This window comes from Felis catus, chromosome F1, assembly GCF_018350175.1.
Source record: "Felis catus isolate Fca126 chromosome F1, F.catus_Fca126_mat1.0, whole genome shotgun sequence".
Lineage (NCBI taxonomy): Eukaryota > Metazoa > Chordata > Mammalia > Carnivora > Felidae > Felis > Felis catus.
In genome coordinates this window covers 4348318-4863148 of record NC_058384.1, presented here as the reverse complement: position 1 = coordinate 4863148, position 514831 = coordinate 4348318, and the positions used below count along the sequence as shown (strand labels likewise).

The window sequence follows — 514831 nt, the reverse complement described above, 5'->3', positions numbered from 1 at the left end:
GTTCACCTGGTGATGGGCACTGGGCTCCTTCCTGCTTTGAAGGTGGGTGTGCAAATGTTTCTTCCAGATCCTGCTTTCAGTTCTGTTGGCTATATGCGCAGAACTCTATTGGATCTTACCGTAGTTCTGTGTATAATTTTCTGAGGAACCACGGTACCGTTCTCCATAATGGTTACACCATTTTACGATCCCGCCGACACTGGTCGAGGTTTCCAGTTTTTCTGTGTTTTTGCCAACGCTTGTTATTTTCTGGTTTTTTTTTTTTTTCTAATTTTTTTTCAACGTTTTTTATTTATTTTTGGGACAGAGAGAGACAGAGCATGAACGGGGGAGGGGCAGAGAGAGAGGGAGACACAGAATCGGAAACAGGCTCCAGGCTCCGAGCCATCAGCCCAGAGCCCGACGCGGGGCTCGAACTCACGGACCGCGAGATCGTGACCTGGCTGAAGTCGGACGCTTAACCGACTGCACCACCCAGGCGCCCCAGTTTCTGGGGGGGTTTTGATAGCTGTCATCCTACCAGGGTTTTGATTCGCATTTCTCTGATGACTGGTCACATTGACCATTTTTTCATATGCCTGTTTTGCCATTTGTATGTCATCTTTTGCAGGAATGTCTGTTCCAGTCCTTTGCCCATCTTTAAATTGGGTTATTTGATTTTGTTGTTGTTGCTGTTGTTGACTTGGAGGTCTTTATAGTGTCTGGATATTAACGCCTCATCAGGTATAAGGTGTGCAGATATTTCCTCCTATTTTGTAGGTTGCCTTTTTCACTCTGTTGATTCTGTTGCCCACAAGTTTTCAAGCTGGGTGTAGTCCCGCTTGTCTGTTTTTGCTTTCGTTGCTTGTGCTTGGCGTGTTTCTAGAACACGTTTGAGTCCTACAACTCAGTGGCCACAGAAGGGCGATAAGAGGAAGTGCCACCATCTTTGTTCCTTCGAAGGCTCCTGAACTGAGGTTTGCTGGGTTTCAGTGGGGAACTTACCCACGCTATAATTTGAGGGAGCAAAAGCGTCTTACTGGGCAGAAGCTTCTGTCAGGTCCTCTGTTATAGACCAGCTTACAGATGGTTGAGAAAAAATGCTTTTCCTTTTTAATAAAAACAACGGCAAATAACTACACGTTCAAACTTGTAAAAACCTGTCAACACAGAGTACTAAGCCTGCTAATGAATATACCCTCGGAGGGCAAAGACCAAAAAAAAAAAAAAAACAAAAACGAAAAAACAAAAAAAACCGCATGCTTTGCTGCTAAAAATTAGCTTTATAATATACTTTTTGGCAAAAGGGGAGAATGAAAAAGAGCCGCAAAGACCTAAAAAAGGCAGCAGGGAGACAGCCCCTCCCCTTCGTCTTCACCCTGGTCCTGGGTGTTTGTCTGGAGCTCACAGGCACTGAGTTGAGACCACCGAGTGCGTAAGGTGCTGAGAACGAAGGGTGACCTCGACAGGACAGAGGCGCCCAAGTGTCTCCCCCCCCTCCCCCGCTGACCACGGGGAGAAACGTTTGTAAAAGAAAAGTATGGCTTGCCACCCCCTCAATTCTCCGCAGCATCTGCAGGAGAGAGGGAGCTCAGATCCGTTTCTTTACTGTGCACGTGGAATTTCCAGGGATGCAAACTTTAATCGACTAATGAAGGCCACATGAGTGTCTTTTAGTTTCATGGTACCTGTGGATTTGGGCTCTTTCTTACCTCTCGAAATATTTCCCGTGCCTACTTTGTCTCTCTTCTCTTGCACGAAAGACAGCTTTTTCCTTCTGACTTTGAAATTCCTTGCGTCAACAACAATAACACCTTTTGTACTTGAGTCTGCCCAAGGGGACACAGCACAGGGGTTTTCTTGAAAACCCTCTGGTGGCCATCAGCTAATCTGAAAGACATTATTACTGTTGTTTTCTAGGAAGAATTCTATTACTTTAATTATTTCCTTTACGCTCACCTTTAACATTATTGGAGTTTCAAAGAGGTATCTATAGCTGAGTAAGAGAAAGTTACTGAGAACTTGACTCTATTTGGGTGTTCCTGTGTTTAGAGATATGTGTGAAAGTATGTGGTTTTATTTTATTTTTATTTATTTATTTTTTTAAGTTTATTTATTTTGAGGGAGAGAGAGAGAGCAGGGGTGGGGGCAGAGAGAGAGGGAGAGAATCCTAAGCAGGCTCAGCACTGTCAGCACAGAGCCCGACACGGGGCTCGAACTCACAAACTGTGAGATCATGACCTGGGCCGAAATCAAGAGTCGGACACTTAAGCGACGGAACCACCCAGGCGCCCCATAAATACGTGATTTTAAACTTAAAAAAATTTTTTTTAAACATTTATTTATTTTCAAGAGACAGAGTGTGAGTGGGAGAGGGGCAGAGAGAGAGGGAGACACAGAATCCGAAGCAGGCTCCAGGCTCCGAGCCGTCCGCACAGAGCCCGACGCGGGGCTCAAACTCACGGACTGTGAGATCACCACCTAGGCTGAAGTCGGATGCTCAACTGACTGAGTCACCCAGGCGACCCTGATTTTAAACTTAATAGTTTTTTTTCCTCCTGTGGTAAAATATACGTAACATAAGATTTACCAGTTAGTTCTGCGACATTAAGTACATTCACACTGTTTCGTGACCATCCCCACCACCATCTCCAGAAGTTTCTCATTCCACACTGTAGCTGTGTGCCCACTAAACAACTCTCTGTTCCCTCTTTATACTGTTTTGAGAATGGGTTTTATAATAAAAAGCTTATACTTTGAAAAGCAGGATGGGGCTCCTGGGTGGCTCCGTCAGTTAAGTGTCTGATTCTTGATTTCAGCTCAGGTCATAATCCCATGGTTCGTGGGTTCGAGCCCCACGTCAGGCTCTGTGCTGACCGCGCGGAACCTGCTTGGGGTTCTCTCTCTTCCTCTCTCTCTGCCCCTTCCCCACTTGTACTCTCTCTCTCTCTAAATAAGTGAATAAACTTAAAAAAAAAAAAAAACAGAAAAACAGGATATATTTTACCTCGATCCTTAAATAATGTTTGCTCATTCTGCTCTGCTTTCAAGATTATTTTTTCTGTGAAGGTTTCTCCCCCCCAAAAGCTCATTACAGTGTCTTACAACTGAGTCAGCCAAATGAGACACAGTCGAAATGCCAATTTAATGAGGTTTCCAGGTATTCTTCTATGAGGATTCAGAGAAGGCTAGTAAGGATTTATCTAGAGTTACTCTCGGTGATCTTAACCCAGTCAGTGTTGAGGTTGGTCACAGATTTTGTCCACTGTGTGGACTGTATCCTTGTGTTACTTTGTTGCCTTTTCATTTACATTTTTCCCCTTTCTTTTAGGGATAAGATCTATTGCTTGTACTTTCTAAAAGAATTTTAATTCCAGTGTAGTGAACATGCAGTGTTACATTATTATTATATTATTTCAGGTGTACAATATGGTGACTCCACAAGTGCTCTGATAAGTGCTCAAGATAAGCGTATTCTTTTTTTTTTTATAATTCTTTTTTAATGTTTATTTATTTTTGAGAGAGACAGAGTATGAGCGTGGGAGGGGCACAGAGAGGGAGACACAGAATCCGAAGGAGGCTCCAGGCTCCGAGCCATCAGCACAGAGCCCAGTGCGGGGCTCGACTCACGAACCATGAGATCATGACCTGAGCTGAAGTCACACGCTTAACTGACTGAGCCCCTCAGGCGCCCCAAGATAAGTGTATTCTTAGTGTTTTCATGTTTTTATGTTTGTTTCAGTACCATTTATAAGGCCCATTATTTGGACTGTGCTGGACACCATGGAGAATATAAAAGTTGAAAATGTGATTCATCTATTGGAACAATATTGTGGTTCCTGGGGGAAAACGCAGTAGGACGAGGACATTCCAGTCTTCATTATCTCATGTAATCCTCCCCAAACTCTACTGACTGTGATTATCCCCATTATAGAGAAGAAAGAGCTGACACACACAGAGATGAAGGGCCCGGTCCTGGGAGGTGAGGAAATGCAGATCCCAGCCCAGATCTGCCTGAGTCCAGGCACCAAGTTTGACACTCACCGCTACTGTTAGGACACCCGTTGGTATACCATTACGTCACTCAGAATGTCTGGTCTGGAAAATAAAAGAGAGTTGATCTTGCGCTGGTACCTTTCGGTTTTCATTGAAGTGACAGTGAAAAGGGAGGGGCGCCCGGGGGGCTCAGTTGGTTAAGCGTCCGACTCTCGATTTCACCTTGGGTGTTGATCTCACCGTTCGTGAGTTCGAGCCCCGCATCAGGCTCTGCGCTGAGAGTGTGGAACCTGCTTGGGATTCCCTCTCTCCTTCTCTCTCTGCTCCTACCCTGCTTGCTCTTCTCTCAAAACAAATAAACTTAAAAAAAATTTTTTTTAAAGAGAAAATGAAAAGGGAGCATTTATGAGAAGACCGTCTGAGTTTCATAATGGTCTCTCGTGCCACGTCCAGCATTGGTTTGCAGGGTTCCTTCCGAAAAAGCCTTGCTGGGCCGTTTCCAGACCCTTCCATGTATGCCTTTCCTGTGGAGACCGCCAGGCAAAGCTCAGTGGTTGGCCAGAGGCCTGTTTCTGCCATTCTTCAATGTCAGGCTGGGGACTTGCTCAAGAGGAGATCCAGCCATGCTTGAAGAGCCTGCCTGATTGATTGGATGGTCAGGGTTTTCATTTCTTAAAAATGTATTGAAGGGAGATGCTATCAATCAGCTGATTTAAATTATTATTTTCTTTCTTTTTTTTTTTTAACATTTATTTATTTTTGGGACAGAGAGAGACAGAGCATGAACGGGGGAGGGGCAGAGAGAGAGGGAGACACAATCGGAAACAGGCTCCAGGCTCTGAGCCATCAGCCCAGAGCCCGACGCGGGGCTCGAACTCCCGGACCGCGAGATCGTGACCTGGCTGAAGTCGGACGCTTAACCGACTGCGCCACCCAGGCGCCCCAATTATTATTTTCTTAAAAAAAAATCATTGCCCCCCCTTGAGCTATGAGGAAGGAGAGTTACTTCCCGGATCCTCCGTGTGGCTTATGCCTGGGAAGACAGGTCCCCGCAGAAATACGGGGAGGCGGGGCAGGGGGGAACGTGCTCTCAAGACCGGAAGTGTGCAGTTACACAACCTGGTAACAACTGATTCACGTCTCCCTGTCTGCTGTCCGCCCCCGCTGATGGGTGCGTCTCATTTACTCTTTTGCTCACGCGTTCATTTGTTCATCAGTATTTAACGTTCTTTCAACGTTTATTTATTTTTGGGACAGAGAGAGACAGAGCATGAACGGGCAAGGGGCAGAGAGAGAGGGATCGGAGGGATCATCCGAGCCATCAGCCCAGAGCCTGACGCGGGGCTCGAACTCACGGACCGCGAGATCGTGACCTGGCTGAAGTCGGACGCTTAACCGACTGCACCACCCAGGCGCCCCAGTATTTAACGTTCTTGAGCGAGGCGCACCTCCCCCTGTAGCAGGGCCGGGGGAATAGTCCTCAGAGCCCGCCCTCGGGGGGCCTGCTGTCCCCAAGGGGCATAGACGGGTGAATGGGCGAGTCACCCCACCAGTGGCCAGTGTGCTCCTGGAGCTCAGAAGGCGAGCCACCTTGGTGACATCTGAGCTATGTCTTCAAGGGTGAATAGGAAGTTTCCAGACACGTGGTGGGGAGGGAGGTCATTTCAGACAGTGACAGCCACTTCAAGGGCACAGCGCCTCCGGATCGGCTAGCCTAGGCCTCCATCCAGCAGATGCAGTCGCTGAAAACCAGAAATCCTCCGGGAACCGGAAGAAAGGGCCTGCGTTTCTTGTTTATATTTATTTAATATTATTATCATTTTCTTCTCTTATATACTCCTTACTTATATTCGTCTAAAGCTTTCAGCCACTTTGACTATCTGGCTAAAACCTCTCTTTGTCTTAAACTATGGATGTAAAGATTCATACTGCCAAAGCGGCCCAGAAGCTGGTCTTGTGAAAACTGTTTTATCAACCAAATACACACAAGAGCCAGACAATAAAATCCTGGCTCCCTAGCTCCTTATCGTGTACTGTGTGGTACAAAGTATTTTGTTTTTATCTCCCTCCTTGTGGCTGATACTCAAAACGCCAGCTATGATTTTATCTGACATTCAGAAATATCAGTGTGAGAGCCTCTAAGCCCTGTAAAGAAAATTACTGGTTTTCTTCATTTTTTCCCCCCCACCAATATCGAGAAGCTCCCAGCTTATTGTCATTGCATCTGGCTTCCTTCTATCAGCAGAGGACAATGGCAAAAGGAAAGCGTATCCCCTTAGTTTTAACTATGCCTCAAATGGGAAATCGTGGCTGCTGGGGCGAGGGCAGCTATCGTGTCTGAGACTCACGGTGCATGAAAGCTCTGAATCTTTTTGAAACTATGGGAAGGGGCTCTCCGAAATACCCTGGAGTCCAGGACATTCCTGTGCTGCCGTGAGAAATAGATGAGAAGGGAATTCGAGTGAACGATGGCACCTACGATGCATCTTTTGAGGTTGAAACCGCAGACCTGTCTCTTCCGGGAAGCCGTGAATAAATCTCGAAGAAAAGGACCCGGAGACGATGCGGGCTGGGCTGGTGAGGAAGCCAGGGGAGGTTGGTCGTGAGGTTTCCAGAGTGTTCTTGAGGTTCCTGTGCAGGGTGGGGGGATGCCTGGTTATCACCTTCTAGGGCTCTTTAGGAACTAAGGAGAAACCCTTCATTGGCAGACGCCGTGTGCTGTGTGATAGCAGTAATCATGCTGGGGTGCTTTGATTTCTAGCAGATATGATAGAAAGAGAAGATTGTGTCTGCATGAGGATGGCTCGCAAGGTCGTCGGCTTAGACGCAGGGCGTGACCCCCCCACTGGATGAGGAGCTGGGCAGAGGTGGCGGCGAACCGGCTGTGCTCAGGATACAGGTGGCTGTGAGATTTTGTTAGAGCACAGTGCATGCCTCTGGCTATTTTGTGGAGGTGGGAGAATTCCAGTTTGCTAGAAGCCTTGCTATTCCAATGTTGTATTGGTAGCGAACAGAAATTATGGGTAGGTTTACAGTTAGGAAAAATGAACAAATGAATGAATGACCGAGTAATTGACAGATAGGAGAATTAACACGTAGGAAATTGACAGAGAGGAAAAATGAAGGAGCAGCTAAACAATGTGAATTCTTGACTGAGGCGTCATCATGATTCTTTGGTAAGATAATTTCTCAGCTCTGATGTGTTTAATGCTTATAACCAACCACAAATTTAAATGTAACAGGACGGGCTTATTAGCCCAAACGTCCTCCATCAGAAGACAACATACAAGAAATTGAAGAGCCGATTTCTTTTCCATAATAAAAGTGATCATAAATGAGTAAGGAACTGATCCTAGGGTGCATGTCAGAGACTCTGAGAGAGGCTGGTGGCCATTTAGTTAAAGAAATAAGGATGATCATGAATGTCAAACTAAGAAATTACCTGACCCACCTTTTGAGTGAATAAGAATGTGCTTGGTACAAAACTTCAAAGGTGTAAAGGCTCATAGCACAAAGATGAGTTATTCTTTATAAGCCTGTCCCTCAGCCACTCAGTTCCCTCCCCGCTGAGTTCACCGGGAAGTTCTGTGGAGTTCTCTGGAAGCGTCTGGGTGGGGAGCATACTTTTTGCAACTGTATGCATCACACTTTTCCACTAAACAGCAGATCCTATACACCCACTTCATAAATATCCTAAGTATCTACCTCGTTCCATACCTGCCTAGCATTCTATGGCGTGAATACACCACATTTTATTTAACTAGTCCCCTTAAGGAACATTGAGGCTTTTTTCAATCTTTCAGTAAATCTGACTTCTGTCGCAGTGGATGTTCTGGCCCACGTAGAAATAGACCCATTCTTTTTCCTGGATTGCATTTGCCGGCTGGGTTTTTGCTCATCCTTTAATTTTCAACGTTTTTCAAGCATGTGGCGAGGGGGTGTTTCTCTTGTATACTCAGGTGGTGATGGGGACATTCCCAGCAATTGCTCTAAATTCCGTGTTAGGTACGGCGTCACCTGTCACTTGGCACGTTGGGTGAGATGTTCTGAGCTAGTTTCTTAGGTGGGAAGTTGCCTAGCGGTTTGATACATATGCCGTGTGGAACAACGCAGTTGGGTGCATTCCAAGTTAAGGGTGATGTTAGACTTGGCCCACCAAACCCAAAACCAATGTGGTGCCCAGCCTTCTACAAAACCCGAGTCGTGTATGTGTTGATACGTGTGGTGTTAATCCAGCTCTAATCTGGGGTTGTCAAGCCCGGACTTCTGTTTTCTAAATACTTAGGGAAAATAAAAATCAGAATGAATTTTGTCAACTACACTTTTCTTTAGTTTTGAAAACTTTTCTAAAAATTTTTTTAACGTTGATTTATTTTTGAGAAACAGAGCGTGAGCGGGGGAGGGGCAGAGAGAGAGGAGGCACAGAATTCGAAGCAGGCTCTAGGCTCTGAGCGGTCAGCAAAGAGCCAGATGCGGGGCTCGAAGTCACGAACTGCGAGATCATGACCTGAGCCGAAGTTGGACGCTTAGCGGACTGAGCCACCCAGGTGCCCCTGGCTTTGAAAACTTTATAGATTTTTTTTATTATTATCATGAAATCCACACAAATATTTCATAAGTAGAATTTTTAGGAAGTTTTATGCCCCTACATAGAAACCTCTAACAAAAAACAAGTAACCCAATAAGGAAATAGCCAGGTGTATTTTTGCATGATGCATATACTCTGAAATATTAACACCTAACGCAAGATGTGATCTTTGTTGTTCCAAGAAACAGAAAACTCAGCTCCAAAGGAGGAATTAATCGGCTCATATACAGAGCAGTCTAATAGTAGACCCAGCTTAGACGCGGCTTCATCCAGGGCTCACACATCGCCCTTAGCACCTAAGTCTCGGTTCTGTGTCTTTGGGTTGGTCCCACCTTCGGACAAGCTCTTCCCTCAAATTCCCAAGATGGCTGAACGTAGTTCCTGGACATTCCCTGGCAGAGATGTATCACCAGGAACCAGGGTTTCTATCCCTAGTCATGGGACGAGAGTCTTGGACTTCATTCTGACTGACAAAGCCCATCTTGGAACCATCGCTGATTAGCTCAGGCCTGAGGCCATCCCTACCCCTACAGCCAAAGGCAGAGCCTGACTTCCATGAAGTATCTGGGCTGGGAGGGGCGGGGAGGTGCTCATCTGCACAAAATGAGAGACTGCAGGCCAGGGAGGGAGAAAGGAGCAAACGTCTCTCCGTCCCCGTGCCTTTGCCAGGAGGACACCGGCACCCCCTGCCACAAATACCTCAGGAGCCTGGCAGGTCTTAGGCTTCTAAGTGTTTCCTGATCTAATTTTCTGCATCCTCAGTTCTCGATGGCCTCCCTGCATCTCACCTCGTGTGACCATCTGCTTTTCTCCCTGTCCACCCAGACACAGTTTCCCCTCAGTTTGCTTCAAAAGTACTCTAGGGGAGCCTGGGTGGCTCAGTCGGTTAAGCTCTTGCTTTGGGCTCAGGTCATGATCTCAGGGTTCATGAGTTCGAGCCCGCGATGGGCTCTGTGCTGACAGTGCAGAGCCTGCTTGAGATCCTCTCTCTGTCCCTCCCCTGCAGTTCTCTCAGTCTTTCTCAAAATAAACTTAATTTTTTTTTGTTTTAAGTACTCTCACAGGAGGCAAGCTGCTCAAGCCGCAGGCTGTCCTTGACCAAAGGTTGGCGGCATGGGGAGAGGGAGTTTCTGAGGGGCACGTTAGCAGCACACGTTGTTTTTTTTTTTAATTTTTTTTTTCAACGTTTTTATTTATTTTTGGGACAGAGAGAGACAGAGCATGAACGGGGGAGGGGCAGAGAGAGAGGGAGACACAGAATCGGAAACAGGCTCCAGGCTCTGAGCCATCAGCCCAGAGCCTGACGCGGGGCTCGAACTCCCGGACCGCGAGATCGTGACCTGGCTGAAGTCGGACGCTTAACCGACTGCGCCATCCAGGCGCCCCAGCAGCACACGTTTTAAAACTTAAAACCAGCCCATGAAAAGCCCAGCTTTAAAGATGCAGTTCACATCCTGTAAAATTCGCCCTTACAAAGTGTACATTTCAACGGCTTTCAGGAGTTTCACGGAGCTGTTCTGATCACGTAACATTTTCAGGCTCCCAGAAAGAAACCCCCGTCGGCTCTCCGTCCCCCCCTCCGCCCCCCCCTCCCCCGGCCCCGCCCCTGGCAGCCAATCCTCTATTTCCTGCCTTTGTGGATTTACTGCTTCTGGATATTTCATATCAAGGAATCGCGTAATGTGCGGCCTTTTGTCTCTGGCTTCTTTTACTTAGCGTGATGTTTTCAAGGTTTGTCCACGTCGTAACAGGTGTCGGCTTCATTCCTAACGTGGCGAATAACAGTCCCTCGTGTGGATGTGGCCCATTTGGTTTATGCAGCGGCCAGCTGATGCCCATCTGTGTCGCTCCCACGTTTGGGGCCCCTGAATAAGGCTGCGGGAACATCGGCGACGTCAGCCTGTTTTAAAGAGTGCCTTCACCGCGGCTGCCGTGGGGGATTTCTCACTGGCCCTGTCTCCCCTCTGCACCCCAGCGGCCCCCCGGGTGGTATGCACGTGACTGTATCACAGAAGTGCCATCGGCAGAGACGACCGGGGCTGCAGAGGGGGAACATCTCTCCCTCCGATCAGGGGGACTTGGTGCGGGGGTGTGCTGAGCTCGAGATGTCCATTAGACATCCCGGTGGAAGCTTCCAGAAGAGAGATGAGCCTCTGCGGCTGGGGGCAGGGACGAGGTCAGGGCTGGAGATGGGAGTCTGGGAGTCCTCAGGAGATGGACCCCACCAGAGCCGGAACCTGGTGCGAGCACTGAGATGGTGGGGGAGGCTGCAGGGGGGGGGGGGACGGAAAAGAGGACTGAGGCCCAGCCCTGGGTGCTCGGCCTCGGGGGGCGAGCCACCCGTGAGGGGGTGCCTGGAGCGCAGGGCAGTTTGGAGCGCAGGGCGCTGGGCCCCCAGCCAGAGCCCCCACGTCTGCAGGGACCTTGTTGCTGTCCGCAACAGGTGCTGGGAGGAGGGGGCGGGCAGGGGGTGATAGAGCTGACGCCTCCCCACGATGCGGCGAGGAGCCCACGGAAAGGAGAAATCCGGAAATGGCAGAGATCGCCGCGGAAAGCACATCGAGCAAAACGGAGGTGGAGACGTCAAGGGGTTCCAGATGGTTGCAGGGGAGGAGAGGGCGCGGAGGCGGGGAGGGGCGCGGCCGCGCGGGCTCGAGAAAGGAGCCTTTGGGTGTCATGTGCGCTTCACCCTGTCGAGCTGGATTTGATGGATAATGAACTTTCGGAGGACAAAAACAGCGGGCATTTGTGCACGCGCCAGCCCGCACACACGCGCACACACCCCACACCACACACACACACACACACACACACACACACACACACACACCACAGAGGCCTGTGGTGATTCCTGAAAGGTGTGTGGGGGTGAAGGCCTGCTGTGGTAGTGGGGCCGGCAGGGGAGTAATCTGCCGCCACCCGGGGACCCCTCACTTGGTGACATCCCACATGCACGGCTGGGACATTTGACCCTTTATTCACGATGCTCTTTCCCGGCTCCGTGAAAGAAAACTAGAGCCCAGGGAGGGTAGTAGCATCCACCGGGAGAGGACAGGGAAGGAAGTCAGCGCAAGTCTCTTCCTTCTCCCGGGTTCCACGCCTCCACGTGCTCCCTTCCGCGTAGGGAGCACCGGGGTCACCCTCCCGCCTTGTCCCTGTCACGCGGTGATCTCCCCACCACGTCACCCCCCGCACCACCCAGGCTCGTGAAAGACCATGTGGTCTTTCTAGTTTGGAGAACGGGAATTCTAGAAGAACGGCAGAAACGCATGTAGAAAATTCCGGAAATCCCTGGGTATCAGGAGACGATGACCCGAAAGAAACAGAAGATGTGGGGAGGGGGCAGGAGGCGGCCACGGGGGAAGATTCTGTCATGACGCGATGTTTGGCTATTTGCTTATTTCTTGTGGCTTTTGCTCCCGACGAGAGGGTCGGGCTGTCACAGTGAAGCGTGTGGTGTCACCCTGCTTTCATCGTGGGGGCTCTGGGGGTTGTGGGGGCTCCGGGGGTGTGGGGGGAGTAGGGGCCCCGGGGGGTGGGCCAGGGCTTTCACTGGCTTGAGGAAGGGAACTTGGGGATAGTGGCACCTGAACCAGAAAGAAGCAGCCAGAAACCAGGAAGGGGACTGCCTCGGGCTGAACGTTTGCACGCCCGCCAGCTTGGAGGTTCAAAGCTAACGCACCACATGATGGTGTAAGGAGTGGGGGCCCTGGGGAGGTGAGTCGTCCCGAGGGTGGAGCCCTCACCAACACAACTATGCCCTTGCTAGAAGATCCCCCACATGAGGGACCTCCAGCTTCCAGGCCGTGAGAAATAGATGTGTGCTGTTTAAAAGTCGCTTTTTTTCTCAAATATTTATTTTGAGAGAGAGAGAGGGAGAGAGAGAATCCCAAGCAGGTTCCATGCTGTCAGCACAGAGCCTGACCTAGGCTTCGAACCCAGAACCCACGAGCCGTGAGATCATGACCTGAGCCGAGATCAAGAGTCCCGCGCTTAACCGACTGAGCCACTCAGACGCCCCTAAACGTTTGCTGTTTAAGCCCCCTGGTTTGTATCGTTTGTTATGACAGACCGTGCTGAGATGGGGACGGAAAAATAGGAGGTGCTGAGGGGACAGTCAAGGAAGAGGAGACAAAGATTTAAAAAGCAGGTGGGGAGGGGACGGGCCTCAGAGGAAGAGGGGAGGCTGGTCCCAGAACTGGGTTTGGGTGTTGTTTTCTGGTCTGACACAGTGAATTAATATGTTCCTTTCCTGGGCTGACATGACACGTTGTCACAAACTTGGTGGCTTGCGATAGCAGAAATGAATTCTCTTGTAGTTCCAGAGGCCTGAAGTTCAGAGTCAAGGTGTTGACAAGGCCATGCTCCCTCCAGAGTTCTAGGAGGCTCCTGCCTGCCTCTTCCAGTACCCGGTGGCCCCAGGAACTTCTTGGTTTGTGCAGCATCGCCCCAGTCTCTGTCCCTGCCTTCCTGTGGCCTGTCCCCCGTGTCCCCCTGTGTGTGGGGGCGTCTCAGCTCTCCCCTTCTCATCTAAGGACACCAAACACTGGATTTAGGGCTCACCCCTCGGCGAACATGATCTCATCTCCAGATCCTTAATTACATCCGCAAAAACCCTATTTCCAAATCAGGTCACATTCGCAGATGGGGGGACATTAGCACTTGGACATATCTCTTTGGACACCACAGTTCAGCCCAGGGCAATTATTTCCATTGTTTTCACTTATATGCATGGTATTCTCTAGTAGGAGATACTCTTAGGTGTATTGGACAAAATTTAAAGTTCTTTTTTGTTTTTCATTTCGTTTTGCAAAAAAAATAAAAATAAAAAAAATAAAATGAATGGGTCCATAGAAGATATTAAAAATCTGGAGCATGACTGAGAAAAAAGAGAGCGATTGAAACCCCTGAAAGTGAGTACAAATCTCTGATAGAAGTTTCCCTGTGATCTCACCGGATTCCGTGTGGGATGATGTTCAGCAACACATCGCAAGGAAACACATACGATGGTGACATTTTCAGGAATCCCTGCGCTCGGCGAGTTTTCTAGTTGTATATTTGACTCAAATAAATGGCTGTCCCAGCCGTTCATCGATTGAACGAACTCTGAACCCTGCAAGACACGGGTCAGATCCTGTGAAGGGAACCAACCGGAATGTGGCTGAATGTGTCCCAGGAGAGTTGACGATCTGATAGGAGAGGAGGACCTTGTCACTGGAGCCCACGCGGGACAGCCACGGGCATTTGGGGAAGAAGACCGCGCATCCCGTTGGGGAGATCCGCGAAGGGCTTCCTGGAGGGGGTGGCGTGGGGGCTGGGCTTTGCAGGAAGGAAGACTGAGCAGGCGGTCACGGGAGGCAGGCCATTCCAGGCGAAGGCAGAAACAGAGCCTTGAGCGAGAGGTGTCGCGGTGCGCGTGGGGGAACAGGGGTGGTTCGTTTTGGCTGGCGTTGGAGTCTGTGGGAGAACATAGCGGGGATGGAGTGTAGCGAGGTCAAGGGGGGGCCAGCTCATGGAGGGTGTCCAGGGCCACGCAAAGGAGTCTGTTGTGCAGACACATCCTTCTCAGGAGGGCAGTTTGAGGGTTTCCAGTTGGAGAGAGCGGGAGATAGTTGGAAAAAGCACCTCCAAAGGGAGCGTGCCTGCCCCCCAGGGTCCGAGGGCCTGCACGGCGGGAACCGTGCCAGCTCTGGGCAGGGCACGATTCGTGTAAGACTTAGAGGGTGGGGTGAGGCCAGAGGGCCAGGTCCCCCTGGGGACGCTCCCGCCATCACCCAGCTACGAGCGAACGGGCACGGATGGAGGGGAATGGCCACGGGGAGGGAAAACAGCAGAGCAGCTCCCTCTGAGATCTGATTTGTGAAGCGTGGGCTGAACTCCCGGCTCCAGGGGGGCCGGGTTGGGCGGATTTCGAGCTGGACGCTCACTCCTTGTTTAGGTTAAGACAACGCGGGCAACGGTTCTCTCGGCCTCTCCTCCGACAGTGTCTCCCTTGATGAGTTGCTGATTCTGAGGGTGATGCTGATCGTGGTCGACACACGGGCTGAGGTAAGGCACGGACCCCTCCGCCCACCCGGGGCTGGGGTAGGGGTGAGGGTGGGGAGGGGATGGGAGGCCACACTGGAAGTCAGACGGCCCCGTGGACTGATGTGTGAGCTCAGCTTCCCTAAGACCTTGGACTTAGCCTTGCTCCCTCTCCTTCTCTCTCGATTCTCATTCAGCCCACCAGATGCCACCTTCTAGACGTCTTCCATCCTGAGAACATTGTGCTAAGTGAACTAACAGTCACAAAAGGACAAATGTCACTTACAGGAGGTACTTGGAGCACCTCAAGAGACAGAGAGAAAGCCACAGAGACAGAGACAGAGAGACAGAAAGCCACAGAGACAGAACGGTGGGTGCCAGGGGCTGGGGGAGGGAAGCTGGGGACATCGTGTTCAACGAGTTCAGAGTTTCAGTTCAGGAAGATGGAATGTTCTGGAGACGGATGGTGGTGACGGTCGCACAACAGTGTGAATGTGCTTACGGCCATGGAGCTGTACGCTTAAAAATGGCTAAGTTGGTAAATTTTAGGTTATGTGTGGTTTACCGCAATTAAAAAAATACGGACCGACATGTGGATGCTAAAAGAGCCCACAAACATGGCCAGCCCTGACCACGTCCATGGTTACCAGCCTGGGCCAGGCTGCCTTTATCTCCCATGTGGACTGTTATAATGGCATCTGCCTGGTTTTTGCTTCTGCCCTGGCCGCCGTCTTTCTATTCCAAACATCATCTGCTCAAAAACCTCTAAGCACCTCCTTCTGTCACTTGGGAGTAAAAGCTGAAGCCTCTACATGGCCCACACGGCCCCTGGTGGCCCTCTGAGGCCACCTCTGACGCTCCTCCCTCCCCTACAGTGACTTCTTGACTTTGCAGTTCCCCAGATGGGCCAAGCACACTCCTGCCCCAGGGCCTTTGTACCTGCCGTTTCCTCTGCCGGAAGTACTCTTCCCCACAGCTGCGTGCCTTAGCCCTTCACTTCCTTCACCTTTCTTCAGGTTTCAGCTCAAACGGCACCCTAGCAAGGAGCCCTCCCCGACTACCCTGCCCTTTGTCTCCCCCACACCATCCATCTTCCTTGCCTTCACACCAATCAACCCCTGCCATATTTGTTTATTCATTTATTCCCAGTTTGCTGCTCCCACTAAAATGTAAGTTCCAGGAGGGCAGGTCTTCTTCTGTTTGGTTTGCTGCTGTATTCCTAACACCCAGGACAGCGCCTTGCTTGTCTTCAGTGCTGAATAAATAATTATTTAAGGGATGAGTGGGTTGAGACTTCTCACTTCTTAGACAGGGGATTAGCCAGGGGAGCACAAACCACTCCAGGTATCTCCAGCAAGAAGAGATTTAAGTTGAGGAATAAGGGTCTTGCAAAATCACCGGAAGGGTGGGGGTGCAAAGGTAAGGGGAAACCATCATAGCCCTGGGAGGTTTCAGAACCCTCAGGGACCATTGCCAGGGTCACATCTGCTGCAGCACCAAGGCACAAATTCCCTGGGAAATGAGGCCCTTGCAAAAGTCCTGTCCGCCATGTTTGCCTCCTCCTGAAGCGGGAGCCGCATCTTCTATGTGGCTTCTAGACAGCCACATCTCTCTCTCCCATCTTCCTGATGTCACTTGAGTGCTCTCATTGGTACAGCCTAACCCGGAATCCTCCTGGTTGGTATTCTGGGAAGTGTAGTTCTCAGGCTTCCTCCTGGTTGGCATGCTGGGAAATGTAGTTCTTAGCTTCCTCCTGGTTGGCATGCTGGGAAATGTAGTTCTCAGGCCTGCAGTGCCTGCCATGAAGGGGGAGTATTCAAGAGTAGGGAACAGGGCTGACATCCCATGGAAGGCAGAGAATGTCTACCCTCTTTGTTCTTCCTGCTTTATTCCCTTTGATGAAAGAGTGATCTCACAGATCGGAGTCTGTCAGATTTTGTTGTCCCACGTCACATGTGGTAGGAATGTTCTGCCTCACATTTTCAGAAGGTAATGATTATGAGCTAGAATTTACGGAGCTCTGTGTCAAGCACTGTACTAAGCCTCTCACAGAAATTACCCAATTTAGTCCTCGGGAGGTGAGAATTATTACCCACTCTCATTCTGTAGGTGAGGAAAGAGGCAATGGAGGCTGAGTAACTTGTCCAAGTTTGCCTAGCTAGAATTTGACGGCGGAGTTTGAGTTTTTAACCCTCAGATCCCACTGCCCTACACGAAAGGTACATACCAGTTCTGGAGAGTTCGGCCACGAGAAGGTGCAGAAGGAGGGAAGGGTTTTGCGAGTCTGGGTGAATTTGTCAATAACAGAAAAACCAAGACTACCTGCACGTCGTCCTCGGAAGCTTGAAAACACACTTCAGGAGTGGTTCTCAAGAAGCATGTCCGTGGGCTCCGGGAATCCCCCAATAGCCACGCCCCTTGCTCACTGTCGCAAAGAAAGCGGAAGTAGAAAAAAACCAACTTGTGATTTGGCATTCGAATGCTTTCCTCGCCGTTTTAGCTCCCTTCGTGATGGTGAGCATATCGTTCAGCCTTCTTGTGTTTTGGACTTCTCATTGGTGTAAATGGAGTATGTTAGGCTTCCCCAATGAAGAATGAGGGGAGGGGGGTCGGACTCACGTACCATAAATTACTCTGAAAATCCAACTGTTGAAGAGTCCTGCTCTGTGCAGGCAGAGATCGCGCATTGGACTAGAGGATCACCGAGGTGTCGTTTACAATTCATCAGTGACGGGCTTGCAGAGGAAGACAGTCACACAGTCCGCTTGATTTTGCAGTCGTTATTTTTACGGTGAAAGCTTGCCTACACTTCCTTAACTTTAAATCCATCACTCTCCCTCTTAATCTCCTAGAACTTGATGTGTTCCTGTCTTTGTTCTCACCCCTGGAAATGGACTCCCTGACACCGGCCTTGTCTTACCGTGGTTATTTTTAGACTTTATACATATTCTAGCTGCTGCTGCAGCCTTCACTGCTACCTGATTCCTCCTAGATTCCTTAATTACTTGTGATCGGACACTACATTGGTCTTTGGGGCTAGAAGACACTCAGAACAGAGTGCAGTGCTTGACGTGAAGTTTGAAGCGAGTTATTTCACAGGAAAAGGAAAGCACTGGAATACCGATATGCATTCATTTCCATCATCAACGTGCGTTATTAAGAGCCACACCCAGTGCTGTCCTGAATGTTAGGGATGTAAAGATTAAGGACATGGCCACTGGCCTCGAGGAGCTCACAGTGGGTATCATGCACATGATTTTGAACACTTTCATGCACATTTCAAATCTTAAGTTGGACCGTCTTAGCAACCACCGCATGCCTTAGCTTTGCACCGTGGCTATAGAACCCTAGGCTTACTAGGGACAAAGACAAATGGAAGCAGACGTGGGGACAGCTTCCACCCAGCGTTGCTGTTATGCAGCTGGATGCTGGATGCTCGGTGATGAGGGATGGCAGGGGAGATAAGACGCAAGAGCGAAAGTTTATTATTAATTTTGAGCCAAATCTCTCTCATTCGTCTTGTAGGGAAAATTGCTTTCTGGTTGTCAAGCACTCCGAGTCTGGCATTCCAAGTCCACCCCCTTGGTGTCAGAAGTGTGATGCTTTGGCTTGCTCCGTGCTTTTTGTTTTCTCGCACTTCTGAGACCCCGCATCTTGACACATTCTTTCAGTTCCTTCAGGAGCTTTGGCAACACCTCTCCGTGCAGCGCAGCTCAGCATTTCATTTGTTGCTGCAGATTCCTCCTTAAAGATTGTGCATAAGGATGACGGCTAAGGCGAGAGCCAACGCTTGGTCCCGGGCCTCCCTCCCTGCCTGGGGCCCCGGGGAGGGGAGTCACGCATCACAGTTTGTGGCCTCAGGCCTCGGGTTGTGCTTTCCATCCACGCCCCCGGCCGTGTTCATCCGAGAGATGAGATTGTAAGATTTGCTACAGGAAAAGCTTGGCTATAATAAATATCTGGCATCGCTAGTGGGATCTCTTCACCCACCAAGTAAGGGCAACTCTCCAAAGGCCATCTTGTACTCCAGGCACGGCTTCTGTTCTGTGAGACCTGGGTGTTCGCTGTTCCTCCTCCTTCTGAACCTCCTTCTCACTAGAGGGAGTTTTTCTTTCTCTTTCTATGCATTTTTGGTCCTGGGCCAGTATGGAGGCCAGTTGACCCAAAGCTACACAGGGTTTCTTCCACTCGGAATAACAGCCTCTGTTTTTTGTTATTGCTTCTTTAGCTGCCTGTGACTCAGTCTTCAGGGGAAGGGGTCTCACCCACAGGACCTAGCGCACAATGGGCATTTAATGGTCGTCAGTTTTATTCGTGTGCTCTGGGAAGCCCTGCCCCCGACATTGCACCCGGCTGCCTGCTACCGAGCGGAGAGTCAGATCAGCCAACAGGCCGTGGGCCGGGATTTCTCTGGGCGCATCCTCATTCTCCTGGGACTTGGTTTCCTCATTCTTGATGTGGGAGTGAGAAGGCTGCCTCCCTCACAGGTGGCTGCAAGGAATTATAAACCAATAAAGTGATTGCTTGGCATATGGCTGAATGTCAAGGGCAATATAAATGCTTAATCTCATTTATTCAGTAGTAGTTGGGCGGCCACGTGAATGTTGCTGTGGAAACCATAACTCCTCAATTCCCTGATACTTGTCGATGTTGTTGTTTTTAAATGAGGCTTTAAATTTAAATCCTGTGACATATATATATATATATATATATATATATATATATATATATATTAGAAAAGTAACAAGAAGGATCATGCTTGATCTCAATCACAGCCTTTTAATAAGAAACAGTGTGAGCGGCCGTGGTCTCCCCCACCCAGGAGCATCTGTGCTCCAGTTATTCTCACCGGATCTCTCTTTTTGTTCAAGGTCATGGCTCTATTCATTCATGCATCCACGCACCCACGCACCAACCCATCCATCCACCCACACACCCACCCATCTACCCACTCACATCCCCACCCTCAGCCCCACCCCCCCACACCCAGCCATTCATCCACCCATCCACCCACCCACCTATGCCCCCTCCCACATACCAACCCCTCTATCCATCTACCCACCCATCCATCTACCCGCCCACCCACCCATCTATCCATCCATCTACCCACCCACCCACTCATACACTCCCCCCTACCAACATCCCCCCCCACCCATACACCTACCCATCCCTTCACCCACCCACCCACCTTCCCGTCTATCCATCCACCCACCCACCCACCCACCCACTCTCTGAGCATCAGTCAGCATACCAACCCACCCATCCACCCACTGATCCATTCACCCAGAAACACTGCATTGCCAGCTCATGAGTTAGAAATGGGACCAAGCGTGAATGACTCAGAACCAGTGGTTTCACAGCGAAGTCGCAGCCCGGAGAGAATGTTTGGGGCGGCGGGAACACGCGATGCCAGAATGTGTGCAGCCGGTGCAAACAAAGGCAGAGGCCACAACAAAAGGAGCGGTTGCTGATGTGAGAGCGGAGGCTTCAGCAGTTCAGAGCAGGACAGGGGCTCCTCCCGATGGTACCCCGGGCTCAGGCAGCACCCGGCTGGGAGATGCCCACGGAAGGTGCGCTGGTTGGAAACATCGGTCCTGAGTTGAAGCCCTCATTGGAGGAACTCCGGGAATCCCACCCCTCCCGTTTGCTCTCCTCTGAAAACAGGGTCTTCACCTGGCTACCCCCCTCCACCGAGGTCTTTGAAGCTCTTCCCTGAGCTGTGTGTGCCTTTCGGCCCCTTGCCTCCTCGTGGCTGGCTGATGGCTCCCAGTGACTCCTGGTTGCTCCCATGGCTGAGCAGACAGCCCGCTCCTACTTGCTCTGGTGGTTCCACACCGAGATCCTACTAGCACCACTTGTTTTTAAAGCACCCGTTCCCAGTTTGGTTTCCGGTCCTCAGTTCCCACCAGCAGTCGGCCAGTATCGCCTGGTGCCCTCCCTGTTGGGGACCCCTGTGGGGGTCCGCTCTGGTTGATGTGACGATGGCCGCCGTGCCGGGGTTCCTGGAGTGGCACACAGGTGAACCTTCTTCCTGGGGATTCTGGTTCAGAGGGTCGTTCTGGCCGTATCCCTTCAAAATCAAACACACCCCCCTCCTCCCACGTGCCTTGGGTTGAAAACACTATTTCCACGTGGTTCTTGTCCCACTCACAGGTCTGCAAGCCAGCCTCGACACCTCCTCCTTCCCCCACAGGCCTCCACGTCTCCACGTCGAGCTGGCTGAGTGCTGATGGTCCAGAACAGATTCCTCGTTCCCACTCCATTTGGCCTTTCCTGTCACTTTTTGTTTATTTATTTTTAGTTTTCCTTAATGTGTATTTATTATTGAGAGACAGAGCATGAGCATGGGAGGGGCAGAGAGAGAGGGAGACACAGAATCCGAAGCGGGCTCCAGGCTCCGAGCCGTCAGCACAGAGCCCGACGCGGGGCTCAAACTCACAAACCGCGAGATCGTGACCTGAGCCGAAGTCGGACACTCGACCGACTGAGCCACCCAGGCGTCCCTCCTGCCGCTTTTTAAAAACAGCTTTCTTGGGATACATTTTACACATAAGAAAAGTCACCCTGCTCGCATGCACCCTTGTGTTTTTGTTTTCGTAGACGTGCTGGTGGCTGACATCATAAGGCCGTTTCCAAAAGACTGTGAGCTCCCTTGGGCCAGCTAATCCCTGCCCCTCCCTGAGCCCCAGCAACCGCTGACCTGCTTTCTGTCTCCACTGTTTGCCTTTTCTGAGCATTTCCTATGAATACAACCCTACAGTGGTGTGGTCTCTCGGGTGCTTTCTTTCACTCAACCCAAGGCTCGTGAGGTGCATCTAGGGGCCAGACTGCGTCAGAACTGCTGGTATTGTTACCGCTCCGTGTTATTCCGTCGTATGGAGATAGCACGTTCCGTGCAACTGACCGTAGACGTTTGGTTGTTTCCGCTTTGGGGCTATGACGAATGATGCTGCTGTGAACGTTCGTGTGCAAGTTTTTGTGCGGACTTGTTTTTTCTTTTTTGTTTTTTTTTTTTTCTTCTCTTGGGTCGATACTTAGGAGTAAGAAATAATGGGTAGGACAGGAATTTGATATTGAACTTTTTGAGAAATTGCCAGACTGTTTTCCAAAGTGGGCACACTGTTTTACGTTTCCAGCAGCAATGCACGGGAGTTCCCATTTGTCCATATCCTCAACGATAGTAGTTACTGTGTCCTTTTTCATTTCATTATAGCTGTTCCAGTGGCACCTCGTTATGGCTTCTCATTTCCATTTCCATGATGACTAATGGTGCTGACCATTATTTCGTGTGCTTATTAGCTATTTGTGCACTTTACAAAAAAAATTTTTTAATGTTTATTTATTTTTGAGAGACAGAGAGAGAGGGAGACGGAGTGTGAGAAGGGGAGGGGCAGAGAGGGAGGGAGACACAGAATCCGAAGCAGGCTCCGGGCTCCGAGCTGTCGGCACAGAGCCCGACGCGGGGCTCGAACTCACAAACCGCGAGATCATGACCTGAGCCGAAGTCAGACGCTTAATTGAGCCACCCAGGTGCCCCTTTGAAGGCATTTTTAGCGGCTGCATGGTACGCCATGGTCTGATGACGGCGTAAGGTATTAAACCCATCCCCTACAGATGCACGTGTAGGTTATTTCTCTTCCTTCATAATTATAAACAGTGATTCATGGGATGCCGTGATCCCTTGTGATAAATGGCGGCATGGTCCGTGGTCGTCACATCTGGTGCCCAGTGTCAGCGGGCTGAGCACTCATTGTCTGATCCTCCTCTCTGACTTTAGTAACTGGCCTCCCCCCCCCCAATCCTGAATGCAAAATGAAAATAACGATAAAACATCTATCACTCCAGCCCCACAAATTCACACCCTTTCTCTGTCTCTGCCCTTATCCACTTCGGACTGAAATCACACTTGGAATTTAGCCCCAAGGATGAAATGATCAGCGATTGAAGTGATCGTCTGAGAGCGGAGAACCTTCTTCCTTAGCCTGCAGGGTAACCACGCTCCTCTCCTCTGACACTGTCATAGTGGCCAAGCAGGCCCGTGAAAGTTACCAGCTTGCTGATGACTCCTTGGCAGCGCACACGTGATCATATGGCCCCCGGGACACCAGTCGATCAAATGCAAATATTGTTTGCATATTCATCAAGAGACCACACGGACAGTGCAAGCTGCTTCAGTTTATCTTTCAAGGAGAAACTCAGCTGCCTCTGGCACGTGCACGGCCCTGGCTCCATTGGCACGTCTGTGCCTGAACCGATATGGAGGTTATGTCGAAAGAAAAATATCAAAGAGGAGGGGACTCTGTTACCTGTCGCCCTCTGCTTAGCATTTAGAAGTTGCCAGCCTGATCGTGTTTTTCTTTTTCTCTTTTTTAATTTTTTAAAACATTTTTGCAAGACAGAGAGAGACAGAGCATGAGCAGGGGAAGGGCAGAGAGAGAGGGAGACACAGAATCCGAAGCAGGCTCCAGGCTCCGAGCCGTCAGCACAGAGCCTGACGCGGGGCTCGAACTCACGGACCGCGAGTTCATGACCTGAGCCGAAGTCGGATGCTTAACCGACTGAGCCACCCAGGAGCCCCTATGTTTTTCTATTTTTGATTTATTCTTTCTGACTTTCAAAAATACAGTGACGTCATATATTTTAGCTATAAAACCTACGAGCTACTTGTCCCCGAGGTGTAAATAACGAGAAAACTAAATTTTCTGGCAATATACAAGTCCATGAAACATTCCCAAAGAAGTTACATCCATTTAATAATTAAGTAACAAAGAATATGACATAAGAATTTCATTCTTTTTTAATGTTTATTTATTTATTAGAGAGGGAGAGCACGCACAAGTAGGGTAGGGGTATAAAGAGAAGGAGAGAGAGAATTTCAAGCCGGTTCCACACTATGAGCACACGGCCTGATGTGGGGCTCGATCTCATGAACTGTGAGATCGTAACCTGAGCTGAAATCAAGAGTTGGAGGCTTGGGGTAACTGGGTGGCTCAGCCAGTTAAGTGTCCAACTTTGGCTCAGGTCATGATCTCATGGTTTGTGGGTTTGAGCCCCACTATGGGCTCTGTGCTGACAGCTTGGAGCCTGGAGCCTGCTTCGGATTCTGTGTCTCCCTCTCTCTCTGCCCCTCCCCTGCTCACCTCTGTCTCTCTCTGTCTTGCAAAAATAAATAAAATGTTGAAAAAACACCCAAAGATTTGGAGGCTTAACTAGCTGAGTTACCCAGGCACCCCAAATTTCATTCATAGCCAAGTAATAGGCCTTGCAAATTTTTTTTTTTTTTTTTTTTTTTTGCACTTTGTACTTACGGATATAACAGGGAGATACTGTTTCACTCGGGGAATCAATGGAATAAATACATTGGTGTTTATAGAAGCTCTTGGCTTTCAAAAGTCAGTATGTGATATTTTCATTCATAAGATAAGGTGTGTGTATGTGTGTTGAAGTAATGCTATTAAAGTCCTTGAATGTATATATATTTACATAGATTTTTCTATCAGTGAAGGGTTTGGTTGCATCATTAGAATCCTCAGTCCAACAGAAAATAAAGTTATAGTTAGACTGTTTACACTTGATCTTAGCCAAAAGATTGAGAAATGATATATAGTTAGACTCTTTAGAGACTAACTTTTTAAAATTTATTTAAAAAAATTTTTAATGTTTATTACTTTTGAGAGAGAGGGAGAGGGAGAGGGAGCAAGCAGGGGAGGGGCAGAGAGAGAGGGAGACACAGAATCAGAAGCAGGCTCCAGGCTTCGAGCTGTCAGCCCAGAGCCCGACACGGGGCTCGAATCCACAGACTGCGAGATCATGACCTGAGTGCAAGTCAGATGTTCAACTGCCTGAGTCACCCAGGCGCCCCTTTAGAGACTAACTTTTTAGACTTCTTACAGAATAAAACCCCTCAAAACCACAAGAATTCTAAAAACCTAAGGTAGACTTGAGAAAGCCACCATTAAAACAAACATCGGGGAGTACTTTATATATGATTGAATTTCCCAAAGAAAACAATTACAATCTGGATAACAGCAACCAAGAGCCTATTTTTAAATTTATTTTTAATGTTTATTTATTTTTGAGACAGAGAGAGACAGAGCATGAGCAGGGGAGGGGCAGAGAGAGAGGGAGGCACAGAAGCTGAAGCAGGCTCCGGGCTCTGAGCTGTCAGCACACAGCGCGACACGGGGCTCGAACTCACGAACTGTGAGATCGTGACCTGAGCTGAACTCGGACGCTCAACTGACTGAGCCACCCAGGCGCCCCAACAAAGAGCCTATTTAAAGGCACAGGAGAGTGGCCAGAAGTAGGCAGCCGCCAGTGGGGAGTCAAGGGTTCAGCACCTGAAAGAAAGGTTCTATGGGTCTGGCCCAGTCTGCTGGCCACAGTGGCCATATCACTCCAGGAGAAAGCCAGTCTTGCTGGTGTGAGGCCTGGCCTGGTGGAGTTAAGGGCTGTTGCTAGAAAGGGAGAAGGAAAATCTTGGAAAGGAGAGAGGCAGCCCTAAAACCTGCAATTTCCCCAAGTCCTTAGCTTGTGAATTCTGTATACACGGGTGAGCTACAAGAAGTCCAGGGAAAACAGCATCTGGAAGCTGAAAGGATTGATTTCACCGTAGGGGAGCAGATCTTGGAACGTAAGTCCCAAGTTAGAGGGTCTGGCAAACACTTTGGGCTTTTTACAGAAACCCCAGAAGCGCCACACTTAAAATTTTTTTTAATGTTTATTTATATTAGAGAGAGAGAGAGAGAGAGAGAGAGAGAGAGAGACAGGGGAGGGACAGAGAGAGGGAGACACAGAAGCCGAAGCAGGCCCCAGGCTCTGAGCGGTCAGCACAGAGCCCGGTGAGGGGCTCGAACTCACGAACTGTGAGACCATGACCTGAGCTGAAGTTGGATGCTTAACGGACTGAGCCCCCCAGGTGCCCCAGAAGCGCCACACTTTAGAGGTAAGGAACAAGTCTCAGGACCAGGGAATTTTTCTTAGCTATCAGGGCATAACCGACATAGAACCAGCCTAACAAAACATAAAGCCAGGTTGCTACAAGTTTAAGGTGATCCATCACTAGAGGAACTGCCTGCTGCTTGAACAAAATCAATACTCTCCAAAGGAAAAGAACAGATCTAGCATTTTTGCGATGTGATGTTCACCATATTTGGCATGCAGTTAAAATATACTGGATATTGGATACGAAAAGAAACAGGAAGATGTGGTTCGGAGTCAAGAGAAAAACCAGTCAATAGAAACTGACCCCCCAAATGAGCCAGATGTTGGAATCAGCAGACGAGAAACTTGAAGCTGCTATTCGAACTGTGTTCAAGGATTTGAAAGAAAAAGAAGCAGATAAATGGAAATTATATTACGTATGTATGTAGGTATTACAAAGTACAATATGTGAAAGGAAGAATCTACTGGACAGCCTTAACAGAGAGTGCTTAAGCAGAAGCAATCGGTGCAATTAATACAGGATGGACAAAAATTCCAGATTGGAGAATTGACGGGTAAGGGCAGCATTAATAAACAGAACCTTAGGAACTTATGAGACAGTTCGACTAGTACAATGATACCCATGTAATTGGAGTCCAGAAGGAGAGGAAAGAGAGAATGGGGCAGAGAGTAAGTTATAAAGAATGGCTGAAATTACCCCAGATTTGGTGAAAAACTTCTACATCAACTTATAGGTCCCAGCAATTCAGCAAAGCTTAACCAGGATAAGTACAGAGAGAGCCACATGTAGGAGCATCATCGCCAAATTGCTGAAAATCAGTGGTAAAGAGAAAATGTCCAGAGCATCCATAGAAAAAGGACATATTACATACAGGGGAAATTCCTATAGAATTACCGCTGATCTCCAGTCAGAAGCAAACAAGGCTTGAAAGCAATGAACAACATCTTTAAAGGACTGCAAACAAACAAACAACAACAAAAACACAAAAAAGTTACCAACCAAGAATTCTATGTCCAGTTAAACTATTCTTCAAACACAAAACATGAAAAAATGACATTTTTGGATAAGCAGAAGCCGAGAGAACTTGTCACCAGGAGACTCTCAATACAAGAAATGCTAAAGGAAGTTCTTTAGTCTTAAGGGAAACGATCCAGTTGAAAAGTTGGCTGTGCAGGAAAAAATGAAGAGTCCCAGAAATGGTAAAACTGGGTAAGTAGAAAAAAAATTGAGTTTCACCAAAAAATTAGAGGTTGTTTAAAATAAAATCGATAAGATTATATTGCGGGTTTTATAATGTATGTAGATATAGAATACTGTAAACCCTTGGTGTGCGAGCATAATTCATTCCAGAAACATGCTTGTAATCCAAAGCACTTGTATATCAAAGTGAATTTCAAGAACCATTGGCTCATCTGTGATCATGTGACGTTGAGCATCACATATTACTCATATTGCAAGACATCGTTCATTTATTAAGTTAAAATTTATTAGAAATGTTTGCTGATCTTGAAGAACACTCACGGAACAAGTTACTCGCAATCCAAGGTTTTAGTGTATCTCCAAACAGCACAAAAGAGGGAGGTAAAATGGAATTTACTCTTGCAAATATCTTCCATATTAAGTAGAGTGGCACGATGTTAACTCTCAGTGCCCCGTGATAAATTAAAGATTCACACTATAATCATTAGAGCTAAAAAAAAAAAAAGGCCAAGAGAGAGATGAAAGTGGAATGCTAAAAAATATTCAATTAACAAAGAGAAGGCAGGAGAGGCAGAGGAATGAAAAACAGAGTACAGACCCGTACCCAACAACATGACGCTCAAAAACGTTTACTCGGCGACAAAAACCAAATACAAAAGAGTAAATATCGCCTGGATTCTATGAACACAAAGTTCAAGATCAGGCAAAGCTAATCTATGGTGATGGCAATCAGAGCAGTGGCTGTGTATGAGGGGTGGGAACGGCCTGGGGAGAGGCAGGGGAGAACTTTGTGGAGTAACAGGAGTTCATACCTTGATCGAGGTGGTGGCTTCTCTGGGAGTATATATTTACCAAAGTTCCCAGAATCCTACACTTAAGATTTGTGTGTGATTTCAAGAAGATTTCACTGTACGTAAAGGTTACTTACATCCCTTTTTTAAAGCCTGGAACCAAACTCTCCTGCCGGGGCCTCCCGTTGTCAACTGTGATCAACAGAGGGCGCTCTGAGCTCACCAAACACGCTTTGGGGACCCGGCTACTTGGGGATGCAAATCAGACCAGCTCTGGTCTCCTCCGTCTTCAAGGTGGATCTCGCAGCTCCCCAACAGTTCTGCTTCCACACCCCACCTCCCCAGCACCCCCACCCCCCGCCACCGCGGCCTCACGGGCTGCTCCATTTCACCTGGCCGCACGCTGCTGTTCCACTGGTGGCGCAGCGCGTAGCTAGCTAATGGCGATGCCGTTTCCCGCGGCACCTCCGCGGAATACAGATGTGCCTGGGAGCTGGCGTGTGCCGCCTGGAGGCGTACCTGCCCCCCTAAGGTCCTCTCTCGATGTGATCGCTTTTAAATTGGAAGCAGGAACGTAATGGAAACTTCCACACGGTTCTCGACATCTTCATTTTGACCTTCTTACCTCGCTTTGGTGGCTGTGAAATCTTCCCACGCCAGGGCTGGGGCGGGAGGGGGCGGGTGGGTGGATGGCAGCGGGAGCGAGGCACAGAAGGAATTTTCCCCCAGGAAGGCGGGAGGGGCGTTGCACCCCAGAAGGTTGTCTTCCTTGCCCCCTTCCCTATCTCAGAAGGAAGCCAGCGACTGGAAAGCCCCAAACGTCCTTTGCGCCCTCGCCCACCCCCAGGCCGGTGTCTCTGGGCGCGGAGATGCCATTACACCTCACGTGATCCCCGCACTGGGCCGGTCCCTCTCGAGGCGTCTCGCGGGGTGTTAATTAAAGGTCACAACAAAACAGACCTGCCGGCTCACCGGGAGAAATGTCCTCCCGGGAAATGAAAAATGACACCCTGGAGCAGCCACGTGTGGAGCCTGGCATACGCCGGTTTCCTGCGCTCCCGCGCGCTGCGCCGGGGGCCGCGGGGGATCGGACAGGGGGCGGTGGCTGGGTGCTCCAGGGGCTCCGCGGGCCCCAGGCGCGGGCGGCAAAGGAAGGAGGGGTGCCGAGGGGACCGAGCGGGCCGCGGCGCGGTGAGGCCAGCCCGCACACACACCCCCCCTTCCAGGCCCGCGAGGCTCGCGCTGCGCGTGTGCGCCGCGGCGAATCCCTCAGTTTCCCCTGCCCTGCGGCGGCCGGCCAGATCCGGGCTCACCTGGGCGGGCCCCGGGCGGCTCGGCACGTCGTAGATTGGGGCGCGCGCGGGCGGAGGTGGGGGGACAAGCCCCCCCCCCCCCCGGTCGTCCGGCTGCTGTTGGGAGGGTGCCCCCGGGCCGGCCGGGGGTCGGTAGGGCAATCCCAGAAAAGGTTTGCAGGGCAGGTCTAGGAGAACAAAGGGCGGGGGGGGGGGGGAGGAGGACCTGGCATGTTTGCGGACTTGTTTGTGACTCAGTCCCTTTTACACGGCGTTTCAAAGGCAGAACTGCAAGCCTCGCCAGGAAGAGAAAGAACTTGGGGGCGGGGAGGCTCGGCGCATTTCGGTCCAGCCCTCTCGCTCGGCGCTGCCCCTCCGCGCCGGGCTCGCGCGGCGGCGCTTCCTTAAGGGCCCCCGGCCGCGGGCCGCTCTCCAGTAACTTCCCCGCGAGGGGCGAGATTTACGACCCCCGCCCCCCGGCGCGCACCGTCAGGCGGGCGCGCCGCCACATAAAATGGATCCCGGCCGGCGCGGCGGCGGCAGCCAGGCGGCGGGCTCGCGGGCGGCGGGGCGGCCGTTCCCGAGGCTCCGCGCTGCGCCCGGGCGCACACGCGCGCGCTGACCGCGGCGGCGCCCGGGCCACGCCGCGCCGCCTCTCCCAGCCCTCGCGCAACTGTCAGGCCGAGCGGGGCCGGCGGATATTGGCTCCGCGACGCGCCGAGGCTCCTCCCCGAGTCTGGATCTTTATATTTTGGGAGAATTTCTTTGAACTCAGTTACCGAGCTCCGGGAAGGAGACAAGTTCCCACAGCCGGCGCGCCCCGCGGAGGCGCGGCGCGGCGGGGCTCACCCGCCTTCCCCGCGGCGGCGGGTGCCTGATCGTCCCCCACCTCGCTTCCCTCGTGGAGGAAAACGGACTCCCTTGGCTGGGGAGAAATGCCAGGGATCTGGATGTGACCGTGAAAAGAGAACGTGTGACTGGAGGAGGCAGAAGAGGAGGAAAAGCATTATTGGAAGAGAAGAATAAACCAGCCACTCCAACCCGTTCTGCAAATTAGTGCTATTACTTCTGGGGTCCATTGCTTTGATTCTTTCCTTCCCCCCCACCCCAAATTAAGGAACCTTGACTTGAGGGCCAAGAGCCAGCCCCCCGACAACTGGGGGGGGGTACCCTTCTGGGTCGGAAGACCTTTTGGATGTAGTGTTGGTGGAACATTTAGACACTCTCTTCTGGAAAGGCCACCATGAATTCGGTAGCGGGGAATAAAGAGAGGCTTGCGGTCTCCACCAGGGGCAAGAAATACGGGGTAAGTTGCGACGGCTACGATGCGGAGGCGCGTTAGCAGAGCCCCCTCGGCCGGGGTCCCCCTTAACCGGCGCCGTGCGGCCGCGCAGGGCGGCCCCGAGCTCTCCTGCTGCTGCAGAGGCGCCTCCGCCAGGCTGTGCGTGCGCGGAGGCGGGCCCGCCGGCGAGGACGCCCGCACACTAGCCTCACCCTCGGAATTTTCTGTCTTCCCGTTCCTTTCCATCCCCGCACCCCTAACTTTTGCGGCATTCGTGCACTTCCAGGCAGAGTTAAGCCGAATGTGTGTGTGTGTGTGTGTGGGGGGGTGTCCATGAATCCTCAGCCATTCCTCGGGATCATTTCCCTGGAGCCGGGAGAACCTTCCATTTACCTCCAGGATCCGGAGGGCTGTACCCGGAATGAATAAAAATCCAGAAGCCCCCCACCCCCACCCCCACCCGCCCCGGGCGTCGCGTCTTCCAGGAACTTGAACGTGGGTTCTTTTGGGGATGGGTGTCGGGTTCGAAAGCGCGGGGGTGCCGACTGTATGGGTTCCCCCCGCAGAAACCATGGAAAGCCCCCGAGCGAGCCCTCTCCAGCCGAGCGGAGGAGGAGTCCGCCGGCGCCCGGGAACCCGCGCAGGGGCACCTGGGGTGGGGGGACCCACTTAAGGACGATTCACGGGGCAGATGGAGGCAGATTCGGCCGCAGGGCTCGGAGCGGTCTCGGACGCACTCGGCCGGGCCCTCGGGGGCGCGCGGGGCAGGGCGGGGGGAGGTCGCCCCCAGCCCGGCCCGACCCCACCCCGGGGACGCGGGAGCCCGTCGCCCTGCGGCCCCTGACTCTGCACGTCTCCCCCGCAGGTGAATGAAGTGTGCTCGCCCACCAAGCCCGCGGCGCCCTTCTCCCCCGAGAGCTGGTACCGGAAAGCATACGAGGAGTCGCGCGCCGGGAACCGGCCCACCCCCGAGGGCGCGGGTTCGGCGCTCGGCTCGTCGGGGACCCCGTCCCCCGGCTCGGGCACCTCGTCCCCGAGCTCGTTCACAGGCTCCCCGGGCCCCGCCTCCCCGGGCATTGGCACCAGCTCGCCGGGCTCCCTGGGCGGCTCGCCGGGCTTCGGCACGGGCTCCCCGGGCTCGGGCAGCGGCGGCGGCTCCTCCCCCGGCTCGGACCGCGGCGTCTGGTGCGAGAACTGCAACGCCCGCCTGGTGGAGCTGAAGAGGCAGGCTTTGAAGCTGCTGCTCCCGGGGCCCTTCCCGGGCAAGGTGAGCCCGCGCGGGGGCAGGCGGGAGGGCGGCCCCGGGGCCGGGAGGGCGGCCCCGGGGCCGGGAGGCCGGGCGGACCGCGGTGGGGGGGGGGGACACCCCACGCCTCTCCCTCGCCAGGGCGTCCGCGGGGCACGGAGCCGGGAGGGGCGCCCGCGGTTTGAGGCCTCTCGCTCCACTGGGTATGCCCCGGGTTACGGGTCCTGCAGCCCTCCGCTCGAGTTCCCTCGCGGTGCTCCCCGAATCCGCCGGGACCTCGGGGCGCCTTCGCCAGAGACCCTGTTCCCGCGTGCCGCCAAGCCTGGCGACGCGGGGTGCGGGGGGAGGGGAGGACAGCCGACCCCGGCTCCTGGGGGGGGGTTTCCTCTCTGCAGTCCTCCCCCCACTCTCTCCGGCTCATCGGATCCCTCCCTCCCCCCGCCACCCGTGACCCTCACCAAAATCCCGCGGGAGTGGTAAAAGCAAGCCGGTATTTAGGGTCGGCGTTCCCCACTGTTGATCGTGGGCCCCTAGTTCCCAGGATCACAGAAACAGAAACACACCCTCGAAGGCCAGCTTTTGCCCTCTCGCTTTCCGCGAGTCGGCCGGAGGAAGGTGAAGGGGCGGGGGCGCCTGGGAACCCGGCCCCCTCCAGGCCCGCCCCTGCCGCGAGCACGTTGTCCCCTCCATGGCAACGCCGCGGCGTGGTGCGCGCAGGAGCCCCCGGAGTGCAACACAATGCAATTGTGTTTGCACTGTTGGGTCCAAGTACTATCAAATGATAATATTTACTCTTCCGCTTCAAAGAGTTTTTATCAGTGGTTGGAGAGCACTGTGGAGAAAACAGTGACTAGCTGTGGGGATTTCTGACACTGCCCAGTGGCGTTTTCTGATGTGTATTTCTGGGACTTTGGAAACGAACTACCGTGATTTCGAGTGGTGGAAGTTTAGCGGCAACTCCATCTGCCTGCCTCATTGTTTTCATACGCAAGGGTTAAGTTAAGCAAATACCCACAGAAGTTGTAAAATTTTACATGTGGAAAATTACCACCAAGAGAATTGGTTTTATGAATCCCGCATTCATCTCAAGAATAATTAACCTGTGGATTGTTGTCAGTATGCCATTTTTTTTTTTTTTTTTTTTTTTTTTGTATCTTGGTAATAAATCTGGCCAGGCACCCTGCGAACAAATCTCAGGAAATCTGAAAGCGGATTTTATACTTGCATTCTGTATCCTCCAATTTAACACTACTTGGTCACTCACAGGTTTATTCATTTGCTCTTTTGATCATTTATCAATAGTCCCTGATTTCCTGCCACATTCAAGGCACTGTGTTAGCAAGGCCCTGAATAACAGGTACCTACAGCCCTTGTCCACATGGAGTTTGCGTTCTAACGGATGATACATTCAACCACGAAATGCACAATTCAGAATTTATTCCCCTTTGCGGTAAGTGCCGCAAAGGAAGAGGGTGGGGTGCTGTGAGATGGTCTAACCAGACTAGACCATCTGATGCATTTTGAAAAACCTCGGTTCTCCAAGGTATCATCCGATATTTGGCAATCCTAGTAAGTTACAGTCTACCGAAGTATTCTAGAACATTCTGGAGGACCTGTTCTTACAATAGTTGTTTGTGGTGGTGTTTGAGTGCTGGTGTGTGCAAAGGTAAATCCAAATAGACCCTTTCTATAAATATGGAGGAAGGGAAGGAAATCAGTAGGGAGGAGAAACATGTTGAAATTCAAATGTATCCGTCACGTTTTGTGGAGTCATGTGACAAAGTCGAGTTTTGGTTTTGTTGAGGCACCTGGAAAATTCATTCCCAGGGTTACCAGAGGCAGTTCAATATATTTGTCAATTTTATTTACCTGATGAAATGAAAGTGATCCTGGGGAACTGATCATTGGATTTCCTGAATCTCAGTGCTCTGTGCCACCTTACGGTGACCCAGGCATGTCTGAGGAAGAGTGGTCGATCACGGGGAGAGTCACACAGGATCACTGTAAGGCACACATCAATATCATACAATGCCACCGTTGCCTGGAGTTTCGTATGTGACATAGTGCGGTGAAACATGACGTTTGGTGCAGGGGGTGTGCAAGACTTAGCCAGAAACCACAGCGATCTGGATTGCCTCATTTTTTTTTAAATTTTTTAAAATCTTTATTTGAGAGAGACAGAGAAAAAGTGCGAGCGGGGTTGGAACAGAGGGAGAAGGAGACACATTCTGAAGCAGGCTCCAGGTGTGGGGCTGGAACTCAGGAACCGTGAGATCATGACCTGAGCCGAAGTCGGACGCTCAACCGACTGAGCCACCCAGGCGCCCCTGGACTGCTTCATTGTTCATCATGAGGTATAGGGCCTCAACTTGTTGGCCTAAACGATAAATTTAGTTCTATTTTTCTTTTTTAAGCATTGGTACCCTCATAGGAGGCACAATTTCCATTGTGCTGTTTAAGTTGCAATGTTTTAAGTAGCCCTCAGGTACCAAAAGAGCTAAGTTTCGTTGCACCAAGAGATGTCATCGTGACTCCAACATGCAATTTGCCCTGGAGAGTAAGAGTCTAGAAGATAAAGGCATGTTTTTGAGGGATAATTAGCAAAAATCATCATGGTAATTAAGTTGCTTAGCTGTATTTGGAAAATATTTTCTTGATAAGAATACTAAACTCTAGGGGCGCCTGGGTGGCGCAGTCGGTTAAGCGTCTGACTTCAGCCAGGTCACGATCTCGAGGTCCGGGAGTTCGAGCCCCGCGTCAGGCTCTGGGCTGATGGCTCGGAGCCTGGAGCCTGTTTCCGATTCTGTGTCTCCCTCTCTCTCTGCCGCTCCCCCGTTCATGCTCTGTCTCTCTCTGTCCCAAAAATAAATAAATAAACGTTGAAAAAAAATTAAAAAAAAAAATAAGAATACTAAACTCTACTAAGTGGTATTAAAAGTCTCCTCAGTGGCTGTTTAAAAATCAGAGGGAGAAGAGCACATTCAGGAATCTTACTGTTTTTAGGACGGATTTGGATTTAGTTCTTTCTCCACCACTGATTCATTTCGTGACATCGAGTAAATCCGTTGGTGTCTGTGTTTTATTTTATTAAAAAAATGTTTTTATATGTTTGTTTATTGTTGAGAGACCGAGAGAGACAGAGCATTGGCATGGGAGGGCAAGTGAGAGGGGGAGACACAGAATCCGAAGCAGGCTCCAGGCTCCGAGCCATCAGCACAGAACCCGATGATGCGGGCCTCGAACTCACAAACCGTGAGATCGTGACCTGAGCCGAAGTCGGACGCTCAACCGACTGAGCCACCCAGGCGCCCCCATTTTTGTCCGTATTTTATTAAAAAAAATTTTTTTTTTCAACGTTTATTTATTTTTGGGACAGAGAGAGACAGAGCATGAACAGGGGAGGGGCAGAGAGAGAGGGAGACACAGAATCTGAAACAGGCTCCAGGCTCTGAGCTGTCAGCACAGGGCCCGACGCGGGGCTCGAACTCCCGGACCGCGAGATCGTGACCTGGATGAAGTCGGACGCTCAACCGACTGAGCCACCCAGGCGCCCCCATTTTTGTCCGTATTTTAAACTTTCCTTGGAGAAAGACGTGAGGGTTGATGATTGTCACTCAGCCAAGATACCGTTAGATTTAGGGTTGACATATTTAGGGATTTTCGCATGAAACATTTTCCACTTTCGTTTGCTGATTTCGTGAGTACATTTTCCAAATATCCTCCAGCTGGGTGGGTTCTCACCCTGTGCCCACTGGTAGGTAGCAAGCCCTACCGAATCCCCCCAGTTTTGTGTCCGGGACAGTTGGTTAAGGAGGGGAGGTAAGGTGCCGGCGAGCCCATCAGGGGTGTCTGGCTGGCCCCACGACTTTGACAGTGGCTCTGGTGGCCTGAGGAGTGACCACCGTATTCTGAGTATTCTTAGGAGTCACGTGGCCACGGGGGACCAAGGCTCCGTGGCACCAGGTACCGAGATTTGGAGATTTCTAGCTCAGGTAACTGGGTGGGTGGGGTTGGTGTTCACCGAGGCAGGAACTCAAAGAGAGTGGTGATAACGGGTTTGGTTTTCCATGCACCGAGTTTGAGGTTTCTGGAAAGAGACAGAGTAGAGGCCGGTGTGGGACTGAAGGGGACTCTGGCGTGTAGAAACGGCAACCGTGAGCTCCAGCCACCGTTCGCGACGCTCTGGGTTTGTCCTTTCAAATAACAACTTACCTGGCTGAGCAAAGATTTGTGCCCGGTGACAGACCGCAAAACATTTGGATTGACTTTTATTACTTCAGTCAGTAAAAAAAACAAAAAACAAAACAAACAAACAAAAAAAGTACTTCCTGGGTTTATATCATGTCTTTTCCAGGGCCGGGAAGCAGAAGTGGTCCGGTAAAACAGAACGTAGACGTGCAAAGCTACAGATTTGTTGGGATTGTCAGTAAAAACAGTCCTTTTGCGCGTCGTAGTGTTCCAGTGAGCAAATATAAAGCCATTTCGTATCTACTGGCTTTCCTGTTTTACACACAGTCGAGGCACCAAGCAGAAATAGGGGCCAAGGAATGAATCTCCCATTTTGGGGCTATCCTAGATCGTTCTGATAACGGAGACAGAACTTTTGAATTGACGGTGGAAACCCTAAGAAACATCAGCCCCAGAGAATTCCCTGGAGTAAGCAGAAATGTTCCAGGTTGGCAAAAGGGTATCAGACATCTGTTCATTTCCATATCAATACAAGGAAATCTTTTATGTAAAAAAAAAAAAGGTCCAGAATCACATTCCTATCTGATTTTTTTTTTTTTTTCTCAGCCAAGTATTCTGGGTCCATTTAGGCCCCAGAAATATCAGGAAGATTAGCCAGACACACCGAGAAGGGTGGCCAGGAATCACAGAGATGAAAGAAAGGAATGTGTCATAGGGGTTTAAAAACACCAAACGTAGACTCTAAATAGCCAGAGCCCAAGGAAGTCTAGACTTGGGGAATATGCGTGTGTGTGTTTTCCTAGCTCCAAAACGGGTACGAGAAAACTATTTAAAAGTTCCTCCAGAAGCCGTGGTATGATTCTTTATAAATAGATACGGAACGTATTACATTTTAAACACGTATGAATTCTGAGAGCTGTGTATCTGAAATCTTTTAAGAACACGTGGCTCTTTTCAGAAAATGTTATTAGAGTCTTTTCCATCTGAGAAATATTTTAGATACGAGATCAGGTAATAGATAACATCACTGAGGAAAAAGTCCTGTAGCATTTATCATTAAAACGTGTCTGAGACAGTTTAGGGATTCTGAAAACATTCCCAGTAGAGACACGTGAACGGTGATCTCTTCCTTAAGGGTTAGCAAGCTATGGAATAATGGCATTTCATTCTACCAGCCTTTTAATTGTGAACCAACACGGTCAGTTTTTATAGTGACTTAATTCACTTTGTAAAAACCCCTGGGCTGTAGTAATTTCTTCCACACTCACTGCACGTAGGATTATTGCATTAGAAATGTGATTTTTAAATGGCTGAGGCTAGTAATTTGTCAGCATTTCGAAGGATCAAGTCAATAAACTTGAGGCAACATCAGTTGCTCTCTGGCATATCACAGATTGTGTCATTCATTGGCTGATACTAATGGTGATGCTTACTGTCCTTGGCGTGTGCTGGGCGCTCTACCCCGATATACCCCTCCCCCACATCCATCTACCAAATCTATAGCAAAACAAAGATGAACCCGATTTCCTTACCCTGGAAGTCCAAGTGATCCACGTGGTTCAGATCACAAACCGAAGCATGAGTAAAGATGCCGGGAATGGAGAAATCCAAGGAAGCTCCCCCCCGCCCCACCAAATCCCTTGGGTTTTTGTTGGTTCAACTGCCCCAGTGGGAGACGCCCCCCCCTCCCCCCCGCCTGGAGATTATTTTCATTAGTTATTTATTATTGTGACTATTTTTCCCGGGCTCCCAGATGGTAACATCGCTTTTAGGCTCTGGGGGCAGCGGGTGGTGGGAAAAATACGTGGGGCTGTGGGGATTCGGAGCTGCGTAATTTTCTTGGCTGGAGTGTACCGCAGGGGGACAAAGGACTTCCTCATAGTCATAACCGTTCAGTTGAGACTGTTGCCTGTCCCTTCTGAGAACACCCGGTTGGAGGGCCCTGCACTGACCTTCTGGGAGGAAGAGCTCTTCAGGGGGACGTCTCCGCACCACCTCAGTAAGGCTGCCAGAGTTCAACTCTGTTCCGTCCCGGCAAAGATTGCAAGTTGGCTGGCGTCTGTCAGGGTTCACGGTCTCTTTTCAGGGATACAAACCGCTTTCCTTTTTGCTATCTTGAGTCACAGGCTGACCATAGCATCTTTTCTTTAACCACCACCCCCCTCCTTTTTTTTTTTTTTTTTTGTTTTTTAAGCCTCCTGTATTGTCTTCCTGTGGCAAAGCAGCCCTGTTCAGATGGGTTCCCACAGACCTTTCATACTTAACTTAGACCAGTCAGAGATCTCTTAAAGTGCATTTACGAAGGTGCCCGAGGACCTGGAATAAGCCCGTATCCCTAAGTTACTTTAAAAATGTTGATCAAAATAGTAAATCAGTCTGTATCTGTCATTCTGCTTACCCACCGCCTGTGGGATGCTCCGGGACCCATCTGAGAAAGGTGGATGTCAAGTTCATGGTTACAAAGGCTATCTGTCTGTCCAGCACGTCCAGCTTTCAGAGGAATCCGCCTTTGTTTTTGTTGAGTGTTTGTATGCTTTCCTTTTTGAAATTTAGATATCAGATCCACGGGGAGGTTACTTTGGTGTATAATGGAAGGTATAGATCAATTTTATCTTTTTCTAAATGTCTATCCAGTTGTCAGCAGACCCTTTATTAAAACATCCATCTTCCACCCACTGATCTGAGACACCGTCATTGTCATAAAACAAATTTTCCGTTGCACTTGGTCTGTTTATGGACCTTCTGCCATGTTCTGCTTATCTGGTTCTTCGGGTGCCAGTTCCGCACTCTTTTAAATATAGAATCTTTGTAGTAAGTTTTAATATTTGGTAGGGCTCGCCCTCCCTCTCCCAAACAGTGCCTTTCCTTTCTGGGAGTTTCCTGGTTACTCCTCATGTTTTCCTGTATGCACTTTATTTTTTTTTAATTTTTAAAAAATGTTTATTTGTTTTTGAGAGAGAGGGGGAGAGAGAGAGAGAGAGCGAGCAGGCGTGCACAAGCTGGGGAGGGGCAGAGAGAGAGAGAGAGAGAGAGAGACACAGAATCCGAAGCAGGCTCCAGGCTCTGAGCTGTGAGGACAGAGCCTGACGCGGGGCTCGAACTCACGAACCGTGAGCTTAATGACCTGAGCTGAAGTTAGACGTTTAACCAACTGAACCACCCAGGTCCCCCCCCCCCATATGAACTTTAAAATCAGCTTGCCGGGGTGCCTGGGTGGCGCAGTCGGTTAAGCGTCCGACTTCAGCCAGGTCACGATCTCGCGGTCCGTGAGTTCGAGCCCCGCGTCGGGCTCTGGGCTGATGGCTCGGAGCCTGGAGCCTGTTTCCGATTCTGTGTCTCCCTCTCTCTCTCTGCCCCTCCCCCGTTCATGCTCTGTCTCTCTCTGTCCCAAAAATAAATAAACGTTAAAAAAAAATTTTTTTTTTAAATCAGCTTGCCTAACTCCAGAAAAATATTTATTTTAATTGGGACCATGCTAAGTTTATATATCAACCTGGGGGATATTTGGTATCTTTTTTTTTTACAGTCTTGGAGTCTTTTATTTTTATTTTTTTTACACTTATGCCATGAATCCATAGGGAATGGGTTCCAACAGCTCAGGCTCCTTCCCGGTGGTTCTCACAAAGTGTGCTTCTCTGGGTGGGGCAGGGTGGCCCTTCAGCTGAACCCAAGTACCTTTCTCCTTGGCTTCCTTCTGTCTCTGATCATTTTCCTTCACACGCTTCAGGAACCTATCTCGGCCCCTTGAGCGCTTAATGTGCTCAATACGTACATTAAGTCTCTTAGCGAGAATCTTGCCCTTCACTTGTTTGTTTCCAGCAGTGACAACAGCATGCCGGGTGACGTCGTCGACTCTCCCAGTTTTGCCTTGGTGACATTTGTGGGGCATTCCTTTTTCAACAGTGCCCATTCCCTTGATGTCCACAATATCGCCTTTCTTGTAGATTCGCATGTATGTTGCCAAAGGAACAACTCCATGTTTTCTAAAAGGCCTAGAGAACATCTAGCGGGCACCTGTCCTCTTTCCCTTTGTGTTGGTCGTTTTGGCAAATTACCGGAAGATGACAGTTCTGGCTGAAAGGCAGTATTTGGTACCTTTATGATGTTGAATCTTTCCCAAGAACAGGAAGTGTCATTCCATTTGAACAAGTCTGCTTTTCAGCAATTTATTTATTTTTTTTTAATTTTTTTTTCAACGTTTTTTATTTATTTTTGGGACAGAGAGAGACAGAGCATGGACGGGGGAGGGGCAGAGAGAGAGGGAGACACAGAATCGGAAACAGGCTCCAGGCTCCGAGCCGTCAGCCCAGAGCCCGACGCGGGGCTCGAACTCACGGACCGCGAGATCGTGACCGGGCTGAAGTCGGACGCTTAACCGACTGCGCCACCCAGGCGCCCCTCAGCAATTTAATTAGTCAGTCAATTAATGAATTAAGAGGGGGGCGGGGCAGAGGGAGAGGGAGAAAACTTAAGCAGGTTCCATGCTCAGTGCAGAGCCCGGCGCGGGGCTCAATCCCGTGACCCTGGGCTCATGACCTGAGCTGAAATCAAGAGTTAGGCGCACAATCTACTGAGCCACTCCGGTGCCCCACTTTTCAGCAATTTTTAAAGTTTTTTTTTTTCTCCTGTAGACTTTGTGCATTTCTTGTTACATTTGCCCTTAGATATTATATCTTTTATTGCTGTTACAAATGAACATCTTCTCTTCTAATTGAGGCTTGTTTAATGTATAAGCAGGATATTGATTTATATGTTAACTTTACATCCTGTTGCTTTATTAAACTCTTTAGATGTGTTTCTCAGTTTTTAAAACTGGTATTCTTGGGTTTTTGAAAGCACTTATCTTACAAAAGTAGAGATATCGTTAGTCTTTTCCTTTGCTGTTGGTATCCCTTTAATGGTTGTCTGTTCTTTGTTACATTGATTCACGCCCCCAGTACAGTATTCAGTGCTAGCAGATACGGTGGGAATGTGTATGGTTTTTCCCATTAAGATACTGGCTTTTGTTTTATTTTAGTTTTTTAAACTGAAAACATTAATTTTTTAATGTTTATTTATTTGGGGGGAGAGAGAGAGAGAGAGAGAAAGAATGAGTGAGGGAGGGACAGAGAGAGAGGGAGACAGAGAATCCAGGCAGGCTCCATCCTGTCATCACAGAACCCAACACAAGAGTCAGACGCTTAACCGACTGAGCTACCCAGGCACCTTCCCCCCTTTTAAAAAATGTTTATTTATTTATCTTGAGAGAGAGAGAGAGAGATGTTGGCTTTTGAACTAAGGTGTACGTATGGTTTTACAAATTAAGGAAGTACCCAATTCTTATTTGATTTAGGAATGGGCCCTATGTTTTGCCAAATGTGTTTTCAGGCTTTAGGGAGGTTGATCATATGATTTTTCTCCTTCAATCTATTTTTTTTAATCAAAAATTAAAAAAAAATTATTTACTTTTGAGAGAGAGTGAGAGACAGAGAGTATAGGTGGGGATAGGGTTTTTGTTATCGTGCGTCTGATTTTTGAGAAAGGTTGTGGATAACAAAACTGCTTTGGGCTCTGTGGAACTTGAAGCGGGATGCTCCCATGGGTCCCCGGAGCGTTCAGAGCTAGAGACGTGAGTCTGGGAGATGTTGGCTCGGGGAGGGTGGTGGGATCCCCAGAGGGCGAGCTCTCCCTGGAGGATGTTAGAACACAGAGCTGTGGGACCCACGGACATTGACGGCACAGATAGCCTGAGGAGCTGGGAAGAGAGATCAAGGAGAGGCCAGAAGAAGTGGAGGAAAACAGGAGACAGTGGATTCCTGGAAACAGAGAGGAGGTAGGAGTAGGGGTGGTAAAGGCCAGATGCCTTGCAGAGATCGAGGAGGTAAGGACTGAGGTTTCCCTTGACTTAGCAACTAGGAGGCGGCCGGGAATCTTTGCTAGAAGAGTTTCTGGCGCCTGGAGAGAGGCAGGCAATGACGTTGTGTCCAGGAGTGGATGGAGGGGTGAGGGCAGCTGAGGTAGCATTTGAGTTGTTGCCAACACTAAGAGGTTAAGAAAGATCCATTTTGAGGCGCTTACGAAACTAACGTTAAAAGTGAAGATCTGGGGTCAGCAAACTTGGGTGGAAAATCAGATTACATCACTGTGTGACCTGGAGCACAGCCTTTCTGAGCTTGGTTGTTCTTCGTCCATACAATGGCAGCAATGATAGGACCCCCACCAGGGTCGTTGTGAGGGCCAGTGAAATGTGCGAGGTAATATTCAACCATCGCTTTGTTTTCATTCCAATGACTTTGTCCAGGAAGGTGAATTTTATGCAAGGCCCCCCTCTCTCTCTTCCCTCCCTCTCTTCCTTCCTTCCTTCCTTCCTTCCTTCCTTCCTTCCTTCCTTCCTTCCTTCCTTCCTCCCTCCCTCCCTCCCTCCCTCCCTCTCTCTCTTTCTTCATTTTGCCAGTGTCTGACAGCAAAAATGAGAAAGCAGCGGTCAGAGAAAGTGGAACCATTCAGCTCCTCTCCTTTTCCATTTCCTCACCTCCACGTGAACAAAGCACTTAATGCATTCCCCTCTGGGTGACTCCACAGAAAATTTGGGGGTGCTCAGTTGACCAAAATCGCCACTGCTTTTAGTTGAGATGGCCTGAATAGGGGTGGAGATTCCTTGTCACGGATGGAAATCCCTGCCTTAAGCCCCGCCCCTCAGGAGGCCCCTCCCCCCCCCAGGGAGCATCGAAAACCTGGTAGTTAGCACTTCTGCCCAGGAACGAAGGAGAGCCCGGCTCTCCCCTCACCCCCCCCCCCCCCCCGGATCTGGGCAGCACCAGGAATTTGGGCTTATCTGCCTTCCCATCCAGCTTTATCTTTCTCAGACAGTTTTCTTTGCAGTTACGCTTTGCTGATCCTATCGCATCGATTCCGACCAGACCTCGCGGAGAAGTCTGGAAATAGAGACACCCTCCCCCACCCAGCGGTATTTCCTGCACACATCTCAGCTGGCAGAGGGTTCTTGTAAACTCTTACCCAGGAAGGGTCGATATTCCTGTGCTGCTACGTGGGCTAACGTATCAGAAGGCTCTGGGGTAGAGTGAATTCTTTTGATAAGCAGAACCATATCTAAGTATATCTTAAGTGTAATAGATAGACCACGTTGTACCTCTGAGGGGCTATTTTGATTCGTGGTTTCTGCTTAATGGAGTTTAAGTTCAATATTTTGCCAGCCACACAAAGTTTTTGGAAAAAGGCTTAGCTCTCTACTCACAGCACGGTTTAAAAACCTTTGATAGTCCTTATGCACAAAATGTCTTTATTTTTAAACCGTGAGCTGCAAATAATAAGTTAAAAATCTACTCTGCCACCACAGAAGTGACAAAATGTGGACTTTCATTACTTCTTTATCTCATCTGAGTGATGTCTGAGACTTATAATTGCTAATTCAGGACTCCTCCCCCCCCCCCCCCGAAGTTAACATAGGAACTTAAAGAGCTGAGATTTTCCTCGGGTATGATTCCATTTTTTTTTAATTAGCAGTGATAAGCGGCTACACTTCCCGGGGAAACACTACCGTCTTATTTATAGCGGTCGCTTTCCTTGGGGTTGGAATTCACTGTTTCCCTACGCCCTGCTCCACCTAAATGGTGGTTTCACGCAGCCACAGGAGACTTACTTATTAACTGAGTAAGACACCAATCACAACAACCCTCAACGGTTGAACTCTCTAACCAAGCGGCTCCACAGAAATTAAACAGCTGAATTCAGGCAAACAGCTAGCAACCACCATTGTCTAAGAAAAATAATCGGCCTCCTGGCTCAGTTGTGTGTCTTTCCAGAGAGGGACGTCCTGGTCCTGAGCGTGGCAGCTGACAGTGACCTGGGGTGCCCTTCCTGCTGCCCCGGCTGTGAGCGGGAGCGTCACATCTCTGCCAAGCCAGGCAGCATGGCGATGGGGCCAAGGGGTGGACGGGAGAAGGACGGAAAGGGGAGGAATAAGATAAGGGGACGAGGAGGAGGAAGGACAAGAGAGGGGGCGAGAGAAGCAGCAAAATAAAGGGCTGGTGGTTGGCAAGCATCTCAGGTTGACTGTAGTCCCAGATGGGTTTTTTTTTTTTAAATTTTTTTATACATTTATTTATTTTTGATAGAGCACAAGCGGGGGAGCAGCAGAGAGGGAAGGAGACACAGAATCCAAAGCAGGCTCCAGGCTCTGAGCTGTCAGCACAGAGCCCATCTCGGGGCTCGAACTCACAAACCGTGAGATCGTGACCTGAGCCGGAGTCGGACGCTTAACCGACTGAGCCACCCAGGTGTCTCCAATCCCAGATGTTTAGAGGAGAGAGGACTGTCCTTAGACAAGGGGACAGAGATGCAATCTTGTCTCCAGCACTAATTAGCACGGTGAGCTTGGGCCAGCCGGCCAGCCAGCCGATGCTTCATTTGTAAACCAAGAGGGCCGGAGTTGGTGGCCTCTGCGGGTCCCTGTGCAGCCGGAGAGGAGCCCTGACACTATGAGCCCGGTCCTTGCTCCCAGAGTCCAGACGGATAAGCTTGACAAGGCTCTCCATGGATTTCTGGCTGAACCAGGAGCCTGGAGCTGTTCCATGGGCGGCCCCATTTGTGGGCCTCCCACCCTCGGCCGGCCAGGCCTGTCCTCCTCGTTCGCCCGTCCAAACAGAGGTGCTCAGCACCGCCATCCCCGACGTGTCTACGTCTGGAGTTCGGGTCATCAGCCGACGGACAAGACTCTTCCTGTTTCTTAAAAACGCTGTTTACTTTATTGTCTTCTGTGTTTGTATGCAGAAATAAACTTGGGCAGATAGAAGGACAATAGGTTTTATAAGAGCACTTTGGTCAGGAACGTTTGAGAAAAAATATCGCCTTAGGTATAAAGACTGCTTATAGTTGTTTGTTGGTTTTTTTTTTTTTTTTTTTTTTTGCTTGTAGTTTTACGGGAAAAAAATCTGCCGTCCTGATTAGGATTTAGAAATAAATTTTTAAAAATTAATTAATTTATTTAGAGAGAGAGAGAGTGCAAGGGAGGAGCAGAGAGAGAGAAAGAGAATCCCAAGCAGGCTTTGCACTGTCAGTGCAGAGCCCGACGCGGGGCTCGAACCCACGAACCATGAGCTCATGACCTGAGCGGAAACCAAGAGTCAGACACTTAACCCGCTGAGCCACCCAGGCGCCCCAGGGTTTAGAAATAATTTGCGGGGAGTTCATCTTGGGTGGCAGTATAGGGACATCCGAACTCCAGACATTTTTATTTGTCCTTCTTGAAAAAAAATTCTACCTCTAGATTTTTTTTTCTGAAACCTTTTCTCCCTCTTTGATTTCTCCTTCTTCCCTTTGCTCTTACGAGCACCTAGCCGGGGCCATAATTGTTGAGACCAGTATTCACGCCCCCCCCATGCCGTGCGCACGACTCAGGTGTGATAGACCTGCAGTGTGGAAGCGTGGTCTCTGCGGGAGGCAGCGGCTCACCGCGGGCCGAGTCCACAAGATCCGTTCGTTTTTGATCCATTTCGTTTTCCTTCCTGAACCACTCACCCAGCTTGTCCTTAAAGCGTCTGCTTGCCGTGAACCGTTCCCCGAACTCCCGTTTCGACTAGAATCGCTTTGCATCGTAGTCTGAACGCAGCTCAGGGAGCATGGCTGTTAGGAGCCCAGCTTCGCGTGGACTTGAGCTGCGCTAAGAACTTCGGTGCAGGGACAGTGGAGAGCAGGGACAGAGCAGGCACAGAGCACCCCTTGTCCCTTCTCGTTCTTGCACTGGGCGCGGGTGCGCGTGTGCATGTGGATCGTGCTCCCCGATACCGTAGCCTTTGCTTTGCCTCCGGTTCTTGTCCCCCGAAACTTGCCCGGGTTCCTATTTGTGAAATTCCCCAGAAGCGCTTCTACCCTCCCGGGCTGTGCGTGTGCGCGCTGTGCGTGTGCGCGCTGCGCGGGGGCCGCGAAGGGAGCATCCGGGCTGGTAACGCGGTGGACATCCTGTCTCAGGTTTCAGACGTTGTCAGGCCCAAGCTTTTATGGGAGGTCAAGGCAGCTAATAAAGCGGTCTGTGCGATTAAAAGGGCATCGAGCAGGAAAGGATGGCAGACCGTCGCGGCAGCCGGCGGGCGCAGGCAGGGCTGACAGCTGCGAGCCCGCTAATGATGGCTTTACGAGCATTTTTGCAGCCGGGGTGGTAAATGCAATACAAAGACCTGGTTTTAATATGCCCAGTCAAGCTCTCTGCTTCCCACTCGGGGAAGGGAGTTGCTGGCTGTGGGCTTTTTTGCGGCCGTAGTTGGTGCTAATTTACTTTTCTGTGGAGTGTTCCTTGTTACTAGTGATTCTCTGTAATGGCCCTTTTCGGTGGGCGGGAGGAGATAACAGAGTGATGGAGAGGTTTAGGGGGCTGCCGAGGGTCACCCAGAAAAACCTCGGGCTCCTGATGCTCCCTCAGGCTCGAATAGGATTTACGTATGCGGCGGTTTTGACCGTGTGGATCTCCCGGACTCTGAGCCCTGGAGCAGAGTCATCTGAGGTTTGGTACCTGTGCACCCAGTAGGCAGTCTTTTTCTTTCTTTCTTTTTCTTTTTTGAATATGTGAATTCTCTGAGGACTTCTGGACTTTTGGGGGAAGAAAAAAATCTCCTTTCCACTTCTGTGTTCCGGTGACGTCACGGGGGACGAGGGAGGAGGCCGACAGAGGAGGGGGATGCTGGCGGGGTGCGGCGAGGAGGGTCGTGATGCCTTCCCCCTGACGTGGCCTCCTGTTCTAGAGGGTGGCAGTCCACAGGATGAAATGTGAGAGCGGCTCATTCACCCGCGTGGGTCCTGGCCTAGGTGTTTATGGATTGGTTGGTTTAGAGGTCCTTGAGTTCCTTGCGGGTTGAGGTGCCCTCGCTCTGGCTTGACGTCCCCTGGTTGTATTCGCTTCTGGTCTTGCAGAATAACGGAACGTGGGAACGCTCCCTGGATGCTTAGGGTGGTCCCGGTTTTCCAGGGAGGAAACTCACCTTCACTGGACAGAACTAAGCTAGAGGCCCATGTCCCCAGACACCAGTCCCCCGGGTTTCATTTCTCCCTTCATCTGATCGTGGATCCGCACAGTTGAGGCTGTGCTGCCACCGTTATCTGGTGAGATGGTGACACACGGTCACGTCCAGGCTGGAGAAGCCCTTTCCCTTCAAGGCTTGGAACAGCCACAGTTCAGAGGGGAGAAATGCCGTAGGCTGGTTTCAGGTCCTTCGGGGCGTAGTCGCAGAGAAGTGAGATGGTTTTTTCCAAAGGCACGAATGGGGTCATGCTGGTTCTGAACGCAAACAGTAGTGTCCACCACTCCATGTTAGGTCATTTTAGAAGGATCGCGAACTTTCCAGAGCTTCTTTGTCACCCTCACGCACGGCGACATTCAATATACTATGTCAGATTAAATGAACGCCGTTAATTTTTAATGCTGTATGTCACCTCTACTCCTGGAGACCTCGGAATATCTTTTGGAGTCATTAGCATTTTGTAATCATAGAACAGTAGCACAGAAGGAGCCTTAGAGGTGATGTGGCGTTGGGTGGCTTTTGTTAGGAAAGGCCTGGTTCCTGCAGCCAGACCACGGGGCTTTGAATCTTTGCTGTGTCGTTTGCCCGCTCAGTGGACTTGGAGAGGCACGTTCCTGCTTTCCGCCTCAGTTTCCTGGCGTGAACAGGAATAACTGCTTCACAGGCATGTTCTGTCTGGCACCTGGTAGGCGTTCATTAAATATTAGCATCCAAACTGCCATTTTCTAATTTTTAGAAAAAAAATGTAAATTTATTTATTTATTTATTTATTTATTTATTTATTTATTTATTTAAAAAAAAATTTTTTTTAACGTTTATTTACTTTTGAGACAGAGAGAGACAGAGCATGAACGGGGGAGGGTCAGAGAGAGAGAGGGAGACACAGAATCTGAAACAGGCTCCAGGCTCTGAGCTGTCAGCACAGAGCCCGACGCGGGGCCCGAACTCACGAACTGTGAGATCATGACCTGAGCCGAAGCCGGACGCTTAACCGACTGAGCCACCCAGGTGCCCCTTAAATTTATTTTTTGAGACAGAGAGACAGAACATGAGCAGGGAAGGGGCAGAGAGAGAGGGAGACACAGAATCCGAAGCAGGCTCCAGGCTCCGAGCTGTCAGCGCAGAGCCCGACGCGGGGCCCGAACCCACGAACTGTGAGATCATGACCTGAGGCCAAGTCGGACGCTTAACCGACTGAGCCACCCAGGAACCTTAAACTGTCATTTTCTAGAAGAGACAAGTAAAACTTATGTCTCTAGATGGGGGGGCCTCCTGACCCCAGGGTTCATTGCACACAGTTAACATCCAGGGTATTTATTTTCCATTCTGTCGTTAGCCACGTCTGTCCATCTCTCCGTTCATCTGTCTGGTCTGGCCAACATTTCTTTGGCCGTCACTGTATAGGTGTGCGGTCCCCGGATTTGGTGCCGGGACAGGAAGGTGGTGAAGACAGAGCCCTGCCTTTGAGCCTCACAGCCCCGGGGATGGGGGGTCGCTGCGCTGACTGCTGCCATATCTCTTCCACGGCATCCCTGCCGGAGATGACATGGCTGGCTGTGGAGTGGGATGGAATGGTTTCCAGGAGAGGTGACGCTCGCCTGGATGAGTAGGAACTCGTGGGCGAAGGCTGAAGGAGGCAAGGTCTTGGCCCCCCCCCCCCCCCTTTCCTCTCTTCTCTTAGAAGAAGACCGGCCACGGGCAGCCGGGAGCCCGCCAGCTCCTCTCTCCCGTCTGCTGTGGGACGGTGCGCGTCCCGGGCCGGGGTCATGTTCCCCTGCTCCCTAGGAACCGGTCCAAGCGGCGGATCTCTGTGTGCCTACACCAGAAAGTTTTACACGGGCCATCGTCATCATCACTGAGTAAACGCATGACGGCGGGCAAAGAACTCTTTTTGAGGGCAGCATGTTCAGTGCTCCCCCGTGTAATAGTCATTCGTACGTTACTGTAATTATATCGCACGGTTTGCAGTCAGCTAAAACAACCCGACTCATTAGGTCTCGGGTACCTATGTACCGCAGTATGTTCTGTGGCTGCGTAACTTTTCCAGATCTGCCGTCACATTTTGCGCGTGTTGCTTTTTGGGAGTTAGACCGAATGGGCACCTTTAAATATTAGATAGGTTAATACAACCTGATGTTTATATAGCTGCTTTTTTTCAGGCTACTGTACTGGTTGGGCCTTTGCTTCCATTCAACAACTATTTGCACAGCAGGTGGCTCGTGTCAGGCGCTGTTCTAGGCCTCGGGGCCCCTGGTCGATGTCACCAGAGCCTCCCTGCCTGCTCTTTCCTGGCACAGTGCTGATCGGAGTTTGCGGGACTTCAGGGGTTAGCAAGATACTCGCCTTTTTCAGAGCGGTCTGACACTTCCCCGCAGCATCTGTATCACACTATAAAGCTCCTGGGGCATCCGGGTGGCTCAGTCCGTTGAGCGTCGGACTTTGGCTCACGTCATGATCTCACGGTTTGTGGGTTCGAGCCCCGTGTCGGGCTCTGTGCTCACAGCTCGGAGCCTGCTTGGGATTCTGTCTCTCTCTCTCTCTCTCTCTCTCTCTCTCTCTCTCTCTCTCTCCCTCCCCCCACCCCCCCCGCTCCTCCCCTACTTGTGCTGTCTCTCTCCAAAAAAAAAAAAAAAAAAAAAAAATCAACCCACTATAAACCTGTTAAGTTTCTCTTGCAAAAGCCTCCTTCAGACCATTCTCATGGACTGTGGCTAACTGGGAGTTTCTTTCGGTGGCTTCCTGCTCATTCCTTACTGCCTTTCCTGCTTCGGACTTCCCACAGGGTGAAAAGCTACAACAGTGGCTTTTGTCGGCAGCAAGGCCATCGATGGCACAGGAACCGCTTTCAGATGCTGCTGATGTGGCCCAGACTCAGTGTCGTGACCCAGAAGGCGAAAGGCTACCTATTCCATTACAACCTAGAGCCAGTCCGCCTCCAGACCTGAGTGCGATTCGGCAGAGAAAGGAGGACGGATAGGGTGACACGCACCCACTAGATAGCAGCTAGAAGTAGGTGTGGGAAAATATAAGAGTGGAGCTTCGGTTTCTAGAAGCGTCTTTGTAAAGGGCGTTACTGAAGTTAAATACAAGAATATCAACTATGCCATCCTGTAGTCGTGGAGGATGAGGTGCGTATGTGTAAAATCTGTTTGCATATGAGCCGTGAACATATAGAGTAGATAATACATGTGAATTACAAAGGACTGGGTTCAGACGCGGGAGTTTTTTTCTCTCTGTGCTGCAGTTTTGAGAAAGGGTGAATTCTTAGTTACATCGTTTAGCTCTACCAAAAAGGAGTGCGGGTCTGAAACAATCTTAGAAGACTGAAACACACTTCCTTTCCAGGTCTCGGGGTCGAGCCTCGTTCCCTTTGGGTGGCTGGCAGGTCACCTGTGCCGTGGGCATGGTTGCGACGGGTGGCTCGGCGGGGTGGCCACTTGAACACGCAGCCCCAGAACAGGGAGCCGGGAAGAGGGAAGTTATGTTGGAGGCCGGACTGCCTTCCACCTGGTTCTCCCTGTAAATACCAGCCAAGGGCATTTCCATTGGCTGAGATCCTTTGAGATTTTGTCCGGTAGAGATTTGAGGGGGAAAAAAAAACCCCAGAAGGTACAAAAAAATTAGAAGAATTTTGTGGCAAGATGTAGAAAGTCACTGAGTCCGGCCATGATCCAAAAATAGCAAGGAGGCTGTGATCTCAGTTCTAAGGTCTCTGTTATTGCATTAATGTTTCCTTAAAAGCCTCCTTTTGTTCTATTCTTTTTTCTCTTTTTTTACTGTTCATTTATTTACTTATTTTGAGAGAGAGAGAAAGAATGCGATCAAGGGAGGGGCAGAGAGAGAGGGATAGAGAGGATCCCAAGCGGGGTCCACGCTGCCAGCACAGAGCCTGACTTGGGGCCCGAATTCACGAAACCTGAGATCACGATCTGAGCCAAAACCAAGAGTCAGACGCTCAACTGACTGAGCCCCCCGCCCTGGGCACCCCACATTTGTTCTATTTCTAGTTGTTTTCTCTTCCCATCTGGAGTTAGAAGGGTAGAAGCCACAAGCATAGAAGCATTGCTTTATCAAAGGTGGTGAAATTTGACCTGCAAGTGTATTCCCCGTGAGACAGTGGAATTATTTTTGGAAAAAGTATTTGTTTAGGAAGAAGCAGATCTATGGTCTGTGAAGATCATACCAGAATTTCCTAGTAAGGGGAAGGTCATACTCTATGGAAGGGGATCAGAGATGGTCAAGAAAGGTGGATCTTTAGGTCTAGCCTGGGATTTTATTTCCTTTTTTTCTTTGCATCCCAGCTGGGCATCTGGAATGTTCCCCTCTTCCCGATGGCCCTGTATGTTTGCCGTATTTCAGGGGCCAAACGCTCTGGGCCTGGTGTAATCTGCTCCCACCCCTGTTCGTTCCCTTGATTAAGCTGCACGCCCTTGACGGCGGTGTTGGCCGAGGAGGGCAGAGTGCTGAAGGTCCCGATGCCTGTTGTGTAATATGCCATATTAGCTACTCCCAATGGAGAGTGATGGGAGGTGACTGGGAATCTCGTTCACGCCTTTCATGCTCAGTACAGGGCTTCGGGGACCCTCAGAGGGTCTCTCCTGCTATTAACTGTGCCTTCCGCTGCCATGGGGGGGTGTACGGCTGACAGGATAGGCCGACAGGTGATGGATCCTCTGAATGTCAGGTGGTTCTTTCTGTGACTTCTGGAGGAGATTTTAAAAAATTTTTTCTTTATTTAAAAATTTTTTTAATGTGTTGAGAGCGTGAGCGGGGGAGGGGCAGAGAGAGAGGGAGACACAGAGTCCAAAGCAGGCTCCAGGCTCTGAGCTGTCAGCACAGAGCCCGACGCGGGGTTCGAACTCACAAGCCGTGAGATCCTGACCCGGGCCAAAGTCGGACACTTCACCAAATGAGCCACCCAGGCGCCCCGTGACTTTTGGAGGAGATATTTACTTCTCGGTAGAACATGGTGTGATGCATTGAACACTGTGTGGTACTTTTGCGAACGGGGGGTTTGCAGGGAGCTGTGCAGCAGCCTCGAGGGCCGTTTGCTATAACTTGTGCGTAGACACACAAAGGCGTGGCCGGCTCCCCCTGGTTTTGAAAGAAGGAAAACCCTGCCTTTATTGATCCCTAACTCCCCCTGAGATAACACCACCTGTTAACAAAAGAGGAGTGCCAAGCCCCCTTAGCGCTTTTCTTGGGTCAGGGGTCATGCGGAACCCGGGCCATGGTGGGTGCACTTGAGCCTGACCCATCGCCCGCCAGCAGCCAGGAGAACAATGGCGGGGAGCGTGGCCTCCTGGGAGCCGTCACTGCCTCACTCTCTATGATTCGTGGCCTCTTGGTTTCGGTTTTACTTGTCCCCTCGTGATGGATAATGGTGGTGGCGGTTTGGGCCTGTTTCCGATTAGGGAAATGACCCTTCACGCGAGGCTAAGCGAAGAATGCGCTCCCGAACCTCCAGAACCCTGGGTTTTCCTGTGGCGAGTTGAATGGCCTCAGGTCCTGCGTTCTCAGACCGAGAAAAGGAAAGGTGTGGTGTGGGGGGATTGATTGCAGCTTTCTGTGGCGAGAGAAGGTGGAGGACCCGCTGGGGAGGCAGCCGGGGGCGGGGTGTGTGTCTTTGGCATCGAGGTGAGGGTGCCAGGCACCCTGATGACTCTGGGCAGAGACTACACGAGTTTTGCAACTCGAGCTCCTGCTACAAGTGATTCTAGAATGTTCAGGAAATATGTAGAGCACCTTCTAAGTGCCGGGCATTGCATTAGGAGCTCGGAACTTTCAAGTACAACCAAATAACTGAATGTGACCTTGGGGTTGCTGTCCTGGTTTTGGGGCTGTGTTTTAAAATTAAAAAAAAAATTTTTTTAACTTTTATTTATTTTTGAGAGACAGAGAAAGAGAGCACGAAGGGGAGGGGCAGAGAGTGGGAGACACAAAATCCGAAGCAGGCTCCAGGTCTGAGCTGTCAGCACAGAGCCCGACACGGGGCTTGAACTCACGAACCTCGAGATCATGACCTGAGCCGAAGTCAGACGCTCAACTGACTGAGCCACCCAGGCACCCCTGGTGGTCTGTATTCTAAGCTTTTTCTTTCTTTGTTTCTAAATGTTATATTTAATTTTGAGAGAGCGAGTGGGAGCTGGGGGCAGAGCAGAGAGAGAGGGGGGACAGAGTATCTGAAGCAGGCTCTGTGCTGTCAGCCCAGAGCCCAGTGCAGGGCTCGAACTCACGAACCGTGAGACCCTGACCTGAGCCGAAATCAAGAGTCAGACACTGAACCGACTGAACCACCCAGGCGCCCCAAAGCTTTTTCTTTTTTAACTGTGGTAAAACAGACCTAAAGGTGACCGTCTTCACCACGTTCAAGTGCACAGGCCAACAGCGTTAAGCACATCCGGCGTGCTGGGCAACCATCTGCCCTCAGGTCTGTCTCATCTTCCCAAACTGAAACCCCGAACCCACTGGACGGCTCTCCATTCGGCCTTCCCTGCGCTAAGTTCTTTTGAGCCAACATAGTGCTGGAAACACTCCGGAGGAATGTTCTAAGGAGAAAGACCTGAAAGATTCTTTAAGTCACCCATTCACGTATTCCTGCTTCAGACATCCCTTAAGCCCCAAATGCGTGCCACTCTCTGCGTTACGTGCTACAGATTCAAAACCAACCAGACGTTGGTCCCAAGAGCTTTTACCAACTCATGGAGGAGATAGATCGAGCCGGAGTCTTCTCACATGGAAGCCGGCCATCGATGAGCTCAGAGGCCAGCTCACTGCGTGGGAATGTGGGATCGTTCTTTTGTTAGTAGACTCATTGAGATACGATTTACATGCCATCATGTAAATAGTTAAAAAAAAAAAAATTTTTTTAAGTAGGATGTGGGGCTTCAACTCCCAACCCTGAGATCAAGACCTGAGCTGAGATTGAGATTCAGACGCTTAACCAACTGAGCCACCCGGGTGCCCCCCAACGCACCTGTTTTGAATGTACAATCCAGTGGCTTTTAGTATACTCCCAGAATTTTGCAGCCATCAGACCCATCTAATTTTCGAACATTTCTGTCACCCCCGCTCCCCTGTCCGCCCATCTTCGGAGCCACAGGAAACCACAGATTCACTTTCTTTTTCTATAGATTTGCCTGTTCTGGAACATTTCACGTACACAGACTCATGCGGTACGTGGTATTTTGTGACTGGCTTCTTTTACTCAGCAGAATCTTTTTGTGGTTCGCCACATTGCAGGATGGGTCAGAACACCATATTGGAGGGCGGTATTCCATTGTGTGCTCATCGGTGGCTGGATACGGGTGTGGTTTCCAGTTTCTTGCTATCGTGAAAAATGCTGTTATGAGCGTTGGGCATCAGTCTCTGCGTGGACATATATTTTCATTTCTCGTGGGCAGATACTGAGGCCTGGAATTGCCAGTGTCCGTGGTAACTCTGCGTTTAACATTTGGAGAAACTTCCAAGCTGTTCTCCAGTGTGGCCGCCCCGTTTACCTTCCCGCCAGCAACCGATCAGATTTGCTTTCTCCACATCCTCACGGGTTGTTGCTGTGGTCCCGTCTTTTTGACTCCAGAGGATGTGAAGTGCCACACTGTGGTTTTGATCTGTGTTTTTCACTAACGACTCGTAAGGTCAGGCATCTTTTCAGATATTCATTCCCCATTCTCAACGTTTTCTTCAGAGAAATGTCTAATCAAATCTTTTGCTTATTTTTTAAAAATTAAAAAAATGTATTTATTTATTTAGTTTATTTTAGAGAGTGGGAGAGCACAAGCAGGGGAGAGGGGCAGAGGGAGGGAGAGAATCTCAAGCAGGCTCTGCACTCAGCATGGAGCCCATCACGGGGCTCGATCCCACAACCGTGGGATCATGACCTGAGCTGGATGCTCAACTGACTGAGCCAATCAGGCGCCTCTTCTGTTCACTTTAAAAAAAACAATTTTTTTTTTAACATTTATTTATTATTGAGCGACAGAGGGAGACAGAGCATGAGCATGGGAGGGGCACAGAGAGGAGGAGACGCGGAATCCGAAGCAGGCTCCAGGCTCTGAGCTGTCAGCGCGGAGCCCGACGTGGGGTTCGAACTCACAAACCGCGAGGTCACGACCTGAGCCGAAGTCGGACGCTTAACCGACTGAGCCCCCCAGGTGCCCCTTTGTTCATTTTTTAATTGGGCTTTTTGTTGTTGTTGTTGTTACTGAGTTGTAAGAGTACTTTACATATTCTGGATATTAGTCCCTTATCAGATATGTGATTGGCTCGTGTTTTCTCCCAGTCTGTGAGTTATCTTTTCATTTTCTTGATGATGTCATTTGAAGCACAAACGTTTTATTTGTGATGAAGTCCCAACTTACCAACTTTTCTTTTCTTGCTGTGCGCTTGGTGTCTTATCTGAGAATTCACCGCCTAACCCGAGGTCACGAAAATTCATTCTCATACGTTCTTTTAAGGGTTTGATGGTTTTAACTTCAATTTAGGTCTGTGGTCCAGTTTGAGTTAAGATCTTTCACTTTTCCTGCAGGAAAAAAGTGTCCCCGGACTCATTCAGGTCTCAACAAGATCGATGTGGATTTTCTTTCACGCAATTTAAGGTTTTAACGCAGCACACCTGGTGGCCATCACATGCTGGGTGGGGTCAAGGTTGCAGAGAGTGACGTGCGAGTTGGCCGGGGTTGGACAGCCTGGCAGAATCTCTGAGGCGTCTTTGGACGGCTGGGAGACGGGCCCCACAGGCGACTTGCAGGCAGGAGACGGGCTCCAGGACCTTGGCGCTAAGCGGAGGAAAGCCTGACCGCCTGACCAGTGTCACTGGTGACAAAGCAAACGAGCCATCGGGGAGAGACCTGGTGTCATGGCACGATGAAGTGGCTGTGGCACCTGGGCAGCCTGCCAGGCAAGCTGTCACAGGGCAGACAGTGATCAGGACTTTTGCTGGCGTGCTGTCATGGAGTTAGTTGATAAAACTCTCTCTCCATTCTCGCCTTCAGTGTTTTTTGTTTTTGTTTTTTTGACATCCTGCCCTTCCCTCCTGCAGAAGGACCTACTTTCCTTCCTTCCTTCCTTCCTTCCTTCCTTCCTTCCTTCCTTCCTTCCTTCCTTCCTTCCTTCCTTCCTCCCTCCCTCCCTCCCTCCCTCCCTCCCTCCCTCTTTCTTTCTTTCTTTCTTTCTTTCTTTCTTTCTTTCTTTCTTTCTTTCTTTCTTTCTTTCTTTCTTTCTCTCTTTCTCTCTTTCTCTCTTTCTCTCTTTCTCTCTTTCTCTCTTTCTTGTTTATTTATTTTTGAGAGAGAGTGCCAGCGGTGGAAGGGCAGAGAGAGGGGGACGACAGAGGATTCGAAGCTGGCTCTGTGCTGACAATAGTGAGCCCGACACAGGGCTCGAACTCATCATGAACTGCGAGCTCGTGGCCTGGGTCAAAGTTGGACGTGCAACCGACTGGCGCCCCCGACCCAGGAGCTCTCTTAAGCACACCTTTGGTTTTCTTCCCAAGTCCCCCAAGGATCAGCTCTAACTTTTGGGGAAGTGGGGGGAGGTGAGCTGCTATGCTTAGTTGTACCAAAAACCAAGGCCAGTGGCATAGGATAGAAGTCACTAGATGCATTGACCTCATTGGATGTTTCCTCTTGAGGCGTGAATCATAAAAGCAAATTGAGAGGTAGCCTGTCAAGATGAACGTTAACTTTGTAACTTGAGCTCCAGGCCAGGTCTGAAAACAACTTTGGGCACATTGCCGGAAACAGCTTAGCCCCCCCTGGCAGACTAAGCGATGATGGAGAGCAGGGGTTGGTCTTAGGTGCTGACCTCGGTGTTAAACACAGATTGTCATCACACACAATTACACACCCCGTGCGCATACTCTCTGGGGAATCCCTGGTCCCCGTTTCATGTTCTTCCATTCACCACTTGAGTTGAAACTCTTGGGGGAAAGTACTGAAGATCAAACGCGGCCATCTCTCCTGCATGACAATACGAAGAGAGGCCATATTTAAAACTCTGAGTTTGTGTAACAAACCAAATATGGAGTACCAGTTCTCATCGCGAAATGCTGTATCCATGGTTTACCTTTTGAGAGAAACTTCCCCTTGGTGCACTTGAAGTGAGCTTTTCAGGAATTCTCTCGTTAAGTATGCAAGTGCACCTGTACCTTCTATCTCCCAGGGTGTGGACAGAGGCTGCGTAATACCTAGTAGATGGTTGTTAGCAAATGTGGCTGTGTGGTTTCTTCCTCCTAAGCCCGAGAGAACTGACACGCGTTTATTACTGCTGCAGTCGATAGAGATGTATTATTGGACACGTCTCTTGTTTGCACGGCGCAAGTCTGTCCAAAGCACCGACTTAAACCTTTCTGTGGGTGTTTACATCCCAGTACAACGGGAAACCATATGATTCTAGATTGGAATCCAAGACACTCAGACCCGCAGATAATTTTCAGAGCCAAATTTTTTGTATTGCTTCTCTGGGATTATGCTAATCACCCGATTCAAATTCAGTTCAACCCACATTTTTGAGAGCCCGCTGTGTGCTGAGGCAGTAGAGATACTCGATAAGATGTGTTTCCAGCCTTGAAGAAGAATCTAAAGAGAGGAGAGTCTGGACAATATCCAGAGATGCGTATTGTGTTGGGACTAAGTCAACGTAAACATCCTTTCTTAGGTCGTGTCGTTACTCTGAAAGTCAGCTCTGTTCTCCATCAGCGAGCACCGTCATCTGTCTTTTCTCTTTGCGAAGCCTGAGGGGTGGCAGGCACAATGCAAGCCTTTGTCACAGGAGTGGGCAATCATCTGATATTGTAATGACCAACATCAAGAATGCCACTTGCCACCAGGGGTGCCTGGGTGACTCGATTGAGCGTGCCACTCTTGATTTTTGCTCAGGTCATGATCCTGGGGTCATGGGATCAAGCCCTGTATCGGGCTCTGTGCTGAGTGTGGAGTCTGCTTGGGACTCTCTCTCTTTTGCTCTCAAATTAAAAAAAAAAAAAGAAAAGAAAAAAGAATTCCCCTTTGTCACCAGTTTATTCATATTTTTAAGGTTTATATTTTCTCAAATTGGTCTTCACTCCCTGACCACATGTGTGCTAGTTTCCTTTCCTTTCCTTTCCTTTCCTTTCCTTTCCTTTCCTTTCCTTTCCTTTCCTTTCCTTTCCTTTCTTTTCCTTTCCTTAGTGTTTATTATTTGAGAAAGAGACAGAGAGCAAGCAGGGGAGGGGCAGAGAGAGAGGGAGACACAGAATTGGAAGCAGGCTCCAAGCTCCGAGCTGTCAGCACTGAGCCCAACGCAGGGCTCGAACCCACAGACCGCGTGATCATGACTTGAGCTGAAGTCGGCCGCCCAACCAACTAAGCCATCCAGGCGCGCCCCCATGGTTTTCTAATTAATAGCAACAGCAACAAAATCCCCGAAAAGTCGAGCTCAGTTGGGGTCTGGAGATGCAGGCAGCGTCCCCTGAGAGTCGTGTGAAAGCTTCCCCTGCAAAGAATGGAACCGTTTCCTTAACCTCAGGCTAAATGTCACCCACCAGCACCTTCCTTGGAATCTTCATTTTCCACTTCGTTTGGGTGCAACTAAACCCAGCTGAATAATCTTAGTAAGTTATGCCCTGGGACAAGGCAACCTTACAGTGTCTGTGAGGAAAAGTGAATTTCAATAACTAGGGTTGACAGGAGTTGTTTTTGGAGAGTAACAGTGAAAAGCAGTGGGAAGTCCCAAGGTCAGGAGTCAGAACACCTGGGGACTGTAGTCCCACTTCCTGCTCTGAGAGCCGTGCGTTGAATAACTTCCCTCCAGTTTGGTCTCCTACAGAGTGGGAGTCTTAACACCTGTCCTGCTTACCTTTTAGACAAGAATCAAATGTGATATTGTAAGTGTCTACGAAATTAAAGTGATATTATTGTCATCATCACCACCAGGGGAAGTATGGTAGTATTGGACAAGAGCTCCAGATGTTTTCGAACAATCTACATGTCCAAAATAGAAGATAGCAAGACCTTCGGCAAACCGGTGGTTTGGCTAATGAAGTGGAGTGTTTCTCTGGTCACTTGCTTTTGACCAGCCCAGGAAATGATAAAAGGGATGATTCGGGGTTTCTGTCTTGATGGAATGCTCAGTGCATCCACTTGTGCTCCAGGGGAATGTGGATTGGGAAGGCTCTGGATGTTTCAGTTTTGTGAGTGGGAACGGGTAGTCGCGGTGGGAGGGGATGAGATGGAAAACTCAGTTTTCGTGGCTTACGAGACAATGTTAAACAGTTACGGGAACATTTATTAGTCACGTGAGAGGGTGAGTTGGGGAAGGGCCTTGAAAGACCAGCAGAGGATGTGGAATTAATTCATGTTCTTGAGCCCAAGACTGAGATAGTGAAAACTGTGGTTGAGGATTGCTTTTCTGATCTTGGAGAAATTCAAGATTGAGTGAAGAGAATCTGCCTGAAGATTGAGATGGGAAACAGGGGGCAGATTTAAGACCCCTGGAAATAGGCGTGGCTGGTGAGCTGCGTGAGTGGGTGGGAAGTGAGGCCTATAGGAACAAGCAAAACCCACCTCTCTCTCTGATGGCCTCCATTTGCTCCAGGGTTATATTTTCATGTGGTCATATTTGGGTTTGATTTAATGGCTCGCTTTAGGGAAGACATTTTACATTTCCCTTCATGCTCTGCAAACTACCGACAAGGCAAGTTTTGAGAAAGTCGCTCCCAGGAGAATCCCACTTACAAAAATGCTTAAAATTGGGAGTCATGCATTGCCGGTGGGAATGTCAAATGGTGCAGCTGGTGTAGAAGGTGGTAGGGCGGTTCCTCAAAAATTACGCATAGACGGGGCGCCTGGGTGGCGCAGTCGGTTAAGCGTCCGACCTCAGCCAGGTCATGATCTCGCGGTCCGTGAGTTCGAGCCCCGCGTCGGGCTCTGGGCTGATGGCTCGGAGCCTGGAGCCTGTTTCCGATTCTGTGTCTCCCTCTCTCTCTGCCCCTCCCCCGTTCATGCTCTGTCTCTCTCTGTCCCAAAAATAAATAAAAAACGTTGAAAAAAAAATTAAAAAAAAATTACGCATAGAATTTCCATATGATCCGTCAGTGCTCCTTCTGGGGGTATACTGAAGAGAATCGGAAGGAGGGACTCAAACATGTATTTGCACACCCATGATGAATAGCAGTGTGTGTGTGTGTGTGTGTGTGTGTGTGTGTGTGTGTGTTTAATACGTATAAAATTCAGCCTTGAAAAAGGAAGACAACTCTGCAATGCTACACTATGGATGAACTTTGAGGGCGTTTTGCAAAGTGAAATAAGCCAGTCACGAAAAGGCCAGAGCTTGTAAGCGATTCCACTTATGCGACGAGTCCGGAATAGTCAGACAAAATGTAGAATGGTGATTGGCAGGGTGTTTGTGGAAGGAAATGGGGAGCTCGTGTTTCCTGGTACAGGGTTTCCGTTTGGGAAGGTGAAGAAGTTCCAGAGATGGATGGGAGTGTGGTAAAACAACAGGGGAATTACCACTGAAGTACACGCTGAAAGATGCTTAATGTGGTAAATCTTAGGTATTCCACCGGGACAAAGACGTGAACGGTTCTCTTGCCTTGGCGGTTGTTTGCTTTCAAATCCTGGAAAATACAGAGTATAAAATTCTCTGCGTATGCTATTCCGGTTCGGGAAAGTTAGCAATGGCCGTCCTTTTCTTTTTAATGTCATTTGCTCCAAAAAAAATTTAAAAAGGCTGTGATGTTTCCTAGGCCAAGCGCACCCTGTTAACATTTTCATTAACACACTGCAAAGTGTAATGTAAAATTTGTCTTGACTCTGGGCGTTTTCTTTCTGAAAGAGGCCCTAAATTAAAGGGAAACCTTCTGTCTTCCACAGGAGGCTCCAAAAGTTGGCTCTTTGTGGCCAGGAAGGGGGTCAGCCTCTCTGGGTTTGCATGAGCGTTAGCAAACCGTGAGAGACAGTCGAAGGGAACAACCCACAGAAGGGCTCCCATCCCAAAGGGCTCAGATCTCTAGGACCCCCCTTGTCCAGAACCCTCCCGCCTTTCATGCCAGGTGTATCAGAAGCAAGTCATTTGATTGGTAATCTTTCCATCTAAAAGACTGTCTTCTGGATCTTTTTTCTGGAATGACTTGGCATGTGGTCTGGACTCTAGACCAGAGGACGTGGGCAGCAGCCTCACAGCTGCCCCGTAGCACACCCCGTGATCAGTCACAGGTACCATAGCTACTTTGGAACCAGCCTCATTTCCCCAAGAGCAACTTCGGACTTTGAAAACCCCAGTTCCTAATTCCTGTGCAGGCATCCATTTTCCTTTCCCCGTAAGATTCCTGAAATGATTATCTACATTTCTAACAGGTGTCACTAAGACCTCAGCCCCTTTGTAAAGTGTTCCTTGACTTGAACAAAGTGGCCATTTCCCCTTAGTCTCAGGATGCCTCAGTTTCCCTATAATGAATACGTACCAGATATGTATAAGCATTTTTTTTTTTTTTTAATTTGTGATCCTGGATTTTCCTGTGATAAGGTACCACCAAGGTTTGGGAGGAAAGTTGAAAAGAAGTTACCTTCTAAAATGGAAACTAGTAAAATCAACCCCTGATAGATGATGTTATCCATGTGTAGAAAGCCTTCAGCCAAACCCACTGAAGGAATGATTGATCAGGGATGCGTTGGTACAGCTAGGATGTGTTCTCTGGAAGATGTGACCGGATCATTCCTATGAAGAGAAGTTTATAAGGAAGTCGATTATATGACGACGTGGCCGTGAATTGATGGTGTCATGACTGACCAGAGAAAAGGAGAATTAGATGGTATTTGTCTCTGCCTTGCAAAATGCCAAGGGTGAGGGTATTTGACAATTGATTATAGGAATAAAATAATTCCTAGAAGTAGGGCTGTGTCCCATGAGGTCTCCCTGGTTATTTAGGGCCATGGCCTTTCCTGATTTACTGGGCACCTTTTTTTGATGGGTTGGGTATCTCTTCTACTATAATTAGTCACGGCCTCGTTCACAGTTTTGTCTCTATGAATTTGCCTATTGTAGAGTACCTCACATAAGTGGAATCCTACAATGTTTATCCTTCTACAAACACTGTTAATTAGCTTTACAAAATAATAATGAACTTAATCACCGTAATAATTATTTCAAGATTCCACCAAATTGTGAGCTTATTGTTATCCTCAAAGTGTAATTAAAATACTATGTACTGGGGCGCTGGGTGGCTCAATTGGTTGAGTGTCCAACTTTGGCTCAGGTCGTGATCTCACTGTTCGTGAGTTTGAGCCCGGCTCGCTGCTGTCAGCGTGGCCCGCTGCGGATCCTCTGTCCCCCTCTCTCGGTCCCTCCCCTGCTCACGCTCTCTGTCTTCCTCAAAAATAAATAAACATTAAAAAAATACTAAGTACTAAAATTTTAAATAAGAGAATTAAATGTAAGAAAAAAACCACAGAAAAATAAAGGTGTTTAATCAATGGATGCAGAAGATTCTAAGCTTAAGGGAACAGAAGACTCCACCTTAAACATACACAATGTTGTAGGTCAAACATATGTTGGGATGCCTGGGTGGCTCAGTCGGTTAAGTGGCCGACTTCGGCTCAGGTCATGATCTCGCGGTCCGTGAGTTCGAGCCCCGCGTCGGGCTCTGTGTTGATAGCTTGGAGCCTGGAGCCTGCTTCTGTTTCTGTGTCTCCCTCTCTCTCTGCCCCTCCCCCATTCTCGCTCTGTCTCTCTCTGCCTTTCAAAAATGAATAAATGTTAAAAAGGAATTTTTTTTAAATTAAAAAAATGTATTTCAATAAAAAAAAGAGGCAAAAAAGATTGGAAGGTATCACAAGAGAAAATAGGGACAGGTTTGGTTACATACGTACATTCTGTATATCAGAAAACAGAAGGACATTTGATAAGTAAAACCAATCTGTAGAGGATGTAAAAAAATTACAACACAGTGTTGTACCACACAGTTTTTCTGGTACCGGTTGTTAATGTAAACAGCGAGACCCTCACAGATAAATGGACTCAATTTTTGAACAGACTTTGCAAAAGGGGAGACGCAAATATAACAAAAATGGTTCAATCCCATTAGTAATCAAACACATGCACGTTACAACCCTGATTCCGGTTCGGATTCAGCTTAGCAAAGATTTTTAAAAATGTGATATTCTTTCAGATGGCAGAGGGTACATTGATAACACCTGTTACGGAAAGCCGTCTGATGAGCCGTAAGGTTATTTTTTGCCTTTGACCTACTAGTTTCCCTTCTGAGGGTCTCTCTTACGGAAATAATCGTTAAGTACAAAGATCAACGCCCAAAGATATTTCCTAAAACATTTTCTGATTGTAAGGAACTTAAAAGAAGCTATGTGTTCAGCCTTCTCGAAATGGTTCAGTGAATTACGACCCATCTGATCGAACACTATGTGGGGATTTAAGTGAAATTTATACAAAGTTTCCGGGGTACGGGGATAAGGTCAGTGACGTCATGATGTCATTGATGCTGAGCGAGCAGAGAGCAGGATGTGACACACTACATGTGCTGCATGTTCTGGTCTAGAAAGTTAAACATTTCTGGGGGAGAAAAAGTGAATGTTGGCAAAAATATATATTTCTTGGAGTGTTGGCTAAAATATTAAGAGGATGATATGAATGAATGGCTGCTAGTCTCTTGTAGCAAGCTGTCTTCTAACTTCGTCACCACGGGCATATGTTGCTTTAAAAATACTTAGCATTTTGGTTTGTTTTGCAGAAATTTGATGCTCAAATACCCATTTTTAGGATTTCTGTATTGAACAAACCATCCTACGAGAAGTTAGCCAGTTTTCAAACTTTATATCCTGCTAAGTGATCGTCTGTACTGATGACTTTTTAAAATAGTATAATCTTGGGGCGCCTGGGTGGCTCAGTGGGTTGAGCGTCCGCCTCTTGATTTCAGCTCGGGTCATGATCTCGTGGTTCGTGACATCGAGCCCCACATCAGACTCTGCACTGACAGCGTGGAGCCTGCTTGGGTTTCTCTCTCTCTTCCTCTCTCCCTCTCTCTACTCCTCTGCTTGTGCACTCTCTCGTGTGCTCTGTCTCTCTTAAAATAAATAAATAAATAAACATTAAACAAATAGTATAATCTTTCAGAAGAGAGGGAAGAACTGTGTTCATTTTGGGTGCCTGCACAGCCCCCAGTGTGCATTCTGGGGGGAGGGGAATTGTCTGTTTCCATTGGCTTTGGAAAAAGAAAGCTTATGCTTTCGCTTTGAAAAAACATTTCTCCCCCCAATCCCCTATTGCTTTTCCCCTTTTCGGGTTGTAATAAATAGAGCTTATTGAGAGCTGGCTCTTGTATGAAGCATTTCACGTGCATCCTATTTACTCAACGTTCAGAGCAATCTTGTTAGGGGGGTACATTTTGATTCCCGTTGTGCAGATGGGGAAACTGAGCACAAGGGTGTCAAGTAAATGTAGAGGCCCATGTTCAAACCCAGGTAATCTGACTCCAGAGTCTGTCCACCGTGCCAAGTTTATTGGCAGTTTACATGTACTTTACGCAGGAATCACCTTGGGCACAGACAGGCCAAGGGTGACCTCTGATGAAGCGTCTGGCGAATCAGGGGCAGAGAGAGGTTTGGAGCAGAGCCGTGGCTGTCCAGTTATTGTTCAAGGACCAGACCTTTCCAGAGCTAGACGGTTCCTTCCACACTCAAACACTGCTTCTGGCTTTTAAATGAGCATTCGTGAGTTTTCCATGGACTTTTGAGAAGAGTACCCAAATAACACTAACACAGTTGTTGAAGCAGTCCAACGAGGATGCTTCATTTTTGTGGGATGGGAAATATGGTCACTGCTTCCATAGAAAGTTTTGATTTCCAGGACACCTGGGTGGCTCAGTCGGTTGAGCGGCCGGCTCTTGATTTTGGCTCAGGTCATGATCCCAGGGTCGTGGGATCGGCCCCGTGTTGGGATCTGCGCCGAGGGTGAGCTGCTTAGGATTCTCTCTCTCCCTCATTTGTGCTCTCTCTATCTCTCAAAAAAAAAAAAAAAAGTTGTGATTTCCTCTTCCAGCCTCATTTAGCTTTGGAGAAGGCCTGATTCCTCACCATGGCAAGTATATTTTTAAAATTCGCCCCTCCCTGGGTGGCGCAGTCGGTTAAGCGTCCGACTTCAGCCAGGTCACGATCTCGCGGTCCGTGAGTTCGAGCCCCGCGTCAGGCTCTGGGCTGATGGCTCGGAGCCTGGAGCCTGTTTCCGATTCTGTGTCTCCCTCTCTCTCTGCCCCTCCCCCGTTCATGCTCTGTCTCTCTCTGTCCCAAAAATAAATAAACGTTGAAAAAAAAATTAAAAAAAATAAAATTCGCCCCTCGTGTTGGACCCCTCGTGTTGGAATCGACTTGGACTTCTCATTTTGCATGGATTGCCTGGTACAGGAGACAGTTCTGGAAAGGGAGGCCATCTCTGAGCAGGGTTGCCTTGACTCTGGTAAAACAGTAACCCTGCGGACTCAGGGTAGGGAAACAACAGCATAGTTCCTGTTTTATTTTATTTTATTTTTTTACTTTGTTTTAATGTTTATTTTTGAGAGAGAGAGAGAGAGAGAGAGACAGAGCATGAGCGGGTGGGGGGTGGGGAGCAGAGAGAGAGAGGGAGACACAGAATCTGAAGCAGGCTCCAGGCTCCGAGCTGTCCGCACAGGGGCCGACGCGGGGCCCGAACTCAGGGAATCCCGGATTGTGTGCTGCCTTTACTCACCCGAGCAGTCTCCTCAACTATGTCCACGTTTCCCTGACACTTGGGCAGCGTGCTCCCTGGCACCCAGTTTGGGGAGTCTTCCCCTATCTGAGGGGGGAGGAACGCTGTTGATTTGCCCTGCCCCTGTTTCTCCATCATTTAAATAGGGGGCGTGCAGGGGCCGTGAGCCACCTCGTCCGTAGCCGCTGGTATGTGAGGTGTGCTGGGTGTTGCCTGAATTCCCTGGAAGAAATGGGTCACCAGCATGAACCTGAACCCAGCAGATCACGTCCAGGCAAGGGCTCCGGTCCCTCTGCTGCCCACGAAGGAGCCTGACAAGCCAAGGACTCTCCTCCGGGGCAGGCTGCACCGGCCTGCCTCCTTCCCTCAGCGTTCAACAGGGGCCCACGGGGCAAAGAAAACCTGCCTGGGACGTAATCTGCTGGGGCCTCTCAGGCTGCCCTTCTGTGGAACGAGGATCCTTCTAGTGCCCTTTGGCCGGGCGTTAGGACCTTCCGTGTCACGGCTATAGATGCAACACCGCGATTAGATGCTGTCCCTATGGCAAGACCCTATTTAACAGTGTCACTGTTCTCCTGGTCGTTGAGACTGAAAATACAGTGGTCTCTTGTCTCCTCCCCAGCGGCTGCTCTGTGGCCGAACCTGAATCCTGCTGATTCTTGCTGTGGATATCAGGGCTCGCCTCTTAGCTCATGCCCCCAGCCTCCTGCCTGGTCTCCCGAAGTCCGTTTTCTTTCCGTTCCTAATGGCTCTAAACACCACGCTCACTGGTTTTCAAGTGCGTTTTCAAGGAAGGCTCTTGTAATATCATGGCTCTGCTCAGAAGCCTTCGCTGGCTCTCTACTGAATGGGGCGCTTAGTGCAAAGTCCTTAGGCCCCTAGGTCTCCTACCCGCCTCTCCACGGCCGGTCCCTTGTGCTGGGTGTGGCCTGTGCTTCAGGCCAGGGCTCCAGAGTCATGTGGGAGACTTGTTAAGACGCAGACTTCTGGGCCCCACCCCCAGAGCCGGCCCGGGATGGGCCTGAGAGCCTGCATCTCCAGCAGGCTCCCCGTGATGCTTTGCGAAGCACCGTCGCAGCCCAACTCTCGCCGGAGGTCAACAGACCTCAAAACCCTCCCTGGAATTTCCTTCTGGTGCTCCCTCCTTCACTTTCAGCCCCCCCCGCCCCCCCCCCCCCCGCCCCCCACTGGGTCCATCCTACCCTTGGAAACCCTACATGTCCGTCTGAGCTTTTCCCAATGCCACCCTCTACGGACGTGATTGCGGTCTGACCACACGGCCCCGAGCACACCTTCCTTTGGCCACAACCCTGTTCCCTCTTTCATCGGAGCCCACCGTGGGCCATCGTTATTTGTATTCTGTCTTATTTCCCCCTTCTGGATGGGAAACTCTCTTGAGGGGAGCAACGCACAGCTCCTCTGGGGTTCGGTGGGAAAACAGTTTTTCGAGATAAGAGCCCACCCCCACTCCTGGTTGATTCTGTTCTGCTGTAAAGATTCTGGCAAGTGCTTCGACCCTCTTGAAGGGCAAGGATTGTGTCTTCTTTGTATGTGAATCCTCTGCAGCACCCGACTTAATTCCTTGCCCACAGTAGGCCCACAGTCAGTATTTGTTGAACGAATAACGAGCTTAGACACTCGAGACACCGCAGGCCTAAGAACTAGGCAGGAAGCCCTACACAGCCTCCTTGCTTCTACGCCTGTAATCTTACAAACCGTGGGCCTTCTAGGAGAACATTTATTATTTTTCATGAACTGGTGTGTGGCACAGTTTAAACCTATTTATTATCCTTCCAGCATGTAGCCTTGACTGCTGTCCTCTGGCCAGGAAGACATGAGCAGGGCGGGGCACGACTCATCCCCAGGTTATTACTTTAGCAGAGGAGAGGGCTTTGAAGGGCGAAGGCTGATCTTTTATTTTAGCTCGATATAATTATAGTGACCTCGTCCTTTAAAACATACACAGAGACACTGCTCATGGCCAGTGATGGTGGCCCGTGTGCCTCCTCATTGGGGAAGACGGGGAAAGAGGGACAAGCCAGGGAGAAGAGGTTTATGTTCTTAAGGATTCATTTTCGGGACTTGATTTGATTTGATTTTTGATTTTTTTGTTATTTTTTTAAATGCGTATTTATTTTTGAGAGAGAGAGAGCGTGCACATGTGAGTGGGGGAGGGGCAGAGAGAGAGAGAGGGAGACGCAGAATCCGAAGCAGCCTCCAGGCTCCGAGCTGTCAGCACAGAGCCCGATGTGGGGCTCGAACCCAAGAACCGTGAGATCATGGCCTGAGCTGAAGTCAGATGCTTAACTGACCGAGCCACCCAGGCGCCCCTCAGTACTTGATTTTAAAAAGTTATGAATGTAATGCATGCGCACCGTAAACAACACACAGTGTGCAGAAATAGAGCCCAAGTTAAAGTACCCCTGGGGATGTATACTTGATAATTTAGTGTGGTGTTTGGACAGATTTTGAGGATTTAATGCCCCGGAAGCAAAGTACATGATGTTCACAGCATAGACGACAATTAGCTGCAGTTTTGTTATCTAGGATGGTCACCACATGATTCTTCTGATGGCTGCACAATTATTAGCACGTAAAGGGCGTGTGGGTGGCTCAGTCGGTTAAGCGTCCGACTTCGGCTCAGGTCATGACCTCACGGTCCGTGAGTTTAAGCCCCATGTCGGGCTGTCTGCTGTCAGAGTGGAGCCCGCTTCTGATCCTCTGTCTCCGCCTCTCTCTCTGCCCCTCCGCTGCTCATACTTTCTCTCTCTCTCTCTCTCGAAAGTAAATAAACATTAAAAAAATTATTAGCACTTCGGGCATGTTTTCAGTTTTCCGTATGAGTGTTTCCCAGTGGTTTCCTGCCTCGGCCCGCACTCTCTCACCTCGCTATTTGGGAGAAAAAGCTAAGGAAGGAGATCCCGTCTTGTGATTTCTCCGCGCCCTTCCCTTCTTTCCTTCCTTCTTCCAGCAGCTTTTCATGGAGCACTTAGTTCGTGCTGCCACACTCGGGCACGGGGCCAGGTGAGCAAAACGGACCCAGTGGCTGCCTTTGGGGAGGTTTGAACCAGGGTAGCAGAGTCAGTGTGGTCTCTGGATCCAGACGGCCAAGTCCACATCCCGCCTCCCGCACTTACTAAGCTGTGCGCCCTCAGTCAAGCTACTTGTGTCTCTGGCCCTCAGTTTCCTCATCTGTACAATGGGGATGATGAAAAATACCTCTCTCAAAGGTTATCGTAGGGAGTACAACAAATAACGCAGGCCCGATGATTAGAGAGGACCCTAATATTTGGTCAGCGTTCAACAAATGTTAGTTACTACTTGCAGTTGGGGTGGGGTGGGGGCCGAAAGGTGGGAGATACCATGAGAGCGTATGACAGGGGGTCGGTCCTCACTTAGACTGGGCAGTTGAGGAAGCATCGTGAGCGGTGGGGTTGGGAAGGAGGCCCGGGTGGCAGGGCAGGGGTGAGAGGGGAGAGTGTGTGAGCTGAGGCTGGAGTCTTGAGCGGGGACAGACCACGTGGGGCCCGGGATGTCTAGTTCACTTCACGTGAGGGATGAGGCGGGTAGGGCCTTCTCCAGGTGGCAGGGCTGGTCCGAGCTAAGGCAGGACACAGGTGTCCTTATTCCTGACGCACTGCCTAGAAACCCCTTTACCCTTAAACTTTTATTGCTTCCAGTTCCGGTCAGATGCAAAGCTGCATGTTTTTAGAGGGTCCTCATGCCCAAAGAGGCCGAAGCGTTAGTGGATATAACCGACCGGTTCCACCCCGCCCGCCCCACGCAGGCACGAACACACCTCCCCCTCCGCCTCCTCTCTCGCACCTTCCTTAAGGGCTCGGAGCTGTGAGCCGGGCGACCGAGGGTAGCTGAGTGGGGGAGAATTGAGGCTGCCCCTTTGTTTCCAGATTTAAATCATCTGGTCCGGGAGCCTTTTTATGCATCTCTCATTTAGCCAGCCCGCCAGCCCGCCAGCCCACCATCTGCTTGTTCATTCATTTATTCGTGCAAGTCCACAAATACTCATCGGAGGGCAGGTACAGGCCAAGCGTTCGCGTCAGGCATTTCTGCTAGTCCACCAAATCAACCCAGTCTTTACCCTCATATAGTTTATAATCTATCAGTGATAAGTCAACGGCAACTTCGCACGGGCCCACACTTGCTCTGTGCTGTGGGATGCCGAAAGGTATGCAGGATGGTCCCGACGCCCCTACCCAGTCTTGTGGATCCCGCCAGGCTGTTTTCTTTACGGGCTTATTTCTTTTTAATTTCCACGATAGGGGCAGTGATAGTCCCAAATCTCATTTCTCTCCGAAATCTAATTTCCACAGATGCTCAGTGAGTGCTTGGGCGGCTGTTCGAGCAGCACATGGCGATCAACAAGGAACAGAATTTCATGAACCGGTTTTTTATTTTCCCTTCTGGTCTCTTGGGTCTGGTTGATCTTGTCTAGAGCCCCGATAATCTCCTAGACAAAATATTTAAATCTTCCTCAGCTCTAGGGACTTTGAGGAAGGAATATTGTGGCTGAAGTCCTAAATATTTTGGAATATAATTAATGCAAGTGTTACACACAGATGCTGCTCTGTTGCAGTCCCCATCCCGAGAGAGCGTGGCACTGTCTTTGTGTGTGGAAATGTACATGTATGCTCATAAATTTCTCCAGCCTCCCGACTGCTCATCTCTTCCCCTTTGGGCCACCCCGTACTTTGCCTTCTTCGGCCCCTGGTCGCCTTCATGTGCGTTTTTCTCTTTGTTTCTAGAAGAGGAGGAAAAATTGTCACTGGGCACGACTGACGGAGGTTTGAGCTGTTGTTATCTCTTCAAGGGGAACTTGCCTTTTCACAGAAATGAGAGCTTTACCCCGAAGGAGCAAGCGACTCCCTTGGTCCTTCAATTTCAGATGTGGGCGGGGCCGATTTGGGGGGCGGGTCATAGGATTTTCCAAGGGTTCTCAAAAGCAACGGTGGGGGGTGTTGCAGATTTTTCAAGTAGGGTGAAGGCCTTGCGCTATCCCTCTGTGTTCTTATTTTTTGGAAGAGGTAACCAGATTTCTGTTAGTCCCACACCCGGTACCCAGCATCACCCCTACAAGAAAGAACCCTGAGGAGAGGCGTCGCCGTTTCATTTTACACAGGCGGCAGCCGAAGATCACAGCAGTTAAGGGCCTCGTTGGGGCCACACGGCTAAGAATTGAGACCTGGGCCCCTGAGTTTGGATGCCCTGCCCGAGGGAGATACAGCCCCGGGACCCGCACGGCCTCGCCTCGCCCGCCTACCTCTTAGCAGTTTTCAAGTTAATACAAGTTAACCACACAAATACGCCGGGTCGGTTCCATTTTGAAATAACACAGCAGTTAGAACGTAGGTAATCATAAGAAGAATGGCATGCCTGAAATAAAACAGTCCCGACAACAGAGCCGACCCACCCACCTGCCCTCAGATTTGTTGGCAGAGAGGATGCCGGGGTTGGGGGGTCCAGCGCCAGTGAGGGCCTGTGACCCGGTTCTGAATTCTTGTTTTTTTTGTTTTTGTTTTTTTTTTTTAGATTTGGCCCGTTGGCCTCCTAGCCCGCAGCCACGCCCGTGGGTTTTCTTCCGTGACCACTGGAATTCCGAATTCAGAAAGGTTATTAGCCACCTGGATAATTGCACCTTTATAACTTTTAAGACAACCACCCAGAGGCAGAGGATAACTGCAATAAATGGCTTGTAATTCTAGGTCTTAGATCTTTGCTTTAACATAAAACCAGCTTTCTGCTTCCTTAGATTCACAACCTGAAGAAATCAAAGCGAGACATTAGCAGAAGTCATTAGCTGCTATTGAAAGCATGTTCTGAGGCAGAGGCGAGTCTCCCTTTTAGGGCACGTGGGGGTAAGGGGATGCATTTGAAATTTTGCCTGTGCTGCCGTAGGGATTCGTTTAATAGGGAGAATTTTCACCCCCCCCCCCCGCCCCCGGCTGTTTTGCACCACAGGGGTGTGATTGTATCTGGGGAGGCCGCTTGACCTGCTGCTTCTGGGAGAAGACTTGCATTTCCTGTGGGGTTTCAAAGTTGCTCTGGTTTGCGTCGCTGCGATGTTATAAGTCTCCCTGACTGTGGAGAGGCGGGAGGGCTGTTGGTCAACCCTTACGGCGGCCTGTGGGGCGTCAGAATTACAGAACAGCTTTAGCGAGGGTTGTATGCACTCCAGTATCCCATTTGGACGACTGGGTCCTTCGTCCGTCGCCTCCCCCGGCCCCTGCACACAGGCATGTTCGTAGGACGTGGGACCCTCTGGCAGAGAGCGCTCCCTTCTGTATCACTGGGCCCTCCTAACACTACCCTCTGTCCTAACGCAGTTCGCAGCCTCCTGAGCAGCCTGTGCCATCAGCTCCGAACCCGACGCGGGGCTCAAACTTACGAACCGTGAGATCGTGAACCTGGGCCGAAATCAAGAGTCAGACACGTAACTGACTGAGCCACCCAGGTGCCCCTTCAAAATATTTCTTTCCATTAAAAAAAAAAAATTGCTTTTTAAAGTAGGCTCCATGCCTGACACGGGCTTGAACTCACGACCCCGAGATCAAGAGTCACATGCTCCCACCCGACTGAGCCAGCCAGGCGCCCCGTGTTTGTTGATCATCCTGGTGGTCTTCCAAGATGTGTTACCTTTGAATCTCCACTGGAAACGCCCTAACAGCAAGGATTTTAAGCTGTGACAGCAGGTCATGGGGCAGATACTTGCGGTCGTGTGTGGAATGCCTTCCCGGGACTTGGAGTTAGCGCACAGCGAGCGTTTGTCCCCTTTTAAAGATTTTCAGGATTTTCTTACCCGTGTTTCAGGTGGAATCAGGAAGTGGACTTTTTGTGTCTACAGTTTCCATAATGCATTTCCTCCCACCTCCTAGTGGTGCAGCAGGAAAGGGCCGCCCCCCACAGCTGTCTCCTTGTCCCCAGCCAGCCAGCCTCCTCCTGCACTCCTGGTATCTACTCCCGGGCATCAGGAAATGTTCTGAATGCGTGGTGGCCATGTCCATATTCCAGCGGCTACGGCCAAAGAGAAGGAGGGTTAGGTGGTAAAAGCGCTTCTGGATAAAGCTTTCGTGGGAACCCCTGTCAAGCGTGACTTCTAGAATGTCGTCAGGACCTGGGTCCCTTCCCCAGAGGAAGATGGACCCCAAGCTGTTCACGTCAAGCTCACAGAGAGTCAGCAGTTAGCTCGTGTCTTCACGCTAAGATGTTTTAGGTTGATTTCACATTTCCTTCTGGAAGCTTTGCCTGCCAAGCTCAGGCAGGCGGCAGTGAAACAGTAGTGGTGGGACCTGGAGAGGGGTCTCCTGAGGGGCCTGGAAGACCCATCGGGTCTAGAAAGCAGCACACGCAAAATCACATTGGAGCTTCATGGGTGATAATGATTCACATATGAAATATTCCAGCTGGAGCACGCAGTAGAAGTAGTATTTGGAACACCACCCTAGAAACTCTACGGATTTGAAATTGTAGTGAAATTCATCTTCTGTGTTGTAAGGCGCTCTTAAAATTCCTCTTATGGCTCTGTCTCAATCTCAAAGCAAATAATTGCCCTTAAAGTTTCAGGTTTTTATCTCTTTCTTGCACAGGGTTTTATACTGTGAGATGCTTCTTAATTGTTCATCAGCAGCCCTGATTGGAGCTATAAAGGGGAGTGCATGTGTTTGTTTAACCTCCTTTGTAAACTCAGGCCACTGGGGTACCTTCTAGCACACGGTCTCCCCAAACACTGGATTTTGTGCACGCCAGGGTAGCAGATTCTTGAATAGAATCACTGTAGTTGTTTGTCTCTGTGAACGCAGTTTACTCGAAGCACGGTATGCCGGAATTATTTCTGTAATTCACGGCGGTGTTATCATTAAGGTGTGTGCAAAGGACACTAATTCCTGTTCTACGGGATAAAACAGCCAAGGCACAGAAATAATTCTGCCTTATTGAATCTTCTCATAAGAATCTAGGGGAAATAGTGCTTGAGGTACACCATAATAATAACAATATGCTCAGCCAGGTACACCAATTACCCTAAGAATGATGTGGGTGGGGACCGCATTCCCGCAATGATTACATAACTGTGATTCACCTGGGAAAGCCAGCAGCCATGTGACATTGCTTCTGAAGCAGCCCCCCCATCCTCCCGGGTAGCTGCGTCCATGATGGTTCCACCACCCAGTCTCGTTCGGGGCCGACGGAGAACCGGGCCAGGTGTCCAGGGTCCTCTTCGTTGACTCTTGCTGTGGGTTCCCTCGCACACGCTCCACCAATGTCCTGAGAAGCCAGGGTCCCTGGTCCATTGCCAGTGCCCTGCCAAGGCTGAGGACCTTAGCTCCGGGGAGAAATGGAGTCACTGGGTCCAGAAACAGGGTGTGAAGCCTGGAGCCTTGATCACACCTGCATCCAGCATGGTCCCTGCTTCTTGTACCGGTTGTATGTGTCCCGGGCACCCTCTGCTGTCCTCGCGTTTCTCGTGACATGTCTTAAACGGGTTTTCCTGGCGTGAGGTGAGGAGGAGTGGGTGTAGGAGACAGCTGTTGAATCAAATAATGTGTCTTCTTCATGGAATAACGTGTTCTTTTTATTTATTTATTTTTTGAATGTTTATTGTTTTGGGGGGGGAGGGGCAGAGAGAGAGGGAGACACAGAATCCGAAGCAGGCTCCAGGCTCTGAGCTGTCAGCACAGAGCCTGACGTGGGACTCGAACCCATGAACCGTGAGATCATGACCTGAGCCAAAGTCCAGAGTTGGATGCTTAACCCACTGAGCCAGCCAGCCCTACCCCCCCCTCCCCCCCAGTCACCCAGCGCCCACCTAACGCACACATACATGCATTTCTCACACGTCACATTTTTACTCTCAGATGCTTTTGGTAAAGAAAAGCGCACCTTTCTGTCATGGGTCAGTCCTGTCCCCGCCAGGTGTGCCCATCGCTGGGTCTGCTGAAACGGGCTTCCAGGCTGATGGAAAAGTCTTGGGAACGCCGCCCCGGAGGGACGTTCACTGGTTTCCTTTTTCAGCAGGCTTCTTTTCTCGGTGGATAATTAATTCCCTGTGAGCTAATCAAGGGCTCCTCGGATGGAGCCCCTCTTCGAGTCTCACCTCCGTGCCAGGGACGCTTTCTTGGCAATTGAAACCAGAGCAATAGACTGGCAGTGGGACCGTATTTGGCGAGGGGTAAAACAACCCGTGATTGCACGTAATTGCAGCAAACAATTTTGAATTTTATTAATGAGGTGCTCCAAACAGCATCTTTTAGCCCATTGTCCCATTAACAGCGGATTCACTGGAGTTCAGGGGGCTGTAACTTACATCGGTCTTCCCCCTCTGAAGGCACCTGCCCCTGTAGTCCGTAATTGACACAAGTTTGTCATTTTCAGGAATGGTTCTTCCCGGAAGCTGTAAAATGAACAGATTTGTTGGAGAGCCGCGTGGCTTTAGCCTCGCGCGGAGGGCCAGTTGGCGGTTTCTGCTTGGAACCTCTTTCTTTTCCTTAGAGGCGGTGTGGGCACAGAAAGTCCTCAGGTCCACGGTTTTGAGGAAGGGGCCCAGGGAGGCAAGGGGATGTCTTATTTACAGCACGAGCTTCTTTCCCAGCCATTTGTTTCCTCCCACCCAGCGTGCAGCATGTCCGGGTTAAGTGGGGTTTTCGGGGTACCCAGGAAGGCTTCTGGGGTAGGAGAAGAGGCAAGGTGGGGAGCTGTGTGCCGTGTTAGCTGTCGGCTGCTCCTTCCCTCAGCGTCGTAGCTCGAAATACGGCATGTGTGGGTGTTAGTCTAACGGAGGAGAGAGGTCCAGTCCGACACACATGGAGAACTGGAAAGGAAGAGACGTACTGATCATCAGAAGTTTCCGAGGGGGACGTAGGACGTAGACAGAGGACTTAGATTTTGCCCCTTGTGTTTCGGGTGAGCCAGGAGGGCTTCCTGGAGAGGCTGGCCTGGGGGATAAGCATTGCAGGCGCGAACTCAGAGAGCGCTGGGTGCCCACGTGCCGCTGGCTTTGGCCTGGAGGTGAGCTAGGTACAAGGACGGGGCTGGAGGTCAAAGGGGAAATGTAGGTTGCAGCAGGGCATGGGGGTCTTGAACACCAGGCTAAAGATGGCACTTGATTCACTGGCCAGGAGGTGTTCCTAAAAGGCTTTTGAATATCGGGTCATGTGGTCATTCTGATGATGAGGGGGCTTTGTGCAAGATGGACGCAGAGGAGAGGTGTGGCCGCCTCATCTGGTCCTTGGGCCGCTGTCAGGATGTGCTGCGGAGCCACAGGCGGGAAGATCATCCTTCGGCAGCACAGGGGAAAGGGACCCTTTGAGCAACATCTTGAGTGTGAAACAGGCTCCAGGCTGCCAGCTGTCATCACAGAGCCCGACGCAGGGCTTGAATTCACGAACCGAGAGATCGTGGCCTGAGCCGAAGTTGGACGCTCAGCGGCGGGTCCTTAGCCATCTCTGGTCGTCTTCACTGCTGTGTGGAAACCTCGGCAGGTGCAGAGCAGCAACTGAGGGTAATTCCCCGACGCTGCTGGTTCTGCGGGAGCCTCTGGCTTCTTTCTTCCCCAGAGGAGCCTCCCAGATGAGGGAAACCCTTTCGGAAGACCCATTTGGCTCCTGACAGCTAGCAATGTTGCTTCCTCCTGGGGATACCACGGCCTTATTTATTTCTTGAGACCAAAAATCTATCCCGAGGAGCCATGGCAGTTTTAGAGCTCACACCGAGAGGCTGTTTGCACGGGCTCTGTGTTCTCTCGGGGAGATGGCTCCAGCAGGGGGCTGAGAGAGGAAGACCGCCGACTGTTGCTAAACTCGGTGTCCCTTGTGAATAACAAGGCCCAGCTTCCAGCCAGACTGGGGTCTGCTGCACTGGGCGTGGGGTGGGAACAGCCACCACGCGCTCCCCAGATAGCTGTCTGAGCCCCTGTGTGGCCCAAAGCTCTCCCAGTTAGTAATGCCGTAGAAGGCCTCTCCCTTCTGGTGACGGGCCCATCTCCAGACCCACCACAACTGTCTAGCTTTCTGCCTGTTGGCGGGACCAGAAATGATCTGTCTGTGAGGTCAGCTTTAAAAAGATCCAGGGCAGGGGTGCCTGGGTGGCTCAGCCGGTTAAGCGCCTGACTTCAGCTCACGTCATGATCTCGCTGTCTGTGAGTTGGAGCCCCAAGTCGGGCTCTGTGCTGACAGCTCGGGGCCTGGAGCCTGCTTCGGATTCTGGGTCTCCCTCTCTCTCTGCCCCTCCCCTGCTCGCACTGTGTCTCTCTCCCTCTCTCTCTCTCTCTCTCAAAAATATGTAAGTGTTAAAAAAAAAAAAAATGAAGAGACCCAGGGCACTGAAAGGAGCCCTCTCTGGGGGAGGACAATGTGGTGCCTTCTGTCCTGTGGAATCCCGTTTTCCATCTGAACTTGGGGCTCTTTTCCACGTGCCTGCGTGGGGCACCTGTTCACGGACTTGGCCTCTGGAAGAAGCTCGGCTGTGACAGTCATGCTGTGTTTCTAGGCCCAATTCTGGATATGCCTTGTTCGTTATTTTGTCCCTTATGCTCGTTAGTATTTCCCAAAGAGTTCATGGTAATTTTTTATAAATTAAAAAAAAAAAAAAAAAGCCTCTTCTCTTTCTCTTCTGCTGCTGTTTTCTCCCTTTGCCCACAAACAGGGAAAGAACTTTCTGTCAGGATTCATTTAATTTTCTCTTGGGAGCAGTTTTTTTTTTTTTTTTTTTTTTTTCTTCTCCGTTTCTCAGGAAATACAGCCTGACTTGCTGTAGGCACCAAACCCTATCAGATGTTTTTCTTTTCCACTCCGCGCATGTGCGCCCGGGGAAGCGAGCGGCTCGGGACGTTTGTTCCTCAGGGAACGGGGTGGGACGTGGGAGGGGGCTCGGCGCCCGGGGATCGTGAGAGGGGGTGCTCCCCACCCCGAGGCTGTCGGGAGGCTGGAGGCAGGGAGCACCCCTTAGCCGCACCCAGGACGCCAGCCCCCCTCCCGGGCCCTCCCAGACTGGAGCGTGGCCTCTGGCTGAGCGCTTGGTGATGTCACGTGCGGAGGCTTCCATGGGAGAAGCACTTTGGCCACGTCTCGCTCGGGAGAGAACTGTATTGTTCATCGCCATTGCGAAGGCTGGGAATTGGAGGCCCAGAGGGAGTAAGTGATTGCTCACGACCAAATAGAAGGTGGTGGGACTGGGGCTTGAAATTCCGTCTTCACGGCCCACGGCGGCGGCTGCTGCTTCCCCTGGGGATGGGTGCAAACCCCTGAGGGTCCTCTCTGTCTTCTCCCTTCCGGACAGCGCTGTCACCCTCCCCACTCCTCCCGGCCCCCTACTCGCAAATAGGTTCTGATGCCCGGAGTGGGTTTGGAGTGACAAACGCACGAGGTTTTCTGTCCCCTCCCTTCGGGGACACTGCGTCGCCCCAGCTCCTACCGGGTGCACGGGGGTTTGCCTTTCTCCTTTGACGCCGTGGAAAAGCCGCAGCCCAGCGGGCTGCGTTCGGCCATCCCGCTGGTGGGAATCCGCACGTTGCCCCTGGTTTTGGACCCACGGTCTGTACACGTGGCACCCCTTGTGCGAAGTCACCCCGAGAGGTGTCCCCGTGGCGGGCCCAAGCTGCCTGCGCTGGCCTGTCCCCCTTCACCCCCGCTGCTAGTTATCACGGTGGCTCTTTAGCGGAATACCAGCCACTTAATGAGTGCTTAACACCCACGAATTGAATAAAATTATTCTACAGCTGGCGTCTTCCATGACTATAATTACAAAAGGATTCCAATCATCATTTATGGGTGTTCTCCCCGGAGCGAACACTGAGGAAGGCGTTGACCCAGTTCGTTGAAAGCTCGAGCTGATAAACAACATTAACGCACGTTCGGGTCTATTGACCGATGTCCTTTAAATCAGTGGGGTTTTCCAAGGTGGGGGGGGACCCCTAATGGAGCCAGACCATTATTATTTCTTTTTTTTTTCAATTAACCTAGTTCAATTTCAAGTTCCTTTTGGTTCAAAACAATTTAGGTCAATCTCAGATTTTTAAGAATGAATCTCTGGAGGGAAAGGAAATTAACTGGGCCCTGAGGGGGCTCGGCTACCACAATTAACCCCAAAAGACAGACTGTCAGGCTGATGGGGGGCCTGGAGAGGGGCCGTGTGACCACTTCAGGCCATCTTCTCCCGCGGAGACCCTGGCGGGGACGGCCTCTATTCTAGCTCGCTGCCTGCTGGAATAAACCCTGCCTGCTACGGGGCCTTGCTGACGTCTTCCTGTTTCTCAGGCTCTTCCTGTCTTTGAAAGTGGACTGTTCTCTCGCCTCCTGAGAAGAGGGGTCAGGGGCCTTCACTCCCGGGGATCAATGGCCAGGGGACCAGGGTGCAAGAGACGCCCCAGGGAGACTTCGGGGGAATGTGCGCTGGGGAGAAGGGAATGGTCCGACGCGGTCATTCGCTGGCCCCAGGGCCCCAGATGAGGAGCAGAGCTCCTCGGAGCCTTTCCCCATCTCATGCGGCCGTGTGCTGCACCTTCCCGACTGCCCATCGAAGGATGTGGAGCCTCAGCTCCGAGCTCCTGGCTGAGGGCATCCTTATACCCGGAATGCAGGTTTTTCTAAGGTTGGAAGTCTAAAATGTTTTTAACATCTATTTATTTTTTGAGAGACAGAGACAGAGCACGAGCCGGGGAGGGTCAGAGAGAGAGAGGGAGACACAGAATCCGAAGCAGGCTCCAGGCTCCGAGCCGTCGGCACAGAGCCCCACATGGGGCTCGAACTCAGGAACGGTGAGATGGTGACCTGAGCCGAAGTCGGACGCTCAACCGACCGAGCCACCCAGGCATGCCTAAGGGTGGAAATCTAAAATGCAGTTCCCTCCTTCACACGGAGTTAAGACGCCCTCAGGCCTTCTGTGCCCCTTCCCGTGACACGTTTTCCCCACGGGGGCCAGAAGCTGAAGTTTCGTCAGCGGGGAGACGATCATCTCAGAGGAAGGATGGTCCCCGCACACTTGAGTTCGTAACTGGGTGGAGACCCGAGGAACGGGAGGCCCGTCCGAGGTGGTTATTCAGTGGCTGGGACTTACCGCTGCCTGGCGGATGCTTGCCGTGTGTTCGGCACTTAGTGCTTGTGTTCTCGAATAGGTAGTGTCCAGACCACGCGTGTCGCAGAAAGGCCCACACCCTGAAGACTAGTCTCTTGGCAGTTGGTTTGCAGTCTCCAGAAAGTGGAGGCATTGAGTTTCCTTTCTGGAGGCCGGTCCCTCTTTCGCCCCCATTCCCCACCGGTTTCCAGAACTGGGACCTGAGTTCGAGGCCAGACTTTGCATTTTCCATTTCCTGGTCTCGGCTGGCGGGGGGCGTGGCTCACGGTGTCCGTCCCCCCGGGACGGCTAGTGTCCTGTATTAAGGGGAGACGGTGCCCACCCAAGGCCGGCTCTTCCTCCTTCTCTGCACGTAAAGGAGCTTCAAGAATATAAAACACCAGTGGTCACAAAACCCTTTTGGCCACACCAACGCGTGTCTCCCATTTCGTTCTAAGCGAAGGATGCTTTCTTGCTGCCAGGACCCCCCCAGACAAGTCCCGTTTGGACAGAGGTGACTACCAACTAAAGAGAAATTTTAAAGGGAAGATCCTTCCGCCGCCCACGAATGTATGTGGCTCTCGTGTCACCACAATGGCCCCGGTTTCCTGAACTGAGAAATGCTGGCCTTCTTCCTGCTGCCCGATGTCATTTGGTGCCTCTTCTGCAGCCCACTTGGAAGGGGAACCTTTGATGTTGGCGCAGGTGAGGTTCTCTGTGATGTTCTGACCTGCAGACTCATAGGGAAAACGAGTGTTTTGTATTGTCTCCGCCTCCTGGTTTGAATTTTGCTTCACTGCCCGCCTCTTTTGGCGTGTCTGGCCTTGAGGTTTTTCTCTTCATGGTTCCGTCTTTCATTCTTTTCTGAGATGATTGGCCCACAGCCGTCGCTTTCTCCTCCAAGAGTCTCCCAGGCCCCCTCAGAGTTTGTAAGTGGCTTCTGTCCTTCTTTCTCAGTGTCGACTCCGTTTAAAACAGTCAATATTTTCTTTAAGAAAAAGTTTTTTAAGCATTTATTTTTGAGAGAGAGAGAGAGAGAGAGAGAGCGAGTGGGAGGGGGTGTAGAGACGAGACACAGAATCCAAAGCAGGCTCCGGGCTCTGAGCTGTCAGCACAGATCCTGACGTGGGGCTCGAACTCACGAACCGTGAGATCATGAACTGAGCTGAAGTTGGATGTATAACTGACTGGCTGAGCCAGTTATTTTCTAAGTGCCAGTCGTGTCCCCACACCAGGCCGGGAGCTCTGACAGCAATGGAGGTGAGCAAGCCGCCGTCCTGTCCCTGGGAAGCGTGTGGTTTACTGGGGGTGTGGGGGTGGGAAAGTGGTGCGTGTGTAGCGTGTGGGGTTTGGTAGAGCTGGTGGAGAAAGGCTGGACCACAGGATGGGGGCTCAGAAGAGAGGGCATTGTGTCTGACGGGTTGACGAGGAAAGGCTTCTTGGAGGAGGTGACGTTTTAAGTTGGCCATGCTGACCTCTTCTCTCTGCTTCAGTCTTTCTCCTTAGCCATTCCCTCCGGTTCTCTTCCCTTTCCCCGGACTGAAAGTGCTTATCCTCCGCTTGGCTCAGGTCGTGATGAAAGGCATCCTCAGGCTCGGTTTACGTGCCAGTCCGATGGCAGCACCGTGCCAATCTGATGGCGGCATCAGGGGAGAGAGTGGCGGCCGAGTGCAGTTGGCCCTTGAACAACCTGGGTTTGAATTGCAGGGGTCCATGGTTCCGTTTTGTTCCGGCAAATACAGTACAGTCCTGTAAATTATTTTCTCTTTGTTACGATTTTTTCTTTTTAAGTTTAGTTGTTTTGAGAGAGAACGAGTGGGGGAGGAGCAGAGAGAGGAGAGAGGGAATCCCAAGCAGAGCCGGATACATGGCTCGAACTTACAAACCACGAGATCATGACCTGAGCTGAAATCAAGAGTCAGATGCTTGACTGACTGAGTCCCCCAGATGCCTCATCCTTATGATTTTAAAAACTCCTTCCATTTCTCTGGCTTACCTCGTGGTAACAATACAGTATATACTACTCATGGCATACAAAATAATGTGTTAACTTGTCATGTCATCAGTAAGGCTTCCAGTCAACGGTAGACTATTAATAGTCTAGTTTCGGGGGAGTCACACGGAGGGCAGGGTGTCAGTACCCCAGCCCCCATATTGTTCAAGGGTCAGCTGTACTTCCAGGGTCTGGCTCCTGGGTGACCAGCCAGGTGACCCGATGTGATGTGGTCTGAGGAGCCTTCCTTCCCTGGGGTGTTGTGAAGATGTCAGGAAGAATTCCTGTGGAGTAGATTCCGTTCCTGAGAGGAAAAGAACTCCCAAATTACTGAACATGCCTCTTTGACAGAAGGGGATCTCTTGGTTGAGGGCGCCCAGAGCCAGAACTTCCCTCCCTCCCATTTCTGGAAGCCTGGGGCCACTTTTCCTTCTCTGAGGATTCATTTCATTTGTTAGTTCACTCATTTGTTTGTCCATCCATCCATCCATCCATCCATCCATCCATCCATCCATTATCCATCCATCATCCATCTACCTACCAGTCCATCCATCATACATCCACCCACCCACCCATCCATCCGTCTATCTGTCCATCTTACCAACCACCCATCTGTCCATCCATCCATCTATCCACCCACCCATAATCTACTCATCCATCCATCCATACACCCATCCATCCACCTATCCATCCACCTATCCATCCATCCATCCATCCATCCATCCATCCATCCATCCATCCGTTCATCTGTCCATCCATCCATCTGTCCATCCTTCTATCTATCTATCCATCCATCCATCCATCCATCCATCCATTTTCTATCCATCATCCATCTACCTACCAGTCCATCCATCATCCATCCACCCACCCAACCATCCATCCATCTGTCCATCTGTCCATCTTACCAACCACCCATCTGTCCATCCATCCATCTATCCACCCATCCATAATCTGCTTATCCATCCATCCATCCATCCATCCATCCATCCATCCATCCACCTATCCATCCATCCATCCATCCATCCATCCATCCATCCATCCATTCATCTGTTCATCCATCCATCCTCCCATCCATCCGTCTATCATTCCATCACATATTCATTCAGTGTCTGTTCCGTGCCAGGCATTACACTGGGGTCAGGGGCTGCAAAAGGGAACTGGAGCTGGTTTCTGCCCCTGATGGTCTTACATCCTTTAAGGTTGTATTTTGGACCTGGGAAGCTGGCATAGTAGAAATTGGGTCTCTGTGTATCACCTCTGTACTTTTGTGTCTCTTTAGAGACTTACACGATAATGTCTTCGATTATTTGAAAATGCGCCCTCTACGTTCATCGTGTGGAATGCTGTGATTTTGGCCTGACCTAATCTTCCTTTCAGGATTTTGTAATTAAAGGAGCCAGACCCCAGTGTCAGTCATAGTTGTAGTACTCGTTATTTCTCGAGGAGAAACCCCTTCTTCTTGAGTCCCATTTTTATTGGCTTGACTTGCTTCAATAAATTCCAAACCGCTCGACACTGCATTGATACCTTATGAAGATAAAGCACCACTTCTTTTAATGGAGCTCTTTGCAGGAGCAGATGTGTCTGTACCAAAGACAAGGGCAGGAGACAGGACTTGCGCTCGTCATCTCGAGCAGGGGAACTCAGAAAGATGGCGGCCCCTCTGCCCACCCTGCCCCCACCCTGTCCTCAAGAACTCCCGAAGAACAAAAGGCAATTCACATCCCGGAATATTACTTCTGTCGCCGTGGCACCAAACTATTAAAAATAAAACTGTCCCTCAAGGCAAAACATTTCATTTATTTTCCTTTGAACGAGTAACTTGTTTATTAAGATGAACTAAAGTGGCTAAGGCTAGATCGTACGCAGGCACGAAAAATTGATTTATGGTAGCCTTTCGGAAAGCGCGCTTTCTGTTCCTGGGAATTTATCGTTGGATTTTAAATGAAGAACTCGTTTAGTCAGATGGGGCGCAGCTCCCCTGGAAATTAGCCTAAGCAGGCTGTACGTCCCGGGGTAGGAGTCGACCTCTGTTCCTTGGCAGATTGCTTCTTTCGGACTGAGTCAGGGCGTTGAAAGATTTGCCTGGGTTTAGTGATCTTCAGGGAGGACTGTATTCTGGCCTCTAGTTTTTCTTGTTGGTTTTTCTTTTTTTCTTTTTTAACTGTTTCTTATGAAAATGTTTCACTTTTGCCTTTTCTCACATGAGACCGTCGTAGCAGCGTATCCATCACGGTTCTGAGAGACGCTTTGCTCTTCCTGACCCAGCTCAGAGGCATTCCTCCTGCAGGGAAGGTGTTGACCTCGGCAAGGAGGTTCCCCATTGCTCTGTGTTCATCTGGGGACGGAGATGGGATGGCGAATTCCCCTCTGAGGCCCTGTTTGTTCTCCAACGATAGAACTTGAGAGAAGAAAGGGCTATACATGGTTAAAAAAAACAACAACAAAAACTTGTACCCAACTCAGTAGCAAAACAGAGGAAACTTTGCGTTAAGGAGAGATGTTTTTTGTGTTCTGGAACGTTTTCCCTTGAAAATTTGGACAACGGATGGTTGTTATTCTGTTTTTTGGTTGTAATTGTTTTATTTTAATACCGCAACACGCGTATTATTTCCGACATGTAATCTCATGACATCCCCTGTCCCCCCCCCGCCCCCAAGAGTCCCGAGTGGTTGCCTGCTAAAGATATTAACCTCAGTTTTGAGACGACAAAACTGAAGTTCAGAGTGGCTTCCTGACTTGCTTAACGGTAACGTTGGTCATCGCTGCCAGGGACTGTGCGTGCGCGCTTCTCCGCGTCGCCCTTGGTCACCACCACCCTGCCGGTTAGGTTTTCCGACCACCCCACTTTCACAAGCGAGCACCAGAGAGGCACAGGGAGAGTAAGTGAGTGCTCGAGATTAACCAGCCGGTGGCAGAGCTGGAACTTAGCCCGCCCTTTTTTCCCTCAGTCCCAATTTGGCGATCTAGTAATGTCATTTTGATCGGTGACTTTTGCACCATGCAGGGTGCCATTCAGTACCCATGTGTCCTGTGCACCGGGCAGAGGGCAGAGGCCAGGCCTGGGACCCCTAGAACTCTGAGGCCGAGTCCCAGGCGTCTGGCTTTCTGTCATCGCATTCATGTCACCGAGCGGTGAAATGAGGCCCCAGGAGGAAGGCTGTGCCTGGGGCTTCTTGGTGGGGTGCCTTAGGGCCACCTCCGCGAATGGGGTTCCATCCCCGTGGTCTGCTTGGCCTAGGTGAGTAGGTATAGGATCCGTAGCTGTCACGGGACGGGGGTCGCTCAGGTGCAAACAGACGGAGTTCAGGGTCTCCTTCTCCTTCCTGCTTCCCCTTCTGCCCATCTGAGATGGGAGGAGAACGGGAGGGTGAGTGAAGAGACAGAGGCAGGTGTGGGGGTTTCACCCGGTCGGCTGTGGGATCTGCCCTCCATGGGAGAACAAGAACCAGGTTTCGCCTTCGGCCCCGTTGCCAGCCCGGGGTGACCCCAGGAGCTATGTGGTGTGCTGTTGGGAATTCACGAAGCTGGGGACTGTCCGGGGAACAGACCGTTTCACTGGGGGTTTCACAGGTGTGCGCTAAGAATTTTCACCAACAAGTGTGCATTGTACCTTGCTGTAGGGGAGGGCTTTATATTTCCAAATCTGCGAATTAGTGAACAGGATGATCCTTAAATATTTTTTTAATGTTAATGTATTTTTTTTTTGAGAGACAGAGAGAGGGAGAATGGGGGGGGAGGGGCAGAGAGAGAGAGGGAGACCCAGAATCCGAAGCAGGCTCCAGGCTCCGAGCTGTCAGCACAGAGCCCGACTTGGGGCTCGAACTCATGAACCGTGAGATCATGACCTGAGCCGAAGTCGGATGCTCCATCGACTGAGCCACCCAGGCGCCCCAGGATGGGCCCTTTTAAAAAAAAGGGAGTTTGGGGGCAGAAATGAGCCACTAAAAAGTTATCGGTCGTCCACTTCTGCTTTTTGTATACATCCTGGCAAGCTCCGCGTGGCCACACCTGAGACCCTTCTCCCTGCATTCGTGTGGGCGGTTCTGACCTAGCCGTCTCAATTCGTGCGGATCCTTCGGAGACTGGGTGTTGCCAGGAGGGAGCATTGTGCACACACTTGGTTTTCTGGGAGGCGGCCCTCCCCCACGGTCACAAGCAGCTTGTTCTGACCCTGGGCTTCTCCCCGTCTGTCCGAGAGGTGAAAGCACTGTCGCTTCAAGAGGCACCAAACACCTGCTTGTATTAGGAACCAGCGCGTTAGCTGTGTCTTTCCCGTTTCCAGCCTGATCTTGGCCTTTCCTGACAGCTCCCCCCTTTCCAGCAGAGGCGGCGGTGGCGTGGCGGTGGCAGGGGAGAGGGGTGACGCCCCGCCCGGGCTGCTAGGACTGTCCCCATGGGTCTGGGTAGGCTTTTGGGGGGAGGGGCAGATTGCACCTGCCTCCACTCCTGCCAGCGTCTCTGAGCAGCTCCCTCGCCCGTGAGCGCCTTGATTTGCCTTTGCAGGTGGCGTGGGGACAGGTGAGACTCCACCAGGACGCTGGGCCTTCAGGAGGACCCCTGCCGGGTCCTTCCTGTGGCGCTTCTGGCGGTCCAGTTTGCATCGGCAGCCGGGTGGGTGACGCGCGAGGCGTGGACCAGAAAATTAAGAGGAACAGGGCAGGGCTTTCCTTTCTGAGAATTATTTGTCTTCCCCTTGACAGTTGAGACCAACAGTTAATAGTAAATCACGCCGATCGGGGTCTTAAGTCTTTCATATATGTTCACAGTCAGTCCTGCCGCAGCCCTGCAGGTCGTAGGGTGAGAATTATGACCACGGCTCCGTTTTTCCCAGATGCAGGAACGAGGCTCGGGGAGGCTAGGTGACCGAAGGAGAGGGATGTGGGTCTTTTGTCTTCACGTTCTCTGCTCCTCCCATTTTCCCTCCAGCTTTGGGTTCGAGAAGCCTCAGCCCCCAGCTTGGCGAGTAATTGCACCGTCGGAGTGGAGGGCTGCAGGGGGTGAGGAACCGGGTGTAAAATTTCAGAGCGATTGGTCATCTGTGATGGATGAGGATTCCCAAGGGAGTGTCCCTCACTAGTCAGGCATCGGGAGGGATAAGAAGTGTGACGGTGTGGTGTTCCAGTGAAGTGTGTGTGCGCGCGCGCGTGTGTGTGTGTGTGTGTGTGTGGTGGGCACTGTGGGAGATACGTTCTTCGAGGACACAATTCTGCCTCTTGCAAGGAAAGGCTGAGATTTTGCAGCTGGTTTTCCTTAACTAACAGCAACACCAGCACTGTTTCGCAAAGCCACAGAATCTCCAAACACAATGGAAATCCCAGGAGTGTAGGGTGTGGGTTCTGGGGCCTGGGGTGGGTGGGACAGGCTTGGGGAGGGAAGAGCACAACCCGAGCCGTTTTGTCCTTCCTCGGTAACGAATTTCACACGGCTCCACTGTCCTCATTTTGTCTGCGGGATGCCCAAATTTCAGCCTGGGAAAGAAGGGGACGGGGAAGGAGCAGGCCCCAGGGATCAGTGGCGGCCATAAAAACCAGGACGGTGGCATTTGGCGTGATTCTGACGATTGTCTTCCCCTCAGCTGGTGTCCGTTAAGCTCCAGAGCGACATTTGAATAAACAAGTTTGTTACTGGGAGATTAATTTTTTCCCTCCCCACCCGAACGTTTTCAAAACAGCAGCAACAGTAACAGTAAACAGGGGGAGATCATGTCGCCCGCGAGACTCGTGGGGCCAAACCAAAGAAAGAGAAGGAAAACAGGGACGAACGCAAGAACGGCATCTTTGGAAGGGGCTCCCCCGTCCCTGTGAGCGCTTGGCGAATTTGTTACGAGCCTGCCGGCCCCTGGCTCAGAAGTGGCCTGACTCCCCCCAGGTCTGAAGGAAAGGAACACCACGCTGTCTGCTGCTGCCTCTGCCCTGACTCCTCCCGCCTTACACTTTGGATTTGCATCCAGTCTGCCCAGTAGCCATGGATTCAATTCTGGGTTTGGAAGTAAAACCTCAGAAATGTGTTTTTTTTATCCTTTGAAGCCCAGGGAAGTCAGGACCCTGGGTTCTAGGTCTGGCTGTGCCACAAGCTAATGGGAAGTAGTTGATTAATTTTTAAGTTTATTTATCTGAAAGAGACAGCGCAGGTGCGGGGGGAGCAGGGGGGGCGGGGGAGAGAATCCCAAGCAGGCCCTGTGCTGTCGGTGTAGAGCCAGACGAGGGGCTCGAACTCACGAAACCGTGAGATCATGACCAGAGCCAAAACCAAGAGTTGGACGCTTAACCGACTGAGCCCCCCAGGTGCCCCAGCTGATGGGAATTTATGATCTATCAGTAGAGTCAGATGGATGCTCGAGGGGAGCTGGGGTCCAGGGCAGATGGGGCCACAGCTGTGGGAATACAAAGAAGACGAACCGTAATTCTCCCCAGGTGTGAAGCACATAACTCTAGAAGATATTCTTGTCCAAGAATATCTTGTTCAAGATATTCTTGTCCCCCCCACCGCTAATATGTGTAGGAAGAGGTACGTTGTAATGGTTAGATATCACATGCCAACATAATGAGGGGAGAAAGAATCTTAACATAAGGGGTCTGGAAAGAACACCGAAAGATAAATACATATACTCTGGAGGGAGTAAATGATTCATTGTAGAAAATGAAAGTCCGAAAGGAAGAGAAGGAAATACGGGTGAATTTTTATTGGATCTCAGAGCGGGGAGAGCCTCATGTAAATGGCAAGGGAAGAAAAATCAAGGAACAAGGCTGGCGGATTGAGTCGCGAATTGCACAGACAAGCACATTCATAGCCTCACAACGCAGAGCCTTGAAACAACACCAACACCACCACACCGACGACTGCTGAGAGAGTGGATGCACTGTAGAGAGTGGTTCACACGGTGGGATTTTAAAAATTGTAGCCAAAACGAATGCCTGCAGGGACACACAGTGATCTGGAGGAATCTTAGCAGTGTAATATTAAGTGCAAAGAAGGTTACTTGCAGCACAAGAGCATTTAAAAAGTTATATTTAAGTTGAGGTTTGATTGACCAACTAGTCTGTCAGTTTCAGCTATACGACAGAACAATAGCGTGTTTACCCCTGAGTTTAATAGAAGTTTCACAGGTTAAGTAGAGTTGGAAGGATTTTACAGTAGACGCCTGTATCGCCCACCCACTGGTTTGTACCTTTCACATTTGGTTTTATTTGCTTTTCTGCGTATCCCGCCAGCCTTTCCCTTCATCCGGTGGTTCTCAGCTGGGGGGTGAGTTTGCTCCTCAGGGGACCCTTGGGCAATGTCTGTGGGCATTTTTGTTGGGCACAACTGGAGGAGCAGGCTGGTGGCATCTCGCTGAGGCCAGGTGTGGCTCAACGCGCCGCATCGCACAGGACCGCCCCCGCCGCAAAGAATTATCCAGCCCCGAACCTGAGTGGTGCTGCGGTCGAGGAACCCTGCATTCATTTCTCGATCTCACTTTCTGATGCATCTCAGAGAAGTTTGGAGACACCCCGCGGGACATGATCATGGCCTCAGAAAGTCCTCTCTCGGCCCCTCGCGGTCACGCCCCTCGGACCCCCCACCCCGGAGCGACGCTGTTCTGATTTTCTGCAGCGCAGATGATTCTTGCCTGTTCCGGAACTGCATATAAACGGAAGCATAAAATAGACGCCTTCCTGTGTCAGAGTCCTGTCAGGTGTGAGGCACAGCAGTGCTCAGGGTGTTCAGAGCCCCTTCGGGGGGCCCGGATGTCTCCGTTAGTTTCATAACAACGCTAGGACTTTTCTCACCCTTTACATCACGTACCTTGACATTGATGGAGCAAAGGCATCGGCAGGTGCACTGGGGCTGTGGCACCAAACTGTACTTACTTGTTTGCCCCACACCTGTAGAAAAAGAAGCTGGTATTTGATTAAGAATGCCCATGGTGACGGGGCGCCTTGGGTGGCCCAGTCAGTTGAGCGTCCCACTTCGGTTCAGGTCACGATCTTACAGTTTGTGGGTTCGAGCCCTGCGTCGGGCTCTGTGCTGACAGCTCAGAGCCCGGAGCCTGCTTTGGATTCTGTGTCTCTCTCTCTCAGTCCCCCCTCTGCTTGCACTCTCTCTCTCTCAAAAGTAAATAACATGAAAAAAAATAATTCTGGATACTTGTGTCATCATGAGCTTGATCGCTGCTCAGCACCTGAAGGCTTTTCTCATGAGATGGGTGGCGACTTTAACACATCTGGTTTTTAAAGTAATGTAGATTTGGGGCACCTGGGTGGCTCAGTCGGTGAAGTCTTCGACTTCGCCTCGGGTCATGGTCTCGTGGTTCGTGAGGTTGAGCCCCGCGTCAGGCTCTGTGCCGACAGCTCGGAGCCTGGAGCCTGCTTCAGATTCTGTGTCTCCTCCTCTCTCTGCCCCTCCCCTGCTTGTGCTCTCTCTCTCTGTCTCTCAATAATAAATAAACGTTAAAAAAATTTAAAAAAAAAGAATAAAATAAAATCTCGTAGATGGCACGTACCAGGATGTGGAGATTCTGCCTAACTCAGTGAATCGCTGTTTTCCGGATGACCCGTGTATGACGTTACATCATACGTGGTAAAAGTTCCTTTCCAAGGGTAAATGGACCAAGGAATTTTCACGTAGCAGAGTATGAAAAGTCATTGCATGGTTTCAGGTGCCCCATTGAAACTACCCTTTAAGAAACTGCCACTTGTGAGGTTTTGCTTTGTATCAAAGATGAATAGCCATGATTATCTGAAAAGGCTATTAAAATGCTCCATTTTCCCCCTGCGTATCTGTGTGAGGCTGAATTTTCTTTACATGCTGTAACTACAAAAACCAATCACGACAGATTGGATGCAGAGGCCGATAGGATATCTGGCCTGTATTCTATTAAGCCACACATTAAAGAGATTTGCAAAAATGTTTAAAAAAACACACATTTGTCATTCTTCTTCTTTTTTTTTTATGGCTTGGGGAAACATAATTATATTTCTCGAGAACATTAGTTTGTAATAGGTTTGGTGTATCATATTTAAATGAATTAATACATATCTTGGAATGTCCTCATTTTAATTTCTATTATTATAAAATAGAAGCCACATAAACAAAAGCATTTGGGTGTTCTCAGCACTTTAGAGGGTAAAGGGGTCTTGAGGCCAGAACTTTGTGCACCACTGATTTTCATAATGCATTTAAGATGTGCGTGTTACTGGCTCAGTAGTTTATTCCTTTATATCGTGATACGTACAGGTTTTTCTCCGTGTCCGAAAGTAGAGCATTCTTATTAAAACTTTCCTAGGCTGAAATGGCATGAAGCAAAGAAGCAATTTCTATTCACCTGCATGGGAAAATCTTTGAGCATTCCTCGACCCCCAGAATAACCTCTCTCAGGTTTTTTTTTTCTGGTACCGTAGGACACATCTTGCTAGGGGATGCGCAGACTAAATGGAGATCAAGCACAGATGCTCACAGACACAGGTCACAGTCTGGAGGCTGGACGCCGAGATGCCCAGTGGGGTTCCGGGGAAGGAGCTGGGCTCAGCCAAGGCTTGCTGCTTGGCGGCGGGGCAGGGACGCTGCCTCTATGGCACTTAGCGCAAAATAAACGCTGATCGTATTTGCACTGTTTGCCTGTTTTCAGAAAAGCAAAAGTCCTCTTTAAATTTGGCTAGATGTAAGGCTCTGTAAAGCCCAGTTAAAGCGCCAGATAGTTTATAAAACAAGGAGAACGATACCAGGTAGGGGGGCTCTTTCCAAAAGAAAACCACTTCCCAGAATCAGGATCTGTGGCAGGAGAAAGCATATGTCTGTGGCTCCCATTGGCTGCATCGGACGGGAGGAGTGAGGCTGTTAGGCCTGACATTTAGAAATCCCCCCTGGGAGTTATTTTTCTGTTGGGTTTCCTCTCACCCATCTCCTGCCGGCTTTCCTTGCTGTGGATTCTCCCCTCACTCCCAGGTCCGGCGCAGGTGGCTTGAGGCCAGCGAGGGGCTCCCGGAGCTATGATCGGGGGGGGGGGGGGGGGGGCGCCCCCCGGGGGGGGGCGCCCCCCGCCCCGCCCCGCCCCCAGTCCGTAGGGGAGAGAAGGATTTCAGCCCAAGTTTCTTCACCCTTAGCAAAGCACAACTAGCTTTTATTATTATTATTATTTTAGGACTTGGGATAAAAAGGGCCATAAAAACGAGAGCATAAAACAGCTTTTACCGAACAAACATTACGCTGATTTATTTGTGAGCGAAATCTGAACCATATGGTCTAGTTTCCCTTAAAACACACAAGGGGTTCAGGATTAAGGGAACAGGCACTTGGCAAATTTGTTCTGTGTTTCACTGAACTCATGATGTTAGAAAAAATAAAAGAGGGGTTCTCGGTGGTCCCAGGGTCGCTGAGTGCTTGCTGTGTGCGGGACGCGGTGCGGAGCGATTCCCATCCCCGGTCGGCGTTAGTCCTCCCCGCGGCCCCAGCAGGGGGCGCCTTCGCCCCCGGGGCAGCAGCCGCGCCCAGCGCGGGGCCTCACCACCTGTACGAGTTTTTGCCAGCACGGGGAAGGTGTGGAATCCAGGCTTTGTCCGACAGTGACAGCTTTTCCTCCTCCAATCCCGGGCAGTGAAAAGATGAAACTGAAAACGGGGCCGTGAACTCGGGGCCTGCAGGTGAGCTGGTTTCTCAGGTTGCAGGGCCAAGCGCGCGTCCCCTTGAACCAGCCCCTCCCAGGGGGAAGGGAAGCAGGGCCTTCCTGAGCGGCTGGGGGGCGGGGAGCGAGTCTTCTCTCTCAGCCACCCTGCCTGGGAGCCGCGTGCACTCGTGCGTTCGCGGGTGTGTGATCTCTGAATCTGGGAACGAGCAGAGCATTGCAGAGTCCCGCGCTGCCCGCCGCGATCGGGAAGGTGGACTTTTCACCCACGGCCTCGCAGATGCCTCGCAGACACCCGGGTGCGCGCCCCAGGCTGGTCAGGTGGCGTGTTTTCAGGTTCTTGAGATGCAGGCGGTCTGCTCTGAATGGACTGTCGGGGATGGAAGACTGTGGACTCCCCGTCAGCCCCTACCTATTCTAGGGACACTGCCTTTTCAGCCCGAGGTGACATGAGTATCAAGATGTGGTTGCTGAGGGCCATGCGTTTCTGGCTGAGCCGAGTGGCGGATGGGTCAGAAAGGAAGGAAGGGTATCCTTGTAAGGGGCAGGGTTGTACACTTGTAAAGTATAGGGTTCTCTACACTTGTATATTTCCGTAGCCAAAGTCACCTTTGTTTTCTTTTTAATTTTTGTAATGTTTATTTATTTTTGACAGAGAGAGAGAGAGAGTGAGCGAGTGCATGAGCAGGGAAGGGGCAGAGAGAGGGAGAGGGAGACCCAGAATCCGAAGCAGGCTCCAAGCTCTGAGCTGTTAGCACAGAACCCGAGGCAGGGCTTGAACTCGCAGACCGCGAGATCATGCCCTGAGCCAAAGTTGGACACTCAACCGACTGAGCCACCCAGGCGCCCCGGCCGACCTCACCGTTGTATCTAGATGTTTGTAAGGAAGAGCTGGCTTGAGGTCCGTATCTTCCCATGTGTTCTGAATTAAGAAACAAATGTCAGTCTCTTCCTTTCCATTGGGATCACCACGTACTCACCTGTGTGGTTAAAGAGAAAGCTCCCCACCTGTTTACTCCACGGCCGGGGGATTTCAAGTCTCCTGAACCCTCTGCCCAATGTTGCTGAAACAGTAGCTTAACAAATCTTCCAGGTGAGGGAGGCACATAGCCGCAGGTAAGCCAGCATGACGGGGAAGCTTGGCTGTGTCTTTGCAGCCAGACCTGAGGCCTGGCCTCCATTGTCTCCTCTGTCATGGCCTTTCTTCGTCTTACTCTGGTCACGTGGCCCCCTGGTGACAGTGCGTGCCTCTGGGATCCAATGTGTGCAAAGCCGCTGCCTTCTCAACTTGCTCCCTGCTGTGCTCCGGGGTGTGGCGCTGCGAATCAATAATGACAGGAAAGTGGGAAGAACGGTTACAATTTTAAACCCGTTGTTTCCTGAGCCACTAAACGTAGCAGACTTTGTTCTGTTTGGGTTCTTTTTCAAAAAGCCCACTGTATTTTTTTTCCCCCCAGACTCTGACTATATGGCTTATGGGAAACGGTGATACAAAATTCTTAGACCCGCCTTCAAAAGCCGCTTCGAAAGCCTTCAAAAGTCATATAAAGTGCACCTGCCACTGATAACATAAATTCCTTAGCAAACGGGTCCACCAGGAAGACCTCTTCCCTCTTCACTCTCTCTTGTTTCATCCGCCATCCCAGCAGCCCCTTCGTGCGTCCTCCTTCAGAGCCTTAGGGGTTCTCGACACCTGTGTATTTCCATAGCTGAAGTCACCTTTGTATCTGGATGTTTGTCAGGAGGCGCTGCCTTGAGGTTCGTATCTTCCCGTGTGTTCTGAATTAAGAAGCAAATGTGGGTTTCTTCCTTTCAATGATAAAGATGCCCTAGTTATAATTAGGACTAGAGGAAGGAGTAATAATAATATTAATGAGAGCAACAAAACACCCAGCATCGTGGAGTGCTTACTGTGCGCAGAAAGTAGTGGTTAGTGATCTACATCTGTTATCTCAATCTTTGCAACGATCCTAGGAGATAATCCCACCTTCAGTGTGCAGCTGGGACTTAGCAAGGTCACCTTGCTCACAAAGGTCACAGGCTGGGTAGGAGTGGAGCGGGGACGGAGGTCCAGGCTTGTCTGACTCCAGAACTGACCTCCAACCACCGCATGATACTGTCTTGCAAAAGCTGCCTGAAGCTTTAAGGAAACTAGACAAGGTTACATTCCGGCCATACGGACCGGTTTTACCCACACCTCTTTGGGTAGATTGTCACATTCCCCAAATTGTATTTTTAGGGAAGTTGCAAATTTCCCTTCCAAGTGATCTCTCGAGAGCCGGATGCCCTCTGCCCAGAGTGATGTAGGGATAATTCCTAAAGGAGGCACGTTGTATTTCATAACTCCTGATGGTAAGGAGCTCATTACATATAAAACTTGGAGGGGTAATGATAGAACTGTCCCCTGGAACCAGATCCAGTCTGGTCACCGATTTGGTCTTGGTGTTGTAACTTTGGTCTTGGCTATTCTGTTCATTAATCCGATGTGTACTACCGCGTTTGTGTATACTTTACTAACACTGTATTGTTGTATTCTTGTAATCTATAAGTGATGGGCACAGTGACTGTTGAAAGTGTGAGTTGAAGGAAAGGTTTGATTATTCTATAATCGGAGTGTTGCTTTGGACTTAAAGGGGCTGCCACCTAAGCCTGAATTGCTGTAATTTTCCAAAAGTCTCTATTCATGCTCCTGTTGGTGTGTATAAAGATTAACAAAGAGAGCAAATAAAAGCATTTGTAGCCCACGCCTGAAGTGTAACTAGGGGACAGGGAATACTATAAATCTCAGTTACATATAAATGGGGAAATAAACATCCAAGACCAGCAAAACCAACTTCTTAGCGCGCCCCCTCCCGCCAAAAAGTGCCGTTTGTTAAGATACTACGCTTTACTGTAGCAACAGAAGAGGGCGCTCTTGAACTACGTAGCTTAGTAAGCCACCCAGAGGATTTTAGGAACACCTGTTCTTACTGGTCTGGGAACATCCAAGTTATTTAGAAATGACCAGAAGATGATATGTAACATGCAGAAAAATGTACTGTAAAAGGAAAACAGGAAATGAGAACTAAAACCCTTCAGTGGAAGGAGTAGACTACACCCCCTTAAAACAACCACTAAGCAAATGAAACCTATAACACTCCTTTCAACATGAACTGAGTATTTGGAGAAAGAAAGCCTCAAATCGGAAATTTGAAAATCTCAAAATAGAAACAAAAGCCTGGAAGATCTAAAACGAGAGATTATGGCATGCAAGAAGGAAATTGAAGAGAAAGACAAAATCATCCCAGAGATAAAATTACAAGGTGTCCATTCAGGATCTTCTGAAAATATATTAAGGGATATGGAGAAGAGGAGCCGAAGACAGCCAAAATGAGGTGGAAAGGGACACAGAGATGGTGATTGACAGAAGATAGACAGTGAAGGTCCAACACACCGATAATTGAAGAGGAAAAAAGAAACAGATCGGTGGACTAAAATGGACTTTTAAAATTACAATCCAAGAATTCTTTCCAGAACAAAGAAGATGAGAATCTACATATTGGAAGTTTCTACATGTATTTGGGAAGACTGACCCAGAATGCTTAAATGCTAGACCTATCCTAATAAACTTGTAAGTTAAACATGATTAGGAAGAGAAGAGATGGAAGAGGAAGAGGAAGGTGATGAAAACACCTTTTCAGACGCCGCTGGGTCTGCAGGCAAAAATACTAAGTCACTTAAAAAAAAAGGAAGAAAATTAGGTTGATATCAGACCTGTCAATGCTGCATGCACAATATTTTCAAGAGACCTAAGGAAAGCGGGAGCTGAGGATTTTATATCCAGCAAACCTATCCTTCAAATATCAAGGCTATGGGGGAAAATGTTAATCTTACAAGCAGTCCGGGAATACCGTACCATCCACCCCTTCCAGAAGGATGTGCTAGAGGGTTGGCATCACCCAACTAAGATAAATGGAGACATTTGGCAAAGTAACCGGTGATTTGAACAAAATAAGTTGCAAAACTACTTTGAAAGAGGACTTCGGGTTTCTGAGGTTAAATGGATGTACTCGTTCATTAGATCCTTGTGAAGACAGCTTGAAGAGTAAAATAATGGAGCCAGGTTGCAATGTTTTCACCAAATCCGTAATCTCTGAAGAGCAGTTTAGAGGCTCTGGGTGACAAGTGAGTAAAGCAGGGGAAGGGAGAAAGTGGAAGTCATTAATGGAGGTTTAGAAGAACCCGAGTCACTATAAGTGGGAAAAGATGAAGGAGTTATCTAGGGGGAAAAGTGCAGGATTGGATTTGGTCAACTTTATTGACAGAAGGCACCCAGATACATTGAGTTTTTACAAACATAAGAAATATCTAACGATTCTAAGGAGATAATACTCCTTAATTAGAATTTGGTAACATTATGGAAAAAAATCTGTCCCTATCCCGCCCTTTTGTTATCTAACCTCCGGAAGATCCTGACCTAGCAATGGTGGCCACTTCATGGCCCGTGTGCTCTTTACTCCTTTCCTTCCAAGTCACGTTGGACATCAGTAACTGAACTTGGCAATGGTGCGCTTGTTAGGAACTGAAATGTATTTGTCATCCCTGCCCCGAATTGTAGGTCTGTGGTTTGATTACTTAGCGTCCTCATCTCCTTGGTGGACACTGTGGGAATTACAGACACATTTTCCCAGCAAACGTTTATTAGTCATTAAGTAAATGTCAAACACCATTTTAGACACTGGGCGTTACAAGATGATTAGGACACGTTCCCATCCTCCAAGAGGTTCTCAGAGCCCAAAAGGAGGTGATTGATTCCGTAGAATTTGCCCTGTAGATGTGTTACTCATAAGCTATGTCAGGCATTGCGGTGATCATACAGTATTCGACTTGGTCGAAAAATTGCGGAGTCATATGGACCCCTAGTGTTAGGCGTGGCAAAACGGGATGCACAGCGTCTCAGATAAGGTGGATTTCCTTGTCCTCATTCTCTAGCACCTTGTGACTCAAAGTGTGGTCTGAGGACCAGCAACATGGCATCCCCTGCAGAATGCAGAATCCCAAGCCCCATACCAGACCTACTGAAAAGAGTTCACATTTTATTAAGATACTAGCTGATTTATATGTACAGTAAAGTCTGAGGAGCACCACAGTTTTCTTTCTCTTCAACCACACTTTTTATTTTATTTTATTTTATTTTATTTTATTTTATTTTATTTTATTTTATTTTATTTTATTTTATTTTATTTTATTTTATTTTATTTTATTTTATTTTATTTTATTTTTTAATATGAAATTTATTGTCAAATTGGTTTCCATACAATACCCAGTGCTCATCCCAACAGGTGCCCTCCTCAATACCCATCACCCACCCTTTCCTCCCTCCCACCCCCATCACTTTTAAAAAAAGCTTCTCTTAACCAGCCATAAGATATGTACTCCATGTATCAGTTCCTCCCTTAGCCATAGTTTTTTTTTTTTTAAGTTTATTTATTTTGAGAGAGAGAAAGAGCGAGTGAGCACACAAGCAGGGGAGGGGTAGAGAGAAGGAGACACAGAATCCCAAGCCGGCTCCACACCATCAGCACAGAGCCGGATGTGGGGCTCGAACTCACGAACTGTAAGATCACGACCTGAGCTAAGATCAAGAATTGGACACTTAAATGACTGAGCCACCCCGGCGCCCCAAACCATAGTTTTCTTTTAATTTTTTTAACATTTATTTTATTTTTGAGAGAGACAGAACATGAGCTGGGGAGGGATGGGGCGGGGGCGGGGGAGACAGAATCCGAAGCAGGCTCCAGGCTTCGAGCTGTCCGCACAGAGCCCGACGCGGGGCTCGAACCCATGAACCGTGAGATCATGACCTGAGCCAGACTCGGATACTTAACCGACCAAGCCACCCAGGTGCCCAAAGCCATGGCTTTCTTACTTGTAAAACGGACATGCTAATAGAACGTTTTGGTGGTGTTGGTATCTGTCTGGTGGATTGGCTGCTTGGATTTACTGAAATAATCCGTGTCTTGTGTTTCGTGTGGCGCCTGTCTCAATTAATAAATGTTAGTTTGTGGACGACATAAATAATACCAGCTTAGTGGAAAATTTGGGACTTAAAAATAGCCTTTCTGTACCCTACCCTGTTCCTGAGTCGGGCAACTTTGGAACCTTCCAGTTGTTGGACTCCCCTTTGATGCTTTTACGTAAGCACCCAATCGTTTGTCCCCTGTGAGGCTGGGTGGTGCCCACACTCACAACTCACACTCACGTACGCGTGTCACATATGTGCTCAGGGAGACCAGCCCCGGCCCTGGATGAGCTTGGCTGCGGAGCTCTGCCTTATTGGGTGTTGCAAGGGCATCACTCAGGTCCCAGGGCTACCTCGCCGCACCTGATTGTTTCTGGGAGCTAGACGGCCAGACAGGGAGTTTCCCAGCATGGCGAGGCTTGCTGGTGAGACAGCAGTGTGTACCCTGGGCTGTGTATAGGCAGGACCTGGGTGGGGACAGCCCAGGGCCTTGGGGCTCAGTATGCAAGTTGAAGGTCCTCTTGGGGGGTATTCGCAGTTCAGAGTGAGGAGAGGGACTCTGATTTATTGAAACTCCCCGGGTTTGACTGGAAGCTCTTGATTTGCGTGAACTCGGCGGGGGAGCTCCCTTTCCGGGTCTTGGCGACACCAGCCTGCTGTTCCGTGTTTCCAAGAGAACGAAAGCCTGTACTCTTAAAATGCCACGTTCCCCCCCCCCCCCACCAGCTGTGGTGGACGTTAGCCACTGCTGGACACCCAGGGGCACTTGGACCAACTGTGTGTTGGCCGTGGCCTCCCTGGCTTCCAGAAGGCAGAATCTTCCGGAAGAGATAGACTGCCTCACCACACTCCTGTCTGCTGAGTAGCCAAGAGGCGTCACCGGATAACATCATTTTGCCCTCTCTGCTCTTCTGTTCTACGCCCTGCGCTTTGCTGCCATCGAGGGCTACTGCCTTTCTTGGCAGGGTTGATGTGTTCGCGAAAACATTGGCATGTGTTGGCGTTTTGCAAGTTAGGCCACTACTCTAAGTTGTACTTGAGGGGCGCCTGGGTGGCTCAGTCCGTGAAGCATCTGACTCTTGGTTTCAGCTCAGGTCACGATCTCACGGTTTCGTGAGTTCGAGCCCAGCGTAGGGCTCTGTGCTGATAGCACGGAGCCTGCTTGGGAGTCTCTCTCTCCCCCTCCCCCACTCACACTGTCTCTGTCTCTCTCAAAATAAATAAATGAAGTTAAAAACAGAAGGTTGTACTTTGCTTTTTTTTTTAATAAAAATTTTTTTTAATGTTTTATTTATTTTTTGAGAGCGAGAGACAGAGTGTGAGTGGGGGAGGGGCAGAGAGAGAGGGAGCCACAGAATCCAAAGCAGGCTCCAGGCTCCGAGCTGTCAGCGCAGAGCCCGGTGCGGGGCTCGAACCCACGAACTGTGAGATCATGACCTGAGCCGAAGTCTGATCTTAACCGATGAGCCACCCAGGCGTCCCAAAAGGTTGTACTTTAAAGGCCATGGTTAATTAGAGGTAGGTGTCCTTTGCCATTGGAAATGAAAATTTACGTCAGCTGCATAAGAACATGTATCAACAGTTACATTTGCTTTTCAATTTCTGGTAGTAGGGGATAGAAGGGAAAAGTTCAGAGTATCGGAGGGCTTCCTGATGTGATATTCTAAATAAAAGAGCTGGGGTACAGTAGGAAGGACCCTAAGTAATCACTGCTAAGTGGGACCCACGCGTGCGGCTTTTAAGGCAGGTATGTGAAATACCGGGTTTGCCATTTGGATCGTTGTTTTGGGTAGTTAAATGAGAAAATGCTTACCACCTTCCCACACACCGCCACCACAAGCGGTTTGTACACACTGTGTCATTTATGTTTTGGTGGACGAGGCACGGATAGGAAAGAAAGGCGTGTGAGAGCTCGCTTCGTATGTTGGTTCGTTCCATCATTTGCCAGCCGTGGGTCTTTGGGAAAATCAGTCTTAATCTCATTCAGCCTCAACTTACTGCCTACATCATCGGTCTGTTGTTAAAAGAAAGGCTATTATACGTGAAAGAGCTTCACACGATGCCCGGGGCACCGCTAATGCTCCTTGAGTGTTAATAATTGTTAACGTGTGACCTATAGGATTTGTCACGTGAAGGAAACTTGAAATAAAGTCCTTTATAAATCTGTGATGTTAATAGTCGGGGGCCCCGGGGTGGCTCAGTCAGTTAAGCATCTGACTCTCCTTCTCTCAAAATAAATAAATAAGCTTAAAAAAAAAAAAGAGGTGCCTGGGTGGCTCAGTCGGCTCAACGTCTGCCTCTTGATTTAGGCTCAGGTCACGATCTCACGGTTCGTGAGTTTGAGCCCCACATTGGGCTCTTTGCTGTCAGCACTGAGCCCGGTTTGGATCCTCTGTCCCCTTCTCTGTCTGCCCCTCCCCTGCTCGTGTTCTCCCTCAAACAAACAAACAAACAAACAAAAACAACAAAAAACCCCAAAAAGCCCAATTGGCTCTGAATGAAATTTGTGTGATAAATTAGAGGTTTGGTGTAGTGAGTTTTCCTAAAGATTCCGTGATTTACATTGTATGATGCAAATGCTTGGGTTTTCCGTGTGCTTGCTTCTTTTTGGTGAAATAAAAATCTAAACCCCAGAGCTCCGGAGGGTAGAAATAAAAAGCACACTGCATAGAGTCCTAGAACTCTAGAAGTCGAGCGTGCGCCCCACAGGGGTAGGGACTCTGTCTGCTTTGCTCTAAGCACACACCAGGGGCCCGAGAACTGTGTGTCACTTGAATAAATGTGTGAGGTCACACAACTCAAAACCCTCACTTTGCAGATGGAAAAACGGGGTACAGCTGAGCGAAGTGAGTTGCCCCAAATTACAAAAGGCAAGACGAGACCCCGGTCAGAGCTGGTGGCCTCACCTGCTTCTACGGCTGGGGGAACAGCGGAGGTCCTCCGAAGAGAGGTTGTGATGTCTTAACCAGCACTGTGGCTGGTTGCAGGTCTGTCCCCCTCCCTCCCCTCTTCCTCCCGTGCCACCGTCCCCCATGGTATGGCCTTCGCCAGCCCAGGGCCTGGACAAAGACAGATGCGACCTATAGGCCTATGATGTACGATGCACCTCTGAAATGTCTCCTTAGATTAAGCCTGTAGCAGATGTGGGCATTTAATCTCCCTTCTTTACGGACAGATGGCACAGCCCTGAATCTCTGTTAGCAAGCCCACTCTCCTGCCACCAATTTCAAGGTGCCGTTGGCTGCTGGAGGCCATCTGGATGGGTTCTGTGGCAGGAAAAGTGCTTCTCCAGCACCCAGGGAGCCTTGGGTAGGTAGTGGTGCTGGCGATCACTCGGCTGTGGTGCAGCCCACGTCCTGGGCTCCGGGAAACCATGTCCTGGTGAATCGTGATGCTGTAGCTGGGCCCCGGGCACTTGCAACCATCGTGGCAAAAAAAGCCTTTGTGGGACTTCCCCGTTTACTCCTTTAAGGTTTTTATAAACACCCCCTCCCCCCCGCCACCCTTGTTTGCTGGAAAATCTATATTTTGAACTGAGTGCATTACTTCACATTATTCTAGGGAACACGCACATTTCTGTGCAAACAAGAAAGCCATTCTTTGAAAGTCATAAAACATGTGTCTTTTTACTTTTAAAAAAAAAAATTTATTATTGAGAGAGAGTCAGAGTGCGAGCAGAGAGAGAGGGAGACACAGAATCGGAAGCAGGTTCCAGGTCTGAGCTGTCAGCACAGAGCCCGACACGGGGCTTGAACTCACGAACGGTGAGATCATGACCTGAGCTGAAGTCGGACGCTCAACCGACTGAGCCACCCAGGCGCCCCTTGTCTTTTTAAAGACTTTTTAAAGAATCCGAGAGAGCAGTGCTTCTTAAACCATCTGTGATGAAGGCCCAGATTTAAAATTTCCCAATATGTTACATGTTGATATATTTGTAAAATACAGTCAAAATGAGTTACTGGAAAAATACAGTGAAAAACCTAAAGACATCGGATCACCCGCGTGGCTGAGTTGGTTAAGCGTCCGATTCTTGATCTTGGCTCAGGTCATGGTCTCACAGTTCAAGCCCCACATCGGGCTCTGCGCCAATGGTATGGAGCCTACTTGGGATTCTGTCTCTCTCTCTGCCCCTCCTCCACTCACAGTGTCTCTCATCTCTCAAAATAAATAAGTAAAGTTAAAAAAAAAAACCTCCTAAAGACATGTAAAATATAAGCCTCTACTATATATATGTATTTTTTTTAAAAAATTATTTTTTACTATTGGAAACAATGGATATATTTTATACCCAAATTGGGGCAAGAGATTGTAGCTGCTTACCCTGAATTTCTATACTTATCTCTGGCATCAGCAAACTGTCTGCAGACTTGACTTTGAGTAGCCCTTAATATGGAGATATGGCTTCTTATCTCAAAGTTTGTTTTCCAACATGGACTAAAGGGTTTTCTTTTCTGCCTCCCCTGTCACTCCCCGTCCCAATCCACGGATTTTCTTTACCGAATCTGACAGCGGCCTGAGTAGCTGGGAGCCCCTGACACTTGGTGGAAGAGGGAGGTAGGTCAGGAGGAAACACTGCTATTTCCCGCCACCTTCGGGGGGGTTCTCCCTGGGGATGAGGCTCCGTTCCTCTCTCGTCTATGCAGACAGCTGAAATCCCACGGAAAACTGCGACACAGCACGTGGCAAAAAAGCCGTTATTGACATGAGGCCAAGAAAAAAAAGAACGTGAGCTAATGAAAATCTCTCTGGAAAAGCTGCATCTTAGCGACTTACTAGAACTTACTAGAAAATGCCTTCTTTCTTTGCATCGACTCCTACCAGAAATTCAGAGGAAAGGCCCTATCGGTGACTAGAACCCATTTTTTTTTAAGTTTATTTATTTATTTTGAGAGAGGGAGAGGGTGAGCAGGGAAGGGGCGGGGAGAGGGAGAGAATCCCAAGCAGGCTCCGTGCCGTCCGTGCAGAGCCGGATGTGAGGCTCGATCCCACGAACCGCGAGATCATGACCTGAGCTGAAACCAGGAATTGGACGCTTAACCGACTGAGCCTCCCAGGCACCCCATAGAACCCGGTTTTTATGCACCGATTGGGATCATGCTTAGCACCACGATCTCCTATCTGTCTTGGGGTTTTCTCATCCAGAAGTCATTCCTCCCGACACTGCGTTTTCCTTTGCCACTTAGAATCTCTTCCCCTGAAGCTACGCCATCCTCCTCGATACTTCGAGTTATTTGGATGCTTGGTGACTTCCTGAGTGCTCTTTTGCAGCTTCCAGTACTACGTTTCTTTTATCATTTTTTTCTTGGGACTGGGAGAGCAGGATGTCCTCGTTGTCACCTGCCGAGCAGGGTTGCAACATCACACCTTACTGGTCGGTGGCTGGATTCCTTGGGTGGCCTTTGGGGCTCATCCCTGAGATGAGACAAACGAGAACAATGGCTGTTAGATTTCAAATAGCGTCCTGAATGTCACGGTTCTTTTCAAATGGCTCAAACACACAGGTAACAGAGAATCCACGTGGACCTTCCATCACCAGCTTCTTAACGCTTCTTAACGCTCGGCCGTATTTGCTTCAGGTCGCATTTTATTCTCTGGATTTGAAGGATAAAGTAGCTGAGGCTCTCTGTGGGCTCTTTCCCGCACCTGTTCTCCTTCCTGAGAAGTGGTCACTTCTCAGTCACTGGTGTTTGCCATTCCTGTGCTTGGCCTTCAAATGCCAGCTACTTGCACACGTAGCGAACATGGACATCTGTAGTGCCTCGAGCCATTGAAAGGTTGTGCATAAATGGTATCATATCTTGCATAGGAAGATTCGATAATTTTCTTTTTCATTTGATGATTTGTTTTTGAGATTTTTTTTTTCCGAGATGATACAGGTGTAGTATTGGCTGCTGCATATATTCCAGGGTGAAAATACGTGGCTCATTTACTTCTGCGCCTTCCCTGAGTTAGGGTCTCCTTCTCTGTTACGTACATGCTGCCGTGTACATTCTTAGATATGTCTTCTTTTGTGCCTGCATGGAAGTTTCTCTTTGTGTCTGGGGGGGGGGGGTGTTGTCAAGTCACTGATGTACATCCCCACTTTACCCATTATTCCCCAATTCCCCAAACTCTAAAGTAATTGTTCCAGTAGACACTGCCATCTGATTTCTCACTTGCCAACGCTTATTTTTGTCAAACTTCATATTTTTGCCAATCACATGGGTGAGACGTGATGTGTGATTGTTTTTCAATTTGTATTTCCCTGATTCCTAGTGAGATTGATCGTCTTTGTGCATGCTTAGTAACCGTTTGTAGTTTCCCCTTCTGTAAATTGCCTGTTCATGTCCTTTGCCCACGTTTCTATTAGATGTTTGTTTTATCCTTACTGGTGGAGGGGTTCTTTACATATTCAAAATAATAACCTTTTGTTGGTTGTGCATTTGGCATATTTCTTCTCCAAGTCCGTGGTTGATTTTTTCATGGTGTTTTTGTTGTACAGAATTTTTAAACTTCCATATAGTCAGCTTTGCCCATATTCTTCTCTGTTCATGTTTTTTATGTGTTTGATCTAGGAAATACTTCCCCAAATATCATCCTCTATTTTCTTCTAAAAGCCTGTTTGTTTCATTCTTCTGAGGAAGACAATCCAAGTTACTTCAATCTCTTCTTGTGAAATATGGAATGGCATCTTGAATATCGTCATGATATCTAATTCTACTACAGAAGAATCAGTAAAATCCACGAAAGGGTGCACATTGTGCTTTTAAAGTTATGCGACCATGGATCTGGCTCCACAGGCTTCTGCCACAGTTGGGAAAAGACTTGCTGCTGGCCGCTGGCCTAGTGTAGACTGAGAGCATGGCCGAATCATAGCGGGAGGCAGATACAGAGTGAGATGAGATGACATTTATGTGAGTGAGCATGGGGGGTGGGGATCACAGGCATGGCAGGGGCCTGTCCCTCCTTCTAGCATGTCTTGTGTAGTCCCTGACCTCTGCTCTCTCTGAGCTGTCATTGGTGTTCACTAGAACCAGATTCCAAGCAGCACAAAGGGTTTGTGGGAAGGGACGCATGTGCACACGTGCATGCGCGCACACATTCCATGATTTACCAACGATCCCTTCTGCTCCCCTGCCGCTTCCGCTTCTGGGTCCGGAAAGAGGCTCATAAGGAGGGTCACCTCAGCCACAGCTCAAGTCAGAGGATAAACTCAGGACGAAAGTGTTAGCTCTCGAGCACTGGGCGTCACACCAGGACTGAGCTGAATTCGTTGTTCCTTTTTATATGTGTCAGGTGCAGAGTTCCATACTCGGAACCCACGAAGCTCAGAGTGATGGGGAGGAAGGAGGAGTCACGGGCCTGTGAGAGACTGAGAATAGGAAATTAACTGGTAATGAAGAGCGTCGATGGTGGAGCAGGTGGCGTCTGAATGGTGTGACCGGATGTGCTGAAGCCAGAACTGCCCACGGCTTCCCCGGGGTCTGTGCCCTCTGGCCTTTGTTCCTAACCGGCGAGTCCTCCGTCCGTCCCGGGCCGTGTGCCTCACAGGCCACGTATGCTGTCTGCTTCGGATCGGAGCCCCTGGCCGTGTGAACCGCTGTCGCGCCACTGCTGTGCCTCAAGGTGGAGAGTTTGGGGAACACTGGGCCTTGCTGTTGGCCTTTCCTGATGGGGCGATCCTAGGCCAGAGTCCGGTCTCCTGGCTCACGTGTTGCTCGTTCTCAGCAGAGGGTAGCGCTTTGGGGAGCTCATACTTACACACCTCAGTCCAGGACACGCGTTGCAGACCCGTGAAAGGCCTTAAAGCGTGAAGAACTTACAGGTGCGGCCTTTGGCATTTTTGCACTTCAGGGATGTCACTTCTGAAAAGACCCCGTCAGTGAAGTTCCAACTTTTTAAACATCAGCCCGGACCACTTAGATGCCCCTTGACTCAAGGCTCTTGTCTTTATTTTATTTATTTTATTTAACTTTTTTTAGTGTTTATTTTAGAGAGAGAGAGAGAGAGAGAGAGAGAGAGAGAGAGAGAGAGAGGGAGGGGGGAGGGGCAGAGAGAGAGAGGGAGACACAGAATCCCAAGCGGGCTCCAGGCTCCCAGCTGTCAGCACAGAGCCCGACGTGGGGCTTGAACTCGGAACGGTGAGATCATGACCTGAGCCGAAGTTAGACACTGAACTGACTGACCCACCCAGGCGCCCCAAGGCTCTTGCCTTTAGAACCATCAATCCTTCCGGGGATGGTGATGTCTTCACTAGTCTCCTCCTCAGTAGCATCCACAGCAGGGCTGGCCTGGCGTTCACTGGCAGGGGTATGTGTGGCCACCGTGGTTGTTATAATACTGAAACACAGCCACACATGCTGGTTAATTACGGCTTTCCTCAGTCCAAGTCCCGACTCCTGCAGGATTTTGGGACCACCCTCCAATCAGCACCTGGAGGGTAGCACCAGGCACAGCACAGGGTTTTCAGGACCCTGCTTGTGACTCTTGCTGGTTTTTATTCTCACGGGGGGACAGACAGGCAGACAGCCGTGCACACAGCCCCGCTCCCCCGTACCTGGTCATTGAAGAATCCATTTCCATTGGTAGATGTCCATGCCACAAAAGTTGTTAAACATCGTGACTGTCGAAACATCCTAAAACCAAAATTTGAGCCCTTTTCTCTGGTTGGAGGACAAAGGAGTTCCACTGTATGCAGAGCTATGTGCTGGGTTCTTTGGAGACGTTATAATAATAGATGGTGCATGAAGAGCTTGCTCGTCAGGGCAGAACACACACACACACACACACACACACACACACACGCATGCACACACACACAGTTTAAAAAAGCAATGCGTCACCGCGTCGACACTGATGTAGAACACAGGTGCCCGGGGGTTGGGCAGAAAGATACAGCCAGACTGCTCCAGAGGGTAAATGATTTTCTTTCTTTCGTTCCTTATGGTGCCTGCCAGCATAGCTGCGTAGGATTTTGGCAAATATGTAAAAATGTAATTGATTGGCGAATATCAAGTGAATTTTTAAGGCAGGTTGGGGGGGGGTGTGGAAAGAGGGGAGAGGTGGACATTCGGAGCCGGACAAGGGCATGGGCGGGCCCGTCACAGTGGTGGCCTCGGCTGGCGGGACGGTTGTGGATGAGGGTAACAGTCAGCGGGCTGAGGGACGTAGGGGGGCTGGCGGGACCTTGCGGGCGGGACACAGGGGTTTGGATTTAATATAAAAATCAGCAAGGATGCAACGGCGAAGGTGTTTCAGCCATCACTTAAGTTATAGGGCAGGGTCCTTGCCCCACAGTAGTTAAAACTCACCTTTTTGGAAGGGGCAGGGGCAGAGGGAGGACCCCCTCCCCCCAACTACGTATTTTATTACCACGTCCTGCAGAAAGCCTTGGTCTTTTTCTCTTTTGCCCCGTGTACCTTTCTTTTTTTATTTAAAAAAAATTTTTTTTTTCAATGTTTATTTATTTTTGGGACAGAGAGAGACAGAGCATGAACGGGGGAGGGGCAGAGAGAGAGGGAGACAGAATCTGAAACAGGCTCCAGGCTCTGAGCCATCAGCCCAGAGCCCGACGCGCGGCTCGAACTCACGGACCGCGAGATCGTGACCTGGCTGAAGTCGGACGCTTAACCGACTGCGCCACCCAGGCGCCCCCTTTTTTTTTTTTAAAGTTTAAAAAAAAAAATTTTTTTTTTTTTTTGCCCCGTGTACCTTTCTGAGCGGCTCTGCGCAGGGCTCCTACAGCAGACGTCCGCGGCTCACCAGAGCCCACATCAGCCCTGGTTGCAACGCTCAGTCTCGCGGAGGGGGGTTGGGGAGATCCGGGAAACTGCTTCTATTAGTCACACCACCAAAAGTGCAAAGACTGCCGTGCACATTCAAATGGCTTCATTATCCTCTTAGCATCCCGGGTAAGTCTGAGGCTTACAGCGCAGATAACACCGTTCTTCTCTGCCTGTGATAAAAGTGCCAGTAGTATACTTTTATATCCCCGAATGACTGAGCACATTGACGGAGACGTTGTGACCCACTTGGGAACCTGAGCACTTTCACTCGGAGTGCTGTCTCGGTAGGGAGAGACCCTCTGCGGGGGCCGCTGTTGGAGGTCTGGGAACCCCGTGTTTCTCCGTAGCCACCGGAGGCATTAGCCCTCTTCTGCCTGCCTGAGAGAGGGCAGAATTATCTCGCAGGAGCTCAGATTCCTCGAGACTCTCGTGGTGGTTCCATTACTGCTTTAAAACACCTTTTCACATAGGAAGATACTTGTGTTTGGCCAGAGCCCAAACTCCGGCTATTTCCTGAACTTGGGAACAATACTTAAACGAAATTCACTCGTTTTTAATGATCACTAAGGAAACAGGCTTGCTTTTACAAGCCTTACCGTGATGGAAGCGGTTAGTGCCAAGAACTAAATTGTAATAAGCTTGAAATGCTCATGTGTGCTTCACAGCAGGGATCTAGGCTTAGATAACACTTTGTTGTTTTTATGGGTTAATCTGCTCATAAAATCTCTTCAAGCGAACACATGATTATCTCCCACCGTAGTTTAAGCTGAACTTGATTTGTGATCTTACTTTCTCTTTTCTGTTGGAGATATTTGTCAGTATCGCTGACATACGATGTCACCTCGAGGAGATCAGGTGTCAATCAGTCTGCACCTTGAGCAGAAACCAGTTGTGGAGACCTGAGTAAAGTTAGTATGCTCTATTCCCTTATTGAAAAATTTTAAAAAATTTATCTGAGAGAGAGCAGATGCAGGGGAGAGGAGCAGGTCACAATCTCACGGTCTGTGGGTTTGAGCCCCGCATCAGGCTCTGTGCTGACAGCTCAGAGCCCGGAGCCTGCTTCGGATTCTGTGTCTCCCTCTCTCTCTGTCCCTCCCCCACTCACACTCTGTCTCTCTCTCTCAAAAATAAATAAACATAAAAAAAGTTACAAAAAACAAAAAGGAAAGTACCTCACACATATCTTGCTCTTGAAATGTGCTGGCTCACAGGGCACACAACGTCAGGTCTGCTAGGTGTTGCCAGAAAGTTCTACAGAGGGGTTTCTCTACCATTGCACACGTTGCCGTATGTTTTCATACTCTAAAACTTTGTCAATCAGAGGATCACAAAAGGGTGTTCCATGGTTTTAATTTTTTTTTTTTTTTAGCATTTATTTATTTTTGAGACAGAGAGAGACAGAGCATGAACGGGGGAGGGGCAGAGAGAGAGGGAGACACAGAATCGGAAGCAGGCTCCAGGCTCTGAGCCATCAGCCCAGAGCCCGACACAGGGCTCGAACTCATGGACCGCGAGATCGTGACCTGAGCTGAAGTCGGACGCTCAACCGACTGAGCCACCCAGGCGCCCCCCATGGTTTTAATTTGCATTGCCCTAATGACTAGTGAGATTGAGCATGTCCTCCCAGTTTCATTGGCCGTGGGGTTTTTCCCTTCTAAAAATACTCTGCTCACTTCCTTTGCCCGTTTTTCTCATTGTTTTGCTTGTCTTTTTCAAACTCACTATCGTAATTGAATTTTAGGAGGTTTGAATGTAAGTCTTTGTTGGTCACTGTCTCGGGGGGTCTCCAAGACCGTGCCTAGGTCCTGGTTCCCGGGGGGCTCACAGGACTCAGCATACAGTCTTGCAGCAAAGATTCATTACAGTGATTTTGCAGAGCAAAATTAGCAAAGAGAAAAGGGTGAGGTCCAGAGGAAACGGACTGTAAACTTCCAAGAAGAGCCCTTTTCCGGGAGAGTCGTACAGGGTGATGCACTTCATTCCTTCAGGATCAAATTGTGTGGAATGTTGTCTCCCAGGGAGGCTTGTTGTCTCCCAGGGAGACTCCGTGCCCAAGGTTTTTATTGGAGGCTGGTCACGAAGGCATTCTCTGCCTGCCACATACCAGAATTTCAGACTCCCCGAGGGAAAGCAGATGTTTGGCATAAACCACGACGTTTGTATGAACAGGTTAGGCACAGTGAGCCACGCCTATCAGATCTAGGAATGGTGGGAACCTTCCCGAAATGCAAGTCCCAGATGCCAGCTGAGGACCAAGCCTGCAAACAGGCATTTCTGAGGAGAGCAGCGAGGCCTGCTATGGAAACATTTTTCTACGCAAGTATATTTATTTCAAATATCTTCTCCTAATCTGCATTTACGTCGTTTTCAGTCGTAAGTAGTGACATCTATGTTTTCTTCACTGCTTTATGATTTTGATGTCATGCCTAAGAAACCCTTGCCTGCCCCGTTCGTAAAGGTAGCTCCCTATCTTTTTCTCGAGTATATATTCATGTGGTATGCCACAAACAGGCCGAGTCTTGGTGAATCTAATACTTGGCGGGTTCTCTTGAATTTTCAGAATTTGCAATTATGAGCACCTGCCTCCTTTCAGTCTTTACTCCTCTTCGTGACTTTTCTTGTCTTACTCCTCTGGCTATGTTCTCTAATGCCTGCCGAGTGGGAGTCAGGGCACCCTCATTGGTTGTAAGATTTTTATGGGAACGTGTCCATCATCTGACCATTAAGTATGATGTTTGCTATGCGATGCAGGTAGATGTCCTTTATCAAAGTAAGGAAGTTCTTGTCCCAGTTTGCAAATATTTTTCTAAATTTTATGAATGGGAGTTGAATTTTATGAAGTGCTTTTCCTGTGTCTATTGGGGTGATTATAATTTTTGTCCTTAATATGTTAACGAGGGAGCTGTATTAAGAGATTTTCTAATGTAAAACTATTATTCACATTAAAGAAACTTTGGTTATTATTATTATCATCATTTTAAATGTACCACTGGGCTTGATTTGCTAAAATTTTATTTAAGAATCTCACATCTATGTGAGAAAATTATAGGCTGTAATTTTCTTGTACTGTCCTTATCTGATTTGGTTTCAGACTTACAGTAGCTTCATCAAATGAGTTGGGGAAGTTGTTTATGTTTGTTTGTTTTTCTATTCTTTGGAAGAGTTTGTATAAGACTGAAATTGGTAAAACTTAGTAGGATTTGCCTGTAAAACTTCTTGGACATGAGGAATATTGTGTCAGTGTTTAACCACTCAATTAAAAAAAATGATTATAGGACTGTTTATTATTTCGATTTATTCTTAAATTACATACAGATTAAATCACTTTTTTATTATACTGTATATAGCATTTTAAATTGTCCTTTTTTCCATTAATGGGCATTTCCTACATCATTAAATCTTCATCAAGAAGGTGGCTTTTAAAACTTTAAATTTAGCAGTGGTTTTTTATTTATGATGAACTTTATTTCTAGAATTTCATAAGGTCACATATGTTACTAGATGTGCTGGGCACATAGTAGACGCGCAATAATTTTGGCCATAGGTGGCACCCAGAACTAACCAGGTATTGTAACTTCCCAGGGCATAATACTGGAATTTCTACATGCTTTACTGACGGAGGGTAGAGGCAATTCTATGAAAATTAATGGCCAGGGGTGGGGTGGGGGCTTTCCTTTCTGCTAAAGGAAAATAACACATTCTTTTGGAGTGATGACTTATTTTTGAAACACATCCTGCCTGAAATCATGAGCCCAGGTTTCTAGGTCTGAACAATCTCTGTTGAATTTTGTTTGTTTGTTTGTTTAGAGATTTCCGAAAGGTGCCAGGTTCTTAGTTCTGGGGGAAGAGTAACCTGGGGAGGAAATACTTTTCCCCTTTTATTGATCTCAGTTCATAGAGCCTAGCATATGGTTTTTCATGGCGCCATTGTTGCTGGCCCACATGGGGCCAGCAACACCCTTGCAGTACAGGCATTTAATTGCTGCTGGACATGGGGATCACAGAGTCCGTTTCCCTGTGGTGGGTTTATGCATTGCTTGTTTCAGGTTTGGAAGCGTTGGACCCTTTTGGTGCTTGGCTAATGGCATAGCAATTACATTTCTTAATAAAGACAAAACACTCTCCCCATTTTATTTTTTTTAAATTTTATATATATATATTTTAATGTTTATTTATTCTTGAGACAGAGAGAGACAGAGCATGAACAGGGGAGGGGCAGAGAGAGAGGGAGACACAGAATCTGAAACGGGCTCCAGGCTCTGAGCAGTCAGCACAGAGCCCGACGCGGGGCTCGAACTCACGGACCGTGAGATCATGACCTGAGCCGAAGTCGGATGCTTATCTGACTGAGCCACCCAGGCGCCCCCACTCTCCCCATTTTAAAAAATGTTAATTTATATTTGAGAGAGAGAGGCAGAGACAGAGCGTGAGCAGGGGAGGGGCAGAGAGAGAGGGAAGCACAGAATTCAAAGTAGGCTCCAGGCTCTGAGCTGTCAGCACAGAGCCTGACAAGGGGCTCGAACTCACGGACGGACCGTGAGATCATGACCTGAGCTGAAGTGGGACGCTTAACTGATTGAGCCCCCCAGGCGCCCACCCTGTCTTTTTTTTTTTTTTTTTTTTTTAATTTGTGCCTCTCCTTTTAAAGAGCCCTCACTGATCCTCACACACTTTTTCTCAAAAGCACTCTATGCACCCATGCCGTGTGTGTGTTTTCTGCTTGGTGCATCACACGCCCTCTACAACCAGTTTCCACACGAGATCTGACCCAGTGGCCTCGTGCTGTACCGGGGGCACAGAAGACCGGCTGTCAAGCTCTCTTATCAAAAGCAACTTGTCTTCCTTCGAGACGTTTCTGTTCTGATTAGTTTATTTGTTTTCAAGTTTATTTACTTAGAGAGGGAGAGAGAGCAGGGGAGGGGCAGAGAGAGAGGGAGAAGAGGAATCATTCCCAAGCAGGCTGCAACGCTGTCAGCACAGAGCCCAACTCGGGGATTGAACTCATGAACCAAGAGATCGTGCCCTGAGCCGAAATCTAGAGTCCGAAGCTTAAGGACTGAGCCACCCAGGTGCCTCCTGATTAGTTTAATTTAAAACAATTACTTCCTTACGGAACGTGCAGACTATCTATGTAAAAATCTCACACAGCAAACTCTTTTTAAAAAATCTGGGACGTGGCTTCCTTTTTTCTTTTTGGCAAGATGGTGACCCTGCTGTGTTCTCCTCATGGCCATGGAGTAGCCGTTTTTAAATCGTTAGACGTGGTGCTTCTTGGGTTTCACGTAAACACATTTCTTCCTGGTACTCAGCGCTGGTGAATGGCTGAAATATTTCTTCGCAAAGTAGAAATGAGAAAGCGCAAAGAGACGAAATGAGTCACTTCTCGTAATTCTAAGTCATTTGCGTGTGCTCTTGGCCTCCTTCCTCCTCCACTTCCCATGTGGCCGCGGACTTGGGTGGAGGCCCCCTCGAGCAAGCTGTGTGGCCTCTCAAAGACTCCCAAATCCAAGATCCCTTCCCCTCTAACGGCCAGTGAATTTATGACAAAATCAGGGCCGTCAGGTCACCGCTGCCGTAGGCCAGGAATATTACTGCCACTTGGGATTTTGACAGAATCCTGGTTGGGCCTGACATGACCCGGGCCACCAAGTTTACTGTGGGTCATCGACTGGCCAGAGGCCTGAACCTGACCCACGCGTTCCCATGACACTTCCAGGCGGGTGTCAGTGTTCCACGTGGGAGAGCCCTTGGCCGTCAGCCCGTCCAACGATCTCATTTTGAGGAGGCCGAGGGCCCTCAAGGACCACGTGCAAAAGTGAGTGGCCACTACTCGCAGCGCGTCTCAGCTGCTCCCACTTTATGAGTCTGCGGGAGGCTGCCTGAGTTTTCGTAGGTCACATGTGGATTCGCAGATGCCCACGAGCTCCCCAGCAGCCCGGGGAGGGCTGGGAGTGAGAAGTGAGCGTCTCACCGAATCCTTCTGTTGTCTCCGATCGCGCAGGCCAGGAGTAGGTATTTGTCATCCGGGCTGTCGGCCAAAGGCTTCTTATTCTCCACACGTTCTCTGGCGGAGCTGATGGCCACACGGGCCTGGGTTCCTGGGGCCCTTGATGTGACCGCCCTAGACTGCTGAGTTTTCATTGCCATTTCCCCACCATTACCATCAGCCACGAGTTTCGCCGAGCGCCCGGGCACCGAGCCCTGACACCCTCCAGAGCTGTAACACAGAGCCCTGTCTTCTAGAAGGCGGGCGCCCATCCCGCTAAGTGGCCACTGCCACATGACGGGCAAACAGCCACACTAGGCCCCCGGGGCCCGGTGAGATGGGCACTTCAGGTGCCAGAGTGCTCAGGGATGGGAGGAGTCTCGGGCTCCCCTGGGGGGACGGAGGCCAGCACGGTCCACCCCTCTCCCTTTGCTCAGTGCCGGGGCAGACGGTGCCGTTGGTGTTGGAGCAGGTTCAAAGCCCGCTTCTCGCTAACCTGCCGGAACGAGCAGGTAAACAAATGGGGCCCGGAAAATACAGAGAGACCGACAGGAAAGTTTGTCTCGCTGTGATCAGCAGCTGGCCCCTTTCCAGATTCCACCTGCTCTGGGCCGAGCCTCATGGTCTCGTGCCAAGGGCCTCTCGAGGCGTCTGGCACAGCCATCGGGTAACAGCGTGCCGGTGTTAGCCAAGGGTGACGGGGGCAGAGCCGCGCCGGGAGGAGGCGTCGGGGGGCAGCTCGAAGCCACGACCAGCAGGACCCACGGGGGAGGGTGAGGACGAGCGTCCCAGGCGGGGAGCGGCCGGCTGCTGACTCACCGTGCGTCTGGGAGGTGACTCGGTCGCCCCTGCTCTGCCCAGTGTGTGAACCCGACTTAGCGCTTGGCGTGCCCGCGGGCCTGCTGGCGTGAAAGGTCCCCACGTGGCCCACATCCGATGCCACCGCCGATCCAGGCGCACGGTCTTGGTCACACACGGAATTGAGCATCTCGTCCCGTCTGCGCAGCTTCTGAGAGGCCGTGCTGACCTTGCCCCAGGACGTGCAGACGGTTGCTCAGTTACTCGATGTGAATTTGTTCCCTGGGGGAGAAAAGGGACACGTCCGTCCCTTGTCTGCAGCTGCCAAACCCGGCAGCCCCCAGGCAGGGGCATGATCGGGTCGGGTCGTACGTGATATGAGACCTTGGGCCAGGTGAGTTTGGGGAGTGACACTGTGACCTGAGCCTCAGTCTGCTTTTCGCTGGAAGAAGAGGTGTGGGGCTGCTGGTTTCTGAAGGTCTTGGCTGGGTTCCGCTGTCCCGCGTGTCTGGCTTGGTGCAGAGCCCAGATCAGCGTGGCCTGGGCGGTGGGGCGAGAAACGCAGGAGGACGATGCCCGCCGTCGGATGCCTTCTCTCCCTGGCCCTGCTGGACGAGGGCTGGGCCGCGGGTGCTGCTGGGCAGGGAGTCAGCGTCAGTTCCGATGCACACAAATGCCCTCGTCACATTGGCCGTCCGGATTCTGGAGAAAATAAGGCCTAGGGCGTGTGAGACTGAGGACGGGGTGGAAAGCCCTGGGCTTGGGTTGTGTTGGGTCACTACCCGGGAACCTGGTAATCAAGCTTTCGTAACGTGGAGAAGCATTTTGCAATGTTGATAATACCTGAGAAGAGATCTGTTTGAAAAGGATGCGCTCTCTCTGTTGACACTCTGGGCCGGCGTGTAGCACAGCTGGGACAGCAGGGTCGGGCAGGACACCTCCCGGCGCCCTTGTGCTGGGGGGAGGGGAAGGAGGGCCTGGTGGACCAGGCGAGGAGATGCAATAAAAGAGCGTCGACGGAGGGGCGCCTGCGTGGCTCGGCGGGTTGAGCGTCCGACTCTTGATTTCGGCTCAGGTCATGATCTCACGGTTCGTGAGTTCGAGTCCCATGTTGGGCTCTGTGCTGACAGTGCAGAGCCTGCTTGTGATTCTGTCTCTCTCTCTCTGCCCCTCCCCCCCCCCCCCGAATAACCAAGTAAATAAAAGCATTGATAAGGTTAACATGTTAAGAGGTTGGATTCCCAGAGGGGACTATTTGCCTGACCCCCAGACCCCCACATTTCCCATGGGGCTCAGCAGAAGCTTAGCTTACGGAATCCGGACCCCGTGCTGGACCTGCACGTACACAGAACCCTCCGTGCTTCCTTTCCATCGCGTCATCCAGGCCAGTGAAGTGATGTGCTGTGGAGTGTGGCTGGGGGCCGTAGCAGGTGCTCGGTGGTTTATCTCAGCTTCTCTGCCCACTTACTGCGTGGCCCAAGGCAGGAACTTAACCCCTTTTGGATTCAGGGGCCTGTAAGAAAGGAAATGAAAATGTCAGACCCTCTCTAGGGACCTGGAGCAAATAACCAATAAGAACACTGTGATGCTTGATCAGTATAATCCTGTTGGCTTTCTTAGACTTCCAGCGAGGTCTGTAGGGTCAACAACTTTTGAGGCTTGCCTACTGGGTTGCTGTCACACTACCTGGTGGGATTTACTCCCCTTGAATGGCAGAAGAGGGAGGTTCCTTCTCACATGTCTGTTACTTTCTGCCAGGTGGACGTGTCACGCTGACGTTTGTACTGGGTTGGAGTGGGGTGGGTGTTCAATCTAAACCAACCAGACCCAAGCTCCTGACCGTGGATTCATTTAGTTGATGGACTTCAGATGCAACATTTTTGCAAGCGCCATCTTGCCTCCTGTCCTCCTTTCTTACATCCTCCATGGCACCCCACCCGAGACTGTGAATGTAACTTCCCATTGATGACTGATGGGCTAATGGATGGAGCCTGAGCAGTTAACCCTTGAATTTCTTGATGGTTCTTGACGTGCAAAATCTGAGATCTGGGATCCTCATCTTTGGATCTAACGTGGAAACGGTCTCTTCACAGCAGTTTCTTGTGCCCCTTTGGTCATTGATAAGTGTGGTCAACACTTTGCAAGTCTCCTATCTCAGCCGGGGCATGAAATACTCCAGGTGGGGCACATTATTACCATTGCTTCCCGTGCTGACAGATTGGTCACGTCTTTCTACTGGTCTCCGGAGAGCCTCGTTTCCTCCTACGTAATACACACACCTAAATGCCCCAGGACCAGCACAGTTAAGAGCAACTGTCTGCCCCGTTGAAGGAAAGACCAGGGGCCGCGGAGTTCGATTACTTGTTCCAATTTTGCTTTGCGTACAATTTTATTTCCTTGGTGAGAGCGACTTCTTTACTTTCCTGTTGACGCTTAAGAGGCGCAGGGAGGGGGCCCTTCAACGTCTGCCCATGCTTCACTTTCTGATTGCTTTTCCAGGTAGTGTCTCCAGTGAGGGGGCGATTTCCTAATGGGGGCTCTCAGGAGTCTCACTCTGGAAGTAGAATGGAATTTTTAGAAGGCTGGAAGACGGATGTTCATTTCATATACACACACGACGTCAATAACAGTGACATTTTAGCCAGTGTGTGGGGTTTAGTCAGGAAGAGAGCTTCATCCTCATTGGCTCACATGTACATATGGTAAAGCACTTGGAATCCTACCCGGCACACGATAAACACCCCGTGAGTATTCACGGTTATTCATATTCCCATCTTTCAGTACGTGTTCCACGGCAGGCTGCAGATGAGAGTGTCGTGGGAAGGGGACATCAACAGCCTGCCTCAGACTTATAAGCCCTGCGTTGGTAGCCCCAGGATGGAGGGGCAGGGGGGCCCCTCATCAGAGATGATGAGTGGGTTGCCCGTGCCCTCTGTAAGGTGCTACTTCTCCTGACCCGCGGCCTCCCCTGAACTGTTGTGTTCTCCACCCCTGCCTTGGCGTCTCCCATTGCTTGCTCCAGGGTGGAGAGAGGGGGGAGGGGCTGTGCCTCTGTCCCATACGCCGTACCCAGCTCCAGGTTTGGGTTCTTGGCGTTTCCGTGCTCCCCCCACTCACTCCGCAGGCGCAGTGTTGGCATGTTTGGTGAATTGACATGCTCCAGCGAGCAGCTCTCCGAATAGAAGCCAGGAACTTTCCAAAGGGATATGCAGATACGTCTCATGACCGAGTGAGTACTCAGTGCGTGTGGGCGCTGAGATAGTCACGGGGGACGGGGCGTCCTGCCCAGGAGCTCCAGCTACGCGGTCCAGGAGCTGGTGGACCGTCAGGCTTCGCGGACCCCTCGTGGCACACGGGATGCGTGAGACCCGATTCCTAAAGATGCGGTCACCGTCGTGACAGATTCTCTTCCTAGGGCTACCCACCAGTCATTTAGCCAACCTGGGTGATACCACAGACTTTGCTCGGAAAAAAAGCACAGTTAGCTCACAGATGTCATAATGCTAAATAACTGGTTTGGCCGACTTGAACGAGCTGACTGCTTCTTTTGTCGTCTCGTAGCCACAGTCTGTGTGTCTGCTCAGCTTTCTTCTGCTGGGGCTTTTCCCTCAGGATCGCCATCAGGTTTTTCCAGTCTTCAGATGATTAAACTCACAGATGGCAGCTTCTATGTTATTATGCCACTGATTAGAGAATTGTTAAGGCAGATTTATTTCTCTAAATACAAACACATGCAAAACTGAGATCTTGGCCCAAACTTCGCGAGACACAATAGCGCATTGTTTCTCTCCTCAAGATGTATTTCATTATACCCTTGTGTTATAAAACACAAGAAATGCAGTGCCTGGCATTTCTATTATGGTGGCTGTCACTAAGGAACTCGAAGCTCTTGACTACAGTTTGGGGAAGATCCTCGGCCTTTCTGGTGTTTTCCTTTCTGCCATCGTCACCAACATGCTGAGGTGCGATGATGTACGCAGAGCACCGCATCTCATACAGTGGCGCTCACTAATTCCGGTCGTTCCCTTTACCAGTAGTCTGATCTGACCGATGTACTCGTGGTTCAACCTGCGTGGTCCTTGCTCCGTGTTTCTTCATCCTTTATTCCCTCCTGGAGCAAGGTGAGGACTGGAGTTCATTGCCATCTTTTCCCTTTGTCTGGTTAAAGTTTAAAAAAAATTACTGGTCTTGGTCTCATGCCAGCTGGTCTCAAATTATTGTCCTTAAAAAAATAAAAGCGCCGTCATTCATTATGCACAAGTATGATTTGGTATGTAGAAGCCCCCCTCCAATTTACGAATAAATTATTAATCTAATACAAGAGTTTATCAAGATTTCTGGATTCAAAACCAATACACAGAATTAAATCGTATTTATTTACATCCCCAATAGTTTGATAACGAAAAGAGTATCCAGGAATAAATCTAATGAACGACGCATACCACCTCTGTGGAGAAAATTATACATTTTTTTTCAAAAGACATTGAGAATTCTAAATAAACAAAGAGCGAATACGGTGTTCACGATAGGATGGCTTGATATTGTCAAATGTCACCTTCCCACCAAGTGCCGCAAAGATCCAGGGCAATTCCAATCAGAATCACCACAGGCTTTTGGGGAGAGGAAGTGATAGACATTTATATAAGGAGCTGAGAGAGCAAGGCAGATTCATTGTAAAGCTATGTAAATAGTTAAGAGAATGGGTATCAGCAAAGGGAGAAACAAATGGACCAGTAGAGCAGAAGAGAGAGCTAGAAGCGGACCGATACATGGGGAAATGTATTGTATGACAGCCTTGTGGACAAGTGGGAGAAGGAAGGCTTATTTAAGAAATAGTGCTGAGGTCATTGAAAGCCAGATGGGAGGGCAGCCATTGAATTAGGTCCCTGTTTTCACCATATACAAAAAATTAATTCCAACTGGATTAAAGATTGAAATGAGAAAAGCAAACTCTAAACATTTTAGGAAAGACTGCGGGAAGGTATTTCTATGACCTTGGGGGGTAGGGAATGATTTTCTGAAGAAGACACAGAACGCATAAACCATGAACTGAAAGATTGGTAAGTCTGACCGTATTTAACTAAGAACATTAGTTCCTCAAAAGACACCCCAGAGAGAGTAAGAACAAAACAGAACAAAAACTACAGACTCAGATAAATTATTTGAAATATTTATAACTGAAAAAAAAACTAGTACCCAGTATATATAGAGAAATACTACAGATAAATAAAAAAAAGATAATTCAAACAAAAATGGGCAGGGGACTTGAACAGGCATTTCAGACCAAAGCAAACAGGATGAGCTGATAAACATATGCAAAGGTGCCTAACCATCACAATTTAGTAAGCCTCAACTTAAACCATAATGTGGCACCATTTTGTGTAAGCCAGATGGACAAAAATATAGAGTCTGACATTATCAAGTGTTGGCGGTTAGGTTGTGTGGGCCAGCAGGATTTCTCTTACAACACTGGTAGGAATGTGACGTGGCACACTGACTTTGGAGAGCAATTTGTTTTTACTCCTATGATCCAAGCAATGGGCTCACAGTCCTACCAGTCCACTCCCTGGTGTAGACCCTGGTGGGAAGAGAATGAGCTTTGGGGTCAGACAGACCAGGAGCGGAACCCCGATTTTAATATCTAATGGTATGACCTAAAGCGTATGACTTTTTGAGCTCCTTTATCTGTACTATGACAGTAGCAATAGAATGTTGTGTATAATGACTGAAAATTAATGGCACAGAGTAAACCTCACAAAGGGGTAGCTGTTTTTATTGTTTTCTGACTGAAGGGCAAGCTCACTGAGGACCCCGTCTTATCTTTCCTGTCACTGCGTATGATGGGTAGGCAGTAAAGATAGGCTTGATGTGAATTCTCCCCTACATGCCCATCTCCTGCTCTGTGCATTTAATTGTACACAACCCTCCGTGCATCCTGCCACCTCCATGCCATGGAATGTTCTTCACCTGTGAGATTCCCTGCCTGCTACTGTCACATCACTGTGGCGTCTTCTCTGCCATAGCGTCAACCTTTGGCCTGTCATGTATCCATTCAGACAACAAATGCTATTGCCCTGGGAGGATGTGTCGTTTCTCTATGGATGGGCACCTTTTGTGCTTTTTGTGAGCTTCAAACCCGGCTCTGCAAAGAACACAGTAGAGCAGAGGGCTGCCGTGTGGACGGATCCAAGGCACACCACTGAACTTCTCTCAGTGCGGCAGTCTCAGAGATAAATTTATCCTTTCCTGAAACCTCATTAAAGTGTGCATTTGTCGGGATGAGCATTGAGTAACGTGTAGAATTGTTGAATCGCTGTATCGTATACCAGAAACTAATATAATGCTGTATGTTAACTATGCTGGAATTAAAATAAAAAAACTTAAAAGAGAAAGAGCATGGCCTTTGAACGCGCTTCCCATGTCACACGTGGGGCCACCCCCGCCTCTGGGCCATCATGAAGCCACGTTCCTAGGCGCGCTGTTAGGGCCTTGGCGTGAGTTTAGACGTACAAGTCAGCACACAGAAATCAGAGCCCAAGAGGATTAGATCTGACATTTGAGCCAGTCTGGGCCTTCTTCCCAAGCATCTCCTCCAGTCCTTTCCACCTCTCTTGATGTGACATCCTAACTTCTCCTTTGTAAACATCATACTATAAATCCAAGTCTTTCTGAGCCAATATAGGACAACTGAGCATCCAGTTGGCCTGGAACTGAGGGGTTTCCTGGGAAACGGGACTTTGGGTGCTAAAACTGGGAGCTTTCTGAGCGAACTAGGACTGTTCACCGTAGCCAATCTTGGACACGTGGTGCGGGCAGTTCCCGGCTGCGTGTAGGTGCGTCGTGGCTCACCAAAAAAGATCCATCCCACCAGAGCCTCAGAACATGACCTTGTTTGGAATAAGGGTCTTTGCAGATGTAATTAAGATAAGGATCTTGAGCGGAGATCATCCAGGATCAGGGTGTGCCCTAAATCCAGTCAGTGATGAGGGTCCTTCCTAATAGGCAGAGAAGGAGAAGACGTAGACACATGGCAGGGGTAGAGTGATGTCTATAAGCCAAGGGACACTGACGATTGTCAGAAGCTAGGAGAGGCAGGGGCAGACCCTCCCTGAGAGCCCTCAGATGGAACCACCCCTGCGGGCACCCTGATCTCAGACTCCTGGACCCCAGAGCTGGGAGGGAATAAATGTGGGTTGTTTTAAGCCACCAAATTTGCTTAACACCTTGCTACGGCAGCCACAGGAAACTCCCCCAACGTGGCAAGTGAGTTGGGGATGTTTACTGCGGAAAGCTGGGAGGGGGATTTTCGATTTCTTTTGTAGTTGGCAGCCCAGCCCACCCACCCCTTTGCTCAGAGTGAGCCAGCCTCTCTTTGTGGCTGTGGTCTGTGTCTGTTTTGGCGTGGGCTTCTGTTCACTGGTGCCCTGGGCACGTTCGTTAGTAGTGCCCGGGGATGCCTGCAGGACCCCCCCACCCCCCACCCCGCGCCCGGGCTGCATCGTAGGGAATGTGCCAAGCAGAGGCTGGGCCCGTGGCCTTGGATCCCTGACCTTCCTAAGCCAAAACAACAGTCTTCGAGGACTCGTTTTTAGGAGATTCAACATAGGGTTTTGTTGGGCGGGGAGAAACGTCTCGCCATGTAAGAAGGAAAAGAAAAGGGAATCTCTTGAAATCTCTGTAGGTTGCATTTTCTCTCTCTTTGCTCTCCAGATGCCTTTTCTGCCCTGCCACTCTCGGCTCCTTTCCTGGCAGTACCCCTGCAGGGGTGTGGCAGCTTCTGTGGTCACAAGGACTCCGTGATTTGGAAATGGGAGGGGGGGGGAGGCTTCCAGCAGCGTCTCCCCGCAGATGGGAGTTTGAAGAACCCCCAGGGCTTCGGCTCGCACCCTTGGGAATGGCTGGCCTCACCCCTGCCCGTGCATCTCTGTTGCGTATTCTTGTCCCCTCTTGGGACCCAGTATCCTGCAGATATTTGCACTCGGGGCTGGGTCTCATGGTTACTGTTAGCTCGGAGCCGGAGAAAGGAGGAAGGGGGTGGGGAGCAGTGGGCAGGCAGGAAAATGATTGTAAAACGGTCACAGGAGACGGGAGGTGGGTAATGACAAAAGGAAACGCCGTCCCTCCATTAGAGTGCTATAATTTCCGCCAAGTACCACCACAGAAATTGCACTTCAGACTCTCTGCCACGCATACACCCGAGAACAATTTACCTACATTGTTCCCTCCGTGTCGTCTGCGTCCTGTCCCCCGCGCATCGGGCACATGATCACTTGGTACCGTGGGGTATTCGTTTCTTTTGCACTGACTTTGCTGCCAACACGTGCCCCCCCCCCCCCTTCAAGTCACGGCGTCGTCAAGTGCACTCTTTATTTTATGTCGCTTCTCGTGTTCCAGGCGCTTCATTTCATTGCTTTGCATTCAGAATTTTAGATGATCGTAGAAGCTGGTGATGGGGATTTCCCGCGAACGGAGTCTGCCCTCCTCCAGCGGCACGCGGTTCCTCCGCTGTCGTCGGTGCTGGTGGGTGGAACCCGGGTGCCTCGGTGCCGAGCTCCAGCCCCGCTCTGCTACGCGCTGCTCAGCTCTTGGGAAGTTAACTTGTCTTCCCGTTTTCTCTCCTCTAAAAACGAAGACCCGTGGAATCTTGGGGGGTATGTTGGCTGATGAAGTGACAGGCGCATCATGAGACGCACCCCCGTGCCGGGGCTGATGGATGCGGCTCAGACCGGTTGCACGGGACACCTGCCTCTCAGACTGTCTTCCGACCCCTGTTCGGAGCCCGGCTTCCTCGAGTCCTGTGTGACGGCTGGTCCCGGGGAGGCCTGTGCGTGCTCCTGGAGTGGGTGGCCCTCTCCAAGGGGATGGGAAGGAGTGGTGGATACCACGTGGGTCCTGTTGATGGGACCCGGTTGGGAAATAAGACGTCCCAGGTAGTCTCTGAGCTGCGTGTGTCTGGAAGGGAGTCCCAGTTAGCTGAAGCCAAGAGGAGAAGGCCTTCTTACCTCTTTCCCACCAGCTCAGGGCTCCTGCCCTTCGGGGGACGGAGCCCGTAGCCTTTCCTGGTGACACACGGAGGCTGGGGCATTCGGGCGTTAGCGCCCGGTGCTTTTATTCTATCTGGTTGACGTGGTGGTGGCCTGGACCTTCACCAGCAGGTGACCGTTCTCATGTCTCCCCAAGGAATCTCAATGTCCTGTGTGCTCTCTTATCAAGGCTGCTTCCCAGACTATTCATGGCAAGTCCTCAGACCATCTGCTTTGTCTTCCTTGGGAGAGAGGAGGGCCGCCTGAGGGCCCCTGAGAACCTTGCTGGCCATCGTGCAAACCACACTAGCTGTGTGCGAGCGCTCAGCCTTGGGCTGTGGGAGCCGGGGGGGGGTCTGCGTGGCTCTCCTCTTTTATTTTTATAGCAAAAAATGTATGCAAAAAGTATGCATAGTGGAAATATAAAGTTTGAAGAAGCATATTAAAAAAAACACCCGTGTTTTTTCCTCTAATACCTGGGGTATGTTAGGTCACCTCAATTTGACTTTAAAAAAAAAAAACATACGAGTAGTGTAAATTCTGACTCCAACACCAAATTCGGATGAGGCACTGTTTTCATTTCACCCGTTCTACCTGGAACCAAGTCTGAGAGAGGGGTGTATGTCCATAGCTTTCTTCCGTGGGGTAGATGTTGTCCCCCAGGGTGACTGCCTTTGGTCGACAGACGTCAGCCTGTTTCCTGCAGGGTTCTCTTATGTAGATTCCTACACCTAGCGGTGCCTGGTGGCTCGGTCGGTTCAGCATCTGACTCTTGATTTCGGCTCAGGTCATGATCTTGCGGTTTGTGAGTTCAAGCCCCGCGTCGGGCTCTGGGCTGATGGCTCGGAGCCTGGAGCCTGTTTCCGATTCTGTGTCTCCCTCTCTCTCTGCCCCTCCCCCGTTCATGCTCTGTCTTTCTCTGTCCCAAAAATAAATAAACGTTGAAAAAAATATATTAAAAAAAATAATAATAAAACGCGAGGCTGGGTATACAGCAATAAAACAGTAGAACCGACATTGGTTAGCTGTTGCCACCGCAAAATTAGTGGCTTAAAATACCGATCATCTATTGTTGCCCCCGGGTCTGTGAAGTGAGCTGGGGTCTGCTGATCGAGGCTGGGCGCAGCTCCGCGTGGCGCCCGCCTGCGTGTTGGGTTCGGCCCGCTGCACGTCCTCGGATCATTGGAGCGTTTTCTCCTCTTCCTCTTCCTCCTCCTCTTGTTTGAATTGACATGTAGTTGACACACAGTGTTCCATTAGTTTCAGGTGTACAACTTAGTGACGCGGCAAGTCCCCACGTCACACTGTGCTTTGTCTGCCTCCATGCAACGCCGTCAGGGCACCACTGACTTGTGTCTGTGCTGCACCTTCCATGCCTGTCATTTGCTAGTACGGCCAATGGAAGCCCGCGTCTCCCTCTCCCCTTCTCTCACTCTGCCTTTCCCCACTCCGCCCCTTCCCCTCACAGTCATCGCTCGTTCCCTGCATGTGGGTTCTGTTTCTGCTTTTTGTTTACTCATTTGTTCTTTATTGTTTCTTTTTTTAGATTCTGCACATACATTAAATCATGTGATATTTGTCGTCTTCTGTCTGATGTATTTCACTTAGCATAACACACTCTCGGTCCGTCCGCATTGTCGTAAATGGCAAGATGTCACTCCGTTGTGTATATGCATCACGTCTTCTGTGTCCATTCATCTATCAGTGGACACTTGGGTTGTTTTCATATCTTGCCTGTTGTAAGCGATGCTGCAATACCCATAGGAGTGCATGTATCTTTTTGATTTCGCGTCTTTGTTTTCTTTGGGTAAATACCCAGTATGGAATTACTGGATCAAATGATATTTCTCGTTTGGATTTGTTGATGAACCTCCATACCGTTTTCCACAGTGGCTGCACCAGTTTGCATTCATTCCCACCAGCAGTGCTCAAGGGTGCCTTTTTCTCCACATCCTCACCAACGCTTGTTATTTCTTGTTTTTCTTTTTCTTTTTCTTTTTTTTTTTTTTTTTTTTGATCCTAGCCATTTGGACAGGTGAGGTGATATGTCATCGTGGCTTTGATTTGCATTTCCCTGACGATTAGTGGTATTGAGCATTTTATGTGTCTGTTTGCCATCCGTATGTCTTTTTTTTGGACAAATGTCTTTTTAGGTCCCTTGCCCATTTTTTAATGGGGGTATTTGTTTTTTGGTGTTGAGTTGTAGGAGTTCTTCATATGGCTTCATATGTTTGTAACCCCTTATTGGATATAGCACTTACAAATACCTTCTCCCATTTAGTAGGTTGCCTTTTTGTTTTGTTGATGGTTTCCTTCCCTGTGCAGAAGCTTTTTATTTTTGGTGTAGTCTTAACAGTTTATTTTTATTTCTGTTGCCCTTGTCTGGAGAGATATATCTGGAAAAATGATTCTACGACTGATGTGAAAGAATGCTTATGTTTTCTTCTAGGCGTTTTATGGTTTCAGACCTCACATTTATTTAGGTCTTTAATCCTCTTTGAGTTTGTTTTTGTGTGTGGTGTGAGAAAGGGGCCCAGTTTCATTCTTTGGCATGTAGGTACCCAGTTTTCCTGACACCGTTTATTGGAGAGACTGTCTTTTCTCCCATTGGATATTTTTTTCTGGTTTTGCCGAAGATTAATTGACCGTATAATTGTGGGTTCATTTCTGGGCTTTCTGTCCTGTTCCGTTGATCCGTGTGTCTGTTTTTGTGCCAGTATCTTACTATTTGCTCACTACAGCTTTGTGGTTATCTTGAAATCTGAGATTGTGATACCTCCAGCTTTGTTCTTTCTCAAGATTGCTTTGTCTATTCAGGGTCTTTTGTGGTTTCATACAAATTTTAGTCCATATGCTTGTGTTTGTTCTCTGAAAAATGCTGTTGGTATTTAAAAAAAAAAGAATATATGTGTGTGTGTGTGTGTGTGTGTGTATTTTAAGTTTGTTTTTATCTATTTTGAGAGAGTGCAAGCAAGGGAGGGACAGAGAGAGAGAGAGAGAGATTCCCAAGTGGTCTCCACACCATCAGAGCCTGACACATGGCTTGATCCCGTGGACCATGAGACCATGACCTGAGTCGAGATCGAGAGTCAGACACTTAACTGACTGAGCCACCCAGTTGGTACCCACTGTTGGGATTTTGATAGGGATTGCATTGAGTCTGTAGATTGTTTTGAGTAGTATGGATATTTAAACAATATTAATTATTCTAATCCATAAGCATCGTATATCTTTCCAATTATTTGTGTTGTCTTCAGTTTCTTTCTTCGGTGTCTTCTAGTTTTCAGAGTGTGGGTCTTTCCCCTCCTTAGTTAAGTTAATCCTAGGTATTTTATTCTTTTCCATGCAGCTGTAAATGAAATTGTTTTCTTAATTTTTCTTTCTGCTGCTTTGTTATTAGTGTATAGAGACACAGCCGATTCCTGTGTATTAATTTTGTATCCTGCAACTTTACTGAAATCATTTATCACTTCTAATAGTTTTAATAGCTTTGGGGTGGACTCTTTCAGGTTTTCTATGGATAGTATCATGTCATCCGCAAATAGCAACAGGTTGACTTCTTCCTTACCAGTTTGGATGCCTTTTATTTCTTTTTCTTATCTGATGGCTGTGGCTAGGACTTTCAGGACTATGTTGAATAAAAATGGTAGGAGTGGACATCCTTGTCTTGTTCCTGATCTTAGCGAGAAAGTTCTCAGTTTTCTCCTATTGAGTATGGTGTCAGCTGTGGGTTTTTCATGCGTGACTTTTATTATGTGAACAGTGGCAGAAGGCCAAGACTGCTGGGCATAAAGATGCATGCCACGTAAGGTCCGGGCCTTGCATACTTAATTTCTACCCATATCCCATTAGCCACAGCAAGTCACATCGACCCCAGGGGGGAAGGATATACACGCTTCCTCTAGTGGAAGGAACTGCAAAGTCACGGGGCAGATACAGGTAAGGAATTCGGAATAAGAATTCAGTGTATAAGAGATCCCCCTCTTTCCCTGTGTGTCATTGTGTGTGGATCTGTGCTCACGGAGCTTCATTCTCAAAAGTTTAACTGTCTTGAGGGTTGGGTTTATTAATCAAGTATGTTCAGATCTCTCCGGTGGAATATTCCAGACGGAACATTTCCTAAAATTAACAAAAAGGAAAAAGAAAAGCAGGGGAATAGTAACTCGCGCTCACCGACGCTTCCTCTTGCTCTATTGGCTGCTGAGCGGAGGGCTCCTGAGAACAGGAATTTATGTAGCAGCCTTGTCCCCTTAAAACTTGCCCCTCACGGGCCTAGGGTGTCGCCTAGTCTGCGGAGTTCTTGTGGATTACCTGGGGCTTCTTCGGCTGGGATGGGGAGGAGAAAGGAAGACGGAACTCAACCGCATATATTTTGTATTTTGGACATTGCTTCTTAAGCTACTGGTGAACAAAAGTCTCTAATTCTGCAGGGAATTACTGGGATCCGAACTGGTTCATTTTCAGGATATCTAGATGTTTGGCATAAAAAGAGAAATTAGGTGGTGGCTCTTCGTGAATTAAAGATTATTTGATTTAATTTAATTTTAAAAGGACTTGGTGTAAATGCTTTAAGTAGCATTTTTTTTTCCAAAAAGTTTTTAAAATTTCAATTAAAAATCTTTGGTTTCCTTACAACTTTTCACAAGGTTTTTGTTTGTTTGTTTGTTTTTCATCGCATAAAACAGGAAAATCTTGCAGATCTGGAACGATTTTTTCCCTCTCTGGTGATCACTGTGTATTTTTAGCTATTTAGTTTAATTAAAAAAATTTTTTTTAAATGTTTATTTATTTTTGAGTGAGAGAAAGACAGAGTGTGAGTAGGGGAGGCTCAGAGAGAGAGGGAGGCACAGAACTCGAAACAGGCTCCAGGCTCCAAGCTGTCAGCCCAGAGCCCGACACGGGGCTCGAACTCTCACGGTCTGTGAGATCATGACCTGAGCTCAAGTTGGCCGCTTAACCGACTGAGCCACCCAGGCACCCCATAGTTTAATTTTTATTTTAAAAATGCTTAAGGAGTCATATATGGTTCATTTTATACCCTTGCTCATTTCTGTTACTCTAAGTCATGAAGTTTTCACATGAAGCAGGATTCAAATGTCTTAAAATTGGCCTGTGTTTTCACGTTGCTTTAATTCTCTCTTGGTTTTTCGAAACTATGTGAGTTTTTTTCTTTCTGCCAAATTGTTGGGATGGGGCTATATTTTCAAGGCCAAGTGAGACATTATTGTAACCTGCATTTTTGGTAGACTGACACCCTTTCAGCACCACACAGAGATCACATTGTTAGCGAGGGCCCCTGGGTGCCTCATGTCTTTGCTGCCACGTGCCCAAAGAAGAGGAGAGAATTCTAACTCCAAGAGTGATTTAGGACTTTCACTGCAAAGTAGCTGCTCCTTTTCATCTCCCCAGCTTTATTTTTCCCCATCAGCTTCTGGGTTTTGATAATTATCACTTGAGTGTCCCAGTCATACTGTTGTAGGCTTTGTTAAAAATAAAATGGGTGATCAGAGAAGGAAACAGCTAGAAAATCCACTGACGGTCAATTTCCGTGTCCTGAATGGTTTTCTTTCATGGTGCCATCCCTTTCCCACTCTATTTCAGCACCGAGCGTTATTCCTGGAAGGACTTTTGTGTTTTCTAAGAGTTCACCTGCTCTCACTACTCACTTATCTCCTACCTTGAAGCCATGATGTTCATTCCAAGCATCGTAATCTTTTCACAGCAACTCAGTGTGATTTCCCACACACGAGGCTGTGGCTTCTATGGAAGAGTGAGCGGTGTAAAATTATTAACCCCTTGGGACAGGGACCCCACTGCACAGTAATCTCCTTAGCAACAGCAGAAGACAGGAAAGCAGGCAGCGTAAGTGGATTGGGGATAATGCAGCATCCAATTTGATAATCTGTCCTCAATGCCTCCAGAACGTAATCCCTACCAGAAATGATAGCCTTGCCCGAAGAGTTTGGGGCAGATTTCTCTAGAAAAGGTGGCGGTCTTGTGCAGGAAGGGCCTAGGAATGGGGTTGGGGCCGTTGAAGCTAAAGTCTTGCCCTGCGGTGGTGGGCCACGGGGTCGGTGGGGCTCCTAGGGAGACAGCATCGCGAGCTGGGTGACAGTGTTCTGCATAGATGAAGGCGATTCTGATGTGGGTCTGCTTTCCTTGTGTTTTGAGGAGGAAGAGCCATACATCACATTGAACTGGGTGTGTGAATTAACATTCCCAACCTCCCTGCCATTAGCAGCAACAAGAATAACCCGAGGGTCTTGAGGTCTTCCCCAAAGACCTATGACCTCCATGATCGTCGAATACCCTGTTTTCAGTTTACTCTGTTTCTGTTTCAAGGAAGGGACATTTCAGCCACAAGAGGAGAGTCAGTCCAAAGAGTTCAACTGTTTTTCCACACCTGCTGGGCGTGCGACACAGGTACCTAGCGTAATGGGCTGCAACCGTATTTGATGACGCTGGAGGTTTGTGCTACCCTTTGATACATGACTTACCTATAAAAGAAAGCTGTTAGGACTGGTGAGTAGAAGTTGCTCAGAAAGAAAATATTTCCCTCTGAATCACCAGGAATTTTGGAAACCTCACCACAACCGATGGATCGAGTCAGGCAACCTTCTTCGCAAAGCGCAATGAAACGGAATTTTGGTCTAATCGTAGACGCGGTTGTAGGGTGGGATTTGAAGGCACCTTTTCTCCTTTGGCGAAAAGAGCATCACTGAAGAAATTCCTGAGAAGCCAGCAGGAATCCAGACTTTGTAGAACCCTTCCATTACCCCGTTCAGTTATTATCACTGTGATTTTCTACTTAGGGAGTGTATGGACTTGAAAAAATCATCTAATAAACATCGATAGCAGCAAATTAGAAGGAACCAGATGCACCCACTCTAATTAATCGGTGTAATCAGTAGTGGCATGCAACATCCAGGATGGAAATTGGGAACTTAAGTTGTGGCTTTGTGGCTCCAATGAGTTTTTGCGGTCTCAGGTTTTTATTTCCTCCTTGAGTAACTACCTTATCTGGGGCTTCTGTGTTTTCCTTTCCCACTTACCTGCATGTTTTCTTACTTTTATTTGGAGGGTGGGAGGGGGTTCAATTAAAACTCCTTTCACGGAGTGATAGGTTCCAATTATTCTGCAGGAGAGCTGGGGGTCTATTCTCGGGGTTTTCTTAATTCATTCCAAAGACCCACAAAGAGAGGAGTGTGTGGAGTAACGGAAACTTAGATGTCTTCCTCTTTTTGATGACGAGTAGTACAGATTGGAAAGAGAAGTAGCACATCTCTGCCTCGAAGAATCTTTTCTGGTTTTCCTCTGCTTAGACATCGTTTTCTCTGGGAAGCCACCCCCACTGCCCCCACTCGACCCTCCGTCCTTCTTCCAACTCTAGGCCTCCCTTCCCCTGTCTTAGTAGTCACTCTAGTCTGTCTTGCAATGGCCTATTGATTGTCTGTATTTTCTTCCATTTGGGACACGGGACTGTGTCTCGTCACCTGTGTATCCCCAGCATCTAATGCAGAGCCTGGCATTCAGTAAGTGCTCACTAAAAGCTGCACTGAATGAATGAGTGTATGAATCGAGGTAGTATCTGTGTCATCAAGGTGGTGTGGGCTGTTGCACACCTCATTCCTTTCTGCGTCCCCGGTGCCTCCTGGGTGCATCTGCTATCTCTTGCTACTGTGAGCCACTCCAAAACTTTATGACTTAAAAAATAGTCATTTATTGGGGCGCCTGGGTGGCTCAGTCAGTTAAGCGTCCGACTTCAGCTCAGGTCACGATCTCACGGTCCGTGAGTTCGAGCCCCGCATCGGGCTCTGTGCTAACAGATCAGAGCCTGGAGCCTGTTTCAGATTCTGTGTCTCCCTCTCTCTCTGGCCCTCCCCTGTTCATGCTCTGTCTCTCTCTGTCTCAAAAATAAAATAAACATTAAAAAAAAAATTAGTCATTTATTTAGCCAAGGTTTTGCCAACTGGGACGTTAGGCCGGGCTCAGCCGGGTGGTTCTTGGTTCTCTCCCACGTCTGCTGTCAGCTTCCGGGTCAGCCGGGGACTTGTGATCTTTCACCTCCTGAAAAATTAACCCAGGCTTATTCAAGAGGCCACGGGGTGGTGTTCCAAGAGGGAGAAGTGTGCATGATGTCCTGAGGCCTGAGCTTAGAAGTAGTGGAACATCACTTCTGCGGGATTTTGTTGGCTAAAGAAATCACAAGGCCAGTTTAGAGGGAGGGGAGATCGAGTTCACCTTTTTAATGGCAGGAGGTTCGAAGTCACATTGTAGAGGGCAGGGATAGAAGAGAATAATTGAGGACGTTTTTTTTTCCAAATAATTAGCCAAAATCTGGAAAAAATCTCTCAGAGAAGATAAAGTTTCTCTTTGGTTCCATTTTCCATCCCTTTCTTATCCTTTGCCCACTTCCTGATGGCTGTACCCTGTCAGCGACCCGTTCAATTGACGGATGGTTGCTCTACTGTTGCTATATTACCGGAAGCCAGACTCGTAGCAGTGAGCAAGTGAAACATAATTCTTGTCCTGTACTGGGAAAGATGTTGGTTTGGGTAGAAATCCCCAGTGTGATTAGTTACAAAGACACGTAGGATTGGAGGAAACGGCCGACGACCGGCCGTTGAGGGTATGGTGTCGAAGGTGGGACTATCGTGGAAGGTTGCAGATGCTAACCCAGGAGCGACGATGAGGCAGGAAGGCGGCGTGGAGCACTTCTCGGGGCGGGCGAGCACGGAGGAGGCCCTGAAGAGGGAAAAACATCCCCAGGAGCGGGGGAGATCAGGTCTCCCAGGGCTGCGTGGGCTGTAAAGCCTCCTTCTCAGGAAGGGTGAAAAGCTGTTGAAGGGTTTTAAATAGGGAAAGGTAGAACCCGATCCACTTTGAAGAATCTTCCTGGCTGCACAGAGAACAGATTAGGGGTCTGCAAGACTGGATATGAAATCCTTTCCATTCTCTACCATCCAGACGCCAACCCCCCGCTTCCTCAAAACATTAAAAATAGAACCACTTTGTGATCCGGCAATTTGGGTGTTTATCCAAAGACAACGAAAACACCTGTTTGAAGAGATACGTGTGCCTATGGTTATTGCAGCTTTATTTATAGTAGCCAGGAAAAGGAAGCAGCCCAGGGTCCGTGGGCAGATGAATGGATAAAGAAGACGTGGTGTGGGGCCATCTATGGGTGGCTCAGTCGGTGAAGCATCCGACTTCGGCTCAGGTCACGATCTCGCGGTCCGTGAGTTCGAGCCCCACGTCGGGCTCTGTGCTGACCGCTCAGAGCCTGGAGCCTGTTTCAGATTCTGTGTCTCCCTCTCTGTCTGACCCTCCCCCGTTCATGCTCTGTCTCTCTCTGTCTCAAAAGTAAACATTAAAAAAAAAAGACGTGGTGTATCTATCTATATATACACACACGCACGTATGTATATACGTATACGTACACATATATACACATATACACACACATACGTATACATCTACATATACACATCCACATGTTCCCACAGTGGAATATTACTCGGCCAGAAAAAAGGATGAGCTCTTGCCATTTGTGACGACATGGATGGACCTAGGGGGGCATTGGATACAAAATGAACACACAAAACGAAACAAAAGCGGACTCCTAGATGCAGGAAATAAACTGTTGGGTACCAGAGGGGCTGGAGAAATGGGTGGAGAGGACTAGGAGGCACAGACTTCCAGTTGTGAAATTATAGGTCATGGGGATGTGACGTGCTGCATAGGGAACATGGTCAGTCACATCCATGATAACTTTGTATGGTGACAGGTCATAACTAGACTTATGGTGGGGATCGTTTTGTGATGTGTAAAGACACCAAACCCATATGATGTACACTTGACATGAATAGGCTACTGTCTGTCAGTTCTGCTTCAATAACACAAGAACGTCATTCTCTCTCCCGCCCTGAGCAGGTGTGAGGAAGAAAGCAATCTGACTAAACTGAGTTGTCCACCGGGATTGCCCATGACCTTGTCAGCAGGACTCGTTCAAATAAGTCTTTAATGAACACTTCTAGGTCCTTCTGAAGCTCGTGTTGGAAGGCGTCCTGTGGAGGTGGAGGGGACAGGGACAGGAAAGGGAGGGGAGGGAGTTGTCCCGCCCACGCATGGGCCACCCCCGTTCCTTCTGCTGTGGGGCCCTGCAGGGGAGAGGGCTGCGGGCTGCAGAATGCTCAGGCCTCAGAAGAGGCTGAACTTGATGGTGAGGGTGCCCGAAGCCTGTTCTGGGCAACCTCCTCCTTGCCGCTGACCTGATGGTTGCTTACTTTTATTTTTCAAACCTTTTTTTTACTTTTAAAGTTTATTTATTTACTTTTAGAGAGGATGAGAGTGAGAAGGGGAGGGGCAGAGAGAGAGAGGGAGAGAGAGAAACCCCAGCAGTTCCACACTGTCAGCGCAGAGCCCCCACCTGAACTGAAACGTGGAGTTGGACGTTCAACCAGCTGAGCCACCCAGGCGCCCTCTCTTTTAACCCTTTTCTTAGGCGTCATTTTAAAACCTTTGCAACTTATGGGGTGCTCGGGGGGCTCAGTCGGTTAAGCGACCGACTTCGGCTCAGGTCGTGATCTTGCCATTTGTGAGTTCGAGCCCCGCGTCGGACTCTGTGCGGACAGCTCCGAGCTGGAGCCTGCTTCGGATTCTGTGTCGCCCTCACTTCCTCGTGCTCTGTCTCTGTCTCTCAAAAATAAGTAAACGTTAAAAAAAATTAAAAAAAAAAAACTTTGCAACTTGTTAGAACCTTTTACTATCTTAGGATGATGCCTGGCTCTCAGGCGAAGCAGAGATCTTGCTTCTGGCTTTGCTGTGTGGGAGCGTCTTGAAGCATCGCCTTACAAGTTTCAGGGTGTCACTGACCCGTTTTATTGGGAGTAACTGACCCGTTTTTGTGGCTGGAGCAAACCAAGCATGTGTCCACAGCAGGTGTCCCTTTCCAGCTGTCCTCGGGTCTGAGCGGGCCACAGAGGCAGGGTGGTGGCTGTCCAGCGTCTTCCAGATGCCACATTCACAGCCCCTCTCCGGCCAGCGGTCCCTTCGCCGGTGGCCCGTGCGCGCCCTCCTGGAGTTTTCTTTTCAGCCCAGGTCCTGCTTCTCAATCACGTTCAGTATTGGGTTACTTGCAGAATGGAGTCATTATCTTTAATGTTCAATAACTGTGCCACAAAGGTAATGTAATAAAATTCGAGAAATGTAATTTAGGGAGGCTTTCTACTCAAGCCTGCGTGTGTGTGTGTGTGTGCGTGTGTGTGTGTGCGTGTGTGTGTGCGTTCAGTCTTTCATAACCCCGTCCCCAGGGCTAAGGAGAACCTTGTTTTCCTGCTGTTTCTGCTTGGGTTGTCCTTTTTATTTTGCTCTCATTTTGGCTTGGCAGCGTCCTGAGTGATCTGTGTCAGTGGGGTGTTAGTGTCGGGAGCTGGAAGGCCTAGGGACGTCGGGCGCTGAGGATGCCCTGAGCTGTGCACCTGTGCTCCGGGCGTGGGTGTGGGTGGCGGAGATGGAGTGCTGTGGGCTTGAACTCTGTGCTTTGCGTGCACATGAACGCTGTACCTGCTCCGGGTGACTTGACTTGACCCCCAAGCCTGGGCTGCTTCGGCGTCGTCTCTCCGGACAGAACGTAGCCTGCACGGCAGGTGGACGGCTCTTAAATGCCCGGGCGGCGAAAAGCCTGGCGCTAGAGAAGGAAGGTTCCTTCTTTCCTTTTATTTCGTTGTTCTGTGGAGGAACGTAAAATGGAATTTAGTCATTCGGATCTGCGTTCTTGGAGGAAGCATCGTGATGCACAGGCTTCGAATTTGCAGATCAAATCTCTGATTTCCCCTGGGCGGCGTCCCCTATAAGGCAGTTGGACCGTTTTGAGTTGTTCCTTTAAGGGGCACAGACCATAATGGTGGCCCTGTTTCGCATCCCGAGGGGCTGTGGACAGGAAGTCAGTGGCAAGGTTCAGAAAACACTTCGAGCTTTTTCAGAGAAAGGAGCCATAGAGACGGAAGGCCCTGCGGTGGCGTTGGACGCCTCCCACGGGGCCTCCAGGCTCTCATTCCGCGCCAGTCGTAAAGGGAGCGGATCTGTGACAAGTTCCCTGCCCCCACCCCCCCACCCCCCCTTACTCTGTTCTCGGAGAACGAGCCACAGGGTCCGGGTCTGACTATCCACGAGAATCCCCTCCAGCAGCGAATCTGCAGTCTTCATCTTACATCTTTGAAGGAGTAGGCGAGCTCCCCCCCCCTCAAATTTTACAGCTTTTCTTTTTCCTTCTTCTTAAATTGCTTTATAAATAACGAGCTGGCTTGTCTTCTTAAGGAGTGCAAGTTAACAAGACTGCCCTTGAACGTCAGCGTCAAACGGAATCCGGTACAGAGCAGGCGTTGGCTTTTCCATCTAGATCACTGGGGTCCCTTCCAGGCCCCCTCCCTGTGCTGGGGCTGAGGAGGGGAGAACTGGTGCAGGTGGGGGGTGGGGACCGGTTCGTAAAGGAAAGGTTAAGAAGACCGCTTTCGAATTTCACGACACTCCGTTTTCGACCCCTGTGATGTGTTCTTTTTAAAAAAAAAAATTTTTTTTTTACATTTATTTATTTTTGAGAGACAGAGAGAGAGCACGAGCGGGGGAGGGGCAGAGAGAGAGGGAGACCCAGAATCCAAAGCAGGCTCCAGGCTCCGAGCTGTCGGCACAGAGCCCGACACGGGGCTTGAACCCAAGAACCGTGAGATCGTGACCTGAGCCAAAGTCGGACGCTTAACCGACTGAGCCACCCAGGCACCCTCCCTCCCACCCCCCAACCCGTGATGTGTTCTTAAACATGTCCTAGTCTCCTCCAGCTTCTGGGGAAGGACCGTGGAGAGTGAGAGCCCTAAGTAGGGTGTCATGCCAGTCAAGACATGAATAATGAAGCGCAGACTTGTTAAAGACCTTTATTTGGAATGCAGAGAAATTATCCTTTTTCGAACATCAGACACTACCTTGTGTCTTCTAGGGACATATTTATACACACCATTGGAGTAACATTTTAACTAAATAATCAGATACTTGAGTTCAACAACTGGTCAACTCAGGCAGCTTCTTAGCTGGTTTTTAACCAAACCGAGCCCGTCAACTGCTTGAATCAGACCGTCATTTGTGTGGCAGAGCCGGGCCTCGCGTGACGAGGTGAAGCTGATCTGTGATAGGCGGCTGGGGTCAAACTTAAGGAAGATCCAGAGAATTCCAACCACGGAGCCGTTGCACCTCCGGCAATAATGAAATGAAGTCATGATCCCCACCCCTCGAGGTCTCAGCGGCTTTCACGTGAAGTGGTATTTTCTGTTCACGTTGAAAAGCACACCAAAGGGGCGCCTGGGTGGCGCAGTCGGTTAGGCGTCCGACTTCAGCCAGGTCACGATCTCGCGGTCCGTGAGTTCGAGCCCCGCGTCGGGCTCTGGGCTGATGGCTCGGAGCCTGGAGCCTGTTTCCGATTCTGTGTCTCCCTCTCTCTCTGCCCCTCGCCCGTTCATGCTCTGTCTCTCTCTGTCCCAAAAATAAATAAACGTTGAAAAAAAAATTAAAAAAAAAAAAGAAGAAAGAAAAGCACACCAAAGATGCTGATGCATTTGGCAGGCGCGAGGGAGGTGTTGAGAGAGGGCTTCCCAGAGGCGTTTGGGCGGTAGAGAGAATTCTGCTTGGGTTTTCTTACGTTCTTTTGGAAACATCACTTTTCAGGGACTTGAACTAATTGACAGAAAGAGATCCGTTAAGCATACTTAGAAAATTTCTTTCTTCTGGTTTTGCGTAGACTGGGTTTGCTGAGAGCCTTTTTTTTTTTTTGGACTTCATTCTCAGAATGGCTTGGGCAGATCTGCTTTGACTTGATGGCTTTGGGCGTAAAGAGGCCTGGAGGAGTGTGAGACTGCTCTGGGAGTTAAGGTTTGCTAAGACAGCTCTGGTTCAGACTTGAACTTGCGGGGACGTCTCTGCCTCTCCATGATTCGTCCTTATAACCCTGCATCAAGCCCGCTGTTGCGATGTCGATTTCAAGGTGGGTAGGTTGTTTGCCAGCCTACAGTACATGAGCTTACCTGAATTGGGCTCCATTTGCGGCCCGAACTTTGGGGAAGGAAGCTTTAGGGCCTGGAAGTGGCTGTTATCAGCGCTTGCTAACTCAAGTCTCCCCTCTCCGGCTTTGTAGTTGAGATCCCTTGCTAAAGCATTCTGAATCTCCATGATTACAGGGTAGCACCATTTAATACCAGAGGCAAGCAAAGCCGGCAGAGGTGTGGTTAGTAATCTGAGTGGGGATGATAAGGGCCCCAACAAAGAAATTACCCTTGGGATCCTCTGCTGGTATCCCAAGTCTTCATGGGATGCCAGGACCCTTCGGTCAGGAACAAAACTCTTGGTTAGTGAAGTCGACCGTGTCTTTTCTCCTGTGCGTCTGCTGGTTTTCACCCCCTTGTCTTTATTAACTTCATGTCCCTCGCCCAGAACTCCATCCCCTCTCCTTGGTAATTCACGCCCATCACTTTCTGAAACGGCCCAGTCAAAACCTCAGCTCTTCCCAGATCCTTTCTACGGCCCCACTGCAGCGCTCTATAATTTTGTATTTACTCTTTAGTGATTTCATTTACATTCGACTTCGTCGATGGTACGTTTCAGAGTATTTGTGGGCCAAGGCAAGTAGAGCTGACCCACTCAAACTAAATCGTATGAACCACACTATGTTAATTTTCAGTTTCGGGGACTATGTTCTCAAAAAAAAAAAAAAAAAAAACCCTGGGACCGATTATCGTTGTTTCCATCGTATAGAGGACGAAACTGACATTCAGAGAGATGCAGTGACTTCACCAAGGTCACACAGCATGGTGAGGGGAAGAGGTGGGATTTGCATCCTTGTCTTTTGACGCCATGCCCAGTATTCTTTCCGGAACCACACCCTGCTTCTTAAGCGTGGCCGACCAAATAAATTTTGCCTTTGAAAAATTAGGACTCACAGTTTAAAAAATGGAAGCCTTTGTTAGCAGGAAATACCCTTCTGAACACTCTTTTTTCCCCCCCCGGGAAATCACTGGACTTAGAGAAAAGGTGTAGGCACAGCCTTCAGAAAAAGATGCTCTCAAGGTTTATTTATTTCTCTCTCTCTCTCTTTTTAATGTTTATTTTTGAGAGGGAGACAGAAACAGAGCACAAGCAGGGGAGGGGCAGAGAGAGGGAGACACAGAATCGGAAGCAGGCTCCAGGCTCTGAGCTGTCAGCACAGAGCCCCACGCGGGGCTGGAACTCACGAATTGTGAGATCGTGACCCGAGCCGAAGCCGGACGCTTAACCGACTGAGCCACCTGGGCGCCCCTGATTACTTATTTCTTTATGAAGCATTTGTCAAATGCCAGTCCTGTTCCAGGTACCACGCTGGTTGATGGGAATAGGGACAGTGTCAGATGAGGACAGCATTCCTGCCCTTCCCTAAGGGAGGTGGGACCCACGGTGGCCGACTTCCTGTGTGCTTGTGAATCTGGGAGACGGCCGGCAGGTGTTACGGCTGGTAGGCCAATGTAACCTTCCTCCGCTACAAGTAAGCTTACACTATGCAAAAACTGGTCTTTGGGGTGCTTTGGTGGGTGCATAGATACGCAGTTACACACAGTGGAATATTATCCAGTGTTGAGAAAAGATTGAACTTCTGACGCAGGCTTCATTCCAGCACGTACCAGGAACCCCAAAGACGTGCTTCGTGAATCAGGACAAATGCTGTGTGATTTCGCTTCTATGATAGGCAAGTTCACGGAGGGAGAAAGTACAGGATACCTGAGCCTGGTAGGAGGCTTTCAGTTTGGGGGCGATGAAAATGTCCTAGAGATGGAGAGCAGTGATCTTTGCAAAACAACGTATGCGCTTGCCGTGGACCCAGATGCCTCAAAACGGCGAAAGTGGTCAATTTCGTGTCGTGTGTTTTGCCACACACACGCACGCACAAATGATTTTCCAGAATGCTGCCCACGATCCTTAGAAACACGTTTAAAGCAAGAGGAAGATGGGCGTCGTCGTGGCAACCGGTCTGGGGACGGCGGAAGAGACCCCACATGCCGCCAAGGGGTTTTCGGAAAGCAGAAAGCGTCGGGATGAACAGCCTTCCCGTGAGACGTGAGCTGTTTCGAGAGTGTTCAGAGCGGTTCTGGCGAGGGCCAAAAACTGGACCAGGATCTGGGTAGCTCTTTCACAGTCGATTGGATAATGAGAAGAGCTGTTCGCGGAGAAACGAGAACACATGTACTGGAAGGCTGCCTTTGCTTAATGTTCCACGCAATCCAGGAGGCCAGATGGCATTTTATGTGGTTTTCACAACTGTGATTTTGGATTGATTACTCAACCTGTTTGTGTTCCTAACCCAGCTCCCTGCCTCCCGCCTGCCTGTGAGCGTCCCCCGCCTTCCCAGAGCCGGCTTTGAACGGTGGCATTGTTGGGTTTTTCCTTGTGATCGCCACATCAGTGCCAGCCTCTCCTACCTGCAGACCCAGTCGCCTACCCAGAGTCTAGCGTGGAAAATAAAACCCCTTTTCCAACAGGTCTGATCAAATGAATGGCTTTCGCTTTGCGTTCCTGTTCAATTCTGGATTTATTTTTTTCAAGCTCGGGTCACCCGCTTGATGGGTCCTGAGAGGTCCTGTTCTGATCCCGTGTTGACTTTCCCTCACCCGCTGACCTTCCGTCACCGGGCGGTGGTTTCATAAGAAAAGCTAATTCATTTTCTGTATAAAGTATGAAAAACGGAATCAAATAGAAGTAATAAAAGGCAACATTTGCACGGCATGTCAGAATTTTCAAAACACTTTTCCCGTATGAAATCTCTTTCGGTCTTTTTGCACCTTTCTGCGTCTGGTACTTTGCCCGGCACTTGACGTAGCCGTCCTGAGAAAGAGGTGAGCACGTATCCCCACTTCGTATGAGGAAACCGAGGCACAGAGAAGTTAGGGAGTATGCCTGAGGCTGCACAGCTACTGCTGGTTAGAGCTGGATCTGGAGGTTGTATCTGCTGGGTTCGCACCCAGTGTTCTTTCCACCATCCCACGATACGTACAGGAAAAGAAAAGCCAGCGTAGCATAAATAATCTCAGCATTAAGCACCATTTTGAGCTATGTTCGGATCCTTGTTGTTCTTTATTTGTTTTTATTTTTATTTTTTAAAGCTTATTTTGAGAGAGCACGCACAAGCGGGGGAGGAGCAGAGAGAGAGAGAGAGAGAGAGAGAGAGAGAGAGAGAGAGAGAGAGAATCCCAAGCAGGCTCTGCACCGTCAGCACAGATGTGGGGCTCGAACTCACGAACCATGAGACCACGACCTGAGCGGAAACCAAGCATCAAACGCTCAACTGATTGAGCGGCCCGGGCGCCCCCCATTGTTGTACTTTATTAAACAAGTCACAGTGGCCATTTGAGCGCTGCAAAATTTTCTTTTCACTTTTCTTTGTTCTTTAGTAGCTCTGCGGTGAGGGTCTTTGCTGGGCCCATTCCAACAGATGTGGGGAGGGGCCCTGAGGCAGGGGGCCTGCTTTGGCCCCTGCGACTGGGCTCCTGTTGCCCCAGCAGGGAAACTTCTCGAAGTGCCGGCCAAGCGGGCTGCCGTGCTGCCCGGCCGAAATTCTGGCACCACACCAGGAGCGCGAGCGTCGTGAGTGCGTTATCTTCATCCTTGTGCGTCTGGTGTTTTGCCCGGTGCTTGACGTAGCAGGAACTCAGTAATTATTTGTTGAGCGGAACCTCTGAAGATATTGGCTCCTTCTCGGAGGGAAGTCCCATATATATATATATATATATATACTTGCTCGACGAGAAGTCACTGTAGTAAGATTTCAGACGGAGCCCGTTCGTTACTTCTCCCCCTACTTTCCCCAGGAGGTTTTTCCTGTCTTTAGTTCAAGTTCCTCTTAAAACACAACCATCATCCTTCTGTTGGTAGGGGCAGAAATGAGCTAAAATCTCCTTGGAGGACAGTGAAGTGCGATGCTAACGTGTGGACCCTCTTCTGTGGTTTCTGCGGCGCTCCCTGATCCCCCCCCCCCCGGCCTGCAGTGTGCAGGAGGGGAGGCCGGGGCTCCCCGGCCGTGGCGCTCTGGGTTGTTACAGGGACAGAGTTTGGACCTGAGCTTGAGCAGGGATCATCCTGTTTCCTGTTGGAATCGATTTTCTGTCCAACTTTCATTTCCTATTCTACATTCCTCTGGGGTCAGAACAGCTTTGTCAGACAAAAGCAGGGCATTCCTCTTTGGAGATATTCCTGGATTCTCTTCAGCCGTGTGTTTATCTAAGTGGACAGCCAGGCGATGCAATAAAGTGTCTGCCCAGCCAAACTCCGGCTGTCCTGCCTGATGTCATGCTATGGGGGCCAGGCTCGCGGGCCAGAGCCCCAGGTCGCCCTGTCGCGCGCCCTGTGTCTTCGCTCCCAGGTCCGTCTTCATTTGTCAGGTGGCCTTCCTTCTCCGCAGCCTGCGTCGGAGAGCTCTTCAGGAGACAGGAAATGTTATCAGTTCAAATGTTCACTGCTTAAATGAGCCTGGTTCAAAGCTTAACAGCCTGTTGCTGACCTCGAACTGGATCTCACAGAAATCCCTGCTCAGGCCCTGTGCCTTCCAGTCGTGCCTGGTTATTTCCCGGTAAACGTTAAGATCACAACCTCCAGACCATCCGACAGTTGCCGAGATTTGCGAAGACAAAATCCTTTAGCAGCTTGAGAGGCTAAGTAGACGCAGCCCCGGGTCCCCAAGTCCCCAGTCCCCACGTTTGTTTGAGCTCCTCGGTCTCAGTCCCAAGGCCTCCGCGCATGTGCTGGGATGTCTGAATCAAATGGGACAGCGACATCAATAAGTTACCATTTTGTCAAGTTTTCCAAAGACGAGGAATTTCATTTGATCTGTTATTGTGACTTACGTCAGCACATCTTCTAGCGTCGTCTTCCATCATGTTTCTTGGATTTACACACAGTAGACTACATCGGCTTATTTGCTGCTTCACAATCAAGGCCCTGTTTCCTGATGTATGATCGTAACGATAGGATTCTACGGGTCGGCATGTTATTATCAGCGGTAGTCAGAAAAATCGAATGTAAATTTATTGTAACGCCATAAAGGGTGCAGGCCCTTTGGGCCTCAATAATCTCTCGTTGGGAGAGAAAGCTGGTGATGTGGCGAAAGTCTTGCAGGACTTGTTTTGGTATTATTTCTAAAACATGGTGGCTAAGAGTACACAAACATGTTTGTGTGAATTGAGTCACGCGAAAGCATCCAGTTTCATTCAGCCATAAATCGGACATTGCGTCATTCGGACACAGGATTGAAGGAGGGTGGTTCCATAAATTTAGCGCCAAAGAAAGCCATAGCTTGCTTGTTGCTCAGCCCCCCACCCCTGTTATCCGTCATGGAAGCAGTAAGGAACACTGAGGAATTTTCCCCGTGTATCAGGGAATCGTGGTCATTTCTTCCAGAACATGAAGAAGTCTTGGTGGTAGAGATGGGGAATGGCCATCGGTATGGTGATTCGGAAAGACCAGAAAAACCAGGACATTTGAGTTCTATTTTCAATGCTGCTTCTAAACTTTTTAATGTTTATTTATTTTTGAGAGAGAGAGAGAGAGAGAGAGAGACAGAATCTGAAGGAGGCTCAGAGCCTCATGTGGGACTCGAACTCACAAGCCGTGAGATCATGACCTGAGCCGATGTCGGAGACGCTCAATTGACTGTCCAGATGCCCCTCTCAGTTCTGCTTCTAACATGTTCAATGACCTTGACCAAATTTCTTTACCTCACTGGATCTGCATTTCCTTATCTGTATAAAGAAATTTCCAGACCAGGGTTCTTAAAGATCCTTTCCAGTTCTGACACTGAATTCCGTGCATCAGCTTACTTGATTTATTTGCACAATCTTAGAGGAATTAATTTGGATTCATTGACTGTTTGCATCTGGGTAACTTGCACACCTGCAGAACGTCTTCATTCTTCTTCTTCTTACATTAACTAAAGGAAACATGCTGTGGAGGAAAAACTAGAAGACACCGAAGAAAGAAACTGAAGACAACACAAATAATTGGAAAGATATACGATGCTTATGGATTAGAATAATTAATATTGTTTAAATATCCATACTACTCAAAACAATCTACAGACTCAATGCAATCCCTATCAAAATCCCAACAGTGGGTACCAACTGGGTGGCTCAGTCAGTTAAGTGTCTGACTCTCGATCTCGACTCAGGTCATGGTCTCATGGTCCACGGGATCAAGCCATGTGTCAGGCTCTGATGGTGTGGAGACCACTTGGGAATCTCTCTCTCTCTCTCTCTCTCTCTCTGTCCCTCCCTTGCTTGCACTCTCTCAAAATAAATAAAAACAAACCCAGAAACCAAAGCTAAGAGAAACCTCTGTTTCAGAGCACGTGCTCGTGAAATGTCTGCGTCGGCACTCCAGCCATGTGGGACGCCTCTGCCCCCGGTAGCAGGTCCTGAGGTTTCGGGGCTGTCACTGGCTCTTGTGCTATGAAATGACACCTTGTTCAGCTGTGTGACAACAACGTCCAGAGGGGAAGGCGTGGAAGCCTGTGAGGACACTGTGCCGGTATAGGCTTCCCCCCAGAGCAGATGTGATACTTCTCAACCTGGTGACTTTGTTGGAAGGTTTTCCAACTCCAGAGTCTTCTCCACTTCAAGTGAGGATCCCTGGGGATGCTCCCAGAGTAGCTGATCACCTGACACTAAAGAAAAACAAAAAAGCATTCCTGTTCCAGGAGAGGAAACCAGCCACGTACCCAAGGGGCACATTCTGCATTGTCTTTTGGAGAAAGGAAAATACACTCATGACAAATGAGTCTGATGGAGTTTCAGATGGATTTCTGTCTCACTCTTTGACGATCTCAGAGAGCCAAGTTTTGGAACATCCCCTCCGGGCTCAGGTCTAATCATGGAGGTTCACAGACATCACAGTAACTCAGTCTCCTCTCTGGTCCAGCCAGGTACCAGAAAAGACCAGAAAAAGGCTCACTGTTGATGGCAACACTGATGGGGAGTCAGGAGGATATTTTTACTCTGGAAGGTATATCCGACTAATGATACAAAATGGACTTGGTATCATTTCAGATTCTGCTCTTGAATCCATAGAGTGAGCGAGGAAGAAGGATTCCTTGTCTTTCCTTTCGCTCTTCCCCTCTGCTTCTGAATATCTTTTCGTCTTCTCCTTTCTCTGCGATCATTCTCCATCAGTTTACAGACAACCCCGTGTGGAAATAAAAATCAAATGACCCGCAAGCGTCTCTCACTGTTGTCCCAGCTCTCCAGACGCTGCCAGCTTTTTGAAAGAAAAGCCTACGCTCTGAAGAAAAATCCACTGCTCGCAACGGATCCACCTCTTTTCTTAAAAATATTTATTTATTTTTTTAACTTATTTTTAAAATGTTTAGTTTTAAGAAAGAGAGGGAGACAGAGTACAAGCAGGGGAGGGGCAGAGAGAGAGGGAGACACAGAATCTGAAGCAGGCTCAGGCTCCGAGCTGTCAGCACAGAGCCCGACGGGGGGCTCGAACCCACGACCTGGGAGATCATGACGCCCCGAGACAGCACCAATACTCTTGACTCCATTTCCAATCTGGAAAATCTTTCCCCGTTTTGGCTTTCTCTCACATGGGGCTGACGAGTCTTAAGTGGAGTGATGTATGTGGATCCCTCAGAAGCTGCTCACGGAGTTAATAATAAACATTAACTGCTCTTGGTATTTTGGGGGCACTGGGTTTCCTGGTTCGATGCTCCCTGCCTCTTTCTCTCCTGCTGGTTTTCTTTATTCTCCCTGCTCCTGTCCTCGGCCCAGAGTAGATTTCCCATGAAACTGGTGAGGTTTGAGCTTTTTGGGGTCTCTTGCCTGCACGCGTCACCGCACGGTGTGGAGCAGGCGTGCTGTGTGTTCCCATGCCGTGTGTTTTTCTCGGGTTTTCACCGCGGGTGGCAAAGACTACCCCCTTCCACCCTGTTCCCCTTGTCAGGAGGGGTTGGGGGAGCTGTGCACGCTGCTGACGGCCTGCGGAGCTGAAGTCCTGCCGGAGGTCCGTTTCGCTTGCACGCCGTGGGTTATGTTTACGTGGTCCCCAGTCACCTCTGTGTCTAGTTAAGTTAGTGCCGGGATCCCTGTGTAGGAGTGGCTCCCTCCTGCCCACCGCGCCGGCTCGCCCAGGTCCAGAGGCCACATTGCAAGATGAGAACGTTATCTGGGGTCAGCACCAGAAGTGGAGGAGAGAGGTATAGAGCCAGAAGCTGGCCTGTGGGAACTTTTCTAAACCACCCCATTTATTTTATTTATTTTTTTTAATTTTTTTTTTCAACGTTTATTTATTTTTGGGACAGAGAGAGACAGAGCACGAACGGGGGAGGGGCAGAGAGAGAGGGAGACACAGAATCGGAAACAGGCTCCAGGCTCTGAGCCATCAGCCCAGAGCCCGACGCGGGGCTCGAACTCACGGGCCGCGAGATCGTGACCTGGCTGAAGTCGGACGCTTAACCGACTGCGCCATCCAGGCGCCCCTAAACCACCCCATTTAAACATCATCCCCGTGCTGGGAGAAGGACTGAATCGTCTCCTCCCCGTAAAAACTGGTATTACGAGCTTGTTGTCACGTGAAGAGAAAATCAAAACTATACTGACCGAATATGTCGAAACGTGCACAGGTGGCAAAAGACAAAAATAGGTGAATTGGGCTATGTGAAAAATTAAAAACAAAGGGTGTGAAATGAGGTCATCGAGAAAATGAATAAACAGCCCACAGGATGGGAGGACATTTTGCAAATCATTTATTTTATAGGAGACTTGTATCCAGAATATATAAAGAGCTCTTACAACTTAATAATGAAAAAGGCAACCAAATTAAAAAAGGAGTAAACAGACCATTGGTTGCCAGAGGGGAAAGGGGTTGGGGCTGGCAGACAAAATAGGTCAAGGGGATTAAGAGGTACAAGCTTCCAGTTACAGAATAAATAAGTCACGAAGGTGAAAAGTACAGCATGAGGAATATAATCAGTAACATAACAGATAGGAACTAGATTTATTGTGGGGATCATTTCATAATATATAAAAGTGTTAAATCTCTATGATGCACACCTGAAACCAATAGAATAGCATATGTAAATTATATTTCAGTTAAAGAAATTGAACAGGGGCGCCTGGGTGGCTCAGTCAGTTAAGCGTCTGACTCTTGATCTCAGCTCAGGTGATGATCTCATAGTCGTGAGATCGAGCCCCCCGTGTGGGCTCTGCGCTGACAGCTCAGGGCCTGCTTGGGATTCTCTCCCTCCCCCTCTGCCCCTCCCCCCGCTCGCACTCTCTCAAAATAAATAAACATTAAAAAAAAAAGGAAAGAAAAAACAAAAACGAACAAAGCATTTGAATAGACATTTCTCCAAGGAAGGTATATAAATGGCCACAAATACATGAAAAGATGTTCTACATCATCAGCCATCAGGGAAATGCACGTCAAAGCTACACTGAGATATCACTCGCACCCACTAGGGTGCCTGGAACAACAAAGACAGACGATATGAAGTGTTGGCCAGGGTATAGTGACATTAAACCCTCGTACGTTGCTGGAGGAAATGAAAAAGGTGCAGCCAAGGTGGAAACAGCTTGACCGAACCTCAAAAAGTTCAGTGTAGGGTTATCTTATGACCCTCCAATTTTCACACCCCAGTATATACCCAGGAGAAATGAAAAAAAAAAAAAAAACATAGTTCTACACGACAACTTGTGCACAGACGTAGATAACAGCATTATTCATAGTAGCCAAACCGTGGAAACAATCCGTATGTCCATCATCTGACGAGTGGATGGACAAAATGTGGTGTATCCCAAAAACGGAATAGTATTTGGCAATAAAAAGGAAGGAAGTAGGGATACGCCCTACCACGCGGGGCAATCTTGTGAACGTTCTGGTAAGTGAAAGAAGCCGGACGCAAAAGACCCCACGTTGCGTGATACCACTTTTATGAAATGGTCGCAGTGGGGAAACCGGGAGAGAAAGTAAGCACAGTGGTATTACCGGGGACCGAGGTGGGGGGTGACAGCTCGTGAGTAGGGGGCCTCTTTTGTGGGGGATGAGAGTGTTCCAAAATCAGTGACGGCTGTAAGCCCTGTAAACGTACCAAAACACATACGTGTCAAAGGGGTGGATTGTATAGTGTGTAAAGTATACTTCAGTGAAGGAGTTTGAAACATGTAGGGAAGAAAAAAAAAAAAGCTTTCGAGAGGTGTGCCCGTAACTGTACGATTTAGTCAGTGCCTTCCAATGAAGTCTAAACTCCACGGCTTGGTTTTTCAAGGCGTGTTATCTCCATAACTCTTTTCTTCCTTCATTTATTTGTTCACTTGTAAACCTGATGCCTATTCCAATGCCGTTAATTCACCGTGCTGGCTGTGTCTTCTCCTTCCGGAGAGACATTCCCTTCATCCTTCTTTTGCAGCCCTCAGCATAGTCTGCCCTGTGTTCTGTTTATTTCTGTCTCCATCTCACTGAGATCTCTTTGAGGTCAGGAGATGTGCGCCCCCACGTTGGCATCTCCCGGAGCCCCGGCCCCTTGGTCGTATCCGGCTGGTACCTGATAAATTTTTACCTCGTGGTAGGATGAATGGATTGCGAAATTGTTAGACACGACCCTGGATCTGACACTTGCCTTTACCTCCCTCGCACGAGTTTTTCAAGAACAGCGCGAGATCAGACATACAAAGACGTTTCGGGAAACCCTCAACACTCTCACCGTGCAAGGCATTATTATTATCTGTCACCCTGGTTACTCTTCAAATTAGTGTCAATCAACTTTTGGTGGCACACTTAAGATCCCTTATCGTCTGCGTTAGTTTGTCAGATGAGGTAATGCACTTTTTTTGGGTACGGTTGTCACTGAAGAGATTGGCAGTGTTTCGTAGCGGTAAACAAAACTGTCTCACGCGCGGGGCCCTGACAGAGAGGGAATGGAGTACCAGAAGCTCTGTGAAAACACTTACATCCATCTCAGCAAGAAGGAGTTGTGATCTGCTAAATAAATTAGCGTTCTGTTCTGTTTCTCCACTCTCCTGCTAACGAGCGAGCCCTGGAGACTCCTGGTCCTGGGCGATAAGCCCCCGATACCCATTCAAGTTCAGTTGAAAGCTCCTTCCTCTAGGGATCTCAGTTTAAAAACAGGATTCCTTAAGTAAATATATTTATCAAACTAAAAATAGTTAAAATATACAGAAATGCATAGAGAATGAGGTAATAAACCTATGTTTAGCAAATGCTTTTTTTTTTTTTTTGGCCATACTTGCCGTGGAGTTTCTCTTTTTTTAATTTTTTTTTTTATTTTTAACGTTTATTTATTTTTTGAGAGACAGAGACAGAGCACGAGTGGGGGAGGGGCAGAGAGAGAGGGAGACCCAGATTCCGAAGAGGGCTCCAGGCTCCCAGATGTCAGCACAGAGCCTGACGCGGGGCTGGAACCCATGAACCGCAAGATCATGACCCGAGCCGAAGTCAGATGCTTAACGGACTGAGCCTCCCAGGTGCCCCTGGAGTTTCTCTTTAATGAAAACATTTCCGAGACTGTCGAATCTCTCCTTCCCCTCTGAAGCCCCGTCTTCCTTCCCCTCCTTAAAAGTAATGATTGTGGGGGCGCTTGGGTGGCTCAGTCGGCTAAGTGTCCAGCTTCGATCTCACAGCCCATGGTTTCAAGCCCCTCATCGGGCTCTGTGCTGACGGCTCAGAGCCTGGAGCCTGCTTCCGATTCTGTGTCTCCATCTCTCTCTGCCCCTCCCCTGCTCACTCTGTCTCTCTCTCTCTCTCAAAAATAGATAAACATTAAAAAAAAAAAAAGTAACGATTGTCTTCTACCAGGAACCCTTAATGGGTTGATCTTCCAACTTTGATGTCAACTCTCAAGGCTGTTGTCTAACTTCAACACTGTTCATCTCCTCTGTTCCCCATATTCAGAGTCCACGTTGGAGCCCATTGAATGGGGATTTTCCCCGAGTCCTTTTGAGTCAGCCTCTGGGTCAGGGGAGGACAGTTACACAGGGACGCTTGTCACCACATTTCTGGAGTTCTGACAGGAGGAGGGAGAAGGCTGTGTGGTCTTGTCTTTGAAATCTGAAAGTTTGGTGACCCCGAGGACCTCTTGGATGTGGTGTGGTGCAATTTCACAGACTACCACTTTGCGGATCAATCCAGTTCCATAGCGGTTTTGGGGAAAATGGCACCGTGCTAGGTACTAGGGAGAGGAAAATGACATGATGTGTGTGGGGACACGCATGTGAGTGCACACATCTTGTTCTCATCTGTACCTGCCTCATTTGGAGGTAAGCTTGTGAGGTCTTTTTAAAACCCACGCAGTGATAGAAACATAAATCCACATCTTAGGTCCCACCGGCATTTGGAACACAGGCTACGAGGCATGAAGACTGCCTGGTGTGGCCCCGGACTTGGTCATGAGCTTCTCGGTACAGAGTTGAAAGAGCGGAATGGGATCAGTGACACACTTTAGGGCCCTTATGCTCAAAGCAGGCTAGTTGCCCAAGGAGGCATGTCATTTCTGGTACAGGTGTCTGGGACCCATTTCCCCGAGGTGAGAACTCCACCCCGATGGGGTGTGGAGGGGGACTGACTGGGACATTGTAGCAACGCGTGCAGTACTCTGAGCGGTGTGGGATGTGCAGGGAGCACAGCTGAGGGACGGGGGTTGACGTGACCAGGAATGCCTGGTACCCAAGGGCTATTAGTGCCAATAATGCTGCCAGTGGCCTTGTGATGGTTAATTCTAGGGGTTAACTTGATGAGCCATGGGTTCCCAGGTGTTTGGTCAAGCATTATCCTCAGTGTGTCTGTGAGGGTGTTTTTGGATAAGATTAGCGTTTGAATCCACAGATGGAGTAAAACAGATTGCCCTCCCTGGTGAGGGTGGGCCTCATCTAATAAGGTGAAGGCCTGAATAGAACAAAAAGGCTGGTGCCCCTTTGAGTAAGAATAAACTCCCCCTGCTTGGCTGCCTTTGATCTGGAGCATTGTTTTTTTTGTTTTTTTTCCCCTGCCTTTGGACTAGGACCGAAGCATGGTCTCTCCCTGGGTCTGGAACCTCCTGGCCTTCAGACAAGGCTCTCCTGTATGTATGTGTCTACACACACATGTGCCCACGTACATCCCGTTACTTCTGCTTTTCTGTAGACCCCTAACACAAACATTCAATCTGCAGAGACAGATAGCACGGGCCTTAGGTAATAGCTGTAAAATTTCTTTGGGCTCATAGGCTTTCTAACTGAAATCATTGAATGGAGGGAGGATTTCGTACTCTCTTGTCTATTAAGTATTCTTATAATAATAACAATATCAGGGCGCCCGAGTGGCTCAGTTAGTTAAGTGTCCAGCTCTTGACTTTGGCTCAGGTCATGATTTCATGGTTCGTGGGATCGAGCCCCGGGTTGGGCTCTGTGCTGACCGTGCAGAGCTGCTTGGGATTCTGTCTCCCTCTCTCTCTGCCCCTCCCCCACTTGCACACATTCTCTCTTTCTCTCAAAATCAATAGAAATAGACTTAAAAAAGGGGTGCCTGGGTGGCTCCGTTGGTTGTGTCTGACTTTGGCTCAGGTCATGATCTCACGGTCTGTGGGTTCGAGCCCCACGTCAGGCTCTGTGCTGACAGCTCAGAGCCTGGAGCCTGATTCATTCAGGTTCTGTGTCTCCCTCTCTCTCTGCCTCTCCCCAGCTTGTGCTCGCTCTCTCTCTCTCTCTCTCTCTCTCTCACACACACACACACACACACACACAAATAAATAAAACTTTAAAAACTTATTAAAAATACTTAAAAAAACAACTCAGTAATAACATTTATGGCATACTTCGAAGCACTTTACGTATATTAGCTCACATAAGCCTCATAACGATATTCTAAGGGAACCGAGGCGCTCAGAGGTCTGGGAAGGCGTCCAAGGTCACAAAACTGGGAAACGATGTGATATTTTCAGGGTCCTAATCTGAGTAAAGCCGATCTTCCATTTGCTGCCAGGGGTGAAAGTAGGAGAGGGCCCCGTTGGGGAGGACCACACGGGTATTGGCCCTTTGACCCCCAGGCTTCTCTGTGTCTCTGGAAAGGAGGGACAGACACGTGCACAGTGCTGCTTGCCGATGGCAGTGAGAGAGCTCGCGGGAAGAGGGGCGCCCGCAGGAGGCAGTGTGGGGGCCGCCGGCTGAAAAGCGGTCACGGCAACTACTGATCCCCCCCGCCCCCAGCTGCGAATTTAGGAAGCACTTCCTGGGGTCACGCGCAGCCAGCAAGGACCAGAGCAGGGATGGCGGGGAAGTTGTTTGACGCGGAATTCGGTGCTTCCCGCACCACCCTGCTCCCTCACTGGTTCCGTCCAGTGAGGTAGATCTCTACCGAGAGCCGGGTCCAAATCCCAGCATGGAGCCCTAGGAGAGACCTGGCTTAGAGAGCGCACGCGGGTTCTCGAGGAGCGGAAGGGGAGAGAGAGGTGAGGCTGGCGTCTCCCTGTTTGGGCATCGTTCTCGCCTCCTGGGTTTTTCCTTCGTGGTTATCCACTTCGCGGGATCCTAACCTCAGCTCACGAAGAGCACGCGTGACCCGCGGAGCAGTGTCCCGAGTAGGCCCGCATCTCTGCCATTGGCCCACCTTGGGTGTGGACGGAGGCTCTCGCCGTCATCAGTGGATAGGACTGTGCTTAATAAAGCTGCCTCTGAAGTTGAGGCTTCTGAGACCCACGTGCTACCGTCTCCCCTGGGACAGGGTTCTGCCCGCTCTTTGGGGACCCAGGCTTATCTGCTCAGAATCGGCCGAGCTGGGTTGGGAGTGGTCACAGGTGTATCAGCCTGAGAGTTTCCTGGGGTCGTGGGTGGGGAGGCCGCGTGTAGGTCTCAGACTGTCCAGTGTGGAGGTGGCTGTCCGGGGGGGTGGGGGGGAGGTAACGGGCACCGGGATTGGAGGCTCCTGATACACCGCTTCCCGGCCTGTCACCCTGCCGCCTCCCTTCCCGCCAGGTGAATATTACTTAGACACCCAGCTTCTGATTAAAGCTGCGTGATGGAACTTGTACCCGGGATGCGGCCGGTGGCCCGTGTCGGCTTGTTGGAGTTAAAAAATATATTTTAATTTGTTCGGTTCTCTGGGGAAATTATCTGCGCCCGCATGTGATAATCAGCTTTCACAAAACCTGAAATTATTCGAGCCACAAAAATGAGATTTTTCATCTACATGAAGGAAGAAGTCTTTTGCTCCACCCCCCACCCCCAGCCCAGCCTTTTTCTTCCTTCCTTCCTTCCTTCCTTCCTTCCTTCCTTCCTTCCTTCCTTCCTTCCTTCCTTTCTTCCTTCCTTTCTTTCTTTCTTTTGTTTTCGTTTTTGTTTTCTTGTTTTTTTGTTTTTTTGTTTTTTGAGAGGAGGGAAGATTAAGAACATTTGAATTCATTCCTCCCCTTCTCTCCCAGGACACTGTCGTTAACAGTTGTAACAAAATGCTTAGACCACGAGTACCTGGTGCAACATCTTTACGTGCATTTTTTTTCTCTTTTTATCCTAAACTTCACGCCAACTCTTAAGGTTGGGGGGTGGTGAGTATTGCCCCCGCTTCATGGAAGAAAGTGGGTCACTGGGAAGCTGAGATGCGCCCAAGTTCACTTGGCCGATGGGTCGCAGAGTCGGGACCAGAACCCAGCTCTCCCGGCAACCAGATCAACACCCTCCCTCCCCCCTTATCAGGAGGCCTCGAAGGAACACTAGCGGGAGGGGGGTCTCTAAGGGAACCGAGTTCGGGATGAAAGTGGAATCATGTCGCGCCCCGTCTGCACCCGTCAGGATCAGCTCCGTTAAGTTGTCATGAGAAGTCCCAGTGGTTTAACTTGTTTATGCAAAGTCCCCTGTGGGTCCGTGTCCCCAAACCGCGTGGCTCTCATGACCCCTCTGCGCCAGCATGAAGCCTCAGGGGGCGCTGAGGCAGGGAAAGGGAGACCGAAGGGCTGCGTGTTGGGTTCTCAGGGCTTCAGCCTGGAAGGGACAGAGTTCGATGCCGGCTGCGTGGCCCTGGCCAGGGGCACGAGGAGCTGGGCACCGTGTCTTCTATGTGTCCCAGAAGGGGAGGAAAACCACGAGCGGTGACTGCCACGGCGTCTGCAGGGCGGGGTGGGGGGAGGGGGGTCTGCGCTGGGGCGCGGGGTCCCCTCCGACAAGCACCTGTGTCACAGATCCCGAGGGAAGCAATTCCTACTACCAGAAGTCACGCCGGAGGCCCCTGTAAGTAGATGTTTTCCGGGAATAAACCCCGCAGCCTCTCCTGGGTGTCTGGGTTCAAGGCTCGCAACGCCGGGTTTACGGATACCATTTTCCTGGCTCAACCTTCCGATGATTCGCCTCGACCTGAGGAAGCAAAGTCTGAATGCGGGGGATTTGGCCCCTGACGCCTCCTTCGTGCTCATTGTTACACCCCCCACCCCCCACGCTGTCATCCGGGGCGAGCCGGTTCACTCTCTTCCCTCCCGGCCTTGACACGAGGTGGCCTTTGCCCTGCCTCCTCCCGTCACTCAGGTCTCAGCACCTTGGAGAAGCTTCTTCCGTTGTGCTCTGTCAGCCCCTCTGGGGAGCCTTATGAGCAAGTGGATCTTTGCAGGCTAGTATCCTGGGCACGTCCGTGCGTCCCCAACTAGGTGGCAGACGGGATCAAGGGGAGCGCTGGCCCCTCCGAGTGACACTCAGCACAGGCTTAGCTCGTCCACAGAGGTGACTGAACACACACGCGTGTTTCTTAAACACAGGAATGACATGCGAGGGGGCGAACGAGGCCAGACTAGACAGCGTGACGGGCTTGGCTCCCACGTCCTCCATCGGCAGCGTGCTAAGCCGTCGTCAAGACGCTTGGTTTTGAGCTTGGCCCCTGTGTCCCTTGACCCCGGCGTCAGTGCTCTTGGCAAATACCCTGGTATTTCGCTGTCTTGCCTTAGAAGTGGCAGACGCACCGTGTTCTAATATGCGGCATCTTTTTCTTCATCAAGGTTCCAAGTCACGTGATGATACACGGTGAGTGGCAGGGTGCCCTCCGATACCTGAATTATTTGGCTTCTCATCCCCAAGTTATGGTTCAGTGGGTCTAGAGGTTCACTTTGGGAGGATAAACGTCCCCAGGATGGTGGTGACGGTTGCACAACCCCGAATCCCCTGAATTGGACACTTAAGAAGAGTTGAAATGGTAGATTTTATGTGTATTTTACCATTGTAAGAATTAGATTCCCATTATTATATGTATATATATATATATATATATGTACACACACATATGTAATTAGTAATTACGTATAGAAATTTTAATATATATATAGTATATTCTATATACTATATTAATTGCATTATTACCTATTGTATTGTCATAGGTAAGCGACAGGCACATGTACACCATTCAGTATAGGGCCACCTCACTAGGCCACAGGCCGTTTCACGCCACAGGCTAGCGTGTGATTGCTCTTGCCTGGGCCAAGTACGTTTTGGCTCCCTGGCTTCTTATTTGGGAAAGTTATTCCCCAAAGGAGACTCATTCTGGCTCAGTAGAAACATTCTCCGCCTCTTTCCCCAAGATGAAGACCCCAGCTCAGTGATTTCCAAATCTTTTTTTTTGAACTCTCAGCGACCTCTTTTGTTATTTTTCCCCCCTCTGATAAATTCGCTTTCAAAAACAGTTTTTTCTGTCTTCGTCTTTGTCTGAGTGACTTATTTCGCTTAGCACATGATTTCACTCCTATGCGGAATGTAAGAAACAAAGCCAATGAGCAGGGGGAAACCTAGAAAGAGAGGGACAAGGCGAGAAACAGACTATTTATGTGTGTGTGTGTGTGTGTGTGTGTGTGTGTGTGAGAGAGAGAGAGAGAGAGAGAGAGAGAGAGAGAGACCGAGCGGGGGAGGGGCAGAGAGAGAGAGGGAGAGAGAGAATCCCAAGCAGGCTTTGCACTGTCAGCACAGAGCCCACACAGGGCTCGAACCCGTGAACTGTGAAATCATCATGACCTGAGCCTAAATCAAGAGTCAGATGCTCAACCGACTGAGCCACCCACGCGACCCGAGACTCTTAACTAGAGAGAGCAAATTGCTGGTCACCAGAGGGGAGGGGGTGAGGGGATGGGCGAAACAGGTGATGGGGATTAAGGAGTGCACCTGTTGTGAGGGACACAGGGCGGTGTATGAAAGCGTCGAATCACTAGATTGTACACCTGAAACTAATGTTACGTTGTATGTTAACTATACTGGAGTTAAGATAAAAAATAAAAAAAAAAATTGGTTTACACCAATTCATACCCCTGCATTTATTAAGTAACAACTCATTTGTCCTCCTTGTGCCGGCATAGACACCTGTAACCGCCCAGCGGTGTTTGTGATTGGCTGGGACAGCTGGTCTCTCCACACTGATTCGACGTAATTGCTGCACTTGATAGAATGCATAATGAATAAACGTGTGGTTTCCCTGGGGGCTTCTGACATACCCAGAGCAGCTCCAGAACCCCACTGTCACCTTCAAGGAGACGAGGTGCCCTGCATTTCACTTGCTTCTGGCACGTTTCCTTTAAGAGTCCTGGTGCCTCGCTTGTCCGGCCCCGGCGCGGGCTCCCGGAGGCCGGGTGATGGATGCCCCCGTCAGGAGAGCATATTGGATCTGTTACGCACCAGTGATATACGATTTCAACATCTCAGGCGTGATTTGGATGCTCTGCGCTCTCCCTCACTGGAACTTTGCCGCCACGTTGTTTCTGTGCTTTGCTGCTCAACGAGAGGAAGATAAATCTAGAAGCCTGCCTGAAAATGGGCATACTGTATTCAGTTGCATTATGAAAAGATCTTAAAGGCTGGGCCTTAATTTCCTTATCTGTAGAAGGAAGACGTCGGACTCAGCTTCCTTCCAGCTCCCGAAGTTCTGAAATTCCAGCTTCCAAATAAGCAATATGAAGGGGGCCTAATCGCCCTTGCATTTTTCTGTCCGGCAGGTCCGGGAGCTCCTTTTCTGGGTTTCGGGAGGGTATTGCTGTCCCTCAGGGTTGATTGATCTGTTTATCCTAAGCTTGAGGCGGGAGCTACAAGGGAGGCCCTTTGTTGGGGGCACTGCTGAGAAAAACATCCTGAGCACTTGAATACCACCTCGGGGAATGGAGTGAGCCTAAAGGACACACGACTGGGACCGGTGCTTTGATTTGGCTGCAGGGAGAGGAATGAGTGGGGAGGCCAGGGGAGGCCAGGGAACTCCAGGGAAAGCCAGGAGCTGTGGCCTGAGGCAGGGAGCTTCTGAGTGAGCCGCCGGAAGGATTTGGTTTCCTTAACTCTCCAGGGGCCGGACCCCCATTCCAGAGGCTGACTCTCCTCCGTGCGCTTCTGGTCCCTTCCCTCGAGCCCCTTCAGACTCGATGCCGCATCAGAATGTGGTGTTTCTTTCTTGCCAGCGATGGGAAGACTTTCAGATGAATAAAGACCTAAAACAAGAAAACTTTGCGAAAGTAGAACGGCCATCGGGTTTTATCTTTCTCTCTTCAACGGCCCTGAAAAATAGGGGCACACGTGGGAACTGAGCACTTTTGAGCAAGCCGATGTCTCTTAGATTACAGGTTATGCCTCACCTCATTTCCAGGTCAGAATAGCACTAGACCTCTCTCCCGAGGCAGACTCCTCTCGAAGCAGAGATGAGGCAAATCTGTTCTTTTCTTAGTTCGTGTGGCCCCTGTCGTGAGGGCTAAGAACTCTGAGATCTAGAGGATCCTGAAGGATATCAAGATTTAACTCTGGGTCAAATCAGCAAATATTTATTTACGTATTTACTTATTTATTTTTGAGAGACAGAGCGTGAGCAGGGGAGGGGCAGAGAGAGAGGGAGACACAGAATCCAAAGCAGGCTCCAGGCTCCGAGCTGTCAGCACAGAGTCCCGAGGACACGGGACTCCAACTCATGAACCTTGAGATCATGACCTGAGGCGAAGTCGGACGCTTAACCGACTGAGCCATCCCAGCACCCCAGCAAATATTTATTAAGTACACACAAAAGGCAGGGCTCTGTAGACAAAACAAATCAACGAGTCAATGCGAGTACTTGCCCCTGGAGAGAAAAGGCAATACAATGAATGGCTGGCAAATACAGGTGTGAGTTCCACGGAGTCTCCACAAGATGAAAGAAGAGGAAGCTTCTGGAAAGAGAAGTGTGCCCCAGCATCCACGTGACTATCCCTCAGGGGCTTGGCTAGCTTTCCCCAGGGCTTCTGCAGGGCGCTCTTTTACCCCCGGGAAGTATACTCGATACAATCACTTGCCCACCAGTGTGTGTTTGCCTCCTGAGCTGTGGGTAACAGATCAGTGCGGGAATTGTCCTGGGGCTGAATATTGTGATTTTCAGATGCTGACCTTTCACAGCGGGGACTTTGCTGTGACTCCTGAATTCAGGGCGTAGAGCTAAGACAGAAAGCAATGAGCACGACTTTGGGAAACTCTGACATACTCATTCGGGTTCCAGGGTGAAAGGTGGTTCCGGAAACTCAGGAAACTCTGCATCACTCAGGTGTCTGTCATTCCTGAGATATAACGGCTGGGTTAGGTCAACACAGGCTAGTGAGACAAGATCCACCAAAGCAAAGCAAAGCGAAAAGGGTTTCTCGAAGACAAGGACAACTTACTACTTAAGACTAGCCTAGACCAAGATTTACTAGGGAAAAAAAAATGCATTTTATTCCTAGAAAGAGGAACAGCTTTATAAAGAGGAAAAATAAATAAAGGGCTATTTGGATCTTGGTTCTTGGGGGGATTTATATCAGTCTTTATATCTCTTCAGGTTAACATTCATCTTTTGCTTGGCAGAAACAGCTAAGATTCATGAAGCATCAACGGTTGTTCTCTTACAGGAAAGATGCATTCTGAGGTTCCAGGAGATTCCACGAGAGGGGGAAGCCTTCCTTTCGAAGTCGGGCGATCTGGCAGAGTAACAGAGATCAGAGCCATAGAAAGGTCTACAGATAGGCCACTGGGAGAGGTGGGGGCGGGAAGGCAGGTAACCGGGAGGGGGAAAGGCTGGTGGTTGGTCGTGTTGACTGTCGGGGCCCTCAGCTAGGCCGGGGCAGACGGGCAGGGCTTTGAGTTCGCTGTAATCGCTCTGCAGACCTCAGGACATCACTCCAGCGCACCTATGGGTGTTCGTTCCCTGTAAGTCACACCCCCCAGGGTGCAAGCAACGGAAAGCCAAACACGAGCTGACTGGGTGTCATGCAGCTCTGTGATGTCACGTCCGGATTCGATCCCCTTACTGACATCAACTTCTAGGAACTTTCTGTCCTTCTGCATTTGTCTGCTGCATTTTCCGGCTTCGGGACTTTTTACGGCTGTCATCATTCAGTATAAATAACAGCCCTCTGAGGAGCAGGTGACAATGTGGCATTTTGCTGGGCCACTTCTAGTTCAGCATTCCTCGCGAAGGCTCCTGCTGCTGGCCGCGTGCCAGGCCTGACAAACAGCCACGGAAACGACTTGGCACAAGGTGAGGGTTTAAAATTCTCACTGAAGTTACTCCATGACTACATCTTTCGTGCTTGGTAAAGTAATTACTGTGTTGTTTTTTTAATTTACATCAAGAGAAACACTGATAAAATGATTTCCTGTACCTGGATTACAGAATGTTCCGTGATCTCTGAGCTGTGTCTTTTTGTGTGTGTGCATCTCACGTAATGCCTGTCCTTCCTTAAAAATGTATCTACGAATTCCGGGGGATGCACCGTGATTAGAGTCCCGGGCCACTTTCCGGAATTTTTGCGAATTATTTGAATACCGTGATCTCACTACTTATGGGGCCCGGGGTCCATTTCTGCCGTCGGACTGGAGAAGAAAAGATTGTACTTGAAAATGCAGCTCTCTGGCTTTGCGAACATGTGAGTGGAAGCATTTTGAGGGTCAGGCTCATGAGTATTTTTCCATTGCAGCTCAGGCATGGATCCCTCAAGAGGGAATGATTTGGTAGCATGGGAAGACAGGCTCAATGTTCTCATTTTGTGTCCTGTTAACATGTACTTTAGAAAATGTACTCGTTCCTGACAGTCTATAAGTTTTCGTAAAGAAATGACGTGTTTTTAGAAGTAACTGTAGGGGCGCCTGGGTGGCTCAGTTGGTTAAGCATCCGACTTCAGCCAGGTCACGATCTCGCGGTCCGTGAGTTCGAGCCCCGCGTCAGGCTCTGGGCTGATGGCCTGGAGCCTGCTTCCGATTCTGTGTCTCCCTCTCTCTCTGCCCCTCCCCTGTTCATGCTCTGTCTCTCTCTGTCTCAAAAATAAATAAACATTAAAACAAAATTAAAAAGAAGGAACTGTAACTTACATTCGTTCAGGATGTTACTGTTCACACAGTGCTTTTATACATTTTATTTTGACTGTCACGATGGTCAGCCCTGTGAGGCAGATCAGCTATTGTTATTCTTACATGTTCCAGACGAGAGACTGGAGGTTTGGAATGGTTACAGGATGTGCACACTATCGTGCAATTAGTGTTGAGGCTCAAAGGCAGGCAGGCTTGGAACATAGAGCTATTTCAAAAATCCCTCTACCAGCCCCCCCCTTTTTAAAGTTAATAGATTAAAAACATTTTTTTAATGTTTATTCATTTTTGAGACACAGAGACGGACAGAGTGCAAGCAGGGGAGGGGCAGAGAGAGAGGGAGACACAGAACCCGAAGCAGGCTCCAGGCTCCGAACTGTCAGCACAGAGCCTGACGCGGGGCTCGAACCCACGAACTGTGAGATCATGACCTGAGCCGAAGTTGGACGCTTAACCGACTGAGCCACCCAGGTGCTCCCCCCACCCATGCCTTTTTACCCCCAGCCTTCCCCTCTTATCCACGCCTGGCCGTGGTATGATAGATGTTATAATTGATGAGCCTATATTGATACATTGTCATGAACTGAAGCACACAGTTTACATCAGGGTTCCCTCTTGGTGTTGTACATTCTAAGAGTTTTGACAAATGTGTCGAAACATGCACCCACCATTACGGTGCATGCGGGATGATGGTTTCATTGCCCCAAACCTCCCCTGTGCTCTGCCTCTCCACCCCTCCGTCCTCTCTAACCCCTGGCAATCACTGACTATTTCACCTGCTTCACAGTCACAGTTGTGTCTTTGCTAGAATGTCATGTAGTTGGAATCGCACTTCATCCTTCTACTACCTTTTTAGGCACCAGCATTTTCCCTTCATTGTTTATATCAATAGCAGTTACAAAATTTACTATGTTTCTATTTGAGAGACAACATTTTCATGAACAGGTGACATTTTTTTCACCACCGTCTCCTGTGCTCATTCTCGTTACCAGTTGGAATGTGGTCAGTGGGTTTCTGTCTTGATTAAAATGCCCTAGCTTAGCCACCTAGCGCCGGGGTGGCTCAGTCGGTTGAGCATTCGACTTCGGGTCAGGTCATGATCTCACAGCTCGTGAGTTTGAGCCCCGCATCGGGCTCCGTGCTGACGGCTCAGAGCCTGGAGCCTGCTTCAGAGTCTGTGTCTCCCTCTCTCTCTGCCCCTCCCCTGTTCACGCTCTGTCTCTGTCTCAAGAATAAATAAACATTAAAACAATCTTTTTAAATAAAAAAATAAATAAAATGTCCTTGCTTAACATAACAAACCTTAGTCCTGGCACATGTCAAGCATTTTGTTCCTCTGAGGAAAATCCGGAGGAATCTTCTCCTGTAGCCTAACTGTGATCATTTTCCAAGCGAATTTTACCTGTTTCGGTTGAGAAAATTGAAGCATTTTGAAGGAGGAAGGGTCTTGCCCCAGTAAAGACATCAGGAGAACAGATAAGCGCTTCCTTATCCCCACTGGAGATGCTGCCCAGTTTAGCCATGATTGGCCAATAAATACCCCCAAAAGAGAGACCTTGAGAGGAGAGGGCATGCCTGTCGGCTCAGCTCATCAACACGCGAGGCGTGGCAGAAACCACGGGTTCAGTCCTCATACGGGTTAGTGGCTTACCTTGGAACTCATCTTTAAGTTCCGGAAGCTGTGGGGGGCCCATACGGTCCCCCCGGATCGTAAGGGGAACCATGACACCACGTTTATTTCCCAAGACCCCCTTGCCCCAAACCCAGGAATAAAGCAGGCCAAACACACAGGCAGATCAAACACATGATTTCCGTTCTCGAAGGGTTTGAATACCAGCATTAGTTGAAGGAAAAGAGCACGTTCTGAAGTCATTTCGTGGTGGATGGAGCCACAACGAACCCACCGAGTAACTTCTGCATTTGCCGGCTGTGCTTATTTATTGTGCGTTTTCTGTGGCCTGGGTGCCCATTGTTTGCAAGTATTCGAGATGCCCAGAGCGACGAAAAGATGAAGGCGTATAAACACTGCATAAACCTTGTCGCTCTGTAACAAGGACAGAGTGCCTTATTCGAAAGCTAACTGAGGGTTCACTGATGGCTGATGCTTGCTTTTCTGGTGCTTGTGTGACAAACATGGGTGTTTTTAACCTTGTCAGTTAGGTGGCAGCATAGTCTAGTCGAGTGCAGTTCTAGCTTATGGGTCAGAGTTTTCTCCAGTTTGCTCCTAAGTCATTTATTGATATTGTATTGGGGTGCCCCTGGGCAAGTCACTTGATGTCCTTTGGTCTCCCTTGCTATGTCTGTAAGATGGGAATAACTATAGTGACAGTTGGCTCTGACTTAGGACAAATGAGGTGACACGGGATTTGGAGCTGTCAGTATATAACTTTTTTTTTAATGTTTGTTTATCTTTGAGAGGGTGAGAGAGAGAGAGACAGAACACATGCGGGGGAAGGGCAGAGAGAGAGAGAGAGAGAGAGAGAGAGAGAGGGAGACACAGAATCTGAAGCTCCAGGCTGCGAGCTGTCAGCATAGAGCTTGACGCGGGGCTCGAACTCACGGTTCGATCAAGGTTGTGATCTGAGCCGAAGGTGGATGCTTAACTGACTGAGCCCCTCGGGCACCCCAGTATACAACTTTAAGCTGTTATGCAGGTGTCCATATTAAAAGCATCTTACCGTCAATACTTATTTTAGATGGAAGGTGTATACGTACATATGTATACATATTTTACTTGCTATGTATGTATTGTTATGTGCATATCCACATATATGTGTGTGTGCATATATGTGTTTGCATATGTGTACGTGTGCATACATGTGTGTATATGTGTGTGCATGTATATATGCATATATCTGTGTATGCATATACAGTGCATACATGTGTGTATGTGCACGTGTGTGAGTATATATGCGTGTTGTGTGTGCATATGTGTGTGCATGCATATATGCACATATGTGTATATGTGTGTATACATGTGAATATGAGTGTGTATGTGTGTATATGTGCACATGCATGAGTGTGTGTGTGTGTGTGTGTGTGTGTACACGTATGCCTGTCCTGTGTTTTGTGCTTTGCAGTTGCATAAAATTCTTCTACAGGCATCACCCCATTTGACCCTCCCAACAGTCTCCAGGATGGGGGGATGCTCTTGCATTCATTTTCTAACTATGCTTGACAGGGTTTATGGCTCCTGAAACTTGATACACTTACCATGATTTTAAAATAAGGGAAAAAAGAACCTCACTGTAGACAAAAGTCAAGATTTCGAGCGTTTTTGTAACCAAATTGTGAGCAGGTTTGCAAGAGTTGCAAGAAATTCAGAACCCAAATCAAGAAGATCAGCCTTTTGAAAGAGGTCTCTCTAGATGGAGAATGACCGAGCAGTTACATATCACCGAACCACAGCTTTGCATGTTGGATTTGATTTGCCAGGAAGGTTCTGTTGAGGACGGTGTCCTTCAACCAATCTGAAAATGCTATTTAATTTTGTTCTTAAGAAAGGCTCTTAAGGTACCACCTGTTCATGTCATTAGTCTGTTAATTAATCAGTCTGTCTACTGTTTAATTACTCATCCATTCGAAGCATTTTACTAAGCTCCTACTGTGTGCCCCTAAGGAGTTCCCAGCTGCAGTGGGTGAGGGGAGTTAGGCAGTGTGGATAGATTTGGTCAGGATACTGCGCAGGAAGTACATTTTCAGGCCTGGGATGGGCACCATGTGGCGGACAGAATTGGCCGGAAAAAAAAGTGAAATCAGAATATATTGTTCAGGACGTCTGATCTTCAAGACAGGGACTCCTCGTGGAAATTTGAGGTGTACTGGCTGAGAGACTTCTTTCAACGGAGGCGATAAACAGTGGTCGTGTTTTGGATAAAATCCACAGGGGTTCTGGGAAAAATCCCTCTACGAGGGGTTGGGGAGATCTCTGCAGAGAAAGTTCTCTGTACTGTAAGATTGATTACAGGGGTTGTAGAGGATAAAATGTGTGCTTTGGGTGGGTATTTATTCTTTTCTCTTTTTATCATTTGGCCGTGGCTCAGTGCCCAGGTCACTGGTATTTCTCCCTTGACTGGAGACATCTCCTTCCGTGCCCTGCACAGTCTTTGGAACATGTAGCATCTGAGGGACCCTCCGTGGGGCCAGGCACGAGACAGGGCCCGCCATGCCACAAGCACATCACTGCTGGCCTCTTGCAGACTTTTGAACCCAAGACGAGACCCGAGACACCATGCTTCAAAAGAAAATCAGTATCTGTTGCCACCTCCTTGCACACATACACAAGGTAGAATTTATCATTTTCTCAACTCATTTAGATGTTGTTCCTGGGTCTGTAGACAGTGAGACGGGACCATTTCACCATTTTCCTTCGAACTGTGACATGTAGCACAGTACCTGCCACATAATAGGTGTTTCATTAAAAAGTATATTAAAAGCTGAAAGGTGAGGGGCACCTGGGTGGCTCAGTCGGTTAAGTGTCTGACTCTTGGTTTCGGCTCAGGTCATGATCTCACGGTTTGTGGGTTTGAGCCCCGCGTTGGGCTCTGCGCTGGCAGCACAGAGCCTGCTTGGGATTCTCTGTCTCCCTCTCTCTCTGCCCCTCCCCCACTTGAGCTGTCTTTCTCTCTCTCTCAAAATAAATAAATAAACTTAAAAAAAGAAAAAGGCTCAAAGAGGCTAAAAGTTCTCCTAGATATTCTGGTGATGAAGAGGCAAACCGTTCGATCGGGCCAAACATCTAGCTAAGGGAAAGGGCATTTTACAAAAATCAGAGCCCGTCGTCACGTTCAGTCCGCAAATTTATAGGTCTCTGCACTCGATCGGCAGAAACATGACGTGTATATGTTTCTCAAGCACCCATGTTTTTAAGTACTTGGTAGAGGTCCTTCCGTATGACAAAATCATGAGTCTTATTGGAGTCGTTTGGGTTTTGGGGGAAGAACGCAAAGTCCAGTGAGGGATAAGTATCATTTTTCACTACGAGCAGGCTCCTTTGTGGACACGAGCTTACAAGCAAGGCTGTTCCATCAAATGCCACTTAGCCCTCAGCCCAGGAAATCGTAAAGATGAGCTTGGCCGCCTCCATTTCATCCAACCTTCCGGTTCTAGGAATGTGAGCTTCACTTCCACCCGGTTAATATTACAGCAGCTTCGCAAGTGCCAGGTACAGGGAGTGATTGGGGATTTTGTGGCCAGAGCTGCGGTTGCGATCTTGACTGTGGTCACCGGTCCCCTGCGGGCCACTCAGGAGCGCTGTCTCCATTGCTGCTTTCCTGCTCACTCTTGGATGGAGAAACGTGCAAGGGGAAGACCTCGGAGTGCAAGCCATGCACGCGGCAGGCGGGGTTCGATGCAGAGACAGCCACGGCCCGTCCCTGCCCAGAGCAGAGCAGAGCACCTAACGGAAAGATCACAAGTGCCTGACAAGGTACGAGTGAGTGCAGGTGCCCTAGAAGTAAGCTGGGCTCCTGGTACGGTCCACACTCAACGCCGGTTGCGGTCCGCCTAACTGATGCATTTCCGACGTGAGCAGAGGTCATCGAGCGATGGCACTTGAACTCCTGACCTCACTTTTGTGGTCACGAGGCTGCTTCGTTTAGAAAGAAAACAAACGTGTAGAATATTCCAGCGGAAACAGCGGTCGCGTGATTTGGTAGGTGGGTTGTTTCGGGCTACTTAGCAAAATAACAGCGTTTCTGGACAGTGGGAGATGTGCTCAGCTCCTCGCAAGGTCAGGGAAGGGGCCTTTTTTTTTTTATTTTTATTTTTTCCTTCCCACCAAGGTGGCCGTCCTGTCCTCAGCCCAGAGACTCTAGTTCCAACAGCGGTGGGATTGACCCCAGGGCCACCAAGCACAGGTTCTGGGCCATTTTCTCTTCCAGTTCCTGTGGCCTCCTACTGCTCAGAAATGTTGGCTTTCATGAAGAGGCCAGGACAGGTCCCCACACGTGCCAGGGCTTTGGCCGTGGGCTTGGCACGAGGGAAGGCAGGTTGGGCTCCATGGGTCACGTCCCTCACAGAAGCCAACTCGGGACTGCCTTTTGGTTTACACGGATTTAGCTGGTATTTCCCCGTCTCTAAGAATTACATTCACCACTTGAACTATGCACTTGTTCATCAAAACTTGGAAAATGTCATAGAACTGGAAGGTGGCCTGGAAGTCTTCTTTCGGCCAGATTCCAGTCTGTTTCCTCCCTTTGTCGATGGCAGATGAGGCCCCGAGAGGCCAGGCCATGAGTGCGAGTCCTTCCCTCTTCTTTCGCCTTCCTCCCCCCCTCCGTCTTCATTTTCTCTCTCTCCCACTTTCCTGTCCTTTCTGTCCCGTCCTTTCCCACTCTTCGTAGTCCAAAGAGGTTCAAAAAAGGTTACGGTCGCAAAGGTGTTGGGCCCGGGGCGGGGCCAAGCTTCGTGAGACGGGAAACCTTCTTCAGTTCGGGGAATCTTCTTTCAGAACAGCAATGCCTTTCTCGTGGTGAACAGTTCTCAGTATCGGCAACATAGACGCGTATAGAGTGGTCACGCTGTGCATCATAGCCTTACAGCATGTTACCTGTCAGTTCTGTCTCGACAAAGCTGGACAACAAGCAGCAGCAGAAGACTGTGGAAGATCAAGTGCATGTGCGGGGGGCCCTCCCAAGGCCTCCGAAGGGACCCTTCGAAGCCCCTGAAGCTGAGGCCGCTGTCTCTGGCGAGGACCGTCAGGTGTCCCCCTTCCCCTTTCCTCCCACTCACGCCCTTTGTCAGATGGAACAGTCTTGAGGGTTTCAATCAAAAAGCCTATCGAAAAGCCTTCCTTTGTACAGTGGTTTCATCTTAGGTGATTAGAGCATGCAGAATACACGTAAGCGAGCCTTATTTATCCTGTTTGATTGTCACACAGGTTGTTTTACTGTTGACCCTTGAACGGCATAGGTTTGAACTGTGCAGGCCCACTTATGTGCAGATTTCGTTCGATAAACATAGTCCAGTCCTGAAAATGCATTTTTTTCTTCCTTATCACTTTCTTTTTTTTTATTATTTTTTAAATGTTTATTTATTTTTAAGAGAGAGAGAGAGAGAGACAGAGAGAGCGAGAGAGACAGAGTGCAAGTGGGGAAGGGGCAGAGAGAGAGGGAGACACAGAATCCAAATCAGGCTCCAGGCTCCGAGCTGTCAGCACAGAGCCTGACGTGGGGCTTGAACTCACAGACCACAAGATCATGACCTGAGCCGAAGTTGGACGCTCAATCGACTGAGCCACTCAGATGCCCCTTCCTTATCACTTTCTTAATAACACTTTCTTTTCCCTAGCTCCCTTTATTGTAAGAATGCAGTATATAATATATACAGTGTACAAAATGCGTGTTTAGTCGACTGTGTATGTTATTGGTAAGGCTTCTGGTCAACAGGCTCTCGTAACCCCCCAGTTATTCAACTGGAGTTTTCATTTCATGTTTCCCTTCCTCGTGCCTCATCCCTGGTCTCTCCCTCCTCCTAACTTGTAGCTACGACTATGTCTAGAAACCCACATTCGCTGGAATATACAGTAGGGAATCTTGACCTGGGATTTACGGGTCCCCATCCTCTTGACATGGCGTACCTTGTTGTTTTCATAATTAGGACAATTCCCATGTAGTGAGTGCTTCCTTGTATGTCAGGTGGTACCTGATTCTGCTTCACCAGGATCTCAGACGGCTCTGTGACCCCGGAAGAGTCCAGAACCACTGTCTCATAACATTGACTATGAAATAGCCTAGCCTCTGACTTCTCTTCTAAGATGACTACAAACATCTACATATTTGTAGCTATTCTTTCTATTAAGCGTACTACTCTCCAGTGCTTTAAGACACTAGACCAGTGCAGAAAAAAAAAAAAAGCATTTCCTATTTTTAGGAAGGTAATATTTTCAGCGGTAGAGGTTATCAGACATCAGGGACTTGTGACTTCCAGAAAACGATAATAGGGTAACCTGGGATGGAAGGAATGCCTTTATCCTAGCTACGAGAAGAAACCCTCAGCTAGGCTACAGCAAAGAGTGGCAGTGAGTGGGACCGTCTGGTCCTGTCAGAGCTGGCAGGAGAGTGACAGGTGACACAGGGCAGCGTGACAGGGCTGTGCTTGGCTGTGGAGGGTGTGCAGGGGTGTGGCCCCAACTGGGGCGGGAGACCTGGCTTTGCTCACTCCTGTGCCACTTGGAGGGTGTCATAATAAAGGAGTCATTGATTCCTTTTTTGGGTCTCAGGCCTAACACGTGCAAAAATAAGGGATTATATTAGGACTAAGGACCCTTATAGCCTCAGTCTGTTCATTGCTTTTGATTAATTAATTACTTGAGAGAGAGAGAGAGTAAGCAGGGAAGGGGCAGGGAGAGAGAGGGTGAGAAAGAATCCCAGGCAGGTTCCACACAATCAGCACAGAGCCTGACTCGGGGCTTGATCTCACTCTCATGAACCATGAGATCACGACCTGAGCCGAGATCAAGAGTCAGATGCTTAGCTGTCTGAGCCGCCCGGGTGTCCTATCACTCTATTCTTTTATTTCTGAATTTTTTTTAATGTTTATTCTTGAGAGAGAGAGAGAGAGAGAGAGAGAGAGAGCGAGCATGAGTAGGGGAGGGACAGAGAGGGAGGGAGACACAGAATCTGAAGCAGGTTCCAGTCTCTGAGCTGTCAGCCCAGAGCCCGATGTGGGGCTTGAACCCACGAACTGTGAGATTGTGACCTGAGCCGAAGTCGGACGCTTAACCGACTGAGCCAGCCACGCGCCCCATCCCTGTATTTATTCTTAAGCATAAATACAGTTGACTCTTGAATAGCGTGGAGGTCAGGGGCACCAGCTCCCTGTCCAGTGGAGAATCTGTATATAACTTTGACTCCCCCAAAGTTAACTGCAAATAGCCTCGCGCTGACAGGAAGGAAGACTCACGGATAGCATTAGGAGTGCGTCCGCATGCATTTGATGTGCTCTGTTTATTACGTGCTGTATCTTACAGTAAAGTGAGTTAAAGAAAATACTCTTACAACCTCAAGGTGGGAAAGTACATGTACAGAACTATGCCGTATTTATTGGGAAAAATCCACGTGCAGGTGGGCCCACTCCATTCAAACCTGCGTCCTTCAAGGGCCAACCGTAGATCTCCAAAGTTGGCCAAGATAATGGGTCGGTGGTTGTGACTGTACTTTGTACATCTTTCTCTTTTGGGAATCTTATGCTTGTTTTATTGGTTAATTACCAGATCTGATAAGCAGAGAGCTACCTTGACTGCCTGTGTATGAGCTCAGGTATCTGGCCTTAACTCACGCTATGTCTGTGATGTGGTCCCGACAGTTCCTAGAATGGCCTTGTGACCTCCACCTGACAGCAGGCTCCTTCTAGCAAAGACGGGGAGATATGAGGATACACTTGGTTGGTTTCTAAAAGCCCAGGGACGGGCCCCAGGGTTTCTGATGACTGTAGCTCTCTCGGGGGGACTTGTGAAGAGAGGCAGCAGAACGGTGAGTTGGCCTTAACTGGGATATTTCATTCACGCCTGCAGGGACACCCGTGTCCCTTTCAGTTCTTTACGCCCATGCACCCTCCGTGCTGCATTGTGTGTTATTATTAACATATTATAATCTATTAGAGGGTAATTTTCTCCAATTTTCTGTCATTTTGCAGTTCTGTGCAAGAGGCATCAGATTGTGGATTAAAATGTGGGCATCTGGATATCACCAGAAAAAACCAGCCGAGTTCAGAGGTTTTCAAAAACAGCAGTATGCTTGAATAGCTTTAGCCTTTTCTGCCATTTTTCCTTTTGCGGGGAGGGGGCAGGAAAGGAGGAGAGGAGAGAGAAGAGAGGACAGACGAGCTGAGGAGAGGAGAGGAGAGGAGAGGAGAGGAGAGGAGAGGAGAGGAGAGGAGAGGAGTCGAGTGCCTGGAGGATATTTCCAGAGCGTGTTGCTCAGGGGACACTGAATGCTTGTGTTGAACTCGCCTTGCGTGGGCTCTCTTCCAGCCCCGGTGTTGCTGGGCCTCAGAGAAGATCTGAGTTTCAGGGGCTATCAGCCCACTGGGGAGGGAAGCGGCCATCACCAGTGCTGTGAGTTCAAAGGGCAGAGTTGATGTATATAAACACGCTATTATTCTTGACTGTGGCCGTAAAGCCCCACACGCTCTCCCCACTGGCTCTCTTGGGACTTGAACCAGACAGATGGGGCCCCCAGCACAAGGTGGGGGCTGCTGGCAGCAGCAGCGGGGGATGGCTGGATGTCCAGGCCATCCACACGGGGTGGCACTGTCCGGTCCCCTCCCCTGTGTCTTTCCAGCAACCACGTGGCTGGAGGCCGTGATGACATCCACGGGCACACTCACCGTTCGTTTCCCTTACTCGCGGCTGCCCTGCCGGGTCTCCCAGCTCTTTCCTGTGTGACCTAGAGGTTCATCAGATCACATCACAGTGGACCCTAACTAAATATTTGTTAAAGAAGCAAAGCAGTGTGAGAAATACAGTCAAAACCAAAAAAGGACCTAGATATTAGGAGCCTGAGTCTTCTGAAAGGACACTGCTCTCTGTCTGGTCCAAAGGCTCCGTGGGGTGAGCTGTCCCCTCGGAGCACAGACCCCACCTTGGGCTGGCCTGAGGAGGGGTCAGATGTGGGGGTGCAGAGAGGCGGGGGCTGAGACCCCCGAGTAGGGTGGGCGATGAGCAGTAGCATAGCTTCCATGGGAGACCCCCCCCACCCCCCGCAAAGAATCCTGGGCAGAGGGCTGTGGACAGGCAGGCTGGCGTGAGGCTGGGGGGACGGGGGTATTGGATGAGGTCTGACTTATTCCCTCACGCTCTCCAGGATTTCAGGCTAAGCCATAAGAAAGACATGCTCCCTGGGGCACCTGGGTGGCGCAGTCGGTTAAGCGTCTGACTTCAGCCAGGTCACGATCTCACGGTCCGTGAGTTCGAGCCCCGCGTCGGGCTCTGGGCTGATGGCTCAGAGCCTGGAGCCTGTTTCCGATTCTGTGTCTCCCTCTCTCTCTGCCCCTCCCCCGTTCATGCTCTGTCTCTCTCTGTCCCAAAAATAAATAAACGTTGAAAAAAAAAAAAAAAAGACATGCTCCCTGCCCAAGACAGGACACCTAGGTGAGGAGCAGGAGGGGTTGGTGATTTGCAAGCACAGTCCCGGAATGCAGATTTCCCCCGGGGAGGAGAGCCGGGGAGCAGGGATACAGAAGTGACCCAGGCTGGAGGGGATGGGCGGCTCTCCTTCTGCTGAGAGTGACAGTGGCCTAGGATCCTGCTCTTGCCGGTGAAGCCCGGGCCCTGGAATGGGGGTGTGTGAGGTTTCTGAGAAAGCACTGTCCCAAGTCATTGGAGCATCCTACAGGATGAATTTTGAATTGATTTTTTTTTTAAGCTTATTGATTTAGTTTGAGAGAGAGAGAGTGTGCATGCACACTTGTGTCAGCAGGGGAGGGGCAGAGAGAGGGAGAGAGAGAATCTCTCTCTTTGCGCTCTGTCAGCGCAAAGCCCCGACGTGGGGCTCGAGCTCATAAGCCGTGAGATCATGACCTTAGCCGAAGTTGGACGTTCAACTGACTGAGCCACCCACGTGCCCCTACCTGATGAATTTTAGGAGAATCTTAGAAGCCCGCTTTGAGGAGTGACAGGGCCCAAGACTGAAAAAAGTTACAGTCCTTGACACTCTTTTATATTTAAAATAAAAGAATGTTATAATTCAATACGTAACTCAAGAATAAATAACTCGAAGTGCTTTTTTTTGGTTAACATTTATTCATTTCTGAGAGAGAGCATGAACAGGGGAGGGGCAGGGAGAGAGGGGGGCAGAGGATCCGAAGCAGGCTCTGCATCGACAGCAGAGGTCCCGACGCGGGGCTTGAACTCACGAACTGTGAGATCATGACCCGAGCCGAAGTCAGACCCTCAATCAAGTGAGCTACCCAGGTGCCCCTAACTCAAGGTGCTTTTAAGGAAGGCCTTCTATCATGTAAGGATTTAGCTGAAGCTACAGCTTGAAAGTTGTTGAAGGAAGTTAGAGGGAACCAGATTTGTCCAAATATTGCATCCGTCCCAAAATACGGTGCTGTCTGCGGCAGAGATCTGCGTTGTGCTGTGCGAGCCCGAGGCGGGGCGTGTGAACTGTCACTTTATCGGTGACAGCGGAGGAAGGACTTGGTTTTCCACGAGGCCTGGTTAGCAGTGAGCTCGGACAGCGATGCCCGGATGCAGAGGACACACAGGCAGATACCCACGGCATAACAGTCACCGTATTTTATGCAACGTATGGTAATAAAATGCTGCGTAAAACGTGCTGGTGGGTGCTTCTTACGTATGCAGGAAATGAGGGGTTCTTTTCGCTGAGATTTTCTGACCCTTTCGGACCGAGGTGCGTGTCAGGAGATGCGGTACGTACGTGATTGTGAGCTGGGTTAAGCTGCTGTAGCATCATCTTGTACTGATAGTTGAAGGGCGTGCGTGTAAACCTTTTCTTTGAACCGTCGTGGATTCATTCAGGCACGTGACTGAAAGTGACATAAGCCTGCCCGTCTCCCAGGGGTCAGGCGAGAGTGGGTGTAACATTTCAGGACAGAGCAGGGGTTCTCACTTTCCACGAGGATCCACCCTCCAGATCCGGAGTTGCAGTTTGAAATGTGTTCTTCTTTGCGCCTCTGAATGTCAGAAGTAAGCATTTCCACTGTCTTTTTCCCTAGAAACTTCTTTACTGAAGGAGCTTCTGTCTGGTCTAGTGTCCCTTCCCTCCCGGGTTGTTTCAGCCCCTGTACCTCTCTCCTGCCTTCCCCCTGCTCCTCCCCTCCCCACCACTGCCGATGTCACCTCAGCGTCCCCGGAAGCCACAGCCCCCTGAGACTCACAAGGGGTTGGGGTCCTCACACCAGCCTGGTGTGCTTATCTGTGCTTTGCACAAGATGGTGAGGATTCTTCGCCAGCTTGAGACACTGTACTTGGCTTTGCCGTGCTTTGGGGGGGTGGCCGTGGCTTTCATTCACCACACGGCCTCGCCACACGGTCGGCATATGGGGGCTGGCTTTGTTGGTCAGTGGCAGGGTGAGAGGCAAGGTCAGAAGTGGCAGTGGACTGACTGCTTAGGAACGTCTCCTGGAGAGACTGTACTTGGGTCTACCCAAGGAGACTCCACAGAATGGGGGCAAACTGCAGGCTACACAGGCTGATGAAGCCATCGTGGGTGGTACAACAGGATATGTACCAGGAAGCAATAATCAGAGGACTTGTAAGAAAGAAGAAAAGTAGAAAGCACGTAAGGGAAAATAAAAACCACTGGGGAGGACTTGCACACCAGGTCTGGAGCAGGATTTTTCACGACAGTCAGGAGGCAGACACGACCCACGTGTCCATCAGCGGGACGAATGGAGAAGCAGAATGTGGTCCATCTGAATATCATTCAGCTCTTAAAAGGGAGTGAATTCTGACGCTTGCCACAACACGGATGAGCCTGGAAGGCATTCTACTAAGTGAAATAAGCCAGAAAAAAAAAAGACCAGTGTTGTATGATTCCATTTCTGTGCAGTCCGGTTGATAGGGACAGAAAGCAGGACGGTAGGTGCCAGGGGCTGGGGGAAGGGGTTGGGGTGTTGGTGTTTAGTGGGGACAAAGTTTCAGTCTGGGAGGATGGAAACTTCTGGAGACGGGTGGCGGGGCTGGTTGCACAACAGCGTGACTGTGCGTCATGCCGCTGAACTGTATGCTTAAAAACGGTTCAAGTGGCAAATGTTATTTCTGTTTTACTACAGTTAAAAAAAAAAAGATTGAAACCCTATTTTCCGTTCTTACATCCTTAGCTTTTAACCTTTCCAGTCCATGGGGTGCCTGGGTGGCTTCGTCATTTGAATGTCCAGCTCTTGATTTCAGCTCGGGTCACGATCCCAGGGTTGTGGGACCTAGCCCTGCGTCTGGCTCTATGTGCTGAGCTTAAAGCCTGCTTGACATTCTCTCTCTCTCCACCCCCCCCCCCCGTGCTCCTCTTCCTGGCTTGTGCTCTGTCTCTCTGTCTCTCTCTCTAATAAAAACATTTAAAAAAATGTTTGAATCTTCTCCAGATCTTTAACTATATCTCCCCTGTGAGCACATGTGGGGGCGGGGGAGGAATTTATTTGGGACTCAGGAGGAAGCAGGAAAGGAAGGTCTTGGTCTCCTGTTACCCACACACTCAGGTTCAGGAGACAAGGCGTATGGGAGTTGGCCTCTGAGGGGACTGGTAGTGGCTCCCTTTAAATGCTCTTCGAATTCTACAAGGCAGCTGCATTGGTGTATTTCAAGCAATCCCATGGCCGCCTACTAACTTAATTTGTGTTTTGCTCATCGTTAGTAGCCGGGAATGTTATTAAAATGTTCTTTCCTGGTCTTAACTAACGCTGTTCAGTCCTTGGAGCCTGGTTGATTAATGGCAGGGTAATTGCCCTTCATTTCTTTGCCTTCAAAACAGTGCCACCTGTGTCTTTACTGCCCTCAGAGCAGATGTCTTCTGCAAAGAGCAGAATTCCTGCCAGGTCGGCCCCTCCTCCGACACGTAGGTGGGAAGCCACTGGGGTGCACAGGAAGGACGCCGAAACACACAGCCCTGTGGGAGCCTTCAGAGGAGTGACCCCAGGCGTCTCCCAGATTAATTATCACTGACCAGGCTGGGGCCAGAGATCCCTGGAGGGTCAGCAGAGGAGAAGGGTCATCTTCTGGGGAGGATTACGGATGCTGGCCAGGCAAAGAAACACAGTCAGCCCCCAGGAAGGAGGAATGAGTTTGCAATACAGTTTGTAGTGTGTGGCCGTTGGTCAGTTCTCAGTGACATTTTCGAGCAGTCGCTATGTCTCTACCTCTGCCAGGCACTTCCCACAGTCACCCTCCGGTCGGATGCCCGTGAGGTAGGTGTTCTGCCGTTCTGTTTTCAGAGATGAGGAAAGCAGGGTGTGAAGAGGGAAGTGAAGCGACTGGACACGTGTATCTGGTGTCAGAGGTGGGATTTGAACCCAGATCTGTCTGATTCCAAAGCTTGTGTCCCTAAACAGGGTAAGAGGTGCATATAATCTGGAGTCCCCGGCACGTTCCCGGAGGTCTGTGGTCTCAGGTGTCCTCGTGAAAGCAGGGATGGGTAAGCGCAGCCGGGCCAACGGCCGATGGATTTTGCTGCACAGCTGAGCCCTTCTGTGCCACATGTGAAGGCTTCACTGGGCTCTCCCAGCCCATAGGTTGGCCTGCTACCCAGGCCAGGGTTTGGTTGACTCCTGGGTACCCAGTCCCAGTCCTGGATCCGGGATTGTCCTTTCCCCTTGTGGCCTTGCCTCAGCCTCCCCTGACCTGGCAAGCCAGACTCCTGCATCCCATTCAGTTGTTGTCCAGGGCACATGCGCGCACACACACACACACACACACACACACACAGACACACACACACACTGTAGTGATCAGATAGGATTGGTCTGGCCTCCTGATAATGGCCATGGTGACCTTGATCTGCTCCTGGCCAGGGGTGTGTGTGTCATTTTTTCTTTCCCCATGAATGTGGAATCCTACCAGACAGACTTTCAGGGAAACATCCTCCCTGTGATTATAATTTGCATCTCTGTGGGTGTGGGTGGTGGCCGTTCTGTGGGTATTAGAGCTTGGGAGAACTCTTGAAGAGACCTTGGGGTTTAGTCCGTGGTCCTCCCACCCCACCCCCTGTTTATCTTCCGGATCAACAACACACTTTTTGGGCTTACTCATCTGGAAGCTGCTGATACCCTGTGCGTTCTTACCCCTTCTTTCCCTAAGTGCTCAGGGACCACAGAGGCGGCCAGCTTCATTAAACTGGGCAGACTGGCGCTTGGCTAAGAAGTCAATTTTAGATGAAACTGAAACCCAGGATAGGATTTTTGGTTCACCTCCCAGATCACAGGAATTTATTGCCTCGTTAACAGTAAAATAAGTGTTTGAAATGATCCGAGAACGGGCTGACCACTTGGAATCCCAGGTAGTCTGTCAGGCCTCCTGTCTTCAGCGGGTGTGTGACTGACTTTTGCTGCCGGGGGGACCCACCATGCGTGGGGAGGAAGGACGCAGGAAATGAGATGCAAAGAGAAAACTGAGTGGGTGGGCATTGTGGCTTATCAAGAAACAAGCGTGTGTGTGTGTGTGTGTGCACACGTGTGTGTGTTGGAGAGTTGCACATACACACGGACAAGAGTAACACCTCACCCCTGAGTCATTTATCTGGCAACCTCGAGTATGTAAAATCAGTGACAAATGAGAACATTGTCCAAAGGGCCGTGGAATGGCCATACAGAGGTACCAAAGCTCGGACTCACGTTTGCTTCCTCAGAAGAGAGTTGCCGTCCTTCGTAGCCTAGTTTAGATACTGTTCTTGGCCTGGAGCAGATCAGAAATGGCAAATTAAAGGCAGAGATCATCACAAAGAGAAACCCAACAAAGTGACGGCTAACAGCTTGACAGCGGGAGATAAGACAGAAAACAGACCTGCATACTCTTGAGTACAGCCTTATGGAACCTTCTGGTCCCTTTGGACATTACGTCATGTGGCACAGTATGAAATTAATTAATGTTCATAGTAGATACTGAATCATCAAAAGCTTCTAATTTAATTTAGAAGACAGGATCACCTCTAATTCTTTTAGAAAGAGACCTTTGGATGTTGAAGTAACTGTTTCTTTTAAAAAAAATTTTTTTTTTCAACGTTTTTTATTTATTTTTGGGACAGAGAGAGACAGAGCATGAATGGGGGAGGGGCAGAGAGAGAGGGAGACACAGAATCGGAAGCAGGCTCCAGGCTCCGAGCCACCAGCCCAGAGCCTGACGCGGGGCTTGAACTCACGGACCGCGAGATCGTGACCTGGCTGAAGTCGGACGCTTAACCGACTGTGCCACCCAGGCGCCCCAGAAGTAACTGTTTCTTAAACAGTATATGCTTCCATCATCTCTACCAGGAGGCAGAAAATCGTGGCCTACAGGCCAAATCTAGCTTGTCTTTTGTGCTATAGTGGCAGAATTGAGTAGTTGCAACAGAGACCATATGGCCTGCAAAACCAAAGGTATTGATTGCCCGGTCCTTTATTTATTTTTTTATGTTTATTTATTTTTTTAATGTTTATTTATTTATTTTTTTTATGTCGGCCCCACACCCAGCGTGGGCCCGAACTCACAACCCTGAGGTCAAAGACCTGAGCTGAGATCAAGAGTCGGACGCTTAACCGACTGAGCCGCCCGTGTGCCCCTGGCTGATCCCCGATGTAGATGTCGGTTTTTTCCGGGATGTCAGTTTCTGCCTATATGTGCACCTGACTCATTTGCATGCATTGCCAAGTGATCCACATACATGAGTGTGTATACGTGTGCACTTGTGTGTGATAGTAAGCACAACTGAATGTTAAGCACCGCAATTCCTCCTCAAACATAACTATGTAAAAAGGTTTGGATCTAATTAGCCATTACGCTTCCTGCTTCACTCAACTGATGATATGTTATGACCTCTGACCCAAAGGACACAGACCTTCTGGAGAACTCCACTGGACACCTCACCATCCTCTCAATGAGCTCCTTGAGTATAAGCGTATTGATCCCACCCAAAGCTTCTACAAGATAGATGTCCTTGCAGAGTGAAGGATTCAGTGATTATGTATCCCAGGCAACATGGGGTCTTGTGGGATATTAAAATGGTACTGGGAGTCGAGGAATATTATGTGCTTCATCAGGTCGGATTTTGCCTTCAGATTATTCTCGTGGCCTTTGCCACTGACTTAATGGAGACAGTTTCTCCGGCTAGGCAGGCAGGCATGTTGATTGATTATTCCGTGCTGATGTGGCTATACCACATTAGTGATAGTTATTCTGACTTTGATATGCTCCTTGATCAGGCTAGCTAATATGCTCCCCTTTATTCTATTACTTTCAAGCACCAAGGGCCAAAATTCATTGTGGAAGGTAGCCTTCTGAGATTATAGACTCCCATGGGTAAGATATGTCCATGTGCTATTAAAACAAGCACTAAAACGTGGTTTGGACTTGAGGTGGGCAAGGGAGTGCCTTTTTTATTGAGATATAATTCACATGCTCTAAAAAAATTTTTTTAATGTTTATTTTTGAGAGAGACGGAGCACAGGCAGGAGAGGGGCAGAGAGAGAGGGAGACGCAGAATCCAAAGCAGGCTCCAGGCTCTGAGCTGTCAGCACAGAGCCCGACGCGGGGCTTGAGCTCAGGAACCGCGAGATCATGACCTGAGCTGAAGTCGGACACTCAACCGACTGAGCCACCCAGGCATCGCTAAGGTGTACAGTGCAAGAGATTTTAGTATATTTACAAAGTTGTACGACCATCTCACATATTTTGTCTTTAATATACAGGAGGTTTGGTTCAATTTTGAGGAACTCTATATAATCCACACAAAAGCAGCAGTGGCACTTACATTGAAATCCGACATTCGTGCTCTGCCCAGATTTCTGAAATGGCCTGTGCATCATGGGATTTGTTGAGCACGGACTCTGACGGTTCTAGGTCCCCAAGGTCATTCTATACGTCAAGTTGCTTATCCTAGGGGTGAGCAGGTCTCAGTGTTCCTGGCCTGTAGCCTCACCTCAGACCCCAGGGTTTTGACCACCCTCCCTGCCTCTGAAATTCTTTCTCCCTCCAAGATAAGGAAGCAGGGAGCCCGTTCTGGAAATGACACGTGGCTCTAGCTGAACTGGTTCTCAGTGGAATCACTACTGGATATAAATGGACCTGCCTTTCTCTAGCCCTGGCCCCCAGCTCCTTGTCCGCAATGGTCCTGGTCCCAGGCGACTGTTCACGCATTCACTCGTTCATTCGTTAAGTACTTGTTGAGATCCTACTGCGTGCGAGGTGCCACAGGCGAGACTCTAGGAGTGCAGAGGTAGGAGAGACAGCCTCCTTTTCTCATAAAGTTTATATTCCAGGGAAGACACGACATTAAGTGACTGATTACCCAATTAATTATGCAGTCACGGCTGTGGAACAAAGAGATGTACCGGGTTCGGGACACAAGGGTGCCACACGGGCCAGCCTGAGTCTGCAGGTGCGGAGGCACCTCTGAGGGAATGAGAATCAAGCCAAGGTCTGACGGGTCCGTATGGCAGGAGAGGGGAGGCAGGGGGCCATCGCGGAGGGCCATGCTGGCAGAGGAAGGCTCTGCTGTGGAAATTGCCCAAGTTCCAAAAGCCACCGTAATTGCTGCATGTTCGGTGGTCAGAAGCGAGCTGGCCAGACGGGTCTCTTGCCATCCCGTGGGGAGACACGAGGGCGGCCTCCCTGGCTGGTACGGGGACAGCAGCGGGCGTGGGACGCAGGTCGGAGATGTTCGGGAGACGGCACAGACAGAGCCCAGTGTGTCTTCTTCATTTGAATCTGTCGTCCCTCTAGCCCTTCTCCCCCGACCCCAGCCCCTAGGTGACCTCACTTCTCTTTGGCCGACGCCACTGAGCATACCCTGAAAGCCACTCGATGTCCCTGGAATCAAGTGGGACTCCTCTGAGGAGAGCTGTGTCTGTCATGTTAGAGACCCCTGATCTCTAACGGGAAGGTCTCTCCAGACCATTTCCTGCGACTGGAAGTTCCCAGGAGCTTTCGCCGGAAAAGCTAAGGGCTTCCAAGAAGGCAGACTCTCCGGGGACCTGGAGAAAATCCCAGGGAGGGAAAGACTCGCTCACAGTCTTGCTCCAACCAGCACACCACATTCTGCACATTCAGAAGTGCCTCCACCTTCTGGAAAGCATCTGAGGGGCACGTGCCTCCCTTCCCAGCCTTCTCAAGGGAGGGGGGCGGGCGGGCCGCGGTGCCGGAACTTCCCGGCCTGAGGACAGGGCACCGCTTCCTTCCCTATCGGATGACGTGACATATACTGCCTGGATGTTGATTTGCTTTTCACTTCGCTTTCGGATTTTCAGATTCTCAGACGAGAAAGTGAGTTGTAAAGTGATCCTTTGTTTCCTCTTGGGGGATGAGTAAGAATCCGTGCTTGGGAGGTCACACCAGGTGACCACCTGGAAGACGTCCCCAAACATCAGTGCACCTCTGAGCTGCTTGGGTGTTTATTTCAAGACCAGCAACTGTTGCAAGATGAGCACATTAAAAATAGTTCAAGGCAGGGGCGCCTGGGTGGCTCAGTCGGTTAAGCGTCCGACTTCGGCTCAGGTCATGATCTCACACTCCATGAGTCCGAGCCCCGTGTCGGGCTCTGTGCCGACAGCTCGGAGCCCGGGGTCTGCTTCGGATTCCGTGTCTCCCCCTCTCTCTGCCCCTCCCCCACTTGCGCTCTGTCTCAAAAATGAACAAACGTTAAAAAATTTTTTTTAAACATATGGTATAAATACATAGGCAGTAAATGTATAAATAAAACAAATGGCTCATCGGGGTGCCTGGGGGGCTCAGTTGATTAAGTGTCCGACTTGGGTTCAGGTTATGATCTCACGGTTCGTGAGTTCGAGCCCCACGTCAGACTCTGCTGACAGCTCGGAGCCTGGAGCCTGCTTCGGATCCTGTGTCTCCCTCTCTCTCTGCCTCTCCATACTCGTGCTCTGCCCTTCAAAAATAAACATATGTTAAAAAAAAAAAACAACTTAAAGTATTTAGCAAGTTCGATGAAAAAATTTTTTTTCTACTATGATGTAAGTATTCATGAGAAACAAACTTCTTTTGCCTCTGCTCGTCCGGGGTAACTATTACCCTGTATACATTAGGGTCTGTGTTCAAGTCAGCGTGATGAAGGCCACTGTGAATTTGAATATATAATTTTCACAAAATTCTGACTACATTCTTAAACTTTAGAGTTTTTGCCTTCTGGCAGGAGGTTATAAGTCGGGGAGAAATCATCTTTGTAAGTGACATTAGACACAGACTCTTTTCTCCTAATTGATCAGGACCTCATTCGTGGCTGGTTTATTATTCCCGTCACTGCCTGACGTTTCTGACAGGCCTCGAAGCTCAAGTGAAAGAGATGTGTTTGGGCGTGACACGCGGGCTCGTAATTCACGAAACTGTGGCCTTCTACCTGCAAAGGGGAGGAATCAGCAGAGGTGTGGTTTTGATTTAAGCAGTGAGAGCCAGAAAACAAACAGAAAACCTTTGTTCGTGGTCACAGAACACAGCTGCTGAAGGAACGCGTTAAAAATCCAGAACGCTTCCTGCACGATCCAGTTCTCTGTGCAGAACTACAGGGAAGGCCAAGGTTCTCCTGGGAGAATCTCCAGGCTTGGAGTGCGGGTGGGGGTGCCCTGCTTTAAGCAGAACTAATGTTTGTCGCTCGCCTGCCTGCCTTCCTCCCTTTGCCTTCATTCCTTCCGTCCTTCCTTCTTTTCTTTTCTTTTCTTTTCTTTTCTTTTCTTTTCTTTTCTTTTCTTTTCTTTTCTTTTCTTTTCTTTTCTTTTCTTTCTTTCTTTCTTTCTTTCTTTCTTTCTTTCTTTCTTTCTTTCTTTCTTTCTTTCTCTTCCTTCCTTCCTTCCTTCCTTCCTTCCTTCCTTCCTTCCTTCCTTCCTTTCTTCCTTCCTCCCTTCCTCTTTCTTTCTTTCTCTCTCTCTCTCCCTTTCTTTCTTACGTTGGGGCTCTGTGTATGTACAATTTTGCTTGCAAAAGAGAGTCCTAGCCACCTCTAAAAGCAGCTCGCAAGAATTGGCCATGTCCGGAAGGTTGGTCATGAGCTCTCCTGTGCTGGACTAGGGTGTCCCTGCTGGTGACTTGGAGGATGTTGGGGTCCTCTGCCAGTGCAGCGATTCCAGAATAAATCCCTGCCCCCCACGGCACCGGCTTCCAGCATGTCTCCTGCATTTCCAGTGCTTCTGTCGGCACGCTGGCCTCTACCAGGTACCATTGCCTTCTATTTAGATGCTCAGCGTGCGAGGGACTTGGTCGCATGCTCTGGCCATGTGTTTTGCTCTAAGTGGTATCGTGCTAGGCGTATCCTTCTACAGCTCAAGGTTGGTGCTCAAAATTCTGTTTTTCAGATCTGTCCGTGTTGACACATATAAAAAGACTCTGTTCCTTATATTCTTCCCCTCAGCCTGGGTTGACCCCCCTCCAGCGTCTTCCCCACCCCCATCCCCATGCCCCCCCCGGCACACAGTTTAGCTCCTTCTGGAGGAGACGGACCGTTCCGTTGTGTCTTCGCTGTCTGACTTGGGCCGTTCCCAGGAACGGTGAGTTTCTCTGTCCGGGGCTCCCTTTTGCAGTTGGTCTTGTGACCCTTGGCTTGTATTTGAATGTCATCTGTGGCCATAAACTCCAGAGAAAAGAGGATCAGGCTAATTACTTTGGCTTTTTCATTCTCCTAACAAAGAGGGCCCCCACTCACTGTCAGCCCCGCCCCGCCCCGCCCCCCTCCCCTCTGGCAGGAACCTGTTCCTCCCTCCCCCTGCAGCCCCAGAGCCTCACCCCACGGCAGTCTGGGAAATATCAAAGCACAACACGCCCTTCGCCCTTCGTGCCTCCCTCACTACAGGAGGCCAGGGTCTCCAGAATCCCACCTCCCTCCACACACCTCCCCTACTCATGCGTTTTCAGGGGAGCTCCAAATCCGTTTTCTGCAAAACTCCCTACATTCCCCGCCTCTTTTCTGAGAGGCCCTTTCCCTCCTCTTCCTGCCCTAGAATGCCACACTGGACCATCCCCCTTCTCGACTTTCCCAGCCCCCTTGTGTGTCCTGCTGTCAGGTCATTGGTGACCCAGCCCCCCCCCCCCCCCACCTCTGGCTCCTGGGATCCTGACCTCGCCCCACCCTGCTTATCTGTGAGAGACTGTGGGTCCCAGCGTCCCTGTACATGGTGCTTCTGGTCCCGGGGCCCCCAGACCTGGGTCTCTGCTCCTCCGATGGCCTGCGCTCCGCCCCCCGGTCCGGACCTACACCCCAGTCCTGTCGCTGACACCGCTGCCCATGGTCTCCTCTCTGTCCCCCGCTTCTTCGGCTGCTTCCTCTTCTTGCTCGCTTGTCTGAAGCCTTGACCCCGGATGCTCCTTCTCCAGAGGTACGGCCGCCTCCCTCCGCCGTGCCCTGCTTCCCACCTGCGTCCTGCCTCCACTGCCCTCCTCCCACTGAGAGCCTTGGCCCTCCATTAGAGCCGTCCCTTGCTGTGACCCCTGGGAACCTGAGCTCCTGTACCTGGGACTCTCGCTGTCCTCCTAGACCTGCGGCTTTGCTAGAACCCAGTCCCCCACCCCAACTCTGCCCCGACTGCACCCCGCCGAACCCAGACCATGACAACTGCTTCTAGTTCTTGACCGCTAACCTCACAGGGGCCCTTCGTCCTGGCCGGCGATGCCGCCGCTCTCCCGGTCAACTGCTGTCCGTCTTTCTTCCCAACCTCACGCACACCCTTCGCTTGACGCTGAATGTCCACAGGCTCCCACCACCGTCTGCCCATCTTCTCTGCCTTCTCGCCCGAGACTGGGGAGGAACTGCTTGTTCCAGGGCCAGTCCCTGCACGGGCTGTCTAGGTGGCCTTCCCTCTGACTTGTCAGGGTCACCCTCCAGCGGTTGTCCCCTTCTTCCTATGTCATGTCTCTGTGTTGGATCATTCCTCTTGGAATGCAAAAATTCCCTTCTAGCTCCCGACAACCACACCCACAAAAAATTAAGAGTTCCCTTGACCCCATACCCCCCACTAACTACATCCTGCTTCTCTGATGTCTTGCAGCAAATTTATTAAAAAAAAAAAAAAAGAAGAAGACTTGCTTGTGCCCTGTCTCCATTTTTCATCTCCGCCCTTTCCTGAGCTGCCATCACTCGACGAAAAGCCCCTGTGAAGTCATCAGGGATAATACTGATAGATAATATTTGTAATATGATTAATTTCATGACAGACAGTGATTATCATATGATAATTGCGCTACATTCATCCATTCAACAAGTGTCGGTTGACCTACTATGTGCCACACACTGTTCTAAGAGTTTTATGAGTATGAACCCCCATAAGCCTGTACCCTAAGGAGGGTACCCTTATTGTCCTCATTATATGGATGAGGAAACAGAAACACAGAGATTAAAGAATTCACCCTCTACCCCGTAAGTAGCGTTCGTTGCTTTCCTTGGCCCACGTGTGGTGTTTCCCGTTGGACCATTCCCTCCTTGAAATACTTTCTTCACCTTGTTTCTGGAACATCACTCTCTTTGCTTTGTCCTTTACCTTACTCCCTGGTTCTTCTCTGTTTCTTTTTCTGGTTCCTTCTCTTCTCCCCTAAACAAATCCTGGAGAGCTCAGCCATCATGCCTTTTCTCTGTCTGTACCCCCTCCTTCTGTGACCTCTCTTGCTCCCACTGTCCGTAGACTGTTGGCCTCATGGAAGGGTATGTCCAGCAGTGGCCTCACACCTGAATGCCAAACTTGGTTTTCTCCCTGACCTCACTCTCGACCATCTTCCCTCCTCCAGACATGCTGGCCTCCTTCCTGTCCCTAGGCATGGTAATCCGGCCCCTGCCTTGGGCCCTTCCTGTGTGCACCTGTTCTCCCCTGAGATGCTTTCCTGAGATGCCTGCTGGGGCTCATGACCTTGCTGCCCTCACGTCCCTGTTCAGGTGTTCCCTGATGGACAAGCCATCTCTGAGTGTGTGAGAGAGAGCAGTCTCTCACTTCACCCCCAGAGGTCCCTTTCCACCTGCCTTGCTTCATTGTTCTCCATGTGTCACCACTGGACATACCTTATTTGCCATTTACTCCTTTTCCTCCAGAAGAGAGGTCCCGACGGCAGAGACTTGGTTTTGTTCTCTGCTCTGTCACCAGTGTAGGGCATATAATAGGTGCTTAATAAATACATGTTGCGAGGCACCGGGATGGCTCAGTTGGTTAAGCATCTGATTCTTGATTTCAGCTCAGTTCATGATCTCATGGTTCGTGAGTTCCAGCCCTGCATCAGGCTCTGCACTGACAGCAGGGAGCCTGCTTGGGATTCTCTCCCGCCCCCCCCCCCCCCCCCCGCTCCCTCTGCCCCTTCCCCGCTCTCTCTCTTCTATCAAAATAAGTAAACTTGAAAAAAAAATAAATTAATAAATAAATAAATATGGAGCGAATGAATGACGTCTCCCCACCCCCTCCCCCAGGGAAATGCAGAGAGAGAGATGCTTTTAGAACTCTGTGTCTTTCATTTTCTTAACGTAAATCTCTTTGGTTGTGAATGGATTCACGTTTCCGAAGTGAATAAAATACTAAGTTTATAAATGAGTCTTCTTTCCTCCTCCCTGAAGTTTTAAGACATTTATAAATGTATCTGAAATTGTCATAAGAGATTCCAGAAGGTTTTACAACATGCTTTCAGTTGATGGTAATAGCCAGAAATAGTTTAAATAACATTAATGGGGTATGGTTTTGCTAAAGGGACATAGTGTTTTTAAAATGGAAACTTCAATAATCCCATTTCACAACTTACCTAAACCTTTGAAATGCACAGCACTCATTAATGTTGAATTAGTTACTAAAAATGTCCCCCCCCCTTGCAAATAAATCCACCCTGATATTAACTGCCTAGGGTTTAAATGTTTTTAATAATGCCTCAGTGATACTGGCTTAATGAATTAGGTTCCAAGGAAAGTGACCAGGCTTAGTTAACGATAAATCAGGTTCTACTCTTTGCAGAAAAAGCAGCTAAAACTGTGCTTGTAAATAATAATGTGGAAAGATCTGGTATTAATCAAACCACCACAGCTGGGCTCTATTTTCAGCTCCCAAAGGCAAGGTGGAGTTAATATTGAACATACCTATATTTGAAACTTAACACAATTACGCAGTCCTTTGAGAATGAGCTTTGGCAACAAATCGGCTGGGGGTTGCACCCGAAACAACGTTTATAAAATTGTACTTCCAAAGGCTTTGTCTCAGGTCAGTTTCTTTCTTTTTTTTTTTTTTTCAATCATGCGATAGCCTCCTGACCATGCAGTTAAGTATTGGAAAAAAAGTGTTGGGCATAATTTTTGTATAAATAATTGCCCTTCACTCTTCCCTGAAGGGGATAATCAGATTCGGCCGGTGGCTGTGAAGGCATCTAGCTTGGCCCCGTCCGGGTCAATGGACCCACCTGAGTCCAGGGTCCAGCCTCGGCCTGTCCAGAGGTGTGCAGTTTGCCCGTGACATCCTGGGCATAGCAGAAAGCCATTTATCTGGCCAGTGGCTAGATACAGACACAGATCTCGCCACATCAGAATCCCCATCTTTCTGAAGGAGATTCTTCGGGAGTTTTCAGCTCAGCCTCCTCTGAATAGCCAGGGCCTTACCAAGAAGCACGTCTGGTGACTGAGGATGCCCACAGGCCCACCTGATGGGGGACAGCTCTCCTCTTTGCTCCACTGCTTTGAGGTGACTGCAAGATCCCAGGGAACATGGTGTCATGGGCCCAAAGGCTCTTGGTGACTCTCCCCAGAGTTTACAGATCCCCTTTGCCTGGGCCTCTAAGTGGAAGTTCGAGGTGGTGTGAGACTGTCGGTCGGACTGACTTTCTGGAAAATGCCACCATTGCAGTGAGGAGAGAAGGCCGGGAGAGTGGCTTCTCACAAGTGTTTCAGTGAGCCTGGGGTGGAGCACATGTGAGGTCAATCTGACTCCACGTGGGGAAGAAACAGGGCCACTTTCTCGCTTTGTCTTTTCCGACCTATCCCGTGATAAGTGTAGCTGAGAGCATTTCCCTGTCTGTGTGCAAGGTCTGGACAAAGAGCGGGACACTGAGCTGGCCTTGGGACTTTGATCTTGGCCTTTCTCGGGAGCCACAGGCTTATCTGGATGGGCCCTCTTTGGTCCTGTTATTCTGTTAACCCCCTCTTGTTGATTAAGTTTTTACCTTTCAATCCCGGTGTAGTTCACATACATACCGTTTCATGTTAGTTTCAGGTGCACAATATAATGGTTCAACGATTCTCTACATTCCTCGGTGTTCATCATGATAAGTGTCCTCTTTAATCCTCGTCACCTCTTTCACCCCTCCCCCGCCCACCTCCCCTCTGGTAACCGCCATTTTGTTCTCTCCAGTTAAGAGAATGTCTCTTGGTTTCTCTCTCTCTCTTTTTCCTTTGTTCATTTGTTTTGTTTCTTAAATACTACACATGAGTGAGATCACGCAGTGTTGGTCTCTCTCTGACTTCTTTCACTGAGCGTTACACTCTCTAGCTCCATCCATGTTGTGGCAGATGGCAAGATTTTATTTCTCTGTATATATGCACCAAATCTTCTTCCTCCATTGCTCTATCCATGGACACTTGGGCTGCTTCGGTTATTGTAAGTAATGCTGAAGTAAACATAAGGGTGCAGGTAGCCCTTTGAATGAGCGTTTTTGTAGTTTGGGGGCCATTAGGCCTTTCGGCACTTGGGTCGTAAGCTCCCTCACTGCAGACGGGTACGTGCACTGAATAGGATGTGGCTTATGCCCTGATTGTTCTTCAGGTCTAAATAGATGAAGGACTCGTCGCAGTCATAACAAAGTCCCTTTATGTCTGTGATTCCATTTATTCCTTCCATCAGTTCTAAAGATGAGTGTTACCCTCGCGTGGCTGACAAGAAAACTAATACTGGGAGGTTTGGCCAAGACTGTGAAACTAGTTGATGGTGGAGCTTGGGCTAACAGATACTCACCACTCAAGTTCAGCGCTCCATTCATCCCGCTAACTGCTTCATCACCTCCCCAGACGAAGAGGAAGAAGCCCTGTGTACTTGAATCTTTGATTACAATGTGTTTCGTCACATTCTACAAGGGTTGGGCCCAGGTTTCGTTTCCAGTACTTAGCAAAGAACCTGATGCCATGAGGCGCTTGATAAAGGTTTGATAAACGAATGAAATTAGTGAGTGAAGAGATGAGAAAAGAGTGAATATTTTGAATGAATAGATAAGCTGGGCAAAAACCTACGTGTCTGTATTTGTACCGGAAAGCACCGTGTGTTAAAGAGGTTTAATATGTGGCCGTGTATGTTGTGGAGGATATGCCTAAATCTCTCGTTTCCTCCAACTCCCTATCGATAGGGAAGGTCTGAATCCGGTTCGCATCATGTTTATTAAAACGTCCTCGAGTCGTGTTGGAATCTGTAACCAAAATCAAAACTGAGATCTATTTTACGAGTGTGAGTGTGAATGTGTATGTGGTGTGGTGCATACGTATGTGTGGTAGGTGTGTATGTGTTTGGGGTGTGTGTGTGGTGTGTGTGTAGGTGTATGTAGTATATATATGTGTGTGAGTGTGTAATCAGTGGGGGTGCGTGTTGGAGTGCGTGTGGTGTGGGGGGTATGTGTGTGTGCGTGTATGTGCGCACGCGTTGCGGGGGTTGTGCTGTGGGGACAGCGAGAAGCGTGGCCTCTCCCGCCCCGAATGCATTCAGCTCTGTGCTCTTCCCACCTCTTTATCTTGCGAGGAGCACCTCAGAGGTGCTGGGGGTAGAGTTGGTGCTGTTTTCCGTTTCTTACACGGCGTATGCAGGTGGACAATGTGCATGAATTGGCCAAGTCACATCTACCTTTTATTGGGGCTTGTTGGTCAAAAAGCCCTTAGAACTAGGAAGACAGGGGCGCCTGGGGGGCTCAGTTTGTTAGGTGTCCCACTTCGGGTCAGGGCACGATCTCTCGGGTCAGGGCACGATCTCCCGGCTCATGAGTTCGAGCCCCGCGTCCGGCTCTGTGCTGACCGCGCGGAGCCCGCTTGGGATTCCCTCCCTCTCTCAAACGTAAACAAACATTTAAGAACCACGAAGGGAAATGAATGAGTAACGGTGTAGCCCTAAGAGCAAGTGCGCTGTCAGGTTCGAGGCTCTGTGTCTAGAAGGGCCGGATGCCCTGAGGGTGGTCCCGGTCCGACCCCCCGCCCCCCCCCCCCCCCCCGCAGATGACCTCAGGCTTCTGGTTGAGCCAGCGAGGGGGTCATTCCGACAGATAGCTTCAGCTTTTGCTCGGGGGGGGGGGGGGGGGGGCCCTGAGGCCCCGGTGAATATGGTAGCCGCAGGGGAGGGCGCCCTCTGTTGGGGGGTGGGGGTGGCACACAGGAGCGCAGACGCCAGACTGGCGCACGTGCCCACGGCCACGGCCAGAGATGTCGCCTGCCCCGCCCCCCGTGACCCCTGGTCAGGGTCACGAGGCGGGAGTGTGAGCCCACCGTGGCGGCTGACTGTCTGACGGTCACGGAGAGGAGAGGTGGGGCGTCTTGTCCCTCCTGCGCCTCACGGCTGCCTTCCCCCCACGGTCGGGGCTGTTTCGGTGACGCTTGGCTCAGCTCAGTGGGTTTTCAGACCTTTTCAGCATCGATCCTTGTGGGAGAAGGGAGGATAGGAAGTCTTGCGTGACGATCCCGGGGCTCCTCCGTCCCACCCCAAATGCGCAGGCAGAGGTCTAACGATGGCTGCATAAGTTCTGGGCCCGCAAGCCGATACTCCGCAACTAGACCTCGGACTCGTTGGTCTGTCCCGTGCTCTCCGCACTTCCTTTGCCCCAGGGGAGTGTCACGTCACCTCCCTGCACCATGAGTGGACACAAGGGTGCCTCGCGGGGTCTACTCCAGCGAGGGGCACTTAGGGCCAAAGCCTCTGTGACCTCCCTCGACAAACCTCGCCAGCGCAGAGCCTGGCACGTCGTCTGCGCCACGTAAATGTGGGTTCTGCTGCAACAGGGACCTCTCTGGTCTTCTCTGTCATCGCATCGAGTCACCTCCCGGAGGAATAATGCTTCCTGTCACGCCGTTGGCTTTCCGTGTCCCGGCGGGAAACTGCGAAGTTACCGTGATGTGACATCCGGTCGGAGGCTGGAAGTGATTTCATAGCGACAGCAGCCTGGGATATGCCCTCTCCGGCCCAGGCCAGGCAGCACAGATGGAAATGACAGGCTGTGTGAGCGGTCCCTGGAGCTGCGGGCCAGCTGAACGGGGTCATGTGGACAGGATCGGGTCCCACATCAGCCCTGCCCTGCCGCGCTCGCGTAGACAGCAGGCGGCACCATCAGCAGAAGTGGGGGAGGGGGGCGATAGCACGTGTGTCCCGACAGAAGGGGATGTGAGGCTGGGGACCTGTGCCCCACGGGCGCCTGCGGGGGTCTGTGCCCACCCACAGCAGCTCCCCCACACCCACGGCCCAGCACGACGGTCGGCCACAAGCCAACATACGAAGAGACTGTGCTGTTTGGAATCCGGTATCTCCACACTGCAGTGAGTCTGGGGGAGAGGAGCTGGATTCGCTTCTGGGTTTGGAGCACCTGCCTCTGTGTCCTGCATCCGTTCTAGGACAGTGGGTGACAAGGAGTCGGGAGAGGGCTCAGGCCCTGCTTTCAACCCCAGACGACACGGGGACTGGGCCATTCTTTGGTCTGGGAGTCTTTTCCTGTGTAAGATACTTAGCAGCGTGTCTGGCCTCTACCCACTCGATGTCAGTAGCCGCCTCCCAGTTGTGACAATTGTGACTGTCTCCAGGGATTTCCGAATGTCTTCCGGGGTCAAAATCACCAGGGGTTGAGAGCCACCAGAGCAGGGAGAGGATTTAGTGAAGAGACATTCGCCTTATACCCGTAGTCTCTGGGCTGTGTCCCACGAGCCATATATCATTGTCTTGGATGACGACAAGACAAGCAGTCCCCAGCACCGAGGTTTGCAGAGACGTCGCAGTTCGTTGGGTGGGGTGGAGAGCTCCCCTGTCAGGGCCACAGTGGGGGTAGGTGCTCGGAAGGGAGGGGAGAGGTCCCTTCCCACCTGTTCCTTCTCCCTTCTCTAGCTCAGTCTCTGTTCCCATTCCTTCTGGACAGTGTGGCACAGAATCACCCGGGATGCTTGCTGAAATGCACATTCCAGAGCCCTAATTCTGATACAGGGTACAGAGTATCTGAGAACGGCCCCGGGGTCTGCATGGTATAGCTTCCCAGGTGATTCTGCTGCAGGGGGGTGGTCTGGAGGTAACGCCTTGAGAGGCAGGGATGTCAAAGCAAACCAGCTTTGCCAGCCCCCTGAGGACACTAAAATCTAGCATAAAGAAGAAAACGACAACTTGGGTACAAAGCAGAAAGTCATAAAAGTCCATAAGAAAGGTGAAGTTCTTAAATGTAGAAACGCCTTATCCTCAAGATGGATTCATTCATTCATTCATTCATTCATTCAGCAAACACTTTCTGAGTGCCTATACTATACTTCAGACATTGTCCGAGGCATCGGGGTGATGCAGTGAACAACATAGACACATGTCCCTGTGCTCACCCAGTTGATATCTTGCAGGAGGAGACAAAGAAGAGGCTCCATAACAGAGTAGTATGTTAGAAGGTGGCAGTGTTGTAACGAGAGAGCAGAGAAGGGGGTTAGGGAGTGCTGGGGGTGGTTTGCAGGTGTAATCAGGTGCTCAGAGAGGACCTCCTTTGCAAGGTGACATTTGAACACCTTGAAGGTGGTGAGCGACAGTCAGATAGATACCAATAGGAACAAGTTCTCCGTGCACAAGGGAGAGCAAGCATAGAGTCACCGAGGCAGAGTGAACATTCCTGGTGTGATCCAGGGACAGCAGGGGGGCTCCTGTGGCAGAGCGGAGTGAGTCAGGGAGCAAGTCGTAGGACTGGGGGTGGGGAGGGAGCAGGAGGCCCAGTCCTGCGGACTGTGACTTGACTCAGGTGGGCCTGGGAGGATTTTAAGTCGAGAAATGTCAGCATCAGATTGCAGACTTAGAAGGATCACCCTGGCTGCTATCTTGAGTAGACTCTGGGGGGTGGGGTGGGGGGGGGAGCAGGGTAGAAGTTATCATTACGGTTGAAATTATGGCATGGTTTCTGCCCCCTCGGCATTTACCGTGATTGTGGAGATAGAACATGTACCACTGTAACTAACAAGGAAGTATTTGCTAAGTGATATGATTAACTCGGATCAGAGAAGTGTGCTAAAAGTCAGCGGAGGAAGACATCCCTTCTGAGAGTCAGACTTCATGCCCAAGTTGGGCCTTAAGATGGATGAACAAGGTTTTTTTTGTTGTTGTTGTTTTTGTTTTTGTTTTTTAGTTCCAGGGGTATATAATTGGCATTCGGTAATCTGTATACATCTTAAATATACAAGTTGATACCTTTGGTCACATGTATGTACCCACAAGACCACTACCACAATAGTGAACATCTCTGTCACCCCCGAAAGTTTTCTCGTGGTTTATGAGGCAGGGCGGGAATTATCATGAGGACAGAGACTTGAGCAAAGGCACAGAGGCAGGGAAATGCAGGGGCTTCCTCCAGACAGAAGAAGCCCACCCTGACTATACAGGAGAGTCATACGAGGACCCCTGAGAGAGACGTCTGACAAGACAGCTGGAACCAGATTACATGGGGTTGGAAACACTGGGTCACACGGGTTAGGTCACAGGGGGACGAGCAGAGGTATTTAAGTGTGTTTTAGGGTATAGAAGAAACAGAGTTTGTCTGCTAAAATTTCATCTTTAAAAAAAAACAGAGGAGCGCCTCGGTGGCTCAGTAGGTTAAGTGTCCGACTTCAGCTCAGCTCATGATTTCACAGTTTGAGGGTTCAAGCCCCGCGTCAGGCTCTGTGCTGACAGCTCGGAGCCTAGAGCCTGCTTCGGATTCTGTGTCTCTGTCTCTCTCTGCCTCTCCCCTGCTCATGCTCTCTCTCTCTCTCAAAAATAAATAAAAACATTAAAAAAAAAAAAAACCCAAAACCCAGCAACGCCAAGCTCAAATTTTAGGTACTTTATCTTTTTGTAGTGAGTCCAAAAAAACATAGCCAAGTACATTACTGCAGTCTTTCATGCATACATAGTTCATTAAAGGAAAAAGAAGCATCAGGCAATTTCATAATTAGATAATTAACAGACTCCTTAACATCATTAAACTAATACAACTACTTAGAGATTGAAAAAAAAATCCATTGCCACCTGATAGTACATTATAGCCCGCATATAAAAATACATCTAATCTAGGGGCATCTGGGTGGCTCAGTCGGTTAAGCGTCCGACTCCGGCTCAGGTCATGATCTCACGGTCTGTGAGTTTGAGCCCCGCGTCGGGCTCTGTGCCGACAGCTCGGAGCCGGGAGCCTGCTTCGGATTCTGTGTCTCCCTCTCGCTCTCTGCCCCTCTCCCACCAGTGCTCTCTCTCTGTCTTTCAAAAATAAATAAATGTTTAAAAAATTGAAAAAATACATCTAATCCAGATAGACTTTAATAATTCAAAGGTAGAACTTTAGCATGTTACAGTAGACTCTTGATTAGTGCCTCATAGTTTTGAAGGCCTGCCCTCTAGTCTTGTGTCAGGTTGAAGGAGAACTTTGAAGTTCAGGGAAACACTTAAATAGGTTTTCAGCGAGTATCTCCTGCCCTCCCCCATCCTGAGGACTTGATCTGCTTGTGAACAGGTCCTCCTCTCCAGGACCAGGGGGTGGACCGGAGGGCAGGATTTTCAGGTTTGAAGGTAGTTAAGCGGCTAAGATGAAATCATCTTCCTTTTTCCGCCTCCTGGGCAGAGAGGTTGGAAACCCCTTGGAGACACTTGCTGGTTGGCGGCTCTGGGATTCTACCTGACCATCCAGCAGGGTGCCTTTGCAGAACTGCTCACTCCTGGGGAGAAATAGAGAGACTGAGAAATGCTTCTCAGTTGAGAAGCATTGTCTTCTCAGTTCCGTGAAAAGGAGCGACTCCGATTAGTGCACCTCTGAGCACAGAGAAGGCTGTGAGCCACACGGTCGCGCTCAGGAGTTCTACGGATCCATTCTTACTTTGGTTTCTTTGAAGAGGACCTTGACTTACCGTAATGGGAAAGATGTTAACGGAAGACCGTATGGTCTCATCTTTACCGTCTCCTCGCCTCTTAATGCCCAAAGTGTTTGCTAACTCCTCCTGGACACAAGCACGCCCTAGGATCCTTGTCACCATCGTTGCCATCATCATCGGACGGACCGAATTCATATCCACAAGGTGCGGTGTTAGATACTGAGAAGTGTGACCCTGACACTAATTGCTACCTTTACTTAGCATTTCCCAAGGACAGGGACTGTGCGACCACGTTACATCCAGTCCTCACTCGATAAAATAGGGACTATTCTCAATTCCTGTTTCCTTTTTTTCTTAAATCATCTTTTTTTTTAACATTTACTTGTTTATTTTGAGACAGGGTATGCATGTGTGTGCATACTGGAGCATGAGCAGGGGAGGGGCGGAGAAGGGGAGAGAGAGAATCTCAAGCAGGCTCCGCGCTGTCAGCGCAGAGCCCGAAGCGGGGCTTGAACCCACGAACCGTGAGATCATGAGCTGAGCTGAAATCAAGAGTCAGACGCTTAACTGACTGAGCCCCCCAGACACCCCTATCAATTCCCATTTTCACATCTAGGGGGACTTAAGCTTGGCTGAGTTGCTAAAAAATGCCTACCCATGAAATAGCTACTAAGTGGTCAAGTGGGGGCCTGAGCCTCTCCCACTTGTAACCGATCGCTTTCAAGAGAATCAACAGGGACCCTCAGTGCCATTGAGTCGGAAAAGGTCAGACACAGGGCATTAAAGAAAATGTGCGTGATTGTAGTGGAGGGACACCTCACCTATTCTCTCAAGTAATTCGTGAACTGTTCTTAATCATATTAAGTTCTAATTAAAAAGCTGCCTCTTCTTTTGAAGCAGAAAGGTCGTACCAGCCGCAAGGCTTTTTCGCACGTTGCTGCGAGCAGCCGTGTGAATTGCATCCTGCCGCCGCCGGCCTCGCGTGGGGAACACGATCATTCACGCCGGGTCCCTGCTCTCCCCGCAGAGCCGGGTAACTCAGGCTGGGCACAGTCCCTACGTTACAGGTTAATTTGGCCTCTTCTGTAGAACATCTCTGGTCGGACAGTTCACATTCTTCCTCTGACGGTTTTTTCGGTCCCTTGGAGCTCATTACCTGGCATGCGTTTCCGTGCGTTCTTGCTCACACGCGGGGATCCGTGTTCTCGGGTGATTGTCGTTACGGAGCGAGGCGCGGTTGGCGCACGAGGTGGGTCAGTAATGATGACGATGATGATGGTGATGAGCCTTGGGTCCAGACGCGGCCTGATGGGCCGGAGGGAGGTTTCACGTTACCAATGCCGGCCTGTGATTTCAGAGCCAGGCTGGGTCTGCTGTGCTTCTGTGGTTTGGTTTGGGCTCTCAGGCCTCACCTGTACCAACTCTCCACTCGCTCTTGTCCCCTCCCTCGTGCAACCACCGAACTTTGCAGAATGAGCCTTGTGTCCTCGTGCCAAGCAGAGGACACCGGTCAGGGATGCTAGTGAGAACGGCAGCCCCTGTAAGGCGGTCACCCTCGACCACGAGGGGCAGTGAGACGTCATCACTCGTCACCGTCTGATGTGTTCCCTGGCTTCCCTCCAGGGCGGTCCCATGCCTTGTTTGTGGGTCTGGGGACTCTGCGAACCGCAGCAGTAAAGGACACTGAGGTTTGTCCGTCAGTTGCCCCGGGCAGGTTCAACCAGACGGCTGGGCAGAGTCTCACCGGAGAAGGACAGTGGGTCGTCGCGACCGACTGGAGGCATCTCTTTGATCTTTCCCGTGTCGTCAGGCACGCGTGGAAAGTGAGTGGTGCAGGTCAGGGGGCTGGTGAGCATGGGAGACCATGCCATCCCAAGGAAGAAGTTTCGTCCACCAGGTGGCACTTCCCGTGCATCCTTGGACTTGATCTGTTGGCGTTCTTCCTTCTGCCTACAGCTCGTTAAGGTTTGGTCAAATCATCTGGTTCTTTCTTCTGAAATTACTGAGGCAAAGATGAGATGAGATGAGATGAGATAAAGTTAAATTAAATTAAATTAAATTAAATTAAATTAAATTAAGCAAAAATAAAATACTACTTCTCGGAGAGACGTCTCGGTCCAGATATTCGAATGTGGAGCCAGGAAGGAGGGAGTTCATATTCTTGGTTCAGATGCACCTGAGGTCTGCTGTCCGTTGTTTTGCAAACCTTCCGTTTTGCTGTTTCCGTTCCAAAAAGAGCAGCGTTGACATTGACACCTGCCTTTGGGGATAGAACTGCTAAGCAGAACACTGGGATTCTTGAGAAGGAAAGAACACTGCTGAGGAAGGTGTTGGGAGGTGGGGAGGGGGGCGGGAAAGCAGACGTTGGCTGCAAAGATTGTAAGGAGAGTGAAGGTGAATTCCGTTGATCTTTTGGGAAGCTGCCTGCAGTGGGGATCAAAACACGGCATTCTCGGAGTCCTGCCCGCCATCCCGGGCCTCGTGGGATGGCGTTTATGGAGGAAGAAAGTTGAGGAACAAAGTAGAAACAAAGTGCCTTTGAAGAACGACTTCAATCCTGACGCGCTTGTCTCCAGAGGCCTCTAGAATAATAAACCAGAAGCGAACATCAACAGGAATTTGTATGACACATGCTGGACACTGACTCCAGCTGCTGCCTCCCTCCCAGACCCAGAGGCTTTGGAGGAACACGGTCAAAGTATCCTTTTGGCTAAAATGACACGGAGAAAAACGACAACCTTGTCCTCAAAAGTGGCATTAGTGTTTATGGCTGAGCAGAGGATGAAATGGGGCGGGAAGAAGTGAGGGCCGTGAGCAAATGGCCTGCTTGGGCAGTAGTTCACACGTTCCCACCCTCGCTCCACGATCTGTGCCCTCATTAGCAGCTGTGCCCTTGGACAGTGAGCATGTTGCTTGCTTGCTGGGGGTCCAGCCCACCTGTACCGGGTAGGTTTCTCTTGTTGCCAGTGAGTCGGCCTGATGGTAAAGCAAAAACAAAAACAAAAACTCCCCAAAACAAACCCCCAAACCCAAAAACTTTTGCATATAAACATGACTTTTCTGGGAAATTAGGAGAAAGAGTCATAGATCTTGTGTTGAGGTAAGAGAATGGAGAATATATTCGAATAGTTTAAGGACAAGCCAGGGAGAAGGACGGCATCTGGGTTATGGTTGGCACACATTAGGTTCTTCAGCCAGCTAGAACAAATACGGTTGGGGAACTCTAATAACCTTAGATTTGGAAGGGTTTGTGTCATGATAATGGTATAATGGGCAACTAGCTCACTTAGACAAAATAAACGAAACATGGACCCAGCTCAACTTTGTTACTTGACTGTTTTTGCTTTGGTTGAATTCTTTTCATTCATTTACATAATTCACAAATACCTGTCCAGCCCTTACCGTGAAGTAAGCACTGTTTGAGCCACGGAGGGATTAAAGATGGAAAGAAAGAATATTTCCCCTCAAGGACCTGACAGTCTAGCAGAGAAGTAGTTCTCCAAATAGAAACTACAGAAGTAAGATCGCTCCTGGAATGCAGGTCTAGGATAGCAGGATAATGACACTATCGGATCTGCCTTCTAGTAAAATCGTCTTGGGGGGAGGTGGGTTGAGGTCAAGGCTAGAATCAGGGAGACCGTGGTGGTGTGAGAAGTGTTTACAGCTTTATCACGACAGTGGACATGAACAGAGGCACCGTAAAGGGCTCTCAGAAAGTACCATCTACATTTGGCGGTTGGATTGGAGGGGAAAGGGGAAGACAAGGAAGGTTCTAGATTTCTGGCCTGGGTGCCTGAATGGATAAGGATGCTATGTAAACTTTGATAGTGATTGTTGGAATAAGAGTACGTTTAAGGGCCAATAAAATTAAGTTTGAATTGTCAGTTTGAAGAGTATTTATTGGGGTGATGTTTTCCAGGGGGGGTATGGGATATAAGAGCTTTGGAGTTCAGGAGAAAGACCAGCAGAGACAAAAAGAGAGAATTCCCAGTCACCAGGATATAGATAGCTATTGAAGCCATGGGCTTGGATGCCATTGCCTGGGGAAGATTTCATCGTAATTTTTTAGATCAGTCTGCTAGAAGACAGTGGGGAGGTCAACCTAAAGAAAGTCATCAGTCTAAGACATGCTTAGGGGATGTGTTAGGACGCCCCTTTTCCCAAAACGCCCCTAGAAGAAGTAGAGCTGTAAAGGGGTTGGAGAACCATCTTCCAGAGTTTTCTGTGTTCCTTTCTGGCAGTGAGAAGTTGGGCACGTATTTGCCCTAACCCTCCTCCTAAGGAACGTTACCAGTCGCCCAAGTGTTTTCTTGAATTCCTCCCCATGGCAGATGTGCAGGAGAAATCATTTTGTTGCTATTTTTGAAAGATGAGGATGTTTGGGGCACCGAACCTTCACCTTCAAAGTTGAGGATGCAAATGTCGCCCAAATACCAATAGCCTACTTTTCGTACGTGCTGAAGTGAAAATTAGGACGTTCAAGATAGAGATTCAGCTTGTGCAGGGTTCCCGCTGTTCCCAGGCGATTGTTTCCCGAGCTCACAGGGTGAACGAGGACTAGATGTAGGAATGTCTTTGAAACCCAGGGACTAGGCAGCAAGCCAGACTGTGGGGCTTAATTCATTCCTTCCCGGGGTCCAGGTTTCTTCGGGCGCAAGCTGACCCCAAGGGCGCTGCCCTAGCCCATCTCCCGGGGCCACTGCAAACCTTTTTGTGCTCGTGACAGAAGAGATTGGCATGTGTGAGCCTTCCATGGCTCTGAAGCCTCCTTTTCTCTTTTCTTCCTGTTTAGGACTCCTCTCCCCCGAGCAGCATCTTTTCCCCAGTGTGTACAGAAAGCCGTGTCTGTTGACCATTCCCCTTTGAAGTTTTGAGTTGCGCTAAAATATTTATAACGTACGGACAAACCGTTGCAAAGGGTTTTAGTTTCCACAACCTATATCTCTTGACGAATTGGGGCTTTTTTAAAAAAATGTTTGCTTATTTATTTTGAGAGAGGGAGAGAGAGAGAGCACAGGTGGGGGGAGGGCAGAGATAGAGAGAATTTCAAGCAGGGTCCCCGCTTGTCAGCACAGAGCTCAACGTGGGGCTCCATTTCTCAACTGTGAGATCACGACCTGAGCCAAAATCAAGAGTCAGACGCTTAAGCGACTGAGCCACCCAGGCTCCCCAACTAACTGAGGCCCTTTGCTGATAAGCACCCGCATAGGGTTTCAGATCAAGGGTGGCTTAATTTAGGGAACGCCTCTGACATCAGCCAGCAATTGTATCTCGTTGAAGAGTCCATCTCAGCTTTCCTCCGGAGGAGACAGCAGAGGCTCTTTGCTGCTTCTGGGTGTCTGTGGTCATGTGCATTGTACTGATGGAGGGCTTTGCTGCAGCACTCACGGCTGGTTTTGTTGACGCCTCTGGAACCAGGTGGGGAGCGCTGAAATTCCGTGGGTCCCATGTGTGTTGATTGGTCCTGGACTGGAGGTGGCAGCAAAGGGTCGTGGCATCCAGGAACCAGGAAGGTCCCCTGGACTGTGAACTTGCGGGAGACAGGAATAGTTTTCACGCATCCTGAGGTCCCCAACCTAGCGCAGGGCCTGGCCAACGGACGTTCTTTGTTAAATGTTAGACGTTGAATGGCAAAACAGCAGTGAGCTGAGTGAAGAAGGTACTGCTTCAAGGGAGGGCAGTAAAAACCAAGAAGAGGGGCACCTGGGTGGCTTAGTCTGTCGAGCTCGGGTCATGATCTCACGGTTCATGAGATCGTGCCCCGCATCGGGCTCTGTGCTGACCTCGTGGAGCCTGCTTGGGATTCTCTCTGTCCCTCCCCGCTCACGCACGCGCGCACACACACACACACACACACTCTCTCTCTCTTTCTCTCTCAAAATAAATATTGAAAAACAAAACAAGAAGAAAAGGAGAAAGGAACCCCCAGAAGCAGGCTTACGCCATTTCTGGAGCATGGATGTGACTCCCCGCCTGAGCTGCAGATGTCAGACTCAAATCTAGATTCTATAGGGATCTAGAAGTGCGGACGGGACCGGACTTCTATCTGCCTCCTCACTGTGACGCCTCTTCCTGATGATTGGATTAACTCAAACGTTCTAAATCAGCCATTCGTTTGAGGCTTCCTGAAACCAAATAGTTTGGCATCTTGAAAGCATGAGCTATATGGGTTGTGGGTTGCTTTTGAATGCCCGTCTCTGATTTCTTACGCTGTCTCTGGTTACGTAGTAGAACGTGGGGATAAAGAAATGACCTTGAAACAACGAAAGGATAAAATACGGCCTGGTCGTTAAAAAATCACATTTGCAAATGACATGTACTGATAAGGGAAAATGCTCATTTTGTAATGTTGTATGAAAAAGCAGGAACCTGTGTCTGGGCACAGATGGGAGCTCAAATAAATTTCTTTTGAATAAATGACTATTGCCTAGATGAGTGAGGTGAAAACTGTGCAAAAAACCCCATGAGTCCATCGGTGAATATGACTCTTCAGCTCTGAAAAGCACGACCTAGGGTTTGAGACGTCTGGGTGTAGTCCAAGCTACTAACCTTTTTGGAGCTCAGTTTCCTTATCTGAACACCGAAGTGACAGCCTGCTCCAGAATGGTCCCTGAGGGGTCCTTTAGCCCACCGGGGGTCCCACATGCTCGGAGTTGTGATCTAACTCTGGACAGAGCAGCTGTCACCGGGAAGGATGCCACCAGGCGGGTCTCATATGGCTCGCAGCACTTTGTCAACCGGACTCGATCAACCTTGACCTCTTCTTATTATTTCCCATCATTTTAGGTGACTGTCTTGAGTTTCTGCCTCCTGAGCCACCCCTTCCTGCTGCCGTGTAAAGGGGCCTCTTGATTTATTAATCAGTTAATCAGCGCCTGCTGAGGAGCTATTCAGGGTAGTTAAACAGGGAAAACAAAACGCTATAGCACATAATCAAGACGGATCGTAATTAAGAACATCTCTCCCACCGCCGATCTTTCTTCCTGCCCACCCAGGCGCCCCCCCCCCAGCTGCCTCTCTTACCCACAGCTCATCAAGCCCCATTCAATCCTGAGGGCCCCCCCCCTTTCCCATGAAACCAGACAGTAAGTTTCAGAAGGGCAGACTTTTCTTCTAATGTCCTAGAGGAAAATGAGCCTCGTCAATTATTTGCAGCAAATTTTGGATCTCAAAAGTTCAGTCAGGCCCCCAAAATGACATATGGCTCCGTCTGTATATACACGTACCATACTCTCTTGTCCCGATTTCTCCACGGCCAGAGCCACGGAGCTGGAAGGATCTTACGGGAAGGATCGGCCATGGCCTCTGGTGACAGACGAGGGGCTCGGTGAGGCCAATTAGCTTGTCCAAAGTCACACGGCTAGTTAGTAGCAGAACTGGAATTAGAACTCAAATATTCTGGTAAACGGTTAACAGTCCTCATGCTTATTTCTCTGCGAAATCCTGTTTTCCTATAAAAATGAACATAAAGTGAATGAAAGAAATCATCCTCATCAACTTCATTTTCTGATTTCTTTTAAACTTTTATTTGTTTTGAGAGAGAGAGAGAGAGAGAGAACGTGTATGTGTGCCAGTAGGAGAGGGGTGGAGAGGGAGAGGGAGAGAGAGAGAATCCCAAGCAGGCTCCGTGCTGTCAGCACAGAGCTCAGTGTGGTGCTCGGTCTCACGAACCGTGAGATCATGACCTGAGTGGCCATCAAGAGTCAGACACTCAACCGACTGAGCCACCCGGACACCCCCTGATTTCTTTTAGGCAAGGGTTTCCGAGCTAAAGAGTTTTGAATAGTAGTTTTAGACGATGCTTGTGGGGACAGGTGTCTTGGACTGCTTGTCATGGAGGTATTTTTCTTTGAATTGGTGAGGATATCCGACACGTGTATCCAGCTTGCCACGGAGCAGATGGTCAACGGGGAATCTGCAGGGGCTGCTGGGCTTCTGGTCCAGAATCTGTTCGGTTTGGTTTCCTTCCAATGGCACTAAGCACGCAGCACTAATGAGGCCAAGACTTTCTTAGAATAGAATCTCCATCAATCACCAGCGTTCCATGGCCTGCGGGGGGCCAGGGGACCACGTGCATCAGTCGGGGCTGACGGCACTCACCCCTCACTCCCTGTAATTCTTCAGTGGACACGTGGAGAAGAATCTGGAATGTTCTTTGGCCATCCTGGTGAGGAGGATGCTTAGAAATCTTTTTGTTTTTAATTATTCCTAATGTCTCCACCATAATAATCTCCTATGTATCAAAGGTGTTTGTCCACTAGAGGCTTTTCTGCCAGCCCGGCTGCTCACGTCTGTTGGAGGTCTATCAGACAGTCAGACTCTGAAGACATCTAGGGCTTAACTCCTAAGCCAGACATCTGAATTGCACATACCAGCCTTGAGTTACAGGTTCTCCTGTTTTGTTTTGTCTCCAGGACCCTGCTTTCTCGGCCGTGATTCACGACAAGCTCCAGGTCCCTAACACCATCCGGAAGGCATGGAATGACAAGGACAACCGCTGTGACATTTGTGCCACACACCTGAACCAGCTGAAGCAGGAGGCCATCCAGATGGTGGTGACCTTGGAACAGGCAGCTGGCAGTGAGCATTACGATGGCTCGCCCGGCTCGCCCCCAGCCCTCTCCAACATGCCCACCCTGGTGGGGTCCCGGCACATGGGTGGGCTGCAGCAGCCCAGAGATTGGGCCTTTGTGCCTGCCTCCTACGCCTCCCCCAACTACACGGCTTTCGTCACCAACAAGCACAGCAGCAAACCCAACAGCCTCGGGGTCAGCAACGGGGCCGAGAAGAAGAGTGGGTCCCCAACCCACCAGGCCAAGGTCAGCCTTCAGATGGCCACCAGTCCCAGCAATGGGAACATCCTCAACTCAGTGGCCATTCAGGCTCACCAGTACCTGGATGGCACCTGGTCCCTGTCGAGAACCAACGGGGTCACCCTGTACCCATACCAGGTAAGTAGCCTCTGGGCAAGTTAGAATAGGGTTGGTTGGGGTCCATGCAGAGAAGTGGGTTGCACTTCCTGTCTTTGCTCTTTTCCTTCTGGGGACTCCCCAACTCAGAGCCCAATGTTTCCATGTGGCCCCCCACTGGCCATTGCTAAATAAAGATGAAACATATGAGGGGCCAGTGATCCATGGTAGCGCTCTGCTTCCAATGTCTGGACCCTCTAAAAAAGGTGTAGACTCCCTTCCTAACCCCTTCTGCCTTGTTGGACCATAACCCTTTTCTGTCTGCAACTCACTTTAAATACGGTTGGGATTAGGTTACCAAGTGTCTTTCCGTTTTCTTATTTTTCTCTTTTTCAGTTGTTTAAATTAGCACATACTCCCGAGTTTCCCTATAGAAATTAAGGGAGCAGGTCCTAAATCTGCCAAGGAATCTTAAAAAATTGTCTTAACTTTTCTTGGGTGAGTTTTCTGCTGGATGAGGGTTGGGTTTGCCATATGTGTTCTCTGTGTCCCCTGCATCAGTCATGTGGCAAGCAGCAGAAAGCATCAAAGTCCCTGTGGATTGGAGGGGTGGCCATGGTCACAGAGTGTATTAGTCAGGAGATCTCACTGGTGTAACGAATGATCCCAGGTTGTTTCTTACTCGTGGCCCTGTTGTATTGGGTGTTTAGTGCCTGGCCTTCCACTTGTTTCCATGTCACCATCTTCCAGGGGCCTCAGAGTCTGACACCAGATCTTGTCCAAGCAGCCAAGGAATGAGGGAAGAGAGAGATTGTGGAGAATCTCATGGGGGGACTTGAGGGACCCAGCCTGGAAGGGACATAGGCAACTTCGTCCACATTCCAGTGGCAAGAATCCAGGCTTTTGGCCTCACCTTCCCTCAGCGAAGGCAGGGAAAGCCAATCTGACCATGTTCCCAGGGGAAAAAAAAGAAACAAGTTGAGAGAACACAGTATGGTTTTGTTACGTGGGGCAAAGGTACGGGGGAACATAAAATGCGTTAAATGTGGCTGATCAAATTCCTGGTGACTTTTCTAGAGTGGAAGAGGGAGTATAGATGGCTTGTCTTGATATCTTGAAGGAAAGAGGGGAGCCTGGATCCTTATCTTAAGAAGTTAGCATTCTTGGATCGCCAGACTGCCATTTACTGGGTGCTTTGTAGTTTGCAAAATACGGGGCGCACATCATTTTATTTAACCTCACAGTAGACCTGTGAGCGGGCAGGACGGATGTTAGATCTTCCTTTTATAGACGGGGAACACAATGCTTAGAGAAATCGAATGACCTGCGGCCACACAGTTGGGGACGAAGCCAGCACTGGCTTGCCACTTCTAACTTTCCCCCAGCTTTACCCCAGAGCAGTGTCCCGTCAACATCTTTCCCAGATATGGCTCCTTTCCAGACCCGACATACCAAAGAAAATCACTCCAGTGTTGACCTGCAGGGACCTACCTGCCACTTTACTTTGGGGTGGAATTTTCTGGATTGTGAGTATAAAAATCTGATGCCGAGCCAGCGGCCCCCTGGATGGGGCTTTATCATCTAACGCTTGAACATAACCATGGAAGGCGGGAACAGAATAGCCTCTTTCCGCTGTTGAGTAACATACCTTTTCTGTTAGAGATTTTAAATATATTATGTTGAAAACTAATAAAAAAGTATTATGTTTCCTATAAAATAACATACAAAAAATACAAACAAGTATAAATAAGACTAAAAATCAACATCACCCAGAAATGGACTATATAACTGTTGGGTATGTTTCCTTCCAGGATTTTATACAAGCCTAATTTATACAACTGTGATTATGTTTAATTCTGTGATCTGCTTTCCGCTTAATATTACTGGGTGCATTTTCCCATGCCATTATATATTTTTTTCTAGAATAGGATCCTTAATGGTAGCATAGTATGCCATTATATAAATATGACCCATTATCTGAGTGTGGCCCAATTTATATACCCAAGCACCAATTATTAGAGTTTCAGTTTTCGCTACTATAAATAAAATGCTCGGGTGCACATTCTTGTACTCAGGTCGTATTTTCAACACACCCTGAGTTGTGTGAGGCACATACTCATGTTACACAGACGACTCATGTTACACCTTCCTGGGCCCCAGAGCACTTGTGACATATATCAGGTGCTAGTTAGAAGATTCAGCTGCTGCACAGCACTAATGAGCAAGGAGGAGGGATTGGGCCTTGGTGCTTTCCTAGAATATAGTCAAAGTGTTAGGAAAGTGTGTATGGGGTGGGTGGGCAGGGTAAAGATGCTGCTTGAAAGCAAGATTAAGGATTTTTGATCATTTTTTTTTTTTTACTTGTGCCTGATTAGTGTTGCTCCTCCTCTTCTTCCGTGTCTGCTGAAAAAGAATGTCCTGCCCCATCACAGATGTTTATTAAGCTCTGACCAAGTGCTGGACACTGTGCTAGGTGTCAGTGGGGCTCCCGTGTTGGGCTAGAACCCCAGGTTCCGGTCCCGTGGTCTTTACGGGGTCGGGTCGGGCGGGTGAACCACCCAGTGTCAGCCGGGGAGGTGAGTGCGGGGGGTGAGAGAGCGCACAGGAGGGCTCACAGTCCAGCCCGTGGGCGAGGCCGATGCAAGGATGATTCACACAAGCCACCGACTTGAGAATTTCCTGGGTAAATTCGAATGCTTCTTTCCGACTCCAGAACAGGCTAATTCGTGCATTTCAGCCTAGTCGATAAAGGGATCAAAGGGAATCTGTCTGGGATAAAGAGATTTGGTGCCTGGCTGTGAATCAGTGCCCCCGTGTCATGACTGTGTCATCCTGATGCCCTGGGCTAGGCGATCGGAGTCTGGCCAGACTGAGTGTCTCCCATTACGGACATCTCCCTGCCATAAATATTCTGCAGCTCACAGGATAGCCAGCTCAGCAGACACGGCTGACTATTCTGAAAGCTGACCTCGCTTTTCCTGCCCACCCACGCTCCTGCTTCCCTCCGCACAGAGCAGGTAGCCCTCTGGACCGGTGCCAGGGCTGTTCGCTGAGCAGAGAAGCATCTAGACTTTGTTGCTGCTGAAATCTGGAGCTTGCAGAAACGTGGGAGAAGAGGACGTTGTCCTTCTCCCATTTAAGTATAGGGAGGATGACCAAGATGAGGACAGGCTTTCCAACACTGACAGGGTGAAACCTTCACATGGGTGATAGGAAGGTCCCTCACATTCCTCAAGCCCCCCGTTACCCACACCAAAGCGCAACAATCTCCAGTTGTCTTTCACAGAAAGACCTTCTGCTATTGGCTTGTAGGCGATTAGCCCAATCTGTATACGTACATGGAAAGCAGAGAGTACTCTAGAACCTTCTTTGGACCACATGGGTTTTGACTTTGAAAAGACATGTCTGGGTTAGTTCCTTGTAGTCAACCACAGGTTAATTCCATCTTTTTTTTTTTTTTCTAAGTTGAATAATCCCTTGGAGTAAATCCATTTTATTTGTTTTGTCTTCTTTTTTAATGTTTACCATTTATTTTTGAGAGAGAGAGGGCGAGTGGGGGAGGGGCAGAGAGAGAGGGAGACACAGGATCAGAAGCAGGCTCCAGGCTCCGAGCTGTCAGCACAGAGCCCGATGCGGGGCTCGAACTCTCGTTACCATGAGGTCATGACCTGAGCGGAAGTCAGACGCTCACCCGACTGAGCCACCCAGGTGCCCCTGATTCCATCTTTTTGAAAGGCAGCTGCTTTTGCATGATTTCTAGTCATTATAGTAAACACCCGCAGGGAACACTGCACACACAGCACTCAGAATCAACAGAATGTTGTGATTCCAATCCAGAATCACAGAATCCACTTCCCTAGAGTGGTTCACTGTCTTTTGCATCACGGTGGGAGAATTGGAGACCTTCCTACCTGGGTCAAGTCCATGGCGCCACCCGTTCGTTGGTGAACCTCAGTTGAGTAGCTTAACGTCTTAGTCCCTTTCCTCACCTATGGAATCCCGACCTGGTAAGGTTGTTGGACAGCAGTCAAGAAAAATATGAAAACATTTTATAAGCTCTGGGGCAGGGGTGCAATTATTAGGGATCTATTTGAATCCCCTCATTTGCCAGAAGAGAAGCCTGAGGCTGCGAGGTAGGAAGTTTTTTGTGTTCACTCTTTCCTAAATCTTAGTTTGATCTCTCTTGCTAGATTACAAACCCGTTGAGAACCCGATGCCTTTTATTCTTATGTCGCTCACAGCAGCTAACCCGTGCAAAAGTGTCTGCTCCTTAGAGACAATGCCAATCTCAGGGAAACACTAAAGGTGTTTCTCATGTCTGGCCCTAGGTTCAGGAAAACATTCCAGGCCAAAGGACCTCTTGAGACCCCAGGAGTTTTGGTAGAAACCACCAGTTTATGGGCACCAAGCTTACGTTTAACCTGAAGTATCTTTAACCTGAAGTATCTTAACGATACTCAGTAGATCCTTGGACGCAACGCAAAGAATCCGGGTGGCATTTGATGTCACACTCAATACAGGGGCACTTGAAGGGATAGGAGAACTTTATTTCCTAGGACTTCAATAAAGTCAACATGTCAAGACAATGTAAGATGATGTTAGATTAATGCACGAATCATAACTCCATAATGGATCATTAACGTGATAGAGTATTGAGTGTGCATTCCTTGGGTTAAAGGAAAACGTCTCTGGTGTAAAAATTATCCTGCTTTCTCAAAAAGCATCCATTGGAATCCATGTCAGAGACCATGGTAGACGGAACTATGGCTGAAGTCGGTGTGGGATTGTCTGTTTCCAGAAGACGACTGTGCCTAGTAAGTCACAGGTGTTATTGGAGTTTACATTTTAGGTTGCGGGCAAGAGGACTGTGGTAGCTCCAGCAGCCTACGAGCGAGTCAAGGCTCGCTAAGCCACGAGGCTCGTGCGGTACCTAAACTTGCTCTTGAGAGGTCAAACTTGGGAGGACGTGCTGCTGGTCCTTTTTACGGAGGATTTCCGAGCGCCTCTGCAAGAGGAAGGAAGGAAGATTCTGCTCGCTAGTGCGCCCATACTCAGAGCCTTTGCTTATGACTTACGATGGCTTTGTGGACACCAGAAGCACGTGTTCTAGGGTAGCCGAGCTCGAGGGACGGGGTGTGCATGTGCTCCTTCCTGTTGAGCTACTTTCTAGGCAGGAGCGGGGACAGGTGTTTGCAGCCCCTGGGGGAGCAGAAGACTCTCATTCACGTTCTTTACTCGGACAACTTGTCCCCTAACATATGCACAGTGCCCTTCTCGGGCCAGCCCCGGTGTCAGCTTCCTGCCCGTTTGCTGCCGCTTCTGCTGAGCCAGGGCGATGGCATAAGATGTCACCATTTGACAAATGACAACATCAAAACCACTTATTTTTAACATGATGGGTTTTTGTTTCCCACCTATTTATAGATGATCAGAGGAGTATTATTTATCTTTATGCTTTTTGACAAACTGGGAACACAAGAAAAGGAAGTAGATTGTATATTCAGTCATGGGCAGAGCGTCTCTGGAGGATACGGTGCTCAGGGTGAAATTCCAGAAGGGTCGTCGTATCTTAGGGATGTGGGCAGGGCTGCGGTCTGAAGCCAACACCCCAACTTCAGCAGGAAATTTCAAAAATACTCTCTCCCTTGGTGTGGTAGGCTGAATAAGCCCCCTGCCCCAAAGATGTTCATATCCTAATGCCTGGAAAAGGAAGCCTGTGGATATGTTTCCTTACACAGTAAAAGGGGCTTGGCAGATATGATTAAGTCGAGGATTCGGGGGAGATCACCCTGGATTATCTGGATGGGTCCAGCGTAATCACAGAGGCCCTTATAAGAAGGAGACAGGAAGGACCGTCAGAGCCAGAGGCGATGTAGGGACAGAAGCAGAGGTCAGAGAGGAGAGAAGGGCTTTGGAGGTGGAGGAAGGGGCCGCAAGCCACAAGCAAAGCCAGCTTCTAAAAGCTGGCAAAGGCGAGGAATCCTCTGCTAGAGCTTCCAGAAAGAGCCAGCCCTGCAGACCCGTTCCAGACGCCCGACCTCCAGAACGTTAGCGAACAGAAAATGGAGCACAAGTCTGTGTTACTCTAAGCTGCTCAATTTGGGGTAATTTGCTTCAGCAGCAACTGGAAACTAATGCACCCGGGAAACATTTGGTAGCTGAAAAGCATGGCGGGAGCAGCGAGCTGAGGTCTTTGGACGAGGAGCCGCTCGAGGACGACCAGACATGACCCTGCGGGTCAGACGGTATGTCCGCAAGCCCGCTGATTTTCTGAGGGTGCCTTCCCCAGGATGAGAGGTCGCTCCTCCTGCAGGGTTGGCCTCCAGTGGTCTCGGATTTCCCCCTTGTTGTAGCTTGCTGGTAACCAGCACACCACGGTGACTCTGCACTGGCCGCTGTAGTTACCACCATGGAAGTCTCGAGAGAGAATCCCAAGCAGACTCCGCGTCGTCAGCGCGGGGCCGACGCGGGGCTCAAACTCACAAACCGTGAGGTCATGCCGTGGCTGAAACCGAGGGTCAGACGCCACATGGACCACATGGGTTTTGACTTTGAAAAGACATGTCTGGGTTAGTTCCTTGTAGTCAACCACAGGTTAATTCCATCTTTTTTTTTTTCTAAGTTGAATAATCCCTTGGAGTAAATCCATTTTATTTGTTTTGTCTTCTTTTTTAATGTTTACCATTTATTTTTGAGAGAGAGAGGGCGAGTGGGGGAGGGGCAGAGAGAGAGGGAGACACAGGATCGGAAGCAGGCTCCAGGCTCCGAGCTGTCAGCACAGAGCCCGATGCGGGGCTCGAACTTTCGTTACCATGAGGTCATGACCTGAGCGGAAGTCAGACGCTCACCCGACTGAGCCACCCAGGTGCCCCTGATTCCATTTATGTTTCGTGGGAAGACAGCCGTTGGAGATTTCGGAACAGGGGAACGAAAAAGTTTCCTTGCTCTACGGCAGGAATTGTTTGAAAATTTTTTTTAATGTATATTATTTATTTTTGAGAGAGATGGAGCTTGGGTGAGTGGGGGAGGGTTAGAGAGAAAAGGAGACACAGAAATCCGAAGCACGCCCCGGACTCCGAGCTGTCAGCACAGAGCCCGATGTGGGGCTCAAACCCACAAACCGTGAGATCGTGACCCGAGCAAGTGCGACGCTTAACCTGCTGAGCCACCCAGGTGCCCCTCAGCAGCAGGAATTTTTAACCGCCCGCTAGAATCACTTGAGAGCTTTAAGGAACTACCACTGCCTGAGCCACACCCCACACCCAGTGTATCAGAAAATCTGGGGGTGGGACCCAGGCCTGGCAGTTTGAACTGCCAGGGTCAAGAACCACAGCTTTAAAGAAGAGTTTACCTGGCAGCGGTGTAAAGTCCAGGGAAGAGAACAAAGGTGACAGATGACAGACAGAGAGTATATTTGTTTCTAAAGCCACCATAACAAATAAGCACAAACTAGGCGGCTTCGATCAACAAAAACGTATTCGCTCACAGCTCGGGAGGCTGGGAGTCCCAGATCAAGGTGGGGCCGTGCTCCCTCTGAAGAGTCTAGAGGGGATTCCTTCCTTGTCTCTTCCAGCATCCTACTGGCCACAGGGCCTTGCGGCTGCTTCACAACAGTCCCAACCTCTGCCTTCCGCGGACGCCTCCTCCGGGGTCTCTCTCCGTCCTCTCCTTGTATTGTAAGGACACCAGTCACTGGATTAAGGGTCCACCCTAATCCAGGAAGACCTCATCTCCATCCTTCACCAACTACGTCTACAAAGACCCAATTCCAAATCGTGTCACAGGGCCCGAGCTGCGAGTGCATTCAGGGGCGCCGCGATTCAGCCCGCTACAGACGGGTGACAGATGGACAGACGGTGGAAAGATGGGTGAAAGGTGAAGGCAGGGCTGGGGGCGTGGGGAGCCTTTCCGGTTGAGCCACTTCGGAAACAGGAACAGGGGCACAAGTTTACGGTGGCCAGCGGTGAAGGAGTCCCGTTCTCATCCTTTGGAGAGAGAGAACGGGGAGGGGGAAGGGCACAAAGGGTAAAGCAGAGAGAGGCAGGGAGGCATCGTACCCACAGACACCCTTACACAGACGCAGGGGGACAAAATGAAGCAGCTGCTCAGACAGACAAGGTCGAGTGACCAACTTACAGACGTGGGCTTTTTGTGGAGTAACAGCTTCCTCTTCTGAGCTTATAAAATACCTTCAGCGTCCGTTTGCGCTGCCCAGCCACGGGGGCAAATGTAAACAGCACTTTGGGGAACGTTACCCTGCGTGGGGAGACCTCACCTGGCCGGTGCTGGGGGGCGGGAGGCCCCTTCCTTTTCTGCTGACCAAACTGGTGGCTGGGGTTAACGTGGTGGGATGGTCCATATATATATATTTTTTTTTTTTTTAATTTTTTTTTTCAACGTTTTTATTTATTTTTGGGACAGAGAGAGACAGAGCATGAACGGGGGAGGGGCAGAGAGAGAAGGAGACACAGAATCGGAAACAGGCTCCAGGCTCTGAGCCATCAGCCCAGAGCCCGACGCGGGGCTCGAACTCACGGACCGCGAGATCGTGACCTGGCTGAAGTCGGACGCTTAACCGACTGCGCCACCCAGGCGCCCCTATATATATATTTTTAATGTTTGCGAGAGAAAAAGAGAGAGAGAGCAAGTGGGGGAGGGGCAGAGAGAGAGGGAGACACAGAATCTGAAGCAGGCTCCAGGCTCCGAGCTGGCAGCCCAGAGCCTGACACGGGGCTCGAACTCACGAACCACAGATCATGACCTGGGCCGAAGTTGGACACTTAACCAACTGAGCCACCCAGGCGCCCTGTTTTTTTTCTTTTTCTTCAGCAATATTTCTAGGCCCCAGAGGGAGGTGGTGGGCATGGGGCGATTGTGTCCCAGGCTTGGGGACAGGCTTTCCTCTTCCTCCAGCTCTCAGGGCTGGGCTGGGGTGCAGGGCAGAGCTTAGGATCACCACATGAGGGAAGAAGGTGAAATCATGGTCAGCGAGAAGATTCCCTAGGGTGTAGGCTCTTTTTCACAGTTCTCTTTTGTTTTAAATAGCCTCCCGCATCCTCCCTCATCGGAGCCATTCTGCCAGCCCTGGGGTCCTGAGGCAAGATATTTGCTTTCTTTGTGGAGTCGAGAGAAAGAGCCAGAATACCCACCGCCACGGTGACCTGGTCCAGGGGGAACAACACACACTGATCGATCTCTCTCTCTCTCTCTCTCTCTCTCTCTCTCTCTTTCTTTTAATGACAAAGTAAACAGATTTGGGGGGAAAGTCTGAGGCTGATACTTATCAGTGCTTTTATCCAAGTCTCGAACAATGAGGGACTCGATGCTGGGCCACGCTAGATTTGCTGCTCAGGCACCATCAATAAAAGCCCGGCGTCCTTGCTCACTGTGTGGGGTGACCTCTGGCACGGCTTCCTGGCTGTCACGTGCCTGTGTTTTCTCCTCTGCAAAGCGGAAAGTCGCAGAGCCGCTGTGGGGACCGTGTGAGACGATGTACGTTGAGTGCTTAGCACAGTGTCAGACACGTGGTGACCCCGGAGTTCAGTGACCTGAGCGTGAGCGCCATGTTGCTTCAGCAGCTTGGGTTCGTGGGACTCAAGACCGACTGGAACCAGGGCCCGCTTTTCTATAAGAAGCAGTGGTAAATGAAAACACAAGGCCCAAACCATAAAGTGAGTATCACGCACGTGGAATCGGTGCAAATCGCCAGCTCGGGAAACGCCAGCCACCTCTACGCGTGACCAAGCGGCAGCTTCCCATTTGTGTACCGCAGCTGAGGTGAGATTCTAAGCACGATGATCTCATCCCAGCATTAGGGGGTAAATTGGTAAAACACCGAAAGGCCCGTGGACCAATGTTCTTCGTATTTGAAGACCTTTATAAGGGAGGAGGGGAGGCGATATATAGGCTCATATCATTTAACATTTTACACAATGATAGAGAGCTAGCATTTAGACCAACCCAAAAGAGTAAATCCTCCTTATTTTGGAGTTCATTTGAAATATCCAGTGATCCAGGCCTCGATCGAGATTCTTACTGAACACTTTTTTTTAATGTTTATTTATTTATTTGAGAGAGAGAGAGAGAGAGAGAGAGAGAGAGATAAAGCATGAGCGGAGGAGGGGCAGAGAGAGAGGGAGACAGAATCTGAAGCAGGCTCCAGGCTCTGAGCCATCAGCACAGAGCCCGATGCGGGGCTCGAACTCACGAACCGCGAGATCATGGCTTGAGCCGAAGTCGGACACCTAACCGACTGAGCCCCCCCAGGCGCCCCTGAATAAACACTTTGAAACAGAGGGCCCAGGTCTTTCATCCTTGCTATTTGTATACCCACAGTGGCATACCATTATAACACACATGCTTTCTTATTATTTACTTATCTGTTTATAAAATACAAATCTTTCTTTTACAATTACTGTAGACTCTGCAATCTTCAATAAATCGGAGCGTTGAAGGCTCCCCCTCACCCGCCCCACCCCAGGCCCACACCTAATTACTTTCAAGTTGAGATTTGACTGTGCTAACTGTCTTGAGCGTGACAAATTAGCGTGCCTCTATCTTATAGAGGTATTTGTGAGGATTAGGTAATGAGTCACATATTTCATATGCCCAAGTCGTTCCCGGGGAGTAACTGAGGTGCTGCGGAAGCATACTAGCGACCAGTTTCAGGACTCTGGAGACCAGTTAGCGCCTTCCTGCTGCCCCGGTGGCCTCAAAGGGTTGGCGTGTCTTTTCAGCAGCACGTCTGAGGCCTGGGAATGACTGGGACACCAAGGAGAAAAGTGGCACCACATGAAGAGCTCACACAACAGCAGCCACGTCTCTATTCGAGGCTGTGGCCAGGAGTTTTCTAATTACAGGCCTAATCTGGAACCAATCTGACAGTTTCCGTCACCTTCGCGAGGCTGGCTTCCCTCGGGCCCGGTGGATTAGGCCGTGGAGGGCAGTATCGGTGGGAAGATCGAACCCATTGGCCTGTTCATGACACGCTCCCTTTTTGTTAAAGCACACAGACCTCAGGGCGCCTGGGTGGCTCCGTCGGTTAAGCCTCCGACTTCAGCTCAGGTCACGATCTCATCGCTTAGGAGTTCGAGCCCCCACACGGGGCTCTCTGCTGTCTGTGCAGAGCCCGCTTCGGATCCTCTGTCTCTCTCTGCACCTCCCCTGTGCTCTCACTCCCTCGCAAAACAAAACAAAACAAAACAAAAAGACCCACAACCCCCCCCTCAAAAAAAAAACCCCACAAAACCACAGACCTCAGAGATGCCCGTGAAAGCAGGAGGGGAAGGTTTGCCCCTGTGAATTACAGATGACAGATCAAGGCCCGGAAACGTCAAGTGACCTGCCCAGGGTCACACAGCTGGGAAATGCTGGAGCAGGGATTCAAACGCCGTTTCCCGCACACTTGCCCCTGCCCCTCACCACGCTGCTGAGGGGAGGGGGGGCCATTTCCTCAGCTTGCTCAGACACGCAGCCTTCCTGGGGAGGGACGCCCCAGGACGCCTCCCCTTCCTGGGGAGGGACGTGGCACTCACGCTGCTTTTGAGCAGTTCTGTGTTTCTGGGATTTCCAAGTTGGGTCTCGTGTTGTATTGCTCGGCACGGTCATAGAGAAACAAAGGCCACGTTACCTCTTCTCACTGGGCGGTGGGGACAAAGCTTGAGAAAGTTGGGCCAATAACCGCCACCCCACCCCAAAACCCCAAACCAAAAAGGCCGTGTAAACAATACTGCCATCTAGTGAGACGTGCTTTGGCTTACCTAAGAGGTAGACACGACTAATATTTCAAATCTGATCATAAATTACAGTAATTCCCTAAGATTAATGAAAGAAAACCAGGCCATTTCCTTGTCAATAATATCTTTACAAAAAATTTTTTTTAACATTTATTTATTTTTGAGAGACAAAGAGAGCAGGAGCAGGGGAGGGGCAGAGAGAGAGAGGGAGACACAGAATCCAAAGTAGGCTCCAGGCTCTGAGCTGTCAGCACAGAGCCCGATGCAGGGCTGGAACTCATGAACCATGAGATCATGACCTGAGCCGTAGTCGGATGCTTAACTGACTGAGCCACGCAAGCGCCCCAATAATGTGGCCTTAATTTAACAGGGTAACATATAACTATGTTTAAACTCAGCATCCTAACACATATCCTTTTGAAAGGACCTTGTTGCCCAAACAGATTTTCAGTGACAACAGAACTCCGTTCTGTCCTCGTGGAAGGGGCGCCCGGATTTGTGTGCAAACTGTGACTCACCTGCTGAGTTACCTGAGTAGTGTCGTGACCACACAGAAGGTCAACATCCATCCATAAAATCCGTCTCCTTAACGTTGTTTGGAGGATTAACTTTGTTCATCCTGAAATATATTTTTGAGTTCTGAACACTGGATTTAAATGAAATTTTACACACACACACACGCACGCACGCACGCACGCACGAGTTGCAGAATGAGATTCCATACTGAGAGATTCTCCAAAACCCAACACACAGGGACTACTTGTAGAGTGTGGTTCTCCACCTTCCCGCACAACACCCTGAAAGGTGACGTATCTACCCCAGAACGTGCTGTCACCCCTGAGCAATGGTTGTGGAATCGGTGAATCCTGAGGCTGAGGCATCCCTTACGTGTATTGCAGGTTTTGTTGAAAACTGCCTTGTTTTGTTTTCCTGTAAGGAGAGACAATCCTTTCTTACTCGAATAGCCTTTTTGATAGAATGCAGGTGCTTTGGGGGATTGACCGCTACTATTGGGGGAGGTGGCCCGCTCCCTCCAAACACAGCTCAGGAAACCCGCACAGTCATAGTTGATGAGTCCGGCCGTTTAGAAGCAGCGGCCGTTGGGGCGCCTGGGTGGCTCCATCAGTTAGGCAAGTGTTCGACTTCGGCTCAGGTCGTGATCTCATGGTTTGTGGGTTCGAGCCCCGCATCGGGCTCTGTGCTGACGGCTTGGAGCCTGGAGCCTGCTTCGGATTCTGTGCCTCCCTGTCTGTCTCTGATCCTCCCCCGCTCGTGCCTCTGTCTCTCTGTCTCAAAAATAAATAAACGTTAAAAAAATTAAAAAAGCAACAGCCACTTCGTTGAGTCCGTTAGGAGGTGAGAGAGGGACAGGAAGCAGAGAAATGAAAGTTCTTGTCCACAGTAAGGAGGAGAAAAGGTGGATGGTGGTGGCTGATGCTTTCTGGAAAAAAGGAGTGGGGTGTGCTGTCCTCCAGGGAGTGTGGTCTAGAAGCTCCTCTGTTCTGGAGCGAGGCTGCAGACCACGCGCTAACCTAGAGGGTGGTCCGCTGAGTCGTTCCTGAACGTGTGCTGGGGGGTGAATCTCTCAGAAAGCCCTTCAGCCCTGGAAATGGCATTGGCTTTGGGAAGACCGTGGAGAGAAGTAACCCTCTTAATTCCACGTCCACTTCTACGACCTAGGTGGCGAGCCGGGCGGTTTCTCCACCCACGGTGGGGGGAATCCTGGGGGCCCCTTCTGCCCTCTGCTTCGTCAGCCTGTGAGCAGACACCCCGAGCTGTTCCTGTACCCCCTCCCTTATGGCCTGCTCATCTTAATCTGGTTTTGTCTCCAGCGCACGTCTCTCGACTTGGGGAGCCGTGTGTGAATTTCGTCAGCTTGGTTTCGTTGTAATAAAAATAATAATTATCGCTACCGCTTGCCGGGGCACAGCGCTTAGTGCTTTGTGCATATTCGTTCCCTGGAGCTTCGTAACGGTCCTGTGAGGTCAGCACATCACACAATGGCAGAGAAACGGAGGTGCGAGTTCATGGAAATAGACGCCACCTGCACAGAGGAGTCCCCCCTTTCTGGAATTTAAAAAAGTCAGTGAATGTTTTACTGAGCATTTACTCAGTTATGTGTTAGAATTAAGTTTAGTAGATGGCATTTCTACAGGTTCACAATGTAAGTTTTACGGTCACAGTAAACAACAAGGAAGTTCTGGCTTCTCTGACTGTAAATATTCGGCAAACCTGAGCCTTAATGATTTCTCATATTCACTTACATTGTTCATAGTCTTCACTTCCCTCACCTCACGCACTCACACGTTTTCTCTTTCTCTTCCTTTTTTATTTTACTTTTTTACGTTTATTTATTTTGGGAGAGAGAGAGATTGGGAACACGTGCACACGAGCTGGAGAGAGGCACAGAGAGAGAATCCCAAGCAGGCTCTACGCTGTCAGCAGCACGGACTCAGGGCTCAAACTCACACACCACGAGATCGTGACCTGAGCCGAAATCAAGAGTCAGATGCTTAGCCTACTGAGCCACCCAGATGCCCCACTTCCTTTTTTCTTGTAGATTATGCAGTCACCTCTAGAGAGTTCTAACACCTATTTATCTTGTAAATCATTCATACCTCTCCCCCGCCCCCATCCTACCCCTCTATCTTTTTTTAAATCAGAATTTATTTGCATCTCTGAGAATGGGTGGGCACAGGAAATAAAAGGACTTGCAATGAAAATCCGTCGACTCCATCCGTTGTTAGCAGTTTATGCAAAAGGTTTGGCAGGAAAGGCAGTGGGAACGGAAGTAGAGCAATTAACGCGAAAGTCACTTATTGAAATGTTGCAAACCTTCGACCTCTTCTAAATGCCTGCTAACTTCCAACGATATAACAGGCAAAGTGGAAAACAAACCAGTGCAGCATTTGGGGGTTAATTGGTGTACATGTATTAATTACAGTAACTAGTCGTTAAATGTTTAATAAGGTAGATGCATTGCTAGCATAATGCCTATCTAAACATCATCCACTGAATGCACTTCGGTCGTAAGCACACTCAGCCTATTAGGAGCCAGCACTTAAACTCTCTGGGACACTTGTGCCTCGGAGCACCGCGAATTATACACACCTGCCAGGCAGTGTGAGGAAGGCGATCCGGGGGGAGAGCGTTAAAGAAGGCAGGAGGAGGGGCAGATCCGTGAAGGCCCGGGGATGTCGCGGAGTGAGGTGCCGGGAGCCGGTGAGGACGCAGAGGGTGATGTGAAGCATGGCGAATGGGCAGAGCGTGAGTTTCATCCCTCGGTGGTGGTAGACGGGAGAAACCCTATGCAGACGGGACTCGGGCGGATAGCGGGGGCCATGCTGCTGGTCTGGTGGGGCAGAGGGCTTGGGTGAGGGGTGACAGATTCCGCAGATCCTTAGAATAAGGCCCGAGGCCGCCTTGAGAATGGGTGGATTGGGGGACAAGGAATAGGATGGTTGGGGCTGACCCCTGGTCTGTGTCGGGAGACCACTGCGTGGGTGGTCAGCTGATGGGCCCTCCGGTTCAGAGACATCTGTGGTCGTGAGTCTGGGGGTGGGAGGCGAGGCTGCCTTGTGTGTCGGAGGCAGAGACCAATGAGGCCACACAAGGAAGAGAAGCAGGACACAGGTACACAACTGATTCTTCTGGAACCTGGGTCTTCGGGCTCTCGCACAGTGTCCTCTCCACTGGACCGTTCTGTCTTGTCAGAACCTAGACCTGGAAAGCAGCGTCACTGTTACGACCACACTGAATCAATTCACCTGTTTACCCATCCACGCAGTGGATGTTTTCTGAGCCAGACGCCAGGCTAAGGATGAAAACAAAGCACTGTGCTTGACGTAGGGTCTTGCCTCTTGTCTGTGTCCTGGTGTAGAAAGTCAGTGAGGAATGATGGCTGTTCTGATCATCTCCCCTTTACTTGCGTGTGTGTGTGTGTGTGTGTGTGTGTGTGTGTGTGTGTGTGTGTGTTGGGACAGGGAGGGCATCCAGTGGTGTTCTTGAAGGAATGGCACAGAGTGATTCCCGTGGTGGTGGTGGTGGGCAGGAACTCTGATCTGGATAACCCAGCCTCCTGGGCGGTGGGCTCAGGGGGGGCTCTTGCTGCCCAGCTGGGTTTGGCAGCCATGGGGGAGAACCGGACTCTGACCACCCACAATGCAGAAAAATCTTGCCCCCTCCCCCCGCCCTGTCCGTAAACCTTGCAGGGATCATCGGGATCCCACTGACCCGGCTTCCGGCCCCGTATTAGCATTGTTTCCTCCTTTAAACAAGCGCCTTTTTAAAGCCATCCATTGATAACGTAAATGATGAATGACCTCATTAGCTTAACCTACAACAAACATCACCCTCTGATCCTGGGAGGAGAAAAACAGTTCAGTTGAGGAATATCCCAAGCCAGGGTTTTCATTCATTCAGTGTTCTGAGACGCCCACAATATCTCAGGTGTCAGGGGCTGGGAAGAGAGGATGAGTAGAGCTTAGTTTGTCCCTTCTGGGATCTTCCGGAGCAGGGCTGTGTGATGTGGGTCCACCTGGGGTCAGCGCCTGGGCACAAGCCAGACGCCGGGCTGTGGGAACACGGGGTGGAAGCCAGATAGGCCTTCCATCCGGGTATCTGGAAAAGTACATTTTAATATTGGTTCCTTACAGAGCGACGAGTTCAATGGACTGTTTGTACGAGTCGTAGTCCAGAAATAAATAGCAAATATTGTGTTATGGGTCGAAGTAGAGGCTGTGTTATCGAGTCTAACTCTTGATTCCGCCATTAAAAGTATCTCCCTGCTTCCTTTGTATGCGTGATATTAGCAGGCTGCCCTGCCACCTGCCCAGAGTGTAACTGGGCATTGGTTTGGACCCTTGCAGGGTGGGTGGAATGGGAAGGCGTCAGAGACTCTGTCCAAGTCTAGTTACCTCCCTCATCCTCTTGGATTCCACCTCTGGCTATTCCACCCAGGAAATGTTAAGGGTTCTGGGCTGCAGTTGCCCACTTTGGCATAGTAGGTACTAATATTTTTGAGGCCAGAGGAGGCCATTTTGAAACCTTGGGTTAAAAGGTTCTGTGGTCCCACGGATCCCCTTGAGACACTGAACAGCAGGTCTGTTTCCTCTCGTCCTGGCGATTCTTTGGTGCCCACCTCTGTGAGCCTGGAGGTGTTTCCAGGAGCGTTTTGTGACTGAGGTGTTCTGGCTCATAAAGTTCCCGTTCACTGTTTGGTGAGAATTAATCTTACGGGAGAAAGGTCCATGTTATGACCCTTTTAGTAGTTTTTTGTGTGTGGTAGTATTAAAAAACCACTTTCTAAGAAGATTTGCACAGTAACTTTCGTTCTGGATCAATACTTTTTTTAATGTTTTATTTTACTTCTAAGAGAGAGAGAGAGAGAATGTGTGTGTGTGGGGGGGGGGGAGGGGCAGAGAGAGAGGAGGACAGAAGATCCCAAGCAGGCAGGAGCCACAAACCATGAGATCACGACCTGAGCCAAAACCGAGTCGGATTCTTAACAGACTGAGCCGCCCAGGTGCCCCTGGATCAATAATACTACGTACAGAGTAGGAAAAAATAGAAAGTAGTTCAAACTGAAACATACTGTTCCTTGAAAAATGCAGCTAAGGTGACTATCCAGAATCACGTACTTTAAATGACTGAGGACAAGATGGCTGCTTAAATGCCTGGTCAGAGGCATACTGCAGTCTTGATTTGCCCAGATTTGCTCTTTTTTCTTTCTCTTTCCGTGCACTTAGGACGCTGTTAGCATTTGTTGCCATGCTCAACAATTGCCAAGACAGCGGCCATGTTGCTTAACCTGGCCCAGTGCCTCTTCGCCATGATGGACCCCGTTCCTCCCACATGTGTCTCCTGCCTTCCCCAGAGAGACGTGGTTCTCAGTCATCACAGAAACGTGGCCCTCACGTGTACTTCACCCGTTCTCCTTCCATACCCCTTCTTCATGGAAATGAATCTGACCTTCATCTCCAGTTTGCTTAGAATTCTGTTTCTACTGGGAATGTTGCTCTGAGTCTGTATATTCCAGAAGGGAAGATATCCGATCGATGGCTTCGATTGAACCTGAGTGAACCTTGAATGAACCTTGAGCCTGTCTGCGGAAAAGCCACCGTGGGGTTTGAAGTATGCTCACCTGTATGCCTGTCTCTTGTGAGGGGACTCTGCAGCAGTGACTGGAGAGACAAGTGGCCCTGGGGACTGGGAGAGCTGCCCTGTAAGTCAGGCTCGTAGTCAGTAAGAAAGCTTACTCCGAGGGATATCATATTTCCTCTTGGAAGGAGGAAGGAAGTTCCATTTCCTTTTATCTAGTGCTTAAGAATTCAAGAGTTCACACTGTGTCCACTCTCAGAAAAGCTCCTCTTCATGAACACATGTTCACATGAGCACATGACTCTTCTGGGGGAACTGGATTGAGTTATATTTATCTATCTTCATTACTAGAATCGGCTGACAAGGAGCTATAGCTCGTATTCTATCCACATTAAAAATGAAATTACATTTCAAGCTCATTGTACATAACCATGTTTATCCTTTGGAAGGAGTCTTCTAGTCTCCTGAGTATTCGAAGCAGTAAATTGTGTTTTGGAAGGAGGCTTAAGTTACTTAGAATGTTTAAATTTTTGAAAAATTTTCATCTTTTATCAGTTTTTAAATCAAAGTTGCACGCACACATCAGTTAACGAGTTAAATCATTTGGCAAGACTTGATGTGAAAGATACCATTCTGCTGGGAATGCAGTGGGTGTTTCCTGCTTTCCAGAGTTCATTAACATTTATCTCCACATCGTGCCATTCTTCTGTTGCTACTACTTGATTTATTTAGTTTTAGATCACCTATTACAGCAATTCTCAAAGTGTACTCCATGGACCATCTGAGTCTCCAAGACCCTTCCACTGGGTCCATGAGATCAAAACTATTTAAAAATTTTGTTTGATGTTTATTTATTTTTGAGAGAGAGACAGAGCGTGAGTGGGGGAGGGGCAGAGAGAGAGGGAGACACAGAATCTGAAGCAGGCTCCAGGCTCTGAGCTGTCAGCACAGAGTCCGATGCGGGGCTCGAACCCACAAACTGTGAGATCATGACCTGAGCCGAAGTCGAACGCTTAACTGACTGAACCACCCAAGTGCCCCTCAAAACTATTTTTATACAATAGTCAGACATCATCTGCCTTTCTTACTGTATTGACATTCGCCCTGATGAGTGAAACTTCTGGCATGTTTGCTGAATTGAGACAGTGGCACCAAACTATACTAGTCATTATATTCTCCATCATCACCTATTCAGAAATTTTTAAAAGTACATTTCCACTTAAGAATGCCCTTGGTGAAGCAATAGAAGTTTTTGGAAAACTTGATTCTGCCACCATGAGCCTGAAAGCTTCCCAATGCTTAAGGACTTTTTTTTTTTCTTATTGACATTTAACTGACACTCAATGTTACATTAGTTGCAAGTGTACAACTTAGTGACCCTCAATGTTCGGTATTCCTGTATGTGAAGTGTACCTGCCATCTGTCACCATACAATGTCACAATACCACTGACCGTATTCCTGTGCTGTTTCTTCCATGTCGTGACCTTTTCATTCCATAACTGGAAGCCTGTCCCTCCCCCCTGACCCCCTTCACCCACTGTGCCCGTCTCCGCTCCAGTAATTGTCAATTTGTTCTCTGTATTTATGGGTCTGTTTCTGTTTTTGTCTGTTTGGTTTTTAGGTTCTACATATAAGTGAAATCATATGATACTTGCCTTTCTGTATCCGACTTATTTCACTTAGCATAATCCCCCCCAGGTCCATCCATGTTGTTGCAAATGCAAGATCTCATTCTTCTTTATGGTTGAGTAGTATTCCAGTGTGTGTGTGTGTGTGTGTGTGTGTGTGTGTGTGTGTGTGCGCGTGCCACATCTTCTTTAGCCATTCATCTATCCATGACTTAAAGACTTCCTGATAGAATTAATGGTGATGTCAACAAATGTGATTTTTTTTTTTTTGCCATTGTGTAATGGAATATATCAAAACATCTGGAAGATATGTATGACTCAGGAAATCAATATTTTCCAATGACCTAGGCACTGTTAGAAAATTTTATAACCTAGTATCCATTCAACGTGCATGGTCACCTAATGGATTTTATTATAACAGGATACTAAACATTTATTAATGTAGTTTCCGATTGCTCATTTCAATGAACCTTTAAGAAACTACCACTTGTCAAGTTTTAGTATAGTATCAAAGAAGAACGTCCACAATTATCTGAAAAGGCTATTGAAATAGTGCTCCATTTACCAACTACATATCTGTCCGAGGATAGATTTTTCTCCATATATTCAGTGGAAACAATACAAGCCACATAACTAAAACAACATATGCCAGGCATAAAAAAGATTTGTGAAAATGTAAAACAATGTCAATCTTTGCATTAAATTTTTTATTTGGGAGAAGAAATGTATCCCATAAAATATATTATTTATGTTAAACATTTAATGGGCTTCTCGTTCTGAAATAAATATATATATTTTGAGTTTTAGTTTAATTTCCAAAATGGCAAATATCAATAGATTTAAGAGGGAGGCACAGATCAGGAGGATCTGGGAAAGAATTCTTGAATAAGATGTAATGATCAGATAGCTAATATTTTAGAACACTTTGAGAGCAGAGTTACAGAACACAGAGGAGAGTTTGGAGTTGAGTTGGTGGTAAAGACCCAGTAAACTAAGCAAATTGAGAAACGGAAATATTGTACAATAAAGGAAAAACTCTTTGGTGTCCTTAGTAATTTTAAGATTGTATTTTTTTAAAGTTTATTTATTTATTTTGAGAGAGACAGAGTGGGGGAGGATCAGAGAGAGAGAGGGAGAGAGAGAATTCCAAGCAGGCTCCCCACTGTCAGTACAGAGCCTGACATGGGGCTTGAACTTATGAACCATGAGATCATGACATGAGCTGAAGCCAAGAGCTGGACACTTAACCTGCTGAGCCACCCAGACACCCCTTTAAGATTGTAAAGGGTTCCTGACAAGTTTGAGAATTACTGACCTCTTGCCGGACCATTGAGGAACATGAAGATCTAATTCTCTTTCGCCGTGACCCACTCTCCACTCCCCGCTACATATGCTTACCTATTTTCCCATTGCTCTAATAATTGGCCATAATTTTGGTTCAGTTAATATCTGGGGTTATTATGACTACATAAAGACTATCTAAAGGTATTGCTGTGACTACGTAAAAGCTATTTGCAACTGAGCCATGTACCTCTAGTTACTTTCTCTTATTATTATTTTGAATTTATTTATTTATTTTGAGAGAGAGAGAGTGCACACAAGTGGGGGAGGGGCAGAGGGAGAGAGAGAGAATCTCAAGCAGGCTCCATACTGTCAGCGTGGAGCCTGATGTGGGGCTCAAACCTGCGAACTGTGAGATCATGACCTGAGCCAAAACCAAGAGTTGGATGCTTAGCCAACTGAGCCACCCAGGCACCCCCCGGTTACTTTCTCTTTAAGCGTGCAACTGGGGTAAATTTTTGATACTTTGGATCTGAAGTATCTCTATTCTTTCTTGATGCATGATTAATATTTTTTGTCTGGATAAGCGTTCTAGGTTGGAAATCATCATCCCTTAGAATTTTAAAGGTACTTCTTTGGTGACTTTTTAGCTTCCAGTGTCCATGTGGGAAAGTCTGAAGCTTGATCATTTACATGAAACATTCCTCATCTCTGTCTCTGTCTCTCTTGGGAAGCCCTTGATCCCTCGTGCTGTAGAATTTCCCAGGAATGTATTTTGGAGTGGATCTAATGTTATCCATTTTTCTAGCACTTCATGACTTCATGAGTCTTTCAGTCTTCATGTTGGCCTATCCCAAGGGATTTTCTTTATTTCTTTGTCTTCTCTTCCATTTTCTTTGTCTATCCTTTCTGGAACTCCTATTATTTAGCCATATGTTCTGTTGTTGTTGTTTTTTTTTTTAATTTTTTTTTACTTTCCTATTTGCCAAACATTTTTATTTTCCGTGCATTTTCTGACAGATTTCTTCAGTTTCATCTTTGAACTATTTTATTAAGGTTTTCATTTCTCTATCATGTTTTTAATTTCTGAGAACTTCTTTTTGTTGTTGTTAATTGTTCTTTTCCAAATTTACTTTTCTTTAAATACTTTAATTCCGTTCTTGTTTTATGGATGTGGCATTTTCGTTCATTGCTCTGAGAATATTGATAGTGGGCTGTGTTCTGTTCTGTTTTAGTTTTATTTTCCCTGCGTATCTCTCCTCGAGATAGTCCCCCTGTTTTGTATTAGATTCTTCCTTCAAATATTTGATGATCCTTGGCCAACAGATCATATTTATGAGTAAGGCAAAAATAGCAAGACAGAGGAGCATGGGAAGAGATTGTTGAGTGCTGTCTTACCTGTAGAGTGACCTGAAATATCCATTTTTTTTAATTTCTTTAGTTCTTTTCTTTGGGGTTATGCAGATCCCCAGGAAAGACTCTTCTAGCCTGGTGTGAATTCTGGGAGCCGAGAGGAAGAAGACAAGAGAGGTCTCAAATTCAGTGTTCAACTTAATTGCTCCTTTATTGGTTCCCTACTCCTAGCGGTGCCTAGTGGGTTCTAGTCTGGAGACCCTAGGTGTTATCCTGGTGCAGAATAAGCCTCTAGACTCCCAGGATGGGGAGGTGCAGTCACCTAGACCAGAGGAAGAGATCTGGAGCTCTAAGTCCTTCCTAAACCAAATCTCAGCCAATTCCCTTTGGCTTAGCTCCACCCAGTGTGTCTGGTGCCATCAAGTTTTAAGCCTTTTGGGAGATTTTAAAGTATGAACTGGGTCGTTTGCAGCTATGCTAATTTTTATCTTGAGACTCACCTTTCTGGGATCTGCTAAGTTAGTTACTGCTTACCCGTCTTGGTTCCAGCTTCTAAAATTGTGTTGCGTCTGCTTCTTCTCCCATCTTCTGTGGCCTTGTGAGTTGACGCTTCCTAAAAACTGTGTATTCTTGTTTCATTAGGATTTCAGGAAAGAGCAGCACTAATAAATGCATGCATTTAACTTATCATCTTTTACCAGAAATGCTTTTAAAATATTTTAAAAGCATAAAAAATACTTTCTTAGTAGGTGAAATTGCTAATAGGAAGATTCCTCAAAAAATTAAAAATAGAACTACCCTAGGACCCAGCAATTGCACTACTAGGGATTTATCCACAATATACAAAAATGCTCATTCAGAGGGTCACATGCACCCCAATGTTTATAGCAGTGCTATCGACAGTGGCCAAAGTATGGAAAGAGCCCAAATGTCCATTGAACAGATGAATGCATAAAGAAGATGAATGGATAAAGAAGATACATACACAATGGAGTATTACCCGGCAATCAAAAAGAATGAAATCTTGACATTTGCAGCAACGTGGATGGAACTAGAATGTATTATGTTAAGCAAAATAAGTCAGAGAGAGGGGCGCCTGGGTGGCTCAGTCGGTTGAGCGTCCGACTTCGGCTCAGGTCACAATCTCACGGTCCGTGAGTTTGAGCCCCGCGTCGGGCTCTGTGCTGACAGCTCAGAGCCTGGAGCCTGCTTCGGATTCTGTGTCTCCCTCTCTCTCTGACCCTCCCCCGTTCATGCTCTGTCTCTCTCTGTCTCAAAAATAAATTAAAAAACATTAAAAAAAATAAAAAAAAAAATAAGTCAGAGAGAGAAAATACCATATGATTTTATGCATATGTGGAATTTAAGAAACAAAACAGATGAATGTAGAGGAAAGGAATGAAAAATAAGATAAAAACAGAGAGGGAGGCAAAAACCATAAGAGACTCTTAGATACAGAGGACAAACTGAGGGTTGTTGGAGGGGTGTTGGGGGGGGGGGAATGGGCTAAATGGGTGTTGGGCATTAAGGAGGGCACTCGTTGGGATGAGCACTGGGTGTTGTATGTAGGTGATGAATCACCAAATTCTACTCCTGAAACCATTATTATACTACATGTTAACTAGTTTGGATAAATAAATTAAAAAAATAATAAAAGATAATAAAATTTGAAAAAAAGAAGGAAGCATCCATTTCGCCCCTACTAAGTCTTGAACAAAGTTTGTTGTTGTTGTGTTTAATTTACTAATATCTGAACTATTATGGGCCTAAAAGAAAGGAAACCGCTTGATTTTGGTTCCAGCGTTGAGCAGTCAAAACGTAACACAAGGTTCAAACTCAGGTAGATCTGGGCACACGTATATGCTGAAGGTAGGTCACTGTTGGGGCGTTTTAAGGATGCTCTGGTTTCCCAGGGTGGGATTTTCTAGGCTCTTGATTTCCTTGACTTGACCCACAGATAGTCCACTCTTTTCTTTCCTTTCGTTTTGCAAAAACAGCCCAAATTATGAAATAAGCTTCAAAGATAAGTTTGGTGGTGGATAGGACACAGTGCGAGGAAAATACAGAACTTTGCTCTTCGCCGAGGAGTGAGCCAGGCGGCAAGTGGACTTTCTTGGATGCTGTTGCCTGAACAAGGGCTCTGGACCCTGTGATGTACTGAAGCCCATACCCTGGTCATGGTGGGAGTGTTTACAGCTTGGAAATTGGCAATGCTACAACTCCGGGTGTTTTTTCCTGGAAAGCTGTTTTTTCAGTCTCTACCGGCACACCACGCTTGACCTGACTTTCCTCTGAGGGCAGCGTGGTGAACTCCCCAGACGTCATGATGACATCGTTATATTTACATTCCATGACTTTGTTTGTACTCAGCACAGTGTGGCTCGGGGAGGCCAGGTGATACAATGGGCAGAGTTTAAAATTTGGAGCCAGAAGGCTTGACACGTCGACTCTCCCGTGGCTACTTCTAGCTCTGTGATTTTTGGCAAGCTTCTCTGAGCCTCGGCTTCTGCTCCTGAATCTGTAAACAGTGGGAACAGTTTCTACCTAGCAGGATTAATGTGAAAATTAGCCACAATGACAGTGTGCCCTCCCAAACCTAAGTCCTGCAGAAAACCCTGGCCTCGCGGGTAGGTACTTCTGTGACCTCTTCCTGTTTTGCAGCAAGGTTGTTACACCTTTGAATAGAATCCTTATTTTTATAAAAAAAAAAAAAGGCTAATTTTACCTGTTATTTATCTAGTCATCAAAATTTATGAGGCCACTTAATCAACAGTATAGGATCGGTGTACTTCTGACTCGCAAAAGAGGGTGTGATCTCAATTGTTCTCGCCAGTGCTCCAAATCCCAGAAGAGTGATTAGGTTAAGGGTCAATAATTTAAAACACAAGTAGCAAATTATCCAGCTATTCTGAGTTATATCCTGGAGTAAAGTTAAAACATGGAAGAAGATATTTGCACGTTTGGAGCAAATCAGCTCAACGTTTTTTGTTTTTTGTTTTTTTAATTTTTAAAAATGTTTTATTTATTTTTGAGAGAGAGAGAGACAGAGAGTGAGTGGGGGAGGAGCAGAGAGAGGGAGACACAGACTCCGAAGCAGGCTCCAGGCTCCCTCTGAGCTGTCAGCACAGAGCCCTACACGGGGCTCGAACTCATGAACGGTGAGATCATGACCTGAGCTGAAGTCGGACACTTAACCGATGGAGCCACCCAGGCGCCCCAACTCAACATTTGTTATAACCATCCATCCACTCGCAATTGTGTCTTGATCTTCTGCTTTCAAGCTTTCATCAGAAAATTATTATAAGAAACAACTATTCTCATTTGGCTTCAACATTTGCTGGTTTTTTGTTTTATGGTTTTTTGGGGGGGGTGCAGACAATGACTATCCATTACACGGCTCAATTTCCCAGGGTTTACAACGCCCTACACAAGACATCTGTCCTTGATCCAGTGAATAACCTTATCTCTCCTGAGAAATTGGTCTGTTTCATCTGCTTAATAAGGACTTATGAAACTCATAATGTTTCCCCATTCAATTTTGCACCAGGAACATGAGAATCAAGTTTTAAAATGAATCATAAGAATTGTGTGAATTTTTTTTGGTCACCTTAGATCTCTCCTCTAGACCCTGTTTTCACATGGTTATTTCCATTTTATTAATTTTTTTATATTTTCCTTTTTTTTAAATTTTTAAAATGTTTTATTTATTTTTGAGACATAGGGAGACAGAGCATGAGCAGGGGAGGGGCAGAGAGAGAGAGCGAGACACAGAATCTGAAGCAGGCTCCAGGCTCTGAGCTGTCAGCGCAGAGCCCAACACGGGGCTCGAACTCACAAACCGCGAGATCATGACCTGAGCCCAAGTCAGATGCTCAACCGACTGAGCCACCCAGGCCCCCCTATTTTCCTTTCTTTTTTTTTTAAAGACAAATGCTTTTGGCAATGAATGAAGGAATGAGCTGTGAATGAGTGAAAGAAGGCCAATGACTGTAACTAGACACGTTTTAGAAATTGTGCAGTGTGAGGCAGGGCCATGGGAATTGGCGAGATCGGACAAAAGAAGAAGAGGGAACATGAAGGTGTCTTTAAATGTTTGAGATGTATTTTGGAAGAGACGGTGGGCGTGACTTTTACTGCGCCTGGGGAGAGAATATAGGAGCCAAGACGTAGACTGTCCATTAATTGATTTGTTCATTTCCAAGCTATTTCTCATGTGCCTGATGTCAAGGCATATAGAGGAGGCTCAGTGAAGAAGACAAGATCTTTGCTCTCAGATTCTTCCATTTTAGGGAAGCAGGTCTAGCTGACTGCAGAGGAGAACTTTCTACCGGAGCTATCCAATAGCGGGACGTACTGCTTTGTAAAGTAGGGAGCTGCCCGTCTCTGGAGAATTCCAAGAAGGCGCTGAAGGACAAGTACCCTGAAAAGTACTCTGACTCAGGAGAGAGGGTGGATTTGCTGACCTCTACGGTTCCACACTGCTTTGGTATTAAACTGAAGGATTAGGTTGTTTCAAAGGAAGCGGGCAGTCCTGAGGGGGCAGGGGGAGGGCAGTAAAAATGCCTTCACACTCCAGCTCCTTCACTCTGTGACCCAGGCAGTACCTTGACCCTCCATAATCCTAGGTGCCGGTGGAGGCAGGTGCAGGCAGCCAAGGTCCAGGGAGCCTGTGTCTGTGTCCATGAGCTCTCGGAGCCATTGTGAGGATTGCTTTAAGCATTGACGGAGGCTCCTCCTGAATCTCTCCCCGTGGAAGTCAGGGCAGGAGACAGACACCTGGGCTGACACTGAGACCCGGCACTCACAGCCCACACTTCTTTCTGTGGAGAAGCCACGAAGGAGGACTGCGGCTCGTAGGAGAGCAGGGCTGGGTTGAAGAGAGGCTGGCCGTTGGCAGATGTGCGCCCGGTCATCACGTGGCGTCTTGGACAGCAAAGTTCAGAGGCTTGCTGGGAAAAGTAGGTAGAGAGGACAAGGGATGGCCCAGTATAATTTCCTCCAAGGAAAATTTGACTCAGAAGTTTTTCCCCACCATGTTTCTTCACTCTTCAGGGAATTCGAAATCTTTAAAAAATGACTTAATGCACAGAAAATTTGCAAGAATAGAAATAGTGCAAAGGACACCCATCTTCCCCGTATCCAAGTTAATTATTGTTCGCTGTTTTTTTCTGAGTCCTTGAGAGTAAGACGCATACACCATGAGTCTTTACGCCAAAATACTTTCAGTTGACCCAATAAAGTCCTTTATAACATTGTTTCCCCTCTGGTACAGGGTTCAGACCAGGATTAGGCTGCAACTCATGGCTTTGTGTCTGTTTCTGAAGATCTTTTAACAGTCATATTATTAGTTAGTTGTCTTCTTAGTGGCTTATTCTAAACCTTTAGATAAAAACACTTCTATTCTTTTTGTTCACTTGAAAGCCAAGGCTAGATTCTCTGGAATCCAAGCCCACTCTCATTCTATAGACAATATTTTCACACGTGAGGTGGAAGGGATAAGGGGTAAGGAACTTTGTATTTTATACATGGTTGACCCTGCTTTATTTGATTTGAAACACAAAAACGGATCAGAAGCTTTGAGATCATTCTCAAATTCCCCTGTTGTCAATCTGACTTACTGCCAAGAAGTTTTTCCTTTGTCCTTGCAGACGAAAAAGATCATTTTGAGATTGTTTTATCTTGAGACAACACACTGTTAGGAATCCAGAAACAGATTAAAAAAAATACCTTTGCGTTTACTCGGAGTCCTTATCTCAGCCCTTTTATGCAATTTATGAATCCACAGCAGCAACACATGGGATAATTAAGCATTTCTATGCGTGCAGTGCTTTGGTTAGCTCAGTAAAGGGTGTATTCAGCAATTCTAGTCTCTGCCTTGCAGAGCGACTTGCTTAATGTGCGTCAATATGCATTATTAAGTGTTATAACACATCAAGTAAAAAATATGCCCAACACTTGCGAGACACATGCAGACTTAGATTATTGGGATGAATTTTCAGATGGCAGCGTTTAGTCGCAGCGAAACTGAATAATTCACCAAAGCTTACTTTAAAGAGTCAGAGCTACGATACTGACCTTTTGGTGTAATCCCTCACTTCAAAATGCCTCATCTGAATGTCGTCTTTGGTATCTAAAAAAACAGAGGGATGGTGGAAAAGTAATAGAAGATACATTGTTTGAAAGTTTGCAATGCTTCTTTGCAAAAAAAAAAAAAAAAGATCATTTTGAGATTGCTTGCTTCTTTGCAAAAAAAAGTTAAATGGAAAAAAAATTGGCTTCTTGTTTTCCAAAGCATCTGTACTTAAGAGGCTACAGGGAATGAAAATGCTGATTTTAAAAGATATATGCACCTCTATGTTTATTGCAGCTTAGTTACAGTAGCCAAGATACAGAAGCAGCCCAAGTGTCCATTGATAGATAAATGGATAAAGAAGATGTGGTGTCTATACTCAGCCATAAAAAAGAATGAGATCTTGGGGCACCTGGGTGGCCCAGTCGATTATGTGTCTGACTCCGGCTCAGGTCACGATCTCACAGGTTGTGGGTTCGAGCCCCATGTCAGGCTCTGTGCCGACAGCTCAGAGCCTAGAGCCTGCCTGGATTCTGTGTCTCCCTCTCTCTCTGCCCCTCCCCCTCTTGTGCTCGCTCTTGTTCTCTCTCAAAAATAAGTAAACATTAAAAAAGAATGAGATCTTGCCATTTGTGACGTCATGGATGGAGCTAGAGGGTATGATGCTAAGGGACATAAATCAGAGAAAGACAAATACCATAGGATTTCGCTCCTATGTAGAATGGAAACAAACGGAAACAGACCCATAAGTACAGAGGACAAACTGATGATTGCCGGAGGGCAAGCGGGGGCAGAGGGATGGGCAGAGTGGGTGAAGGGGACCGGGAGGTATGAATCAATAAGTCGCGAGAATAAAAGGCACAGCACGGAGAATATAGTCAATGGTATTGTAATGGTGCTGTGTGGTGGACGGACAGCAGCTACGTTTGTGAGCCTCGTGTACCGTATAGCCGTGTGGAGTCACTATGTCGTACCCGTAGAACTGATGGAACGTTGTGTATCAATTGCACTTCAGTACAGAAATTTTTCAATACAGAAGTTTTTTAAAAAATGTTTTTAGTGTTTATTTTTCAATAAAAGTTAAAAAAAATTTTTTTTAGTATTTATTTTGAGAGACAGAGAGAGCGAGAGCGTGAGTGGGTTAGGGGCAGAGAGAGAGGGAGACACAGAATCCGAAACAGGCTCCAGGCTCCGAGCTGTCGGCACAGAGCCCGACGCGGGGCTCGAACCCAGGGACCGTGAGATCGTGACGTGAGCTGAAGTCGGACGCTCAACCGACTGAGCCACCCAGGCTCCCCAATAAAAGTTACTTTTGGGGGCGCCTGGGCGGCTCAGTTCGTTGGGCGGCCGACTTCGGCTTGGGTCACGATCTCGCGGTCTGTGAGTTCGAGCCCCGCGTCGGGCTCTGTGCCGACAGCTCGGAGCCTGGAGCCTGTTTCGGATTCTGTGTCTCCCTCTCTCTCTGCCCCTACCCCGTTCACGTTCTGTCTCTCTCTGTCTCAAAAATAAATAAACGTTAAAAAATTTTTTAAAAAAAAGTTACTTTTAAAGAAGAGGCTTCAGAGACTCTGAAGGCTGGCGGAGGGTCAGATTGGTAACACTTTCTAACTTACTCCTCATCACTCTTGACATAGATTTTTTTTTTGGCTGTCCTGGATATATCCTTTTTACCTAGTTTACTTTATAAACTTTGCCTATGTTAGTATGAGTTACAAACAGGAAAAAAATGGACTGTAAAAATTGCATGTGATTTTAATGTCTTCTGAGTTGACAGTATCTAGATTCATAATTATAATCTGGGGGAGGTGTGCCCGCTGGGTATAAAGCGATCACATCAATAATGAGATATCTCTGAAGTTCTTTTCCTTGACTAGTGGAGGATTCTCTAGATCTCTAGATCTCTATCCAATATGGTAGCCATTGGCTATATGTGATACACGTTTGGGATATGGTGACTCTGAATTGAATTGTGGTCTAAGTAAAATACACATTAGATCTTCAGGACATAGGACATGAAAAGAGAATATAAAATATCTCATGAGTAAGGTCTTTTCAGATTGAATACATGTTGAAATGATAATATTTTGGATACACTGAGTTAAATATTTAATTTCACCTTTTTCTTTAAATGTTTTTTAATTTTTTAAAAATATTTATTTATTTTTGATAGAGACAGATCATGAGTCGGGGAGGGGCAGAGAGAGACGGAGACACAGAATCCGAAGCAGGCTCCAGGCTCTGAGCTGTCAGCACAGAGCCTGACGTGGGGCTTGAAATCACGAACCGTGAGATCATGACCTGAGCCGAAGCCAGAGGCTTAACTGACTGAGCCACCCAGGCGCCCCTTTAAAAACTTTGTAAAAAGTTTTCCAGTTACTGAGACTGGCGGTATGATTAATACTCCACTCTTAAGAGGCTAAAGAATCGGGAAGATCATCCAGAACCTTCTGAAAGGACTTTCCCTGTCGCGAGCAGAGGCATCCGGGGAGACGTAAGGGCCCCTTAGCAGCCCCAGATCAGCCATACGCTTCTGTGTTCACACCTTCCCTCCAATAAACGCAAACATTGGGAAAGATAAAATATTTATTCCTAAGTGTCTATAACTGAATTTATGGGTATAACTGGCTGGATATTATTGCCTGTGTAAGCCCGTGCAACTGTGCACGTAAAGCATGGTTTTATTAGTTCCTACATAAAATTTTTATGGTAATGGCAAACAAAGGACCAATTTAGTTTAGCTGAGTTCGTTCTTACTGCCCTGGCTTCGAATAGATAAACCGCAGTGCAAATAACAGCAGTGAACAGGGAGGAGGGTCAGTTCTCTCAAGGCCGGGGCTCCCGGCGGAAAGGTGGAAACGGGGCTGCTCGCTGAGAAACCCCCAGAAGGCCTGGCCAGAGCGTAGGAGGGGTGAGGCTGGCGGGGGCTGCCACTGGCTTTCAGGTCTGTTGTGGAGCCGTTCCACTCCCCGTCGGTAACCATGAGGCATTCAAATCTAGTTTCTGAAAAGGCCTGCATAACTGCTATTGAAAGAACTCCCACATACTGTATTTCAGCTGGAGACTTGTAGAGAAAAAGGGTTCAAGTAGCTTATTGTGGGGCATCTCCCACTCTGGGATTTAGACAAAGCGCAAACAGAACAAAGTTCCTTTAAATGGGGTGCCTTCATCTGAGTCCTTCCTGTCTGTGGTTTGGCGGGCTGGCCGGACAGAGAGCGAGCCCACGCCCCTCCTTCCCACCACTGCCTTTTCATGTTTGACCCTTGAATGTGGCAAACGATCCCCGTGGTGGCCTGGAGTGGAGGGAAGTGTTTCCAGAATTTGAAGATAAAGCATCTTTCATAAATACTGCCTTTCCCTTCCCTGTGACTAGTTAATAATTGAAAGTAAGTCTGATCTACGGCGAGCGTGATTCCTGAGCCAAACTTCGGGAGACCGGATTTGACACGTAGAAATCTACTGATGGGGACAATAGCAAGAGGTAGTTTAAATTGAGGGAGGCTGAGAAGTGAAAGGGAGATTATCACCCGTGTGAAACACCGGCCTCGGTCTCAGCAATCAGCCGAGACGGTGGGGAAGGCTTGGTACACGTAGGGTTCACTCTGCACCAAGTTCTGCCTGGGACGTTGATGAAATTCCTCCCGAGTGATGGGAGGGCTGGAGTGGTTTCCATTCTAGACGTTGAAAGTACTTATCCACCAAGAAACTCCTGTTGAGAAGAGTTTTCCTGCAGGCATCTGGTTTATTGCTTCCTCTCAGTGGGTCTACACTGCCGACGCTCTAGAGAGCACGGCCTCTGGTTGTCCTCAAAGGTCTCTCGAGGACCAAGGAGCTTCCATAACTCCTGACAGCCCCCTTTGGGGATGTGCTCCTTTTAAGACCAGTCTAATGTGAAGTTCTTTATTCTATGCATTTCCTCAGTGGATGTGTTTAGTGATTGTCAGATGTGCGTTTGTGCATTTCCTAAGTAGTTTCTCAAAGAACTGCTTGATCAGGGTGTGTGTGTGTGTGTGTGTGTGTGTGTGTGTGTGTGTACTCACGTGTATTTACTTTCTTCTCATCTTAGTCTCTGGGAAGAAAACAATCTACTAAATCTTAAGCTAACTATAAAATGCATCTATGTTGGGGCGCCTGGGTGGCTCCGTCGGTTAAGCTTCCAACTTCGGCTCAGGTCATGATCTCGCGGTCCGTGAGTTCGAGCCCCGCATCAGGCTCTGTGCTGACCTCTTGCTCAGAGTCTGGAACCTGCTTCAGATTCTGTGTCTCCTTCTCTCTGTACCCCTCCCCACTCACGTTTTGTGTGTCTCTCTCAAAACTAAATATTAAAAAAAAAATTTTTTTAATAAAAAGAAATGCATCCATGTTGTTTTGCCCTTGGTGATGTTTTCTGAACGTGCTGGTGGTTAGCCCCATAGAAAGTCACACGGTGGAGTTTCCATACTTCCGCCCAGAGGGTTAACTCAGGGCAGTAATGGAACTCCGAAGGCAAGATTTATTCCCTGTGTTTGTGGAAAGGACCTTCCAAATGGATATGTTGCTGTCCACGCTAACAAGGGGTACTACAAGTCCCGTGTATTCTCGATTTGTATTGAAAATTGTGGCTTTGGATCCCCTGCCTCTTTCCGAGACGGCCTGTCTGATTCCACGCTCCAGACCTGAGACCCTGGGTCTGTTGGTGTGATTGCCCTGCCAACTTCAAGTTTCTTTGGGTGAAGGGTAGAATCATGGTTTGGGGAGTTGAGGCTCAGACTTAGTGGAGAGGTGGAAGTGATTGCTTTTTCTCAAGAGGTTGTTTGGAGACGAACTCAACTTTGGGGGGAATTGCAGGGAGACTGATTTGTTAATACAGTTTTAGAGTCTTTTAACTCAGGATTGGATGAATAGCTTTTCAAGTGTGTATGAAAGACAAGAATCCCCAAAGATCAGTTCTATTTTAAATAGCCGACTCCAGGGACCCAAGGTTTGTAACAAAAGGGCAGATATGAAAGAGATGAACTCACAGGTCCGGCTCTTTTCGAGAATAAAGCACAGTGGCTGGGATCCCTGAGGCGTCGGGGTCTGCCAGACTCGCTCGCTCTGATTTGTTAGCTAGGAGAATCTAGTTAGATATGCTCACAATAAGTTAGTTGGTATTGACTTTGCCGGGCCTGACCCATATTATAAAGTTCTAACAAATGGAAAGTATAGCCGAGCTTTGGGAAAAGCCATAGCATGTACAATGGAAGAGAAAACCAACATCTTAATTGAACAGAGGAGAAATCTGAGCAGAAGCACCAAGTGAAGAAATTAGGACACTGGATGGAATGCTACGGCCACAACAGAAAGAGGTAGAATATTTATTTAGTGAAGACAGAACGAGATCATGCAATTCCCTGGTGTCAGCTCACACAGCAAATCTTTGTCTCTTTGCTAATTCTGTTCAGAGCGGGGGGGGGGGGGCGCTGAGAAAATTATATGAACTTGAAGAAATCTGACAGCAGCAAAATGAAATTTGGAGTTTAGTTTTATGACTGATAAGGTCCGGGAGTTTTCAATATCCTGAAATTTGAGAATTTGGGGTTAGGGAAGGGCTAAGGGATATCCCGACGTTGTTGAACTTCTCAAGCATGCTCCATAGGAGCACGTGAAATTTTACTAGTGAAATTTACTAATGAAATACAAATGAGAACATGCATACATAAATAAGCGTATTTTATTAACAATCCGAATCTGCTGGGTGAACCGATTTAGAAAATCGTCAGATGCCACGTCTGTCGTGAGTCCGGTGACAAGATTAGGCCTGATGAGGATCAATAACCCAGAGATTTCCGGGAAGCAACCCTACCACGCTGTTCTGTGCATCCTGGCCCTGTAGGACTAGGGTGATACAAAAGGTTAAATTACGAGCTTTGTACAGCCTCGAAGGCAGCAACCTCAGACCTCTTCGCCAGATTATTTTAGGTGAGCCCAGAAATGTTTCCTCCTCCTGCACAGGTTTTCAGTGGCAGGCTTTAAAGCACCGGCTTTGCGTCCCAAGCCTGTTGCTACTTGAGGAGAAGGACTCTGCAGAGTGTTTTTATTTAACATGCTTTGTGCCAGGTCTCTGATTTTGGAAGCGGCGTTGTGGAGAGGTTAATTGATTCTGTTAGGGTCCCACAGCCAGCCACTTTGGCCAGAACCAAGCCCCTGGCTTACAGAGACCGAGACTCTCTTTCTCTCTCTGTATTTCAGGGATTTTCAGGCGTTTTAGAGTGCTGCCGTCCTATCATTGGCTTTTGGGGCGCACACAGGAGTGCAGCAGTTGGCCACACGTTAGATGTGTGATTTTGGACAGCCCACCTCGCCACTCCTGCCCACAGTCTTTTCATGTTTACACGTGAGTGTTGGCCTAGGATACATCTAAGGACTTTTCCAGCTCCATTTAAAATTTTTTGGACGATTGCTTTTTGGACAGTGTGGGATTTGGCATTTTCTGCCGTTGGTGCGCAGAAGATGCGAGGGCAGTTCGAGCAGGAAACGTCAGAGCCCGTGCCTCGCTTTGGAACAACCAGCTGACCCTCAGACAAAGTCTGTGCCTGGTCCACCATGGATGGTTCGAGGCAATGGTGGGGAATGTTGTTGTTGTTGTCCTTGGTGCATTTGTATGTTTTGGTCTACAGGCCAAGCAAATGTTGAATGAGGAAGACACTCTCAAGATGAAACAGGAGGATTTATTTCTAAATGTCCCTGCTTTATATTTGCCCCACAGGGCAAGGGGCGCGTGGGTGGCTCGGTCGGTTAAGCATCGACTTCAGCTCAGGTCATGATCTCGCGGTCTGTGAGTTCGAGCCCCGTGTCGGGCTCTGTGCTGACAGCTCAGAGCCTGGAGCCTGCTTCGGATTCTGGGTCTCCCTCTCTCTCTCTGCCCCTCCCCCACCCATGCTCTGTCTGTCTGTCTCTCTCTCTAAAATAAAGAAACATTAAAACAAAATTAGAACCACAGAGCACATTCAGCTGCATTATCTCATTTCATCCCAGACATGGTCACGTGACCCCCCCCAGCTGGGGAAATGAGGGCTAAGAGAGGCGAAATGACTTGCCCAAAGTCCGCCATGTTGCGTTCCGCCAAGCCAGGCCCAGACTTCGCTCTTACCATTCCGTGCAGCATTTCCTGAGTGCCAGATGCACCGCGCACCCTTCGCTGGGCACCGGGATTACACTGGCAATTCCATTTGGTCCAGCCTGTCTCTGGGACTAGGCACCTTGCTTTTGTGGCTGTGGTTTTGAGCTGGCCAGGGCAGAGCAGAATAAATCCTACAATCTAGGATGAGTCCCAGTGCTGCCAGCTTCCTTGAAGGGGCTCCGAACGAGGAAAAGCCCCTCCCTTGGCTGATTTGAGCCCCAAACACCTCCTGTGCTCTCGTGGCTCCTGGTGTCAGGGCTCCGACAGCTGCAGGCATCACCCCCTGCCTCACTTCCACCATCCCTGGGCTTCCGAGGGGCGCACGTGTGTGTGTGTGCGCGCGCACGCGTGTGCACCTGCGATGCGTGTGCTTGCCTCCGTTAGGTTCCCAACCACGTGTCCTCCGTTTTGCCCAAGATGCAAGGTTGCTTTGTGCCCATCTTGGTGGGTCACTTAGAGCCAAGGATTGTCTACAAGGCCCCTGTTGACTTTTCCTCACGGGAGCTCAAGGAAAATATGAGGAAGTAAACGTGCCCCCAAGGAATGCGCATTTTAAATTCCAGGCCATGACGCACGGCTGGTTTTCTTGAAAGCTTTCCAAGCATTCAAGACGCATGCTGATGTGCTCTCCAGGCAAAACGCAGCAGGGGGAAACTGGGTGGAAAAGGCCAGGCTCCGTGTGCGAATTGAGCGCTGTGCTGCGTCTGCTCCAGGTAACCTAACGTCCAGCCTCTTAGTCGTCTTCTGCTTCTCCTTGGGCGCGTGACTTACAATCCACGCCATTCTGCAAAATTACGTAATGCAGACATTCAGACTTTCAACCCTGCTAAGTAAGCCCTTTTCTTTAAAGGTTAGGTAGGACTTGTTTTTGTTTTTAATGGAAAGGTGAAAGGGAACGGCTGCATCATTTTGACACGATCTTTACATTTCAGAGTTTCTTCTGCATTTTCTCATCCTGCACCTCAGGGTTCTGAAGCTCTATGTCTGGTACCGGCTTCGGGCTCTGGCCTTGACTGCTCCTCTCCTAGAAACCGTCTTGCAAGGGGGCGCCTGGGTGGCTCAGTCGGTTGAGCGTCCGACTTCGGCTCAGGTCATGATCTCACAGCTCGTGAGTTCGAGCCCCGCGTCGGGCTCTGCGCTGACAGCTCGGAGCCTGGAGCCTGCTTCGGATTCTGGGTCTCCCTGTCTCTCTGCCCCTAACCCACTCGCATTCTGTCTCTGTCTCTCTCAAAAACAAATAAAAATTAAAAAGAAAAGAAAAGAAAAGAAAAGAAACCGACTTGCTAGGATCACTCGCCCAACATTCCAGAGCATTCCAGCTCCCCAGCTGGGGCTGGCACGTGCTCCTACCCAGCTGACTGAGAGGAACAGTTGCTGGTTTCCTCTCCTTGTTCACCTTTCTATGTATGTATGTTTCTTTTAGCTTTTCTCTCATTCTTCTCTTTTCTCTCTTTTTTCTTTGTTTCTTTGTTCCTTCTTTGCCCCCCGCCTCCCCCAGTCATTAGTCTCACCACTATACTCAGTTAATTACATGCTGAATACCTTCATTTTATTGCAGAAAGCTTTATGTACTCTATTCATCGTTTTTTAAACCAGGTGAAAATAACCTTCATCTCCTAAAAACAAACAGACTCCAGGTAATCCCAACCCAACTAAATTAAGTTCATTTTTTAAAAAGTATGTTCGTTTATTTATTTGTTTTTTTGAGAGAGAGAGTAAGAGAGGACAAGCAGGGGAGGGGCAGAGAGAGAGGGAAGGAGAGAGAATCCCAAGCAGGTTCCACAATGGCCGCGCAGAGCCAGATGCGGGGCTCGAACCCATGAACCGTAAGATCGTGACCTGAGCCTAGATCAAGAGTTGGACACTTAACCGACTGAGCCCCCCAGGTGCCCCTAAATTAAGTTCATTTTTATTTGTGTGTATTTAATGCATGTATTAATTGACGTGTTCATCAGATATATTCCGTGTTGAGACTGTCATACTGAGGTGAATGAGACCCAGTGCCTGTCCTTCCTGAGCCTGCCATCTGGTTGGGAGAGAGAGACCAGTGACAGGCAATTATAAAACACACAGATGCTTTGGGATCGTGAGGACAGGTTTGGGGAACACACGGAGAGGGATGGCCCTGATCGTTCAGCGTGGGTAACACTGCCCGGGACCTGTTGGCTCATGGTTGAGTATTTGGCGGTGGGAACCAAAGGTAACCTTCCCCCAGGAGCAGAACAGCCCCGGGTGATTCAGTACATGCAAAAGGGGTTAGTCCTCTCAGAGTTTGAGAGCTGACCTTGAAGGAGCCTCTGGCTCAGCCGTGATGTCAGATCTAGATTCATCAGGACTGTGATTTCCTCTCGACTCCTCGGCCCGAGTTCACTTGGTTGCAGATTGCGAGTGAAAGCACTTACAGAAAGATTCAGACCATTTGGTTTTATTTCAGTTTGGTCATAAAAGTCACAAAACACTGGATAGAATGAGCCGTTGGTGCATGTTGAAAAATTATTCAGATGATCCTTTACTCGTTAGCAAAGTGTTTCTCTGTTGCCCCATTTCCCGACGGGCAGCGTCATTGAGGACCTGTACTTTCTCGGGAACAAGAGACACTCAAGAACAGGAACCAAGCCCAGTGGCATTACCTGTCTGGGGATTTTCCGTGTGGCAGAGTTGAAGCTCTTCTTTGGCGATCATTGTGCCCACTTCACGGAATTGTTGTCGGGATTGGCTATGGCAACACGTACCTAAAGGTCTTCAGACAGAATCTGGCTCGTGGCCGGTGCTCAGAAATGGCGACAAGCATGATGACGATGGCGGAGGGTGCTTGCTGTTGTTCCGCAGAGTCCTCTCCGGCTGGACTCCTCGTACCCTTGTATGTCATGGAATATGTCACCCAAACCACCCCACAACACGTAATTGGGTATTATGCGTTAAAATCGTTGCAACCCAGCATCTCTGCAGGTGAGGTCAATGCACCTGTAGAAATCTCATAAGCTCGACAGCAAGAGTTAGCCCTCGTTACAAGACATTCTTCGTAGGGTTATCTGAGCTCTGCCTTGAGCTGCACATCTTGGAAGCAAGAAATGGAAAGGAAGGGTCCAAAACCGAAATGCCGCCGGCCCATCGCGTCTTCCAGCACCCCGCTCTTTTTCTAGAACATGTGGGCTTTACCTTTTAGCAACACACAGAGTGAGCAAACAGCCAGCAGGTGCCGAGGGGCCAGATTTCAGCCCTGACCACGAAATCCTGAAACGCGGCAGCCTTTTCTACTTGCCGAGTCTCATCGCGCGGGGCAGGACCCGGGACGAAGGTGAGGCTGTAAATCGAGGGGGAAGAAGAGGCAGCTCTCCTCGGCCCTGGGCAGCGCCGGTGAATGGAATTCTCTTTTGCGAGAGGTCACGGAGTCAAATGCTGTGGATGGATAATTTTATGGCCACTAATAAAATTTATAGCCAAAGCAAGCTAAGATAATAAGGGTAATCAAACATCCAGGCCTGGGACATAAGAACCCCGTCGTGGCCCCTTGGTGCTGGCCGAGGGGGTGCGGCTGGACAGCGCAGGAAGGAGAAAAGACCAGGACCAGTCCGTGGGGAGCACTGCGTTAGGGAAAGAATGTTAGCCGACTGTTCGGTGTGATTTGGCCCGCGCGAAGGAAGGTAAAGGAGGACGGCGTTTGACTCGGGCAGGTGTGCCGAAATCAGACGCTGTGGAACCAGAGCTGAGTTCAGGCGGGGGTTTTCTGTAGCTCCATCCTCATCCTGGCTTCCAGACCAAAATATTTATTGAGCGCCCACTGTTTGCAGAGCTGTAAAAACGTTAAGTGACAGTGGAAACAATAAATAATAATAAAAGAGATGTTCCCCCAACAGTGAGATATCAATTGCCTGAGAGAAAATGCTATTAGATGGTATTTTCTGGGCTTTGGGGGTCATAATGTCATCAGACATAAAGACGGAGGAGATGTTTGTTGTCCGTGGATGTCTCTGTGCAGGAAATAGATACCGTTGGTATCTATTCCTGGCTGCCTTGTCGGAGTCAGAGGAGGTGACTTTCTGGGTCAATAATGCCATTTAAGATGAACCCCCATGCCGACACACTCGAAGCTCTCAGCCGTTCCCGTCAGCAGGGAAGTCAAAGGTCAATGGCTTACCCATTGCGATTTGCGGTGTGGAACCAACCTTGGTTTAGAAGAGCCAGACATCTTCTGCCTTGTTTCCGTGGTCAAGATCATAACCAAATGTAAGATTTACTTTTTCTGAGGGGACACATATAGTGTTCCTCATACTGAGGTATCTGTGCAAAAATTTAAATGTGGCTGAAAGACATGAATCTCACCTAAGATTAACAGATACAGAGTCGGGGCGCCTGGGTGGCTCAGTCGGTTAAGCGTTCGACTTCGGCTCAGGTCATGATCTCATGGTTCGTGGGTTTGAACCCGCGTCGGGCTCTGTGCTGACAGCTCGGAACCTGGAGCCCGCTTCGGATTCTGTGTCTCCTTCTCTCTCTATTCCTCCCCTGTTCATGCTTTTTTAATTAAAAAAAAAAAGTAAATAAAAAAAAGATTGTAAAAAGGACCAACCTGTACCCATGAATGAGAACTGGGAACCTCAGGCAACTGAGGACCCCACATGTGCAAGCACACACACACGTGTGCAAATGCACACACGTTTTGAAAGCAACAGATACTGTTACTTTCATGAAATGGTCCCGTGTAACCGAGATAGAGCTAAAAGCAGGTTTTAATCAGAACTAAAAAGGGGCACCTGGGTGGCTCAGTCAGTTAAGCATCCGACTTCGGCCCAGGTCATGAGATCTCATGGTGTGTGAGTTCGAGCCCCGCGTCGGGCTCTGTGCTGACAGCTCAGAGCCTGGAGCCTGCTTCAGGTTCTGTGTCTCCCTCTCTCTCTGCCCCTTCCCTGCTCACACCCTGTCTCTCCCTGTGTCTCTCAAAAAATAAACATTAAAAAAAAAAAAGAGAGAGAACTAAACAACAAAATCCGGTGGTGAAAATCTAGTCCCCCCCACCCCCACCCTAAGTTCATGATTAGGACCCTCAACAAGCATTCGGTTTGTTGCTTCTAGACGGTGACAGTGACATGTACGCTCCATGGTGACAATGAATCCCTGCCACCGGAACTTTAGGTTTTTACAAATGTGTTGGATGGATAGTTGGAGGTTTGGGAATCTGTGTTTTCACAGAAGATTCATGTACCTTTCATAGAATCATGAAAGAAAAGTTAATGCTGAACAGTCTGAAAAGCAGAGGTAAACCCTATAGTCCTATAAAAATAAGGCTCCGTGGGGTGCCTGGGTGGCTCAGGCGGTTGAGCGTCCTAGACTCTTGACTTCAGCTCAGGTCATGATCTCACAGTTGGTGAGATCCCACCTCAGGCTCTGTGCTGACAGCGTGGAGCCTGCTTGGGATTCTCTTTCTCCCTCTCTCTCTGTCCCTCCCCTGCTCCCACTGTCTCTCTCTCTTAAAATAAATAAACTTAAAAAAAAGTAAAAAACAAAAATAAGCCTCCTGATTCCAAATTATGCAGTGAAGAAAGATAAAGTTTCGGGGGTCCCCACTGTCTTGGGTATTTTCTCCTTCAGTGGATTGCAGGGGCCCCGAGAGCCACACTGAGACAGGCTCGGCCTTGAGGGGCAGCTGGTGGGGGAAGGGGGGTGACCTGAAGGCAGGGGCAGGATAGAAATCATCCCAGAGCAACATCTCCGGGCCCAGCCCTAGCTCCTGACTCACTCAGTTTTTCCGACTCTCTCTTTCCTTGTGGGGAAACTGGTTACATTCTCTTAGATTGCAGTTTATTTAGGTGACAATCTCAGGACTGCAGTAAGGGCCGTGTGGGGACCCACGGAAGGCACAGCCCACCCTTCCTATCTGCCTAATGTGTCCCCATCAGCCCTGGGAGCTGCAGAGGTGGAGGCGGGGCTTAGAGAGGTGGAGGTGGGGCTGCAGAGGTGGAGGTGAGGCTTCCACAGCTGGAGGTGGGGCTTACAGAGGTGGAGGCGGGGCTTACAGAGCTGGAGGTGTGGCTTCTAGAGGTGGAGGTGGGGCTTACAGAACTGGAGGCGGGGCTGCAGAGGTGCCCAGAAAGGGCTGAGTTCTCCAGGAACCTCTGCTTGCCCTTTGGAGTAGCCAGTCTTCCAGGCAGATTTTTACAAAGAGAACAAGGTGTGTATTTATGACTGGGAGCAAAAAAGGTGGACCCTCCTAGACTCACTTTTGAATCGGGGTTCCAGGGAGCCCCCCACATTGGTAGGAGAGGTGCTTGTCCTGAGATAAAGTTGGGTACCCTGGAGGAGAATGCCCCTGAGTGGGTGGCATGCCTCCAGGGGTGGGGGACAGCTCGGGAACGTGGGTGGGGGAGGTGTTAGCCTTATCACCAGACAATCATGGAGCGTAAACCCCTCCAGTCCTTAAGGACCATGGCTCCTGAGAAACGGCTCTGGGGTTCATCCCTCACGGCTGGGGGGATCTCCATGAGGCCCGAGGCATGTGAGGCGGCCCTCTCATCCATGTTGGTGGGAAGCCGATGGGGGGCCCCCGCCTCACCCCCACCTCCGAGCCCCAGGCCCGCACCTGCTGCTCACCCCGCAGACACCGAGCAGCCGCACAGCGACCTTTGTTCCTTCTGGCCCCCCGAGGCCCTCTTTGACTTAAACATTTGGCTGATACCACATTTCGCAGGCTCCCCACTATCGAATCACCCACACACCCCTTTCCGTTGGAGGGAGAACACGTGTCTTTGGCCGACAGCAAGTTTTTCCAGAGAGCCTTCTTTACATCTCCCGAGGCCAATGACTAGGCCAAGTTTACTTCTCTGAATCTGCCTGGTGCTGAAGCTATTACGTAAACAACTCCTGCGGGTCTGTTTCCTCATCTGCGAAATGGGAATGATAGCCAAGCTGTCTACCTAACCCAATAATGATGGTTTCCGATGAGGCTCGTAGGAGAAGAGGTTTATCAAAGCCAGAGGGGTAGACAGATCTCAGGGCATCCTTATTACTGATGATGTAATTGTCATAGATACGGGTCTTTCAGCCTTCTCTGCTTGGTGGAGAACCAATCCGGTGACTGGCTATTGCCATTTCACAGAGCCACAGACAGAATTTGAGTGGGAACAGCTCTCTCGTTGCCAGATTTCATCATCTTTCATTATTTTGTTTCTTCTGTAATGGAACAATCCACTTACAGCTTACGGTATTGTCCTACGGGTAGTTGGCAGGCTTGAGGCAAAGTAAATTCTTGGTGCCAAGCATGACGGAGCCTCGGTAAGAAGAACTCCTGGCAACCATGTGTGTGAAAGATGATAGCTGATCTAACAAGGGGGCTCCCTCTCTCTCAGAATGCTCTAGAATGCATATGATTTTTTAAAGGTTAATTTTTGAGAGAGAGAGAGAGAGAGAGAGCAAGGGAGAGGCAGAGCGAGAGGGAAAGTCCGAAATCAACCGACTGAGCCGCCCGGGCGTCCCTAGAAAGGATATGGCTTTAATTGTTAAATTAAAGCAGCGAGAGCTGCTTTTCCTAAGAACAAGTCTAGTTCCACCATTTTTCAGAATGGCAAAGATTTGGCTAAACAGAGATAATACAAGTTGCTTTAGGCCAGCTGTCTTATGGACTGTCTTTGTACAGTCTTACTGACTGCCAGTGGGTTCTAGGCAACAAGAAAAGGAAGGGAGGGAGAGAGGGAGGAAGGAAAGGGAAGGGAAGGGAAGAGAAGGGAACGGTAGGGAAGGGAAGGGAGGGGGAGGGAGGGGGAGGGAAGGGGGAGGGGGAGGGAAGGGAAAGGGAGGGGGAGGGGAAGGGAAGGGAGGGAAAGGGAGGGGAGGGGGAGGGAAGGGAAAGGAAGGGAGGGGGAGGGAAGGGAAAGGAAGGGAGGGGGAGGGGAAGGAAGGGAAGGGAAGGGAGGGAAAGGGAGGGGAGGGGGAGGGAAGGGGAAGGGAGGGGGAGGGGAGGGGAGGGGAAGGGAAGGGAGGGGAAGGGAAGGGAGGGGAAGGGAAGGGAGGGGAAGGGAAGGGAGGGGAAGGGAAAGGAAGAGGGGAAGGGAAAGGAAGAAGGGAAGGGAAGGGAAGGGAAAGGAAGAGGGGAAGGGAAAGGAAGAAGGGAAGGGAAGGGAAGGGAAGGGAAGGGAAGGGAAGGGAAGGGAAGGGAAAGGAAGAAGGGAAGGGAAGGGAAGGGAAGGGAAAGGAAGAAGGGAAGGGAAGGGAAGGGAAGGGAAAGGAAGAAGGGAAGGGAAGGGAAGGGAAGGGAAAGGAAGAAGGGAAGGGAAGGGAAGGCAAGGGAAAGTAAGGGAAAGGAAGAAGGGAAGGGAAGGGAAGGGAAAGGAAGAAGGGAAGGGAAGGGAAGGGAAGGGAAAGGAAGAAGGGAAGGGAAGGGAAGGGAAAGGAAGAAGGGAAGGGAAGGGAAGGGAAAGGAAGGGAAAGGAAGAAGGGAAGGGAAGGGAAGGGAAAGGAAGGGAAGGGAAGGGAAGGGAAAGGAAGGGAAAGGAAGAAGGGAAGGGAAGGGAAGGGAAGGGAAGGGAAAGGAAGGGAAAGGAAGAAGGGAAGGGAAGGGAAAGGAAGGGAAAGGAAGAAGGGAAGGGAAGGGAAGGGAAGGGAAGGGAAAGGAAGGGAAAGGAAGAAGGGAAGGGAAGGGAAGGGAAAGGAAGGGAAAGGAAGAAGGGAAGGGAAGGGAAGGGAAGGGAAGGGAAGGGAAGGGAAGGGAGCGGAGCCTCGCACAGTAGCTATATACTAAGTACCCAATACATGGTTGTTTCCATGAAGAGATGAGCAAATGAATCTGTAGACTCTCAAGGAGGCAGCTTTTCATCCCTAAACTAGCACACAGTGGAACCAAAACATTACACCTGGGTGCTGACAGGCAAGGGGGAAAATCCTGCCGTGTCCCAACAGTCCAACAAAATAGGAAAGCCATAACAGGAACCAAGTCTTCTTACTTCAGTGGCTTAAGGAAAAAAGATTTAATTAGATACATGTAGAGAATAAGTCGAAAATCAGAATCGCTCAGATTTACTCCGCAAACATGTTTTAACCATCTCCGCGTGCCAGGCACTGGGTTGATTTTCATGGACCCAGTGGTGGGCACACCAGCCCCAGTCCCACCGTCCTAGGGTTTTGAGAAACAGTGATCTTTGGTTAAATGCATCATCGGAACCCAGGTAAAGACACTGAAGGAAGAGACCACCCCTCTGTAACAGCATCCACCGGAGGCTGGAAGGAGTCTGGAAGAACGCTTCTCTGAGGAAGTAGTTCTTGAGCTTGGATGTGAACAAAACGCAGAAACATTCCAGATCGAGCGCGAAGGCATGTGCAGAGACTTTGTGGCAAGAGGAGCAGTGGGTGTGTTTGAGGAGCTTAAGGAAGTCCAGAACCCTGTCGGGCAGAGAGTGAGGGGAGATAAGTTGGAACGACTGTAGCTATTTGTATATTATTTCTGAAAGCTTACAATCCCTGGAGAGGCTATTGGGCATAAACACCAATGAAAACGTGACGTTACTGGTGGCCAGAGCCTACAGGAGCAGGCATTTGGGGGGGACCCTTCTTCCCATTGTGAACAGGCAGAACAAAAACCGGAGAATGCTCGAGAGAAAGCACAAAGCGAGCTCAGCCAAGCTCTCAGAAGGCATGGACTGCCCCCCCCACCCAGATCCTCACACTGTGTCTGAAATCGGGGTGCTGGGAGGAAGGGCGGTGTGACCAGGGACCTGGACAGTTTCAAGTTTATATAGCGTTTGGTTTCTTCAAAAAAAAATTTTTTTTTTTCTGGGGTGACTGGGTGACTCAGTCGGTTAAGCGTCCAACTGAATTTCAGCTCGGGACGTGATCTCACGGTTCGTGAATTCGAACCCCGAGTCGGGCTCTGCGCTGACAGTGCTGAGCCTGCTTGAGATTCTCGCTCTCCTTCTCTCTCTGCCCCTTCCCTGCTTGTGCTCACCCTCTCTCTCAAAATAAATAAAGACACTTAAAAAAATATTTTCTGAGATAAGTAAAATGCGAACATTCGTTGATCATGTTACTGGATCTACCTGTATGTGTTTTATTATTATTTGATGTTTTTTGTATCTGTTTAAAAATCTTTTTAATTAGGAGGAAGGGAGGGAGGAAGAGAGAGAGTACAGGAGTGAAAGAGGGGCTAGGACTGGCCTGAGCGTCAGGGTCCTGTGCTCAGTTTCACATTGTCTTGGGCGAATCACTTCTGTGCTCCTGTTTTCCTTACGTAAGAAAAGGGGTTTTGAAGGGGAGGATCTTGGCGGTCCCTTCTAGCGCTAAGTCATTCTGTGTTTCTGATTTCTAAGAACCATCGATTATTGAATAATTCTACTTACAGGTTTGGGAATGGAGTGTCCCATGTCCACGAATCCCTACTTTTTTTTTTTTTTTGAAAAGAGAGATCCAATCTTGCCCGGCAAAGATGGCCAGCAGCTAGCTGTCTTTTAAGGAGGACGGTGCATTGAAGTTCATCTGTTTAGTGACATTCCCGAAAGCCACGAGCCCACAGGATGCTTGCATTCATCCCGGGCCAGACTCGGGGACCTGGAAGCACCTAGAAGCCTGTGCCTCTGTGTCAGGCCTCTCGCCATTCGCCGCCCACATCCTGGTGGCTTCTCTGTGGGTTTGTAGGGCACCTGAAGGGCCTTTCTTACACAGGGAGGCAGAAGAGTTTCAGAAATGAAAAGGAAACACCGCAGGCAGAGACCAGGTGACAGCCGCGTTCGTGAGCCCACGGACATACGTGGTAACACATGTGGCGGTGCATTCACTCACTGCTATCCTGACTGCCTTTAGATGTGCGCCGAACCAGCGTGTGTATGGTAGATTGTAGCTACCTCATGAAGCAAGATGGTGCTGTGGGTTCTGGGCATAGTTTTGGACGTGGTTGGGGACGGCGCCCTGGACCACGGGAGCTTCATAAGTGCTATTTAGTGGCGGCAGCTGGTCGAGCGGAGCCCGCGCCCCGCGGACAGTAGCAGAAGCCCAAGGACAGGTGACAGGCCCCCAGCAGGGGCAGCAGCCCTTGCTGAGTGCACGGAATGTTCTCCCGGCCATGGGCTACTTTTGCCGCCTCCTTCCTGGGCCCTCTTATGTGGGTCAGGTTTCCTAACAGCCCGTTGAATGAATGAGAGTAAGAAAGTATGTGTTGGCAAAATTTCAGCTGCAAATGCCAAAGCTTTCCAAGTAAGAGCATGAATTTAAGCAAAGTTTCAAGTGAATGGACCTCAGAGTAATGGCTGTTCTGCTAATCATGAAAAGTACAAATGTTTTTATGTTCAAAGGTTAACAAATGGGACGCTTTCACTGGCCTCCTGGCCTGCTCAGTTACAAAGTGGAAACTGTTCCTGATCTTTGCTTTATTGTACTTGTATTTTCTAGGCAATTAGAAGGATTTTCCACTCAGCATTTAAGAGGCTTGAACTGGCTGCAGACTCTTTTTTTAAACTAAAGTTTCTTTCTTTCTTTCTCTCTTCCTTTATTCCTTCCTTCTTTCCTTTCCTTTCCCCCTTTCCTTTTTCTTTTTCTTTCTTTCTTTCTTTCTTTCTTTCTTTCTTTCTTTCTTTCTTTCTTTCTTTCTTCTTTCTTTTTCTTTCTTTTTCTTTCTTTCTTTCTTTATTCCTTCCTTCTTTCTTTCTTTCTTCTTTCTTTTTCTTTTTCTTTTTCTTTCTTTTTCTTTCTTATTCCTTCCTTCTTTCCTTTCCTTTTCTTTTCTCCTTTCTTTTCTTTTTCTTTCTTTTCTTTTTCTTTCTTTTCTTTTTCTTTCTTTCTTTTTCTTTCTTTCCTTCCTTTCTTTTTTTTCTTTCCTTCCTTTCTTTTCCTTTCTTTTTTCTCTTTCTTTCTTTTGTAAAACTACCATTTTTTTTCCCCTTTTGTGCATGGGCTGAAGTTTTAAAGTAACAGGCTTTCCAAATAGCATGCTTAGGCTTTGCCCACATAATTATTACATTTGTCGTGGAATTAGCACTCCTTGAAAGTATATTTCTACATAAGATTCTCATTTTGCCCACAAGTATGGTTCTTCCTAGCGTATCCTGTGGGTTTTGGTAAAACAGACCCAGCCCCATCCAGCGGACCATTGCAAATAAAATGGAAGCCATTTATCTTAATGAATGAGTAGGAAAATCAAGTCTGTTGAAATGGTTGAAATCCTCCAAAAAGGGACCACTTGGTAACCCATGGGGGCTGTATCCGTTTCTCTGAGCTTCTCTTGGTGCTGTGTGCTGACTGCTCCCCGAAACCACAACAAGTGTTTTAATTAACCCCTCCCTTTGTTAGCAGGCTCACCTCTCCTTTAATGATGTCTTTGCCCCACCCGTCTGTCGGCATCTGGGCCAGCAGTAGATGTTTCTGCTCTGGTCTTGGGCCGCAAACCGTGGTAATGGCTCAGGCTTTCCTCTCCAAATGGACAGGAAACACAGGCATAATCAAAACTCAACAGTGTCAGGGGGGTGATTTTATTCCATTATTTTTAATGAAAATGAGGAGGTGCCCCGGGGCTAAAATGCTAGAAAATAGCCTCTGAGAGGCCCTGAGCCCCCACAGTGCCCCCTCCCCACCTGCACTGGGGCCCGCTTGCCCCAGCAGAGAGGGATGCCGTCAGCGGTGCTGGGGAAGTGTAATGAGCCACAGGTATTGAGCTCAGTGTCTGTTTTCCTTGTCAGATCTCCCAGCTGATGACGGAGACGGGCCGGGAGGGCCTGACCGAGGCAGCGCTGAATCGCTACAATGCAGACAAGCCTGCGGCCTGCGGCGTCCCGGCCTCACAGGGCTCCTGCGTGGCCAGCGAGACCTCCACAGGCACCTCGGTGGCCGCTTCCTTCTTCGCCAGGTAAGAGGGGCGTCCCAGAGCCTCGGTTCTTTCGGACGAGCCCGCCTGGTTAGCCTCTCACGTGCGCCGCATTAGCTAAAGCACCAGGAAGAGTCTGGGGCCGCTCTTGGACTTGACTCTTTCCGACAGGGCTTCTCAACCTCAGACTGCTGACAGGTTGGGCCAGACAGCTCTGTGGTGGGGGACCGTCCTCTGCGTCACAGGGTTCTTAGCAGCGTCCTTGGCCCCTGCTCACGAGATTCCTAAAGCATCTTCCCCAGTTGTGACAACCAGAAAGGTCTCCAGACCTTACCATGTGTGCCCTGGGTCGAGAGCCACCGCCATAAGAATACGTGGCTCTAAGGATGTCCTCCTGGGACGAGGACTTTTGTGGGCACAGCCCTGTGGTTGGTGTTTCCAGATTTACATCCTCGTCACAGAAAACAAACTGCTTCAAAATTAACTATTAAAGAGATAGTAGGTTTTGTTTTTTGTTTTTTTTTGTTTTGTTTTGTTTTGTTTTTTTTTTGTTTTTTGTTTTTTTTTTGTATGTGGATAGTTACCATATACTATCCGGCTAATCTTAGAGACTTTAGAGACATGAGAAACAAAAACCGAAAGGTATTTCAACAATGTTTTCTGCCTAATTTTAGCAGTGGAGCAGAGACAGGGCAGGAGACAAAAGACAGCTGAGCAGAAGGCACTTTTGGGATCGTCTAATTCAGTCCCCTTGTTTTACGAAGGAGGACACCGAGGACCAAGAAAGTCAAAGTATGAGTTAATTTATAGCAAAGCCAGACATGGAAACCAGGTTCCTCCCCTTTATTTATTTATTTTTATTTTTATTTTTTTTTGGTTTCCTCTGTGATTCATTATTCGATCCTTGGAACTTCACTTTAGAAAACTTCTTCTAAGATTCGCGAGCTCCTGGGCGAGCAGGAGGTAGGACACGTGACCGCGGATCGGAAATCAGAAGACGCCTGCGGTTCGAGTTACGGGTCTGCCTCAGTTTCCTCCTCTAGGAAATGAGGATAGCACCTCAAGATTTCCCTGGAGGCTGAGATCGATCATTGTAAATTATGAAGTGCTGTATGAATGGTGATTCAATGTGGATTCAGCTAGTATGTCGGGAAGAAGGAGTTCCGTGGGGTTTTTCTTGCCATCCTTGTGCATGGTAATGTCCAAAGCACCAACGTGAGGAAGGGACTGTGATTAGGACAGGAGCAATAAGAGGAGGAACAGAGGCTGGTGTCCTGTGTTAGAAACAACTACAGGGGCTCCTGGGTGGCTCCGTCGGTTGAGCGTCCGACTTCGGCTCAGGTCACGATCTCGCGGTTCGTGAGTTCGAGCCCCGCGTCGGGCTCTGTGCTGACAGCTCGGAGCCTGCTTCAGGTTTTATGTCTGCCTCTCCCCTGCTGACGCTCTGTCTCTCCCTTTCTCAAAACGAAATAAACACGAACAAATTTTTTTAAAACTACAATAAAGGCAGCGCATAGGCTTGTCAGAACACCGGCCCTGAGATTCTCATTGTAGGTCGGTGCTGTGTTTATTGTCCTGTGCACAGTGGGGCCGACCTGAGTGTATGGGAGGTAACAGGAAATACAGTAGTCTCCTCTTAGCCACGGGGGGTACACTCCAAGGCCCCCAGTGCACGCCTGCAGCTGTGGATAGTACCGAACCCTACGTGTGCACTGTTTTCTCCCATACGGACCGGCCCGTGAGGAAGTTCAGTTAATAAATGAGGCACGGTAAGAGGTTAGCTGCGATAACTAGCAATAAAATAGAGCAGTTATCACCACATACTGTAGAAAAGTTAGGTGAATGTGGTCTCTGTCTCAAAATATCTTCCTGTCCTGAACGCACCCTTCTTTCGTGACGTCACATGGTTAAAATGCCCTCCGTGGTGAGGCGACGTGAGGCGAGGACGCGGAGTTGCGACGTGGCATTAGGCTGCTGTTGACTTCTGATGCTGTGTCTGAACGAGGATCGTCTGCTTCCTGCTTGAGGTCAACCACGGATACCTGAAACCGTGGCGAGCAAAACCGCGGACAAGGTGGTCTACCGCGTGCACGTGCTGGCCACCTGACCATGGGCGCTATTGTGTTAGTTCCATCTGTACGTGCCTTTCTATGTTGTCTGGGATCATTGAGCCAACTAACCGGGGGGCCGTGTCTCTGCCATTCAGGAAGGGAAGAAAGGGATGGAACGGAATGCGCGGACATGCTCCAAGCGCAGAGGATCCCAGGACCTAGGTGGGTTAGGAGAGCATGTCCAGAGGCGGGTGACGAGAGTACTGAGGAACTAGGAAGCCATGTCACGGCGGGGCTAGTCTGGAGAAGACGGCCCTCGGCTGTCTCTTGGGCCGTCGTGTGAGAGAAGGATTTGGTGGGTTCTATAAAACACCCAAGCGTGTGGGCAAAGGCTGAATAAAACCTGACGCTGGAGCTCAGCTCCGACACCCTCTGGCTCGGCTCTCCCAGCTCAGAATGAAGGACAATTTGCACACCATTTGAACTGCCCTGGGACAGACTGAGATTCCCGTCACTGAGGGAAATCAAACTGACCTTGGGTGACTGGCCTTGATGCTGAGGAGAACATTCACTGCTCAGATGTGGGTTGACCTCCTGTGCACCTTCCTGACCTGAAATACTCTGAATGTGAGAAGCCTCAGCTCAGGCTCCACCCAGAGACTTTTACAGGTCACTCGCAGAAAACACCAGAAGCGGGATTTGAAGCAGGAAGAGATGGGAGGTTAGGCCCCCTGATGGCCAGTGTTTAGGGCGAACGAGTGTTTCCCGCCACAAGGAACCCAGCAGTGCTTTGGAGCAGGGAAGGCGTGTGGACACGAGACAGGCTGGGATGGCCCAGGGTCCGAATGGAAACACGGGGGTGAACCCAGAGTGGAGGGGCCTGTCGATGGTGGTGGCGGGAGCCCCGGTGATGTTAGCGATAAACAAACACTGGACTGAGTTCAGGTTGCAAGAGCTTGTGGCGGGAGCTTTCAAAGAGCTGGAAAGGGTCCGTAGGGCTGCCCAAATCCTCATTATTACTTTCTTTGTGGTGAAGGCTGATAGCACTAGGAGCTTGATGGTTTAAGGCATTCAGAGTACGCGGTTTGCGTTTAAAGGGTTTTACAATGTATGGTGGTGGTGGGGGGGGATGTAACGTGAAAGAGACTAGTGTTTCACACACACACGTGCACATGTGCACACACACGCACATGCACGTGTTCCCCTCACGCCCTCTCCCTGTTTGCCCTGTCGGTCTCCTCCACGACAGCTGGGAGTTCACACGTCCCAAAGAGGGAGGCGGTTCATATGCTGCCTCCCTGTCACTGATGGGAACCTCAAAGCAGAAGATCGAGTGACTTTCTCAAGGCCCAGAATAGGAAGGGATGGAACCGGGCACGTACCTCGCCACTGCGGATCCCCCGAGGGTCTGCATCGAACCACCCCCGCTTATGTCGTCAGACAGCCGACCGAGGTCAGTGCTTTTCTGCCTCCGATAAAGTAAAGCTGGGTAAGGCGACAGTACAGGTGGCCTCCGGTAGGGGTGAACTCTTTTGTTGAGGGTTGTAGACACCGACTTTTCTTTGTGATCTCAGCCTTTCTCTGTCAATATTTACTTTCTAGAGCTCTGCGGAAAGGTCGGGTGGACTTTGCTGCATTTCTGATACAACGTCTATAAGATAAGAGTTCCAGTTCTGAATAAGTAAGGATACCTTTGGCCGGAGCAACTCCAGGCGTGCGGTCTGCGGGGCCGTTCCCGGTCTGTGACGGGCGTAGAGGTTGAGAGGAAGCATTTAGAAACTTCGGTCAGCCAGTTCACAAGAGTAATTTTATGTCCATTAGGACCTGGGAATAACGAAGTGGAGCTTGTATTTTGAATGTAATGAAAATTAAAGAGGGGCGCCTGGGGGGGCTCCGTCGGTTAAGCGTCTGACTTCCGCTCAGGTCATGATCTCGTCATGGTTTGTGAGTTCGAGCCCCGCGCCGGGCTCTGTGCTGACAGCTCGGAGCCTGGAGCCTGCTTCGGATTCTGTGTCTCCCTCTCTCTCTGCCCCTCCCTGCTCATGTTTTCTCTCTCTCTCAAAAATAAGTAAACATTAAAAAAATTTTTAAAAATCAAAGAAAAAGTGGTTCCTCACCACAGATAGTTTGAGAGGCGCCTGCTTTAGAAAATGCTGATGCTCGGAACGTTTTGTCCTTTGATCCTTATCTTCCCAGAATTTCTTTATTTCTTGAAATAGCAGCATCGTGGTAGACTGTCTGTGCTTTAGAATTTCCGTGCCCTGGTTTTTGAAAAACATTTTTTGGGGGGGAAAAATAGTAACCTCATACTAAAAACATAAATAGTCGTAGTAACCAAAGAAAGACGGGCACAATTCTCATCAAGTTGGGTGGCTGTTGTGTGTTGACTTTGAACTTCACAAAGGAGGGAATCTTCCTGCTCCCACAGTGCTGGGAAATGGCAGAGTAGGGTGTGATTAGGTTTTTTGCATTTGTTGGCTGTTCACTTTGGGTGAAGATTTACTTAATTATGTACGGAACGTGAAACCCAGGAAGACCTCCTGGGTGGATCCCCAGCATTGCAGGCTGAGCCCAAGGAATCTGTTTTTATTTGAAGAGCAGCGACCAAATTCTGGATTATGCGTCCGATTGCCTTGGATATCCTGGTAAATCAGACGAATCTTTCAGCTGACCTCCGGTCTTCACGTTGATGTTCTTTCCCAAATAACCTTGAATGGCCATTTAGAATTGTGTTGTCGTTTTTATCCGTGAAGGAAATGAGCATCTGGAGGAGTCTCCTCTCTGTTCAGAGCAAGTGTTTGAAAACGGTGAAAACTACCAGCTGTCACGTGAGCTTTGCAAAGGCAGGTTCCAGTCCCGCAGAGCTGGTGCCGCCATATCTGGGCGCTTGGTGGGCATGTGTCTTGAGTGTCATGTCTTACTACTGCCTCTTTTGTTTACAGCTCTCGTATTGCGTTCACAACGTCTGGAAGACCATGACTTCTTATTACAGTCAAATCAGACTTCTTAGTACGATTATATAGAGGCCATCTTTGATTATCAATGTTTTTGTTTTTTTTTTTTTAAATTTTCCCTAATTTCGTAGCGGAAATGTGAATGTCTCCAAATCTGTTGGCGCAGGTTTGATTCCCTCTGGTTACTCAGCGTCTCCAAACCCTTTAGGGTGCATCCGTTTGCTCACTCTTGGGTCCATCCCATTCATTAATGCTTCTCCCTCCCCCTTCTCTGCCTCTGATTTTCCAGTAATGGGGTAATTTTGAACTCATTGATTCTCTTCTTGAAGACTCTGACCTCGAAGCAGTTTTCTGCTGTTGATTAAACGTGCGTCTGTCCTGGGTTTGGAATATTCTGGGGGCATTTTGGTGTTCTCTGCAATATCGGGGTGCCCTCACATACATCTTGTGGGATCCATTCGCTCTGCTTTCTCTTCCTCTCTTGCCTTATTCCTCATTTCCTTCCGTCATTCGTTCGTCAGGGATGTTATTATATTTCCGTCCAGCTCGACCTGTCATGCGATTTCTTTCACCTTTGCGTATCGACGGCTCCTCCCATTACCTAACTGCTTTCTCCAAGCCCCTTGCGCGCGGCACCGACTGTTCGTGACTGATTTGTCTGGTCTTCCAGGCATTAAAACCGAGACCAGCTTGGGTCCTAGGGTCAGGGGCTAAGTCAAGCTGCAAGAGCTGTCTCCTGGCTCCGAGGCCCCGGCTTCAGGACCGGGTTGATCCGTTCATCACCCTCCTCGGGACACCTCCTCTTAGTGCTGTGTGGACGCGTGCTCTGTATGCACAGCTATTTCTGTTACGGGAAGGTCCTGCCTAAAAGCCCTCTGCACATTCTTGCCAGCAGCCGAGGCAAACAGTGCCTTGTTGCTCCGCTCCAGCACGCACTTTTCATATATAATGTCGTACAGCGAAGCCTTTCTTTAGTCCCAGGCCGTGTGAACACACAACAGTAGTGCTTGGTTTTATGCTGAGAGTTTGTGAAGTCAGAGGAGGACGAGACGGAGCACGGGACTACGTGTGGTCCTCGTGTTCTTCCGTCAGGTACTGTGCCCCCTGAGGGATGCTCACATCTTCCTCTGATGAGCACTTGAGCGATTAGCACCAGAGGAAAACTATGCCAAACACAGCCCGGTTGGTCTCGGGTGATGTAGGAGGCAGAAAATGGAGCTGCGCGCTCAAGATCCGGCTCTTTCTTAACGATTCACTGTGGGGTTGGAGTAAATTCCCATGTTAGTGTCTGTTCTAATGGAATGACGCCTCTAGGGAAGACGGAGAGCTTCTAGGGGCTCATGTCGCGGAACTTTGCTGTATTATGCTTTCGCTGTCTCTTGTTTTCACTGAAGCCTATGGTACCTACACTTACCCCCTCGCCGGAATCTCATTCTGACCTGGTGTCGATTCCTTCCCCGCTTTCCCCCAGTTAGACCCTTCCCTGGCCCGCTCCAGCTCCCCGTTGGCCTGTTCCATGCCCCTCCCCCGGAAGTGAGGCTTCCACTGACTTCCTGTGGCACATTTGTGGTTGGAGTCGGCATGCAAAATCATGCTGTTTGCTCCTGGGACAACAACGACAATTAGAGGGGCGGGTGAGGCTTAAATGCAGCCACCACCATGCTGGTCGAGCTGAGGTCCTCCCTCTGGGCTCCCTCAATCCTTGAGGGCCTCTCTGTCCATCTGCTACACAGAGGTACAGTGTGGGCTTGTTGGCACAGCTTAGGGCAGCAGTTTTGAAGGCCTGAATTGGAGGCCAAGCCCCTACCCTCTGGGTTTCTTGTTTATTTACTCTGGGCAGGTCAAGCTCGCTTTTCTTAGAAAACCTCCGTGGCCTTCTCGGAAAAGAGGGGACTCTTGCTCACGTATATGGATGAAACGAATTTGTAGGAATCCTACCCGTATGAACATAGTTCCGCTTGAACACGCATCTGTTGCAGTATGAAAGGGACACATTAAGAGGAGCCAAATGTATATTGAGTGCCATCAGATGTCAGGGGCTCAAGGAAACAGTCTCAGGTGTTTGCTGCATGAAAAAGTAAATCCTCGATTGCTTACGAGAGACAGTGAAAGCACTGAAGAAAAAGTGGCCGTAATTCAAAGTCTACACTATTCTCTGTGTTCAAAGAAAAAAAAAATCTTGAAACGCTTGAAATGGATAACCCTAACATCCAGGACCAACCCCAACAGCCTCCAGAACCGCTCTGTGTTGGGGGTGTGTGGACCATAACAGAAACGGCATTCATGGCTTGGCCCGCACCACTCGGGGCCGGCGATCTGCACGTTTTCGGAGGTGGTGATCTGCACTTTAGAAAATGGCCAGTGTTTGCAGCCCTTTCCCACCTCCTGCTGCAGGGATCGTGTAGAACAGGGCAGTTTCTGATTAAACGAGCCCTTTGTCTGAATGCTGGCCTGTTGGTGTGTTGGCAGTCGGCTTGCAACATCTGGAAATCATTTGCGCAGCTCTGCCATGGTTGAAAACCCGATTCATGCCTCGGTGTGGCTGTTCGAAGGCAAAGCAATCGCAGTGAGCCCGAGGAAGCTCAGGTATTCTCACGGTTGGACATTCTGGTTCTCACTGCACATTTTGAGTATCTTCTTTTTACCAGTGTCGGGATGGGGGCGGAGAAGAAGGGTATCGGATCAAGAGAAAGATGAAGTAGTCCGAGGTGGAATCCACAACCGGCCACGGACGTTCTGACTTGAGGCGAGTGACTTGATGTCTGGAAGCACGCTCCCTCGGTTACCTGGCGGTGGTCACGGGTATATGGCGGTCGTCGCGTCTGTTCCGCAGGGTTGTGGTGAGGATCACGTGGAAACGCGAGAGCACTTTGTAAACGTCGTCTAGATCCTGCAGACGACATTAAGATGGCAGCAACGGAAAGGGATGGAATATTCTACCCTCCCTGGGAAACCCAGCGAATTCTCAACATTCCCTATGGAGTGGACGACTTTTGTCACGCCCACCGTTACAGGGTGCTTACGTGGCACTTTTTCCCCTGGGCTAGTGACCAGGAAATAGTTCCTTTCTTTTCTTTTCTTTTATGTTTATTTATTTATTTTTGAGAGAGAGAGAGAGAGAGAGAGAGAGAGAGCGCACGCACAAGTAGTAAAGGGGCAGAGAGAGAGAGGGAGACAAGGAATCCGAAGCAGGCTCCAGGCTCTGAGCTGCCAGTGCCAAGCCCGATGTAGGACTCAAACCCACAGACCGTGAGATCACGACCTGAGTTGAGGTTGGATGCTTAACCAACTGAGCCACCCAGGCGCCCCAGGAAGTGGATTTTAAAAGCATACACTAATGAAGTCATGTCCGGTCTCTGTCCATCCTCCACTCTTTCTGAATGGACTCCGGGCCATCGCATCCTCCCTCTTCCAGCCCCAGTGTGGACCGTGGGTTAGTCAACAAAGAAAGAGACTGTTTCCCCTTTTGCTTCCATTGTATTCAGCGTTTTCATTCATTTTCACCATCGGCTTTGGCCAGGTCCCAGCTGCCTGCTCCTCAGTCCTCCCCAAGTCGCAGGTAATAGACTTCTTAGTTACTCCTCCCTTCCCTCCTTTCTTCCGGTGTTTTTCTTCTTACTGTTGGATTTTTTTCTGGGGCTATAAAACCAAAAGATAAACCCCCTTCAGGCGAGTTAGAAATGCGTAGTCAACCAACTGAGCCCCACCCGATGCAGCTTCCCGAGGACAACCTCGCCTTGTGGCTCACCTGTGTTGCCAGTCGCCGACGGTGCCTGGTTCCTCTGCGGTGAACTATGCTCCTGAGCCCCGTGTGGACAGTGTTTGTCTCTGAGGTGTGACGCCTGACCTTTACAATTGCCGCAGAGGTCCCAGCAGGTCACCAGGCCGGAGTGGTAGTGCTCAGTGCTTCCTCATTTAAATGTAACCAGGCGACATTTATCGAGGGTTTCATCTATGCCGCACACAATTCTGAGTACTTTACGCAAATTTGAACTTCAAGAGCCCCCCATGAGTTGGCCCTCTTGTTATCCCATGGCTTAAATCTGGAAACGAAAACACGGATCGGACAGTGAGGCCAAGGTCGATGCAAAGCACACGCGCCACAGAAGCTACAGAGGAAAACATTTTGACCGACGGCTTTGTATTTTTCTAATTTTGTAAGTTGCTAAAATACCGCTTCGTACCTCACTCAGAGTCGAAGCTGAAGGTTTTCCAGGGACTTGCGATCTGCTCTTCCCCCGTCCTCCCCCCCTCCCTCTTGCTTACCTCCAGGCACACCCACGTCCCCGTACTTTCTCAGAGAGCGCGAGACCATCCCCTCCTCCGAAGCTCTGCTCTTTCTGTTCCCTCTGCCCTTTCCCCAGATTTCTGCTCGGCTCCGCCGTCCCTTCCTTCAGATCTTTGCTCAGATGCCCTCCCTCACCTCCCTGTGTAAAAGTAAAGGCATCCTGTCTCTCTGTCTCCCTCCTCCCACACAGCACCTGCCTACTGTCTTCAGCGTTAGTTGAATGAACAAATGAATCTCAGACGAAAAGGGAGGAGGGCAGGCAAGTCTCCAGATTTTCCTCCACCGAAGTTCTTTGAGAATTTCACACCTTTTCCCTTTGACTTCAGACCTCGTGCTCAGGGATTAAATTCCCCTCTTAGCTTTAGGACGTTTTGGGGAGACGGAGTCAGAACAAAGCCCGAAGAAGGCATCCTTGGGAAATTGGGATTCTTAGGAGAGAGTGAGTGCCTGGTAGTCTTTTTCAGAGGAGGATTTGCAAGAGATGGGGCAGGTGGCCCGGCCTGGGGCAAAACACACCAACAAACAATCAAACAAACAATCAAAGAGTTAAAGCAGAGGAAGGAGGCAGGACCTGCACAGTGCGGCAAGGTATGCCCATTTTTCTTCCTGTCTCCTTGCAAGCCTGTCTTTTCCTCCCTTGACTAAACCTCTTCGCTTTTTGTCCCCTGCTTTGATTTATTATTTTAATTCTATAGCTGTCCTGGTGAAGCATGTAAAGCATTTGGGGATAAAATCATGTGGAAGACATTATAGAAACGAAAGACGTGTTGTTTTATGCGGTACCGGGTAGGGGTTCACTGTGCTGCTGAATCATTTCGTCGACGAAAACACAAATCTGTCCACAGCGCGGTCTATCCACTGAACAAGAAATTGGCTTCTCATTGAGGGGATAGGAAGGAGGAAGTTAGGGACATCGTGATACTAATTTGGTGAGAAACACGTAGAACTGAAGCGCGAAGGGACCCGGTGAAGTCTCTGCTTTTTTATATTGCGGTGGCGGGGGGGGGGGGGGGTGGCCCTGAAGGTGGGATTTTTATTTTCTTGCCTCTAAAATGGAAATGATGAATTTCTCTTTTTCTTCTATCTGATTATTAAGGCGTAGATCTCATGAGAACAGTGCCTGTCCGATCCCCACCCCACCCCTGGCTGCCCTGCTCTTCGCCCATGCCTTGTATACAACAGGAGCTCAATAAGTGAATGTTGAAACAGGGAACCAACCACGCTTGAAAAACTCAGGCCTGTCTTGCTTCTCAAATGACTGAAATGCTTAAAGAAGCTAAAACTTAAAAAAAAAAAAAACAAAAAACCAACCGCGGGAGTGTACTTGAAAATCGTGTAATTTATTATGCTGCCTCAGAGTTATCATTCGGAGCGCTAGTATTCGTGGGAAAAGTAATTGTGATGGCTAAAACATAAATGGAATTTTTTTTATCATTATTGATTTCAACACAGATTCTGCAACACATTTTTTTTTTTAATTTTTTTTTCAACGTTTATTTATTTTTGGGACAGAGAGAGACAGAGCATGAACGGGGGAGGGGCAGAGAGAGAGGGAGACACAGAATCGGAAGCAGGCTCCAGGCTCCGAGCCATCAGCCCAGAGCCTGACGCGGGGCTTGAACTCACGGACCGCGAGATCGTGACCTGGCTGAAGTCGGACGCTTAACCGACTGCGCCACCCAGGCGCCCCTGCAACACATTTTTTTTAAGAGGAGAGAGAGGGCGTGCGCATGCGCAGGCCAGGGAGGTGGGGAGAGAGAGAGAGCGTCTTCAGCAGGCTCCACCCTGAGCACGGATCCCGACGCGGGGCTCGATCTCACGACCGTGAGATCGTGACCTGAGCCGAAATCAAGAGCCAGCTCCTCAACCGACTGAGCCACCCAGGCGCCCCTCCCTGCAGCACACTGCTTCTGATTATCGGCTTTCCCTTTAGCTTAGGCCGAAGTGATTTTAGCATCACACCGTAATGACGTGCTGTTCCTGGAACCTGGTGTGTTTGTCATGAAATACACTGAAATTCGGGAAACGCCATTTCAAGAGTCTAGAAATAATGGCCTGTGTCATTTCCTTGGCACCCTCCAACACCCAGGCCTTAAGAGTCCATAGTTTGTCCTTTTAAACTCTAGCAAAGGGGAAAAAGGGCCTTGGCCGTGACAAAGGGAGACGAATTGTCTTGGGGCCTGTTGTGAAAAGGGTGTAATCAGCGTGAGGCAGGCCGCTCTGAATAATAATGATAATAAAAGAGAATAAATGTGGACCATCACTCACAATTTATTTCTAGTCTTTTAGGTGCCTCAAAAAATAAATGTGGTTCATTTTTCCCAAATAAATTTTCCTTTATTATCATCTCTGTCTCCTTGGTGCTCGATTGAAGGTGGCAAGATGGCCCTCGCGGAGCGGGCAGAGTGTTTCCCCAGCCTGGCTGTGCCGAATTTTAGCGACGCTCCCTAGGGATGAAGAAACACTGAAGTCTTAAGTCCTGCTACATGCCCTAGCCACCTGCAAGTATTTTAAACTCAAAATGACACCTTGTTCCCACCCTCCAGGGCCTCTAGGTATCAGGGTAAAGTTGAGAGAGGGAGTGGAGGAGGGTTACTAGCCAACATGTCATAGAGTCCTGGCTGGGGTCTCCCAGGAGCCTCCCCCACCGGGGCCCGCAGCCCCTCACACACCACTGTCTCCGGGCCCCTCAGGAACTCACGCGATGGACGTAGCTGGTGGTAGCAGGCACTGTTGACCTCTGCCCCCCTGTGCCTACCACTCATGGTTCACTGAACCAAACCTTGTAGCTCCCGAGGTCCCCCGCCCTTGTGACTCTGCCCCAGGGTTTTCCCTGGCTGCCGGAGACCACCTCGCTCAAGCGTGGGGCCGGCCAGAGTGCCAGGGAGGAAATCCTGTTGGAAACAGCTCCCACATAAGACTGACGGGAGGTGGGGGTAGTTACCCCAGCTCCCCTGCCCATTGGTTGGGACATTGCTGAGGCCTAGTCCACTCTGACCCTGATCCATGGTCCAGATTTCCCAGTAGGACTGAGCCCCAGCTGCCCCTGGATCAGCAGCCCCTTGATAATGAACCCTGTGGTGGCCTCCTTCCCTCCCGGTCTCACTCCCACGCCCCTACTCCTGCTTCCGGGAACCACCTGCCAATTAACCCTCCCAGCACTTTCATCCTCATCCAGGGATGCTTCTAAGGACGCCCAGCATAAGATACTGGCAGTATGTCTTCATTCACTCATTCACTCATCCATCCATCCATCCATCCGTTCATCTGTCCGTCCACCATTTTCAAGTCCATGCTATATGCCAGGCGTTACATTAGACACCAAAGACAGCAAATGGGCAGCCAGTGCCCTCAAGGAGCTCTCAGTCCAGAGGATCCTCAGTCCCATTACTGGGCACTTAGAAACAATATATTGGAAGTTCAGAACAGAGAACCCCGGAACTCCCAGGATCACTCCCCCTGAGTCGAGTGGTTGTTTGGATGTCAGAGGTGACTTCACAGCTCTTGTTATTATTATCAGAAGCGATCTTATTCATTCATTTGCTTACTGGCTTATGGCCTGTCTCCCCTTCTAGCGTGTAGGATCCATAGAAAGAGGCACTTGTCTCTCTGTTCCCTAGTGGCATCCTCAAACCTTAGAATGGGGCTGGCGCTCGGTCAGTGTTTGGTGAGTGCCCCCTGGGGCGTCTGGTAGCCTCCTCCCATCTCTCCTGGGGTGGGTCACCTGTGTGGCAGCAAAGCTCAGTTCCACTGTGAAAGTAGCATCTCTGCTTAGGGCAGGAGAGAAAGAACTGGGCTCCCTGCCTTGGACGCCACGCCCCGAGGGCTGGGGCTTCCTTTTGGTCCCCGTTCCTTGGGAACTAAGTACTTTGCCCAACTGTGTACCTGAGGCGAGCACTTTCCTTTAACATGATGTTTCCTTTAACATCAGGGCACCTGGATGGTTCAGTCGGTTAAGCGTCCACCTCTTGATTTCAGCTCAGGTCATGATCTCACGGTTCGTGGGATCAAGCCCCCCATCAGGCTCTGCACTGACAGTGTGGAGCCTGCTTGGGATTCTCTCTCCCTCTCTCTCTCTGCCTCTCTGCCCCTCCCCCACTCTCTCTCTCCCTAAAAAATAAATAAATAAAAATAAATATGAAAAAAAATTTAACACGATGGAAGGGAATGTGCTTTACTCAGAATCTATTGATTTAAATGTCCATCACATCTAATAAAGCACCTTCCCCCCCCACCCCGGGGGTGCCTGGGTGGCTCTGTCGGTTAAGTGTCTGACTTCGGCTCAGGTCATGATCTCACGGTTCGTAAGTTTGAACCCCGCGTTGGGCTCTGTGCTGGCAGCTCAGAGCCTGGAACCTGCTTTGGATTCAGTGTGTCTGTCTGTCTGTCTCTCTCTCTCTCAAAAATAAACATTAAAAGAAAAAAGAGTTTGGTAAAAAGCACCTTCCTGGGAACATCTGGGCTGGTGTTTGGCCAAACAACTGGCCACCATAGCCTAGCCAAACTGGCCACCAAACCTAGACTCAGCACGGAGGTTCACTGGAAAGTCCTTTCCGTTCCGTGCGGTTCATCAAGTGTGTACGGAGACTTGATGGGGCTGCTGCTGGAGCGGAGTCTTGCCGATCAGGCCACCGAGGGGGTGTGCTGGCCGGGCCTTGGGTGGCACACTTCTGCTGGCCCCATCTTCATCCCTTGTTCTGTAGCGTCTCCGCCTGGTGACGTGTTCAACTTAATCTTTGTGTCTTTTGCATAAGTTGGAGAAGCCTCTATCATTCATTACTTAAGATGCCGTGCACTTTGTTTTCGCGTTCATGTTAAAGAGAGAGAAAATAAAGATAGACACCATTAATCTTTAAGCCTCCCCTGTGGTCCCGATTGCCAACCACAGCCTCCAAGGCCCGTGGTGGACTTACTACATTGTATGTTCTTTATTTCCTTTAAGGCCGGGCACGTGAGGAAGATTGATTTACGGAGCCTGGGACCTGCTTAGTTGTGGGGGAGGGAAGCAAAGGGATGTTCACGCTGCGGTAAACTTCAACATTACTAGGATTTCCTTACACAGCCAGGAAAAATATCCCCGTTTACGTCTGTTTCTATTGGAGCTCATAAATTAAAGGAAAAAAAAAACAAAAAAAAAACCCAAGTCTATTTCCTATACACCTGGAACTTCAAAATCACAATTGGTGAACCTGTGATTGCCCCCGTCATGGAAAAGACACGAGGGTGACGGCTCGGATGGGGTCTTGCATCATGGCTTCGAAACCCAAGCAGTGACTCTCCCCGTGTCTTTTCACGGTGCTTAAAAAATGTCAGGATGAGGGAAATGATTTACCTAAAGCATGGACTCTAAGACTTTGGTCCTACTCTCTTTTTCCTCTGACCTCCCTCTTTTTTAACTGACTCTCGTCTCTGGCTTCTTTCTCTCCCTTTGTGTATTTGTTTCAATTTTATTTTATGTAAATTTCAAAACAAGTCTAACAGCATCAGAGACAAAACACAGGAAAGTCTTCTTTATTTTCCGTTCTGTTCTGAGCCATAAATTCCTCCATGTACTCAAATAATACACCCAGGAGGGCTGGTGGGCTGAATGTGATTGATAAATATTTTAGCACCTGCCCACCACAGGGCTTCCAGGAGTGAGAAATTACTTTTCCTCCTATCCCCAAGGGATTGAGCGTCACCTGCCCGTAGCTGCTGTGTGCCATTCTACAGGGGTCAAGGCTGAGCGGTCCTCGTGGACAAAGAATTATGGGCACCCTCGGGGCCCCATGGCCTTTGACTTCTTCGTTTTGTTCTTTGAGGACTATCTTTAGTTGTTTTTGTTTTGTTTTGGAGAAAATGCATATATAAAGGAGAAAGAGAGGATATACTTTATTTCGATTTTTAGAAGCCATTTAAAAATATGTCGTACCGGAAGTAGTAGAAATGATTTTCCACTGTCGTACCACCCAGCCCTTCCACTCTTGGGTATTCCCCAAAGAGCGGTGGAGGGACAGGAACATTCATAGCAATATTATTCGTAGTAACCCCAAACAGGGAACAATGCAGGTGTCCACTAGCTGATAAATGGATGCGCAAAACGTGGTCTGTCAACACAATGGAATACTATTCAGACCGTCCAGACTATTGGTTGATGCAACAACACTGATGAATCTTAATAATTACAGTGAGTGAAAGAAGCCAGACCCCTCCCCCCCTCCCACCCCCACAACCCAAACCAGGAGAGTACATATGGCGTGATTTCATTTATATAAGATTATAGACAATACAAACTAATCTGCAATGACAGAAAACATATCAGTGCTTGACTGCCCATGGGGAGGGAGGGACAGATAACAAACGGTCTCTGGGGGATGACAGATACATCTGCTATCTTGTGATGGTTTCACAGGTGCATATATGACAGGACTTACCGAATTATATACTTTGAGCATGCACCGTTTATTACATGTCAGTTAGACCTCACTAAAGCTAAGTCGATCGGGTTTGTGGGCACTAGAGAAGATGTTTTGAGCTGGAGAGGGGATTGTCTTAGAGAGTAAATAAAGAGTTTAGATAAAGGATCATCTTCTCTGGGGGGGGAGTGTGAATACTAGGAACCCCTAGGAAAACATATTGAACCTTATTTAAGATTTTTTGCAAAGGATCAAGATAAGAAAGTACCATGGCAAATCTCCACATGTGTGCACAAAACTAAGTTCCTCCAGGTAATAAAATATTGTCAAGGTAGAATAAATAGGTAAAGACGCAAGCAGGAAAACTTAGAGAGCAAGGAGCCGTGTTTTCGGTAAAGCAATTCAAACTGTCCTTACGGGATTGGAGACGTTGAGAAACTGGTTATAATTGAGGACAAGAACCTAAGGACTTAGTCGCTGGAAGATTCAGTCTAAGATCATGACCAGAGAAACCAACACTAGCAAAGTTTGTTGGACGTTTTTAGAAAGGATATTGGAGATGCAGTGAAAGGTATCACCTTGTCCTTGGACTGAAGAAAAATTTGTTAGAACCTAGAAGTTCTTAAATGGATATATATATTTTTTAATTTTTTTAACATTTATTTATTTTTGAGACAGAGAGAGACAGAGCATGAACGGGGGAGGGTCAGAGAGAGGGAGGCACAGAATCGGTAACAGGCTCCAGGCTCTGAGCTGTCAGCACAGAGCCCAACGCGGGACTCACACCCACGAACCGCAAGATCGTGACCTGAGCTAAAGTCGGACAGTCAATCGACTGAGCCACCCCGGCGCCCCAAGAAGTTTTAATAAATATACTTTAACATGTGAAAGAGAAGCCGAAACTACCGAGGGGGTAGAGGGATGTCTCTTTGAGAGTAAGTAGGCTGTTGGAAGAAATCTTCAGTCCAGAGGACAAGGTCTGGGAGGGAATCTGAGTGGCTCACTTGACATGTAGATAGATGAGTCATTAAATCTTGGAGTCATTCCTTAAGACTGGGAAGAGACTGCATAGGAGGAAAACAAAGCAGGCTGGCCTCCACATGCCAAAGGCACAGCCGTGACCGAGCGAGCATGTATTAAGCCTTCAGGTTCAGGTTCATTCACAGACGGTGGGCTGATTGGAAGCTATTAGACAGAGCTGGGGTGGGGCAGCAAGCCCCCACCTTCTCTGCCCTGGAGGGTGACAGCCTCCTTTCTTGCAAAGGAAGAGATGGAATTCTTTTTTTTTTTTTTTAATTTTTTACATTTATTTATTTTTGAGAGAGAGAGAGACAGACAGAGCACAAGTGGGGGAGGGGCAGAGAGAGAATGAGACACAGAATCCGAAGCAGGCTCCAGGCTCTGAGCTGTCAGCACAGAGCCCGATGTGGGGCTTGAACTCACAAACCACAAGATCATGACCTGGGCCGAAGTCAGATGCTTAACTGACTGAGCCACCCAGGAGCCCCGGAAGAGATGGAATTCTTAGCCCAGTGCTTTTGAGTTTCAATCCAATAGCATGGCTGTTCTAGTATGTTTCTGAAATAGTCTTTTCTACAGCGTTTAAACAAGTGGCTACGTTATCCTGAGCATTTTTATCAAGATCAGCTGATATAAATGCCTAAAGTTCACTGAGAACAGGCCAGGATCTAGAAGCCCCTTCGGCAAGTCTGGAGTGGTCACGTGGGTTGGCCGTGTCCCTTGGGAAGCAGACACGCGGTCAGCCTGGTGTAAAGTGACCTCCGGTACCCTCTTCAAATGTCGGCTTAACAGACGCTGGGCAGTTCCCTAGCACCTGGGAACTTTTCCCGTCCAAAAGGAGGCAAGACAGGAAGGAATAAAAATCCAGACCAGTGCAGTCACTCGGAAAGAGGGCAGGGATGGCCTGGTGTTCTCTCCTTGGCCTTGGGTGGAATTTGCAGAGTGCCGCTTGGGGACTGTGAACTACCGCCAACATCTCTACTGCCGTCGTGAACAGGGGTGCGGAGCGTGTGGGCATTGCTGTCCGGCGCTAACCACCAGGAAGGCACCGGGCGTGGAAAACGCAGGGGTCTAGGTGCGAAAGTGAAGACACGGGGAAGCCTGGTGGCTTCCCACAGACACAGCCCCCAGGTGTCCTTTGTCAAAAGAATAGAAGGGTACAGTTTAGGGAAAACGTTGACTTCGTCCCTAAAATGTCTACACCGCAGCCACAACTGAGTAAGAGTCTGCCGCTGTGGCTGGCTTCTTACTGGCCGTCACTCTGTCACTTTCCGATGCTCCAGACAGAATGGTCATTGCTTCCTCCTGCTTTCTCGCCCTGCCCCCACGCCCCCCACTCCCGCCACGTCATCTGTTGGCTCCCGGGAGTGAAGGTTCCAGTCCGCTCAGCTAACGAGTGCGCGATTCCGACCGTAACGGGCAAGCCAGAGAGACCCCAGGAGAGGAAGAAGAAGAGGACGTTCCTATATTTTTATGTGGAGATTGATAATCAAGGCTAAGAATCCCGGCAGAAGGTGAACAGCGCATTAAACAGAGGGGAAAAGATACTAAAACATCGCCTGCTGCGTAACAGTCGCTGGGTAGAAACGTTCCCTGGAACTATCCAGCTGTTGCACTTGATGGCTCATAAAGCCTCCATAACGTCCGTCAAGGGCCTTTTTTCTTGGTGAGGGACCATTTTTTTCATGCAGTTATGATAGCATCTGGTTCCTGTCCCTGGAAATGCGAGGAATCCACAGGCACGGGCAGACGCCGCTGGGGCAGAGCCCGGCTACTGAGGCATCTGGCTCCTTGAACGGGTTTCGGGTCACTTCTGACCCAAAGCGCATCATCCAAGTGCGGATTCCGATTCGGCAGGCCGGCAGTGACTGAGTGCCTGCTGTGAGCCAGGCCCCGGGTTCGGTGATCTCATTTAATCCTCACACGTGTGAGCTAGCTATCACCTTCTCAGAATACTCAACAAACAAACAAACAAACATAGCCTGGACTATTAGAGGCACATCCCCAGCTCCCTCTGCTGCTGCAGGGGACAGGCCGAGATCCCCGGGCCTGGTGGCCTTTGTCGCTGCCACAAAGGTGGAAGAAGACGTGAAAGCTGCTTCCTGCCTGGGTGTGAAATCCTTCTGCGTGTGACTGTCCCACCTGGGTGCCTGTGCACTTGTGTGTCGAGGAGGGACGAGCCTTTCCAGCGCACCCCAAATGAACCAAGGGCATACTAGGTGACCTGTTGTTTTCGGTTGGGTTCCCCGGAAGCAGATCCCTAAGTGAGGATGTCTGTGCAAGTGATTGAATAAGAATGTGGTCCCTGGGGAACGGGTGAGGGAGCGAGGGAGGCGGGAAACAGAAAGGGAAGCCAGGAAAGGTCCATCTCTGTATCCTTCCTGCTGGGGAGCTCTGGTGTGTGAGCTCCGGCACAGAGGGGTCCTGAGCTGGGCAGTGGAGCTGGGGCCGTCATACTCCCCGACCACCCAGTAAGGCTGCAGAGAGAGGTAAATCCCAGAGACTTCCAGTCAAGTCTCCAGCAACCCAAGGGTAAGTCTCTGAAAACAGAGCAGCAGGTACTGGCTGTTGGAAGCAAAGGCATGCAGAAAGGAAGCACACAAAATGCAGAAAGAAGGCTGAGGGAAGGGGGCTCAGCACCAGCGTTCAGCACTGAACTTGCCCTTGGCCACACATAGCCGGCAGAGGAAGGGGCTGGTGAGACGGGGAAGCCGCAAGATTAACCCAGCATCGGCTGTCTATGCACAAGAAAGGACGCTGATCTTCCTGAATTCTGGGGGTGCCGTGTTTCATCACTAAACTGTCTTGGATTGGGAAGCAAGCCAGCTGGAACAGAACATTGAGTTATTTCACGTCGGACGATAGGACAGGATGAGGCCAACTGACGTCTCTTGAGAGTAAGAGGAAGTGGTCCCTAAGTAAACTTCCGTGATCTCTTACAAGGTAGGAAAACAGGAGGGGAAAAGGAGAAGTGGGGAGGAGGTCACCCAAACAGGGGGCCTCCCCATTGGAAATCATGCTGTGACTTGAAGTGCCACGGATTCCAAAATCCACATGTGTCTATCTTCAAAACCGAGAGCGGCATGTAAAAAATAATTATATAGTATGCGAACCCTTGGCAGCAATATTTTAAGTGGAAACAGATTTCTTCCATTATAAAGAAATGTCAACTCTTTCTTTTGGGGCAGGGGAGTTTCCTCACATGCGTCCCAGCTGAGCAGAAACACCAAATTCCTACGTAATTGATAGCAGAATCTGGTTCTGTCCTCAGCTCACTTTGTATCTGTCACAGCCATCAGTATTGAGGACTCTGGACACCAAGTACATTATGGTTTTAATGTCGTGATTGAGTAGAGACAAGAACGAATATTCCTCCTCCTTGGGCTGTGTGGCAGCATATAGAGTGAGATCCAAGGGTGGTCACCAGGAATTGGAACGGAACCATGTTTGTCTTATGAAATCCTGGTCTTCCAGGCAAGTCCAGCCTGGGGAGCACCACCAAAAGGTCATGGGTAACAACTTAAAAAGGCAGTTTACAAATGACATATCAGATAAAGGGCTAGTATAAAGTCTATAAAGAACTCACCAAACTTCACACCCGAAAAACAAATAATCCAGTGAAGAAATGGGCAGAAGACATGAATAGACACTTTTCCAAAGAAGACATCCAGATGGCCGACCAACACGTGAAAAGATGCTCAACGTCACTCCTCATGAAGGAAGCACAGATCAAAGCCACACTGAGATACCACCTTACACTGGTCAGAGTGGCTAAAATGAAGAAATCAGGAGACTACAGATGGTGACGAGGATGTGGAGAAACGGGAACCCTCTTGCACTGTTGGTGGGGATGCAAACTGGTGCAGCCGCTCTGGAAAGCAGGATGGAGGTTCCTCAAAAAATTAAAAATAGACCTACCCTATGACCCAGCAATAGCACTGCTAGGAATTTACCCCAGGGGTACAGGAGTGCTGATGCATAGGGGCACTTGTACCCCAATGTTTATAGTGGCACTTTCAACAATAGCCAAAGTATGGACAGAGCCCAAATGTCCATCAACTGACGAATGGATAAAGAAGTTGTGGTTTATATATACAATGGAATACTACTTGGCAATGAGAAAGAATGAAATGCCATTTGCAGCAACGTGGATGGAACTGGAAGGTATTATGCTGAGTGAAATAAGTCAATCAGAGAAGGACAGATATATGTTTTCACTCATATGTGGATCTTGAGAAACTTAACAGAAGACCATGGGGGGAGGGAAGGGGAAAAAATAGTTACAAACAGAGAGGGAGGGAGGCAAACTGCAAGAGAGTCTTAAATACACAGAACAAACTGAGGGTTGATGGGAGTGGGGGAGAGGGGAAAGTGGGTGATGGGCATTAAGGAGGGCACTCGTTGGGATGAGCACTGGGTATTGTATGTAAGCCAATCTGACAATAAATTATATTAAAAATGATTATTTATTATAAACAAAAACAACAAACAAACAAACAAAGGCAATGAAAGGCTCCTGGGTGGTTCAGTCAGTTAAGCGTCCAATTTCAGCTCAGGTCATGATTTTGCGGTTCATGAGTTCGAGCCCCTGGGTCGGGCTCTGTGCTGACAGCTCGGGGCCCAGAGCCTGCTTCGGATTCTGTGTCTCTCTCTCTTCTCTCTCTGCCCCTCCCCTGCTCATGCTCTGTCTCTCTCTCTTTCAAAAATAAATAAACATTAAAAATTTTTTTTCCAAAAAAAAAAAAAGGCAATGAATTAAAATATCTTAATGACGATCATGGAATTATGTTTTGTGTGTGTGTTTATTCGTTAGAGATATCTACTGAAATATTTACAGATGAAATGCTACAATTATGGCATTTTCTTCACAATAACATAGAAGAAGAGAGAAGTTGGGGTATACATTGGATAGGTTGGCTACAAATCGATCTTGTTGGGTAATAAGTACATAAACTATTAACTATAGACTTTTGTCCATTTTCATATATATTTGAAATTTTCCACAATAAAAAGTATACAAGTTCATGGATCTAGTTGCTAATGAGAGGCCCCTTTAGAAGACTCAGAAAGCCCAGCCCCGCTGGTCCTAGAGTATCCCTCACATTCTCTCTGGTGACCACCAAGCTCCCGCCAGAGGCCAGGTGAGGACACCTGACTTCCCAGCCTGGTGGCCTCGGCTGCTGCCACCGCTGCTCACCTCCCAGAGCCCGTGCCTGCAGTCCCTGGGCCCCCAGCATTGCTGTTCTATTAGGCCTCCTCCCTTATTGCTTTGCAAAATTTACTCTTGACATGAGTTTGAAGACTATGCTACTTTGAGCAACGTGGCCTATTACTGTCTCATTTACCCTCATCACATTCCTTTTGTTTTTTAAATGTTTATTTATTTATTTTGAGAGAGGGAGGTAGGGGGAGAGAGAATCCCATGCAGGCTTCACGCTCAGTACAGAGCCCGATGTGGGGCTCGATCTCACGACCGCGAGATCAGGACCTGAGCCGAAATCAAGAGTCAGATGCTTAACCAACCGAGCCACCCGGGCACCGCTCCCCATCACATTCCTTTTTCTCAGATAAAGACATTAGGGTACACACTGGGTCTGGTTGCTTCTATAGAGGGAATTTGGCTAAATTTCGTAGAGGTAGCTGGGAATAAAAAGTATAAGAAGCTTGGATTAGGTCCCAGACATCTACCTTGGAAACAGCACGGCCATGCAGGTAACTAGGCCTTTGGCAGGCTCAGGAAAGCATGGGGTCTTAACCTACTGACTCCCAATTGGGTTTTACTCCCCAGGGTCACCTCCTTTTTGATAAGTCCGGAGGTTCCAGAGCTTAATTAAAAGGAATCTAAAGAGTAATCGAACTGACTGAACGTAATCTGCCCTACGGTTGCAACCGTGGGTCCTGTTTGAGCTTCACCTCTTCGCCTCACAGGGCACGGGGTGGGTCCAGCCGGCATTCCTGGGACAGGTGCATTGCTGGTATGCTCTGTGTTGCCCCTATGCTGTTGCTCATTCGATTTGACAGCTCACAAGATGCTTTGGTCTTCTGGGCTCCAGCCCATTGGTCCTGGGAGTACCAAGGAGCTCCTGGGTAATGTTCGAGGCTTGAGGTTTTAATTCCATTCACTCCAGCTTGTCTGTTGGTTTGAGTATCTACTAAGCGAGTGATAATATGGGGAATCCTGAGAGGATAAATCACGACTCTTCATAAAGGCTAATCTTAGCAGGAATAAATATATATCTTCTCAAGGTATAGCTGATGTTCTAAAGCCTGGAGGAGATGCTGAAGTTCCCTTGGTGTGGAGCATTATAAAAATACCCCAGGGTTCTTATCAGTTTGGTCTGTAGTTCGAGATCTGTTGTTGAGATTCAGAATTGACATCACAACCTATGAAGTGTTGAATCCTCTCTTGCATACACAGAGCTACCTTGAACGTTAATAACTTTATGCTGTCCATTCACTGAAAACCATAGTGAACATTCGTTGATTCCAGAGAGTGGGATCGGCGACGCTTTGGCTAACTTGTGACTTTTTGAACTAGAAGCACCTAGAGACTATTGAATCCTTACAGTGACCCGGAACATTCACAGCCATGGCATTCTCGGAGGGAAGAACCTCCATGCCCGAAATGAGGAGACTGTTGGCATTAGCACATCTGAACTTGAGGATCGATCCTATGCCGCTGTCGTTGGCGTTCCGAATAGGGCCGTGTGGATTTTGAACCCCAAATGAATACAGCTACAGACAGTCCATCACAATAGCAGAAAGGCCGAGCCTGTGGCTGCCATCCATGTCGAGGGCCTTGCTTGCATTGAGGGCTGAGTCCCCGTGGATCGCCGTCATGTGGAAGTGACGGGGGTGACAAAACCAAGATGTTTCTGAAGATCAGGGACAGCGCTTGCAAGCCCGAGTCAGGGAACATGCTGGGCACGCCACTAAGGAATATGTTTCCCCAATACCTCTTTCTGGAGGTGGCTTTGGATAAGTTGCCTTTGAACTGCATTTGTTTGTGAAATGTCTAGTGATCACTTCCATCGTAGCTGGACCAGGAGGGGCTGTGCTTCCTTCTCAGACCTGATTCCTATGTTTCAGTGTGTCGCGGGGGCTCCATTTTTATCGTCCCCTCTGCGGCTTTGTGCTGTTAATTGGGTAGGTCACTAAGAGCTGGGAAGTGCACCCACTAAACACCTGGGTAGCTTGAGGTCTTTACACCTGACAAATTGGGAGACAAATTATAACGACTTTCCCATTTTAGACTGGATTGTGGGATTCCATAGTCAAGTTACCCGAAAGCCCCTGGATGGATAAAAACGGAAAGTATCCCTGATACTGCACTGTGGGAGGGAAATGTAGCCAACAAAAGACAAAAACTTAGATTTCAAATGAGTGTGTGTCCCAAGGACATGCCCCTACTGCGAGATGCTTTTTACAGTCTCCTCAGTATCTTTTTTTTTTTCAATGTTTATTTATTTTTGGGACAGAGAGAGACCGAGCATGAACGGGGGAGGGGCAGAGAGAGAGGGAGACACAGAATCGGAAACAGGCTCCAGGCTCCGAGCCATCAGCCCAGAGCCCGACGCGGGGCTCGAACTCACGGACCGTGAGATCGTGACCTGGCTGAAGTCGGACGCTTAACCGACTGCGCCACCCAGGCGCCCCTGTCTCCTCAGTATCTTAACCCAATTACTGCCAATGCTTTGCGCTAATGGATTCCCCACAAGTGGATTTACTGTCCATGGAATCTATGTTCTCAAGTGAGCATTTTTCATGCTTATACATGTGAGTTATGTCCATACATGACGTACACGTGAGCTATGTCCACACATGACGGATGTGCTGTTTATTGACAAGGAGAGCAGAGCATCGATACGGTTTGCCTTGGGCCGTGCCAACGCTGTACTGTGGGATGCAGGTGGGATATGTCCGAGCAGAACGCAGTGACTTTTTTTTGCTTTCGTTGCACTGAACCACTTGCAGGAATCAACTGCTTTCTCCAGTTGGTAGTTCTGGCTGCCATGCCCTTCAGTCTTCCTTGTTGACTTTGTGGTTCCCAGTTGCTTTCCCTGTGTAGCTAGGAAGCAGTGAACCGGCTCCTTCCCAGTCTCCAAGTTTATGGGGCTGAAGGTCCTTGCTAGCCATCCACATTTGTTGACGGGGCGCGAATTCGAACACAACGATTGGAAGGGGTGGACTGGTACCATGCTTCTCTGAAAAGATTTTCGCTGATGCTTCGGGTGTTCTGAAAGGAGAAGTGAGTCCTCTTCTCTTGGATTCAATGCTAGAGGGAAAAAGGAGTCATGCTAATTATATGGGGAGAATCCTCTAATTTTTTCCTCTAAAAATATTTCCAAGAAAATGTAGGGCACTGTCCAGTGGGCGCAGTAGCTGAGAACAATGGTAGATGGCAGATTATGCTTTCTTCTCTGCCTCTTTCTTCTTTCTTCTCTTTCTTCTCTGCGACTAGCTGATTCTGGTACATTTGGTTAAAAAAAAAAAAGTCACTTCATTGCGACTTAATCTTTCATTGCGAAAATGAAGTAACCAGTGACACTCTGCCTCTTAGGTATGTGTCATCTGCAGCAGGATTTAGAATGAATGAGGGTTAATACGGAAGGGATCTTTTCAGATTGGGGTACCTGAACCCCAGTGATGGAAAAGTCATGTGCCAGGCCACGCAGAAGCTGTTGTGTATGGCACAAGCCCCTGGGGCATGAGTTTTTCTTAAAGACTTGAGGGGTGGGCGGACAGTTTTTTTTTAACAGTAAAAAACAAAGAGACATATTATCGAATACCATGTGAAATTTGGATGAGTTTTTAAGCTGGAGGGTGAACTTCTAAGTATTTATTGCTTGCTAGATTTAGCCTGTTTAGCGTTATGCCCTCACCATGGGGACTGATTCAACCCGTTCGTTGCCATGAGATTTACTACAGGAAAAAGTTTTCTGTTTTTTGAAATTTTTAAATTATTTTTTTCATTTAAGATTTTTTTTTAAGTTTATTTATTTTGAGAGAGAGCGCAAGTGGGGGAGGGCCAGAGAGAGAGAGAGGGAATCCCACGTAGGCTCTGCACTGCCAGCCCAGAGCCTGACATGGGGGCTTGAACTCATGAAAACGTGAGATCATGACCTGAGCTGAAACCAAGAGTCGAATGCTCAACAACTGAGCCACCCAGGGACCCGCCCCCCCTTTTTTTTTAAAGTCATAGTGATTTATTTTTAATTCCTTCTATTGTTTTTCTGTTTGTTACTTTATTGATTCTACTTTTAGTGTTATTATTTCCTTCCTTGTGCCTCTTTTGGTTCATTTTGTTTGTTTTGCTTTGGAACGGGGAATTTAACGCATTTACTTTTATTGGTATGAATATTTAGGCTATGAATTTCCCCCTGATCGCTGTTTTAGTTGTATTTTACAGATTATGGTTTTATTAACATTTTGTTCTAGAAATTCTGCAGTTTGGGGGGGGGCCTCTGGGTGGCTCAGTTGATTGAGCATCCAACTCTCGACTTCTGCTCGGGTCATGATGTCACAATCGTGGGTGTGGAGCCTGCTTAGGATTCTCTCTCTCCATCGCCCTCTGTCTCTTCCTTCCCCCCGCCCCTAAAAAAAAAAAAAAAGAAAAGAAATTCTGCAATCTTGGTTTGTATTTCCCCTTTTAAATGAGAATGATTTAATACGGAATTTTAAATTTCCAGGGGGAAGAACCTTTTGCTTTTATTATTATTTATTTTTGGTTTTACTATAGTGCAATCAGATAATGTCTTTATTATTTCTACTGTATGACACCTTGTTGATGCTTCTTTTTATGAGTCAATGCAAAGTAAACATTTATGAATTTCACTTGAGAAGAAGGTGTATTCTCTATTGTCTGGGTTCAAAATATGATGTGTATCCAGAAGATCTTTTTTTTTTAAAAGGTTATTGTGGTTAAAAAAAAAAGTAATATAAAATTGACCTTGTTAACCATTTCTATAATCAATTCCATTAATTACATTCTTTCACAGTTTTGTGGAACTGTGACCACTCTCTGTTTCTAAAACCTTTTCATCGCTTCAAATAGAAACTCTGTAACCATGAAGCAATAACTCCCCATTTCCCCCTCCCCCAGCTCCTGGTAACCTCTATTCTACTTTTAAGTCACCATGAATTGCCTACTGGAGATATTTTATGTAAGTGGACTCATTCAGTATTTGTCTTTTTGGGTTTGCTTTCATAATTTTTCAAGTTCATCCAAGTTGTAGCATGTATCAGAATTTCATTCCTTTTCATGGCTGAGTAATACTCTGTTCTATGGATATACCACATTGTGTTTTTCCATTCATCTGTTCACGGGCACTTGGCTCTTTCTACTTTTCGGCTGTTATAATGTTGCATCCACACGACTCCTGAAACAGAATGCTACCGGCACCAGGGACAGTCACAACAGAGTTTATTGCAATGAGAGGCAAGGCCGACCGATCGGGACCAACACTCTTGATCAGAGTGCGGCCTCGAACAGCCGGGGTACAGAGTTTTTTTATAGCCGATCACATCGTTTTATCATCACCTGGGAACAGAACAGAGAAACAGTTCCCAGATGAGTTAGAAACAGTGGCCGGATGAGGTGATTATTTTAGACTTTCTGCTGCCAAGTTGCAACCAGTGGATCTCCTTGACCTTGCCTCTGATGCTCTTTTCTTTGAGCTTTTGTTTCCTTAATTGGTGAAGCCTAATTTACAAGAGTATGAGGCGTAATTTACAAGAGTAAAGCAAGGCTGTTATCTCTTAACCTTCAGTGTTAGAACAAAGCTGTTACTTTTCAAGCTACAGTGTCAACACAAAGCTGTTATCTCTCAAGCTACGCCTTAGCCCTACACTACAATTTAACCCTTGCAATAAGTAATGCTGTGGTGAACATTGGTGTACAAGTCCCTATATTCAGTTCTTTTGGATATAGGCCCAGGAGCAGAATTGCCGGGTCATATAGTGATTCTGTGTTTAGCTTTTTGAACTGGCCACCTGTTTTCTGCAGTGGCTGCATCATTTGAAACTCCCACCAGCAAAGGATGAGGGTTCCCATTACTCCACATCTCACCCACACTTGTTATTTCCATTTTTGTTTGTTTAGTTGTGTGGTTTTTTAAGTTTATTTACTTATTTACTTATTTTGAGGAAGGCAGAGACAGCATGAGTCAGGGAAGGGACAGAGAGAGAGGGAGACAGAGAATCCCAAGCAGGCTCTGTACTGTTAGCACAGAGCCCAATGTGGGGCTCGAACTCACAAAACCATGAGATGGTGACCTGAGCCAAAACCAAGGTTGGACACGTAACTGACTGAGCCCCTCAGGCGCCCAGTTGTTTGTTTTTCAAAAGATAGCCTCTTGGGTGTGCCATGAGGTCTCATTGCGGTTTCGATTTGCATATTCTTGATGGTGAATGATGTTGAGCATCTCTTTATGTGCTTATTGACCATTTGTGTATCTTCTTTGGAGAAATGTCGGTTCAAATCCTTTGCTCATTTTTAAATTGTCTTTTGGTTGTTGAATTGTAGGAATTCTTTGCATCAGTTGGATGTTGTCAGATAGAGGTTTTCCAAATATTTCCTTCCATCGTGTGCATCGTCTTTTCCCTTTTCCGATCATGTCCTATGATGCAAAAGATTTTAATTTTGGTGAAGTGCAGTTTATCTATTTTTTCTTTTGTTGCATGCACTTTTAGTGTCATATCTAAGAATTCACCTCCAAATCCTAGGCCCTGAGGATTTACCCTTCTGATTTCTCCTAAGAGTGGTATGGTTTTAGTTCTTATCTTTAGGTTATTTATTCATTTTGAGTTCATTTGTGTCTATGGTGTGAGGTAGGGGTGCAAATACATTCCTTAGCGTGTGGCTATCTGGTTCTCCAAACACAGCAGAAGGTCTGTCTTACTGATCATGTTGTTTAGGTCTTGTAGAGCTTCACTTCCTTTTTGTCTTCTTCAGTTGTCTTGGACTGAGAGTGGCAGGATAAAGCCCGGACCGTCCCATACTGAGCTGTATCAGAGCCTGAGACGAAAAAAGATCAGCAGTACTGACCCTGTTTTAATTTGAAAATTTCCAGTTTTCTTCATCTTGGATTGTTTGCGTGAATTTTTATTTTATTTTATTATTTTTTAAAATTTATTTTTGAAAGAAAGCATGCATGGGAGGAGGAGGGGAGAGAGAGAGGAGAGAGGGAGAGAGAGAGAGAGAGAGAGAGAGAGAGAGAGAGAGAGGGAGAGGGAGACAGAAGATCAGAAGTGGGCTCTGCATTGAAAGCAGACAGCCCAACGCGGGGCTCAAACCCACAAACCATGAGATCATGACCTGAGCTGAAGTCAGATGCTTAACCGACTGAGCCACTCAGGCACCCAGCATTCATTTTTATTTTTAAAAATATTGCATGAAATACTCATTTTGGTCCCTAAGTTTTTGGCACCCCTTAAACTGTGCGTCTGAGGAAAGTGCATCTCGTGCTTTACCCTAGTCCTGGGTTTGGGGAAGGGGCTCTTATTACTAGTGTGTTTCTATTGATTTCCCCCTCGCAGCTCAGGTAGTTTTAATTTTTGAAAGTCAGTGCTGTGCGTTTCGTGCAAAAATATTCGTAAGTGTCGCATTTTTGCTGTGAGTTGTGGCTTTTACTATTTACAATGTCTTCTGTCTTGCTTAATGCTTTTTCACCCGGATTCTACCTTGCCTGATATCAGAATCGCAAACTATAAGGGCAAACTTGAGATCCTAACAAGTCCTCGACTTCCAAAGGATGAAACTAAGGCCCAAGGACTTTGGGAGAAGTTGACGTAATTATGCTCATTAAATTACAAATGTTGATCGCTTTACTTCTGTGTACTGACAGAGTAATAGCCTTGGTGTACTTCAGTGTGGAGGTAATGTCTTTCCGAAATTTGCGTAAGTAAAACTTAACCGTGAATGTTCTTATCGTTGTACAAGTATGGCTCAGGCCGCAGGGCCAACCAGAGGCTTGGGAGGGGCAGGCTGGTAGGCTGGGGGCTGAAAATGGTACCCCGTTAGGGGCTGTATCTCACACCCATATGCAGGACGTGTGCTAAGGAAGGCCCGTCAGTGGAAGCGGAAAGACTGAACTTACTCAAGTAGAGAAGTTTGAAGTTTTGGTTCTCACAGGATCCTGGGCCTCCCTTTTGAGCTCCTAGAAGTTTTGTGAGTGGAGAAAGAAGCTGTTTCACAGTAGAGTCTCTTTCGTTCCCTCTTTTGTACTGCTTGCCATCACCTTATGGCCACTCACTAATTCCCCTGGCTTCATTCAAGCAGGTCAGCAACATTCAAGCCTGCCTCGTTACTTTTCTCCTAAGGAGTTCTTGCGTCTGCGCCTTTGAGCATCTAGGGCGGTCGATCTGACGAGGGGTGGAAATAAAATATGGCTCGGTCCTGGCCTTACCAGCCCCTCCCCAGCGCATTCAGGCGGCACGTCTCGTTACGCGAGTGGAAAGGGGGGGGGGGGGTGGATGTACAAAGCACATTTTGGTCCAGCGTGCTTTCTTCCCTTTGTCTCCCTTCTGGGGTACTCAGAGGCATCAGTAACAGGGCAGGAAAGCCCTGGCCGAACAAAACTTCGCATTTTCCTTTGATACCTTCCATTGGGAGGCCCCCTCCGATGCACTTTGTCAGCAGGCTCCTGCTTCAGGCACACATTGAGAAAACCATTGAGGAGGCTCAATGGAAAAGATCTGATCTGTCCTAGAAACTGCCCCAGTTCTCTCTCCCAGAGCCACCGGCAGCCGAGGAGAAGGGAGCCCCCTCCCTGCAAGTCTTTCTTTCTTTTTCCTTTTTTCTCTCCTTTCTATTGTAAGGATTGTGGGAACTCTCTTTAAGGGAAAAGCACTCCCAAGCTGGGCTTTGTTTGCCGACGCGGATAAATGCCTAGATATCTCGTAGCCACTCTGTAAAACTCGAGTCACCCCTTTAGACTGTCACAGACTTATTCGGGAGGGACATTTGAGTTCAAGGCGGAACAAGCGCCGGGCGCCGTGTGTATGGTCCCTTCCCGCCACTGAAAGTTAAACGCTCTCTCACCCAGCAACTGTTCAGGAGCCCCGCGCTCCCTGCTCGCGGGTCTGTCGCTTGGACGTCCACACGAGGCCGGCTCAGCACCACGTCTGCGGTGGCGTCTGATGTCTTGCTTAAGTATTTCCGAATCCCTGCACATCTTATCACTTTCCAGAAACCATGCTGTGCCACTTTCTATTTTACACTTGCACCTGACGTTAGAAGCAGACACGTAAGGCAGCGATGCCAAGGTAAATACGGCCTTTCTGTAGCCACCTTTGTCTCCCACTCATTGCAGTGAGCCCTGCTGGATGCAAGGGATGAGTATTCCAGAAGTGAGAGCGTGACCATTGCCCCGAGCACCCGGTTACGCGGCCCGGCAGCCCTCTTCTGTCAGGACTGCTGGGGTCCAGCAAAGACCTTCTGCTCTTCTTGGGGTCTTTCTTCAAATATGGTTCCAGGCCAGGAAGGGGAAAAAGCCACTCAGTAGTGGTGCGACCTTCATGTAACCCCTCTCCATCTATAGAAATGAAGGGGTCTTTCCTGGATCTTGGTTTCTGTAATTATCTGGAAATGTATGTTTTGTTCTAATTATAAGATAGGCCCATTGAAAATATATAAGGGTATAGGGGCGCCTGGGTGGCTCAGGTCATGATCTCAACGGTTCGTGGGTTGGAGCCCCGCGTCTCTGTGCTGACAGCTCAGAGCCTGGAACCTGCTTCGGATTCTGTGTCTCCCTCTCTCTCTGCCCCTCCCCTGCTCACGATCTGTCCCTTTCTTTCTGTCTCTCTGTCAAAGATAAATAAACATTAAAAAAAAAAGAAAAATATATAAGGGTGTAAAGAAAGAAGATATTCATGATCTCAGGGGTCAGAGATAACCACTCATGGCTTTTTAGTGTCTCTTTCCAGTCTTTCCCCAATGTGTATAGTTACTTTACAGAATTGGATTCCATGTTATTTAATATAATTTGAAAAATAAATATATGAAGTCTTCAGATTATTATGTTGCATGGATAATATTTCATGAATAGCCTGTTGTCCTATATTTAGGTGTTTTCCTATGATAAGTGGTGCTGCGGTGAGTATCTTTGCACATAAACTGGTGTGTGTATTTTGGGTATTTGCTCAGTCTGTGATCCTAGCAGGAGAATCATGGGGTCAAAGTGTATCGCTATTTTTAAGATTCCTGCTACGTAATGCCAGATTCCCCACCAGCTCTCTGTGAGTGCCCAACGTCCTGAGCCTGTGCCCACACTGAGTATTACCTTTGCCAATTTGACAGTTTAAAATGATGCCTCTTTTTAAACTTTATTCATTTTTATTGCTCACCAGCTTGACTGTTTTTCATGTCTTCATCAGTCATTTAAATTACTTTATGAAAATTTTTCCATTTTTCACTCACCCTTCCATTAGGGTTATTTGGGTTTTTCTTAGTGATTTTTCCAGGAAGTCTAAAATTCCGTCATTGTAATGTATGAACTGAGCTATCAAAATACTTTAAATTTTTATGATGCTACAATAATCAATCTGTCTCCTTTTATAATTGGAACCCTGTTATCATTTCCCACCCTAGTGCCTGGAACAGAGCTGTGCATAGAGGGGGCTACATAAATGCTTCTTTATGACAGAATCATTCATCACCCAAACATGCCATCAATATACAGTGTTGGTTACTGAAGCTGAGAGGGTTGTTTTTGTTTTGTTTTCTATATTTATTTTTGGGAGAGCGCAAACAGGGGAGGGGCAGTGAGAGGGGACAGAGGATCCGAAGCGGGCTCTGAACTGACAGGAGCCAGCCCGACGTGGGGCTCGAACTCGTGAACCGCGAGATCACGACCTGAGCCAACGTCAGACGCTCAGCCAACTGAGCCACCTAGGCTTCCTGTGAAGCTGAGAGTTTTTAGTCCATTAGGAGTTACAGTAAGGGAAGCCTTTCATCATGAATTGTCCCAGGAAAAGAAGATGAAAGGGAAAACATAAACCAAAATCACATATGGGACCTTATGCTAACAGAGTATCAGAGGGGGAGAATATTACAAATCAAAACAAAAACACAGCTCAGAGTTCTTTTCAAACGAAACAATATTTTATGCATGCAAAATAAGAAAGATGAGAAACACGTGATTAAAACTTAATGCTTTGTCATGTTTTTTTCCTGATTATTTTTTTGAAGTATTTTTTTAAATGTTTTTTTTTTTCATTTGAGAGAGAGAGAGAGAGAGAGAGAGAGAGAGAGAGAGAGAGGTGAATAGAGGATCTGAAGTGGGCTCTACACTGACAGCAGAGAGCCCAACACAGGCTCGAACTCATGAACTGTGAGGTCATGACCTGAGCCAAAGTCGGATGCTTAACCGACTCAGCCACCCAGGTGCCCCAGCCTGATGATGATGATGATGATGATGATGATGATGATGATGATTTTTAAGAAATGAATCATCCCAGAATAGTTGAGCCCTCCTGCGTTCCATCTCACCCCCCACCCCCACCCCTCCAGAGGTAACTATTATTCTGAATATGGCAGTTTTTATTTGAGTGCCTGTTACTATGACACGGGTGTATGTCTGTAAGCAATATGGAGTATGGATTCACATTTTTAAACCTTTTATAAGTGGCATCACACCCTAAGTTTCCTATTGCAACACTTCCTTCCTCATTCAATATTATGCTTTTGGTACTGATCCATGTCGGTGGTATTCTATCGTGTGGAAACTGCAACACTTATTTATCCACTGTCCCGTTCGGTGGTTGTTCCGATATTTTGCTGTTGCAAACGGTGCTGCAATAAACATTGTTGACGGCGTCCCCTCGTTCACAGATGTGAATTTCTCTAGGCCGGCAGTGGCATTGCTAAGTCACAGGTATGTGCATCTGCCCCTTTCCTAGAAAGTGCCAAGTTATTGTACGAGTTTGTAAGGGTGTCCTGTAACTACTGGAGTGTCCCCCTTGGCCATTTCCATCAGCAACGCCAGCAATGTCAGTGTTGAGTGCTTACCTTGGGCCAGGAACTGGTCTGAGGGTTTTTGCACGATTCAGCACATCTAATCCTCACCTGTTCCTTTGGAAATGAGGAAACTGAGGTTGCAGAGACCTTGCAGATCATGCCTACAGTCTACAGCCAGCGACAGAGGCATCCAGACCCAAGCAGTGTAGTTCCTAAGCCCTATCTCCTGATGCTAGGCTATGCTCCGAGTCCCAGAGAGACACCAGCCCCACCAAGACCCCAGCTACGTACCCACCAGGAATCCCCTGCAGAAGGAAGCTGCCTTACTAGAGGGTTACTATTTGTAGCTTAGGAAGAAGAACCAGATGGTCGCTGAATTCAATTCACCCAAGGTCTACTGATCAGGGATCAGGGGCTGATCTGAGGCGGAATCCCAGGCTCTGGAGGTAGTGTGCCAGCCACATTGTTTCCAGTTTCTCTCTCTCTCTCTCTCTCCACCTGTGCATTCATAAAGACATATGGCTATATCTTCACACGCTTCTAGTTTCTTTTAGGGTAGACAGCTTGCACTGGAAAGGTCAAGTAAATTTCTTAGAGGAGAGGGAATGGATCTGATCTTGCACGTGTGAATTTTAATTGCAGCGCTTTAATCCTCCTTCTGAGCACCAGCCTTTCAGGATTGATTCGTTGCATCTGTTGGTAACACGGTCCTCGGTCTCTTGACCGGATTCCTCGCCCCAGGGCCCTCATTTACTCATGAGTAATTGCTGCAATTTTCAGAGAAAACACTACCGGCACGGTCATGTTTGAACATTTCATCAAATATGACGTGAGCCCAGTTAGGAGGGATGGTAGTGTCCTTGGCCCGCAAATGAGGGCAGAGAAATGAACTCCCTACCCTGTGATCTTCCTAGGATCGTTCCTGCCGTCAGGATTTGGAACTGTGGGTGAGGAAATGACTTGGGGCCTCACAGCCCGGTCGATGGGACCACGTGGGGAGGCAGGCTGCCAATGGCTGACGGAGGCCTTACTTCCAATTGCCTCTTGTTAGTTAGGGCCACGTGGGAAAGAGAAGGCGGAGGGGGAGGCGGAAGCCACTTCCGTAGCAATGCATTTCTCTTTGTACACTCACCGTAGGCACGCAGCACTGACAAACTAATTATAGCTTTAGCGCGAGCATTTTTCTCTTTCTGCATTTTGTTTGCAAACAGCCAATTACTTCCATCCCGCATGCCGGAAAAACACAAAAACCACACCGCGGACTAATCATTTATGTTTCTGGCTAAGTTCAGCTGTCCACTTATCTCCCCTCTTTTCGGTTTTATCCGTTTCAGGTCGGGTTCCTAACCCCTCTTCCACCCCCACCCAGCTATTTCTTGCGTCTTTCTAGCCTGACTTCAGACCCAAGTTCCAGGTGTGTGTTGTCTTACCCATGTGCAGCCTTATCTACTTTGGAATGTCCCGAGAGAGTCAACAAAACCAAACACCTCTACGTTCCTTAAGACAACAAGGACGCTCATCCCCCTGCATACTTAGCGCATCTCCTGTACGCGGGGCACCGCCGGTCACTCCGAGGATGGTAAGCCATGGGACCTTGCCATAAAGGACCTTAGGACTGACTGAGTCAATAAAAGAACGAGTGGATAATTTGGGGTCACCTGAACTGGAAAAAAAAAACCCAAGTTCTAAAGAAAGGCGGCAGAAACAGAAAGAATCAGTGCGGCATACAAACCCGATACTGCAGTTCTGGGGCTGGGTTCCTGTTCTCTCCCGCGGCGCATAAAAGGAGGAAAATCTCCGAAAGATGGATCTGTGATTCAAAGTCTGTCTCCATCCCCCTCATTTTGTCTGCCTGTGACCTATAGATGAAAGAGGAAGTCAAGAAATGCCCTAGATTAATTATCTCCAAAGTTTTCTTACAGCAGAATTAGTTTATCATGTCCTCTCTGGATCATTTTTCTCGTAGATCAGGAGTTAGCAAAGTATTGGCCCAAGGGCCAAATCCAGCCCGAAGCCACCTGTTTTTGAGAATAAAGTTTCATTGTAACTCAGCTACCCCCAAATGTGTAGGGATTGCCTGTGGCTGAGTTTGCACCACAGCTCACCGGAGTTCAGGAGCTGGACGGAGACTGTACCGCTTAAAATACTTCTCACTTGGCTCTTTGTAGAAAGTCTGGCCACCCTTCAGAGTACGCAGGAAAAAAGACATCAGGGAATACCAGCGCGGAAAGGTTCTTGAAAAGTCGTTTGGTAACGCAAAGTGGCAAGAAAAAGGTGTATGTTTTGTAAAAGAAATGCAGACAGTGTGGACAAGTGCCAGGCTGTTTTTCCTCCAGCCGCAGGGGGCACGGAGCCGTGGCGTCTGTATGGGAGCTTAGACACAGCTCCCCAATGATGCCACCTGTCTAGAGTTATCTTGGCCATCATGGCCGAAATCCATTCAACAGACTTTTCTTGAAGACTTCTTCCCTCAGAACAGGAGATGCAAAGACAAAGAAGATAGAAGCCAGCCCCAACTTCTGACAAGGCAGACGTGCAACCCTTGCAAAACAAAGGGTTACCCAATCAAATATCCCAGTGAGTATGGACATAGGGGCAAGTGGGGACAGGAACCCTCACCCTACCTGGAGAGGCAGACAGGAGCCCACTCTGTGGTTCTGGCATGTGGTGCCTTTTATTATTAAAAAAATTTTTTTTAATGTTTATTTATTTTTGAGAGAGAGAGGGGGGGAGCCAGGAGGGGCAGAGAGAGAGAGAGAGGGACACACAGAATCTGAGGCAGGCTCCAGGCTCTGAGCTGTCAGCGCAGAGCCCGACGCAGGGCTCGAACCCACAAACCGTGAGATTGTGACCTGAGCTGAAGTCAGACGCTTCACCGACTGAGCCACCCAGGCGCCCGGTGGTGCCTTTCATTCTTACGGGAGAATCTGAATGGAAACCAAGAGCCTGTCCATCTGCCAGGGACACGAAGAGTCTACTGGCTGCCTTCCTGGCCACGACTAAGGAGACATCCAGGAGGAAGGACTCTCACCTCGATTCTCAAACATCCTTTGGGGACCCAAGTTGAAGCCTGGATTGCTTAGGGGTGATGCCCTAAAATCTGGACTCTGGTGTAGCTTTCCCATGAAGTCAGCCTCGTTTGCCCAGTCTTACAACCAATCAGACCCACTGATAATGTGTCGGGCAAGCCCACAGCAGGAGCCAGAACGCCCGGTGGCAGCGGTCAGTACTGGTTTGTTGAGAGAAACACACGGAGGAGGAAAGAAATTAACACCCGTCTTTTGCTCCATTACCGACAGCTGCCCAAAATGCAGACTAGCGCCTCCTGTTGGCCACAAGGATGATTGCGCTCAGCGGTGGCTCTCTCCAGGCAAGGGCGACGACTTCTAATGGCGATGGGACGCAGGTGTTCGTGTCATTTCACCATTGCTTTGGGAATTTAATTTTAGGTTTCCTGAAGACGGGAGATTTGGACTGGTAATGGTGGAAGAATTTTGCAGAACTCCACTGATCTACCTGAATCCTCAGGATTACCATTGAGAGCGGAGTGAGTTGTCTCCCAATCGGATCCAACGCCGTGGCTTCAAGACCCACCGAAAACAGGCTGTGACGCAGGCACGGTTGCTTTTCCTAGATGATATTTTCTGAAAATTAACCTCCAGAATGCTTTCAAGTCTGGTTTTATGGGAATCTCTTGAAACATACAAACAAACGTGTTCTATGTTATTGAGTATTTCAGCCAGCAACTCAAAGCCTAAAATAGACTCTCACTTTGCAGCGGAGGAGGACGGGGAGATCACCGCGATGGACTCCTTCAGTACTGTCTTTATGGCGTGTTCACCGGTACCCACGGTGTATGGGCAATAACGGCCACCATTTCCGGGGGGGGGGCTTCCAAGGGTCAGTCTCTGTTCCAATAAGCACTTGACAGGTTCCACCTTCTGTTGTACTCACCAGTATCCAGAGGTAGGAGCTGAGGTGCAGAAAGGGACTGCAGCTGCCGGAAGTCCACGGAGGCTGGACTTGAACTCCAGGTGGACTGATGTGGCGAGCTGCACCTCAGTCTTTACCCCGCGGCCTCTTCTGAAGGAATCGATGTGAATGGATTAATGAGTCCTGTCTGCTGAGGCAGGCGGGCTCTGGGGGACACAGACACTTTGGCTCCTGCCCCAAGTTTACGACCAGGTAGGGAGACAACGCTTGGTACAAAACACACATACACATCCGTGGAACGGGATGGACAAATGGGTAGCAGGCAAGTGCCCTCCCCCTGCTCTCCCAGGGGTGCCCCTCCCAGAAGGACACTACATTTTATAGGTCAGGAAGAGCAACTTCTCTTCCTATTTATTCCTTGTGCTTCACCCATCACACACATTACCCCAGTCCTCCCATTTGTCCCATGAGGGTGGGGATTATTAGTCCCATTTTATGGAAGTGATGATTGAGGCTCAGAGAGGTTGAGCAAGTGGCCAGATCTCACAGCCGAGAAATGGTGGAGTCAGGGTTCACGCGGCGGTGTGTGGCAGACGAAAAAAAGCCTGAAGATTCCCATGATACCGCGCATCTCCCCTGGAAATACAGGAATACTGTGGTGGGTTTTATTTCTTCCTGGCTGGAAAGGGCAGCTGGGGGCTGGAATGCTCAGGAGGGGGCCAGAAGTGAAGCCACTGATTGATCTGAAGGCAGCTGGACCATCAGGAAGTTCACAGTCCGTTCCTTGAGGACTTCCTGGGACCGGGCTGTCCACGATTGCAGAAATTACTCCAGATCTGCCTATCAGGAGACCTGGGAGTTCAGCATATTCCCCACCCTGGGAACCAACAGTTTGCATTGTGAATAAAGGGAGAAGAGCCAGTGGAAACAGGACCGTCCTGTGTTCTGTGAGTGGAGGTGGCTTTGCTACAGGAAGCGGGAGGTAGGCAACGTGGGACTGCACTGTGTACAAACGCCTCAGAGAGGAAGGCGTTTTCCTCATTCCAACTCAGGGGTATTGTACTGGGAGGTTTGTTGCCCAAGGCTTCCCCATAATGATTTTTTAAATGATTCATTCCTCAATTAGTGATGTTTTATTGCTGCTTTACCACAGAGCTTTCAGAATCATTCCCTCCACCCCCGCCCCCCTCCGGAAACGTGCACAGCCTCTGCCCACATTTAATCACGCCGTCCCCTCCCTTTCTGGTCTGTCCTCCAACTCCTGCGTCGCCAAGATGAGAGGAGCACACATTAATTGTAGGAAATCAGCAGCAGGAGCTAAAATGCATATTTGAAAAAAAATGGGCTGGCCTCTATTTCTAAGGATGCTGCCGCCGATCCGTCAAAGGCAGCTCAAGATGGTTTTAAAAGCAGTGGAGAGGGGCGCCTGGGTGGCGCAGTCGGTTAAGCGTCCGACTTCAACCAGGTCACGATCTCGCGGTCCGTGAGTTCGAGCCCCGCATCGGGCTCTGTGCTGACGGCTCAGAGCCTGGAGCCTGGAGCCTGTTTCCGATTCTGTGTCTCCCTCTGTCTCTGCCCCTCCCCCATTCATGCTCTGTCTCTCTCTGTCCCAAAAATAAATAAAAAAACGTTGAAAAAAAATTAAAAAAAAAAAGCAGTGGAGAGTGGATCAGACAGAGAGTAAAGCGGGTCCAGTTCCCCTGACCCGGTCTACGCGTATGTGCATGTGCGCATGTGTGCATGAGTGTGTGTATGTGCACGTGTGTGCTCGGCACAGAGCGTTCCTTACCGGGCTGAGGCTGCGGTGCCAGCTTCCAGAGGGAAAGCACCCGAAGCTGTGTCCCGGGGAGGGTACAGTCTAGCCGATCAAATCCACAGCAGGTGCCCGGTCGAGGCGGGGCAGGTGCCCGGTCGAGGCGGGGCCAGGCGAGCAGGGGGTGGAGCCATGGTGCGGAGCCGCAGTGCGCATGCGGACTGGGCTGGTGCCCGCTGCCCGGATGACCTCGTCTCTGCCTCCGGCGCCCTGTGACACCGGTGGGGTTCTTGCTGCAGGTTCGCAGGTGAGACTTGAAGAAACTGCCAGTGAGCAGTTGTCCCCCCTTAGCCTAAGAGCGTGACCAGATGACAGGGGAAGCGACAGGATGCGCAGGCAGGCAGCGTCCATGCCTAGTGCTCAGGGTTCTCGTAAAGGCACGGGGAGGGGCGGCCACGTGTCTCTGCCACGTGAGCGTTGCACTCCTGATTTCCGCTCAGGTCGTGATCCCAGGGTCGTGAGATCGAGCTCCCTACTCTGTCCGGCTCCTCGCTGAGCATGGAGCCTGCTTACGATTCTCTCTCTCTCCCCCTCTGTCCTTCCCCTGCTCGTGCTCTCTGTCTAAAATAAAATAAATAAGATAAATTAATTAATCAATTAAAAATAAAATAGGGGCGCCTGGGTGGCGCAGTCGGTTGAGCGTCCGACTTCAGCCAGGTCACGATCTCGCGGTCCGGGAGTTCGAGCCCCGCGTCGGGCTCTGGGCTGATGGCTCAGAGCCTGGAGCCTGTTTCCGATTCTGTGTCTCCCTCTCTCTCTGCCCCTCCCCCGTTCATGCTCTGTCTCTCTCTGTCCCAAAAATAAAAATAAACGTTGCAAAAAAAATTTTTTTTTAAATAAAATAAAAAGCATGGGGGAATGGAAAGGTTGTATCAAAGGGTAGGAAGGACCCACAGAGCAGATGTCTTTTGGGTTTTCTGCCCAGTTACCCCGAGACTCGTTTTCTAGTTTTCACCATATGCAGTTTCCTTCAGATTTATACGGAGTCCTTTAACATGCATATATTCGTAGCTTTTTAGGGTCATCAACCTCTCACACATTCTTGGGATCCCGGCAGAAAACAGAGAGCACAGTGTGTAGGATGAACAGTTCAAAAAAGGCTGTGTACAGAGCTATGGCCGGTGCAGAGAAGCCACGAGAGATGCTCCTTGAGCCAGAAACGGAAGTGCTCCCAACGCGGGCAGGCGGGAGGGGCGGGGAGAGGAAGCCATTGCCACAAAGCAGAGACGGGGGACCCCCGAGCAGAGCTGGTGTGGGCAGCAGAAAGACACAGCCAGCCTTCCCCGGCCCCATAGGGCAACAGCTGGGCGCCAGGGCCCTGCCCTCCCCCATCTCGCTCTGAGCCTTCTATCACCTGAGACATCCTGGAAACCAAAGGAAATCTCTCCGTCCGTGCAGCATGCACAGAGGGGTGGCCACTGTGGGAGTGGACCTGGAAGGGCACGTGGAAGGTCCTCCGCCTGGCATCTGGTGGAAACAATAGGCCAGCTCGTCAGAAGAATGCCCAAGCACGCAAAATAGCCCCCGACGCTTTCAGGGAGTCTGTGAGCTCCTTTCAACCCATCCTGCACCTCAGGGTGAAAGTTCCCGATGGAGATTGACGGCAATAGATTTTTTTCTAGGTAAAAAGCCTTGGGTGTGTGCTCACCTCAAAGCCCGTTAACAGCTGAGTGGACGAACGGTCTGCACGCGGGCACGCAGGTCACACGTACAGTAATCCAACGTTTCTTTTCTTGTTTCTACAAAACAAAAGAATAAAAAAGCCCCAGAGAAGGATCAGGTGAAATGGAACACCACCCTAAGTGATTCTAAGGAGCTGTTCAAAATGGTGGCTATTTAAGGGAAAGTTTGTGGCTGGGATTTACAAGGTAAATAAAATCAACTGTAGGAAGGGAAGGAAAGATTTTGAACCCAAAACATCCCGCCTCTGTTTGGTTTGTTAAATGAATCGCAAACATGGGGGCAGACAGTCGTGAGGATCTTGACTCAAATGTTTGATTGCCTTCTCTCATAAATGCTTTAAAAATTCTCTGGCTTCTTAAAGTTACTGACATTCACTTCAAGAAAAAGGCGTACCTAACCTTCAGTTTTAGTTTTGCATTCATCTAGGTAATAAAGCCGCTTAGGATCTTCGGCCCAACAATGTAATGCTCTGCTTAAAACAGTGAGTGGCTGTTTTTCCACAAAAAACCGTGCTCAGCATCACTCATCGGCAGGAAAATGCAAATCGAAACCACCATGAGATATCACCGTCGCCTGTCCAAATGGCTAAAATAAAAAAACGCAAGGAATATCAAGTGTTGGCGAGGGTGTGGAGAAAAGGGAACCCTCGTGTGCTGTTGTTGGGAAGGCAAGTTGGCGTGGCCACTGTGGAAAACAGTGTGGAGGGTCTTGAAAAAATTGAAAATAGAAATCCCATATGACCCAGTCCTTCCATTACTGGGTATTTACCCAAAGAAAATGAAATTACTAACTTGAAAAGATATCTGCACCCCCACATTCACTGCAGAATTATTTACAATAGCCAAGCTGTGGAAACGAGCTAAGTGCCCATCAGTGTGCACTTGGATAAAGAAGGATAAAGAAGTGTGCACTTGTGTGCACAAGTGTGCACTTGGATAAAGAAGATGTGGGGTTTATGTGTGTGTGTGTGTGTGTGTGCAAATAGGATAGGATAGGATAGAATAGAATATTATTCAGCTATAAAAAAGGAGATGTTGGGGCGCCTGGGTGGCGCAGTCGGTTAAGCGTCCGACTTCAGCCAGGTCACGATCTCGCGGTCCGTGAGTTCGAGCCCCGCGTCAGGCTCTGGGCTGATGGCTCAGAGCCTGGAGCCTGTTTCCGATTCTGTGTCTCCCTCTCTCTCTGCCCCTCGCCCGTTCATGCTCTGTCTCTCTCTGTCCCAAAAATAAATAAAAACGTTGAAAAAAAAATTTATAAAAAAAAAAAAGGAGATGTTGCCATTTGTGGCAATAATGGGTGAACCTTGAGGGCATTATGTTAAGTGAAATAAGTCTCAGAGAAAGATACCATGTGATCTCACATGTCAGTGGCATCTTAAAAAGAAAGAAACAAAGAAAGACCAAGTTCACGGATACAGAGAACACCCTGGTGGTTGCCAGAGGTGGGGGTGTTGGGGGCGGTGGGTGAGATGGGTGAAGGGGGTCGAAAGGTACAGACTTCCAGCTCACGGGTAACATACACCATGATGACTGTAGGTAATGACGCTGTACTGTATATTTGAAAGTTGCTAAGAGAGCAAATCCTAGAAGTTCTCATCACTAGAAAAAATACGTGTACGGTGACAGTCGTGAAGTACTCTTATGGTAATCATTTTGCACCAACATCAAATCATGCTGTATACCTGAAGCTAATATAAAGATGTTCTTAAAGATGATGCAAACTGTTTATTGGGTTTTTAGTTGAATCGTGAGGGTGGTGCTTCATGGACTGTTTCGAGTAATGCCTCTCGTACCCATCGTTTCTTAACATAACTGGTTTTGGTTGCTTGTGAGCGTTCGAGATGACAGTCTGGTCCCTTGAGAAAAGTGTTTGGTACCTGAGTGTCTGCAAAACAGAAAGAGGCTTTTGTTTCCCAGGTTTTTCTTCCCCTGTGGGCTCCACGGTAGAAACCAGTGGACCTGAATTCCTCGGGGGTCCCACTCAGCTGATATTTTCATCAGCGTGGCCTAACGTTCGCGGGCCGTGCCTCTCACCCACACCGGTGGCCCGTGCCTCAACGGATGGCTTTGATCACGTGTTAGGTGCAGGACGTTTGTGCCACAAAAGCGAGAACCAGGTCAGACACCTCTTAAGCCTCTGCCCTTCGACCCATAGAGTCACCGATACCTTTGAACTTTTCCGGGAAGTGGTGGCAGGGTGGGTATCAGCAGCTTAGAATTTTTTTTTTCAATTCCTTCCTAATGATTTGGAATTATCAGAAACGTAGAAGTGAACTAACTCCCTTTCTGCCTTTTACCCTCCTCTGGGTCTCCCCCAGCCTCCCTCGGCCCTCCATCCTGTGTTTTTATTTGCCACAGAGACCCCTCCCCCAATAACTCTTGGAGAGGAAACAGCACTGTGGGAGTTACATAAATCACCTCCCCTTGGTTACCGACAGAGAAGCACGCAGAGGGGGTCGCTGGTCCCTAGAAGGAGAGGGAGGGAGGGTGTGTGAGCCCTCTCTGTCCCCCTTACCAGATACCCTGCCGCTTCAGAGGTAATCACCTTATTCTGGGCATCCGTCTTACAGAGCAGACGGCAGCCCATCAGGGTAGTAGGGTTGCATTCTCCCGAGAGTTGGAACCTCATTGTGAAATGTCCCAGGAGCCACATGCCATTTTTATGAAAAACTGAAGAGGTTAGAGAAAAGAGTGGAAAAATATGGAGGCTTTTGCTGAAAAGAAGGGAGCTGTTTGCCAAAAGAGGGAATTCGGGCTTAGGAAGTTCTGTTTTGAAATTCTTATTTCTTAGAGAGAGACAGAGAGAGGGAGGGAGGGGGAGTGCTTGTTACTGAGTTGAGTGACATTTCTCTTTATTAAAAAGTTAGAAAGTCTGGCAGTAGAATTGCTGATAAAAGTTCAGTCCTACACTGTGGTTTGGTTTTGTTTTGTTTTGTTTTTGCCAGCTATGCTTTTTTAGCCGTTTGCATTAGGACTGTTAAATTAAGGGTTCTCGCAGGAGAAAAACTTGTTATTGCTTTAGCAAGTGAAACTTTTCAAAAATGTGTGTGTGTGTATTTTTTAATGCTATAGCATGTGTGTGTGCGTGCGTGTGTGTGTGTGTGGTTGTTGTTTTAGCGTCAGCTGGGGTCTTGGAAAGGGAAGGGTGTCTATGCCGTAAGACCTTTCCCCACCTGGCTGCCGTTAAGTGACCTCCGTTCTGCCGGCCCCGGCGTGGCCCCTGCTTGAACACCAACACCAGGCTTTAATGCACGAATATCACCTGTAGCCGTTAATGCGGTGCTCCCGAGATGTGGCACATGTAATCGGTGCTCCTCGGGGGAGAGTGTCAGGAAAGGACGGTCTGCCTGGACTTCAAATTGCCTTGCCTCTCAGTCTCAGCTAAAATCAAGCCATTAACTTGGCTTTAATGTGGAGATTTTGTGGTTCAGTTTTCTTTGGTGGTATCCATTAAAAAGGGGGGGAAGGGGAGCTGAATTGATTGGCATAGCCTTCAGGCATTTAGTATATATTATTAATATTTCGTATGTATTATTAATATTCCCTACTTGCAGCAAGAGCTGTCACGGCTTAATCAGAGCTAGCCCACGCTCCAGAATTAAACCACGTTTTTTTTTTTTTGTGGTCACCTGAATTCCAGGTTGGACTAGGCGAAGAGTATCTCGTAGCATCTTCCAGTGACTTTTGTGTTAATTAGCCAAACCTTTTTTTAAAATGCCGCACAGGGGCGCCTGGATGGCTCAGTTGGTTAAGCATCCGAGGGACTCTTGTAGATTTCAGCTCAGGTCATGATCTCACAGCTTGTGGGTTTGAGCCCCGAGTCGGGCTTCATGCTGTCAGTACAGAGCCTGCTTGGGATTCTCTCTTTCCCTCTTTCTCTGCCCCCAGCCCCTGTCCACACACGCTCTCTCCTTCAAAATAAATACACTGATTTTTAAAAATGCCACACAGACTTGTAGAAACTTGTTTCTGTCTATTTTTGGATTGATTGGCATTGTCACCGTGCATGTTTGTTTTAATGAGATGGACAGCTCAGAGCCCTGCTGGGATACATCCCAAACCCAGTTGACTCAAACAATCGATTAAAACTTTTTTTTTTTTTTTACTGCCCACCCAAAGTGTGTATAGCACTGTGCTACAGTCTGCAAGGGGGATGTAATCTAATCCAGGGGGATGTAATCTAATCCCTGTTTTTTTAGGAATTCAAGATCTCATTGGAAAGAATAATACATGGCCAATTAAATGGATGCAAAAGGTAGTCCTTGGATCTAGGCAACACGAGTAATACCAGGAGGGAATTCAGCCCGGGGTTCCAAAGAACTGGAGGTCGCAGTGGATTCCAGGCGAGGGAGCCTTTGGGGGGTTGACTCAGGCCTTTAAAGAACCAGTTAAGGCAGAGGAGCTGCAGGAGGTTCCCCGCCGTATACTGGTTATTCAGCGTTTGGGTTTCTCGGCCCAAGGGCAGTCACGTGCAAGGGGGGGTCTGATTGGAGGGGACCTTGACACCCAGGCTTGGATCTTGTGGGCAGGGGCAGTTCTCTGAGGGATGTGAAATACTCAGGGCCTGGCTGTGCTGTGCTAACGGATTAGGCACAAGGGAGATGAAACAGGCTCTTGCAAGAATCAAGACCGGAGTTCCTGACAGTCTGGACCATGGGGACATGAAAGGATTAAAAAAAAGTATTTGATAGTCAAAAAGCTATGATGGAATAAGCGAGGCAAAAACGTGGAGGGAGAGCATGCCAGGCACATCTCTGCTCATGTCAGATGTTGTAAAAGCACAGGGCCTTGTGCAAGGGAGGACCTCGTGGGCATTTATTGAGTGAATAAATGAATGAATGGGTGCATTTATTTTCCTGTTCATAAAACCTTCACCGGTAGACCGTTGGCTCCTAGAACTTTATTACGCCAATAAAAGTGATCTTATGTAGTAGTTTCCCTCCAAACAGACTTGGCGGCGAAGAAGTGGCTTCTCAGTTGACCCTCTTTCTCTGGGCTCATTTCACCCGCTTGCCCCCAAAGTATTCAAACACGCCATCTCTCCCTTTCCTTTCAAGGCTGTAGTTCCTCCCAGGAGGAGCCCCTTGGACTGGCTCGGGAAAGTTCTCGTGGCCCTGTGTGGACCTACCGTGTGCAGCTGGAATTCACAGGTTATGTGCCTGTCTCCTTCTCCAAACCAGGCTTCTCCAGTGCGGGCACAGAAAGCCATCTTTCTAACGCAGCCGAGAGGTAGAAAGAGAAACTGTTTCCTACCCGGATGGAAGTCATCAAGCCCGGCCGTTTGCCTCTATGTATACAGCACTGTTTTGCTCCCTAGGCCAACGCTCCTCACTCCCATGCAACTTATCCTTTATTTAGGGAACCACTAAGTTGCAGATAATATTTGCAAAGTGCTATGGTGAGCCCTTGTGGAGAAATGCAGAGGAGAGCAGCGTAGGACAATCAGCCCAGTGAGTGGGTGTGGATCCCCCCCGGGGGTCTCCTTGATTTGCTCAGCAAGGCCCGTTTAACCAAAGGGGACAAATATCCGGTCTGTATCTTCATCCCGTCTTTACTGTTAGATGCAAAGCTCTTAGGTAGGGCTAGATTGCAGTGGTTATCGGAAGTGCCTTGTGTGTGATAGTTCTTACTGTTTCCAGTGTTCTGGTTGATGTTTTCGATTAGTCTGGAAGCTTTCGATATTTCCTGATCTTGGAGCGGGCACAGGGCTTGTCACCAGTGCCTCTCATTGCCACTCAAATGAGCTGGTGATGTTCCTGGGGTGTTAGTAGTTGGGGGTGAGGGTATTCTGTCAATGGAGGAAGCTGAAAAGCCCCTCTAAATCTTCAGTATAGGGACTGTCTCCCTCTCTCACCCTGTTGCTCTTTTAATTACATAATTGATCCATTCTTAATGGGTGGGGATGAGAAGAAAGGGAGAAGGAAACTAAAACAGAAAGAGGAAAGTGAAATGATCCCAGCAGCTCCTTGTTAATATCGGTGTATGGCTCCAAATACTTAGAGAAATTATTTCTTTCTTAAATTTTACAACAAATAGGGTATACTACCAATTTTCACACTAACAGAGAATTTCCGGGGCAGTAAATGATGTCAGTCTGTGTTCTGAGGAGTGGCAGAAGATGCCCAGCTCCAGAGAACAGGGACCCTGCAAAAAGGACAAGGGCCCATCTGGTTGCCCTCCCTCGGGGGCAGTTCCATTGTTACAGGAATATTTTTTATTTAAAAAACAGTATCTGTGTAAAAGATTTCACTGCTCGTATAAATAATAACTTGTAAACCCATATTCTTATACTTCCATTGACTAGAGTACTGTGTGCTCATTCAGAATTGAAAACTCTGATAAACATCTGTGTCCAGATAGCCTCCCACACTTAATGATGGTCTTTGGATAGGCACCAGAGCAGCCATCAGCTGTGCCCTGCTAAGACCTTGGCCTTCTCTGCCTCTCGTGCTGAGCCGAGCAGACAGTTGACTCAACGCTGATGGCCCCGTTTCTGGTGCCTGGGAGCCAAATCATACTTGTGCGTGTTTACGGGGAGCCGTGTTTTCACCCCAGCTCTGCTGGGGGAGCCTTAGGTGACTGACAACTTAGGAGGGAACGGGAAGGTGCCATTGTTCACCCTCATTGTGGGTGCTGAGTGGGCACAGCTGGTGTCCCAGATGCCACGAGACCTGGTGAGGTGGGTCCAGAAGGTCACTGGATGAGTGGGAATAAAAACAGTAAGAAGAATGGGAGAAAATACTTATAAATCGTATGTCTGATAGGGGTCTAGAATATAAAAAGGACTCTTACAACTCAACGATAAAACCACAAACTGCTTAATTTAAAAATGGGCAAAGGAAATATCAACAAAAGCCAAAGTCTGGAAAGAGCCCAAACGTCCATCAACTGACAGATGGATAGAGAAGGTGTGGTATATATACACAATGGAATACTACTCAGTGATCAAAAAGAATGAAATCCTCCCACTTGCAACAACGTGGATGGAACTAGAGTGTTTTATGCTAGGCCAAATAAGTCAGGCGGAGAAAGATGAATAACATAATTTCACTCATATGTGGAATTCAGGAAACAAGAGAGATGGACGTAGGGGAAGGCAAGCAAAAACAAGATGAAAACAGAGGGAGACAAACCACAAGAGACTCTTAAATACAGAGAACAAACTGAGGGTTGCTAGCGGGGGGGATGGGCTAAATGGGGGATGGGCATTAAGGAGGGCGCTTGCTGGGATGAGCACTGGGTGTTGCACGTAAGTGATGAATCACTAAGTTCTATTCCTGAAATCATTATTACACTACATGTTAACTGACTTGGGTTTAAATTAAAAAAAAAATACAGGCAAAGGATTTGTATGGATACTTCTTTAAATGTATACAGATGGCCAACAAGCACTTGAAACGATGTTCTACATCATTAATCGGCAGGGAAACGTAAACCAAAACCACAAGGAGATGCCACTTCACACCCACTAGGATTGCCGTGGTAAAAAAGGTAGTGTTTTGGAGGCATTTTGAGTGTTGGCAAAAATGCGGAGGAACTGGAGTCCTCACACGTTGCTGGTGGGAATGTAAACTGACCCAGCTGCTGTGGAAAACAGTCTGGCAGTTCCTCAAAAGGTTAAACGTAGAGTTGCCGTTTGACCCAGCAATTCCACGTATAGGTGTATGCCGTGAGAACGGAAAACGCACGTCCGCACAAAGCTGTACACAAATTGTTCATAGCAGTGTTATTCATAAGAGCCCACAGGTGGCTGGACCCAGTGTCCATCAACTGATGGGTGGATAAACACTGTGTGATATATCTCTACAATGGAATGTTATCGGGCCATAAAAGGAGTCAAGTGCCAATAACATGCTAAAGTGGATGAACCTTAAAAACATGGTAATGAACGAAGTCAGACCAGAATAGGCAAATCTATCGAAACAGAAAGTAGGTTGGCGTTGCCTGGAACTAGGGACGTTGGGGGGGATGGCAGTGACTAATTAAAGGGGATGGGTCCCTTTGGGGGTGATGAGCATGGTCCGTAATCGGCCATGGTGGTGTTTACAGAGCTCTGTGTACTAAAAACCACTAGCGTGCGTACTTTAAAATGGTGAGCTTTATGTTATGTGAATTTTATCTCAATAATAATATAAAAAAATCAGTGAAGGGCAAGTTTACATAGTTTTTGGCCCCTAAGAAACTCCCTTAAAAGGCCCTCTTAGGCTTTGTTAGCGGAAAACTAAATAAACAGCAAGAGTGTGAACAGTAGATGCGTCCTGATAGGGCAAAGGGAATATGGAGAGTATGTGTTGATGAGTCTGGGAAAAACAGACAAAAATGCTCTTTACCTGGAATAACTGGGAGAAAGGTTATACCTGGATAGGAGAGGGAGAAAGAGAGGAAGGTGGTTGTGTTAAGTAAAGTAGCCAGGACTCATCAAAGGCTTGGCTTGAGCAAAAACAGAAAGGAAGTGAGGGCGTTCACCAAGCAGGTATCTGGAAATCTCCCAGGGAAAAGCACTCCCAGCAGATGGAACAAGATCACAGGCTCTAAGGTGAGAACAGGCATTTTGAAGGGATCGCTCTGGCTGCCGGTTGAGAACAGACTGTAGGGTGAACACCCAGTAGAAGTAGGGAGACTCATCAGACTATCATGTGATTTGGGTGAGAAATGATGGCGGCTCAGACCAGAGTGGGAGCAGTGAAGGTGCTGAAAAGTGGTCAGGTTCGGAATCTATTTCCCAGGGAGCCAGTAGAATTTCTGTTTAGTGAGGGAAAGTGAGGCTATGAAGATAAATCCAGAGGTTGTGGCTCGATCGTCTAGAAGGAAGGAGCTGCCATTAGGCAAGATGGAAAAGGCGTGAGAAGGGAGGTCAGCACCTCCTTTGGATGTGCTGTGGGAGATGTCCGTTAGGCAAACAGGAGGATCTGTCAAGCAGGCAGTTGGATAAATGAGTCTGGAGTTCAGGAAATAGTCTGGGCTGGAGATATAAATTTGGGAGTCATTGGCACGGAGGTGGTGTTTAGAACCACGGAAGGAGCAAGCTCGCTACGATCCCCATTTATTTTAAGGACGAAGTGACATACATGTGGATAGAGAGTGGTAATATCTTCTGTCTGTTGAGTTCCAGCGATGAGCTCATGTTATAACCGAAAGCACACATCGCAGATAAGCTTCTCTAGAAATGCATATTTAACAGGCTTCAGCTGCAGGCACCCAGAGTATATCTGCGGAAGTGTTTCATCGGGACCTTAGGAGTACGTGTATCAACGTCGCGTGAAGTCCCTTTTGTTCTAATTCCACTCTTCATTTTTTGGTTATTTTTCCCTTCTCCCACACACGGCCCAGCTTGTGATAGGTGTGTACCAGAGCGGGACTGGTTGGTTGGGACATTGGCAAAAAAGTGGGTGCTCACCTTACCTAACGATGCATTTGCCCTGTTCCCATGTAGAGGAAGTGGTTTGACAGTTGAGGGTCAGAGGATGGTAAAAAGCAACCCTTCGCATGGTGAGATCACTGAGCAAACATCGAGTCCATCCAGAAGAGGCAAGTGGGACGCCGACTGGTCGAGAAACGACGCCAGGGAGGGATGATTGCAGATCTGTGGGGTTGTGCCTGGAGAAGACGGGAACATGGGTCAGAATTATATTCACATATTTGAAAGGGCACAGGTTTACTTTATGTTTATTTTATGTTTATGTTTATTTTATGTTGCTCCAGATACAACTAGGATTCGTGGCTAAGGATTGCAAACAGACAAATTCCATTTAAGTAGGGAAGCACTTTCAAATAATCCAGGCTGCGCACCTGTGGTGCTGGGTGGTTTGGGCACAGTGCTCGCATCCCCCTGTGGACACGACAGGTGGAAGCTGAGGGACCATCAATCTGGGTGCAAGTGGAGGGCCTCCCACACTGGACCAGGACCTCTGAGTGCACTGCCACCTTGCGCATCCCGGGACTCTAGGGGAGCATGTCCTTAAAATGATGGATGGATTTCCGAGGGGGGTTGAGAGTTGCTACATTTCCATGGTACAAACAGGCCCTCATTCTTCAAAGGGTCACGGTGCAACTGACACGCCTGTTTGGTTGAACCAGCTAACTCGGGTTGAGTGAAATCGTAGGTTGTAAATGATGCATTCCGAGAGTTAGACCTGGCCAGTGGCCAGGTGTGCAGACTGAGTTTGGAGTCTTTTAGAAATACACTCTGCATTTCTGTGCCCGAACTGCCCTCCGTTCTCTAGAGATCTCCGGATTCTCTGTTTTCTTATCTTTTTTTTTTCTTTTTAGTTTATTTACTTATTTTGAGAGAGACAGAGATAGCACGAGTTGGGGAGGGACAGAAAGAGAGGGAGAAAGAGAATCCCAAGCAGGCTCTGCACTTTGAGCGTAGAGCCTGACGCGGGGCTTGAACTCACGAAACCGTGAGATCGTGATCCGAGCTGAAACCAAGAGTCGGACGCTTAACGGTCTGAGCCCCGCAGGCTCCCCTGTCTTCTGTGTTCCAGGTGCTAATGTGGTTTAATTGTAGCACTTTTAAAGAAATGTTTTAAATGAAAAAAGAAATGGTTAAAGTTTGGATACAAACGCTTGCAATCATGAACTGTTCTCAGTGAAATGGACCAGAGATCATCTGATCCTATCCTCATCTTATAGACAAAGAGAATTCGCGATCCAGACGGTGGTTTACCCAAGAGCAGGTAGTGGATTCAAACCTTCTCCTCTCATTCCCTCTTACGTGCTTTATCCACAATTATTTTATATTTAAGATTTAGCAACAGCTACAGTATGAAAAGTACTTACAGCGTGCCAGGCATTGTGACAGCCATGCATTATGTATACATTTTCTTACTTAAAATGTCATCTGCAGGGGCGCCTGGGTGGCTCAGTCGGTTGAGCGTCCGACTTCGGCTCAGGTCATGATCTCGCGGTTCATGGGTTCGAGCTCTGCCCGCATCGAGCTCGCTGCTGTCGGCACAGAACCTGCTTTGGATCTTCTGTCCACTGCCCACCCCCCCCCCCCCCGCCCCTCCCCTACTTGAGCTCTCTCAAAATTAAATTAAAAGAATTTAAAATGTCATCTGCACGTGCTATCTTTGGAATATTTATGCTTTAGAAGGAAGCAACTGCTTAGAACCAGTGGTGGGCCAAATGGCTTTCTCTGATCTTTCCTACCACGTGGGTCTCATCGTAAGTGATAACTGTTGGAGGCTCTCGTACCAGCCCTGCCCCGCCCTCCCCCTCCCCACCAGGCCTAGAGAGTGCCCCCAGCCCCCAGCTCAGCTGGCACACAACTGTTTCGGGGCCCATTCCCATATTTCAGTCAGTCTGTCTCGAGAACAGTGCAGCTCCTGAAACACCCTAATGCTCAAATGCAAGGAGAAGGGGACAATGTAAAATTCCAGGCTCTGTGTGTGACCTGTGCCCTTGGGGAAACCAAGTGTGGTGCCTGGGAACTCATCAGGAAACAAGGAAGCTCATGTTTTCCAGCATCACTCGGCGCTCGCTTCTACATACTGTAGGGAGGTGTAATGCGCGTTCCTCTTCCCGCGTCTTTGATCTTTTTTCACGAAGCTAATGTGGGAGAATTCTTTCTTTCCCTGGAGTGTCAGACCTCCTGTCAACTCACCATAAAGACAAGGAGGAGATTTCCTTTTCCACAAGTGAGGACAGATGTGGCCCGGTGTGGATTGTTGTCGTACGAGATGAATACAAATGTTCTCGTTACTGAGCGCCAAGTTTTACTTCTCCAGAGTTCCCCGAAAGCCCTCCAGCCGGGGCTCTCACCCCCAGACCTTGACAGACGTCCTCTGCCACTGGAGCAGTCTCCAGTTGGATGGGAAGGCGTGTTGCGGTCTTCTCACAGCCGCCCCGCAGCGTCTAACCCAACTGCTCCCCTCTTGGAACTGTGTTTATGGCCCTTGCTGATGAGACCCATGGCAAAGGAAGAAAAAAATAACAAATAGGGCAGCCGTGTCGGATTCTAGGAGTAGAGGCAAACCCAGGAGGGAGGTTGTCAAACAGGCAGTTCACTGGGGAAAGACATTTAAAAAATTTTTTTAAAATATGAATGAAACAAGTAGTTTGGAACAAATGCCTTTATTTATTTAGGGGAGGATAATTCTTTTTCTGATAACTTTGAAAGTCCAGCTGAAAACTCCTACTCTGTTAGAAAATATAAGTTGCCAAAAATGATTCAAGAAAAAAAGATGAATTTCTGAATAAGCTACCAGTGACCAGGGAAGATACTGAGAAGGGTCTCAAAATAGACCCTTTCAAAAGACACTTAGTTCAGACAGTTTTGCTTGAGAGTTCTACCAAACCTTTAGGAATGCATCAAAGGCAACAGCAACAAAGAGCTATAAAATGCCTAGAAATAAGCTTAGTAATATGAAAAAAAAAACCCATAAAACTTACTGAATGACACCAGCGGTCTTGACACACACCATATTCTGAATTGGAAGACTTGATATTATGAAAATATTTATTCTCCCTAAATTGATCTCTAAATAGAATTCATTTTCCAAGGATAATTTCAGTTGGATTTTTTAATAGAATTTGGAAAGAATGGGGAATACACTAAAAAATCTTTTAAGCCTTTAATCGTTTCAATCCAAATATCACCTTTACTTGTAATTTTCTTTTTTTTTTTTTAGTATGAAATTTATTGCCACGTTGACTTCCATACAACACCCAGTGCTCATCCCAACAGGTGCCCTCCTCAATGCCCATCACCCACCCTCTCCTCCCTCCCATCCCCCATCAACCCTCAGTTTGTTCTCAGTTTTTAAGAGTCTCTTATGTTTTGGCTCCCTCCCTCTCTAACCTTTTTTTTTTCCTTCCCCTCCCCCATGGTCTTCTGTTAAGTTTCTCGGGATCCACATAAGAGTGAAAACCTATGGTATCTGTCTTTCTCTGTGTGACTTATTTCACTTAGCATAACACTCTCCAGTTCCATCCACATTGCTACAAAAGGCCATATTTCATTATTTCTCATTGCCATGTAGTATTCCATTGTATATATAAACCACAATTTCTTTATCCATTCATCGGTTGATGGACATACAATGGTATTCCATTGTGTATATAAACCACAATTTCTTTATTCATTCATCGGTTGGTGGACATATTTATTTTGAGAAAGAGAGCAAGCAAGCAGGGGAGGTGCAGAGAGAGGGGGAGAGAGAGAGAATTCCAAGCAGGCTCCACACTGTCTGTGCAGAGCCTGACGCGGGGCTCGAACCCACCGATGGCAAGATCATGACCTGAGCCCAAACCGAGTCAGACGCTTAGCTGACTGAGCCACCCAGGTGCCCCCAAAGACATTTATTTTTAAGTGAGAGCTTCCAGTGAGGAATCCTTTATAACCAACATTAGAACTAGATATTTCACTGGGTGGATGTATGTAATTTTTTTTGCTCTGAAAATCCAGAAGGTTGAATGTAAATATTATTAACCAGGCTCTTCTGAGGGCTTGGGACAGACTGCCTGAGGGCACCCTGCTTTCTGCACTTATGACCTATTCCATCTGCCTGGTCATCCTTTGAATTGAGAAGAGAGGACACTACTGGGTGGGATTGGGATGAGAAAGAGACTAGTGGAGAACTCACTATAATAATGGGCTATGGAGCCTCAATTAATGCGTTCTGTGTGTGCCCCCTACCTGGGGGTAGCAGTGATTACTACCAGTTTTCCCACCAATGATTGGCTCATGCGTAGGCACATGTGGATTTCCGAGGAAGGGCTGCACCATGAGTGCCCAAGTCTATGGAACTAGTGAATGCACATGATTGGGGCCTTGAAGTCTTTGAAGTCTGGGAGTGTGGTGGGATGAATCCAACTCACAAATGCTAGGTTCTGGGAATATGACACTTCATCAATTCAAGTGAGTTCAAGTCATTGGCAAAAGTGTCCCCTTCGAGTATGAGAAGACCCAAGTGAAACATCCCGGGTGATGCTCCTGGGCAGAGTTTCCTTCGGAAGACGGGGAAGCGGGTGCTGGTCAAAGCTCTGGATCATCTCCTTTTGTGTCCCCTTCAGATCTCAGGAGGTTTCATGAGTTCCCGGGTTCTGACATTTAATGGAGAATCCAAGAGCTTGGTAAAGAGAAGCTGCCTTGGCTCTAATGATATAGAACTAAGGATAGTAAACACATATGGCAGGGAGCCTGGGTGGCTCAGTTGGTTGAGCACCCGACTCTTGATTTCGGCTTAGGTCATGATCTCACGGTTCGTGAGCTCGAGTGCCAACACATCAGGCTCCTCTGCTCCCCACCCCCCATAAGTAAACTTTAGAAAAAGATATGTTAAAAAAAAAAAGTTAACACAGGGGCGCCTGGGTGGCTCAGTCAGTTGAGCAACTGACTTTGGCTCAGGTCGTGATCTCACAGCTCGTGAGTTCGAGCCCCGCGTCAGGCTCTGTGCTGATGGCTCAGAGCCTGGAGCCTGCTTCGGATTCTGTGTCTCCCTCTCTCTCTCTGCCCCTAACCCACTCACATTCTGTCTCTGTCTCTCTCAAAAATAAGTAAACATTAAAAAAAATTAAACATTAAAAAAAATAGCTAACACGTATCGAACATTTACTTGGTGTCAAGCTGTATGCTCAGTGCATCATTTCATTTTGTCCTCACGGGTTCTGTTAGTGCCCTCACTTCCGCATAAGAAAAAACGAAACTTAGAGAAGTCAAGAGAGTTGTCCAAGGTCACCCAGCGGGAATTGAAATCTTGGTCTCATCCCAGACCTGGCTTCCATGCCTGGGAAAGTCGGGCCTCCCATGCTCGCTTTCTCACAGGTACTTACACCTGCTTTAGGGAGCAGGGGAGGTGCAGGAACAAGGTCGAGATCAGGAAGAAGAAATTTCACTCCTTACCTCCAGGGAGGATGTGTTGAACAAGTCTGCCCAGTGCATTTGTCACGGGTGCCATCGCGATGGGCACGTAACGGGCACCGCCCTGCGCCCGAAGAAGGGCGTGTACGGTGGTCCGAACACTGGGGTGGCCAGAGGCTCCAAAGGAGAAGGCGGATCTCTGCCCTGGATCATTCCTTTTGCTAATTTGTCAGGTTTGGTGTGGAAATCCCGAATTCTAATTAAGTGGGACGACGACGAGGGATTCAACCAGAAAGAATTTTTTTTTTTTAATCTCAGCTCATCCCATGTTTTTGTTTTTTTTTCTTTTCTACTCCGAGTAACACGTTAGCGAGGTGATGTTCTAAAAATCTGTAACTTTGCCTCCTCCTGCTCCCCGTCCATCTTCCCCTCCGTCTTGCCTGCCGTCTGCTACCTTTCCCACGGCTCTTTACTTGAACGGTGCTTTGTCTAGAGCGACCGGCTTCCAAGCTGCTGCTTAGTTCTGCCACTTTCCCTTCTGCTGTCACTCCGGACACCCTCACCTCACCTGTCTTCCCTCCTTCCCTTTGCCTCTAACCTCTCTGCCTTTCCTCCCTCGTTAAGCGTTACCGTTCTGGGTTCTATTTTTACTCATTCTGGGCGATATGCTGGATCCGCCCTCACTAAAGAAAGTGCCAGTGAGGTGTTCCCCGTGCTGCATCTGTGAGCTCTTACACATGGGTGTAAGCTCACAGCACCTGATGGAGCCGGGTCACTGCCTTCCCGTAAAGCCCACTGAAGGGCCACGCTGTCAGGAGTCACCTTGGTCGGTCTGTCCGTCATACTCTTAACCCCGTAAATGGACACTGCGTAACCTCCCTAGTACGTTCTATCTGATTTTTTTTTGCCATGAAAAAATTTTTTTTAACATTTATTTATTTTTGAGAGAGCAGAAGCAGGGGAGAAGGAGAGAGAGAGGGAGACACAGAATCCGAAGCAGGCTCCAGGCTTCAAGCTGTCAGCACAGAGCCCGACGTGGGACTTGAACTCACAAACCGTGAGATCATGACCTGAGCCGAAGTTGGACGCTTAACGGACTGAGCCACCCAGGCACCCCTCCCTAGTGCATTTTAAGTGACCAGTCCTTCCTCTGGTCCATATCGTTTCTGGGATGGATTCCCGTTTGAAATATTTGGCTCACAAATTAGGCTGATGGAAAAGAAATTTTGTAGCACAATGAAACAGATTTTGGAGCATTGTTCAAGGTTTGGAGATGTGGACTTTGTTCTAAATCACAGATTTGGCGGTTACTCCAGCAACTTAGATTTTTTTTTTTTTTTACTGTGGGTTTCTTTCTTTCTTTCTTCCTTCCTTTCTTTCTTCTTTCTCCTTCTCCCCCTTCCTGCCTCCTACATCTCCCCCTTTTCTCCTCTTCTTCCTCCCTCCCTCCCTTCCTCTTCCCCCACCTCCCTCTTCTTCTCCCTCCTCCTCCTCCTCCCCTTTGCCGCCCTCCTCCTTTCCCTCTTCCCCTCCCTCTTCTCCTCTCCCTCCTCCTCCCCCTCCTCTCCACCCTCCTCCCCCTCCTCTCCCTCCTCCTTCCCTTCATCCCCCTCCTCTTCTTCCTCCTCTTCCTCCTCCCCTTTGCCCCCCTCCCTCTTACCCTCTTCTCCCTCCTCCCCCTCCTCTTCCCCACGTCCTCCCCCTCCTCCCCCTCTTGCCTCTCCTCCTCCTCCATCTTTTCCCAAAGGAGAAGGTTCCAACAGGATAGATTTGTGTGAGAGGGCTTGGTGACTGGGGGCCCTGAGAGCTGCTTCTCTGGGTTAAGTGAGATGACGAAAGACAAGCAGATCCCTTGGGATTTAAGTCTATTTTTCCCAGGGGAAGCGGAGAAAGAAGTGTCGCCCAAGAACCCATCAACAGATGAGTGGATAAACAAAATGGGGCATACCCATACAATGAAGTAGCATTCGTCCATAAAAAAGGGACGAACTTCTGGCACATGCCCCAACATGGATGAACCTTGAAGCCACGTGCTAAGTGAAATAAGCCGGACATGAAAGGACAGGTGTGTGACTCCACTCCTGCGAGGGCCCTAGAGTGGGCGAATCGACGGAGAGACAGGAAGCACGATGGTGCTCGGCGGGGGCGGGGGAGGGTGGGGTGGGGGTCACTGTTCCGTGAGTGCCGCGTGTCAGTTTGGAAAGTTCTCGTGATGGCTGCACCACACCGCAGATGCGCTTAGTGCCGCTGAAACGTACACTTGAAAATGGTTCAAGTGGCAAATGTTAGGTTATATCTATATGTGGCCACAATGAAACATTATTTTATAAACTGCTACGTGGGAAGGTAGCCTTAGGAGAAAACTCTGCAGTGTCTCACAAACTGCGGACCCGGTAGCCGTTTCCTGGGACCACAGGCCCTTCGGGGCGACACTTTAAGATGAGATATTGTAGCCCTTGCACCCGAGTGATGCTGGCATTTTCTCCTTCGCTGTGACGGCTACATAAATAAATGAAGGCAGGCATTAAGATTCCATACTGCTCTGCATCTTGGTCAATACTCACCCTACCTTCTGGTTAAATAGGAACATTTTTCTTTGTAGCAGCCTCCGCCCAGCTGTTATTCGTAAGTACACTGGCATTTACTTAGACTTGACCTTTCCTAGAGGAGGTTTAAAGAAATCCATATGCCCTGATTAAAAATAGAAGACCGCGTGCTTTCTCAAGGGTTAATGTAGGCAAAGCAAAGAAATGTTGGTTCTAATTTTGGTGCGTGTTTCTAAAGGCTCCCTTAACACGTTCTTGCTTCACCTCTCCATCCACTTGGGTTAGTGCTATTTCATTGAGCGTTTTATAAAATCCCTGAGAAACTCCAGAAAAATATTCATGCCCACCTCCCTTTTTTTTTTCAAGAGGGTCAGATTAGGAGCAAAAAGAGAAAGAAAAGTGTCTGCCAATTTGATAAATCATTTCTAAGAAAGAAGTTTATGTGACGTATAAGACTATGTAGGCAATTCAAGAAAAAAAAGAGAGAGAGAGATATATAGTGCTTTAAAAATGGCTTTTATGGGGGCACCTGGGAGGCTCAGTCGGTTAAGCATCTGACTCCTGATTTCAGCTCAAGTCATGATCTTACAGTTCGTGAGTTCGAGCCCCGCATTGGGCTCTGCACTGATAGCACGGAGCCTGCTTGGGATTCTCTGTCTCCCTCTCTCTCTCTGCCCCTCCCCTGCTTGCTCTCTCTCTCTCTCTCAAAAATAAATGAACATTAAAAAATGGCTTTTATGTAGAACGCTTAAATACACAAAGTAATTCCACTGATAGTGTCTTATTTAATATTTACAACAGCCCAGTAAAGTACTTACTACTGTTTCACAGGTGAAGAAATAAACTCTCAGCTTTCATAAATGGCTCGCCCAAGGTCGCACAGGTCCCTGGAAGAAGGGTCAAATGCTAGCAGAGCGCATGTTCCCGGCCACAGCACCACGTTGGCCCAGAGTCTAGGGTCCCAGGCCTGCGCGGGGGGCCGGCTTCCCACACTTAGCCTCCGTGCCGCCGCGCGTATGCGGAATGTGTCTCTAATTGCGGGAAATTGAGGACGGGGGTGTCCTGGAGGGTTACCATCACCAGTGCAGCGCCCATTGTATCATCTGCCTCCTTGTAAATACCATCACGCCACGTGTTTTTGAAATGGCCTTTAACCTCCGAATTTGAGATTTTCCACGTAACAGACTTAAACAGACGGCTGGCTCATACGTGTCTAAAAGGAAAAGTGCCGCTTTCGGACCCAACTCTGTCATTTGCGGAGCCCTTGCTCAAAAATGACCACAAATGTCAAGATGGTGACAGTGGAGGGGAAACCATGCACAGCCGGGGAAAGCCAGCTCGGAAAGGCTGCAGGAGTTTCTGCAGATGATCCCTCCAATGCGCCCTCGGGGGCTGGCCTCCCCCTTTCCTCATGTGCTTTTGTTTTTTTGGTTTCCAGCCTTTTTCTTTATTCTTTTTTGTTTTTTCAACTTGACTGAAAACAATAGAATTGTAAGATTTTTTTTTAATAAGTATTCATTTTTGAGACAGAGCGTGAGCAGGGGGAAGGGCAGAGAGAGGGGGACAGAGGATCCCAAGCAGGCTCTGTGCTGACAGCAGAGAGCCCTACGCGGGGCTCAAACTCATGAACTGTGAGATCATGACCTGAGCCACCCAGGCCCGCCCCCCCCCCAATAAGATATTTAAAGCAAACATCACGATGATGTGAAAAGTGCCTGCATCACATAGGGGTTCCTTCAACCAGTTAATCACCAAGTCTGTCAGCTCACGTGATTACCTTTATTTTTTATGGTTTTTTTTTTCAACGTTTATTTATTTTTGGGACAGAGAGAGACAGAGCATGAACGGGGGAGGGGCAGAGAGAGAGGGAGACACAGAATCGGAAACAGGCTCCAGGCTCTGAGCCATCAGCCCTGAGCCCGACGCGGGGCTCGAACTCATGGACCGCGAGATCGTGACCTGGCTGAAGTCGGACGCTTAACCGACTGCGCCACCCAGACGCCCCTATTTTTTATGGTTTTGATTATTTTGGTGAGAACATCTGAGTGCTGCTTTTTAGCAGATTTCAGATACGCGGCACGGCGTTATCCACCGTCGTCAGCAGGTTTTAGGCTGGAGCCTCAGCCTTTCTTCCTCCTTAGCTGAAAGCCTGTTTCCTTCCCACACGCCTTGTCCTCGACGGCCGAGAGCTACAGAAAAGGAAGTCAGAGGTCCTGAGGCCCAGACTCTCTCTTCTAACCCATAGTTTTAAATTGGATGTTTGTTTCTCCTCAAAGCACTAGAACTTTCCATTGGTACCGTGCCTTCTCTCTTCCGTGCTGTGGTGGCAACTTTTAGGCTCACTTGGTTTTTTAAAAAGCCTCTAACCGGCGTGCCTGGGTGGCTCAGTCGGTTAAGTGTCCGACTTCGGTTCAGGTCATGATCTCGCGGTTCATGGGTGTGAGCCCCGCGTCGGGCTCTGTGCGGACGGCTCGGAGCCTGGAGCCTGCTTCGGATTCTGTGTCTCCCTCTCTCTCTGCCCCTCCCCCGCTCATGCTCTGTCTCTGTCTCTCTCTCTCTGTCTCTCTCTCTGTCAAAAATAAATAAACATTAAAAAAATTTTTTTTAAAAAGAAATATGTCCATCACAAGGCATCCTTCTGAATTTCAGGCATTTCCTTGGACAAACTTATTGAAACACAGGCTGAGCAGGACTGATGCATGCTTGGTACGTCCTCCTCCCAGGGGTGGGGGGTGGGGATCATCTCAGAGGATGTGACGGCTGGAGAGGGGCTGGCCGAGGCGGGTCACGTCATGTCTGAGCAGCGCCACACAGCTGGGCCTTGGAGCAGGGCACGCCGGGTCTGGCCACCGCCCCTAGGGTTAGATGTGAACCACAGATCGGCTGCTCCTCCGCTCCAGCCCCCGTTTCCTCCTTCCACTGACGAATGGAAGACCCAGGTCTGGGCTGTAATGGAGACTCGTGGGCAAGTGACGCATTCGAGCTTGGAGAAGATTATTATAATTATCCCAGGGCCCTGGAGTGGTGCTCACTTGTGTTTCAGACACGAACATCAGAGGGCCGATCTCTGAGAGGCTGATTTAGTGAGTCCTTAATTACAGAGGCACCCAGCCTGGGTTCTCGGTGCCGCAGGCTGGGTTTGCAGCTGGGAGGTGCAAAGGGTGCTGGGAGATCAAAGCTCGTCCCGTGACTCTTACACCTTGTGCAGTTTATCTGCAAACCTGTGTTCCCCACCATCTCAGAGGACAAAGGCTCCCGTCCTAGAGCCCCTGGCAGTGAGTCCTGGACAGGAAAGCAGATTCCCATCTCCTGCAAGGTCACTGCCAGGCATGGAACCACTAGTCCCGCACCTGCATTCTGGAAGCCTCTTTACTGATCACAGGCACACATCTATCACCAAGCAGCCCTTCTGAATCCTAGGCATTTCCTTGGACCGACTTCCGGAAACACAAGCTAAGGGGGACGGATGCATGCTGTTCGACCCGTAAGAGCAGATAAGAGAAGGCAGGTCTTGAGAAATCACAGTTGCATTTCAACTGTGAATAAACCTGGACTGCACTCACGATCACCTGTGGGAAAGATCTCCCTATCTCATGGAAGTCAACCCGATGGCTCATTTTCTTTTAAAATTGTGCCATCTGTGACCAAGTCCTGGGGTAGAAATCTAAGAGGTGTCGAGCCACACGATGGGCTGACGTGACTCTAGGAGAGCGTGCACGCGTGATCTCAGACTGGCATTCCGAGTCCGTCAGATTCAGGACATCTGTTCAACACAGCGTCGCGTCCCTCCTGAAAGGTTTAATTTTAGCGCTTGCCACGTTTGCGGTTTTTCAAAAACGTTTCCACTTCTCATTCCTCTTTGGGATGTGCTTACGTCATGTTCAAAAGTATCAGGAGGAAGAAACAAATCTGCTGTTTAGAGGGTGTCATGGGATAGCACCACGTGGCTTCGTTTAATACCGACCAGAACGCTGTCTCTTTAGACACTGCTAATGATATTTGTATTATTCTGTTGCAACTAATAACAGCTAACGTTCATTGAGCGCTTACAACGTGCCTGGCACTTGGTTAAGAACTTTGTACTAATCAACTGGTTTAATTATTACAGAAACATTTTGAGGTAGATCCTGTTGCTCTCTTAGTTTTTCAGAAGGAAGAGACAGAGGGTCAGGGAGGTTAAGTAACACGAGCGAGAACAGCTTGCTAATAAACAATGGAGCTGCGTGTAAACCTCATCCATCCAGAGCCCGTGCTATAATAACTGGACTGCTGTATGTGAAATTGTTTCACTACCTGGAATAGTAAGTCACGTTCAGTGCCCTGGCCCAGTATAATGCAGTCTTAGCCTCTACCTTGAGTATTGAGCGTGGCAGGAAACCGTGCTGCCGGTGACCGCTCTGTCACATCCACGATGGGGAGATCCAGGACAGACGAAAGATAAAATCAGAGTTGCCATTGCCATATTGGATTATTCCCAAACTATCCCCAAGGGGCTTCTGTGTGGACCACAGGCCATCCGGGCTTCCACAGAGTGCCTTTTCATTACACAGGTGATATTTGCATCTCTTGCCCGTCGGTGGGCTATGTGCTAATAAAATGTAAGAAGCTACAAGCTGGTGTCTTATCAAAAGCATCATCCATTTTCCATGAATTCTGCTCTTAGATTTGTTTTCTCCCTCAATGTTGCATCCTTGGGAAATGTTACGTTACGATGAAAATATTTGAGACTGAGAGTCATTCATTGCTGTATGTGAACCTTTCTATCAAGAATCCTAAGTATTCTGTGATTTCCCTGTTTGTGAAATGCATGGTTAACTCTAATTGTGGCTGGGGAAATAAAAAGAGAGAAATAAATGGTGTTTTGAAATACCTGTAATATTAGCTTCCTGGCTACAAAGTATATCAGATCATCATAATTCCTTTTTTTTTATAGAAATTTCAAACCCATATCCACCTCTTCCATAATGAAGAATTTTTTTCCTTCTTCATGTTTTGCTTAGATTGGCATTTGTCCCGTGAGAAATCACTGAACAGATTTAATTTTGTTGATTCTTTCTTTCGAGACAGAGTATTTATTCCCTGCCAAAATTATCCAAAGAATGAAATGAATTTCAACCAGAGATGTAAGGACCTAAAAAATTTAGGTCAAGGCCAACGTATAAGTGGCTTTGTCTTGCTGACATTGGTGCTTTCTTATTTCTCTTCTGGAAAGAAAAGAACTATATATTGATATTTCAGAGTTACATGTAGCCCACATTACTGACTGCAATTGTTTCCTGCTCTTCTGATGTAAAAGCTTCTATTTTCTTTGTCTGGGGCCCTCTGCTTCTGTCCCAGACAGCTGGGCAGACACAGGTAACCTAAAAGTCCTATGCCCGATGCAGCATTATGGTGGCATAACCTTGGCTAGGTCATAAAAGTAAGCCCAGAGAATGTTCTGTCACCTGAGCAAGAGCCTCGCCTCTAGGAGTTCCTTATGGAGGACAGAAAACAAGGTGCCCTAAATAGGACAATGGATTAAAAACCTTGTGAGCTGAATTCTGGATCAGGCCTTACGTCCTGTGTAACTTTAGCTAAGTGACCAAATTTCCTTTGACCTGTTTTCCTGATAATAAAGTGGAGATAGTGAACCAGAAAATCTCTTAAGTTCCTGCCAAGTTTGAGAATTCCATGAAACTCTGTGCCCAGGACCTTCCTGATGTCTGGTGTTTCACTCTGCACCTTGGGGCCCCTCCCACTGAGCCCCCTGAGGATGAGGGCTGTGTGCTGGGTCCGCTCCTTCCGAGGGCATAGTTCAAACCCTCTGCTGTTGTCAGAAATGTCACTTTGGTGGCCTCTTTGGTTCTTTGGGTGTTTCACTGAAGCTCAGGTCCTCTAATGTTCTCTTGGGCTAATATGGTATCTAGAGCCTTTTAGGCTTTCTTCTGATGGAGAGGGAAGAATTCAATTCTCCCGAATGCAGTGTTCACCTGTCAAGTTTAGGAAGACCTAGCAACCTTAGTTCCTTTTTTGTGTGCAGCTAGAATTAATAAGAGGGCATGGCTAAATTGGGCCAAGAAAAATCCAGGATTACAATGGTTCACCATATTTTTAGAGGAAATACAGGTGGAAAGGCAGGACAGAGGATAAGGCCATCCTGGCCACCAAAGTTTTGCACAGAACTGTGAAGCGAAGGACATTTTTCAAACTGACATCAGCCAGTTTGGCTATCTGTCATTATTTTGGGTCGATACTGTTAGCCTCCCATAGTTCAAGGTAGGGATATAGGTTTTCTGCCACAAAACCTTGTTTCCAGGTAGTATTACTGAAGAATGAAAGCCTTAAGCCACATTCAGCCATAGTTAGAAACGTGTATTAGCAAGCTGGCAGAACAAGTTATATATCTGTTTTGTAAACTTAAGGAAGAGCTACATCTCTGTCCTTTTAGGCATATCCTCCCACAGTACCTCGCGTGAAGGATACACTGGAATCGGGTGCTAGTGGCATAATTTACATCATCATTTAGTTAAAGTCAGGCAAAAAAAATCCTGCAATCATCTGAACAATGAACCAATCAGGGTTCTAAACCATAGCCTAATTGGGCTTGCTAGATTCTTATATACTGTTTGTACAAGAGCGAGGGTGCTATTCAGTATTTCTAGCAAGTCCACATATCTTGAACACAATCATTTTGTCAAAGAACAATCATTTCTAAACTTGCGTTATTCAAATTAACAACACCTTTGCTGCTGACCAGTAATAAAGATAGTCAGAGCAATTGTAGTGACTGCATCTGGAGTGTGACCTTCAGTTGGAGTCTTTCTGATAATAACTTGGACTGGCTTAGGCACTGACCAATCAGAACAGAGCCAGAACAGAGTCTGGCCTCAGCTAATGACAGATAATGGAGGCCCCCACTGAGCCAGGGTTGTCTCAGTGGGCAGCCAAGGCAATAAGACTTGAATAACTAAGATGTGAGAGAGAAGAGAACTACAGAGAGTTGAGAAGATGCTTTTCTCTCTTGGGTCATCTGCTGAGAATGAAGCAGACCTCTGGCATTATCATGGGCCTGAAGAGGCAAAACTTTGAGTTCAGGGCTGCCAAAGTAGGCAGGACTTGAGAGGTCAAGATTGACCGAGAGAAGGAAGGCACAGAAAAGTAAACTAGGTATTCCGGTAGTTTTCCTCTTTGAAGCATTTGCTAAATATTACTGTGCAGAACAAGAAACCAAGTTGCTATGCAAAGAGGTGTTGAAAAGAAAAGTGGAGTTTTTAGTATCATAGTGTAAAAATTGCTGGCATTCAAAACCCACCTAGGAAAAGAGACTCTAGTAAATACCCAATGGGGATTGTGGTGAGCTACACCCTAGGAGTAGAGGTAAACCCAAAGTAGACCACACCATACAAAAACTCAGCAAGTCTTTGATTGGATTATGGTGATCACCCCCATTCAGGCTGCCTACCAGAGGGTAAGGTGAACCATTGCTAAAGGAAGGTAGTATTTTCATAATTTTTTTCAATCAAAAATTACTAGGCACACCAGAAAATAGATCCAAGAGAAACAAAATAGGTAATGGAAAAAGACCCATGAATGACCCAATTATGGCGATATAGACATAGACTATGAAGTAATGTGGTGAAGGAAACATAACACGATGAAGAATTTCTCTAGAATGCTGAAATTTGTAAAAAACAAATTGAGAATTCATGAATTTAAAAAACAAAATAAGGGGTGCCTGGGTGGCTCAGTCATTTGAGCTTCGGCTCAGGTCATGATCTAGCATCTCGACAGCTCAGAGCCTGGAGCCTGCTTTGGGTTCTGTGCCTCCCTCCCTGTCTGCCCCTCCCCTGCTTGTGCTTTGTCTCTCTCTCTCTCTCTCTCTCTCTCTCTCTCTCTCTCTCTCAAAAATAGGTAAACATTAAAAAAATAATACAAATAAAAAGCTAAAACACAAAATAATGCGCATCACACTAAGAACTCAACAGATATATTTAACTTCAGATCAGATGCATTACAAGAAAGAATAAGTGAAATGGAAGACAGATCAGTGGAAGATATCTCCAGGTGGATAAGTAGAGATAAAAAATGATAAGAATACAGAAAATAGCATGTAACAAATGTTAGTCTATGTAACAACATGTAATTGGAGTCCCAGAACAAGGGAAGAAGGAATGAGGCAGGAGCAATTATTTTCTGAAAAGGATCGAAGATGTCAAAACATGATTCAAGAAGCCCTGCATGCCTCCACCAGATACATACAGAGAAAATCACAACAGAGCACAATCTGAACACCTCTGAAAATCCAAACCAAAGACAAAAATTGTGAAAACAGCTAGGAAAAAAAAAAAATCATGAGACTCAAAGGAGCAACGTTAAGACTTACAGCTCACTTCTCAACAGAAGCAATGGATACGAGAAGACAATGGAATGTCATATTACTATGTTGACAGAATGTAACTGCCAACTGAAAGCTTTATAAATCTGGCAAAAATATTTGTCAAAAGTTAAATTGAAATGAAGATATTTCAAGACAAAAATTAGGGGCGCCTGGGTGGCTCAGTCGGCCAAGTGTCTGACTTCGGCTCATGTCATGATGTCATAGTTCGTGGGTTTGAGCCCTGCGTCAGGCTCTGTGCTGGCAGCTCGGAGCCTGGAGCCTGCTTCAGATTCTGTGTCTCCTTCTCTCTCTGTCCCTCCCGTGCTTGTGCTCTGTCTCTCTCTGTCTCTCAAAAATAAATAAATGTAAAAAAATTAAGACAAAAATTAAAGAATTCATCGTCAGTAGACTAGCATTAAAAGAAATACTGAACATATTTATACAAATAGAAAGAAAATGATCCCAGCAAGGCAGAAAAAAAATGAAGAGTGACAGAGAAGCTAAATGTGTGGTTAAGCTGATATATATTAAAAATATATGTAATGGATTGATGACTAGCTAGAGGGAGAGACAGATATGTGATAAAGCAAATATAGAAAATATGAATTCTAGAATCTAGATGAGGATTACATGGGTATTCACTGTATAATTCTTCAGATTTTATTTTTGAAAAATCTCATTTCAAAATAAAATGTTGAGAAAAATATATGGGCAAATATGAGTGAATACTGGTCACAAATCAAGAAAAATAAGGTCGTGTGGGCTCTAAAATACATGTAGAATTAACCGTATGACCAAAATAATACAAAAAGTGGAGGAGGTGTAAATGGAGTTAAAGCGTTATGAGGTCATAGCAACATCCAGGAATATTAAAAGTTGTAATTTTACTAGACTATCGTAAGTCAAAGACACATATTGTGATCTCTAGAGTAGTAAAATAATACATAGAAGGGGGAGTACAATGTAAAGTTATTGGTCAATCTAAAAGAACAAGAAAGTCAATAAAAGGGAACATGCATATGTGGACCAATAGAAAACAATTCAGAGATGGTAGCTATAAACCCATACATGTCAGAAATTGAACTAAATGGAAACTGAGTAAATACTCCAAGTAAAAGATAATTATTGTCGTACTGTATTAAAAAAAATAAAAACCCAAAGTCTAACTGTACTGCTTATGAGAGAGGCTCCTTAAATATAAGTACACAAAGAAAAATACTTTCTTTTAAAAATGAAAAAATGGGGAAAGATACACTTTGTAAAAAGCAAACAAAATAAGCTGGTGTAGTTATACTAATATCAGAGAAAGTAAAGTTTAAAGGAAGAATCATCATTAAAGATAAGTAGGGAGGGGCTCCTGGGTGGCTCAGTTGGTTAAGCATTTGGTTCTTGATTTAGGCTCAGGTCACAATCTCATGGTTCGTGAGATGGAACCCCACACTGACAGTGCCGAGCCTGTTTGGGATTCTCTCTCTCTCTCTCTCTCTCTCTCTCTCTCTCTCTCTCTCTCTCTGTCTCTCTCCCTCTCTCTCTTCCCCTCCCCCACTCATGCTCGTGCATGTGTGTGCGTGCCCTCTCTCAAAATAAGTAAACTTAAAAAAATTGATAAATAGGGACATTTTGTAAAAATTAAAAGGTCAATCCACAAGGAAGTTATAACAATTTTAAATTTGTACATGTCTAATAACAGAGCCCCAAATGAGGAAGCAAAAGTTGACGGAATTAAAACGATAAATAAACCAATCCATAATCATAGTGGGGACCTTTCGCACCACCCCTCTCTCAAGAACCGATAGATCAGGCAGACAAAAAAATTCAATAAGGATATATAAGATCTGAACAACACTGCTAATTCATTTTACCTAATTGATGCACCTAGGTCACTGGACTGAACAGTGACACAGTATGGTTTTTTCCGAGTTACCAAAATTTACCATATGCTGGCTCTTTATAAAGGAAGTCCCAACAAATTTCAAAGGCCCAAATTCATTAAGTTTTTGACCAAAGAAAGATTCAGCTAGAAATCGGTGACCAAGAAAATAGAAAATCCCCAAATGTTTGGAAATGAAGCCGTCTACTATAAATAACCCACGGGCTAAAGAAGAAATCTCAGTGGAAATTAGACAATAGTTTGAAATTCAATAAGGAAAATTCAACATCTAACTAACCAACCATCCCTGAAATATGTATTCCTGATTAAGGCATTTTAAATGTTAAGTAACTGTCCCTATGGTATAAAACAGTGCTAACCCATATATATATCACACTATGTATGACTTTTAAATGTAACAATGTAACAAGAATAAAACTAGTGCTTTAGGTAAGATTTCCAATTATTAAATACAAAGCAATGCCTCGATGAAGCCATCCTGAAAACACACTTATCCCATCACATTATATTCATCCATCTAAAAAAAATGATGCATGCATAATTTCCATGTGATTTCTCAACATTCAGGCATCATTTATTATCCGTCCAATTGCCATCGCCTTCCACTTCCCTGTGTATTGCTTTTCCATTTGGGGGCAGAGGGAGTAGAGGGGTGAGAACCTGGTCTGCCACATTTTAGAGTTTAATATTCTCCCCTGATTGCTGTAGTGTGATCAGAGAGGCTGGAAATTGAATCAGAGACCTCAGGGCCAACCCAAATGATGAGTCAGCCTGGATGTGAAGGTTATCACTGCTGGCTCCATTTGCTTAATTAGAAGCTAGTGGGATATTATCATCTACTCCACCCGCAAAAAAAAACCTTCACTTGCCAGGCAGCTGGGTGCAGGGAGAATATACTGAAAATGGCATTGGTGAGTTTTCAGCCATAACTGAAAACTGTGTATCCACAGCGACCGTGGAAGGAAGTGTGGCCGTGTTCTTTCTCTGGGTGCATGTGGATGGGCGGCGACTTCTTAAAGCTGTAGCTAATAGCGTGGTCATGTGTGCTGGGCTTTCTTCCTGAAATCTGTGCCGATGGCCAGGTTTTCTTCCTCTTGATGATACAGTCATTAGTGTTTGACTTTCTTGCAGTCTGGAATGTCCAGTAATTGAATAGGTGCCATTATAGGCTGCTCGTGAGAAGGGTTAGTCCTACCCGTGGCCGCTCGGCCCTGTGTTTCCGTGGTGCAGAGTCTGAGGGCATCAGCGGAGGGGGCAGGAGCAAAATTAATTTCTCCCCTAGCTCTCTCCCTGGCTTACCTGTGCACACTCTTCTCCCCTTGCATCAGCATCGGGGAGTGTGTGTGTGTGTGTGTGTGTGTGTGTGTGTATCTATGGGAGAAGGGTTCCATTCTTGGAGAGGACACAACACTTCATAGATAGACTCTAGATTAATCCAACATCATTAGAGTATGAAGAGGTTGGGTAAGTCAGCCCAGATAGACTGGGTATATAGCAAAGGCTATATGGTGAATTAAAAAAAAAAAAAATTTTAACGTTTCTGTATTTTTGAGAGAGAGAGAGAGAAAGAGACAGAATGTGAGCAGGGGAAGGACAGAGAGAGGGAGACACAGAATCGGAAGCAGGCTCCAGGCGCTGAGCTGTCAGCACAGAGCCCGATGTGGGGCTCGAACTCACGGACCTTGAGATCATGATACGAGCTGAAGTCGGACACTTAACCGACTCAGCTACCCGGGGGACCCTCAGGGGGAAATGCAGAGATCCTGCCTCGTACTGATATTTTCCTACTACGTTCCACGGGAAGTAAGGTAGAAATTACCTTCTGATTTTATTTTTCCAGGACAGGTAAGCTTGGCTGAATTGCTGGAGGCACACAGCTGACCCATAGATGACTAGGTAACAGCTGCGTTTATAATTGTCGTGACCCGCAAAGTTTCCACCCACGGATGTTCTCATTCTCTGCTTGTGAGTGAATTAAGGGGGCCAGGGGGGCCCCAAACTACGGCGTGGCTTCAGAAATCACATGTTTCTTGGAAATAGCTTATTAGTGCACATGCCTTTCAGATTCACCAGTTGATGCCCTGGTCCTAAAGGGGTGGAAAACTGGACAGATGCCTTGTTTTGGTGGGGTTTTGCTTGTGGTGTTCAGGCTGGTAGGCCTGGTGCCCAGTAAAGTGCCAAATATTGGATGCAGGGTAGCACGTGGTGGGGAACGTAGGAAGAGGTATTTTCCCAAGGGGGATATTCTGCCCCCACCCCTCGCAAGAGTCTGCCGAGGCTTGGCCTTGGTAGGAAAATTACTTTCCTCCCCGCTCTCTGACTTTCCAACGCACACTTTGTTTCAGGCTGGGAAGCTGATTGTCATTCATGAGAACGTAGACCGCCCCAACTCTTGCCAAGAACACTGGCAGTTTATAGAACTACCGTGACTTAGACATCCATTCTGTGAGCCCCGGAGCAGAGCTTTGGGGCATTCCTTCCAGTTCTGAGATTCCTTAGAATGGGGTTGTTGACTTACCTTGGAGAACTGAAAAAGCAGGGCCCTGACCTCACGCCTACGAGCCTGACTGGCTGAGTCCTGGGCGCGACCCTTGTCTCAGCCTTCAGCTTTATAAAGGGCTGATCTGCTTTGAAGCAAGAGTGCTGATCACGTAGCCCGCATCCTGATTCCTAAATAGGACTCGCTTGCGGGTCCCCTGGGTGGCTCCATTGGTCAAGCATCTGACTCGTTATTTGGCTCAGGTCATGATCTCACGGTTCATGTGATCGAGCCCCGCATCAGGCTCTGTGCTGATAGCATGGGACCTGCTTGGGATTCTCTCTCTCTCCCTCTCTCCCTCCCTGCCCCATCTCAAAATAAAATAAAAAATGGGTGCCTAGGTGGTTCAGTCGGTTAAGCATCTGACTCTTGATTTTGGCTCAGGTCATGATCTCACGGTTAGCGAGTTCGAGCCCCACTTTGGACTCCTTGACATTGCAGAACCTTCTTGGGATTTTCTCTCTCTCTCTCTCTCTCTCTCTCTCTCTCTCTCTCTCTCTCTGCCCCTCCCCTGCCCGTGCTCTCTCTCTCTCTCCCTGCCTCTCTCTCTGCCCCTCCCCTGCCCGTGCTCGCGCTCTCTCTCTCTCTCTCTCAAAATAAATAAACTTTAAAAAATAATAAAAAAGACTCACTTGCAACAATAAATACATTTCATCTGTGAGGACCAGTTCTTTAACACTCATGCAAAGTTTTCTGAGTTAGAAAAAATATAATACTTCATAAAGTGCAAAACCTGTAACACTATATAACTCAAACAATAGGTTGCAAACTGGGCTTGTTGTAAGTAACATATTAATAACACCGGGTGTAATACCTGTTAACACGCTTAGTGCCTAAAGCAATTTGCTGGGCACTCTTTCTACTTTTGCCAATAACTTGTCAAAAACTGACTTAGAGTTCCTTCCAAATTCTCAGACGGACATCCAAGACAAGGTAGCTTGTGTAGCCCTCAAACTTGGCCAGGGCAGGGGCTGGCTCCTGGCCCACTTGGGAAGTCACACTGAATGGGAGGAAAAGCTCCAAGGAGCTGAGAAGGGGACCTCGGGTTGGCAAGGTGCTGAATAAGAATGGGGTGAATTAATTGACTTGTAACTTACACAAGCATCAGGGTGAGGTTGAAGGTGAAATTCGTTTCCTCAACAGCCCCAGCTCCTAACTTCTGGAGCTAAAATGCTGCCTCTGTCCCATGGCGACCAGAGAGGAATCTTCGTATTGAGCCTAGGACTTAGTGATGAAGGGCAGGTTGGCAAGGCCAAGTCACTCAGAGATATTCCTAGAGGAAGGATGAGCTACGTGGCCCCATGGAGGCAAAGCACTGGAGAGGGATTGGGAGCTGCCTAATTATGAAGTTAGAGATTAAGAGTGATGTGCCTGAAAAGCACTTAAAAATTTTTTTGAAGTGTTTATTTATTTGTGAGAGAGAGAGAGAGAGAGAGAGGCAGAGTGCCAGCAGGGGAGGGGCAGAGAGAGAGGGAGACACAGAATCCGAAGCAGGTTGCAGGCTCTGATCTGTCAGCACAGAGCCTGACGCAGAACTCGAACCCGCAAACCATGAGATCATGACTGGAGCTGAAGTCAGCCGCTTAACCGACTGAGCCACCCAGGCGCCCCAAACCTGGATTATTTTGAGGCTAGAGTTCTTTGTCACCTGTTGTTATATAACTTTACAAAAGCAAGTGGAGTGAATTTTTTCTTTCTCTTACATCTAAAAAGAGGTGAGAGTCCTGCCTTAGCAAACAAAGGTATCATGGAGATTCATTTTTATATGCAGAGCACTTTTTAAAGGTGGGGTAATTTCTGTCCTGGGCTGGTAGTTAGAATCCGTATCAAAATTAGACTCTGGGACCTGAAGCGTGAACAATTCCAATTTTGCTAAGACTAGCCACATAGTTAGAGGCGTGTCGCGGTCCAAAATAATTCAATTCCTTTATCAACACACAGATGGAGGACTGTTGAGCCTTTTACTAAATTTGGCTATGCTACACTTCTGTCTTTAGAACTAGGCAATTGCTTCATTATGCATACGTAGTGCTTCCCTCATATTTTGGTAACCACTGCCCTGCTGTGCATTCATAAGATGCCAGCTGTACATCTATAAAACTCTTTGAGAATTTGGCCCATTGACTATCCAAAGTCAACATATAAACCAGGCAAGGTAGTGTGCACTTCAGATAAGACAAACTCCAGGCCCAGGATAGATAACCAGAACCTCCTTTTCTGATAAGAAAGTCATTTTGCTTATTGTTTTATAACTACTGATAACAAAGGTCATTATAGTACGGTATCTTCCCACTAGAGACTGAAAATGTAACGAAAAACTAGATAAAACACATATACTTTCTTCGATCTTTCTGAGAAGAAGTTGACATGAGAGACGGTTGTGTTTAAAAGAGGAAGCAAGGGGCCGCCTGGGTGGCTCAGTCGGTTGATCGGCTCGGGTCATGATCTTGTGGTTTGGGAGTTCGAGCCCTGCGTTGGGCTCTGTGCTTACGTATCAGAGCCTGGAGCCTGCTTTGGATTCTGTGTCTCCCTCTCTGTCCCTCCCCCACTCAAACTCTTTCTCTCAAAAATAAATAAACATGGGGGAAAAGAAGAAGCAACAATTGTTCTGGAAAACCATGACTGGTTTAGTGAAGATCAAAACTAGGCTTGTCCTCCTCTAGGCACTCTATACATATTTGATTGAATGAATGAATGAATGAATGAATGAATGAAAATAATGGTTGTTAATGTGGACATAGTCTGGGTTTGAAGAAAATGCTCCTGGACGAGGAAAGAGAAGTAAACGGCCAAGGATAAAGAAGCCGGGACATTAGCAGGTGCCAAACCCTTCCACGAGTAGGACGAGATCTCCCTGAAAACTTACCTATAACTAGGACAGAACCTTAAGGGTGAGCTCTTTTTTGAACTATAAATTCGTTTTCCTAATTTGTCTTTAAAAATTTTTTTTTCTTCAACGTTTTTATTTATTTTTGGGACAGAGAGAGACAGAGCATGAACGGGGGAGGGGCAGAGAGAGAGGGAGACACAGAATCGGAAGCAGGCTCCAGGCTCCGAGCCGTCAGCCCAGAGCCCGACGCGGGGCTCGAACTCACGGACCGCGAGATCGTGACCTGGCTGAAGTCGGACGCTTGACCGACTGCGCCACCCAGGCGCCCCTAATTTGTCTTTTAAAAATTACATTCAGGCGCCTGGGTGGCTCAGTTGGTTAAGCACCCGACTTCGTCTCAGGTCATGGTCTCACGGTTCTTGGGTTCGATCCCCGCATGGCGCTCTCTGCTGTCAGCACTGAGCCCACTTTGGATCCTCTGTCTTCCCCCCACCCCGCCCCCTGCTCGCTTGCTCTCTCTCTTTTTCTCTCAAAAATAAATAAACATTAAAACAAATTATATCTAGATTTCCATGTCTCGCTTTTCCTCTTGAGTACCCCTAATTAACAAAGATTTTGTGTCTGTTTGGTCATACGTGTTATGAATTAAACTTCTAATATATACAAAATGCCAAGATTTTTTTTTTCAAAATGCCAAGATTTTCGTGTTCCTTTTGGGTAGTGCCCACCACCCTCTATGTACCACATGTCGAAAAGTTTTTAAGATACGGGCTTTTCCCAAATTCGACATTTACTTTCTTGAAAGTGCTTCCTTCCCCGCCCCCCCCCCCCCACAGATCTAACTAAATATTAGAGCTATTTGACCTTTTATTTTAAAAAAATGTTTGATGTTCTGACTATTTTCAACAAAAGATCTCTGAAACGTGTTCTATGGAGAGAATTCCTCAGTTCTTTTGAGAGGGATAAAAATTCTCTCTTAAGTCCGCCAGACTGAAGATCAAGGACATCAGAGCACCACGTGTCTGAAGAGTGATCGTCATCGTGAAAGGGGGCTTGATGGTGGCAGGGGTGTTTCAACCCTTGGATGGACTAATGGATTTGGAGCTAGAACGGAAGAGTTTTATTCTTGCTTATTGCTGTGGGGTGGCTGCCTTACGAAGGTTTGAATGTCGTTGTCTGCGAGGCTTTCGTTGTTTTCCAGAGCCAGCCCAGCTAGGCTTTGGGATCGGGCACAGCATGGCTCCACCTGGGCTCATCCCAGGCGTTGGCCAGAGGCATTGTCCAAAGCTCTCTGGAGGGGCTCCACGGGGTACACCTCTCTTTAGTGCCCTGGTGCGGCCAGTGCAGGGACTTCCGAAGGACGGGAACCCGGTCCTGCTCTGGCCAATTTCTTATACCTCCAGGGTATGGCTTAATGAAATGCCAGTTCTTGAGCCGTCAAGAGCTGTCATGTCTTCTGTGCATGCTGCTTGAACAGGGCTCGTGAGGGCAGGGCAGGAGGTCAGTGTCTCCGCTGTGGAAAGAGAGGGGGCTGGGGCGCAGTCCTGTGCGGGGGTGGGGCTTACACCCACCCATCGCTCGCTCCCCGTCCTCGGGGCACAGGTGGCCCCCACTCTGGGGCGTCTGCAACCTCTCCATCTGCCTTCCCGTCCACTTTACACTCTCCCTCTGATTTTTCCCTTCCCCGTCGTCTCAGATATAATTGTAGCGCTGGTCGGCGTGATCCCCTCTCATAACCAGCCTTGGAAAACCGGGAGGACCAGACGATAGCAGTCTGTGAAAGAATCTGTTCAACTAAGAATCTTAAATCCTTAACTTCCTACTATAAGCCTAGCTGCATAATGAGTTCACCGTGGAAAATGTAGCAGTAAAACACGGTGTTATTTAAAACACACACACACGCACACAGGCAAGCTCTAGTAGGCTCCCACCATGCCTGACCGCTCCGAAGTGACAGGGGCACCGTTTTCTCATTAGCACATTTGGGATCCGTATGGGTGGGCAGTTGAAGTCTTGATGATACAAAGGGTTGCATGCAGGGCACTATGTACAGGTCTCATATGATGTCCCTTCATGCCTTCCGTCAAACTTCCTTTTCTGAATAGCAGGGATCCTGAAACTAATGACCAAATGGAAACATTCATAAAATGTGTGGAATGGGGGGGGGGGGGCTTTTTAACCATCTCTACATTGTCAGAATACGCACGATTCGTTTTAATCTTGGCGTCGTTAGACGATTAAGGATTTTCATACATTGGATATTTCCCACAGGGAAATTCACAGGTAATTTAGGTATGATTCTTTTAGAGTTCTTTTCATTATTTGTAACGATTTGGTTACCATTAAACCTCCCTTGCATATGAATATATACATTTTAATGCAAAATGTGTCACTGGAGTTTCAGCTGCTTAGATTTCTTTAACCATTAGTTGAGACAGTGTTTTCTTGTAAGAGGGAAAAGGAAACTACTCTCTTAGGCCTGCTGCGGACAGTAGGGCCTACTTTCTTATGTCCCCCAAGGCAGCCTTAATCACATACAGTGCTTGCTGTGTTTTGGGGCGAGGAAGGAGATCACTGTGAACCACAGGCAAGGAATTTGCTTCATTGAACTCAAAGTTCTATCCTGTATTTTACCACCTTAAAGCCTTCCTGTAGACCCACAAACTAATAAATTGTGCCAGTCCTCTGGAAAGCTGTTCTCAATACCATCATCATTTAGGTAGCTCCCGATCTAAATAAACTAGAACTTAGCCTTCATCATTTAGGTAGCTCCCGATCTAAATAAACTAGAACTGTTGCTTAATCTCTCTTGTCTTTGTATGCGAGCTGATTTGTTTTCCCAAATCAGTGGGAAAACTGTGTTGTTATTCTACTTTTTTGTGTGTCCTCTGAGGACCGTGGGAACATCATAGAATGGTACACAATGGGGGCACCAAGACCTCCCTTGAAGAAAGATCTAGAAGGCACATCATCATGTCCACTGCACATGGCCACTAGGAGTTCTGGTGAACACGAGATGGCGGGGGAGGGTGGCAGTGACAGCTTTCCCAGCCACCTGTCGGGCCACCCCAAACTTCTGGTTGGGATCCCAAACTCAATAGTACCGAGTGTGATGCTTGCCAAACAAATGTTTTGACAAGTAGCCCGGACCTGAAATTGGCTTCTCCTTTGTGTTTCAAGGTGGGACCCTGAGGGTATTCGTCATTTCATTTTTCACCAAGTTCAGTGACCATGTTCATCAGCTGGGGCTTCATTTGTTACGGTGGGAAATGCAACAGGGTATGTGCGGAAGGATTTGGATTCTAGATCTTGTTCTGGAATTTATCAGCTGTGTGACCAATGGCAAGTGACTGACTTTTCCCGAGCCATGATTCTTCAGTCCTTCACAGGGGACTCAGTACCAAATGAAACATGTTAAAAACTCCAGATGCCCTTTAGGTTAAGGGTGTTGGCCAGGACCCTCTTCCTTTACCCCTGCCCCCATCCTGTCCATGCATTTATCCCATTATTGCTGGGACTGATTTCTAACTTTTGATTTATGATTCCTCCACGTCAGGTAAACGGGGGATGTTTCTTTTCCTGCTGATTTTGGTGGTCCTCCTCCAGGAGAGTTAATGCAAGCCCTTCCCTCTCTTTAAGCAGCCCATCTCTGTTCAGGACATCTCTTTGCCACCATTTGCCTACAAATATGGCACCTTTTGGTAGCCCCAGAAACGTCCGTTTATCAAAAACCCCTTCCACAATATCACACATCTAGTTCGCTTCACTCTGGTATTTTCTTGGCTTCTTCTCTCCTGAACCTCGTTTTTTAGGTTGGCTCTTTGCAGTTTTTTTTTTTTTTTTCTATTCCTTCTCCACGAAGTCCCGGCTTTCTAGACGAAATCCCAGATGTTACGACTTAGTTAAAATTTCTTCTTTGTTGCTAAGTGTATCGTGCATACGAAACAATATGTGAACCATAGCTTAGGTGCTCAGTTTAAAGACCAATAATGGAGCAAACACCTATGTCCCAGCCACCTAGGTTAAGAAATACTCTTAGGATACAGTTTAATTAACGCGCGTGTATCGAGTGCCTACTTTGCATCCAGAATTTGGGGATGTAGCACGATCGAGAGACCATGTGGCTTACATGAAATAGCACGTCATCATCTCACAGGACAGAAAGACTGACCGATAAATACTTACAACATAAAGGTGCTTGCAGAGAGAAATACAGACGAGATGTGATTGGGACCATTGGCGGCTCCTGGGAGAGTGAGACAGGCTTCTGAGGGGGTGAGACTGTGGATAACTTGGCTGGGGAAGAAGAGAGTTCTAGGCCAAGGCGACAGCTCGTGTCGTCTCAGAGCTGGAGAGCACGGCATGCTGGGAAAGCGGCCTTTCCTCCGCGCGCGCACTCTGCTTCTTGGATCCTCCCTCCTGGCTCCAACCCCACGGCGTTCCCACGGGTGATCCGTCAACATCTCTTTGAGCCCCGTTCAGGCTTTCATTCATTCACCCCCTCACTCAACACTGGCGAGGATGCCAGTCTTCTGAAACTTTTGCCCGCATCAGGATCGCCTGCAGAGCCTGTTAAAATGCAGAGTCTGGTCCCACGGGTTCCGTCAGCATCTTTGGGGTGGGGTCCAAGGACCCGCATCGCTGACACACTGTCACCAGGTATTTCTAATGCAGGTGATTGGGACCACACTTAAGAGAAACACGGTATGGAGGGGAGGGTTGTCGGGAACAGGAGGAATCGCCTTGTGCTGTCCACGGCCACGGTCATGGCCACGCCTCCAGCGTGCCTTATCTGTGCCTTTCTTGCCTCTAGCTTCCTGCTTCGGCTCCCCTCAGCTGTCACTTCTTTCTCCTTGCAAGCCACCACCTGCCCCTGGGCTGTGGCGGTGCCCCCTTTGGTGTGCCTCGCGTCCCTGCCCCATGCCACCCCCTCCCTCGGGCAAGAGCCGTGCCTTGGCTCTGTGCTATGCCGCCGCGGACAGTGGAGCGCGGCATGCGAAGTTCACGGTCACCCTGAAAGCCCCCTGCCTCGCCTCTCTACCCTCTTCTTTTCGAGGGCTTCGTGAAGCGAGGGAACAGAAACAGGAACCCCGCAAACGCGGGGGAAGGCACGACTGGAGAGGACAGCAGAGGCAAGGGGCCCCGGCTGTCTGATTTGCACTTCCATTCCCGAGAGCATTTGAATAGTTTTAAGACGTGTAAACTGCGAGACTAGACATTCCCACTGAAATATATGCACGTAGGTATTATTCTCGTGGGGACCCGTGCCTGCATCAGTTCGTCTGCAAGTACTTGCCTGTGGAGTCCCGCCCGTATCCAGAACCTTGGTTCTGTTGGCTTTGTCTGTACCACATGGGTGTACACGGATCTATGGTTAAAGATTTTAAACACTGGATTTTGATCGTCTGTTTTGCGGCTGCCGTGCTCAGAAAATTCCTAAGCTACTATGGGTTAATGGGAGTTTCATCAAGTGTTTCTCTCTCTCCCGGTCTCTATTAGTGAAGCTCCTCTCTTCTCTGCCTCTCTGCCTCTCTCCCCCTCCCTCCCTGCCTGCCTCTGCTCTTCCCTCCCTCTCGCTCTGAGATAGCAGACAAGAGAGAGAAACTGGTGTGGCTTCCCCTGAGAAGCGTGCTCGCGAGCGCCGATGGGCAGAACCCCGTGAGTTCCTCTTCCTTCCATGCCCTGCACTTGAAGGGGGATGCAATGTGGCAGCAGGGGCTGAGCTGGACCCGAAAGGGGACTGAGAGCTCAGGGAGGCCGGGATCGAGGTTTAGCCTAAGGCTGGAATCACAGGAATGTTTCACCAGGGTCTGCCCTGAGCATTCCCAGACCCCCATGGATTTCAGAATTTCCCAGCCTTTCCTCCTTTACCTTCCCTCTGCCTTACTTCCTCCTGAGATGGCCCCAGATCTGCAAGAGACATTTGCAAGGAGCTATTTACTAACAGACGTGAAAACATGGATCCTGCACTTGATTATTTAGCCATGATTTGTCAATGATGATGGACTGGAAAGCAGTGTAAGTAACAGCTATCTATGTTCCTGTGGTTAGACCGTCTGTCTTAGTTGTGGTTTGTTGTTGTTGTTGTTGTTACTTTAACTTTTCCCGTGAATTTCCTTCTGAGAAAAGTGAAAATAACACGTAGCAAGCAAGTATTCCAAAGAAGTTAGGAGGGTCCACATGATACGAGCTTTCTTCTTTTTCTATTGACTTGCAGGATACGTACAGCTAGATCAGATGAGACACAAGCTACTGATACAAAATCTGCAAACATCCCCCGGAGGGTAAGGCTGGAAGGGGAAATAAATGAACCAGGTTTTTGAACTGACAGTCATTGCCATAATCAGACTATTCGGAGTTGCTAAAATATTTGACGTTGGCTCCCTGTAGAATCAAAGATGGAATTGAAATGTGTTCTCTTCACAGCGTCATAAAAATGAAGGTAGCCTGTGGCTTTCAGAACCCGTTCTGGCCACATACATATGAGATTGATCCCCCCCCCCCCACCACCACCAAGGTTAAATGTCAACTCTGTTCTATTTCAGCTTTTCTGGAGACAGAACACCTCCCCGTTCTAGCGTATAATGTCTGGTCACCATAGACCTGCAGGACCCTGGCAATTTGAATTCTAGCCATCGCCAGTCTGTGCTTTCCGTGCTAGGCTTCATGTAAGCATTTAAACCGCTCAGTCTTAGGGGGAAAAAACTGTAACCTAAAAACCAGAGTCCATTTATTTCGCAGGAGAAAGGAACAGCTACCGGAAAGATTAGAAACGAAAGAGTATGATTTGCCTTTTCTTTGAAATTTGAAATGAGGTTGATTGTGTAGGAAAGAGTAACGTAAGCTTTCTTGATTAGGAAAACGGGATATTCGAGGAGACTTTTAAGATCAAAAGTCACTTCCATAGGACGTCAGAATACAATGCTGGCATTTTTTTATGGCCAGTGGCAACTTTTCCTTTTAGAGTCTGTACGAGAGTGTCAATACAAGCATCTGCTTCCTAAAACTTGCTGAGATTTGGAAGTGTGGTTTCTAACAGTGATGCTGCCATGGGCTTTTCTGAGTGACCTTCGGTTTTCTCTCTCCATCACATCCAGACCCCGGGCAGGGCTATTGCGCAACCCCCCACCCCCACCCCCCCGCCATGGCTGCCTCCGTCCTTCCCTCTGAGTCTTGGAACATCATGAAAGACTCCTCTAAAGATTCCCTTTAGCGAGCCCTGCCCAGCTCTGGACAGAGAGAGCACTGTAATGTAACACACAGAGCTGCCAAATTTGGAATTGAATGAGCTCTGTTAATTCCTGAATATTAAATCAGTTCTGTGAGCTCTGCATGAGATCATATCTTACAAACCTAACCCAAAGTGTTCCTAACTTTATTGATTGGCGTTTAACATCGTCAAGGGCTAGAGCGCTGAGCACCTGCGGGGACCAGCCTAAAACCACACGAAATCCCCAAACTCTTCTCGGATTCCTGCCTGGGCAAATATACCTAGGGCCACGCCTTTTAAAATATGTCCTTTGTTATCAAGGGAAATCTGAGACAGAAAACACATGTTGGCAGGGTCACGTGAGCGCCTTTCTGCACATGAAGTGGTTGTATCACAAGGGGAAACGCTTTCGATCTTGTGCTGTTTTGTTTTGGTTTCTTGTTTATGTGGATTCCGTCAGACGAGCGCATCTGGAAGAGGTTTGGAGGGGAGTGAAAAAGCTGAGGCGGAACATGCAGGGAAAAGAAAAATCACTAAAAAAAAAAAAAAAAAAAAAAAAAAAAAGGTCGGACTGGAAAGGGAATAATTCTCTTACCCAATTCCCATCCTTGGTGTCGGTTCCCCGTTAACGCAGATAACCGACGTAGCCTTCCTGGGTTCGTGGAGATACAGATTCTTCCATTCTGCTTTTGGATTTCGGGCAAAGGAGGGAGGGTTCTCCAGAAATGTTTTTAAAAGCCAATAAGGACCCATCTGTCGAGTTCCTGCTCACTTTTACAGAGCAAGCAACTCCCAGCCGCTCGCGCTTTTTCCTCCTCGACACCCCCGTGCCTCGCTATCCCTTGGAAGCGTCCCTGGAGAGCAGCTCCTTGGTCCCCCAGGGATCTCCTGTGTGTCCTATTAGGGCAAAAAAGACCAGCTGTCAAGGGCAGGGTTTGCACGGAGGGTGGAGAGTGCTTTTCAGTGGTAAATGAGCAGTGGGGGCCAGATATGCTGATAGCGGACAGTCTGAGAGAAGGCAGCTGACTGGCATCAGTAAAACCGCTGAGCCATTAAAAAAAAAAACACTGCAGCCAAGGTGAGACACAGAAAGCGAAGGAGGTGGGTTGCCTCTGAGGAGTTTCAGGCAAAGTTCCGTTAAGCACGCAGGGCTGAGTTGATAACGCCGAGGGGGTGAGAGAGTCTTAAACTGGTCAATACCTTGCATTTCGTCTCGGCCCTGTGCTCTGCAGAAAGCTTGCTCAGGACGAACTGCCCCCTCTCTCGCTGGGCTCCACAGTCCTGGGGGGCGGGGCGGGGGGGGAGAGTGTTTTCCCTTCTTCTTTAGCGACCGGGTCCCATCTAAATGTTGGGCGCTTACGGAAGCTTCTAGAAGCAGGTGTGGTCTTCAGAGCTTCAGCTCGGAAGAAAAGCGCAGAAGAGTTATCCTCGCCGTCCTTAGTTCTTGTCTTTGCCCTCTGTGCGAGCCGATGGCCGGCGGTCTTACATCTTCGAGGATCCCTCTTGCCGGAACGCGGGTCCTCGGTGGCTCATCTGTGCCGCAGGGAACTCTCGGGTTCCGGGTGTGCTTGGCTGCAGAGACGCGTTCCGTGTTGACACGGCACATCCATTCTCAGCCCCATCTTCCCACCTGTTCCCTTGGAGAGCCTGCAGGGGGGACACCTGTCTTCAGTACATTTGGAAAAGAAATCCGACCTGCGAAAAATGCTTCTGCAAGTTTTCCTGATCGGAGGAAAGCCTTGCCTTCTGTCCCACACACCCTCTCGTCTTCCTCTAGGAGCCCGCGGAAGGGCTGCTCCCCGAGAACATCTACGTTCCGCAGAACCAATCCTTGTGTGTGCATTCGAGCCACTGAGCAGGAAATGTCTTAGCTTCTCTAAGCTTCTGTTCTTTGCGTCAGTAAAATGCATAAAATCTTACCTCGTGAGATTTTGCAAGAATCCAATGGTAACGCGTGCTTAGCACGGTGTCCCGCTGTGTCCTTGTTGGTGACGCCGTCCTCCTTTTCTCCTGTGCTTTCAGCAGAGGACCCCGATCCTGAGTGATGGGGATCCTGGGGAAGACGGGTACTGGAGTAGGAGTCAAGACCTGGGTACTTTAGTCCCGGCTCTGTTGGTGACCACTTGTATGACCTTGAGGACGTTATCACTTCTTCCCCGTCTCCAGAAATGGAAATAGCTCCATTTCCCTACACAGGTTACCCTATCGAGATTCACACTGGCCCTCAACCTGGCCTGCCCTCCGTCCCTCCCGGTCTTGGCTAATTCCTTCTTCTCTTGTGTGAGACCTTCCCTGATCCCCTGTGCCTGCGTCAGGGCCCCTGCTCTGTAATTCTGTGGTTCCCGCATCTCTCACCGGAGACTTTGTCACCACAGAGACATTACTGCTGCCCGTCTGCCTCTCTCGATAGCCCGTAATCACCTTGACATTGACCCCCGCCTCTTGAAGCTCTGTGTTTGGTGTCTAAAGCCAGGACCCTACTCCACAGACATTTGCCGAATGGATGCATGAAGGAAAGAAGGAAGGGATGGAGAATCCCTGCCCCTCCCTCCCCCATCTCTCTCTCTCTCTCTCCAAATAAATAATTAAAAAAAAAAAAAAAGAAAGGAAAGAAAGAATATGTGAAAGGCTTAAATCAGTGGAGAGTGCTGTGTGGTGGCGGTTAGTTTTAAGGTTGCATGAGACACAGTGTACTTTTAGTACCAATATTTTAGGCGGGTTTTTGGGGTCCTAAGATTCAAAAAATTTTAGTGAGCCAAAACAATATCCTTTTTTTAAATTTTTTTTTGTACTGCCCTCGCCGTGTGGGTCCGCTCTTTGTCACAGAAGCAGGGAGCTAGGGCTTTGGAACCTGACACCCCAGGGTTGGATTCCAGCCTCCTATTTGGGTCTTTGCTGCACGTTACCAGCCCTCACACGGGAGGTTACGGTTTTCCTGAACCTCGCTCGAACTCTGGTCCACGATGAAAGGAGCTCCTTCTAGGTATTAGGCCGTTTTTTCTCTCAGAAAGTGTTCTTTGCGGGATGGGGAGGAAAGCAGGTTTCCGGAAATAGTCCGTCATTCCCAGTGGCCAGAAATAGTCCTTCCCAGGGGCCAGTGCACACCCACAGGATGGCCCAGAGGTTCGACTGAGGTCATCTCCACGAGCAGGCTTTGTCACAGACGTCTCTGTAGGGCTGCGTCTATTAATATGACACACAGATCTGGAAGAGCTCCCTGCAGCCTGCCTTTGCTATTCGAGAGAGTGCACCGCGGATCCGTGATTCACCTCTCCGGGTCCAGCCCAGGAGTGGGGAGGCTCATTTTTCACTCACCTCCGGCTCTCGGCTACCTCCACAAATGAGCCGCCTCCGGTAGCCCGGGGTTGGGCTGGAGGTGTGGGGGTGAGGTCACGAGCCCTCAAGGCCTTCCCCCTGCCCATTGGCCGCACGGAAGGGAAATGGAAGCATTCCGCAAAGCCACAAATCTGAGATGTCAGCTCATAAATATGTAAACTCCTCGCTTAGGTAATAAGCTTCCTGACAGCCCAAACTGTCATTTGCACATTCTTGTCAGCTGAACGCAGAGTTCCAGTTGCCAGACTGTCCCTGGATACTGGGGACTCAAAGCCGGGGAGTGGGGAGGGAGGCTGGGCTAATTGTTCTCTAAAGACCTCTGCCTCCTCCCCCCGCCCGCCCCCCGCCACCATCAGGGGGCTTTCTCTCTGGGTATTTTGGTTGCTAAGTGTAGGCAAAAATTTTGCAGTGTGGCACTTGGAATAGGAACAGGGTTGAATGCGAATATACAAATGGAGGCAGGAAAAACATTCCAGCTTTTGCTTTTTTAGCTTTTGGCAACGGCGACTAAATCTGTACGCTTTTGCAGTCTCTGTTGTATCACGTTGAAAACTCGGTCGGGAGCTTAACCAAGATCAACGGTTTCCTGTATATCTGACTTGAAATGCAGGCCTGCCGATACAAATCGGGGCAGGGAGCAGATATTTGGTACATAACCATTCACCAAGCGTCCGATATGTTAACAGGCACTGTGTGCAGTTTGGGGAACTCACGGGGGAATCAAGCAGGGGTGCTTACGACACAAGTTCTGCTGTGAGACTTTATGATAAGCCCCAAAGTAGCTCTATTAGCAAAATAGGACCAGAGATTATGGAAGAAAAGAGTAAGTTCTCCTTCGGGTGGTGGGGAGGGACTCCCATGCATTAGAGGTGAGTCTCAGTGGATGAGGAGACAGGGGGCTGGGACAGGAGGCAATTTCAGACGGAAGAACTGGCCTGAGTCTCTGTTTACACACGGAAGCATGACTGTGCATGAGTGTCACGGAATTACGTGGAGGTTAAAATTGAGTACAGTTGACCCTTGTACAGTGTGGGGCTTGGGGGCATTGACACACCCACCTCCACCCTGCACAGTTGAAAATCTGCACATGACCTTTGACTCTCCCAAAACGTAACCACTACTGGTCTACTGTTGACCAGAATTCTTCCCAGTAACATGAACAGTGGATGAACGCACATTTTGTATGTTGCATTTCTTGGATACTGTGTCCTTGCAATAAAGTAATCTGGAGAAAGGAAAATGTTATTCAGAAAAGTATAAGGCATTGGGGCGCCTGGGTGGCCCAGTTGGTTAAGTGTCCGGCTTCAGCTCAGGTCATGGTCTCGCGTTTTGTGGGTTCCAGCCCTACAATCGATGCAGAGCCGGCTTCAGATCTTCTGTCCCACTCTCTCTGCTGCTCTGCCACTTGCGTTCTCTCTCTCTCTAAAATAAAGAAAACATTAAAAAATACGTAAAAGAAATTATGAGGAAAAGAAAATACATTTACAGGACCACATTTATCGAAAAAAAATCTGTGTATAAGTACATCTGTGCAGTTCAAACTGGTGTTCTGGGCCCACTGTATTTTTCAGATTCTCACAGGAGGCTGAGATGAGTGATGGATCGCACTGAATAGGACGGTGAGATGGGGTGATGAGTAAAGGGTTGTGTCAGAAGAGATGGGAAATTGGAGACAGCGGATTGTGGGTCAGGTACGGTGAGAGGACGTAGGACCCACGCCTGTGTGTGAACCTTGGTTCTGTCACTGACTGGGTGGGTGGTCCTAGACTACTTGTGTGCTCATGATGTCTGTGTGTCCATTTGTGAGTATCATGGTGGAAAGAGGAAAGGCCGTTCGGGAGAGAAGAGGAGATTGAGTCCAGACAACTTGATTTCCCTTGAAAAGTCAGAAGTAGTGACTTAGAAGTACTTAGAGTACCTTGCGGGTGATTTCAACATTTGTCGTCCACACCAGCATTCAGCAGATTAGTTACCTTTATTAAGGTGCACACCCAAAATTCGTGATGCTGGGAGAGGCTGATGAGCCTTCTAAAACACCAAAGAAGGGTACAGTGTTACAGAAGCAATAGCGTTTCAGGGCAGGAAGAGTCCTTGGGGGGATCATGTATTTTGCTGACTTTCAAATCCTTGAAGAGCGGCGTTCTGGGAAGGGAGCCGGTGCTGACATCCGGAAGTGGAGTTGGTAACAAGCACCACGTTCTCCCGCAGTCATTCCTGGATCCATTTGCACGCCTGTGTTTTCCATTCAACAAATGTTCGTAAGGCCCTTGCAACATGTAGGATGAATATTTGCATGAGGTACTGGCGGTGCCCTCCAGGAGCTGCCTGTTTTGTGAGGAGGTAAGACGTGTGTAGAGAATGTAGACAGGAAGTTATTTTTAAAATACAATGAGAGAGGGGTACCTGTGTGGCTCAGCTGGTTAAGCGTCCCACTCTTGATTTCAGCTCAGGTCGTGATCTCACGGTTCATGAGATCGAGCTCTTGCGTCGGGCTCTGTGCTGACAGCGTGGAGCCTGCTTGGGAGTCTGTCTCTCCCTCTCTCTCAAAACAAATAGATAATGAAACAGATCTGTGAGAGCTCAGAAATGGAAACTCTCAGAAATGGAAAGCTCAGAAATTGTCTCCAAGTCAAATTTTGGAAGACTGTGCCCCGAAGTAGAGACTTTGCTCTATTAATGTGGACTTCCACGGTCACATTTGTTTTATTCGAGAAGTTTTGAGTATCCAGCAAGAGGGAAAAGGTAAAATTGAATGTTCGGTGTAACCCGTGTTTTGATTCTGGGGAAAGGCAGAGCAGAATCGCCCAGATTCATCGGTTAGTTAACAATAAATGGGAGCGGTACCTAAAGGCTTTATATCATGAGAACTACCCCAGGGATAGGCCAAGGAAATGTGGACTTTGAGCCCCCTCTGGAGGAAAAAAAGAGAGCCCTCCCCAGCTAGCCTGGCAACAAATGGTTTCTTTTCTAAAGGGCAGAAATGGAAAAAAAGAACCATCTAATCAAATTGACTTTGGGAATTAACCTTATAAACCAGAAGTCTGCAGTCTTTAGCTCACAGAGGATCCGATGAAGATATTTCCTTCAAGAGGCAGCTTCAAAAAGCATCCCTCCCTCAAAGCCTTGCTAAGACATACGTGAGACAGAGACTAATAATGATGTGGAAAAAATAATTATAATGAACACAATAATTATATTTGTTTCATGAACACAATAGCCTGCAAAATCCCACACCACAAAATGTTTCGTTGATGATCGTCATTTAAGAAGCTGGCAAACCATAAAAACAAACGAAAAAATCTGTTTACTCATTCACTCGTTCTACGAGTGTTGATGGAGTATCTGCTCTGTACCAGGCACCGTTCTTGGCAATAAATAAAACAAATAAAAGTCCTCGCCCTTGTAGACGAGCTTGAACCGGAGCAGGAGATATTAAGCCTCAGCTCTGACCGCGTGCCTTCCCTTGTGGACACCGTAGGAGTGAGGGTGTGGGTATGGAGGCAGAGAAGCAAAAACACAGGAATCCGGGGGAGGGGGGTGGTCTCTCGGAAGGTTGTTCTGTGCTGCACCCTTTATAAAGCAGTCTACAGGGACGCCTGGGTGGCTCTGTCAGTTAAGCATCTGACTCTTGGTTTCAGCTCAGGTCATGATCTCATGGCTTGTGAGTTGGAGTCCCACATCAGGCTCTACACTGACAGCACGGAGCCTGCTGAGTATTCTCTCTCTCCCTCTCTCTCTGTCCCTCCCATGCTCTCTCTCTCTCTCTCTCTCAAAATCAATAAACTTGAAAAAAAAAACAAATAAAAGCAGTCTTATTTTAGAGCCCCTACAAATAAAAATAATCACCTTCCCCACAGATGATGGAGAACCTGTTAATATGACCTGATGAGTCTTATTCTGGAAGTGTTTAGAAACTCCAGTACACCCAAATATGCCCCAAAGCATAGCCTTGCAGAACCCCTGGGCTGGAGGAACCCTCAATTGAAAGTCACCTCCACCTAGACCATGGTTTCCAAGTTCTTCCATTGACGGGAAGCGTGTGAGGACCATAGGGGTGACTCTGTCAAGATCTGGAGCCAGACTTTCTCCTTCAGGGTTGGTGATTTGGGGGCCAGTCTCCCATCCAGCCATCCATGTTTGTGTAGTGGTTGTTAGGGACGGACAGCGCTGGGAACACAGCAGCGGGACAAATGGACGTGCCTCCCGACTTTATGGCGTCTTCAGCCCTGTGAGGAAGACACAAGCAATCACAGCCAGTTGTAAGACGCAGTACAGCAGTGACACTCTTGGCCACTCCTTCTCTTCACCAGGAACCACAACTGGCAGGTGCCGGGCTGGTGCGAGGAAACATGGCGGTCAGTGGCACAGACAACTTCTTTCCAGCGCATCCAGGAAAGTGATACTGTCTACACCCGATTTCGTTTGTGGGCCAATTTAAACTAAACTGCGTTAGTCTGCTTAACACAGCATTTTGGCTTTGTATATGTATTTGCGCACACGCTCTCTGAGGGCCCCAGGACACTACCTAAAGTGTGTCGGTGCAGGTAATAACTGCTTGTCCTGCCCCGGGTTGTTCTGGCACGAGGACATGCTATCAGAGGAGCAACTAGCAAGTAAGCCATGCGCCTCTAGCACACAAAGGCTGAAGACGCACGGGTGACCTAAGAATCTAGCTTCAGCTGGTGGTTTTCAGGCAAAAGTAACCACGCTGACCAAGCTGTGCCTGACGTCTGATTTCAGGCTGTGGAAGACGCCAAGACAGAGGACCCTCAGATTGAGAGGGTCCCTTTTCCTGACCTTTCTTAGCTAGAAATAAGGCCCTCCCAGCCAAGAGCAGGGCCGAAAGTCGTATTCAAGATGCCTGGGACCTGAAATGCATCAGAGTCAGTATCACAGAGTCGATGGAAACGTTGAGAAGGCCTGGTGGGCAGTGTTCGGAGCAGGGCCGAAAGGTGTGGCTTTCACGTTGTTTTCCATTATTTATATATTTAGAAGCTTATGGGAACAAATCTCTAAAAAGAAACACTCAAGATATAGTTTTCATATTAATATTGAATTATAATAATAATTGTAACAAACACTGGGTATGTACTATGGGGCAGGAACTGTTCTGAGAGAGAGAGAGAGATAGAGAGAAAATATAGATAGATAGCATCTATCTATATTTTCAAAATTTTTTTAAACATGTATTTATTTTTGAGAGGCAGAGTGTGAGTGGGGGAGGGGCAGAGAGAGGGAGACACAGAATCCGAAGCAGGCTCCAGGCTCTGAGCCATCAGCCCAGAGCCCGATGCGGGGCTCGAACTCACGGACCGCAAGATCGTGACCTGAGCTGAAGTCGGACGCTCAACCGACTGAGCCACCCAGGCGCCCCATATATTTAAAAAATTTTTTTAAACATGTGTTTATTTTTGAGAGACAGACACAGAATGCGAGTGGGGGAGGGGTAGAGAGAGGGAGACACAGAATCCGAAGCAGGCTCCAGGCTCCGGTCTGTCAGCACAGAACCCAATGTGGGGCTCAAACCCAGGAACCGTGAGATCGTGACCTGAGCTAAAGCCGGACATCTAACCAACTGAGCCACCCAGGCGCCCCTGTCTATCTGTTAATCTCACTACTCCATGAGATGTAGCGACTCTCATATCTTGTTTTACAGCTGAGGAAACTGGCACGGAAAAGTTAAGGCACTTGACCGAGGCCACAGAGCTGTGAGTGGCAGAAAGCACATCTGAACCCAGATAGTTTGGCTCCCCAGATTATACCCTTGGCTGTTTCTCTTTTCTGCCTCTGGAGGAACTCTGAAATCCTAAAGTACCGTAACACTAAATAAATGTTTGCTGAAGCATATATTGAGTCATCAGCTGCCTCCGCGTAACCCTGCTCCACCCACACTTCATTGTGGAGTCCTGGAGGCCCGTCGGAATCGTGGGCCTGCGAGCCCGCGTGAGGGATTTTCTAGTCTAGATTGAGCCTGGAGTATTCATCACCTAAAATCAAAGCAACACTTAACTAATTTTGACCCCCCCTAACTGAAGTGACTTTGAAATAACTACAAGGGGGGCAGCCGGGTGGCTCAGCCAAAGCATCCGACTTCAGCTCAGATCATGATCCCGTGGTTCGTGGGTTCGAGCCCCGTGTCGGCCTCTGTGCTGACAGCTCAGAACCTGGAGCCCGCTTCGGATTCTGTCTCCCTCTCTATCTGCCCCTCCCCCACTCACACTCTGTGTGTGTGTCTCTCTCTCTTTCAAACAATAAATAAACATTAAAAATTTTTCAAAAAAAAAAACTACAAGAATTGACTGATATAATATTATCCTACAGTATGACATAGGATGTGAGCTTCTCTTAGCAACCTTGATGAAAATAGGAAGCAAAAAATTCACCTAGAAGATCAGTAAATAGCAGAGTAGTTCCAGATAACATTTGTTTAAGTTTCCCCAGAAAGGTTTTAAGTGGCCTGTAAAGGAAATTAGATCTCAGAAACATATATAGGAAACCAGGTAAGAAGGAGGGAGTAAGAGAAGCCAGTTCCTGAACCAAGTTAGTTATTGCAATTGGACATTAATTAGGCTCTGAGATTCATGGAAACAAAAGCTAATGGCTCAGAAAGGAAGGGACCAAGACATCGGTTGAGCTCTTACTGCGTGCCTGTCATTCTGATGGCGGCCACTTTCCATATGTAATGTCCTTTATCTTCACAACGGACCCTTGCACCGGGTGTCCTTAGTTTCATACGTGTCCAGGGAGATAGCAAAGCCAGGATTGGAACCGTGCGTCTATGATTCCAAAGCCTGTGCCTTTTTTATTGGCTTATATTCCTCTCACCCAGTAAAGTGACACATAAGATTTGTGTGCAGACCTCTAGTCTTTCTCAGAGAATTTGTCTCAATGGATCCAGGGAACTTATAGATAGATGGTAGGTGCTTAGTCAATATCTGTAGAAGAACAGGAATAAATAAAGGCATGGATAATAAGAGGAAAGATATTTTCTTTAATTTTCATAAGCTGTAGAAATGGTTTCTATGGACGCTTTTATATCGGCCCCTGCTAAAAACAAAGTCACACCGGAGCCTCATAATTCAGTACAAGGCACATAAGCTAAGGTCTCAAAATGCAATGCTTTACATTTTTTTTTTTTCTTGTTTAATTTTTTGAAATAGTAGCGTAGGCCTCCTTCCCTATGCCTCTTCAGGCCCCCCTTTATTTCGCAACGCTCCGAAACGTCCTCGGCCTCTCCTCCGACTCTGTTCAAGGTCAGTGATGAACTTATTAGTTCTGGTCCAGTGGACACTTTCCATTTGCTGTCTTTGTTGGTCTCTTAGTGGCATTTAACATCGGTGACCACTCGGTCTGTCTCCCCACCCCCCACCCCCCCGTCTGGTGCTCCTTTATGGGCCCCTCCGCCCTCCCCTCCCCTCTCTCTGAATCGCTCATTAGATGTCGAAGCTCCTCACGGTTCGGTCGTGGGCCACTCGTTGTCATGTTGCTCCGCCCCTCCCTGGCCATCTCGTCCATTCTTGTGACTTCACTTGCCATCTTCATGCTGAAGACTCTGCAGTCTGAAAACCTCAACCAAATATTTTTTTTATTTCCAAATACTGAGAAAGATCTAAACTGTAATTGTGTGTCTTGAAAGTAAGCGGTTTCTCTTGACGAAGTCAAAGGCTCGGGAAACAAGTGAAAAACCTGATGTATTTCTTAACCTTTTCTTGGTAGTTAGTCATACATTAGGAGTCACTTCTTTTTTAAATTTTTTTTTTCAACGTTTATTTATTTTTGGGACAGAGAGAGACAGAGCACGAACGGGGGAGGGGCAGAGAGAGAGGGAGACACAGAATCGGAAACAGGCTCCAGGCTCCGAGCCATCAGCCCAGACAGAGCCTGACGCGGGGCTCGAACTCACGCACCGCGAGATCGTGACCTGGCTGAAGTCGGACGCTTAACCGACTGCGCCACGCAGGCGCCCCCATTAGGAGTCCCTTCTGTGCATCTTTGAACAACTCTTTGCGTTGGTGGCGACTACGTATTTGACAGGGTGGAAGGGAAACACAGACGTTGAAAGATAAATTGTGTATAGCTACCCTCAATTGAATAGGATTCATAAAGATAAAATGCCTTCTGAAATTTTAATAGAAATCAATGTGAAATTAGATTCAATTTATAATAACTCAAATTACAAGCAATTTATAGAGTGTATCTGTTGTGTAAACGTGGGAATCCAGACGAGAAGATGATTGATCATTTGATTGATTATGTAACATGAATTACATTCTGTCCAGCTGCACCTGAGTATATTCACAGACACAGCTGGATGGCGTCCTGGTCTAGAGAACAGATATTTTCTTCTTTTCACACAATCTGTTCCTAGAAGCTGTATCAGGACATAAATGTTATTTTCCTGATAAGAAACTCAGACCTGGAGATTTTATTCTCAGCCAGGGATCCAGTGTCAGAAAGCTGTGGTTCTAATTAACAATGAGTTAGTAAAGTTGAGACAGTACTTTAAACCTGTGTGGCTACTTAAAATAATACAACCATGGGGTGCCTGGGTGGCTTCGTCAGTTAAGCGTCCAACTTCGGCTCAGGTCATGATCTCACAGTTGGTGAGTTCAAGCCCTGCATTGGGCTCTGTGCTGACAGCTCAGAGCCTGGAGCCTGCTTCAGATTCTGTGTCTCCCAGTCTGTCTCTCTCTCTCTCTCTCTCTCTCTGCCTCTCCCCTGCTTGCGGTCTGTCCCTCACAAATAAATAAACATTTAAAAACAAATTTTTTTAATTAAAAGTAAAAAATAAATAATATAATCATGCTCCAAATTCTGCAAAAATGGGACTCATTTAACTTCGGATTCCAGTAACTGAGACTAGACACAGCATGAAAAATCTATTATTACCTATCGTAGATTTCACCTCCCTAAAAATAATATGCCTTCCAAAGTAAACATTAGTTCATTGTGCAGCTTAACTTAGGTTTCTTTACAGACTTCGCCAGGCAATTCAAACTAAAATCTTCATTTATTTTGATAAATTTCTCTCTTGCCTGCAATTTGTTTCAAAAGAATTCCTTTGGTTGTAGCAGTGTTCAATCTTTTGGTAATTTTTTTTCAAAAACACCTGCTAACTGCAAGACAAAAAAAGTAACTGAAGAATGTAGCAGAAACTTTCATTGACAGGAATCCACTGAGTTATCTTCCCATTTTTAATTTCTTATTCTCCCTGCCTTCTCCTCTCCGTCCCCATACTACACAGATGCACTTGTGCACACGCGCGCGCGCGCGCACACACACACACACACACACACACACTCCTGCACGTGCATAGCCCCCAACAACTTCAGGGGTGCTGACTAGGGACAGTACGTGCGATAGCAGAATGAGAGGGATTGAGGGGAGGTCCCTACTTGGTGCTCAAGACATGTTCTATCAATGAAGATGTGCACCCCAGATCTGCCTCCTTTCCCTTCCCCTGTTATTTTGTAGCATAACCACCCTGCACCTGCAGAAATAACCAAATAAGTGGGAAGGTGTAAGAAAAGGTAAATGATAGGTCACTGTTAGCAGCTTTGATTAAAAGTCACAAAAGGAATCACCCCTCCAGTCACATAGGCTGTGATTACCTTAGAGTCTTTCTCCTTTCACAAATTATTTTGCTTTGGGGTGATCTCTCATCTATGCGGTCGGTCCCGTTGGGGATCACTTCTCTACTGAAAACAACAGTTGCCTCCCTCCTCTGCATCGGGGCTTTTGGACACGCTTGTGGTGAGTGTACTTTATCGCCGTGTGCGTTTATCACGGTTTTCACCAACCTGCACAGACCCCAGCCCACGCAGCCGGGCAGCAGAATTGATAGGAAAGGGGGTGGGGCATGTAAGTTTCTGCCTCTCTCCCTCTAACAGGGCTGCGGAGGTGCAGGCAGTCTAAACCACTGCCCCAGGGTCTGGGGCAGTCCAGCCTTGCAGCAGAGTCAGGGACAGGCAGTCTGTCCCTCTGCTGTATCCAGAGACCCCATGCAGATTGTGGTTCTTTGGAATAACTTACTTAATGATTCCTTCCAATTTCAACTATAGTAAATAATTTGCTGAACAAAAAGAAATATTGATATTAAAGGAGGAAAAACAACCGCTTCCTTTAACAAACAAAACCGTTATATTCAAATTTAATTAACCAAGAAGCCCCCAAACCACAGAGCATGTCAGCCAGCATTGACAATTAATTAGCTTTGCTCTGAAAGAGGCACAGGTATTGAGCAAAGAGTTATGGATTAAAGGCTTTATTTTCTCTGCAGACGCTGCCCATTTCTAGCTCTCCCACCCTGATAGCACTTTGCTGCTTCCGGCATCAAATTATTTCTGGAGTGAGTAATCTCATGTCAGTTTGTGATTTCACATGATCAAAATACGGGAAAAGTGAGAATAAAGCACTGTTTCTTTTAAAATGAAGACCTAAAGGGGCGCCTGGGTGGCTCAGTTGGTTAAGCCTCCGACTTCGGCTCAGGTTGTGAGCCCACACACGGCTTGTGGGTTCGAGCCCCACATCAGGCTCTGTGCTCACGGCTCGGAGCCTGGAGCCTGCTTCTGATTCCGTGTCTCCCTCTCTCTCTGCCCCTCCCCTGCTCATGCTCTGTCTCTCTCTCCCTCCCTTAAAAATAAACATAAAAAAAATAATAATAAAGACCTAAAAAGTGAGCAACACAACTGCCCTTCCGTTTCTTCTGCTTTTCAAAATAATTCTCTACCAAACAGCCAAGGAAGATAAATATCAAGGAAAACTTAAGGCATTAGTGGTCACCCCTGGCTTTTAAATGGACTGTCTTGTTTATGGTAAATCATGTGATTTCTTCTTTTCCACATTACATTAGCATATGTATAAATGACTTAACTAGAAACTACTGGAGTTAGCATTTAAAAGGCAGCATGATGTAATGAAAAGAACATTAGATTCATTAGATTCTTGGAATCAAATTATCTGGAATATGCTTATTCCTTGAAGGAATCTTAATTTTAGTTGGATAGTCCTTTTACTGTAGAAGATCTATGTACACACACACACACACACACACACACACACACATTATGGACAACTGTTTCTCCCCAGAAAAATCGGCACTGGCATTCCACACGGAATGGGCCTGAATTAGCCTGTGGTTGTCTTTTCCTGTCTATAGGCAGCTGAAGTGCTGCATTGTCGTTACCTGGTTTCATCCACCGCATTCAGTAAGACTAGCTGGCTCTCCATTACTCGTGTTTGTGATAGGTCCCAGTAATGGCGGCTAAAGGAAATCATACATATCTAGTTGGGGATGGATTTTTAAACTTACATTTGCATTTATGTGGGTCATGTGTCTTAGGTGCTCACAGTTCTTTTAATTTAGGTATTATTGGGCCCAGTTTGCAAAGGTATAGCTCCGGAGGAGGTTCAAGCTATGCAGTTTCTCTGGTACTAAGTAGGCTTGGGCTGGGCAGATCAGGCCAGAGGAAATGATCTGTAGATGGGAGGCATCATCTGTCCAGAAGAGATTAATGGCCAGAAGGTCAGTTGGCACAAGGCAAAATGTATAAGGACCTGAGTGCAAATTAGGAAGAAAGCCAGGGAGATCAACCCAGGCTGGAACGGAGGGCTTGTAAGCAGAAGTCAAGCTGGCAAGCCAACGCAGAGAGGCAGGAGACCAGGAGGCCAGGGTTGGAGCCTGGGAAGACCAAGCTCCAGGGCTTGGAAGCAACCGCACGATAGGAACAAATGCTGGGTCGTCAAACCCGGGTGCAAGGTCATTGTCACCAGCTCAGACAGAAGGCAAGGCTGTGTCCGAGGGAAATGGGGCAGTGTGCCCCCCCTGCGGGTGCTCTTCACCTGGCATCATCCAGGGCACCTATAGTCAACACACTGCAAAGAGAACGCCCTGAAGGCGTACCTCCAGACTGCCGTGTTCGTGATGGTTTTCTCCTCCCTGCCGAAGTTCTTACGGGTGTGTATTGGCAGGTGGGAGCCCAGGAGAGCAGGGAGCAGGAGTGTAACTTTGTAGGTGTGCGTGGAGAGGAATAACGACGTGCAGGTCGCGAAGAAGCCACCAGCTCTGGAGTCGTAAGCTCAAGGGTATGTCACACGGCATCGAAGGCAATTGACAAATCGGTAGTGCGTTCCTTTAGACCTTTCTGTTACACGCGAACTGAGGATGGTTTCGGTTTATTCCATCTTCCAATGTTCCTGACAGAACGAGGGTCTTCTCTCTTAAGATACGACAGATCGCAGAAGCTCGAAGCAAGAGGCCTCTTGCTGCTGTCATTCAGTCTCAGAACCAGAACTTTCCGGTCTCTAGGAAGGGTTTTCTTCCAAGTCCTGCCCTGGAGTTTGCCATCGGGGCAGTACCCAGGTCTGACGTAGGAGGTCTGCTGGACATGCGGGTACTGAGAAGTCCACCTGTTCCCAGGCTGCCGATAGAGGGTGGCACCAGGTCGCCATCAGGCTCTGGGCAGGTTCATTGGAGCAGAGGTCCCCAACCTTCTCTTGGGCCCCGGGGCCCTGCCTCCTACAGATGGCACTGTGCTCACTGGTGAAGGCGCTCCACGAGAGTTCAGCTTGCGCAGAATACCGAGGGAAGCCAAGAAGTTCAGCCGCAGTGTCCAGTGCCCTGCTTCCCGGCCGCCAGAGTGAGCACAGCTTGGAGGACGGCGAGTTCTGAGCAACAGGCAACCTAATGAGGGGAGAGGGCTTAGCCTGTGGTGAAGACAGGTGGAAGGTCTTTCTTAAAGTGTTCCAAATCCCAGTAGACATCGGAGCCACTTAGCTGAGCCCTGAGAAACCACAGCATCAGGGAGACCATGGCCTATGCACCTTCCAGAAACGGAGGCGGAGGACGCTTCCCTTTGAACTTCCCAAGCCATGGACGGAGTGTTTATTTGGTGTTTCTAAAATCCAACAGCCAGGAAATTACAAATCCATGATCTGTACTTCTGTTTAGCTTTCTATACCAACGGCCAATTTTTTTTTTTTTTTAATCAGACATCTTCTGCTTTCTTTGGACATAGGAAAGCATTTCTCTTTTCACACAAGGACCTTGGCTCAGCTAACACTTTCACAGGGACCTGGCTTTCCACAAAGGAGAAGCTTTTACTTTGAGTAGCTTTGGTAAAAACCATGGTTTATGAATGGGGTCTTGTCACGGCCATTATTTTTGCCTTGAGCCACATTGTCATTTGTTCGTAACGTTCTTACTCTGACCATGAAAAACTTCCAGACACACATGGATGGTAACATCTACCAACGGCGTGGGTTTTCAAACATTGCTTTTTACCCTTTGTTGTGCCCCCAGGTATGGGCGAATGGTGTGCGGTTCGGATAACAGTTCAGGAGGAACTTCCAGCTTGACTTTGGTGGGGAAGCCCTTGAACCGGGTAGCTGGTTTACCTGCCGTGTGTCCCCAGTCTCCTTCACACTTCTCTTTATCTCTGGAGCCGATATCAAGTTATCAGTCGTGTGGGTGGGGTGGATTCTTCTCATCTGTGCGATTTAGGAGTGGACTCTGGGACACAAAGCGGCTTCTGGGTGACTCAGAGATGACTTCTGTGATATCGGTAGCCCATTGATTGCACACTTGTGTTGTGCATGGCTGTCACTCGGTAAATCCTGATGGACCGATTGGGTTCCCAGAGCGCTCGGATGCATTCTAAGCAGCTTCCGGCATCCTGTTTGTGTCTACAGAGGGGGAGGCAGGAGGTAATGGGGGGTGGTACATAATGATGTCCGTGGTGGCAGTAGGTGTTGTGTTGCTGTTATTGTCAGGCAAGGACTCACCCTGGGTTGGAATTTTAGGGACAGAGAAGCCATTTTCATATAATTTGCCATTCACGTCCTAATTCTGGGCATGACCCGACTCACTCAGCAGAGACATTTTCCCCCTGTGATAGGAAGGTACGTTGCTAGGCAACTAGATCAGTAATTGGTAAATGCTCATATATGATTTGATTTGAGTTACATACAAAAATATGTAACTGGCTTTTTTTTTTTTTTGGTCTTCATTATTAATCAAATGATTATCATTTGGTTTTATTTTGCCCAAATAAAATAAAATAACTGCTTTTATTTATCAAGTTGCATCATAGCACGAGGCAGTGGAAAATCCCCAGTCCTAGAAGACAGAAAGCTTGAATGCTAATCTCAAAGATGAGAATCGCTAGTCCTGTGACCGTGGATAAGATCCGGTAACTTCGGAGCCTTCCTCTTTTCTAACCTGTCATTTGTGGTAACAGATAACTTCTAAGCAGCGAGGATGTCTGTGACCAGGGATGGAACATACTTTGGAAAGAATAAGACATTCTGTTGCAAGGTCTAAGCATTACCTAGAACCCTAGGCTACGTAAGCTTGGACTTTCCATGTGTCGTAACCCCAAGGGCTGGATGGATCTCCCAGCGCTTGAGTGGTATACACTGTCACCTCAACAAGGCACAGAGTTCTGGGGTCGGTGTGGCAGGTCCAGAAGAAAGGACACGTGACATTGATGTTCAGCAAGTTAATACTGCAGTGCTGGAGACAGAGAGAGAGAGAGAGAGAGAGAGGGGCAAGAGCCCTCACCTCAAAGCAGCGTCTCCTCAAACGTCGGAACACAAGATAGATACTCTCAAGACCAGTCGCTGTAAGACTTCAAGGCAACAGATGAGGCCCCCTGAAGGCTAAAGTAGTTGATGACGGCAGCTTAGACAAGCCGTTGAAGAGTGGGTAAATTTTTTAAGCATAAGGTAAATTCATAGAAATTATCACCGTGGGTGAGTATCGTGCATTAAACTGTAGAAGTCAATTCATGTTCAAACTGTAATCGCGTCCTGCCGTAGTGTGTTACACGCCGTGGTATGACGTTAATGGCCAGCCATGGTTTGCTCCTAAAACCATGGAATGGCTTCCATGGTTTGGAAGTCATGTCATGAATTCTCTTCTAGCGCTGATGAAATGGATCATTTACATAAAAACGGGGAAAACCCCAAGACCCGTGTGATTTTCAGTCTCTGGAGACATGGAAATGACCTCAGGGACAGCCAGTTATGAAATGGAAAGGTGAAGGAGGATGTTCTCACTCCCTGCTGGAGAGTTTCCAGAAAGACCAGCATGCTTCACGGCAGTGCCATAGCGCTTTCAAATAGGTCTTCTCTCACGGTGACGCCTAACTGGCACTCTGTTGCCCTTGTTTTATTTCTTTGCTTGCACGTGGATATCCTAACTGTTTCCAGAAGGTTCGCCTTAGACCACAGGTTCTTGTCACATCCTCTGTATTTACAGTCGGCTCTATTTTCTTCTCCGTCTTGTGTCATTGACCGCACAGATTTCTTAGGAGCTGCTGTGATCTGTTATGTCATTGCTCATTATCAGGCAGTCTCCATCCTCGGAGTTCTGACATATTTGAGGATGGCAGATAAGCCATCGTAGCCCATGGCAGCCCCAGCCATTGTCACGTTCAGTTGAAGTTTGGATCGTCTTTCATGTGCTGACGGTGGACATCCTACCACTGCCGTCCCCTCCTGGGTCAGGACCCTTTCCCTTTGGCAGATGGAGCAGTTTTGAGGACCTCAGCCTGTCCTTCTCTGGAGCGGTTGGTTCTTCAGCTGATGTCTCACCAGTCAATTTCCTGGGTCCAGGACCGCCTGGGTGGCTCAGTCGGTTAAGCATCTGACTCTTGACTTTAGCTCAGATCATGATCTCGTGGTTCACAACTCAAACTCTGCATCGGGCTCTGCGCTGACAGCACGGATCTTGGTTGGGATTCTCTCTCTCTCTCTCTCTCTCTCTCTCTCTCTCTCTCTCTGCCTCTCCCCCGTTTGCACACACACTCTTTATCTCTCTCAAAAATAAATAAACATTAAAAATTTTTTTTAATTACCTGGATCAAATTTGGTAGAGCTTGAATGACCTCTTAATTTTTATAAGCCCATCTACCCGAGCATCTCACACTTGAACACCCGCCTCAGATCAAAGGAAGTGCTCTCAGAATGTGGTTAGCAACACACAGTATGTAGGATTTTAAACAGGACGGCGAATCGTTAAAAAATGACAATACTGCCTGATATTCCTTCCTCTTCCTTAAGGTAAGTTCTACTTCGTGAAGCTAATAATTCTTAAAAGATTTTTAGGTCAATATTTTAGTAATCTCTAGACACTAAGGGTGGTAGACCCCAACTTAATTCTCATGAGGTACACTTAAAATGATGGGTTTTCCGCTTAAGCACCCCACAATTCTGAAAATTGAAGGTCAAATAGTCTATCACACAAGCACCAAGAAAAAAAAAAAAAAGAAGAATCCTCATAAATTCCCCCTCTGATCTATATAACTGAGATCTAAGGTTTTTCCCCCCAACTAAGCCAATAAAATTTCCCAGGTAATTATTTCTCTCATTTTTTTTTTTTTTTTTTTTTTTTTTTTTAGATTTGGGTAGATCTGGCCAATCAGAGTAAGGAACCATCCCATGTGAAGGTCATGTCAGTTCTAAACTGATTCCTGAATTCAGATACCATCATATAATATGTTAGGATGGTTGTCTCCTGGGTGAGATGATAAGGCAAGGGAGAGAAAGGGGTAGAACCCAGAGGGAAGAACTGAGCTCCCCAGTTTAAATGCTCGCCAAGTTCACACTAGCCTGATGTGCTTAGCGTGGCACCATTTTCTTTTTCCTTTTTTTATTTTTTTTAATGTTTTTCATTTTTGAGAAGCAGAGCACGAGTTGGGGAGGGGCAGAGAGAGAGGGAGACACAGTCCGAAGCAGGTTCCACGCTCTGAGCTGTCAGCACAGGGCCCTACGCAGCGCTCAAACCCACGGACCAGAAGATCATGACCTGAGCCGAAGTTGGACGCTTAACAGACTGAGTCACCCAGGCGCCTCAGCACCACTTTCTTGACGGGTATTCAGTAAATATTAATTTCATCCTGTTAGGGAGGCTCTCTTTTTTTCTTGAAATAAGGCACAGAGCGGTGCCTGGGTGGCTCAGTTGGTTGAGCATCCGACTTCGGCTCAGGTCATGATCTCGTGGTTCCTGGGTTCAAGCCCTGCATCGGGCTCTGTGCTGACAGCTCGGGGCCTGGAGCCTGCTTCGGCTTCTGTGTCTCCCTCTGTCTCTGCCCCTCCCCCGCTCATGCTCTGTCTCTCTCTCTCTCTCTCTGTGTCAAAAATAAATAAACATTAAAATGTTGTTAATAAATAAAAAAAGAAATAAAAGAAATAAGGCACAGAGAAGTAAATGAAGATCATCAATATTTAAAGATGCGTACCGGGATGAATAGCTTGAGGTAGTATATGATATTATCCATGGTAAGAACGAGACAAGTAAATATTGCTTATAATTGTGTTTTAAGGAGGGCTTTTTTTGTTGTTGTTTGAAATCTTGTAAGACAACCTACTCATTTGTTTTTCTCCGTCGGAAGAAAGAACTTGTAAGGCATTAATTACACAAAATACACGTCTAGCCAAAATGTCTTCACTCTTTCTGTTCTCTCATGACTGCCTCTCCTTTATGTCACTGATAATACAATTATCCATGAATGATTTCTGTACCTTAACCTTCTCCTCTCTGCCTGTCATTGGAGTGCTACACAGTAGGAGTGGGAGCTACTGACTTGCAAGAAATTGGAACACGTAAGACAGATCAAACAGCTGGTTATAACGATGTCAAAATTAAAATAAAATGTTCTTCTAGAATATAAGGCTGTAAAATATGGTTTTTGTTCATCTTTCAAATTCTGGCGTTCTCTAAGGGTGTTTATCTCAAATGCGTGTTTCAAACAGAAAGGAATTTTTCAATGTGTTCGCAAAAGGATTCCCCCCCATTTCTGTTTTTCTGCATGGAAGCCAACCACGGCTTCCCTAAAAGGACTAGAGTTTCCAGGAATTGCTTCAGAATCTTGGAAGAGATTTTGGAAATCATCTGATTTTCCCAATGCACACATTCTTTCCCCTGGTGCCCCCTGGAAGTGCCTTTCTAGCTACTATCTGGATGCTTCCAGTGGCAAAGAGCTCACTATTTCGCGAAGCAGAGCCATTACTAATGGGTTACTCTAATTTCTGGAAAGATATCGCTTACACTTATAAACCCAATTATGCCTTTCTGTTTTACCTGCCTGGTAAGAGATGGTGTGGTGCAACATGGGGCGGGGAGACCTAGATTCGGTCTTAGCCTCACTGCCTATAATCCTTCAAAGTACCGTCTATTAAGCCTCCTGGGGGGCCTGGGGGGCTCAGTCACTTCAGCATCCAACTCTTGATTTCAGCTCAGGTCATGATCTCAGGATCGTGGGATCAAGCCCTGCACTGGGCTCTGTGTTGGCAGCATGGAGCCTGCTTGGGATTCTCTCTCCCTCTGTCTCTGCCCCTCCCCCCCCCCACTCAAAACAAATATATAAACTTAAAAAAAAAAGACAAAAAAAGAACTTCCTGTTACTGAACACTGCACGTGCAATCTTAATTTTCATAAGAAGCCTATAACGGTAGGCACTATTTTTGCTGTGTCTTACTATGCAGAAATGATAACATTTATAATAGGGACGATGGTCGTATGATTGAATGCCAAGCACATGCCAGGTGCTCTGGAGACACTTTGTATACATTATAAACATCAGAATTGAAGTAACTTGCCCATTATCTCTACTCAGCATCTGAAGAAGCTGGGTGTTCAGATTCAGGTCAGGTACTAAAAAGACTCTGGGTTTGACTCTTTAAGTCTCATTTCTTTGTGAGATGGGAGTGCTATTATTTTCTTCGCCAGGTTTTCTGAGATTCAGAAAGATAGCCTGTGAAGTTATCTGGCATTCTCGTTTGAAGAATACCTCCTGCTACATAGCATGTATTCATTAAAAAAATTTTTTTTAATGTGCATTTATTTTTGAGAGAGAGAGCATGAACAGGGAACAGAGAGAGGGAGACACAGCATCTGAAACAGGCTCCAGGCTCTGAGCTGTCAGCACAGAGCCAAACGCGGGGCTTGAACCCACAGACGGTGAGATCATGACCTGGACTGAAGTCGTACGCTTAACCAACTGAGCCACCCAGGCGCCCCTATTAATTTTTTTAGACTTTTTTTTTTTAAATACTCTTCCCTCCCTTTTCTCCTGGTTTATATTCCCCAGGCTAAATATCCCCAATTCTTTGGGTCTTCATTCATTCATTCAGCATATACACATGCTTCTTTGGCCCTGCCAGGATCTACATTAGAGACAGGAAACAGACAATTAACAACCAACATGAATACTAAGTAAGTCACCTGCTGTATTAGAAGACATAAGTGCCATGCAGGGGGTGGGCGGCTAAGGCAGGCAGGATAATGGAAACGAGGAGATTGGGGGCAAGGTCATGGTTCATTTACTATAGCTGTGCAACCAGTTACCCCAAAAACTTAGTGGCTTAAAGCAACAGTGATCACTTCTTATCCCTCGTGGTCTCTGGAGTTCAGAAATTTGGGACAAGACGTAGTTGGGATGGGTCATCTCTGCCCACAATGCCTTGGGCCTCAGCTGGAAGACTTGAAGTATGGCCCCTGGAATCTTCTAAAGGCTCATTTATTCAGACGTCTGGTAGTTGACGCCGGCTGTTGACTGGAGCCCCCAGCTCTTCTCTGCGTGGCCGTTTCTGTGTGGCTTGTGCTTCCTCACAACATGGAGGCTGGGTTCCCAGGGCAAGAGAGCCGGTAGCAGCCATATTGTCTGTTACGACCCAAACTTGGATCATTCCCACCATATTCTGGGTTCAAGACAATGTCAAAGTTCCACTGAGGTTGAAAGAGAAGGAAAACAGACCATGCCTGTCAATGGAGATAGGTCAATGACGTGTCATAGGAAGAGTGTAAGAGATGAGATATATATCGGTGCAGCCATTTTGGAAAGTACAGTCCACCGTGGTGCGCAGGGTAGGTTCACTGATGAGGTAACATTTGAAGAAAGATTTAAAGGAGGTAAGGGAGGAAACCATGTGCCTAGCTCTACCTGGGGCAGGGCATTCCAGGCCAAGGCAGGAGCCTGTGCAAAGGCCCTGTGGCTGGAGTGTATCAGGAGTATCTGGAGGCTAGTATGGCTGGATCAGAGTAACTGAAGACGAGAATAGTAGGAAAGGTGGTCTGAGATATGAGGGAGGATATAGGTGAGGGCTTCTAGGCCCCTGTAATTACTTGGCTTTTACTATGAGATAAGAAGCAAAATGGAAGGTTTTGAGCAGTTATGTTTTAGCAGAACCACTCTGACAACTGTATGGAAAATAGACTGCACAGCAGGGGCTAGGGGTGGGGGGCAACAGAGGAAGAGAGACAAAGTAGGAGACTATTTTAGGAATCCAGGCAAGAGAGCTTAGTGGCTCAGAGGGAGACAGGAGCAGTAAAGGTGATGAGAGGTAGTACATCACGGACCTATTCTGAAGTTACAGCCAATAAGGTTTCCTGATAGATCGGCTGGCTGGTGTGAGAGAAAGAGGAGTCAGAGGTGTCGGGGCCATTGCACGGACGGAATCGCCATTTTCTGAAAGAGGGAAGGCTGAGGGCGTCCAGCTTTTCAGGAAAAGATCATGAATTTGGTCTTCAAGTACGAGACGTCTGTTAGATCTCCAGGTGGGGCACAGGGCGTCGGGGCTCCGCCCTCCTGTTCCTCACGTAACCCATTCCCCTGTATTTCACTCTCGTGAAGATTTTTGGGTTTACAGCTAAGAACATACAAACTTTGAAGTGATGATTCCTGGTGGCTGTGTTTGCACCGTGGCGACTTTGTAGCTCAAGAGATTTGCCAGACGGTGACAATTACCGACCCAAGATTAAAACTAACTATTCCCGATCAGTAAGATGGGGGACGGGAGGAGGTGCAGGCGATGATGATTCTGTCTCCTTGACCTGCGTCACTGGTGACCTGTCAGGCAGCTGACAGTGGATGGATTAGGAGGTTTTGGTCTGTCGAACAAGGTCATGGTAGTCTGGTTGTTTTAAACAGCAGCTCAAACGTTTAATACCATTGGATGAGGCAATTGGAATTCATCCAACACAAGTACAGTGTGAAAACACCAAGAATTAATCCAGAAGCGAATATGTTAGAGTCTCTGAAATGACTCTGCCTTGTGGCCACTCGCCTCGTTTTCACTGTAAGAGGAAGTGTTGCAGAGCATTTGAATGGTCGGAGACGTGACATGAACAGTAGATGTTATTAACGATGTTGGCAACCCCCCCATTTCCCCCCCCCCACCGTTCCCCATCTGCAGGCTCTGTGCCAAGTTTGCTGGCTCTGACCCTCACCCCCTGGTGTTTGCCCAGTGAATTGCATTTTGTATCGAAAGACCACCCCGCAGAAAGCCTGGTTTCCACCCAAGCAGCCCCTGCGCTCAGCAGCACCATCTACCCTGGCTGGACTTCATTCTGATTTGGTGTTCTGTTTCTGAAACCAGGTTGATTCATGTTTCCCCATCGCATTGGGCCGTTTTCTTCCACCACCAGGCACAGAGCATGCCTTCCTTGGTCACCTTGTAGATCGTCATCAGGCTGGCTTGGAATTGTTAGAATCTCTAAATAGCTCATAAGGTCTCTCACACTTGAGTTTGTGCCAGAGAAGCCATGGGACGATTAACCTAACGGGTGCTGTTTTATCCCCAGAGATGACCAGCTTTGTCCATGGTGAAGCTGAGTGTACATAACAAACTCCCCTTGGTAAATCGTGATTGCAAGAGCCGTGCACTTTTATGGCATTTTTCTTCTGTGTGAGCGATTGGGTAGCTCATGAGGGTCGTGGCAGCGTTGGGGCTACTGGCAAGCACCCAGAGGATGAACAGCGAACTGTCAAGATTCAGGAAGAACGAGGGGGCTCTTTAAGAGAAAGAAAACACGAGGCACGTGGGTGGCTCAGTCGGTTGAGCGTCCGACTCTGGATTTTAGCTCAAGTCATGATCCCAGGGTCGTTGGAACGAGCCCCGCATTGGGCTCCCCGCTGAGTGTGGAGCCTGCTCAAGATTCTCTGTCTCTCTCTCAAATAAAATTTAAAAAGAGAGAGAGAGAGAGAAAGGCTGTCTCTCAAATAAAATTTAAAAAGAGAGAGAGAGAGAGAGAGAGCAAGGACATAAAGTAACCCTAGCATATCTGATTGGACCATACTTTTCTCCTTACTGGCCCTTTTCTGCATTTTTCCTTCCAGGGCCGCCCAGAAGTTAAATCTGTCTTCCAAAAAGAAGAAACACCGGCCTTCCACGTCTTCTGTGGCCGAGCCCCCACTCTTTGCCACCAGCTTCAGTGGCATCCTGCAGACCTGCCCTCCCCCGGCCCCGCCCTGTCTGCTGCGGGCCGTCAACAAGGTGAAGGACACGCCAGGCCTGGGCAAGGTAGGTGCTGGGCGGTGGGGCGGGTTGCGCATCGAGGCGAAAGCAGAGGACGAGGAGCCCGGTTGGTTTGTTAACACAAGGGGGTGACCAGGGAGCACAGGGGTCAAAATGAGATTCACTTGGAAGTCCCGTCAGCTTTTCTTCAGTCCCGCGTATGACGTGGCTGGTGGAGACCACGAGAGTGTTCGAGGTCTGCTTGGGTTTGGGCAGGACACAGGCAGCTGGGCAGTGTCGACGGATCTGTAGCCGTTTGAAGTAAACAAAGACACAAAGGGCAGCAGGCGGAGGCTGCTTCGAAAACTTCGTTTTCAGACACCACCCCCAGACTCTCGGTGCCGACGTGGGTGCCTGGGTGAACCCCTCACACTCTCCTCTTCAGATGGAGAATAAGCCGAGACTCAGGAAAACGTTTAGCTGAGGAAAGGTGGCTGCTGTGTCTCTTTCGTCTTCGTCAGAAGTGGGACGGGGCACACAACCCCGCCAGTGCCTTGCGCGCTCAACGCGATCTGCCACCGCCTTCTTTCTGGAACGCTGCAGGTCTGGCTGAAGGCTTGGCTGCTGTACTGTGAGGACCGAGCTTGCGCGGTCGCTGATCCCCTTTTTCCCTGGACCCCCAGTCACGGCCGTTCCAGGTGCCTGGTCTTCCCGTAACTCACCGGCCTTCTGGAGCTCACCGTGGGGCCCTCTGTTCCTTCTTTCTTGGCCACGCCTTCCTCTCCTCACTGCTTCTCTGCCTCCTCCCCTCCTCCGTGCTCTCCCACCCCCCCCAACTTCACCACCCGCCTCGGGAAGGCATGAACTTGCTGTGTTCCTCTTCCCGACGGTGTATAAACTGGAAGATTGTTTTGAACGGAGCAAATGCTTACTCCAGCGGAATGTATGTGGTTCTGGAATTTTCCCGACGGTTCCCCCCAGGCCCAGAAGTAGAGTAGGGAACAAGGGCTGTAGGGCTGCCCTCGCCTCACCAGCCAGGAAGGAGACGGAGAAAACCCTGCGGGTTGGGATCTCTCTCTAGGGAAGGACGCGTAGAGGGGACAGCTGCTGAGGGGGGACAGTGACACCCTCACGGAGGTCATCACGGATGGTTGACGTGCTGCCTTCTGAGGAGGGAGGGTAATGCAGGGCTTTAAAATCGTGTCTTTTCTTTTTAATCGTGGTAAAGCTAACACGTCACATAAAATTGGCCACCTGACCCATTTTTTAAGCGTATGTGGGCTTCTGTTTTGCTAAGAGGAGTTTGGAACTTGAACGCTGGAGCCGAACTGCCCCTGGACGAAGTCGAGTTAGAAGTACAGCAGAATTGAAAATAGAATAAATAGTAAGTGTTGTATATAAATCAGTATGGGCGAAGTTGAGAAGCTTGATTGAATTGCCAGAAGCCACTTAATTATTTAAACCTGAGGTGGGGGTGGGGCGCAAGCCCCGCTCAACCCTGACCTCTCGTGCCTCAACCACACGAGGACTCCCTCAGGAGACCCGGGAGTGTTTCCCAGGCCTGTGGGTTTAGTGAACAAGATAACTGAGGCCCCCCCAAGGGGTAAGAGATTTTCGGGTTCCTCCTGACTCAAGCCCGGAAGTCAACATCTACAGCCATTTTGTTTTCTGAGGTCTCACTGGGCTGCCACTAGGTATGTATGATCTTTAACACTTTGGGGTGGGGACAAGAATGCGTTGGGGCCACGGGGGCAGCCAAATGACCGTGGGATCCAGTTGCCTTGATCCAGGGGAGAAGGACATGCTTCCCTTTGCGGAGTCACGGCTGGGAGAGGAAGGGTAGCAGGAGCGGCCAAGGGCAGACACACAGGGAGACCAGAGGCGCTCCGTGGCGGGGACCATGCCAGCAGCAACCCGGACCCTCCTCCCAGAGTCAGTGTGGCCGCTGGGCACCGCTTGAGGCCAAAAGCTCCTCTGGAGGCCGCGGGGGCGGCAGGGTTTGCAGTAAGGTCAGTGTGTCTGGAGCTGAAGTACAGCAGACACACAACACAGAAAACGTCTGGGCGTCGTCGGCCCCGGGGGTGCGCCTTGGCAAACTGCAGATGCTTGTTGAGCACCTATTACGTGTCGGGCACAGTGCTGGACACTAGCCTTGCAGTCAGGGACAGGCAAGGCAGAGGCCGCTACTTCCAGCACTTTCAACCTGGTGCATTTATTCCAGTCAGTCTTAGAAGTCTCACTAATTTCAGGCGCTTGGGTGGCTCGGTCGGTTAGGCGTCCGACTCTGGATCTCGGTTCTGGTCACGATCTCGCGGTTCCTGAGATCGAGCCCCACATCGAGCTCTGTGCTGACAGCGCAGAGCCTGCTTAGGATTCTCTCTCTCTCTCTCTCTCTCTCTCTCCCTCTCTCTCTCTCTCTCTCTCAAAATAAACTTAAAAAAAAAAAAAAAGGAAAAAAATCTCACCAATTTGGACCAAATCGAAGGACAATCTACTTTAAAGGAAAAGTTGGCATCGCAGCCTTAAAATAATTCTAACTTGCAAGTAATATCAACAAAACGATACTAAGCGGTCTTGTAGACACATCCTTAATGAACAGATAGAGGTGATTAGTGGAGGAGAGAAGCTTAGTGCCTGTTTATATTTCATTGATTTGGCTTATATGTAAATGATACCTCTAATCTCTTCGAAAATGGCTCCTTCCCCTAAGTCAGTGCGTGCTCCTCAGGAAATTTGTTTGCACAATTAATTAACGTCCATGTTTCAGGTTCATTCGTTTGTTGTCACAGCTTCATGCCAGAGCTCTGTCTTGGATTACAAGCTTCTAGAGCAAATTACGTTACCTGTTGAACTTACCGAGCGTGCGGCTTTGCAGCCATGCCTCCTGTGCGTATCGCTTAAAAAAAATTTTTTTTGATGTTTATTTCTGAGAGAGAGAGAGAGAGAGAGAGCACGAGTGGGAGAGGGGCAGAGAGAGAGGGAGACACAGAATCCGAAGCAGACTCCAGGCTCCGAGCTGTCCGCACAGAGCCCATCATGGGGCTTGAACTCACAGACCGCGAGATCACCACCTGAGCCGAAGTCAGACGCTCAACCGACTGAGCCCCCCAGGCACCCCCTGTGCGTAACACTCGAAGGCGAGAGCGGTAACGGTACTGGCAATGGTCTCGGTGGTGAGGCCAGCAATCCACCAGTATCTGGCTAATTCTCCTCTTCCCAGGAGAGCACCTGGAGGGAAATCCAGGAAGCATGAGGGGAAAGGACCCTCCTTTCCCCTTCAGGACCCCCAGGAGTGCCTCCAAAGTTGGAATGTTGAGCGCTCAGCCTGTGTTCCCCCATCGTGTTTTGGGGACGTAAGACCGCTTGTATAGGTGGGTGCTCGCAGCAAGAGAACCCACACTGCGAACGATGGAGTGATCGCCCAAAATTGGATGGAGAAACTTGGAGGGGAATCATGGCAAATGAAGCGGGAACAGGTGGGGAGGACGTGTCATAGTTGATTTACTCAGCGAGCGTCTATAGAGGTACCATGTCCCAAGTACCGCCGTGGGTGCCCCAGGAGGGCACACTACAGGGGAGCAGGGTGGCCATTCTGGGCGCCTCCCTGCAAAGGAAGTGGGGGGTGTCCTGATCTCCGGGAACTCGAGGCTCCCGTGAAGATGTTTGACTGGCAGCAGCCTCAGCCACTACTCCTGTGCCGTTTCCTGCCCCTGGGGATCCCTGCTAAGACTAGGCATCCTGGGGGGTGGCCCCCCGTCACCATCTGTCCGCAACCGTCTGTGCGTCTCTCGAGTGCTTCCTGAGATTTCTCTTCCTGGGGCAGTGTGGCCCAAAGGCAGGCGACTTGGCAGAGTCCTAGGAGTTGGGACTTAGAAATAGACTTGCTTGTCTGGCTGCATTATTTCTCTTCTGCTGTAAATGCTGGGCCATAACCCTTTGTTCTTCTCTGCCCTTGGTTTTAAGTTGTGTGTATTTCATTCAGCACTGTTTTGCAAACCCAGTAACAGCATATCTTGACCTCTGTTAAAAGGTATGTTCTGTAAATAATCTCTCTCTGTCTCTCTGTCTCCTGCTCGCTCACACACACACACACACACACACACACACACACACACACACACACAGACACGCTGCTTGGCCAGTGTCACCACCAGGTTCTATATTGTCTAGATTTAGCAGAATTCTCAACTGTCTCTTGTTTGATGTGTAAACTCCTAGCATAGAAAAAAATAAAAGAACCACGTGAGCTCTTTCGTGCAGGCAATTTTTCCTTTACAGATTTATAAACCTTCCCACGGTAGAAGTCATTTGGTTGCAGGCACACCTCAGACATACTGCGGGTTTGGTTCCAGCCCATTGCAGTAAAGCGGAGATCACAATCAAGTTGGCCAAATGTATGTTTTGGGTTTCCCAGTACATATGAAAGTTACGTTTACATGATACCGTAGTCTATTAGGTGTGCAGTAACATTGGGTCTAAATCAACAATGTACATACACACATACCTTAATTAAAAAATACTTATTGCTAAAAACTGCTAACCATCTGAGTTTCCAGTGAGTCGTGATTTGCCTGCTGCTGGAGGGTCCTGCCTCCCTGTTGGTGGCTGCTGACTGGTCAGGGTGGTGGGGCTGAAGGTTGGGGTTGGGGCAGTTTCTGAAAATAAGACAAGTTGGCCTCATCGATCGACTCTTGCCTTCATGAGCGAATTCTCTGAAACACGCGACACAGCCTGATCGCATCTGACCCCTGGCAGAACTTCTTTCGGGACTGGAGTCCTGCCTCAGACCCTGCCGCTGCCTTATCGGCTCAGCTGATGTCCTGTTTCAAATCCTCCGTTGTCATTTCAACGGTCTTCCCAGCGTCTTCACCGGGAGGACCTTCCACCTCCAGAAACCATGTGCGCATCCGATCAGGTTTGACGAGGAGATGGCAGCCCTTCGGTCCCATCTGCAGCCCCCACTTCTGACCCCGGTTCCCTTGCTGTTTCCACCACAGCTGCAGGGACTCCCTCCCCTGACGTCTTGAAGGGGCATCTTGAGGGCTGGAACCAACTTCTTCCAAAGCCCTGTGAATGCTGATGCTTTGACTTCTTTCCACAAATCACAAGTATTCTTAATGGTGTCTAGGATGGTGAATCCTTCCCAGAAGGCTTTCAGTTTACTTTGCCCAGATCCAGCAGAGGAATCACTGTCGACGGCAGCTATGGTTCTACAAAATGCATGTTTTCAAGACCTGAAATTTGATCCATGGGCTTAGAAAGGATGTTGTGTCAACAGTCATGAATTCAACATGAATCTCGTCCGTGTCCATCAGAGCTCTTGGGTGACCTAGTGCATTGTCTGTCAATGAGCAGTCATGTTTTGTTTTTGTTTTTTTAATTTTTTTAATGTTTATTTATTTTTGAGACAGAGAGAGACAGAGCATGAACTGGGGAGGGTCAGAGAGAGAGGGAGACACAGAATCTGAAGCAGGCTACAGGCTCTGAGCACAGGCTCTGAGCCTCAGCACAGAGCCTGACGTGGGGCTCAAACTCACGGGCCATGAGATCATGACCTGAGCTGAAGTCGGACACTTAACCGACTGAGCCACCCAGGCGCCCCTGAGCAGTCATGTTTTAAAAGCATTCTTTTTTCTGAGCAGTAGGTCTCAACAGTGGGCTTGAAATATTCAGTAAACCATGCTGTAAACAGATGTGCTGTCATCCAGGCCTTGTTCCATTTCTAGAGCACAGGCAGAGTAGATGTAGCATAGTTCGTAAGGGCCCTGGGATTTTTGGAACGCCACACGGACATAGGGTTTGAGTTAAAGTCCTCACCAGCTGCATTAGCCCCTCACAAGAGAGTCAGCCTGTCCTTTGAGGCTTTGAAGCCAGGCACGGACTCCTCTCCAGCCATGAAAGTCCTAGATGGCGTCTTCCAGTGCGAGGCTGTTCTGTCTACACTGAGACCTGTTGTTGAGTGTAGCCCCCTCATTAATTCTCTCGGCTGGACCTTCTGGAGAACTTGCTGCAGCATCTCCATCGGACTTGCTTCCTCACCTTGTACTTTTATGGAGACGGCTTCTTCCCTTAAACCTCGTGACCCAGCCTCTGCCAGCTCAGACTTGTCTTCTGCGGCTTCCTCCCCTCTCTGAGCCTTCACAGACTTGAAGGGAGCCAGGCCCCTGCTCTGGGTCAGGCTGTGGCTTAAGGGAGTGTCGTGGCTGTTGGCTCTTCCGTCCGGACCACGGACGCTTCGTCCACGTCGGCGGTACGGCTGTTTCGCTGTCTTGCCATTCGTGTGTTCCCTGGAGTAGCAGTTGTAATTTCCTTCAAGAACTTTCCCTTTGCATCCACAGCTTGGCTTGCTGCTTGGTGCACGAGGCCTGGCTTTCTCTCTATCAGCTCTCAGCTTCACCATTTCTAGCTTTTGGTTTAAGGCGAGAGACGTGTGACCCTTCCCTTCCCTTGAACACACAGAGGCCACCGTAGGGTTATTAACTGGCTTACTTTCGATATTAATGTGTCTCGGGGAACAGGCCCGAGGAGAGCAGAGAGATGGGGAATAGCCAGTCGGTGGAGCTGTCAGAATACACCCGATATTTATTGACTAGTTCGCCGTCTTGTATGGGCACAGTTTGTGGTACCCCAGTTACAGTAGTAACAGAGATCGCTGATCGCAGGTCACCATAACCAGTATCGTAATGGAAAAGTTAGAGATATTGTGAGAAATACCAAAATGTGACACAGAGACGGGCAGTGAGCAGCTGCTGTTGGAAAAATGGCTCCAGTAGACTTGCTTGGCACGGGGTCTCCACGTTCCTTCAATTTGTATTAAGTGTCTGTGAGGTACAACAAAGTGAACCGCAATAAAATGAGGTGTGCCTGTACTAAACCCTGTGACACTCTCCTGACGAGGAAGTCCAGATTCCTTTCCAACGGACATTCTGAGTACAAGATGAAAACAACGAGATAGAAAAAATTGATTAAAATAAGATTTTTAAAAATTTGTTTTCAGTTTATTTATTTTGAGAGAGAGAGAGAGAGAGAGAGAGATCGAGCATGCGAGCAGGGGAGGGGCAGAGAGAGAGGGGGAGAGAGAATCCCAAGCAGGCTCCACGCTGTCAGCACGGAGCCCGAGGTGGGGCTCGAACTCACGAACCGAACCGTGAGATCGTGACCTGAGCAGAAGTCGATGCCGAACCGACTGAGCCATCCAGGCGCCCCTAAAATAAGATTTTTAAAAGGTACTAAGGTAGCTCTTATGTATTCAACAGGTAGAAATGGCTGGCGTATCCCTCCCTTGTTTAGGAAGTGATGCCAGGTTATGTGGAGGAGAATTTCACGCCTTCCAGCCCACCAGGGTCCGGGTTATTTAAACAGAGTGCAGATTGTCAAATTTCTCCTTCCTGCTTCTACCATTCCTCATCCCAAAGCTGTCGGAGAAAACAGGAAAGACTTGAGCCAGCCTTTGACATTCATTTTGAGAATGTATACAAAATAAAGAATTCAAATGTGATGGAAAATTCTGGATCCTATGACTCACTCACCAGTGACTGCTCTGTCCTTAAATGCTACACATGGGGAAAGTGACTTGTGAGTTCTCTACTTTGGAGAGCTGGGCGGGGGGGGGGGGGGAGTGGGGGGAAGGGATGCATAGATAATACTGCATAAATAATACAAAATAATTCATCACATGGCCAGCCTGATAGCTTCGTAAATTAAGTTGTCGGCTCTTCTGGGGAGTAAACTCGTGTGACCTTCCCCTCCCTAATTACAGTTCCTGTCTGTGCTCTGCTGGTTTTGGTGGAGTCTGCTAAGCTCTTGTAGTTGGAGTTTGGTTTTCTGTCCTTCCTTTCTTACTTATTCTGACCCGTCTTCCAGTCTGCATCTGAAGGAGAAAGGAGGCTTGGAGAAAACATTCAGACTCATGAATCTTGCCAGGTCCTGCCCCCCAGCACCCCATGCAGAGGTTTCCACGCGGTCCCAGCACCCTCCCAGCTCTGGGTCTGCCCCATCCCAGACACTCTTGGGGCCCCTCCAAGGGCCAAGCTGATTCTGGAGCAAACCCAAATGGCCTCAGTCATGGGGACTTTGGTCCACAGCCCCTGCCACGCCACTCTCCAATTAGCAGCTTTCATTGTTGCCAACGAAAGGGAAGTATTAGGAGACGTTCTCCGTTAAAGGCCACGGCAGAAAGGGTCATGGTCAAACATGTGTAAGGAAAGTGGGGCGCCATTTTGGTTTTTCATTACTAGTGTGACTGCCCCTAAGACCGCTGGTCACCTTGTATGGAGGTAATGCTCCTTTGTCTTCATTATCAGATGGAAAACGAGAAGGGTGAAGCAGGCACGTTTCAGCTTCGTTAGATCTGATTACGGATGGGCGGGCGTGTTACTTAATATAAAACACTCCATCTGGGCCTCTCTTTGCCTGGGATATCTACACAGAACAAACCGGATAAAAGGATTCGTGGGTGAGCAGGGACGAATAGTTGGGTCCTGCGGCTCAGAGTAATCTGTCTTCCATCTCGGCCCATTCTTGTAGCCTTCGGGGCACAGGAAGGGGAAGAGATTTGTATGTCCATTTTCTTCATAGAGCTTCTACATTTTCCAGTTCTCTGAACTCCTGTCTGCTTTAGCTGAAGAATAGGGGTCTTCTGAAGACCCGGTCAAAGCTCCAGGGACGTGAAGTTCTCCAGACACTGATGTTCTTGGCCGTCCTGCAGAAGGAACATCTCTGGGCGAGTTTCAACCGAGGAAGATGATCAGTCGTGAAGCCTTGAAGGCAGAATGAGAGATTTTTAATCTTATTCCCTATTTTGTATCTTCAGCCTCAATCCTACTGACTTTTTTCAGGGTTGTTTGTTTGTTTGTTTTTTACATCTTATTGAGATGGTAGGCATGTGCTAGCACGTGCGTGTGTGTGTGTGTGTGTGTGTGTGCACATGGGAGCATTGAGAAAGACGAAGGTGATTTTTCTGAGGAGACATTTTAAAGGCTAGAAACCAGTGCCGTAATTGGATAAGCTTGGGGCCTCCTGGAGTACCTGTAATCCTAATTAGCATCCTGACTTAGGGAATGAAAGCACAAGATAAAATGAGGGAATTCTCTCTGGAATAAATGCCACATTCTCAATTAACCAAAGGCCAATAAGATGGATTATGATGCCAGAAGAAGGCTTTTGATCATTCTTTGGCAAAAACCGCATTTTGGTCGGGCTCAGCACAATTAGACAATTACTGATATCAAGAGCCTGGGAACAGTAGGTCTGTTTTAAGCCAACACTCCTCGCATCGTATCTTTCTAGGTCTTTCTCTTGCTAATGGCCGAAAGGAAAGTTAATCATAATTATCCCATTAAAATGGGATGGATAGTAATGTTTTATAAAAAAAAAATGGTGAGTCCAAACTGCTGAGTTAATTAGAAAGTTTTCCTTCCTGCCTCCAAGTAGGAAATGTTCTTGCCTCCTGAGACTTGCATAACTAAACATGTGAATTCCTTTCTGATGCTTCCTTGAACTAAAATGTATCACTGTAGAAGGGGAGAATCATTTTGATACATTCTTTTTTTTTAATGTTTATTTTTGAGAGAGAGAGAGAGAGAGAGAGACTACCTGCGAGCGGGGGAGGGACAGAGAGAGAGGGAGACACAGAATCCCAAGTAGGCTCCAGGCTCTGAGCTGTCAGCACAGAGCCCGACGCGGGGCTTGAACCCACGAACCGCGAGATCATGACCTGAGTGAAGTCGGACGCTTCACCGACGGAGCCACCCAGGCGCCCCCATGTTGATACGTTCTTAAAAGCAAACCCGAATTTCCCTTAGATTGTTAAATGGTTCCTGAATCACAGTCCTCTGCCTACTCATCCCCCTCTTACTTTTCAAGTCCGTCTCAGCCCGTGCTCTGTGATACCATCTGAGCAAAACTACCATCGCCTGGGGGGCTGAAACACAAACTTATTTCTCACCATTCTGGAGACTGAGAAGCCCAAGGTCAGGCTGGCAGATCTGGCGCCTGGTGAGAGCGCTCTTCCTGGTGTGCACGCGGTCGGTCACCTTCTTGTGCCTCCCATGGGAGACAGGACAGAAACCTCTCTCGTCTCTTCTTACAGGGGGCTCATCCCATTCGAGAGGGCTCCACCCTCATGACCTAATTCCCCCCCAAAGACCATCCATCCTAAAACCGTCACCTTGGGACGGACGCGAACGTGCAGGCCACAACACTGACCTCTAAATTCCAGCACTGAGTTGGAGTATTTGACTTCCCACAGAAGCAACCAGAAGCGGAACCATTAGAATAGCCGTGCGTGCCGGGGACAAAATTCCTCGCACATTCTTTTCCCCTTCCCTGGGTCCGGTCTGTGCCCCGTGGCTACAGCCAACTACTCAGATAGAAATTTCTTCCCCTTGGAGCCGAGATCTCCTTACCACCAGCAGTGAATCGTCGGTGGAGTCTGGGCCGGCTGGGGCCAATCAGAGGCATTTTCTTGCTGAAACCTGTAATGGTAAAATCAGTCTGCTTCCCATGCTGGCTTCCTAGGTTTGCAAACTCAGCTCTCTTACCCAAAGTGTGAGCCTGCTGGTAAACCAAGGGAAGGAGCGCTCATGTCCGCTCGTCCCGATGCTCCCAGGCGACCCAGTCCCCCGACCCCCACCCCAGAGCAACGCATTTAAGACCCCACCCATACGTGACAGTGTGCAGGTGCAACCTTAGCAGACAGGCCAGTGTGGACAGAGGGGCAGGGGACTGACACCGCGCAGTGAGTTCAGTTCGCCGGCCTTGATGGGGGCGCGGCTGGGGGCCAGGCACCAGGAGAGCCTCGGGTGTGTTGTGAGGATGGGATCGGGCAGTGTAGACCCACTGCATCAACCCAGGCACAGCTACAGCCGTCATCACTACACAAGCTGCTGCTAGATGTTTCTCTCAAAACAGGAAGCCCACAGGAAGTTACCTCTGGAATCTTTTGACACTTTTTGCAGGAAAAAAGGGACCCTTTTCCCCCAAGGGTTATTTCCTTCAGCAGCTTGGGCCAGATACCCACCACCCCTGAGTTTGGGAATGCTTTATCCCATGGGTGAGCCGGGAGCAGGGTTTGCTGGTCTGCCTGCTTCCCTCTCCATCCCCTGATCTGCAGAAAATGGAAAAGGTAGCGTCCTGAAAAGACTTCAGAACAAATAAAGCCATTCAGCCTGCTGCCGGCGACACAGCCCCCAAATCGGCTGTCGGCTCGGTTACAAGCACAAGCCACACGCTGGGTGGGCAGGAGTGGATGCGGGATCCCGGCCCAGGAGTGGATGCCGGAAGCAAAAGGCTGTGATGTCACCTCCCCCAGAAAGGTTGCTCTTATCTACAGGTCTGCTTGGTCTTTGCTTGGCTGGTTTCTGCCCATCCTCTGGATACCACGGGAATGCCATCTCCTGGGGGAAGATTTCCCTGCTGAGGGACCCCAGCTTTCTCTCCATTGTACCTACCACCCTTTGGATGAACAGTCTCTCTAATTCAGTGTTTCATGGATCTCTGTTGACCATAACCTTCCTGATGGCAGGGTCGTATCTCTCTTGTCCCCCTTCACATCCTATACAGGTACTCAGTAAATAGTGGGTATATTAGGGCTCTCGGAGAAGCAGAGCAGGGTGTGTGTGTGTGTGTGTGTGTGTGCATATACAGATACTGATGCGTATATGTACACAGAGAGAGAAAAACTGTGGAGGCTGGCAAGTCCAGAACCTGCAGGGGAGGACAGCAGGCTGGAGACCCAGGGAGACTTGCAGTTCAAGTCCAAAGGCAGTCTGCGGGCAGGATTCCCTCTTCTTCCAGGGAGGTCGGTTCTTTCTCTAGCAAGACCTCAACTGATTAGGTGAGGCCCACCCATGATATGGACGGTAATCTGCTTTAATCACAGTTAGCTGATTAAAATGTTAATCCCACCTAAAAAAAAAAACACTGAAACATTCAGAATAGTGTTTGGCCGAATATCTGGGTGCCCTGGCCCAGCCAGACGGACACCTAAACTTACCATCACATAGGGGAACAAATAGAAGGACGGAACCATGACGTGGGTCTCCTTCTCCTAGGGTGATCTTTCACATCTGTGTATTATGGTCTGCACATGCTTTCACCTGTATCCTCTCCCTTGACCTTTAAAACAGCCCCGAGAGATAGATGAGGGCCCTGAGATTCAGAGAGGGCAAGAGAATTACCAGAGACAGCACAGCTTTTCAGAGTGGCTAGGGAGACCCTACGTCTTTGTTCCCAGTGTTCTTTTTCTGACCATATAACACAGACTGGCCATTTGCTTGTGCCGGGCACAGTTCTGAGTGCTGAACTTGTATTCACATATTAAAACCTCCTTTCAACTCTGCGGGAAGGGTCTGTTGTGATCACCCCTATTTTACCTCTGAGGAAGCTGAAATAGATCTAAGGCATCTGCCCAAGGTCACGTACCTGATCCGAGGTAGATCAGGGATACGCAGCCCAGTCCTGGGACTTGTTCTCTGCACACTTCCTGTGTGCTCATTTGGCTTCAGGAAAGGCCTGTGGTGTCCATGCAAATGTCCCTGGCTGTGGTACGGCTGCAGTCGGGGGCTGGCTGACAAGGGGCCGAGGCAGGGGTGGGGCGGGCCTCCTCTGCTGCCAGAGTCCCATTACTCTCCCCTTCCCTCGTCGCCCCGGAGAGCTTTATAGTTGTTCTGTGTTGCTTTATCCCCTGGTATGGATCGCCTTCTGTGGTTTCCATGCAGTAAAAGTAAATTACCGGTGAAAGCAAATTAATATTCAGAATGATATTTTTAAAGGCAACAAACAAACAGAAACCTGCTCTGAGTTCCGTGAGAGAAGGGGTGCCCTTGCCCTTGACCCCTCCTCCAGGCTAGTGAGACCTCAGGGTCAGTGCTGCGGGGGACGGGACCCCGGGAGCTGACTTGATACTTAATCTCCTCCTAGACTGTATCAAGCTCTCTGGGTGATCCAGCTCCGTTGAGACTTCTGGGTCTAGAACACCAGATCAGTGATGATGGAAACGTCTGAGTTTCTGTTTTTTGTGTAAAGACATCTGTTGTGAGCACGGACCGGGCTGTGGTCTGTGCAGGCAGGGCGGGGAGAGGGCGCGCCCGGAGCCCCTCATTCGAAAGAGTTCAAGATCATTCTTGGGTGGACAACTCAAAGTACCTACTCTTTTTATCGTCATCGCTCTGGCTTATCATGGCAGCTACGGCTGGAATTTGCACAAGATAATTGGCTTCCCGGTGAGTTTTCTTCCTTCCTCCTCTTTACTGAGTACATTCTGATATTCCTCCAGGATCCGTGCTGGAGCGTGTTGACAATGGCTAGCCCAGTGGGCAGGGGAGGATGTACTTTTGTTTCATTTTTAACACTTTGATGTACTGCCTGCACTTGCCCCGACAGTTAGATCGTATGGATGAATCACGGTGGCGTGTGACACGTTCACATCCCCACAGACTCTTTCTTAAGAGAACTGACACATCAGGGCGCCTGGGCAGCCCAGTCGGCTAAGCGTCCAACTCTTGGTTTCGGCTCAGGTCGTGATCTCATGGTTCATAAACTCAAGCCCCACGTCGAGCTCTGCGCTGACAGCAAGGAGCTTGCTTGGGATTCTCTCTCTCTCTCTCTCTCTCTCTCTCTCTCTCTCTCTCTCTCTCTCTCTCCTTCCCCCCACTTGCACTGTCTCTCTCTCTCAAAATAAATAAACTTTAAATAAGAAGTGACAGAACTCACACATCCTTTGCTTATGGGTAGAATTCCGCTGAGAGCGTGCGCTGAGGAAGGTATACTTTTCCTCTCCAAGGCGGGGTGAAGTGAGGGGCTCTTTGTTCAAGGTCATGCATGAATGCCAGCTCCTGTTTCGGGCTGTGCCCTCCCATCCCCTGTGTATCCTCTGTTCTGCTTTGACCACCAAGGGAGAGACTTCCTGCCTTCCAAAACTCCAGCATTGCCTCTTCCCTTTGAGAATGCTCCTGTTAGGATGTGAGAACTGGCATCCGTGATGGGTCAGGTTCTGAAGTTATCTCGAAAGATGTGTGTGTGCTCAAAGGTGGTGTAGTCTGGAACAGGGATGGGAGGAGGGGGGTAAGGGAGGACGAAAGGGGTTTTGTGTTAATTAGAAGTCTTTTTAGCTTCAGACACTGGGATATTGGTGACTCATGGAACCAGACCGTGAAGTCAGGAGCCCTGGAGCCGGGATCTCCTGAGTGCTTCGGGACTGTCTCTCTCTCCCTCTCTCTCTCTCCCTCTCTCTCCTATTTGTGCTTCCTTCCACATTTTGGCTTCATTCTTCTTCAGTCCGGATCAGCTTTCGCCTCACACGGGTGCCGACAGCTCTAAAGTGTCGTGTTTTGGGGCACCTCGGTGGCTCAGTCGGTTCAGCCTCCGACTCTTGGTTTCGGCTCAGGTCATGGTCTCGCGGTTTGTGAGATCGAGCCCCGCATCGGGCTCTGCGCTGACAGCGCGGATCCTGCTGGAGACTCTCTCTCTCCCTCTCTCTGCCCCTCCCCTGCTCGCATGCTCACTTACTCTCTCTCTCTTTCAAAATAAATAAATCTTGAAAAAAAATATATAAGGTATCATGTCTTACAGCTTCCACCAGCAGTCTGGACAGGTTTCTATCTTCTCTGGCCCAAGGCTCAAAACTCCAGGCAAGGGCTGGTGTACAGACTAAGAAAGTGGCCCTTCCCGCTGGCTCATCAGGGTTGGGTTGAGGAGGAACATGTCCTGGGAGATGATGATGCTGCCCTACAAGAGGGACAGATGACGGTCATCCCCTGCGTTTTCAGGTGGTTCATAGGAAACATTAATGAGCACTTAGGAGGAAAGACCAGTGCAAGGGACGATGTGCCTTAAATTCGAACGTGATCCATGTCAGACCCCAGCGGTGCTAAGTGAGCATTTACTATGTGCTTTTGTTTTGTTTTGGTTTTTAATTTTTTTAATGTTTTTTTTTTTTTGAGATGGAGGGCGGGGCATGGGAAGGGGCGGGGCAGAGAGAGAGGGAGACACAGAATCCAACCGATATAGGCTTGAACCCATGAACCATGAGATTGTGACCTGAGCCCGAGTCAGACCGGCACTCAACCGACTGAGCCACCCAGGCGCCCCTCTCTGTGCTTGTGAAATAAGGATTTCTTTGGAAGTTCGTCTTGCGGACCACTTTTCACACTCATTGAGTAGTTGCTAGGGGAGAAGAGTGGTGTGTGGACTCAAGAGAGCTTAGAGTAGACACTGTGCAGAGATTAACCCCGGGGAGTGACGAGGGGCCGTGTGCAGCGGGAAGAAAATCTAAGGCCTTGGGGGCCTCAGAGGAGGATCTGGGCACTGCTCCACCGGGGAGCACTGACATCCTTGTGGTTCTGGCGGGAGATGAAGGTGCCTCCGGGGAGCACTGATTCCAGACGGACAGTCTTACATGTACCAGTTCATGCTGGCCACCCTCTGCTTACCCCGTGTTGCACAGAAAGGTCCAGACTTCAGCACATCAGTCTTTATGAAAATGTTTGTTTCTCCTTTTACCTGTTCCCACGGTGGCTCACCACCGCCGTCCCATACCCCTAGCGGTGCAGAGCTCATGGCCAGAGGGCGCAGGCTCCCAAGTTGGCCCTTGTAAGGTTCCGTTATGAAACATGCAGCCGGACGGCCGTGATACGTGATGTCTGTCTCAGGCTGGGCCATGATCTAACTCCCCGTATTTCCCCGGGGAAACAGTCGTTCGACAGACACTCGGGGCGCACTCAGAAAAGCACCAGGCGCCGTGGGGGGAGACACCGGCTTTGCAGTGTGAGCAAAACAGACACAGGTGTTCTTTGTTTTTTAATTTTGTATTTATGTAATTTTCCAAATGATTTCTGGAATTTTCTGAATAACTTCCATAACCGTCAATGATTGGTATTCATATCGTATCGGTATTGGTATTAATAATCTCCAGTTAGTGGAAAAACTGAATAGGTTTAGAGGCCTTAAGTGGGCGTGAAGTCTGAGACAGAACGAAGATCTCTGTAAGGAGGGGTCACTAGACACGCCTTTCAGCGCCTCCACTGTCTCCGTCACCAGCAGCGTGATGAGTCCACGATGTGTCTGTCGGCAGAAGGAACGTGGAATCTGAGGACGTGCGCTGGAACCCCGGCGCTCCCCGCGTGGCTGCCGTGTGACCCTTGGGAAGAGTCTTGGTCTGTTCAGGCTGCGGTAACAAAACGCCACAGCCCGGGTGGCTTTCGAACAACAGAAATTTACTTCCCGGGGTCCTGGAGACCGAAAGTCTGAGATCAGGGTACCAGCGTGGTCCAGTGAGGGCCACTCCTGGGTGGCAGACTTCTTGTGTCCTCCGATGGCAGAATGGGCTGGGGGGGCTCCATTTATGGGGGCGCCAACCTCCTGACCAGTCACCCCCAAAGGCCCCCACCTCTTAATGCCATCACATTGGGGCTTAGGTGTCAACATACGAATTTGGAAAGGGCGCGAACGTTCAGTCCATAGCAGGAAGACACTTATTTCTTAGGGCCTTAAGTTCCTCATCTGTGAAATGGGGAACATGATCATTGCAAGCGTTCCGTGACTGTGGCGGAGAAAGCGAGGCATGTGGCCGGCTCTGGGCTGTGGGAAAGCCTCCTCCGTGGGTGCTGTGGAGCTCAGGGTGTGGTATGACATTCCAGATGGGGAAAGCTGGGGCTGAGATTCCCAGTGATCCGTGGGTGTGGACACTTTAGGCGGCTCTTCAGGAGATGGGTACAGGGAGATGTGAGTTCATACTTAGGTCTGGAACCAGGATTGAAACTCTAAGGGGAAGAAGCACAGGTCCCAGTTGAGTAAAGGTCCAAGTTGAGACCAATCTCAGACAGTGTTCATCCAACCAGAGGTGGCACTTAGCCAACAGCCCTCCAAAGTCAAGGAGCCAAGGGCTGACACTGAGGGGAGGAACAGCTCTTCCTAGGAGGCCGGTCACTGGCAACCTTGGGTTTCCGGGATGAGAAATCCATTCTGGATGCTGAAACGGACCTTGACTCTGAGAAAGCCAGGGCACCTTGAACAGACGACCGCCTGGACGCAGGGCCAGCAGGGGGCCACCGGCAGCTTCTCAGCTTCCTCTGGGGAAGGACAGCGGTGGTTCCCAGGCCAGTGGGGGGCCTAAACCTGGATATGCCCACGGCTGCCCTGTGGCCACCCCAACCCAGATTTTTCACCTTGATCCTGTCCAGCTAATCGCACCCTCCCCAGTCAAGCTCTCCCTTGCCTGCAGTCCAACCTCCGAATCCCTCAGCCTGGGGCTGCACGTGGCTGTGGCTGCTCTAGCCCTCCCGTCCCACCATCCCCCTGTCCCCGCCTTCCTGCCTCTCTGGGGGCGGATATTGCGTCTGACGACACCCTGTCCGAGGTCCCTCCACGCGTTAGTTGGGTGCTGGGATCAGAGACTAGAGACAAAAAGGTGTGGGGCGCCTGGGTGGCTGAGTCGGTTAAGCGTCCGACTTTGGCTCAGGTCATGATCTCATGGTTCATGAGTTCGAGCCCCGTGTTGGGCTCTGTGCTGACAGTTCAGAGCCTGGAGCCTGCCTCAGATTCTGTGTCTCCCTCTCTGTCTGCCCTTCCCCCCCGCAATACTCTCTCTCTCTCTCTCTCTCTCTCTCTCTCTCTCTCTCTCTCTCTCTCCCTCCCTCTCTCTCTCTCTCTCTCTCTCAAAAATAGATTTAAAAAAAAAAAAAAGAAAAAGAAAGGTACAGGACAGGGAGCCCACTGTGCCCTTCCCCTGCCTGCCTCTCAGAGCATTCTGCTTGAACGCTTTTAGTCACCATTTGCTGGAACAACAACTTACTTTCCAGGGAAAATGCATGACCTTGTCACTCAGAAGACCTCAGTCCCAGGGTCTCACCAGTCCCCCCAGGCTTGGGAAGTGGCCATAACGGGAGAGGATTGCTATGCATTTCTGTCCAGATGATTTAGCTTTCCAGAAGATGCTCTCAAATCTTCAGTGGGAGGCCAGGCAGAATTCTTACCAGATTATAAGAAAAACAACACATCCTTATACAGCACACACGGGGTGCTATTCAGCGTTTCCTCCATATGTAGCATATGTAGGCTCATAGTACTTTCATTAGAATTTAAGGAATTCTGTGTTTACTACCAAATGGACAATGAGTAAGTAACCACAGGCTTTGATTTCTCCTCGGGTTGGTCTGTTCTTTTCCATCAATATTTTTTACATCTCGGCTCTAGACGAGAGACTTTGATGCTATGTCTATGTCACATCCCCCTGTCTGCTCATCTGCCCTTGGCTCAGCCAGGGAGGCTCGCCTTCCTGTCACTGGTGGCCCTGGGAAAATGCTGCTCATCCCTCGAGGCCCGTGTGACCTGCCACCTGCAGCCCCTCCCCCTTGTCCCACCTGCCTGTGCCGTGCATGCATCCCCGTGCGGACCGTGAACTGTGGAGGAAGGGATGTATCTCAGTCACCTGTTTTTTTTTAATGTTTATTTATTGTTGACAAGAGAAAGAGAGAGAGGGTGCGAGCTGGGGAGGGGCAGAGAGAGAGGGAGACAGAGGATCCAAAGCGGGCTCTGTGCTGACAGCAGTGGCTCATGACTTGAGCCAAAGTCTGACGCTTGACTGACTGAGCCCCCCCCGGCGCCCCTCTTAGTCCCCTCTTGGGGCACGGGTTCGTCTGAACATGCAGTCTGCATCGGTTCAGTCCGTGGGCCACCTGCCGTTCGCAGCCGCCCCTCTTGGAAGGAGACCCAGACGCCCCAACATGCAGCCCTTGCCTTTACGTAAGACCTTTCCTTCTGGTGAGAGAGGAGGGGGACTTGGGGAGCCCTGCGTGTGTGGCCACACTCAGCGGCCTGCCATCTCACCTTCCTGTGAAATAAAACGTAGCTTTATGAGATCACTTCCTATTAATTCTGCCACGATACTTACTTTAAAATTCAGAGATCGCCGGGTGTTCATCCTCTTCTTACCTCCTGTTCCTAATTATATTACGAGAAGAGCAAAGAGGGAGCTTGGATTTGGTGACGCTTTCACGGAGCGAGGAGGCTCAAAACATTCTCACTTGTGCTTCACGGAGGTTCTCGGGAACACTTACGTTTCTGGGAAAACGCAAACGTATCGAACCTGTCAGTCTCCCCCGCCTGAGGAAATCTGAGATGGGAACCTCAAGTTGTTAGACCTGCTGTCAGATGAGCTGTCTCCCCCAAAGACATCCTTCCCTCCGGCTGCCAGCTCCCTCTCTCTGCCACCCCTCTCTCCCTGTCCCCACAGGGTTTGCTCCAGGCCGTGGGGACCAACCTCTCTGCCCAGGTAGCCTCCCCGAGACTCCCCTGTGCACTGGGTCTCACCTTAAAATCACGGTCCCCGAGGGGGGCCATGCTCAAGTATAACGCAGGCCGGACCCCGCTAGTCCCGTGGGCCAGCGGGAGCGGCGTATGAAGACGTGATAAACAGAGGGTGGCCCCAGCCCCCTTGGGGGGTACCAGAGCGGCACCCCCAGGCTCACTGGGTGCTCTGGGGAGCTGGGAAGCTTTTCAGCTTTTGGGTGGCTCTTTATCACGAGGGGCATTCAGCGGCCGGGAGGCAGTGCTGAAACCCAGCAGCACAAAGCGATTTCCAACTTGATCTTGGCTGATTAATAATGAAACAGCAATGGCGAGTGAGCGGTGGCGGGGAGGGTTGGACATTTGGGGAACCACCCGGGCGGCTGCAGCGACAGAGGGAAGCCATTTGGTGTGTGTAATGCTCCTCGTCCGGGGAGAAGAGCAGACCTGAGACAGGGAGGCCGACTCAGCCGCACACACAAACCGAGTCAGCGACCTGTCGTGGCTGAGGGGTCCAGTAGGCTCCTCGGTGCACAGAACCACTTGGACGGTTCTCTGTAATTCTGTGATGTTTGAATCCCGGCTGGAAAGGGGGCAGCGGTCCTATTTCTGATGTAGTAGTCACTAATACTTAGATAATGCTAACTGCGCTAAGTGCTTTACATACATTAGCTCATTTGCATGCATAATACATCTACATAAACTCATTTACATACACGGCATGGTTTCCTATATTAGCTCATTTACATACATAATACATATATAACGTTTGCATGGATTAACTCGTCTATGTACATAATGCATTTACATACGGTCAGTCTGGGCCGATGTAACACAATCCACAGCCCGCGGGGCTTAAACAACACACATTTATTTCCCACAGCTCCAGGTTGGGGTCCAAAATCAAGGTGCTGGCAGATCTGGAGTCTGGTGTGAGCCTGCTTCCTGGCCATAGACCACTGTCTTCTCCCCATGTCCTCACGTGGCGGGAAGGGTGAGGGGGCTCTCTGGGGGTGGCGCTAACCCACCGCCCTCATGACTCATCATCACCTCCCAAAGGCCCACCTCCTAACACCATTGTGGGCCAGGTTTTCAGCATATGAGTTCTGGGGGGGACACAAACATTTAGTCCGTAACACATGCATAATACATGTATATACATGAACTCATTTAAGTCACCTCATTTTAGGGGCACCTGGGTGGCTCAGTCGGTGAAGCATCCGACGTCAGCTCAGGTCATGATCTCATAGCTTGTGGGTTCAAGGCCCGCGTCGGGCTCTGTGCTGACAGCTCGGAGCCGGGAGCCTGCTTCGGATTCTGTGCCTCCCTCTCTCTCTGTCTCTGCCCCTCCTCTGTTCGCACTCTGTCTCTCTCTCTCAAAAATAAATAAAACATTAAAAAGAAAAATTTAAATCACCCGTTTCACTCATGAGGAAGCTGAGTCGTAGGGACTCCTGTGCCTGAGATCACACGGGTCAACTCTGGCTGCAGAATGTCAGCTCCTGCCGGCCCTGCGCACTGATCAGGCTGCCTCTGATGGTTTGGCTTGAAATCACTAATCTTTCTGGGCACACGTTCCCAACTGCTGCACGCGTGGGCGCCTTCTGGCTTACTAGGAGTCAACACGCCCGAGCCTCACAACAGACCAACACAACGTTTACAAACGAGCCGTTAACCGAGGGTTCCTGGTCGTGGAGGGGTTCAGTGGGGACATGAGGGCTTGCCCAGTTCCCTGTGGCCTCCCTCTCCCCCTGCACGAGCTTCAGGCCCCCCACCCTCCAGCCATCCTCCCGGCACTGCTGTGATCGTGAGTCCATGCCTGGATGGCCAAGTTCAGGAGGGACCAGATCAGACTCGTGACAGGGTCCTCCCTGCTCTCTGCCTCCTCTGCCAAGCTTGGGCATGACCCCACCTCCCAGCTGAGATTAGGAAGGGTGGAGGGGTCAGCATGGGGGCGGAGGTCAGAAATCCTACAGAGAGGGGCACCTGGGTGGCTCAGTCGGTTGAGCACCCGACTTCTTCAGCTCAGGTCATGATCTCACAGTTTGTGGGTTCGAGCCCTGCATCTGGCTCTGTGCTGACAGCTCAGAGCCTGGAGCCTGCTTTGGATTCTGTGTCTCCCTCTCTCTCTGCCCCTGCCCTGCTTGCACTGTCTTTCTCTCTTTGTCTCTCTCTCTCTCTCAAAAATAAAACAATAAACATTAAAAAAGAAAAGAAAAGAAAAGAAATCCTACAGAGAGAGGGGAGATGGTCATTTGGTTTATGACTTTAACCCTTTGCACGTAATGAACAGTCAGACTCTTCAAAAAAACAACACTGTGGCAAAGAATGGCAATTTTTAGGTTGTACCCTTGAAATAGGAAGACGCTCACATTGCTTAAAAGGGGTGTTCAGGGAGATATTTACCAAAATTCTCATGGCTGTGGGACAGCTGGGTGGCTCAGTGGGTTGTGTCCGACTCTTGGTTTTGGCTCAGGTCATGATCTCACAGTTTATGAGTTCTCACTGTCGGCATGAAGCCTGCTTGGGATTCTCTCTCTCTCCCTCTCTCTCCCCCTCCCCTGATCACACACACCCTCTCTCTCTCTCTCTCAAAACAAATAAACTTAAAACAAAATCTCGTTGTGTCTGTCTGCTATGTTGGCACATTCTCACCGATGAGCCCCACGACGTGAGGCTTTGTCGTGAGTTTCTGTGCACGCTGATTCCCACAGTGTCTCTCATGACCAGTCCCCTCCCCATGTGTAAACACAGCTATGGAATCTACCTGTTTGCATGCTGCCGAGACCCTGGCACCTTTACCTGAGTTCTGCTCCCTGCCTGGCCAACCCCTTCTCTTGGAGAAGTCCTTGAGGGTCCCCTGGTGGAGTGTGAGTCACCCTCGGCTGTGCCCCGTGGCCCTCTGTATGCACTGACCAAGTGGTGGTGTCATTACCTGTCCAACCTCCCCATTAGACAGCGAATTCCTCTGGAGAATATGAAAAAACCATTGCCTCCTGCTGCCCTCCCCCCACACCCAGGACAGGAACAGGGCATGACTGTGAGGTCTTTGGTGGGAGATCCTGAAAGGCATCTATTAAAGGCAGAAATCAGGGGGCGCCTGGGTGGCTCAGTTGGTTGAGCGTCCGACTTCAGCTCAGGTCATGGTCTCACGGTCTGTGAGTTCGAGCCCCGCGTCAGGCTGTGTGCTGACAGCTCAGAGTCTGGAACCTGCTTTGGATTCTGTGTCTCCCTCTCTCTCTGCCTCTCACCTGCTCATACTCTGTTTCTCTTTCTCACTCAGAAAAAAAAAATAATAGACATTAAAAAAAATTTTTTTTAAAAGGTAGAAGTCAGGAAAATTCAAATGTCGTTTCCTGAAGATACCCCCTGAGCCCAGAGTTGAACCAGGTCCCGCTTGCATCATCTGCTGCCATCATGATGCCAGGGTGCATCCCCTCCCCCTTACCGGGCGTGAGGACAGACGTCAGCTTTTGAAAGCTCTGGGTTCAGTTCTGTCCACAGTAACCCAGCTGTGCATCTTTAGATGAGGCATCAATGGAGACTTTTTCATGGACACCCAGACCCCAAGGCACACGCGCGTCCCCTTCCATCCCAGCAGATGTCACAGGCTTTGGGGAGCGCCCTCCTTTCCAGAATCCCATTAGAAAGAACAACACGTGAGTTTCCACAGTTGGTTTGGGAATTTACTGCCGTGGAATACTCCTCCAATTCAGTTGTCACTGCGGGGAACGCTTGGCTGATGGCGGTCCCGGAGCACATCGAACTGTAGGGTCTGCCGTGCTCTCACTGGGCGTTTGTACAGTGTTCCGTGTTCTGGATCGGGTGAGAAGTTATGGGCATGACAGCAGTACGAGCAAACATTGTTGTACCCCCTCTGAAATAGACCTACAAGGAGCAGAGGAGAGAAGAGAGAAGAGGCTCCTAGTTCATGCGGATTGATGGTGCGTTTTCCACGGAAGGTCAATGCCCCCTTTTCACCATCCCGGCCAGCCCCAGACCAGACGTGAGAGGATCACGGCATTCGGTTGTGTCGACTCTCTGCTTTCCAGATCGGCTTTGACCCCACCTGCCTCACTGGCAGGTACTACCTCTGACCCCAGGCTCCGCCCGCCGATCCCTAGTCCTTCTGGGTCAATGGCAATTTAGGTGATAACTGTGATCACTATGTGAAGTCCTTTCTAGGGTAAGGTGAGATGTGAATGAACGAAGGAGTGAATGAGTGAGTCAGTATCAAATGGTTAGATCCCGTTGCTTGTGCTAAGATGATCTTTAGGAGGAAAAATAAAGAAGTTAAGGGCAAGAGTATTTTTACGTCTCAGGGTGCTTGGGTGGCTCAGTCAGTTAAGCAGCTGACTCTTAATTTTGGCTCAGGTCCGGATCTCAAGGTTCATGAGATCAAGCCCTGCGTTGGCTCTGCAATGGCAGTATGGAGCCTGCTTGGGATTCTCTCTCCCTCTCTTTCTGCCCCTCCCTTGCTCTCTCTCTCTCTCTCTCTCTCTCTCTCAAAAGAAATAAGCTTGGGGCGCCTGGGTGGCACAGTCGGTTAAGCGTCCGACTTCAGCCAGGTCACGATCTCGCGGTCCGTGAGTTAGAGCCCCGCGTCGGGCTCTGGGCTGATGGCTCGGAGCCTGGAGCCTGTTTCCGATTCTGTGTCTCCCTCTCTCTCTGCCCCTCCCCCGTTCATGCTCTGTCTCTCTCTGTCCCAAATAAATAAATAAACGTTGAAAAAAAAAAAAAAGAAATAAGCTTAAAAACAAAAGTATTATTACTTCTCTTCCTCCAAAGCAAAAGCTTTCAAGCGCAACCCACTGGTTTCTCAAACTTCCTTCTTTACCCAGGAGCACAGGGTCATGGCTTCCGGAGCGGAGAGCCCTGCCCCCCCAGCTAGGGCGAAGGGTCAGAAGCAGCAACTGGTGATTAATCAGGTGGCTCCCGTCTTAGGGCACAGTCCACGTTTACTGTCTCTGCAGCCCGGACTGTGGAAATAGGCAGACCCGTAAAGGCCGGCCGTTAATATTTCCCCAGGAGACGTTCCAGATGCTGCTGGGTGGACTGTGGCATAGCAACGCTCCTCCTGCTGCTGATTTATTCCATCGTGGAAGAGCTTTCCTTACAGGGGAGTTTCCACAGAAGTGACCCTTTTAGGTCTTCAGGAGCTGTTCTCGAGGCTTCTCATTTGGCCGCCTTTTCACCGCGCGGCGGGACGGAGCTGTGCCCCAGGGTCCCACCTCCCCCAACGGCGAGGTGGCGGACTTGCCATTCCCCCTCAGAGCGCCCTTCTCCCCTCCTGTCACCAGGAGCTGCTGATAGGTCCGCGGGAGAGGGACAATGGCTGGAAGTGACCTCTCCCGCTGACATTTCATCGTGGCCTCCAGGGGCGTGCAGGGCTGGCCAGCGGCAGGAACGCAGGCTGTAGTTACAGAGGCGTTTGGGATGGGAGGGCTTTCTTGCATACTTGCAAACCAAACTGTAGCCATAATTCTGTGGTGCGCCGTGAAGAAACTGGAAACCTGGCTTATTCGCAGAGCGGCTCCCCATGAGTCGGCCTCCTCCAAGTTTGGGGATGCGGCATGGCTAGATTTCAGGACAAAGTTCTTCCTTTAAGCACTGAAAGGGCAAGTAGGACAGGGTTGGGCAGCGGGGACTAAGGGGATGCCATTGATCTCTCTTCTTTGCTGTCATTCTGTGTTCAGAAGTTGTCATCTAGGGGCTTCTGGGTGGCTCAGTCGGCTGAACGTCCGACTTTGGCTCAGGTCACGATCTCACAGTTTGTGGGTTCGAGCCCTGTATCAGGCTGACAGCTCGGAGCCTGGAGCCTGCTTCGGATTCTGTGTCTCCCTCTCTCTCTGCCCCTTCCCTGCTCACACTCTGTGTCTCTCTCTCTCTGTCTCAAAAATATATAAAACATTAAAAAAAAAAATTTTTTTAAGTTTTCACCAGAATCAAGAGTCTTCGGTCAGAATTCAAAGGGAAATGCACCCTCAAAGCCTGCAAAAAGGCTTGAAAGGTGTGTGAAACATCACACAGTCGGAGGCACTTTCCTGGCTGTCTGCAAAGGCATGGACAGGAACAGGAAGCCCGTGGGGGCGTTCATGGACTAGCTGTTGGTCCAGACCAGCAACATCATACTCTGGTCCTTCTGGTCACAGGGGCTCGTGGAGTTTCCTCGAGGGAGTGCTTAAAAGACACCGAGGTCATGGGGAATTCATTTCTTTTGCGTCTTCCCAGCATATTCCAATTCTTCTTCCCTTGGTGTCACAGCAGGGGTCGAGGATATGGGGAATAATAATCCCAAGAGTTTCACGATCTCTTGAGAGTTTTCAAGCCCTCCACCCAGGCTGTGCTTTTGAATTGAGTTGAACCGGAGCGAATACAAGAGGAACGCAGTATGAGCGATGTTAGAACTGGAGATCTAGTTCTTGGCTCCGCCCCCCCCCCCCCCCCCCCCCATTAGCAAGAAGGTGAAGATTGTTGGTTTGCTGCGTGCACACTGAACTAAGATGGGAAACAGGGTTAAGGTGTGTCGAGACAGCTGGGTGTGAAGAAGAGATTATTCCTCGCAGGCAGGGAGTAAATGCTGAGAGAGCCCACCAGGGAAGGTACAGGCTCATCCCTGGAAATTGAATTTGATTTTTGAGCTAGAGGATTAGGCAAGTGATCACTGAAGTTCTCTTTCTTTCTCTTTGTATAAGGTACTCTGCTGTGTATTGACTGTCTTCCCAGATCATCCCACTGGACCTTAAGGAAAATCTCCCCTTGGAGAAAACTGAAGAATCCAGCTAGGGGCTTCTAGAATAGTCGAGGGTTCTTTTGTCTTTTTCTGGGCACTTTCACATGATCATTCGTCTTTCCCTTGAGACAAACCTATGAGTTAGTTAGGGGCAGATGTGTTTAATTTCCGCTTTATAGATGAGAACACCGAAATTCCAAGGATGTCGGGGGATCACGCAAACTGGGTTTGAAACTTCAGTGTCATTTTTGTGTTTCTTCTACTCATCATGCATTTACTCCATCGCCAGATGCTGCTAACTTTTTCCTTATGAGGTTGCCTGCGTCTGTTTCTTTCTGTCCACTTCCAGTGTCACCAGCTGGGACTTTCATCACCTCATGCCTGGACTGTGACATTGGTGTCCTACATGACCATCCAGATGCCAGTTTTCCCTCTTCCTTGATATCTTCCCCGAGTTTTGGGATCTTGGGACTGTGCTCCATTCGTTGGGCATCCCCGATGGGTTTTGGGCACAGAGCCGAGGACGTACCACACTGCTTGGGGCAGGAAAGGCTTTGCAGAGATTTCTTAACGCATTTGTGCCCTCACACCATGATGCTAACTCACAAAAGCTCTCAATATTTGTTTTTGGACTGTGGTCCTCTGTCTGCGGTAGACCTATGGTTGTATGAATCTGTATTTCTGTCTCAGTGTCATGCAGTCATGAAATGTCAGCTCACAAGTCCGTGAAAGCTCAAACTGAAATCCTTTTGTTTTGTGTTCCCCAGAATGTCCTGGTCTGTTTGCCAACTGGGGCAACATATCCATACTTGTAATGCCATATTCACATCACTTTCCAGTTTTCATCAAACCTCCTATAAGTAATTTTGAGGCTCTGTTTGTTCTATCTAAATTTCATTTTATTTTTTTAAGTTTATTTATTTATTTTGAGAGAGAGTATGAGCGGGGGGCGAGGGGCAGAGCTTGATGGAGAGAGAAAATCCCAAGCAGGCTCCACACTGTCAGCCCAGAGCCCAACACGGGGCTCAAACTCCCAAACCGTGAGATCATGACCTGGATGAAATCAGGAGTCAGATGCTTATCTGACTGAGCCACCCAGGCACCCCTCTTATACCTACATTTAAAAACCTATCATAATAACTAAAAATATATCCAGTTGAATGATAATACTCCCTGCATTATAATCCACATTTTCATGGAATAAAGTAACAACCTCGCATCATGTCCTCTTTAGTTTCTGTCATGCTCTTCTCCCCAGTAAGACTAAGTGCTTCGATGACAAAGAACCGTATTTGTTGATGTGAACCATATTCGTTCATGTAATTCAGTTCCTCAATAAGACATCCAGTAAGCACCCATCACATCATGTAGAAGGTTCTGCACTTAACCCTTCATCCTACAGGAGCTGTGTCGCTTGACATCAGTGATGTACCTAGGGGTGGGAAATAACAGTGTTGGGACTATTTGGGGCGCCCACCCACAATTCCTGCCTGTGTTTATACCACAACACCACACTGCTTCCAAATAAACACTGTTGACTACGGGGCACCTGGGTGACTCAGTTGGTTACGTGCCTGACTTTGGCTCAGGTCTTGATCTTGAGGTCCATGAGTTCAAGCCCCGCATCGGGCTCTGTGCTGACAGCTCGGAGCCTGGAGCCTGCTTGGGACTCTGTGTCTCCCTCTCTCTCTGCCCCTCCCCTGCTCCCACTCTGTCTTCTCCCCCCTCTCTCAAAAATGAATGAACATAAGGAGCCCCTGGGTGCCTCGGTCGGTTAAGCATCCAACTTTGGCTCAGGTCGTGATCTCACAGTTTGTAGGTTCGAGCCCAGCATCGGTCTCTGTGCTGACAGCTTGGAGCCTGGAGCCTGCTTCGGATTCTGTGTGTGTGTGTGTGTCTCTCTCTGCCCCTCCCCTGCTCGCGCTCTGTCTCAAAAATAAATACACAGTAAAAATAAAATATAAATAAATAAACATAAAAAAACATGGACTGTGAGAGACCCGCCCAGTTGTGAAAAGTTATCTGACCCCTAGAGGGAGGAGCAGATCTGTGTGATGTCCCGGTAGATAGAGCCTGTTCATCATCCTGCTCTACTCTTGCTCTGCAGATGGGATGATACAGGGTGGAACATTCATAATTCCATCCTGATTGGCTTTTCTTGAAAGGTGCGTGTCCAGTAGCTTTTGCCTGCCTTTGATTCGCCTCTGCAAACACTTTCAGTAGCAGAATTAACCAAGCCTTTCTCTTGGTTTTAGGAAAATAAGCAGCAGCTCAGGAGAGGAGTCATTCTGATCTGTTCACTGTGTACCCAACGGATTCTACGTAGCCCCGTCTTCTGTCTCTCAGAGGCCGGGGCGCTACCTTTGGTCAGAGGTTACTAGGGCATCCCCAGTGCATTGACACAGATTCCTTTGTGAGCCCCTTGATCACACCCTCCGCGGACATTCATCCCATCTCTGCCCCTGGTAGATACAGGAAAGTGACTTCCTGGCGGGAAATCCCGCACTGGGAATGGGAAGAGCCAGCCTCTCAGAGAGGTATCCACCGTCAAAAGGGCTGAGGGTCCAAATGACAGATATGCATGGCTGGCTTCCCTCTCGACGCCACCTTGATCGAGACAAGATCAGGGTGCTGGTGGCCCTCGCAATGGAGAATTCTGTTAGAATGACATCCTCCGGGAATAGCTTTTATCTGCTGAGTATGACAACTGTGGCAAATGTGCAGAAAGCCCAGGTCTCGGGGCCTGGCTTTGAAAAGGTTGCAAGACGAGGGACTGGGTACCGGCTCCAACAGACAGGACGGACTCCTGCTCCATTCCTGTAAGAGCAGTCGGCCTTGGGCAGGCTGGATTGATTTACCTTTTGTCATTGGCCCAGAACGTTCCATATCCCCCTCTCACACTTGGCTGTGACTCCCATGGCAGTCATCACTTTTGGAAACAGGAGGAGGTAGGGGACGTTTTTGTATTTCAGATACTGAGGGTGTTGAGGTCCCAGGGATCTACCACTCAGCCCCGGACTGGTCATGGGAATTTGTGGGGACAGGCGTGGCTGGTTTGAGGGTGTGGCCCCGAAAAGGAGGCTGGGCACACTTGTGTTGCTCCGCTGACTGTTTTCAGGCACGGACTCATGTGTGCTGGCACCGCGGTCATTGCTAACCCTGTGGAGGACCCTCCCGTGGGCCCAAACCGTCAAGAGCAGCCCACCGTCCCGCCCCCTCTTTGCCTGTCACTGTTCCCAGGACAAATGAGGATGTCACTGCTGCAACCACTTAGAATTCCCTCTGAGCACTCATTCGTGGGCATAACCTGGCATAACCTCAGAGACAGGAAGTGGAGCAGTGATTGCCAAGGAGTTGGGCGTGGGGGTTGGGGAGGGAACTATTAAAAGGAATTGGAGGGGCGCCTGGGTGGCGCAGTCGGTTGAGCGTCCGACTTCAGCCAGGTCACAATCTCGCGGTCCGTGAGTTCGAGCCCCGCGTCAGGCTCTGGGCTGATGGCTCGGAGCCTGGAGCCTGTTTCCGATTCTGTGTCTCCCTCTCTCTCTGCCCCTCCCCCGTTCATGCTCTGTCTCTGTCCCAAAAATAAATAAAAAAAAGTTGGAAAAAAAAATTTTTTTAATAAATAAATAAATAAATAAATAAAAAGAATTGGATTAGGCACCTGGGTGGCTCAGTCGGTTGGGCGTCCACCTCTTGATTTTGGCCCAGGTCATGGTCCCAGGGTCATGGGATCGAGTCCCGCGTCAGAGCCTAGTTAAGATTCTCTTTCTCTCCCTCCACAAAAGAAAAAAGAAAAGAAAAGAAAAGGAAAAAAAAAAGAAGTAGGATTTCTTTCGGGGGGATAGAAATATCCCGGGATTAGGGAGTGGGTGATGGTTGCATAGTATTCTAAGTGACTTTTTTTGGAAAACCCCTTGAGTCGTCCCTGTTCAAATGGGAAATGTCGTGTTATGTGAATTTTATCTCAGAACACTAAAGGCAAAATTAAAAAAACGAAATATGGGGCCACCTGGGTGGTTCAGTTGGTTAAGCATCCGCCTCTTGGTTTTGGCTCAGGTCCTGCTCTCGGGGTTCGTGAGTTCAAGCCCCACATGAGGCTCTTGCCTGGGATTCTCTCCTCCCCGCCTCTCTGCCCCTCCTGTGCTCACTCGCTCTCTTTTTCTCTCAAAATAAATAAATATTTTTAAAAATAATAAAAAACAGCTGTAACAAAAATGAAACATTAAATATGAAATATGAAACTAATCTCTTGATAGCAGTACTACCCTTCAGTCCTCACCCTGGCCCGTCTCACCCCCCCCAAGTTTATTTCGAAGACAGGTCACATACAAATGCCACATGTTTATTTTTATGCGGTGTGACCCTGTGAAATGCCCATCGGACCAAAAGGTGACCCCGTGATAAGGCCCTTGTGCGGCTCGGCTGTGTGTGCTCTGTGAGAAGCTGGCCCAGCCTCCTCTGTGGGAAAGGGCTCCTGCCTGATACAGAAGCCGAGGAGACACCCTCCCCTCTTCCCGCTGGCCGCCTGGTTCTGTCGCGTACAATGCGTCTCAGTGGACCCGTGGACAGAACCTCCACACCTCACCCAGTACCTGAGGAGGGAGAACTGAAAAATTCACGGAATGAAATGCTGAAACCAAAAGGAAACCCCAGGAACCACAGAAGAGCAACAAAGGTCTGGGGCGTGCCAAGGTCTGGGGTTACGACAAGTGGCACTCACGGACGCAAACTGTGTCTTTGTCCCGAGAAGGCCCCGAAGTTTGCCGAGGCCACCGTGCCTTTGAAATGAACGAATGACGATTCTTCTTCCCCTGAGAACACTTGCTTCTGTATCATTTCATCGCTGATGCTTTCTTCTATTTGCTGTCTCACTGAGCCCTCCCCACTCAGGTTTGCTCTTAATGAAAATTGGCTGAGGCGGAAAAAAAAAATACATCAGTTTCTTCTAGAAGGTTCTTTCTGAGAATGAAGATGGGCGTGCTTTGGTTTGGGGCCAGTTTTAGGTCAAACCCCAGTAGTGGTCTGAGGCCAGGGAGAGACCCCTGCAGTGGCTGGAGAAGGAGCCCCCGAGGGACAGCGGGATGTGGCCAAGGCCAGTACAGCTCACCGCTAAGATTCAGGAAGTCAGGCTGCCTCTAGCCCCCCTTTTGCCCCTCTTCTTTTGTGGCGGGACCAGCGACTTCCCTTGCAGAGGTGACAAAGGTCAGGGGAGGTGCCGTCCACCCCAGCACCATGGGTGTGAGGGGAGCCGTGCCCCAGATACGCCTTTCCCTTGTCCTTGCACGTCGCCACTATCCTTCTCAGAGAATGGTGACAACAGAAACTGTGATGTTCGGGGGGAAATTCTCAATCGCACATCTTTTCCTTTTTTTTTTTTTTAATTTAATTTATTTATTTATTTATTTTTTCAATATATGAAATTTATTGTCAAATTGGTTTCCATACAACACCCAGTGCTCATCCCAACAGGTGGCCTCCTCAATACCCATCCCCCACCCTCCCCTCCCTCCCACCCCCCATCAACCCTCAGTTTGTTCTCAGTTTGTTTGTTTTTTTAATTTTTTTTTAACGTTTATTTATTTTTGGGACAGAGAGAGAGACAGAGCATGAACAGGGGAGGGGCAGAGAGAGATGGAGACACAGAATTGGAAGCAGGGAGGCTCTGAGCCATCAGCCCAGAGCCCAACGCGGGGCTCAAACTCACGGACCGTGAGATCGTGACCTGAGCTGAAGTCGGACGCCCAACCGACTGAGCCACCCAGGCGCCCCAGTTTGTTCTGTTTTTAAGAGTCTCTTATGCTTTGGCTCTCTCCCACTGTAACCTCTTTTTTTTTTTTCCTTCCCCTCCCCCATGGGTTTCTGTTAAGTTTCTCAGGATCCACATAAGAGTGAAACCATATGGTATCTGTCTTTCTCTGTATGGCTTATTTCACTTAGCATCACACTCTCCAGTTCCATCCACGTTGCTACAAAGGGCCATATTTCATTCTTTCTCATTGCCACGTAGTACTCCATTGTCGCCCATCTTTTTCAACACATGAAATAAAAATAAAAGCCATAGTCTGTTCGGGGCTCCATGGAAGCTAGATTTTGCTCACTGACGTGTTTTTGGACGCTCTTTCTGCGCCCCAACTCCCAGACAGGTCAGGTTCCTGGAGCTGGTGACCGTCCAACTTTTTGCATTCTCTGTCCCCTCAGAGAGTGACTTTGTTCAAATAACAAGGACTTTGTCGTGTGGTTGAAGGTGTTGGGGAAATGAAGATTTAAAATCCATAACATGGGGCTCCTGGGTGGCCCAGTCGGTTGAGCATCCCACTCTTGATTTCCGCTCAGGTCATGATCTCACAGTTTGTGGCTTCGAGCCCTGCTTCTGCTCTGCGCTGGGCATGGAGCATGCTTGGGATTCTCTCTCTCTGTGCCTTCCCTGCTCCCAGTAAAAGTAAACCTTAAAAAATTAAAAAAAAAATCCATAACATTATTGGCACTGTCGATATAATAATTTTATAAATGTTCCTAGAAGGAAACCAGTCCTTGACGGGGGCCACCTCTCTTATCCCTTTTCTTCCGTGTCACATTTTCCCTGAGTGACTTTGTCAAACTGTGAAAGTGAGGTGGCCATCAGTGGGGAGTCTGTGGCCTGAACAATCCCATGCCACTTCCCCGTGCCTGGCCAGGGCCCCTCACACACGGGTCGGGTCCAAGCGCTGTCTACGTAGATCATGTCCTTCCCTTCCCGCGTACCCTTGAGACCATGGCAGATGTTGCAAAGCCGGGCAACATCTCACCAGACCTGGGGTTGAGGGAGCAGCCCCACACACAGGAGGGACTCAGGATTGCCAACACCCCTCCAGAGCCCTGACCTTTGAGAAGCCCATGTGGCTCTCGTGCGCCCCCTTTCTCCCAACCTGAACATTACAGGGTGGATTATAAAAATGCAGCCTGAGGTCTGTAAGCACAGGTTACCCTGGGGAGGCCAGGCAGGCATCGCCAGGCAATCTAGCCCTTCCCAGAAGAAGGCCTGGAGTTAGCGACACGTCACTCTTCTGTCCCAGCGGCGTGTCATTTTCCCTTTTCCCTTTCTCCTTAGTTCCCCGCCATGCCCGGGGACCATATTTGCTGTCACTTTTCTTTCTTAAAAAAAATTTTTTTTAATATTTATTTATGTTTAAGAGAAGAGACAGCGTGTGAGCAGGGAAGGGGCAGAGAGAGAGAGAGGGAGACACTGGATCCAAAGCAGGCTCCAGGCTCTGAGCTGTCAGCACAGAGTCCGATGCGGGGCTCGAACCCACCAGCCGTGAGATCATGACCAGAGCTGAAGTCAGACGCTTAACCAACTGAGTCGCCCACACACCTTGCTGTCACTTTTCTTTGTGAGGACTTAGGGACCTTCTTAGGGATGAATCCAAAAAGACCTGAGATACCGGCCTTCGTGTGACAGTCATGCTGACAGTGTGAGCTGATGGTCACAAGTCACGGCCAGAGTGCCTCCTGGCCACCTCCGAGCCTGCATGCCAAGTGTCTGGGCATCAAAGAGGTTTCTCTGGAGCCTTCCCAGGCCTCTTCTGCCTTGTTACGTTGACTCTAGAGCTGGCACTCCTTTAGGGCTTGGGAAAGGGGGTGCTCCTCTAAAAAACCCATTTCTGGTCTTTCTCTGTTTGGCATGTTGTTTAGACAAAGAGGAGTTTGTACCTTTCACTTCCCCCCAGACGCTCCTAAGCAGAAGCCTGGGATTTGAAACCTGGGGATTTTTTCCTGCCCTCTAAATGCATGCCTTGTTGGGCCGGGGGTTGACACAGTGCTGTTTCTCACATCTTTATAGCGTAAGGGACTGCCTTAGCCACAAAGACACAGCCCCTTGTTGTGACTGATACGAGCCACTGTATTTACACGTGTATCCTTTGGGCAATTAATTTGTGCTTCTCAGCATCATTTATGATGTGATTCATGTCTAAATTTAATATAGAAGTGTATACTTCCCCCCAAGACTTCATGTACATTTCAGAATTTTGTGTCCATAATTTTTTTTTTAATGACCTAATCCAAACCTCTCCTCTTACAGATGAAGAAACCTGAATCTAGAGCAGGGTTTCTAAAGAGCAGCACTCTTGACATTTTGGACCAGCTAATTCGGTGACGGGGTGGGGGGGGGGGGTTGTCTGACGCCTTGTAGGGCTACTTAGCTGCTTCTTTGGCTTCTAGCCTTTAAATTTTTTTTAAATGTTTCTTTAGTTTTGAGAGAAAGGCAGAGCACAAGAGTGGGGAGGGCAGAGAGAGAGGGAGACACAGAATCTGAAGCAGGCTCCAGGCTCTGAGCTGTCAGCACAGAGCCGATGCAGGGCTCGAACCCACGAACTGTGAGATCAGGACCGGAGCCGAAGTCGGACGCTTAACCGACTGAGCCACCCAGGCGCCCCGGCTTCTACCCTTTAGATGCCAGTAGCATCGCCCAAGTCACAATGTCTTCAGACATTGCCATACGTTTGCTGGTTGAGAACCAATGGTCTAGGGGCGGCCACGCAGCCAAGTTGTGACAAGGTCAGGAGCAGAACCCAAGGTGTCCTGACTCTCAGATCCGCCCTTTTCTGTTGGGCAGGGGAATTAAGCTCTCACTCTGACCAGGGCCCAAAGTCATGGTCAAGAGCACCTCCACAGCTCTCGAGGGAGGTCAGAGGGAAAAGGAGGCCGAGGCACCAAGAGCAAGGGAGAACTTTGGGGGCCTCTGTGCAGATGTGTTTGTTCCCTCTACCTGCTAGAACCCAGCCCAGTGATTCATCGATTCAACTTCTGTGCCTCAATTTCCACCAGGCAACGTGTCCTAGAAACTCCTAAGATAGGTGTCCAGAGTGAACAGGTCTAGGAGGGAACACGAGAGGCAAAGGAATGTTTCTTCATGTGCACTGACCATCCGTCACCCCCAGAACCCGGACTAGCCCACGGCAGACAAGCCTCGCACAACTCATTCTGAGCCAGGCGGAGGTCAGCTGGCCCTGACCTCCTTCCTCTCGTGCAAGTCCCGATGCACATAGTTTCTTTGGCACTTTTTCCCAAGTTGTACCAAATATCCACTTTGTACCTGTATCCTTTAAACCTTTCTCCTGGCCACAGGCTTGGAGCACATTCTGGCCCTAAGTGTACAGAGGGAGGCAAGTAATGAATGCCCCGGGGTATTGCCACTTTCTGATGGAGAAGGACACATGTGATTACCAGGGCTCTCTTAGGCGAGAGATCAGAAGTTTTCATGCTGGGCCTGACTCCGGGGCAGGTATGAACCTGGGTTTCCACTGGGTATGGGTAAGGAAGTTCCCCTGTAGGACTCTGGATGGACACCATTCTAACACTTGTTTCCTGAGCTCCGCCGTTGGCTCGAAGGCTCCACGGAGCTGGTCTGAGGTGACTTTTCTCTGAACACAGGATTTCATCAGGTGGCCGTGCCTATAGACAAAGCAAAAAATTCGCTCCGCCCAGTCTTTTGATTCAATGATGCTAGAGACACTGAAATCGAAACAGAAATTTTGCGTGAAGTCACTTTCGGGTAGTTAAGTAGGCTCCAAGACCAGAGTTAATGAACCATAGGAAAATAGGTTCTAGGGATGGGGGTTTTATTGTAATAAATCATTGACTTAGAGGGGCGCCTAGGTGGCTCGGTCGGTTAAGCGTCCGACTTCGGCTCAGGTCATGATCTCACGGTCCGCGAGTTCGATCCCCGCGTCGGGCTCTGTGCTGACAGCTCAGAGCCTGGAGCCTGTTTCAGATTCTGTGTCTCCCTCTCTCTCTGCTCCTCCCCTGTTCATGCTCTGTCTCTCTCTGTCTCAAAAATAAATAACGTTAAAATTAAAAAAATCATTGACTTAGAGAAAAATGCTTTCTAAAATTTCCCGGTCCTGTTTTTCTTTAATCCTCTGAATGAACAGTGGGGTAGTCTCTGCGTTTCTGGGTTATTTCCTTCCCAGCCACCTGGTAGTAATCCAAAGGGAAAAACAAGTTTGACTGATTCTGGGAAGCCATATTTCCTTGCCGTTCGCACGTGGACCATAATGCTCCATTTTCCACGAAGTAAACAAAGAACACTCTGGAAATTTTGCACAAAGAAAAATTCACATTGATCGCTACAGTTGAAATCACCTAGAGGGGAAAAAAAATAGTAAATTAAGTAAAGGGAAGGCTCAACTTTCACTAGGACCGGGCTGTGTTTCCAGAGATGTCCCTCTTTGAGGAAGCAAGCGTCGTGGTGTCTCGTCCCCCTCAGGGGGCAGCCCGTGTGCTCGAGGCCAGACGCTCACTCCTTCTGCCTCATTCCTCCAGCTGTAGAGTGGAGTCAGAGCTATGTCCCTGTCACCACGGTGACACCCTGAACACAGCTGCTGTACCAGTGGGAGGAATTCAGACTTTTGCCTAAGAATGTCATCTCGTGACAAGGCCAGACCCCGTGGGCTTGTGTTTCTCCCTTTGCCAAGGGGGTGTCAAAACTGGAGACTCCTCTGCCCCGTCCCTCCCATGAGAGCAGCCCCTGCCTACAAACTGAGGGAAATGAGCAAGAAAAAGCAGGCCCTAGCTGGAAAGAAGGTGTCACGCTCAAGACTGGGCATTTTGAGAAGAGGGTGGTAAGGAGGTTCTTCCCAGAAGTACTGGTCGTGGGCAGGACACTAGAAGGACCGATCCAGAAGTCGGAGCTGGTAAGAGAGGAGCCCCAGTGTCCCTCCCCTCCGTCTGAGGGGCCCCGGGGAGGCGGCAGTTTTCAGAGCCAGCGCGAGGGGGATGTGGAGAGGCCTCCGGGCTTACCTGCCTCCGTCCGGTGCCACCTGTGGATGCGGTCCAGGAGGCCCCCCCTCCCTGGCGGATGGGATGGGGTGCATCTGGAGGGCACAGGGGAAAATGGGGCAGCGTGGGTCAGAACGGTTCTCTCAAAATAGCCTCCCCCACTCCCGGAAAAAAAAGGCATCCTTGCTTTTGCTCCCGCCGCCCTTCTTTGTCCTCGGATGGATACGGCTCCCCCTCCGGCCCCCTGCCTCACCTGTCATTTTCCATCCTGTGTGTTGCCCTTGTTCCGTGTTCGGCCAATACTGTTAACGTCGGGCAGGAAAAAAAAAAGCTACGTCAAAACATCTCTTTTTGCCACTAACAGCGTGCGGCGGGCTCTGCCATGAGAGTGACACAGACCCAGAACGTGGCTTTACCCTGAGCTCATTGCGTCCGTTTTCCTCAGTACGCCCCGTCTTTCTCCACGGCCCCTGGCTGACCCGACCCTGGCTGCGTGCCGCCCAATGGCACCGGGAGAGCTTTGGGCCACTCCCCAGCCAGCTTGCGCAAGTGAGGATTCCACACTGCACACCCTTTAGACGTCAACCTTTCTGGCCCTCTTGAGTGACAGTTAGAAAACTGTTCAGATAACTTGTCGATGCCCACGAGACCAGCAAGAGTTGGTATTGCCCAAAGGGCTGTTCGCCACACTGTCTGCCCCCCCGGTTTTTCCCACGTTTGAACCACGAGCCGCTGACGAGACTTTGTCCTTGATCAGACTAGTACTGAGTCTTGTTGCAAATACATTTGTGAGAATCATTAATGATGAAGATAGATAATTGTAGAAGATTGAGACAGATGTGAGTGTGTGTGTGTGTGTGTGTGTGTGTGTGTAAGAATGGGGTCAGTTTTCTTCAAACCATTCATTCTCTTGCCTTTACTACATTCAGTGAATGGCTTCTGTTGGCAAGATGGCTGACTAGGGGTGCCTGGGGGGCTCAGTCGGTTGAGCGTTGGACTTCGGCTCAGGTCATGATCTTGTGGTTCGTGAGTTTGAGCCCCACATGGGGCATCACACTCGTAATGTAGAGCTCGTTGAGATTCTTTCTCTCTCTCTCCCTCTCTCTCCCTGCCCCTCCCCCACTGGTGCTCGCACACACTCTCCCTCTCTCTCTCAAAATAACTAAAACTAAAAAAAAAATTTCTTTTTTAAATTGAAAACCAATGGCTGACTGGGATTTCAGTCCTAGGCATCTTCATTTACATCTTGCTTCCTGGTCACTAAACGGGGGAGGCAGGAGGCATGAGTTCCACGCTGGCTTCGCTGTATCAGGATGTTGAACTTGAAGCCATCACTTTACCTCTTTGGGGCCCAAGTATCTTATCTATAAATACAGTGAGCGTGAAGTGCAGTTACTCTCCAAGTGAGCGATGTGGAGTCACTTAGCCATTTAATTAGTACTAGGTGTGACTGTTAATATACAGGCAACTATTGGGATTGGGGCAAAGACCTTCCTGGCCTTCGGAAGTCAGATGTTTCAGATACATAAGGAAGGAGGATGCTGGATTTCATGCGGCCGTAGGACATCCCCGGTTCTGCCTGGCGTGTCAGCTGTGAAGTCACCATGTGCCCACCGAGGGGGTCATCAGCCTGTCAATAACCTACACGGGGAAGGTTTGAATAACAGAGCAGAGCGGTTTCAAAGACCTTGTTATCATCTATAGAGTCAATAACTTACAACTTTCAAAAATCCCCGAATACAAATTCACACAATTTCGAGTTGTTTTAAAACGTTATCAGGCCATTAATCTAACTTTTAAAAGTCCCTTAATAGGGGCTCCTGGATGGCTCAGTCGGTTGAGCGTCTGACTTCGCCTCAGGTCATGATCTCACCGTCCAGGAGTTCGAGCCCCGCGTCGGGCTCTGTGCTCGTGGCTTGGAGCCTGGAGCCCGCTTCGGATTCTGTGTCTCCCTCTCTCTCTCTGCCCCTCCCTTGCTTGCGCTCTGTCTCTGTGTCTCTTTCAAAAGTAAACAAGCATTAAAAACTTTAAAAAATAAAACATACATAAATAAATAAATAAATAAATAAATAAATAAATAAATAAAAGTCCCTTAATATACTTAATCATAGCCTGCGGGTTTTTTTTAAAAACCTTTTTTAAAATAGGTTTGCAGCAGGCTGAACCGCAGCAACGCGAGGGCAAAATGACTTAAGAGAATTCCATAAAAGTTTCCAGAGCAACCATAAACATATTCAGTGCGCGGTCTGCTTTGTGTACAATGTATATGCAGTAGGCTGGGCTTGACCTAAGGGGTTTGTGTTTGTCCTCGCGCCTTGTACACGACCTACAGCCAGAGCTGAGTCTGAATCCCCTTTTTGCTCTTTGCTTCCTGTGAGGCCGTAGGGAAGCCACTTCGCTCCTTTGAGCCTCGTTCTTCCATGGCGAGGAAAGGCCTACCTTTTTTTTTTTTTAATATTTTTAAAAAATTTATTTATTTCTGAGAGACAGAGAGACAGAGCATGAGTGCGGGAGGGGCAGAGAGAGGGAGACACAGAATCTGAAACAGGCTCCGGGCTCCGAGCCGTCAGCACAGAGCCCGACGCGGGGCTCGAACTCACGGACCGCGAGATCGTGACCTGAGCCCAAGTCAGACGCCCAACCGACCGAGCCACCCAGGCGCCCCACCCCCCAGCCCCCATCTACTCCATTTTTATAGGTGGATGTTTCTTATCACGCATGAGAGTTTATTCAATCAGTCCATTCTGACTGGAGGTCATTAGAGCCCTCGTAATGGTATCACAGGGCGCTTTGCCATCTGGACTGTGGTGCAGGTGGATAGAATCATAATAAGATCTTCTGGTACCTAAATGGGCTTCAAGATGGGTCTGGGTCACATCATCGTTCTCACTTTTAATACGTCAAAGCTGTAAAAACTGGCTGGAAGGTTACCTGTCACCTGCCCAACAGAGCAAAATTAGCATTTCTTCTCCATCCGGTGAGCGTTCCATGTTTTCAGTGACCTGTTTATTCTGAAACACTTCCATCAAATTCAAGCATCGTTCTGGATGAACTATGACCTAGAAGCAGAAGGTCCTTCCTTGGTGAAATGACCCTACATTTTTGAATTTTAATTACTATTTTCCACGTGAAATAAATATTGACCCTCCTACTCAACCGTAAAGGCTTATTGATTCTAGAAATTGTAAATGAAGGTGTTCAGTGTTATTCTCAAACACGTTCACACTCATGCACATACTCACAGACTGCTGGAAAGCGAGGATGGCCTTTTCCAGGAGGAACAATGGTCTTGGAACGATTTGTTGATTTCCTTTAATGTTGGTTTCCTGAGAAGCAAAATTTCAGAAGACCCTCCATAACCATTTCTTCGAAGAAAGAGAAACTGAAGAGAACCTATAGGAAAGGCTGGTTTGGATTCTGTCGTGGGAAGTCTGTGCTTCCCCACTGGTAACAAAAGCCGTGAGGGCAGGTAAGATCTACAGAACCGAGTTAAGTATAGACCGAAGACTGGGGCTACTTTCAGAAGAAGAGTTCCGTATCCCCGAGATCCTTCCTAAGGTCAACACTTATTTCACTTTAGAACTCCAGAATTTTCCTCGAGTAGACGATGGAACAGAGAGTCAGAAGCCACTTCTGTTTTGACAGCACCGAGATGTTCTTTCTTTAGCTGTCAGAATCTTTAAAATTAATAAGACTGCCATTTTCCCAGAATGTAACATCCACATCAGTTGTGTTTTGGACTCCCGATGGAGTTGGGCGGAAAGTTCCATGAGGAGGAAGCCGACATACCTACTGCACAGCGGCTCTCCCAGCATGATGCCCACAGCAGCAAAGTCAGCAGGAGTGTGTTAGAAATGCAGATTCTTGGGGTGCCGGGGAGGCTCAGTCAGTTAAGCATCCGACTTCAGCTCAGGTCACGATCTCACAGTTCGTGAGTTCCAGCCCCGCGTCAGGCTCTGTGCTGACAGCTCGGAGACTGGAGCCTGCTTGAGATTCTGTGTCTCCCACTCTGTCTCTGCCCCACCCCCACTCACACTGTCTCTCTCTCTCTCAAAAATAAACATTAAAAAAAAAAAACCTTGACACAATGCTTAGAGCAGCATTGTTCATAGTAAGAAAAAAAAAAAGAAGAAATGTAGATTCTCAGGCCTCCTCCCAGACATACTGAGTCAGCAACTCTGGGTGCGGGGCTGGCGGTGGCTCACAAACTGTGTTTAAACCAATAGGGTAAGTTTGAGTGGCCTGCTGCTCTTGAGTAAGACAACACGAGCTTTCCTTCGTGTGCTGATGTGAAATCCGTTCCTGGGAACCTGTTACTTCACTGTTGTTACTTCAAAAAAATGTGCCTAGGGAGGGGCTCCTGGGTGGCGCAGTCGGTTGAGCGTCCGACTTCAGCCAGGTCACGATCTCGCGGTCCGTGAGTTCGAGCCCCGCGTCGGGCTCTGGGCTGATGGCTCAGAGCCTGGAGCCTGTTTCCGATTCTGTGTCTCCCTCTCTCTCTGCCCCTCCCCCGTTCATGCTCTGTCTCTCTCTGTCCCAAAAATAAATAAACGTTGAAAAAAAAAATGTGCCTAGGGAGACCATATTGGGCGGCCAGTTGCCATCAAAGTTTAAAAAGTAAAGAATCTATGCTGTTTCCCCTGACGTGTTAGAAACCCAGTCACTAGGGACGCCCGGGTGGCCCAGTCGGTTAAGTGTCCAACTCCGGATTTTGACTCAGGTCATGATCTCACGGTTCGTGAGTTCGAGTCCCACATCGGGCTCTGCGCTGACGGTGCAGAGCCTGGTCGGGTCTCTCTCTCTCTACCCCTCCCTTGCACTCTCTCTCTCTCGAAGTAAAATAAATAACCTAAGAAAGAAAGAAGGAAAGAAAGAAGGAAAGAAAGAAGGAAAGAAAGAAGGAAAGAAAGAAGGAAAGAAGGAAAGAAAGAAAGAAAGAAAGAAAGAAAGAAAGAAAGAAAGACCCAGTCGCTAATGAGGCAGGAAAGAAAAATGTCTCGTGAGATGATATGTGACCCTGGGGACAAAGAGGCTGCTGTTCCTCCTCCACCAGGCAGCCCCCCAGCTCCCACCAGCACAGCCTCTTCTGTGGCTAGAACGGAGCAGTCTGCGTCCTGTGGATTTACAGACACTCCCGTAAAACAGCATTCTCCTTTCCTGAGTGTCCTCGCGCACATCTGTCCCTGGCTCTCCCCTTGAATGCAAATGTTTTGGCATGCTTTGCTTCCCTGGGTAAGGAGAGTGCCTTGCTCATTGGCATTTTAATAAATATTTATTTGGTGGTGGCCTAATTCATTATTCTCCTTGTCAAACCTCACGGCTGCTGCCAGCACTGAGCGCACGTGCATTCGGCCGACTCCCAACTGCACGGTCGTGGGTCCTCCTCCAGCGCCCCACGGAGACTCACTGAACAAATCGTCAGCACGTTTTATTTTTATGTTTTATTTTTAAATATTTGTTGTTTTTTTTTTTGAGGGGGCGTGGGGGGGGCACAGGCAGAGGAAGGAGCAGAGAGAGAGGGAGACACAGAATCCGAAGCAGGCTCCAGGCTCCGAGCTGTCAGCACAGAGCCCGATGGCGGGGCTCAAACTCATGAACTGCGAGATCATAACCTGAGCCAAGGTCGGATGCTTAACTGACTGAGCCTCCCAGGTGCCCCTTGTCAGCACATTTTAAAAGGTTGTGCTATAAAAGTGCAAGTTGCACGAGCGTTTTCTCCCTTGACTTCTTAACAGCCCCAGTGAAGAATGTTATTAGTGTTTTCAGATGAGGAAATCGTGGCCCCTGGAGCTTTGCTGCCGAGCAGTGAGGCCTCCCAGCTCTTCCCATTCTCTGACCTTCAGTGGCTCCCTATTATCTGGGATAAGTACAGACTTTTTAGATTGGACAAGACGTCTGTCCGCACGCTGATATCTCTGTTTTTTCCAGCTGAATTTCTTATCCCTCCTCCACCACGCCCACCCTAAGCTACAGTCAGAGTAAAACCGCAAAACAACACTCACGGGGCCCTCACCGTGTGCCAGGCTCTTTAAGAGCAGTAACAACTCGTAACAACTTCTATGAGGTCCTGGCCCTGTTACCATCTCCACTTTACAGATGAGGAAACTGAGGCACAGGGAAGCTAAGAAACTTGACCCAAAGCCCTGTAGCTACCTCATTTGCATGCATTTGCCCACACACTCACTCTGTCTGGGGTCCCCACGCCTGACTTGGGTGCCTTGCAGACCCCAACTTTTCTTCCAAGCCTCACTGACAATCATCGTCACGAAACCTTGCCTGGTCCCTTCTCCCCCGGTGGAAATCCCCCTGCCCCATTTGGGCCCTCAGTGTACCTCAGTATGAGCTCTTTTTTTTCTTTCTTTCTTTTTTTTTTTTTTTTTAATTTTAGAGAGAGAGAGTGCGTGAGCAGGGGAAAGGGGCAGAGGGAGAGAGAGAGAGACAGAGAAAGGGAATGAATCTTAAGCAGGCTCCACACCACAGAGCCCGATGTGGGGCTCGATCCCACGACCCTGGCATCGTGACCTGAGCTGAAATTAAGAGTCGGATGCTCAACCGACTGAGCCGCCCAGGCGCCCCAGTACAGAGCTCTTTTGTACCCCTCCTGTTACCATAAGCCCCTCAAAGACACAACTGGCTTTTAAGCTCTTTGTACGCAGAGCCCTGGATGCTCTGCAGAGCCCTGGATGCCTGGCCCAGGTTAAGAAGTCCTTACTCAGCCGAATGCTGAAGGAAGGAAGGAATGAATTGATGGAGGTACTGCTTCCCGAGTTGGATGTTTATACACCAGACCGGTTTGGGGGTGGCCGGGAGTCTGGGGGAGCGACCGGCCTCGTTCTGATTGGTCTATGTCTCTTGGGCAAGCTTCTGAGATTCTAAGTCCACCCTGATCTGACTAGGGGACAGCAGCTCAAGCTCGCCCTAAATACAAAGAGGGCAGGTGTAGGTCCCCCAGAAGGCAGGATGAAACAGCCCTCTGCAAGCCGGGTTCCGGGAGCAGAGCTCCATGATGAGGACCCCGCCATGCCATACAGCCGGTGGCAGCGTCCCTTCTACCGAGCCACGATGGAGCCTCCCTCTGCATCCTGGTCTTGGAGGAAAGCAGGTTCCATACGATACAAAAGGCCCTGGGGAGCGTCTCCGTGGGACCAACGCAAAGTTAGCTTTTACAGCTCGGCAAGCCGAGGCTGCAGACCACCCACCACAGCGCAGGCGAAATGCTTCTGGCATTTTCTTCAGATTCGACGTACCCGGAGGGCTTTTAAATGCTCCCGCGCAGGAGTGCCTCTTCCCGATCAGGCGCCTCTGGTTTAAGGTTGCCAAAGCCCCCCTGCCCCGCAGGGAACACACGCTGCCCTCCCAGGCCTCCTCCACACCCCGGCTTTCTAGTCACTTGCTGGAATACGGGGACCTGCTTTAATTTGTTGGGTTGTTCTTTTCCCACCCTACCCTATGCACCCTGGAGGAGAATGCGGTTAGGTGAAGACCGGACTTGCACACGTTCGTCCTTGACCTCCATCTCATTCTCTACACCCGCATTCTATTTTTTTAATGTTTGTTTATTTTTGGGAGAGAGTGGGGAGGGGCAGAGAGAGAGGGAGACACAGAATCCGAAGCAGGCTCCAGGCTCTGAGCCGTCAGCCCAGAGCCCGACGCAGGGCTCGAACTCACAGACCACGAGATCATGACCTGAGCTCAACCGACTGAGCTCCCCAGGCGCCCCTGTACACCCACATTTTAAAAAGAAAATAAAGAGGGGCGCCTGGGGGGCTCAGTCAGTTTAGCGGCCGACTTCGGCTCAGGGCATGATCTCACGGTCTGGTCCTTGAGTTCGAGCCCCGCGTCGGGCTCTGTGCCTGTTTCAGATTCTGTGTCTCCCTCTCTCTGACTCTCCCCCATTAATGCTCTGTCTCTCTCTGTCTCAAAAATAAATAAACGTTAAAAAAAAATTAAAAAAAAAAAAAGAAAGAGAAAACATGTCCTCCGCATAATCCTCGCTATTAGAATTCCCCGTTCTGCTTTGAACATGGGTCCTGCCGCCATCGAGGGCTTCTCTGCCAAGCAGAGGGGCAGGGAGGGGGACTCCAAAGGGCCAGCGGCTCACCCCTGGCCAGAGGGGGCAGGAGTTTCTCTCTCACACTTACCCCCGGCTGGCCTTCACCCCCTCCTTTCTCCAGCGCATCACCCACCTCCCCCGCGGGCTGTCCAGGTCTGTCCCATGCCATCGTCCTCAGCAAGCCTGGGGCTCACTGGAGGTGAACTGGGTGACGGTTGCTTCCATTCCAAGCCTACGACTTGAAAATAAAGTAATCCAAAACGGAATCCCTTTTACGTCATGAGACCGGGCTGCCCCCGTGGCCCCCCAGTGGGAACAGTGTGTGTTTCACGCGTGTGTAGTGGAACAGCACAGGTACACTTCTAAGGAGAGAAATGGACAGACAAGGAATCGGGGGTGACTGTGGCTAATGCCGGGGTGAGTGCACTCTCGTACTCTTTCTTATTGAGGATGAAAATCTAAGACTTACCAAGGGCCCGGGACTTGGGACTAGCTTGGCGTCTTTCTGCTCCTCTAGCCGCTTCTCCCCTTCTTCAGCGTACGGGGGTCGTGAGAATGTAGGGCTCGGTGCGGCAGTCCAGTGAGTGCCTGTCAGCCTTCGATGCAGGTTAATTTACCCAACTTCCTAACTTTCAGCTAAGCCTGTTCCAGATTTCAGCCCCTTGACCCCAAAGTTCCCCGGATGCCTGTTCTCACTAGGACACGTACCTGATTCTCCTCTTGCCTGAGACTGAGGCTACGGGGTTCCAGACTGGACAAGAGCCCAGGCTTGGGGGGTCGCGTATCACGGTTCTTTAAGGAAAGGATTCCCCACTTGCTCCGAACCCACCTTCCCGGTGGGCCCCAGGGATGCCTGTGCTCCCACCGCCAGGCAAGCAGCCTAGAGGCCGGCAAAGTCTTCATGCTGAACGGACAGTTCTGAACGGACAGTGCTCCTATCGAAAACGGGCGTCAGAGATGAATACCAGAACGTTACATACCTTGGGGCGCCTGGGTGGCTTGGTCGGTTGAGCGTCCGACTTCGGCTCAGGTCGTGATCTCACGGTCCGTGAGTTCGAGCCCCGCGTCGGGCTCTGTGCTGACAGCTCAGAGCCTGGAGCCTGTTTCGAATTCTGTGTCTCCCTCTCTCTCTGCCCCTGCCCTGTTCATGCTCTGTCTCTCTCTGTCTCAAAAATAAATAAACATTAAAAAAAAAATTAAAAAAAAAAGAAAGGTACATACCTAATTATTAGATGGTAAGAATGGCTTTTTGTTTTAGACAACAGGTTGTTTATTACGGTGTTTCCCCGGATTCCGTGCGGTATCTGGCAGCTGGTATTTCTAGGTGGTCCCGAGACTGGGTCACTCGACTTATTCTCAGAGTTCTGGGTGTCACTTCCCTAGACCGGAAGCCGTGGGATAGTAAAAAGTCCCAGGCCCAGGAGAACGCAGCAGTGAGGTCCAGACACAGCGTCAAGTGTCCGCTTAGCAAGCTGCAGTTTTCATATTTATAATAAAATGGCCTGCAGAAAAAGAAAAGTAACTTTCCCTTTTGTCCTGGTGTTTCCAAAGGCAGACAGCACCTCTCTGGCGACAGACGGGCTCTGCGTCGGCAGATGTGACATTTCCTGAGCGTCCGCTATTTAATGACAGATCTACTATTTAGCTGTGCAGTCGTCACACATGAGTGAGCTTTAGCGGTAAATGGGCCCTTATTAACAATAAGTGCCAATGCCAAGCTGTGTGCGCCTGAAAGAACTCTGATGCAAGGCGTGCCCACTGCTCCTCTCTCAGAAGGTCCTTCTGTGCCGTTTTATCTCTGGGATGGGGTATTTCAAAAGATAAAATATAGTAACCACAAACTAGCCACAGTAGTTTTCCTTCCCAGCATTCGGTAAAATCTGCAGTTGCCCCTTCCCCAGGATTTACCAAAATTCAGGCAGAAGAAAGAGAGGCTGGGAATTGGAAGTCCTGAGCTTAACCTTGGATCTGTAAACATTGGTGGGCCCGGGGCGAGGTGGCCTCGGCAACGCCCTGCAGCAGTGGGGTGACACTTTGTGTCTCCAGGCCTCTTGTGTGCCATAAACCAGTAAGGTTCACGGTCTCCTGAACCCCTGGGTCAGAGGTGGTTGAAGGCATTGCTGGGAGAGGGGTGACCTTGTGTTAGGTTCCTGACGGCGTATGCTCTCACAGGGCCGCCCCGTGTGTGGGTTCAACGTGACCGTGATCGTTATGGAGACCTGCTTTGTGCCAAGGGCTTGGCACGACTCTTTGCCTAAGAATCACGTAAATCCTTCCACGTAGGGATTATTATCCCGATTTTACTGATGAGAAAGCTACGTTAGAATGATATGTTTAGGGGCGCCTGGGTGGCTCAGTCGGTTAAGCAACCGACTTGTGATCTCGACTTAGGTCATGACCTCACAGTTTGTGAGTTCAAGCCCTGCATCAGGCTCTGTGCTATCAGTGAAGAGCCTGCTTGGGATTCTCTCTCTCCCTCTCTTTCTGCCCCTCTGCCACGCATGTGCACACGTGCTCACACTCTCACCACGTAAACTTTAAAAATAAAAGAAAATAATAAAATGTGCACGGTCACACAGCTGGTAAGAGCTGGCGTCTGACTTTAAAGTGTATGATCTTTCCAGTAGACTCATACCCTCAACAATAGTAATTTGTACATGTATATTATAAATTTTTAAAATACTAAAATTTCAGGGGCGCCTGGGTGGCTCAGTCAGTTAAATGTCCGACTATTGATTTCAGCTCAGGTCATGATCTCACGCTTGATGAGTTTGAACCCTGTTTCGGGCTCTGCGCTGACAGTGAGGAGCCCCCTTGGGATTCTGTCTCCCTCTCTCTCTGCCCCTCCCCTGCTCGTGCTCTGTCTCTCTCTCAAATATAAATAAATAAACATTGAAAACAAATTGAAAAAAAAAACGAATAGCGGGCACGTATTAAACACTCATGTAGCAGCACAGTCATAAGCGGCTCTTTTCATGATCACCGTAACCCCGCTAGGAAGGTACTGTCGTCAGGACGAGCTTCTAGATAGGCCTGCGGGAGGTTAAATCACTCGTGCAGATAACACCGTGGTAAACGGTGCAGCCAGAGCTCAAACCCAGGCAGCCTGTGGGCAGAGCGTGTGCCCCAGCCTCCAGGCTACCCTCCACATGGTCCTAGGGAGGCCAGGCAGACAGCAAGTGCCCTTACCCTTGGAGCTGCTCGTCCGGAGAACCCCACGTCCCACTTCGCGTTGGACCCAAGAAGGACTGTGTCTTAGGATGCGTTTTAAAACCCGCTCATCCATGCGAAATGAGTTCCCTAACACGATGAGCTAAGAGATGGGGCCTCTTGTATGTAGGCCGCTGTCACAATTCCAGTCCTTGCTGCCAGACCAGCCCCTGAAACGTGCCTGCCTCCACCCTCCCAGCCCGGCCAGCTTTTCCCCGGCCTGCTAATTGGAGCGAGGGACCTCGCTCCCAGAGGCTGCCTGGCCCCCAGCAGCCCTTCCCTGGCTGCAGACCCCCCTCCGGGCCATGCTTCCTCCCTGCTGGGCTTGCGGGCTGAGGCTGACACATGCACCAGACAGGAGCTTCGGGGAACTTCCCCCGCCCCCCCGCCCCCACTCCCCGAAGCACTTCCTTAGCGAGCACATCTCATTACTGGGCTCCATTTTCTGGTCCTGCACATGCTCCCCTCACGCTTAGCTTTCTGGTGCTACCACCTGTCACCTTTCCCGGCGTGGCTTTTAATAATGTAAATCTCCCCTCTCTGATGGCATCACCGCTCATCATGTGCCGTCTGGCGCCACATGAGCTCACCCACTGGCACCCCTGAGAAGCCGGCCACCCAGCACAGAGACAGTACCCTGTCTTTAAGGGGGTTCGGCTCTGGCCCAGCCCCCCAATGAACAGGTTCAGGCTCTGCTGGCTTTGGTGGAAGGGACAAGCCTCTTCTCTGGCTCCATCTGACCCAGGACGCTCACTGCAGGGCGACTGGGTCAGGGGCCCCTGCCCTTTCACCTTCGCCAGCGGGCAACCGGCTTTGGGCAAGTCACTTAAGTACCCACTGCCCTTAAAGTAAGGATGATGGTGATAATGGCCATGTTAACGTTTCCCTAATAAAGCTGTTGTGGGGAATCAAATGGAAATAAGGATGAGAAGGTCCCCTGTAAATATAAAATTCGGGGCGCCTGAGTGGCTCAGTCGGTTAAGCATCTGACTCTTGGTTTCAGCTCAGGTCAGGTCATGATCTCATGCTTTGTGGGTTCAAGCCCCACGTCACGTTCTGTGCTGTATGGAGCCTGCTTGGGATTCTCTCTCTCCCGCTCTCTCTGCCCCTTGCCCGCTCATGTTCTCTCTCTCTCTTTCTCTCTCTCTCTCTCTCAAAATAAATTTTATTAAAAACTTTTACTGGGTGGCTCGGTTGAGTGTCAGGCTTCGGCTCAGGTCATGAGCCTGTGGTTCATGAGTTCGAGCCCCGCGTTGGGCTCTGTGCTGACAGCTCGGAGCCTGGAGCCTGCTTCGGACGCTGTGTCTCCCTCTCTGTCTGCCCTACCCCCACTTGTGCTCTGTCTCTCTGTCTCTCAAAAATGAATAAACATTACAAAAATTTTTTTAATAAAATTTGTAAAGAAGTTATGGCCATGGTACAGATGGCTGGTGATGAGTCAGTGATGAAGTCACTGATTTTGTCAACACAGAGTAGATGCTCCCCCAGATAGGCCAGGGGAGCTCTCAGCCTTGTGGCATCTGCCCTCCTAGCCCCCAGACTCAGCACCGGATCCTGTTCCCCTGGACCTTTTCTGGGGGAATGGCCCCATGAACCTTGACTGGGTCAGTAGGACTACTATTGTAGTTTGGTGCAAAGAAACTCTGTCCGATTTAGTTTGATTCTGCAAGTAACTGAGCTGTGATGCATGGATCTGTATAATTCTGTAAAGATAACTATGTTTGGATGGAACACAACTCTCAGATATGTTTAAAGGCTCCCTCTGTTAACTTAGGGAGCACGGCCCTCTCGTCCACCCATCCCTCCCAGGATCAGGGTTATTCGAGACTTCCAACAGCTCGTCTGTCAGGTCAAGCAGGCACATTGGGTAAATCCAACGGGAAAGGAAAGTCATGCATATGGGGGTCGGTGTGTCGGTGCTGGGTTAGCACTAGAATCTTAGGTTATAAAGTGGAGAGTGCCCTTTACGTAAGAGCTGGAAAATTACACCTTTAATCCCCTTTGGAAACTTTTACAGTAGATTTGTCAGAATGTCCTAGGCACAGAAGGATGTGGAGGGTTGCTGAATTTCGTGGTAGGCCAGAAAAGTAAGAGTGCTGAGAATACATACTGGGGGCACACTGTTTACAGCTCCTGTCCTCTGATCATCTCTCTTAATGTCTGGAGAATCTTCTGGAAGGAACTAATGAGCCATAAGCAGACAACATGAGCGTATCCAGAACATCTGATCAAGACAGGAAAGAAAGGAATGAAATAAGGGAAACAGCACATCCAGATTTTAGAGGTTCAGATCAAATTCAACAGGGAGCGCGTACCTTTGCAAAAGATAGAAGCAGACCACGTAGTCTTTAATTTAATTTGTTGGGGGGGAGGGAGGAAAGTCATTTGATCCCATCGCTTCTGTCACTATGTATGGGCAGGCTCATTCAAGAATTTTTTAAGTTTTAAAATTAAGGCTGGTAGGGGCACCTGGGTGTCACAGTCATTTAAGCGTCCGACTCTCTAACTCTGCTTGGGTCATGATCTTGCAGTTCGTGAGTTCGAGCCCCGCATCAGGCTCTGTGCTGATGGCGTGGAACCTGCTTGGGATTCTCTCTCTCCCCCGCCCCTCTCTCCCTCTCTCTCTCTCTCTCAAACTAAATAAATAAACTTAAAAAAATAAAATAAAAATTAAGGCTGCTAGAAAGGCTTCTGATGTCATTCACCTGGTGTAGAAAAGTCTATTTACACTAGTTGATTTGAGGAATATGCCTTCTTCTTGCCTTCCTTTTTTCTTTTGTCCTTTCTTCTTTCTTCCTTCCTTCTTTCTTTTTTCTTTCTTCCTTTCTTCTTTCTTGAATAATACTTTATATGTGTGTACTGCTTTATATTCTGCCTTTATTTCTTTGTTGCTTCCCACCTGTCCTTCAAGACAGGGGTCGTGGGTGGTACAACAGCCCAACTTTAGGGGTATGGAAGCCAGGGTCCACACCTGAAGTCACACAGCCACTCAGTGGTGGTGACGTTTGGACTAGAACCCGGTCCCCTGGCTCCTAGCTCACCGTGGTGCCCATCACACCTGGAACCTGTAAGAAAGGAGATGGGCTCATCCCATGCAGGGACCCTTCTGTTATCTCTCATTTCTCCCTCAAGAGCTGAACCCCACCTGCAAATCTAGGGAAAGCAGGAAAGTCACCCTGGTGTGCGGTGAGGTCAGCACAGTGCTCCCTCCGCGGACGTCCAGCCTCCACTCCCACCAGGCAGGGCTGGGGCACCGACTCTGGCTTTCTCTCTTCTGAGGCGGACAAGGTCGCCTAGAGGACAGAGTGATGGATATTTCTGTGGCTCACGTCTGTCACAAGGAACCTCAGCATCTCCATCGTAGGCGCCGGCCTCAGCAGGAAAGACGCAGGGTCCTGGAACAGACTGGTTCTGTGGGTTGGCCGTTCTGCCTCAGCCGACGCGCCCTTCGGTTCCAGACTCTCCTCCGAACCATCCGACTTGTTCACTTTTCTCACTATTCTTGTTGGTGGATTTTGACGAACCTGTCACACTGGGCTCTGGTTTGCCTTGAACCCTTCCCAGACATGTTTTAGGAACTTAGGAATAGATCTGGGGGCACCTGGGTGGCTCAGTCGGGCTCTCTGGTGTCAGCACAGAGCCTGCTTCAGATCCTCTCTCTCTCTCCCTCCCTCTCTCTGCTCCTTCCCCGCTCACTCTATACAAAATAATAAATAAAAAAAAATTTAGGGGTGCCTGGGTGGCTCAGTCGGTTAAGCATCCAACTTCAGCTCAGGTCATGATCTCATGGTCCATGAGTTTCAAGCCCCACATCAGGCTCTGTGCTGACAGCTCAGAGCCTGGAACCTGCTTCGGATTCTGTGTCTCCCTCTCTCTCTGCCTCTGCGCTCGCTCTCTCTCTCTCTCTCTCTCTCTCTCTCTCTTAAAAATAAGTAAACATTGAAATTTTTTTTTAATTAAAAAAACAAAGAACAGATCTGGAAGGCTCAAAGACAACTCTAATACTCTGCGATCAGGACAAAAATGATGCCCAAATGGCATTTCTTGTGAGGTTGATCTGACTTCATTTGATTCATTTCTACTGACCTGATTCTTAAAAAGTTGTGGACTGGAGGGCACCTGGGTGGCTCAGTCGGTTAAGCGTCTGACTCTGAATTTTGGCTCAGGTCATGATCTCACGGTTCGTGGGATTGAGCCCCATGTCTGGCTCTGTACTGATGGCACAGGGCCTGCTTGGGATTCTCTCTCTCTCTCTCTCTCTGTCTCTCTCTCTCTCTCTCAAAAAGAAATAAACTTTTTTAAAGAGTGTGAGCATGGACATCAATGTAAGGAGATTCAAAATATAAAAGTGTAAAAAGACGTGCAAGGTGTCAGCACTTAATTGACTCTGAAGCCTCTGGCCTTGTAGGGGAAACGACGTATCCTTGGTGACACAGGTGCACTGAGCATTTCCCGTAGTCGCGACACGGTCCAGGGGCCAGTCACTGTCTCCTGTGTGTCTGTTGAGGGCCTTCATTGCGGGGCCCCACAAAGGACTGTAAACAAAGCTGGCACATGAGAACGGTGACGGGTGGTCTCTCCCCACCCCCACCAACCTCACCACCATCCGTGGTCTTCTCTGTTGCTGAGCGAGCCTTCCAAAGGTCCCGCTGGCCAGAGCCTTCCTTAGAGTCTGATGCAAACCTCCAGCTGGGAAGCTTCTGGGTAGAGAGAGGGGCAGTGAGGAGCCCCCTACGTCCACACCGGGTTCTCTTCTCCGTGACTAGAGATGGACACGAACATCTGTGCACATGATCACGTGTGGCGGCAACAGTGAGCGCCCGCGGGGACCACCCCTCAGGAGCCCCCGTGTGGTGGCCACACCGTGATGGAGCGTCCACACAGCCCAGGAGCGAGGTTCTGCCTCTGTCGATGAGTCTCTCGCAAATCCTCCTGGAGTGTCTCGGGCCGTCCAGGGAGCGGGGGCTGCCGTGGTTGATGAGCAAGACGCCCAGAGCTGCAGCCGGCCCCACCGGCCACCGAGCCATTAGATAGATGAGGCAAAAGAGGGTTCTTGACCACTGAGGATGGCTGTTGGTCGAGGAAATGCCAACCTCCTGTCGTTGGAATGTGTCCACTCCGACCGCGCCCTGGTTTTCTGGATCTCATTTTGCCAGTCCTGCCTCTGCGACTGAAAGCAGGGACCGTCCCCCCTGCCCTAAGAGCTGGGAGACAGCTGTGGGTGTTCACGACGGCAGGGACCCTCTCTGTGCCCCGGGGCAGCAGGGACAGGAAGGGCTGAAGCAGGTGCCCCCGGGAACCCACCAGCATCTGCAACAAAAATGAAAGCTTGTGGCAAGTCCGGGGGACCGTCTTGATCACAAGTGGTATCTTCAAAGCGCTTTAATTACAGAGGATTAAGCCGAACGCCAAGTGCTGGAATGAGGGAAGAACTGGCACAAAGGAAGTCAAGCAGAAAAACCCAATTTCCTTCCTTTTAGGGGAGAAAAAAAAATATCCATTTATTTAAATGAACTGCGAAGGAAAAGAATGGCATTTCCCCACCCCCACCCAGAGTTCAGTGGGTCTTGAAAGGACTGCGCGTCTCCTGGGCCAGACCGGCGGCCAGCCCCGTCAGCCTGTCTGCAGAAATTGGAGGGCAGGCTCGGAACTTCATTACGATGCAGGAGCACCCCCCACCCCCCACCCCCGGACAAATGACTCGCTAATTCAGCCCCTACTCTCCCACGTCTCCGTGCGGGCCCTTGCCTGGCTTAGCTCATACTTTACATTCAGCACCTCTGGTTACCCAGAAATTGCATGTGAAATGGTGAAATCGAGAAGCATTGGGCCATGTGACTCCATCAGTGCTGCCTGGCATTTGCATCCTCTCTGACTTGTAGCGCTCAGAGGCCGGGCTAGGGGCTTGGCTTACGGAAAGCCCGGAGGCCCCAGACACTACCAAAAGTTGCCGTCTGAATATGTGCCCTCGGCACACCTGCTGTGTGACTGGGGCAGATCTACCCGCACGAGCGGGGCTGAAATCAGCACGGAGACGTTCGCGGTGAACGAGAGAATTCCCAGAACGGAACGTAGACCAATGTGCTGCTTGCTGTCACACACACGGTGACGGTGTTTTCCTCGTAGGAGCCTGCGAGGACCAGTGCGTAATCCGTAGCGCTGTCTGCAGGGATCCCCCGTGGCATCCCGTTTGTGATTCACGGGACCCGGCGTCCGGGGCGAGAAGTTCTAAAACCTTACCGCTAACACGGTGATCAGAGAATGCTAGGATGTCACAGTTCAGAGGGAGGCGAGTATGGGGGAAGGAGGAAGAGGGAGAGAAACAGGAATCACGCACCCACCCTGCGCTGGTTACTCTGCAGGTCAATTTCTTTCATTCTTCCCATGGTCCCCTGAGAGAGGCCTCGTTGTCCCTATCACACAGGTGAGAACACTGAGGCTCCAAGAGGCTGGACCACATACGGGAGGCAGTACTTGTCATGATGTAAAAAGTATGAGCTTTGGTGTCAGGACAGAGGTGGGATCAGAGCCCAGCCTTACCACGAACATTTTCAGAGCTTTGGGGCAAGTTCTGGAGCACTAGTTGTCTCATCTGGACAAGGGTACCTATGCATTGGCTTGTCAGACTCAATAATGTCCTTTGGGTGACAGCACAGCCCTAGCACACAATAGACCCCCAGGAAATGGCAGGAATCCTTATATGACACCCCCCCCCAGCAGGAGAACCAGGATTTAAACCCCGAGAGCCTCACCCCAGCCATGGGTTCCTTCCACTGTGACACCCGGCCTCCAGATCCACCCTGAGTGCTGTTCTGAAGGGATGGGAACCAGCACCGCTGGGACACAGCCAGGGCAACCGACGAGGCCCCTGCCCGTCAACCTTGTACATTGCAGGCCAGTTCCCGTGTCTCAACAGACAGGGAGAAGATAAACAGGAGGGTGCCCTCGCTCCATTATGCACAACGAAGATTATTCTCGGAGCATTTCTGCATGTTGGAAATCTTTTATTTAAAAATGTATAAACCCCTCTCTGCGAAACTGCCTGACTGACATTTCATCAGACCTGACAACTGATCCGATGAGGAAGGCAAGACACAGAGATGAGGTTTAAAAGAACCCTCTACAGAGCTGCAGGGTTCGCCACGTGGTATTATAAAAATCATCTGGGGGCGCCTGGGTGGCTCAGTCGGTTAGGCGTCTGACTTCAGCTCAGGTCACGATCTCACGGTCCGTGGGTTCGAGCCCCGCGTCCGGCTCTGTGCCGTGACAGCTCTGAGCCTGGAGCCTGCTTCGGATTCTGTGTCTCCTCCTCTCTCTGCCCCTCCCCCACTCATGCTCTGTCTCTCTCTATCAAAAAATGAATAAACGTTAAAAAAAATTAAAAAAAAAAAAGAAAAAAAATCATCTGTCTCTCTCTGTCTGTTACCCTGTGTATCACCAGCCTTTGTGTCTTGGGAGCCTAGCCCAGTGCTGGAATATAGCAGGTGCTCACTGCCACATTTGGACTGAACTAGCAACACAGAAGCAGAGGCTGATAAGGGCGCAAACACCTTCCGTTCCCCAGGACTTGAGCCTCCAGAGCTGTGTGTGTGGCTGCAGCTTGACTTCGGCTCACCTTAGGGCTCGGGGGGCAGGCGGTTTATTTCCATGAGTGCTCCGCTAGGCCGTGGGGGTGGAGCGGGCTGGCGGTCGTGTCTGGTCCGTGGTCAATTCCTCAGGAGGCGGGTTAAAGGGACCCGCACCTGGTTCCCACCGAGACGCGCTTTCCTTCCCTGAAATGACAGCTCCTGTGCACTCACTTAATGGGATCCCAAATAACACGTTTCGAACGAATCTTTTTTCACCGTTGCTCCTTGGAACACATTTCAAATGCTGGCCATTAAAAACAGGCCATTTCACAAGCCTTTCATGATGACACTAATAACTGTGGGTTTTTGTCTCCGAGAGTCCTGATGAGCGGAGGCGAGGAGTAAATTATGGAGCTAACGTTTATGTCTGTGGTTTATCGATCTGTGAGGAGTCCTCTTCCAGGGAATTATGCCAGCCCCCAAACCTCGGCCATCAGATTGCCTGTTCGCCTGTGTGACTGGCCCACCAGCATACAGTTAATTTTCAGTTTATATTAATAAGAAGATAAAGAACACGATGTGCCGTTTCTGTAAGAAAGTAACGGACGTAGCAAAACATGCCACCTGGTAGTTACAAACAGGTCAGTTTTCCTGTTATGTCGTTATTATTTCCAGGTTATGTCGTTAACCCGTGTCATCATGAGAAGGTTCCCTGCCGCGGTGGATGCTCGTGTCCCCAGAGTGCATAGAGGGTGCCCCATCATAAAGTATCCAACGACGTCACTGCACGTCATTTCCCGCCTTTGTTTCCTGCAGGTGAAAGTCATGCTTCGCATCTGTTCCACGTTGGCCCGCGACACCTCCGAATCCAGCTCATTCTTAAAGGTGGACCCACGGAAGAAGCAGATCACCCTGTATGACCCCCTGACCTGCGGAAGTCAAAACGTCTTCCAGAAGAGAGGCAACCAAGTTCCCCCTAAGATGTTTGCCTTCGATGCCGTGTTTCCTCAAGATGCTTCTCAGGTGGGTGTGGCCCCTCCCACCGTCCCCAGCCACAGGCTCAGGCAGTGTTGATTGGTTCCAAGAAGCCTTCCCCGTCCACCAGGACCTGTGAGCTGGGAGGGTGTCTTCCGGAGTGTTCTGATGTGTCAGTTCTTCCGGCTGTACAACTTTTGGAAACCCGTGGGAGCTCCGTTGAATAGTTCGGTCCCGTTGAATTATCGGTGTCAGGCCTCGGGTGGCATCATCGTGCCAGGATTTCAACACAACACATCCTTGGGGAGAAGGAGGAGGGCGGAGGAGGGCGCCAGTCCGCGGATGGCTTACAGAAGCAGGGACTGGAAGGCAGAAGCAGAAATTTTAGGAACAACAGCGTGAAGATGGTGATGCGTGGGGTCCGTTAAGAACACCACTCCTGCCTGGGCTCCTGGGTGTGTCGAGGAGTTGGGTTTGAATCAGGCAGAGTTCTAGGGCCCTGTGGGGGGCAAGTCCTAGTGAGGCATTGGTGTGGCAGGCAGGGAAACTGAGGCTCACATGCAGTCCTGCGGCCTGAATCAGTGAGGTGGAGTAGAGGGGAAGGAGAGAGGCGAGGGACAGCCGTCCTATTAGTTAGCTGGTGATGCGTTACAACTCAGGGGCTTAAACCAACGAGCATTTATTATTCCTTGTTAATCTATGGTCCAGCCGAGCGTTCTTCCATTTCTAGCTTGGCGCACTTACGTGTCTATCCCATGTTTGGGGGCTGCCTGGCTTTAGGCTGGTGTAGAATCCGCGTTGTTTCTCCTCAAGCAGCAGGCTCTCCGGGGCTTGCGCTCACGGCGGTGGAATGATCCAAGTACACACGCCTCCCGAGGCTAGTCTTGGCATTGACAAGGCTTGGCTTCTGCCGCGTTCGGTTGGCTCAGATCTGAGGGGTGGGAAGAGACCCCGCCTCTTGAGTGGTGGCACTGCAAAGTCACCCTGCAAGGGGCGCGTACACACACACACACACACACACACACACACACACACACACAGGGAGTGTGGAGAGTTATGGCCGTTCTGCTCCGAGTATAATTTGGAGGCTCCTTGGGGGCCCAGAGTGCCAAGATTCCTGGACCGGAGCTCCTGGAGCCAATCCCAGTAAGAACAGATGTCCACTGGAAGATTCAGTCACACCATCTGGTGCAGTTCATCTGCAGTGAATCGGCACGGCTGAATCTTCCGGTAGACGCGTCACCCAGGTTACAGGTGTGCGGTGACCTGCCTCGCCTGCGTCCTGGCATCAGACGGCTGCATCTTCGGATGCGTTTCCGGCTGGCCCTTCCCAGGATTCGTACAAAACAGGGTGCTTCGGGGTGGCCAATGCCTGCAGCGGAGCCTGAGGACAAGGGTGCTCGCAGCTCCTGTTTGTTTCCGACGCTGCATCCGAGTGTAGAAAAGAGGATACTCACACGGGCCCCGGAATCATACCACAGACACACAGTGCGTGTTACAGGCTCCATTCGTTAACAAGCTGGGCACATGGTTTCCCCAAAGAGTTTCACCACGAAGAGACAGAATACAAAGAAGTTCCATAGTTTCTCTCTGACTTTTGTGTGCGCGCGCGCGTGTGTGTGTGTGTGTGTGTGTGTGGTACCACCCAGCTCGCTAATCTAAACCTGACATCGTGTCTAATAAATGGCCTGCACGTAATGTAACTAACACAGTTAAAACTTTTCTGAAGCGGTTCTCCCCAAGTTGCAGAAATTCCAAAGCAAACCCTAAATGAAGTGCGGGCTGCTAATGAGTTTTAGATTTATTCCCGAAAAGAGCCATTTTTAATTGCTCACGTTTGCTTACATTTCACACGGGGCTCCACGCGACTGTCACACTCGCTTCCGGAAGCTTCTCTTTTGCTAAATCCGCCAATAATATAATGCATTGCATTTCTCTATTCAATTTGTGGTTTTCGGGAAGTTTCATGTACATTAACCCACTGGACTCTTCTCGGAGTCTGTGCTGTGAAAGAGGGAAGTTTTGCCATGTTCACATCCTGTGCAAGGAAACTGAGGCTCAAAGATGCGGCCTCTCATTCGTAGTCCCTTCCCTGAGCAGACCTCGCTTCCTGCTCTCCTCCCCGTAATCTCTCTGTCCTGCATCTCTGACCTCCCGCCATTTTATTCGCTGTTTACTAGCAGTGTGTCCTTGGGCGGGTCACTGCACCTCTCTGGGCCTCAGCCTCCTCATCTGTAAGCTGAAGACAGACCCAAATCAATGTGATTCATTGAGCCGATACATACGAGATGCTCGAAATAGAGCCGGAGCGTGGCGAGGATTCGATAACTGTGAGCTGTCTCTGACTGTCGTGTCATCACTGATGACAGTCATGGTCAGCCTCAGCGCCCGAGAGGTGAGCACCCTTTGAGCCTCCGAGGCAGGAAAGCAGGAAAGTGAACGCGGTGGCTTCTGCTCTCAGGTCCTCAGTGGGCTCATGAGCTGCAGCCACCAGGGAGGTCCCAGGCGGTGATGAACTTGGCTTTCTCTCAGTCTCTCGGGACATCAGCTAAGCAATGCTTGGAACAGTCCTTGCTCCTCACTGCCCTGGTGGACCCTCCCTAGGACCCATGGTGGCCTTGGCAGTCATCAGCTGCCTCCTCCGGGGCAGACCTCCACTGGGTCTGGCTGTGGGAATGTGTCTTAGTCCGTTTGGGCTGCTGTAACAAAACAGCACAGACTGGCGGGCTTATAAACTACAGAAATTTCTTTCCCATAGTTTTGGAGGCTGGAAAGTCCAAGACCAAATCCTTCCCAATTCACAGCTGTCTTCCCGCTGAACAGGGTGAGGGAGCTCTCTGGGGCATCTTCCCCAAGAAGGTTGATCTCGTTCATGAGGGTTCCACCCTCATGACCTACTCACCGCCCCCCCCCCACACACACACAAAGGCTTATTTCCAAATACCATCACAGTGGATGTTAGGTTTCTTGTTTTTTAATGTTGATTCATTTATTTTGAAAGAGAGCAAGCAAAGCAGCGAGGGACAGAGATAGAGACAGAGACAGAGACCAAGAGACAATCCCAAGCAGGCTCCACACTGTCAGCGCAGAGCCTGATGCAGGGCTTGAAACCACAAACCGTGAGAACATGACCAGAGCTGAAATCAAGAGTTGGACACTTAACCGACTGAGCCCCACAGCTGCCCCTGGACGTCAGGTTTGAACATAGCAGTTTTGGGGGCACACATTCAGTCCCTCGCAGGAAGGGCGGTGGGGAGGACTCCAGCATGTGGGTAAGTGGAGGCTTCCCGCTGCCTGCGTCTGTGCTAGGGAAGGCTCCCTGCCTCTCTGGGCCCCCCAGACGGAAGGCAGCAGGGGGCCCCCAGGGGCCACTGTCAACCACTAACAATATGAGATGGACAGGCCATTGACCACTGGAACTGCAGGAATTCAGCAAGGGGAGCCCCGTGAGGCCACTCCCGTGTCTCCTGTGGCCACTGGCCTTTGCACAGATGATTCTGGTCCACACACAACCAGCTCTCTCCCTGCCGCCCTCGTCTATTTGGTGGCTGGCTCCAGGTGGGGCTGTGAGCCCCCTGGCCCCCCTCCTCACTTCATGTCCAAAGGAGGCAGAGTTCATGCAGCAAGAACTTCTCCCCCCTCTGCAGAGGTGCCCATGGGGAGTTCCAGATTCTACTGCTCGGGGCGCCTGGGGGCTCAGTGGACTGGCCTCCGACTTTGGCTCAGGTCCTCATCTCAACGGTTCGTGAGTTCAAGCCCTGGGTCGGGCTCTGTGCTGACAGCAAGGAGCCTGCTTAGAGTCTCTCTCTCGATCTTTCCCTGCCCCTCCCCTGCTTGCGTGCATGCTCTCCCCCCCCACACACACCTTAAATAAATAAATAAACATTAAAAAGAATATTCTGCCTCAGTCTCAGGGCTTCGAGCCACCCTCTCGCTGCCTAGGTCCTGGGGGTGTGATAGATCCTATGGTCCCCATGGCAGCCTTGTCCTGCCCGCCCTCCCCCTAAGTCCAGGAGGAGCCCCCGGCAGAGTTGTTGAGGCACCACCAGAGCAGACAGCGGGGTGGGGGTGGAGTATGGTTTTTCAGTTTGGGTTTGGGAGAGAAAATCGATTTCCAAGTATTCACGCCCGTTGTACTCATGCAGCCTGGAGCTGAAAACTGGATTCCCACCGGGAGGCACGCTGCCCCGCCGACCGCAGAGCCCGGGTGTTTCACGCCTCTGAGTGCATCCCTAAGTTCGGACTCTGGCAGGAAGGGGACAGCACACAGTGCACTGTTTTGTCCTCCTGGAAGCCTCAGATGCTACCCAGAGAGTTCCCAGATGTCCCAAGTCAGGCCACAAAATGTACTGAGTTCTTGTCGTTTGAGGAGCGGTAGCTTATTGGGTGTTAATGGGGAAATACCGAAAGTTCTCAGAAGCCTGGCCCCCTCCGAGGACTTGAGAGTCATGTGGCAGACGAGACACAGCGGGCTGAAGAGCATCCATTGTAACACGCTGACGAGGGGCCTTTGACGCTGTACATTGTATCTGCCCAGAGACAAAGAAAGGGCTGGTTTTGAAGAGAAGGGGACGTGGCTCAAGAACAAGGAGGGAGGTTGGGAGAGAGAGTCGATGTAGATCACCAGGCCCCTGCTTCTGTGAGAAATGCAACGTTTCCCAAGGTCATTTTCTTGAAATGGTATGTCATCTTTTTCCCACTAACAAGCTTGGTCCAATTCTATGCTGTGTGTGTGTGTGTGTGTGTGTGTGTGTGTGTGTGTGTGTGTGTGTGTGAAGGAAGGATCCAGTTAGCGGAGGGCCAGTGGAAAGTCTAAATGCCTTGTCCAGCAGCCCAGAAGGGCAGATCAGGAAGGCCACGAGGTCCATGAAAACGCCCTGGGCTGTGCTCTCGTCCCAGCGTGTTGCTGCCTGGCCTGCGGAGGCGGCCGCTGGAACGGGCTGCAAGTCAGCAGAAGGGTGGTTTGCGGGTGGTGTAGGTGAGGCTCGAGCTTGCGAGAGGCAGAGGCACCGGACAGTTTCGAGCGGCCCAGGAACTCCTTTACGGCCTGACCCGTCCGTAGCGCCCCGGCCGTGGGACCGGAGCCCCGGGGCGGCGGGCTCTCCCCGCCGTTGCTCACGGTCCACTCACTGCACGTGTCCCGTCTTGTGTCCGCCAGGCCGAGGTGTGTGCTGCAACCGTGGCGGAGGTGATCCAGTCTGTGGTCAACGGGGCGGACGGCTGCGTCTTCTGCTTCGGCCACGCCAAGCTGGGTCAGTGAGAGCCGTGCTTGTCTCTGCTGTTTGTGTTCCGAATCACACAGCCCGTGCTCCAGCGCGGGTCCCGGGGTCTGCGTCGGCAGATGGAAGGCGGTCGCCTGGACTGAAGAGTCTCCAGTAACGGTTCCTGCTGCAAAAATGCAATGCCCGTCCCGAGTGGAGACCCAGTCACCTAGGAAACGGGGTGGGGTTCTTCCCACTTGGCCCAGAGAGCCAGCAGGAGGAGGGACCCGCGCGGAGCAGGGGCTCTTGGGTTCGGGGCGGTGGATGGAGCCCTCCGGGGAAAGCCCAGAACCGTGTCAGGACCTATCTGGGGAGCACCTGACAGCCGACCTTGCCTCCCAGCCTCTGGCCTGTGCCGGAGCGAGAAAGGACAAGGGGGTCAGGGGGCCAGGGGAGCACCCGGCCAGGGGGTTGGATGATTGGACCCCCTTAGGGTGCTCCTGGCCTGTGTCCCTCGGCTCGGCAGGCCTCACTTTCCAAGTCAGTAATTTGGGGTGCTCCCAAAGCACCCCTTTGCAGGGAGGGAGGCCGGTTCTAGGCCGGGACAGAAAACTCATTTCACCTCACTTCTGTCCTCTTGATCTCTGATCAAAGCAGCAACCCAGAGCTTAATAGAATTTGCTCATGCTATAAAAAGAGACACAGCATTGAACTTGAGGAAGGATATAAAGTGTAAGTATGTGCAGTTAATCTGTGGGGTGGTGATAAAAAGGGCCGTCATAGCGTTGAAAGATGTCTGCCTTCCCACCGCGTGTGAGACAGTGCAGCGACCGGATGGTGTGGGATCCTCCTCGAGGGGAGCCGTGACTTCATCCTGTCTGGGCGCTCACGTTCTTTATTACAGCCATTTAGCGCGTAGTACCGGGAAAGGCTTACCGCTTCCCTTGCCTCTTCCTCTCCTTCCTTCCCTCCCCCCACCTCCCCTGTGGAGGGGGACACTCAAGCCGTGTTCCTGCCTTGCCTCGCCCCCCCCCCAGGGAAATCCTACACCATGATCGGAAAGGACGACTCCATGCAGAACCTTGGCATCATCCCCTGTGCTATCTCCTGGCTCTTCAAGCTGATAAACGAACGCAAGGAAAAGACGGGAGCCCGCTTCTCGGTGCGGATCTCAGCCGTGGAAGTGTGGGGCAAAGAGGAGAACCTGAAGGACCTGCTGTCTGAGGTGGCCACGGGCAGCCTGCAGGACGGCCAGTCCCCGGGCGTGTACCTGTGCGAGGACCCCATCTGCGGCACGCAGGTGATTGGCTCTGGCGCTCAGTGGGGGGGAGGGGGAGGGGTCCAGAGTGGCTCCTCGCTGGGGAGGCTCCCCTGTGACCCACTCCACACGTACACGGGGGAGGCTCGTGAATGTTTACCTACAGGTGGACGGGGACTTTACGGCCTGCAGCTGGCTAAATATTTGTACCTTGGATCTAACTGACGGTGAGCAGCAACCACAATTATCGGAGCCCTCGGGGGCAAGTTGAATTCACTTTCTTTACGCCCCCTCTCAAGAAAAAAAAAAAGAAAGTACGGTCTTTCTTTTGTGTACCAACAAGCCGAAATACTTACTGCTCTGCACAAATAGCTCCAGCCATTACTGGCGCTGTTTACGGCTCTATAAACTGTGTTTCTGGCACTGGTTTACAGCTGGGTTAGTAGTGCCGTAGGAAACGCTAATAACCACTTTCTAATTAGAACCATGAAATAATTGCTGGAACCGTGGAAGCCAAGAGAGGCTCCAGTCCACCTTCGCGGGAGGTGGTGCCTGTTCTGTGCGTCTCACGCTTGCCGGCTGACAGCAGGTGGAGTGCGTCTGGTTCATATCCAGAAGAATCTGCCCTTCCAATCTCCAGAAGGCTTTATTTCCTAGTTTTTTTCTGATCAGTGTTCATTTTGATGAGTGCCTGCCTCATCCCCGGTGGGATTGTTTTCTCGGGCGAGGTTCCCTCCAAGTTGCACCCATCTGTTCACACCTGGCCGTGTTCTCCCCCGGCTCAAAGCACCTCAGATCCTTCCATTTCTGTTATGAATCCCCCATTGCAAACCTCCTCATGATTTGTGAGGTCCTACATGACCCCTGCCTACCTTTCCAGCATCATCTCTTGCCACGCCTCTTTTTTTTAATTTTTAAAAATGTTTTATTATGTATTTCTGAGAGAGAGAGAGAGAGAGAGAGAGAGAGAGAGAGAGGGAGTGTGTGTGTGTGTGTGTGTGTGTGTGTGTGTGTGTGCAGGTGGGGGAGGGGCAGAGAGAGAGGGAGACACAGAATCTGAAGCAGGCTCCAGGCTCCCAGCTGTCAGCACAGAGCCCAATGCCGGGCTCGAACCCACGAACCGTGAGATCATGACCTGAGCCGAAGTCGGACGCTCAACCGACTGAGCCACCCAGGCGCCCCTCTTACCACTCCTCTTAAGTTACATTCAGGTCCCTTAAAAAAGGCAGCGCCCCTCAAACTTCACTGTGCGTATGAATCACAGGGGATCTTGTGAAAATGTAGGTTCTGGTTGAATCCGTCTGGGATGGGGCCCCTGCTTGTGAATTGGTAACGAGCTTCCCAGTGATTGAGCACACTTTCAGTTGGAGGGCACTCAGACACCAGCCATCGTCCCTCTCCCCTCTGCACAGCCTCCCCTCTGGCTCTTCATCTGACAAAGTCCCTATCCTTCAGATGTCACTTCTTCCAGGAAGCCCTCTTAGATGGCTCTCCTTGGTCATCTGTGACTGCCCAGTTAGTTCTCCCACTAAGGGTGGGTACCATGTCTGACTACGATTGGCTGTTGGTAGTTTAAAAAAAATTTTTTTTTTACGTTTATTTATCTTTGAGACAGAGAGAGACAGAGCATGAACAGGGGAGGGGCTGAGAGAGGGGGGGGACACAGAATGGGAAGCAGGCTCCAGGCTCTGAGCCATCAGCCCAGAGCCTGATGTGGGGCTCGAACTCTCGGACCGCGAGATCGTGACCTGAGCTGAAGTCGGACGCTTAACCGACTGAGCCACCCAGGCGCCCCTACCGTTGGTAGTTTTAATAGAGGCATCAGATACCACTTGGATGTGGAATCTAATCAGAATCCAAACCGCTTGGTCATTCAAAGCCTAATCCAGCGGTCCTCAAACTGTAGTCTTTCTCAGTCACCTGGAGGACTTGTGAACACAGGGTGCCGGGCTCCCCCTCTAGAATTTCCGATTCAGTAGGCCTGGGATAGATTCCCCAAAACATGCATTTCTAGCAAGTTCCCACATGACGCCGATGCTGCTGGTCCAGAGACCACACTTCACTTTGAGAACCACTCTTCTGAAGCATCACAGCACCTGTGACAGAAATCAGAGTCACTTCGCCTGCTGTTGCCTCTCCAAGAATTACCTGGATGCTCAAATATGCTGTGGCCTCTGTTCCCTTTTGTAATAACTCTGCCCGTGAAGCCCCCACTTGGGTGAAGGACCCGGTTAACTGAGGGCTAAGAAGAGATCAACAGCCTCTTCATTTTAACTCTTCGTGTCGAAAAATCTCAAAAAACCCTTTACCTTTTTTTCCTGCCATAATCATTCAAACGGTGACCTCAAACACCCCAGAGTCTCTCTTTGAAGTTCGGGGATTTTGAAGGTCCCAGGTGCCAAGATCAGCCCTCAGAGTTCGGAATTACAAATGCAGTCAGAGTCGGGATAGGAAAGTGTCAGAATGTGTACCAACCCCAAGGCACATACCGCAAACCATTTCTTTGAATTAACGAGATGTTTCCTTTTCTCCGCCCCCCCCCCCCCCCGCCAAAAAGGGATGCTAGTCAAATTCTGATACTATCGTTCTCATTAAGGTTTACTCTGATTTCCAAGGGATCTCATAGGATTAGGACACGTGGCCCATGATGCTTTCTTAGTTAATAAGTACCATGAGCATGAATTTAGGGATTAAAGATAAATTAAACAGTAGAGATGAGACAGTCAAGTATGTTGGGTGTTTTCATGCATCTTTTTTTTTAATTTTTTTAGTGTTTATTTTCTTATTTTTGAGAGACCGAGTGTGAGGGGGTGAGGGGCAGAGAGAGAGAGAAGGAGACACAGAATCCGAGGCAGGCTTTACCGGGCTCTGAGCTGTCATCACAGAGCCCGACGCGGGGCTCAAACCCACAGACCGTGAGATCGTGACCTGAGCCGAAGTTGGACGCTTAACTGACTGAGCCACCCAGGGGCCCCCAAACGTTCTAATCTTAGAGATCAGGATGCAAAGATCCTGAGATCACGTCCCTCGTGTGTTCTTGGGTGGGTGGGTAGCTGAGGCGGGGGCAGGGCGGGGCGGGGGGGAGTTTACTATCCTCTGCAGAGATCAGGCTGGGCCCCCTGCTCCCTGCCGTTCACTCGGATACGACCATTTGCTATTCACACCTGCTATTACTTAAATTGTGAACCTGCGTTCCGTGCCATACGTGGGCTCATTACGGACTTCCCGAAATGGATTGGTTGGGAATTGCAGGTGAGTACAGGCCGTTGTTCCGGAAGGACCCTCGGCCTTCGAGAGGCACGCGGCTTTTCCGCAGAACAGAGAGCCAGGTGTGGGCGGCACGCCGGCCCTCCTCCGGCTGGGGCCTCAGCTCTCGGCTTGTGTCTTTCAGCTGCAGAACCAGAGTGAGCTGCGGGCACCCACGGCGGAGAAGGCCGCCTTCTTCCTGGACGCTGCCATCGCCTCCCGCCGCGGCAGCCAGCAGGACTGTGACGAAGAAGGCCACCGCAACTCGCACATGCTCTTCACGCTGCACATCTACCAGTACCGCATGGAGAAGAGCGGGAAAGGGGGAAGTAAGTGGCCCCATCTCCACCCGGCAAGGGACCCGCCGTCGAGGGCCACCGTGACCCTTTTTGTTTCTAAAGTGGGCGACGCGCCCAACGTGGGGCTCGGACGCACACCCCTGAGACTGAGAGCCGCGTGCTCTGCCAACTGAGCCAGCCGGGCGCCCCCTGACCCTTTTTTCTTAAGCGGGGTACGATTCCACCGGTATGGGGTTTGCTCACCTGGAGCTCCAGACAAACGTCGAGTCTGGACTGCGGTTCACTTTTGAGCTGTCCGGGGGCGAAGGTCGTTTACAAATGTGACTACTGCCAGGGGAAGGTGAGCGAGAACTTGAAGCGGAAAAACAGCCGTTTCGTACTATCTTTTTGTTCGCAACCTGTACAGGTGCTTTTCATGAAAGCCCGATATTTATGCGCCAGGCACCCTGATGATATGTTATTAATCATTAGCTTGAGTCCCCTCTGTGGAGCTGGAAGAAACAAAGGCGTGCTTTTAAAATAATCTAGAAACCAGACTTTTTTTTTTTTTATTTTTTTAAATTTTTTTTCAACTTTTTTTTAATTTATTTTTGGGACAGAGAGAGACAGAGCATGAACGGGGGAGGGGCAGAGAGAGAGAGGGAGACACAGAATCGGAAACAGGCTCCAGGCTCCGAGCCGTCAGCCCAGAGCCCGACGCGGGGCTCGAACTCACGGACCGCGAGATCGTGACCTGGCTGAAGTCGGACGCCCGACCGACCGCGCCACCCAGGCGCCCCTACGATTACTCCCGTATAAAAAATTTTTTTTTCAACGTTTATTTATTTTTTTGGGACAGAGAGAGACAGAGCATGAACGGGGGAGGGGCAGAGAGAGAGAGGGAGACACAGAATCGGAAACAGGCTCCAGGCTCCGAGCCGTCAGCCCAGAGCCCGACGCGGGGCTCGAACTCCCGGACCGCGAGATCGTGACCTGGCTGAAGTCGGACGCTCAACCGACTGCGCCACCCAGGCGCCCCTACGATTACTCCCGTTTAAAAATTTTTTTTTTCAACGTTTATTTATTTTTGGGGGGACAGAGAGAGACAGAGCATGAACGGGGGAGGGGCAGAGAGAGAGGGAGACACGGAATCGGAAACAAGCTCCAGGCTCTGAGCCATCAGCCCAGAGCCCGACGCGGGCTCGAACTCCCGGACCGCGAGATCGTGACCTGGCTGAAGTCGGACGCCCGACCGACTGCGCCACCCAGGCGCCCCTACGATTACTCCCGTTTAAAAATTTTTTTTTTCAACGTTTATTTATTTTTGGGGGGACAGAGAGAGACAGAGCATGAACGGGGGAGGGGCAGAGAGAGAGGGAGACACAGAATCGGAAACAGGCTCCAGGCTCCGAGCCGTCAGCCCAGAGCCAGACGCGGGGCTCGAACTCCCGGACCGCGAGATCGTGACCTGGCTGAAGTCGGACGCCCGACCGACCGCGCCACCCGGGCGCCCCGAAACCAGACTTTTTTAGAACGAACCAGATTCTGGCTGCCTCCGTCCCTTGGGTGATGCCGGTCAGTGACGTTCTTCTAAGCCTGGGGCCCAGGCCCTGCCCTGTGGGGAGCGTCACTGCCAGGAGCCCAGTCCCCTCTGGGGACTACATATTCGAAGCCAGCACTGACCTTGGTGCCGCGTTCTCCCCTTTGCCTGCCAGGTCGTGCATGCTCCACACACTGGGGAGTATCTCAGACGGGCTCTTGGACCGTGGGCCCCGGGGTCCGTGGACCTCACTGCACTTTGCAAGGCAGTGTGAGCCACTAGGCTGGCCGAGCAGCAGCTTCAAAGCCTCTCCATGGCCACGTCTGAGGGCTTTCGAAGCGCGGGCAGCTGGTCCCCCTGTGCCCTCTGAATGATTGCCCCAAGGACCTGGGTGCCCGGAAAACAAACAAGAGCCCCGAGTAGGAGATGAACCCCAGTGCGTGGAAACTGTGAAGCTAATCGACTAACACAGAGACCATCAACAAACCTGATTCTCGGTGGAGCCTGGAGTTAAGGCATCCAACTGGGATCCGTGGAAGGGCTTCCCGAGTCCTCCACAAGTCTTCTTGCCCAAGACATGGAAACCAGTAGCCTGGAGATGGGTCTTGAGGACTTCTCTCCCCGCCCCCAGTGGAAGCTCTATCATTCCCTAATCTCCACGCTTCTGCTGGCTCAGTCTTCTGCCATGGCTGTTCCTCCTTAATTGTTGTTAATTTTTTTAGCGTTTATTTACTTATTTTGAGAGAGATAGAGGGTGTGTGTGTGCACACGTGAGGGGGGAAGGGGCAGAGAGAGAGGGAGAGAGAGAATCCCAGGCAGGCTCCCTGCTGTCAGCACAGAGCCCGATGCGGGGCTCAGTCCCACGAACTGTGAGATCATGACCTGAGCCGAAACCAAGAGTCGGACGCTCAACCGACTGAGCCGCCCGGGCGCCCCCAGCTGTTATTTTACTTCAGGTTTAAAGAAGTCTGATTTACATTCGGTAAAACTTGCCCCTCTTGTGTGTTGTTAGAGGCGTTTTGGCAAATCAGTACGGTTGCGTAAGCACACGACCGTCAGAGACAGAACAAAGCCGCCAGCACAGAAAGCTCTCTCTTTGCCCTTTCTGGACAGTCCCTCCCCCCACCTCTCGCCCCTGACAACCACTGATCCGTGTTTCTCCTTTTAGTGTTGCCTTTACCCAGAACAGCACATAAATGGAATCACGTGATCCCCATGCGGCTTTTTGTGTCTGGCATCTTTGATTTAGCAGAACGCAGCTGAGATTCATCCGTGGTGCTGTATCACTCGTTTGCTTATATTTCTGGCTGCCCTCGCCTTTAGTTTCAGCTGAGCCTGGAGACTTGCCCCTGCCCCTCCTCCTGCCCCCTGGCCTGAGATCTCACCATCCACCCCGTCCTGGGGTTGTGGTTCCACGAGGCAGCAAGGCTCTGTCAGCCCCGGCTGCTCGCTGTGCTGGCTCCTGCCTGGGAGTCTGGAGACACTGGCCCCACGTGCTGGGCACTGGGTGCCCCTGGAGACAGACCAGCAGCAGCCCCAGTCTCTCCGGAAACCAGCCAGGGTCATAAGGGGGTGGGGGTGGGGACTGATTCTCAGCGAAGGGCTCGTGACATGGCCAGCACTTCCATTTAGAAAAATTTCTCAAAGAAGGAAACAAGGGATTAGGAGAGGGATGAGAAGATCCAGACCTTTAAAATTCATAACAGAAGTTTATCCCCCTAACAGTCTTGGGGGGGGGGGGCTGGCTTTTAAATCCTGCCCTCACTGTTTTTCCCGGATTGTGTCGAAGCAACACGAACGTGGGAGTCTGAGAAATGTTTTGTTTTTTAAGCTTTCTTTTTTTTAAAGCTTTATTTCTTTTAAGCTGTTTTATTCTTGTAAGTCAATAATAACGGAAATAATCAGAGCCCGCAGCGGATTCTTGCACCGTCGGCAGAGACTGACTCACAAAAGATCCGAATTTTCAGCCAAGTTGCTTCCAAATGGCGCTGCGCGGAAGGTCTCGGGAGGTGGGGTGGTCTCCTCCTTCTGGGTTTCGAAACCACGCTGAAAAGGGCGGTTTCCGGTTTTTCACTTTTGTGTGTGTGTGTGTGTGTGTGTGTGTGTGTGTGTGTGTGCGCGCGCGCGCGCGGGGTTCTGCCCTTAATTTGGAACCCGAAAGGGGGAAAGGATCTTGAAAATAAACCGTTAGTTAAGTTGCTTCAACTGTAAGAACTTAAAAGTGCAGCGTCACAGGAGCGTGGGCTGGGACGTTCCCTCGACCCACCGATGCTCCAGCGCTCAGCGCGTCCTGGGCACTTGCAGAATATTTAACATTCCCTTCACCTTCGTATTTATACATTGTGAAGGCACATTGCTCTTAAATAATACATCCAGGGTAGAGGAAAAGGCAACTGCCATTAATGGCTCCCCGGACTTCCTGGGGGGGGGGGGGGCTTTTTAATGTATCTGTAGGTGAGAAGGGGAGACGGTCCACGGACTGCCACCTACCTGCCACGACACCAGCTTCCTGGGAGCAGCGGAATCTGCGCCCGAACGCGCACAGCTTCCAGCCCGTGGCTCACTTGACTTGTGCGAATTTGTATCTGTTTAAAATATAATGAGAGATTTGAAGTGGTGTTTAAAAATGGAAGGTTTTGTTTACTTATCATAGATAAGTAATAATCCCTGTGGACCTGGCAGCCAGAACTCAATTAAAGGGAAGTTTATTAATTAGTTACCCTGCAGGGAAGCAAAGAGCAGAGCGTGAGGCTGTTAACTGGCCATCAGAGGCTCAGACGCCGCATTCAGAGAGGTCTCTGCGGCAGGAACTAGACACGCCATGCACATACATGCACCGGAATCTTACCTGTATGGATTGTATACGCACATGCATGTACACACGTATGCACGTGTAAGGAAGGGGACGAAAATGTTCTAGATGTGTCCAGTCACAATAGAAAATTCTACGCTGATGTATTCCTGTTTTGCACATAGCATTAGGTTAAGCTTAAATATTTCCCTGTCTCATTTCTATTAATTAATTTATTTTGAGAGAGAGCACGCGAGCAGGGGAGGGACAGAGAGAGAGGAGAAAGAGAATCCCAAGCAGCATCGGCACTGTCAGTGTAGGGCTCCAACTCACAAACTGTGACCTCGTGACCTGAGCTCAAACCAAGAGTCGGAGGCTTAACCCACTGGGCCACCCAGGTGCCCCAAATATTCCCGTTTGAAAGGGTTTTTGGAACGCTTATGGGGCTGATTCCCCATGTGTCCTGGAGCCTTCCCCTGCTTTGCCAAGCTGATGTGAGGGGCGGGGGGGGGGGGGGGAGAGGCTGAGAACCCCCGTGGGAATTCCTATGTTAGGAAGGAGACCCTAAGGCCCTGATGATTGAGAGCTGTCCCCGAAAAAGATGGGTCTATCAGGAGTCTGTCCACTATGTGTTTAAATCAAATGGAGCGTGTGCTGTATTTTCGAAAAATCAATGCATGTCTCTGTTACCTAGCTTAGCTATCTTTCTGGAAGAGAAGGGCCATCCAGTTATCTTTCACATAAGCAGATGGCATGAGTTCAGAGAAGTCCGCTCATGCAGCACAGGCCGGAGATGGTCCGTTGAGAAAGTCAAAAAGGAGAAACCCGTCAAATGACACATTCTCGTCATGAACCTTTTTCTTTTTTTTTGCATGTAACAATCTCCAAAAAAACACCTCCTATGAACCTTTTATTTCCACTTAAAACATACACATGTGTATTTATTCATTGATGTTCTGATACAGGGCCACGGCTTTCTCTTTGAGATGAATTTTCAGCCAAAGTCCTGGCTTTCATAAAGCATGCCCACGTTAATGGTCTGGTTTTTACGTTAAGTTTCTTCTAACTGATCCAAGAACTGAAAATACACTTGTGCGGCCTGCTGGTGTTAGACCTTTTCTAGATTCTTAAGTTTTTCCCCACTCTGTAATTTCTCATTTCCACCGAATTCGGCATCTCTTTAGAAAAAAACCTCATTTTTATCACATCTTCCCAAAGCATTGAGTTCAGTTTTTAAAGAAACACTAGTTCCCTTTACACAGTCATATTTTATTGGTTTGCATAAGATAGGATTACATTTTTATCTACAGTAACACGTGGCATAATTAGGTCCGGGAGGGAGCCCAGCTGACCTGTTAAGTATACAGCTCATTTTCAGGGAGCACAGACCGACAAGAAAACAGCCCGCACTGGCCACGCACATCCCATGTGCCAAGGGCATCAGGCGATGTGCCTCATAGGTGATGGCCGGGAGGCCAGGCAGCCCTTCCCAAACTTCACTGCACCTGAGAGTCACCTGGGGGACTTTGCAGTGAATCCCAGTGTCTGGGGCACACTCCAGGCCAGTGAAGTTAGGAAGCCTCCCGAGTGGGAGCCCAGGCATCTGTATCTTTTTAGGTTACTCCTCAGTGATTTTCCAAGGCGATTCTGACGTGCAGCAAAGTTTGGGAACCACTGAGTTAAAGACAAGTGAGTTCAGAGAGCATCTACATACTTTACGGTTAGCTCTGGCTTTTCCTCTTAGATTCAGCATTAATTTTCTAGGAGAGGTTGGGCAATTTATTCAACATCTGTGAACCCCGTTTCCCTCATCTACAAACCCGAGCCAATTCTTGCATTACGGGATTGTCGTAGGAATTCAGTGGTAGTAGGAGAGTCGCTCGATGAACGTGAGTTAGGAGAGTGGCCCAGAAATGGGGTGAAAGTAGCAATGCTTCCTGTGCGGAGACTACGGCACGTGGGTATGTTGGTTTGGCCAAGCTCTAGACTTAACGCATACACAGGAGAGTGTGAATGAAAGGTGACTCAAGGCAGACTGAGTTATGGTCCCTTCCCCCCTGCAGCTGTGACCCCAGAAATGTGACGAGTCGATGAGGAACCTGCTCCTTACCTGCTGGTAGCGTTCATTGATACGGAACTGCTTTCTCGCCAGCCATCTGTAGTCACGTACATGCTTGCCAATAGCAGATGGCCCGGGCCCGCTCACCTCGTACCCTTCCAGATTCAGCACCATGTGTGGAATCCACAATTCCGTGGCCCCCGGAATTTGAGTGGGTGTAGCGGACATTGTCTGAATGTGACTTCCATTTTGAGTCATGCAGGTGTAATTATAGGTATTTTATAAGGTTCTTCTTCAGCACGGTCTAAACTGTGCCTTTTGTTCTCTGTGCTCTATTTTACTACATGCACATTATGCATTTTATTCCATTACATCAAATGGACTATTAGAGTCTGAGAGTCCAAACTGGTCCGTCTTTGCCCTTTAATCTATGGCACACGTGGACCATCTGAGCTGCTCCAGTCTATATAATTAGGTTGCAAAACAGATGATAGTTTGCTTTAAAAATAACTGTTTTCCTCCTGTGCTGCCGTGACCCAATCTTGCCTGAATACAGTACATAGTACATCTTCCCTTGCCAGAGTTTTTACCGGGGACAGCGGAAGGTAAGGAAAATGGAGTGTCCTTTGTGTGAACATTCTTGGCCACAGACCTGCCCAAGTCACTGACGTGGCTGAATTGAAATGCTGCGCTTTCTGTAAACACTCATCACCTGCTTCTCTGAGTCCGAGATGTGGAAATTGAGGGTGAGGCACGGTAGAGGGCAGGTTGGGGTTAGGACCGTGGTTCCTTCAATGTTTTCAGCCTAAAGCACGATCAGCAGCTCGCCCTCCAGATCTGCACTCATGTAGGCTCTGCCTACAGATGTGTGGCCCCCCAGAGACGGGCCACATGCCCGTCACATGTCCACCAGGACCCACCCTGCAAGGTGGCCTGAGGCACCAGAGTCTGCTGCTGCCTGGGGAATGAGGGGAGGAAAAGGAGATGATCCAGAAGCTGGGGTGATGTGCCGAGGGAGAGGGGGCCGGGGCAAAAAGGGAGCCCGTCACTTCTACTATACTTCTACTGAGGCCAGCACGATGCAGGGCCCAGGTCTTGAAGGTGTGAATCCTGGCTGCACCGCTGACCGTACGATCGCGGCACGTTTCCTTTATTCAAAACATAACGAAACAGCTTTAATGAGATACGCTTGTAATACAGGAACAGGCACACACTTGGTCAGCTGCGTCATATGTATAGACCCAGGAAACCAGCAGTACAGTCAAGACAATGAACATATCCCTCACCCTCAAGAGGTTCCTTGGGACCCTTTGCAATCACCCCGTCCAGCGTCTCTCCTTCCGCCTCCCCACGCTCAGGCAACCACAGAGTGACTTCAGCTCTTACCCTTTGCCCTGCATTTCCTAGAGTTTTATACCCATGAAATCCTATCTCACAGTCTGCAGTCTCTTGAGCGGTGTCTTTCACGTAGCGTAATTGTTTTGAAACTCAGTCACTTTATCACATGTATGAGTAGTGCCTTTATTCTTTTTCCTAAGTAGCAGTCCATTGTCCGCATAGTCCCCTGCTGATGGCCATGAGTGCTGGTTCACGTTTGGGGCTACTACAGATCAAAGTACTGGGGACACTTTTGTGCAGATCTTGGTATGGGCACATGTGTCCTTTTCTTGTAGGGAAATCCCTAGAATGGAATGGCTGGACCATATGGTAGATGTACCTATCCTTTTTTTAAGGAGTTGCCGAAGTGTTTCCCGAAGTGATTGTACCATTTTATATCCCCACCAACTCCTCCAGATCCTCACCCACCCTTAGGGTGGTCAGTCTTTTTAATTTTAGCCTATTTATATAATAGGCATACAGTAGTATCTCACCTTTCTTAGTCTGCATTTCGCTAATGACCAGCGGTGCTTGGCATCTTTTCATGGGCCCATTTGGCACTCGTACATGTTCTTTGATGAAATGTCTTGTGCCCGCTTTGAAATCGTTTTTGTCTTATAATTAAGTTTTGAGAGTGTTTAATATGATCTGGATACAAGGCCTTTATCAGATACACATTTTTCAAATATTTTCTACCAGTCTGTGGCTTACTTTTTCATTCTCTTGACCATGTATTTGGAAGAGCAGAAATAGTTTTGGTGAATGAAGGTCCAGCTTCTCTGTGTGTTCTCTTATAAATCATGTTTTTGGTATTGTATCTAAGAAATCTTTGCCTAACCCAAGACCAGGAAGGTTTCATATTATGCTTTTTTCTAGAAGTTTTATAATTTTACATTTTGTGTTTAGGCCTTAGATTCATTTTTTTTAATAAAATTGTGCAATGTATGGATTAAAGGGTTTTTTTGCAAATATGTGCGTGTGTGTGTGTATGTACATACTCATAGAAGGCAGTATCTTCATTTTAATAAAAATGTTTCTGAAAAACCTGCTAACATCATACCGGTAAAAGACATGCATATATAAATATAAATATAAATATAAATATAAATATAAATATAAATATAAATATAAATATAAATGTGTGTGTGTATATATATATATATATATATATATATATATATATATATATCTCCCTCAAACATTAAAACATTTTTTAAGAAATAGAGTGGACATTCTTATCTTGTTCCTGATCTTAGAAGACATTTGATCTTTTACCATTAAGTATGATGTTAGCAGTAGATTTGCTCAGAAACTCTTTATCAAACTAAAGATACTGCCTTCTATTTATAATTTGCTCAGAACTGTTATCAGGGATGGATGTTGAATTTTGTTAAACGTTTTTCCTGCATCTACTGAGTGAATCATGTAGGGTTTTTTGTTTTTTTTTTAGTTTGTTAATATGGTGCAGTGTGTGTGTGTGTGTGTGTGTGTGTGTGTGTGTGTGTATAAATTTCCAGTACCATTTGTTATAAAAACTGCTTTTTCCCTACTAAATTACCTTTGTTAGAAATTATTTGTCCATATTTGTGTGGATCTGTTTTGGGACTCTCTACGTACTGTTCCATTGATCTGTTCATCTATCTTTATACCAATACCACAGTGTCTTGATTTATGGTGGCTTTATAATAAGTCTTGAAATCAGATACTGCACTATTAGCCTTCCAATTTTGTATTTATTCTTAAAAGTTGTTTTGGCCAGGGGCGCCTGGGTGGCTCAGTCAGTTAAGTGCCCAACTTTGGCTCAGGTCATGATCTCACCGCTTGTGAATTTGAGCCCCGCGTCAGGCTCTGTGCTGACAGCTCGGAGCCTGGAGCCTGCTTCCGATTCTGTGTCTCCCTCTCTCTCTTCCCCTCCCCTGTTCACACTCTGTCTCTTTATCTCTCTCAGAAACAAATAGACATTTAAAAAAAGTTGTTTGGCTATTCTAGGTCCTTTGCCTCTCCATATACATTTTAGAGTCAGCTCCTAAATTGACTCTGTAGAATCACCTTGTACCAAAAACGCCTGTTGGGATTTTGATTGGGATCACACTGAATCTATAGATCCATTTCTAGAGAATAACTTCTTAACAATACTGAGTCTTCTGATTCATGAACACAGCTTATTAGGTCTTCATTCATTACTCTCAGCAATGTTCTGTGGTTTTCAGCGTACAGATCTTCCCTTTGTCCATTTTATGCATAAGTATTTCATACTTTTATCCCATCGTAAGTGAGATTTTACAGTTTTAGTCTCTAGTAGACTATGTAGAAACAAAGTTGACTTTTGTCTGTTGATCTTGTATCCTGCAACTTGGCTAAACTCTATCAGTTCGAGTTGCTTTTTTGTGGATCCCGTTAGACTTTCTACACAGATGATCATGTAATCTGCAAATAAAGACAATTTGACTTCTTGCTTTCCAATCTAGACCCTTTCTCTGTTTTCTTGACGTTACAGGCTACAACTCCCAGCACGACATTGAATAGAAATGGTGAGAATGGAGGGGCACCTGGGGGGCTCAGTTGGTTAAGCATCCGACTCAGGCTCGGGTCATGATCTCACGGTTAGTGAATCCGAGTCCTGGGTCAGGTTCTGTTCTGACAGCTCAGAGCCTGGAGCCTGCTTCGGATTCTGTGTCTCCCCTCTCTCTGCCCCTCCCCTCCACCTCATATAAATAAACATTAAAGAAAATTTTAAGAAATGGTGACAATAGACATTCTTGTCTTGTTCCTGGTCTTAGAAGGCATTTGATCTTTTAGCATTAAGTATGATTTTAGCAGTAGATTTGTTCAGAAACTCTTTATCAAACTAAAGATACTGCCTTCTATTTATAATTTGCTAAGAATTGTTATCAGGAATGGATGTTGAATTTTGTTAAATATTTTTCCTGCATCTACTGAGTGAATCATATAGGTTTTTTTTTTTTTTTAGTTTGTTAATATGGTGAATTATATTGATAGGCTAATTTTTTTTTGTTAACCAACCTGCATTTCTGGGATAAATCCCACTTACTCACGGTATAAAATCCTTTGTATATGTTTATATAGATACAATTTCTTAATGTGGTTCTCTAATTTGTTCAGAAATTTTGTGTCCATGTTCATGAGGGATATTGGTCGTTAGTTTTCTGTCCTTGTAATTTCTTTGTCTGTTTTGGTATCAGGATAATCCCCGCCTCATAGAGTAGGTTGGGAATATTCTCTCCTGTTTAATTTTCAGGAAGACGTTGTGTGGAATTGGTATAGCCTTTTCCATTCTGCTACTTTATCATTTCTTAAGTGTTTGGTTGGATTCACCAGTGCAGCCATTTGGCCTGGAATTTTCCCTGTGAAGGGTTGTTAACCAGAGATCCTATTTCTTTTTTTTTTTTTTATTTTTTTTCAACGTTTATTTATTTTTGGGACAGAGAGAGACAGAGCATGAACGGGAGAGGGGCAGAGAGAGAGGGAGACACAGAATCGGAAACAGGCTCCAGGCTCTGAGCCATCAGCCCAGAGCCTGACGCAGGGCTCGAACTCAGGGACCGCGAGATCGTGACCTGGCTGAAGTCGGACGCTTAACCGACTGCGCCACCCAGGCGCCCCAAGATCCTGTTTCTTTAATGGACACAGATCTGTCATCTTTTACTTCTTGAATGAAAGTACTTTCGGTACTTTCTATCATTCGAGATATTTGCCTGTTCTTCAGTTGTCTAATTGACTGATGTGATGTTGCCTTATTATCCTTTTGATATCTGTAGAAACTGTAGCAAGGCCACATCTCCCATTCTCGACATTAGTAGTTTGTGCCTTCTCTCTGCCTTTCCTATCAGTCATTCTTAGAGATTTATCGAAGAACCAACTTTTGGCTTCATGGGTTTTCTCTATTGTTTTTCCTTTTCTATTCCATTGATTTCTGCTTTTATGTTCCTTATTTCCTTTCTGTTATTTATTAGTTAATTTGCTCTTTTTTTTTTCTTATTTCTTAAGGTGGAAGCTGAGATCGTTGATTTGAGACCTCTGTTGTCTTCTAATCTAGGCCTTTAATGCTATAAGTTTCCTCCTCTGTCCTTCTTCAAGGATTTCACAAACTTGGATATGTTGTGTTTCATTTTCATTCACTTAAAAACACTTTCTAGTTTCCATCTTGAGTTTTCCTTTGACCATAGGTTATTTGGAGCTTTATCGTGGAGGTTCAAAATATTTGGGAATTTTCCAGAAAATCTTTCTGTATGGACTTCTAAGTTCATGCCATTGTGTCAGAAAACATACTTTGACGTGAATCCTTTAACATTTATTTAGACTTGGCTTCTGGACCAGAATATGGTCTATCTCAGGAGACGTTTTGTGTGTATTTCAAAAGAATATCATTCTCCCATTGCTGGGCTGAGTGTTCTATAAATGTCAAGTACAACAAGCTGGTTGGCAGTGTTGTTCAAGTTTTCCTTGTCCTTACTGGTTTTCTGTCTACTTGTTGTATCGATTATTGAGAGAGGGTTATTTGAAACCTACACCTGTAATTATGGGCTCGCTTATTCTTGTAGTTCTCTCAGATTTTGCTTCATGCATTTGAACTTCTGTTATTGAATGCATAAATATTTTTGATTGTTAGAACCTCTTGCTCAATCGTCCTTTTCATGAAATGTTCCTGTTTGCTCGTCTTCACATTTTTCGTCTTTTCTTTCATTTAACATCGATAGAACCACTTTAGCTCTCTTACGGCCACTGTTTGTGTGGTATAGCCTTTCCCACTTAACGCTTGTAATGGATTTTTTCTTTATATTTGAAGTGTGTTTCTCATAGGCGGCATATAGTTAGGGCTCGCTTGTTTATCCAGTCTGGCATTTTTTTCCTTTCAAATCGGAGTATTCAGACTGTTTACGTTTAATGTGACTATTGACGTGGTTTGATCCAGATTATCATTTTCCAATAGATTTTTCTATTCAACTTGTCTGTTCTTTTTTTTCCTTGACTTTTTTACCTGCCTTTTTTGGACTTACAGAGTATTTTTAATAATTTTACTTTGTAGGGGCGCCTGAGTGGCTCAGTCGGTTAAGCGTCCGACTTCAGCTCAGGTCACGATCTCACGGTCCATGAGTTCGAGCCCCGCGTCGGACTCTGGGCTGATGGCTCAGAGCCTGGACCCTGCTTCCAATTCTGTGTCTCCCTCTCTCTCTGCCCCTCCCCCGTTCATGCTCTGTCTCTCTCTGTCTCAAAAATAAATAAATGTTAAAAAAAAATAATAATAATTTTACTTTGTATCCTCTGGCTTATTAGGTATAATTACTCACTATTTCCTGATTGCCCTAGGGTTTATAGTATACACCTTTAAGTGATTACAGTCTTCTTCCACGTGATCTTATAGCACTTCCTGTATGTAATAAGAACCCTACAGTACGACCCTTGTGTATTTCTTCACCTCTAAACTCTGTGCTATTGCCAAACTTTTAAATTTTGCACATGTTCTCACCCACACATTACACTGTCATTATTTTTGCTTTAGCAGGTCAATTATCTGTCAAAGAGATTTAAATAGGGAAAAATGTATATTTATTGGTCAAGTTATCGTTTCATTTCCACAGCTCTTCATTTTGTGGGTTTGCTTTTGGTGAATTTTTTTTTTTTTTGAGAGAGAGAGAGAGAGAGAGTGAGTGAGTGCACGCGTGAGCCAGGGAGGGACAGGAGAAGGGAGAGAGGATCTCAGGCAGGCACCATGCTCAGTGCAGACCCTGACGTAGGGCTCGGTCCCACGACCATGAGATCATGACTTGAGCCAAAGTCAAGAGTCTGACCCCCACCGACTGAGCCACCCAGGCGCTGCCCCTCTTTCAGCTTTTTTAAGTCCGGAAAAGCCTTCATGTCCCTTTTATCTTGGGATGAGACTTTCGTTGGACGTATGACAGTTTCCAGCACTTTAGAAATGTTGCTGCACAGTCTTCTCACCTGTACGATTTCCAACAAGAAGTTTGCCATCGTCCTTGTCTTTGGTCCTTTATATATAATCTGCTTTCCTCCCCTGACTGTTTTTAAGGTTTTTCTCCTTATCACCGGTTTTGAGCAGTTTGATTATGATGCACTTCAGTATAGTTTTCTTCATGTGTCTTGTGATTGGGGCTCATGGAGCTTCTTGGATCTGTGGGTTTATAGTTTTCATCAAATTTGGGGAGGTTTTGGCCATTATTTCTTAAAATATTTTACCTGTGCCCCCTTCTGTGTCTCCTCCTTTGGAGACTCCAATGATATACCTATTAGGACACTTAAAATTGTCCGACAGCTCTTTTTTCTAAGATTTTGTTTTTATTTTTAAATTTTCTCTCTGTTTCACTTCAGAGAGTTTCAGTTACTTTATCTTCAAATCTATAAGTCCTTCTGTAATGTCTAATCTGCCATTTAATTCAGTGTATTTTTCAGCTCACGCATTGTAGTTTTCAACTCCGCACAGATGCAGTTTATGTCTTGTTTAATATATCCCACATCTCCACTCAACTTTTTAAACAGTTGAAACCCTGCCATAACTGTTTTGATGTCCTTCACTGTCAATTCTAATGTCTCTACCAGTCGGTTCTTCTTGGTTTCAATTATTCCTTCATTATGAGTCTCATTTTCTTGCTCCGTTGCATGCCTGCTTATTTTTGATAGATTCTGGACATTTTGCATTTTGTAAATGTCCTTAAGCATCGTTCTGGGATGTAGTTATTTGTAAACAGGTAGACCCTTTCTGGTCTTGCTTTTAAGATTTGGTACGTGGGACCTGGTTACTGCTTATCTGGGGCTAAGCGTTCCCCACTAGTGAAGTGAGACTCTCCTGGGTCCCCCACCTGGGGCCTGTGATTCTTGAGGCTTCCAGTCTGGCTGTTGGGAACAGGCACTATTCCTGGCCTCGTGTGAGTGCCATGTGCTATTACCTCCAATCTTTTCAGGTGGTTAGCTCCCCAGCCACGCGGTTCCCTCACATGCCTGTGCTGACCAGTACTCAGTTCGGTATTTGAGGGAGGACCCCTGCAGACCCCAAGTTCCCTTCTCTCCAGTACTCTGTGCTTCTAGCAGTTGCCACATTGGTCTCCCTGGACTCTGGCTCCTTCTCCTTGACGGAGGTAGTCTACCACATTCCGCCCGAGTACTCTGTCCCTGGGGCACAGCCTGGAAACACTCTCAAGGCAGTAAGCTGGGACACAGGTAGTGCTCCCTTGTTTGTTTCCCTCCTCCCAGGGATCACTGGCCTTTACTGCCTGATGTCTGGTGTCTTACAAACAGTTGTGTTATACATTTTGTTTGTTTTTATGTAAGGCGATCAGTCTGGTCCCTGTTACTTCACCTATGCCAGAAGCAATGAGCAAGTTGCTTAACTTCTCTGACCTTCTGCTTTCTCACTTATATATATACATATATAATAAATATAATATAATATAATATAATATATATTATATTATATTATGTTTATTTATAGCTTATTTCTTTTCAGAGAGAGAGAGGGCAAGCCAGCATGAGCGGGGTAGGAGGAGAGAGAGAAAGAGAGAATTACAAGCTCCGCACTGACATAGCACAGAGCCCAATGCGGGGCTCGAACTCAAGAACCTGTGAGATCATGACCTGAGATGACATTAAGAGTCAGACGCTTAACTGGCTGAGCCATCCAGGCGCCTCTTTCTCATCTACATTTTAAAAAGGACAAGAGTCTTCAGTGTATGGTTTTGGTGTGGGAACTGAATGAGACTGATGTTTGTACAGCACCCGGCACTTGGCAGATACTCAGGAAATACTGGGGTCTTTCCCTGTCTCTGTGCCTTGTTGTTACTTCTTCCTGATTTTACCCCGGGTTATCAGCCCGATTCCTGGCTGAGCTTTAGGTCAGGGTCTTCATGCTGATCAACCAAAGCACGTGATCACTCCTGGGCTATTTAGATGCGATTCGGTCAGTTTCAGAGCTCTGCTATCCAGAGGACATGTAGGTGAAACCTTATTGTCGTCTTACTGGACGTTCGCCTTCTCTGAAATCTCCAGTGCAACCTACCGGAATTATTCACTTGTCACAGGAGGAATGTCAGTGGGTTTTAGGTCAGCGATGTGTGGCGGGCAGAATTTAAGAGGACCACGTTATTTGCAACCTAGCTGGATTTTGTTGGGGTTTCCTGCTAAGTCGCGGACATCGACCTATTGCTTCTCCTTTTCTTTTTCCCTCTGAGTTCCCAAAGAGCTCTGGCGCTTACCAGACGAGGGTTTGCCAGACAGAATCTAACCACTTTTCTCTTCTCTTGTCTCGTGTCAGTGTCTGGAGGCCGCAGCCGCCTGCACCTCATTGATCTCGGCAGCTGTGTGAAAGCTCTTAGCAAGAATCGGGAAGGAGGATCAGGGCTATGCCTCTCGCTGTCTGCGCTGGGCAACGTCATCCTGGCTCTTGTCAACGGCAGCAAACACATCCCTTACAAGTAAGTGACCTTCTGCTGGATGAATGGAATGGGGTCAGCATGGTGCCAGGGCTGGGTGTGGGACTCTTGGTCCAGTGACCTCTCGGGAGAGGCACACTACAGCCCGACCGTCTGGGTGGACCACATGGTCAGCTCAGTGCCCAAACCAGCCTTTGCTAACGAGTGCGTATCGCGTCATCTTCCAAATTCAGAATCTGTGAAAATACTTAAATTACTCTAATCCTGACAATCAAGTCAGATAATCGGGAACTGTCTCAATTGGGGTCTCTGATCACAATGGCCATGGCTAGATTATGGCCACCATCACACAGATGCCTCATAGTGATGAAAGCAAAGGGCAGAAGATTGAACTACCCTTCCCTTCGGAGTAGGGCTATCATATCTAACCAATAACAATACAGGATTCCCAGGAAAATTTGAATTTCAGATAAAAAACAAATAATTTTTTAGTGTAAGTGTGCCCCCCCCCCCCCAGTAATGCATGCAAAGCCTGTATTCTTATCTGGTAGCCCTACTTAGGAGAGCTCCTAAAGCTTGGGGAATTGCCACCCACCTCCCATGCAAATGTTGACTCCACTTCCAAGATCCTTTCCCTCTTCCCATTATGCTCCACGAGGAGGAAATTAGAGCCTCTCCTATGTCTGGAATAGCCAAAGACTGGCCATGTCCTCCGTGCCCATATATGATCCAACCCTGGAGCTACCTGTCACCACTGTCACCCAATTCAGCTTTGCCCTTGGACAACATGGCGATGGTGGTGGGCGCTCTCTGCCTGTTCGGGCCCCCGCCAGGGTCCAGCTGTTTCTCTCACTGCCGTCTGAACCTTCACTCACCATAAACTGATGGTTCTAGATGAATTCTTCTTACCTGCGTCACAAGGATACGAGCCTCAGAATGGTATGCGTGTGAAAGTTTTTTTGTCAAATTGAGAACGCTGTGGCCAATAGTTAACGACAATCATCTGGTTGAGCCTACCCTCATCTACTTAATGGAAATAACGCCTACAGAGTTGCCATGAGGATTAAGCAAATGTATGTGAATCATTTTTTTTTTTTAATCTGTAAAATCATGCGTAATGTAAGTCACTGTTGTGTGGGAGCAAAAAGGTAAGTCAGGCCATTTGTTCGACAACGAGTGAGATTCGGGATGAGTTCTCGTGTCTTCCTTCTTCTCTGCCCTAAAGTGATGTCGGCACCATGATTTAATTCTGCACCTGGGGGACCGTTCGTAGACTGACTTTAGGAGTTTAAGTAGCAGGTATAATCCAATCTGTCTCAACTCCTGAAATTTGGAAACCTGGTGGGATAAACCCAGAAATGGTTTTCGCAGCCCTTGTGAGGACCATTTTCCCTGAGAAAAAAATTTCAAGTTGAAGGTTTATAAAGTTTCATTTGGTGTCACTTCTGCAGTTGAATAAACTTGACTTGTAATGACAAGAAAAGAAAGAGTGGGGACACCTGGGTGGCTCAGTCAGTTAAGCATCCAACTTTGGCTCAGGTCATGATTTCACGGTTCTTGAGTTCGGGCCCCGAGTCGGGCTCTGTGCTGACATCTCAGAGCCTGGAGCCTGCTTTGGATTCTGGGTCTCCCTCTCTCTGCCCCTTCCCACTTAATTTCTGTCTCTCTCTCTCTCAAAAATAAATAAATATTAAAAAAAAAAAAAAGATGGGGCACCTGGGTGGCTCAGTCGGTTAAGCGTCCAGCTTTGGCTCAGGTCATGATCTTGCGGTCTGTGGGTTCGAGCCCCACGTCCCGCTCTGTGCTGACGGCTCGGAACCTGGAGCCTGCTTTGGATTCTGCGTCTCCTTCTTGCTCTGCCCCTCCCCTAGTTGCACTCTGTCTCTAACAGTAAATAAACATTTAAAAGAATTTTTTAAAAAAGAAAGGCAGGGGCGCCTGGGTGGCACAGTCGGTTAAGCGTCCGACTTCAGCCAGGTCACGATGTCGCGGTCCGTGAGTTCGAGCCCCGCGTCGGGCTCTGGGCTGATGGCTCAGAGCCTGGAGCCTGTTTCCCATTCTGTGTCTCCCTCTCTCTCTGCCCCTCCCCCGTTCATGCTCTGTCTCTCTCTGTCCCAAAAATAAATAAACGTTGAAAAAAAAAATTTAATAAAAAAAAAAATAAAAAAGGCAGGAAGGAAGGGATGGACGGAGGGAGAGAAAAGGGTAAAAAGAAAGGTCTGGACTGGTACTATCAGTGTTGCAGACCTGAGAAAGAAAGGGTGGGTACTGGCCTCAGTTGCCTTCCCTGTCCACACAAAGGGAAACATGTCTATTAAGGTGATAATAGATCATGATGTAAGTAAAATCCAAAACACCATCTTATGCGGTCACTGATTACGTATTTTACTTCTGTATCTCTCACGTCGTTTCTGTCGAGTCCCACGCTTTTAGGATTTCAGTAAATATTTGTTGAATCAGTGAGTGTAAGCAGCGAAATCACTTCTACTTCAGATAAAGTAACTTCCCATTGGTTAAAGTTAATTCTATTGTAAACATGTAGGGAAACGTCAAGGATTGTGTTTATTAATCGCTCAAGGGCACTTGTTCAATTAAACGTAAGGTAACACGGGGCAGTCTCCCTGACCAGCCGCCTGCCCCCTTGGGAGGGCTGACAGAGTATGAAACCTCCACCCCCTTCCCTGCAGACATGTGTCTGCTTCCGTTCCCATTTTCTTCCTTCCATGCTAGCTGTGTGGGAGTGATGATTACGTTGTTTGGGCGTCTGAAGTAAGCACAGACTCAACATAAATTCCGTGTCTGCTCGAGACCTAGAGTGGTCCCACCGTGGGGACCCTCCTGGAGATGGGGTGCTGGGGAACGTGGTGGCCGAGCCGTCAGGCCAGCTCCATCCTTCCCAAAACCCTCATCTGCCCGTGACTTGTCCCACCCAGTCCTACCATCCCCCTACTCCTTCAGGCCCATCTTAGAGTAAGCGCCTAAAAAGACCCTTGCTGTAATAGTGTCTCTGTCTCAGCCACAGCACACGTTCAGTATATGGCATCTGCAAATCACATTTGCAAGGCGATTCATCAACCAGAAACTATCCTTTCTCAAGGTACGGGAAAAGAAGGCAAAGATTTACTCAGATCTCCCAGCCAGTCGGTGGGGGGGGGCGACTGCATCACTTTTTAGGGCTCAGGGACCTTGGTTCTGAGCCCAAGCCGCCCATCCGTCCTCTCCCCCAACCTCATCAGGCTCTGTAATATATTAGCTGCCTTTGCTCCACACAGCATGGGGCGCTCAGCACAGCGGGAGGGCCCAGATTTCCTTTATCAATTCAGTCAAGGCTCTAAAGCCACATTCTGCAGCATTTTGTTAGCATACTAAACACCTTTCTGCAGTCAGCCTCATCTTTGCGCGAGAGGGAGGGAGGGGAGGTTGTCTGCCCGTCTGGTTTTCTCTCTTTCTTGCTCACAGCAAAAAGCGGAAACCCAAACTCCGCACTCGGCACCCGTCTGCAACACACGCACAGCAACCCGCTACCTCGTCGTTTGTCACCCTAGACAACTCTACGCTTGGAACCCGCATTACTTGTGTTTGCTTCTGGGAAATTAACCGGAATGTGCACAGTGGGGATATAGCCTGTCCTCGTTTGTTGTCATCCCTGTATCAGATGATTTGTCATGTGAGCGAGCTGGAATGTGAGTTTGGATGCATTACCCATCCCAGGCGCTCCCGTGGGCACCTTAGGTGTGCCCCGGATGGTTTTGACTTTGCAAATGATATTGCCTTTGTAGATGTCAGAACGGCGCGCAGCGGGTTCCCAGCCTCAGCCGTTAACGGCACAGGCCTGCTGGCCACCCCAAGTGCTATAAATCAACCCTAAGTGGTGACGCCATTCAGAAAAGCATGCAGGGAAGGCAGGGAGAGGCCAGCAGCTCCAGACCCCTATTCAGTTCTGCACAGATTCCTCCCTAACTTTGGGGGACTCTCGTCTCAGGAAATCTGTTGTAGTCTGAGCATTTTGACGATGCATTTGCAAGTTTTCTCCCCATGTTCGTTGCAGCTGTCTTGGGCACCAAGGTCATAGGGGTCTTCCCATTTGGTAGATGAGAAAACATAGGCAGAGGCATTGAAACGAATTCCCCTGCCAAAGCCAGTATTGCAGACACACGCCTCTGGATTTGGCCCCCAGAAGGGCGACCACACAGATCAGTGGATCTGTCAGTGTGAACTTGGCTTTGGCTAAAGCGTTATTATGTCCCAGCTGATCTGTAGGGCCAGTCTTTCCAGAGACTCGGAAATTCTTCTTTTTTTTTTTTTAATTCTTTTTAAATGTTTGTTTATTTTTGAGAGTGAGAGAGACAGCGCGTGAGCAGGGGAGGGGCAGAGAGAGAGAGGGAGACACAGAATCCGAAGCAGCTCTAGGCTCCGAGCTGTCAGCACAGAGCCCGATGCAGGGCTCGAACTCGTGAACCGTGAGATCACAGCCTGAACCGAATTCAGATGCTTAACCTACTGAGCCACCCAGGCGCTCCGAGACTTGGGAATTCTGACCACCACCCAGTGTCTCAAAATAGAATTTTTGGTCCTTTTTAGATGTGGTCCTGTGAGGGGTACAAACCCTTAGGAAGCTTACCCGCCACACAGCTCTGCTTCAAGCCCTGAAGCATCCACCTTCATCCTCAATTGTTACCCTGTTTGGAGAAGTAATTATGTAATAGGCCGAATGTCTATTTGTGTCTTAGCCAACAAGACGCTTGTACTGTGTTTCCAGACACGAGGTGTTTTATAATATCTTGGTTTCCATTCAATACAAGAGGTCACGGAACATCTTCTGTGACTCCCTCACGTTGCATGTGAGACTCTCTTCTGAGTCCGCTCAAGACCCGGCTCTGCGTTACGATCCCGGGAAAGAAGTGATGCCCGATGCCTTTCTTCAACGGGTTTGGCCTGTGGTTCAGGCCAAGACTTCCTCCTGGTTTCTCCGCATCGCTCACCAACGCGTCTAGGGCTCAGGCATCACCAAGCCTCCCCCTTCTCTGTGGTAAAGCTGCTGGGAGAGGCGGGAGGAGCCTGAGGCAGGCGTTATCAGCTTCCGACTGCAAGGACCGCAGGGGCCTCCACTCCACACAAGCAGTAAGGAGCCCGCCATCAGGGTCTGGAATGGGAGCGCTTTTCCTCAAAGGCCCCGGTGAGGTCAGGAACCAAGGTCATTACTCAGAACGTGCCAGCGTTTGAGCAGTTCATTCAGGCCAATGAGTAGCCCTTGGAAGCTTACATTCAAGTCAGTGACTTGTGGAGAAATGACGTTTTGTACACAGAGGCGGCTTTTCCAAAATGCCCACACCTCTTTGCTGGAATTCATAAGGCCTTTCCAGGACATGCATCCCTGACGGAGATGCTTTGGAAGAGATTTCCTCCGAGTAGCTGTTTAGAGGGTCTCCACTTGCCCCAAACTGGAGACCCACTCGGTGTCTGGGAGGGGGAAGGGGCCGTGGATTGATATTAATTAGTACCATACTATTTCCCCTGGTGACCCAGGAGACGAAAGTTTGTTCGAATAGATATTATTTACGCTTAATATACAACTAAACAGATATTTCCCAGGAAAAATGCAAAGGAATATAGCAATGCTCGACATTTGCTGAAGATCGCGCTTAACGGAAACTCTGTGAGAATCTTTGTGCACGCGCGTGTGTGAGGTGTAAGAGACACATGCATATTTAGCAACCTTTAGAAGTACATTAATGCTGTATTATCTCCTCCTGATTTACAGGGAGAACATCAATTTAGAACTATTTGCACAAACTCCGGGTACTGGTTTATAGCATTCCCTGTTTAGAAATAAAATAACCAAAGTCTCGGGTTGCCAGGCAACCGTGGCAATGATAATTCTTAGTATTGCCGCTTCAAAAATATTCATTTTTATACATTTTAACGACTGTTAGGATGCAGAGAAAGTGAGTTCAGAAAATCACCGGGACACAGAGGTGCGCCCCCCCACCCCTGTCCCTTTATGAGATTTTCAGCCTTCTTTCTTTTGTTCTTCCTCCTAGCTCCATCTATGTCCCTGGCCAGTGGTGTCTTCATATTTAATTATGAACATTTCCAGAGATTGATACCCTCTTCTTGAGAGTTTCGGCAGCAGCCGCCAGTAAATGAGGTTAATGACCTCCAGGTTGTTCCAGAACCACACAAATCACTCAGGGAGAAATGAGACTGTCTGGGAATCGGGGTCGCAAGCCCCGGGTTCAGGCATGGGTCCCTTCTCCTCTGGTTAGGCACACAAATTCTGCATGTCCTCCTTTTTGTCCTCCAGGGGGCCACTTTTGGCCCCCTCACGGAGCCTCAGGGATCTAGGCCTCCGACTCAGTTGCCATCTCTAAGCAGCAAGGCCACAGTCTACTTTTTCTTTGTCAACCGTGGCTCGTCCCTGCAGGATAATAGGCCATGTGGTTGGAGGGCTGGGTAGAAATTAGGAGATGACTTCATTTCCCTCTTGGCTTTTCAAGAAGTTTCCTTCCTTTCTGAGATTACTAACGAAACTCTCTTCCCTCCAGATTCTGAACCAGCTGGCAAATACGTACAAGAGTATGATTGGGAGTTAGACCCTCTGTGCTGAATCTTAGCATAGGGCAGGGGGGGCTTCTGTCCCTCCATGAGCCAGATACCCAGACTCACGAATGGGCAGAATCAGGTCAGCAGGGCGGTCACTTACCTGGGCAGCCACGTGACTCAAGTGCAGGAGGGAACGCGTGGCTTGCAGAGAGGGAGACAGACAGACAGACAGCGTTGGGGTTGTTCCTGCCCAGGGTCACACTTACCAGGCTCACCAGCCAGACCCCTTGCCTGCTGTGGGAAGAAGCGAATAAGAGGAATGTGGGAACGTTTTCCTCGATCTTTCCAAGGGGACAGAGGTTCCTAATTTGTGGACTTGCTGGGTCATAGGGAGAAGAAGAGAATAGTTTCCAATACCTATCTTTGGATTTGCCAGCAACATCCCAGGTAGCTAGCGCGGTGCACGGATGAGCTCTGAATGAGGCTCGTTTCATGCTGTGAGCATAATGACAGTTCACAGTCATTGTCTTACTGTACCTCAGGAACTGCTCCAAAGGCCTGATGGGCGTTTAATTCTGCCGACAGCCTTATGACATGGATGCTATTGCGGTCACACTGCTATTGCAGATGGGGAAGCTGAGACAAGAGGGGTGAGTTAACTTGTCCGTGTTGACGCGGCCGGTAGGTGACAGACTGTTTCACTGCCCCCCCAGTGAATCACCACTTCCTAACACAGTGTCCACGGTGCTGTGCCGCTCCGTCGGTAACTGCTGGAATCACAGATGAGGTAAGACAGTGGATCTGTTGCAGAGCTCAGTCGTGTGTCGTGGGTTGGAAGTAAGGACGTCGTTCCAGGGGGTGGGACCAGCTGTTAAGTGCAGGGTCCGTCTCCAGGCCTCTGCTTGGCCGGGATGGCTAAGCCGGGGCTGGCTGACTTCAGGAGACCCGTGGCGGTGGGGAGAGGGGAATAGGGAGGGTAGAGAAGGGAAGCCAGGGCACTGAACCCAAATCAGAATTACCAGATTAGAATGTTGGAGTGAATGAGACCCTCATCACTCAGAAGCCGTGTGCAGGAGCCGGGCCGGAAGAGAGCAGGGCTCAACTTGACCTCCTCAAACGGCCGTCAGTGGAACCCGACGGTCTAAACCCTGTATTCTGATCTCTGCAGAATCTCACCAGGCCTTTTCCTTTCCTAATTTCTTCAGTCTTGCTCGTGTAAGAGCCTGTTGGTGGAGCCTTTTCACATGCCCATTAATGGGAAAAGCTGCCGATTCTGTGACGCTCTCTTAGGCTGCGGGACCCCCGGGACCCCCACGCAGCCCCCCCCCCCCGCCTTATTGGGTGGGCTCCAGCATGAGAAGAATGACCGTGTCCCGTGCTGGGGGCGGCCTGCTGACAAGACAGAACTTCTGGCCCTCTCTGGTTTCTAGGAGGTGCACAGAGGCATCTCTGAGTCGGAAGATTCCTGTCAGAATAGGAGAGGTTATCACCCGGCCTGTGTCTTCAAGTTTTGCCGAGGACAAGAAAGGCAAGGAAAGAGTAGGCTGGAGGTGACAGTGACGGTAAGCTGTCACGGCACGAGATAATGAGCTTCCTGAAACACCAGGCTAATAATAACGGCTTTGGGGATTTCCACAGTTGGCAGCTGAGGGAGTCAGTCTATCAACCGGAATTTGAGAAGTTTCTTCAGACTCGACTCCCTAAGAAATATGCAGTCAAGTACTTGTGGTTTCTAAGAGATGGTCTACGACATGGGCTGGGGAGCCGAGGCAGAGCTGAGACAGGGGAGCCCCTGGTGCGGGTCTCCTTCACCCACTCCCCTGCCCTCGGGCCCCCTCCCCCACCTCTGGTGGCCACCGACCTGTTCTCTGTACCCGAGTTCAGATTTTTAAAGTCCACGTGTAATTAAGATCAGACAGTATTGGCCTTTCTGCGTCTGGCTTCTTTTACTTCGTATAACACCCTCGAGGCACATCCATGCTGTCACTGGTGACAGGATGGAACTTTTTAATGGCCGAATAATATTCCACTGTGCGCCTGTGTGTGTGTGATCTTCATCCGTGGGTAGACACTGGGCACTGTCTTCTCTTCCTGGATTCTCAAGGGCCAAATGGATTGTAAGTACCTCTTGTTCACATGGAGAGCTCGTGAATTTATTCAACAAGACTCTGGGTGCCTAGTAGGTAGATAGGGTTGCTGCCTGATCCATTGAATTAAGGAAGTGAATGGCTGTACCTCAATGGTAGACTTTCCTCAATGGGTTCACAGAGCCTGCAGGTGCATGGAGAGGTCGGGGTCAGATGTTGCTGTGCCCTCAATTGTATCTGTGTTATACCCCACTCACCAGGGTGTAAGTCAGATATTTAAAGATACAAACCTTTCATATAACATAGCCTTTAAATATAAGCCAAGTACTTTGGGTTCTCAGCCAGAGACCACGATGTGTTCCAACACTGAAGCAAAACGTGACCATATGGGATTTCGTGAGAGAAGGGTTTTCTTCCAAAGAGATTTTCAAGACTAAGGCTGATGATCTAACTTTCACCTTACGCTTTCGATCCCAAGTGACCCATAGAGTTTAACTCCATTAATCATGGAACTCAGTGCTGTTTTGATCAGTAAGGTGGATTCTGATCTCTTCCAAGAGGACCTGGCTAGCGGTTTTCAGGGACTGATTTTATCGTAAGTGGGATAGAGGCCACCATGCATAGAGGAAAGAATTTGAGGAATACATAGCAGAATATCTGGAAGTTCTTTTATCCACTTGGTCCTTCACTCCATTCATTGAAAAATATTTATTGGACCCCTACAATATGCAGGGCACTAGGGATGTAACAGAAGAACACGGATGATCTCCACTCTTGGACAATTTATAGTCTAGCGGAGATACAGACATGGACTGCCAGGTCTGACACCTGATGGTACGTGGGCACCAGTGCTCAACCACCACCGAATCAGAAGGATGGTAGAAAAGGCTGTGTGGGCCGCCGTGGTGACTCGGAAACCCTCTGCTCATCTCCAGCCTTGTGTCATTCTCTTACACGTCAGATTTGTCAAGTTTTCCGCTGCCCATCCTTTAGACGCCTGAGCCACTCACAGCTGCCCTGTCCTTCACCGCCATGGTGTCGTATCTCCTGACACAAAGCATGATAAACGGCTGAGCCAAACGCAAGACTCCGAATCTGCCGCTAATTGTTACCTTTAATGATAACTAATCATCTTACCACCAGTCATGCTGCTCCCGGGAGAAAACAGCTCGAGTGTGTTTGTATGGGGGGGGTGCTCCAGGTTTATTCGGGGCCAGTGCACAGAGCACTGCAGATGCCCTTGGACACCCAGAGGGTGCCGTGATCACTCAAGGATGGCCAGATTTAGGCACAATTAGGCATTAGAAGGGATGGGGCATACAAATGAGTTGAGGCTTAATTCATTAAGAAACTGTCTTGAACGTTAATAGAGCTTCAATCAGAGTATCCAACCATAAATTCTCACCTGTTCCACAGCCAAACAGGTTCAGGCTCGACTGAGCATTAATAGATTTTTTTTTTTTTGGTCCATGCAAATGAGGTGATAATTCAGTTCATGTGTAATTGAACAATTTTCAAATAGTTATGTTCACGGAGCAGTTAAGTTGTATCAAACTGTCTAACGTACCAGTGAGTCTTTAACTAAAACAGAGCTGAGTTTCATTTTGATATACTAAAGAGAGACCTGGAGAAATAGAGATGGTTCTAGTAAATTTGTTAATAGTTTGAAGGATAGTCGACTTTAAAAGGCTTTACAATATTCAGTCCTGTTCAGTGACCTCCTGCACTCAGGACCCATGGAGGTTGTTGTTTTTGAGTGTTGAGAGTATTTCTATGTAGTTCTTAGAACAAAGTGCATTACACTACACCCTTCGCCAGAGGAAAATGCCACACAGTTTCCTTCTGAGGATTCTTTTGGTGAAAGCAGAGGAGACCAGGTTCCTGGCCCTCCACACGGCTGCCAGAATGCCAAGTTAAAAGGCAAATCTAGGGGCACCTGGGGGGCTCAGTTGGTTAAGCATCTGACTTCGGCTTTGGTCATGCTCTCACGGCTCATGGGTTCGAGCCCCGCATCAGACTCTGTGCTGATAACTCAGGGCCTGGATCATGCTTTGAATTCTGTCTCTGTCTCTGTCTCTCTCTCTCTCTCTCTCTGTCTGCCCTTTCCCCCCCTCTCAAAGGTAAATGAGCATTTAAAAAAATTAAAAGGCAAATCTGATGTCACCCCTTGTTTAAATCCTGCAGTGGCTTCTTGTTGGCTACAGCATAGAGTTCAAACCCTTTTATGGCCCGTGAAGCTCTTCATAATTGGGCTCACAACCACTTTTCTGATCACAAAAACCATGTACAGCCTCGTGAAACTCCCCCACACCCTCTCATAGCCCCATGTTTTGTAGATGCTATTTTTTTCTGCCTACAAATGGCCTTGATCGTTCATCTGTTCTTTCATTCATTTACTCATTCATTCATTCATCGAATGATTATCAGAAACATGCTAAATTCCATACTGCCTTGGATCTCCTTCTTCGTTTAGACAGTTTCTGCTTCTCTTACATGTTTCCAATGTGGAATCTGCCATATGTATAGATATAGAAACACATCTGCCCAGTCTGCAAAATAACACATCAAACACCCGTGTGACCACCACCCAGGTTAGGAAATAGAACATTTGGAAGACCTCTGTGCTCCTCCGTGAGGACACAGCCCTCCCGCCCTTCCCAGAGGTGGCCACCGTGCTGAATTTTGTGTTTACAGTCCCCGAATTTGCCTTATCCTTTTACCAGGTAAATTTGTGTCCGTGGTTCTGTCTGATTTTGACCTTTACATAAATGGAATCGTGCTCTCTTCTTGGCTCTTCTGTAACTTCCTTTTTTCAACCAAGAGTTCATTTCTGACACCCACACTGATGTGTGCCACTATTGTTTATTGATTTTCCTTGATGTATGATGTTTCCATTGTTAGGGGCATATCACAGGGTATTGGTTCTTCTGTTGATGGATTTCCAAGAGATTTTAAAAAGTTGATTGTTGAATTTTGTCTAACCCATTTCTGCAACTAATGAGATGCTCGTGTGGCTTTTCCTTCTTTAATCCTTTAATACGGTAAATTACATTAATCCATTTTTTAATATGAAATATCTTTGCATCCCCTTCCTGCTTATTCTTCAAGGCTTGCCTCAAATATTGTCTCCTCTTTGAAGCCTTGTCTGATCTCCTTTCCTCCCTCCTGCTCCTTTGTTCCAGAAAAGTTGTTTCGCTCCTGTAATCCCCTGTGGCATTCTGAAGGTATTGTATTATAGGCCCTGATGTTATATTTTAATTATTCGTTTGCATACTCAGCTCTCCTATCACATGAGCTCATCAAGAAAATGACAGTCTTTTTTTTTTCCAGGTTCCTTATTATTTTTGCACTAGTTTGCGTTAAATCAACCTGATTGAAACCCTAATTTTTTTTTTAATTGAAATATGGTTGACACACAACATTACATTAGTTTCAGGTGTGCGACATGGTCCTTCAACAAGTCTATACGTTATGCTGTGCTCACCCCAAGTGTAGCTGCCGTCACTGTTTCAATCCCATTGACTGTGTGCCGTGTGCCCTACCTTTCATCTTCATGACTTACTCCTTCCATAACCGGAAGCCTGTGTCTCCCCCTCCCCTTCCCCCACTTTGCCCATCCCCCCAGCCTCTCCCCTCTGACAACCAGAGGAAGTTTGTTCTCAGCATTTGTAGCTCTTTTTCTGCTTTTATTTGTTATGTTTTAGATGCCATGGAGAAGTAAAATCCTATGGTAATTGTCTTTCTCTGTCTGGCTTATTTCACTTAGCCTAATGAATGCCCTTGGGGTCCATCGATGTTGCTGTAAATGGCAAGATTTCATTCTTTTTTTATGGCGGAGGAATATCCCATTGTGTGTATATTCCACATCTTCTTTACCCATTCATCTGTTGTTGTTATGGAAGCACTTGGGTTGCTTCCAGATCTTGACTGTTGTAAATAGCCAATAAACATAGCCAATAAACGTAGGGGTGCATATATCTTTTCAAGGTAATGGGCTTTTTCCTTTGGGTAGATACCCAGTTGTGGAATTACTAGAACATATGGCATTTCTATTCTTAAATTTTTCAGGCATGTTTTCCCCACAGTGGCTGCACTAGTTTGCATTCCCACCGTCAGAGGGTTTTCTCCACATCCTCGCCAACACTCATTGTTGCTCGTCTTTTTGATTCTAGCCATTCTGACTAGTGTGAGGCCGTATCTCGTGATTTTGATTTGCGTTTCCCTGATGATGACTGATGTTGAGCATCTTTTCATGTGTTGGCCATCTGTTTGCCTTTTCTGGAAAAAGTGTCTATCTGGGTCTTCTGCCTGTTTTTAATCGGATTATTTGGGGGCTTTTTGGTGTTGGGTTGTGTAAGTTCTTTATATATTTTGGATATTAAGCCCTTATCTGACATGTCATTTGCAAATATCCTCTCTTATTCAGTAAGTTGCCTTTCCATTTTGTCGGTGGTTTCCTTTGCTCTGCAAAAGTTTCTTATTTTGATACAGTCTCAACAGTTTGTTTTTAATGTTTTTGTTTCCCTTGCCTAAGGAGACATATCTAGAGAAATGTTTCTATGGCTGATGTAAAAGAGATTACTGGCTCTGTTTTCTTCTGGGAGTTATATGGTCTCAAGTCTCACATTAGGCCACTAATCCATTTTGAGTTTATTTTTGTGTGTGGTGTAATAAATTGGTCCAGTTTCATTGTTTTACATGTCGCCGTCCAGTTTTCCCAACACCATTTATTGAAGAGACTGTATTTTCCCCATTGGGTGTTCTGGCCTCCTTTGTCATAGATTAATTGACCATATAATTGTGGGTTTATTTCTAGGTTTTCTGTTCTGTTCTGTGGATCTGTGTGTCTGTTTTTGTGCCAGTACCATACTGTTTTGATCACTACAGCTTTGTAGTACAGCTTGAAATCCAGGACGGTAATGCCTCCAGCTTTGTTCTTTCTCAAGGTTGCTTCAGCTGTTCAGGGTCTTTTGTGGTTCCATACACATTTTAGGATTGTTTGTTCTAGCTCTGTGAAAAACGCTGTTGGTGTTTCGATAGGGATTGCATTGAATCTGTAGATCGCTTTGGGCAGCGTGGGCATTTTCACAATATCTGCTCTTCTAATCCATGAGCACGGAATGTCTTTCATTTGTGTGATCTTTAGTTTCTTTCATCGGTGTTTTATAGTTTTCTGAGTACAACAGGTCTTCCGCCTGTTCAGTTTGGTGCAATTGTCAATGGAATGTTTTTTCTTCTCTTCATGTTACTTCATTCTTAGCATATAGAAATACAACCGATTTCTGTATGTAAATTTTGTATCCCTCAGCTTTACTGAATTCATTAATTACTTCTAATAGTTTTTGGGTGGAGGCTTTAGAGGAACCCTACTTCTTTAGTAGCAGATAGGAGTCAGGCTTCTGCCTTCAACTTTTGGGTGGCCCTGCCTCACTAACCTGGAAGACGCTTTTGGGCCTCCAGACTTGCTTTGAGGCCATCGGAACTGAATTCTCAGGGACGCCTGTCGGGGGCTCAGTCAGTTTAGGGTCTGACTCTTGATTTCATCTCAGGTCATGATCTCGTGGTTCGTGAGTTCAAACCCCACATGTCGGGCTTTGTGCTGACAGCATGTGGAGCCTGCTTGGAATTCTCTCTCTCGCCTCTCTTTCTGCCCTCTCCCCTGCTCATCGGTGTGCTTTTCTCTCTCTCTAAAAATAAGTAGATAAACTTAAAGAACATTTTTAACAAAGAACCCCGTTCTCGGCTAGCACAAAGTGTGTCTTTTCGTAGTGATACTAGCTATATAGGAGGTGGAGAGGCATTGAAGCTACGACCTACCTTCTCGAATCAAATATAGAGCAAAAATAGATTCACTCTGCGAGGTTTACTGTGGCAATTTGTCAAGCATCTGTGATGTATAAACTACTATTCTGAGCATTAGGGCTGATGCACAGAGCTTAGAGACCAGGAGGACAGAAGAAACCAGTACTCGGTTTGAAGACAAGAGACGAGAGTTAAAAGTCACATTGTAGAGTATGTTCAAAGAAGTAGCAAGGGCCAGTATGTCACCTGTGAATATGTTCCCTCTAGCAGTAATAAATCATGACAATTATAAATATCCGATACAATATAGATGCTTACTGTTATAACTCTCCGAGTGTCTGGACTTTGGTAGAAGCAAACGTGTCTTAGAGTCCATTCAAGAGTTTCAGTTACTCAAGCAAACTCTTTCTTTGCAATAGGCATTTATGGCATGGCTTCGGGATTGGTGCCCTAATGATCTCAGTTTAGGGATGTTCCAGGAATGCGTTGGAACGCTAAAGAAAGGCTGTCCCTGTGCCCAGCTAATATCCCCAGATTTGGGAATAGCGGCGCTTTATTTGACAATGGTATAAATTTTAAGCTACATCTAGAAGACCGTGTACTCTGGTGTCAAGAAGGACAGGCCACGTGTGGATGGGGCTTCACCCGCTCTTGTGATTAACTTTCGGCAGTGGGCGGAGTGGTAGTCTCTCCCGGGCAAGGCCCAGGAAAGTGCCTGCAGGCCCTTCCCGTTTCTGGGTCGCTGAGCCTCCACCCACCACAGGAAAGGACAAATCCACAGCCCAGAGCCTTCCCCACTGTGACCTCCTTGACAATCAAATTCTGAAAAAGCAAACCTCCCCGCTTGATTTCTTACTGGAACAATCAAACCCATCTCGGCATCTGCTTGACAATTTCCTTTGGAAAAGGAGAATAGCCACCTTTAAAAACCATACAATTTGACCTTTCCAGAAGCCAGAGGCTTTGCTCACCAAAGTCATTTATTTGAACCTATAATTTGTAAATGTAAAGAACGAAGTGATTATTCCTCTAAAAGCCTTCAGGATGGAGTCAGAATCGCCCTTTTGTCATTAAGTCCTTTGTTCAAGGGCCCATTTAAGGACCCATTTCACAGGGTCAGGGAACCTTGAGCATCGTACAAAAACAATGAGTAGCAAAGGTACCACTTTTTGAATATTTGCTGAGCGCAGGTCCAGTCTATATAATACAAACATTCTCTTTTGGTCTTCGCATGAACCTTAGGGATAGATGCTGTTGTTTCCCCATTTTTATAGATGAAGACACTGAAACACAGAAAGGTCTGGCAACTCATCAGCTGTCACAGGTATAGCATCTGGTCAACTAGGACTGGAACTCAGGTCGTCGGGCTCGAAGCTCGCCTTTTCAGTCACCATGTTACCCCAGGGCATAGCATGGAGAAAGCACACAGAATTAGCCCAGGTGGACCTGGGTCCAGGCCTCAGCTCCTCATTTGCTGCCTGTGTGACCTGAGGATCTACAGTCTCCATCTGTACAATGCGGAGAAGATTCAGACTTGTTGTAAGGAAGTAACGCACAGGAAGCACCTTGTGCTCAGTGAACCACCGTGAGAATATGACCGTGGTCTCTCAAGTCTCTTCCACAATCATTATCAGGCCTTTGGTAGTCCTGTTGTTGATGGGGTTTGGGGAGATGGGGGGGGGGGGCGGGGTTCGGAGCCATCGGCCAAGAAAGAATTCACGAAGACGTCTTTGGTGCAAAAAGGTGGTTTTATTAAAACAGGGGGACGGGACCCTTGGGCTGCACTGGGGTCCTGTGGGATAACTGAGTATGTACTCTCAGGTTGGGGAGGGGGTCAGGGATAGAGTAAGTCTCTAAGGAATTTGGGAAGCAAGTTTTCCAGGACCTCGAGGGGCTAGCTGTTGCTGGGGAAACGCCATTTATTACCTTTCAGTAAAACCTCAGTCATGAGACCCTTCAGATGTATATTGGGGGGCCATAACCTTGGAGTATGATGGCCAGCATATATCTTGGGGAAGGTGAGATAAAGGAGGTTTCCAAAGGAACTCTTATATGTTACAGTAGACTTACAGGTTCCTGGGGGGTCAGGATAATGTTAAGCCAAAAGTCTCTTTTGCCCCCAACAAAGTGTCATCATTGAGGCAGCTGAGCTCGTAGAGGCAGGTCACTCTGCCAGCTTCAAGGACTTGTCAGTGGGCTCCAGGCAGTAAGAGAATTTAATATTTCATTTGCCTTAGTTTCCCACATCACCATGGCGAGCACTTACACCCCTTTCCTTTGTTCTCGGGTAGCCAGGAGGTCTGAGGAATATCACACATATTCCACTCAAGGGGGTGTGGGTGCTGTTAGCCTGTACTTTGCGCTCACACTCCCTCCTCACTGTATAGACCCCAACACATAAGGAGTTCAGGTTTAGAATTTGACGGTGATCTCACAGCTCAGTTGTCTGTTCATGTGGTACCAAAGAGCCAGCACTTAACCGTTGGGTTCTAGTGAATGTAGCCTGCATCCTCTGAGACGCTGGAAATCTATTCGGTGCATACACCATCCGGGGTAGCTGGACCTTTTTCTCAGACCGTCCGCACGCTAAACCCACTGTCCTCCATCTTGTTCCTCCAGGAGCAAAGAGTAGACGTGGATGTGTAGAAACCCATTAGAAATGGAAGCGAAACATCTCTCAGCGTGCCAGAGCCTGAGTCCAGAGGGAGGGATGGGTGTATCACTGCAGAATCCAGAGGGAACACACGTGACTACCCAGATGGCCAGGCCTGGGACCCACAAGAAGAAAGCGATTTCTGGTGCCTTGCAATCTATTCTCTGACGTCTTGAGCAAATGTAGCAGAATCCCATCATCCCAAGCCTTCTTGCTATACAGATTTGAGTAGAGAGTGAGTCAAACCAGAGGCTCCAGAGACTATAAATTCCATACACGATGGGGGCTGGCCGAGAAGGCAACCGCTCCCCGTCAGTACTATCCCAGCCGGTACACTTACTATTTTTGAGATTTTATTCACTAGAGTGACAACTTGGAAGCCTCCGTAGTTGTGCCGATGCCACTGATTTGTTCCTCTTTCCCAGGTGTGAGGGCGGGGAAAAGAGCTTTTTGTGACCGGTAAGCCACCCTGTCAGTAGTGCTAATTCGGGTACCTAGAAGTAAGAGTCCCAGGCTTTCAGGATATTTCTGGTGGCCTTGAGTATCTTCTCATGTTTCTTAGTCATTACTCTCTGTTTGCATAGCCCTCGTTTGTGTCTTTTGCCCCATTTTCTTTCTCTTTTTTTGAACTTTTTTAATCTTTATTTTTGAGAGAGAGACAGAGACAGAGACAGAGTGCCAGCAGGGGCGGGGGTGGGTGGGTGGTGGGCAGAGAGAGGGAGACACAGAATCCAAAGCAGGCACCGGGCTCTGAGCTGTCAGCACAGAGCCTGATGGGGGGCTCGAACCCACGAACTGTGAGATCATGACCTGAGCCGAAGTCGGACACTTAACCAGCTGAGCCATCCAGGCGCCCCTGTTGTGCCCCATTTTCTATAAAGTTGCTTCTCTTCTTATCGATTTGTAGGAGTTCTTTGTAAACTCTGGATTCTACTATTTTGCACCATTTTTTTTGAATCCCCACAGATCTGCAAGGCCCGTTGGGTCTTTTAACAAGTGCCCACACATGCAGGGGGTCTGTCTCTGGGCTCTCTGCTTGTGTAGATAGATACTGTCTTAGTCACTTCGGACTTGGTGAATTTTCTTTGCAGTATGTTTGGTTTCCATTGAATGAGTTTCTGCTCTTCACTGCTTCCTACTTTCTTTTAGTTTATTTTGCTATTCTTTATCTCCATCTGAAGATATGTAATGTAATGTAAGCACTTAATTCTATACATTATGCACTAAATACTGCTTTGTCTGTATCCTCAAGTTTTGATAATGATGATGATTTTCACTATCACTAACTAGTTCAAAATATTTTCGGTTTTCATTATAAATACTGTTTGACCCGGGGCACCCGGGTGGCTCAGTCGGTTAAGCGTCCGACTTCGGCTCAGGTCACGATGTCACGGTCTGTGGGTTTGAGCCCCGCGTCGGGCTCTGAGCTGACAGCTCAGAGCCTGGAGCCTGCTTCGGATTCTGTATCTCCCTGTCTCTCTCTGCTCTTCCCCTGCTCATGCTCTCTCTCTCTCTCTCTCTCAAAAATAAATAAACATTAAAAATTAAAAAATAAATAAATACTGTGTGATCCATGGGACTGAAGTCCACAGTTATTTGGAATCAGTTTGCTCCTTTGAGGCTTGATTTGCTAGGGCAGGTGCAGAGCATCTAGGGCTAGTCTGAGCTAGAGGACTCTAGCATTATTATTGTTAGTAGTAGTATTGTTATTATCAGCCCCTTCCGAGGACTCCATCCCAAACCCCATATATGAGCAGATCTTTCCACTCTGTCTGCTTGAACACATACTATTCCCTCCCATGGAATGACGGAATGGTCTCCCCCCCTCCTCCCTTTCTCCCTCCCTCCCTCTCTCACTCTCTGTCTCTCCCCAGCTCTCTCCTTTTTCCTTTCTACTATTCCATCCTGCAAAGTTTAGCTGCCTTGGCCTCCCCAAATTCTCAACTTTGTCTCCTATCTCAGCAGGTGGCCGCCTGGCTCCCTCTGGCCTCCTCTGTCCTGCCACCTCTCCAGGTGGTGGGGGAGCTGGGCCACCTGCAGGCCTCGGCTCATTTGTTTCCTTTCTCTCAAAGATTACTTTTCTCTGCTGCTCTTGCCCAGTATCCAAAACATTTTTTTTTTCCTCCGAATTTTTTTTTTTTCTAGTTTAAGGCTGGAGGGTCAGTCTAATTCCCGGTTTTCCAACATGGCCAGAAGCAGAAATTGGTCGTCTCTGATGACTTTCTTGTTGTATTCCTTCAGACATCTTAATTTCCTTAAGCATGTTAACCAGCTTTTTGTTGATTATTTGTAATCTCTGTTGGACCCTCTCATTCTGCCTCTTGTTTCTGCTGGCTCTCTCTCATGGTGCCTCCATCCTTTGTGTACCTCTGCCCCGAGGCAACTGCCTTCCATTGGCATTTTATTTGTGAGAATTCTTTGAGACCAAGGATAAAGGTGGCTTACTTGACCATCTGTATTTTCTTCTGCTCGGTGCCTGGGATCCCTACCAGCTGAGGATACCCTACGTGATATTCTCAGCTTGAAATATTTTGGATCACCCAGCTCCTGAGAATTAAAACTGAAAACCTGCTTTAATCTAGCCTGTGGTTCCATATTCTCGGGACAATTTCTTTTTCTATTCTGTGCCAGTTTTCGACATGGACCTGTGTTATATAGTGAGGGGCGCAGGTGTTGTTGAAGGGGATTTTCCTGTTAAAACCATCATGTTGGGCAGCCTTTTGGCCTTGTCTTCTGTTTCCGATGTCCTTTGAAGCCACGTAAAACTAAGCAGATTATTACCTGGTTTGGCAAATGCCTTCGGCGTAAGGCAGACTTGTGTGTTATGCTTAGTTCTGGTAAGTTCCCAATTTCATTTATTTTTTTTTGGCCTGAAAATTCTTGACTCTTTTACAAGCTCAGCAATGCATTTAATAAGATTTGTGAAAATATCTTACCTGCAGTGTTTAATTGTACTTGATAAGAAGGTCTTTTTAGGTACCTAGACTACCGTATTACTTTTTTTGATACTTTTCTGTATTCTGTTACACATTTCTCCCTGTTCTAAAGTGTAAGTAAGGGAATCCTATAATTTATTCTCCAAACTGGACACTTTTGAGAGCAAAAGAGTTACTTAGTTAATAATATTAATTTTTTGAAATATTTTCTGACAAATCCATTTATATTAGTGACTTGTAACAGAGTCGTAATCAAAATAACCTTCAGAAGTATTTTCTTACCAAAAGAATCCATGTACAACAAAGAAAAAAATTAAAATCTTTTTATGTTGTGTCTCAGAACATTCAAGTAGAATAAACAGAGGGGAGCCCGGGGGGCTCAGTGGATTAAGCGTCCAACTTCAGCTCAGGTCATGATGTCAGGGTTCGTGAGTTCAAGCCCACATTGGGCTCTGCGCTGACAGCATGAAGCCTGCTTAGGGTTCTCTCTCTCCTTCTCTCTGCCCCTCTCCCATCTGTCTCTCTCTCTGTCTCTCAAAATAAAGACTAAAAAATATAAGCAGAATAATGATTCTTGGTTCACCTATTTTAACCATCTTCACCAAATCTATGCATATTATCCTATCAATGGTGTCTTTCTGAAGACTATAATTTTTTTCTAGCATTAACTTAGAGCTACAGTGTTTTTCTTCTTCACTTCCCTCACTGCCTACCTTGTACATGTGTGTGCCCATGTGTGTTAACATATAAAGCTCTGTGTTTCTATCACTATAGCTTCTATTTCTCTTGGGAGATTATCACAGTCTGGTTGAAAATAATTAAGAATTTATGTGCACCACGACCAACTACAAGTCCTTTTCGGCGGAATACGTGTCTAACTCAGTAAGAATATTGTGTGTGAGTTTTAAAAAGATCTTCCCCCTGCCCCCCCCCCAAAATAAAATAATAAAAGATCTCCCCCAGATGAATTTCCAGAGCACAGTTCTGGAATTTCAAAATTTAATCCTTGATGCTGTTTGTCTCTTGCTGTCTAATATTCATGGTGCTCCTTCTTTGCTTTTGCAGGAATGTGTTTTCAGGGTCCTGCCTGTCTGTAAGCTTTGTTTCATTTAATATTCGCAATTCATCACGAGCTTCCCAGGCTGCGATGTTTGTGTTTCGTTGGGTGAGCACCTGATAACAGGCTTACAACTCATTTTGAACAAAGTACAATTAAAATGTAAAAGACCTATTTCCAAAACTCCAGTGCCTTCTTGTAGGACACTGAAGCAGACTTCCGCAGTATACTTCAAGTTAAAAACTGTCCAGTGTCAGCAATATTCTGTCATTTAAGCTAGTTCTTTAGACTCCCAAATCTCCCAAATCCGACTGGTGACAGGCGGCAGAGAAAGACCTGATCATCCCCCTAATGAAATAGGTGTCTATTTCGCATAAGATCGATCACAAAATTTTTCTTAAGTTCAGTGACTCTGTATGTGTAAACCTTGCAGACTGTGACAACCACAGCTTGTATTTCTCTGGGGAGAAACAGAAGTGTGTTTGAGCACAGTTACGAATTATGTATGTCCGGTAACTGGTTACAAGTGCATTTCTGCACATGTCTGCCCAGGTATCCGGAATGCTAAGGCTTCAGGTAGGAGCCCCATCCACTGCACGTGAACCATGAAGGCAGAGAGTGAAGGTCTGTCCAATTCTTCCCACCTTGTCATTTAAAGTCTTAATAATAGGGGCACCTAGGTGGCTCTGTTGGTTGAGTGTCTGACGTCGGCTCAGGTCATGATCTCATGGTTCGTGAGTTCGAGCCCCGCGTCGGGCTCTGTGCCGACAGCTCAGAGCCTGGAGCCTGCTTCCGATTCTGCGTCTCCCTCCCTCTCTGCCTCTCCCCCACTCTGTCTCTCAAAAATAAATAAACATTTAAAAGATGTAAAAATAAATAAATAACAATAAAGTCTTAATAATAACATGTTTTCAGAAAATAAAAACTCCAGGACAACAGAAACTGGGCAGGATGCGGGATAACGGGCATACACTGAGACTCTTCTGGGCACCTCTGAACCTGTGGTCAGCCTTGCAGAGCAGGGGGCAGGTCTATCTGCATTTTTCATCCCAGGACCAGCAGAGAACCTACATGTATCTTCAGTTCTTAGTAAATACTTGTTGGGTGAGTTCCCTCCAAGTAAGCCTATCTGTCCAAATAAGACTTTCTCTGTGTGTTAGTGCAAAGGAATGGGGACAGGGCAGTCTTGGGCTTTGTAACAAGACCCTCCAAAATCACCACATCGGAAGCTGTTTCCTCTGCTGATACTTAACTGCAAACAGTAGTTGCCTTGATATTGAACTCGACTCTACAACCTGGTCTTAGCAGCCTTTTGAACCTATACGTTCTCCTGAGACCCAACATTTTTGCTCTAGAGACCTTCATCCTGTGCAGTGTCAATCTAAGGAAACCATGGAATCGTAACCTAGACGCATTTACAGACTGGCCTGACTTGACTTGGCCACAGTCTTGATTTTAAACTGAGGGCATCTTGGTGGCTCTGACTGTTCCTCTTTGGGGACTGTTGTACACATTCCTCAAGGCGGGGCCGATGGTAACCTTGGTGGAAATGTCTCTCCCGTGAGCTGTCCTTGAAGATCGTGGGCTGTGCGCACACAAGTAGGCCATGGCTTGTCCTCTGGAATGCTTTGGGAGCCTGGAAGAACAGGGGGACTGGGAGCCCTGTGCTCAGCACACGCTCAGTCCAAGGGGTCTTGCTGTGACGGTGGCCCCTTATGAGGAAAAAGAAAAGGTATTTTGGAAGTTACAGAATTAGGAAGCTTGGTCGGGCGGGGGGAGACTTCTTCTGAGGGAGAGGTACTCTTCTGGTATTTATTTAAATATTCATAGAAGGGCAGCTGTGTGCTGGATACTGTTAGGTCCTAGATGTGACGAGAGAAGAGAAGTGACTGCTGCCCATTTTATACAGCTCTTCAAGAAGAAGGCATCCTTGGTGGTGTTGGGACCGTCAATCTCACCCATGGAGACTGCTTCATAGCGTTTCAAAGTAATGCTGTGATGTTCCAAAATTTTTTTTAGAAGTGGGGAGATGAAAAAGAAGTGGCATTGGAAGACGTGATTAACTCCTAGTTTGCAAGCTTCTTGTCTCTGGCAGGACTTTGAGAAACTGCCCAAGGAAGGATCTTGCAGGATATCAGTGATTTGAGTCTGAACTCAAAACCACATTTGTCCCGTGCAAGAAATGAATAGCCATTTGTGATGAGACCCATCAACTTAAAAGACATAGATACTGTGCCACAATAGCTTTTTTTTTCAAGCAGAATAATTATCACTGGAGAGCTCGAATCAGCTTTCTTAATTCTTTTTCAAGAAATGTGCAATTTCTTCGTGTGTCATTCCCTATTAAAATTTTGCAGACTCTCTCTTAAGTTATTAAATGTATGCATTGTGGCCTCTGTGTAACATCTCTTCTCAGACATGTACCGGTGATGAAACCATTCTTAAACTTAATTTCCTTTTAATTCCTTCCAATTAGTAGGCACCGCCTCTGTGCCAAGAGCCAGTCTGGTTGGTATATTTCGTGAGGACCGCGGGATGATGTTTCCATAAACCACACATGATGCCCAGAAGGCGTTCTAACAGAGTTGCCCTCATCATCTCCTTGAAGTTGGTTGTACATGATTTCAAAAGAAGTTTGTCCCTGGGCAGTTGTGGCACACGTGTTTAACAACCATCTTTCAAGTTCTCCCCAGCTGGTGACTGGTTAGTGGTCTGCAAATAACAAGAACCATATTGGACGAGTGACTTCACAAAATTCCATGGGCCGTGTTTGGTCACTCTTATTGGCAGGCCTATCACAGGAAAAGCAACATGGGAAAGCTTTTGAGCCACAGATGCCAAAAAATGTTAGTTGAAATCTAAGAATGATGAAGTGTTACCAAAAAAAGGAAGTGGTGCTTTTGTGCATCAAAGGACACCAACAAGAGATGGAAAAACAACCCACAGAGTGGGAGGAAGCATTTGCAAATCGTATATCTAATATAGGATTCGTATCCAGAATATATAAAGAGCTCCTACAATTCAACAACAAAAATGCAATTCACTGCAACAATGAATAGACCTTTTCTGTTGCAAAGAAGATACACAGATGGCCGATAAGCACATGAAAAGATGTGTTCTACACCATTAGCCACTAGCGAAATGTAAACAAAACCACAACGAAATACCACCTCCCATCCGTTAGGAAGGCTGTTATTAAAGGAACAGAAATAAATGTTGGCAAAGATGTGGAGAATTTGGAACTCGGACTCGGGGCTGGTGAGACTGTAAAATTGTACAGCCACTCTGGAAAATAGTTCAGCAGTTCTCAGAACCTTAAAAATAGAATTGCCATATTGTCCAGCAGTTCCCCTCCTAGATACATACTCAAAAGCATGGAAAGGAGGGGTGCCCAGGTGACTCAGTCAGTTAAGTGTCCAGCTCTTGATTTTGGCTCGGGTCATGATCTCACGGTTGTGAGATCGGCCCTAGATCAGGCTCTGCGCTGAGTGTGGAGCCTGCTTAAGATTCTCTCTCTCCCTCTGCCCTTCCCTGCTCACATGCTTGCTCTCTCTCTCTCTCAAAAAAAAACACAAAACATTGAAAGCAGCAACTTAAAACAGATACTTGCACAGCCATGTTCACAGCAGGGTCCTTCACAATAACCAACAGGTGGGAACTTTCCAGGTGTCCATCAGTGGATGAGTGGAAAAGGAAATGCGGTGTGTCCATGCAATGCAATATTATTCAGCTGAGCTATGTACTTAAAACGACTAAAATAGTAAAGTTATGTTGCGTGTGTCTTACTACAATAAAAAAGAAGAAAAGGGAAGGCAGGTGATTTCCAAGGACACAAAGTCCCTGGGAGTTGCTAGAACCATCAGACTTCTCCTGTTTTGTTTTGTTTTTTGTGTTGCTTTGCTTTGCTTTGGTGGGGATGACTGGTGGGTTAGTGAAGGCAGCTGGATGTAAAGGAATTTCCATAGGATTAAAGTAAACAGCATTCCAGGCTAAGTGTCTGGGATGAGCCACAGTACAGGAGAGGCACAAAAGTCCACACTTCCTCAAGGAGTCGTGAGTAGTGAGATGGCCAGAGTCTACCGGCCGGAAGGTGTCTGGGATATTTCGCAGCCTCCTCCTCCCTCTGTCCAGCTCCAGGTCCAAAGCTGCTGACTCTTCTTCGCTGTCACCCTTTATATGATAAGGAGGAGGCCACCCAGACTGTCCGTCAAAGAAATAACAAGTGGTTTGGAACCATGGTCATGCTGGTCTGCCGTCCATTGGGCCAGCACCCAAGTCCGCCATCTTGGTGAATAATGGACTTTGTGGCGATGGTGTTCCTTCTGGAACCGCTTTCAGTATCCACAGGCGAGTGTTGGCAAGGCCGTTGGTCAGGAGCAGGGGAGAGGGGTGGGAGGAGAGAGCAGTGAATGCCTCCTCGTGACCTTGAAGCTCCACGCTCACGACTCAAAAGAAAAGCCACCGCACAGGGAGAGATGTGAGCTCCGTACCACTGGAGAGAGCACGTTTGATCATCTGATCCGTCCTCCCAAGAACTGGGCTGAACCCTTTCTGACAGCGTGGTATTCTATGCCGCAGGCCTCGAATAGCGAGCCAGCTTCGGTCCTGTCTCTTTGAAGGTTATCCTGCAACACAAGGGGAGCGCACAGATACGCAGTCTGATTGAGCAGAGAGCGATTGGACTTCCCCGCCCGTGGTGTGCACAAGATCAAAACACAGTCAAGGGAATGCAAATGAGGTGACCACTCAGGGTTCATATGTGCATTTTCTCTGTTTGTTTTATTTTGATGGCAAACAAGCATAGGATTGGCTAAATTGAACTCTGGAGACTGGAGGTCATCATGAGTGTCACGTAGTGTTACCATTAAGCCTGGACCCTTTGGCTAATGCCGTTTAACCTCTTTCTAGCCTTTCCGAGGAATGTGGTGCAAGAGGGACTCACCTGGGTTTCCAGAAATTAAAGTCCCCGTAAGGCACCCAGGACCCACACTGCTCTGTCATCTTAGGGTTTTGCATAGAGAATTGGTAAAAAAAAAAAAAAAAAAAAAAAGTAGACGAAACCCTTCCAGATGCTTCCCTGCCACTTTTTGGTAAACACATTCCTTTTGAAAGGGCTCTAAATACACTTGCAGACTTTCAAAGCCCGGATTGCACACAGTTGTAACATCAACACTGAAGGGCAGTCAGAGACTGGACGTAGAGGTGCCATCAAGATGCCCCGTCAGACGTGCACTTCGTACACGTTTCTTCCCCGAAGCAGACATTACAACTCATGGAAAAGCATGGGGACATTCCTAAAACGTAGGTGACCCAGGGGACGCAGTAAGTGGGGAGTGGTGTAGCAGGAAGGCAGGGGGAGAGATTGGAGAGGAGGCATCAGGCGAGAGTAGGATTTCATTATGTCCAAGAATTCCATTTGTGACCTTCGTGTATTTTCTTTTTGAGAATTTATTTATTTACTTGCTTGTTTGTTTAAAGTTTCTTTATTTATTTCTTTTGAGACAGAGGGAGAGAGAGAATCCCAAGCAGGCTCCACACTGTCAGCATGGAGCCCGACACGGGACTCACACTCAGGAACCGTGAGATCATGACCTGAGCCGAAGTCAGACGCTCAACCGACCGAGCCACCCAGGCACCCCTCTTTTTGAGGATTCTTTAAAAATCCATGGAGAAGAGGGGCGTCTGGGTGGCTCGGTCGGTTGAGCGTCCGACTTCGGCTCAGGTCACGATCTCACAGCTCATGAGTTTGAGCCCCGCTTTGGGCTCTGTGCTGATAGCTCAGAGTCTGGAGCCTGCTTCAGATTCTGTCTCTGTGTCTCTCCCTCTCTGCCCTTCCCTGCTCATGCTCTGTCTCTCTCTCTTTCAAAAGTAAACATTAAAAAAAAAATAAATTTAAAAATCCACGGAGAAGGACAGGAGCGAGCAGGTATCGGGGGGAGGGGCTCTGGGTCACCATGGCAACATGACTCTTGCCGCCAACTCTGTCACCCATCAGCGCCTGACTCCCTTTTGGATTATCACGACGATCTCTGACCTTGGAATTAACAGACGCTCACAAACCTGAAGATGACCTACACTTGAAGGACAGCAAAGCTTCCACACAGTACTATGAGCTCATCTTCACCCGGAGAATGTGTAATGGGTTATAATGCAACATAACTTATCCTCCCCCTTTACACTGTGGCAGTGGCTCTATAAAACGTGACTGGACTGTAGAAATGTCTAAGCATCGATAATTAATAATGGCTGTGGCCCAATGAATTTTTTATAGTTTACAGTGTTGTCTTAGTTTCAGATGTTCACAATACGGTGACTCAACAACTGTATATATTACTCAATGCTCACTGTGATAAGTGGACTCCTAATCCCCATCCCCTGTTTCACCCCGCCCCCCTATTTTACCACCCCTCGGGTAACCACCTGTTTGTTCTCTAGAGTTAAGAGTGTGTTTCTTGGTTTGCCTCTTTTTTTTCTTGTTCATGTGTTTTGTGTCTTAAATTCCACCTGTGAATGAAATCAGACGGTATTTCTCTTGGACTTGTTTTGCTCAGCATTATACTGTCTAGCTCCATCTGTGTCCTTGCAAATGGCAAGATTTCATTCCTTGCGTAAAAGGCTGAGTAATATTCCGTTGTGTATATATAACACCTCTTCTTTACCCATCTATCAGCGGACACTCAGGCTGCTTCTATCATCTGTGAGGCCATGTGAATTTTTAAAAGTTAAGTGAAACTTCAAATAATGTGAGAAATGTCAGAATAGTATTTATATTCCAAACTGCAGTAATAGGGGTGCCTGCGTCAAGTGTCCGACTTTGGCTCAGGTCACGATCTCGTGATCCGTGGGTTTGAGCCCCGCGTCGGGCTCTGTGCTGACAGCTCGGAGCCTGGAGCCTGCTTCGGATTCAGTCTCCCTCTCTTTCTCTGCCTTCCCCTGCTCTCGCTTCTCTTTCTCTCTCTCTCTCTCTCTCTCTCTCTCTCTCTCTCAAAAACAAAGAAATGTCAAAAAAATTTTTAACTGCAGTAATAATAGAAACATTATTATTCCTCTTAATCTGGTCCTGCAGGTAGATTAATTACTGAGCATGCATCTATTACAGATCAGTCTGCATGGTTAGTAAGTGTAGAGGATCTTGTTACCGACTCATTAAGCACCTCTTGGTAGCATCTTAGACTTCATTAGCATACACAATTTTGGGCAATTCAGGGGAAACCTTTGGGCCCATTTTCTATATGTAAGGTCTGCTAATTTGCCTTCTAGGTTATTGTTTTAAGTTTTTCTTTTTTCATCAAAGTGATGACATTCTTAGCTCCTGATCATGCTAAACTAAGTAAAAAAAAAAAAATATATATATATATATATATAAATATACACACACACATATATATATGTGTGTGTGTGTGTGTGTGTGTGTGTGTGTGTGTGTGTGTATATATATATATATATATGTATGATCTTTTCCCTTCTGTGCTAGAGCTAATAAGTCATTAACCATTAACATTGTCCAAGTTGCTAGAAAGAAAGGTCAAAATAAAAAGAAAGGTCAACATAAAAGCACAGCTTTTACCCTCAGCGTTGCAGGATCTTACTGAAAAGAGCTGGCTGGAATTAGCCACACTGTGGGGATTGGGGGTGCAATCCTTGAACCACCAAGTCTGCCCCAGACTTCTGACACCTCGTACGAGTTTGAAGGGTTCCTGAAACCACCCTCGCGTTTGGTGATTCAGTAGGAGGACTCACAGCCTCACTGAAAGTACTCACAGCTGTGATTCATCACAGAGAAAGGACACAGATCAAAACCAGCCCGAGGAAGAGGCACAGAGTGGTCCAAACACAAAGCTTCTGTTGTTCTGTCTGTGCAAAGTGTGTGATCCTCCCGGTGCCAGTGTGTGACATTCACGCGAGTATTACCACCCAGAAAGCTTACTTGAGCCTTGGTGTGCAGAGTTTTTGGGGGGACTACCTTACATAACATGATTGATGGATGGATGGATATCCCACATGGTTGTGCTCAGTCTACGGGTTGACTGGTCCTGCATAGCCCAAAGCCCCTGACCTAAATCACACGGTTGATCTTTCTGGTGTGGTCAGCTCCCACCTTAAACAAATACCCTTCTAACAGGAATGACATAGATTCCCTCCCAGAGGCTGAGGACAAAGTCTAGACCTTTTTGAGCAAAGCCCTATTCTTCACTCCTCATACTAAGGGAGGCTTGGTATGAGTTTGCACGACCAACTAAATGTTTGAGGAGCAATGGAAGGAGTAGGGAATATTTCCAAGCAAGAGAACCTTTAAGGAGGATATGATAAATGTCTTTTAAACTGTAAAGGGCCAAGGTGTGCACAAGAATTAGTCTTACCCTCTGTGCTCACAGAGAACAGAGTGAGTGCCCATGGTTAGAAGCATAAGGAAGATTTAAGTTCAGTACAGGAAAGAGCTTTCTAATAATTGAGGCTATTCAAAGATATTACATAGCGTACCCCGGGAGTTGGTAAGTTCTCAGTCATTAAGAACATTCTGGCAGAAAGCAGATCCCCTGCTATCACGGCAGTTCTTTTATCGGAAAATGCAGTGACCCCTGAGAATCCTTCCAACTGTGATATTCTGTGGTTCTAAAATTATTTCTCAGCTTCATTCAGGAGTGTGTCCTAGAATCGGCAGACTTTCAATGCTGTGATTCTCATTGCATGAATCACCTTTCAAGTATCTTCTGTCATCCCTGTGTGCTGTGGTCTTGGAAGGAATGTATGTTTTCCTGAGCAGAACTTAGATTATTTAGAGCAATTCAGATTCTACTAATTCTGAGTGGCCAATAACTGAGACTGGATGGAGATTTTTCCTTGCTCTAGAGGAGAAGGCCTGAATTGTTAAGCAAGTGAGTAACGTAAAAACAAACAAACAAACAACAACAACAACAACAAAAAAAACACAAAAACTTTCTATGGAACACTTTTAGTTTATAAAAGTGAATCCATGTATTATAACCAGGTTACTCATTGCAAGTATGTCTCATTAGGTAAATCTGAAGCGGTTCAGTTAGAATTTTAACTTGAACGTTCTGATAGCTATATAAGTGAATTATATCACATACTCCTCATAAAATATTTTAATGAGACTATTCACTGCTTATAGCTGATCTTTCATTCTTTTTTTTTACTTTTTTTAAAAAAATTTTTAATGTTTATTTTTGAGAGAGAGACATGCACAGAGTATAAGTGGAGGAGGGGCAGAGAGAGAGAGAGAGACAAACACAGAATCTGAAGCAGGATCCAGGCTCTGAGCTGTCAGCACAGAGCCCAACGCGGGGCTCGAACCCATGAACCGCAAGGTCATGCCCTGAGCCGAAGTCAGACACTTAACCAACTGAGCATCCAGGTGCCCCTTATTCTGTTTTTAAATTTTTAAAAATATTTATTTATTTTTGACAGAGAGACAGAGTGCAAGTGGGGGAGGGGCAGAGAGAGAGGGAGACACAGAATCCGAAACAGGCTCCAGGCTCCGAGCAAGTGGTCAGCACAGAGCCTGATGTGGGGCTCGAACTCACAAACCGTGAGATCATGACCTGAGCCGAAGTCGGACGCTTAACCGACTGAGCCACGCAGGCGCCCCTACAGCTGGTCTTTCTCATGAAGCAGGCCGACCTCCTGTGAATTTTATCTTATTCAGATAAATGGAACACTGATACCCAGGTTCCACTGGACTCACGCAGCCCAGATTTCCTTAGACTTTGTCTTCCTCTGAGAACAGTGGCAACTACTCAGGTCATAAAGCAGCTTTCATTGGCCCCAACCCATACCTGCAATGCGAAACCTTTAGCTTACGTGAACTGGCTTTCCACCCATGTATTTTCCAAATGGATGCCCATCACGTGCCTAGTCTGTCAGGGGCAGTACTGCTTCACATAGGCCCCTGTGGGCCACCGTCCCGTCTTTCTTGCTTCTCGTTGGGCACTGCCCCCAGAGTTCTGGAGCCGCCATGGTGCCAGCCTTGGATAATAAGCAGGATGGCCCGGGGAAGAAGACATCGCTCCCGTGTGTTACTCTGTGTCAGAAGCCTTCCAAAATGGCGCCGTTTGTGCCTCAGGGCTCTCCGGTGTCTAATAAAGAATTCTGTGAGCGAACAGTTAGATTAACCTTGTCCACTCCCAGTTGGTTACAGTTTTAGGACCTCCACCCACAGGCAGTTTTAGGTTAAGCAAGGCACACACCCGCATCACGTGTATACCGGCTGGATCACAGAGGCTGGCCCTTCAGCTGGCAACGGGTGGTTCTCCGCGGGCTCCTTCCCCAAGCTCTCCCCTGATGAGGGAACTCTCCATCTCTCACATGGCTAAATGCCCAGTGCTTCCAGAAGCTCCTCTAACACACGTGCCACAAATAGGGGCTGGTTTTGCCGGTGCTTTATTGTACAAGCCAGAGCCCCTGTCACTGAAGGAGGTCTGCCCCATTTTGCACTCCGCTCCCCAGCCTCCCACAGTGAGACCTGCTCACACTGTTTGCAGGACAAATGGCGTAATGCCCAAACCACAGCAACTTCACGTTACTCCTTTTGAAAATGCATTAGGATAGCTTGGTCTGTACCAAGCTGTTGGTTCTTCTGTGGTACCAGAATCCAGATCGTTCATGCCTTGAGAGGTTGGCACCCTTGAGGGGAACATTGCTGAGTGGAGGCCGTTCCTGCAGAGCAGACGGCTTCCCCAAAGAGGAGGCGCGAAAAGTCTCCTCCCAAAAGCGTGCAGGTCTGTGAAGCAGTCGTGAGAAGGGAGTCAGCAACACCCTTACAAATAAATAAACTCGAGGGAAGGGCTCTTCCCCTGTGGATGCATGCATTTCAATCTGTCAACTCAACAGTGTCAAGAAGGCATGTCCTTGGGACCTAGAAGACAGAGGCATGAGAATTGCCCTCACCCAGTGGGGCTCGTGTCCTCTGCTCAACCCTGTTTCTAATGGGGTAAAAACAAAACCAAAGACAAAAACACAGATGTGGTCTACATTGGGCTATGGATGCTGATGTCTTGGGACCCTGGTCCCCAATACTTAGGCTGGCCTCAGGAGGTCACTCACTAGCGACCCATTAGGTGACGGTAAGAAAGGATGTTCACAGACCAGTAGGATGTTAATAGGAAGGAGGCAGGGTCAGTGGGAGAGAGAGTGGAAAATTCCATTTGAGTGTCCAGACTCGGCCCAAATTCACGATTTTAATCTGCCTCTTCTCTTCCTTTCTGTTCGTGCTTTCTTTTCACTCTCCTCTCTCCTCCTGGTGGCCAGTGGGTAAATGCAGGGGTCTGCGGCCTGGGGGCAGAGCTGGGAGGTCAGAACCCTTGGAGCTGGCCTGTGACCTAGCAACTCTTGCCCAGCGGGTCAAGCTGTCGGCCTGAGGCTCTACAACACATTCCGGCAGCTTACAGGTAAAGTGGATAGAAAGTGGGATGCTTTCCGGAATGCCGTGTGGCTCCAGGGTCATATCCTTAATGTGAGTGATGGGGCAACAGGGAGGATCTGTCGGTTGAGCGTCCACCTCTGAATTTCAGCTGAGGTCAGGATCCCAGGGTCGTGGGATTGAGCCCCGCCTCCGGCCCCATGCTGAGCATGGAGTGTTGCACTCTCTTGCGCGCTCTCTCTCTCTCTCTCTCTCTCTCTCTCTCTCTCTCTAAAAAACAGAATGCAAGGGTTGCCAACGTGGGTTTTTTTTTTTTTGGCATTTAAATATTCATTGTTACCTTGATCTGGGTCTCTGACACCCACCTGAATTCCGTGTGCGTGGTCTCCATTCTTCAATACTGATGGTGTATCACTTAAAGGAAAACACTGTCGTGTTTCTGCAGGAAAGCAGGCCTGCGTGCGGCAGCGTGGGTAGCCGTGTGCCCGTGTTTCTGGTGTATATGTCTGCTGTGACTCTTGCCACCCACAGGACTCTCTCTGTTGCAAATTCTCCCGGAGCTTAATTAGTCTTCTGGATTAACTAGACTCCTTTCTTTCCACACTTCATTAAGAGCTGACATGAGGGAAAAGGCACAGTCTTGTCTTGCTTGATTCTGAGCCCTCGCGGTGTGGGTGCTGAAGGACCCCCACGCGCGTTACCAGTGGACACCTGTGGTGTCTCTCTCACGGGAAGCAGGGCGTGAAAGAAGGTCGTCCTGTGGTGCTGTCGTCAGGCTGCCCGACGTGGTGAGTCAGAGCTGGCCGCCTCTGTCTCCTTCAGAAGGACATGGTTCACAGATGCCCCACTTTCTGCCTCCAGGGTTCCTCCCCACCTTTCTGGAAAAGGAGCATATTTAACACTGCTCAGGAAAGGCGTGGCCTTTTTCTTGTGAAATTCTCGGGCTGACGCTGCAGCGTGATGCGGGTATCGTATTTCATCAGAGGACCTGTACCCCTCACCAGTTGGGAGGGTTGCCTCTCCGGAGGGTCAACGAATAATGAGCCATGGATTCTGGACCACCCTTTCAGAAAGGAATTCAGAGTTTTGTTGGGTGTTTTAGGGACCTCAACAAATAAACACCACGTAGGGGAATCCCAGCCAAGGAGATGGACGGTGCTGTCACTGTGCAGGTGTGGGAGTCACAGTGACTGGGGACGCCCCTCAGGCTGGAGGGCGCTTTCCTTATCATGTGTAGTATTAGATGTCCTTGTGTCATTGGCTTTAACGATGATGTCACAATGCGCTTTACCCGCGTGTCCCTCACTGGATAGAGTGTGACCTGGCACCTGTATGGTACCCGACGTGCTCGGTACCGTGTCTCCTGAACGGGCCCCTGCAGATAACGGGCCCAGCCTCACAGCTCCTTCAGAAGGACGGGCTCTGCTTCTGGATGAAACGGGAGGTGATCCGGGCAGTTGCCCATAGCTGTGTCCCGGTGCTCGAGTGAGCCTATAGCTCGGGATTTGTCCCTCGCCGGTTTCCATTATGCTGACTTCCGCTCTCCCCTTGCGAAACATCTCAACTAAAAGAGAGACAACGCAGAATGTCCACTCAGGAAGAGATCGTTGAGTAGTAAGGAAGTCGCGGCCCACCTTCACGCTCAGCTTGCTGACTCTTTGGTGCCGTGTCTGGGATGAGACCGCGTTATGTTGTGACTCTAGAACACGGGTCAAAAATAACACCCTTTTTTCCGTAAAGGAGCCGAGAGTAAACATTTGTGGCTTGATGGGCCACTCGGGCTCCATCGCCACTACTTGACTCTGCTGTTGCAGCGCGAGAACAGCGAGAGGCAATATGTTAACGAACGTGTGGCTGTGTTCCGATAAAACTTTATTTACAAAAACAGGTGGTGGGCTGGATTTGGCCTGCAGGCCCTGCGCTAGAGGACCACCTGCTCATCGTGCTCTTTTTGAATTACTACCATTACCATTTGTTCACTCACCCATTCTTTTGTCTAATAAAAGGTCGGTTTATCTTTTAAAGGAAGACGTTGTTCCAAAACCCATTTTATTTTTGTTTTTAATTTTTTTTTTTAACGTTTATTTATTTTTGAGACAGAGAGAGAGACAGAGCATGAACGGGGGAGGGTCAGAGAGAGGGAGACACAGAATCCGAAACAAGCTCCAGGCTCTGAGCTGTCAGCACAGAGCCTGACGCGGGGCTTGAACTCACGGACCGCGAGATCATGACCTGAGCCGAAGTCGGACGCTTAACCGACTGAGCCACCCAGGCGCCCCGCAAAACCCATTTTAAAAGGTGTGTGCAGGGACGCCTGGGTGGTTCAGTCAGTTAAGCCTCCGACTTCATGATCTCACAGTGCCTGGGATTGGGCCCCATATCGGGCTCTGTGCTGACCGCTCAGAGCCTGGAGCCTACTTCGGATTCTGTCTCCCTCTCTCTCTGCCCCTCCCCTGCTCGTGCTCGGTCTCTGTCTCTCTCTCAAAAATAAATAACCATTGAAAAGAAATAGAAAATAAAAGATGTATGCAGGGTGGGGCGGAAAGGAGGTGAATATGTGTGCCGGGCACATGGGGGCTTGGAAGACTGGCCCAGGCCTTCCCCAGACCGCAGTCGGCTCCTGCCCCCCACCCACGCCATCCTGCGCAGCGAGGACCCCTCCCACGTGGCCCCTAAGTCCCCCATCCAGCCTGGAGCTGGGGCTTGGGGGCCACTGGCCCTGCACCTGTGCGTTTCCCTTCCTCCTGCCTCAGCCGTAACACAGAGACGCAGACTGAGTCCGTGCTGAGTCTTGCCCTGGAAACTCTTTTGACTCTTTATTTTCCTACCCCAGCCACCAAGTTAAATCCACAGTTTTCAGCCTTTAGTACCCTGCCCCTTCCTTCACCTTCCCTCCCCAACTTAACTGTCTTTGTTCCAAGTTAAAAGATCATCACGAGGCGGAAGAGAACCCAAGCTTTATAGCCACCATTTTTCATTCCCATAAGGCTATGTTTTAGAGTCTAGAGAGGCCCGTGTGAAAGAGTCTTGTCAGCAGTTTTACTGGCTTTCCTCGAGGAGAGCTAAAACGCCGGTTGCCAAGCAACGTGCCCCGGCTTCTTCCGACAGTGTGGACTTGGGGAAAAAAAATCATCCTACGATTGACTGGTGAAGGGGGAGCCGGGGTGGAAATGCACAGGGCAGACAGTGCGACGTACCCGTGTTCTGCCTGCTCCTCCTGGCCCCCCTTCCTGAGGACGGACACGCGGTCACACGCAGGAGGGAGCGTGCCCTCAGCAGAGCACGACGGTTAGCAGGCATTCTCGCCAGGGGACTTCGTGGGACACGTGATCCTCATCAGCTGCAGGTTCCGTGTTTACGAATCACGTTCAAACTCAGCTCGAGTGGCGCCTTTGCTGTCGTTTGCGGACGTGCACAGCGGCCCAAACGTGGGGTGGCTTGAGGTGCCGTCCCCAGCTGAGATGGGACAAGCCAGCCCTCTGCCTCCTCGTCTCGCCTCTCTTCTTGCAAACGAGGCTCCTCTTCGGAGTCCTGTTTGGTGCCACGTTGTTTGTATCTGTGTGCTTTTTGTTGGTGGTTTCACTGCCAAAAAGGCCCCCAAGCACAGTGCTGTGGGGGTGGCCCGGCGTTCGTTGGTGCGAGAAGGCAGTGACGTGCCTTACGGAGAAAATATGTGTCTTCGAGAAGCCTCGTTCAGGCATGAGCTGTAGTGCCGTTTGGCATGAATTCAGTGTTAACGAGTCAACAATATGGTACATCCAGAAAGAGGAAGAGGGAATTCACTGACCTGTGCGTCAGGCTGCTTCAGAAAGAGTTAAGTAACATCTAAAATGCATGATGAGGGGCGCCTGGGTGGCGCAGTCGGTTAAGCGTCCGACTTCAGCCAGGTCACGATCTCACGGTCTGTGAGTTCGAGCCCCGCGTCGGGCTCTGGGCTGATGGCTCGGAGCCTGGAGCCTGTTTCCGATTCTGTGTCTCCCTCTCTCTCTGCCCCTCCCCCGTTCATGCTCTGTCTCTCTCTGTCCCAAAAATAAATAAACGTTGAAAAAAAAAAATTTAAAAAAAGAAAAAAAAAATTTTTAAAAATAAAAAATAAAAAAATAAAATGCATGATGAAACTACAGATAAAAGGCTCTCTTTATGGATTCATAAGATGATCAAATTAAAAACAAAAACAAAAACAAAAAAACATCAGGGCGCCTGGGTGACTCCGTTGGTTGAGCATCCGACTTCGGCTCACCTCATGATCTCACCGCTAGTGGGTTCGAGTCCCGCATCGGGCTCTGTGCTGACAGCTCAGAGCCTGGAGCCTGCTTCAGAGTCTGTGTCTCCCTCTCTCTCTGCCCCTCCCCTGCTCATGCTCTGTCTCTGCCTCTCTCTCTCCCTCAAAAATAAAAACATGAAAAATAAATAAATAATTTAAAAATTTCAAAAAAAAAAAAAAAAAGCATAGTGGACAATATTGTGAGGCTGAAAAAGCCAAAGAAATTTATGTTCTTATTACCTAGGGTCAGAAAAATAAACCCTCCTCAGCTAGTGTTTTGTTCTAAAGAAATGCGTGTAGTTCATCATTTGTAAGGAACGTGTATTAAATCAGGTGTTCTAAATAGAAACACATGAAACAAGGTTATGTATCGATCGATTCATTGACGGGAAACTGACCAGTGGCCCCGAGGAACCGTTCCCATCTGGACTCACTGCTTCAGGGTTCACAGAGACTTAATAGACCACAACCACCTCGGACAGTAAGAATTGACTGCAGCGGTCACGACTTCCCCCTGATGGGATCTGTCTTCCACTCGAAGACACAGTGAAGACAAAACCGTAGACTCAGGCAGATGCAGGGTCTCCGCGAAGAGTGTGTGCCGGGGGTGGGACCTGACCGCCCGTCTGGCTGTCAGCTCTGGTGGCATCCGTGACCTGCCTGCTGGACACATTTTGAAGGCAGATGAGTGTTTGCAGCGAGGCCTCGATCCTTCTGCACACCCCCTTCCCTGTCTCAGTCCGTTGAGGCCACTCTGAAAAAATAACCACAGACGGAGGGCCTCAAACAGCAGACATGTATGTCTCAGAGCTTTGAAGGCTGGAGGTTCAACAAGGTGTTAGCAGGTCTGGTGTTCGGTGAGGCAGCTTCCTGGTTCATAGACGGCTGCCTTCTGGTGACAGCCTCCGATGGCGGAAGGAGCGAGCCAACTCCCCCGGAAGTCCCCCTTATAAGAGCGCTGTTCTCGTCGATGACAGCACTGCCCTTGTGACCGGTCACCTCCCGAAGGCCCCCCCCCTCCTGATGGCATCACTTTGGGGGTTAGCTTGCTTGCATTCAGTCCATAACACTCTCCTTCCACGACTTTCATCACTGACGATTTCGGCTGAAGGAAAACCCTGATGCGTTTTTTTTAATTGCCCTGGAACTGAGCCAGAGTGAGCCCGGCGTCCCGAACTGACACCTTAATTGGTTCCAGATGGAAAAGGCAAACTCTGGCTCTCACCCCGCAGTCTTCCTCCCCGAAGGCCCCATGCAGGTCACGTGTGAAAGGGTTTCCCCGTTTCCAAGGCCTGGGCAGCCTGCCTCTCACACCGGGTCTGCTGAGCTGGACGGTCCCTCTCCAGGGAGCTCTGCGGGGGTGGCCGGCTGACAGCCTGGTGGGGACACGGACGTGAGGACGAGCCCCCGGAACCTGGCATTCTGAACACAACGCACAGCTATGCACACAGGGCACGGGAGACGCAGAGGCTGCCTCCGCCTTCGGGATCAGGGAAGCTTCCAGAGGTGAAATGACATCTGGCAGCAGTTGAGAGGAGAGGGCTGATGATGACGTAAGCAGAAGCCTTTTAAGAGCGAGGCAGGGAGACTGTTGGGACACGTGCAGGAATGGAAACACATGCACCATCGCTCCAGGTCAGTTTTGGAAGAGCCTGCAACCACCGTCTGTAAAGTCCTGAGCCTCATTATCACCACTCAGGGCCCTGGCCCCACACGGCCCCTGCGGAGTCCCCAGAGGAGGCCTTTCTAGAAAGGTCTGCGTTCTGTGGCTGACGGATTGAGTGCTCGGGCCCGTGTCTCTGTTTCTCCACTCGTAATCGGGAACACAGACACCTTCTCCTGCATTGCCGCCACGTGCAGGCACGAGAGGAAGAGACAGATGGTGATAAAGTGCTTGCCACTCTCGCAAACAAACTGGGTACGTCGCAGACACGCGGATCTAACACGCAGGTTCGTGGCTGGCAAACCACTCTGCCTTGCAGGGACCGCTCGCGCACAGACACTTGCAAAGAAGGGCTGTGTGTGCACGCGGACTGCCGAATCAGTCACAGAGCCGTCTTCTCCCTTCCTCCAGTTCCTATCCCCAGGTCCCGTCGTCCACAGCGCCCGGTGGGCGCACACAGACGCACGGGCTTACCCAGGAGCGGGACACGAGTGCCAAGGGAGATGTGTCACATGGATTCCATTCTTGGGGTTAGAAGCCCTTGCTCGGCTGCCTGCTACAAACAGCCGTGTGCCAGAAAATGATGTTAATTAGTACGCCCTTTTTTTTTGAAAATGGGGGGGGGGGAAACCCTGCTGCCCACAACAAAAAAGCCACGTGGAGGCCCGCAGTCCTACCCTGACAGCCAACGTGAAGCATGACCCACTAATGCAGCCTTAATTCACTTTGTTTGGCAGAGAGAGCAAACTCACCATGCTGCTGCGAGAGTCCCTGGGGAACGTGAACTGTCGCACCACCATGATCGCGCACATCTCGGCGGCCGCCGGCAACTACGCAGAGACCCTGTCCACCATCCAGATCGCCTCGAGAGTCTTGAGGATGAAGAAAAAGAAGACGAAGGTAGGGAGCTCCCAGGGGGTGCAGCGGGTGTAGATGCTTTGGGAGCCCTACCCTGGAGCCGAGCCGGTATTCCTAATCCCTGAGCACGGGGGCGGGGGTGGGGGGGGCAGGCGATGCTGATGATGGTCGGTGGGGGGGAGGATGATGAAGTCCGCGCCCCCTAGCCCCACCAGCTGCTGGTCATCCAGCCTGGACCCCTAACCGGGAGCACTAGGCCCACGTCAGGCATCTGGGTAGGATGGGAAACACTCCGTGCCTCCCTCCCTGCCCTGGTCCCACGTAGATGGAGACCCTGTCCTGCGACTGGCTGAGCCCATCTTTGGATTAGTGCTTTGCTCACGTGGTGCTACTTCTCCTGCATTTCCAGGAACCATTTATGGGTTCCTGGGCTTTGCCACGTGAATACAGTGGTTTCTTGTGGATGTGAGGAGCCTGGCAGAAACTACCAGCCTTGCTTTCTCGGGCAGAGGCAAAGCCAGGACCCTGGTGGCATGACCAGAATGTGGCAGAAAGCCATCACAACTGTGGTCACCAGGCCAGCTGGTGAAGCGGGAAGCTCTTTCCTTTTTGTGTCTTCCTGTGTATGGCGGGGAGTGGGGGTAAAAAATGGGCCTTTACAACCTGTGTGACGCAGGGTACCACAGACGGCTGGGGTATGCCACGGTAGTGACCCGTCTGCCCTCAGGAGGTCACCCGGGGCCCGGGCTGGTCACCTGTCCTGAGTAGGCTCTGTTCCCCAGCGTGCCACATGGGCCGTTCTCACTTAGAGGCCACGGTGTGGTGGCAAGCTGGGGCACGCCGGCCTGACGCACCACGAGGAACAGCCTGACGCAGGGAGGGGAACCGGGGTGGCCTGGGGGGCCTGTTCGGAGTCGCTGTGGGCTCGCCGGGAGGCCCGCCCCCGCTAACCTCCCAGCTCTCATCTTCAGTACACGTCAAGCTCGTCCGGTGGGGAGAGCTCCTGCGAGGAAGGCAGGATGCGAAGGCCCACCCAGCTGAGACCCTTCCACGCCAGGACCGCGGGGGACCCGGACTTCCCCATCCCCCCGCTGTCCAGCGACCCCGACTACTCCTCGAGCAGCGAGCAGTCCTGCGACACGGTCATCTACATCGGGCCCAACGGCACGGCCCTCTCCGACAAAGAGCTCACCGACAACGAGGGCCCCCCAGACTTTGTCCCCATCGTGCCCGCCCTGCAGAAGGCACGGGGCGACGGCCGGCCCCCGGAGGCCGGAGGGGCTACGGCCGGCAAGTCGGAAAGGGACTGTCTGAAGTGCAACACGTTTGCCGAGCTGCAGGAGAGGCTGGACTGTATCGACGGCAGCGAGGAGCCCAGTCAGTTTCCTTTCGAAGAGCTGCCGGTCCAGTTTGGGGCCCAGCAAGCGGGCAAGGGTCCCCCGTTAAGCCAGGCGGCTGGGGCCAACCCACTCTGTGAGTCTGAGAAGGAAGAGGCCGGGTCCGACGGGCAGCTGACTGACAGAGAAGGCACCGACCCTCCCGCCTCCAAGATGCAGAGGAATCACTCGCCCGGCCCCACCCCGGCTCTGCCCGGCAGCCCCAGCCCTGCCTCGCCCAGGAGCATCCCGGGCAGCGGTGGCGGCCAGCACGCTGCTTCCCAGCTCACGCAGAGCCCCAGCCTCCAGAGCAGCCGAGAAAGCCTGAACTCCTGTGGCTTCGTGGAAGGCAAGCCCAGGCCGATGGGGTCCCCGCGGCTGGGCATCGCCAGCCTGTCCAAGACCTCCGAGTACAAGCCGGCCAGCTCTCCCTCCCAGAGGTGCAAAGTGTACACCCAGAAGGGTGTCCTGCCCTCTCCTGCCCCCCTGCCTCCCTTGAGCAAGGACGCCTGCACGGTATCCAGCGAGTCCCTGCTGCAGCCTGAGGTGCGAACCCCCCCAGTTGGAATGAGCCCCCAGGTTCTGAAGAAGTCCATGTCCGCTGGGAGCCAAGGGTTCCCCGAAAGCCCGGTCGATGACGAGCACCAGGGGGCCACCTCTCCAGACCCCAAGAAGGAGGTCCTGAGCACCACGACGGTGACGGTGCAGCAGCCCCTGGAGCTGAACGGCGAGGACGAGCTGGTGTTCACGCTGGTGGAGGAGCTGACCATCAGCGGCGTCCTGGACGGCGGCCGCCCCACCAGCATCATCAGCTTCAACAGCGACTGCTCCGTGCAGGCCCTGGCCTCGGGCTCCCGGCCTGTCAGCATCATCGGCAGCATCAGCGAGGATCTCGAGTGCTACTCCAGCGTGGCCCCCGTGTCCGAGGTCAGCATCACGCAGTTCCTGCCCCTCCCAAAGCTGACCCTGGACGAGAAGGCCCGCGAGGCCGGGAGCCAACGTTCCTCCATCAGCTCCTGGCTGAGCGAGGTGAGCGCCGGCAGCGATGGCGAGCAGTCCTGCCACAGTTTCATCGCCCAGACGTGCTTCGGGCACGGGGAGGCCATGGCCGATCCTCCGGCCTCGGAGCTGGGCGGCGGCATCCAGAGCAGCCCCGTGGTGTGCCGGGAGAAGCCCGAGGTGGGCCCCGACGGTTTGCTCATCCTGTCTGACATGGGGGAGGACTCTTTTGACAAGGCGACCCCCATCCAGGGCTGCAAGATATCCACGCTGGGCAAGGCCATGGTCACCATCTCCAACACAGCAGACCTGAGCAGCTGCGAAGGGTACATCCCCATGAAGACCAACATCACAGTCTACCCCTGCATTGCCGTGAGCCCCCGGCCCGTCCAAGGGCCCGAGGCGTCCATCGCCCCCGCGGTGAGCTCAGCGCCCAGAGCAGCCCAGCCCCAGGATAGCCGGGAAACCGGTGCGAAGACAGAGATGAGATTTGAGGACCCTTGGCTAAAACGGGAAGAGGAGGTAAAGAAAGAGAGCGCCTATCCCGGTGAAGAAGGGGCCGGGCGTGAGGCCACCACAGGCCCCCCCGCAAAGCCTGAGGCCAGAGCAGAGCAGGACAGGAAGGCCAGCCCTGGGGACAGGCTGAGCAGCAGCAGCGGTGAGGTGTCCGCTTCCCCCGGGAGCGACAACCTCAGGAGGGTTGCGGATGGCTGTGAGATGGCCCTGCCCGGTGTGGCCGCCCAGAGCCCCGTGCACCCCAACAGAGGCCTGAAGTCCAGCAGCCTTCCCAGGGCTTTCCAGAAGGCCAGCCGGCAGGAGGAGCCGGGCAGTCCGTTCTACCACTGCGCCGCGGAGACCAACGGGCTGGGCAGCGCCCAGGGCGCGTCGCCCTGCAAGGCGGCCCTGGAGAGGAAGGCGGCGTCGCCCAAGCACTGTATGCTGGCCCGGCCCAAAGGGACGCCCCCTCTGCCGCCGGTCCGCAAGTCCAGCCTGGACCAGAAGAACCGGGCCAGCCCCCAGCACAGCGCCTGCAGCAGCGGCACCAGCAGCCCGTCGCACCCCCCGGCGCCCCTCCTGGCCCCGTTCCCGGATGAGGCCGGCGGCCAGGCCAAGGAGGCCAGCAGCAGCAGCCGGCTGTTCAGCGCCAAGCTGGAGCAGCTGGCCAGCAGGACCAACTCCCTCGGCAGGGCCACCGTCAGCCACTACGAGTGCCTGTCGCTGGAGAGGGCCGAGAGCCTGTGCGCGGGGAGCTGGCGGGCGCACGCGGGCAAGGACAGCACGATGCCCCGCGCGGGGAGGAGCCCGGGCCGCGGGGGCGCCGGGGCCTCGCCCACCTCCCTGGGCCCCGCGCCGCCCGCCGCCGCCGCCGCCGCCGCCGCCGCCACCGGCGCCCCCGGCGTTATCGCGTCGCCCAAGGCCGGCACGTGCAAGATCTCGGCGGTGAGCAAGCTCCTGCTGGCCAGCCCCAAGGCGCGCAGCCTGGCCACGGCCACCACCAAGACGCTCAGCTTCTCCACCAAGTCCCTGCCGCAGGCGGTGGGCCAGAGCCCGGGGCTGGCGGCCAGCGCCAAGCCCACGTCCTGGTCCACGCAGTCCCTCAGCCGCAGCCGGGGCGCCGGGCCCGCCGGCAAGCCGCCGCCGCGCGCCGTCAACGGGCGCATCTCCGAGCTGCTGCAGGGCGGCGCGGGCGGGCGCGCGGGGGGCGACGAGCGGCCGGCCGCGCCCCCGCTGCCCTCGCCCTACAGCAAGGTGACGCCGCCGCGCCGGCCGCACCGCTGCAGCAGCGGCCACGGCAGCGACAACAGCAGCGTGCTGAGCGGCGAGCTGCCGCCCGCCATGGGCAAGACGGCCCTGTTCTACCACAGCGGCGGCAGCAGCGGCTACGAGAGCGTGCCGCGCGACAGCGAGGCCACCGGCAGCGCGTCCTCCGCGCACGACTCCACGAGCGACAACAGCAGCTCCGTGGGCGGCCGCTGCCGCAGCCTCAAGGCCCCGAAGAAGCGCTCCAACTCAGGTAGGCACCGGGCGGGGCGGGCAGGACCCCGGGCCCCCCTTCCTGCCTCCCGCCCCCACTGACCGCCTGCGCCCTCAGGCCTCCGGAGTCCCCGAGACCCAGGCTTGTCTGCTCTGGGAGCCACGGTGCCGCCGCTCAGGGCTTTCGGAGGGGTCAGGTCAGAGCCACCGGCCTCATGGCCTGGCGGCTACAGACACCAAAACTTGGGGCTGGTGGCCCTGAGACCCTGGCAGCCGCTCCCGGAAGCGGGATGAACCGCACTGATCTCCTTGGCCCTGCGATGGGGAGGTCCTTCCTCTGTCCCCCCCCACCCCCACCCCCAGACACACTAGTGGACAGTTGTGTGTATACAGCCACCATGGGGCCTGAACACACGCACAGTACACCTGCACAACACACACGCACACACACACACACACACACACACACACACACACACACACTGCACCAGCACGGCACACCCAAGCACCCTGGTGCCCCAAATGCATGCTTTCTGAGCAAGTCTTTGCGTCTCCAGGAATCTCCCATCAAAAGCAAGCAAATAGTGCAAAGGATATAACATGGTGGTAAAACCCCCTGACTTGTTAATTGGAGTTTGGAGTGACACGTGACAGGACGTTATGATGGATGAGAAGAAGAGGACCCAGGTCAGAGAGGGTGGCCCTCGTAGCCATGGGGTAGGTGAGGTGAAAGGTCAGCCGGGAGAGACTGGGCCAGAGAGACAGGAGGCAGAAGGAACTGAGGACGACTTGAGCTACTTCAGAATTCTCTGTGATTGAGCTCCCCTCTTCAGTGGCTTCCACAGAAGTGACCTCTATTTGTTCTCTAGCATAAGAACGCGCTTTTAACGAGGCCACCTCGTAAAGAGCCCCGCGTGCAACTCTGTGCCTCGGTTAAAGTGAGAGTGGCTTGGTCCTGCCCTCCTAGCCGGTCCTTTGCCGTACTGAGCCCTCCTGTGGGACCCCAGTCTCCCTGGGAGCCCTCAGAAGCCGTTGTGCCACAGAATATTGGTGACACCAGCAGGTTTGGAATTAAAATATGGGGAGAGTCCTCCAAGTGGGGTCTCCTCTGTCCTGCAACTGCTCCGGCAACAGCTTTTTCTCTCAACCATGGGGGGCGGGGGGGGTTGCTTTTTCCCTCCTCCCAACGTAGGCAGGCACGAGCTCTAGAATGTTCCAACCCAAATGTAAGGCACATCATAAAGCATCTGTCTGCCTCAAATCGAAGAAATCCACCTCAAAGTTCTAGATGCTGTGGTGTCGCTCTCCCCACCTGCCCACCCCCTCACAGACCACAGTGTGTGAGCGTATTGTGCTGTGAACACGTCCAGGACTCACGGCTGTCCGCCATCTTTATTTCCCGGGCGGCGTGTGCTTCAGGCTCAGACCCACTTTGGCGATGCCCCACCCCAGGCCCTCGGCACTCTGGGCCTCATCAGGGGCCTGGGAGCGGTGCCCGTGCGAGACAAGCGCAGAAAGAAAAGCCACTCAGTAATAACATGACAGCTGCTGTGTCCTCTTTTCAGGGCCGTGAGCGTGAAAACATATTGATGTTAGTCACTAAAAATAGAAAGAAAGTTCATCCGAGCCAGACTGTTTGCAGGGGGGCGGAGGGAGGAGAAGATCTGCTGGCCTTCCCACTACTTGGTTGACAAACCTTGTTGCTACAATCTACCCAGACTTCATTCTTCAGGGTCCACACCGTTGTGACGCAGCCTGTGCGCTCACATGTGTTTGCCCGTTAGAATGCTTTCCCGCACCCTCATCTAGAGCCTTCCGTCTGCCGGTCCCTTTTGTTCTTTGAGCATCTTTTTTTTTCCCCCAAGATTTGCATCTTTCGGTGTGGCTGTCGCGCTGGGGTAAAGAGGTCTGTAAAACGGCTACCTGGAGAGTGGCCAGCAGGCTCAGCACCTGTCCTTGCGGGGTGCCGCCTGCTTTTACAAACGTCGTCCTCTGAGCGTCTCCTGTCAGGTTAGGCTGTTGGAGGACAGGGTGTAGGATCGAAGCACCAGGCTAGGTGCCTGAACGCCAGGAGCACCGGACCTCTGTGACCTTCATAATGAATGTGGCAGTGGAGATCCACAGCCACACCAAAAAATGCAAAAAATGCCGCTCACAGGTTAGGTGACCTTGACAATGGAGGTGGCAGTGGAGACGTGCTCCTCACCATTAGGGGACCTTGTCTTGCTTATTTATGGTTATTATTAGGAGAAATGTTGGCTGTCAGACATGATCAGCATAAATCAAAAGCACCTTCCTTAAGAGAAGCCGTAAACCTTCTCAAAGGAAACTCCGAGCTGGGTAGCTGGATTTTATAATTACTAGAGGTGTTTGAAACTGCGGAGGAGACCGGTTATCTTTTATCGGAGATTGCTTTTGAGTTTGGAAAACTTTAATGCTTTGGTTGAAAAACGAACTAGAAATACAGGATGAGGAGGATAACCTTGAGCTCTCGGTGCTCTGTTGTGCACATAACACGAGAAACCAGCGAACGTCCTTAAGCTTATTGGTCCCCTTCCTGGAGATCCGTGTTGGCGGAAGGTGCGTGGAATTGGCCAGACTGTGACACTCTGAGGACCCGGCCTCAGGGCACGTGGGTCCTGCCAGAAAGTAGGAGACTTGGGGTCTTGGGCAACAGGGTGAGATGAACTCAACGAGGGGACGTTCTTGATGGATGTGACGACCACAGAAAATGTAAGCACAGACCAAGTTATGCCTTCAATGCCTGGCAAAGTTGTAGTTGGCCATGGGGTAGTCGTTCTGGGTTCTTGACCAAGAGAGAAGCCGTGTTTGCTTTTACTGATGGATTGTCATCAGTCCATCCACAGGGCACTGCCAGCCGGATGTGGTCAGCAACACGGCCGTTAGCCGTGAATTAGAGTGGTGAAGGCCAGCCTGGATGGGGAGCACGTGTCTGCCCTGGCCGGGGTGCGCTCAGTGGCTAGAAGGACGTGAATCAGGGAAGGCCCCACCGGAGCCCCGACAGCCCTCTGGCGTCACTCCTCAGGTGTCACGTGAACTCTCCCCAGACTCTTGGCCACTTCTTCACGTCCCAGACCTTTCACCCCACGCCTGCTGGGTTACCCCCTGAGCTTCCTCCTGTCACTTTCCTGCTCCCAGGCTGGCTGGGGAAATCTGAGAATCAGATCAGCACCTTGGTCTGAATGAAGTCCCTTCCCACTGTAGCAGGCCCACCATAGAAAGCCGGGGAGGGAGTGAGGGAGGGCCAACCCGGGGAGCCTGCCTGTTCCGGGATGCACGTAGGGCTTGACCTGCCCGGACGTGAGCTCCCGCAAGGCCAGTTCCGCACCTGGCTCAGCCCGCTGGGTGCCCAAGGCCAGTTCCGCACCTGGCTCAGCCCGCTGGGTGCCCAAGGCCAGTTCCGCACCTGGCTCAGCCCTCTGGGTGCCCAAGGCCAGTTCCGCACCTGGCTCAGCCCGCTGGGTGCCCAAGGCCAGTTCCGCACCTGGCTCAGCCCGCTGGGTGCCCAAGGCCAGTTCCGCACCTGGCTCAGCCCTCTGGGTGCCCAAGGCCAGTTCCGCACCTGGCTCAGCCCTCTGGGTGCCCAAGGCCAGTTCCGCACCTGGCTCAGCCCGCTGGGTGCCCAAGGCCAGTTCCGCATCTGGCTCAGCCCGCTGGGTGCCCAGCACTGTGTGGTTGCAGGCTTCCATGAGTCATTCGGACACCCCTGATTGATTCACTGGCTGGTGGGCTGGCTGGCAGATGGTCCTCCAAGTGAGCTCAGAGTTTTTTTCTGTGTCACCCCCCCGCTGGTGACCAGTGCTTTAAACACCAAGCTTGTCTTCTATATCCTTTGCCACGCTAAGCACCGAGCACCATGCCTGCCCTTCTCTGGGTGCTTGGTAAACTTAACCGACCGATGGGATGCCGGGTTCAGTTTGCTGAGCTGCCGCACCAGTATCCACGACTCGTTACTCCTCACCAGGGCCGAGAGAGGCCTGATTCACTGTGTTCCCCCTGTGCTGCTCGCCGGGTCCTCAGGTACCATCTTGTCCCTTCCTCTCAAGGTGGCTGTAAACCTCAACGTGCCCTGGAAGAATTAAGTCTTTAACTTGTTTTAATGTTTATTCATTTTTGAGAGACAGAGACAGAGAGAGACAGAGTGCGAGTGGGGGAGGGGCAGAGAGAGGGAGACACAGAATCTGAAGCAGGGTCCAGGCTCCGAGCTGTCAGCAAAGAGCCTGACACGGGGCTCGAACTCATGAACTGTGAGATCGTGACCTGAGCTAAAGTCAGGTGCTTAACCGACTGAGCCACCAAGAATTAAGGCACTCCAAGAATTAAGTCTTTGAAAAAGACAAATCTGTGTAGACAATCACGTAAAAGTCTCTAGGGTACCAGGAATCCAGGCTCCTTCTGTCTTCTTTTTGTGTCATTTGTGATCTTCACCTCATGACGCAGCCACTGGGCCCATATTTCATCCAGGACAAAGGAGAAAGGAAGAGGAGGAGTCCAGACCCCCCACCTTTAAGGACACTTCCTAGCAGTTGCCCGTAACACTTCTGTGGATACCCTATCGGGAGGAGCTTAAGGTGCATGTACCCAGGGCGTGGTCCCTTCCTGGGGGCCGTGTGCCCTGCTACGACCCAGTCTCTTTCCCGGAGGAAGAAGAGAACAGGTCTCAGGGACAGCTAGCCATCCATCACAATGTGTAAAGCATGTTGAATAGGGCCTGACGTATAATCGGTGCTTAGTACAGTGTTGTTGTTATAAGCAAATAAGCAGTGTTTCCTAGAACTCCTATGACCACATTACCAAACACTGGGACCCCTTTTCCCTAACACAAACATCTCTTTAATTTCACTGTGACACATATTCATGCTGAGCATATGGCTCACGGTTCTAGACCACATGTTTTTGTGTGTGCGCGTGTTCTGGTGCGCGTGTGTGTGTGCGTGTGTGTGTGTGTGTTTCGTGGGCGGACACCAGGGGCAGCTCTAAAGGTCAGGCAGGGAATTCGTGAGCTCTTGGAGGTGAAGCCTAGGTGCCAGTTTAAGGGATTAATTGTCAAGGTGCGTGGCTGGGCCTTGGCGTGTTTCGCATTCACCTGCCGCACATCCTGGGATGCCCATCAGGGTCCCCCACCAAAAGATGCGTATCAAGGTGTGAAAGATTGAAATTCAAAAAGATTCCCTTTGGGTTTAATTCCATACTTAGGTTCTCAGAGACGGAGGCTCATCCCTGCGCTGTCCCTGGACACCCCTTCCCCCGTAAGAAAACCCGCTAGCAGCACCGGGGTCCGCTGGGTGGACGGCCCCTTGCGCAGCACCCAGAGGGGCCTCGGGGAACCTTTTGAGATTAAAGTCTACGAAATCGATGACGTGGAACGACTACAGCGGCGACGAGGGGGCAACGGCAAGGTGAGCCTCCTGGTCCCCACACGGGGGCAGCCCCCCAGCCAGCCCCCTGGAGAGTTCCGCACTTCTCCACCCCGAGTGTCGGAAGGGCTGCAGCGCTGGGGGAACTGCCAGTCCTGGGGGCTTTTCTGGCTCCAGCTGGGAACGCCAGCCACTTCCTAAATTTAAGAAAGGGCTGCGGCAGTCCTGCCCTGTGGCTGTCCGATCCAACTCCGGCGAGGCAGAAGCGTGGCTGGGCTGGCCCAGGGCCCTCCCGGCTCCCCAGTGAGGGGCCAGCTCCCTCGTCCCCGCTGTGCACATGGCGTTCCCATCTAGAAGAGGCTGCGTGGGTCCGAGCCGGGTGGGGGAGGCTCTCCTCTCCCTGCACCCCCACGCCTTCTCGTCTACCTTGTAGGAGGTCACGTGCTTCAACGCAAAGCTGAAAATTCTGGAGCACCGCCAGCAGAGAATCGCCGAGGTCCGAGCCAAGTATGAGTGGCTGATGAAGGAGCTGGAGGTCACCAAGCAGCACCTGATGCTGGATCCCAACAAGTGGCTCCGCGAATGTAAGACCCCAGGTTCATTCCCGTCTCTGGGACTACTGGGTTGGCCGGCGAACCAGGCCTGGCACACGTCCCGGGGCGAGGTGTCCGTGGATGGTGCCGGGACCCGAGGGTTGGACGCCATCAAATGGACACAGTAGCTCTGAGCCCACGGTCTCACTCTCTGTAGGGAAGGTGGGCGGGGTGGGGCAGCACAAAGGGGTGGGGAGTGTTGCTCTTGCGAGAATTTTTCTTATGTGTCTCAGTCCAAAGCATCTGAAAATGAGATCCCCACCCCCCCCACCCCATCCTGCATATGGCAGATCAGCCAGACATGAAGTTGCATTACAAATCCGCTCTTGGGCCACAAAATCACGTTGCATATCTAGCCTGAAATACACAAGAATTTATAGAGCTCTTAATAGGGTAGAATGTGCAATCCTAGAAAAACCTCACAAAGAACCCAGAGAGCACGAAAAAAAAAAAACATTTTTGAGTGGAAAAAAAAAATAACATTCGCCGTGTTATTTCTATTTAATAGAAAGCCCAGGATGACAGTAACCGTCTCCTAACAATTCAGAACAATTTTGCTCTCTCTGACAGATTCAATTGTCTCGTATTTATTTGTTCCTAACCATTCCATTTACTGCAAAATAAAGCTTAGATCTGGTCCCAACTATTTCACTGATATGGGACCCAAGGCTGGAAGACTTTGTGGAATAAAATGCATAGCTGCCGATAAATTTCCTTTCCTTCCCTGTCCAGCACTCACCACCTCTTCCGCCTCTGCCTCCACTGGTCTCCTGCCCTTCACCACTGTCCCCCTTGCTCCCCCACTACCCCCTGCCCCTCCCCTCCCACACATCAGTCACCATCTCCACTGTGTCCCCTGGCTCAGAGAGTCCCCTGGGTAGGTGGAGTCTGCAGAAATACTGGGCCCAGAAGAAGGGGACAGAACTTGTCAGCCTCCTGGCTGTGTCCTACCCCTAACAGCAGTCCGCCCTCCAGCAGTTTCTTTTCCGTAAGAACGGGGTGGTAACATCGCCTGAGCACCTCCCTGGGTACTTGCGAGGATCCAGTGCGCCAACCTGAGGACAGAGGGCGGTGACCAGTCTGCCAAGCATCCCTCCGTGTTGCACCGTTTGTGGGATGACCACAGTCCCGCAGACCTGATCGGAGGTGGCTTTCCCGCACACGAACCGTGGGGCCTCCCTGAGCCTTGATTTCCCGAGCTGTAAAATGGGAACCTACTTCGTGGGGGGTCACGAGGAGGGAGTGAGTGATGCTGCTGGGTGCTTGATGAAGGCCTGGTGCTTAGCAGCAGGACTAGTTGTACTCGTAGTACTGTGTTATTATCCCAGAACCGAATACAAGTCGTCAGCAGAAGACAGTTCCCTAGCGCCTGCCTGCGCAGTGCGCGGACTTAGGTCCCCTGTTAGAGACTGTACGGGGACACGGACCCACACTCTCAGGCCCTGGTGGGGTGCGATGACATGAACAAGGACGCTATCCAATGTCTGGTCATGGCATCAATATGGGGCCCAGTGCTCACTTCTGCCCCACTCGTGGATAACCCATCTCCTTTCACAAATCCCAGGAGCCTCAAGGTTCCTGGGGTTGCCCATTCCGGCACCACCCCTCCCCACCCCCCAGCCTTCGTTTGTGCTGTTTTCGTTGAAGTTTTAGTTTTTTGAGCGCCGTTTATGTTTGAGGCAAGCTTGGAAACTGTCTTTATCTTACAAAGTCTCGTTTTTTTTCCCAAGATGGGAGTGAGCTTACACATGAGCACATATGTGTAGTCGCTTCCAGAAAACAATCGCTTCCTTCATGCCTTTGTACCTGTCTAGAATCAGCGACTGTTTGATGCTCAGAAAGGCAAGGAACAGAAGGCTACATGAAGGCAGAAACACAGATTGGTCCTTTAAGATGAAATGAAACCAAAAATGAGCAAAACAAAAAAACAAAACAAAACAAAACAAAAAAACAGTGAGGCCACAGGCTGACGATGCACTGGGAGTGGGTGATAAGCTGACTGTTGGCACAGAAATCTATGTGCTGGCATCCATTTTTATTTTCCTTAATTCCGACGCCACTTTCGAGGTGGTCCAGTAACATAGCCTGAGAAAGGTATGTCATGGTGGGTTCTGTTTTTCATTTTTTTAATTTTGTTTATTCTTTATTGCCATGCAATATTGCCATGCTCTGTTATGTTAGTTTCAGGTGTATAACACGCTGATTCTCTATGTCGTGCTGTGTTCGCTGCACGTGTGGCACCGTCTGTCACCACACGACACCGGGACCACACCATTGACTATATTCCCCGTGAGAGGAAGAGGGAGGGAGGGAGACCCAGAATCAGAAGCCACGCCTTCCATCCCCGTGACATATTCGTTCTCTAACTGGAAGCCTGTACCTCCCTCCCCCCTCCTCCCTTCAGGCAACCACCAGTTTGCTCTCTGTATTTATGGGTCTGTTCCTTTTTTTCCGTTTGTGCAATTTTTCATCTCTTTTAAATTCTGCATGTAAGTGAAATCAAATAGCATTTGTCTTTCCCTAAGTATGGTGCCCTCTGGGTCCATTGATGTCGTTGCAGATGGAAAGAACTTGATCTTTCTTATGGCTGAATAATATTCCATTTTGCGCGCACGTACGTGTGTTTGTGTGCACGCGCGCGTGCATGCGTGTGGCGCGCACAATGCATATATCAGCCGTGCTGACGGGTTTGAGGTGACACCTCATTGTGGCTTTGATTTGCATTTCCCTGATGATGAGTGATGTTGAACTACCCTTCATGTGTCTGTTGGCCATCTGGATGTCTTCTTTGGAAAAAATGTCTGCTCAGGTCCTCTGCCTGTTTTCTAATTGGATTCTTTGTAGGTTTGGGGGTTGAGTTGTCTAAGGTTTTTTATATACTTTGGATATTAACTCCTTACCAGATACATCATTTGCAAATGTTTTCTACCACTCAGGAGGTTGCCTTTTTGTTTTGTTGATTGTTTGCTTCACTGTGCAAAAGCTTTTCATTTGGTGTAGCCCCAATAGTTCGTTTTTGCTTTTGTTTCTCTTCCCCGAGGAGACAGATCTAGAAAAATGTTGCTAAGGCCAATGTCCAAGAGATAACTGCCCATTTTCTTCTAGGAGTTTTATGGTTTCAGGTCTCATATTAAGGTCTTTCATCCGTTCTGAGGTTATTTTTGTGTGTGGTGTGAGAAAGTGGTCCAGTTTCATTCTTTGCGTGCAGCTGTCCAGTTTTCCCGATGCTATTTATTAAAGAGACTATGGTCTCTTTCACCAATGGTCTTTTCACCATTGTACAATCTCACCTCCTTTGATTAATTGGAATGTATAAGCATGGGTTTATTCCTCTGGCTCCCTATCTGTCCCATTGGTCTTTTTGTTTCTTTGTGCCAGTATCACACTGTTTTAATTACCATAACTTTGTAGTATAGCTTAAAATCTGGGATTGTGATGCCTACAACTTTGTTCTTCTTCCTCAAGATTGCTTTGACTATTCAGGGTCCTTGGCAGTTCCATACAAATTTTAGCATGATTTGTTCTTTTTTTTTTTAATTAAAATTTTTTTTTAATTTTTTAATGTTTGTTTACTTTTGAGAGAGAAAAAGAGAGAGAGAGACAGACAGAGCACAAGCAGGGGAGGGGAGAGAGAGAGAGGGAGACATAGAATATGAAGCAAGCTCCAGGCTCTGAGCTGTCAGCACAGAGCCCAATGCAGGGCTCAGACTCATGAACCACGAGATCATGACCTAAGCCAAAGTCAGACACTTAAACGACTGAGCCACCCAGATGCCCCTAACATGATTGTTTTCATTCTGTGGAAATTGTGACTGGTATTTTGAAAGGGATTACATTCAATCTGCAGCTTGCTTTGGGTGGTATGAACATTTTAATAATATTAATCCTTCTAATCCATGAGCATGGTATATATTTCCATTTGTTTATGTCATCTTCAATTTCTTTCATCAGTTTTTTAATAGTTTTCAGAGTGCAGATAGATATTCCACCTCCTTGGTTAAGTTTTCTTCCTAAGCATTTTATTATCTTTGGTGCAATTTGAAATTGTTTTCTTAAATTTTTTTTAACATTTATTTATTTTTGAGACAGAGAGAGAGAGAGAGAGCATGAACAGGGGAGGGTCAGAGGAAGAGGGAGACATAGAATCTGAAACAGGCTCCAGGCTCTGAGCTGTCAGCACAGAGCCCGACGTGGGGCTCGAACCCACAGACCGCGAGATCATGACCTGAGCTGAAGTCAGACGCCCAACCGACTGAGCCACCCAGGCGCCCCTTAAATTGTTTTCTTAATTTCTCCTTTGGCCAGCTCATTATTCTTGTATAGAAATGCAACAGATTTCTGTATATTAATCTCATATCCTGCAACTTTCCTGAGTTAATTTATTACTCTTAATGGTTTCTTTGTGGAGTCTTCAGGGTTTTCGTTACAGAGTATCATGTCATCTGCACATAGCAACAGTTTTATTTCTTCCTTACCAATTTAGATGCCTTTTATTTCTTTTCATTGTCTGATTTCTATGGCTAGGACTTCCAGTACTAAGTTGAATAAAAATGAGTGGACATCTTTTTCTTATTCTTGATCTTAGAGGAAAAGCTGTCAGTTTTTCAACATTGAGTATGGTGTTCGCTATGGGTTTGTCATATATGGCCTTTATTATGTTGATGTTGTTCCCTCTAAACTCAGTTTGAGAGTTTTTATCATGAACAGATGTTGTACTTTGTCAAATGCTCTCTCTGCATTTATTGAGATGATCATATGGGTTTCATCCTTCAATGTATTAATGTGACGTATCACCTTAATTGATTTGTGCATATTGAACCATCTTTGCATCTGTGGAATAAATTCCACTTATTCAAGGTGAATGATTCTCTTAATGTATTGTTGAATGTGGTTTGCTAATATTTTGTTGAGGATTTTTGTATCTATATTCATCAGGAATATTAGCCTATATTTTTTATAGTGTTTTTATATGACTATGGTATCAGGGTAATGCTGGCCCCTTAGAATTAATTTGGAAGCTTCCTTTTGGAGTAGTTTGAAGAGAATAGGTATTAACTCTTCTTTAAATGATGGGTAGAATTCACCTTGAATCCATTTGGTCCTGGGCTTTTGTTTGTTGGAAGTTTTTGATTACTGATTCAATTTTACTACTAGCCATCAGTTCAGACTCTCTGTCTCCTCTGGATTCAGTTTTGGAAGTTTGTATGTTCCTAGGAATTTATCCATTTCTTTAGGTTGTCCAATTTGTTGGCAAAGTTTCCATTGTAAAATGAAAAATCATTTCATTGTATTTTTCCTTGTATTCCTTTGTGTTTGGTGTTTTCTCTTTGATTTCTGATTTTCTTTATTTGAGTCCTATTTTTTTTTGATGAGTATACCTAAAAGTTTATCAATTTTGTTTTTCTTTTCAAAGAACCAGCTCTTGGTTTCATTGATCTTTTCTATTTTTTAAGTCTCTATTTCATTTATTCCTGCTTTGATCTTTATTATTTCCTTTCTTCTGCTAGCGTTGGGCTTTTTTCTTCTTTTTCTGCTTCCTTTAGGTATGAGGAGAGATTGTTTCAGATTTTTCTTGTTTCTTGAGGTAGGCCTGTATTCCTATAAAGTTCCCACTTAGGACTACTTTTGCTGTATCTCAATTTTGGATCATTGTGTTTTCATTTGCATTTGTCTCCATGTATTTTTTTTTTTTTCATTTCCACCTAGATTTCTTCACTGACACATTGGTTGTTTAGTAGTCTGTTGTTTAGCTTCCACATGATTGTGGTTGTCAGGTTTTTTCCTGTAATTGATTTCTGCTTTCGTACCACTGTGGGTGGAAAGATATTTGATATGATTTCAGTCTTCTTAAATTTATTGAGACTTGTTTTGTGTCTTGACATGTGATCTTTCCTGGAGAATATTCCATGTGCATCTGAAAAGAATGTGTATTCTGTAGTTTGGGGATGGATTGTTCCTGTATGTATCTGCTAAGTCCATCTGGTCTAATATGTCATTCAAAGTCATTGTTTCCTTGCTGAATTTCTGCTTGGATGATTGATTGATGTCAGTGGTGTGTTAAAGTCCCCTACTATTGTGTGACTGTCAATTTCTTCCTTTATGTCTGTTAATATTTGCTTTTTGTACGTAGGTGCTCCACTGTTGGGTGCATAGATATTTACATTTGTTGTACCCCCTTATTGTATTAATTTCTTTGTCTTTATGTAATTCCCTTATTTGTCTCTTCTTACAGTCTTTGTTTCAAAGTCGGTTTTGTTTGCTAAAAGTGTTGCTAAACCTGACTTTTATTTTTTTTCTTTATTTTTTTTTTTAATTTTTTTTTCAACGTTTTTTTATTTATTTTTGGGACAGAGAGAGACAGAGCATGAACGGGGGAGGGGCAGAGAGAGAGGGAGACACAGAATCGGAAACAGGCTCCAGGCTCCGAGCCATCAGCCCAGAGCCCGACGCGGGGCTCGAACTCACGGACCGTGAGATCGTGACCTGGCTGAAGTCGGACGCTTAACCGACTGCGCCACCCAGGCGCCCCAAACCTGACTTTTATTTATTTATTTATTTATCCGCTTCTATTTGCGTGGAATATCTTTTTCCATCCCCTCACTTTCAGTCTGTATGTGTCTTTAGGTATGAAGTGAGTCTCTCGTAGGCAGCATATAGATTGGTCTTGGTTTTTTATGTTTTGTCACCCGATGTATTTTGACTGGAGCATCGAGACCATTTACACTGAAAGTAATTATCAATAGATGTGGACTTACTGCCATTTTATCAATTGCTCTCTGGTTGTTTTTGTAGTTCATCTTTGCTCTTCTTTTGTTTTCTTTCCTTGTGATTGATGACTTCCTTTAGTGTTATGCTTGGTTTTCTTTTTATTTTTTTGTATCTGTTGTAGCTTTTTGGTTTGTGGTTCCTATTTAGCATCCTAGCTATATAGCCGTCCATATTAAATTGAAGGTCATTGAACACAGTCTAAAAGAACTTCATTTTTGCTCCCCCCTCCACATTTTATATACATGTTATCATATTTTACATCTTTTTGTGAGTCCCTATAACTAATTTTTTATTTTTAAAAAATTTTTTTAAATGTTTGTTTATTTTTGAGAGACGGAGAGACAGAGCACGAGCAGGGGAGGGGCAGAGAGAGAGGGAGACACAGAATTCTGGGCAGGCTCCAGGCTCTGAGCTGTCAGCACAGAGCCCGACGTGGGGCTTGAACTCATGAACCGCCAGATCATGAACGGCGAGATCATGACCTGAGCTGAATTCGGACACTTAACTGACTGAGCCACAAGGCGCCCCCTAGTTTTTTAGATATAATTGGTTTTCTTACTTTTTTCTTTCAACCTTCATACTAGCTTTTGTAAGTGATTGCTCTGTATGTTTGCTTTACTCGTGAATTCTTTTCCTTGCATAATTTTCTTCTAATTAAGGTATTTTCTTTCCTACTTCAGTCTCTTTAAACATTTTTTATGAGGCTCTTTTAGTGGTGATGAACTCCTTTAACTATTGTTTGGGAAATTCTTTATCTCCCCTTCAATTCTGAATGATCATCTTGCCCACTGGATTATTCTTGGTATTAGGTTTTTTTTCTTTCAGCACTTTATATTTATCATGACTCTCCCTTCTGGCCTGCCAAGTTTCTGCTAAAAAAACAGCTGATATTCTTATGAGGTTTCCCTTGTATGTAACTGGTTGCTTCTCTCTTGCCGCTTTAAAAATTCTCTTTATATTTAATCCTTGACATTTTAATTATTATATGTCTTGAAGTGGACCTTCTTGAGTTCACCTTGTTTGAAACGCTGTGCTTTCTTCCCCACGTTGGGAAGTTTTCCGCTATTATTTCTTCAAATAAGTTTTCTGCCCCTTTCTCTTTCTCTTCTCCTTCTGGGGCCCCAATAATGTGAATGTTAGTACATTTGACGTTGTCCCAGAGGTCCCTTAATATATCTCATTGTCTATTATTATTTTAACTTTTTGTTATTCAGCTGAATACTTTTCATTACCATTTCCCAGATCACTTATCCGTTTTCTGCCTCCGCTAATCTGCTGTTGATTCCCTCTTATCTATTTTTCATTTCGGTTATGTATTCTTCACCTCTGGTTCTTATTTATGTTTTTGGTCTCTTTGTTTAAGTTCTCACTGAGCTCATCCACGTCTCTCTCCAGTCAGGTTCAGGTGAGCATTCTTACGACCATTTCTTTGAACTCTTCATCGGGTAGATTGCTCATCTCCATTTCCTTTAGTTCTTTTTCGGAGGTTTTGTCTTGTTCTTTCAGTTGGAGTATATTCCTCTGTCTCCTCATTTTCTTTGACTGTCTGTGCCTCTATGTGTTTATTTCTTCTCATGAACTTGAAGGAGTGATCTTGTGTAGGAATGTCCCCTGTGTTTTGACTGTCTGTGCATCCTTGGCTGGCTGGCTATAGCTGCAGCTGGCACAGGCTAGGGAATGGGGCAGTCTGTGCTGAGACTTCCCTGGTGGGACGGCTGGGGCTGAAGTGGTGCAGGCCTGGGGTGTTCCGTGGTGCTTTGAACCTGTGTCACCTTGGCAAGATGGCTGGAGCTTTGCGAACGCCGTCCAGGACCATCAGGTGTGTGCCACACTGGGACCACGTTGGTGGGACTGCCAGGGCCAGTGTGGCCTGAGGGTCTGGGATTTGCTGTAGCAGCAGGCCAGCTAGGTGTCTCAACCCTGCTCCTGTCTGCACTATCAAGGTGAAGGGGGAATGGAAACCATGGCCCTAGCCTGTGCTGTCATCCTGGAGAGAGTTCCAGCAGCTTCCTTGCTATTTGGCAGAGTTCTAGGGCCGGTACCTGTATACTCTTATTGCTTTTTAAAACTGTGGCTTTTGGGGGGCTCCTGGGTGACTCAGTTGGTTGAGCACCTGACTCCGGCTCAGGTCATGATCTCACAGTTCGTGGGTTCAAGCCCCACGTCGGGCTCTGTGCTGACAACTCGGAGCCTGGACCCTGCTTTGGATTCTGTGTCTCCCTCTCTCTGCCCCTCCCTGGCTCACACTCTGTCTCTCTCCCTCAAAAATAAATAAACACTAAAACGTTAAAAAAAAAAAACAAAACAAAACTGTGGCTTTTTTTTCTGTGCCACAGAACATCTGGAGCCCGAGTGGGCTGAGGGCCCAGAGCTCACTGACTGGCAGGCTGACTACGGCACCTGGACCGAACTCCCTTCTGTGCTGTAAAGGCAGAGGGTGAATGAATGTAAACTATGACTCTCCCCAGCCCCTCCGGCTTGGAGAGAGTTCTAGCAAAGCCTCTCACTATTTGGCACAGGGCTGGTTCCTTTCTGTTCTAGTTGCCCTTTTAAACCATGGCTTTTTTTTTTCCCTGTGCCCCAGGGCTGACGAATCTGCTCCTGGCCCCTCAGTTCTATCCCTCCCAGCAGCTGACAGCACCCCGGGCAGGAAGCAGTGTTGGGAGTGGGTCTCCCTGCATTGCCGTGTCTCCATCCCTCTCCTGGTTCTCTGTGCGGTCCCTCCATCCTTTGTCGTGCAGGCAGCCTTCAGTCAGCCCTCAGTTCTTCATCAGGAAGATTTGCTCAGCAGGGAGGCACACATTTAGTGTGTCGAGGAGGGGGAGGTGAGTTCAGGGTGCTCCTCCGTCGCCATCTTGGGCCTTCCCTCTGTGTTTAGTTTTGTATTATTTTTCTCGTCCCTCTGTTTTTTAAACTTTAGACACTCGGGAGCCCTCGGTCTCCTCCCCGGCTCCAGCCCTGAGGGTCTGTGACCCTGAGCAAATCACCTCCCTTGCCAAGGTCTCAGTTAAGGCACCTGTAACAAGAGGCAGCCCTCTTGAGAACCCCGTGCATTTCCCTGGCACTCGTGTCACAGTTCTGGGGCCGTGTTCACTTTCAACCTCTCATTTTTATTGTACTCTCCATGGCAACTCGAGTTTGGTAAAGGAGGCAGAGGAGCGGCTGTGACTCTCATTTTGCTTTTAAGGCGCCTGAGCTGGTGGAGGGTAGCCCTGGCTGACCCAGAGTGCAATGCAAGTGTCCACCTCAGATTCCAGGGCCGTCCCCCCACCCTGGCTGCTGTCCACGCTGGGCCCCCTGCGGCTGCCCTGAAGCCAGCGCCGGGCAGCCCAGCCCCCCGCCCCCACCTGCCCAGTCACCGCTGGACAGAGCAGGGGCCCGGGGACAGGAGGGAATGGCCCCAGATAACTGCTCTTTAGGGACTGAAGGAAGCAGACTGTTCGCTCTGTGCAGGCCCGAACCTGGGGGACGGCATCTGGGTCCTAAATCTCAGCGCGTGTGCCCAGTGCAAGGGATCCTGATTATCACAGATGTTGGCGTCGTCATTTCCTGAACCACCAGTGAGTGTGTGAGAGTAGGAGGTGCCAGGAGACAGGGTCGGGTTACTCCACCCGCTCAGAGAGGCAGTTGTGTGCAGCTGTGAGAAGAAATACGCAGGGAAAAGCGACCATAATGTACGTAGACAAAGGGATAAGTGTCACTCAGGTGAGGAGACCCCCAGAAAGGAGGGGATTCTCTGCACCCCGGCTTGGAGATTTATTTTATCACTAATAAAGAATAATGGCTCTGTCGAGGCCCACAGCCTGTGCTGGAGGCGGATGGGGGTGAGCTGAGCTGGAGCGTCGCCTGATCCCTCAGTAGAGTCCCCGTAAATTAAGAGGTGTCTGAAATCACCGTGAGAGCGGAGGACCCCGGCGTAAATGCAGGTGGCGGGCAGGGTCCCGTCCCAGCCCGGGGAGGCGGTGAAGCGGGCAGGGGGACACGGGGGCGGCGGGTGGTGAGCGGGAGGTGCCCTCCACGTCTCCACCAGCCTTCTCCTCCTTTGCAGTTGACTTGGAGCAGGTCTGGGAGCTGGATTCCCTGGAGTACCTCGAGGCGCTGGAGTGCGTGACGGAGCGCCTGGAGAGCCGTGTCAACTTCTGCAAGGCCCACCTCATGATGGTCACCTGCTTCGACATCACTTCCCGGCGCCGGTGAGGCGCCGGCCTGGCCCGCCAGCCCCTGGCCCCCCGGGACCCCACAGCCAGCCCCTCGCCTGGCCCTTGGTGCCGGCGGCTGGGACACAGCAGAAGGAGGATGAAGGTTGGTGCAAGTCTGGAGTGAGCGCTGAGCGGGAGGCAGTTTTCTGGTGTTTTCTGTAGGAAAGGTGCGAACACCGCGCGTGTGGGAGGAGGAAACGATGGAAAGCCCAAGGACGTGGAAGCCCCGTGAGACTGAAAAAGCACTTTGAGGAACTTTCGAGAACTTGTTTATACAGGGGTCCTGCTGGCAAGAGACCTCTCTCTTCTCTGGCTTTGTGGGAAGGGGCGAGGGTGCGCACAGGATCGCTGTCGGGAGCGAGACCGGAACAGCGGATTCCCCAGAGCGACTGATTAAGTGCCTTGCAAATCTTTATTATCCAAACCTTTCTGTTCATACTTTCTCGTGTCCAGACGGTGCTGGTCCAGACGGAAACAACCACAAAACAAAACAAGCCCCATGCGTTTTTTGAAGTGTATTTGCAGCTCGCTTTCTCTTGGTGTTTGATCCGATTTCTGACTTGCTGTTTCTACGTAAGTAGTGTTTGTAGAGCTGTTCCCTAATCGGTATTGCTTATGAATAAATGTTAACTGTCCTTTACGGTTCTTCCACTAAGGCCACTTGCACAGAGCATAGGGGCTGCACGGGCACAAGCCAGTGTGTCTCCAGAGAAGGTCGGAACAGCAGGTGACGCTCGATGCCACCCCACAGCAGGGGGCAGGGGCAGTGGGCGGACTCGTGGGGCAGGTGCACGTGGGCTCGAGAGAACGGGAGAGGCGACGGGGGCCGCGTTTTGAAGGGAAAAGAAGCCTGTGTGACCCGGGCCTTACGTGCCCTTGGAGAGGGATGTTTGTTGCCGACGACACATCTTCACCTTCCTGATGCGTGTGTTCGTTCCTTTGCCCACAAACCCAGGGTTTTTCATGGCCCTCAAAACATTCTCCATGGTCGTTTTGATTCCAAAGACTGGATTGAGAGCTTGAACCGACTCAAGAGAGCCATACTTTTTGTTCTCCAGTCTTGCGAGTTTGTTAGAAGCAGGGGATCTTCCCCAGTTGAGAGAATGTACTCAGAGACTCAACAGTGTGGGTTCAGAATAACAAAGGAGGTTGGGATCACACCACGGCTCTGTTGTCCAGGGTGCTGCTTCAGTGCAAACGGTCCCCAGTCTCCCATGTCCCGAGGCCTCCATCCCTAGAAAGGACAGGCTCGTCCCCTCGGGCCTGGCACCGGAAGGCGGAGAGGTTTCCTGTGGTGAACCACACCCCCCTGGAGAGCCAGGGCCCGGGGCTTTTGTCCAGGTCTTAGGTCCCAGCGACGTAGGACCTAAGCCTCAGATTGAGATGTTCATTCTACCACGACCCCCCCCCTTAGGGACTCTCATACCCACTGTAGTGATGGAACCCCAAGGCACCGAGTGGTCAGCGGATTATCTGACACCAGCTGTGGAGGAGCAGCGGCCTCCTCTTACCTCCCAGGTCAGGGCCCTCGCCTGCTCATGGTTAAGAGGGCTCAGCCTCTCAGAGAATCCTACTCACGTTTGCCCTCAAATGCAGCATAGCATCAGGAGTCTATTTCTAGGCTAGACAGCCCCTGCTACCCGGCACCTCAGCCCCAGCTGCCCCCCAAGGAAACAGACCTGTGCGCGTCTGTGCCGGCGAAACTCAGCCGAACTCGGTACATAGGAACCGAGGTCTCGTGAGCCCGGCTACCTGACCCTTTACTGGCCAGGACAGGCACAGATGGCGCTGGCGGCTCGAGTGTTTGGAAGTCAGCCCCCTAGACTGGAAGCCAGCCTCATGGATGACAAGTCGAGCTCCACATTGTCAGAGCCTGCTCCTACACGGAGGGACACGCAGGATACGGTCTCATCGGAGAGCCTGATGGGCAGAAACATGGTAGAAGTGTTCAGGAATGGACCGATCTCCCTAGTTTAACAAGTCTGTCACCTGGGGAAGCAGGGCCTCCCCACCCCACTCCTCAGCCTTAACCCCAGCCTACGGGGCAGTGCAAGGCTCTGGCCACACCTCTGGTCTCACAGCACCTGTACGAACAGACTTGTTCAATGGCAATGTTGTGGAAGCTTCTGGATCTTGGCCAAGGGATGCCCATCTTCTGAGCCTTGAGTTTGCATCCCCTTGGGTTTCTGCTCTGAAATATACTGCTTCACGCAAAGCCTTTATTTGGGGAGTTGTCAAAGGTGAGTATTCTGGTCTTCGTTGGAAACAAATCACTTGACGAGCACCCCGCGTGCTCAGCATTTTCCCCGGTGCGTCACCCCCAGCTTCCAGGTCACCACACTGCGCAGGCTTCCCCAGGCAAGGGGGTGCTGATGCTTTCCCTGGAGTGAGGCCAAGTGGAAACATCTACAGAAACTTAAAATCTCAATTAGTGGAATCTTTCCTCCTACCAAAGCTTGCTGTCGTACATTGGTAGCAACTCCACAAGAGAGCAAAAGCATTGAGTGAAACCAAGAGCTATCTTACTGAGTCCAGTTGGCTTCCCCAGGATGCCACGCCATGGAACGTCTCGCGGGATGTCGTCAGCCAGGCTGAGGACTACAACTTTGTGTGGAGGTTGTCCATTCTGGCTTTTTCTTTTCTTTCTCTTTCATTATTTTAAACCTACGTAAGCTGCAAACATCTTCGTGTACCTAGTATTGATTAATTATGTGAAGACGTCATGAATTTCATGCTGTCACGTGCTGGTTCCTGGTTCTACCTGTGAGTTGACTATACAGGATGCTGTTCGGGCACAAAAGAAAGCAGGTGTGAGCAACTATCCCACTAATTGAAGAATGCCTTGTTGAATGACCAGATAAGTGGTTCCACATTTTGGTCTTGGTGACAGATAACCCAAGAAGGCAAGGAGAATGGCACAGAACTCCCATTATCCATACATAGAAGGACCGGAAACGTCTTATTTGAAATTAACGTTTCGATGCATAAAGCCTTAATTCCTCGTCTGAAATCTGCCCTCCACCCTCCAAATAGTTTAGCGTGAGGTGTAGCATTAAGCAGAACAAAACGCAGACAGACAAAGACAAAAGGGAAGTAGTGATATGGTTTCCCGCGGAGTAAATCCATCTTGCTTTTCATGATGCTGCTTTGTGCTGTTGACAGAGTGACAGTTGGCTTTATCCCAGGCTTCCGGTCCCCACCTGAGAGCTGCAACCTTTGATCTTCTTGCCCTTGAATTCCTCCCTCCATCACGGAGAAGCTGTCGCTAACTTTCATCTCTTCCAGATTCGAAATCAGAACACCGCGTTCATTGTTTTATCTTGTGTTGCTATTCTGAACACGGGGAAGTTGGTGCAGATGCGGGGAGGGGGGAGGGTCGTACAAGGGACCCTGAGCTGGGGGGTGGGGAAGGGGGAGAAGATGGCAGCCCAGCGCAGGGAACCCCGCAGGCAAGAATCTGGTCAGTCGTCAGAAATTAGTCTTGAGCTTGAAGTCTGTGCTCCTGGAAGATGGCAGTGGCTTCACCGTGGCCACAAATACCATCCGGGAAGGTGGTTCCAAAGGTCCGACACACGCATTCACATCTTGTGCCTGTTCTTAGATTTCTGTTCGTGAAGGGCAAGGGGCCCTTCTTCTCTGGGCTTCAGATTCTAAAGCTGATGGTGAATTTGGATTAATCCGTAACCCTTAAGTGTCACCGTGTGAAAGCAGTTCACTGACCTGGGCTTCGTGGGACCGAGAGCTAGGCTTCCAAGAGCCGACCGACTGTGGCCGACTGTGCAGACACAGTGGCCAGTCTCATTAGCCACGGCTGATGTGCAGTTGAGGCACCCCAAAAGCTATGCAGTGAATGTTTTAAAGTTCCTTATTCCCAAAAGGATTTCAGGCTACAAAAGAAATTACTAAAGATGAGTCCGTGTCACAATTGAAACCGGAAGAAATCAAGAAGAATGTACTCATTTTTCTTTCCTTCTGGAATATTCGAGCATATCCTAAAGGATTTCCTCACTTTTAAAGGCAACATCTTTTCAACCCTGAAACCATGTCAAGTAAGAAAGAGGTTGAAAGTCTTGTCACAACTAGTTGATGCTAAATAAACTGCCCGGTCCCGCCGTCCCCGGGATCTCCCTGCCACTGCCTGGCGTCCCGCGACGGAGGGACGCTCCTCACCACTGCCACATGAGAGACCTGGCTGCACCGAGAAAGCCCAGCACAGCCCACTGTCTGTCCCACATGAAACAAAGCCAGATGCCCCGTTTCACGGACACTGCCAACAAATGGTCTAAAGGGGTTTTGGAGTTGGGGGGTGGGAGGTGGTCAAGAAACAGGCGGTAGAAAGACTATGTTTCTCTGGACTATAATATCTCTTTCCCCCTCCTTCAGCAGATATCCATCAACATTTGTGGGTAAGAACTCACAAATTTGTGTCACTTAGCAATTTTCCCGACAAAAATGCATATATATATTTTTTAAATTACAAACTGTTCATTTCCAGATAAAAGCCCAATTCCAACCCAGGAGAAGCCTGTGTAGCTCAAGCCCTTCTTGTCAAAAAAGTATTTTGTCCATTCATAGAAGCTAGTTTATTCATTCCTGAACAAACACATTCTGCTTTTGGGTGGCCGTCCTCAGAACTGGAAATGATGTCATAATATCGGACCCAGAATGGCGCTCGAGGCGGTAGAGAGCCTTCAGTGCACCCAGTGAACACTCTCCAGACGGACTTGTGCCCGTGCGTGGACTTGTGCCCGTGAGTGCGTGGCCCTCACCCGTCTGCTTTACGCAGACACAGCTAAGAGGGCTCATGGCTTCATTCCCCCCACGGCTAACCAACAGCCCACGGTCATGCTCAACCTAGGAGGAAGTTTAATTTCTTTGCAAACTCAGGATATTGTTTTAGAGCATCACTTGTGTTTTATCCTTTACTTATACATCACACTTGGAAACGCTATCCAAGTGCTATGCATTAAAGTGTAAGTTGGGGGCATTGGCTGTTCTTTCCCCGCCCTCTAATGAGGTCTGCTGATGGCGACACCGGCCCCGGGGAGGAAAGATAGATAAATCTGGAGAGCAGGGATTAGGGTCCAATCCTCAAAGTACAGGGCTAAGTTCAAAATCTAAGCTGTTTCTATAGCGAATAGCTGAGGGAGGGAAAGGTCCCTTCAGTTTGAATTTGATGATAATGGGCTTGGAAATTGGCCTCCACAGGCCTGGACGGAATACCTGAGAATTCTGAGGAAAGTGTGGACGGTAGTAGGTTGTCGCCGTCCCCAGAGAGCCCCACCTACCCGTCAGGCGCTACGGAAGGGGGTTTGGGAAAGCGACCAGATCTCCTTCCCCTGGATGTGGATAGTACCTGTTTTTCCTGGAGAAACCAAAGCACTTTACTGAGTCTTACAGCCCGTAATACTTAAGGCATCTTGTCCCCTCCCTGGGTCCCTGAGAGGCAGGGAGGGGCTGGGGTCAGTAGTCTCATTTGAGAGGCAGCTATACCTAGGAGAAAAGCCGTGAGCCAGGAGTAAGGAAGCCGGGGGCCAGGCCCCGTTCCCTCCCTCGCTATGCAACCTTGGGCCAGTGGCTCCACTTTGCCGGGCCTCGGGCTCCCCAGCGGGAGATCGGGGGTCACCATAGCTGCCCTTCCGGGAGAGTGTGGAGCGAAAATGGTATCATCGGTGGGAAGTGCTTTGAAGAAATTCAAGCTCTGTGTTAGGAGCTGGGGATAATCATTTATACACGAGGAAACTGAAGTCAAGAGTCCGTGAGCGGCCCAAGTCCACAGAGTAGTTTTATAGCTGAACGTGACTCGAGTCCGGCATCTTGGGCTCTTCCTGTGAGGTGTGTGAGTACGTGAACGTCCGTCATGCCTCCGTGCCGGCGCTCATGTGGGCACGGGGCGTAGATGGGGGCATGTGTACAGGAAGGGATGTGACGCGATGGAACAGCATAGGACCGAAAACCGGAGTTCTGAGTCCAGTTTTGTCGAAAGTCCTATGGCCTCGGCCACACTCCCTAACTCCGTTTTCTAATCTGTAACACGAGGACATTGTGCTAAACGATTGTCGTGGTTCCTGCCGCTCTCGTCATGTATGTATGTATATAGAGATATGCTTATCTGTAGAAATGGGCCGGTTTGGAAATTGGAGACAAGGCCTGCCAAGTCATTTATTGTATCAGAAACAGCCAGTTCTCGGAGACGTCCACCAAATCTTGTTCCCAAATTCGATGGTAGTATTTAACGTCGTCGTTTTAAATTCACCGTTTGGATAAAAGATTGGTGCCGTTTGAAAAAATCAAGTTCTTCAGCTTATAACGAGTGTTTGCCGTTAAAACTTTTTAATAAACGTCACTTGTTAAAGTCTGAAATTCACCGATTCTGTACTTGGGCAGGTCCCAGCAACCTATTTGCAGACAGGCTGGGTTTTGTGTATGGGCCCTCACGTAGCTATATACAAGTTAGCTGCTGGCTTGAGCATGATGAATATGAGCAGTCTATCCGGAGACCAGTCTGGAAAAGGAGGTTCTAGTTCTCAAAAACTGATGACATGAATCCATGAAGCTGTGTGCCATTTCCAATGTGAAGATAGTGTTTGCCGGCTATGATCTCGGACCTTTTGTGGCATATGAGGTGTAAAATGTTGTCAAAAAAAGAATCTGGTGTTTAAAAAGAATCAAACTATAGTGGCATTAAATGTTCACTTCTCTTCTACTCAGAGTCCTGGATGCCTCTCTATCCAATGTATCCTGTTCAGAGGGGAAAACAGTTCAGGGTCTGGGAGGAGGGTTCTGCACACTAGAGCAACCCCTTGGCTGGGGGTTTTCTCCCGGTCCCCTAGGGAGCTCCCGGGATGGGGCCTGCCTTATTCCGCTGTGGGGCTGGCCTCCAAGTTCAGATGCTCGGCCGGGGCCAGGTGCACGTGGGGGTTGGTTGAGTCACAGAGCTCCCCCGACCCCCTCACTGTTCGGCCTCCCTGAGAGTCAGCCGCCGGGCTGGGGTCACACGTGTGAGTGTGGAGAGGCGTGGTCTTGATGTGGTATTTTCGTTGGCACAGTGCCTCTGCGCGGCCCGGTGTCGGAGGCTTGCACAGGGTAGAGACGCTCTCAGTCCGGCCTGGGCTGGACACACAACCCCTTGTCACAACCGTGCTGGTGTGAGCTGCAACCGGGTGCACTCAGGTAAGAAAGCAAAATGAGATCAGGGCCTAAGAAAAGGTCTCCGAGAGTACCCCTCCCCGGCAAGGACAGTCTCGTCCCGTCCCGACCCCTGAGGAACAGCGAGGCACTTGCCAAGATGTTGGTACCACATCCGTGCACACATCCGCATGCTCCTCCCCTCTCCCATGAGAGAGGGCAGCTGGCCGCTCAGAGCAAACACACGCGGCCCTGCTCTGACTCCAGGTCTCCTACCCGGCAGTGTGGGCCTGGCACCCCCACCTCCCAGGCTCCCCGCCGTTCTCCCCGAATCACACACAAGACCTTCCTGGGCCCCCTTTGGGCCACTCCAGGCAGAAGCCATAAGTTCTTGAGAAGCTGTAAGCCATAAGCCATAAGGGTTTTCTAGAAATGATGCCTTCAATAGAAGGACAGTGGAGGCGTTGCCTGACCCTGAGCACCGTCCCACCCCTCCCCGAGAGAAGAGAGCATCCAGAACTGGTTCCAACCCCCTCACTCCTAACTTTGGGAAGAAATGGTCCAAATGTATGATCTTACTATATTTGTCTCTAAAACCATTAAACTCTCAAAATTGTTCCTAGTGTTACTCTTATTCTTTTTCCCTTTTGATCCTGCATTTTCATCTCAGAACATGAACACTCTGTCCACCACGGCACCCTCTTCCAGATGCCCCTGGACACTGGAAGGCCATAGAAATGGAGCAAGACAATACCATTTATGGCAATAGGAGATTGGGCGGTCCTTGCAACTGCATGGAGAACAGTGTCTCTGTGTCTGACGCTTCCACTTGCTCTTCCAGGTGAAGGCTTAGTTTCTAGAAAACTCTTTTTTTTTTAATTTTTTTTTCAACGTTTTTATTTATTTTTGGGACAGAGAGAGACAGAGCATGAACGGGGGAGGGGCAGAGAGAGAAAGGGAGACACAGAATCGGAAACAGGCTCCAGGCTCCGAGCCATCAGCCCAGAGCCTGACGCGGGGCTCGAACTCAGGGACCGCGAGATCGTGACCTGGCTGAAGTCGGACGCTTAACCGACTGCACCACCCAGGCGCCCTCTAGAAAACTCTTATATAGAGCACTTGGAGTGTAAATGCTTTGGCCTGTCAGCAGCTGGTGTGTTCCCAGCACCCATGGGAGCCTCTCGTTCTTCTATATCTTCATCTAGAACAGAGTCTGGGATGTAGTGGGTACTCAAGCAATATTAATTGGATGGATGGGTGGATGGATGGAAGGAAGGAAAGGGAAGGAAGGATGGATGGAAGGTTGGAAGGACAGATGGACGGATGGATGGATGGCTAAATGGGTGGATGGATGGCTAAATGGGTGGGTGGATGGTTGGATGAATGGATGGGTGGATGGACGGGTGGGCGGATGGATAGATGGATGACCTTTGGGAGAAGAAGACAGAACAGAAAACACCTGGGCAGAAGTCTGCTGAGATTTCCAACACCCTTAACAAAAGGACCCGAGGTCTGCATTTGCAAATGCCCAGTTGGGATTAAGTCCCCAGTTCACGGTGCAGTAGAAGCACCAGGCCCAACACTGGGTCAAACCCATGCCCTTGGTTCAATACGTACATAGCCTTGACCTCCCAACCATTTACCAGCCTTGGCTTCTGGCCTCCTGAAGCCTTTCTCTCCAAGACTGCTCAAGCACTTGGATCCCCGCTGAACATTCATAAAGCAATCACTGAACAAACCCTTATTGGGCACTTGCTCTGTCCCTGCTTTGACACTGCTGGCTGCTGATGAATTAAACACACTCCGGGCTTCAAGAACTCGGTCGGTTAAGCTGGCAAGATTGGCTGGCAAACGGAAACCCATTACAAACAGACAGTCCCCCTCAATGCAGGGTGAAGGCTTCCCCCACCAACCCAACACATATCCCCTTTCCTCTGTTAGGCCCTTAGCCAGGCCTCACAGGCAGAAGAATCTTAGGCCCTGGGGTTGGGAGGGCAAGGAGAGGGGGAGTGAGGGCGAGGGAACGAGTGTAGGTCAGCTGCAGGTCAATGCATCTCTGCTCTGGAAGTTCTCTCTCCATGGAGCCCCCAGGCAGGCCCCCCGCCCTGGGGCCCTCTGATGGGACAGAGGAGAGGCCCCAGGCTGAGCGTGTCCTGTGCCTTCCCCAACCCCCCCCCGCCCCCCGCCAGATCTCCCAGCCACTGCTTGGGAGCCTCCCCCTGTGTTTGCCAAGAGTTCAAGAAGGATGTAGAAGGCGGAAGGGCTTAGAGGATGAGGCATAGCTGTCCCCCAGGGCCACCAGGCTTCTCCAGCAGGGGAAGTGACCCGGAGGCCACCCTAAGAAACTGCTTCGGTGCTCAGCATCCACCTGCACACTGGGTAAACACTGTGCTGTTGGGTTTTCATTCCCAAATCATCGAGGTGCCCTCCATCAGCCCATCCTTTGTGCCTCCTTCCCTCCCCGGAGGTCTTGGCTCCAGAGGTGTGCGTATACCTTGCGTGTGCTCAGAAGAAAAACTCAAAGTAAAGGCCACAGAAATCCACGAAGCAGCAGGGCCCCCGAGAGGAAGGCCTTTCGCTCTTTAACTGGACTTTTGAAAAGCTGGTAATAGAAAATAAAAATGGCCTTTAATCTCACTCCGGAGAGAACCGCTGTCATTATTTTATAAACACACACAGACACCAACCCTTTCGCAATCTGCTTTCTTCCCCCCTTAACAATCCTACCACGCACATTTACTCCCGGTCAGTTCATGTGCTCCTGCAATTGGCTTTTAAAAGCTGCAGAATATTCCATTGGGTGGATGGACCATCATTTCGGTACAATTCCCTGCTGTTAGACCTTAAAAATGTTTCTACTTTTTAGCTATAATAAATTACACTATAACAAACATGTTGAACAGAAATCTCTTCTCCACTCTCTGAGAAGTCCCTTAGGATAAACTCCTAGAAGAGAAATAGCTGTACCAAGAGGGATAAAACAGCATAAAGCATTTTATACACTGACAGCGGCGTGTTTTGAATTGTCCACCCTGAGCAATGCTTGGAAGCTGTGATGGGCGATGGTCCCATCACAGTCACCTCTTCCTCTCTGAAAACTTCCACTTCACTGATTCTGCTATGTGTTCACTCCACAGATATGTGCCACGGTTCCAAAGTGGTTCCAAGTTCTCGGTATACAGGTACAGAATGTGTGTGTCTGTCCCCAAACAACAGGCTTGTGGAGGTGCAGGGCAGGCAAAATGTTACCTCTGTCCAACTAGGGTCATGGCTGAGCCTGGGAATTTAAGTGACATAAGATGGATAAACGGGGTAAAAGCATACACACTTCAGTATAAGTTTGACATGACACTGAGCTTTCGTACGGAAATGAAAACCCAAAGGGGTGGCAAAATCAAAATGCTTTTTTTTTTTTAATAGTTTATTTATTGAGAGAGATAGAGAGACAGAGAGAGGTACAGAGAGAAACAGAATCCCAAGCAGGTTCCGCACTGTCAGTGCAGAGCCCGGACTCACGAACCACGAGATCATGACCTGAGCCAAAATCAAGAGTCAGACGCTCAACCGTCTGAGCCACGCAGGCGCCCCTCGAAATGCTTTCCTGCTAGATTGAACCAAGAGAGGCAGTTGTGGAAACAAATACACAGAGAGACTGAGGAAGAGGAGTTATTTTTCTCAGATCTGCTTGCTGGTTCCTCTCGGCCTCCACTCCCCCTGCCCCCACTTGATGATGAGAATTCTTTTCTCCGGGTTCTGGAAGGGCATCTTTCACATGGGAGACTCACCTCCTGTTTTCAGGAAGAAAAGGAGAGATGAGAGCACGCTTCTTGCATTTGCTGTTTTTCAAGCACAGCATTTTCAAGCTCAAAATAGTCCTTACAGTCTGGTGGCATGTTGGGGGGGAGGGGCAGCTCTTCTCCGGGCAGAAAGAAGCCCTTCCTGCGGCCCCTGGTGTCGAAGCACGGGGCCGGCACAAAGTGTTACGATACAGAGGGTTTGGGTAATCACTCTCAGAAAGGGAGTTTTAGGTACATGAAAAACATGCTTGTTCCGAGAAAGCTTCCCTGAGGATTCTGACATGCGTCTCAACTCCCGGCCAAGGAGTCGGGAAGCCTGGGTGCTGATTGGAGAACTGCATCTGGCCCTTGACTTTGAGGGAGATGCCGAGGGTAGGAGCCGCATCTGTCTGCCCAGGGCCCCTGGGCTTGTGCGGAGGTTGAACAAACACACCGTGCGAAGGATGTCAGATTCCGCTAAGTGCTCAGCGGATAGGAGGCAGCAGACCGACACATGTTGGTCGCTCCACAGACCACGTGCTGCCGGACGCCTTGGGCCACTTTCCTCATCCAGCGCTTGTCGGTTCATTGCAAACGTCCGTGGCCCCCATCTGTCAGAGGTAGACAGGGCTGTATGGTCCCCTCTCCCTAAACCTCACTCCCAGGGGTATGGTTAACGAAGACACCGCAGGTGGGTCGCTGCCACACGTCTGTGGTTGTGAGTCAAGGAGCCCACAGTGGCACCGCTGACCCTGTCCTCGGGCACCCTGAGGACACCCTAGCAGGAAAGGCTCACGCAGGCCAGTCCTGGTGGCCAGGGTGGCCAGTCCTTCATCCGGCGGAGGGCACATGTGATTGCGTGCAGTGCTAGACCCAGAGCCTCGCTCGGGAGGGGACATGCTGGGTCCCACACCCTCACCCAAGCGAGGAGGGTGGAGCGCGTAGTTTTCGGGGCCGCCATGGATCTTCAGTGCCTCCTAGTTTACCAAAAAAATATATAGTTTCTAAGACGTTAATTCACGAGCCTCCTGGTTCGATTTCGGTAATGAGATTGAACGCGCTTATGGAAGGGACGCCCGGAGGGTGATTCCCGGTCAGCGTCCTTCACAGGCTAACTGAGCAGGCCCCGCCGCAGGCTCCAGACGGTCACTCCGAAGCCACCACCTACCTACTCGTGACGCGAACGTTAGCGTGCACGCACACACACACACACACACACACACGCATGCACGCACACACGCACGCGCACACACGCAAGCGCACGCATGCCCCCGGGCGCACGCGCACACGCACAGACACGCGCACGCACGCGCACACCACCGCCGCGCTGACTGAGCCGAGAGGACGTCCGTCCGTCCACATAACGCCGCAGGCCTCGCTCTGCAGCTGCCGCGGGGCAGGGGCCCCGGACCACAGGGCACACGCTGTCCCGGGCGTAAGGCGGAGCAGCTGGGGGGTCGCCGTCCCTCCCACCCCGCGGCCACCACGTCCCCCTCCCTCTCGCACCAGAGCTGAGCAGGTAATAGCCTCTGCCTGATACGGTTCCTCTGAGCAGTAGAGACCTAGCTCTAGCCCACGCCGGGTGCGCGCACAGGCCCGTGGGGACCCGCAGGGACCCCCGGGAGCGCGCATCCCTCGTGGGGGCGGCCGCACGGCCCTGTCCCCACCCGGCCGCCGGCGGGCGGCGCCGGGCGTCCCGGCGTCCACCCCGGGCACTAGGCGGCGCAGATCCGGGCTAACGGGCCGAGAGGTGTTGGCCCAGTGCTCCCGGGGGGCCCCTCACAGCCGGGGTCCGCCCTCCCCCAGGGGCGCCCCCCTCACGCGGCACCCCTTCCTCTGCGCACAAGTGTCTGGGGAGCCGGGGATGGAGGCTTTTTCTTCACCAAGGCCCCCTTCTCCCAACCCGCCAGCAGCACGTGACTTCGGGTAGCAACACCTGGGCAAGCCGCCCTCTCCCGTCTGCCCGCGGCTGTGTTCCTCTACCAGGACAACTGACGGAGAACCTTCCAGCTCGGGGTCCCCGGGGGTTGGGAAGCCCCTCCCTGTCCCACCACCCAGGCAAGTCCTAAGTCACTCAGGCACAAACCAGACAAGGGACTTGCTCCAGGAGCTGCAGCTTCCTGAGCCGGCTCAGGCTGCACCCCCAAACACACACACACACACACACACACACACACACACACACACACACACACACGGCTCGTTATTTAAGCCTGGTCAGCCCCCTCCATATCCCGCGTGACCCAGTTGATGTGTCGGGGACCCGCATCCTCTTTCCATATGTGCGCACATCCTATTGCTTCTGTTTCTCTGGAGGGCCCTGCCTGACACGGCCTACCTCCCGCTGTGACTGCGGGTCTCCTCTTCCTCTAATAAGAGCTCCCTTGGGGAGCACGCAGCAAGAAAAAAAGAAAATCCCTCATTAGGACCGTCCCCAAGAGCGGTGAGTGCATGGACCCTAATTAGCGCACCTGAATTATTCCTTCCTGGTTGCAAAGGAAGGAATCTCTAAGGTCCTTATTAAAACCTACGAAACATCTAAAGAATGGTAAATCGAGAATTCTTGGGTCTGTTTTGCATTGACAGGAGCATAAGTAGGTCCTGAGGGCATCTGAACCCCAAGCAGGTCAGCTCAGCACGACTTCAGCCGACGTATCCCCTCCAAGGGAAGATGCGGTGAGTACAAACTCCTGTTTATAGAGCGCTGCATACTATACTAAGTGCTTTCATATTTATTACTGCCTTTGATCTTCAGCACCACCTCCACTGAGGTAAGGATTAGCTCACACCTTTGGACAAGGACGAGTCAGAAAGTGAGGGGAAAGGCGTTTGAAAAACACAGGAAGGCCTTGGCTGTTAGTTCACGCGTGCGTTCACCGTGCAGATATTTACTGCTTACCACAATGTGTCAGCTCTGCTAGAGGTTGGGGAGACAGCAGTGAACGGGGCAGACGTGGTCCAAACCCGTGCAAACATTTCTTCAGTGCTTGCCCTGGCAAGGCACCCTTGCCAAAGTCCAAGGGCATGTCAAGCCCAGTTTAATGGAAGGCTCTCCGATTGTGAAAGGCACCCTCCTGTGAGCTCCCTTGCCACCTCAAACTCACACCCTTCCTCCTCTTTTATCATGTCTCTCCCCTCTCGCCTGAGAGCTCCCCGAGGGAAGGATCATTCTCCACCCAGCCAGCAAGGCACCTGGCCCTCAGTTCTTAGGACAGATTTGTCCAGCGCTGACCTACCATGAGCCAAACACGATGTCCGAGGCTGCGGGTACAAAGAGAGACGAAACCTAGGTCGCGTTCTCCAGAGATGTAGAGTCTGGTGGGGAGACAGATAGATAAGTGGCAGTTATTTCGATAAGTTTTCGGAGGAATGATAGATGATCCAACAG

At 49.1% G+C, this 514831-nt stretch overlaps 1 protein-coding gene and 3 long non-coding RNA genes across 8 annotated transcripts in view; 3 read left to right on the top strand and 1 right to left on the bottom strand.

Moving 5' to 3' along the window:
- Positions 1-12116: 12116 nt before the first annotated feature.
- LOC109495521 lies at positions 12117-22933 on the top strand. The gene is made up of 3 exons (XR_006591862.1): positions 12117-14611; positions 14785-14957; positions 22505-22933. It is a non-coding gene; the product is annotated as an uncharacterized LOC109495521 (long non-coding RNA).
- A 6704-nt stretch (positions 22934-29637) lies between these two features.
- Positions 29638-507245, top strand: KIF26B (kinesin family member 26B). 4 transcript variants are annotated; one of them, XM_023247495.2, is made up of 15 exons: positions 29638-30121; positions 30963-31364; positions 201862-202398; positions 250309-250475; positions 357159-357342; positions 413699-413905; positions 419016-419109; positions 420096-420358; positions 423708-423891; positions 439892-440051; positions 479132-479294; positions 480224-483641; positions 488819-489021; positions 489413-489563; positions 500389-507245. In XM_023247495.2, exons 1-15 carry the CDS (start codon positions 30059-30061, stop codon positions 500535-500537), a joined length of 6345 nt encoding a protein of 2114 aa, XP_023103263.2. In that variant the 5' UTR covers positions 29638-30058; the 3' UTR covers positions 500538-507245. The 4 variants fall into 4 exon arrangements, with proteins under 4 accessions (XP_023103263.2, XP_044904909.1, XP_044904910.1 ...); XM_045048974.1 differs by lacking the exons at positions 29638-30121; positions 30963-31364 and adding an exon at positions 91753-91927; XM_045048975.1 differs by lacking the exons at positions 29638-30121; positions 30963-31364; positions 201862-202398; positions 250309-250475 and adding exons at positions 329828-330512; positions 330712-330778.
- Positions 261503-290374, bottom strand: LOC123382831. 2 transcript variants are annotated; one of them, XR_006591863.1, is made up of 3 exons: positions 289821-290374; positions 285831-285957; positions 261503-262173 (listed from the first exon to the last, which is right to left on the bottom strand). It is a non-coding gene; the product is annotated as an uncharacterized LOC123382831 (long non-coding RNA). The 2 variants fall into 2 exon arrangements; XR_006591864.1 differs by lacking the exon at positions 289821-290374 and adding an exon at positions 287130-287975.
- Positions 507246-512655: 5410 nt separating the features above from the next.
- Positions 512656-514831, top strand: part of LOC123382880 — a 52538-nt gene continuing 50362 nt past the window's right edge. Inside the window, exons 1-2 of the long non-coding RNA XR_006591999.1 lie at positions 512656-512962; positions 514030-514119. This is a non-coding gene — a long non-coding RNA (uncharacterized LOC123382880). The remainder of the gene's footprint in view (positions 512963-514029; positions 514120-514831) is intronic.

What these genes read in the sequence shown, in the direction of transcription:
- KIF26B (XM_023247495.2), top strand. Translation starts at nt 30,059, where the DNA reads ATGAATTCGGTAGCGGGGAATAAAGAGAGGCTTGCGGTCTCCACCAGG. An exon ending in TGAAGAAAAAGAAGACGAAG is followed by an intron (nt 479,295 to 480,223) that starts GTAGGGAGCTCC and finishes TCTCATCTTCAG; the next exon opens with TACACGTCAAGCTCGTCCGG. An exon ending in CAACAAGTGGCTCCGCGAAT is followed by an intron (nt 489,564 to 500,388) that starts GTAAGACCCCAG and finishes CCTCCTTTGCAG; the next exon opens with TTGACTTGGAGCAGGTCTGG.